This window comes from Cervus canadensis, chromosome 16 (genome assembly GCF_019320065.1).
Source record: "Cervus canadensis isolate Bull #8, Minnesota chromosome 16, ASM1932006v1, whole genome shotgun sequence".
Taxonomy (NCBI): Eukaryota; Metazoa; Chordata; class Mammalia; order Artiodactyla; family Cervidae; genus Cervus; species Cervus canadensis.
Window position 1 is genome coordinate 30,180,291 of NC_057401.1, and position 576,716 is coordinate 30,757,006.

At 40.1% G+C, this 576,716-nt stretch overlaps 3 protein-coding genes and 1 non-coding gene across 13 annotated transcripts; 1 reads left to right on the forward strand and 3 right to left on the reverse strand.

The window, feature by feature from the left end:
- Positions 1-31,696: 31,696 nt before the first annotated feature.
- LOC122454206 (selenoprotein P) lies at positions 31,697-41,560 on the forward strand. The gene is made up of 5 exons (XM_043488498.1): positions 31,697-31,734; positions 34,720-34,935; positions 35,661-35,873; positions 38,039-38,156; positions 40,041-41,560. Exons 2-5 carry the CDS (start codon positions 34,733-34,735, stop codon positions 40,725-40,727), a joined length of 1,221 nt encoding a protein of 406 aa, XP_043344433.1. The 5' UTR covers positions 31,697-31,734; positions 34,720-34,732; the 3' UTR covers positions 40,728-41,560.
- Positions 41,561-41,663: 103 nt separating this feature from the next.
- CCDC152 (coiled-coil domain containing 152) lies at positions 41,664-77,674 on the reverse strand. 3 transcript variants are annotated; one of them, XM_043488499.1, is made up of 9 exons: positions 77,617-77,674; positions 73,836-73,929; positions 72,026-72,131; positions 64,374-64,442; positions 51,586-51,650; positions 48,003-48,105; positions 43,868-43,995; positions 42,371-42,454; positions 41,664-41,840 (listed from the first exon to the last, which is right to left on the reverse strand). In XM_043488499.1, exons 2-9 carry the CDS (start codon positions 73,920-73,922, stop codon positions 41,664-41,666), a joined length of 819 nt encoding a protein of 272 aa, XP_043344434.1. In that variant the 5' UTR covers positions 73,923-73,929; positions 77,617-77,674. The 3 variants fall into 3 exon arrangements, with proteins under 3 accessions (XP_043344434.1, XP_043344436.1, XP_043344435.1); XM_043488501.1 differs by having other exon boundaries at positions 73,836-73,924; positions 77,617-77,641; XM_043488500.1 differs by lacking the exon at positions 77,617-77,674 and adding an exon at positions 77,112-77,239.
- A 42,637-nt stretch (positions 77,675-120,311) lies between these two features.
- On the reverse strand, positions 120,312-422,256 carry GHR (growth hormone receptor). 8 transcript variants are annotated; one of them, XM_043488956.1, is made up of 10 exons: positions 422,135-422,256; positions 288,800-288,880; positions 211,928-211,993; positions 160,140-160,269; positions 152,075-152,235; positions 147,579-147,757; positions 142,883-143,048; positions 140,706-140,796; positions 133,908-133,977; positions 120,312-123,330 (listed from the first exon to the last, which is right to left on the reverse strand). In XM_043488956.1, the coding sequence occupies exons 2-10, from the start codon at positions 288,867-288,869 to the stop codon at positions 122,359-122,361; spliced, it is 1,905 nt and encodes a 634-aa protein (XP_043344891.1). In that variant the 5' UTR covers positions 288,870-288,880; positions 422,135-422,256; the 3' UTR covers positions 120,312-122,358. The 8 variants fall into 8 exon arrangements, with proteins under 8 accessions (XP_043344891.1, XP_043344892.1, XP_043344893.1 ...); XM_043488957.1 differs by lacking the exon at positions 422,135-422,256 and adding an exon at positions 421,378-421,860; XM_043488958.1 differs by lacking the exon at positions 422,135-422,256 and adding an exon at positions 421,271-421,293.
- On the reverse strand, positions 270,728-270,834 carry LOC122454687. The gene has a single exon (XR_006273493.1). It is a non-coding gene; the product is annotated as a U6 spliceosomal RNA (small nuclear RNA).
- Positions 422,257-576,716: the final 154,460 nt, after the last annotated feature.

Below are 576,716 nucleotides of genomic sequence, written 5' to 3' on the forward strand. Positions count from 1 at the left end.
CCCCACAGTTTATTATCTATCTGTAGAGTCAGGAAATACAAATTTAATAACAATAGTACAAAAATTACATAGCCATAGAAGAGACTTCAGGCTTAAGATATGTGCCTAACAGGTGGTACACAATGTAAGTCTGAAGGGCACTTTGAGAGGGGAGATATCACAGCCAGCTGGTATGGAGCCATTGAGACTAAAGCTGGGGTTTGAAATAACAACAGCTAACAGTTTTCCAGCACTTACTGCATGAGACATCACAAGAGGTGCTTATCTGTATTTTCTTATTTAGTTCTCACAATGACAAAGCCGTTAGGTAATAGAAAACTGGTCATAGTAGTATAATCAAGCTGAGGCTTGTTTTTCCTCACATATAAGAAGTCCAGGAGTAGACAGTCTGGGCTGATGCAGGTGCTTGAGACATCATCATGATTCTGGCTCCAAACTCCAGGAGTTGGTGATGGACAGGGAGGCCTGACGTGCGATTCATGGGGTTGCAAAGAGTCAGACACGACTGAGCGACTGAACTGAACTGAACTGAACTTCCTGCTCTGCCAGGCTGTAGGTTTGGTTATCCCTGGTACAAAAGGGCTGGTCCACTGCAGGCTGTGGATTGGCATCCCAGCAGAAAGGAAGCAATAAATGCTAATAAATGGAAAGAAAAACTTCCCTAGGAATCCCTACTGACTTCAGACTTTCCTTCTGTCCCACTGGTTAGACACCTCAGGGGCAGGATTGGGAGACAGAAGGAGGCTTTTATTTCTAATCTGACACAGAGCTGTCTAAAAGTTTCTGAGCTGAAGAAGGAGGAAGGACCTGGATGTTGGATCAGCTGCTGGTGGTGCCTCCACAGTTGGTACTGATACTATTCTCATTTTACACATGAGAAAATCTAAGTATTGAGAGTTAAGTCACACTTAATTAAGGCCATGTAGTTGATATGTGGAAAACCTGGACTCAAACCCAGGCAATCTGATTCCAGAGCCTGGATTCTTAACCCTGTGCTAGGATTTGAACTGGGAATAGAAGGAAAGGGACTCTGGGGTAGGGGGACTGTGTTCCTGACAAAGTGGGGAGGACAGGGAGCAGGTGAGGCCCTAAGGCTGGAGAAGGGAGCCACACTCAGAGTCCTGGCAGATGAGGTGGGAGAGCTGGTTTGGCTTCATTCCATCTGCCTGGTTCAGCCTTCAGGGTCAGTGTTGAGACTGAAATAATGATGCCATAAATAGGCAAGTGTTGGCAAGAAGGGAACACCTTGTCCAGAAGGCAGGATCCAGGTCAGTGAATATGATCTGGGTCAGTACATTGGGAGATGCCAAATGTGAGCAGAGCCAGAACACCCACAGTTTGTGGCAAATCCAAGGTTGAAGCTGGAACATGCTGAGAAGCTGCAGCCAAGGTTAGGTCCAGGCATGTTCCGAAGGTTCAGATGCCTCAGGTGGTCTTAAAGATACAGGAGCTGGAGGCCAGGGTCTGGGTCTGATGGTTTGGGGCCAGAGGGTTGAAGAACTGGAAACCTGGTATATTACACACCTAAGGCCTGATTCATTATGGGAAAATATTTCTATAAAATGAATCAGGCCTTAGGTGTGTAATATACCAGGTTCCCATTCTTGCAACATTGTTGGCACTTTACTGAGCACCAGCTTTCAGCCACTACAGTTAACACTTAACATTTAAGAAGTTGTGATGACCTCAGCACCAAAGCACCATAAAAGGAAGTGTTTTCCATTGGAACTTAATTACTTTCAAATATTAGCTTCACTTGTGTTATTTCCCAGGGTAACTGGAGTGGGAACACAAAGAAAAAGGTAGAATTCAGAAGGAGGGAGCTGGGCACAATGGTAGCCTCGTAGTTTTAGACAATGTGCTTTTCTGTGCAGTTCCCATGTGCAGAGCTTACACCGTGAGATTTCAGGTTCTCATGGGGAGACTTTACTTATGGTATGGAGACATGATATGCGAGGCTCCGTGAGGGGTGAGCTCTTCACACTAGGACTGTTTGAGAGTAGGCTAGGCTAGAAGACTCTTGAGGAGAGAGATTTTGTTTTTTGTTGGTTTTTTTTTTTTTGAGGAGAGAGATTTTGGAATTGTTCCCTGTATGGAGTGTGAGCATGGAGCTTGAGGATTTAAAATCTGCAGTTTTATCATTGTACAGCATATTCATCTAAAATTCATCTGATTTTTAGGCTCCAGGTATTGATAGCACTCTGAGAGCATTTCAGTCCTGAGTCAGGAGGGATTTGCAGAGCCCTTCTTCCTCCTACTACAAGGTTCTTTCTCCTGAAAAACCTAAGAATTACAGTATTGTGGAAAAGTTATAATGACTCTTCTCTATTAACTAAGAGAATGAAATTCAACTTTAGATGCTGTGTATTTAGTTAAATACATGCATATGTTTAGCCTTAAAAATGCATATAATATATGTACATATATATGTATATATACATCCATACTCACTTATGAGGAAAAGTAAACTCATGTTTATTGTAGCAGCTAAACTCTTTTTGAATATTGGAACGGTTGAGTTTGAATCCCAGCTTTTGTACTTTCTAGATCTGAATCTGGGGCAAGTGACTTAATATCCATTTGCTTCCATTTTCTCATCTATAAAGTGAGGGTAATAGGCTGTTGAGAGGATTAAATGAACTATTACCTAGGAAAGACTTAGGATAGTGACAGGTGTATAATAAAAGATAGCCATTTTATTATTGTAGACTTTTTAACCATCACTACTTTTTAGAAAAAAGCATATAAACACAAAGAACTAAAAACTCATCCTTATAATGAAGGAGAACTGCTGTGAATTCGATGTTACTGCTCTTCTTTAATGCACTTGCCTTCCATTTACTGTCACTCTGGCGTCATGCTCCAGTGTCTAGAGTTCCATTGCATGGGGGCGTGCACACATGTGAACACAAGGCACATATACACACACATCCCTTTATGCTTCTTATAAAGATGAGGCTGTGCCTTAATGGTGAGATAACCCTGCACAGATATGCATTCAGGATTAAGCTATGCACTGAAAGATTGAAACTTGTTTTAATTGTTATTACGGAGTCATTTTTCAAAAAGAACAACTATTTTATCATTTTTCTATTAATCCTCAAATCAAGGAAAGTGTATGCCCTACTACTGACTACTTGGTTTGAGCACTTATATATTTGAGTTACATAAACATGAAAGACTTTAAAAATGAAGTAGATGCCTCATTTATACAACCCATGTTTCATTTCAGAAGGGAAAGGGAGTCTATCGACAGCTGTAGTTGTGAATTCCCGATGAAGTGTCAATAGTGTTTCAAGGAGCGGACACACCCTTTTCCCACCTTGGTCTGCTCCTGCCTTCCCCACGTTCCTTTTTCGAGTGGAGAAGTCAGGTGGCCTCTGCTCACTTGCTTGTCCTTGAGGGAGGGTGATTTCTCCCTTCTCTGACAGTTTGTGATTCTAGGCTCCTTGAATGTGGTAAAGACACTGTTACACAGATCAGAAAGCTGGGATAGAGGGTGATAACAGAGGTTTCCAGGGAGATCTAGGAGTGGGTATGTCTCCTGTTTGCTCTCTGTCCTCCAGAAGGAACATTCTGTGTTCAGTTTCTTCACTTTATCACATGATGATTCTCACAGGTCCAGGGGTCATATATCTCATTGGTGAAAAACATCACCCCCTACGTACATGGCGAGGAATGTGTGATGATGACAACTTGGCCTACTGATGTTCCCCACAGTTCCAAGCCCTAAGTTTCAGCATCCTTCCCTCCGGGCTTCATTTCCTTAGATCCCAACCTTGCTGCAGCACTGGGTAACTGGGAATGGCTCCCTTCCCTCTCTGATAACCATTTGCTTTATCCCAGACCTTTATGGAGACAAAGATGATTTTATTGGGAGGACTTAAGTCATAGAGGAGGTTATTTTTATGCCCCTCAAATTAAAACCACATGGATGATTATTTACCTGCCTACAAAGATAGGTGATTAAACAAACAACTGCTTTATAATTTTTTTTTGAATGATGTGATTGCTTTTACCAGCACTAGAGTGTTAATAATGGAGCAACAAAGGAGAAGAATTTAGAGCTAAATCCGAGTGCTGGTTTTACATATTTAATAGCTAGGATGGCCCCATGCTATCAGTATTACACTGAAACTAAGTTGTAGCAAAACCTAGTAAAGTGAAAAGACAACCCTTGGAATGGGAGAAATTAACAGCAAATGAAAAAACTGACAGAGAATTAATTTCCAAAATATACAAGCAGTTCATACAGCTTGATACCAGAAAAACGAACAACCCAATCAGAGTGGGCAGAAGACCTAAACAGACCTTTCTCCAAAAGAGACATACAGATGGCTAATAAACACATAACAAGATGCTCAATATCACTCATTCTTAGAGAAATGCAAATCAAAAATACAATGAGATATCACCGGTCAGAATGACCATCACCAAAAAATCTACACACAATAAATTCTGGAGAGGGTGTGGATAAAAGGGAACCATCTTACACTGTTGGTGGGAATGCAAAATGATACAGCCAATATGGAGAACTGGATAGAGATTTCTTAAAAAACTAGGAATAAAGCTACTGAATGACCTAGCGATCCCACTACTGGGCATAAACACTGAGGAAATTAGAATTTAAAAAGATACATGCATCCCAATGTTCATTGCAGCACTATTTACAATAGCTAGGACATGGAAGCAACCTAGGTATCCATCAACAGATGAATGGATAAAGAAGTTGTGGTACATATATACAATGGAATATATTTCAACTGAAAAAGGGACACATTTGAGTCAGTTCTAATGAGGTGGATGAGTCTAGAGCCTATTATACAGAGTGAAGCAAGTTAGGAAGAGAAAGACAAATATCGCATATATTTGAAATCTAGAAAGATAGTACTGATGATCCTACTTGCAAGGCAGCAATGGAGACACAGACTTTTTGGACAGTGAGGGAAGGAGATGGGGGGATGATATGAGAGAATAGCATTGAAACATATACATTACCATATGTAAAATAGATAGCCATGTATGAAGCAGGGAACCCAAAGCCAGTATTCTGTGACAACCCAGAAGGGTCGGATGGGGAGGGATGTGGGCTTGAGGGGAGGAGGACATATGTACACCCAGCACCTATTCATGTTGATGTATGGCAAAAACCATCACAATATTGTAAAGTTAATTATCCTCTAATTCAAAGAAACAAATAAAAAACAAAAAACCTAGTCTGAAAACTCCAAGAGAAACAGAGATGTCATGCTTCTAGCTGCTGATTTAAGGATGTAAGAAAAATAAAATTCCTTATGTACTTAGCCTTATATTGCTAATAAACCAGAATTTAAAAGATGCATTCATGTAAGTTGATACATAAAACAACAAAGGTAAACATACAAGAAAGTAAACTTTCCTTTATATTCAATAATGTTTGTAATAAATTTTAAAAGATTAATAGCAAAATAGCCAAGAGAGTACAAATGGTCAGTGCTAAGGGCTGATTGTATTGTATTCTCCCAAATACGTGTGTTGAAGTTCTAACCCCAGTACCTCAGAATGCACTGGCTCTGGAGACAGAGCCTTGAAAGAGGTGGTTGTTCAGTTGCTCAGTTGTGTCTGACTCTTTGCAACCCCATGAAGGTTAGCACACCAGACTTCCCTGTCCTCCATCTCCTGGAGTTTGCTCAAACTCATGTCCATTGAGTTGGTGATGCTATCTAACCATCTCATCATCTGCCGCCCTCTTCTTCTGTCTTCAATCTTTCCCAGCATCAGGGTCTTTTCCAATGAGTCAACTCTTTGAATCAGGTGGCCAAAGTATTGGCGCTTCAGCATCAGTTCTTCCAATGAATACTCAGGATTGATTTCCTTTAGGATTGACTGGTTTGATCTCCTTGCTGTCCAAGGGACTCTCAAGAGTCTTCTCCAGCACAATGTGAAAGAATCAATTCTTTGCCTCTCAGCCTTCTTTATGGCCTGACTCTCACATCTGTACATGACTACTGGAAAAACCATAGCTTTGACTATATGAACCTTGGTCAGAAAGTGATGTCTCTGCTTTTTAATATGCTGTCTAGGTTTGTCATGGCTTTCCTTCTGTTGGGGGAGTGTATAATTTCCTCGGTTCTCTCTTATCGCAACAAAAATTTGAAGTGACAGACAGACTGGTGTTACAGCCCCGTGTAATTTCTTCGGATAGACCAGTGTTACAGCTCCGTGTTACAGCTCAGTTTTATTTAGACAGTAAAGGAAAATACATCCTTGAGGCATGAGGGCGGGCCAACCCAAAAGATGCGAAGAGAAGAGAAGCCCCTGGCCCAATTTTGGCTCCTCTTTTTATATGTTTTTTCTCCTCTTCCTGAGCATGCCCTGTGTAAACTGGGCTAGCCAGGAGGGCTGTTTGTTTTACCTGAGGTTCTCACTCCAGTGCTGGACCTTCCTTTATTCTATTTTCATGGGCTTTCCCCTTCTTTGTCTTTTAACCACTGCCATTCTGGACTCCTTTTTCCTATACTATCTAACATTTCCCTTCAAAAGATGGGAGGCCTGATTCTTTGGGAATAGAGGCCTAGAGGTCTCTGGCTACTTCCTGCTGAACTGGGATGGTGAGGGGCATTGGGCCTCCCCCTCTTGCTAGTCTCAAGCCTCAGAGTCCTTACCTTGGTGTCCATCTAAGGGTGAGTGATATTTTCTGTGGTCAGCTGTAGTTTTATATATCCTTGTTGAACTGGCACTGCATGTTGTATCTTGTTGACCTGGGCAGAGACCAAATGGGTTAGACAATTGATAATACATGGAGCAATCTTAAGTAGCATCAATATGGTGATGACAGGGACTAGTAGGGGAATTAACCAACTCCAAATTTCCCATCACCAGGAGGATCCCCCAAAGAGAGGTTGTAGCCACCCCGAGAACTCTCCAGCTTATTCTTTGAGATCCTGTAGGGTCTGAATGTTTTTTTTGAGGACTGTGAGACTTTCTTTAACTTAGCTGGAGGTATTTACCCAGAAACAACACGTCTCATTCAAGATGGCTCAAGTCCTTCCTTGTTCAGGAATCAGGAGATCCATCTTTTGTCTCTTGGAGCACAACCCCTGCCAAGTTGTGTTGGTTCTCTAGAGCTATCCTGAGAAATCTTATCCCCAGAAACTTAATTTTGGGAGTGTTCATTAGAATGGCACTCATTTGTAGTCCTGAATATGTATCTGAGATCTCCCAGGGGCTCACATTGTACTGAGTATCCTCTTCTGTTTTCTTCCATGGCTTGACTCATGAGTAGTGAATCCAGGAGTTGTGTCCTGGTACCTTGACTACTGTGGGGGTAGAAAGTAGTACAGAGTAGGGGCCCTTCCATGTGGGCTGGAGCTGAGCCTTTGGGGACCCATCTTTCCAGATTTTAATTAGGACTTGGGTCCCTGGAACATATAGTGGTGACTCTTTAGAATCTTTTGGGTCCTGGTTGACACCCCACAAGCATATATCCTGTTGGAATTGCTCAATGGCCATGGCATAAGACTGGAGGGTCTGAGCCTCTGGATCTAGGAAGAGGTCATTGACATAAACAGAAGGTCTCCCATATAGCATCTCATAATGGCTAAGACCAACTTGTTCCTTAGGGGCAATACAGTGCAGAGGAGAGCTACTGGTAAAGCCTCTTTCCATCCCAGGGAGGTATCCTGGATTATCTTTTTTATCGCTGATTTTAAGAATTGGTTGGCTCTTTCTACTTTTCCTGAAGACTGAGGCCTCCAGGCACAATGGAGATAATAAGTAATGCCCAATGCTTTAGAGACCCCTTGGATGACCTTAGAAGTAAATGATGTCCCACTATCACTTTGTAATGGCCTGGACAGACCGAATCTTGGAATGATTTTGTGGAGCAGTTTTTTTTAACCACTGCTCCAGCCTTCTCAGTCTGGATGGGAAAGCTTTCAATCTGTCCTGTGAATGTATCTATCATGACTAATAGGTATTTATACCCTTGAGAAACTAGCATCTGGGTGAAGCCCATCTGCCAGTCCTCTCCTGGGTAGCTCCCATGTCGTTGGATGGGCTGGGACAGCTGGGGTCTTTGAGCTCCTTGGGGGTTGTTTAGTTGGCAAGTGGGACAAGAGGAGGCCACTTGCCTTATAGTTGTTTGGAGGCCTGAACAACTGAAGGACCTTTCTAGTAATCTTTGGAGGGCCTTTCCCTCTAAATGAGTGGTGGCATGTAAGGAGTTAACCAACTTCCATTGGAGATTCCCAGGCAGAAAAAGAAGTCCCTCATTGTGGAACCACCCCATATGATCTTCTTGAAAGCCCTCACTCTTAGCTTTAAGAGTCTCACCTTCAGTATGTGAAGGAGTTTCTGGCAGACAGAGTAGTCTTACTTCCACAGAGTAGTCTGTGGAAGTAAGGTGACAACCCCTATTAGGTCATGGTTCTGTAATGTTGCTCTCTTAGCTGCCTGATCAGCTGCTTGGCTTCCTCTTACCACTTCTGTGCTCCCTTTTTGGTGTCCTTTACAGTGGGAGACTGAAGCCTCAGAGGGCAGATGAACTGCCTCCAAGAGCCTATGGATTTGGTCACCATATTTGCTTGGGGACCCTTGGGTGGTCAAGTGGCCCCTTTCTTGCCAAGTAGCAGCATGTGCATGTAGCACCAGAAAGGCATACTTGGAGTCAGTGTAAATGGCTATTCTTTTTCCTTTTCCCAGCTCTAAAGCTAGAGTCAGGGCTATGAGCTCAGCTAATTGGGCTGAAGTACCTGGTGGCAAAGGTTTAGCCTCTAGGGTCTCAAGATCGGAGACTACTGCATATCCAGCTCTTCTTTTTCCATCCAAGACAAAGCTGTTTCCATCAGTATACCATATTTCCTCAGGATTAGTCAGGGGATCTTCTGACAATCCCTCTCAGGATTTTGTCTAGTGCTCCAAGGTTTCTAGGCAAGAGTGAAAGGGGAGAGAGCCCTCAGGGCTAGGCAGGAGGGTGGCTGGGTTAAGAACCTCACAAGGGGATATAGTGAGGCCTGGATTTTCCATCTGCACTACTTGATATCTGAGGATTCTTTGATCAGACATCCATAAATGGCCTCTCCCAATTAAGAGTTGTTTCACTTGAAAGTGAAAGTTTAGTTGCTCAGTTGTGTCCAACTCTTTGTGACCCCATGGACAAAGGAGCCTACCAGGCTCCTCTGTAAATGGGGTTTTCCAGGCAAGAGTACTGGAGTGGGTTGCCATTTCCTTCTCCAGAGGATCTTCCCGACCCAGGGATCAAAACTGGGTCTCCCACCTTGTAGGCAGTGCTTGACTGTCTGAGCCACCAGGGAAGTCACCAGTTTCACTTGGTGACTGAAAAAAATAGTTTGCCCCCCAAAGAGAGTTTTAAAGCATCTTCTATCAGGAGTGCAATAGCTGCAAGTGTTTGAAGGCAGGGAGGCCAGCCTCAGGCGGTTGGGTCAAGCCTCTTGGATAAGTAAGCTACAGGCTGGGGCTCAGGTCCCAACCTTTGAGTTAACACTCCCAAGATTATTACTTCTTTTTTGTGGACATAAAGTTGGAATGCTTTTTCTGGGTCTGGCAACCTCAAGGCAGGTTCTTGAGTTAAGTCTTGTTTTAGTGCAGACTCTACCTTCTTTTGAGGAGTTCCCCACATCAGTGGGATTGAATCATCCCATCCTGTCAAGCTTTCATATAAAGGCTGGGCAATTAGACCATAGTTGGGTGTCCAGATTCTACAATATCCAGTTTGCCCCAGGAAAGCTCACAGTCGTTTTCAAGTTGTGGGGGAGGGCAACTTGAGGATTCTTTGTACTCAATCAGAGGATAGGTTCCTGGACCTGTGTGTAATCTGAACCCCCAGATAAGTGACCTTTGTCTCGACCATGCATGCCTTAGTGTGGGAGACTATATCTCCTCTCTGCCAAAAAGTTTAGACCCTGAATTGCATGTTGTTGGACATTTTTCTCATCTGTAGAGCAGATTAGTAAGTTATCTATGTATAGTAATGTCTTCCCATTAGGTCACAGGTCCAGATCTAGGAGATTCGGCTAAGAGCCTGCCCAAACAGGTGGGGGCTATCTCTGAACCCCTGAGGTAATATTGTCCAAGTCATCTGTTGGTGTTTTTTTCCTGGAGCCTCCCACTTGAAGGCAAAAAGATATTAGGATTCTTTAGCCAGTGGTATGCAAAAGAATGCATCTTTGAGATCCAAGACTGTAAACCACTTGGCACTGGGCAGGATTTCTCCCAAGATTACATAGGGATTGGGTACTGTGGGATGGAGGGGGGCTACAGCTTCATTTATGATCCAGAGATCTTGAACCATTTGCCAGGTTCTGTCCTTTTTCTTTACAGGGAGGATTGGGGTGTTACACGGTGAATTGGTGGGGACCAATAGCCCACAGGCAAGGAATTTATTTATTAGAGGCTATAGTCCTTCCTGAACTTCTCTTCTGAGGGGATATTATTTCCAGTTTGGAAACCGAGTGGGATCTTGGAGGCAATGATGACCAGTTCAGCTTGGTAGGCTTGTCCAGGAGTCCTCTGGTCCCACACCTAGGGGTTAGTTCTGTCCTCCCATAGTTTTTGGTCCCTCCTTATTGGAGAGGGTATAATGGGTTTCTCAGTAGTAACCAGAAGCTGTGGGGCTCTAGGGGAAAAGCTTCCCATCACAAGGGTGGTCCCCAGTTTAGTGAGTATATCTCTTCCCAGTAAGGGAGTAGGACACTCAGGGACCACCAGAAACTGGTCCCAGGAACAAAGAAGTGCGTGGGTGAATCTTTTAGTAATTGTTTTTCCTGTAGCACCCAAAATGGTACATGTTTGGGAGGAGAAGGCTCCGGAGTAGGAGGTCAGGACAGAGTAGGTAACCCCTGTGTCAACCAAGAAATTCTTGGACTTACCTACCACATCCAGTTGCACCCTTGGCTCCAGCCCCATGATGGTTAGCTGTGACAGATGGGCTGGCTGGAGTGGGCCGCTTCAGTCCTATTGAACCATCGTGAGGGAAGGCTTGACACTTGACCTTGAGGCTCTTGGGTCCCAAGGGCAGAGTGCCGCCCAATGTCCCAATTGATGTCATTTGTAGCAAGCCGTTTTAGGAGACTTGTCATGGCTTGAACACTCTTTGGCTCAATGTCCTGCCTGTCTACAGATTAGGCATTTGCCCCATGCCTTGTGCTTCAAAGACTCAGGGTTTGCCATAGGGCTCCCCTGGAAGGCAGCCAGCATCTGGGCATGCCTTGTCTCTTTCCTTTTCTCCCTTTCCTGGGCCTTGGCCTCCCTCTCCTGTTCTCTGTTATAAAAGGTATTGGTGGCTGTCTGGACCATCTCATCTAAAGAGACAGCAGGGTTCTGCTGCTGTAGCTGTTGTAGGTTTATCCTGAGGTCTGATGCACATTGGGACAGGAATTTGTCCTTTAAAATCACCTGTCCCTCATAAGAGTCTAAGTCCAGATTGGTAAACTTTTGGAGGGCCTCTTTTAGCCTTTCCAGAAAGACAATGGGGTTCTCTTTGGGCTCCTGAGTTATTGCTGAGACTCGGGCATAGCTGATTACTTTTTGCTGGGCTGCTTTCAGTCCTGCCTTTACACAGATCAGAAAATGATCCCTTTCCCAGATGTGCTCAGGGTCATTATAATTCCAATTACGATCTGAGGAGGGGACCGCAGTTTCCCCTACTGGGTATTTATCGCTTGATATGTGAAGCCCCATAGCATACCTTCAGGCTTCCTTTAAGATCCTAGCATGCTCAAAGGCCAAGGCAATGTGTTGGAATGTATTTATATATTCCTGGGTCATCTGTATAGCTTCCCAGGTCTTGTTTGATCTGTCTTAGTTCTAAGAGGGAGAAGGGCTTGTGGACCCTGGTTGGTCTGAATTCTCTTCCAGTTTTGACTAAGGGACATACTTAAGTTGGCTTTTGTGGAGGGGGTGCTCCTGGATATGGGGGCACGTTTGGATACAAGGAAGGAGCACCAGGCCTCACAGGAGCCATGGGAGGTGAGCCTTCATGGGGGGGTTTCTTCTCTTGGTTGTCTGTGCCTGACACCATTTGCCTCGGAGAAGGCAGTGGCAACCCACTCCAGTACTCCTGCCTGGAAAATCCCAAGGATGGAGGAGCCTGGTAGGCTGCAGTCCATGGGGTCGCTAAGAGTCAGACACGACTGAGCAACTTCACTTTGACTTTTCACTTTCATGCATTGGAGAAGTAAATGGCAACCCACTCCAGTGTTCTTGCCTGGAGAATCCCAGGGACGGGGGAGCCTGGTGGGCTGCCATCTATGGGGTTGCACAGAGTTGGACACGACTGAAGCGACTTAGCAGGAGCAGCAGCAACACCATTTGCCTAGTAGGCTCACTTTTATGGAATACAACGATCCCATACTTAAGACAGAGTTCCTTCATATCTCTTAGTCAGAAGAAAATTTGGACATAGGGATCTCTGTCCATTTCCCTTGTCTTTTGCAGAATAAGTCTAGCTGCAGGATGGTTCAGTTCAGTCCAGTTGCTCAGTTGTGTCCGACTCTTTGCCACGTCATAGACTGCAGCATGCCAGGCCTCCCTGTCCATTGCCAACTCCTGGAGTTTACTCAAACTCATGTCCATTGAGTTGGTAATGCCATCCAACCTTCTTATCCTCTGTCATCCCCTTCTCCTCTTGCTTTCAATCTTTCCCAGCATCAGGGTCTTTTCCAATGAGTCAGTTCTTCACCTCAGGTGGCCAAAGTACTGGGTTTCAGCTTCAGCATCAGTCCTTCCAGTGAATATTCAGGACTGATCTCCTTTAGGATGGACTGGTTGGATCTCCTTGCAGTCCAAGGGACTCTCAAGAGTCTTCTCCAACACCATAGTTCAAAAGCATCAATTCTTCAATGCTCAGCTTTCTTTTTAGTACAACTCTCACATCCACACATGACTACTGGAAACTTTGACTAGATGGACCTTTGTAATTTAAACTCCCATCCTTAGGCTGGTGTTCCTTGTACCCCAGAAGATACTGTGGCCACTCAGTGACACAAAAGAGTTTTTTTTTTCCCCCTAGGGGAAAAATCCTCATTTTAATCTGAGACCACAAATATCAGCTTCAGTTAGCCTTAATCAACAACTTACCTATTTTTTTCCTTACACAAAGACAAGCTTGATAATTTAACTCTTCCTAGTTGGTGGTTAAGGCTCTAGAATGTCCTTACTTTTTTTAAAGATCATTTTAAAACCAAAGCACTAATTTGACACAGTAAAAGCACAATACAAAGATCCAAATTTCACATCTGGCTTTTGCTAGATAGAGCTTAAGAATAAAGAAACATTCTTCCCTTTCCTTATAATAATTTAAAATATAAATAATTGTATTAAGTCCCAAGAAAAGAGTTTTAAGTGACTTCTCCTTAGAGTTAGAGGATTGAACAGCTTCCAGTTATCAAGGATGCATCTCAAGGGCATCTGTTGGGAAGTGGATTGGTTATTTCCCATCTGAAAGACAGTGATGATGGAGAGGAAAAGAAAAAAGAAAAAATTAATAGGCCTCCTTCAATTTTCCTGGTTGGACTTCCTCAGGGGTGAGTCTTTTTGAAGCTTATCCTGCCAGTACTGTTGCAACCTGCAACCTGAGAGCAGGCATCCCTGGGTTAGGGTGCAGATCCCCAGGCAGGCTGAGGTGTGACAGCTTCCTGGAGATCGAATCTCTGGGCAGGTTATTCGAATCCCTGAGGCAGGTCGACGTCCTGAGAATTGGGTCCCTGGGCAGGTCGAGGCATGTTGACCTCCTAGAATCCCTGGACTGGTGGGTCTCTGAGCAGATTGAGGCAGGACAACCTTTCGATGACCAGATTCCTAGGCAGGTCGAGACAGGTTGATCTCCTGGGACCCCCAGACTGGAGTTGGGCATCCCCAAGGTCTCCAGTGTGACCAGTGCTGGGTAGGATTAAGGTATTGTAATCTTAACTCATTGCTAGTTTGTTCACCACAGATGGGAATAGATATTGTGATGTAAAACAATCCAAGCCTGTGCCCTGAGACTGGGAACCTGGTGAAGCAGCCATAAGCCTTATCATCTTATTGCTCTGACGGAATGTAAGTCACTGATTTCCTCCCCTAGTCCTCCATAAGAGCAGTTTAGGGTGTTTCCAATGGTAAACATTTCATTGTCATAGACCCACTTTAGGTAATAACAGAAGTAATGACAAAGGAGTGGGTTATCTGGTCCTGTGAGGGGCATTAAGAATATTGTTAATAATAAGCAGGGTGGTGCAATGTTGCCTACAAGGGAGCAGGGTCCTGGTTGTAGGAGTTAGTAAGTGGCTTAAGAACAAAATGATAAGAGGCAACAAACCAGATGTTCCATAAAAGTGGAGTGGAGATTCGATCCAGGGGTATGTTTGTAACTTTAGGAGAAAGGTTGTAAGGGTTTGGGTTCAAACAGCCTGCAGGGCTAACTCCCAAAGTGGCAAAGATTATCCCTGGAAGCCCAATTGCCCTTGAAGGGATGCCACCAACAGATGAACTTCCAGCAGGTATCCTGTGTCTGTCACCCACCCTAGCGGGTTCACTGAGAGATGCTGTTGCACATGTTGTAGGAAACACGGAAGATGAAGGCCTGTATATCTAGAGGGACTGGATATTATACAGTATTTCTCTCCCAAGGGCCAGCTATTTTCTGGTTGTCCTGCCAGAAGATTGTAGAAACAACACTGGGGGCCTGGATGGGGCTTAGTAAAAGAGCCTGAAACAGGAGGGAAGGGGGCAGGGCACAACTTTTGAAAGAATGACATAGCCCAAGGGCATAATATAAGCCAATTAAAATCATATGGGTCCAGGATGACAAATCAAATTCAACTAAACCTTGATCCCCCAATCTGCAAGCTAAATGACACACCCAGAGTTGCCAGGACAGTTCCAAGATACTGCCAAAAGAGGGGGGAGTGAGTGGTTCCCCAATTATTGGGGTGATCCTCCCACTCATTAGCATATGAAATCACCCAGCTCTTGAAAACTAACCACACCACATTCCATGGCCCCTGCATGCTCCTCTATGATGGCCCACACCCTGTGGAGTGAGCTTCTCTCTGGATCTGAACAAATCCATCTCTTACTTATCTCTGTGTGTCTCACTGGATTTTTGCAATGAGACATCAGAGCCTGAGCTTCATTAGGTCCTGAAGCCAGGCACCATGGGTTTTGGCCAGGCTCAAGTCCCAGGAGAGAGGAGCTGAAGGACGGGAGGAAATAGCAGTGGGAATAACATGCCGAGGAATCCCCTTCATAACCTGCCAGAAAATCTGCTAAATACCTGACCTGTGCTCAGTTTTCATTGTCCTGATCCTTGGCACAAAGAAGATTAAGGACAGAAGAACCCCCACCTGCTTGGGCAACAGTTACTAGGGCACAGCAGATAGTGGGGCCTTTGGGACACACGGAGGAGTAGCCCCTGCCAGAGTCCCTGAGTTGCACCCACTGCTGCTTGCCTATTCGCAGGGAGTTTGAGGAAACAAGAAACAAGAGATTGTAAAGGAATTAAGATTTTGTTAGCCATATGTCTTTCCAGGCGTAGTAGTGAGGACCTCCTACTTTAACCGGAGGTCTTCTGAATTTGAGACTGAGCCACATGAGCTGTCTGTTGAGTTTGTTTTTGGTGTCCTGATTTCCAGCACGGTGGGTTTCTTGTCACTTCCACTGCACTGGGTTTTCTTCACATTCAGCTTCCACCGTGGGAGCTTTTGCCAAGTTGGGCTTCTGCTATGCTTGGCCTCCCAAGGTTGTTTGTTTTTTTTTTTTAATTTTTATTTATTTATTTTTTTGGTCATACATTGATATGAATCAGCCATAGATTTACATGTATTCCCAATCCCGATCCCCCCTCCCACCTCCCTCTCCACCCGATTCCTCTGGGTCTTCCAGTGCACCAGGCCCGAGCACTTGTCTCATGCATCTCACCTGGGCTGGTGATCTGTTTCACCATAAATAGTATACATGCTGTTCTTTTGAAATATCCCACCCTCACATTCTCCCACACAGTTCAAAAGTCTGTTCTGTATTTCTGTGTCTCTTTTTCCATTTTGCATATAGGGTTATCGTTACCTTCTTTCTAAATTCCATATATATGTGTTAGTATGCTGTAATATTCTTTATCTTTCTGGCTTACTTCACTCTGTATAGTGGCCTCCAGTTTCATCCATCTCATTAGAACTGATTCAAATGAATTCTTTTTAACGGCTGAGTAATATTCCATGGTGTATATGTACCACAGCTTCCTTATCCATTCATCTGCTGATGGGCATCTAGGTTGCTTCCATGTCCAGGCTATTATAAACAGTGCTGCGATGAACATTGGGGTGCACGTGTCTCTTTCAGATCTGGTTTCCTCAGTGTGTATGCCCAGCAGAGGGATTGCTGGGTCATATGGCAGTTCTATTTCCAGCTTTTTAAGAAATCTCCACACTGTTTTCCATAGTGGCTGTACTAGTTTGCATTCCCACCAACAGTGTAAGAGGGTTCCCTTTTCTCCACACCCTCTCCAGCATTTATTGCTTGTAGACTTTTTGATAGCAGCCATCCTGACTGGCGAGTAATGGTACCTCATTGTGGTTTTGATTTGCATTTCTCTAATAATGAGTGATGTTGAGCATCTTTTCATGTGTTTGTTAGCCATCTGTATGTCTTCTTTGGAGAAATGTCTGTTTAGTTCTTTGGCCCATTTTTTGATTGGGTCATTTATTTTTCTGGAATTGAGCTGCAGGAGTTGCTTGTATATTTTTGAGTTAATCCTTTGTCTGTTTCTTCATTTGCTATTATTTTCTCCCAATCTGAGGGCTGTCTTTTCACCTTACTTATAGTTTCCTTTGTAGTGCAAAAGCTTTTAAGTTTCATTAGGTCCCATTTGTTTAGTTTTGCTTTTATTTCCAATATTCTGGGAGGTGGGTCATAGAGGATCTTGCTGTGATTTATGTCGGAGAGTGTTTTGCCTATGTTCTCCTCTAGGAGTTTTATAGTTTCTGGTCTTACATTTAGATCTTTAATCCATTTTGAGTTTATTTTTGTGTATGGTGTTAGAAAGTGTTCTAGTTTCATTCTTTTACAAGTGGTTGACCAGTTTTCCCAGCACCACTTGTTAAAGAGGTTGTCTTTTTTTCCATTGTATGTCCTTGCCTCCTTTGTCAAAGATAAGGTGTCCATAGGTTCGTGGATTTATCTCTGGGCTTTCTATTCTGTTCCATTGATCTATATTTCTGTCTTTGTGCCAGTACCATACTGTCTTGATGACTGTGGCTTTGTAGTAGAGTCTGAAGTCAGGCAGGTTGATTCCTCCAGTTCCATTCTTCTTTCTCAAGATTACTTTGGCTATTCGAGGTTTTTTGTATTTCCATACAAATTGTGAAATTCTTTGGTCTAGTTCTGTGAAAAATACCGTTGGTAACTTGATAGGGATTGCATTGAATCTATAGATTGCTTTAGGTAGAATAGCCATTTTGACAATATTGATTCTTCCAATCCATGAACACGGTATGTTTCTCCATCTGTTTGTGTCCTCTTTGATTTCTTTCATCAGTGTTTTATAGTTTTCTATGTATAGGTCTTTTGTTTCTTTAGGTAGATATACTCCTAAGTATTTTATTCTTTTTGTTGCAATGGTGAATGGTATTGTTTCTTTAATTTCTCTTTCTGTTTTTTCATTGTTAGTATATAGGAATGCAAGGGATTTCTGTGTGTTAATTTTATATCCTGCAACTTTACTATATTCATTCAGCTGGGTTAAATCTGAGTCATGGTACCATAGATGTCGGGGGGAGTGTATAATTTCCTCGCTTCAGTCTCTTCATAACAAAAATTTGAAACGACGGATGGACCAGTGTTACAGCCTGGTGTAATTGCTTCAAATGGATCGGTGTTACTGCCCTGTGTAAGTTCCTCAGACAGACCAGTGTTACAGCTCTGTGTTACAGCTCAGCTTATTTAGAAAGTAAAGGAAAATACATCCTTGAGGCATGAGGGCAGGCTGACCCAAAATATGTGAAGAGAAGGAAAACCTCTGGCCCAATTTTGGCTCCTCTTTTTATATGTTTTTTCTCCTCCCCCTGAGCCTGCCCTATGTAAATTGGGCTAGCCAGGAGGGCTGTTTGTTTTACCTGAGGTTCTCACTCCAGTCCTTGGACTTTCCTTTGTTTTATTTTCACAGGCTTTCCCCCTCTTTGCCTTTTAGCCACTGCCATTCTGGACTCCTTTTTCCTATTCTAACTACCTAACACTTCCAAGGAGCAAGCATCTTATAATTTTGTGGCTGCAATTACCATCTGCAGGATTTGGGAGCCCAAGAAAATAAAATCTTGACCACTTCTACTTTTCCCCATGTATTTATGAAGTGCTGGGGCCAGCTGCCATGATTTTAGTGTTCTGAACGTTGAGTTTCAAGCCAGCTTTTTCACTCTCATCTTTCATCCTCATCAAAGGGCTCTTTAGTTCCTCTTCACTTTCTGCCATTAGATTAGCATCATCTGCATATCTGAAGTTGTTGATGTTTCTCCTGGCAATCTTGATTCCAGCTTGTGATTAGTCCAACCTGGCATTTTGCATGATGTACTCTGCATAGAAGTTTAATAAACAGAGTGATAATATACAGTCTTGGCATATTCTTTTCCCAACTTTGAACCAGTCAGTTGTTCCATGTCCAGGTCTACCTGTTGCTTCTTGACCCACACACATGTTTCTCAGGAGACAGTTAAGGTGATCTGGTATTCCCATCTCTTGAAGAGTTTTTCACAGTTTGTTTTTGTTAAGGTAGAATGAGGTCATATGGATGATTCTAATGCAGTATGACTGGTGTCCTCATAAGAAAAGGTTATTAGGAAGGAGGCACATGCAGAGGAAGACCACGTGGAGACAGAGAGAACATGGCCATCTAAGAGCCAAACAAAACCAGCCCTTGATCTTGAACTTCTAGCCTCCAGAATTGTGAGGAAATAAATTTCTGTTATTTAAGCTGCCCAACATGTAGAACTTTGCAATGGCAGCCCTAATGAACTAACACAGTCAGTAAACTTGAAAATAATGAAATAAACTCAAATTAAACAACAATTTTAATGGAAATAAGTACTGCTGTGTACATCTGGGTGATAATACAATTTGGTATGCTTGAAAGGTGAATTTGGTAGTATCATTTGAAATTTGAAATATGTATTCAGTTTTAGCAGCAATTTTACTTCAAGCAGAAATTATATATACTGTTCATAAAGATATAAATATATACACATAATCAATTACATTTTGAAAGCTGGAAGCAAAGCTTATATTAAAAGAGAGTACATATTATGGACCATTCATAGAATGAAATAATGTGCAATTTTTAAAAAGAATGAGGTAACTTTGTACATATTGACAGAGAAAGATGTCTATGGCTTGAGAAGATGTCCATGATATATTATTAAATTACACATAGTTGTGAAACAATTATATAGAGAATGACTATAATTATTTATACCCAGCATATATATACTTTTCCACCAGTATGGGATACAAATTAAGACCATATTTCTTTTTTTAAAAAGTTGAACTATATTTTTTTATTCTTTTATATTGAAAGTAAAATTCCTTTACAGTGTTGTGTTAATTTCTGCCGTACTGCATCGTGAATCAGCTATATGATACACATATCCCCTCCCTCTTGATCCTCCCCCATAAACCATCCCACCCACCTCTCTTAGGTCATCAGAGAGCACCAAGCTGAGCTCGCTGTGCTATACAGAAGCTTCCCACTAGCTATCTGGTTTACACATGGTAGTGGCAAATTAAGACTTCCAGAAAATGAAAGCAGGTTTTCTTGAAATATCCATTCAACTAAGATGAGAGCAGCAATTCTGGAGAAAATGTTTCAACTGTATAAATCTGGCCTCTTTGTAAACCGGTTAGCATGACAGACACACACTAAAAAACTGTAAGTTTCAAAGAAAATGGGCATAAAGTGTTCTTAGTGACTAGTCTAAGGCATTATTAGTTTTGAGAAGGAACTCATCAGGCCAACCTATGTTTTCCATGTCTAGGATATGTGAGGGAATGAATAATCACTTGAGCTGCATTGGCAATAAGAATTACTCTTATATCTCATATCTCTTTGGAGTAAAAGTTACTTTGGGCTGCTATTTTGGAGAAACTACAGACATAGGAGGGCTTCCTGGGGCTTCCTTCCACCTTGTTTTTGGTGGCACAGTGGTAAAGAACCTGCTTGCCAGTGTGGGAGATGCCAAGAGATGCGGGTTTGATCCCTGGGTCAGGAAGATCCTCTGGAGAAGAAAATGGTGACCCACTCTAATATTCTTGCCTGGAATATTCCATGGGCAGAGGATCCTGGCAGGCTAGTCCATGGGGTTGCAAGAGTAGGACATGACTGAGCATGTGTGTGTGTAGACACAGGAGAAGCTCTGAAAATGGAATAGAAGTTACCCTTTTATAAGGGATATTTACATTTATAAGGGAAAGCTCCATCTGTAAGGGTATCTCTGTCTCTGAAACAGGAAAAGGGGAATGACCAAATCTCTAGAAACTTATCAGTGGAGAAGACAATGACCTACATCTGTGTAATAACCTTACCTTTGTTTACTGTGCTTCCCCAGTAGCCTCTCATAACCAGTTCCCAACACTTTCTTTTGTCTTTAGCTTAAGATGGTATTTAAGGTGGTGATGTGGGCCCTTTCTGGGAGTTACTCAGTTTTCCTGGGTCTCTCCCATATATTCAGGAGGTACACTTGTTATTGAAGGCAAACCATTCTATATCACAATAATACAAGTCTGTGCCCCAACCACTAATGCCAAAGAAGCTGGGGTTGAACGGTTCTGTGAAGACCTACAAAACCTTCTATAACTAACACAAAAAAAATATATCCTTTTCATCATAAGGGACTGAAATGCAAAAGTAGGAAGCCAAGAGATACCTGTAGTAACAGGCAAGTTTGGCCTTGGAGTACAAAATGAAGCAAGGCAAAGGCTAACAGAGTTTTGCCAAGAGAATGCCCTGATCATAGCAAACACCCTCTTCCAACAACACAAGAGAAGACTCTATACAGGGACATCACCAGACGGTCAATACCAAAATCAGATTGATTATGTTCTTTGTAGCCAAAGATGGAGAAGCTCTATACAATCAGCAAAAACAAGACAGGGAGCTGACTGTAGCTCAGATCATGAACTCCTTACTGCAAAATTAAGACTTAAATTGAAGAAAGTAGAGAAAACCACTAGGCCATTCAGGATGACCTAAATCAAATCCCTTATGATTATACAGTGGAAGTGATAAACAGATTCAAGGGATTAGATCTGATAGACAGAGTGCCTGAAGAACTATGAACAGAGATTCCTAACATTGTACAGGAGGCAGTAATCCAAACCATCCCCAAGAAAAACAAATGCAAAAAGGCAAAATGGTTGTTTGAGGAGGCCTTTCAAATAACTGAGAAAAGTGAAAGACAAAGGAGAAAAGGAAAGATATACCCATCTGAATGCAGAGCTCATAGCAAGGAGACAGGAGAAAACCTTCCTAAGTGTTCAATGCAAAGAAACAGAGGAAACAATAGATTGGGGAAGACTAGAGATCTCTTCAAGAAAATTAGAGATAACAAGGGAAAATTTCATGCAAAGATGGACACAATAAAGGACAGAAATGGTATGGACCTAACAGAAGCAGAAGATATTAAGAAGAGGTAGCACAAATACACTGAAGAACTATACAAAAAAGATCTTTATGACCCAGATAGCCACGATGGTGTGATCGCTCACCTAGAGCCAGACATCCTGGAATGCGAAGTCAAGTGGGCCTTAGGAAGCATCACTACAAACAAAGCTAGTGGTGATGGAATTCCAGCTGAGCTATTTCAAATCCTTAAAGATGATGCTGTGAAAGTGCTGCACTCAATATGCCAGCAAATCTGGAAAACTCAGCAGTGGCCACAGGACTGGAAAAAATCAGTTTTCATTCCAATCCCAAAGAAGCGCAATGACAAAGAATGTTCAAACTACCACATAATTGCACTCATTTCACATGCTAGCAAAGTAATGCTCAAAATTCTCCAAACTAGGCTTCAACAGTACATGAACTGAGAACTTCCAGATGTTCATGCTGGATTTAGAAAAGGCAGAGGAACCAGAGATCAAATTGCCAATATCTGCTGGATCACAGAAAAAGCAAGAGAATTCCAGAAAAACATCTACTTCTTCATTGACTAAAGTCTTTGACTGTGTGGATCACAATAAACTGTGGAAAATTCTTAAAGAGATGGGAATACAGGACCACCTTACCTGCCTCCTGAGAAACTAAATACAGGTTAAGAAGCAACAGTTAGAACTGGACATGGAACAACGGACTTGTTTCAGATTGTGAAAGGAGTACAGCAAACCTGTATGTTGTTACCCTGCTTATTTAACTTCTAAGAAGAGTACATCATGAGAGATGCTGGGCTGGATGAAGCACAAGCTGGAATCAAGATTGCCAGGGGAAATATCAATAACCTCAGATATGCAGATGACACCACTCTTATGGCAGAAAGCAAAGAGCAAGTAAAGAGCCTCTTGATGAAGGTGAAAGAGGAGAGTGAAAAAGCTGGCTTAAAACTCAACATTCAAAAAACTAAGATCATGGCAGCTGGTCCCATCACTTCATGGCGAATGATGGGGAAACGATGGAAAGAGTGAGAGACTTTATTTTTTGGGCTCCAAAGTCACTGCAGATGGTGACTGCAGCCATGAAATTATAAGACTCTTGCTTCTTGGAAGAAAAGCTATGACAAACCTAGATATTAACTTCTGCATATTAAAAACTCTTCATCTTTTTTTTTTTTTCAATTTCTCCTTTATTTATTTATTTATTTTCAGTGGGTTTTGTCATACATTGATATGAATCAGCCATAGACTTACACGTATTCCCCATCCCGATCCCCCCTCCCACCTCCCTCTCCACCCGATTCTTCTGGGTCTTCCCAGTGTACCAGGCCCGAGCACTTGTCTCATGCATCTCACCTGGGCTGGTGATCTGTTTCACCATAGATAATATACATGCTGTTCTTTTGAAACATCCCACCCTCACATTCTCCCACAGAGTTCAAAAGTCTGTTCTGTATTTCTGTGTCTCTTTTTCTGTTTTGCATATAGGGTTATCGTTACCATCTTTCTAATTCCATATATATGTGTTAGTATGCTGTAATGTTCTTTATCTTTCTGGCTTACTTCACTCTGTATAATGGGCTCCAGTTTCATCCATCTCATTAGAACTGATTCAAATGAATTCTTTTTAATGGCTGAGTAATATTCCATGGTGTATATGTACCACAGCTTCCTTATCCATTCATCTGCTGATGGGCATCTAGGTTGCTTCCATGTCCTGGCTATTATAAACAGTGCTGCGATGAACATTGGGGTGCACGTGTCTCTTTCAGATCTGGTTTCCTCAGTGTGTATGCCCAGAAGAGGGATTGCTGGGTCATATGGCAGTTCTATTCCAGTTTTTTAAGAAATCTCCACACTGTTCTCCATAGTGGCTGTACTAGTTTGCATTCCCACCAACAGTGTAAGAGGGTTCCCTTTTCTCCACACCCTCTCCAGCATTTATTGCTTGTAGACTTTTGGATAGCAGCCATCCTGACTGGCGTGTAATGGTACCTCATTGTGGTTTTGATTTGCATTTCTCTGATAATGAGTGATGTTGAGCATCTTTTCATGTGTTTGTTAGCCATCTGTATGTCTTCTTTGGAGAAATGTCTGTTTAGTTCTTTGGCCCATTTTTTGATTGGGTCATTTATTTTTCTGGAATTGAGCTTCAAGAGTTGCTTGTATATTTTTGAGATTAATCCTTTGTCTGTTTCTTCATTTGCTATTATTTTCTCCCAATCTGAGGGCTGTCTTTTCACCTTACTTATAGTTTCCTTTGTTGTGCAAAAGCTTTTAAGTTTCCTTAGATCCCATTTGTTTATTTTTGCTTTTATTTCCAATATTCTGGGAGGTGGGTCATAGAGGATCCTTGCTGTGATTTATGTCGGAGAGTGTTTTGCCTATGTTCTCCTCTAGGAGTTTTATAGTTTCTGGTCTTACATTTAGATCTTTAATCCATTTTGAGTTTATTTTTGTGTATGGTGTTAGAAAGTGTTCTAGTTTCATTCTTTTACAAGTGGTTGACCAGTTTCCCAGCACCACTTGTTAAAGAGGTTGTCTTTTTTCCATTGTATATCCTTGCCTCCTTTGTCAAAGATAAGGTGTCCATAGGTTCGTGGATTTATCTCTGGGCTTTCTATTCTGTTCCATTGATCTATATTTCTGTCTTTGTGCCAGTACCATACTGTCTTGATGACTGTGGCTTTGTAGTAGAGTCTGAAGTCAGGCAGGTTGATTCCTCCAGTTCCATTCTTCTTTCTCAAGATTACTTTGGCTATTCGAGGTTTTTTGTATTTCCATACAAATTGTGAAATTCTTTGTCTAGTTCTGTGAAAAATACCGTTGGTAGCTTGATAGGGATTGCATTGAATCTATAGATTGCTTTGGGTAGAATAGCCATTTTGACAATATTGATTCTTCCAATCCATGAACATGGTATGTTTCTCCATCTGTTTGTGTCCTCTTTGATTTCTTTCATCAGTGTTTTATAGTTTTCTATGTATAGGGTCTTTTGTTTCTTTAGGTAGATATACTCCTAAGTATTTTTTCTTTTTGTTGCAATGGTGAATGGTATTGTTTCCTTAATTTCTCTTTCTGTTTTTTCATTGTTAGTATATAGGAATGCAAGGGGTTCTGTGTGTTAATTTTATATCCTGCAACTTTACTATATTCATTGATTAGCTCTAGTAATTTTCTGGAGAGTCTTTAGGGTTTTCTATGTAGAGGATCATGTCATCTGCAAACAGTGAGAGTTTCACTTCTTCTTTTCCTATCTGGATTCCTTTTACTTCTTTTTCTGCTCTGATTGCTGTGGCCAAAACTTCCAACACTATGTTGAATAGTAGTGGTGAGAGTGGGCACCCTTGTCTTGTTCCTGATTTCAGGGGAAATGCTTTCAATTTTTCACCATTGAGGGTGATGCTTGCTGTGGGTTTGTCATATATAGCTTTTATTATGTTGAGGTATGTTCCTTCTATTCCTGCTTTCTGGAGAGTTTTAATCATAAATGGGTGTTGAATTTTGTCAAAGGCTTTCTCTGCATCTATTGAGATAATCATATGGTTTTTATCTTTCAATTTGTTAATGTGGTGTATTACATTGATTGATTTGCGGATATTAAAGAATCCTTGCATTCCTGGGATAAAGCCCACTTGGTCATGGTGTATGATTTTTTTAATATGTTGTTGGATTCTGTTTGCTAGAATTTTGTTAAGGATTTTTGCATCTATGTTCATCAGTGATATTGGCCTGTAGTTTTCTTTTTTTGTGGCATCTTTGTCTGGTTTTGGAATTAGGGTGATGGTGGCCTCATAGAATGAATTTGGAAGTTTACCTTCTTCTGCAAAACTCTTCATCTTAAAAAGCAGAGACATTACTTTGTTGACAATAGTCCATTTAGTCAAAGCTATGGTTTTTCCAGTAGTCATGTATGGGTGTGAGAGTTGGACCATAAAGAAGGCTGAGCGCTGAAGAATTAATGCTTTTGACCTGTGGTGTTGGAGAAGACTCTTGAGAGTCCCTCGAACTGCAAGGAGATCAAGCCAGTCAATCCTAAAGGAAATCAATCCTGAATATTCAAGGAAAAGACTGATGCTAAAGCTGAAGCTGCAATACTTTGGCCACCTGATGTGAAAACTGACTCATTGGAAAAGACCCTGATGATGGAAAAGATTGAAGGCAGAAGGAGAAGGGGATGACAGAGGATGAGATGGCCGAATGACATCACTGACTCAATGGACATGAGTTTGAGCAAGCTCTGGGAGATGGTGAGGGACAGGGAAGCCTGGCGTGCTGCAGTTCATGGGGTTGCAAAGAGTCGGACAGGACTGAGCAACTGAACAACAACAACAACAACAGCACTTGTTATCAAACTTCTGTTCGTTTTCTCTTTTCACTCTACCTTGTATCACATGGGGGTCTCAGCCACGAACCTAGATGGGGAGACGGAAAATCATTTTTCCTTCTTTACGTGTCATCAAGGGGCTATTTGATGTCCCCTTGCTTCTTGTATGTTGATGCTGTGTCCTGTGAGGAGCTGCTGGTGCTGGCTGTGGTTTACACAAGCTTTTAAATTAAAAAAAAATTAATAACAGCCTATTTCAAACAAATTCTTCTGTTGTCTGTTACTCTCTGAATGTGCTCAGTCCTGCATGAAATTTGGCACTCTATGTACTTATACTCCCTTAATTGCATTCATGTTTGATATAGCAAACAGTTCTCAGATCTGTCAAACTTCTGAACCTGAAGAAGAGCTCCCTTCAAAGCATATTTCAGTTCACATGAATCTCAAAGGTTTATATTACGCCTTATCTAATCTAAGCTTCTGGTCCATGCCTTCCTCTGGCCATTGTTCTTATTTTGGTTTTTTTACTTTGAAAGCATCTTGTTTTTTCCGGGACCACCATTGCATACTCAGTCACTTACCTTTCAACATGGATGTTCAAACAGTATTATCTTGGGTATAATGCGTAACATGAGGTCTAGGGCACCTTCATGTATTTGAAAGTAGAGGAAAAAGAATTTAGGTCAAAGGCTTCCATTTCTCAAAATATTGGAAAAAATCTTCATTTCCCTTTGCTTTTAAATACCATCTGACAACCAAGCTAAGGGGATTAATATTTTATATAGTTCCTTCATATGGTTATGACACTCCCTTGTTAATTATTTGAGACATCAGTGTTTTACAAATGTTAAATGCTAATGTCATATTATCACCTGCTACAGCTAATTGATTTCTAAAATCACAGTTCATAGTCCTTTTCTCTTCGAAGTCTACAATGAACTCAGATTCTTAGGGCCCTATTCTCCATGGAAATCATCCACGACACATTAAAAAGTTGAGAATGCTTATTAAAAACATAGTTTACACATTTACATAAACATTCTGAAGAAAAATGATAAGGATATGGAAGAATGAGAAAGTGTTATAGCCACGCTTTCTGGGAAACAAACTCACTCAGAAGGACAATGCAGATAGTGGAGTGCAGTTTATTACGCCGGCGGGCCCAAGGCAGAGTCTCCTCTTAGCCAAGGACCCCGACCAGCATTTGTGAAAATCTTTTATACCCCATGTGTGTGATGTGTACGTGTCCAAACCCACTACCCCAATTCCCTTGAGACTTACATAAACAAAGGAAGGGTAAATACAACTACAATAACCCCATCATTCACGTGTTATGTGTTCAAACAGTCAATAATCAATAAGCCCGCAGTTACATTCCAAATAGTTAAAAACCGATAAGCCTGTGCTTACATTCTGATAGATAGTGTCCGGAGGCAGGGGTGATTAGTGTCTGTTTTCTCTTAGGTGATGAGTAACCTGGATATGATCTTCAAGGTTCCCCTGTCTGGAGGGGGTCTTATCCTTCCATTGTCGTTCCCACAGGCACTAAGCAGAGAGTTCAGAGTCCACGGGAGAGGTGGCCGAGCACGATCAGCACAGACAGGCCTGAGATGGAGTCCAGGCCCTATGAGTTCCTTCTGCAAAAGTACGAAGAAAGACAGATTCTTGGCTCCAGGGCTGGAAGTTATGGGAGATGAGATCATTAGGATAAAGTTCAGCTTGATGAGATACAGTTAGTCATCTTAATGTTCACTGTATGGTGGTACCTGGAACACGCTATCATCAGATTTTAATCATTCATTAAAAATTGAAACAAAATAATTTTGTAGACAATCCTATGATCAGAGTTACTGGGGACTTTGGAAGTAGAGTGAGAAACCTCAGATAAAGTGCCTATTGAACTTGTGCTAACTGTCCTGTTGGCCCTGTCTCCAGGCTGTGTTAAGATGCTCCTCCTTTCATTTCCAAGGTTCCAATAGAACCTTGTGCTTACAGGCATTCTAGATATTGTCACACTTTGTCACACTTTTTAAGATATTGTCTAGTGTCTTTTCCCTGCTTACTTGTCTGTTGATTCTGTTAGATTTTGAAGTCCTTCAGAACAAGGAACTCAACATTGTGTCTAGCATAAGCACCTAATAAATGTTTGATTTTGTTTGATTTAATGTAATTTAATACTCACTAAAAGTCTGTTCAAAACCTTTGCTTTTTAAAGAAACCTGGCTAGACCTAGTACAGGTCTAAGTCATTGCCATTACAGGTCACTGCTCAGCACAGAAGAGGCTACTAAGCATGGATTCCCTCCAAACCCTCCTACCCTGTAGTGGGAATGTAGACTGGTATAGCCACTATGGAAAGCAGTATGGAGGGTCCTTAAACAACTAAACTAGAGCTACCATATAGTCTAGCAACCCTACTCCTGGGCATGTATCTAGAAAAGATGGAAACTCTTAACTTGGAAAGATACATGCACCCTACTGTTCATAGCAGCACTATTTATAATAGCTAAGACAGGGAAGCAAACTATGTGCCCATCAACAGACAACTGGTTCAAGAAGATATGGTACATATATACAGTGGAATATTACTCGGCCAAAAGAAAAAATGAATTATTGCCATTTGTAGCAACATGGATGGACCTAGAGATTATCATACTAAATGAAATCAAAGACAAGTATTATATGACATCACTTATATGTGATATCTAAAAAAATACAAATTAATCTATATACAAAACAGAAACAGATTCACAGACATAGAAAACAAACTATGGTTACCAAAGGGGGAAAGGGGAAGTAATAAATTAGAGGAGTATGGGATTAGCAAATACAAGCTACTATACATAAAGAGCTAAGCAATAAGGATTTATTGGGCAACATTGGGAACTATATTCAATACCTTGTAGTAATCTATAATGAAAAATAATCTAAAAACTATATCTGAATCACTTTGCTGTATGTCTGAAACTAACACAATAAGTTAACTATACTTCAGTTAAAAAAGCCTGGGTTCCCTTCAAATACTGCAAACTCCCCATCATCTCCTTTGGCCATTTGGGGGTTTTAGACATACAGTGGCCTGGACACACACAATCCTGGGTGCTTCGCTTTGGAGCCAGTTGCATGCTTGCAGGGAATTCTTTGGTATAGGAGGCAAATGCTAAGCCACATGTAAAGGAAGGAGTGATGGTAATATACTTAATACTCTGTTGTAGAAAGACCCAACATGGTTATTTACATTTCTTAAGCAAATGAACCACAGGGGGAATTATCTGTTTTATATGAAATTTTTTTCCCCCCACAAGATTCTTTTAAAAAACAAGGATGTATATGTGCATTTTTCCCCCCAATGGGGAGAAACTAAGCATTTTACTTGATTCTCAAAGGGACCCTGAAAGATTAAGGTTACTGCTTGGTGTGAGTAAATAGAATTTGGCGTTCAAACACCAAGCTTCTACTTTGATAATATATTTCCTTACAGGAAAGACCCCATCTGAGCCTTTTTGCACTCTGCACCTTGTAAAGCAGTACCCAGCTCATAGCAATCCATAGGGGTTCATTTGGACAAAGCGCATTGGTAGGGGAAAGCAAGGCTTCCTTGAAAACCATCACTCTCTAGGGCTGACATTGCTTGGCATTGCCGCGAGCCTTACCCATCATGGGTGTGCTCAATGGCAGCAGTTAAAAGAAAGACTGTCTGAAAGGGTAGTAATTTTCAATATATTTGAAATGTCCATATTCTTTTCCATGTGCAGCTACTATCGCAGTTAGCTTATTTGTATGGTACTTAAATTTTTACGATTTTACAATAGATTCTTAAGAACTTCTATGGAATACATAGGTTTTCCAGGAAGCGGGACTTCTGTAATGAGAAAACTGAAGCCTGGTTTCCCTCAGACAGAAGGTCTGTTTCCTTATTCCTTCCCTTAAATGATAAAGAAAAGGGCAGAAGTCCTATGAGATCCCAGAGATTCAAGTTTTTTTTTTTTTTTATTATTATTATTTTTTTCCAGTGGGTTTTGTCATACATTGATATGAATCAGCCATGGATTTACATGTATTCCCAATCCCGATCCCCTCTCCCACCTCCCTCTCCACCCGATTCCTCTGGGTCTTCCCAGTGCACCAGGCCGGAGCACTTGTCTCATGCATCCCACCTGGGCTGGTGATCTGTTTCACCATAGATAGTATACATGCTGTTCTTTTGAAATATCCCACCCTCACATTCTCCCACAAAGTTCAAAAGTCTGTTCTGTATTTCTGTGTCTCTTTTTCTGTTTTGCATATAGGGTTATCGTTATCACCTTTCTAAATTCCATATATATGTGTTAGTATGCTGTAATGTTCTTTATCTTTCTGGCTTACTTCCCTCTGTATAATGGGCTCCAGCTTCATCCATCTCATTAGGACTGGTTCAAATGAATTCTTTTTAATGGCTGAGTAATATTCCATGGTGTATATGTACCACAGCTTCCTTATCCATTCATCTGCTGATGGGCATCTAGGTTGCTTCCATGTCCTGGCTATTATAAACAGTGCTGCGATGAACATTGGGGTGCACGTGTCTCTTTCAGATCTGGTTTCCTCAGTGTGTATGCCCAGAAGTGGGATTGCTGCACTTTCTAACACCATACACAAAAATAAACTCAAAATGGATTAAAGATCTAAATGTAAGACCAGAAACTATAAAACTCCTAGAGGAGAACATAGGCAAAACACTCTCCGACATAAATCACAGCAAGATCCTCTATGACCCACCTCCCAGAATATTGGAAATAAAAGCAAAACTAAACAAATGGGACCTAATGAAACTTAAAAGCTTTTGCACTACAAAGGAAACTATAAGTAAGGTGAAAAGACAGCCCTCAGATTGGGAGAAAATAATAGCAAATGAAGAAACAGACAAAGGATTAATCTCAAAAATATACAAGCAACTCCTGCAGCTCAATTCCAGAAAAATAAATGACCCAATCAAAAAATGGGCCAAAGAACTAAACAGACATTTCTCCAAAGAAGACATACAGATGGCTAACAAACACATGAAAAGATGCTCAACATCACTCATTATTAGAGAAATGCAAATCAAAACCACAATGAGGTACCATTACTCGCCAATCAGGATGGCTGCTATCCAAAAGTCTACAAGCAATAAATGCTGGAGAGGGTGTGGAGAAAAGGGAACCCTCTTACACTGTTGGTGGGAATGCAAACTAGTACAGCCGCTATGGAAAACAGTGTGGAGATTCAAGTTTTAAAGCTGCAAAATAACACAAGCAGGTCTGTAACAGCAGGAGACTTTTCTAACAAAGCTCACACGATTTGGGTTGGGCTAGCACCTGACCACTACAAAGTTAAAGAAAAAAAAAATTTTTTTTTCTTTTTTTAAAGCGACAGCTTACTTCGCTGGCTTAGCAAATATTTTTCCCTATTATAGTTTGTTTGGAAAAGAGCGTAACTTGGAAGCCTTCCTTATCCTTAGCTCTTCCTCCCGCCCCCGACTGTACCATTAAATCCTAGCAAACAGGGTGACTAAAAACGATAAGGGATATATCAGTAATTACCCCCAAATTTCTCCCATTTTATGTATGCCAGCGCTTGTTACTTTTTAAAAGTTGATTGTAATAATCAGTTCAGGGCTTGTCTTTCCTTGCAAGATCACAGGCTGAGCATGCATTGAACTTCTGACTTTAGCTCAGGGGGTGAGGTAAACAACAGGACTATAAATATCCGAGTTTCTCACTGTGGCTTTGTGGAGCCGCCCAGCTGAGCAGAGAGAAAGGAAGCAAGCTGCTCGGGAGGGGTTGTGTAAGTAGGAACTTTGTGTTTTCCAAACTTGATTCCTTCAGAGTTTGGTAAATGATTTGATTTTCGAGTCTTGATAAAATGTTTTTGTCCTTAGAATAGATTTAAAAAAAAGAGATGGGTAAAGAAAATACACAAGAGTCTAAACTCCGGGTGCGGTGGGGACATTGTCAGTTCTAGCTGATTTTTGCCCTGCCTTCTGCACTGCTGAGATAAAGATAGGGGCAGAGGAGGCTGGAGAAGCGGAATACTTTTCCTCTGCAAAAAGTTGTGTTGTTACATAGGCAATACTATGTGTTCAAGCTTAAGTATTTCCCACTGAAATGGGAAGTGAGAGCTCTAATGGCAAAACAGCTGGTGGGTTTGAGGAGCAGAGACAGATCTGGCCTGTGTAGGGTGCTGCAGAAATATCCAGGGGTATTGTGGGCAATTTCAAGGTAAAAAAAAGAGAAATCAGGTTTGGTTCACTGTGCAGAATAGTCATCCTTGAAAGAGTTAAAACCCATGTCAAAATCAGTGGTTATTGGTGCTTTTAGGAGAATGAGGAGGGGACCCTCAGAAGCGGGTCTGAGGATGCGGGGTTGGGGAAGAGGGTGGAAAAAGTTTCTGCACATTTTGCCTTTTAATGGGGAATTTTAAACAAATATAGGTCTGTTTGTGGTCAAGAAATCTAGGCTTGTGATTGAAAAGTGATGAGATTAGTGAAATTCACAACTACATTTTAATTGTTACTGCATTAAGTGAAGCTGCTCAGTCGTATCCGACTCTTTGTGACCCCATGGACTATACCTGCCAGGCTCCTCCGTCCGTGGGATTTTCCAGGCAAGATTACTGGAGTGGGTTGCCATTTCCTTCTCGAGGAGATCTTCCCAACCCAGGGATTGAACCCAGGTCTCCTGCACAGCAGGCAGACTCTACCGTCTGAGCCACAAGGGCTTCCAGTAAATCTAATTTTATTTATCATCATTATTTTATATAGTTAGTTGTCTGACAGCTGTAATCAATCAAAAGTTTCTTATGTAAAAAGTGATTTTAAGAAAACAAAGTTAACAGCCTCTTGATTATAGTGATGGGAAAATCTGGAAGTGTGAACTCTGTACTCCACTACCCTCTGCCAATGGCTTCAGTTATTTTTTCATCAAAAAACTAAATGAGTGAAATAACCTTTTCATTTATATTCACTCTTCAGCCAGTTGGAATGGTGTACAGAGTGAGGCTGCCAGGTGCTGAGTTTATGCTGAAGGGTCTGTAACTACTGAACTTATATTCTATAAAGTGGGGGAAATCTAGTCATTCTAGTAAGAAACAAAAAAGCCTGAATAATTTTGATGTTTTCTTTTTCATCTTAGGGCATAAGAAACTCAATCCCCTCTGTCCTAACCTAGAGGGGTGGGGTGGAGGAGAGAGAGGGAGGCTTAAGAGGGAGGGGGTGTATTGTACATACAGCTGATTCATGCTGTTGTGCATGATGGAAAACACAAAAATGAACACAACATTGTAAAGCAGTTATTCTGCAATTAAATAAATAAATTAAAACCCCCAAATTCTGGCTACTGTAGTTACTGAAGGTGACCGATCTGAAAAGAGTCAATATATTGCTGTAGGTAAGAGGTCATGTGTTGGAATTGGTAGAACTGGTTTGAATCCAGTTTTCCTGTGACTTAGTACCTGTGTGGACTTGGGCAAACTGCCTAAACTCACACTTAGCCAGTTTTCTCAGCTTCAAAAGGAGATAATGGTCATATAGTTGTAATCAGGTTTTTAAATGTTCTATCCACAGCTACGAGTGCATTAGAGCCCATATCAGTCTGATTTTAGCTTCTCTGCCCCCCTCTTAACTCTGGGCTCAACTCTAGGTAATTTATCATTAGCTGCCTCCCCTCCCCCAACCACCCCCATCCTCAAAGTACTTTTACTTTTTTATCATATATCAGTGCCTGAACATGTGCCGACTTCCCAGTTCTGGAATTTTTTCTCTCTCCCACCAACCCTCATATCAAAATAAGCACGCTTATCTTGATGACCCAATTCACTTGGTGTGTTTGAAATTAAAAATTCATGTTTGCATAAATGTGTGGATTTTTCTTTCTCTGCTCACCTCTGCTGAATATGTTCTTTTTTCCACCACCTATCTACAGTTCATGTGTTTTATTTGTACCTCTCTGCAGAGAGCTCTGGCCCTTGTTTTGGGAATACTTCTCATCATGTATTTAACTTTCCTACTCAGACGGGTCATTTTTTTACCCAAGAACATGCCATCTTGTCACAGGAACTTCCTGAAAGTAGTGGTAGCCAATAAGTAGACTCATAAGAGTGTAGATTTCAGTGAATCTTAAGTGGTACATGGCCCAGTGATTTGTAGTATTTCTTCCTGGTCAGGTGTCTTCTCATTGGTCCCTATTGGTCTTGGCTATAATAGCAACATTTTGGCAGGCAGTAACATCTGAATCTCTTCCTGTTGGTAGACTGCCCTCACTGCCACCTCCTTTCTTCCTAAGTTCTCTTCCCGTGATGTCTTTTCATTTCTATGCAGAATTCCCTATGTATCCTTCCTTTGCTTAGATTGGTAGAGGATAGAAAGAAGCAGTCAGAACTTGTATCTCAAAAATCAAATCATGTCTGCAGAATGTTACTTGCTTGTAGAGGCCATATTCTCAGAATTTCCCTAGACATGTATTTTCTCCTGGACATACATCTTCTACTAGAGAAGCACTTGACTGCCTGGTCAGGCTAATCTTCATAGCAGGCTTATTCAAGCATCTTGCTAAACCAGATAGTCAAGAGGTGCTTAGGCAGCTTCCCTGACTTGGGCTGACCTTTCCCCTTTACAGGGAGATTTGGTGCTGAGATGTGCAATACAAAGAACCCAACAACATGGAGACAGAATCCACTGGCTAGATATTTGTAAAAGGTAGAATTATACCTGCTAGTTTATAGAGATTCCTTGTTACGACTGTGAAGATGACAGAAAGGTTTTCTCTTTTACAGGACAACCCCAGCCATGTGGAGAGGCCTGGGGTTGGCCCTGGCTCTCTGTCTCCTCCTAGCTGGAGGAACAGAGAGCCAGGGCCAAAGCTCCCATTGTAAGCAACCTCCAGCCTGGAGCATAAAGGATCAAGACCCTATGCTGAACTCCTATGGTTCAGTGACCGTGGTTGCTCTTCTTCAAGCCAGCTGATACCTGTGCATTCTGCAGGCATCTAGGTAAGGTAGTCTTTCTGTGGTCTAGAATTTCTTAAGCGGATAACTATTCAATAGATACATGCATAAAACAATAAAAATAGAAAAGATATATTTACTAAACTGCATGTAAAAAAACTGTATTTGTTGGCCTAGAACATGTTAGAAGAGAGATGACTAGGAGGATGTTTACAGTGGCTTTCCTGGAGCTATGTAAAATGTTTCTCCTTTTGTGTACCTATATTTTATAGTAGCCTACTAAATATGTATTACTTGTGTAATGAAAATGTTTTAAATTGTACTCCTGCAAATGGATTAGTTATTTCAATATAGGAAGCAGATATGAGAGCTTTGCCAGAGTAGAATAAACATTATACTTGCCACCAAAGGTCTTGAGTCATTTAATGAATTTCTAAATATATATATCTGTTGGGTTATTTGCCAAATACTTATTGGGTACAATTTCTCTGTAACTGGGAGATGGATTAAAAAGATACACACTTCATAGGATTCATTTGAGGACCATATGGACTAATGTTTGTGCAAGCACTTGGCATATAGTTTTAACTGAGTATAAGAGTTCAATAAATAATTAGAAAAACACAAGTTTTAGTCCTTTAAAACAATATAAAAAAGAGGTCTGAGTAAGTAAAAAATAACAAAAGAGTTTCATGTAGGAAAATAGAGGAGAAAGGGAGAAGTCACTAATTAAATTATTGCTTTTTTTGTATTTTTTCCAAATATTTCAGATTGGAGGACCTGCGAGTAAAACTGGAGAAAGAAGGATATTCTAACATCTCCTATGTTGTTGTTAATCATCAAGGAATCTCTTCTCGATTAAAATATGTGCATCTTAAAAATAAGGTTTCAGAACATATTCCTGTTTACCAACAAGAAGAAAACCAACCAGATGTCTGGACTCTCTTAAATGGAAATAAAGATGACTTCCTCATATATGACAGGTGTGTACCCACATTTATACACACATGCATGCACACCCACCCCCAAATTACAATGTATCTGCTTCATATTTAATGTAATAAGTGATTTAAAATAAGACATCTGCTTTTATCTTGTTACCAAATACTCAGTTTCAAAGTGAGCCCATTAGAATGTTTGGTTTTGCCAGATGACTTCCTTTCACACAAAAGTATTTTCAAAATGACTTCCTTTTACACAAAAGAATTCACCACTCCAATAGGGAAATAAGGAAAATTGAATATACTTTCTTTCCCCTGTACATTAGCATTCTGATTAAAAAGAAAAATCAATTTGTATCTTATGTACAATTCTCACTTAAGAATTTTGCAGATGAAATAACCATACTTTGCAGACTACTGGCTTATCTCTAAAATCCAATTACTATTAATACATTTTAAGGTTATATACCTGCATTTCTGAACTATAAAGTATGTTAATCATTTAGGCATAATCTGTATGAATCTGCTTTTGATTCCATGAATGAATAAAATGTTTGTATTATGAAAGAACTTCAATGCATACATTATTTGCTATCATCATTTCTAGTTGGTGCTGGTTTGTTTTTTGGCTCTTCAGGAATGGTAAGCCAGACTCTGCCTAGGCCTGAGACCTACTTGGTCTTACTCTTAAGTATTTTTAATATTACGTTATTCTTTTAGGACTGCAAGCTTCTAATTTAATCTGTTGCAAAGTGTAACCTTTTGATATTCATGTAAAATTGTATATACAGGATAAAATGGGGGCAAGAAAAGCATTTCAACTCTACTGTTTCTGTGAATGCCAAGTGTATTTCCATTTCTTTCATTGTGCTGAAATTTTTGCTGTGAATTCTTTTTTAAAATTTAATTTAAAGATTCTTGTTTAAATCAGTGGGCCACTGGCCAAGACTTGAGGATCTTTTTCATTATGCTGTGATTTCTTATTGTGTGGAATTTGTGCTGCCTTAGCAGTTATGAAAAGATCATGTGATTTGCAGACCTGATTTATGAGGTCAGTGGTTTGAACTTTGATAGAATTTATGAGTCAGTTACACAATTGTATTTGACCAAATCACAATAACTAACCACATAATTTTGACATTATTTATTGTGACATATATCTATTTCATTTTCACAATGCTAGCGTCGGACTCACTGTAGTCTTTTTTTTTCTTTGAAACTTTTTCTTTTGTATTGGGGTATAGCTGATTAACAATGTTGTGGTAATTACAGGTGAACAGTGAAGGGACTCAGCCGTACGTACACATGTATATATTCTTCCCCAAGCTCCCCTCCCATTCAGGTTGCCACAGAACATTGAGCAGAGTTCCATGTGCTATACAGTAGGTCCTTGCTGGTTATCCACTTTAGAACAGTGGGTACATGTTCATCCCAAACTCCTTTACTATCCCTCCCACCTGGCAACCATATCAGACTCACTATAGTCTTGTCATGACCTGACCTGGTATGCAGTGCCAGGGAACTTGTTTGAGATCCCCTTCAGGGAAATTTACTGAAGTTATGAAAGGTATTTATAACAGTTATAAGACCATTAAACCTACAGCCTCATGCCAGATGGTGCATGAGTAGGATCATGATACTGAAAATATTGTTCACTTCAGTTTCCTCACTCAGTCGTGCCCAACTCTTTGTGACTCAGTTCTTCGCATCAGGTGGCCAAAGTATTGGAGTTTCAGCTTCAGCATCAGTCCTTCCAATGAGTATTCAGGACTGATTTCCTTTAGGATTGACTGATTTGATCTTACAGTCCAAGGGACTCTCAAGAGTATTCTCTAACACCACAGTTCAAAAGTATCAATTCTTCGGCGCTCAGCTTTCTTTATAGTCCAACTCTCACATCCATACATGACTACTGGAAAAACCATAGCTTTGACTAAACGGACTTTTGTCAGCAAAGTTATGTCTCTACTTTTTAATATGCTGTCTAGGTTGGTCATAACTTTTCTTCCAAGGAGCAAGCATCTTTTAATTTCATGGCTGCAGTCACCATCTGCAGTGATTTCGGAGCCCCTCAAAATTAAGTCTGTCACTGTTTCATTGTTTCCCCATCTATTTCCCATGAAGTGATGGGACCTGATGCCATGATCTTAGTTTTTTGAATATTGAGTTTGAAGCCAAAATATTGTAATGACTGTTATATTTTTCAGATGTGGCCGCCTTGTATATCATCTTGGTTTGCCTTATTCCTTCCTAACTTTCACATATGTAGAAGACTCCATTAAGACTGTTTACTGTGAAGATAAATGTGGAAACTGCTCTCTCAAGGTATTTTTCTCAATTGTTTTTCTTTGGAGAAAAGAGGAAATCTTTTAAGAGCTATCTAAGTTAGTGTTTCATGACTAATTAGCTAAATCAGCGTTTCTTTTGGTATACTAGAAATAAACTACAATAGTCATTTTTATAATTAGCTACACTTCCTGTTATGAACATACACTTTACAACATCTTTTCAAGATTCATATTTCTTTTATCTAGGAGGAGTTTAGAGAACAAAAATCAATGCAGATTACATATTTTAATTACCACCAAATGATACTGCATGACTTTAAGTGCTTAAAGAATTCAGCCAACGTAAAATACACTATTGCAATATTATGAATGTGCCCATATAAGAACACAGTGATAGCGAAGATTATCCATGGCATTACCTGAAGTGGACCAGGCCCAGATAACTACTTAACTCACCAAGAATGTAAGACTGTCAGCTTTTCTGTGACACTCTTACACAATGCACTTGGAATTACTGATACTTCTTTCTTAACAACCACTAGAATATTCATTCTTTGTTATGAGAAACACTATATGTATGTATGATTTATAAAAAATATACCCAAGGAATTGATTCTAACTTATATTAACTAAACTTCTTATATTAAATAAACTTCTTTTCCTCTCAGATTGAGAAGGAAAATAACTCCAAACAATGTTTCCTTGACAGAGCAAGTTGGCAAAATTTGAACTCAGGTTCAAAAATAATTTTAAATTTTTATTTATAAGCTCTGCTTCCTTTAGATTTTTCCCCACTCTAAAGAAGGCCATTCACATTTTAATGACTCACTTAATAAGAAAATCAACAGTTAAAAAAAAAAATTAAAGTTTAGTTATGTCATTCTTCACATTTTAATCTGCATAATAATACCATGAGGGTTATTTTACTGCTTTTACAGATGAGACTGAAGTAAAGCAAATAAAGTACTAACTCAGTGTCTAACTTATACTCAGTGCCTAATGAATGTTAGCTATGTTGATTCCTATTTTGGGATTTGTTTCAGTATTTTGAAATTTTGAAAATGCCTAGTAATTGTAATGGAGAAGGAAATGGCAACCCACTCCAGTATTCTTGCCTGGAGAATCCCAGGGACAGAGGAGCCTAGTAGGCTTCCTTCTATGGGGTCGCACAGAGTCGGACACGACTGAAGCAACTCAGCAGCAGCAGCAGCAGTAATTGTAAATATTAGCAGAGTTAATTTTATTGGCTCTTTTGAGTTACCAGAGAGGGATTAGTTTGTTTCAGAAAATAATATTAGATTTGATGCTTTGTTGACACTGGTGTGAAAGGTTCTGTTTGGTAAACTGACTTTAGGATTTGATAGTTGTTTGATTTTACTGCAGTCAATCTAAGTTCTTTTAACCAGTTAGTTTATTTAGTTTTGCTTCTGCAGATATAAAGATAGTGGCTTTCTTTTTAAGCCTTATGTATCTCTCAAATTCTTCCTCAATATTCTTAAAAATTTAGGAAATGCTCTTAATAAGGAAAGGAAAATTTGAATTCTGCTGTTGATTTAACTAGTATAGAAGCTTCAGTAAATTGTTAAAGCTTTAACTTACTACATTCTTTTTTTGTCTATTTTCAAAACATTTACATTGATTCATTTGCAGAATGTTTGACGATTCTTTAGTTAAATGCAAACTTTGTATAAGAAGCACTTTATAATTAGATATGGATGGGTACCAAATTTTAATGAAAAGTCTAAGTGTTGAGGCTGAGATCAATTTTTTTTCTCTTATTAATATGATGCCGGAAACACAAAACCAGTTCAATCCTAATTAAGCAGTTTGACTTTCATATATGTTAACTCCAGAATTCATTTTTTCATGCATTCTTGCTAAATCTATAAATTTGTTAAGTGATTTATAAAATGTATTCCAGACACTGGAAGATGAAGACTTCTGTAAAAATGTATCTCTGGCTACCAAGGAGAAAACAGCTGAGGCTTCACAGCGACATCACCATCACCATCACCATCACCATCACCATCACCATCCCCATCCCCAGCCCCAGCCCCATCCCCATCCCCATCCCCATCCCCATCATGGGCATCAGCTTCATGAAAATGCTCATCTTTCAGAGTCTCCAAAACCAGACGCACCAGATACCCCTGCGAATCCCCCTCCTTCGGGTCTTCATCACCACCACCACAGGCACAAGGGTCACCAAAGACAGGCTCACTCAGATAACTGTGATACACCAGTAGGAAGTGAAAGTTTACAACTTTCTCTTCCACAAAAGCAGCTCTGACGAAAGAGATGCATAAATCAGTTACTCTGACAGGTTCCCAAAGATTCAGAATCTGCTTTGAGTAGCTGCTGTTGCCACTGTCGACATCTGGTATTTGAAAAAACAGGGTCTGCAATCACCTGACAGTGTAAAGAAGACCTCCCCTCTCTATGTAGCTGACAGGGCCTTTTGGCAGAGGAGAACGTCATTGAATCCTGACAGTGACGTTTGCCTCCAGCTGCCTGACAGGCAGCAGGTCAGCAGCTCAACCCCACAAAACCCAGCACCAAGTGAAGCTGAAAAAATCAGGCCAAATTGTGAAAATGACCTTCAAATTAAATATATGAAATTGGATATACTCCCCAAGTCAATCTACACAATTACATTTCCAGCATTTTTATAAGCTACCTAATTAATAGTGATCCAAAAATAGGAATTGGATTTGTGCAAACATGGAGAAATTGACTTCCACATTTTAAAATTTAAGTCAAAGAAATTTTGACCCAAACCATATTTTTATTCAGCTGAAAGGTGGTTGCAGCATTTGGTTAATATGTTTTTCTTTTTCTTTTTCCAGTATTCTACTTGCATTAATGAGAACAGAAACGTAAACTATAACCTAGGGGTTTCTGTTGGATAGTTGGCAACTTAGAATGGAGGAAGAACAACAAAGACATGTTTTCCATTTTTTTCTTTACTTATTTCTCAAAACAATATTATCTTTGTCTTTTTAATCTTGTTTTTAACAGATTAAACCTTTAAAGCAAGAAGTGAATTCTGTCTTTTCAGACCCAGAAATACTCACACATGAATATTTTGCTATGATTACAATTTTAGATATCCATTTATACTTTTTTATATCTAAGACTCATATCTTGATTTTTACTATCATATATGAATGAAGCCTTTATATCTTGTTTTCTTTATCTAGCATTTTATCATACTCTTTAAAATTTGAGACTGCCAATCTTGAAAGATAGATGGGAAAAGATAAAAGAATGTTGTCTAACTCTTAATTGCTTAGGAAGTATTTCCATAGTCAATGATGGTTCAATAGGCAAACCAGGTCCTATAAACCTGAATTTTTTTATGGTTAATACTATTAAGCAGAAATGTAGAACAGGACTGGCAAAAATGTGGATGTTTAAATTCAATAAAAAAGTTTAAAGCTTTTTGTTTTCATTGTTGTTATTACTTAGGTAGTGTGATATACTGACAATCAAAATTAATTTTCAACTGCTTTTAAAGAAGTTAAATAGCAACTAATGAATCTACTCAAAACCGTCTACGCTTAAAGTGAGAATCTTTGCCAACAAGTTTAACTTGAGAATCTTTGCCAACAGGTTTAACTTGAGAATCTTTGCTGACAGAGAGGCGTTGTTCTAAATCATGAACGGTATTACGAAGAACTGCAATCTCCTTGTCTTTTTCTTCCTGAAGATGTTGAAGTTTCTAAATGGAGCAGAACAATTTTGTTATTGCAGTTCATAAATGATAACAATTAAGCATAACAATTAATACAAGGAACAACAAAACAGCAAAAACTATGCTTCTGGTTTAAGTAGAAGTAGGTATTTAAAAAGATACCATATTTTAAAAGGTCTATAATTTTGTTTTTGTAGGCATTAACAGGGTAAAACTGGTGTAAGGACAAAAAACACACATTAGCACTATTTGTTGAGCAAGAAAAAATATGCTGAGTACCTAAACAACTTCAGAATAGTAAGTCAGCTTTAGTTCAAAATACATTGTGGAATTCCTGAGATAGTCCAAAGAGTCAAAGGACTTGTCTAATGTTTTAATTTACTACTAAGATTTACTAGTTTAAATTGAAAGTGACTTACAAAGATTATTAAAAATTTAATGTCTTTCTCATAGTGGGATAGATATATTTTCAGGAAAACTGCTAAGTAAATTTAACTTTTATGGAAACACATTAAGAATTTTTTTGAGCAACAGTCATGGAAGAAAAACTCACGTACTCTTTTGTAGATACTATGTGGCGAAACAGTAGAATCTGGATATGATTTTGCTTTAGTTTGAACTCTTGCCAGCTTGGTATCAAACTGAATCAAGTTTAAAAAGAAAATTGAGAACATTCTAGTTAAATGAAACAATTGTTTCTGTAAATATAATCCACTATATTCTTAGATGTATAATCTGTAGTTCAAGTGTATTCACTGTATAACAGAAGATAGAAAAGTCTTCAGAACAAGGACTACCCAAACAAGATTGACCCCAGCTGCACTTTAAAATTATCTGGGCAGGTTTTTTAAAGAATCGAATACCTGGATACTACCTTAGAGATCTGGGGTGGGGTCTGGAGCGTTTTTCCTCAAGACATCAGTTGATTCTATCATGTAGGGTTAAGAATCTAGGTAACTAGGGTTGAGAATCTCATTAACTTAAAGTGAAAAAATACTTTCATGTTACTATGAGTGTATTTTGTAAAGAAAATGTAGTGTAATCAACAGTCATGGGAAAAAATTTAAATACCCTTCTATAGAAACTGTGAGGCTAAATAGTAGAATTTGGATATGATTTTACTGATTTAGTTTGAATGCTTGCTGGTTTGACATTAAGCTGTATCAGGTTAAAAAAATTCTCATGGGCCATTCTTACAGGTCATTTTTTTTTTGCAAAATCTTCCATTATTTTTCCTTGGGGTTGAGTTTAGTGTTGCCTCAGTGTGAACTAAGAATAAACTCAGTGAGATTGTGTTCTGGTTTGGGGAGAGAATGAATAGTTACAATGAAGAAAAATAGCAAGTGAAAGTCGCACAGTCATGCCTGGCTCTTTGTGACCTTATAGACTATATAGTCCATGGGATTCTCCAGGTCAGAATACTGGAGTGGGTAGTTGTTCCCTTCTCCAGGGGATCTTCCCAGTCGAGGGATCGAACCCAGGTTTCCTGCATTAGAGGCATATTCTTCACCATCTATCTTTCTACACATTTATTAAGAAAAAAATATTTATTGTAAATGAAAAACTTTCAGTTGGTTCATCAGGGTTTCACAATTACTGCTGAGGAGAGAGTGACATTAAGGATTAAAAACACTCTCCCTACTGCTAGAATGGTAGTCTTAAAACGGCTGCATAGGCTCAGCTGTCACATGCAGGTAATCTTTGAGCTGTCTCTGCACCCAGAGGAGATAGTACCCTCTATGGAAATCAGCACCTTTTGAACGACTGAAGAGTCCCACTTCGAGGCCAAGTGCTGACAGGCAGTGTAGCTAACAGTTGAGTAGGGTTTGAGCACTGCATGCTATGGATGAAGAATAAGCAAGGGTTTGAGCACAGCATGCTATGGATGAAGAATAAGCAAGGGTTTGAGCACTGCATGCTATGGATGAAGAATAAGCATGTGTGAAACTGTCTCACAGGGTTGTTTCTAATCCTGAAATTTATTTCACTGGGATGACAAAGAATGGCCTAGACTGAGATGCATCCTCAAATTCAGCAGAGCCTTAAACACTTACCTCTAGCTGTAGTTTGATCATTTCATTTTGTTTTTCCCTTTCTTGAGTTCTTAACTTTGCATTTAACTCGGAAATTTCCAACTCCTTTTTCTCTATCAGTTCTTTATTCTTTTCTTCACTTAATTTGACTGAATAAAAAAAATTCACCTTAACATTTCAAAAATCTTAAAAGATTACTTTTTTGTATTTAAAAAAACGACAAGAAAGTACAACTTATTAATAAAAACGTATTTTAGAAACTGTTTATGTGCAGGGTAGCTTTTATATAGTTTTAACAAGTCCCTTAAAAATGACTGAAACAAAAGGGCTGTCTGTTGAATGCTTTTGAATGAGTAAACTAATTTTTACTCTTAAATATCTAGAGAATAATGTTCTCTGAATGCCTGGAGAATAGGAGACTTATTGGTTAAAAAGGGACACAAAAGCCTGGGTTTCTAGGTATAGAGGGCTTCACATCACAGGATGAATAGAGCTATACCAGCTTGTTCTGGCTCCCTCACTATTTCCCTTCATCAGCATTTTGTCCAATAAATTTCTTTGAATTTCTACTCCCATTTCGGTGGTTCCTTGGAGGATATTAATCAGCACAAGAAACAGTTAGGATGGGCACTTAACACTTTGTGAGGAAGAGGACGCCATCATCAGTGGTATGTGGAAGACTGGGAGTTCCTAGTACACCACAGGGGTCTGATTACTCAAGATTTTGTTGTTGTTTAGTTGCTAAGTCATGTCCAAATCTTTTATGACCCCATGGAGTGTAGCCTGCCAGGCTCCTCTGTCCATGGGATTTCCCAGGCAAGAATACTTGAGTAGGTAGCCATTTCCTTCTCCAGAGGATCCTCCCAGTCTAGAGATTGAACCCATCTCTCTTGCATTGGGTTCTTTACCACTGAGCCATCAGGGAAGCCCACTGAAGGTTTTACCAGAAGTTATCTGGGAAAATGTCCTGGTGGAGGTAAATACCTTGTAGGTATAATAGTTCAGGCATTTGAAAGATGAGAGAAACAAAGCTCACAAAGACAGCAGAGTTATTTATCGCTAAATTAAATTGGCCTCCTGTGCGTGCGTGCTCAGCTGGTTCAGTCGTATCTGACTCTTTGTGACCCCATGGACCACCAGGGTCCTCTGTCTCTGGGATTCTCCAGACAAGAATACTGGAGGTGATTTGCCGTGCCTTCCTCTGGGGGATCTTCCCAACCCAGGGATCGAACCTGCATCTCTTACATCTACCTGCATTGGGATAATAAAAAACTGAGAGCTGTTGGAAGGTAAAGATTTAAAGAACAGGTGTGAGTCAGACGATCTCTTTGGAAGCCCGCAGACAGGCTCTTATGAACTCTAGAGAATGAGCAGGCACAGCTGAGCAATAGAATCTAATCATTAATGTTGCAGAACTCCAGAGAGGTTTAAATGCTCAGCTGAAACAGGTGTGCCATGCTAAATTAGGATCCTGGTTGGAAATACCTAATATCCTAAAAAATAGGACATGGATATCTGGATCAATGCCTGTGAGGAAACTGCTTTGACAGCTCCCCTAAATGCTCAGAATTGGCACGAGTGACCTACCTTTTCCTAGCAAAAGCTGGCCCTTAGCTTAGCTGATGAAAGATGCTGCAGAGGCTCCTCTCCAAAGCTGCCCGGCCTCCTCTTCTGGTGGCTAGGCCAGTAACTAGGGTTAAAGCTCAGTATCACCTGGCTAGGGGAGTGCTGGGGCTGGTAAGTGGGGAAAGTGAATATACCCCCAAAGAGCTGCAAGAATTAGCTAGGTTGTATTGGGAAGAGGCATGTGAATACCCTTGAGAAGCCACTTTGAGGGTGCTGGGTAGAAGAAGACAGAAATTAAGACTAGGTAAGCAAGAATTCATGGACTTGAAGATACTCTTTAGGGTCAGGGGACATAATACCCTAGCAAGGATCCTGGATATGGGGCAAATTCTGTTGGAGTAGCCTTAGACCTCTAGAGAAAGCACTGGCCAAAACAGAGTGAAGTGGCAACACCTGAGATGCCCTGGCAGCTAGCGAGAAAGGTATAAGGAGGCTCTCAAAAGCTGGCATGCTTGAGTAGATTTATCTTGTGAGGCAAGAAAATGCACCAAAGGATTATGTTCTTTAGGAGGACACAGAAGACACACTATTAATCAAGCCACAGGGAATGTGCTGGTGAGAGACAAACCAGCATCACTAAGAAGTTCAACTTTCTCTCTTATCTGCAAGCTAGGTCTGACAGTAAGAGGTTATAAAGTTGGGCTCATTAATATTCATGATGGTGTCCCCCTTCCCCCACCAAGTTACAGAAGCCAGATGATGGTGCTTAACTGCCAGAAGCCAGGAGGCCACAATTATCATAATGACCAGAAAGGTCAGAAAGCAGCCAAATGGGTGTTTTTGAGAATCATAGAGTTAGTTAACAGACGAGCAGTAAGTGCTGCTTAACAAGTACAAAAGAAATAAGAATGGAGGAACAGGAGGCTGAGGGCACATGGCCCCGTTAAAAATTATTCTTTGCTCGGTTCCCTAACCTGAACCAAGGTTTTGGTCTAGAACCTGCTGACTGAAAATACACAATTAGGTCCCTAGGAGGAAGAACACTTCAACAACCCCTCTTCTAGGTTTCTCCTGAGGAAGAAGTGTCCACAGGAAGTATGGAGAACCTGCTGCCTGAACTCCTACGGAGAAGGAGGTACGTGTAGCATGAGGAGGGGACTGTTGTGGCCATGAAAATGCATCTTTCACATCTCCAACTTCAGGGAACGTAACTGACTCACTGTTTTTCATGACCATGTTTATGCTGAGGTCACGATTCCCAAGAGCTGCTCCTAGCCACTGACTGAACTTGGCATGGATACTAAGGCAGATTTGTTTCTGAGAGTTGCAGAACTTGGTTGATGGGCAACTTTGGCCCAACTTTGCTGACTTTTTTCTTATAAATGTGTCACAGACTGACTTCTCCTGGCCAGCACCCTTTCTTCCTTCTCTTTTTCACATCGGTTCGACCTGTAACAGCTAACCCATCTCCCCCAGTTCCCTCCCTATCTACCCTCACAAATGTTTTCCTTTACAATTCTCTTGAATGTCTAATTCTATCTAGGCATCTGCTTCTCAGAGAACCCAAAGAAACTGCAAAACTCTTTTCTAAAGTCGTTGTGTAATTTTACAGTCCCACTGGTAATGTATGAGAATGCTAATTGCTCCATATCCTCACCAACACTTGGCATTGAAGTTTTGAGTCCATGGGGTCGCAAAGAGTCGGACATGACTGAGTGACTGAACAACAACAGAAGGTGCAATGTGGTATCTCATTGTGGTTTTAATTTGCATTTTTCTACTAACCAATTATGTTGAACATGTTTTCATGTGTTTATTGTCATCTGTACATATTATCTGTGTCCAAATATTTTGTTCATTTCCTTATTGGGTTGTTTGACTTATTATTGAATTAAGAGTTCCTTATAGATTTTTGAACATAAGTTCTTTATCAGTTTTGCATTTGTAAGTATTATCTACTGGTCTGTAGCCTGTCTTTTCATTTTCTTTTGTGTTGAAGGACAGAAGTTAATAGTTTTTGATGTTCAATTTAGAATTTTTTCCTTTTTTTGTTTGTGCTTTTTGTTTCTTAGTAAGAAATTGTGGCTAACTCAGGGTCACAAAGATTATCTTCTATGCTTTCTTTAGCTGTTTTATAGATATAGGTTTACATTCAGACCTATTATTCAAGTTAATTTTTGCATATGGTGTGCATCTAGGCTTGTTAAGAAACTTTTTAATACCTTTATGAAACCAGTTAACTCTCAACATTAGTTCATGAGACCTACTTTGCTGAAGGAAGAATATTTCATTAGTGAAATTATATAAAATATAATGAGTATATAAATATAAAAGCTAGCTTACATTTTATATTAATTTTACAATAATATTAACTATCTCACATTAAATAATGTTAAATTCAAACTCCATGAGTCCAATTTATAAATGTAATTTATATCACATAAATATATAGAAAGCAACAAAACCTAAATTCAGATGTGTTCATACAGTATTTATTTAAGAATACTGGTAATTACTGAAAAAAATTATATATGCATGTAAGTTTTTTTATGGAATCTTAGAATTCAGTAAATTAAGAATAAAAACTTACCTTTTTTCTGCATATCTTGATAAAGTTTTGTCATTTCAATCTTATGTTCCTCCTCTTTGATTTTCATTTCACTCATAAGTTTGGTGATATTACTCCTATGTTCCTATAGATTAAAACATATATTCATTGTTCAATTTAAGTATGTGTTGACATTTTTTGATTAATTAGATGTAATTTTCAGAGTTTATATTAATTTTTGATGTATAATTATATCTAGAGAGGAAAGATATTGTTCATTGTTTGAATGCTAAACTTTGAGAAGGACCAATTTCTTGTTCAAGTAGAAAGATCATCTAGACACAATGATTTTTTATCTTTGCCTCCTGAATTCTCATCACCACATCCATAACTTATCATAGATGCTCAAAATATTTTAAGTGTGTGCAGAAATGCCATGAACATTAAAATATTTCAAAAAAGCCAAACTATATTGTAGAGCCAACTTTATGTATCATTTGATAGCCAGCAAGCTTACCCTAATATAGGGTGAATCTCTGAATGTGGGCTGAATTTCCATTTCTGACAATTATATAAACATCCCTAATCTCCAGGAGGAGGTTAAGCATTATCTATGGTAAGGGTCAGCTTTATGAGGAGGCTAAAGAAGGATGAATTTGGGATCTGAGAAGTGCTCAACAGCTTCCTGAGGTTAGTTTCATAGGTTGTTGAAGCAGAGAAGTGATTTATTATGCTCATAAGGAGAGTGGCATTTAAAAAAGTATTTATTTTATTTTTTGGTTGTGCTGGGTCTTCATTGCTTTCAAGGGCTTTCTCTAGTTGCAGAGAGCAAGGGCTACTCTCTAGTTGGGGTGCCTGGGCTTCGCATTGTGGTGGTTTCTCTTGTTGCAGAACACAGGCTCTAGGACATGGGCTTCAGTGGTTGTGGTGCATGGGCTCGCTGCTTTGTGGCACGTGGAATCCACGCAGATCAAGGATCAAACTCACGGCCCCTGTGTTGTCAGGTGGATTCTTACCTACTGTACCGCCAGGGAAGTCCCTGGAGAGTGGCACTGTGGAAGTGTGCAAAGAGAAATCCACCAGAGAGATTAAACTTTCAATTTTTCCGAGGTATATTTCTAAATGGAGAGGAGTAAAGGAAAGAAGGGAGAATAAAAGAGAAGTGGGATAGTAAGAAAGAGACAATGGAGAAGGCAAGAGGCCCAGAAAAATCTTCTAATAAATATGGTAAGGCTTCCCAGGTGGCACCCAGTGGTAAAGAATCTACCTATCAGTGCAGGAGATGCAGGTAACGAGAGTTTGATCCCTGGGTCAGGAAGATCCCCTGGAGTAGGAAATGGCAACCCACTTCACTATTCTTGCCAAAATCCCATGGACAGAGGAGCCTGGTGGACTATAGTCCATAGGGTCGCAAAAAGTTGGACATGACTGGGCACATGTGTGTTAAACATTGTAAAAGCAGGGATTTTGTTTTTACTCACTGTTGTATTCCTACCTCCTGGCATATATCCCTTGATATATAGTCAATGAATAAGAATACTAATAAGAATTATCTGTTAGAGGTTCTTACCCTAGACCCAGATAAAGGGTTTTCAAGGGTCTGTTAACTTCCTGAAATTGTATGCAAAATCATGTCTGTGTGCATGCATGTGCCCTTTTGAGCACTTTTTAAAAAATCAGGGTTCATGGGTTTTAATAGATATTCAGTATATTCAGGTATTTGAGGAGATTAAAAAAAGTCAAGATCCACTGGTTTAAGCAGCTATAATTAAAAATAAAGATTAACTTATATATATAATTAAAAATTAAAAATTTCCTTAAATTCAAGAGGATACAGTTAGGATTCCTACTTGTGCCACTAAGTTTGCCAGAAAACTTGCAGGAATGGCTGAACCTACCCAACCATTGCCTTTGATTAAAGTTAGGTAGGTGACTGAAGGGGTCAATCTCATAGACTGTGATATTTTTCCTATGCATGTATCTAGACTTCTAGCTGGGCAACTACACAATGGCTTTCATAAATGACCCCTGACTCAGATGGGTATGCTAAGCAGTTGCTGCTCTGGGAAACTCTAGGAGACAAATGTCTACATGTCTTTTCATTCTCCATTGATTTTTCCCACCTGACATGTTGCCATTAGTTTGGTAAGACTGAGGGTTTTCACTATAGTCTTGACGCATGAAGCCTATCTTAAATGTCTGGGTTGGTACCAGGCTGCATCTCACTAGGTTCTTCTCCTCTAGTATAACCTGTAACAGCCCCAAGGAGTCCAATCCTTTCTTCTTCTTAAGGGAACAAAATTCCAACAGGTTCTTCTTGATTGCCTTCTTTTCATTTGCTTTCTTGACAACTTTAAATGCCAAGGGACAGTTTCAGGTTATTTTCCTATAAAACTTAAGAATTCTTCATATACAAGTTACAAATCTTCCAGTCTCATAAATATGGCTGTTAAGTAACTCCTAAGTTTATTTCTAGGGAGTGGTTCTCCATATGTCTTGGATGTGCCTGGAGATGTTGTACTAGAGAATGTTCATTAGATTGAGGTTATCTTTAGTTTGCTTTGGACAGCAGTTAATAAGTGCAGAATCTTGGGTTACAGTGTTTATTCTGTCATTCCCACCCCTCTGAAGATTCATATTATTTTAGACAAAGAAGTATTCTACAACTTGACATTAGAAGAGAAAGGAGGCAGAAGTTTTCCCCCTTTCTGTTCCAGTTACACCTTGACTTCACAGTTATTGTTGAAATGTAAAGATATGAAAAGGATGGAAAAATAAAGGAAAGACATAAAGGAAATATAAAGAATGGGATATAACCCAGAGATATTTAAATTATTTCAAAATTGGTGATGAGAAGCTAAATTTTCCAAGAGTACATCAGATGCCATTCATTACTCCTGAGTATTACCTAGAAGCTCTGACATGTTTAGAGAATTAGCTTGTGTTTCTTCAAAGGCTCTTTAAGTGAAGAACCAGATTGAAACAGAGATGATCCTTCAAGTCGAAGTTCTAAGGTGGATACATATCTAAGCTGAGTTTTGGAAATCTTAGATCTGCCAGAGTTTGACATATTGGCTCTTGGGAGATGAGAAAAAACTCACATAATAAACCTCCCAAAGGGCAGAGGGGTGGGAACTATATTCATTGAGGATATTTTATGTTTTATGTTCTATAATTACTATCATGATGCTGTTCTTATAGGAGAGAAGAAAAAGTAACAAAGTGTATGCTGGCTCTTGGGAGAAAATTAATTGGTGACCCACACAAAATGCTCTCTTCATTTGGATGGTGCCATAAAATTTCAATAGATAACTCAAATCATAAATACTGAAGGCATTCACTTTATCATAAAAAAGGTTTTATGAAGTGCTAATTAAGAGTATACCAAAGAATAAAAACTCAAACATAACTTTAAAATAAATGGCAAAATTGTTGCATCCCTTTTTGTCGAAAGAAAAAGTAATGCAAGCAATATACTAGTGCATTAGTCTATAAAACACTGACGGTCTTCAAAACTTGTATCTTTTTGGCTGCCTATATTAATGAAAAATGACTTTTTTTTTTCTAATTTGGGAAGACAATGCTCCACAGGGATTTGATTGACTATAAAGACACACAAACTCACCTGTTCATGCACTTTAAACTTTTCTTTCATAAGATCAGCATTTCTTTTTAGTTGTTCATTTTCACCTGTGTAAAAGTCATCGAAGAGTATTATAATATACAGAACTTTTCAAATAATATGGGAATATTTTTAACCCATCAAGTTTCTGTTCATGTATGTATTAAACATGTGAATACAAAATCTACTACACATTAAGCTCTGTGCATGACATTGGGAATGCTGAAACAAAAAAATTATTGCTCTTCAAAGAACTTACAGCCTAGTGGTAAGACAGATGTGTAGGCAGTTATGATAATGCTGTGATAACTGTTTTATAATGGCAGCGTGTCTGAAATATGGTGGGGAGATATGGAAGAAAAGCTTAGGTCATTTCTAAGTCAGGAAAGAGTTTATAGACGAGGAAGCACTTGATCTGAGACTTAAATAGTAAGTTGGAGGGATGCATTCTAGATACAGAAAACTATCCAGAAGACTTTGGACTTGAATCAGTACAGCACATTTGGGAAAATTACAATTCAAGTACAGTATTGTTGGAGTGTAAATTATAAGGAGAATGTGTTAAATAGATTGGGAAAGTAACTTTATAGGAGGTAGACAGATTCTGGGTGAAAAACTTTGAATTTTATAGGTTATAGACTCATCAAAGAATTCTGAACAGTGAAACGAAATGATTAGTTACATGTTCAAAAAGATTATCTGGCAGTGCGGAGGACGAATAGGGAAGGGGTTGACCCCAGAGGATGTCCATAAATCAGCAATAGATCAAGTAAGAAACAATGGGAGCCTAAATTAGGTCACTGGCAGTAGGAGATGTTGGAAAATAAAGACAACTATATAGATGATAGAATTACCAGGAGACTTAATACTGGTTGGATAGCAGCAGCAAAAGCGAAAGGGGAACCTTTGCCTTCTAGGTTTCTGATTTGAATGGATGAAAACTGTTAATCAAGTTGGGAAAAATTAAAAGGGGAAGATTTTTAGGAGTAGAATGATGAATCTCTATCTTTATCATGCCAAATTTGAAATGCTTGAGATATCCAGGAGAATATTTCTTATAGGCTGAGAAACATTTAGAAGTGGCTAAAGGAAGACTATCCTATAAAGGAGACTAAGAAGTGTCCAGAGATGCAGGAGAGGGTGTTAATAAGAGAAGAGAGTTTATGGGGGTTATAATCCATGGCAGTAAATGCAATAAAAAGGTGAAATGAGAGAACTTTGAATCTGAAATCTTTGGGAGATGCCCAATTGTTCTAAGTTGAAGACTAGGTGAAAAGTGAAGTGAAAGTGAAAGTGGCTCAGTCACGTCCGACTCTTTGCAACCCCATGGACTGTATAGTCCATGTATGACTAATCCAGCCCAGAGTACTGAGGTGGGTAGCCTTTCCCTTCTTTAGGGGATCTTCCCAACCCAGGGATCAAACCCAGGTCTCCCACATTGCAGGTGGATTCTTTACCAGCTGAACCACAAGGGAAGCCCAAGCATACTGGAGTGGGTAACCTATCCCTTCTCCAGTGGATCTTCCTGACCTAGGAATCGAACAGGGGTCTCCTGTATTGCAGGTGGATTCTTTACCAACTGAGCTATCAGGGAAGCCCAAAGACTAGATGAGGGGAAGGAAATAGAGATAGTGAGTGCAGACTATTCCCTTGAGATTCTATTGCAAAAGGAAAGAGTGAGGGTAATTGGAGGGAATAAATCCAAAATCAAGGATACTTTGTTGTGTTTATTGAAAAGATGGGAGAGATCTGAGTTGTTTAAAAGCTGAGAGGAATGACCAATAGAAAGAGGGAAATGAAAGAGAGAAAGGAAGGGACAACAGAAGATGCAACATCCCAGAAGAGAGAGGTGAAGAGAGATAAGAGTTAAGTAGAAAAATAACTTTGGATAGGAAGAAGGATTTTTTTCCTTCAAAGCAAAGGAGGAAGAAGTAAGGATATGTCTGTGTATGAATACACTGGAGGAACTGCAGTCGGAAGAGGGGGTAGTGGGTGACAGAAAATCAGGTAGTTTATGTCTGAAAGTTTTCATTTTTTCTATGAAATAGAAAGTATAGTAGGTTCAAAGAGAAATATTTAAAGTTGGGGACTTAAAGAATGAAAAATTTAAAAGCCTGGATAAATTTAGGGTATATGTGAAACTGGGACTCAAATTAAAATGGGTTTGCAATTTATGTTTTTTTTTTTACCAATAGCCTTCAGTGCCTATAGCACTGTAAGTCAAACAAGTATATGGCTGGATTGATCTGTATTTGAGGATTAGTATAGTTTGTATTCTAGGATAGGTGAGGGAAACAAAACCACTGTCCAAAAAAGATGAGGGACTTCCCTGGTGGTCCAGTGGCTAAGACTCTGAGCTCTCAATGCAGGGAGTCAGGGGTCGATTCCTGGTCAGGGAACTAGATCCCATACACTGCAACTAAGACTTGGTGTGGCCAAATAAATAAATATTTAAAAAAAGAAGATGAGTTGATATCCTAAGCTAAGCTAAACTAGAAGGAAAGGAAGGTTTAATCTTTGAGCAACATTATTGAGAACCATAGTTTTATTTATATAATGCCCTATTAAGTAAAACTTAGGAAAAAATGAATTTAAGTAAAATACAGTTTTGCATCTTCAATTTGCCCTACTATTTCATACCTATCATAATTTTGACATTTTTTTTTTTAATCAAAACTCTTCTCTTGACAAGGCATGATGGAGACGGAGGGGTGCTTCACATTTTTATATATTCACTCTTGTTAATCACTAGGTGTTTTAAGGAAAATCAGATATACTTAGATCAGGAAAAAGTCAGTCCTGATTTAGTGTGTGGTGAGGGTTTGAAGATTGCCAGGAGAAATATCAACAACCTCAGATGTGCAAATGCACCCTTATGGCAGAAAGTGAAGAGGAACTAAAAAGCCTCTTGATGAAAGTGAAAGAGGAGAGTGAAAAAGTTGACTTAAAGCTCAACATTCAGAAAACTAAGATCATGGCATCTGGTCCCATCACTTCATGGGAAATAGATGGGGAAACAGTGGAAACAGTGTCAGACTATTTTTTTGGGCTCCAGAATCACTGCAGATGGTGATTGCAGCCATGAAATTAAAAGACGCTTGCTCCTTGGAAGGAAAGTTATGACCAACATAGATAGCATATTAAAAAGCAGAGACATTACTTTGCTAACAAAGGTCCGTCTAGTCAAGGCTGTGGTTTTTCCACTGGTCATGTATGGATGTGAGAGTTGGACTGTGAAGAAAGCTGAGCGCTGAAGAATTGATGCTTTTGAACTGTGGTGTTGGAGAAGACTCTTGAGAGTTCCTTGGACTGCAAGGGATCCAACCAGTCCATCCTAAAGGAGATCAGTCCTGGGTGTTCATTGGAAGGACTGATGCTGAAGCTGAAACTCCAATACTTTGGCCACCTGATGCGAAGAGTTAACTCACTGGAAAAGACCCTGATGCTGGGAGGGATTGAGGGCAGGAGGAGAAGGGGACAGAGGATAAGATGGCTGGATGGCATCACCAACTCGATGGACATGAGTTTGAGTAAACTCTGGGAGTTGGTGATGGACAGGGAGGCCTGGCGTGCTACGATTTACGAGGTTGCAAAGAGTCGGACACAACTGAGAGACTGAACTGAACTGAGGGTTTGAAACAGAGCAAGGATCTGTACCTGAGCCAGACATTTAAGGTGCCCATTTAAAAATTCTTTGTTCCTGCTGATCAATTTGTAGAGCTCTTTGTATTGTAGATATAAACTAAGTTGGTATTTGAAAACACTTTTATTTCAAATAAATTATTTGCTTTTTGACTTGTTTTACACATAGCATGCAGAGTTCTTTTTACATTGTTGTTGTTTGTACTTTTGTTGCATTGTTGTTAAGAAAGTGTGTTAGGTCTTTTTTTTTTCTTTATATAGTAACTGAGCTTCCCAGATTGGTTAAGATGATACCCTCAGCTCCAGGTTGTATGCTTTTCCTGGATTTTAAGTTTCTATTGTTCTTTTTTGCACTAAAGTGTTTTTTTAAATCCATCTGGAATTTACTGTTGATATGGTTGGAAAACTTTCCAGCACATACTTTACTGGTATGTGCCAGTACCATACTTTAAAATATCAATTCTTTTTCAATAAATTGAAATATTCCTTGCATCATACATTAAGTTAGCAAATATTGGGGCCTGTTTCTAGAATTTAGATCATTCTTTCCATGGATGTATTTTTCACTTTTTATGCCAATACCATATTGATTTCATTACAATGGCTTCAGAGCATGCTGTTTTTTGGTAGTGGAAGTCCTCCTCCCTTACGTTCTTCTTATTTTTCATACTTTGTTTTTTTTTTTGTTTCTTCTGTTAAATGAACTGTAAGGTTAGCTTATGCAATCTTTTCCTTTACCCCTAAATTCAATATTTTAATTTAAACTACGTGAAATGTGTATATTAAATTCAGGAAAATGACATTTTAATGATGGTAAGTTTTCCCTCTGCCAGAAATACTGGTCAACCCATCTAAATGTTATGTTAGTATCTAGCTTTGGCATATCTGTAATTATGCTAAACAGAAGCACATAACTTACCTATGAATTAAAGTCATCTACTGAAGAAATAGCTAACCTCCTTAATATTTCATACTGCACCTCAGTTGGCTTTTTGTTGGCTTTCATCTGTAGTATAATCCATGTTATATTATTATTATAATCCATGTTATATTATTATTGTTGGCACTGCTCTTTTTCATCATCTTCCTAGATTTTACATTAGAATTTCAAACACATATCTCTATTTCCTTAAGGTATAAGACTCCTGCTGCACTGGCTGGAGTAGAGATAAATTCAAATAGCATCTTGATCACTGTAGCGTCCACCTGGTCCTGATATTTGACAAGGAATTGCTCTTCAACCTGAGCTAGACTTTGCTTTAAATCCAGAAAGACAGAAATGGTCTTCTAAGAAACATGAATGAACAAGCAACTCTATCAGATCCTTTCTTACTACTTCTGTTACTTCTATTAGCCAAACAAAAAATGATGACATGGAACAAAAGGGAAAAATAGGGAAATTCATAGTTATTTTTCATTTCAGTCTTTTTTTACTCATCAGTAAGCAGAAGGTAGAGAGTGTTGGTAGAATGTGAATGTCTCAAGAATGAAAATGAATGAAAAATGGTTGAGGTAGTTTTGTGCAGCATTTCCACTATTCTGGTAAGAATGAAATAGATATACAAGTATAAACTATGAAGTATTAATCATGTATTCTGTACTTCCACATATGAGTTGTGTTCTTTTAATTTAAAACTAGGTTGTACAATAGAAAGATGAATAGTAAAATTCATGCTCATAATTAAAATTAAAAGCATTTTTCACTGAGAGCGATAAATAAAATATCCTGACGAGACAACAAAAGAAAGGAAGAAGCTTTATATTTCAGAACCTTTGATGTTATTTTTTTCCCCTGCTTTTTGAACATGGGCTACACATTTTCACTTTGCACTGTGCCCTGAAAATTATGTTGGTAGCCTCAATTATTTATAGGCTTTGTTCTTTACCTTCCTTTTAATGTTCCTTTAAGAAATCTCTCTTGGAAGGTGGCAATTTTTAAATAATGAAGATTCTACAGTATATATTCATAAGAAGTCATTTCCCCATACTTAGAATATGCTTATATAAATATGATGGCATTCTTCAAAAGATGTACTATAAGCTAACAAGTCTGATTATTTTAAGGTCTTTCTCACAATTATGTTGAAAAAACTATGTCTACAGTTTTCAAACTAATTTTCATGTAAGCATTGTTTTTTTCTTAAGTAGTAGTTGACCATGGATTACCTTAGTTTCTCACACAATTCTTTTATAGAATAACACTGAATATATGCTTTTGATCTATTTAAAACATTCTGATCAGTGATCAGTTTTGACTACATCATTTTGTTTAACACAATTTTGTACACTAAAGCTGCACTGTCCCTAACAATGTCTTCCTTAAAATCCACTCTTTTAGAGTATATAGTCTCCAGTAAATTTAAGTTATTCAGGCTCAGTTCAGACAGGAAAAAAGCAATATTAAGTTGTAATAAATTATAGAAAATTGGCAAATATGTTTGAATTCTACTGATTTTGGAGGTGCTCTGTATTTTCGGCTGATTTCACATCTCTCTTTTTTTCTCTTTTCACTGCCAATGTGTTTAAATTCCTGAAATTCAATTGATCTAGGGCTGGTTATATTGCAATAATTCTCCTCTAGTGGAAAAAGAGCCCTGAATCTTGTTTTCTTTGCCTGGACAGTAATAACCACTGATAAGTTAGCAGGTATAATGTCACTATCTCTCATGTAGTGAATTACTGAGATTCTCCTAAAGTAGAATATAGAATAATGTATTTACAATAATATAAGAAACAATATAAAAATTTTCCTATCATTTATGACATATTGTGATGAATCATACTCTATTTTATGTTCATATCCTGAACTCCAAACACATATTACTTCAAAGATAGAATGAATTCATTCTTTGAAGTATAAAGACCAAATTGGGAAGCAGAGGATAGGGTAATGGAGCAACAAGAAAACAGAGGCTCACAGTATAAAGGGCTGCCAACACTCTTGCATAATCTATACAACGGGCCCTTGCCTTTTTCCAGCCTGATAGACGGCATAACAGATGTCATTAAATATTGTTTCCTGACTTTCCTTCTCTGTGCCAGGTTAGCAGTAATAAATGAAGAGCTCCTTTGGTCCTTGACAATGAGAACATCTCAGAAAATATATTTGACTTAATCACCCAGTCACGAGAACGAGAGACTCAGGTTTTCCCATAAGTTACGGAGTTCCAGCACTGTTGCCACAGACAGTTTGCTGTTGTTCAGTTGCTAAGTCATGTCTGACTCTGTGCAACCCCATGGACTGTAGCCCACCAGGCTCCTCTGTCCATAGGATTCTCTAGGCAAGAATACTGGAGTGGGTTGCTATTTCCTTCTCCAGGGGATCTTCCTGACCTAGGGATCAAACCCAAGTCTCCTGCATCGGCAGCCAGATTCTTTACTACTGAGCCATCAGGGAATAGTAAGAGGGATCACCCACTATCTCAGATGTAACTGGGAAATATTAAGAGGGAATAGGCGGGCCAACATAAATAACAAAATCACAAAACCTAAAAAGTAGTGACAAACAGATGAAGTATTCTTAACTAATATTCTCTAAACTCTCATAATTGTGTGTCCTGTTAATAAAAATAATGAGAATGTACACCCCAATTCTTGTCTAGTTATTTATAAATTACATATATATGTCATTTTATTACTGTATATAATTCTTAAAATGGATACAAGTAGAAGTTAAGGTGAACTAAAGAGGAAAAAATGTTAATTTATTCTAATATTACTTAAAGCACTGTTATAAAACTTTAAAATTATTGAATCACTATTATTGTTAATAAATTTTAGTGAGATAATGCCACTGGAAATGCATCAGTAGCTTTTACAATGTTGATTTAACTCTTTGATTATGAAAATATTTTTAATATTCAGGCTGTCTTGATACTTGGATTTGATGGTAAAAATGCATCACTGGCTGCACTTACTAAACCATAACACAGTCATCCTTGGGTTTCCATTGGAGATTAGTTCCAGGACCGCTGTGGGTACCAAAATTCATGGATATACTCCAGCCCCTTACATAAAATGATGTAGTATTTGCATAAAGGCAATGGCAACCCACTCCAGTACTCTTGCCTGGAAAATCCCATGGACGGAGGAGCCTGGTAGGCTGTAGTCCATGGGGTCGCTAAGTGTCAGATACAACTGAGCAACTTCACTTTCACTTTTCACTTTCATGCATTGGAGAAGGAAATGGCAACCCGCTCCAGTATTCTTGCCTGGAGAATCCCAGGGACGGGGGAGCCTGGTGGGCTGCCGTCTATGGGGTTGCATAGAGTCGGACACGACTGAAGCGACTTAGCAGCAGCAGCAGCAGCAACATGCACATCCTGTATATCTTTTTAATATTTTTTTATCTCTAATAGATTACTTATAACACCTAATACAATGTAAGTGCTATGTAAATAGTTATAAATACAATGTAAACAGTTACTTTTGTTGTTGTCCAGTCACCAAGTCATGTCCAACTCTTGGTGACCCCATGGACTGCAGCATGCCAGGCCTTCCTGTCCCTCACCATCTCCTGGACTTTGCCCAAGTTCATGTCCATTGAATCAGTGATGCCCTCCAATCATCTCATCCTGTTGCCCTCTTTTCCTGCCTTCAATCTTTACCAACATCAGGGTCTTTTCCAATGAGTAAGCTGTTCGCATCAGGTGGCCAAATCATTGCAGCTTCAGCATCAGTCCTTTCAATGAATATTTAGTCTTGATTTCCTTTAGGATTGACTGGTTTGATCTCTTTGCTGTCCAAGGGACTCTCAAGAGTCTTCTCTAGCACCACAGTTTGAAAGCATCAATTCTTTGGTGCTCTGCCTTCTTTATGGTACATCTGTACATGACTACTGGAAAAACCAAAGGTTTGACTAGATGGACCTTTGTCATTTGTCAGCAAAGTGATGTCTCTGCTTTTAAATACACTGTCTAGGCTGGTCATAGATTTCCTGCCAAGAAGCAGTCGTCTTCTAATTTCATGGTTGCAGTCACCATCCTGAGTGATTTTAGGGCCCAAGAAGAGGAAATCTGTCACTGCTTCCATGTTTTTCCCTTCTATTTGCCATGAAGGAATGGAACTGGATGCCATGATCTCAGTTTTTTTAATATTGAGTTTTAAGCCAGCTTTTTCATTCTCCTCTTTCACCTTCATCAAGAGGCTCTTTAGTTCCTCTTTGCTTTCTGCCATTAATAGTTAGTAGCCCTTGGCAAATTCAAGTTTTGCTTTTTTGAAACTTTCCGAATTTTTTTCAAGTATTTTCAGTCTGGGTTGGTTGAATCCATGGATGCAGGACCTGCAGATATGAAGGGCCTAAGGTACTCATTTTTCAGTCCCAAACACTGATTATGCAAAAGTGATTTGTTTTTGAAATTCTGTTAAATCCATCTTCCTTGATGTTATTATAAGCCTCTCAAAAGATTTTTGAAAACAAACATTTAACAAAGGGTTGAGAATCATTGTTAGATCATTGTTTGAAGAATTTTTAATTGAATTTAGCATTTCTATGCCAAATTTAATACACAAGTAAAAATATTTAAAGTTGACAGATTTTTGGCTCCCAATCACTTAATGATGGAACCATTTCTAAATATTCATTTGCAAACAGTCCTGCTATAGATTAATTTTTTCAAAGGCAGTTATACTTGGCCACCATTGGCTGACACTTCATCAGTTATGATAGTTTTTCGTTATTTTTAAACTTTTTAATGTGTCTGAACTTGTACAAGGGTAGAAATGACAGCTCTGCTACTTTTTTTTTTGCTACTTTTTTATTGCTGATTTGTGCTTGCATTATTAGTACTATTGTCAAACATGTTTTATTTCTTAAAGCTACTGTCCAGTTTGAGAGGATTTTTTGATTGTAAGTAGCTAATATAAGGTATAAACCCTCTTAAGCAGGTCCATGTAGACTGTACTACATATCAGTACACTGAGATGAGAAAAAAATAAAGATGCAACTGTTTAGTTTTAGAACTCCTACTCTCCTTGGGAGAAGAAGAATCTTGTGTATCATAAATGATGTATAACTGATATGCAGAAAGAATAAGGAATAACATTCCATTATTAAATTTTCATCAAATTATTTGCCTTCAGTTTAGTCGCTCAGTTGTGTCCGACTCTTTGCGACCCCATGAACTGCAGCACGCCCAGCCTCCCTGTTCATCAGCAAGTCCTGGAGTTTACTCAAACTCATGTCCATTGAGTCGGTGATGCCATCCAACCATCTGTTGTCCCCTTCTCCTCCCGCCTTCAATCTTTCCCAGCATGAGGGTCTTTTCCAGTGAGTCAGCTCTTCACATGAGGTGGCCAAAGTATTGGAGTTTCAGCTTCAGCATCAGCCCTTCCAATGAAAATCCAGGACTGATCTCCTTTAGGATGGACTGGTTGGATCTCCTTGCAGTCCAAGGGACTCTCAAGAGTCTTCTCCAACACCACAGTTCAAAAGCATCAATTCTTCGGCACTCAGCTTTCTTTAGAGTCCAACTCTCACATCCATACATGACTGACTGCTGCTGCTGCTAAGTCGCTTCAGTCGTGTCCGACTCTGTGCGACCCCATAGACGGCAGCCCACCAGGCTCCTCTGTCCCTGGGATTCTCCAGGCAAGAACACTGGAGTGGGTTGCCATTTCCTTCTCCAATTCAGGAAAGTGAAAAGTGAAAGTGAAGTCACTCAGTCGTGTCTGACTCTTCATGACCCTATGGACTGTAGCCTACCAGGCTCCTCCGTCCATGGGATTTTCCAGGCAAGAGTACTGGAGTGGGGTGCCATTTCCTTCTCTAGTACATGACTACTTTTAATAAAAAATAAGCATTAATAGGAATTGTGTTGTTTTCTTTCTGCATCTCAATGGATCATCTTTTACACAGCCCATAAGTACCTACTGAAAAGACTGATGGATTGAGAGTAAAGGGAGGTATCATTTCTCTCATAGTGGCTGAAGAAACTCTTTAGTTTAGAGGGCAGCTGGTTCAGTAACTCAATAATGCAGTCAAGACACCATGTCCTTTTAGTCTCTCCTTACTGCTCTCCTCAATGTTGTCATCACTTTAAGGTTGAAAGCAAACAGTCTGCAACAATTTCAGGCATTATATGCAGACTTAACAACAACCAGAACAGTTTTTTGGAAGAGAGGAAAATATTTCAGAAGCCCTCCCTTGGAGTTGGGGTGTAACTAACTTCTCCCGAGGCATATGATCACGTGGATTAAGAATGAATTTTAGAAAAAAAAGTCAGGTTTATATTAAGAAAAGGAAATAGTTTCTAGGGAGGCAGACATTTACAACCACTGTAACCTTGCTAAGCAAATTATCCATACAATCTTGAGAATCAAACAGATGAAAGAGAAGACAGACAGGTAGTTCACATCTATCACATTGATCAAAGCCTGTAGAAGCACTGGACAAATGAAATCAGTGAATCACTATTCCTGAGAGGCAGCACAGCATATCCATTTTTCAGAAGTGGATTATTAAAAGATCTGTACTACCGTATCTGTGAAAATATGATATTCTTGACTATTGGTTGATATTTGATAATCTCTTATAAAGCAATATGTTTAACATGTTTATAATTATCAACTTTCTGGAACTTCAAAGTATTTAATGTTAATTTCTGGTAGATGTTTTATTTGAACAAAATCCTGGAAAGAGTTAAACTCCTGGAAAGAGTTGAATCCTGTAAAGGATTATGAACAGGTACATTAAAAAAAAAAATGCAGCTAGGTGTCATATTTAGTCAGAGAAAGGAAAAGTTGTTCTGAGCCATTGGCACTGAGATGGAAAATTGAAAGCCCAAACCAGGTGTGGGATAGGGATCAAATACTGGGAAAAAATGAGCAGGATGCTAGAACCAAGTCAAGCAAAAACCTATGGGACATACCATAATCAGACATCTGCAGGAAAAAATTTAAAAAGAGATATTGGAGATGGTATGGTTCCCTATCTACTACCCTTCTTGATCTCCAGAACAGCTCTTAGTAGTGTATTAACATGGAGACGAATCCTTATGAACTGCAGATGCTGTTGGGCGGTGTACGTGTGAAGTCTTCTGATCCAGTTTCTATATTTGTTTCATTAACACTTGAGGAAATATTTTAAGGTAAAGCAACGGGGAAAAATAAGAACTAATAGTAATTCTTAAAAGACTATAAGGAATAACACATGAAATCAAATAAATACCATGTAAGGTCAGTATTGTATCTCCCCTACATATGTAAAGTAGTTTCATTATGAGAAAAGCAGAGGACTAAGATAAAAAATTCGTATTGTTTGGTGTCAGTTTTATGAGAACTTAGAGGCAGTTTAGTTTAAACTCTAATATAGTAGAGGAAGATCCTAGAAAAAGGGATAGGCTACCCACCCCAGTATTCTTAGTATTCTTGGACTTCCCTTGTGGCTCAGCTGGTAAAGAATCTACCTGCAATGCGGCAGACCTGGGTTCAATCCCTGGGTTGGGAAGATCCCCTGGAAAAGTGAAAGGCTACCTACTCCAGTATTCTGGCCTGGAGAATTCCATGGACTGTATGGTCATGGGTTCACAAAGAGTGGGACACGACTGAACGACTTTTATTAATTAATTATAGTAGAGGAAAATGCCACTAACATTGCACTGTAGCTAAATTAAAGCAAGACAAAACACTTGGTTGCCTTGTTTTGTCAATGGTGGCCTATTGGCTTAGCATGACTATCCAAGTGAGACAAGCTGAAGATGTTAGCTTCATTTACACAAATAAAGCCTGACTTAATGACAGAAATTAAATAGTAAACTAAACTATCACTGAAGTTTGAATAGAATACTCATGATGTAATTACTCATATACCCATCTTTCAAAACTGAACACAAGGTTATTAAAGACCAAGAATACTACTGAGAATAAATATACTTCTAACCTTTCTAAAATAATAAAGAGAATTATTATAATCAACTATAAAACCCTGATGTTCTTGTCAGAATATGACCGAATTGTTCTGTTCAGCATGACATTTCTTATGTTACAATAATTTAGGAAGATATTGAGTAGTAAGGAATCCTGCCCTTAGCTGATAAATTTAACAAGATCAGATTAAGAGATTACTGTCACCAATGTAAAAACTTTCTATTCTTAAAGATGCTTAAACACAACCATATTTTTTTTTAGATTTTAATTTTTTTCTAACTTACCCTTCAAATTATGTTGACTTTCAATGGTATGCTGCAGCCCTTTTATCATATCATGAAGAGTAGCACATTCTAAAACATAAAAGATAAATCTATTTGAATATTTACTTTCGTTTTGAAATTATTACCTCAAAGTTAGAAAATACTTAAAATAATATTTAATTGACAATTATGACTTAATAAAGCAACCAGGTATCTGAAAATAAGTTATATAATACACACTTGTTTTTTTTTTTTTACATTGGAGGGTAATTGCTTTACAGAATTTTGTGGTTTTCTGTCCTACATCAACAAGGATCAGCCCTCGGTACACATGTACCCTCCCTCCCAAGCCTCCCTGCCATCTCCCTCCCCATCCTGCCCTTCAGCCTGTCACAGAGCCCTTGTTTGAGTTCCCCAAGTCATACAGAAAATTCCCATTGGCTATCTATTTGACATATGGTATTGTAAATTTCCATTTTATTCTCTCCATACACCTCCCCTTCTCACTCCTCCCCTCCTCTATGTCCATAAGTTTGTTCTCTATCTCTGTTTTTCCATTGCTGCCCTGAAAGTAAATTCATCAAAGCAATCTTTTTAGATTCCATATATATATATATGTGTCAATATACAATACTTATATTTCTCTTTCTGACTTACTTTGTATGATAGGCACTAAGTTCGTCCACCTCAGAACTGACTCAAATGTTTTCCTTTTTAGGACTGAGTAGTATTCCACTGTATACATGTACCACAGCTGCTTTATCCTTTCATCTGTAGATGGACATCTAGGTTGCTTCCATGTTCTAGCTATTGTAAATAGTGCTGCAATGAACATTGGGGTACATGTGTCTTTTTCCATTTTTTTCCCTTAGGGTATATGCCTAGGAGTGGGATTGCTGGGTCATGTGGTGGTTTTATTCCTAGCTTTTTAAGGAATCTCCATACCATCTTCCATACTGGTTATATCAGTTTACATTCCTACCAGCAACACAAGAGTGTTCCCTTTTCTCCACACCCTCTCCAGCATTTATTGGTAGATTTTTTTTTTTTATGATGGCCATTCTGACTGGTATGAGGTGGTATCTCATTGTAGTTTTGATTTGTATTTCTCTTAATAATGAGTGATGTTAAGTATCTTTTCATGTGTTTGTTAGCCATCATACACTTTTTAAATCAGTCTTTAAGTCAAACACACTCCATGATTTTGTTATGAGTTTTCTAAGGCATGAAAACCCCAGTAAAGTAGGGATTCCCTCTATGTGCCATTAGCAACAGCTGCCCTAGAAATAAGGCACATTTGGACATATCTGGAGGACTGTGAGGCATGTATCCAAGTGGCTTTTCCATAAAAAGAACATTCCGAGGAAAGAGAGTCAGAACATTCCAAGGAAAGAGAGTCAAGGAACATGAAGTTCTGTTCAAAGATACAGAGTCAGAACTGGTGAGCAAGTGTCACTTGGGAGAAGATAATGCTTTTCTTCCTCATTGTCCTCTAACCTGTCCTCTTGCCTGAGTCCTAGGACAAGGGAGTATCGACAAAGAGTAAAAACTCAATGTGTTGGGTTACAAGACATCAGTCACTCTGGTGCCAGTCTTCTTGCATAATCGGAGAATTCTGTGCAATCAAGCCCAATATGTGCAAATAAGCTTTCAGTATGTATATTCTTGGTATCACCAGCAACAGCTAAACATCTGAAGCGGGGCCACAGTGGTGGAGACTCCTGTAACTTTAAGCAGCCCCTGGCTGTAAGCTTCAGGAAAGCAGGGACTGTCTTCCATCTTGTTTATCATTTCTCCCTAGTACTTAGAAGAGTTGTGGTCCATCATAGTCATTTCATAAATATTTGTTAAGTGATTTGGTTGACAGGCATTATAATGGTAGGAAAGGAGTAAATGGAGAAACTGTGGTATGAAAATAATAACACACTGCTATGTTAAGTGCTTTGCAAATATTAATTCACTTAACCCTTTTAACTCTATGACATTGATTCTAGTATTTGCCTCACTTTTACATAGGAGGAAAGTGACACATAGAAGTATAGCAAATTGTCCAAACTCACACTTAAAAGTTGTAGATGGTAGAGCTACAACATGAACTCAAGCAGTCCAGCACTAACATCAATGATTCTAACTGCTTTAAAATACCACCAAGAAGATCAGCACAGGATCACTTCTTCAGACTAATCTGAGTAGGTGAGAGGCCCTGGAAAGAGGGCAGGAATAGAGCCAGAGAAAGACTCTGTGATAGTTATTGCTATCACATTTTTACTATAAGATTGAGAAATCCAGGTTGCACTAGTTTAAGTTTACAATTATAGTAGCTAAATATATAATGATGAAAACATCACAAAGAGTAACAGTATTTTTAAAAAGAAACATTAGGCAATTTTGTTCTCATGTGCTTGGCTTAATGGCTATTAAATATTGAACCTGATTCTCTTTCATTCAGGTTTAGAGGCCCACAGTGGATATTCAGCCACTGTGTATTAGTGTGACATACTTTTATATAACAATAAAAAGTTATCTAGGTACATTAAAATACTATTATTGAATATTTACCCTGTCAGGCATTACATTAAGTACATTATAAACATTATAATCAGTATTCAAACTGCTGCTGAGAAGTTGGCATCATTACCCTGATTTCACAAAGGGAGGATGTCACGCATAGACATCTGGTAACTTAACAAAGATTCCACAGTACATGGGAGGTCTAGGTTTGAACACAGGTTTTTCACATTTCAAATCCTGTGCTCTCAACTCAAGACTTCCTCGGGAATCGTATAACATGCTGATGAAACCATGAAATTTGGAATCAGAAGAACTGGATTAGAGTGTTTTTCTTCTTTACTGTGTAACTATGATGCTCTGGGTAATGTACTTTTCTCCTATATTAGGTTGTTCTGACAACCAAATGAAAAAGTATACATTCTAAATTCATTCACAGATATTTAACATTGTTACTGTTTCTCTCCTCTGTGTCCCATGATTTGTCTATATTGCTTTTATCCACCATTCACATTACATTTTAGTTAGATGGTTTCTCCCACTAGATAGTGAACTCTTTCAGGTAAAGATACTTATTTTGATAATCCTTACTTCTAATGTGATGACTATTTCATAAGTGTTCAATAGTTTTTGTATTTATTAACTAAATGAGAGCACCAATACTGTGAGGGGAGAGTTCAAAACTTCCCATTTTCAGTTAGAGGTCCTATAACTCAGTCTCCATGTACTTCAGCTACATTAATAGAAAAGAAAGTATTCAGTAGAAGTTAAAAGCTTTATGCAAGTACAAGGTTCTACTCCCCCACTTTCCCCCTCTACCTCCCCTGTCACCAACTCAAAGTTCCCACCATCCTCCATTTTGTTCTGTTGCTGAGTCCCAGTAACAGAATGATGGTTAAATGACAACTGATATTACCTACTTCATGTATATTACTGTATTAGCTGCTGCAATTAAAAATGGAGGCATAGATCCTGCCATCACTTGTCCTTGCACCTTTAGAAGCATGAATCCAGCATGCATAAAGTATGTTATCTCAGTAATTAGCAAATTGAAAACAGAACCCTGAAACTGAAAGTATACTGAATGTTTCCAAACTGTGTATTTTCAAATTTAGAACACAAGGTGGCTCTCTAAACACATTTTTTAAAACAGGAAACTGGCTCATTAAGGAATTTTACCTGGGTCTCCGGCATTGCAGGCAGATTCTTTACCAAATGTGAGCCAAGAGGGAAGCCCCATAAAATAGAATATCATTCGTTATTTTAGAATAATAGCTTTTAATTCTCTTTGCAAAACTTCTATGCATCATTTCTGTTGGACTTTACAGTATAATTTGAAGAATACTATCCTATCCAATTCTTAAAAACTATAGCTCAGAACATTAAAAGCTATCACTTATATTGTATAATTTAGTAAATCAGTGATTGTTTTAAGGTCAAATTTAGGCTCTACCATTACAAGCAATTTGGGCGTTAATATCTATATCATAAATCAGTTGGAAATATTAAATAAAATGTGCATGAAAAGGCTTTTTTTTAAACAGCACTTGATCTTCAATATCAATATTGTTACCATCTTGAGCTGGCAAAGGCATTGTTTGTCTGATATCAAGTGAAGAAAATAAAATATAAAGATATCATGATTTACTTTTGAACAAGTCCAATCACACACATGTGATTCCTTCCTAAGTGAATTAGTATACACTGCTTTCTAAGAGATCATCCTCACTTGTTCTTTCACTTCTACTGTGTATTATTCAGAAAAAGGTCATTAGATTTAGAATAAGTGTAACTAATTTTTAAGGAAGTATTTGATTATGTTTTTCAAATAATACACATACATGAAACACAAGTTTAGTGACAAGTGAATATCTTGACAATCTCTGCCCCAAAACTAACCAGTTTCCCTCCCCTTAAAGCAAACACTGTTACTAGGACACTGTTTATCTTTCCAGGGATCTACAAATATACAGGGGAGAGGGTGTTTGTGTGTTAAGATATATTTTTGTAAAAATCATAATACACTGCTGTGTACATTATTATTTTCATTTACTATATGTGGGAGATTATGCTATATCATATAAAGACACTTCATTCTTTTTATCAGTTATATAGTAGTTCATTACAAAATATACCATAATTTGTTTAACCAGATATCCACGGATAGATGTCACACTTGGAAAGGCTTTCTCCAGTCTTAAAAACATAAAAACAAAGCTCCCTATAGTCTCTTCCATTGTGGCTTCACTTTTTGACCTTTAATTAACTTTATTGTTCAGAACAGTTTTAGATATATAGACAGGCTTCCCAGGTGGTAAAGAATCTGCCTGCCAATGCTGGTTTGATCTCTGGGTTGGGAAGATCCTCTGGAGTATGAAACGGCAACCTGCTCCAGTATTCTTGCCTGGAAAATCTCATGGACAGAGGAGCTTGGTGGGCTATAGTCCACAGGGTTGCAAAGAGTCAGGCACGACTGAGTTGAATGAGCACAGATGTACAGAAAACTTGGGAAGATGCTACAGAGTTGTGAAATATCCTTAGCTAAGTTTCCCCTATTATTAATATCTTACTTTAGTACAGTATGTTTGTTACAATTAATGAACCAATGTTGATACATTATTATTAATTAAAATCTATACTTTACTCGGGCTTCCCAGGTGGCACTGGTGGCAAAGAAACTGCCTGCCAATGGTCGGGAAGACCCCCTGGAGAAGGAAATGGTAACCCACTCCAGCATTCTTGCTTGGAGAATCTTATGACAGAGACACCTGGTGGGCTGCAGCCTATAGGGTTGCACAGAGTCAGACAGGACTGAAGCGCCTTAGCACACATGGATACTTTACTCTGATTTTCTTAATTTTTACCTAACGTCCTTTCTCTATTCTATGATTCCATCCACAATACCACGTTACATTCAGTTGTCATGTCTTCTTCAGGTCCTCTTTGGTGTGACAGTTTCTCAGAGCTTTCTTGTTTTTGATGCACTTAAGTTTTTCAGACTACTGGCCAGGTCTTTTGTAGATATCCCTCTATGTGAATGTGATGCTTACCTCATGATGAGATGAGGTTATAGGGAGGAAGAACATAGAAGTAAAGTGCCATTTTCATCACATCACAGCAAGGGTAACTACTATCAATATGACATCAAGTTGACCCTGATTTGGTGCCTTAAGTTGTGTACGTCAGATTTCCCCACTATATAATTACTCTTTATCACCCCCTTTTCCATTCAGTATATGTTTCACTACAGTGAAGAAAATCACTATACACAGCACACACCTGATGAGTGCTGCGTCATATTTCTTTGAGGCCAAGTCATTTACATAAGCTATTTGGAATTCTGCAGAGATTTATCTCTTCACTCCATTTACTTATTATTTATTTTTATGAATATGTACTCATGGATATACCTGGGGTTTTAATCTAATACTACTTTATTTTGTCGCTCAAATTGTTCCAGCTTTGGTCCTTGAGAACTTTTTTACTTGAGTCCTGTATCTTTGACATACCCCATTATTATGCAGTATTTTCCTTTTTGAGCACTTTATTTCCTGGTACTACAAGATGCTTTAGACTTATACATTTCTTGCCCCTGTCTTAGAATCAGCCATTTCTTCATGAGGTCCTGGTTCCTTTTGTAATAAGACAGTATTAGAAACTTGGTGCTAGTTTTGCTTGTTGCTATGGATTATGTGCCCGCTCAGTTGACATAACAAGGAAGTGTATGCATATGGCTTCTTTTTTTCTTTTCCTGATGCCCAGTACTTTATTAGTAAGGAGGCTTGGTCTGCAAAAGGGGAGGCTGGGATAGTCAAGACTAGCATCCATCTAGGGGGATTTTCCTGGTCATCAGGTGGTTTCTCCACGCAGGTTTAGAGGAAATATGGATGAAACCCACACAGAGGGTATCACTGTGACTGGTAAGCAGCAGAAGTAGGAGGGGAGCCCTAGGCATAGCTGGGCTCCTGGGACAGCAGTGTTTCCATGTTGGGCACAGATGCACCTTCTGGGAACTTCTCCAAGTTCCAGGCAATATCACTGCAGCACACAGAGACCAAGTGATGAGCTTGGAATCTGTTGAAAACAGTGGTTGTCAGGGGCCCAGGGCAAGGCCTTCCACAGGAAGGTGCAGAGCAGGTGCATCTGCATGCCACTCACCATACACTTCTGGAAAAGTCTCTGAACTTGAAGGAACTCAGGCTCTCCTTGTACCTAGCGTTCTCCTGATGCCCGGAACGAGTTGCATGGGAAGACCAGCACTACCAGGCCTGGGGTGAAGTTGCCATGTAGCTTGTTCAACTGAGTGTAGTCTCAGACCTTTGTGCTGCAGAGCAATGCCACTTTCTCAACGAGTAGCACCATGCCAGGCTGGGTGCCCGGGCTCCAACGCTCCCTGAGGGCTAAGGGGTGCACAGAGAGGGGGCAGAGTAGACCCAAGGGGGGATGGTGGCAGCTGGGAGCTGAGCAGAGCACATGGATGGATGTCTGAGAAGTGAGCGGGACTAGGACAACGTCTTTCTAACACTAAAATTTTTGACCCATCTGAAGTTTCTTTTAGTGTAATTGTGAGGCAGGAATTCAACTGTACTTTTTCCATGTGTTTGAACGCCTGGACTGAGCCTTGGATTTGTCATTTCTAAGCTGACTGGACTGGAGAAGGCAATGGCACCCCACTCCAGTACTCTTGCCTTGAAAATTCCATGGACCGAGGAGCCTGGTAGGCTGCAGTCCATGGGGTCGCTAAGAGTTGGACACGACTGAGCGACTTCACTTTCACTTTTCACTTTCATGCACTGGAGAAGGAAATGGCAACTCACTCCAGTGTTTTTGCCTGGAGGATCCCAGGGACGGGGGAGCCTGATGGGCTGCCATCTATGGGATCGCACAGAGTCGGACACGACTGAAGTGACTTAGCAGCAGCAGCAGCAGCAGCTGATTGGACGCAGACAGATTACTCTCCTTTGTTCATGTTTCTTCATTATCAAAGTGGAATAATAATACCAGTCTTATCTATATAGTCTTTCAGGGCTATATTAAGGACAAAATGAAGTGATAATCTGAAAAGTTCTATGTGAATTAAAAATATTTTACAAATGTAAAATTACTGTTATAGCAAAAAGCACACTCATTAGAATGACTGTTTCTATAGGCAGCAAAGAACTAACCTTGTTTCATTGCGACCTCTTTTGTTTGCATTACTCTTAATAAACAGTTAGCTTTTTCCAACTGCATATCCAGGATATTGTTCTTCCCATTGGATTCTATAATTTTCTATAGAAAAAACAGAATTCATTTTATCACCAAATCAATGCTGCTATTTTGATTTTTTTTTAACCTAAGAATATGAAAGTATAAACCATTTAATACCTGAAAGTCTAATAATTAAGTCTGGCACACATTTTTAAATAAGTCAACTTCCTAATTTATCTTTAATTTAAAGAGTAACATAATAAAAAGTTAAAATAGGTGAACAGTTATAGGAAGTTATAAAAAGTAAAAATATGACCTAATTTGAACTCCCTTCTTTCCAACTATTTAACCTCCAGTCCTAAAATTAATCATTCCTTATAAATATTTCCAAAATATTTTATGACTACACAACTATAGGAAAGGGTCACATTATACTCTGTTCTGCACCTTGGATTTTCCACTTAGTACTACTTTCTCAGAGATGACGGCACATAAGCATGTAAAAGTTTTACCTCATTCTTTTTAACAGCTGCATTGAGTTTCTTTCATGAATATGATTTATTTAAATAGTTTCCTATTGAGGAAAATTTGTGCTGTTCCCATTTTTTGCTATTACAGACAATGAATAAATGTTCTCAAATATATATCTTTGTGAATAATGTAATAACTGCCATGTACCAGTCAAACACCTTCAAAAATCACCAATTCATAACCTATCCTGTATAATCTATACTTCTACCCATTCTCTATTCTCATCACTTCTGAATTTATCTCAAAGCAACTCCTTGACACTATATTATTTCTTTGATAAATATTATCATTTATATGCCTCTCTAAGAGATGACTCAAAAGTACAATCACAATACCATTATGACATCAAAAAAGAACAATATTTCTAATTTAAAATATCTAAGAATATGAGAGATAATTCCAAGTTAAGCTCCAAACGCTTTGTACCAGTTCCTCTCCCACCAAAGTGTTATTTCCTTCTCTCTCATCTCTTACTTTGGTCAGAATCACTTGGTTAAAAAAAAAATACAAGTCCATTGTTGAAAAAAAGCTCATGATATGAAAATACCCATCATCATGAAAATTTTTTTATGATGGCAATACTACATTGTGCAGAGGAAAAGAAGGAATATAGAAGGATGATAAGAAAAAGAGAAAATAGAGGTAGGGATTATTCTTCCTCCTATTCCTGTTTCACAAATCCACTTCCCAAATCTGATTTATCCACTTACATTTCTCAACAGATATTCCTACTCCTCTCCCAGGCAGAGGAGACAAAAAGCCTAGTATATACTTGAGGATATGGTCTGACATATAATTTGTGTAGAGTTGGGGAGGGGGACTTCAAACAGGTTTGCTTTTGGGCAAAAGAGAAAAGGGAACAGATGGAACAGGAAAGGCTAAAAAGGAAATTAGTCATAAGAGTAAGAGATTGAGGATTGAATCTACTTCAATCCTTACTAAACCACTCTTGAGTTTATGGACATCCTGGGTATATACATATGTATTTCCCCTTTAACTTTAGCAAAAGTATATCAATTATTTGCTCCTTTGCCCCCCAAACATTTTGATATTAGTATTAATGAGTTACAACCACATACAATCTAAATACAGATTTTAAAAATGAGAGAGAAGGGGCTTAAAAAATACATTCCCATTATTTTTACCTTGCTTCTTTTTTGTATATATATATATATTTTCTTCCTAACTCCCTCCATTGACAAAATCTGTTACACTTTTCCTTATATTCTACAATTGTTTGTTACCTTTACATACCTTTTCTATCTGTGAAAAGTCATTTATAAGTTTGTCAAGATTCACATTGCTAATCTTTTTCATACATCCTTCGCTGTTTTGATTCATATCTAAACTAGTGAAGAGTAGATAGTGTTAAACAAACAAACAAAATACAAAGCACTATAATAATGATAATAGTCCAAATACTAAAGTTTCTGTATTCCACTCATGGAGCACATTCTTGAGCTCCATTGCACTCAAGAGAATTTTTATTATACCCCCATTATTAACAATGATCAAATGAATTAAGGCTTCTTTACTCTTCTGCACACCCACTCCAGCCAAGTTTTCTCTAAACAAACCTAAAATTAGTGCAATGATATGTGCATATGTAGAAGCTACTTGTTCCTATTACACAAAAATTATGCCACCATTCATCATTCAGCTCTTTGCCATCAGTATGACTGCATTTAAAACCTGATGCATTACTAAATCTGATGCATAGCTTTTAAATATAGCTACCCATTCCAGTATTCTTGCCTGGAGAATTCCATGGACAGAGAAGCCTGGCAAGCTATAGTCCATGGGGTCACAAAGAGTTGGACATGACTGACTGACACTTGTATTTGTATGTATTTTCAATTTAAGGTGTTTAAAATATTTAACTATCATGCCACAAATAATTTTTGCTGTATTTCTTGGTAGTCTGCTTGTTGCTAGGAATTGAACTATGTCTGCTTCAAAATTCTTATGCTGAAGCTCTAAACCCAACTGTGACTATATTTGGATATAGAATATTTACGAGAAAATTAAGATTGAATGAAATCATAAAGGTGTGGCCCTAATCTGATAAGACTGTGGCCTTATAAGAAGAAGAAGGAGAGTGATTTTGTTCTCTCTCCACACATTCACACTGAGGATAGGCCCTGTGAGCACACAGTGAGGGGGTGGCTCTCTGAAACCCAAGGAGAGGGTCTTCACGAGCTATCAACACTGATGTCACCTTAATGTTGGACTTCTCAGCTTCCAGAACTATGAGAAAATAAATTTCTGTTGTTTAAGCCACTGAGCCTGTAGTATTTTGCTATAGCAGCAGCCTGAGTAGACATATACAATTAATTTTCTTATTTATTTGGCTGGCAACCTGTTTGGTAAATAAAGAACATAAGAAAATTAATATCCTCAAAGCAAGCACTAAGTATTTCTATTCTTTTATGTAAGAGTACTTTGGGGTATAACCAACTGCTGAAGTGAAGACTAAGAGTTCCAGTTTCAGTTCTATGGAATCAATCATAAGAAATTCTGCGGAATTCCAGAGGTAAGCTCATCTAGTTAGGATGGAGAAACTGACTTTTGCAAAACAGCAAGTATTTACATTTGAGGGTGGAAGAATGTCTAGAAGAATCAGGATTAAAACAATCTAAATGTATGAGATACATGTCTTTAGACTTTTCTCTAGCAAACACAAAGAAGAAAATAAAAATGTGAAATTTAGGTATTCTAGATGGAGGACAGGGTATGTGCCAATGCCTGGTGTGTGATAGTGCAGTGATAAGTAGTCCAGAGTAAAGGAAAGTGAAGTTGCTCAGTCATGTCTGACTCTTTGCGACCCCATGGACTGTAGCCCACCAGGCTCCTCCATCCATGGGATTTTCCAGGCAAGAATACTGGTGTGGGTTGCCATTTCTTTCACCAGGGGATCTTCCTGACTGAACCCGGGTCTCCCGCATTGCAGGCAGACTCTTACCCTCTAAGCCACCAGGGAAGCCCCAGTCCAAAGTAAAAGGTAAGTAAAATTCCTAAAATAATTACTCAAAGTAATTTTGGGGACATATTGTTTAAAACGAGGTACCCCAAAACACAGACATGGTTTGACAATTTGTTACTTTATAAAGAAATCCCATTTCCTTTCTCTTTTTATATTATACTGCATTAACAACTATTAGTAGTTTTAAATTTGAATTTTAGCTGTGTATTTTCAGTTTACTGAATTATTATCCTCTGTATCACATATAGTAGTAAAACTCTTAAATAGTTAAAACTTGATCCTTAAGACAGAAGACTGACTGTGATAGCATCCCATGATAAATTCAGTAAAATTCCTTTCGGGGTAAAATTTAGAAATCACCACAATTTAATATACTATTTTTGTTTAATTTATAGGATAATCTGAAGTAATGATGCAAAATCTTTTCTCACAACTTTTCTTAATTTCTAACATTTTTTTAATTAAAAATTTTTTTTATTGAAGTACAAATGATTTACAATGTTGTGTCATGCTCTTCTATACAGCAAAGTGACTCAGTTATGTACATATATTCTTTTCCATTATGGTTTATCACAGGATATTAAATATAGTTTCCTGTGCTATACAGTAGAACCTTGTTCTTCATCTTTCCTAAATATAACAGTTTGCATCTGCTAATCCCAAACTCCTAGTCCTTTTCTCCCCTACCCTCCTCCCTCTTGGCAAACACAAGTCTGTTCTTTATGTCTGCAAGTTTGTTTCTCTTTTGTAGATAGGTTCATTTATGCCATGTTTTAAATTCCACATACAAGTGATATTGTATGGTATTTCTATTTCTCTTTCTGACTTATTGCACTTAGTATTATACTCTCTAGTTGCATCCATGTTGCTACAAATGGCATTAGTTCATTCTTTTTTATGACTGAGTAGTATTCCATTGTGTATATGTACCACATCTTCTTTATCCAATCATCTGTTGCTAGACATTTAAGTTGTTTCCATCTTTCGGTTATTGTGAATAGTGTTGCTATGACCATAGGGGTTCATGGCATACATCTGAATTACAGTTTTGTCTGGGTATATGCCCAGGAGTGGGACTGCTAGATCATATAGTAACTCTACTTTTAGTTTTCTGAGAATGTTCCACACTGTTTGCCATAGTTGCTGTAGGAATTTACAGTCCTACAAACAGTGTATGAGGGTTTCCTTTTCTCCACAACCTCTTTAGCATTTGTTACTTGTAGACTTTTAAATGATGGCCATTCTGACCAGTATAATGTGGTACCTTATTATAGCTTTGACCTACTGGCCATTTGTATGTCTTCTCTGTAGTTCCTAACATTTTAAATAAATAAAAGGTTTTACTAGAGCTTTGTCTTGGAACCTGGCTCCTGAACTAAGTTTGTTTTAATTTGAGGTTGATTTCTCCCAACTCCTTCCTCCTAATCAGACCCTTGAAGTGTTTTCCTCATAAAATCATCACTAATATTACACTGGCTATCAACACATGCTATCACTTTTTGTCACACTGGACAAGCCATCTGATTGTTTCTAGATGTCTTCATTACCTCTCCTCCAATGCAGAAGGGACAAGATCAAGATCTCGTCAGTTGGTATGGTCTACTTGCCCAGTGGACTAGGTCACAGGCTGCTGATTCCGTGATTGGCAAATTCTTGCTGAGAAGCCAGGACTGACTCATGACCTCCACAACACCAAATTCAACCACCCCCACAGTGGGCGGCGGCCCCATTTCCTTCCTTGCCCTCGCCCCTACCCTGCTCAGCCGGCCCTCCGCACCCCAGGATAGCTTTGTGTTATCTCCTCAACCCCCACCCCCTTCGCCATACTGCGTAAGGCCTGCCCTGAGGCCTAGGGCTCCTGGTTTCCTCTACTCCCATTCTGGTGTCGCTAGGAGCTCAACTCTACAGCACCATAAAAAAATCCCCTGGGGTGGGAGAGGTGGCTGGGTCAAACTTCTGTCTCGAACCAGGAGACTGTGAGGAAGTGCTAAGTAAAGAATATCTGTGGAAAAGGAAATTCCGAATCCGCGGAGGAAAGGCCTGGACCGTTACCTGTTGTCGCTCGCGGTTTCCACAACCTCCCCACGCACAACTTCCTCCTGGCACTGGTCCTCCCCTAACTGCTGTCCCCTCCTCAGGAAGCGTGTTCCCCCAACAATGGGTCCGCCCTTCTCCTAGTCCCCACTGAGCCTGGCCTTAAGGCCCCACCTCCAGCCTTACCTCCTTGGGCTTCTTAGGTCTTTTCATGTAGATACTAGAATACGATTCAACACGTAGTGACTATCAGATCAATAATTATTTTCTGAGCAAAGAATAAATCACATTGGATTAAGTTTTGATTAATAAGTCAGCACTACTGAATAAATAGTAATCCATATTTATTCTAATAACATAAATCAGGCTTATAAAGTACCAGAAACTGTGCTAGGTGATGGAGATGAAATCATGGATATAATACAAGCTGTGCGGTCTGGAGTCAGTTAACGGATATGATCTCCTTTCCACAGAGCTTTGTCTTAGTAGCTCAGTGTTTAAGGGCATGGGTTCTAGTGGGTCCAAGCCCCAACTCTTCTATTTATCAACTGGGTGATCAGTGAACAGATTCTAAATTATACCTGCTTCAGTCTCTTTGTAAAAATAAACATTAGTTAATACCTACTTTAAGGGCTTCCCTGGTGGCTCAACTCATAAAGAAACTGCCTGCAATGCAGGAGACTTGGGTTCCATCCCTGACTTGGGAAAAGCCACTGGAGAAGGGAGTGGTTACCTGCTCCAGTATTCTTGTCTGGAGAATTCCATGGACAGAGGAGCCTGATGGCAGACAGTCCAAGGGGTTGCAGAGTTGGACAGGACTGAATGACTAACACTACAGGCTAATGCCTACTTTATAGGGCTGTTGTAATGTTTAAATGAAATGATGCACTTTAAAAGTGCTTAATGTACTTCGTGCCAAAGGTAAGTGTTAAAAGTATTAATTACTATAATTAAAAAAATTTTCATAACCATTTGAAAGTGTATCCACTGCCAACTTTCCCTGTTTACTTTTTTTTTTTTTGAGTGGGAGAGGGAAGATTTTTATTAATTTAATTTTTCTATGAACCCAAAATTGGCAAGCAGAAAAATGTAAACTGTAATAGGATAAATCTTACTTTATTATCTGAAAGGTATTATAGCATGGTAGCAACAGAACTAGATCAAAGTGGGAAATATGTGGGTGGGGGAAACCTCTTCATGCTGCTGACCAGTTAGTAATCTTAGAAAGATTGGAATTCCCAAGTCTTTTTTTTTTTTTTCACTTTAAAATAAGAAAAGTGGACTAAATAACATAAAATTTTAAGATTTTAAATTTGTCTTATGATAAAACATAGCTCATCAAAATGTTTTGAAAATGTTATCTTCTCATGTTCTTTACTGTATTGATTTCACAAAATTCACATACACAAACACACACATAGTTTAATTTTTAGAGATCTTTCAAGAGATGCAACTGCTGACTACCCAAGAGGCTTTCCTTGACATTAGTAACAACACATAGGGATATTTTTTTTTTCAGTTGTATTTATTTATTTTTCAATATTGTATCGATTTTGCCATACATTGACATGAATCTGCCATGGGTGTACATGTGTTCCCCATCCTGAACCCCCCTCCCACCTCCCTCCCCATCCCATCCCTCTGGGTCATCCCAGTGCACCAGCCCCGAGCATCCTATATCATGCATCGAACCTGGACTGGTGATTCGTTTTACATATGATAATTTACATGCTTCACTGCCATTCTCCCATATCATCCCGCCCTCGCCCTCTCCCACAGAGTCCAAAATGTATACATCTGTGTCTCTTTTGCTGTCTCACATCCAGGGTTATTGTTACCATATTTCTAAATTCCATATATATGCATTAGTATACTATATTGATGTTTTTCTTTCCGGCTTACTTCACTCTGTGTAATAGGCTCCAGTTTCATCCACCTCATTAGAACCGATTCAAATGTACTCTTTTTAATGGCTGAGTAATATTCCATTGTGTATATATACCACAGCTTTCTTTTCCATTCATCTGCTGATGGGCATCTAGGTTGCTTCCATGTCCTGGCTATTATAAACAGTGCTGTGATGAACACTGGGGTACACGTGTCTCTTTCAATTCTGGTTTCCTTGGTGTGTATGCCCAGCAGTGGGATTGCTGGGTCATATGGCAGTTCCATTTCCAGTTTTTAAAGGAATCTCTACACTGTTCTCCATAGTGGCTGTACTAGTTTGCATTCCCAACAGTGTAAGAGGGTTCCCTTTTCTCCACACCCTCTCCAGCATTTATTGCTTGTAGACTTTTGGATAGCAGCCATTCTGACTGGCATGAAATGGTACCTCATTGTGGCTTTTATTTGCATTTCTCTGATAATGAGTGATGTTGAGCATCTTTTCATGTGTTTGTTAGCCATCTGTGTGTCTTCTTTGGAGAAATGTCTGCTTAGTTCTTTGGCCCACTTTTTGATTGGGTTGTTTATTTTTCTGGAATTGAGTTGCAGGAGTTGCTTGTATATTTTTGAGATTAATTCTTTGTCCATTGCTTTGTTTGCTATTATTTTCTCCCATTCTGAAGGCTGTCTTTTCACCTTGCTTATAGTTTCCTTTGTTGTGCAGAAGCTTTTAATTTTAATTAGGTCCCATTTGTTTATTTTTGCTTTTATTTCCAATATTCTGGGAGGTGGGTCATAGAGGATCCTGCTGTGGTTTATGTCAGAGAGTGTTTTGCCTAACACATAGGGTTATTGAAAATGGCCTTTTGAATTGCTGATTCAAAATAATTATTCTTTTGTTAGTCACTCAGTTGTGTTTAACTCTGCACCAGGCTCCATAGTTCATGGGATTCTCTAGGCAAGAATACTGGAGTGGGTTGCCATTTTCCTCTCCAGGGGAACTTCTGGACTCAGAGATCAAACCCAGGTCTCCTGTATTGCATGCAGATTCTTTAACACTGAACCATGAAGCAAATCAATTCAAAATAATAAGTATGCAAATAATGTTATGTGTTACTTATTTTTTGAGATGAGGCCACTTTAAGACCCTCCTAAAATGTTACCTTCTCCATGAGGCATTCACTGATATTATCAATCATCAATGACCTACTTTTCCTTGTTCTATGCTTTTATTACTTTTTTCCCATTACTTTGGATCATACTGGCCTTCTTTGGTTTTTGTTTGGGCTGTTTGAATTGATATCTTATCTTTCCTGCTGCACTGTCTGCTCCTTGGGGGAAGAAACTGTGTTTGTGTGTGTATAATATTATAAATATGTATTTCTCTGTTGTGCCAGCATAGTCAGGATAAATAGATGAGCCAACACGCCAGAAACAAATCACAAAAATCTGGCTTGATTTTTCTAGTTTGAAACGAGTCACAAGCTTCTCTTCCAGTTTGTATATATTAGCTTTTTTTTTTTTTGAAAAAAAGCCCTGGTGAGTTCAAAATATATCTGTGGATGAGAAACTATATGAACTGCCTATGATTTCATCTTTAAAAAGGAAATGCCTTTCACAGTTATATTCATCAATACCATCTGAGAAACAGAAAGGACTCATAGAACATTTGCTCATAAACTGCCTGGAAAACCATAAGAGAAAAATAACTTACATTATTATAACATGGTAACAAAGGGAGTAGAAAGAAACTAATGTTAGAATATATTAAAAAGTACCTTGATTTGGAAAATAAATGCAACTGAAGAAAATCAGAAGTTACCAATTTATGTATGTAAGGATCTTAAGATGAATGATACATTGGTGTTTTTCTTGTAACAGACAACTTCATTTATTAATCCACTTTGAAATATTTAAGTTCTTGCAAGGTATCAGCTACTAAGGGTCTAGGTGCTAGGCAGAGCAAGACAAATAAGACATTCTCCTTCTGCTTCGGAGCTTATAGTCTCATGAGACGGCCTTTTTAAAATCATCAGCACTAACTCATCTATTTGTTAAAAAAAAAAAAAAAAAATGTTGAGCACCAACCACATTTGGGGATCTATGCAAACACTAGGAATAAACAAAACAGACATGGTTCCTGACCCCAGGGGCTTACAGTGTAGAGAGGAAAATAGATGATCAACAAGTAAATAAATGATAAATAAAAATTGTAATAAGTGCAAGAAAAGAAACAGAAATCCATGATTTTGATTTAAAAAGTGAACAGGAGTTGCATTAAATATAGTGCACTGTCATGGAGAATGTCTCAGAGCAGTAAGAGAGAAGTAAGCTCTGAGGGATACATCAGAATGTTAGCTGGGGGCAACAGATAGATGCCGGGGTTGCTTTTATTTGTCCCCCCTGCACTCTTGGCACACTTCTCCATGCTGTTATCTCTGTATTTATCTGATTCCCACATTTCACTATCTGCTACTGAACCATCTTGTCCTGTCTTCAACTGCAATTTCAGGTCCCAGTTCTGCGATGCCCTGGTTTTCGGCATTATTTGCGATAATTGGGTAAAAGACACTCTACATGGTGTGTACAGGATCTGTGACCCCATGGAACTATGTTGGTTGGACCGCTCTCCTTCTCCATGTAGAGAAAAGGATTCGGGCATGGTTCCAGGATAAATCCTAAACCATAGAATGTTTGGGCTACTTTTCTTGAAACAATCATCTTCATGTATGTAAATAGTCCATCTTTCAACAGGCTTCTGTTAAAAGTAGAATCAGAAAAATAGAATAACTGGGCAGAATTTGCATTTTTGGTTGAGGACAGAAAGTACAAATATTCTATTTATTCAGAAGAAACCAATATACTTTAGACATGAGCTTATGATAAAGGTGAATTATTTTTGTGAGAATTAAGGAATCTAGCCAACTCTTGGTAGCCAACTCAAGGTAGCTTGGTCTTCCATAGTTGGTTGGAGGTGACTATGGGGGTACTCTCAGTAAAAGTCAGATTTTTTTTTCAAAATACAGTTTTAAGTCTGCACAGGTACATAAACAAGTGATCCATGATGGCTTTAATGTCATAGCATGAATATTTAAAATGGATAACCAGTAAGGACCTACTGTATAGCACAGGGAACTATGCTCAATGTTATGTGGCAGCCTGGATAGGAGGGGAGTTTGCGGGAGAATGGATACATGAATATGTATAGCTGAGTCCCTTTGCTGTTCATCTGAGATTATCACAACATTGTTTGTTAATTGGCTATACCCCAATACAAAATAAAAAGTTTAAAAAAGATAATATGTCATGAGTTTGATGGCTTAAGTCTAGAATATTCCTTTGCTCCTGAGAACATCAACTTTTTCATAACATACCTTCTTAGTGATAACTTGGTTGTGGGTCAAGGGAATAAAAAGACTGTTAGGTATCCATGGGGTTGCAAAGAGTTAGACACAACTGAACAGCTAAGCACAGAACACACAGCTTCAATCCTGGCTTTGCACCTATGAGCTGTGTGATTCTAGGCCACTCAGTTTCTCTCTCTTCACCTTAGTTTCATAATTTTCAAATGAGAGCAAACTTCTGAAGATTGTGGAAGGGGTACATATACACTATGGACTATCACTCAGTCATTAAAAAGAATTCATTTGAATCAGTTCTAATGAGATGGATGAAACTGGAGTCCATTATACAGAGTGAAGTAAGCCAGAAGTATAAAGACCAATACAGTATACTGACACATATATATGGAATTTAAAAAGATGGTAACGATAACCCTATATGCAAAACAGAAAAAGAGACACAGATATACAGAAAATGAAATATTATATCTTATCAGGGCAGGCTTAGAGGAGGCCACAGGTATTTGTTGAATGAATTGGTGACTCAATGAACAATGTTAGTTTCTGAATCAATAAGCTACTGTGGTGTAATAAACTACTCTAAAGCTTAGTGGTTTGAAACAAACATTTATTTACCTAATGCTATTTCTGCTCAGAAATTTAGACTGAGCTCAGTGATCAGTTTTTCTGGTCTTGCCTGGGCCTGCTTATGAACTTTGGGTCAGTTGTGGATCAAGGAAGTGCTATAAGTGGCTTTATTGGTCTTGATTGGGCTCTCGCATCTTGGGATCGGAGTTGGGATGACTTTTCACTCTGTCGCTTGGTCTCTCATCCTCAAGCAGGCTCAGTCAGGCTTGTTCTTAGGGAGTGCCAAGTTTTCAGGACAGAAGCAGCTGTATGCAAGGCTGTCTAGAGGGCGAGGCTCAACACTGGCCCCCGCGACTTCCGCACCATTATACTGGCCAAAGTGCATTACAGGGCCAGCCAGATCAAAGTAGTGAAGCAACAGATTCCACCTCTTGATGACAGGCATTTTGAACAGGATGAATACAGGGAAGGTTGCCGGAGCCTGCCGGCAAATGAACTGGTCGAGAACGCAATTACCAGAGTACCTAGGAAAAAGAAGACTCAGAAAGAGAAAGATGGGGTTGAGAGGGACGGGGTCCGCTTGCGTCTGACTCCGCCAACTTTATTGAAGAATACCACGCCTATATATACGCTAACAGGAGTTACTAAGAATAGATCAAGGGTTTGCATACGTGCAGAGCTACAGATGTTTTAAATTCCCACACTTGAGATCAGTAAAGCATTAATTACCCTAGCGCCCAACATGATTAAGATCAATAGAACATTAGATAGAAAACAGACTTCATCAATAGAACATTATTTAGATGGAAAACAGGTTTCGAGCATGATGAGTTTATCAGCACCAGAAAAACAGGCAAAAGGTCACCGGTGTGTTTTTTCCCTGAAGGAGACAAATGCCAGTCTATACTTTAACAAGAAGGGGTGGCAGGACAAAGAGAGACCCTTTGTTCTCTCTTAGGGCCGTAAGGGGCCTGTACGTTCAGGCCGGCTCCCTGCAGAAGGTAATAATCATAGTCATTTTGCCAAAAAAAAAAAAAAAAAAAAAGACTTTTCAAAATAAAATTGTTACAGAGTGCATACTTCAGCAAAGGGGAAAAATGGCCTGTTGTATATAATGGTTAAGTATAAACCCAATAAAATTTGGAGGACATCTGACCAGAGGACATCTCGCTCAGACCATAAAGATTTTTTGTATTAGAAATATTGAAATTTGGTCATTAGTTCTAACAGTGGTTAGATAGCAATGTCTTTTGAGACAACTCCTAGTTTTAATCATCCATATACAGGGGTGTATGTATTCTCTTAGGAAGTTATAAATAATAAAGTAATATTAAAAAGAAATAGAAAAAATGAAGCGGCAGACGATTCTTAAAACAGAGCTAAGTGGGATGTCCTCCACACTGTTGCCTTCCACCAAAGGAGTCATTAGCAGCCTTGCCATTGGATCTCCAGAAAGGATTCATGAGTAAAAAACAAAACAAATAAGCAAAAAACTGACACACTGAAGCTAGATATATAAATAGGCAATATAGGTAACTATACCTATACTTATACCATAGCAGGGTAACTATCAACATTAGAGATAGAACATTCTTCTTGAAAAGAAACTGAGTCAGGTCAGAAAAGAAATCAGTATTACTCTATGAGTCTAGACCTTTAATGAAAGTCCTCCTTTTTCTTCACCATTTATTTGTCTTTGTTCAGTAAATCCTCAGATAATTACCTTCTTACAATCTCTTTAATAACTCCTTTCTACTATACTCAATTTGTGCCCAGTAAACTTAAGAAGAGGGGCTTCCCTGGTGGCTCAGACCATAAAGAATCTGCTTGCAAAGCAGGAGACCTGGGTTTCACCCCTGGGTTGGGAAGATCCCCTGGAGAAAGGAATGGCAACCCACTCCAGTATTCTTGCCTGGAGAATTCCATGGACAGAGGAGCCTGGCAGGCTACAGTCCATGGGGCTGCAAAGAGTTGGACATGACTGAGCAACTAATACTTCACTACTTCACTTCAACCTTAAGAAGAGGATGGGTGTTTGTTATGATCAGTGCATTCTGTTGGCAAAACTCTGTTAGCTTTTGCCCTGTTTCATTTTGTAAGGCTAAACTTACCTGTTACTCCAGGGTGCCTGTCAGCCTCTTCCAACAACACAAGAGAAGACTCTACTCATGGACATCACTAGATGGTCAATGTCGAAATCAGATTGATTACATTCTTTGCAGCTGAAGTTGGAGAAGCTCTATATAGTTAGGAAAAGTGAGACAGAGAGCTGACTGTAGCTCAGATCATGAACTCTTTATTGCAAAATTCAGACTTAAATTGAAGAAAGTATGGAAAACCACTAGACCATTCAGGTATGAGGTAAATCAAATCCCTTACAATTAAACAGTGGAAGTGACAAATAGATTCAAGGGATTAGATCTGATAGAGTGCCTGAAGAACTATGGACAAAGGTTCCTAACATTGTACAGGAGGCAGTGATCAAAACCATCCCCAAGAAAAAGAAGTGCAAAAAGGAGAAACGGTTGCCCAAGGAGGCCTTACAAATAGCTGAGAAAAGAACAGAAGTGAAAGACAAAGGAGAAAAGGGAAGATATACCCTATACCCATCTGAATGCAGAGAGTTCCAAAGAAGAGCAAGGAGATATAAGAAAGCTTTCCAAGGTGAACAATGCAAATAGAGGAAAATAATAGAATGGGAAAGACTAGAGATCTCTTCAAGAAAATTAGAGACACCAAGTGGACATTTCATGCAGAGATAGGCACAACAAAGGACAGAAATGATATGAACCTAACAGAAGTAGAAGATATTAAGAAGAGGTGGCAAGAATACACAGAAGAACTATACAAAAAAGATCTTCATGACCCAGAAAACCATGATGGTGTGATCACTCACCTAGAGCCAGACATCCTGGAGTGTGACGTCAACACTTTAGAAACACCACTCCAAACAAAGCTAATGGAGGTGATGGAATTCCAGTTGAGCTATTTCAAATCCTAAAAGATGATGCTGTGAAAGTGCTGCACTCAATATGCCAGCAAATTTGGGAAACTCAGCAGTGGCCACAGGACTGGAAAAGGTCAGTTTTCATTCCAACCCAAAAGAAGGGCAATAGCAAAGAATGTTCAAACTACTGCACAACTGCATTCATTTCACATGCTGGCAAGGTCATGCTCAAAATTCTTCAAGCTAGGCTTCAACAATACGTGAACCAAGAACTTCCAGATGCACAAGTGATTGGATTTAGAAAAAAGGCAGAGCAACCAGAGATCAAATTGCCAACATCTGTTGGATCATAGAAAAAGCAAGGAAATTCCAGAAAAATATCCTCTTCTGCTTTATTGACTATGCTAAAGCCTGTGTGGATCACAACCAGCTGTGGAAAATTCTTCAAGAGATGGGAATGCCAGACCACTGTACCTGCCTTCTGAGAAACCTGTATGCAGGTCAAGAAATAACAGTTAGAACCAGACATGGAACAATGGACTGGTTCCAAATTGGGAAAGGAGTATGTCAGGTTGTATATTGTCACCCTGCTTATTTAACTTACATGCAGAGTACATCATGGGACATGCTGGGCTATATGAAGCACAAACTGGAATCAAGATTGCTGGGAGAAATATCAATAACCTCAGATATGCAGGCAACACCACTGTAGTGGCAGAAAAGGAAGAGGAAATAAAGAGCCTCTTGATGAAGGTGAAAGAGGAGAGTGAAAAAGCTGAATTAAAACTCAACATTCAAAAAACGAAGATCATGGCATCTGGTCCCATCACTTCATGGCATATAGAAGGGGAAACATTGGAAACAGTGAAAGACTTTATTTTCTTGGGCTGCAAAATCACTGTAGATGGTGACTGCAGCCATGAAATTAAAAGACACTTGCTCCTTGGAAGAACAGCTATGACAAATCTAGACAGCATATTAAAAAGCATAGACATAACTTTTCTGGTAAAGATCCATGTAGTTAAAGCTATGGTTTTTCCAGTAGTCATGTTTTTCTAGGATGTGAGAGTTGGACCATAAAGAAGGCTGGACACTGAAGGATTGACACTTTTAAACTGTGGTGTTGGAGAAGACTCTTGAGGGTCCCTTGGACTGCATGATCAAACCAGTCAATTGTAAACAAAATATACCCTGAATATTCACTGGATGGACTGATGCTGAAACTGAAGCTCCAATATTTTGGCCACCTGAGACGAAGAGCTGACTCTCTTGAGATGACCCTGATGCTGGGAAAGATAGGAGGCGGGAGGAGAAGTGGATGACAGAGGACGAGATAGTGGATGGCACCACCGACTCAAGGGACATGAGTTTGAGTAAGCTCTGGGAGATGGTGATGGACAGGGAAGTGTGATGTGCTACAGTTGATGGGATTGCAAAGAGTTGGACATGACTGATAGACTGAATAATGACAATGACCTTAAGAAATCTTTCTTTCTTAGATTAATTCATATGTTACCAAAATAAAATTAGTTTTGGCTAATAAATGCAATGTGACCCACATAAGAGAAAATGTAAAGTTGGGAGCCAGTGTGAACACCTCCAAATCCCTTGCAAATTTCTTGAAATCCTCTTCATCCTTCTCACACAGAACCTCCCTCTGGCCCCTCACCTTGTGCTAGTTAAATGTTTTTCTCAAACATGAATAGAAGGGTACTTTAAAAATTGTTTCTTAATCACAGAATTAATTAATTAATCACAGAATTAATTTTCTCAGTGCACAGAATCTACAGTTTCATCTTGAATGTATAGCCTTTCAGTTACACTGAGGTTTAACTGTTAAGCATCTATAGGTATGCTTAATCATAGAATCTGACCATTTCTACAGAAAAAGATGCATTCCGAATACTGAACGTTTGAATTAATAATGAAATCTGGAACACACTAATTTTACATATTATATAAAATAAACTGGATTGATTTTTTTCTTTTTAGATTTATTTATTGGCTGTGGTGATCTTTGTTGCTGCACACGGGCTTTCTCTAGTTGTTGCAAGTGGGGGCTGCTCTTCATTGTTGTATCTGAGCTTCTTAGTGTGGTGGCTCCTCTTGTTGTAGAGCACAGGCTCTAGGCACACAGGCTTCAGTAGTTGCAGCTTGGGGGCTCTAGAGAGCTGGCTCAGTAGTTGTGGTACACAGGCTTAGTTGCTCTGCAGCATATGGGGTCTTCCTAGGCCAGAGACCCAACTGCTATGCCTTGCATTGAAAGTCAGATTCTTAACCACTGGATCACCAGGGGAGCCAAATTGGGTTAATTGTTTAAGGAGAAAAAAATTTTCATACTGACTGCATAAAATTTAGAAACATTTGAAGAACATGGAATATTCTGAACAAAATGACAAAGATCAATAAGAAATTGCAAAATAAAAAGCAAATGGTTGCAAAATGTTGACTCCTCTAAATTAGTCTATAAGTTTAGAGCTAAACTAATAATAATAAGTTTAGCTCCAGTATCGTGGTGGTGGTTGCTTTTAAAACATGAAATTTATTGAGGTAAATTAAATGACTTTTACATATTTTAAATAACATCCTCATAACCTATAAGATGGTCTTTATTATTTAAGATGGGTTCATATGATTACGTAAAATTCAGATTTTGGTTTAAGTAATAGGTGATTATTCAGTCAAAATCACATAAGTATGCCTTTAGATTCTAGAGTGTTCAAATGTAGTTGGAAATATGTTCATAAGCATTAATTACAAAACATTTTTGGGGAAAAATAAAATTCTATCAAACTTCAATAAGAGCAAAACTAGCATCAGTTAAATAACTGCAGTTAAACTAAAAAGAAATGAATTACTTTTAGAGACAGAAAACATAGCTAGATGCCCTGTTGTGGTTGTGGATGTTCAGAGGTTGGCTGCTGGGAAAGCTGAATCAGACCTGCTTGTCCACTGGATTCCTGGGTCCTCAGAGTGTTAACCCTTTTCTCTGAGGACTTGAACATCCAGTAGTTCTCCTGATCTTCGCAGGACTCTGCCCAGGACTGTATGTGAAAGAGTAGGGGCAAAAGGGCCACTTGGAAAAAGCTGGAATTTAAACCCCGTTTTCACCAGTTTTGTCTATCATGACCTTTCCCTAGTCTACCCCACTTTTCTTTTTGAGCTTTCTCTCAGTTGACAGAGCTGCCAATCATCCTTCTTGAGGTTTGTCTCACTGGAGATAGTCTGCCCTTGATAGAAGGAAGGCATTCTTTCTCACTCTTTTCCCAGGTCTTCAGCTATCTCCCTGGTTCAGCTGATGTTTTCACAGTTTGGGAAGTTATTGCTTTCTTTATTCATATTATAAGTGGTAAACACCCTCCTCTATTAATTTTCTGCAAAGTTGCACTACAGGTTCTTGATAAAGTTCAGGCCATATTTGCAGTTTCAGCTGAAGCTTTTGAATTTCATTTTTAACCTGAGAAAGTGAAAAGCCACTTAGCTTAGAAGTTCAGTCTTTCCTGCATGTCCTGAGCGCTCCCTGCCTGGCCCCAAATACTCAGTCCCTCTATTAACCTGACCTCCTCTCCTTTGGGACCATCTTTTAGAAGCTAGAGTGTTCAAATGTAGTTGGAAATATGTTCATAAGCATTAATTACAAAACATTTTTGGGATTTCTTTTAGGATTTCTCAATGCCCACCAGAAACAAGCATTTAAATAAACAATGAGGCTATTAGACTGATGTGGCTCTAATGTAGTGGGGGCTTATGTAAGCAAACCAAAATTTAAGGCTGTAAATATCTTAAGGTTACAAAATCAACACTCTAAGGACAATCAATCACAAACAGCTGACTAGGCTTTAAGTTATAGGCAGTCAGATAATTCATTTTCTTTGCTTCCACACTTTGTCTATGTAAGTCTTTCTCCTGGCTCCTATGGGTGGAGTGTTCTTAATCATTCTGGTTTGATGTTGCCTGATTGGAATCTATCTTTGCACGAATAGACCTTTAAACTTTGTAATATGACTCAGTTTATCTCTTAACACAAGTTATCAGAACATTTCTTCCAACTGTACATGGTTGTCTGGAAGGGGATTCTGGGTTGTTTTCTTCATCTTGTTATGTCTCCTGATTGGCACTTAAGCTCTGCCCTAGGCGGGGCTCCTTAACTTAGCTGAGCTCTGGTGGTCCAGGCAGACCCTGCCCTACCTTGGTGGAACTCCTTGGAGAATTCACTCCCTTCCCTCCTTCTCTGCCCACTCTCTTCTTAATGCTCCCTCTCCCTGACCCACTTTCGTGTTCTTATATTTTACTTTTCACTAATCTCTCTTAGTGATCTATGAATCTCCCATCAGGGTACCTCATGGCATTCACCACGGAGAAGGAAGTTGGTTCTCATTTTCCTGGGTTTTAGGGCACTTATCACTCTTTGAATTTCATGACCAGGTTAAGAAGGGAGGCTTTTGGTCTTTGGAGTTTGAAGAAATGTAATGTCTATTATATCTATTATTGTAAATTCAAATATAAATTTCATATCATGGCTTAAGTTACTTTATTAATCTAGCCTGCCTCTAAATTCTCTGTGAAGACTAGGAAGTGAGGTCTAACCACTTTCTTGTGTCTTGAATATGAGAACAACTCAGATAAAGCTGTTTGCATCTTTTCCTGGAAAAACTGATTAGATTGTCTCCTCTGAGATTGTGTTAAATCTTCACGAATAGAATTTACCTCTTTAATAAGAGCTCATTTCTGCTCCATGGGTGATATCTTCATGAGAGATTCTTAAACTCAATCTGGAGTTCTGGGAGCCTGTGTTCTACAAGAAAGTCAGTCCAGGTTTTTCCGTTCCTCCATCTCACCTGGTAGCTTTAACCCCTCCTCGACCCTTCCCTAATCACAAGAAAGTAACAATATTTAGTCTACTTCTCTCCATCATTAGAAGGTATAAGCGGAAGTTTTGGGACTTTACTGATTCAACAATGAGGCTTGCAGGAGGGGAGGGTGGGTAGAAGAGCTCTTACTCACCATCCTCCATTTCTTCTCCTGATTGTCATCATCTAAATACATGACATAAGGTCATGACTCTTGTCTGTTTCTTGTTGTCATTAAACTTTGTGACTGCTTTCATCTTTTTTTTGGTTCATTTTACTAATTTGTAATGTGGTGAGATTCTGTCATCAGTTATTATCTCCCATCTTTACCAAGAAGCATTAATAACAATTTGATTGTAAAGCAATTGTGTGTACAGTTTGAAATGATTTAAAGAGATATATAGCATTTTAATATCATTATAACTCCTATAAAACAATTTATCCATTAGTTTCCCATGACATTGCATGATTCTCAACTTGAGTCATCTCCTCAGCTATACGACATGAACTAAGACCACTTGGTGTCCACTTCTTAATTAACGTTGCTGCAGAAAGGTGATTTACAGTTCCATTGAAGCTGACATTGTAATCTCTACAGAGTTTATGTTAGGACTTTAAAGGGAGAATCCAGGTCAAAGAGGAAGAAGTGGCAACCTGTGACTTGACGCCTTTGTTCGCTGCTCTGTGTGACTGCACCTTGCAACCAGGGCCCCATTAGGAGCTTCGTTATTTATTTGCTAAAACTTGTTGAACTCTCTCAAAGCCATGTCTTGGGACAAACAAGATAACAGTGGAAAATAAAATATCTCTGAGAATCAAAAGGACTCATTTCAGTTTTAGGAAGTAGAAATACTACAGAAACCTAAGTTACAGAGGGCTCACAGACTCAGCTGAAGGGTTAAACACCTCTAAACTGCTAGGCCAAAGGCACCAACCTCTCCATCTGAATCTTTAGGCCAAAACACACAAAACCAGCTCCCAACAATGAAGCTTTTTCCATCATCACTGTTGGGGAATATTGGAAAATAATATTGCCTCACCCCCCAAAAAAGAGTGGGAAAATAAGCACATGGGATACAAAAGGAGATAACTTCTACCTGGATCCTTTTGCTTACTGAAGGAATCACAGAAAATCACGGAAAACCAGCTGCCAGGGTTAGCAAGTTGTATAAAATGAACACTGGTGAAATAGCTGTAGGGTCAGACCATTCAAGATGGCTGTTCTCTTGCTTTCTGTGCATCCCCTGATTGCCCAGGCTCTGCTTCACTCACACTGTATCCAAGAAGGACCCCATGGGGCCTTGGGCGGGGGGAGGGAACCACAGGCTTTCCTCCATATCATCTGCTTTGGTTCCTCTCTGAAGTACCTAGATTTGATAGTATTTGATGCACATTTCCTGGGTTGTTTTTGTAACAACTCCCCCTCTCCAACAAAGGGAAGATGTCAGCTACTTGATGACCATGAGCATAGCCCCAGGCCTCCTGCAGCCTAAGGACTGATACTGTTAACCCGTGACACCGCTCTGCTACCTCACCATCGGCCAATCAGAGAGTTGTGCAGAAGCTGACCATAGACCCAGCAACCCTCCCCCTTCTTCACCTGGCCTTTAAAAGTGTTATGCCAAAACCCTTCAGGGAGCTCAGGCCATTTCAGGCCGTGAGCCACCCGTCTCCTCACAGGGCCCTGCCATAAACTTTTGTTTGCTCCAAACTCTGAAGTTTCAGTTTGTTTGGGCTCACTGTGCGTTGAGCATGTGAACTTGCATTAGTAACATGACTATCCAGTTCTCTTAATTACAGGGCATCATCAGTGACTGCCTACAGTGCTTGCCCCCCTCCCCGCCAGGTGCAGGTTTCCCTGGTAACTGATGAGCCATGCTGACGTCATTGGCCCCATAAGTGGTACATCCGCCTCTGCTCCGGGTAGTGGAAGTTCCTGCAGTCAGTGGTCCGCCACCACCAGCCACAGTGGGGTGTAGTTCCATGACCTTTCGCTTCAGACAGGTAAGATTCCCTTCCCAGTAAACAGTTGATGCTTTTGTTGCTATTTCCAGGCTCTTTCTTTGGCCTTGAGGCTGGCAACTACAAGGCTTACGGTTCTGTGGGGTGCAGCCCAACAATTGATGAGTGAGCCAGGAGGCCGGAGAGACTCCGGTGAGAGCCAAGATGTCGGGAAATAAGAACGGGGAACGGAAAGGTGCTGGGGGGACCCTGGCATGGCTGTGCACTAAGGAATGGGTGCCCACAAAGAGAGTCCAGATGGTCAGGGCCCGTCTGAATTGGGACCCCAAGGTGGGCGACTCTCCTGAGGGCACTGAAGAAGAGGAAGAAGGTTGGGAGGAGGCCACAGAGGTCCCGGTCTCGCGGGATAGAGGTGAAGAGCCTCTCCCTTCTTCAGAGCGGAGGCAGCTGACTACTGTGACGGATGTTTATCATTATACTGACGATATCCTGTTAACCGCAGAGTCTCCTTCCTACTTCTAAAAGTAGCAGCCCTGCATTTGCCCTCATCTGACTGCAGAGGGGTGGCCGCGGAATACAGACAAAATGCAGGAACCTGGATTATCTAGCAAATACTTGGGTGTTATGTGGTTGGGTAAGATAAGCATTTACACTACAGAATTACAGACACAGGTTTTAGGGATGTTAACCCAGGGACAGGCTTGTGAATTAGATGTGGCCAGTTAACCGGAAGAGTTTGGTTGGGGCCTGTGGCAATGACAAAATGAGTACCTTTGGTCTTCCGGTTCCAGCTATAGAAAGGGGCAGAGTAATGTTGGAGCAACTGCTACATGCTGGCTACAGTGTGTGACGACAGGTGGAAGGCATTACAAAAGGCCTACCTGAGTCATTGGGCAACACAATAAAATCACTCTTTGGGAGCCCATAACAGCTGTGCGCGATGTACAGGACTCCCCTGGACTTGAATAGAGACTAAGGGGCCTGCTTTACTAGCCGTGAACTTCAAGTTTGGGCCAATAGAAATGACACACACTGGCCTTTCTACCTGCCCTATAATTCCACTGCTCCCGGGCTCATGGAAAGTGTAGGTAGATTACTTAAATGACAGTTAAGATGGAAACTTGCTCAGAATTAGGAGGCTAACCAAAGCCCTATGGACTATAACTGAATGTCCAGTGTTTGCATCATGAGCCCAGAGGCAACTAGGTCCTTCACTCAAGACAGTAACTCACTTTCATCCTTGCCACAGGATATAACCCCCTACCCCCACCCCACCAGGGGGTCACACCATAAAATGGGCCTGAGACTGGCAGGTAAGTCCCTGGTAGTTTGGGTTTTCTGCCTTTTGGGGAATAGGATCAAAAAGGGACTTAGATTTCACCTGTCTTCTACGTGGTCACACCTAAAACTACTAAAGAAATCTGGGCCCTTACGGGAGAGGTACCATGACATTAACCTTGGGGTCTGTTGATGTGTGTGGTCTGCAGTTCTCGGCTCCATCTGTGGCGGCTGAGGCTGGACAGGTGGTGTGGCCCTGCCAGCCAGGACAAAACCGCAGGCAGGGGTGGTATTATCTCAGAATGCTGTGACTGCCTGGACTTTGCTTAATGGTCATGTCTCCCCTGTACTGTGCCTGTCAAACATCTCATGTTTCATGCCTAGTCTGAGCAGAGGATATCTGTTGAGGACTCGGTGACAAGGGTGGTCTCATTGTGAAGTGAGTCTGATTGCTGGGTCAGCAGTGAGATGCTATAGAAAGTTGACCAGGCTAATGCCATTACTTGGGGACAATTGAGAACGCCTACCCCCTTCCTGTCCTGCATGCCAGGAGTCTGGCTCCAGAAATTGCCCACCTCTTGGTGAGTCACTGCTTTTTAGCATATCAAGTATCTTAACTCTTGATACCCTTTAGGTGCTGTTGTTTGTATTGCATTTGTGGTATTTGGTGTCAGCACACTTCTGTATAGCTGACCCCAGGGATATCATGGAAGAGGGGCAGACCAAGACTGTAAGGGTTGTACAGTGTATGTAGGGGTGGAGTGAATAGTCAGGCCACTTAAGATGACTGTTCTCTTGCTCTCTTTATACATCCCTCACATGACACTCCAATCCCCTTAATTATAGGGCTTAATCAGTAGCTAGACCACATAGTGAAAGTTGTGCAAGAATACTGGAGTGGGTTTCTATTCCCTTCTCCAGGAGATCGTCCCAATCCAGGGATCAAACCCAGGTCTCCTGCATTATAGGCAGATTTGTCTACCATTTGAGCCATCAGGGAAGCCCTCGTGTTTGCCCCTGCCCCAGTCGCTGGTTTCCCTGGTAACTGATGAGCCCACCTGATGTCAATTTCACCTATAAATGGTAGCCTCCTCCACAGGTAGTGAAGGTTGCTGTCATATTCTGCCTGCTCTCTACCATAGGTAGTGGATTGTCACTCCAGAACATTCTGTTTTGGACTGGTAAGATTCTCTATCCAATGAACGGTTGATTGTCTCTGTAGCTGTTTCCAGGCTCTTTCTTTGGTCTTGAGACTGGGAAACAAGTCTTGCAGGCCTGCAGGGTGCAGCCCAGCACTACCTACCTGATAGCTAGCTTTAGATGTGACTGACTTTATTATGGATTTTTTGGCTGTGCGGGGTCTTCACTGTTGTGCAGGCTTTTCTCTAGTTGTGGCGAGTTGGGGGCTACTTTCTAGTTGTGGTGAGTGGAGACTACTTTCTAGTTGTGTTGTATGGGTTTCTCATCACAGTGGCTTCTCTTGTTGCAGTGCACAGGCTCTAGGGTATGTGGGCTTCAGTAGTTGGGGCACATGAGCTCTAAAGCACAGGAACTTAGATGCTCTGAGGCACGTGGGATTTTCACGGATCAGGGATCAAACCCACATCTCCTGCATTGACAGGCAGATTCTTTATCACCGAGCCAGGAGGGAAGCCCAAAAGATTTTATGACTGGACATGGGTCGTGTTTTTTTTTTTTTTTTAAATCAAAGCCTTCCTTAGAGAAGGTTAGATATGGCTGGAAGTGCCAGCCTCCAAACGCTCTGACCAGAACTGGCTACACAAATTATGAGGCCCCTTGCATTAAAAACTAAACTTCAAAACTGAACAGAGCACTGAACCAAGGACAGACCCTTCTGTATGTGGAGCCTTGTGCTTGTACACAGGCCACACGCTGATGAAGCTGGCCTGCCTCCCACTCCTGAATTTTCGCACCACTGTTTTTTACCTTTTTCTAGCTTTCCTGTTTTTTTTGTCTTTGACATTTAGGGTCTGTAGCTGCTTGCTGGGAATGCTGGAGATGCAGAAGTGGAGGGAGGTACAGCGCCCCCTGGTGACATTCCTGAGGCATTGCACAATCTCCTGGGAGGATTGCAGGCATCTTCTGGGTTCCCTTTTGGGCTTTGTTACCATCAGTTTTATAGCCATAGTCCAGTGTAAACAATACTTTAGGATACAGGTGAATTTAGTTATTCCAAAGTTTCTTTGTTTAGAGCCAAGACTCCTCCCTGACCCTTTCTGTTGGTTGGATTTGATGGAGTCAGGGAAGGTCAGCACACAAAGCAGGGCTAAGACCACTGAGTCAGTTCGTTGCAAATAAAATCCACATGGGTCATCAATCTGTCAGCCAAAGTTAAAAGTCAGCTTTGATTAAGGTTTTGTTCTAGATTAAGATAAGAATTAGAAATGCCTAACCTGAAACTCTGCAACAGGCTAGAGCCCTGGATAAGCTTGTGATGAGTTTTGAATATCAGACTAAAGAACATAAAGATTCCTTTGGTTAAGACATGTGGCTGTCAAAGGATTGGCATGATCATACCTATGTTATAGCAAGATACTTCTAAGGCCACAATTTATGGAAAAAGTTGAAGCTGGGAAATTGGGCAATAAAATTCTGAACTCTTAGAGACAAGGGATATGTAGAAGTTGAATTCTTATTCATTTTTTCATTTTTTACTTGAAGTAGAATTGATTTATATTATACAACTGTGACTCAAATTCTTATACTCCATTTAAAGTTATTATAAAATATTGGCTATATTCCCTGTGCTATATAATGTATCCTTATAGCTTATTTTACACATAGTAGTTTGCACCTCTTAATCCCCTACCCCTATCTTGCCTCTCCCCACTTCCCTCTCCCTACTGAAATCCACTAGTTTGTTTGCTAGATCTGTGAGTCTGTTTCATGACATACATTCATTTTGAGTTCACACTCTAGTGATAACATGGAATATTTGTCTTTCTCTGACTTGTTAAGCATTAACAATCTCCAGGTCTAGCCATGTTGCAAAAGGAAAAACATCTTTCTTTTTTATGGCTGAATAATACTCAGTTGTGTATATATATACCACATCTTTATTCATCTATTGATGGACACGGGGGTTGCTTCCATGTCTTGACTATGGTAAATCTGCTATGAACATTGGGGTGTATGTATCTTTTTGAATTCGTGTTTTCATCTTCTTCAGATATATACCCAGGGGTGGAATTGCTGGATCATCTGATATTCCTATTTTAACTTTTTGAGGAAACTTCATACTGTTTTCTATAGTGGCTGTACCAATTCACATTTTCAACAACAATGTAGGAGTATCCCCTTTTGTAGAAATTGAATTTTGATGATGTAATTTGACAGAATGGGTATCTGGGAGTCAGAGTGGACATTTGAGGCTTAGATATTTTGTAACTTAGATTAGCATAAATGATGATGCCATTATTTGATATAGGGAGCACCAGCAAATGGCCATTAAAATTCCTACCAGGAAAAAAAGTAAAAATAAAATTCCTACCAGGGTGAGTGTTTGGTGGGCTACAGTCCGCGGGATCGCAAAGAGTCAGACATGACTGAGCAACTTCACTTCACTCTACATAGTAAGATAGTAATAAGATAATTACCCTTTAGACTTCCATTTTCAGTCACATCTTTAGGGATCTAGTCCATTATGACTTTTGAAATTATCAAGCAAAATTAAAAGTTTATTAGAAAATAGGCTTCGGTAAAACTAGTGAAAGTCGCCCAGTCGTGTCTGACTTTTTGTGACCCCATGGACTATACAGTTCATGGAATTCTCCAGGGCAGAATACTGGAGTGAGTAGCCTTTCCCTTCTCCAGAGGATCTTTCCAACCCAGGGATCTAAAGTAACTATTAATTAAAAAAAACACCAAAAACTAGAATATAGCTGAGACAGATGTCTTCCAAAGAGTTTCAATAAAAAGCTGTGATAATGTAAGGTGTTACACTATGGATAATACCATTACATTCTGTACAGAACTCCATCAGAATGACTGACTTCCTCAATTTGGGGTAAAATGTTTGAATTCTGCTGTAATCACATACTCATTATGGTGGCAATGAGATTTTCTTTACAGAGGCTTTGAGGGCTCTGTAATCTCACAAGTTTAGAATAGAAAGCTATGTAATAACAGTATTTTTTTCAAGTTTGAATTGAGAGGCAAGTTACCAGGACTTGATAACCTCCAGAAACATAAAAAATCCTTAGTGATGGTGGAGACATTTTTTCCCCCTCTGTTCATCTTCCCGAGGGAGCTACCTGAGCCTGTGTTTCTGAATCCATACACTGACTAAACCCAACTTTGCTGATACAATTTAAAAATTGTACAACCTTTTTAAAACAAAGTTTAAAAGCTTCAAAAACTAAATCTTTTGATTAATGTGGCCTGAAACCTCAATCCTGTAATGCTCTTCTAATTTCTTTTTCAAATGTTTGTTGTTATAGAAGGAATGTACTTTAATTTGTAAAGAGTCTGTGAGAAATTTATTCATGCATTTTTTTTCATATGTGTAAGGGTGTTTTCTGGTTTGTCACAATGAGTGAGGACCTTATTAGAATCAGTATCTGGAAACCAACGATGTATCCTATAATGCAGGGGACAGACGTATACCTGAAATCCTGGATAACTGTAGGCTTCTTTGCCTTCAAGAATATTATGAGAATAGTGTAACTGTTTTCGTATAAGCCTGTTGTACTGTTCATCTGGCATACACATGCTATCTCAGTATTCAGGGTTTCTTTATATCTCTCTTCTCCAGTCTCTGGATGATCCAGTTGTTACTGTGGCAAAACAAACTATCCCCAAATGTAGTGATGCTCACACCAAGCCTTTTGGTATAGTTCACATAATCAGTAGATCAGGAATTTGAACAAGGCTTGGCTGAGCAATTCTTTTGCTGCTTGTATCATCAATTGAAGGTATTCCATAGTACCCAACTGGTGGATGGGCTGGTGTGCGACACACAAGATAATGTCCCTGCTCTTCTGGCTTCCTGGCAGGAGTGGTGGGGAGTCTGGGCTTAGCAGGGACTGTTGTCCAGAGTGCCTACACATGATGTCACCAGCATGGTGGCCTCAGTATTGTCAGAGTTATGTGGTGGCTGGATTTTCCAAAAAGATTGTCCCAGGAGAGCTGAGAAAGAAGGTGTATCACCTTTTGTACTTAATGTTTGAAACCACACAGTATCACCATGCAATAGCGCATACTATTGGTTGAAGCAGTCACAAACTGCTTCATTCCAAGGACGAAAACATAGAAAGCTATCTTTTAAAGGGATAAGCATGAAAAAGTTTGTGGCTATTTCATATAAACTACAGACTTCCCTGGTGGCTCCAAGAGTAAAGAATCTGTCTGTAATGCGGGAGACCTGGGTTTGATCCCTGGGTCGGGAAGATCCCCTGGAGAAAGAAATGGCAATCCACTCTTGCCTGGAGAATTCCATGAACAGAGGAGGCTGGTGAGCTACAGTCCACCAGCCCACAAAGAATTGGATGTGACTGAAGGACTTACTCATTTAATATTGAGTATCTAACATGTGCTAAATAGACTCTGCTGGTCTTAGGGATAATGAACTTAGGAAATAAAATGCATGCCCTCCTATTAGGTGGGAGAAAAACATGAAAACAGAATCAGCGCAAATAACTACATAATAAAAGTAAGTGCTGGAGACTTCCCTGGAGGTCCAGTGTATGGAGGGTCTGGGTTCAATCCCTGGTCAGGGAACTAGATTTGCATGCCACAACTTAGACTTGGTGCAGCCAAATAAATATTTTTTTAAAAAGTACTGTGAAGAGCTAATCTGCTCTGGAGATCTAAGGGAAGAACTTCCTGTAAAAAGGATATTTCAGGAACTGAAGGATAAGCAGAATGTAGCCAAGCTGGGGAGGGAAGGAGCAGACATTCAGGGTGAAGGAGGATGGTCTGAGAAGGTACAAAGTGTTCAAGGAACAGAGAAATGCTATATGGTTGGATATTGAGAGTAAGGTGGAAGTGGCCCATACTCTGCCTACTTTTTAAAGGATTTTGTAAATTATCACAGAATAAATGACAAGTTTTTTATCAGGGAACTTGGGACCTGATCAGATCTGAAGTTTTACTGTAACTTTGTTTGCTTTGAGACCCAAGTGAAGGCAGTTGTCTTAGTCATAATCAGTTTATAGCACAGCATCCATGATACATGCTAGGCATCTTTCCTCCTCTTAGTCTTTTTAACCTTCATCTTCCCGCTTCCATTTCCCTTCTTCCATCAAAGGCTGCTACTCTAAAGTGATTAATGTAAATCCTCGGCAAGATATATATCATTCAAAGATATGGTGTATTTATCTGTTAGGTGTACCTTACTTCCCTAGTGGCTCAGACGGTAAAAGTATCTGCCTACAATGCAGGAGACCTGGGTTCGATCCCTGAGTCGGGAAGATCCCCTGGAGAAGGACATGGCAACCCACTCCAGTACTCTTACCCGGAAAATCCCATGGATGGAGGAGCCTGGTGGGCTGCAAAGTCCATGGGGTCACAAAGAGTTGGACACGACTGAGCGACTTCACTTTTCACTTTTACTTTTATATTTGCATAAAGTATTATGTGCTAGCTCTTGTTCTTTTTCCCATTCAACATTTTATCCACAAAGTTTAAATATTTAACCAAAAACACTTAAAAGCATGACCTCTCAAAATTAAAATTTCTCCATTTAAACCCTGGCTCTGCCACTTTTTAGCTATGTGACCTTAAGCAAATTGCATCACCTCTCCTTTCCTTGGTGTCCACAATTAGGAATACTATAATGGAACATTGGGTTGAATAAAGGTGGTGCAGGTAAACATTCCTTTCCTGACAAAGGTCTGTCTAGTCAAGGCTATGGCTTTCCCAGTAGTCATGTATGGATATGAGAGTTGGACCAGAAAGAAAGCTGAGCACCGAAGAATTGATGCTTTTGAACTGTGGTGTTGGAGAAGACTCTTGAGAGTCCCTTGGACTGCAGGGAGATCCAACCAGTCCATCCTAAAGGAGATCAGTCTTGAGTGTTCATTGTAAGGACTGATGCTGAAGTGCCAGTATTTTGGCCACCTGATGCAAATAACTGACTCATTAGAAAAGACCCTGATGCTGGGAAAAATTGAAGGCAGGAGGAGAAGGGGACAACAGAGGATGAGATGGTTGGATGGCATCACTGACTCGATGGACATGAGTTTGAGCAAGGTCCGGGAGTTGGTGATGGACAGGAAAGCCTGGCATGCTGAAGTACATGGGATCACAAAGAGTCAGACATGACTGATCGACTGAACTGAGCTGAGATAAACAAAGAGCCTGGCAAATAATAAATTAGCTAGTGCTGTTTTTTTTTCCCCCAGAAACTTAAAATTTACTCACTGAAGTGAAAGAATTGCTGAATTGACAAACATTGAATAACTTATTCCTCCAAGTTACTAGTTGGCTTAAAAATCACAGAAGAAAGGGGTGAAAAGAAAGAAGTTGGGGGTTCTTAGTATTATCATTACCTGCAGTTCATTAAGGGCTTCCCAGGTAGCACTATTGCTAAAGAACCTGCCTGCCAATGCAGAAGACAGACATGGGTTCCGTCTCTGGGTGGAAAAGATCCCCTGGAGGAGGGCATGGCCGCCCACTCCAGTATTCTTGCCTGGAGAATCCCTGGACAGGTGGGCCCTGACAGCTACAGTCCATAGTGTCACAAAGAGTCAGACACGACTGATGCAACTTAGCACACAGTTCATGTAGTTCATTAAGTGTTCACTGTTATCCTCAGTTCACTGTTTCTGACCACTGAATAGGACTGTCATATGCCTCTACCCCATCTGGCTTCTGTAGTTCCTTGGTGATGGACAACACAGACTCTAATTTCCTGTTATACCATTTCTCCCTTATAAATCTATTTAAGAGTTACTCTGAGGAACACAAGTAATATTGACAAGTCACAGGATGTGTGCTGACCCAGATCCACTGCTGCTGCTGCTAAGTCGCTTCAGTCGTGTCCAACTCTGTGCGACCCCATAGACGGCAGCCCACCAGGCTCCCCCGTCCCTGGGATTCTCCAGGCAAGAACACTGGGGTGGGTTGCCATTTCCTTCCCCAATGCATGAAAGTGAAAAGTGAAAGTGAAGTTGCTCAGTCGTGTCTGACTCTTAGTGACCCCACGGACTGCAGCCTACCAGGAGCCTCCGTCCATGGGAGTTTCAAGGCAAGAGTACTGGAGTAGGGTGCCATTGCCTTCTCCGCCAGATCCACTAAATATTGCTAAATTGCAGCCTCTTTAGAATGGCTATAGTAGTTTATAATCTTAACTAATTGAGGCAGGGATATGTAGGCCTGAATGGGCTTTCCTGGTGGCTCAGTGGTAATGAACTCGCTTGCCAATGGAGGCGGTGTGGCTTGGTCCCTGGGTCAGGAGGATTCCCCTGGAGAAGGAAATGGCAACCCACTCCACTATTCTTGCCTGGGAAATCCCATGGACAGAGGAGCCTGGCGGGTTGTAGTCCATGGGTTGCAGAGTCTTAACAACTTAGTGACTAAGCAACAACAGCTGTAGGCCTGAGCATCTTGGGACAGTTCAGGACTATCTTGAATATCCCAGGTCTGGAACTCTCTGGGGGTGGGGTGAGAGGGATGAGAAGACTTTCTTGGCCTGCTTTGAATCCTGACTTTTTGTTCCGCCCACTCCTTCCTTTTCCTTCCTACCACAGATGTCGGTTCCCAGGGTACTCCCTAATAAATAGTCTGCATGCTAAACTTTGCTTCCTCAAGAACCTCATCCTGGGACTCTGTGCTATTTTTCAACTAAATTTTTAAACAATTTTCTACATTAAACATTCAAATAATATGAATTTTACAACATGCCAATGAGAAGACCACCTAATTTTGTCACACTGTTGAAATAATTGTTTTTAGGAAAATACATTCTTTTCTTTCTGTTCTGTTTCCTCTCTTTTTGAAAAACTAGTTTTTCCCTGCAGCTCTATTAAAGGAAGTAAAATATTGAAAGATAGCAGATTATGCCACCCCAAATTATGGTTCTTTGGCATACAGATTATTTTGATGCTGATTATTTTGAAAAACTTCAGACACAGAAGTTCTGAAACCAGTAGAAGGTACCTTCTGTAAGAGTAATTTACCTCAGAAAGGGGGCCTATACAAGGAAGAGAGTTATTGTTCAGTCACTCAGTTGTGTCTGACTCTGAGACCCCATGGGCTGCAGCATACCAGGCTTCCCTGTCCATCACCATCTCCTGGAGTTTGCCCAAACTCATGTCCTTTGAGTTGATGATGCCACCCAACCATCTCATCCTCTGTCGCCCCCTTCTCCTCCTACTCTCAGTCTTTCCCAGCATCAGGGTCATTTCCAGTGAGTCAGCTCTTTGCATCAGGTGGCCAAAGTATTGGAGCTTCAGCATCAGTGCTTCCAATGAGTATTAGGGTTGATTTCCTTGACTGGTTTGATCTCCTTGCTGTCCAAAGGACTTTTAAGAGTCTTCTCCAGCACCACAGTTCAAAAGCATCAATTCTTCAGCACTCAGCCTTCTTTATGGTCCAACTATCACATCTGTACATGACTATTCCATTGCTTTGACTATATGGACCTTTGTCATCAAAGTGATATCTCTACTTTTTAATACGCTGTCTAGGTTTGTCATAACTTTTCTTCCAAGGAGCAAGGATCTTTAAATTTCATGACTGCAGTCACCATCCTCAGTGATTTTGGAGCCCAAGAAAATAAAGTCTGTCACCATTTCCATTTTCCCCCATGTATTTGCAATGAAGTGATGGGAACGGATGCCACGATCTCAGGCAAGAATAGGATGGGGTAGCCATTCCCTTCTCCAGGGTATCTTTCTGACCCTGGAATCGAACCCGGGTTTCTTGCATTGCAGGTGGATTCTTTACTGTCTGGGCCACCAGGAAAGCCCAGAGAGCTATCAGCAGAGATAACAGTCACCTGAGGTACCTACCTTCAAGGCAGGCAACATTAATTTAACAAACATTTAATTTCCACTTTTCACCTTCCCATGAATTGCCTTCTCTCTCTCTGAAATCCAGACCTTCATCACTTTTATTAGGTCAGAACTGTACATAAGCCTCAATTGTCTGGCTGCCTTTTGAGTCGGACATCTTTGAAAGTCTCCTTATATAAGAACATAATTAAAATAGTGTTTTTTTTCCTGTTTATGCCAATTTAAGTTTAAGTCAGCCACAGAATCTAGGAGGGTAGAATGGAGAAGTTTTCCTCTTACAATATTAATATGCTAAAACTTGATTTTCTGTTCTTTTTTTTTTTTGTTCTTTTTGTGTTTTTTTTTTGTTCTTTTTTTTTGTTCCTTTTTTTTGAATTAACACATTTTCTAAAATTTATTTTTAATTGGAGGATAATTGCTATCTAATCTCTATAGTTTCTGATATAATCAACAATGAAGCAACTGTAAGTATACATATATCCCCTCCTTATTGAACCTCCTGCCCCTCTGGATCTTCAAAGACCACCAAGCTGAGTTCCTTGCTATAAAGCAGCTTCCCACTAGCTAGCTATTTTATACAAGATAATATATGTATATGTATGTATATACATATATATACATTAGTGCTACTCTCAATTCATCCCACAGTCTCCTTCCCCCACCATGTCCACAAATCTGTTCTCTACATGTACGTCTCTATTCCTGCTCTGAAAATAGGCTCATTAGTACCATTCTTTCTAGATTCCATATATGTGCGTTAATATACAATATTTGTTTTTCTCTTTAATGACTGCACTCTGTATGATAGACTCTGGTTCATCCACCTCACTACAACGGACTCAATTTTGTTCCTTTTTATGGCTGAGTAGTATGGATGTGAGAGCTGTACTGTGACGAAAGCTGAGCGCCAAAAAACTGATGCTTTTGAACTGTGGTGTTGGAGAAGACTCTTGAGAGTCCCCTGGACTGCAAGGAGATCCAACCAGTCCATCCTAAAGGAGATCAGTCCTGGTGTTCATTGGGAGGACTGATGCTGAAGCTGAAACTCCAGTACTTTGGCCACCTGATGCGAAGAGTTGACTCATTGGAAAAGACCCTGATGCTGGGAGGGATTGTGGGCAGGAGGAGAAGGGGATGACAGAGGATGAGATGGCTGGATGGCATCACGACTTGACAGACATGAGTTTGAGTAAATTCCGGGAGTTGGTGATGGACAGGGAGGCCTGGCGTGCTGCAATTCATGGGGTCACAAAGAGTTGGACACGACTGAGCGACTGAACTGAACTGAGTATTCCATTGTATGTATGTACCACAACTTTTTTATCCGTTCATTGGCTGATGGACATCTAGGTTGCTTCCATGTCCTGGCTATTATAAATAGTGCTGCAATGAACATTGGGGTGCATGTCTTTTTTTTTTTAATTGATTTATTTTTGGCTGTGCTGGATCTTAGTTGCTGTGTGCTGGCTTTCTCTGGTTCTGGCGAGTGGGGGCTTCTCTCTAGTTGTGGGGCATGGGCTTCTCATTGTGGTGGCTTCTTGTGTTGCAGAGCAAAGGTTTTAGAGTGTGCAGACTTCAGTAGCTTAGCAGGCAGGCTCTAGAGAATGGGCTCCGTAGTTGTGATGCATAGGCTTAGTTGTCCCACTGCATGTGGAGTCTTCCTGGACCAGGGATCAATGTGTACCCTGCAGTGGCAAGTGGACTCTTAACCACTGAACGACTACGGAAGTCCACATGTGCCTGTTTGTACCATGGTTTTCTCAAAGTATATGCCCAGCAGTGGGCTTACTGGGTCATATGGTAGTTTTATTCTTAGTTTCTTAAGGAATCTCTATAGTGGCTGTATCAATTTATATTCCCACCTACAGTACAAGAGGGTTCCCTTTTCTGCACATCCTCTCCAGAATTTATTGCTTGTAGATATTTTGATGATGGCCAGTCTGACCAGTGTGAGGTGATACCTCATTGTAGTTTTGATTTGCATTTGTCTAATAAAGAGCAGTGTTGACCATTTTTTCATGTGTTTGTTGGCCATCTGTATGTGTTCTTTGGAGAAATGTCTGTTTAAGTCTTCTGCCCATTTTTTGATTGGGCTGTTTGTTTTTCTGATATTGAGTGGAGTGAATGGCTTGTATATTTTGAAAATTAATCCTTTGTCAGTTGCTTCATTTGCAATTATTTTCTCCCATTCTGGGGGTTGTCTTTTCATCTTGTTTACAGTTTCCTCAGATGTGCAAAGGCTTTTAAGTTTAATTAGGCCCCATTTGTTTATTTTTGTTTGTATTTCCATTACTCTAGGAGGTGGCTCAAAGAGAATCTTGCTGCAATTTATGTCAGAGTGTTCTGCATGGGTTTTATAGTTTCTGGCCTTGCATTTAGGTCCATTTTGAATTTATTTTTGTGTATGGTGTTAGGAAGTGCTCTAATTTCAGTCTTTTGCATGGTTCAATACCTGGGTGGGGAAGATCCCCTGCAGGAGGGCAAAGCAACCCACTCTAGTATTCTTGCCTGGAGAATCCCATTGACAGAGGAGCCTGGCGGGCTATAGTCCACAGGGTTGCAAAGAGCCAGACATGACTGAAGTGACTGAGCACATATAGTATGCTACTTGGATGCATAGGATATCTCCTTCTCCAAGGTTGGGAAATACAACCAACCTACCAAATACATGAAAAAAGCCCAGCAACTGAGGCAAAATGAGGTGTTTAGCTTAGCAAAGTCTTACCCAGTCTCTAAACTGAAGACAACTGCTCAGTATCCAAACTGAGTCTTCCCAGTGCCTTTTAAACTGATGATAACCTGCTCAGTGCCTAAACTGAGCAAAATCTTCCCAAGTCCTTTGACTGAGGATAACATAGATATATCTTCTTGAGACCAAGTTTAAAGGATAACCTCTTCCCTCACTGAATGAAACTTAGGATCATCAACCCATAACATGACATCCTGAAACCAGGATGTCTGGACTCCTTGAGGAGGCGGATAAGCACTAGAGGCATCTGCTGATTCCAAGGCTCTGGATTCTCATAGAATTCAGGTGAAAGAGAGGAATCTGCTTTGGTCCCTTCATTGGTTGCCATAACTGTGGACTTTAAAAATATTCACAACCTAGAAGTTGAGAGTTATGTCTTATTTGGTGGGAATTTTTAGGATTTCAAGCCTTGGAGACAGCATCTCAAGTGACCCTGCTTCCCGTTCTTTTTATTTCTCTTTGTTAAAACTAGCTTCTTATCCTGTGCACCCATTCTTCTCCTGAATCCTTCGTTCATTTTAATGATCACTATTCTGAACTATCCTGAACTCCTCCTCAAGTGGATTGCCTATCTCCACTTCAGTTAGTTCTTCTGAGGTTTTATCTTGTTCCTTTGTTTGGAACATGAGGCATCTGTTCCTCTGTCATCTCATTTTGCCTAAATTGCTGTTTTTATTTTTATGTATTTGGTAGGTTGATTATGGAGAAGGAAATGGCAACCCACTCCAGTATTCTTGCCTGGAGAATCCCAGGGACAGAGGAGCCTGGTGGGCTGCCATCTATGGGGTCTCACAGAGTCTGACAACGACTGAAGTGACTTAGCAGCAACAGCAGCAGATTGATTATATTTCCCAGCCTTGGAGAAGGAGACATCCTGTGCATCCAAGTAGCATACTACCCACTCGTAACCGAAGCTCTATGCTCTCGAGGCTCCCCCTGTGAAGACTGTGGGGGTCTTTCTGTTGTAGTGGGCTTACCATGTAGCATTCTGGCATGGCTGGTCAAGTTGATGGCCAGGCTGTACTTTGTGCAGAGAATGTAGACTGCTGATTGGTGGGACCAGGGCATGAAGCGGCTAACTGTGGAGTCTCAGGAGGCCCCAAGTTTTATGCTCACTCACTGCTAGACTGAGCCAGAGTCAGAAGACTCAGGGGTGTTGCCTGCCCTCTGGTGGGTAAAGCCAAGTTCAAGGGTGACAGCCAGGTCCTGGAGTCTGGTTGCAAAACCCAGGGGCCCCAAAGCTGGTGGGGTGGACTGGTTTCTGACACAGTTGGGTTTAGGGTCAGAGTGTCTTGAAGTTTGTTGGCCTGCTAGTGGGCAGGGCCAAGGCCCAACTAGTCTCAGGTCAGAGTCTGGTTTGCTGATGGACATGCTGGGTCTACAGGCTAGGTTTCTTAAGTCTGGTTTCTGCCCCTTGGTGGGTGAGGCTGCTCCAGAGACCAGACCAGGCTCCCTGGAGGGCAGGGCTTGGACCCAGGGTATTTTGGGACTGGTGTCTGCCCAGTGATGGATGCAGCTATATCCCTGGTCCCTCTGGTGTGTTGCAGGGTCATGTCCAGAGGTGGCTGGGGGGGTCTTATGGCAGCCTGTCTCCTGGTGAGTGGGGTTTTGAACCCACTCAGCTAGTTGCTTGGCCTCAGGCATCCAAGTACTGGCCAGTTTTCCATGAATAAAGTCTTAGTCGCTCAGTCGTGTCTGACTGTTTGTGACCCCATGGACTGTAGCTCGCCAGGTTCCCCTGTCCATGGGGGTTCTCCAGGCAAGAATACTGGAGTGGGTTGCCATTTCCTTCTCCAGGGGATCTTCCCAGCCCAGGGATGGAACCCAGGTTTCCTGCCTTGCAAGCGGATTCTTTACGGTTTGAGCCACCAGGGAAGCCCTGGTGTCGCCAAAGATACTGGGCTGCAATTTTCTTTTATTGTAACGTCCTTGTCTGGTTTTGGTGTGAGAGTGATGGTGGCTTTATAGAATATTTCTGGGAGTGTGCCCTCCTCTTCAATTTTTTGGAATAGTTTGAACAGGATAGGTATAAGTTCTTTACATGTTTGGTAGAATTCTCCAGTGAAGCTATACAGTTATGGACTTTTGAGGAAGTTTTAAAAATTACAGATTCTGTTTCACTTCTAGTGACTGTTCACATTATCTCTTTCTTTTTGACTCAGTTTTGGCAGGCTGTTTCTAGAAACTTGTCCATGTCTTTTAGGTTGTCCAAATTGTCAAAATACAGCTTCACAGTATTCTCTTATGAATTTTTAAAATTTCTGTGGTTTCAATTGTTGCAGTTTCTCCTCTTTCTTATTTTATTTGGTTCTTCTTGCTTTTCTTCTTGGTGAGCCTGGCCAGAAGTTTGTTAATTTTTGTTTCTTTTCAAAAAACCAGTTTTATTTTATTGAAACTAGTCTTAGTTTTATTGATCTCTTTGTTTTTTTTTTTTTTTTAAATCTCTATCTCCTCTCTTATCTTTTATTTCCTTTCTTCTGCTGACTTTGGCTTTTGTTCTTTTCAAATTCTTTTAGGTGATAGATTAGGTTGTTTATTTGAGATCTTTCTTGTATCATTATGAACTTCCCTCTTAACAATTGCTTTTGCTGTATCCCATAGATTTGGTAGGTTGGGTTTTCATTTTTGTTTGCCTTGATATTTTCCAAATTTTTCCTTGGTTTCTTCATTGACCTATTGGTCTTTTAGTAGCATCATGTTGTTTAGTCTCCATTTGTTTATTTTCCCAGTTTTCTTTCTGTGGTTAATTCCTAACCTCAAACTATCGTGGTCAGAAAAGATGCTTTAAATAATTTCTGTCTTAAACTTGTTGTGAATTGTTTTGAAACCTGGTATATGATCTCTTGAAGGTTACACGCAAACTTGATAACAATATATATTCTTTTGTTTTGGATGTAGGGTATTATTGTAGCTATCAAGTCCAACTGGCTTATTGTATCATTTAGTATCTCTGTTGCCTTATTGATTTATCGGATGATCTGTATATTGATATCAGTGAGTGTTAAAGTTTCCTACTATTGCTGTGTTATTTTCCATTTCTCCCTTTATATCTGTTAATATTTGTTTTATATATTTAGGTATACCTATATCGGGTGTGGGGCTTCCCAGGTGGCGCTAGTGGCAAAGAACCCTCCTGCCAATACAGGAGATGTAAGAGACCTGTTTCGATCCCTGTGTTTGGAAGATCCTGTGGAGGAGAGCATGGCAACCCACTCCAGTATTTTTTCCTGGAGAATCCCATGGACAGAAGAGCCTGGTAGTCTACAGTCCATAGTGCTGCAAAGAATTGGACACAACTGAAGTGACTTAGCACACATACTGGGTGCATATATGTTAGTGAGTATAATATCTTCATGTGTTGATCTCTTTATTATTATATAATGCCCTCCTCTGTTTTTCTTTATAGTGTTTATTTTAGTCTTTTTTGTCTGATGTGAGTATTGCTACTCCCACTTTCTTGTTTCTATTTGCATGAAATATTTTTCCATCCCCTCTTTCAGTATGTGTTTTTACCCTGAAGTGAGCCTCTTGTAGGCATACTGTAGGTTCTTGTCTTTTTAAATCTGATTTGCCATTCTGTCTTTTGGTTGGAGCATTTTAGCCCATTGACTTTTTTTTTTTGGCTGCACTATGTGGCATGCTGGATCCTAGTTCCCTGACCAGGGGTTGAACATGTACCCCCTGAATTGGGAGCATGGAGTCTTAACCGCTGGACCACCAAGGAAGTCCCAGTCCACTGACATTTAAAATAATTATTGATGGGTATGTAGTTATTGTCATTTTAAACCTATTTTCCAGTTTTGTAATTCTCCATTAACTTATTATTTTTGTCTTTCGTAGTTTGAAAATTTTCTTTCATAGTTTGATTTTCTTTTGTAGTATGCTTGAGTTCCTTTTCTTTTGGCCTTTCTGAATCTATTGTATGTTTTTGACTTGTGGTTGCCATGGATTTCAAGGATGTTGATGCATAACTATATTTTTTGCTTTAAACTGATAAGTGTACAAGTTCAAACACATTCCAAAAGTGAAAAGTGAAATCGCTCAGTCGTGTCCAACTCTTTGTGACTACATAGACTGCAGCCTACCAGGCTCCTCCATCCATAGGATTTTCCAGGCAAGAATACTGGAGTGGGTTACTATTTCCTTCTCCAGGGGATCTTCCCAACCCAGGGTTCGAACCCAGGTCTCCCGCATTGCAGGCAGACACTTTACCATCTAAGCCACTGGGGAAAACCTACATTTTTATAATCCTGTCCCAAATCTCATGATTTTGATATCCTATTTTTACATCTTCATGCTTATCTTTTTACTGTTAATTGTTGTCATCACTTTTATAAAATGTTTTTTTTTTTCCAATCTATATACTGGCTTATTTAAGTGATCGTGAATCCTTTTTATATTTGCTTTTCCTATTCCTCTAGATTCTTGCTTCTTTTTTTATTTAGAGAAGACCCTTCAGTATTTCTTTTAGGATAGGTTTAGTTTTGCTGAATTCTTTTGGTATTTATAAAGATATTTATAAATAATTTATAAAGATAAATTCTTTATCTCTTTCTATTCTAAATGATAATATTGCTGGGTACCACATCCTAGGTTTCAGGTTTTTCCCTTTCAGGACTTTAAATATATCATGTTATCGTCTTCTGGGCTACAAAGGTTCTGCAAAGAAATCAGCTAATAGCCTTATGGGAGTTTCCTTGTAATGAACTCTTTGTTTTTCTCTTGCTGTCTTTAGATTTTCTTTAACTTTATATGCTAATTACATGCCTTCATGTGGGTCTGTTTGGGCTCATTTTATTTGGGACTCGCTGTAATTCATGTACCTGGATATCTTTTTCCTTTTAGGTTTGGGAATTTTACAGTCCTAATGTCTTCAAACACATTTTAGACTCCCTTCTCTCTCTCTTCTCCTTTGGGAATTCCTGTCATGCATAGGTTGGCATGTTCTCTATGATCCCATAGATATCATATGTTGCTTTCATTTTTTTCTTCTTTCTGTTTGCTGTTCCGATTAGGAGATTTCCATTATTCTATCTTCCAAATAACTTGTTCTTCCGTGTCATTTAGTCTGTTCTTCACTGTGTATAGATTGATTTTTATCTCAGCAATTGAATTGTCTATTTTTGATTGGTTCATCTTTATGGTTTCTAGTTCCTGTTACAGTAATCTGCATTTCTGTTGATAATCATTCTTGAGCATTTCTATTACCTCCTTTTTTGAACTCAGTGTCTAGTAGGCTGGTGATGTCTGTTTCATTCTTTCAGGTGATTTCTCTTATTCCTTTAATTCAGAGTAGTTTCTCTGCCATTCCAGTTTACTTGTTTCTCTAGTTCAATGAATTTAGGAGAATTCAGTTACCTACTGTGGCCTTGAAGGGGTATTTTTATGTGGTAGCATCTCTGTGTGGATTGCTTGTGTTCAACGTTTTTGGAGTGTGGGCTGATTTTGGTATGGATGCCAGCCACATCTTTCCTCAGAGTGCTGCCTGTTATCCCCTTGATTGGTGTTGGTGGACTTAAAGCCTATGCAACATGCGAGACCAGGTTTTCTCTCTGTGCTGTGGCTCTCTCCACCCTGTCAGGGATGGGGGTCTACCCTCCAGTTGTTGCAGTAGAAGCCCTGAAGGTTAGGTTTGATCAGGCTCCATTGCCCTTAAGTGCATGCCCTATCCCAGAAGAGGCAGTTGCTGACACAAGTGTGGCGTATGTGTTCACAGAGGACCTTTGCACTACCTATGTAGGCGTCCGTGGTTCTGCTCAGTAGCACCCCAAGGTGGCATCCCTTTCTCTGTTGTGTTTGCACTAGATCTAGTGCAAGCCTGTGGTGTGTCTGTTTTTTTATCCCACGTGTTCTTTATCAGTTCATTTGTCGGTGGACACTTGGGTTGCTTTCATATCTTGGTTATTGTGAGTAATGAACAAGAGAGTGCAGATGTCTCTTTGTGACCTTGTTTTCAATTCCAGAAGTAGGACTACTGGATAACATGGTAGTTTTATTATTTTTTTCTAGCTCCTTTCTGGAATTGGAGTGCTTGTATTGGCATCTTGACATTAATATTAATTTTGTGACTTTTATCATGGTTAGTAAATTCTAATTCTCAAGTTTTCACATCGTTAAGCTGGGAATTCTCTGCTGGCTCAGATGGTAAAGAATCTGCCTTCAGTGCAGGAGACCCAGGTTCGATCCTTGAGTCAGGAAAATTCCCTGGAGAAGGGAATGGCTGCCCACTCCAGTATTACTGCCTGGAGAATTACATGGACAGAGGAGCCTGGGCGGGCTATGGTCCATGGGGTGGCAAAGAGTCAGACATGACTGAGCTGGGAGTAATAGAATTTACTTTATAGGATTGTTGGGAGGATAAAATAATTTCATGTGTGTAAAATGTTTAGAAAAGTGTCTGGGACATAAGTGCTTAATAAACATCAGTTAGATATGCTATCTAGCCGTTATGAAGAATGTCATCCATTAGATGGAATTATCAGGGTTTGTAGACTCAGTGGTGTGCTGGAGCTAGTTTCAGTTGCCTTATGAGAGAGAGCTGATTGCGCAATCTCTTCCTGACTTTGTGTTCAGTGATGAAACAATGATGGCTTAAAATCAGTCACATTGGGAGTACTGTATTCACAACCCACAGAAATTTGCAAATACTATGAATCTGGGCTCCCTCCCACCCCCTACCTCCCTGCACTTAGTTGTTAAAGGTTTACCAGCACAATGCCGCTTATGTTTATCAGAAAAACTTTTATCTCTAGCAGGTAATTCTTTGGATTCATGGATACTCTGAAACAGTTTTCCATTTTCTTCACACTGAGTAGCATCAGAAGCTTTTCTTCTAATCAAGAAGTGTTACAACCTACACTGTGTTTTATTTTTTTTTAATTATTTATTCTTTTAAAGTTTTCATTTAGTTATTTAGTTTGGGGGAGGGGTCTGTGCTGGGTCTTTGCTGTGCATGGGCTTTCTCTAGTTGCAGAGAGCAGGAGCTGTTCTCCAGTTGTGCTACATGGGCTTTTTCTTGCAGTGGCTTCTCTTGTTGCAGAGAATGGGCTCTAGGATTAGTGGGCTCAGTTGTTGTAATGACAGGCTTAGTTGCAGAATCTTTCCAAACCAGGGTTAAAACTCATGTACCCTGCATTAGCAGGAGGATTCTTAACCAGTGGATCACCAGGGAAGTTCTACAGTGTTTTCACAATACTGGGCTAGTCAGGAGGTCTATGCTTCTTTCCTGACTCTAACATTTCTCTGGGAAAAGCTGTTAGATTTCCTGAGCCTTGGTTTTCTTGCCCGTAAAATGTTAAAAATAATGTCTGAGTTGCTTATAGATTTATGTTTAAATGAAGTAATACATATGAAAGTGCTTTATAAAATTAAAACACTGTGCAAATTATTTTTATCATATGGTACCATTTAAAGGGAAGCCTAATAATAAAAATTTTTCTATTTTAGACTTTTGGGAAACCCACTGGGAAGGTCAAAGTGCATTACAGTTTCCTGACAAATGATTTAATCCTTGCAGAAAATACTGGTAACATCTCTTAATGTCCGCAGAGCAATTGTGTAGAGCTTTATTAAAAACATCAATAGAAAATTACTTTTCAATATGTCCCTACAAAGACTGCTTCCTTGGACTATGTGCAAAAATCCATTACCCTTGAAGTCTTCTTTGGGTGATTTTCTAATTTTTTTTTTTTTACTCAGAAGATAAAAATAAGGTGTGAAATTATTCGTGTTCAGGCAGTAACATACACATTATTCTGTATCTTCCCAGCAAAATATGCTCTTCATGAAGAGTGACTATTTCAAAGTGTTGTAACCCTCAGATTTCACAGTAAACTAAATGCACTGAAGTCGAGAATTTGTTACCATTCCTAATTCCATGTGTTAACCCTCCTCAGCTAGTCTTCAAGTTGAAACAGGAAAATTTGGTCTTTTTCCAGCAAGGAGATAGAAAGTAAATGCCACAGAGAAGACAATGAATGCTCTAAGACCTCCAAGGTTTAAGAAAAATGTCATTTCATGTGTGAAAAAACATAATGTACCTGTGTTGAGAAGGATCTGTGGTCATTTTAATCATGCAGCTGCTTTGCCTTTTATTCCTTAGGAAGTTTTATCGATAAGTTTTATGGCTTCAAAGATGCTCTGTTCAGATTTATGTTTACCTGAATTTTATTATAACTTTATTTTGTGTCAGGCTTGCTAGTTATTCTCCTAGAGCTGTTTTTCCCAAGTGTTAATATATCCAATGATGTGTACCATTATATTTTCCATTGTTGAATAAATTGGAAAATGTGTTTAAATTTAAGTATATTTCTTTAACAATAGTTTAAAATGTCAATTTGTTCTCTGGCTTTCCCAGAGGGAAGTGTAGTATAAAGTATTTTCCAACTTTAGAGAACTGCTCATTTAAGAACAGTTAAGGCAACAGGTATGCCCTAGAGTACATGTTGGTAAACCCATTCTAGGCAGGTTGTTAGGTGAGCTAAAAACTAGAGTGTGATAAACACATTTTAGAAGTGGTTCAAAGGAGGGAGTGATCATTCAAGGCTCGAGGGAATCGGGGGGGCTGCATGAAGGAATTCTTGATCTGGGCCATGAATAATGAGGGGAAATTTGACAGGCAGGCTTTGTAGGTGGGAGCTTTACAGGTGAAGCAAGAGGCAGGAAAAAAAACACAGAAATGGGAAAGCACAAACTATTCAAGGAGTGGCAAGTGTCTCTTGCTGCCTCCACAAGGGGATCTTAAGTTCAAGTAAACATTCCCCAGATGCCTATAGGCAACACCTGTTTCTAGTTTACTGATGAGAATATAGGACAGGGCAGTATGAGGCTTTCTGTTTTATAGTCATAGTTGTAGTGACAGTCCATATAGCAGTCTACACAATCATTAATACAACTGTCCAGTATTTTCTTTCCTCTCTGCCAAGTGATGGCTGAGGTATAAGAGCAGGATACTGGTAGTGGGCATATAAAAGAGTTCCCCCAAGGCTTAGAAGCTCTATGTCACTGGTGCCACTAGCTCTTGTTACAACTCCACAGGCAAAACTTACAATGTCCCTGCATGGGATGTACTCAGAGAGTCACCATACTTGTGTTTAAAGCATGGTTTATCTTAGGCATTTAGAGTTGCTCCTTATTCAGATGAAATTTGCCAGTCAGGTCATTTTAACCATGAGCAATTTTACTTGTGTAACATAGTTGACATAAGTCTTTGATTTCCAAGGGAACAGAGCTTAACCAAAGGTCAAACTCTTACTCTGAAGCTGTGCTGTTTCCACACAGCCCTTAAATATTAAGTTAGCAAGGAGACTAGGCAAATGATCTTGGATTCCACCTAGAGTTTGTAGGTGAGTTTGTAGAGTTCAAGTAACTTCTATATTGACATACATTTATTCATAATAATCTCTTATGATCCTTTGTATTTCTGTGGTGTTCATTGTAACTCTTTTTCATTTCTAATTTTATTGATTTGAGTGCTTTTTATTTTTTCCTTGGTGAGTCTGGGTCTGGCTAAAGGTTTATCAATTTTATCTTTTTGAAGAATTAGCTTTTAGTTTCAGTTTTTCTATTTTTTTCAACCCTAGTTCATTGATTTCTGCTCTGATCTTTATGATTTCTTTCCTTCTACTAATTTTGGGTTTTGTTTGTTCTTTCTCTGGCTCCTTTAGGTGTTAAGTTAGTTTATTTGGGATTTTTCTTGTTTCCTGATGTAAGGTTGTATTGCTATAAACTTCCCCTTTACAACTGCATTTACTGTGTCCCATAGGTTTTGAATCATTGTGTTTTCATTTTCATTTGTCTCTAGGTATTTTTTATTCCCTCTTTGATTTCTTCAGTGAGACGTTGGTTGTTTAGTAGCATATTGTTTAGCTTCCACATGTTTGTGTGTTTACAGTCTTTTTTTCCTTGTAGTTGATTTCTAATCTCATAGTGTTGTGATCAGAAAAGATTCTTGATACGATTTCAATTTTCTAAAGTTTACCAAGGCTTGTTTTGTGGTCTAGCATGTGATCAACTTGGAGAATGTTCCATGACACTTGAAAACAATGTATATACTGTTCCTTTTAGATGAAATGTTTTATAAATATCAATTAAGTTCATCTGGTCTAGTGTACCCGTAAGGTCTGTTTCCTTTATTGATTTTCTGTCTGGATGATCTATTGATGAAAGTGGGGTGTTAAAGTCTCCCTTTATTATTGTGTTACTGTTTATTTCTCCTTTTATGGCTGCTAGTATTTGCCTTATGTACTGAGGTGCTGCTATGTTAGGTGCATATATATTTATACCTGTTACATCTTCTTGGATTGGTACCTTGATCATTATGTAGTGTCCTTTATAAGAGTATTTTTTTTTAAATTATCTATTTTGTCTTAAGTAGTGTTACCCTAGCTTTCCTTTGATTTCCATTTTCATGGAATACTTTTTCTCATCCCCTCCCTTTCTATCTGTATGTGTCCCTAGATCTGATGTGGGTCTCTTATAATATGGGTCTTGTTTTTGTATCTGTTTAGGCAGTCTGTGTCTTTGGTTGGGGCATTTAATCTGTTTACATTCAACACTTATTTATATGTATGTTCTTATTGCCATTTTGTTAATTGTTTTGGATTTGTTTTTGTAGGTCTTTTTTCTTCCCTTCCTCTTTTGTTCTCTTCTCTTGTGATGACTAAATTTACTCTTGTGTTTTGCTTGTGTATCTATCGTAGATTTTTGGTTTCCAGTTACCATGAGGTTTTGATATAGCAGTCTATATCTATAAACAAGGTTGTTTTAAGTTGCTGTTTTTTTTTTTTAAATTTCATTTTCAATATCCTACATTTGTACTCTCCTCATGATGACTGGTTTTGAGATCATATTTATGTGTGAATGATTTTCTACCATTACTGAATGTTGGCCTTTACCAGTGAGCTTTTCCATTTGCAATTTTCTTCCTTCTAGTTGTGACCTTTCCACCTAGAGAAGTTCCTTTAGCATTTGTTGCAAAGTTGGTTTTATCTGGTGGTGCTGAATTCTATTAGCTTTTCCTTGTTTGTAAAGCTTTTGATTTCTCCATCAAAACTGAACAAGAGTCTTCTTGGTTGTAGGTTCTTCCCTTTCATCACTTTAAATATATCCTGCCATTCCCTTTTGACCTTCTGTGGAGTTTCTGCTGGAAAAATCAGCTGATAAACTTGTATGTTATTTGTTGTTTTTCCCTTGCTGCTTTTAGTATTATCACTTTGTCTTTAATTTTTGTTAATTTGCTTACTGTAAGTCTATGTGTGTCCCCTCTTGGGTTTATCCTTCCTGAGAGGAGTCTCTACTTCCTCAGCTTGGGTGACTGTTTCCTTTCCCATGTTAGGAAAGTTTCAGCTGTTATTTCTTCCATTATTTCTCAGGTCCTTTCTCCCTTCTCCTTATGGTACCCCTATATTGCTAATGTTAGTGCATTTAATATTGTCCCAGAAGTCTCTTAAGACTGTCCTCATTTCATTCTTTTTTAAAATTCTGTTCCACAGTAGTGATTTATACCATTCTGTTTTCCAGCTCACATATACATTCTCCTGCCTTATTTATTCTGGTGTTTATTCCTTCTAGTGTACTTTTAATTTTACTTATTGTATTGTTTATCTCTGTTCTTTAGTTCTTCACTAAACATACTAAACATTTATTGTATTTTCTTGTTCTGTGTCCCTGTTCTTTTTTTTTTTTTTTTTTTGACATCTTGGATCATCTTTACTATCATTTCTCTGAATTCTGTTTCAGGAAGATATCTACCTCCACTTCACTTAGTTGTTCTTCTGGGGTTTTATCTTGTTCCTTCATCTGGGATATATTCCTCTGTCATCTTTGTCTTTGTTTTCGTGGCTTCCATTCTGCAGGATGCAGGGTTGTAGCTCTTCTTGCTTCTGCTGATCTGCCCCCTTGTGGATGAGGCTGGTCTCAGGGGCTTGTGCTGGCTTCCTGGGGAGAGGACTGGTTTGTGTCCACTGCTGGGTGAAGCTGGGTCTTGTTCCTCCTCTGGGTAGGGCTATGTCAAGGGTTGTGTTTAGTGACCAGCTGTGGGCTTAGTAAAACTTTAGGCAGCCTGCCAGCTGATTGGTGGGCTATGTTCCCACCCTGTTGGTTGTTTGGCCTGAGGTGTTCCAGCACTGGAGCCTATAGGCTGTTGGGTGGGGCCAGGTCTTGGTGAGAAAATGGTGGCCTCCAGGAGAGCTCATGCCAATAAGTACCCTCCAGAACTATTGGTACCAGGGTCGTTGTCCCTGCAGTGAGTCCCAGCCACCTGCTGCTGGCTCTGTAGGAGACCCTCCAATACAAGCAGGTAGGTCTGACCCAGGGTCTTATGAGCTCATTACTTTTCCTCCTGGGTTCTCAAGACCTTGTATGTGCCCTCCAAGAGTGGAATTTCTGTTTTCCCCAGTCCTGTGGAAGTCTTGTGATCAAACCCAGTTGCCTTCAAAGCCAGATGCTCTGGGGGCACTTCCTCCCAATGCTAGACCCCCAGGCTAGGGAGCCTGATGCAGGAGGACTCAGCACCGTCACTCCTGTGGGAGAATCTCTCTAATATAATCATTTTTCTGTTTGTGGGTTGCCCACCTGGTGTGTATAGGATTTGCTTTTATCACAGTTTCACCTCTCCAGGAGCTGGAACCTTCTGTGGAAGAATCTCTGCCTCATGGTTTTCCTGTTCTTAGGGTCCTACACAACCTGACTAGCTTCCCTCCCAGTCTTGACTTCTTATCAGCTTCCCATTATGACAAGGAGCTTGTCTGACAAACTGACTTGTTCTAATGTGTGAATGGTCCAGGGAGAGCTGTTTTTCCCTTCTAGGCAACAGGCTTAAGCTCTGCCCCTTCTCACAAACAAACACCCCCACATGTGCCATGCATGCTTTGATGCATCCAAAATATGGCTCTAAGAGTCCAGGAAAGCCAGCAGGATATTTTTGTGCTGGGCTCTTGGTTCCTTAAAAAAAAAAAAAAAGTAAGGAGCTGTTTCCTCTGCTTCTGTATTTCAGCCCAGATCAAAAACCACACACATTGCTACTATGTTTAAGCTACTGTGCTAAGTTCTCCTTACAAGGAGAAGAACTCAAGAGTATGCAGTCTGATTGAGGATGTTTTTCTGTGGTGTTTGATAACAGAAGGATACCATCACAAATCCAAGAAAATAAATTTATTAAACTTTGAAGGAAAAAAATCCACAGACATAAAGAAAGTTAAATATAAACTGCAGGACACAACTAGTCATACTAGTGAATAATGGCTTGTGTGGCCAGCAAAGTACCAAAATGACATTCGGAGACCGATTGAGGTATTTAGCTATTTTTGGCTATAGAAATGTTGTCAGCCTACTGTGAAATGGTAAGATAGTTTCCCCAAACACACAGTTTTAAGTTGAATTAGGTTCTACATAGATGAAATTGTCTATGAAACTAAATTATGTAGCTCTTAGAGAAAACCATAGCAGCAAGATAGCAGAAAACCTATTGAACATTTATTACAAGTAACATGTCAAACTTTAAACACCCAATTCTAATTTTTCACTGTCCTTCCTGCAAGAAAGAAGGAATTTAAAATTACCAACCATTAAGCTTATTTTCTAAAAAGATCTGAGCTAAATGGCAAATATGCTTTTTAAGTTAAAGCTAACTTTAAAGTTTTATTAACTTTTAAAAAATACTTAAAGTGAGAAGCATTCACGGGTGAGATGAGTTTTCTCTTTTTGACAAACATTTTGTGGAGCAATCCCAATGCTCCTGTGAATGATGTTTAATTTATTAAGGGATTGAACAATAACTTACAAATTACTCAGACCCCTTCTTCTTCTAACTACCAGCTTTATGGCCAATTCACTCAGAGGGGAGGTAAAAAATGATGAAACTCATTTTACTGCTTCAAATAAATCCTACAAAAAATGTAGTGAGGAAGAAAGTTTCTGCTATGGGTTTTAATAAATTTTTGAGTTATCTTTCGGGATTTAAAATCTTGGTTTTTTTTGTTTGTTTGTTTGTTTCTCATTATCACTAACAATGAGCATGTGTCTGGCTATCGGCTATGAAAGAAAAACCTACTTCCTGAACTTTTATTCCATAATCTGGTTAACTTCACTTTGACCAGCTTCAACTTACAAAATGCATCTTATTCCTATTCCTTCCTTAGATAAATATGAAATACAAGACATTGCGGTGGAGGTTCTAAGGCTTGACTCTTATGATGCATGCACTAAGACACTTTTTCCCAGGGTACTGCAGTGATTAAGCATCCTGGTCAATAGGAACGAGCTGTAATTTCTACTTCTCTTAGTATATAGCCCTCTGACATGAACCAAAACTTGGGTAAGAAAAGGTTTTTTTTGTTGTTGTTCTGTGGTTTGTTTTTTTTTTTTTGGTTCATGGTAAGTTGACTTGTGCAAACATTTAAAAGTTTTCTAAATTAACAAATATTTGTTTACAAATTCAGATAAGATGAGCACTTTCCAATAATGCAGCTAATTACAATCATTTCAGAATCACTTAAGAGTTTTAGGAGGTATAAAAAGGGGCTTGTAAAAAACTAGTTTTTCTTCAGGTGCATTGACCAAAGCATTAAACCAGCTTTAGACTGCAGTTATTACATTCTTTAGATGGGTTGGCATGAACTACAGTACACTGTGTACAGTGTAATAGAAAATAGCCATGCTTAAAGTGTAAATTATTAAAAATATCTTTATCCATTTTATGCCAAAATAAATGTTTTACATATCCAAACTATTTCTTGTCTTCTTACCTATAATTTTAGTTCCCAATTCTTAAAAAAATTAACCTGTGCTATGATTTGCATTCAATCTTCCTGAACTGCAAAAGCCACCTGATTTTTCGCTTTTTCAAAAAGCATGATTAACTATACATTAAAAAACATAGCCATTCAATGCTTAGTAGCACAAAATTAACACCCACAATAACAAGACAATTACTGCCACTAAACAGTCTTTGAGACAATTCTTTAAAATATTTACAATTCACAACAGGAATATCTATCTGATTAAGGATTCTTCTTTTTTTAATATCATGTTTCAACATTTCAGGAAAAGGCATTTAGAATTCATATTCCCCACCCTCAACTCACCCCCTCCCCCCAAAAGTTTAAACATTGTTTTGGTTTAAGCATTCATGCCCCAGCCAACTCTGTGCCATTCAATGGGTAGCTCATGGGAAATCAAAGAAAAGCTATGGCATGATTTTGTTCAGTTGGTCTGTGCTCACATAGCCACATGATGAGAGAAATTCTTTGTCAGGCAAGGGCAGGGCAGTCGCATTGAGTACAAGGCCCTGTGGAGACTGTACTATATGAATGGAGGTATAATCTGGGACAGGTATCTCAGAACTTGGAACATGTTCTGCTGTCCCTGACCTCCCAGCTGTAGTGGTAAGGCTTTCTGTGGTGATGTAAATGTCTTCCTGGTTAAAGCTTGGCTCTACATGTGATTCAGCCTCGACGGGAGGGGCCAGGGCAATGTACTTTTTGGCGTCTACCTCGCAGAAGTAAGCGTTGTCCATGATGAAGTTTGCTTGGCAGGGTGTGACCACTTCTGGGTGCATGTCACACTGGGGGTTCCCAGTCTTATTCTTTTGGCCTGGGGAAAGGACCACATTCCCTGCTGGTGTAATGTCGCTTACCTGGGCATAAAAATCAATGTTTGCCAATGAACTTGGATTGCTGAGCTGTGTATGGACAGCTTGATGAGTTGACTCAGTTCCACCAATAAGAAGTGGTCTTGGTTTGTTTTCCTCTGCTAGGATAACACTGGGCTGCTGGCTAGCAGGGGCAGCATCATTAGAAGGTAAGTTATTTTGATTCTTCTGATCAAGGCACAAGATATCTGCTTCCCCTTTTAACCTTTGTGGCTGAGCAACCTCTGAGGTACCATCGCACATGTCACTGACATGGAAATCAGTCTCTAGAATGTCAGGTTCGTAACAGCTGGTACGCCCAGAGTCATCATCCTTTGCCCCAAAGATACTGAGTGATTTTTCAGGGTCATTGCTCAGAAGTCTGTCTGTGTCTGACCCTTCAGTCTTTTCATCAGGGTCATCAATATCTAGTTCAATAAATTCAACCCAAGAGTCATCATTGTAGAATTCGTGTTTATAGTTGTCATGAATGGCTAAGATTGTATTCACCTCTTCTAATTTTCCTTCCTGTAAAATAGAAAAAGAAGATCTATGAAAATAAACTCATAACAATTGATTTAATAAATAATATTGAGTCTAATCAGTAACAAAATCATATAACCATATAAAAAATACATTAGTGAAGAATTTTTCTTTTTTAAAATTATTTTCCATTATGGTTCATCATAGGATACTGAACATAGTTCTCTGTGCTATATAGAAGGACCTTGTTGTTTATCCATTCCATATATAATCCCTTATATCTGCTAACCCCAACATCCCACACCATCCCTCCTCCAACCCTCTCCCCCTTGGCAATCAGGAGTCTATTCTCTACGTCTGTGAGTCTGTTTTTGTTTTGTACATAGATTCATTTTAGATTCCACATATAAGTGGTATCATATGGTATATGTCTTTCTCTTTATGATTTACTTCACTTAGTATTATAATCTTGAGTTGCATCCTTGTTGCTACAAATAGCATGATTTCATTCTTCTTTAAATGGCTGAGTAGTATTCCATTGTATATATGTATCACATCTTTATTCACTTATGATGGACATTTAGGTTGTCTCCCAGTCTTGGCTATTGTGAATAGTGATTCTATGAACATAGGGGTGCATGTATATTCTTGGATTAGAGTTTTGTCTGGATATATGTCTAGAAGTGGGACTGTTGAATCACTGTTGTTGTTCAGTCACCAGGCATGTCTGACTCTTTGCGACCCCATGGACCACAGCACACCAGGCCTCCCTGTCCCTCCCCGTCTTCCAAAGTTTGTCCAAGTTCATGTCCATTGCATCAGTGATGCCGTTCAGCCATCTTATCCTCTGATGCCCTCTTCTCCTTCTGCCCTCAATCTTTCCCAGAATCAGGGACTTTTTCGATGTGTTGGCTGTTCTCATCAGGTGAACAAAATACTGCCGCTTCAGCATCAATCCTTCTAATGAGTATTCAGGATTGATCTCCCTTAAGATTGACTGGTTTGATCTCCTTGCTGTCCAGGGGGCTTTCAGGAGCCTTCTCCATCACCACAGTTTGAAGGCATCAATTCTTTGGTGCTCTGCTTTCTTTACAGTCCATCTCTTACAACTGTATGTGACTGCTGGGAAGACCATAGCTTTGACTATACGACCTTTGTTGGCAGAGTAATGTTTCCACTTTTCATCACACTGTCTAGGTTTGTCATAGCTTTCCTGCCAGCAAAAAGCTTGAATCATATGGTAATTCTTTAGTTTTCTGAGAAATCTCCGTATTTTCCATAGTGGCTATACCAACTTACATTCCAACAGAGTAGGAGGGTTCCCTTTTGTTCACATCCTCTCCAGCATCTGTTATTTGCAGTTTTTAATGATGGCCATTCTGACTGGTGTGAGGTGGTACCTTGTTGTAGTTTTGATTTGTACTTCTCTAATAAATTAGCAATGTTTAACATCTTTTCATGTGCCTATTGGCCATTTGTATTTCTTCTTTGAAGAAATATCTGTTTAGGTCTTCTGCCCAGTTTTCAATTAGGTTTTTATAGTTGTTGTTGAGTTATATGAGCTGTTTTCATATTTTGGAAACGAAGCCCTTTTTGGTCTCATTATTTGCAAATACTTTCTCCCATTATGTAGGTTCTTTTCCTTTATGGTTTCTTTTGTTGTGCAAAAGCTTGTAAGTTTGATTAAGCCCCATTTGTTTATTTTCACTTTTATTTCTATTGCCTTGGGAAACTGACCTAAGAATACATTGATATGCTTTATGTCAGAGAATGTTTTGCCTATGATCTCTTCTAGGAGCTTGATGGTATGTATGTGTTAGTTGCTCAGTTGTGTCCAACTCTTTGTGACCCCATGGACTATAGCCCAGGAGGCTCCTCTGTCCATGGGGATTCTTCAGGCAAGAATACTGAAGTGGGTTGCCATGCCCTTCTCCAGGGGATCCTCCCAACCCAGGGATTGAACCCGGGTCTCCTGCATTACAGGCAGATTTTTTTACTGTCTGAGCTACCAGGGAAGCCCTGATGGTAAAATGCCTTATATTTAAGTCATTTGCATATAACAGTTGGCCTCTTCCCTTCCAACTTGGATAAATTTTATTTCTTGTCTGATTTCTGTGGCTAGGACTTCCAATACTATGTTAAATAGAAGAGGTGAGAGTGGGCATCCTGGTCCTGTTCTAGATTTTAGCATGAAGGATTTCAGCTTTTCACCATTAGCTATTACATTGACTGTGGGTTTGTCATAAATGGCTTTTATTATGTTGTGATATGTTCCCTTTATACCCACTTTGGTAAGAGTTTTATCATGAATGGATGTGAAATTTTGTCAGATGGTCTTTTTTCTTGAGATGATCATGTGATTTTGTCTATTGTTTATGTATCACATTGACTTGTATATGTTGAACATCCTTGTGAACTTAATGACTTGGTTGTAGTATATAATCTTTTTTTTTGTTGTTGTTGCTTTTGGATTTGGTCTGCTAATATTTTGCTGAGAACTTTTGCATCTATATTCCTCAAAGATATTGGCCTGTAATTTTCTTCTTTGGTGGTGTCTTTGTCTGGTTTTGGTATCAGGGTGGTTTTATAGAATGTCTTTGGAACTCCTCTTCAATTTTTTGGAAGAGTTTGAGAAGGATCAGTGTCATTTATTCTTTGTATGTTTGGTAGAATTCACCTGTGAAGCCATCTGGTCCTGGACTTTTGTTTATAGGAAGGTTTAAAATTACATATTCTATTTTACCTCTAGTGATTGGTCTTTTCTAATGATCTATTTCTTGATTGAATTTTGGTGGGCTGTGATTCAAATTTGGTGGGCATGTTTCTAGAAACTTGTCCATTTCTTCTAGGTTGTCAAATTTGTTGGCATATAATTATTTATAGCATTCCCTATGGTCTTTGTTATTGCTGTGTATCAATTTTTATGTCTCCTTTCTCATTTCTTGTTTATTTGGGTTCTCTCTCTCCTTGGTGAGCCTGGCCAGAGGTTTATCTTGTTTACCTTTTCAAAGAATGAACTTTTGGTTTTATTGATTTTTTTTTCTATTTTTTTTAACCACTATTTTATTTATTTCCTCTTAGATCTTGATTATTTCCTTCCTTTTGCTGATTTTATGTTCTGTTTGTTCGTTTTCTACTTCAAGTGGTAGATTAGGTTTTTTTTCTTGTTTTGATGAGGAAGGCCTGTATAGCTATGAATTTCCCTCTAAGAACTGCTTTTGCTACATCTCAAAGATTTTGTATGGTTGTATTTTCATTGTCATTTTTCTCAAGGTATTTTTAATTTACTCTTTCATCACTGACTCATTGATTTTTTAGTAGCATATTGTTTTGTGATCTTTTTTATTTCATTTCTTTCTCTGTGGTTGATTTTTTTAGTTTCATGCCGCTGTGGTCAGAAAAGAAGCTTGAGATAATTTCTATATTCTTTGTTGAGGCCTGTTTTTGTGCCCCAGTATGTGGTCAATCCTAGAGAATATTTCATGTACATTTAAAGAATGTGTATTCTGTTTTTTATGGATATAATGTCCTGCTGCTGCTGCTAGGTCGCTTCAGTCGTGTCCAACTCTGTGTGACACCATAGATGGCAGCCCACCAGGCTCCTCCGTCCATGGGATTTTCCAGGCAAGAGTACTGGAGTGGGTTGCCATTTCCTTCTCCAATGCATGAAAGTGAAAATTGAAAGTGAAGTCGCTCAGTTGTGTCTGACTCTTAGTGACCCCATGGACTGCAGCCCACCAGGCTCCTCTGTCTATGGGATTTTCCAGGCAAGAGTACTGGAGTGGGTTGCCATTTCCTTCTCCAGTAATGTTCTGAAAATGTCAATTAGGTCTAACTGTTCTATCATGTCATTTAGGATCCCTGTTGCCTTGATTTCTGTCTAGAAGATCTGTCCACTGATGGGAGTAGGGTGTTAAAGGTCTCGTACTATTACTATATTCCTGTTGGTTTCTCCCTTTATATCTGTTAGAATCTGTTTTATGTATTTGGGTGCTCCAACATCAGGTGCATATATGTTGATGAGTATAAAGTTCTTTTCTTGTATTGATCCTTTTATCTTTATATAGTGTCCTTCTTTATGTTTTCTATGGCCTTTAAGGTATGCTTTGTCTGACATGTATATTGTGATTCCCACTTGGTCATTTCCATTTTCATGAAATCTTCTCCCATCACCTTTCAATCTGTGTCTCCTTTGCTCTAAACTGGGTCTCTTGTAGGCAACGTAATGTAGGCTCTCATTTTTTCACACATCTGCCACTCTGTGTATTCTCATTGGGATGTTTCGTCCACTGACATTTCAGGTAATTATTAATCGATATGTATTTATTGCTGTTTTAAGTCCTGCTTTCCCATTGATTTTTAAATTTCTTCCTTGTCCCCCTCCTTTTTTTGTGGTATGAATTATTTTTGTATTATGTTCTTTTTGGTTTTTGTGAATCTGTTGTATGTTTTTAATTTGTGGTTACCATGTTTTTCAAGTATGTATATACCATATTATATTCTACCTGTATTAGACTAGTAATCATACAGGCTCAAACACATTCTAGGAAATGATAAAAAAAATTGACATTTTTGTACTCTTTTCTCCCACATTTTAGGATTTTGATGTCCTCTTACATCTTCATGTTCATCCTTTTGCTGTTCATCACTTTCACAGACATTTTAAAAAAATCTGTATACTGGCTTATTCAGGTGATTTGCTTTCTAACTGTGATTTCCTCTTCTCTATATATTCTCTCTTCTTTTATATTTAGAGAAGGCCTTTCAGTATTTCCTTTGCATTTGTGTATGCTCAGTCATGTCTGATTCTTTGTGATCCCATGGACTATAGCCCGCTAGGCTCCTCTATCCATGGAATTTTCCAGGCAAGAATACTGGAGTGGTTTGCCATTTCCTTCTCCAGGTGTCTACCCATCCCAGGGATTGAACCTGCATCTCTTGCATTGACAGGTGGGTTCTTTACTAAATGAGCCACCAGGGAAGCCCTTTAGGTAGGGAAGTCCGTTCAGTTCAGTTCAGTGCTCAGTCGTGTCCAACTCTTTGTGACCCCATGGACTGCAGCATGGCAGGCTTCCCTGACCATCACCAACTCCCAGAGTTTACTCAAACTCATGTTCATTGAGTTGGTGATGCCATCCAACCATCCCATTCTCTGTCGTCCCCTTCTACTCCTGCCTTCAATCTTTCCCAGCATCAAGGTCTTTTCCAATGAGTCAGTTCTTCGCATCAGGTGGCTAAAGTAATGGAGTTTCAGCTTTAGCATCAGTCCTTAAAATGAATATTCAGGAATGATTTCTTTAGTATTGACAGGTTTGATTTCCTTGCAGTCCAAAGGACTCTCAAGAGTCTTCTCCAACACCACAGTTCAAAAGCATCAATTCTTGGGTGCTCAGCTTTCTTCATAGTCCAACTCTGACATCCACACATGACTACTGGAAAAACCAAAGCTTTGAGTAGATGGGCCTTTGTTGGCAAAGTATGTCTCTGCTTTTTAATATGCTGTCTAGGTTGGTCATAGCTTCTCTTCCAAGGAGCAAGCGTCTTTTAATTTCATGGCTGCAGTCACCATCTGCAGTGCTTTTGGAGCTCCCCCAAAATACTGTCACTGTTTTCATTGTTTCCCCATCTATTTGCCAGGAAGTGATGGGACCAGATGCCATGATCTTAGTTTTCTGAATGTTGAGTTTTAAGCCAACTTTTTCACTCTCCCTCTTTCACTTTCATCAAAAGGCTCTTTAGTTCTTCTTCACTTTCTGCCATAAGGGTGGTGTCATCTGCATATCTGAGGTTGTTGATATTCCTCCCGGCAATCTTGATTCCAGCTTGTGGTTCATCTAGCCCAGCATGTCCCACAGTGTAGTCTGCATTTAAGTTAAATAAGCAGCATGACAATATACAGCCCTGATGTACTCCTTTCTCGATTTGGAACCAGTCTGTTGTTCCATGTCCAGTTCTAACTGTTGCTTCCTGACCTGCATACAGATTTCTCAGGAGGCAGGTAAGGTGGTCTGGTATTCCCATCTTTTTAAGAATTTTCCACAGTTTGTTGTGATCCACACAGTCAAATGCTTTGGCATAGTACATAAAGCAGAAGTAGATGTTTTTCTGGAACTCTCTTGCTTTTTCAATGATCCAGCAGATGTTGGCAATTTGATCTCTGGTTCCTCTGCCTTTTCTAAATCCAGCTTGAACATCTGGAAGTCTCTTGGTTTATGTATTATTGAAGCCTGGTTTGGAGAATTTTAAGTATTACTTTACTAGCATGTGAGATGAGTGCAATTGTGAGGTAGTTTGAATATTCTTTAGCATTGCCTTTTTTTGGGATTGGAATGAAAACGGATCTTTTCCAGTCCTGTGGCCACTGCTGAGTTTCCCAAATTTGCTGACATATTGAGTGCAACACTTTAACAGCAGCATCTTTTAGGATTTGAAATAGCTCAACTGGAATGCCATCATCTCCACTAATTTTGTTTACAATGATGCTCCCTAAAGCCCACTTGACTTCACATTCCAGGATGTCTGGCTGTAAGTGAGTGATCACACCATCGTGGTTATCTGGGTCATGAAGGTCTTTTTTGTATAGTTGTTCTGTGTATTCTTGCCACCTCTTCTTAATATCTTCTGCTTCTGTTAGGTCCATACCATTTCGTCCTTTATTGTGCCCACCTTTGCATGAAATGTTCCCTTGGTATCTCTGATTTTCTTGAAGAGATCTCTAGTCTTTCCCATTCTGTTGTTTTCCTCTATTTCTTTGTACTGATCACTGAGGAAGCCTCAGACTATGAACTCCTTATTGCCAAATTCAGACTTAAATTGAAGAAAGTAGGGAAAACCACTAGACCATTCAGGTATGACCTAAATCAAATCCCTTATGATTATACAGTGGAAGTGAGAAACACATTCAAGGGATTAGATCTGATAGAGTTCCTTTAGAACGATGGACAGAGGTTTGTGACATTGTACAGAAGACAGTGATCAAGAACATCCCTAAGAGAAAGAAATGCAAAAAGGTGAAATGGTTGTCTGAGGAGGCCTTACACATAGCTGAGAAAAGAAGAGAAACTAAAGGTAAAGGAGAAAAGGAAAGATACACCTATTTGAATGTAGAGTTTCAAAGAATAGCAAGGAGAGATAAGAATGCCTTCCACAGTGATCAATGCATAGAAATAGAGGAAAACAATAGAAGGGACATCCTTTAGGGTAGGTTTAGTATTGCTGTATTCTTTTAGGTTTTGCTTGTCTAAGAAATTCATCTCATATTCTAAATAAAAATCTTGCTGGGTAGAACATCCTAGATTGCAGCTTTTTCCCTTTCAGGACTTTTGAATGTATCTTGCCACTCCCTTATGGTCTGCAGTGTTTCTGTATAGAAATCAGTGGGTAGCCTTATGGGGGTTCCCTTGTAATCAATATTTTCTTTGTTTTTTTTTTTTTTTTTTTCTTGCTGCCTTTAGAATCCTCTGTTTTACTTTTGCTATGTTTATCATAATATGTCTTGGTGTGTTTGGGTTTACCTGGTTTGGGACTCTGCTTTCTATACCTGGATGTTTCTTTCTTTAGGTTTGGGAAGTTTTGAGCATTCCAAATACATTTTCAATACCCTTTTTTCTTTCTTCCCCTTCTGGAATCCCTATATGCATAGATTGGCAAGGGAAGAAGGAAGACTCCAGTGTTCTTGGGCTTCCCTGATGGCTCAGCTGGTAAAGAATCTGCCTGCAATGTGGGAGACCTGGGTTTGATCCCTGGGTTGGGAAGATCCCCTGGAGAAGTGAAAGGCTACCCACTCCAGTATTCTGGCCTGAAGAATTCTATGGACTGTATATGGGGTTGCAAAGAGTCAGACATGACTGAGCGACTTTCACTTGGCAAGATTTGTATTATCCCATAGGTCTCTTACATTGCTTTCATTTTTTTTTTTTTCCAATTTGACTTTCTCTCTGCTTTCCTGATTGGTTGATTTCCATTATTCTTTCTTTCAGGTCACTTATTCAATTTTCCGCATTATTCTTCCTGCTATTCATTGCCTTTAGTTTAGTGTTCATCTTGGCAAATGAATTGTCTAATTTTTCTTTGTTCTTCCTTATAGTTTCTAATTTCTTTTTACAGTACTCTGCATTTCTGTCAACAGCCTGTCTTAATTCCTTTAGTATTTTCATTATCTTCTTTTTTGAACTAGATGTCTATTAGACTGAAGAGATCTGTTTCATTGTTCTTTCAGGGGAATTCTCTTGGTTTAAGTAGAAATTGTTCCTCTGCTTCTTCATTTTAATTATTTCTCTTATTCTGTGAGTTTAGGAGAAATAATGATCTATGGTCTTAGAGGACTATTTATATGTGGCATTGTTCCTGTGTAGTTTGTGTGGGTTTAGTATTTTCAGTGGGCTTTCCTGGTACAGTTCAGTTCAGTTGCTCAGTTGTGTCTGACTGTTTGCGACCCCATGGACTGCAGTACACCAGGTCTTCCTGTCCATCACCAACTCCCAGAGTCCACCCAAACCCATCTCCATAGAGTCAGTGATGCCATCCAACCATTTCATCCTCTCTCGTTCCCTTCTTCTCCCGCCTTCAATCTTTCCCAGCATCAGGGCGGCTTCAAATGAGTGAGCTCTTTACATCAGATGGCCAAAGTATTGGAGTTTCAGCTTCAACATCAGTCCTTCCAATGAACACTCAGGATAATCTCCTTTAGGATGGACTGGTTGGATCTCCTTGCAGTCCAAAGGACTCTCAAGAGTCTTCTCCAACACCACAGTTCAAAAGCATCAATTCTTCAGCGCTCAGCTTTCTTTATAGTCCAAATCTCATATCCATCCATGACTACTGGAAAAACCATAGCCTTGACTAGACAGACCTTTGTTGGCAAAGTAATGTCTCTGCTTTTTAATATGCTCTCTAGGTTGGTCATAACTTTTCTTCCAAGGAGCAAGTGTCTTATAATTTCATGGCTGCAGTCACCATCTGCAGTGCTTTCGGAGCCCAAGAAAATAAAATCTCTCACTGTTTCCCCACCTATTTGCCAGGAAGTGATGGGACCAGATGCCATGATCTTAGTTTTCTGAATGTTGAGCTTTAAGCCAACTTTTTCACTCTCCTCTTTCACTTTCATCAAGAGACTCTTTAGTTCTTCTTCACTTTCTGCCATAAGGGTGGTGTCATCTGCACATCTGAGGTTATTGATAGTCCTCCCGGCAATTTTGATTCCAGCTTGTGCTTCATCCAGCCCAGCATTTCTTATGATGTTTTCTGCATATAAGTTAAATAAGCAGGGTGACAATATACAGCCTTGATGTACTCCTTTTCCTATTTGGAACCAGTCTGTTGTTCCATGTCCAGTTCTATCTGTTGCTTCTTGACCTGCATACAGATTTCTCAAAGAGGCAGGTCAGGTGGTCTGGTATTCCCATCTCTTTCAGAATTTTCCACAGTTTATTGTGATCCACACAGTCAAAGGCTTCCCTGGTATCTCAGTGGTAAAGAATATGCCTGCCAATGCAGGAGATACGGGTTTGATCCCAGGTTGGGAAGAGCCCCTGGAGAAGGAAATGGCAATTCACTCTAGGAGTTTGTTTTTATTATGGATGCCTGTCACTTTTTTCTCAGTATCTGCTGGCCTTATTCCCTTGATGAGGAGAGTGTGCAGCTGTGATAGCTGGTGCCTAATCCTGGGGTAATCTGTGGTGGCTCATGTGTGCTCCTGAGCATGTGATGGGAGCAGAGGTGGCTCACAGTCACTCCTTGAGTCTACAAGGAAGGTGGTGTCAGCTCATGACCACTCCTGAAGTGTAGGGGGCAGGGTTGTGGCTTGTGATAGCTCTTAGAGCTGGTGAGGGGGGGTGCCTGTTACCTGAGAGCAGATGCAGGGATAAAGGCTGCAAGGTCCCACCTCAACCCTTACCCGAACAACGGTGCCTGACCTCTTAAGATGGTCCAGGCCTCCACCAGGTACATCCTCAGGTGTGGTTACACCAAACTCCAGCCCCTTTAGGCTGTTTTTACACAACCAACCCAGGTCCTTTCCCTGGGTCTAATATCTGAAGCCTGAGCTTCAGCACCCAGCCTGCACCGGTGGACGTGGGTCTCTGGCTGGGGAGTGCAGGGCAGTGGCATTGACCATCTGTTCAGCTTTCTCTTCATGCTGGCTGCTACAAACCAGTTCCTGTGTTCTTTTCTAAAGCTCTGAAGGTCCCCCTCTGTCCTGGCTGATCTCCCCACCAGTGAAGGGACTTCTGGGATGGAGTCCCTTTCCGATTTCTTTTTTCTTTTGTCCTATCCGGTTCCATGGAGATTTTCTTGCCCTTTCAGAGTTCGGATGTCTTCTGCCAGTGTTCAGCAGATATTCTCTGAGGATCAATCCATATGTAGATGTATTTTTGATAAATTTGTGGGAGGAGGTGAGCTTCATGTTCTACTACTCTATCATCTTGATTCAGAAGTTAAGAACTTTAAAATACACAAGACATTCTCATAATTTTAAGGGATGTATTATTTAAAACTTTTCCCAGAAGGAATACAAAAAAATTAAACGTGATTCATACAGCTTGCAAAAGGTTTCAACATAAGGCTCTGTTCTTAAGGTAACATTTAATTAGTGTTATGTACAACTTAGATATTTTGTTAATTACCTTGAGGAGATCTGGATCAATTCCTTTAATCTTTGGAACTGGAACTGGGGGTAGAATCAACATCTTAATCCTTGAAAACAAAATTTTGTTTTGATGTAAGTTACTCATTCTCATTCAAAAGACAAATAAAATATTGACAATACTATTACTAATATAAAGTAGCAGAACATTTGGAATAAGTGAATCTGAGAAAGAGAAGGAAAAGCATTAAGCAGTGATGAGGCAAAAATAAAGAACAGGAAAAAAAAAACCCAAAAAATCCTCATCTGAAGTGAATTTAAATAAAATGTGGTTTTCCTATAACTTTTCCGTAATGTCTTTTATGACAGTTTCAGAATTGGGAGTTAGACATTTAATTCCATCTGAAGCCAATTTCCATGTCAGTTATAAGGAGGTAATTTTAATACATATCCATAATTTATTGGGGCAGGGGGAGGAGAAAGAGCCAATCCATATAGAGATATGCACCCTAAAAAAAGAGTGGGCTGGGATAAGTTCATACCACAATGTTCACATGAATTATAAAATTATCTAAGACAATCTCATTAACCAGGATGTCATTGCATGGTTCATTTCAGTTGGGACAGACTAAATTTGAACTATTTCTAATCAGCACAGGTTTATATACACAATTTTATAATGCACTTAAATTTTCTGTCCCAAATATTTACATTATTTTTTGACCATAATTTATTTCAATGTCTTTCCTGCCTATCTTGTGCCTAATTGTATTCCCAGCACCTAGAAAATTCCTAGCACAGAGAAACATTGCCTGAATAAATCTGAGTAAATCATTTGTTTCCATCACTTTTTAACCTAATCCAAGGCAAATTTCATTTTGTAAGTTGAGTTTGAGTAGACTCACTAGTTTTACTTAGTGGGACAAATGTTAAATTGTTACTGATGAATAGAAATAATAGGAAAAAAATGCATGCTATTAATAACTGCTACCACTTTTGAATGCCTCTAATAATGCCTCCAAACACTGAAACTCTGCATTGGCAAATTTCAGTGTGTGGGCCAAATCTGTTCTGCCCTCTGTTTTTGTAAAGAAAGTATTTTTTTAGAACATGGAGTCAAGTTCATTTTACATATTATCTATGTAACATAGATTACATGTTATCTATGGCTGCTTTCATGCCGCAGTGGCAGAACTGAGTTGTAGTGACAGAGACTGCGTAGCCCAGAAAGCCGAAGATTTACTGTTCAGTTATTTTTAAAACAACTTTGCCAAAACTTGCGCTAAACATTTCCTTTGGTGCTTACCACTACCAGGGAGGAAGAAGATATTATCTGTGGGAAGATTTAGAGATTTAAGGAACATATTCAAATCACACACTAATAACTTGGTTCAGCTGACACTCAGATTCAAAGCAGCTGACTCCAAAACCCATGCCCTTTGCTTTCTGTCATGCTGCTGGGTTAACTTGGTTCTGCATTTCTAAATAAATAATTCACAGGTTCTGTCGTTGTTGTTTAGTTGCTAACTCATGTCTGACTCTTGCAATCCCATGGACCGCAGCATACCAGCAGGCTCCTCTGTTCTCCATTAACTTCTGGAGTTTGCTTAAACTCGTGTCCACTGAGTTGGTGTTGCTATCTAACCATCTCATTCTCGGCTGCCCCCTTCTCCTTTTGCCTTCAGTCTTTCCCAACATCAGGGTCTTCTCCAATGAGTCAGTTCTTCGAATCAGGTGGCCAAAGTATTGGAGCTTCAGCTTTAGCATCAGTCCTTCGGATGATTTATTCAGGGTTGATTTCCTTTAGGACTGACTGGTTTGATCTCCTTGCTGTCCAAGGGACTCTCCCAGCGTCACAATTGAAAATATTCAGTTCTTCAGCACTCAGCTTTCTTTATGGTCCAATTCTCACATCTGTACGTGACTACTGGACAAACTGTAGCTTTTTTTGACTATACGGACCTTTGTTGGCAAAGTGTTATCTCTGCTTTTTAATATGCTGTTTAGGTGTGTGATAGCTTTCCTTCCATGGAGCAGCATCTTTTAATTTCATGGCTGCAGTCACTGTCAGCAGTGATTTTAGAGCCCAAGAAAATAAAATCTGTCACTACTTCCACTTTTTCCCTTTCTATTTGCCATAAAGTGATGGGACTGGATGCCATAATCTTAGTTTTTTTGAATGTTGTTGTTTTTCTTCCCTTTCACTCCTTTTTTTTTTTCCATTTATTTCTATTAGTTGGAGGCCAGTCACTCCACAACACTGCAGTGGGTTCCGTCATACATTGACATGATTGAATGTTGTTTTAAGCCAGCTTTTTCACTCTCTTTTCACCCTCATCAAGAGACTCTTTAGTTCCTCTTTGCTTTCTGCCATTAGAATGGTGTCATCTGCATATCTGAGGTTATTGATATTTCTCCCGGCAGTCTTGCTTCCAGTTTGTGATTTGTCCAGCCCAGCAGTTAGCATGATATACGCTGCAAATAAGTTTAATAACCAGGGTGACAATGTATAGCCTTGATGTACTCCTTTCACAATTTTGAACCAGTCTGTTCTGTGTCCGCTTCTAACTATTGCCTACAAGCTTCTCATGAGACAGGTAAAGTGGTCTGGTATTTCCATCTCTTTAGGAATTTTCTACAATTTGTTGTGATCCACACAATCAAAGGCTTTAGCATAGTCAATGAAGCAGAAGTAAATGTTTTTCTGGAATTCCCTTGCTTTCCCCATGATCCAACAGATATTGGCAATTTGATCTCTGGTTCCTCTGCCTTTTCTAAATTTAGCTGGTATATCTGGAAGTTCTTGGTTCACATATTGTTGAAGCCTAGCTTGAAGGATTTTGAGTATTACCTTGCTAGCATGTGAAATGAGCACAATTGTACAGTAGCTTGAACACTCTTTGGCATTGCTCTTCTTTGGGATTGGTATGAAAACTGACCTTTTCTAGTCCTGTGGCCACTGCTGAGTTTTCCAAATTTGGTGACATATTGAGTGCAGAACTTTTGCAGCATCATTTTTCACGATTTGAAATAGCTTAGTTGGAATTCCGTCATGTTCACCAGCTTTCTTCGTAGTAATGCTTCCTAAGGCCCACTTGACTTTATACTCCAGGATGTCTGGCTCTAGGTAGTGACTACACCATCATGATTATCTGGGTCATTAAGACCTTTTTGTATAGTTCTTTTGTGTATTCATGCCACCTCTTTTTAATCTCTTCTGATTCGGTTAGGTCCTTACCATTTCTGTCCTTTTTCCTGCCTATCCATGCATGAAATGCTCCTTTGATATCTCCATTTTTATTGAAGAGATCTCTAGTCTTTCCCATTCTAGTGTTTTTCTTTATTTCTTTGTTCATTTCTTTATTTCATTGTTCATTTAAGAAGGCCTTCTTATCTCACCTTGCTATTCTCTGGAACTCTGCATTCAGTTGGGTATATCTTACCCTTTCTCCCATGCCTTTTGCTTCTCTTCTTTTCTCACCTATTTGTAAAGGCACCCCCCGCCCCACCCCGCCCCAGACAACCACTTTGCCTCCTTGCATTTGTTTTTCTTTGGGATGGTTTTGGTCACTGCCTCCTGTACAATGTTATGAACTTCCATAGTTCTTTAGGTACTCTGTGTACCAGATCTAATCCCTTGAATCTATTCATCACCTCTACTGTATAATCATAAGGGATTTGATTTAGGTCATGCCTGCATAGCCTAGTGGTTTTCCCTACTTTCTTCAATTTAAGCCTGAATTTTGCAATAAGGAGCTGATGATCTGAGCCATAGTCAGCTCCAGGTCTTCTTTTTGCTGACTGTATAGAGCTTCACAGGTTCAAAAACAAAAAATGTAACATAACTCTAATTAGAGGAAAGCAAAGATCCCCAAATATGCTTTCCTCTGTATGAGTCCCTCTTTTCTTTCTTTTTTTTTTTAAAAAGAGGATGATGCATTTAGGTACTTGAGAATCAGGGAAGTGTTGTTGCCTTTAGGCTGGGGTGGCACACCCTGTAGCCTGGAGCAACCAAGCCAGTCATAGGGAGAGAGGGGAATTGTGACAGACAGCATGTGCCCTTTCTGAATGGGATGGTTGGTCCTCTGTCTCGGGACATATTGCCATGCAGGATTATCAACCCAGTTTCACTGTTTTTTTTTATTTTTAATATGGCAATGACTAAATTTTTTAAATTTATTTTGGATGTTCTGGTCATTGTTGCTGCACAGGCTTTTCTGTTGTGGGGAGTGGGGTCCACTCTCTAGTTGTGGTGTGTGGGCTTCTCACTGCAGTGGCTTCTCTCATTGCAGAGCATGGGGTCTCAGTGGTTGCAGTTCCTGAGCTCTAGGGCACAGGCTCAATAGTTGTGCACAGGATTGATGAGTTGCTGCATAGCATGTTGGGTCTTCCCAGACCAAGGATCGAACACATCTCCTGCACTGGCAGGCAGATTCTTAACCACTGTCCCTACCACCAGGGAAGTCTGAGATCTCTGTTTTTAAAGATAATCTAGTGATCTTGATTTTTGTGTGAAAACTCCCTGTTTTAGAAACACTCTGTAGCAAAACCATTCCTCAAAAATCAGAAGAAAAAAAAAAACCCAGCAAAACATGGATCTGCAGGCTGAATCTGGCTTTCAGGTTGCCACTGTTGTTTTATGTTGATTCAGTTATTTCATTCCTGATTCAGTCATATAGCTTGATGGCTAGAGTGAGTTGTATGGTGGGAGCAACAGAGTATAGAATTAAGATAAACTGGCATGAAACTATGTTTCTGATCTTTATTGTTTAATTCAAATCCAAATTACACTATACATTTTACTAGAGTTGACTCTTAATGATTGGGATTTGGATGAAGAAAGGGAGCAGTGGCTTGGTTTGTGAACTAACAAAATCTCAAGCAAACACAAGGAGAACCTGAAATCCTTTACAGTCCTGAAGTTCTGCGGTAACTGACATAGTATCTCATTCTTTGAGTTTTATTTTAATTGTTCTTTCTACACTTGCTGACAGCTATTTTCTACTATTTCCTACTTTCATTAGAACATGGAAATTTAGACAATGATAAGGGTTTTTGTGGGCATATGAAAAAGGAAGATAAGTTTTTTGTTTCAAAGAATTCAATTCAGGACAGGGAATTTGGCAGTACAAATAGATTTTCAAATTTTTTTTTCCAATCTGGTGATTTTGACCAAGTGTCATAGTTAAAAACGTCATTATTCATAGAAAACAATCTTTTAGACAAAAGTTAATATATTTCCTTTGAAATTCTATTTGATCAGAGGGTTACTTTTTCTTCCAAATATTGTTAGCTAATGTAATTCAGCAACATAAATTTGCTTGGCCTTTGTGATGATTTGAAATTGACAACTAATGTTAAAAGTAAGTTACTTTATGTATGTAGTGAGTTTATCTACCGTAGTTATATATCAATTAGCCTATCACCTAACTGGACAGTTCAGTGAATTCAAATTAATCTACAGAATAATTTGGCTCCTTTGGCATTACTTAAATGTATCCATTATTTAAGTAAATAATTGTTTAGAATTTTATTTACTAATTTCCCCCCTCCCCAAATTGAAAGCTGTTGTACTACTTTATAATACTTGTATTTCTAAGACAGTAATGTTGCTGGAAAGATAGAAAATAAAATTCTCCAGGGTGAATTTTGTCCCCCTGAGTTTACATTATTAAATTGGAGATGAAACTTTACTAAAAATAATCCCTCTTGCATTCACTTGGAGACTTTTAAGCATGCTTGACACTCTGGAACCCTAGAATTCTTCTCTCTATTGACATTCTGTTTTGATATTTACAAATGTTATACAGCTTCAAAATACAAAGGAAAAAAAATTTTACAATATATTCATGATATAGAGTCTATTTGAGTTCTGGATGCCTCATGGCTTCACCTGGAGAAGTTGTCTTTGGTTTTAGATAGAGTAGCCAACTGTCTCAGTTTGCCTAGACACAGAATTTTTAGTGTTAAAACCAGGAAAGTCCCAGGCAAACAGAGTGTTAGCTACCCTAATTCTAGGAGAAGGGACAAGATTAACCCATGGGACTTACACATATTCTAAATGTAAGAAAACTGGCAAACTATACCAGTAACTTTTCCAATATTTTGTATTAAAAGTTCCTGTAGTCTATACTGAGTTTCTTTCAAGAATGAAAATAGAATAATTAGTCCTTACAGCTTAAGGGAAATTTAAACATCATATATTCCAACACCCTCATATTACTCATGAGAACATGGAGTCCTAGAGAGATAAAGGGACTCAAATGAGCACAAACAACAGTGGCGGAATAATAACTGGAACCTGCCTTCTGGCTGCAAGGGGATGCAGAATGGTATCCTCAAACTTAGAATTTTATCTCTGACAAAAGAAGGTAAAATACCAAACTGTAAGTATCCAAGCAATTTAAATAAACCCAAATCTACTTAAGATTGGTATCATATGAAATCTAAAGAAAGGTTTTTATTAGATTGAATTATCTAGCAGCTTTAGTTCACCACTTAAATTTTTGCTCTTGTATTAGGACTGTGTCAGACTTAGCCAAAGTCTCAAAGCTACCTCAGGGTCCTGGAATAAATATCAGCTCAGAACTTTAAGGTGCATGTCACAAGGAATGTAATCACTAGCCTCACCCTCTTAACATCCTATGCAACTTTCTGGATAAAACTGAGGCCTGTGTTGTCTGTATGTGGACACAACAAAGATGTATAGCGAGAGAGAACATTTCACTGGGTTGATGAAACACTTCACTCATGATACACAAAAGAAAACATAAATGGAAACATGGACGTTTGCTAAATAACTGGCAAAACATATCAGAGTAGGTTATATCACACTTACCTTTGCTGTTTAGAAAATATGAGTAAAAATAATGTCACTGATAGCCCAAGTATTCCAAAGATAATAATTAAGAACCATGGAAACTGGAAATCTGAAAAACACAAAAATAATATCTCACAGAACTATGAATAATTGAAGTTCACATCTCATTCTCCTGTTTCACATAAAACTTCCTAATTTGTATTCATCTAGTAAAGTCAATGATTTCACTTGATAACCACTGAAATAGAACGCAATGACTTAGTATTTTCTAAGAACACCTCTATCCACTTCTTCAGATCCTTTCATATACCAAAAAAAGAAAAAGTAACAGCATACAATTTAAGCACAATCCATGTTTATTATATAAACAACCTGCTTTGAACATTTTATGTATTCAGGGTGTGTCATTAAAAGGCTTTAGCCCGAGGGAAAAGTGGTGCTTGTTAATATACTACTTTACCTAAATAATGTCCACTTGTTTTTAAAAAAAATGTGATCTTTAGATCTAGATCTGATCTAGACTGTGGATCTATCAATAAGATGGGGGCCAAAAAAAAAAAAAAAGATGGGGGCCAAGTTGTATTTTTGAATCATTATTAAAACTTCTTAGATATGCAGGGTGTATATTTTTACAGCTTAAAAAGTATTGTTTGACAGAAGAAGATCAGTACTAGGACTCTCAGATTTTAGTATGCTGTTCAGTTGCTAAGTCATGTCTGACTCTGCATCCCCATGAACTGCAGCACGCCAGGCTTCCCTATCCTTCACTATCTGCCAGAGTTTGCTCAGACTCGTGTTCATTGAGGCATGCCCATTGATTCAGACTTTAGTATAATTGATAGAAAATTTGTGGGAGACTGTTTGTAAAACTTCTATTTCATTTCTTTAGAACAAGTGCCACAGTGGCAGAGGTGTTAACTACTTTTAAGGTAAAATTTCCCTGGTGGTTCAGACTGTAAAGGATCTGCCTGCAAGGCAGGGAAAGATCCCCTGGAGAAGGGAATGGCTACCTACTCCAGTATTCTTGCCTGGAGAATCCCATTGACAAAGGGGCTTTGTGGGCTACAGTCCATGAGGTCGCAAAGAATAGGACAGGACTGAGCAGCTAACACTTTCCCACTTCTTTTCACTTTTACCCTAACATTGCTTTACTGAAAGTAAGCTTTTATGCTGTGATATTCTTTTATTTATTTTCTTATTCACATATTAAAATCCACAAGGGAGATATTATGCATGTTATAAAGAATTAGTGGGGGAGAGAATACCATTTTTTTTTGTTCTTGTGGTATCTATAATTTTATATCAATGATGTACTCAGGAACATAATATAAAGCAAGAGTTTTTTTCCTTTTCTAACAGAAGTAAAAAGTTGTTTAAAAAACTCTTTAAGTGAATTAAATGCTATCACAATAAAGGGCATGTGGCAAATGTACTTTTAAGCCAGAATTTCCATATATCAAATACTGTTTGAAACAAGCCTACTGAGGACAGCTTAGAAAAAATGGTGCTATAGACATTTTCACCTGTGCTATATAATATCATGGGTTCTACCTGTACCATACATGCAGAAAATTGTGTTTCTATTTTAAAATTATATTTCTTTTATATAGGATTTTCAAATATTCTATGTCACCCTTAAGCATAACTAGCACATGATTTAATTAAGCCTTCCTCCAGACAAAAGTCACACACAAACTCTCTAAAACCAATAAGCACCTGCCATTGACTACTTATGCTGATTCAATACTAGGCTTTCTCTTAGAAACCACATAGATAGCCATCCATCCAGATTCAGAATTTCTTCTCTGTATATTTGAAAAACATTTTTTTTATCATTATAAATGCAAAACAAACTCAAAGGAAATATTAGAAATACAGAAACATATAAAGAACAGAATCACCTGAAATTCTGTTATCTGGAATTATCACCCCACTATCCTCCATCAGTAACTTTGTGTCTCTTCTCTTTAACTTGCACCTACATCATGACTTTTCCTGAATAATTCAGAAGCGAAATCCTTCTTCCTCTTTTGTAATGGCTAATACCTGTTACAGGTAGTGAACTCCAGGTCCCTCATCCTGAAAAACTGATGCTAATATATATTGATCTGGCCAACACTCTAATAATGTAGGGAATGTATGCCTGTATATTGACAGAAATCATGTTGGCTGCCATTTTAATCTCGTAGGTTTACCTTCTTCACATGCAGATGGGTTCATTTGAGGAAATGTTATCAAGAGCACCTCACTGAACTTGCCATATTTTTCAGTGTTTCGTTGTCTGGTTCTCACACGTACTTCATACTCTTTATCCAGTCTCAGCGAGTACATCGGAACTGAGGTTACCAATAAAGGGTCCATCTTTCAAGACAGAATATAAAACTTACTGGTTAGAGAGTCAACAACTCAATGCAATAAGCTCCATGAAGTGCTTCAGCATTTTTATTCAAAATGAATTTCTGGAAATATTTTAAAATGCGCTTGTGGAGTTTGCTATTTAGAGAAAGATCTGAATAAGTAACTTCGTAACACATTGTAAATTAACTACACTTTAACTAAAAAATGGAAAAAGTCACTTTGTTAAATAAATCACAGTCCTCAGATTAGTTTTGTTATAAACCCAAAGATATGATAGACTTGTTTAAAGAAATGCATCTCTATTCTTGCATTAGGCTGTCAGATATTCTACTAAGATCAAAGCATAATAGAATTATTATAGAGGATGGCAGAATTATAAAGAAGATTATGGATACACTGCCTACCCTTTGGAATCTTATGTTGTTATATGAAGACATCAGGACAGAAAAAACCAAACATATTTCCTATTCTCTACGTCTATATCTGTTCTTTGGAAATCCTGGGTAGTCATTCATATGATCACAGAATTGGAAAGTGTTCTAGAAAAATCAGTTGTCTTAAAGTGTCAAATAATTCTATCAGCTTGTTCTATAAGGCTTAAAACCACCTCAAAATATAATAGTTTGCTATTTAAAATCTGTGAAGAAAAGTCACTAGAGGCCTTTGGTAACAAACATTAGGATTCCACAATCCTGAAGGCCGGGACATTCCTTTACTTTCCCAGGGAAGGTAGGTGAGACTGTCATACATGTTGCTATCAAAGAGGTAGACACAACTAATGATGGGCTTTTCCTTCAAGTCAAATATTCAAAGCCAGTAGTCAGTATATGCTTTTTATATATTTTCAGGTAGAACATCTTACTCCCATTTATAGGAAAACCAGGAACACTCTTTTTCAGTAGCCTGGGTTATTCACACAAATAAGATTCTCATAATTTGTTAAGTCAGAAGCTGGACCTTTAGCTTCTAAAACAAATTTCCTTTCACTATAGTCAGTTTCTACTCATAAAGTACCTCTTTTTCCCCCTCCATGTACACAGAATGGTTACTTTGCATCTTTTATAGAAGCTTCTTAATATATGGAATATTTATGTAACTAAAATGCTTCTGAATATTAAAGTTTTTATTTTTCTTAAAATGTTTTAAAAAGTCTATTTACTATTCTTGAAGCCCTAAATTTCTCTGTCACCATCACCAATATATTATTTCTTTACAGGTTTCATTAATAACAAAATCCCAAAGAGGCCCTGAGTGATTCGATCTACGGCCCCCTCTCCATCTTCCCTCAACCCTCCACAGCAGCCACACCAAATTCAAATTTGCTCACATGACTAATACCGCCCTGACCCCTGTCACCTGCCTATGAGGGACACCTATTCTTGGCTAATTCTCAGTGCAGGTACTGCTGATATTCTAAGAAGTCTTTTCTGGCAGTTTTCCCTACTCCATCCTGCCTGAGAATACACATATTACTTCTTTTAATTCATTGCTCAAATTTCTGTATTATACTGCATATTCCCACAGGGAAAACAATGCTTTCATTCTCTTTACATTTCCGAAGCCCAGGACAATATCAGGTAGATAGAGAAGGGAATGGCAACCCACTCCAGTATTCTTGCCTGGAGAATTCCATGGACAGAGGAGTCTGGCAGGCTACGGTCCACAGTGCTGCCACAACAACTGAGTGACTAACACTTTTAGCATTTACTTTTTCAGTGGGTGCTCAAGAGATGACCCATACATTGTGGATAATTCTATGCCACTCATTAAGTCTTAAAAAAACAACCCCCAAAATTCAAAAACACAATTGGTTTAGTAGGTAGATAGTTGTAAGCAACTACATGGTCATTAGAATTACTATTATATTCAAAATGTGTTTAATAAATTAAAAAATGGGTATATTAATACTAAATTCAGTGATGTCAAATGGTAAATTCCTGATATAAGCAACACACATTAGCCTTTTCCCCCTTGACTTACAATCCTCTTTTTTTTCTTATGCTTATGCCTCTTGTTTTCACAACCAACTAGATCATAAGTTCTTTAAGAAAGGTCAGTTCTCATAGATGGGTCCTTGATGCTCATGGCAACTCTGAGACCCTTGCAAATTACCAAATTTATAAGTATCATGAATTTATAACTGAGAATTTCAAAAATACTAATTTCAAAATGATGATAAATCAATTTTATGTTCACATATTTTTATAAGAATTATTGCACTTTCTGAAATAATAAAATTATAGTGAGAAAAATGATACCGTTTCACATTTTTGCAAATCTCTTTACTATCTGGCTTAGTAGAAGATGCTTATATTTTTACATTTGCTTCTGAATTAAAACTGTTAGGATGTGTGGTTTTGGTTGAGGTGCATGAATAAAACTTGATCTCACAGATATATAGGGAGGAAATGGAAGAGATCTTTTAATAGCTGTTTCAGCTAATTGTATATATTCTTAATACCACCACCAACAAAAAAACCTCAGTAAGTGGTATTTTCTTAAAGGTTAGTTGCAGTGTGAAATCTGAAACTGTGTCAATAAATCTTTCCTACTTCTTTATATTAAAATCCACCACTACAACTAGTACTTTGGATGCATCATTTCTCCATTCGTGGCTTGGTTACAGCATGTATTGGTCACTTGGAAAATATCATTCACTGAGTTATGCAGATTTTCTAACTGTTCACACATTTCATTATACAATATTTTTTAAAAAAACACACTTTTGCTAAGATCACCATTAATCGCATCAGATCTTCAAAGGTTGGGAACACTCTCAAGCTCACAGCTGCAGATGGCAAAGTTTTCCAAAATTTTAACTTAACTTTGAAAGCTCAAATTTTCTCACTGGAAACAAATACTGTCAATTGTTTTTTTTGAAGTGTTAGCTCACTTTATTCTTTTCTGAGAACTATTTGCCAAATATTTGCCAACTCAAATATGAAAAACCATCTATCAGTTTATCAGTTGTTCTTTCAAAGTAAAAATGGTGTTCCAAGCAAAAAGCAGCTAGTTCAAGCAGGAACTCAGGTGTTTAAATGCCTTTGCTCAAAATAACTATCCACAGCTCAGTATGCAGCCAAAGTGCTTTATGTGTACACAGAATATGAAAAAGCTACATAGTCAGAAATCATGATTTAATAAACTTAGAAATATATATACTGCTTTGTCAAGGACATTCTTAGGTGATCTGCTTCCCCCACCTTGCCTGCTCCCATTTCTTTTCTCTGAGTACAGAGTGGTGCAGAGCATAGTGACTATCAGTATCGTTTGGAGTTATTGCCCTGATTTGTGCGAAGGCAGCAGCAGTGTTTCCACCATTGCTTCTGTACCACCTGTGTAAATCAACACAGTCAAAAAAGGAAAGAACATTCTAGTATTATGGAAACAGTCTTGACCCTGTGGAGTCCCTGAAAGAGTCCCAGGGACCCTCAAGGGTTCAAAATTTATACTTTGGGAAAATGCTGCCCTGGGGTGCCTAGCATGGTGCTTTGTGTATACTAGTTATTTCAATACTCGGTCAGTTGCTGAATAAATGTTTGACTGAAGTTTGAGTTTAGAAAGCCTTGTTTGACTCAGTATCCAGCCAAACTTTTCTGTACCAAGTTATGGAACAGATATCTAAGTCAGAATGATTCCACAAACAGAACCTTGAAGCCAATATTTAACTATTCATAGTGCCCTAAACTTAACTTGCTAGTAATGACAAAACTGGCTTCGTTTTCAGCAGTTTACTGAATGGACAGGGCCTGGTGTCTCAATTCTAGGAGTGAGGCCATGCCAGGATGCTGGGCACGACCTGGTGACTGGCCAGAAACCACTTGGCTTGGCCAGGCCTGTGGCTGTGGTTAGACTGATTTAGAATTGGTTACATTGAAAGCAGCATGATAATCCTGTTTTCCTTCTTGTTGTGTGCCATGCGGAATTTATTTAAGTGCCCAGTTCCCACGCCCTTGGCAAGGAAGTGAGGAGTTCAGAGGTCAACCCATACCAGGCTGCTTGCCTAAGTAAAAACCTCTTAGCTTGATTCTCCCCTGGGGTATGTGACAAAACATTCTTCTGAAACTCTAGGGAATCAATTCCCTCCCTTTGTTTCCCTCCTGGAGTCACTGAAGAACTTATTTTAGTGGGAGTCTGCTGAACAGTAGCAACTAAAATCCTGGGCGAATATTTAGCCACAGTTCACTACTGATCTTGATCATAACCTTTCCCATGTTTAGCCACATCCTCACAGACAGCTGAGTGACTAGAGTATGTGATATTGTTCTAAGGTTAGACCGGACACCAGGGATGACTGGAGAAATCATTTTCCTGTTCTCCTATAGGTTTCCATATAAAACTCCATGTAAGCATCTGCTGTCTTAAAGAATTCCAAGATAAAATTTTACTGATTATATCCATTTTTCTCAAATAAGAAATTAGAACTGGGATATGTGGTATTAAGTCAACAGAAAGTCTAATTAGAAATGAGAGGGGTTTTTGAACACAGAAAAGTCAAAGGGTTTCTCAATGTGAGATGTAGTAATATCTTACCATTTTCCACTGGGTCTCATTTAGTTCTTTGTAGTGCAGTTCATACTCCAGGATTATCCATCCCATCTTAACATCTGTATTGGGTGGCGGTTCCCATTTCACTAGTATGTCGGCATGAATCTCTGTCAAACTGATGTTCAGCAGAGTCCAGTTGAGGCCAACGGGTGGATCTGGTTGTACTGTGCATTTCAGCAGAGAATTAGTACACAGACATAGCTTGATGTTAGTGGAATGCTTTTTTCTGAAGACTAAGTTACTTCATACATTATTCTCAATTCTTCCAATATTCCCATCATTATACTTCCACTTAATGGCAAAGTATCATTTTTTAAATTAAGGATGACCTGTTATTAACTGGAAAAAAAGCCCCTATAAAAAATTCCATTTTGAGTTTAAAATCTGATCTATAGCCATTCTTGAAGATCTGTCACATTTTGCATTTCTTTTGGCTCTGAGAAGATGAATCCTTTGGGATTTTGGCAAAGGAATTCACTTTAACTCAGAACTGAAAGGAATAGAGAGTCAGAAACACGCAAGTGTATTTAAATATGTTGGAGCCATTTTGGAGTGAAGGGTTGAGAAATCTTTTTTCTTCTGATCTGTATGTTACCTGGGGCAAGGCCTCTTAAATTTTCTTTTCTCATTTATTTCTGCACGGCTACAGAAGCACAGTCCTTCAGAACACTTGATAAATACCCCTTCATTTGTCTTCCTAGCCCCATGTGATCATTTCTTCAGATATAAAAGGAAGGAATTACACTGATCTTTCAAATGGTGATGAATCAGCGCTTTCTGTGTTTTACTTAACTGCATGCTATTGACTACTGTGGAGTGGATACTACTTTTTAAAAAACAGAGAAAGTCCCAATTTGACTAATCATGACCACATTTTGGAAATTAAATTGGAGGGATTTGCAAAATGGCTAAGCTACATATGCTGCATAATGATAGCTACACCTCATCTTTCCAGGTTTGTTGGGGATTGCTGAATTCTGAAAACCAAAGCTTAATGCTTTATATGACTGAACTATAAAAATGTTTTTAAAGGGAAATTTTCTCAAACTTATTACTCATGTTGAATCTTAACCCCCTCCCCTACTTTCAAGAGAGGATATAGAACAGGGTCCCTTTTGAGAACGCTCAGTACCACCATGATGAGCATAATAATAACCATCTCTCTTACTTCTAGTCTTCTGCCTGTAACCTGCTCCTCTTCCACCTTCCCTAATTCTGTTAATGATGACTCCATTCCTGCAGGATGAAAATGGTGAATCCTTTCTTGACTCACTATTTCCCCCCCGCCCCCACACCACGTCACATTCTGTCAGCTGTAATTTCAAGATATCTCCAGAATCTACCCACTTCTCATCACCTGACCCGCTCATCATCTGCCCCACCTGGTCCTAGCCATTGTCATTTTGTTTTGAAGCATTAGCCTCCTAACTAGTCTCTTCCTGTGGTCCTTGTCCTCCTTCAGTTTATTCTCGATGCAATCCTCAACACTGTGGACATGCTGGTCATCCTAACACTTAAGTTAGATCACATTGCTCATCATTTACAGCTTTCTGAAGGCTTCCTATCTCTAGACGAAAGTCAAAGTCACACCATGGCTTAAAGGATGCCATAGCTTTGACCCTCTGATCTCCAGGATCTGGTTTATGATCATGCTCCTCTTCTCTCTCCACGTGTCCTTCCACTACCCCACGCTCTTCCCTGAGTGAGCAAAGGCGTGCTCCCACCCCCAGATCTTTACCCTGCCTATGCCCTCTTCCATCAGATAGACATGGGACTGTTTTCTCATTTCCTTCTTTACTCAAGTGTCTCTGTCTCAATGAGGCCATGTGTGATAATGCTCCCATTGCAGCCTCTCCTATTTTCCCACATTGTCTTTCCTCCCAGCATGGTCTCCTTCCACCCACACTGAGAAAATGACCCCCTGGTGCAGATGCTTCCTGGCCCAAGGAAGAGACTCAAAGAAGCGTGGAATAAACTGAATGAATGACAGATGCCTAACTCATATACGACTTTAAATCCAAAGACCAGCCCTGAGAGGTCTAGTAGAATACGTCATGATACACAAGGAAGCTGAAGCTTGTGATCAGCATCTTAAGAGCTACAGGGTCACCCCTGTTCTTTGTTGTCTCTTATTCTCAGCTCCCTCCCTCCCTGCTATCATGGTAACCCTGTGTGTCATCATCTTTTGCCTTGATTATCACAAAGCCTTCCAATCTAGTCTGTGCTATTCTAATCTGCCCTCTACACTGCAGCAAGATGAATTTCCCTGAGACGTTAGTACCATACTCTTGGGCTTCCCAGGTGGCACTAGTGGTAAAGAACTTGCCCACCAAATGCAGGAGACATAAGAGATGTGGGTTTGATCCCTGGGTTGGAAAAATTCCCTGGAGGAGGGCATGGTAACCCACCCCAGTATTCTTGCCTGGAGAATCCCTTGGACAGAGGAGCCTGGCAGGCTACAGTCCACAGGGTTGCAAAGAGTTGGACAAACTGAAGCAGCTTTGTGTGCGTGCGCGCGCGCACACACACACACACACTATGGCTTTGAGGTTAAGAGCAAGGGCTCTGGAGCTATGCTGCCTAGGTGCAAATCTCAGCTCTGCCTACCAGTAGTTCTGACCTTGGGCTAGACATTGAACTGCTTTGGGGATCAGTTTCACCATCTGTAATATGGGAATTATAATAGAAGCCATCTAGCACAGTTATCATACCTGATTTATGGTACATGCTTTGTAAATATCCTGAGGTCATTCCCCTGCTTAAACATCCTCAAACATACCCCTGGGCAGTCAGATAAAGTCCAGGTTCCTTTGTGGGGCACACAGAATCACTGATGATTCTCTCTGGTCAACCCATCAGGCCTGCCAAATCGCTCCTGAGTCTGAACATTCTGTGTTATCACTTTCGGAACTCAGTAGCCGTTAGCAGACACTGTCCATCTTGTATACCTGGCAGCTCCTGCTGAGGCTTTAAGAACTGAACTGTCACCATCTCTGTGCAGCCCCTTCTCATCCCTCAGGCCCAGTCAACCCTTCACACCTCTGGCCACCCCTTGGCTTGCTGTGCATTCCACACACCTTGAGGCCAGCACCTACTGTGTGGTACCTCAGTTATTTGTAAACATGCCTGCTTTCCCTACTTGACTGTGTCTTACTCATTTTGTAGCCAACACACCCAGCCAGGAGCCAGGCACTCAGGGAAAATCAGCCAAGTGAATGAGTGGGGTGGCTACTGGCAGGACAGGCTTAGAACACGGGTCTTGACACTGTATTCTTTCTACTACCCATGTAGTCATTAGATAGCTACATCTACTAACTTCAGGGCATATATTCAATTACTAACAGCTTCTCTAGATTCAATAGTTTCTTTAAACCATGCAGATGGGTTATCTTCTGCTTGTTACATTTTTTTCAATCTTCTCCCACCAAGTCAGTCTATCAGATTTACTCCTTTCTATCTGCATCTTCCACCCTCCCTGTCTCAGCCTCTTCCAGCCTGGAAACCACACACAAGAACAGCACATCTAAGTGAGGCTCCAAGGAGTTCCTGTAAGCAACAAACAAGCTTTGTGGATAGATGTGAGGCATCAGTGTCAGCTACTCATGGTCTTCTGTGATTCTATTTAGCTGTTTATATGATTATAGTATAAACACGAATATTCCAATTATGGCTCTTTGTCTTGTTTTATTTCCCCTGTGTCCACATGGTGGGCAAGGGATAAGCTGCTTGAATCTTTCACTTAGTTCACTGAACTGATTATCTCCAGTGTTTGTTTTGAGATCTTATAAACATGCCTTCAAACTGATTTTGGCTGTTTTGTCAATGTAAAATTCCAGAATGATTATGCCTTGTGGCAAAGAAAATCTTGGACTGTAGCCCACCAGGCTCATCTGTCTGTGGGGTTCTCCAGGCAAGAATAGTGGACTGGGTTGCCATTTCCTTCTCCAGGAGATCTTCCTGACCATGGGATTGACCCTGTGTCTCTTGCATCTCCTGTACAGTCAGGCAAGTTCTTTACCACTAGTGCCACCTGGGAAACCCAAAGAGAATCTAGGCATTTATTATAGGAATGCCAGAGATCAAGGCCAATGTATTCTAGTAGAGCTGAATATAATCATCATACCAGATCATGAGGAGAGAAAGAATCTTAAGAGTGCATTGAGTTTCTTCCTTGTAGTGGCACACAAGAATACAAACTGGCATTCAGAGACTTTTTCAAGGAAAAGACTCCATAAGACTCCTTTTCTTTTCTTTATAAACCTCCTGCCAGATTGTTTAATATTAGAGCCAACCTGAGCTTCTGTCTGCCCTTTCTCTCTTGTTTTCCAGCTTATCTCATGTGCTATAATGACGACTTCCATCCACCCAGAGAATGCAATGCAATGACAAAGTCTTCCTACTTGCATGCACTTGGACTTTGCAGCCTTCCCCGCTTATGTAATCTAAAGCCATGTCAAATAAAACACAAACCTGTGATTTACCTATGTCCTCAACAGAGAAACACTTATGATCCACAATACCACCATTGCTAGTTAGCTTGATGCAGTAGGGGGTCCACACGGAGGTATAAGATGAATTAAAGTAACAGCTGTTTTCACCAGCAGAGACGTAATCAGGGCATTCTTTCCATTCTTGAATGTCCCTGAAATGGAAGGTAAAAAGGAAAAATTGTTCCCCAAATCATGCAATAGTGCAAGTCAAAGCAAGCTGCTCAAGAGTCAGATTCAATAAACCAGGACACAAGTATTTTAAGAGCAGTATCTTAGTGGTACCATTTTCAAGGACTAGCACATCTGTGGGCTGATGATCAGTGTCTGCAGACTGAGAGGAGGCCTTTTGGCACATCTGTCTACAGTAAAAGCATCCCTTCACTGACTGCATATAAGGTGCCAGCTCCTAATTTAAGTGATTCATTGGTAGGTATTTTCCCCACTCTACAGATGAAAGTTCTGAGGCTTATGGAGGTTTAAAAATATTCTTTTATTAAAACACTGCAGAATCAACTCCCAAACTATAGAGATTCCCAGCGAACAGTTGGGTCTTTAAACCTGGGTATTTCCCTAACTCATGGTGGAAGAAACTGAGGCGACACATGGATGGTGTTCTTCAAGCTGAGTGACATTGAGATGTGGGTGGTCCTGAAGAAGAAAATCAGCTACCACCCTACTCTGAACCACTGCATCCTATGTCCATCTCCTCTGCGAGGTTGTCCTGTGCTTGGCAGTGGAGGGCGGGAGTTTTCCTGATGCCTTGAACTCCTTCCCATATTCCTGGTATCTTTGCTTAATTAAACAAAGAGCCATGGTAACATTTCAAACATGCTGGACATCCAAGTAAGATCCAAGTAAGAAACACGGGACTCCTAGTCTTTCCCCCTCTACTCATAAAAGAAACCAAAGAAATTTAAAACCTAGAAATTAAAAAAAATTATCCAAACTAAGAAAGCATTTTTCTTCTCCATTTTGTAAACAGGAATGGACATTTAATTATAATATCAAAAGAATGGAAAAAACAAAAATGGGGCTGTATTGAATCAGTGAGTTTACCTATCAGTTCCTTTGTGAGTTTCTCTACAAAGAATGAGCTTATCCTTTCCTGTATCTTGGATCAGATGAGAACAAATGAAACAAGTCATGAAGGACAGATAGACATATGGAGAACACTGAAGAAATCAGAAAAGCTATACCTCCATATCTAAGATCCACCCTAGAGTTATTCACCTCCACCCTGTTCTACAGAAAGCATTATTTACCTCGAGGACTTAAAACAACAGCAGGACTGATGTCAAATGGAAAAGAGATGGCAGGAAGGTCACTGGGGGAGGATGTCAGAGTTTGGGGAAAGGATTTACCCTGATTAGCTGCCAAGGGGACCTGAACAAAAATGCAGAGCAATCAAAAGATGGCTCAGACTCAAGTCCATCGTAGCAGGAACATGTGAGAGAATGTGACATAGCTCTCTTCCAACCTCCCATCTGCCTGCCTGCCTGAATGAGTGAATTCAGCAAGCCATTTTTGGGTGCCTCCTATGCAAGCACTCTGTAGGTATCATATCTGACACTAGCGCTGTGTGGCCGTAAGGATTAAAAGGACTTGATCCCTACTTTCAGGCTAGATGGCGACTCAGAAATTACCCACTGAATACTTTCTTTTTTTTATCTCCTTTATTCAGTACATGGGTATTTCGTAAGCATCGATTATACATAAAATATATTGCTGGATATTACAGAGGAGTCATGTGTGTTTAAAGAAATACTTCAGCCTCAGGGGAATGACTGAGAAATCGTATTACAAAGCAGGTTGGGCAAGTGTTCACTGGTGCTCACTGGAGTTAGAAAAGAGAATGATTGCCTTGACCATTTATGGACGGCTTCAAGGTGGACGTGGTATTTTAGCAATCTTGAAGATGGGTAAAAGTTTAAAAGATGGCAATAGGGGAAGGAAGAGAGGGAACAGAAGGCAGTGGAATCCTTGGGAAAAACTTCCTTAAAATTGCTACTTAGGTGGTGTCATTCGTTATTTACTTGCTCTTCACTAGGCTGAGAGGGTGTTTTACAAGTCAAGAAGACATAAAGCAGGTAACGTGTGGCTGAAACAGAAGGGGGAAGGAATGAGCTTATGTCTCTGAGGTGCTTGGGGCTGGTGGGCCAGGCTGTGGAGGTCTGTGAGCATCGCTCTAGGGAGTGGGTGCTTGGCAGCGGGAGACAAGAAGGACCCCACAGGCTGTGCAAGGGCAGGGACTGGAAGAAGGGATGAGAAGCTGGGAGAAGAGACACGTTTTCTTGTTTACAGCTGTTTCCCAAGCTGGTCTGTTTGGCACTCGGAGGACACTTATGTAATATCAAGGGGTCCTTGAGACAGCTGCTCATCAGCTGTTGGAAAGAACTTGGGATTAACATGGACAGTGGACTGTTACTTAATTTCTGGTTGAGGCTCTTAAAAGTTGCATACCCTTGAATGAGAGGGAGATTCATCTCCAATGGGAAAATTAAGGGTGTAGAGGGTGGAAGGAAGGATAAACTCTGTGTGTGTGTGTTCAGAATAGGAAAAAGACTGGAAAATATGGATAGGTAGGTCATTGAACTATATAGTATAGTTTATCTTGATAGACTTTCAAAATAAATACGAGTGTAGTAAAAGATAATGGTTTTATAAGATTGCCTAGGGAATGAGATTTTCATATAATAGTTAAGGAGTCAAGTTTTGTATAATAGTCAAATGTATTTAGCAAATTGACAGTATTAAAGATAGTATGAAAACGTTTTCTGAAGATGCAGGCCAGTGCTTAGCAGGTCTGGATTGGTAGTAGGAGATGAGTTCTGTGTATGGCATGCAGTTTCTCAACTCAGGCCTGTCAGCAACCTGGTCCCCACAGGCATGGTATGAAAAACCCTGTTTAGATAATTTCCAACCCAAGCTCCACAGAACAAACAACTTAAAGTACTTCTCTAAAGTGCAATGGGTCAGGAAGAGCTACTTCAAAACACAACTCCCAACCCCCTCCCTCATTAACTGAAGTTGAATTTTATTTTAAATACATACTTAAAACTTATTTTTAAACTGTTAAATTTAGACAAACTGTCCAAATGGACACACAACACAGATGCTCTGCTGCCTGCCTTCACTGGGTTGAATTTCTCTACAGATGACCAAAGTCCATTTCTAAAAGCTACTCTCTCCTTCTTTTAGTCCCAAGACTTAAGTGCTTTAGGTTTGTTCCCAGACTGGCTTGTGAAATAGGGCTGAGAACTCTAGAAAGAGCCTATCCATAAAAATCAGAATAAAGAGCAGAAGACGTGCTTTCCACCTAAAGGTACCCAACCGGAAGACAAAAAGACCCAGACAGACTATCATTTATGTCCTAAGGGCAACTGTTTTCAAGTCATCCAGATCATGTGTTTTAGGCTTAATATTTAACATTTTCTTTCTTGTTCTTTTTCTTTTTAGAAAAAAGAAAGTAACACTGCTCATTTTCCTTTCTAATTTCCTCCATAACCTGGCAGAGCAAATAAACTTTCTTTTCAGAAACCAGGATAATTTGTTGAGGGGGGGTTTGTAGGGATGGGGGATATATAGCCTTTGGGAACGAGTCTTCACTCGCCCACTTCTTTGGAAACGAAGCATCTGCAGGAACAGGCTAGAGCAGAGCAGGCTGACAGGCTCCCAGAGCCCCCTTCTCACCGGGCCTGTGATTTGCATTCCTGCAGAGTCCCGGCCCAGCTCCGAGGCCGAATCTGGCATGGGCCCGGCACAGGGTGGCATGGACTGTTCTGAATTGGCTGCGTCTTCCACTGGCTCACCTGGCTGGAAGCAGAGCCAGCCAAGCGTGCAGCCTGGGCCTGTCCTGTGGACCAGCCTGACCTGGTTAGATTCCCCGGTGCTTCAGCTAGCAAGGCCAGGCCTGGAGTGCAGCGGCCCCTCCCACTCCTCCCTGCCTCCACTACTCTGCCTCTGGATGACTTCGGGTCACAGTCTCATTTGTGTGCCAGGGATGGGGAGTCATGACTTTATGGTTCCAGGAGGTGCCTGGGAACTGGTTTCCAAGAAACAGTGATTGGAGCCAGAAGGCGCATCTGTATTTGCCTCTTCCTGTAAGCAGTACACACGTGTACTCTATTAGGTGCGGCCCTGCTACTGCATACTCCCTAATACTCCTTATCCCATCAATTCTACCCTTTCCAGAAAAATAGCACTGGGCTATTTGGGCTGAAATACTCGAGGTTCATAACACTGTACAGAAGGTGGTGATCAAAACCATCCCCAAGAAAAAGAAATGCAAAAAGGCAAAACAGCTGTCTGAGGAGGCCCTGTAAATAGCTGAGACAAAAAGACAAGTGATGGCAAAGGAGAAAAGGAAAGATATACCCATCTAAATGCAGAGTTCCAAAGAATAGCAAGGAGAGACAAGAAAGCCCTCCTAAGTGAACAATTCAAAGAAATAGAGGAAAACAATAGAATGGGAAAGACTAGTGATCTCTTCAAGAAAATCAGAGATACCAAGGGAACATTTCATGCAAAGATGGGCACAAAAAAGGACAGAAATGGTACGGACCTAACAGAAACAGAAGATATTAAGAAGAGGTGGCAAGAATACACAGAACAACTATACAGAAAAGATCTTCATGACCCAGATAACCATGATGGTGTGATCACTCACCTAAAGCCAGACATCTTGGAGTGCGAAGTCAAGTGGGCCTTAGGAAGCATAACTGTGAACAAAGCTAGAGGTAGTGATGGAATTCCAGTTGAGCTATTTCAAATCCTAAGAGATGATGATGTGAAAGTGCTGCACTCAATATGCCAGCAAATATGGAAAACTCACCAGTGGCCACAGGACTGGAAACGGTCAGTTTTCATTCCAATCCCAAAGAAAGGCAATGCCAAAGAATATTCAAACTACTGCACAACTGCACTCATTTCACATGCTAGCAAAGTAATGCTCAAAATTCTACAAACCAGGCCTCAACAGTGCATGAGCCAAGAACTTCCAGATGTTCAAGCTGGATTTAGAAAAGGCAGAGGAACCAGAGATCAAATTGCCAACATCGGTTGGATCATAGAAAAAGCAAGAGAGTTCAGAAAAAAATCTACTTCTGTTTTATTGACTACGCTAAAGCCTTTGACTTTGTGGATCACAACAAACTGGAAAATTCTTAAAGAGATGGGAATAAAAACAAAACAAAAACCAAACAAACAAACAAAAAAAGAGATGGGAATACCAGACCACCTTACCTGCCTCCTTTGAAACCTGTATGCAGGTCAAGAAGTAACAGAACTGGACATGGAACAATGGACTGGTTCTAAATTGGGAAAGAGTATGTCAAGGCTGTATATTGTCACCCTGCTTATTTAACTTATATGCAGAGTACATCATGCGACATGCTGGGCTGGATGAAGCACAAGCTGGAATCAAAATTGCTGGGAGAAATATCAAAACCTCAGATATGCAGATGATACCACCCTTATGGCAGAAAGCAAAGAAGACGTAAAGAGCCTCTTGATTAGAGTGAAAGACGAGAGTAGAAAAAGCTGGCTTAAAACTCAACATCCAAAAGACTAGGATCATGGCATCCAGCCCCATCATCACTTCATGGCAAATAGATGGGGAAACAATGGAAACAGTGACAGACTTTATTTTCTTGGGCTCCAAAAGCACTGCAGATGGTGACTGCAGCCATGAAATTAAAAGACGCTTCCTCCTTGGAAGAAAAGCTATGACCAACCTAGACAGCATATTAAAAAGCAGAGACATTACTTTGCCAACAAAGGTCTGTATAGTCAAAGCTATGGTTTTTCCATTAGTCATGTATGGATGTGAGAGTTGGACTATAAAGAAAGCTGAGTGCCGAAGAATTGATGCTTTTGAACTGTGGTGTTGGAGAAGACTCTTGAGAGTCCCTTGGACTACAAGGAGATCAAACCAGTCTATCCTAAAGAAAATCAATCCTGAATATTCATTGGAAGTACTTATGTTGAAACTGAAGCTCCAAGACTTTGACCACCTGATGCAAAGAGCTGACGCATTGGAAAATACCCTGATGCTGGGGAAGATTGAAGGTAGGAGGAGAAGGGGACAACAGAGGATGAGATGGTTGGATGGTATCACTAACTAGATGGACATGAGTTTGAGCTCCGGGAGATGGTGAAGGACAAGGAAGCCTGGCGTGATGCAGTCCAACCTCTGCAGTATCAGCCTTGCAGGGGTAAAAGTTCATTTGGTGCCCAAGCATCTCATCTTTGTGTGCCCTTTGGGGTATGTTTGAGAGACCTCTCACACATCTGGAAGGCCCATCCTGGTTGTTAATTCAAAGTATTTATTTGCAAATTAAGCACCTGTCTCTGCATTAAAAATGGTCTTATAGCATATCAATAATCATAGGCAGTAAAAAAAAAAATTGCTTTTGTTAGCCCAGGAACTGGAATTCTATAGTATTTTAAATTATTCTCATACTACCAATAATAAGAATAGGAGCTATTATTCATTCAGCACTTACTACACTTGTCACCAAGCACTGTGATAAGGCTTTTTCATATGTTACTTAATAAAATCCTCCCAAGAAGCCATGGGGAAAGGTCTGTTATCTTCATTTTGCATATGAGGTGGCTGAGTTGTGTACAGAATGACTAATCTGTACAGTATTACTCTTGAGCAAGGGCTGGAGCCAGGCTGAAATATAGGATGGTTGGCCCTAAGCTCTCTCCCTTCACTTCCTGCTGCCCCTTCCTTTAGTTTCCTGGCTCCTCTGGGGGACCGATAGCACCATCCTGGGACTGATGACCGCCACCTAAGGGGGTCTCCACTAACCTTACCTCTTGGTTTAGGTCCTCCCTGAGGGTTGGGTGGACAAGAGAAGATGATAGAGAGTTTGAGCCTAAGGTTTTAAAGAGCATAAAGGTACACATGAGAATATACAGAAATGGAAATCATACCAAGTGAGGGGCAAGCAATAAATGACTTGGATGGTGATTACACTGAAAGATCCTTGTCTTCACTCTTCTTTACAAGACCACCCGTAAAAATGGAAAAGAGAAGTATCACAGTCCCTTATTGAAGATAATGAATTTAACAGGGACAAAGTCGATTTTCTACATAGGAACCAAATCATCTTACACATATCTTAAAAAACAAAACAAAACCCTATGGCTTTGCAGCACAGAGGAAGTCGGCTGGGCTGTGGCCTTCAAGGCTCGTCTCGGTCTGGTCCCACTTAACCCTCTGACTGCTCCCCCCGTCACTCTCCTTGTCTTCCACTTTGTCCTAGCCAGCCTCCTGATTTCCTCCAACCTGCCATGTCAGCCAAAGTGCCTTTGCACTTGCAATTTCCTCTGTCTGTACAGTCTTCCCCTCAGATAGTCACAAGGCCTTTTTCACCTGTTTTATGTCTCTGCTCTCAGGTACCACTAGAGGGGCCTCTGAAGACCTCATTTAAGGTATCACCTGAGCTCTCAACAGGCACACACACTCACACAGGCTCACTTTCACATGTTTACTCTCCCATATGCTCCCATTTACAGATACACACACTCATGCATATCCATACACACCCACACTTTCACACATATTCACACATGCATAGTCACCTGCTTTCCCACATTCATGCATAGTCACACTATACCCACTTTTACACACATTCATGCACTCACATGTGCTCACTCATACTCACATATTCACCCTCAGACACTCATGCACATGCAGATATTTACACAGTGCTAACATTCTTCCTGGCTTTACTTTTCTCAGTAATCCATATACCAGTTGAAATTTAATTTTTTAAGTTTTTAAATTTTTTTGTCTGTCTTTCCTCACTGGAAATTAATCTTCAGGAGGACAGGGACTTTATCTTTTTGTCATCACTGCCATATTTCCAGCATCTAAAATAGTACCCAACATATAGTAAGGGCTTAACTAATATATTTGAATGAATGAATGGGTGAATGCATTTAGATCACCAAAGCAGATCATTTCCATTCCCACCACTGCATGACACTCAATGCATTTTCATCAGAAAATTCATGGAGAGAAATCAGAAAAACATGAAGCCAATACCTTCTGATATAGAACATCTGTACAGATCCTGGGCTCTGTAAACTGTGATTAGCCCCATCTGTCCAGTGACACGAGAAAGTCTCCAGTTCAGGTGAACGGCACTTGGTGAATTTAGGATTCCCAGAAGAATCTGCAGGATAAAAAGACAAGTCATGAAATCAGGAGGGTAATGGATGGTCCTAATGAGACATATATTTAAAGTGATCAAGGATAACCACTTCTAGAAACGCTGTTTCTCTGGGCCATAGCTTCAGAGCTGTTGTCAGTTATTTGTTAGCCCTTGATTCCAGAACAAACCATTTTGTCTTTATTTCCAACATTATTTTTGGGGTGGGGGGTGCTGTTTAAGAAACCAGAGCTAGAGATGAGGACTTGGGCACAAGTAGTTTACTAGGAGGGCGACTCCAGGAAAGGGAGAGAGGGATGCCAGGAGCAGGGAACAGCTAATACAGCGTGTACTATTCAGCTCGTTCCCATAGTGGCCGACGGGGGCCCAACCCCATAGAGGCCCCCCTGAGAAGCTGTGCAGAGTGTGCCTTCCTGGTATCCTTGACAAGGATGGAAGACCAGGGCGTTTATATGTCAACTCCTACCTCCCAAAGGCTGAGGGCTGCCCGGGAGGTATTAATGCCCACGAACTTCCAGGCTGCACCTGCACATGGGTTGAGGGTCCTTGCTAGACTTCTTAAAAACCCAGACAGACACCTGAAATGTGCTCAGTGATATGCATGGTGGCAGCTGCCCACCATGGATGGTTGTCTTGGTAACAGGTGGGCCCAAGGGATGTGGTGTGGGGACCACAGCATTCACCACAGAGCCTTTTCCCTTTTTACAAATTTTTGATAAAAAGTTACTAATGTTTGCCTTCTTTTAAAAGATTCAGCCAGTAAGCTTATTAAATAGATACCTACTTTAAACAACTTATGCATATATATGTATCAATTCTAACATGGGAAGTGGAAAAAGCCTCCTAGATGTGAGGATATTAGCTGATTCCTCTGCATCTATGAAATCTTCAGCAGGTCTGAGGCAAAAGAAATTTTTGTGTATCAGTTTTAATTGTTCTTCTGATTTCCATGGCCATTTTGAAGATGGTGGTCAGTGTTAATTAACTGAAGCATAGGAGCTTGTATGATCTGTTGCAAATGAAAAAAGTGTGTGTTTTATTAGGCAGGCACTTTATTATACAGTAGAGTTCCTGGAAAAGTTCCTTCTTCTATTAGCTGATGCACCCAAAGTGTTATTTTCAGATCCTTCCAGAAAATCAGTGCTAAATAAACCAAATTTAAGCCACAACTAACATGTTTTAGGGCTTCCCAGGTGGCTTAGTGGTAAAGAATATGGCTGCCAATGTAGGACATGTGGGTTTGATCCCTGGGTAGGGAAGATCCATCTCTGGACAAGGGAGTGCCTACCCACTCCAGTATTCTTGCCTGGAGAATCCCATGGACAGAGGAGCCTGGTGGACCACAGTCCACAGGATTGCAAAGAGTTTGACATGACTTAGCAACTTAACAACAACAGTAAACATGTGTTAACACCTGCAATGTTGAGGGAGGACTGTACATTCTGACTGCTCTTTGACAGAATGTGAGGAGAGGAAATGCCCCAGATTTCAAATTGAGAGATCTGTGATCTAGTCTCAGCTCTGACAGTATTTAGCCTTGAACTTCCCAAGTCATTTGGGCCTCAACTTCCTCAATAGAGAGGCTGGAATAGATGAACTCTTTCTTAAGCTTTGTGACTTCACTTTGACAGTTAAGTGATGTGTGTTGTGCTATGCTTAGTTGCTCAGTTGTGTCTGATTCTTTGTGATCCCATGAACTGTAGCCCACGAGGCTCCTCGGTCCATGGGGATTCTCCAGGCAAGAATACTGGAGTGGGTTGCCATGCCCTCCTCCAGGGATCTCCCCAACCCAGGGATGGAACCCATGTCTCCCACAATGCAGGCAGATTCTTTACCATCTGAGCCACCAGGGAAGCCCATGAATACTGGAATGGTAAGCCTATCCCTTCTCCAGGAGGTCTTCCCGACCCAGGAATCGAACTGGGGTCTCCTGCATTGCAGGCTGACTCTTTACTAGCTAAGTCGCCTGGGAAGCCCTTAAGTGACATAAACAACCATTAATAACAATGTACATAATCAAAATACAATTGTGGCATTTGAGCTGAAACCACCAGAGAACACCAAATGTAAACACCATTCAGGTTCCTATAGCCTCTGTGCAATAAGCCTTCCATATACTGGTAAGAAGAATAAATCCATACCGAAAACTTGAAACATGAAGGAAAAAAATTGCTAGCTTGGGGAAAAGAACTTAAAAGAATTAATTTGAAACACATTTTCCTTGCTTCAACTTACTATTCCTGATTATTCTGTTTCCTTTTAACTCCAGATGTATAGAAAGCCCCATGTTATCTTCCATTTTAAGTAAGAAATAGGAAATTCTTAGTTGTGGTGCTAATGTGATGAAATAACATGCCCACAGAGGAATCCTGCTGTAGACGCAGTGCAGCAAAGCTAATTTTTTGGGTCTTTTTTTTATGTCTGTCTTTCATTGCCTGCCTTCCTTTCCCTGCCTTCCTCCTTTTTCCCCCTCCTTATTTGCACCCTCTTCCTCACCTTCCTTCCTTTCTTTTATGGCTGGGTGTGTGCTGTTAGGTGCTGTGGCCCCATGGATCCCTGCCTCCTGTTGTCCACAACCTTAAGTATGTTCTCCCCTTGAGCAACTTGCCTATAGCCTGTGGAATATAACAGCATTGAGGGGATGTCACATCTGTGATTAGGATACAAAAGACTTTGACTTCGGTCTTGCTGGCTGGCTGAGTCTCTTGCTGGTTTTGCTGAAGCAAGCCGCCATGGGGGTAAGAACCACACAGCAAAGAACTGAGGGTGGCCTCTGGTCCACAATCAGCAAGAAGTTGAGGCCCTCAGTCTAACAACCCTCCAAGAGCTGAATCCTGGGAAACAATTGCTTAGTGAGCTTGGAAACCGATCCTTCCCCAGTCCACACCACAGATGAGACCACAGCCCTCGCTGGCACTTTGAGCACAGCCCTGCGAGAGAATCTGAAGCAGGCCCACCTGCTAAGTCCATGTGAAGGAAGGATAGGGAAAAATACTAACCATAGTAAATGTTTGAATGTTGTTGATATATAAGGAATAAATCCAATATATCAGGGCTTCTCTGGTGGCTGACGGTAAAGAATCCACCTGCAATGTGGGAGACCTGGCTTCAATCCCTAGGTTGGGAAGATCCCCTGAAGGAGAGCATGACACCCCTCTCCAGTATTCTTGCTTGGAGAATCCCCACGGACAGAGGAGCCTTGCAGGCTACAGTCCCTAGGGTTGCAAGGAGTCAGATACAACTGAGCAACTAACACATTAGAACTTCAAAGAAGCATTTAAGAATGACATAAGTCACAAATAGAATATGTCACAATGAGCATAGGAAAGGGGGTAAATTCCCTTTTGGAGGCAAGAAGAACTGCAGTATGGCTGGTTGCTTCTCTTTTTCTTAGATTCCTCCTGCTTCAGCTGTTACCACTGTGGTTGAAGACATCCAGCATTCCTAAGTCCATTTCCTTAGAGTCATACTGAGCTTTTCCAAATCTGAGTGGTACTGGCCTAACCTTAAAATGAGCACCTGTCTTTTAGATCTAAAAATCCCAGTAGAAACTTGTTCTGTGTTTCACTATGAAGATGACCAATGGTTATGATACTCTCTGAGGTCCTCTCTGATGAGCCACATACAGTCATTTCTAAAGTAGAAATACTTCCTACCTGCTCGTGATTTTTTTTTTTTAGTATAGTCCTAAAGACAGTGTGGCACCCCACTCCAGTACTCTTGCCTGGAAAATCCCATGGACGGAGGAGCCTGGTGGGCTGCAGTCCATGGGGTCGCGAAGAGTCAGACATGACTGAGCGACTTCACTTTCACTTTTCACTTTTATGCACGGGAGAAGGAAATGGCAGCCCACTCCAGTGTTCTAGCCTGGAGAATCCCAGGGATGGGGTTGCACAGAGTCGGACACGACTGAAGTGACTTAGCAGTAGCAGCAGTAGCAAAGACAGTGTAGTATACTATCCATTTACAGCATCTCTTAATGTTGCAATGGACAAGAGAAACCACCTTTGACCCTAAATTAATTCTCACTAAGACAAATGACTATTCCAACTCAAGTGGTCCTGCCTCCTGAAGAAATGTCAGTATTAACAATGCTCAGCATTCAAAAATACTAACAATAAATTTGGGATTCATTTTCATTCTCTTTGGGGTTTCATTTTGAAAATAACTAATGACATACTTATTTTAGTTATTATTACTAGGTTACATACCTCATGCTATATATTACATCATGCTGATGATATTATGCTTATATTATCTCCTTTAACACGAATAACAGCTCTAGAAGGCAGGTACTATTTTCACTTAGAAATGTGGGTAAAACTGTGAGTTCAGAGAAGTGAGCTGCCCATAATTATATTACTGTTGTATGCAGATGGGATTAAAACACAAATCTATGTGATTTCATCTAAACTCTTAGCACTAGCAAAAAATAGTAGCTTTTTTGTTAGATAATTCTCTCTCGCTTCTCAAAAATCCCCAGAAAGGAAGGATGATAAGCAAACAGATGTGCTCTTAACTAAACTCTTGGTAATCTGTTCCCCAGTGAGCCCTAAGAGCAGGATTTCCTAACTGTGACTGCACATTAGAATCAACCGAGGAATTGTGAAAGATACTGATGCCTTGGTCTACTCCCAGAGGCTTGACCCAATGTGTCAGGGGCGCAGCATGGGCAGTGAGATTTTTTTAAAGTTCACCTGTTGCTTGAAATATGTAGCCCAGATTGAGAGAGCCACTGCTGTAGAGAAACACAGCTATATGTAAGCAGTGAAAAGGTAGCTTCCCACATCCGTTAGGTTCTGTGATCAGTTCTAGCACAACTATAGATCAAGAGTGATACTTGGTATTAGTCCTGTGAGCCAAGTTCTGGAGGGTGCTAGAAGGATATGAATGTTAATTATGGCCTCAAAAGAATATAATAATGGTTCATGAACCCTTGGAAAACTAAGAGATATTTCAAATACATGTATAAAATGTTACATCTAAATGTTAAACCTGCCCAAATTTCTAGTGGACTATAGACTGGTAATAAAAATTAAAAATAAACTAGTATTCTTACTGAAATTATTACTTTAAGAAAGCTTGAAGAGAGTTTTACTACAATTCAAGTTTTGAAAAAAGTCGATTTTCGTTCAATTAAGACAGAAGGACAATGTCAGAGTGGCTGGGAGGCACTGCTGGTGGCCCCGCATCGCCTTTGACAGTGACCACGACTGACTGCAGCCAGACTGGCCGGGTCCCCTTCCCGGCCCGTGGCTCTCCCCTTGGAGGAAGACGGTCTTCCTGGGCAGGACACAGACATCAAGCAGCTGCCGCGCACTGAAATAGTCATTTGCCTTCTTCCCCCCTGTTCTCTCTCACCAGTCACGCTCTCCTGTCCTCAGCTCGTGACAAAACAGAAACAAAAACCAAATGAAATCACAGACAAGTGCCCAGTGTGTGCTTGAGGGTTCAGGGTTAGAAGAGAAGGAAGAGGAGGAGCGGTTGAAGTGGGAGGGGAAGGCTGGAAGGAAAGGGGTCTTTGGAAGGAAAGGACGACCTTCTTCCTGGAGCACCAGGTCACGGAGGGGAAGGCAGGCACACCACAGCCACGTGCCCTTCAATGTACCACCTCCACGGCAGCCTGTCGTGTGGACCATCTGCTGTCAACAGTCCTGGACACGTGTTCTCACCGCTGAAAGGGGGTTGGGGACTCAATATCTTGTGAAGAGACAACCTTGCTCTCTGACCAAAGCATAACTGAGCGCAGACAGTTGACAGCTGCTTTTTGAATTGGGTGGCATAGACAAACAGTAAGGAAAGAAAACAAAAGCCGTTGATATGATTAAGAATGAAAACTTGCAAAGGCATACAAAAGACAACAATTTTATAGAACAGACAAATGAACTTCATAAGTAAGTAATGGGCTAGGTGGTTGAATTGTGTTTCTAAAATGTTACCTTTTATTTTTTTGGTAAAGCCTAAATATTTGCTGGTCTTCCTGGGGACTAGGTTCTGGACTGAGGGGCACTGTATTTTGCACGCACTTGTAAACACTTAGGTGGAGGGGAAAGAATCCCTTGCCCAGCTTTCTGGAGTCTTCCCTTTTGAAATTCTGCTTTGAGGCCATGCATTCCTGGCCCCCTTACCATGCACCCCTTACCATCAGATGGTAAAGAATCTGCCCACAATGCATGAGATCTGAGTCTGATCCCTGGGTTGGGAAGATCCCCTGGAGAAGGGAATGGCTACCCACTCCAGTATTCTGGCCTGGAGAATTCCATGGACTGTACACAAACAGTAGGACATGACAGAGAGAATTTCACTTCACTTCATCCTTCTCCAAAGTACACTTGTTATTTTCAAAGCACTCATCTATTTGAAGAGCTTCAGAAATTCAGTGATTCCTCTACCCTAGAGCATCTTACACCCTCTTTACTAAATAAATGTCTTGTCTTTGATGGATGTTAGCCTGTCAAAATATGGTAAAAGAAGTATGTAAACTTCCTGGTTGATCACTAGTGTTAAGTAACTAAGCTGCCTTAGAGATAAAATGGGCTTCCCAGGTGGTGCTAGTGGTAAGGAACCTGCCTGCCAATGCAGGAAATTCAACAGACTCAAGTTTGATCCTTGGGTCAGGAAGATCCCCTGCAGAAGGAAATGGCAACCCACTCCAGTGTTTGCCTGGAAAATTCCATGGGCAGAGGAGCCTGGTGGACTACAGTCCAAGAGGGCTGAAAGGAGTTGGACACAACTGAGCACATAGATAATCTAGTGTCAAAGAACACACGTTTTAAAAGTCTGGTAGGCTTTTTATAACCTACGAATTACCAAATGGTTCTGAAACTGTGACTGCTCAATTTGTATAAGCTATTGGAAAAAAATCTTTAACACTGGGAATTGGCAAAGAATCTAAGAAAGTATTTTGCATTGGATGATACTAAATGTAAGGAATTCACCTTCACGCTTGATTTCCTTTATGGTTCTCTGCAGAACTGAGGAAGGCACAGCTGTAAAATCTTCTGCTTAGGCACTTAATGGCTTAGAGTTCAGAGCGAGAGTTCACAAACTTGCCCCTGAACTATTCACTTCTTTCTTTTTTATTATTTTAAATAATTCTAGTATGCTTTAAAAAATGGATTCTTGGTGCATTTAAAACACTGTAAGTTTGACTAAAACAAAGACTTAGTGAAAACATCCAGTTACTTTAAGATGAATGTCAAGTCAAGTGAACTTTACAGTGTCTTGGAACAATATTTGTGGCACATGTGGTCTGGCAGGGAACTTAACTGGATGCAGCCCCTGTGGATAGCTCATCTGTATGGCAGGGTTAGGAAACAGAGTTATGCATGCAGTACTGTTAGCATTTAAGCCTCTATCTTTTCACCAAAGTTTGTTTTGTTGTTTTATTTAATTTTCATGGAACAGTTTCATTATCAAATGTATTTACTTCCCTTCTGAAACAGTTGTGGTTGAACATAATTAATCCTAGTTTTGAATATTCAGGGTAATTAATTAATCATCCTTCTCCTCTTTCCTCTCTTCTCCATGGCATTTATTCAATATATTTAGCTTACTCATTGCTTTCCCTGGTGGCTCAGACGGTAAAGAATCTGCCTGCAATGTGAGAGACCCAGGTTCAATCCCTGGTTTGGGAAGATCCCTGCAGAAGGGAATGACAACCCACTCCAGTATTCTCACTTGGAAAATTCCAGGGACAGAGGAGCCTGGTGGGCTACAATCCATGGGGTTGCAAAGAGTTGGACATGACTGAGCAACTAACACATACACATACACAGTATTTTCCCATTATTTCACTCAATTCTTTAGGACAGAATGGTCACACACTTCCTATCTAAGACCTTCTCTCTTCTCCCATCAATTCTCTTAAAATTGGGTGGGCAGGTGGGAACACTATTTTTCCTGGTGTTTTTTCTCTGGCTAGGGAGGGGGATCTACCAAGGCAGCTGCAGCTGCTCCAGCTTCTAACAGTGTAGCCTGCTGGAAGATGAAAGGGGAGCGTCACTGCCAAGATGCATATTTACAGCCCTGCAGGATAACTGACTTAGGAAATAGAACTGCCATAGTTTCATTATTAAAAAAAAAATCTATATAGCATGGTTTTAATATGTCAAAGAAACAGTTAACACTAAATTTAGTAAAATTTATTTTCTGTTTGGTTGAAGCAAGGGACATCCTAGATAACATAATCAAATAATTAAAATATAAAGCAAGAGGATGTGGAATAATTGAAACCTCCAGTAGGAAGTAAACTGGTATAGTCACTGTAGAAAAAGTTTAACAGTTCTTCACAAGTTAGACGGGGCTTCCCAGGTGGTGCTAAAGTGGTAAAGAACCTGCCTGCCAATGCAGGAGACGCAAGAGACGCAGGTCCAGTCCCTAGGTCAGGAAGATCCCCTGGAGGAGGGCATGGCACCCACTCCAGTATTCTTGCCTGGAAAAACTCCAGGAGCCTGGTAGGCTGTAGTCCATGGGGCCACAAAGAGCTGGACATGACTCAGCATACAGCATGCGTTGTTAATTTAGGCATGCCCCTGTCACAGTATAAGGGTTTATAGCTCACTGCACAGAAGACAGTATTAGAAGGGGACTTCCCTGGTGGTCCGTGGTTAAGACTTCCAGTGCTGGGGGTGTGGCTTCTATTGCTGGTCAGGGAGTTAAGATCACTCATGGCCAAAAATCCAAAACATAAAACTGAAGCAAAATTCTAACAAATTCAATAAAGACTTTAAAATGATCCACATTAAAAAAAAAATCTTAAAAAAAGACTACTGGATCCCCTAGTCATATGAAAATGTCCCAAGTGAAACTTAGCTGAAACAGTTGTGAATGAGGTTATCAGGTTCTTTTTAGTGGAATGATCCCAATTCCTGGAAATAGGTGGCTGGCAGAGGGGCTATACTCAGAATTAGCACATTGTATGCTGGAATCTCCTGGGGAATTAAAAATAATTACTGATGCTGTGTTCTACACTTTGATATTCTACTTTAACTGATAATATATGGAATCACCAATTTAGTTATCTGGCCATTGGATTTTTAAAAGCTCCCCAGCGATTTTAAAGGACAGAAGAATTCAAGAACCACTGACTTATATCATCTTTTCCCTTCTGAGTCCAGGAGACATCCTGCTTGTTCCCACCACTGGAGCCTCTTGTCTGGTTCTCACAGACAAGTTCTTTGCCAGGAATGGGAGGGAAAAGTACATGTTGGTATAGTCTCATCCAAGCCTAAAAGTATAGCCATGCTTTGCCAAAGTCAAAACTCTTGTCACTGAAAAACACAAACCTCCTAAAGGCTCAGGGGAGCCTTCTATCGCCAGAAGAAACCAAATGATGAATGAGTCTTTATTTTCCCCTCCTTGTAATTTTGTCAAGGCTGTTTAATTCTCACTGATGATGATGTAGTCTTCTATGTAATTTCACTTCTAAGGTTTGGAGTTTCAAATGCAGTAAAACAGGGTCTTATGTAATGAGGACACCAAAGCGTTTTAGTTTTAGGGTTACAGGCACATGCAACACGAATTCATTCATTTGTCCACTTATTCAACAATCACTGAACATCTGTTTATGTGCCAGGCTCCAGCTTAATGAACATTATCACTTGCTGAAACAGTGAATATGGTCCCAGGATGATGGCACAGCAGATAATTTTATATCAAGAGGCTGGGCCAGTTCCCTGAGAGAGAATCATTCTTTCTTAATAACTTTTGCTCTGTGGATACTCTCTTGCTTGGTATAATTTACTCTCACCACATGTTTGAATTCTGAAGTCTATATTCAGATTTTTAAAATGTTTCATGTATATATTTCTATTTCCATAAAAGAATGTCCAGGATGACAAATGCAAAGATAAATATGGTATACACAGCCATGGCTTCCAAAATATGAGAGCACATTTTTCTATAAATACTTATATACATATTTCTCAGGAACATAGCTTGTAATTCTTGTGTGTGTGTGTACATGAATTTTTAAAGGTATTTAGTGCTGCAGCAAGGCAGCTGTGTCACTCTTCATTCTTCTAAACCAAGAGCTGTCAACCAGGGTGGGTTTCCTTCTCAGTAGATGTTTGCTGGAGACATACTGGATCATCATGGCTGGGGGAGGGATGACATTTTTCAGGTAGAGGCCAGAGATACTGTGAAACATCCTACAGTGCACAGGAGACTCCCTGTGACCATATAACAAAGAATTATCTGGTCTAAAATGATGATAATGCCCTCTTCCAAACAAATAATTTAGACTATTAAAATTACAAAGTAGTTCTCCAAAATTTAAATATGTACCCAGGATGGAAAAAGCTAACACAAAAATTGAATTTTTTTTTTTTTTCTGCTCAACAATGAAAAACGTCTTGCATTTTTAACTTGTTTGGGATTTTAAAGAGACTTTCATATAGACACTCTTATTAATCAGGAAGCATTTATGTGGTACCCATTATGTGTAAGGCTCTTTTGAGTGTTGTGGGAATTATGAAAATAACATGACACATGGATTCTGCCTTTGAAGGGCTGTAGTAGTACAGGAAATAATATGTGAGAAGTAGTTAACAATAAAAGGTAGTTTCAATAAAGATAATAACTGCTTTAGGAAATCAAAGAAACTTGTGATGACTCATAGCTGAGGGTGGAGAGAGAGGAAGTCTTCAAAGACGAGTAAGGACAGAGTGGTGAACTTATCCTAGTTTGCTGAGATGGAAAAAGATTGATGATGGTCAAGAACCAAATGCCACGAGGGCAGTATCTGTACATAAGGTTGGGCTTATTTGTCCTCTTTGGGTTGAATCAGAATCTGCATTCTAACAAGTTCCCAAGTTATCTGTATTATGTACATTAAAGATTGAGAAGCATTAACTTAAGGTATCTGACTGCCAGCTAAGGGCTCTTTCAAACTGGACCAGTGGTTCTCAACGCTGGCTGCACATTAGCATCACTTGGAGGTCTTTAACAAAATACCTTCCAGAGATCTAATTTAATTAGATGGGGTAATGCCGTTACAGTGTTAGATGTCACTTATATTTTTAAAATATAAACACTACTCTCAATGTACAGAGGGAAAAAGACTGAAGTGATACTTAGGCATTGGTATTTTTAAAAATGCCCCAGGTGACTCTAATGTGCAAGCACTGTTGGGAACCTCTGAATTAGAACAATGAGCTTCTATGTTAGATTAGTACAATGAATTCCTTAGCAGATATATTGAAAGGCCCCTGAAATGCCGAGTCCTGTGAAAAACACACCATATAAGGTTAGCAAGGCAAAGCAGCATGCACTGAAATCTCCGAGGGGAACTAGATAAACGCCGCAATTATGGGGATGTTGAGTGTGTCTGTGTCGGCTCTTGGAGATGGCAGTGTGGTGAACAGCACAAGCTCCTCTGTGGGTGATCTTCCTGGGGTCTCCCAGGAAGGCCCAGCCTTAAATTCCATTGTGTGGGGCAGAAACACATGCTCACAGCTGTGTTCAGGGGGAATTAAAGTTGCAGTTTTAAGCATATACGGTGTTGTGAGGGTGCAGCTGCCTTAATTGTGGGAGTCACGGAAGTTAGTGTGAGATTCTGTGCCATAGATCCTGGGAGTAGAGCCAGATCCGGCTCCAGGACAGCCCTGTTAGTCCACACGGTAGAATGGCCACGGCTGCCTTTGTGGGAAATGACTATGTCTCAGCGGAACACATCAGACCAAGCCCTGGCAATCCTCCAGCAGCAAATTTCCTAAGTCCTCATAGTTCTTCATTTATTCACTCCTCCTGCAGTTCTCTGTTGGAGAGATTCATGTTTTTTGAGAGAGATGCTTTTCAAACTTTAGTATGAGAAATCTAAAGTTGAAATCTTGTTAAAATGCAGATTCAGTAGGTAGGACCTGAGAGTTTGAACTTTTGACAAGTTTCTGGATGCTGCTTCTGGTGACCACATTCCGAGGGGCAAGAATTTAGATCTGTGTCATCCAGTACGGTAGCCATTAATGTCATGTGGCTATTGAGGACTTGAAATGGGGGTACTGTGACCAAGATTTTGAATTTTTAATTTTATTCAATTTTAATTAATTTACATTTAAAAATGAAAGCAGGGTAAAATGTTTTTCCTTAAATATAACTTTGTTTCAATAGGACTACATTTCATTTCTCTGAAACTTTGGCATCCCAAAGTGTGATGTAAAATACACACTGAATTTTGAACATTATGAAAAAATAATGTAAAATATCACAATATCATTTTATTAGATTGATTACATGTTGAAATTATAGTATAAATATATCTTATTTAATATTGGACTAAATAATATTTAAAAGTTAATTTTACCTGTTTCTTTTTTAATGTGGCTAATAGAAAATTTAAGATTATATGTGTGTGTGTGTGGAGGGGTGCTCAGCTGTGTCTGACTCTTTGTGAACCCATGGACTGTAGCCTGCCAGGCTCCTCCATGGAATTTTCCAGGCAAAAATATGGGAGTGGGTTGCCATTTTCTACTCCAGGGGATCTTCCTGACCCAAGGATTGAACCTGCATCTCTTGCTTCCTGCTTTGGCAGGCAGGTTTTTTTGCCACTGTACCACCTGGAAAGCCCTAAAACTGCATATGTAGTGCTCGCATTTCTATTTGACAGTACTGGCTTAGATGGTAGAACTGATTTCAAAAGAAAAATATTTAATTAAAAAGGAAGAATTCAGAAAATTCATTGCATCAGCTTAGTCATGGAAGACCTAAAAAAAGTTGCTAAGCTGCAAACTGTATAAATTTGAGGTATAAAGCTAATACTCATTTCAACAAATCCATTCTCTCTGATCCACTGTCCTGAGAAAGCTCGGGGATTTCACCTAGTTCATGGACACTCATGGGCCCCTCAGCAAGAGACCCAATCCAACCGCCCTGAGCAAAGCCCCTAATCGATGTTTCTTTCCTACCTCTAAAACACACCCACCTCTGTTTCCAGTCTTAGACCCTTGGTGAATAGGGGCATTACGGAGCAGCAGAAAACGCACAGGCTTGAGGGCCAGCTGGATGTGGGTGTGAATCTCAGATGTGCAACTTGCTAGAAATATTATATTTTCCCATGTGTAAAATGAAAGCAAAATGCCTATCCAGTGGCTGAAAATGAAATCAGATTATTTACGTCAAGTGCCTGACACGTGACTGGTTTTCAACAGAGAACCATCACCATTATTACAGAGGACAAACTCACTGAATTTAAAATTGCATATGAAGCTCTCATATTTACTCATGTGGATTAGTTAGATCCTTACTCCTTCATCTATTGAGTTTCAAGGCTATTTTTGAAATATAACAGGGCCTTATACATTGTAATAATTTAGTCTAAAAATATGGTTCACAATGAGAATCTGAAACACCAAAATGGTTCACATAGAAAGGTATTTGAATAAAGTAAAAGTTGGTTGTTCAGTTGTGTCCGACTCTTTGCAACCCCATAGACTAGCCCACTAGGCTCCTCTGTCATGGAATTCTCTAGGAAGGAATACTAAAGTGGGAAGCCACTCCTGTCTCCAGGGTATCTTCCCAACCCAGGGACTGAACCCAGGTTTCCTGAGTTGCAGGCAGATTCTTTGCCATCTGAGCCACAAGGGAAGCCCAGAAAGATATTTAGGACTAGGCAAATCTACTCAGAATCCACCAAAATGGAAACTACTTTCTTATTCATGTATCCAGTCAGTCTCAAATGTAAAACATATTTTTGTCAGAAGTAATGGGCTCTCTAGGTTCTATAGCAGGGTTGATACTTTAGGGCAGCTAACTATTGTGAGGGCTATCCTGAGCTTCCCAGGTGGCTGAGAGGTAAAGAATCTGTCTGCCAGTGCAGGTGATGCAAGAGACACGGGTTCAATCCCTGGGTTGGGCAGATCCCCTGGAGAAGGAAATGGCAACCATTCCGGTATTCTTGTCTGGGAAGTCCCATGGACAGAGGAGCCTGGTGGGCTACAGTTTATGGTGTTGCAAAGAGTTGACATGACCGAGTAACTACAAAACAACAATTCTGAGCACGGGAGGATGTTTAGCATCATTCTCTACCCACGAGATGCCAGCAGCTCTGCTCTCTCCCCCAGCTGTGACCACCAAAATATTTCTAGCTAGTGCCAAATGTCCCCTGGGGGTGAGAATCACCCCTGGTAAGAACCAGTGCTCCATGGGAATGTACCACTCACTTTAGTGCCTCAATTACCAATGCCCTGATTATACTGAAATTGCACTTACAATTAATAAATGGAATCATTTTTATTGTACATTAGTAAAAGCATTTTACTTAATGCGTAAAAGTTCTTTTTGACTACCATGGACTGAACTTCTCCTATGTGCTAAGTTCTTGCCCCATACTTCTCATCTCATCTTGACAACTCTTCTGTGAGGAATGGTGTATGAGAGTATAATAATCTTTATAGATAAGGAAGCTTAACTTCAGTAAAGGTACAGCATTTTTAGCCAAAGCACAAACCAGCAAGCAGCAAGGCTGGGGTTTGAATCCAGATTCTTTTCATTTCAAAATGTTTTTCCTCATACGCTGCACTGCTGCTTTCAGTTTTATTTGGTTTTCTCTTTATGGTAAGGTTGCTTTTTTGACATCAGGCTCAGAGAGTTATCAGCTTCTATGAGCTGTCAGATAGGATGTAGAGACTAGAGTTTAGAGATTAAGTGTCCTGTACTTGGTCTGAGAAGGTCTTGTACTTCACCTTTTAACTGATGCAAATCAGAAAAGCATGCTTATAGTCAGAACCATATGTATCCCTAACTAGCAGTGTCAGATCCCCTCAAAACAAGAAACTAACAGCAGTCCCTCCCTCTGTGAAGTTTTCAGTCTAGTTGGGGAAGTAAGACGTACATATATAAAATGATCAGAAAATAAACCATTTAGGAAATACTGGAGTAGCTATATCGATCTGTATAAAGAAAGGGAGAAGCAGTATAAATTACAATGGATCTAGAATCTTTCATAGAAAAGTCTAGATGGGAGGAGAGAAAAAATGGAGGTGCATTTTAGGAAGTTGATCATTTATAACAGATATTATACTTCTAAATTTGCCATCTTGAGTTAAGAGAGGAGGTTAAATGCACCTTGGTGAATATCTGCTTATCCATGGGTGGACAACATTCCATTGGGGGAACTCGCGAGAATCAAGGACATACAATCATGGCCCATATTTGTTTCTTTCTCTCTTCCAAGTCAGGATTTCTACTCACTTCTAACCATAACCCAAAAGACAGACAAACATATAGAAGAATTAGAGAAGCAACATATATTACAGACATAAAAACAGAATTCTGGGAACATGACTTTGGCAATTCCAAACAGAAGTTTATATGTAGTCACACGCTCTTAGAGCTGTGACTACAGATACACTTACACTCAGCGAGGCCTACCATTTCACTAAGCTGAAGAATATAATGTTAAAAAAAAAAGGAGAAATGAGTTGGCCAAGGTTACACAGCTGGTAAGAAGCCAGGCTATGTGTTCCACTGCCTCCATGAAGTAAAAATCACGGTCACTAAACATGATGACCTGATGATTATTATGGATTTACTTCACATCTGACAACCTCTAAATCCTCACCAAATTTCAAAGTGTCACATTTATAGAGTGAACCAAGCTAAATCCTAAGCCGTAGACTCTATGACAATATTAAACCATGTCTAGGATCCCTGTTTTTAGAAAAACTAGGCCACTAATTACGCACTTTGAAAACTATTAAGAAACCCAGATGAAATATTTTAAGTACTACATTCAACCACGTAATGAGTCCAGAATTCCATGCATAACTAACCTTTTATTACACTAGATGGCAGCAAATAGGTATCTAGGTATATAGTCAGTTAACTAGGAAATTGAAAACAAAATGAAACTACACACAGACTGTAGTTCATACAATATTCACTGAATAAAGTGGAAGTCCACAGTATTAATCTCTTGTATGCTCTCAAACATTCTTGAAGTTGTGGTTCTTGTACATTTTTTACTGAGACTCCTTCTTATGTATAGTAGGGTGCTAAAAATTGTGGTGAATTGTTGCAATGTTGAACTGTAGAATCATTGGCTCTTGGCAGGTAAGGCAATATTTTATTTATTTACAGAATCTTTTCTCTGGCTATCAGAGGATAGGGGATGTGCAGTAGTGAGAAGACAGGTCTGGGAAGAGATGTTGCAGGATATGACCACTATGATGCACAGGGTGGAAATGTCTATTAAGAAAAGCAGGCTCTAAATACTGGCAGGTATTTAGAAAAATTGAGGCTACCTAATCACCAAAAGGACTGAAAGACTGTCTAAGTTATTGTCTTCAAAATGGACCATGTAAAATGATCCACTGGGAATGAAAAGGAATATACTAAAGCTTTTATTAACATGTGTTTATCTAACATAGAAATTAAGGGTTACTAATAATGAACATCATGGGAAATAGATGGGGAAACAGTGGAAGCAGTGTCAGACTTTATTTTCTTGGGCTCCAAAATCACTGCAGATGGTGACTGCAGTCATGAAATTAAAAGACGCTTACTCCTTGGAAGGAAAGTTATGACCAACCTAGATAGCATATTAAAAAGCAGAGATATTACTTTGCCAACAAAGGTCCATCTAGTCAAGGCTATGGTTTTTCCAGAGGTCATGTATGGATGTGAGAGTTGGACTGTGAAGAAAGCTGAGCACCCAATAATTGATGCTTTTGAACTGTGGTTTTGGAGAAGACTCTTGAGAGTCCCTTGGACTGCAAGGAGATCCAACCAGTCCATCCTAAAGGAGATCAGTCCTGGGTGTTCATTGGGAGGACTGATGCTGAAGCTGAAACTCCAATACTTTGGCCACCTCATGCAAAGAGTTGACTCATTGGAAAAGACCCTGATGCTGGGAGGGATTGGGGGCAGGAGGAGAAGGGGACGACAGAGGATGAGATGGCTGGATGGCATCACCGACTTGATGGACATGAGTTTGAGTAAACTCCGGGAGTTGGTGATGGACAGGGAGGCCGGGCGTGCTGCGATTCATGGGAGTCTCAAAGAGTCGGACACGACTGAGTGACTGAACTGAATTGAAACTGAATAATGAACATGGAGAGTCACAGGGAGCCTTCATTCAGTTGTGTCAGAGTCACATGCCACATTTGGCATAAGAAGGGTTCTGCAGGAAGGATGGGAAGGCATAGTTTAGAGAGTTGGTGAGTAGTTCCTTCACTGTCTCTTTTTTTTTTAACATGTTAGAGCATTTTTAAAAATAGGTTCTACATGGCTGATTTAATGGCTAAAGAGATTAAACTGATATTATGGTGGTTTAGCTAATCATAACATAGGAAATAAATGATTTAAAAATATTCCTGTAATGATATCATTTATATGTGGAATCTAAAATATGGCATAAATGAATCTATCTACAAAACAGAAACAGACTCGGAGGCATGGAGAACAGACCTGTGGTTGCCAAGGAGGAGAGGGGGAGGGAGAGGGATGCGCTGGGAGAGTGGGTTTGGTAGATGCAAACTATTAAATATAGAATGGAAAAGCAACAAGGTCCTAATGTATAGCATGGGGACTATATTCAATATCCTGGGGTAAACCATAATGGAGAAGAATATGAAAAAAGTGTGTATATGTGTATAACTGAATCACTTTTCTGTACTGCAGAGATTGGCATAACACTGTAAATCAACCATACTTCAATAAAAAAAAATTGAAGAAAAAAATATTCAAGTAAAGAAATCTATTATTGAGAGTAATTCTAATGATGCCAGCCCAAGTCAACAATAAGGCATTGGCCTAGCTGATGCTTTTCTTATCCGTACAATAGCTTTATCCAAATCTGATAGGAAGCTGATTTCCAAAAGGGGAAATTATCCTAAAGACTATTTGAAATATAGATTGACATCTTCTACAACTACTCTTCATTTTTTTAAACATCTAACTTGATATATCTTATTCTTTTCAGATATGAGACTGAGATTGTAATTAAAGCAAAGTAATGAAATAAATGTAGCACAGATCCAACCTTTCAAACTGTGTTTCCTAAACTGTTAAATGAAGACTTCTTTCTCCAAAAGAAGTAAACTTCAAACACACTGCAGGAAGTATTTTGTTTTATCAAACACTGGACTATTTTATATTGTTGCTTGGTTCAACTTAAGACTTTAAAATGTATATTTTTATGAACATTCTGTAACAAAATATATTAGAACACTGCACATAAATTAGAAATATGGAAGCATATATTTTGTGAGTTTTTAAAAAATTTTACTAAATATTGGGATATAGAATCCAAACTTCAGTGACCTATGATTGAGCATAATCCCTTTACAGATGAAAGAGCAAAATGAGGCCAGAGGCTTAGAGACTACTAAGGTCAATACAGAACATTAATTTTTAAATTCTTTATATCTAGACTCCATTGCTTTCTATTTGCTTTCATCCCCTTTTGAGGCTTAACTTATCAGGTATACATTTAGATACACAGGACCAGGGCAGACCACTAGACCTTATCCTCTTACAACTCTCCAAATGCCTTTATCCTTAAAGAATTATTGTTGGAAGCACAAAGGTGCAAGGAGTAGTAAAGAGAAGGCATCTGACCATCACAAAAAATGCAACTATGTGTGATAGAAGGACCCAGATACTACAGCAGAAAGATACCACAGGATAAGCTAAGTGTTTATTCCTATAATTAATCTTGTCAAATGAACTCTCATAAGCTAAGTAAGAGAATTACTAAAAATGTATTCACTCTTTTGAACTGCACAGGAAAGTGAGGAATGGCTTAAACATAAAAGGTTGATGTGGTCATGGAGAAAATCGTTTGGTATTCTGGGACAGGTACAAGAGAATTTCCTTCCCAGATGAGGCATTTCCCTAGCCCCAGTAGTTTTTTTCTCCATGTTGGCTCCCTCTACTTTGTGGAGCTATGATCAATGATCTACATAAATCCTGAAGCAGAAGGTATACGTAGTCTTCGGTGACCACTGTGCTCTCCACCAGGGGAACTTGAGAAACACCTAGGTTTTAGCGCTCCACTCCAGACCAAGTTCTCTGAGAGAAGCATAGGAATCACTATTTTTGCTTCCCTAGTTGATTCGTATACTTTTGGGTCCCAACTCTCTGGCAGAATGTGTTGTGTGGCAGGGGTCCCCAACCTCCAGCCAGGGACTGGCACCTCCCATCAAATCAGTAGCAGCATTAAATTAGAAATAAAGTACGTAATAAATATGATGCACTTGAATCATCCCCAAACCATCCCTCCCATCCCCTTCCTGGTTCACGGAAAAATGTTCTTCCATGAAACTGGTTCCTGGTGCCAAAAAGGTTGGTGATTGCTGCTGTATGGTAACCACAAACGGAGAAAGATCAGAGGTTTCCTTGCTGGCCTGAGATCATTAGGGGCGCCCTCTTCAAAGACAGTATTATATTCATGCTGTGAATTTCAGTAAGATATAAGAAAATTAAACACTAGAATGGATTCATTTAAGAAGAGATTGCAAATCTTTACCTTGAAAGGGAAACCTCTTTTTGGTCTTCTGAGATGTGTCTTTGCTTACATGGGGGTAGTGGCAGGGCACTGGGACAGATTCAGCTAACACTTACTACATGCAGCTATGTTCCAGAAACATGTACATTTAATGCTCAAGGCAACCACAGAAGGCAGTCAGTGTTATTCCCACCTTACAGATGGGAATGTAAGACTTTGAGAGGATAAATGTTTTATTTAAGTTCATTCAGCTAATAAGAGGCAGAAGTGGGATTTGCACCAGATCTCTGAAATTCACAACTAGTACATTTCCCACTGCCTTTGCACCACTATCCTGGTTTTAAAATTCAGGGTACCATTAATAAACAGATGAGAGAAAAAGTAAAAGTATGGTTGTTGTTTAGTCACTAAGTCATGTCCGACTCTTTGTGACCTGATGGATTGCAGCCCACCAGGCTTCTCTGTCCATGGGATTTCCCAGGCAAGAATGCTAGACTAGGTTGCCATTTTCTTCTCCAGGGCATCTTCCCAACCCAGGGATTGAACCTGTATCTCCTGGTTGGCAGGCGGATTCTTTACCACTGAGCCATCTGGGAAGCCCCAAAGTAAAGAGGAGACAGGAAACAAGAGGGAACAGCTAGTGTATTTGGTGAAATGGAAATATGCAGGCATTCCCTCTGACCATTTGATAGAACTATAATAACCCTTACAGTAAAGGGGAGTAAAAGAATTTCTCTAAACTGATGACTTATCACCCATGAAGTTGTGGGTCAACAAACAGGAAATATTCACTTGGTTTGAACTAGAACATAAAGTTCCTGTCTTAAGAGAAATTTATAGGATCGTCAACAATGACAAGTGGTCGGGTCAGCTGTTGAGTTTCACATCTTCCATGGACAGAGCAGTCTTAATAGCCCCCTGGAGCCATGGTTCAGCACTGATTCAAGAAGCAGTTAACTCTCCATTAGAAGCCACAGCTGCCACTTCATATATCAAGCAAGATTTCCTGGGTGGTCTCTCACCATACCATAATTATTAATGTGATTTTATTTATGGACTCAAACAGCTTTTAGCACAGAGCCTCATGGTTGTTATCCGCTGAGCCAATACAGCCGCCTTGCATTTGTTACATGCCCATGATGTAATTTCATAAGCACAACATTAATTCCCTGTTTAACTATTACCTCTGCTTTGCATTGGTGCTTTTGATCAATGTAGGGACTGACAGAACAATCCTGGGGTTTAGAACAAGACAAGAGTGGTAGATGGAGCTAAGGCTTTGGGGCAAGTGTTCTGAGTTTGAATCCTTGCTTATCTGATTTTAGAAAATAACATATGTTTCTGGAGTTTGACTATTCTCAAATTCAGTGAAATGGGAATGTAAGAGTTATCTTACTGAGTTATTGTGAGATAAACTCTAAAAAGTGCCCACTTAATAAATGCCAATCATCTTCCACCCAGGAAATTTGGCTACTGTAATTCACATCCTAGGGGTGATAGTAATATAAATATTATGAAAACAAGAGGTAATATTTATTGTCAGTGCTTGAACAGGCCATCTCTCAGACTCTGTCCTCAGAGCTTTGGTGTATTAACTCATTCAGTATTTCTAACAAGTATTATGAAGTGGGGATTGATGGTAACCCATGGTAAAGATGGGAAAACTTTGACCCACAGATGGAAAATACCATGCCTAGGAAGTCCTATTTCAAAGCCCATACTTTCAATCACTGTGCTGTGTCCCGTCTCTTCAGTCATGTCTGACTCTTTGCGACCCCATGGACTGTAGCCTGCCAGGCTCCCCTGTTCATGGGATTTTCTCGGCAAGAATACTGGAGTGGGTTGCCATGCCCTCCTCCAGGGATTGAACCCATGGCTCTTGCGTCTCCGGCATTGCAGGCAGATTCTTTATCCCTGAGCCTCCGGGGAAGCCCCTCTATATCACCACTTCCCATTATTCTAGAAGAAGAGTTCTACATCAAGAAGATGTACAGAGGCAGTGGTGATGAGCAAGGGTGCCTGAGTCAGTTAGTGAGAAAGTGAAAGTGGAAGACGCTCAGTCGTGTCCAACTCTTTGTGACCCCATGGACTGTAGTCCATGGAATTCTCCAGGCCGGAATACTGGAATGGGTAGCTGTTCCATTTTCCAGGGGATCTTCCTAACCCAGGGATCGAACCCAGGTCTCCTGCATTGCAGGTGGATTCTTTAGCAGCTGAGCCACTAGGGAAGCCTGCCCGAGTCAGTTTACCTGGGTTTGAATTGCCACTTTGTACTTCTTAGCGATGCATGCCTTGAACAAGTCCTCATTCTCCTGTGTACCATCTCCTCATCCGCTAAATACGGATAATAGTAGGATTGTTATAAGAATTACTGATTTAAAATATGTAAAGTGTTTAGCACATAGTAAACATGATGAAAACCCCATTATATTAATAAAATATTTCCATGTGGTAAATCTGACGATGGATGTCTTCAACACTGGCACTGTAAACAATCTGTCCCTACCCCTTTCAATGATTACAAACCTTTCCTTATAATTCTGCATCAAATAATAACTTTGCCAGTGTTTTATGAACTAAAATATTATCTCAATTTCTTCTTAATGCAATAACCCATTTTAATAACCCATTCTGGCCTCTGTAATGGGAACAGTAGTAAAACTCATTTGGGTCAGTGAAATCATAGGGTAGGAAAAAGAGGAGAAATAAAAACATGGTCTTTAAAAGTAGGCACTCATTAGATCAGAGACCCCATCTGACATGCTAGCCATACCCACCGTATGCAGACTGTAATTTTGATAGTTCATGCTGTAGCAGTGTCATCATTTTGAAAGACCTACTTTTAAAGACCATATTTTATTTTTTAAGGTCAAAAAACCTGAGTTCAGAATGTGAAATCTTAAAGCTCAGAATTCCTTATAGTTGTCACAACTACCTGTGCTATAGCGTCTAGTACCTTCATCTTGTCTGTTTGGTATAAGGAGTGGGATGTGAGCAATATTTTACTTAATTCTTTTGGCAGAGAGTTTACCAGAGTCTAATTTTGAACTTTTCTTTGGCCAACAACTCTTGGTTTATGACTTGTAATTTGAAAGCTATGTTATCAGCACAGTTATACAGGAAAGGAGCACTTAGAAATTTCTCTTTCTGAATAAGTCTAAATAAAAACAAACACAACTGAATAATGCCCCAGATAGTTAAATATATAGGTCATTTATAAAATTTAAAACAGTGCTTTTTTCTTTTGTACTCTTTTGGGTTAATTTTTTTAAATCAAGAGTTTAATTCATGGTTGATGCAAATATCCTATCAGGTTGAAAACACATTTTAAAAATAATTGTACTGGGACATAATGCTTAAGTTGAGAATACAGCAGAAGCCCTACAAAATGAAATTGGTTAATATAACTTTCCCTTTTAATTCAAAACTACATCCATCTCTGGATTGATAATATCAGTCTAGAAAAAGTTTTTGAGTAAACACATTTGCTGGACGGATGAGAGAGAGAGGATAAACAGAAACTGAGGGGCAGAGAGGCCAGAGATTGAGAACAGTTCAGGGATTTTCCTGGAGGTCCAGTGGCTAAGACTCCCTACTCCCAATGCAGGGGGCCTGGGTTCGATCCCTGGTCAGGGAACTAGATCCTGCATGCTGCAACTAAGACCCAATACAGCTAAATAAATAAATATTACTAAAAAAATTTAAAAAAAAGAGAACAGTTTAGCATGTCACTCTAAGGAGTATGTCTCTCCTACTTCTCATAGCTCCAGGATACACTACAACCCGGCTGAGAAAAATGTGCCTCTTGGTCCACGTATGTCTATTAACTTGTGGTCCCTGATCAGCTCCTCTCAATTCCTAACTGGTAAAAGGCTACTAAAGAATGCTCAAACTACCGCACAATTGCACTCATCTCACACACTAGTAAAGTAATGCTTAAAATTCTCCAAGCCAGGCTTGAGCAATACGTGAACCATGAACTTCCAGATGTTCAAGCTGGTTTTAGAAAAGGCAGAGGAACCAGAGATCAAATTGCCAACATCTGCTGAATCATCGAAAAAGCAAGAGAGTTCCAGAAAAACATCTATTTCTGCTTTATTGACTATGCCAAAGCCTTTGACTGTGTGGATCACAATAAACTGTGGAAAATTCTGAAAGAGATGGGAATACCAGACCACCTGACCTGCCTCTTGAGAAACCTGTATGCAGGTCAGGAAGCAACAGTTAGAACTGGACATGGAACGACAGACTGGTTCCAAATAGGAAAAGGAGTACATCAAGGCTGTATACTGTCACCCTGCTTATTTCTTATATGCCGAGTACATCATGAGAAATGCTGGGCTGGATGAAGCACAAGCTGGAATCAAGATTGCCAGGAGAAATATCAATAACCTCAGATATGCAGATGACACCACCCTTATGGCAGAAAGTGAAGAAGAACTACAGAGCCTCTTGATGAAAGTGAAAGAGGAGAGTGAAAAAGTTGGCTTAAAGCTCAACATTCAGAAAACTAAGATCATGGCATCCAGCCCCATTACTTCATGGCAAATAGATGGGGAAACAGTGGAAAGAGTGGCTGACTTTATTTTTCTGGGCTCCAAAATCACTGCAGATGGTGACTGCAGTCATGAAATTAAAAGACGCTTACTCCTTGGAAGGAAAGTTATGACCAACCTAGATAGCATATTCAAAAGCAGAGACATTACCTTGTCAACAAAGGTCCATCTAGTCAAGGCTATGGTTTTTCCAGTGGTCATGTATGGATGTGAGAGTTGGACTGTGAAGAAAGCTGAGCACCAAAGAACTGATGCTTTTGAACTGTTGGAGAAGACTCTTGAGAGTCCCTTGGACTGTAAGGAGATCCAACCAGTCCATCCTAAAGGAGATCAGTCCTGCGTGTTCATTGGTAGGACTGATGCTGAAGCTGAAACTCCAAGACTTTGGCCACCTGATGCAAAGAGCTGACTCATTTGAAAAGACCCTGATGCTGGGAGGGATTGGGGGCAGGAGGAGAAGGGGACGAGAGAGGATGAAATGGTTGGATGGCATCACCGACTCAATGGACATGGGTTTGGGTGGACTCCAGGAGTTAGTGATGGAGAGGGAGGCCTGGCGTGCTGCGGTTCATGGGGTCGCAAAGAGTTGGACACGACTGAGTGACTGAACTGAATTGAAAAGGCTACCATGCACTAAGCTTTCTGTTTCATTCTTAACACTGCAGAGGGTATCCACTCAAAATCCGGTTCAGCCTTGAGAATCTGGCGGTTCACTAACCTCTCTTACAATTTTCAAGATGATGGAAGGCCATGGAAAGATCAGAGATGTGGCTGGGTGGAGTCTGAAGGTCACTTGGGACTAAACCATCATAAAATAAAGACTTTGCCTTTCGGGGTGAATCAGACACACTTTAGGGAAACATGTGAGTGGTGTGGTTTCTTTAGGATTCAATTATAGGAAGCCTAAGCCTTGACAACATTCGTGAAAGTCTCCTAGGATCACTTTGAAACAGGAAGGAAGGGGGCAGGACACAACCTTTAAAAAATGATATAGCCATAGGACTTGACAAAGACTGTTACAACCAACCAAATCCAAGATGGTGGAAGATTCGACTTCCAGTAGACCTTGAGCCTCATTACATGCTCATTATAATACACTAGCATGCTAAATGGCACCCTCACCAGCACCATGACAGTTCTGAGGTCAACCATAAAAGGCCAAAAGTGGGCAGTGGCCAAATTCCTGGAAATCTCTGTCCCTTCCCCCAAATTACTGGAATAATCCTCCCACTCATTAGCCTATGAAATTTCCCAGCCCATAAAAACTAACCATGCCATATTTCAAGGCTCTCTCACCTTCTGAGATGGCCCACACTCTTGTCTGTGGAGTGTGTTTCTCTCTAAATAAATCCACTTCTACTATCACTTCATCTCCAAATTCTTTTGCGACAAAGCAGGAACCTCAAATTCACCGGGAACAATTCTAAGGGTCCTTACTACCCATGCAGGACCCTTTTTTGCTAGAATGGAGAAATAAGGAAAATCCTATTTGCTTGATCTCTTTCCCCTATTTGACAACTCCACTTTCTGCCAGCAAAGTCCCTATGCAGCAGGTTAGATACTAAGTCCACTACATTCTAAAGAAGGCCTATAACCATTTAAAATCACCTTGGAGTTAATAGTTGTAAACTGGCAGTGGCTCCCTGCACTGACAGATTTACAGTACTTGGAAACGTGGTCAGGATAAAGGCTATGTTACACCCTTATTTGGGGCTTCTCTGATGACTGAGATGGTAAAGAGTCCTCCTGCAATGCACGAGACCCAGGTTTGATCTCTGGGTTGGAAACATCCTCTGGAGAAGGGAAGGGCTACCAACTCCAGTATTCTTACCTAGAGAATTCCATGGACAAAGGAGACTGGTGGGCTACAGTCTGTGGGGTTGCAAACAGTCGGACACAACTCATTTTTACGCACTTATTTGGGGCATCTGGTTCAGGGTCTCAAGAGGACAATTACAATGACAGCAATATATCGCACACTTCAGAAAGAAAGACTTCCATATTCTGTATATTATCATCACATTCACTAATATCATATATTGTATTTCAACTATTAGCAATTGATATGATTACAAAGTAACAAAACATCATTTTAATCATTATGCAGGCATTCACATATTTAAATAACATTATCTTTAAAAGTGAGTACCTTGGGAAGCTTTAAATAAATCCCAATGAAGTTGTTACTTTCTTCTAAAGAAATTATCTTTAGAGTTAAATTAATTCATGAGTCACATAAGCAAATCAGTCCTATTACTTTTTAGTCTGAACCAATCTAATTTAGTAATACTGTGAAAGTTTTTGGAGCAAAAAATTTCATTATCTGGAACTGGCTGGTACTGGATTTTCCTGTCCTTGCTTGCAATTTCCTCAGGCAACTGCAGATAGCTGGGGTAGTGAATATAATTGAAGTATTTAAGTGTCACTATTGTTCTCTGTAATATTATCTCCAGTAAATTTATATGGCCTCTTATATGACTGAGTAACATCATGGTGTAAGGAAAATAGGGACAAAAAGTCCTCAAATAAATTGTAAGGCTTCAGGTTCAAGGGTTATAGCTTCTCTCTTTGCAGCCCCTGGCCCCCTAACCATTCACTCCCTAGGCCATTTAGGTTAGTTGTGTGCTCTTTAATAGAGGCTCAGTGCATGCGTGCATGCCAAGTTGCTTCAGTTGTGTCCAACTCTTTGCAACGCTATGGACTGTAACCTGGCAGACTTCTCTGTCCATGGGATTCTCCAGGCAAGAATACTGGAGTGGATTGCCATGCTCTCCTCCAGGGCATCTTCCCAACCCAGGGATTGAGCCCCTGTCTCCTGCATTGCAGGTGGATTCTTTACCCACATATGCTCAATCCACTAGGTTGAAGGTTGAAACTTACCTTTCTAGTTTTTTCTTCCTCCTGGAACCTACATTTCTTAAAGAAAAGGACTCCAGTATCCCCCCTGGCTGGCTGGCTCATCACCAAAGTAAACAGAATTTTCAGAATATTCTCCATTTTCTCAACCTGTCACACTTCTTTCGAGCAGTCAAACCAGATCCTTGTATTGAGCTGCTTTATTTTCAAATCTCTGCGAAAATCATCTCCATTCCATGCCCAGGATCATGCTTTTTGGATTTAATTATTTCCACCAGTTCTGATAAATCATTTCATATCCTGGCTGTCCTTTTTGTGCAAGAGGAGGTTGCTTTTCCAGGGTGGGAAATAAGGCACAGGGAGTAGACCATAATTTTCCAGATGTCTGTTTTCAAAAGCCCTTCAAAGAGAGCCAGCCTGTTTGGCTTTCTCTTCTCTTTAATGGGTTTTTATGACGTCTATTACTTTGAAAATATCATATGCCCTGTATCTCACTGCTTTGATAATTTCCTCTTTTTCTGAATGTTTATCTTCAGTTTATTTTCTCCAAATTCATTAGTTAAAATGTTTTGTTGATTTTTAAATTAATTCTTATTATTTTACAAATATTCCTTATTTCATTGATAACATTCCAAATTAGTGCCCCTTTAAAAAAATATTCTCAAGGATCTCAGATCTTGCATTTGATGTATTTATATACTTTCCCCCTGTGTTAATGAAATGTTAATGACTTCCTACACCACATATTTTCAGAGCTGGATAGAAAAAGGAAGGAAACTAACATGTTTGTGGAAATTTTTATGCATGCTTACGAGGCAGGTAGCATTTATCCTTGTTTACAGATCAGCAGCTTAAGGCTCAGAGGTTAAGTGATTTGTCCAAAATCCCACAGCTAGGAAGTAGCAGGGTCAGAATGCCAGCCACAACTGCCTGACTCAGAGCCTAAGCGCTCGGGCGAGCGTCTCAAAGACTGCGCCTTTCAGGGTTCACTTTTCAGGTACCCCTCTCATTTGAGGGAATTTTTAGGAAAACTGCTTGTGCTTTTTGAACCTTTCAGAAAAGATGATCATTACTGACTCCAAGAACAAGAAATATCGGTCACGTTTAAGAGATAGGACTTAAGTGCTAAAGGCATTCCAGGTTGTCCTAAGTTTGTCGAGGCAAAGTCTGAAACAACCCAAATCACAGAGCTGCCACTCAGGTACAGGAAGTATTTCTATTTTTTTCTATTACTATTTTTATTTCTCTTCATTAATAATAGCAACAATAATAATATTACTATTATATATTGTATCACGGTATAGAATATATAACATATAGAATAGAATATATAAAATATATACTATGTATACACTATGTTGTTGTTGTTGTTCAGTTGTTGATTTGTGTCTGATTCTTTTGGGAAAGAAAAGCCATAGGGAAATAAAACTTATCTCAAAATTTTGAAGTAAAAACTCCAAAAGCTATATTCAAGGAAATACCACTTTGGGTACTTGATGTGCCTAATGTAAAACCCTTTAGCCAGGAGCGAAGAGGGAAAAGCAAGCTTGAGTGCTGGTTTTTCTACGCTAGCTTCCTGTGATTTTATCTCTGCTTCCTTCCAGTTGGTGAGCTTCTTTGCTCTTCATTATACTTGCACGTAATACTTGCATGTAAAACTCCTGGGAACATATGAAAATTAGATTTTCCTTTTATTTTTACTTTGGCCCTTGATTTTATTACACTATTAATATCATACTACAAAGTGCTCAGTGGCAGTTGGCTAATTAGTCTTATTCATATTGAAAAAGGACCATAATCCCATCTGAAACTTTGCACAGTGTTTTCTACTCAGACAGTTCTCAACCATAATGTTATAATTATACCATTTTCTCAGCAGCATCACCCACATACTATAATTACCGTCAAAGCTAAGGCTGTGTTTATAGTGTACTAAAGAGGATGGAATTGTTTCATTTTAAGTGATTCATTTACCTCCTCTGTTGGTAACAGAAATGCGTGGTAATGGAAAGAGTCATGGTTTAATATGCTTCTCTGAACAACAACTTCAGACACCAAAAAAAAAAAAAGATAAAGCCCCCAAATCCCAATATGAGAAATTATGGAAAACATGATTTCCAGTCTGGTTACCACAGTAACTCCTCATTTGAAAGTCTAGGATGGGCAAGGGAATGGAAACTAGCATGCTGGCGGCCACTGTGGGGTCTTGGGAGGCTCTCAGTTGATCTACCTGGTGGCAGGACAACCCCATCCAATCAAGTCAGTTTGCAGGACTGACACTGTGGCTCTGAGCCTATTGGATGATGACTCATCTAAGCACAGGGAACTTGCAGAAGTTCCCTGTGGAACCTGCAACCATTCGTTCCTTTATGGATGAATGAATGAATGGATATATCATTCATATCCACTATCGGCTAGTTCTAGATGCGAAGTGCACAGCAAGAGACAAAGCAAAAATCACTGTTTTCTTGGAACTCAACTCCAGTGAATTTTAGATCTGTCTTTTGCTTATTTACTTGAGTGAATGAAAAGTTTTATAGTTGATTTACAAAATTGTGTTAGCTTCAGGAGTATAGCAAAGTGATTGGTTATACATATACATGTATACACACATACATATATTCTTTTTCAGGTTATTTTACATTATAAGCTATTATAAGATATAGAATATAGTTCCTTATGCTATATGGTAAATCCTTGCTGCCTATTTTATACATAGTGGTGTATCTGTTAATCCCATACTTCTAATTATCCCTCCACTCCCCCTTCCCCTTTGGTAACCACAGATTTGTTTTATATGTCTGTGAGGCCATTTCTGTTTTGTAAATAATTTCACTTGTATTATTTTTTCAGATTCTACATACAAGTGATATCATATAATATTTGTCTTTGTCTGAGTTTCATTTAGTGTGATAATCTCTAGGTTCACACATGTTGTTGCGAATGGAAATATTTCATTCTTTTTTAGAGCTGAGGAATATCCCATTGTGTATATACACACCATATCATCTTTTTGCATCTATTGATGGACACTTAGGTTGCTTCCATGTGTTGGCTACTGTAAACAGTGCTGCTATGAACATTGGTGTGCATGTATCAGAAAGCTTTTACTTTTACTGTGGGTGACATAGGCTCACCCATATTAGCTTGCATGAAAAAATGCTAGTCCACCATAGATTGGAAGCACCATTTTCTTGACATATGGGCATGGCCCCAACCTGGCAAAGAGAGGGATGATTGGAACAGTCTGGTGTTAGATGTTCTGGGGTTCATTTGTAATCAGCTAAGAGAGAACACCCATCTGCTCTCTGACATTGATGAGGTAGAGACTGCCACTTCATTTCCAGTATTTCATCTCCTCTCACTGGCTTGCCCGAAGCCTGTAGTTGAAAATGTTCCATAAAATCTTGACTTTCTTTGACTTTTCTTGCCCCATGGAACCTTAAGTACAGCAGGAGTAGAAGACAGAATTGTGGGAAACCATAAAGGATCGCGTGATGGGAAGATGTATATGTGTAGGCATGTGTCTCATGGTTCTGTTTTAGGAATTATTTCTCAAATGTATGGGGTTTCCTTTTCTTTTTAGAACAGCTAAATTATGAACTGATTTTCATAGATTTCAGGCCAACAAGCAGATGTCTGTGTTACAAATGATTCCTTTCCTTGGTTCTGATACATCCAACAGCTGAGTGTAAGTCGCTTAAAATCAGGCAACAGGGGGGTTCAGGATGGGGAACACATGTAAATCTATGGCTGATTCATATCAATGTATGGCAAAAACCACTACAATACTGTAAAGTAATTAGCCTCCAACTAATAAAAAAATGAAGGAAAAAAAAAGAAATCAGGCAACACCACGAAGGGGACTGAACAGTCTTTCAAATGAAATTCCATTATTTTCGGTTTTCATTTAGATTTCATCCTATTTATGTAGGCTTGAATGACTATGCTATCTTCAGAGCTCTCAATCTCTAAGCCGCTGACATAGGACAGCAGGGCAGAAGTAGAGAGGAGGCAGGTTGAGTGGCATGGACAAGGGCAGGGGTGGCCATTTTTCAAATATGTACTGCAGGATTGTAAATGTCCAGCCTTGAAGCTGGACCTTCAAGAACAAATATCTTGAAGGCAGAAATAAGAGACTGCATTTAGAAAATTGCAACTAACTGGTTCTATTTTCTGCCCTCACTTTTTGGTTTGGGATTTAATCAAAAGCCTGTTTGTTATTTTTCTTTTCTTTTTCTTCTTTTAGGAGTGGCAAGAGGCTAATTCAAAGGGGGAGGAATGTAAATACTCCATGGCCATGCCATTTTGGAATCTCTCTAGGGACACAGCAGTGTTCACTGTAATTTGACTTCAGCTCTAGGAAATTTCTTGCATCAACATTGAACCTCTAGCAGAAGTTGCACAAGCAAATTCATCATGGTAGATAACAGCATCAATGAAAATTTCAGTCCAAATTGAGTTCCGATACAGCCTAGAGCCACAATATTAAATTCTAGACAAGTCATTTTCCTTGCCACTTGAAAACAGTCTCATCTTTCAATATGAACCATTTAGGACCACACACTTCAACACAATTCATGTCCAGTTAGCTAGAACTCAGTATTTTCTGGTTTTCCCATAGCAATTTTCTAAACTAAAGTGTTCATATAAATGCCTTTTCCATATAAATGCCTTTTCATAGAATTCTGGTCACCAGTAAAGCTAATTCATGGTTTCCACTGGGGTTGTGAATTAACTCTACTTGGGGGTGGGGATGGGTATCTCTTCATGAGGGATTACTCTATTTTTATTATGGAATTTGCAAATACACAAAAATAGCAAGCATGGTTTTAATATGGTCCTCACTCAGCTTAAACAATTATCAGCATTTGACCTATCCTGTTTTGTACTTCCTCTGCCTTTGTTTTTAATCATCTGCTTTTACCTATAGCTACATACATATGTATCTTTAAAAGCTAAGGACTCTCTCATTAAAAAAATCTAATATTATACCTAGCAAATTAATAATGACTCCTTGGTATCATCTAATACACAGTTTGTGCTCAGATTTCCAAAAATATCTCAAAAACTGTCTTTTGGCCATTTGTCTGAATCAGGATGCAAACTAGGCTCATGCAATGTCTCAGTATGTCCAAATTCATAATACTTTTCACTTTTTTGTTACATCATTGTTTTGGTTGAAGATAATTTTCTTTAGGGTTTATGCATTCTTAATGAGTCGTTTAAGATATCCCTCTTGTTCTGCTGTTTTCTGTAAACTGGCAGTAAGACCCAGAGGCTTATTGACTTTATCTCTAATGGAAAGAATCCATCATGGGTAGCTGTGAACTCCTGTATCAGGGACATATTATATCATATGATGACAAGACTTATCTATGTTTGAAATGTTGTCAGCCTGATTAGTCTAGAATGGAGCATATCTACATATTTTTATCATTTACTGATGATCTTGCCCAAATCATGTCATTGGTGGTGGTGGTTTAGTCATTAAGTTGTGTCCAACTCTTACGACCCAACTCTTGTAGCCCACCAGGCTCTTCTGTCTATGGGATTTCCCAGGCAAGATACTGGAGTGGGTTGCCATTTCCTTCTCCAAATCTTTATGTCATTAGGGCTTCTAAACTGGTGATTTCTCTAATCCTGCCATTTTAGCTGCATTTATTAGCTAAGTATGTCTAAATGAGGAACAATAACTACCAAAAGAAAACAACTTTCCTTCACCTTGAAGTGCAATTCATATAAAAATTCAAGGTAATTTCTTATTTTCCTAATGTATCAGTTTTTATAACAATGAGTAAATACCCTAGTAACTTTCAAAGGTGACCATTTTTAAAAAAGTATCATTATGAACTTACTGATGATTCATGTTTTGATGCAATTTTAGGGGACTGTAATGATAGGAATAGAAAGGATGAAGTCATTTCATCTTTTTTCAGTTATTCTGAGCTGCTTTCAGATAAAAAGCTCACTGTGTAATCTTGGCTAACTCCTCTTTCCATTCTCCCTTTTTCCTCTCTATCACTCTACTATTTTACCAGGTTTCCTCTATAAAAATGGCTGGAAGCAAGCATTGAGACTAGATGACATCTAAAAATCCATGTATATATACAAATTCTCAAGGCAAACCCCTGTGGTTTTTTTTAAGGTAAAAAAATTTTAAAAAATATATGTATTTTTTAAATTGGAGGATAATTGCCCTGTGGGTATTTAGTGAGGGAGTCACACATACTCAGGGAGGGTAGGTACAGACATCCACAATCTACATATTTGATCCATAATCTACATATTTGATCCATGATCTACATGTTTGATCGCTAGACCCACACCATGCCCACAGCACTGAGCAAGCGGCAGAGGTGCCAGTCAGGAGCAACCATGCTCCTTGGAACACTGGTGGCCACTGGGGTAGCAGGAGGTAATGCTTTGAAAAGAAGTTCCCTGGCCAACTATTTTCAGGAAGTGCTGTGGTTTTTTTATTTCTTTTGGATATTCACAATGTGCCCAAACAGAGATTAGAGACTTGGAGTGGTTTTGTAATGAAGAAGACTGTTTAACTTTGCATGCTCCAGCATTTTCCAAGCATTGGAAACATGGTAGGCTAAACAGTTAAGGCCAGAGTTCTTTGCAAGGGTGTATGAAGAATATTAGTGAGGAAATTAAAAAAAAAACCTTATGCTACTTCATATAAAGTAGATAAGCAACAAGGTCCTACTATATAGCACATGGAGCTATGTTCACTATCTTGTAATAACCTATAATAAAAGAATCTGAAAAAGAATCTATCTATCTCTGAATCACTTTGCTGTATGCCAGAAACTAACATGATATTGTTAGTATCTCTGGTATACCTCTGAATGTGCCCTTAGTTGCAAAATAGGTCTTTGCAGATGTAATTAAGGTAAGGATTTCAAGATGAGGTTATCCTGGGTTAGGGCTCTGGATGGAATGATGGCTGCCCTTATAAGACAAAGAAAAGAAGACCAGACATAGAGACACAGGGAGAAGACCATGTGAAGATGGATATAGGAACAGAAGTAATAAATCTACAAACCAAGAAACACCAACCATCACTAGGAGAAAAAGCTAGGAGAGAAGAAGGAAGAAATTCTCAGAGAGTCCAGAAGGAATCAACATTGACATCACCTTGATTTTGACTTCTGGCTTCCATAAATGTGACAGATTAAACTTTGTTGTTTTAAGCTATTAGGATTAGGTAATTCATTACACAGCTGTTCCAGGAAATAAATACAATATGTCTGAATCAATAGAGATTGACCCAGGAGATCTGCGGTAGATGGCATTCGTATTTACTGAAAATGTCCACCGCTGATTCTGATGGACATATACATCAAGAACCACCACTTTAGGACCCTGGGGGTTGACCTGCTTATATTGACATCCTGTTGGATTTAGTCACCTGATGTGATGAGCTGACTCATTGGAAAAGACCTTGATGCTGGGAAAGATTGAGGGCAGGAGAAGAGGGCAACAGGGGATGAGATGGTTGGATGGCATCACAGACTTAATGGACATGAGTTTGAGCAAGCTCTGGGAGATAGTGAAGGACAGGGAAGCCCGTAATGCTTCAGTTCATGGGGTCACAAAGACTTAGCAGCTGAACCACAGCAATGGAATTTAGGCTCTTGCTGTGACTCCAGCAGACCAATAAAACTTTCTGCCCTTTACCTCCAAGTCTGTTTTTCAGAGAAAGCAGTCCCAAAGAAAATGCTATCAGGTTATCCCTTAGGTAGTACACTGGAAGTAGTTTTTATGGTGATGATGGTCAAGGCTGCGTGAGTAGAAAGAGGACTACTCTTCAGTAGGTTCAAAGGGAGGAGAGGAAGATCAGCACTTGGTCATCCAATTAACCAAGTGGATGTCACTTGAAGGGAGTCTCATTCTGCAGCCTGAACAAGGCGGAGCTTTCTTTCTTTTGGTAACTTGAGAAACCCTGGTCTCCTATGACTTCACATCCTTCTAGTTCACCTATAATCCTTCTAGACTCAGTTACCTTCTTTTTCTCAGCTGCCCAAGAAGGCTGCTCCTTTCATCTCCAGCTTCTATTCATCTGAAAACATCTTTGTTTTCTCAACTGTTCTCTCAACTGTGCTTAGCTTCCCTGGCTCTCCAGATCTGGTATGCCCTCAGTCTTTGATTTCTCCAAAGGAGAAGGAGATGTCTCTCCAGTCCTGTCCAGAAATGATGATTAATAAATAAGGCACCTGCTCTTAAAAATACCTACACAAGGAGAAGTTTGCTCTTCTGGTTTTCTGGTTTGACAGCTTCTCATACAGAGGCTGACTAGGCCCTAGGAGGTTATTTGCTCATGGTTTAACCAAGATTATCCAGTCAGAAACTAAATTTGGGAGAAGGTACCAAAGAAAAATTTCAAAATTTTTGCCCCAGTTGGTTCTTCATCCAGGAAGGGTGAAGTGTGATGATGGGGGATAAGACGGTGAAGGAGATATTCCTTCTCCTTATAAACCACAGAGCTTCTGATCCAGCTCTTGGAGCCAGCCACAGTTCACCTGCTACCCAGTTCAAACAGGCTGTCAGAGCCTGGACTGGGTACTTAACCATTAGTTAATATATTATTTGTTGCTGCTGTTAAACTCAATTTGGGGAGCCTCCTTATAGCTGAACTTCTGAAGCAAAACCAAATTCTAAGTTAGGGACTCCTGGAACTTCTAAATGTATACATATAAAAGAATCCTAGCAATAAAACAGTACTTGATCATTACCAAATGACTCAGCCAGGCAGTAAATGTTCTAAAAGCTCAAGGAAAGAAGCTTAGGCCTGAGTTTAGTTCAGTTGAGGGTAAAGTTGCCCTTTGGAAAAGTAGAGAAAGTTGTAATTGCATATCTTTTCACTGTCTGGACAGCTTCATTGCTTCTAGAACTAAGGACAGTCTTTTTCAGGGGAAAGAGGAAGAAAAGGAAACAATCTTTTATAGGGTGCCAAGTACTGTGGTAAACATTTGATCTAATCCTGCTTCAGGGCAGTCCTGAGGCAAGACAGTGAAGCAAGGAAGTCAGCTTCCAGGCTGCTCTTTCCTCCTCTTGCCCATGACCTCCTTGTTGGGGTGTCTGTCTCTCTCGCCTGGTGCCCACGTCTCATCCTCTGAAGTCTGGCAAGCCCCTCAGTCCTTTCCACTCAGTAACTGCCCCATGCTCCCCCAGCTCTAAAGGGCCAGCCTGACCTACAGTCCGTCTAGTCAAAGCTATGGTTTTTCCAGCAGTCATGTATGGATGTGAGAGTTGGACTATAAAGACAGCTGAGCACTGAAGAACTGATGCTTTTGAACTGTGGTGTTGGAGAGAACTCTTTAGAGTCCCTTGGATAGCAAGGAGATCAAACCAGTCCATCCTAAAGGAAATAAGTCCTGAATATTCATTGAAAAGACATGCTGAAGCTGAAACTCCAATACTTTGGCCACCTGATGGGAAGAACTGACCCCTGGGAAAAGACCCTGATGCTGGGAAAGATTGAAGGCAGGAGGAGAAGAGGACAACAGAGGGTGAGATGGTCGGATGGCATCACCGCCTTGATGGACATGAGTTTGAGCAAGCTCCAGGAGTTAGTGATGGACAGCAAAGACTGGCATGCTTTAGTCCATGCAGTCGCAAACAGCTGGACATGACTAAATGACTAACTGAACTGACTTATAGTCCAGGTTGAAGTGCTTACAGAAGAACATGAAGAAAGCAGGGCTTCTCAGAGGAGGGTCTTCTGGGATATGAAGTTTTGTTCTTTTTTTTTGTAGACATAAGTGACAATGAAAAGACATATTTCTAATATTAAGATTTATTTTTTAAATAAATTTTTCTCAGGCATTCTGTGGGATCTGAGAATTCTACTACCTTAAAAAATATACTACTCAAAATAGAGCTACCATATGACATAGCAATCCCACTCCTGGGCATATATTTGGAGAAAACCATAATTTGAAAAGATTCATATACCTAGTTGTGTCCAACTCTTTGTGACCCCATGGACTGTTGCCCACCGGGCTTCTCTATTCATGGGATTCTCCAGGCAAGAATACTGGAGTGCATAGCCATTCCCTTCTCCAGGGGATCTTCCTGACCCAGGGATTGAACCCTGGTCTCCTGCACTGCAGGCAGATTCTTTGCCATCTGAGCCACCAGGGAAGCCGCTTTCTTTTTTCACTTTCAGTGTTCATAGCAGCACTATTTACAATAGCCAGGATGTGGAAGCAACATGAATGTCCGTCAAGAGAAGAATGGATAAAGAAGATGTGGTGTATATATAAACAATGGAGTATTACTCAGCCCTAAAAAGAACAAAATAAGGCCATTTGCAGTGATATGGGTGGATGTGGAGATTATCATACTGAGTGAAGTAAGTCAGACAGAGAAAGGCAAATATGATATGATACTACTTATATGTAGAATTTAACAAAAATGGTATAAATGAAGAAATTTACAAAAAACAGAAATAGACTTACAGATGGAGAAAACAAACTTCAGGCTACTAAGGGGAAGGTGGGGGTGGAAGGGATAAATAAGAGAGCAACGAGAGGCCCCTATGGTACAGGGAACTCTCCTCAGTACTCTGTAGTGACCTATATGGGAACAGAATCCAAAGAAAAGAAAGAAAGTTAGTCACACAGTCGTGTCTGACTCTTGCAATCCTGTGAACTGTAGCCTGCCAGGCTCCTCTGTCCATGGGATTTCCCAGGCAAGAGTACTAGAGTAGATTGCCGTTTCCTTCCCCAGGGGATCTTCCTGACCCAGGGATCAAACCTGGGTCTCCTGCACTGCAGGCAGATTCTTTACCAACTGAGCTAAAGAATCCAAATAAGAGTGGATATATGTATACATATAACTGATTCACTTTGCTGTATAGAAGAAATGGACACAACATTGTAAATCAACTATACTCCAATAAACATTTATTAAAAACATACTACTCAATATGAGATATATTCTACTAGATTCAGCATCCTTCTTATCCTCCTAGAAAATATAAATAGAAGAAAAGCTCTGGCGACTGAGGTGAGGAGGTAGATGTGATGCTTAAGGGTAATAGTCATAGCAGCAGCAGCAAGAGTAAAAATAATATCTAATTTTTATTCCATGCCTACTTTGTGATAGGAGTTTTCCTATGTACCTATCTGCTCCTCAAAATGATCCTCTGAGATAGATGTCAATATTGCCATTGATGGATAAATCAGAGTCCACGGCATGTCAGCAGAATGCCAGGTGCGTACACACATAACAACTCATGTTCTCCGGCTCCCCGGACTCCAAAGTCCTCATCACACAGCTTGGGACACCAACTGAAACCAATAATAGAATTTCTACAACCGCCACTGGTTTAGAAGAACAAACACCTGTAATACTTTTGTAGGACCTTCTTGTCTGCTTTTCCCAAGGAGAAAGAAAAATGGCAGAAGAGAAAATGCGTTTGCTGCTCTCAGATTTGGGAAAAAATTCTCATCAGTGTTAGTGTTGTAGAGAGGGTGCTAAACTCAAACGCCATGAGATCTAAACTAACACCTCCCCCTTCACCTTCCTTCTGAATTTGCTCTCAAGTCTCTCATGGAACTCAGTATAATATTCGTTTAACCAGTAGTCATTTTGTATCAGGCCCTGTTTATGTTGTGGCAGAAGAGAGTAGGGCATATATAGATGAGGGAAGACCAAATTCTTTCCCTCTAAGAGTTTACAGTTGAAGGGAAGGTACCATATGGATACAAGCCACCTGAGTTCAACCAAAAGATGTACAACCTCAAAAGCTCTTGGAATTCAGAAGAAGAAGAGTTTCAGTTCAGTTGTTTTTGGTTTAAATACGTATCATTTCTTATTGCATACATTGGCCATTTCTCTGCGGTTTGCTTGGCAGGAGCACAGAGCTGCTCCTGGAAATGTTTGCGCTCCCATGAACCCAAATTTGGAGTGCTAAAACTATTGATTATGGAATATCAAGTGAGGAAAAAAAGAAGAGTTAAAGGGCTTTTCCATAACACCCGAAAACGAAAAGATAATCTGTAGCAGTAAAGACACGACTGTTACCTAAGAACATGTTGAGGACACACAAAGGCCATTCCTCTGAACGGTAACATCTGCTACGAGGAGGTGGGGTTTCTGGCTTATGAGTCTTTCATGATGCATAATTTCCTAACAGGACAGTCTCCTGTCTCTATTCTTCAGCGTGGGTTCAGTGCTCAGGGCAGCAGTCAGCTTATGGATGATCCGCAAACCCCCAGAGTCACGCCTGCCCTCAAACTGGAGCTGTGTGTTGTTGACTGCAACTCTTCATAAGATAAATGTTATGTGATAATGATGACACATCTCAGACAGTTCAGTTGCAAACTATTGCCTATTCAATCCACCACCAAGCATTTACAGATGCTCAGCTTTCATTTTGTGGAATAGCAATAATGATAGAAATGTACACGTCCACACTGCTTGGTAGACACTGTTAATCTTACTTTACAATAGACTGTATTTCAAAGGAGGTGACTGTGAAGGAAATTCATAAAATGAATCCTGAATTCTCATTAATGATACCAACTGAAGACAATTTTCCATAGGAGACTAAAAAACAACAACCAGTTCAAACGTGATGACTAAAAATACCTTATTACGGAAACAATCTTTTTTCTGTTTATAAAAGGGGTTGGCATACTTTTTCTTCAGGGGCCAGATAGTAAATATTTTAGGCTTGTGGACTTGTCTATGTTTTAGTTACTCAGCTCTGCCATGGTATTCCCAAAGCAGCCATAGATGATCTGAAACAAATAGGTCCGGTTGTGTTGCAATAAAACTTTACAAAACAAGAATCTGGTCTGATGACTGCAGCTTGCCAACCCCTGGTTTAAATATTTGTTGGCCTTAAAAGAAGAATTAGCTTATTTTGTATTATATAGTGTGAATTACTTGCAAATCAATTTCCTAGAAATTGTATATATTTAAAATCCCTTTGAAAGTTGCATAGACTATTTTCTTTTTTTAATTTTTAATTGAAGGATAATTGCTTTACAATATTGTGTTAGTTTCCGCCATACATCAAATGAATCAGTCATAGGATACATATATCCCCTCCCACTTGAAGTTCCCTCCCACCTGCCACCCCATTCTATCCCCCTAGGTTGTCACAGAGCACTGGATTTGAAATCCCTGCATCACATAGCAAATTCCCACTGGCTGTCTATTTTACACATGGTGCAATCAGTTGTCTCTTAAGTTATTTTTAGTTTATATATTATCTCATATTACATGTGCTTATCATAAGGCACACTATTATCTGAATTTCTATTCAATGTACCTGTTTTTGAATTTCATAAATCTTTTTAATAAATGTGATGTTCAGTCTGCTTTCTCGATGCACAGATTAATCTATATTAAAATCAGGGCACACCTATATGATGAATTCAAGACTTTTTTTCTCAGTGCAAAAGTACACATTATCTGAAAAACTGTGCATTGCATGTAGGAGCTGGTGTGGACAAAGGCCTTTCAGGAATGACAGAGTCTGGGGTCCTCACCTTAGAGAGGCTTCTGTGTGCAGAAGCAAGAGCTTTCTTGAGAGCAGTGATTCCAGAGTGGGTTTTGAAGAAACCACTTGCTGTAGAACTCAGCAAGTCAGCAGGGCTGCAGGCTAGAGCTCCAAGGTCACAATCAACTTTGGGATGCTTTAACTTTCAGGTCACGAAAGAGTCTGCCACCCACTGGGGTAACCCAGGGTGAAAGAATGCTTGCCTTGGATTTCACCCCTGAAAAGTGTGCATTATGCTCTGGAAGAGACACCATACTAGGAATGGGTATAGAGAGTCCACACAGGCCCCCTGGAATTTTAAGAGGGACGCTTAGTTTTCCTTCTCAGACTTAAAAAAAAAATTACTCACTTCCATGATCCAGGCTTTCTGAAGCTTATACCCACAGACTTCCAATTCTTTTCTTACTGTTTTAGGATCCGTCATAAACAGACGACCTTGACTTATGTTGACAATCAGAAAGGACCTGCAGGTGCGTGAGGAGGCTGGTCCTGAGCTGTGAGCTCGCTCCCCACTGCAGATGTTCAGTTAACGCTGGCCTGAGCAGGTGCGCAGAGAACAGGTCTCTTGTAAACTGCGTGGGAAGCATCTACTCACTGCTGATTATGGCTCAGCAAATTGCTGGGAGTTGAGGAGGATAAAGAAGTTAAGACCTACTATTTATCTTACAAAGAATCCTTAACTCCCCCAACAATCACATGTGGAGGCAGACAGTATATAATGAAGCACCATCACTGGGAAACTAACAGCAGGCATTATCTGCGTATTTCGGGCTGGAAAAAGTCACTATCAAACCTCTACTTGAAGATAACTGAACACTGTTATTTCACTGATCAATAACATGCATTATCTACACTTTATTTTGTTCATCTAGGTGCAGAGATAAAGCATCACACTGCTGGTACCTTCTTTAATCTCTCGTTGGTCAGTTAAAGAGACAGGAGAACTGTGGGCTTCTGGGGTAGCTCAGTTGGTAAAGAATCTGCCTGTAGTGCAGGAGACCTGGGTTCGATCCCTGGGTCAAGATGATCCCGTGGAGAAGGAAATGGCAACCCACTCCAGTATTCTTGCCTGGGAAATCCTGTGGACAGAGGAGCCTGGAGGGCTATAGTCCATGGGGTCACAAGAGTTGGACACGACTTTTCATGCAAAGATGGGCACACAAAAGGACAGAAATGGTATGGACCTAACAGAAGCTGAAGATATTAAGAAGAGGTGGCAAGAATACACCAAAGAACTATACAAAAAAGATCTTCATGACCCAGATAACCACGATGGTGTGATCACTCACTTAGAGCCAGACATCCTGGAGTGTGAAGTCAAGTGGGCCTTAGGAAGAATCATTACAAACAATGCTAGTGGGGGTGATGGAATTCCAGCTGAGCTATTTCAAATCCTAAAAGATGACGCTGTGAAAGTGCTGCACTCAGTATGCCAGCAAATTTGAAAAGCTCAACAGTTGCCACAGGACTGGAAAAGGTCAGTTTTCATTTCAATCCAAAAGAAGGGCAATGCCAAAGAATGTTCAAATTACCACACAATTGAACTCATTTCACATGCCAGCAAAGTAATGCTCAAAATTATCCAAGCTAGGCTTCATCAGTACGTGAACTGAGAACTTCCAGATGTTCAAGCTGGATTTAGAAAAGGCAGAGGAACCAGAGATCAAACTGCCAACATCTGCTGGATCATAGAAAAAGCAGGAGAATTCCAGAAAAACATCTTCTTCTGCTTCATTGACTATGCTAACACCTTTGACTTTGTGGATCACAACAAACTGTGGGAAATTCTTCAAGAGATGGGAATACCAGACCATCTGACCTGCCTCCTGTGAAACCTGTATGCAGGTCAAGAAGCAACAGTTAGAACCGGACATGGAACAATGGATTGGTTCCAAATTGGGAAAGGAGTACGTCAAGGCTGTATACTGTCACCCTGCTTATTTAACTTACATGCAGAGTACATCATGTGAAATGCTGGGCTGGAAGAAGCACAAGCTGGAATCAAGATTGCCTGGAGAAATATCAAAACCTCAGATATGCAGATGACACCACCCTTATGGCAGAAAGCAGAGGAACTAAAGAGCTTCTTGATGAAGGTGAAAGAGGAGAGTGAAGGAGATGGCTTAAAACTCAACATTCAAAAAATGAAGATCATGGCATCCAGTCCCATCACTTCATGACAAATAAATGGGGAAACAGTGACAGACTTTATTTTCTTGGGCTCCAAAATCACTGCGGATGCTGACTACTGTCATGAAATTAAAAGGTGCTTGCTCCTTGGAAGAAAAGCTATGACAAACCTAGACAGCATATTAAAAAGCAGAAGTATTACTTTGCCAACAAAGGTCTGTAGAGTCAAAGCTATGGTTTATCCATTAGTCATGTATGGATGTGAGAGTTGGACCATAAAGAAGGCTGAGGGCCAAAGAATTGATGCTTTTGAACAGTGGTGTTGGAGAAGACTCTTGAGAGTCCCTTGGACTGCAAGGAGATCCAACCAGTCCATCCTAAAGGAAATCAGTCCTGAATATTCATTTTAAGGACTGATGTTGAAGCTGAAACTCCAATACTTTGGTCACCTGATGCGAAGATCTGACTCATCGGAAAAGACCCTGATGCTGGGAAAGATTGAAGGCAGGAGAAGAAGGGGATGACAGAGGATGAGATGGCTGGATAGCATCATGGACTCAATGGACATGAGTTTGAGTAAGCTCTGGGAGTTGGTGAAGGACAGCGAAGCCTGGTGTGCTGCAGTTCATGCTGTCTGGTGTGCTGCAGTTCATGCTGTCGCAAAGAGTTGGATACAACTGAGTGGCTGAACAACAACAGGAGAGCTGTTTGGTCTCTACCTCCGTTTCTTTTCGGATAAAGTGTATAATTCTGCTGGCCTTCCTCTGACCTCAGAGAAGCAAGCATAGAGGCTAAATAGTCTCTGCAGGATGCTTGGCATTAGCAGAACATGAGTGCTGTCTGTGAGTTAGAAAGGGCTACCACTAGTTTGGGTGCAAGAAGTAGCCAACATAAACACCATTTCCTTAAAAGCGATCCTAATTATCTATGTTAACTTACTGTGTCGTCTACTGAGTTGTTTGTAAACAGCGCCCTGTCAAGAATTCAATGTCAGCTTTGATGTCACAGCCCGAAGCTCAGCAAGTAAAGGCTGCACGTTCTAAGACACGATCTGTGCACGGACACGCTTCCTTTATCCTGTGTTTCTTTTACATGGATTGTTAGCTTGTACTTATTTCAGCTGTATTGTCAACTAATAAGCCCTTAAGGTTGAAAATATCTGATGAAAAAGAATGATTAAAGCTGAGAGGGTCATTTGGCTTTAGGGGGCAGTGGTGGGTCACAGGCAGGAGGGAGGCTTCTGTTCCTTTGGCACTGAAAGTGCCTGTAGGATAGTACGGTGATGACACAGGAATATCGTGGGACACCCCCTAAGACTAGACCCATGACACTAGTCCCATGACCTGACAATAAGGTTCTATGGGAGGCTTTTGGGAAAGGCTGTAAGTACTTACAGAAATGGACAGGAGAAATGTCTCCTCCTGCATATTTTAATCTCTATCCTCTCATAAATGACTGCTGGAGGATATAAAGCTACTGTGTGGGAGTCAAAGAATAATTAAGATACTGGGGGAACACCTGGCTTCTATTTTTTGAATTTCTGTTTTGTGTTCATGCAAAATCCATTGACTGTTCATTCAAGACTCGGCATTTGCCAGGCCCTTACCAGGTACTGTAAGATATAAGGATGTAAAAGATGAAGCCCTTACCCTTTGGGGTAGTATAGTCCTTATCAGAGGGAACAGAAAGCATATGAGTCTCCATTAGGTTGAAACAAATGACATTAATGATACTAAGGTCCAAAATGGAGTTGAGTATGGGAAATTTCCTAGAGATCGATTCTAATTCTTGTTGGAATATAAATAAGAGCCATAAGAGAGTACAGTAAAGACCATGGAGCCAGGTACTATTCTAAGTACTTTCGATATATCAACACTTAGAATCCTCATCACAACCCTACGAGGTAGGTGCTATTAGCATGTTCATTTTAGAGATAAAAAGGCAAAACAAAACAGAACCAAGGTACAAAGAGGTCACAAAACTTAAGTAAGATCATGCATGAAGTAAGCTGTACAGGTGGACTACATCAAAGTTGAAGAGGCTGAGTTCTTGAAATACTGGGCTACATACTGCCTCTCTCAGAGGGAGAGAAAGGGTTACCAAGATTCCAAGATGGAAGTGCACATTCTCTTGGGGGAACTGGGAAAAGCTTTGTGGATAAAGCAATATTTGAAATATGCCTTAAAGACAAAAATCCATAAAGTTTTGTTCCCACCTGGGAGAGAAGAAGAGGGGATTTCTGGCAAAGGAGTCATTATGAAAAGGTTATAATGGATAGCAGCCATCCTGACTGGTGTGTAATGGTACCTCATTGTGGTTTTGATTTGCATTTCTCTGATGATGAGTGATGTTGAGCATCTTTTCATGTGTTTGTTAGCCATCTGTATGTCTTCTTTGGAGAAATGTCTGTTTAGTTCTTTGGCCCATTTTTTGATTGGGTCATTTATTTTTCTGGAATTGAGCTGCAGGAGTTGCTTGTATATTTTTGAGATTAAGCCTTTGTCTGTTTCTTCATTTGCTATTATTTTCTCCCAATCTGAGGGCTGTCTTTTCACCTTACTTATAGTTTCCTTTGTAGTGCAAAAGCTTTTAAGTTTCATTAGGTCCCATTTGTTTAGTTTTGCTTTTATTTCCAATATTCTGGGAGGTGGGTCATAGAGGATCTTGCTGTGATTTATGTCGGAGAGTGTTTTGCCTATGTTCTCCTCTAGGAGTTTTATAGTTTCTGGTCTTACATTTAGATCTATGACCCAGCAATCCCACTTCTGGGCATACACACTGAGGAAACCAGATCTGAAAGAGACACGTGCACCCCAATGTTCATCGCAGCACTGTTTATAATAGCCAGGACATGGAAGCAACCTAGATGCCCATCAGCAGATGAATGGATAAGGAAGCTGTGGTACATATACACCATGGAATATTACTCAGTCGTTAAAAAGAATTCATTTGAACCAGTCCTAATGAGATGGATGAAACTGGAGCCCATTATACAGAGTGAGGTAAGCCAGAAAGATAAAGAACATTACAGCATACTAACACATATATATGGAATTTAGAAAGATGGTAACGATAACCCTATATGCAAAACAGAAAAAGAGACACAGAAATACAGAACAGACTTTTGAACTCTGTGGGAGAATGTGAGGGTGGGATATTTCAAAAGAACAGCATGTATACTATCTATGGTGAAACAGATCACCAGCCCAGGTGGGATGCATGAGACAAGTGCTCGGGCCTGGTGCACTGGGAAGACCCAGAGGAATCGGGTGGAGAGGGAGGTGGGAGGGGGGATCGGGATGGAGAATACGTGTAAATCCATGGCTGATTCATATCAATGTATGACAAAACCCACTGAAATGTTGTGAAGTAATTAGCCTCCAACTAATTAAAAAATAAATAAATTAAAAAAAAAAAAGAAAAGGTTATAATGAGCAGGAGTTCTGCCGACATAAACATGAGTGTGCATAGTACACAAGGGAGATGAGGCTGGAAATACACACAGGATCCATGTTGTGGACCTTCTTAAAGGACAGAGAGATGAGTCTATTCATAGTTTAGGAAACAGTGGGGAGCTTCTGAAGATGATGGGGCAGAAGAATCACTGGATCAGAGGTAGGGAAGAAGAATGAATGTGGAAGCAGAGGGTAGGGGGGCTGGGAACAGGAAAAAAATAGGAGGTAGGGAAGAAAAATTAGGAGGCTAGGACAGGAGTCCAGCTATGAACGTATAGTAAGGAGCACAACAAGCAAGATGACAGTTATTACAGTAAATTTTTATCTCATATATGTGTTTTTTAAATTGAATTTTTAATTTCATATTGGAGTATAGCTGATTTACAATGTTGTGTTAGCTTGTGTACAACAAAGTAATTCACTTATACATATATCCAAAATCCTCCTCAGAAAGATGTGCAATCAGCTAATAATTCCTCTAATACTTAATAAGTCTTAAGTATTTGTCCCATACAATCATCAAATCCTGTGCCAAAACCAACTAAGAGAGAGAGAAAATTATTAAAAAAAAACAAACACATAAGAACACAGCAGCCTGACTCAGGAGTCTGCCTACTTCAGGAACACTAAAAATGTTTTGTCTTTCTCTGAAAGAGTCTAACCAACCTCATCACTCTCCCCGACACCTGAAAGCAGCTTTCTTTGTAGTAAGTTTGTGCCATTACTTCTTTCAAGTATACAAAGATGTCTATCTCTTTCAACCGTAAACTCCTTCAAACCCCTTCTTAGCCTATATGTGTGTTTTTGCTCATATTTATATCTCTGGATTGGTGAATTACACTGCTACCCATGTGTGTGGGCTGAAAACGTCTCATGGGACTTTTAAAAATAGTTCTTTGTTTCCAGAAAATATTTCTCAAGCCTGTACTCTGCAGAAGGTATGTTAGTATGTGCCCATGACTGCACAAACACCCATTCACATGGATTAGGTCCCGTACCCACACAGAGAGCAAAGCCCTGAGGGCTTAGAAGATGGGCCACTTTTTAATGAGCAAGAGAAGAAAGAGATGAGTGCAATGGACGATTCTTTAGGTGGTGCATTGCGTGGGTTAATCTTAGCTGGTCTGGTTTGACCACATGCTTTTTCCCCAGAGTATTGTTTGGCAATGCTGTGTATGGATCATGTTATCTAAAGATGAATGATATGCTCTAGTCATGGGTCCCCAAATTGTTTCAGGGCAAGATATGTCAGCTTGTTGATGCTGCTTAGCAATAGAATTAGATTTATGATTTGTACCTAAGTTCACTGGAACTGGGGGCCTGACAGTTAAGGCTGTCTACATAGCTAGGGTGCACCTACATGACCAGCTCACTCTAGGAAACTCTGTCATGAGCAGACTTTGGGCTTCCTGGTATCAAGGTGCTTGGCAGGATTATGAGTAGTGGTTCCAGACCTGGAGACAAAGGGTGACTGTTGTGACTGGGAAGTGAGAGGACAAGAAGGCCCAACCTTGGGTCCTGCAGATCCTGGTGAGTGCACTTTCCCATCCACTGTGCTGTACTGTATGTCTCGCCTGTCAGAAAGCTGTCCTCTGAGTATACACCATTTGATTTCTATGATTCCTTTAGCAATAGAACCCTGAATGTGGTCAATGTGCAGTTAACACAGGTGGCGAGATCTGATCCTCTGTGAATGCCCCCCACCCCACTGTAAGCCAAGAGGTTCCATGATAACAAGGCGTGGGAGGGTGGTGCTGGTGGGAATTGTTAAGTGTGCAGAAGGGTGGGTAGTCAGGGAGCTATTAAGGATACTTCCATTTAGTTATTTTATTTGCAATATCATTTATTACTTACTGTGTTCAAGGTACCATTTGGGGTACTGTGAATTATACAACTCTGAATAAAACACAGCTGTTCATGATCCACATAGGGAGATAAGAGAAATATGCAAACAACTATACTCCAAAGCAGTGTTTAACATATTACTTCAGAGTGATAAGGAATCACATGACCTCCTTCAAAGACATACATGGAGGAAGGAGGGATTGCTCCAGGCCAAGGGTTACAGTGTTTTGGCTGAACCTTGAAGTATGGGCAGGATATATATTTCCAGAATGGCAGGAGGAGGACAGTTTTGGAAGATGGAATGGCATGAACAACATCCCAGAGGAGGGAAAGCACAGTGTTCCTGGGGAGGAATGACTTGTCTAGACTTACAACTGAGGTCAGATGACAGATGGTGGGTTCGAGTGTCTTGGAATAGGTTTGCAGTTTAAAATTTAGGTAGTGGGGAGGGTACTAGAGACAGTTAAGGTTCTTTAGAGCAGAGGGATATGTTGGATTCTGAACATCTTTATTGGCAAAGGAAGATGGATACAAGGAAGGAGAGGTGGGAAGAGGATGGAAGGAGGAAGACAGTTATTAAGGGGTTATTGTGACCCCTTAGTGTAAAGTCAAGGTGGCCTGCAGAAGGGTGGTGGCATTTCTTTATGTTTGGATAGTTCTGTCTAGGATTTGCTCTAAGAGGGTTTATTTATTTTTCTTCCATGGGGTTTTGCTTTGAATCTAAGAATTCAGAAAAGTGCACATAGAAAATGTACACATTACAATTGTAAACTGATGGATCATGAACAATAGTTTTTTTCTTAACTGGAGTAAAATTGGCTTACAGAGTTGTGTTATTTTCTGCTGTACAGTGAAGTGAGTCAGCTATATGCATACATATATCCCCCCCATCCCTGTTGGACTTCCCTCCTACCCAGCCCCCGCTCCTCCACCCGGCATCCTATCCATCCAGGTTACCACAGAGCACTGAGCTGAGCTCTGTGATCAGAGTTGGACATGACTGATCGATTAACACTTTTATGGATGAAGGTATAAGTAGCTATTGTTCTTGCTTATCACAAAAACATCAACATATGCAAAATAAGTGGCAGCAATTTCTTCAACATATCTGCCATACTCAGAGGCTGTCTTTCAACAAAGCCCAAAGCTTAAGCTCCTCAGACCCCATGACATGACAAAGAAAATGGCCTGGGGAAATCCTACCACCACTTTGGGGGAAGTGAAGGGCAGCGTATTATATCTGTGTGTGGGCGAGGGTTTCAGTGTGGGAGAGCGCATGCACCAATTAGTAAAACATTCTTAACTCATTCCTTCTCATTTCCTTACAGAAAGTAGCAATAAGTCACATTATTTTCTGAGTGAAGGCTCTGGAATATACTTGCTGGGATAATGCAAACATAACTAACAGCTAGCCCTTTTACAACCCCTCACATTAATTAGGGAGCAGATTAACATGTCAGATGCTTCTAAAATAGGAGGGTTGTAACGAGTCTGTGGTCTGGCACAACTGACACATTGATGACGTTTGTTAAAAACAGCACCAACCCTCCCTTTGAGTGACCTCCAAGAAAAATGATGTTTACATCGCATATTAGAAACGTAGCCTGCAATTTAGTCATAAAACCCCAATTATGGTTTCATGACGCTGGAATGACCCATGAAAGAGCAATGGCTTAAACAGTCAGGTACACTGTCTTCCCTTTCTTTATTGTGTAATGTGGACTTGAGCATATACTTCAATTGAGGAAGAGAAAATCCATCCATAGAATTTAATTAAAGGTACCTGCTATGTGGGGTTTCCCAGGTGGTTCAGTGGTAAAGAATCTGCCTGCCAGTGCAGAGATGGGAGTTCAATCCCCAGGTTGGGAAAATCCCCTGGAGAAGGAAATGGCAACCCACTCCAGTATTCTTGCCTGGGAAATCCCACGGACAGAAGAGTCTGGTGGGTCCCCGTCCACAGGGTCGCAAAAGAGTTGGACATGACTTGGTGACTAAACAAAACCACCACCACCTACTAGGTAATTAGGATTCTTTTTAGGGCATGTGAGGGATTTAGAAGAAGCAGAAACCATGGGTTTGCCTTAATTGACTGCAAATAATTAATTCTTGAAGCCCACACAACTTATTGAGTCCTGTGCACAGTGTAATCACATACATGGCGATGTTGTGAGGATAAATGTCATCACAGAGCAGCAGGCAAAGTTCCATGGAAGCACAGACGCAGAACAGGTTTCGGTGCTAAAGGATTTGGAGAGGTGTTCCCAAGAGAGCAGATGTTTGAGTTCAGTCTTGAAGATAAAGAAAAGATTGTCACAGGACAAGAAGGGGATGTGCAAGTCATGTTAAGGAGAAGAGACAGCTTGTATGAAGGCAGAATTTCAGAGCCCAAGGCGATTTGGTTAAAGGGACAAATTTAACGGTCTGTTAATGTGATCATTAGGTAAAGAAATATCTCAAAGTAATAATGACAATAATGATATAGAACTTGTAAAAAGAAAGATTCCTAAACTCAGTAATCTACTTGCTGGCCCACAATAAATTCTTTCTTTTTTCTTTTATTTGCATTAAGTTGGTCTTACTTAACCTCAAGGCTGGGCTTCCCAGGTGGCCCAGCAGTAAAGAAACTGCCTGCTAATTCAGGGGACACAGGTTCGATCCCTGGGTGGGGAAGATCCCCTGGAGAAGGAAATGGCTACCCATTCCAGTATTCTTGCCTGGGAAATCCCGTGGACAGAGGAGCCTGGTGGGCTACAGTCCGTGGGTTTGCAAAAGAGTTGGACATGACTTAGGAACTAAACAACAACAACAACCTATAAGGCTAACTGTATGAGAGAAATAAAGAAGCAGCCTTTTTTTTTTTCCCCAAAGAGGACATAAAGATGGCCAACAGGCACATGAAAAGATGCTCAACATTGGTAATCATCAGGAAAATACAAAGCAAAACCACAATGAGATATCATCTCACACCTGGCAGAATAGCTATCATCAAAAAGAATACAAATAACCTTGTTAGCAAAGATGTGGAAAGAACGGAAGCCTTATACACTGTTGGTGGGAGTGTAAACTGGAGTAGCCACCATGGAAAACAGTATGGGGGTTTCTAAAAAAACAAAACAGAACTACCACATGGCCTACCAATTCTATGCCTGAGTATATATCTTCCCAAAACAAAAACACTAATTCAAAAAGATACATTTATCCCAATGCTCATAGCAGCACTATTTATAATTGCTGAGATATGGAAGCAATGTAAGTTGCATCAGCAGATGAATGGATAAAGAAGATGTGGTATATACATGTAATGGAATACTACTTAGCTATAAAAAATGAAATTTTGCCATCTGCAGCAGCATGGATGGACCTGGGGGGCATTATGCTTAGTGAAATAAGTCAGACACAGAAAGATGGATACTATATGATGTCACTTATATGTGCAATCTAAAAAACATAACAAACTAATGAAAAAAAAAAACAAAAAAGGAGCAGACTTACAGATATGGAGAACAAAGTCGTGCTTACCAGTAGGGAGAAGGAAGGGGGTCAGGGGGGAAAAAAGGGTTATTATGTGATTATATGGTATCATGTGTGTGAAACTTTTGAAAATTGTAAAGCATTACAGAATTTAAAGAATCTTTCACTCAGTTAAAAGAAAAATAAAAAAGAAGCAGCGTTATGGAGAAGTTGATAAATTCTGAAAAATAATATTTTTTTAGTTTGCCCCTACAATTTCAGTTATTAATTCATCCAGTTACCATATCCTAAATAAAACAGAGTAAGGACAGTAGCTTGAACTGTAGTAAAATCTGGACAATATTGCCAAAGGCAGAAAACGGACTGAAATTCTTACTTGTCTCTAGGACTGGATATAGTATCTGCAGACTTTGGGATGCTCTGACAAAGAAAGCTGGTGTGGCTGAAAGAGAAAGAGGGGGAAAAAAACCATTAGTCACCCCTGTAAAAAATGGTCTGATGTGACCTTGTTACATTCTCATTTGCAAATGTCAACATGTGACCTAGCTCAACCTCACAAAAATTCTCTCCTTTTTTCTTTCTTTTCGAAACTAAAATTGCACCTGTCCTCTGAAAGGAACTCCTAAATATTCAGAGCAAATGGAAACCTTTTGCTCAGTTGCCTCTGGTCTCACGCCTGGACACAGGAAGGATGAAGAATTGCCTTCCTACATCATTTGGGTCCAAACTTAAGTCTTGCTTGTGAAAACAAGGAGGAACATAAATTCTTTTTAAAAACAGTATTAAAAACAGTTCAGTCAAACACGTTTATTCTTAGAAATAAACATGTGAGCAACCCTGGGAGTAGGGAAGGAATGAGGGGAAGTGAAAAACTGGACAAGAAGGAGAGACAGAACTTCAGGACACGAGATGGGCAATGAGTCATCTGTTATAAAGGAGTTCTAATGGAACTGATACTAGAATTAGGTTACATGAAAAACAGGAGAAATGGAACATGATCAATGGAGCTATCACTGAACTGTTGAACTGGGTTAACTGCAAACATATTGTAACTGCTGTCTGGCTTTGGTGGAGAAGGGGGTATCGATAAGAGTCTTCTCATCCCGCCAGGTTATCCCTGGGTTGCTAGAGAGGCAGTGTGACCCAGGTCCCCAACAAACACAGAGCAGTACCTCAAAGCAGCGAAACTGCTAATGCTGTTGGTGCTCAATAGAAACCCGCAGTAACAGTGCTAAGAAATCGTTTTCTGATATGAAAAAAAGGAAAAGGAAGAAAATGAAGATGCAGGGACAGTGAACTGGCCCACATCCATCCCCCTGAATTTCAGAACGGGTGAATCCTGTCCATCTGTCCTGAGCCACTTTTTAATGTGTTTTTTCACTAACTCCTCCCACCTGGGGGCAACCAGTAGGCAGCACCATTCGGGTCTGGAGCTCAGAATATAGAAGCTAACAGAGGAAATTAAGATCCTCTCATCAAATGCTGCAGAATTCTAACCCCCCAAAGTTTTCAAAGCCTGGGCATATCAGGGAGAGCATTTTCCAAGTGAAGTTAGGTTTGGTGGCCTTTGGCAAATAATATTTTAAATTTTGTATGACTTTCAGCTCCAAAAGGATTTCTTTTCATTCTCTAAATTTTAATATTAACTTTATCTGCAGAAGTTCATTTACTCCCAAATGCAATAAAGAATTATGACAGAAAGCAAATAGAATACACGTTTCCCTGGAGTAGATAATGTACTACACATGGATTTTAACGTGACCAGAAAGGAAAACTGCTTTTTATGAAAATCCCCTCAAGTCTACTCACTGCCTTGATACCCTCAGTCTTTGTTATTATCATTATCTAGACCCCAACCCCCACCTTTAATTCCTTGCTACAAATCAGAGAACACTTTATTACCCCCTGCCCCTAAATTGGGCACTAGAACATTATTTTTGGTCAAGGTTGGGCAAGTTTATATAACTTTCAACTGTGAATGACTTCTTTCACTGACAACTATGTATGCCTTGAGAATGTTAAAAAAGGGTCCAAAAAAAGAGGAAAATTAAGTCAATCAGGGATGACAGACACACAATCATCTGTGTTATTTTGGTCAAAATTATCCAGTCAGTTTGTCTCCATTTTCAGCTTGACACCGAGTAAAAAGACACCAGTTTCCAGGCTCAGACCAGCAGGAAAGTTGATGAATTTCTCCAGAACAATGACTGATACAGAAAGTGGGGGGTCAGTTATGAGGCTCCAGGGGAGCCCACAGAGCCAAACCTCAGGCCCGGAAATGCTTGGGCAGCGCTGGCCACCCTCGACTCTTTTGCTTTCCTTGCAGACAGAGGTCTGGTGCCTTCCTCTTTATGGTGTCTTTGGTAACATTTTCATGAATCAGAAAGTCCTACTCAGCTAACAGCCTCCACAGAATATGGTGAATCAAGGCATAAAAGGAACAAATGGCATCCTTGGGGAAGAACCACAGATTTACGCCAGCACCAAGAGGGCCCTGATTACAAAGTCGAGAACCATGAACAAAACTGTGCCATCTTAGCAAATGGAGGTATCACCCTCAGTGGTCAATTTTAGCGTCCCAGCTGTCCTCACTGTCTAGAAGCACTGCTCTAGTATATCCTATGAGGGCTTTTAAATCCTGGCATTATAAAATGAATTAGCTACAGCCCTTGGCCTTGGTGAGCCCACAGTTTTTGGGCAGGGATATATAAAGTAATGAGTGGGCGGCATTGGAGGAGCAATGCAGTGTCCTTTAACAAGTCAGGACAAGGTTCCTGGGGAAGGTGACCCCTTGGATGGGTGCTGAATTTGGGATAAGTAAGCAAATGAAAAGCAAATGATAAGGCAGTTGGTGCCAAGGGAAGCACTGAATAAAGAAAGGCGTAAGACGAGGCCGGGGCACATGAGTCACAGTCTGTCGGGAATGGGTAGGGCACAGCTGACCGGGGATGTATTGAGTGGGGAGAGGTCATGTTAGGATGGTCTTTCCAAAGAACTTAACTGTGATCTTGCAAACACTGGAGAACTACTCCTTTGCGGGGCCTTGAGGTGGAGCTTCTCATGGTAAACCTGCTTAAGAACAAACTGCAATCTATACTTTCCTACTTATGTCCAACCCTGTGCTCAACTTCCCAACCATGGCACACAATTGGATCTCAGTTTCTCTGTCTGTAAAATGGGGCCAGTGGCAGTATCTACACAAGTCAGGTTTAAGTCAATGTATTTAATACAATGCAATATATTAAATATGCAATATAGTAAGTGCTTAGAGTTAGATATTGTTTTTATTATTGTCACTGTTATTGTAGCTACCACTACCCTGAAAGTAGAGGAGGAGAGCATGGCAACCCACTCCAGCATTCTTACCTGAGAAATCCCATGGACAGAGGAGCCCAGCAGGCTACAGTCCACAGGGTTACACTGAGTTGGACACGACGGAAGTGACTTACCATGCACGCACGCTGAAAGTAAGGGCTCGTCTTTTACAACAAAGAACTCAGCACAATTCTTTGTTGTAAAAGAATGTGACAATCACAAGCAGACTTTGTGAGCTTAAGGCTTTGCACATATGAAGACATGATTCAGTCCTAAGTGCAGCAGGATCTGCTCTATTTATTTAGGTCTTCCTGTGCAGGCTGGACACAGGCAGTGGGACTCTGGAGAAGTGAGATCAGTTGGCATTGAGAATGGGAATCTACCTGGGACTCAATGCAGTCATTTTCAGTTCTTGTAAGTTGGTGACTTCCCTACTGGATCAGTAGGAAAGTTAGTATGGGAGAATTAACATTCTGCTGAGGATTGCACTTTACCCATTGTGCAGCAGTGGCATTTGGAATCAGCCATGAATAGTGCAAACACAAGTAAGTAAACCAAGATACAGCATATGGCAACCATTTTACACCATGACAGGAGAGCACAGAGGGCCTCATATGGCATCTGCCATAAAATAAGCATTGGCTGATGTCAGCTATTGTCATCATTATTAGCTTATGATTACTATAAAGATAATGCTGATGTAACTGTCATGAAATCTTTTCAAGACTTCCTCTGATTGCAATGATCACTTTGTAGTATACACATATATCAAACCGTCATATTAGACACACACTTGCACAATATCTTACGTTAACTTTATCTCAGTAAAGCTGGAAATAAAAAGACTTCCACTGAAGTCTCCCTTGGGCAGTAAGTAAGTTGTCCTTCACCCAGCAGCCCTAGAAACAACTCTTACGCCCTTTGCAGTAACTGCTTCTTTTCCTGTGCCCTTTGACACACAGGAAGTTTCTTGAGATGGGTGTTGCTTTTATCTTTGTAACCTCTGTTAGGAGTGCAGGGCACGGCACCTAGTAGAAAAATACAGCTTGCTAAACAAAGGAGGTAGATGAATTATAAATGCTTTAAACTTTGGCTTTTGGTCTAAAAGGGGATCAAAGAAAAATAGTTTATTCTCAGAAAACTACATCTCTCCTTGTAAATCTCAAGTCAGCTTGACCATTTTTCCTGCCATTTGGAAGTCTAGTTATCCTTGAGCATATTTCAGAAATTTCCCCTGCTCAGATTTCAACCTCTAAAGCTCTTTCCAGACCCACTTTTGCCTTTCTGTCCTTTTTTTCTCTATCACACTATGATCACCATCACCGGAGAGTATTCAGTTTAAAGTCCTTATCTCCTCCAGATGTGCGGTCTCCTTTCAGTAAGGCTCAAGTTCCAGCTCGCTGCCTGGCCACACTGATACCATGTCCTAGGCCATCCTGCTGACTCTGAAGGGGCCAGCTGATGGCAGGCAAAAAAATGTGTGTGAGGTATTTACATCTCATGTTTACTCTGCCCTTAAAATGTAGCAGGCACCATGCTTCAAGACATTTTTTGAATTTTTTCCATTTTTACCTTCACAACAACCCTCTGAAGTGGATACAATTTGTTACATTGTATGCATGTGGGAGGGGCTTCTCTGTTGGCTCAAGATGGTCAAGAATCTGCCTGCAATGCAGGAGACCGGGGTTCAATCCCTGGGTTGGGAAGATCCTCTGGAGACGGGCGTGGCAACCCACTCCAGTATTCTTGCCGGCAGAATTTCATGGACAGAGGAGCCTGGTGGGCTTACAGTCCATAGGTCGCAAAGAGTCGGACACAACTGAGTGACTGAACAACGGCAACAATGCGTGAGGGATCTGAGGTTCAAAGAACTAACTTGTCTTAGGCCGTCCAGCAACTACATGGCAGAAGCCAAATTTGGAGCTGGAGCCGGGTTCTGACTCCATCCCAGTCTACTGTTTGCCAAACCTGTCTGACCATCAAGATTTACTGTGGCATTCGTATTCATTCACTGAAGAATAGTTGATTTAACTGTGCCATTTGTTAAACATGTGGATTCCAAGGCTCTGGACCAGATCTACAGAATCGGGTCTCTAGGGTCCAGGTCAATCTGTAGGCTTGCAAGGCCCTGAGAATATATATGTTTACCTTACCCCCCAGCCAGGTGATTCCCATGACATTACACATTTGGAGAAACTGTTCACTGGCCAGTACTTTCTTGTTCTGGTCAGTCACTATGTCCTCTGTGGGGCTCCCCTTCCAGGCTCCCCCACTAAGTGTCCACAGCTGGGGTTTATGGCTCGCTAGAGCACAACCTGATTTATTTGAATGCTCCAAACGTTCTGGAAAGTTAAACTGATGGGACCAAGGCGCTGAGGCTCTGGGCGGAAATATCCTCCAGGGGTCAGTGAATGAGGAAGCAGGTAAGGCATGCAACACCCTGGCAGCCAGGCCTTTTCCTTTTGCTGTGTCATCCAGTGACGTGTATGCAGCAGCTCCTGGGGCTGCGGCTGTTGTCCCGGTCATGGCCACCCCTTGGCCCCCCAAGTCCTGGGCCCGAGTGCTGGGAGAATTCTAAGCTGGAATTTCATTTCTTCTGGGGTTCACTGGCTAACTTGAATTCCTATCCGTAGTTTCTCCTGAATGAAGGCATATTATCTCCTACAGACTATGACTCTTGGCAGCTCTAAAGAAGCCTGCGTAATCTGAACAGAAAATCTCTGCACCTTTCAAACAGACAGCATAACCTCCCCAGATCTCCATGAGGGAATGTGGTTCTTCTACACTTCAACAGTAAATCACAGAGCACAGTACACAAGATAATTTAAACAAACAAGAAAAGGAGCTGTGAGATGATGCTGGTGGTTCCAAACACCTTTTAATGCTTAAAAAAAAAAAAAAAAACCCAAACAAAAAAACCTGCATCACAAACAATCTACAGCAATTTTGGAGGAGAAACTAGTGTCATGAAAAGAAGCACATGCTGAAATAAATCTGTAGCAGTCATTTTTTTTTCTGTAAATGCGTTTAGAGAATAGCTGGGCCTCGAGGTTAGAAGAATGAACGTGCAGTGAGAGATCCTAGTGGACAAATGTGGAAGTTTCCTAACAGCTTGAAGCTTCACATGTTCCTTTCCTATTTGGCAGTGCTCTCTGTGGTAAGTTAAAAAATCCTGACACAAGTTTACGCACGTACCGAGGACATCTGCCTGCAATTAAAGACAGAAACTAGGGCCCGACTTTTCAAATGTAGCTCTTAGGGTGATAAGGCCAGTTAGGGGTGCAGTGACTTAAGGAGGACACATTGGGGAGGGTGCCTTTTTGTTTTTTTTTTTTTAAGGAGGTTAATATGCATGCTCAGCTCAGCTGGTTTGCATCTTCCTTTGGCCATGCTTCCCAGCAATTCCTCCAGCTTTCCCTTTTAACTGTTGCGAGAACAGTGAAACACCCTGCCCAGCTAGCTGCCCTTAAGGCTTCTTCTCATTATGAGAACAGCAAATGTGTCAATACCAGGCAATGGGTGGAAAGCCAGCCCTCTGTGCCCCGTGACAGCAGGGTGTCAGGGGAATCACAGCCCTGCTAAGGGGAAGCACACAGAATCCAGGTTGGAACCAGACCATTATCAGTCCTAGGTGGCCAGGCAGGGGCATAGGACTGGGACTGGAAAGACAGCCAGAGTATTAAAAGGTCAGACTGAGGTTCAGGGAAGAGGGCAGAGGGGTCTCTTCCCTTATAATGTTGTCTTGGATGTTTTTAATACCTGTGAATCCATTCATTAGAGCAATAGAATCAGACGATTTAATAAAGTCTAAAGCTCAGATGGTGACTCACAGATGATGCGCCTGAGCTAGGACCTCTTCTCAACTCTGTATTCAGTGATATCATATCACTGACTTGAAATCAGCCATGGTGGTAATATTTACACCACAAAAATCAGTGAATACTTCAAATCAAGGCTTTCTGACACAGTCCGTGGGAATTCCATTCACCTTTCAAGATGAGTGTATCTTCTCCTCCGCGATGCATTTTGTATTTTCTCCCAGATGGGATCCATCTCTTCATTCTTTGTGCTCTCACACAATATCTGGACCGTGGCATTTCTTACTCTTTGTCCGGTATCTCAGGTATCTGACTTGCCCAATGAATGATGTACTGGATGTTTGATGGCAAGGACCCTGTCTCCTCCTTCTGATCCACCAAAGCATTAGCACAGCCCCTTCAATACAGACAGTGCTCAATGTTTATTTATGAAATTACTGAATATCTCACTGGGAAGTCTTTCAAGAAATGTTACAAGGCACCATGACTTTACCTATATTATTATTTTGAATTTAGTAGACATTTTGTGGTCTCTGGAGTCTCAATTTGGAAGATTCTAAAGCACACTATTAGATCTTATGACAAATGTCCACCCAGGACCTTGAGTGCTTAAACTTGAGGCAAAGTCAGTGTATTTTAACTTATCTTCATGGTATCAAACCACTTAACAGAGTTCAGTGAGGTTCGAAGAATTAATAAACATAGGATTGTGTAGTTTCCTCACTTGCCTTCCTGTTACCTGGATAGATGCATTTGTTTGGTTTTGGCTACAGCAGTCAGCCAGTATTTTGATACCATTTACTAGGTTAAGGCTGGTTTTACTGACTCTTAAGTCCTGGGCGTCAGTTGTTTTGGCAGATTCATGGATCTCCTTTTTGAGACTGGTCAGCATTTCAGAAGTGTGAAATGGTAAAGGTGTCCCAGGCAAGCATATACTTTGCCAGAGGTTTTAAGGCATGTTTTTCCTTTGCTGAGCAAGTGAAATGAAAGTCACTCAGTCATGTCTGACTCTGAGATCCCATGGACTGTAGCTCACCAGGCTCCTCTGTCCATGAGGATTCTCCAGGTAAGAATACTGGAGTGGGTTGCCATGCCCTTCTCCAGGGGATCTTCCCAACCCAGGGATCGAACCCAGGTCTCCTGCATTGCAAACAGATTCTTTTTTACCATCTAAGCCACCAGGGAAGGACCAAAGGCACCTTTTGTAAACAGGTTGATCTGGACTCCTGCCACTCAGCCTTGCGTTCCCAAGCTCTACTCATCAATTTCCATGGAATTTCTTGAACAAAAGCCTATTCCTTTGAGAAGCAGGTATCTGAGAGGTATTGAAAGGTCAGAATTGCAGTGTGTGGGCACTTATACGATATACCAGATGCTGTCCTGGATGCCAGAGATATGATGGTGAGGACTGCAGAGGGAGGTCTGCTCTTCTGGGTGTAGAGCCCACTGTGTGGGAGAAAGGCAGGAAAGAGAGGAGCCAACAGATGATGCAGATAGCAGGGGAGGGCAGTGAAAGCAGCATGAAAGAGTGCAGGCCCTAAGATGGGACTGGGGGACAGAAAGGAGGTCAGCATGGGCAGAACAAGTGGAGACAAGGAACCCAGGAAGAGGAGAGAAGAAGGATTGAGGTAACGGAGCGCCAGGGGCCAGATATTGCACCATCTTGCAGGCCAACGTGAGGACGTGGGGACTGCTCACCACGTCACCATGTCAGCTTTCATGAAAAGGACACCAGTGAGTTGGAGCTGCTACCGCTGTCACATCTGTCCCATTATACTGTATCCTTCCCACTTGAATCCTTCACTGTAATAGCTGGGAATTGGCAAGTGTTGTCAAAGGGTCCTGAGGCTTTTTGGTGTATGGTTTTAATTCACCAAATACCTTTATCCCACTGTACTTCATCTGAGTTATAGACATAAGCCAGAGGGCCATTTGTTTGTTCAAGACATACTTACTGAGCACCTATTATACTAAGGCACTATGCTGGACATTGGGATATGCTGGTGAACAGACTGCCACAGCACTCAAGGTTCATTTCTCTATTCCCCTCAATAGACCTGTAGCCCTAGACCAATGCATCTGTTTGCCAGCTAGCCCATTCCTGATTTTAGGTCTTTGCTCACATTATATAATTCTCTTTGCTTTCTCTAGAATGGGGAGAAAATCAGAGGTAGTTACCGTTTATGGAGTGGGGATAATAATTCAGAAAATGAAATTGATGTAGATAAAGTATTTCACAGAATGTCTGGCACAATTAAAAAAAAAAAAAGAATGAAATAATGCTATTTGCAGCTACGTGGATGTACCTAGAGCTTATCAAACTAAGTGAAGTAAGTCAGAAAGAGTAAGACAAACACCGTATTACATCACTTGTATGTGGAATCTAAAATATGACACAGGTGAACATACTTATAAGACAGAAACAGACTACAGACTCAGAGAAAAGACTTGTGGTTGCCAAGAGGGTGCGGGCGTCGGGGAGGGAAGGATTGGCAGTTTGGGATTAGCAGATGCAAACTAGTATGTGTAGGATGGATAAACAGCAAGGCCCTATACTATAGCACAGGAAACTACATTCAACATCCTGTGATAAATCATAATGGAAAAGAATATGAAGAATAATATATATGTGTATAACTAAGTCATTTTGCTGTACAGAGGAAATGAACACAATTGGAAATCAACTATACTTTAATAAAATTAAAATTTTTTTAAAGTAAAAAGAATGTCTGGTACATAATGTTTATGATTACAGTTGCCTCTCAGTTAATGGCATGTATTATAAATGCCACTCATCTGATAAAATGCTGATTATTGTATTAATATATTTGCCCCCTCAATTGGATTACAAATCCCTCAAAAGTAGGAACAACATCTTATCCTTTCCAACCCTACACATGAGGCCCTCCATTAATATCTGTATTATGATGGCTAGCTGGTCTTTTATCCTAACACGCTCTCCTTTTGATTAGTATCTACAAGATTACAGGTTTTTTTTGGTTGTTGTTGTTAACAAAGAGCCTTAGTGGAAGGTCATGTACACTTCATAGAAATATTTGTCACAAAATATATAGAGTTCAAAACTCCATAGAGTTCAAAAAGAAAACAAAACTTGGATACAGCTTCTCTAAGATACTTGACACAAAATTTTTAGATTCATTTTCTGAAGGCCAGTTATAGAAATAAATGATTGAAACTCTGTAACTAACAGGCAACCAATTTCAAAAATTATTTTGCAGTGGAAATAGAAGCTCTACCAAAACGTGAATGGAGACGGATAAGGTGACAGTCCACTATAGACACGTACCTTGGCAGCAAGGTACCTGACGCTTACTTTTTTGAGCTTTATGCTTTTTGTTGGGCCTGTAGTTTTTGGCTCCAGTGAGAAGTAACCCTTATGGGCTGAACTTTAATTCTCAATCTAACTTTAGAGTTTCCAAAATGGACAATTAGAGTCAAAACAGTCCATCAAATCACGTAACAACAATCTAAAGCAAAAAATTGTACTGAGTGTGAAAAACAGTGTTATGGTGTTTTTCTGGAAGGACTATGTTTCAACTGAAAAGAAACTCCCTTTCTTTGCAGCTATAGGGCAGGCAAAGTCTTGCAGTCTAAAATATAAGTTTTGATCCCTTGCTGGAATTATGTTTAATGTGATGACGATAAGACATAAAGAAAAAAATCAAAAGCCTTATTGATCATCCATATGTGGCCAGCGCTCTGGCCATGGATGCCTTGCACAGTATGCCTTTGTGCCGGCCTGAAGGGGCGCCCTGCCCATAGGCTCCCTGGCGAGACAGGGACACTGTATGGCTTTAAGTGTTCCCTGATCGAATGTGGGAAAAGCAGCCACGAGCCAAGTTCTGAACAGAGTTTTTATTGTGCTGAGGCCAGGAGATGAGGGGGAGGGAGAGGGGCAGGACTCCCATACAACTTCTGCCTTGCTCTACTTTCTGGTAGACGTAAGTTGAAAAGGCTGAGAAAGATACCTTTGGATAGCTGGGACAAAGAAGGATTTGGGACGCTATAGAGTTCAAGTTCAGGAATATTGCAGCAAGTGCAAAAAAAATATATATATATATATAAATAATATTAATTACATGTATATAATGTATATGATATATACAATTCATAACATTTAATTTTTATTTAATTTACATTTTGTTTATATTTATATTTCATGAACTTCCAAGCAACAGCCAGTGCAACTGAAGAGCACACAAAATAATATATATGACCATAACAGAGCCGAATCTTGTCTGCTGTTAGCCCCTGCCCTAAGTTGGAAAATCTGAATGGCCTAGTTTTTTTTTTTAAATGAAAGAGCACATAGCAAAAAAAGATCCATAGAAGGATCGAGAGAAATGGTTGGGCCACAAACATCAATTTCAAATGAAAGTCACAAGAGGACATTTCTCTTTTGAAAGAAGGACACAAAAAACAATTTAAAAACCTTATCTGGAAAGTACACTAATTTTCGAGTGCTTAGGAGCTGTGCTCCCAAGAAGCTTCTTTCCTGTTCCTGGATCTTTTAAGTGCTGCCTGAATGACTGACTCCACCGCTTCCTTTCCTCTCTTTTGAATCCTTTTCAGCTGTGCTTCTGACCCTTATCCTCCACTAAACTTGCTCTTATCAAGTTCAATGGCCTCTTCTCCTACCTTTTATGATTCAACTGTTCAGTTGCATTTTCCCCAGTAGACCACTGCTTTTTAAAAGCATGCTCTTTACTTCACTCTGTATAATGGGCTCCAGTTTCATCCATCTCATTAGAACTGATTCAAATGAATTCTTTTTAACGGCTGAGTAATATTCCATGGTGTATATGTACCACAGCTTCCTTATCCATTCATCTGCTGATGGATATCTAGGTTGCTTCCATGTCCTGGCTATTATAAACAGTGCTGCGATGAACGTTGGGGTGCACGTGTCTCTTTCAGATCTGGTTTCCTCAGTGTGTATGCCCAGGAGTGGGATTGCTGGGTCATATGGCAGTTCTATTTCCAGTTTTTTAAGGAATCTCCACACTGTTCTCCATAGTGGCTGTACTAGTTTGCATTCCCACCAACAGTGTAAGAGGGTTCCCTTTTCTCCACACCCTCTCCAACATTTATTGCTTGTAGACTTTTGGATAGCAGCCATTCTGACTGGTGTGTAATGGTACCTCATTGTGGTTTTGATTTGCATTTCTCTGATAATGAGTGATGTTGAGCATCTTTTCATGTGTTTGTTAGCCATCTGTATGTCTTCTTTGGAGAAATGTCTGTTTAGTTCTTTGGCCCATTTTTTGATTGGGTCATTTATTTTTCTGGAATTGAGCTGCAGGAGTTGCTTGTATATACAGAGTGAAGTAAGCCAGAAAGATAAAGACCAATACAGTATACTAATGCATATATGTGGAATTTAAAAAGATGGTAACGATAACCCTATATGCAAAACAGAAAAAGAGACACAGATGTACAGAACAGACTTTTAGACTCTGTGGGAGAAGGCGAGGGTGGGATGTTCAGAGAGAACAGCATTGAAACAAGTATACTATCAAGGGTATACTTGTATAACAGATCACCAGCCCAGGTTGGATGCATGAGACAAGTGCTCAGGGCTGGTGCACCAGGAAGACCCAGAGGGATGGGACAGAGAGGGAGGCGGGAGGGGGGACCGGGATGGGGAACACATGTAAATCCATGGCAGATTCATGTCAATATATGACAAAAACCACTACAATATTGTAAAGTAATTAGCCTCCAACTAATAAAAATAAATGGAAAAAAAAATAAAAGCATGCTCTTTGTCTAGCATCTATTATGCCAAGTTTGCCTCAGTTCAGCTCAGTTGCTCAGTCATGTCTGACTCTTTGCGTCCCTATGGACTGTAGCACGCCAGGCTTCCCTGTTCATCACCAACTCCCGCAGCTTCCTTAAACTCATGTCCATAAGTCACTGATGCCCTCCAACCATCTCATCCTCTGTCATCCCCTTCTCCTGCCTTCAATTTTCCCCAGCATCAGGGTCTTTCCTAATAAGTCAGTACTTCGCATCAGATGGCCAAAGTATTGAAGCTTCAGCTTCAGCATCAGTCCTTCCAATGAATATTTAGGACTGATTTTCTTTAGGATTGACTGCTTTGATTTCCTTGCAGTCCAAGGGACGCTCAAGAGTCTTCTCTAACACCAAAGTTCATAAGTATCAATTCTTCAGCTCTCAACTTTCTTGATGGTCCAACTCACATCAATACATGACTAATAGAAAAAACATAGCTTTAACTATACAGACCTTTGCCAGCAATGTCTCTGCTTTTTAATATTCTGTCTAGGTTGGTCATAGCTTTTCTTCCAAGGAACAACTGTCTTTTAACTCATGGCTGCAGTCACCATCTGCAGTGACTTTGGAGCCCAAGAAAATAAAGTCTTTCACTGTTTCCATTGTTTTCCCATTTATTTGCCATGACGTGAAGAGACCGGATGCCATGATCTTAGTTTTTTTGAATGTTGAGTTTTAAGCCATCTTTTTCACTCCATCAAGAGGCTCTTTAGTTCCTCTTTGCTTCCTGCCATTAGGGTGGTGTCATCTGCATATCTGAGGTTATTGATATTTCTCTTGGCAATCTTGATTCCAGCTTGTGCTTCATCCAGCCCGGCATGTCGCAAGATGTACTCTGCATAGAAGTTAAATAAGCAGGGTGACAGTATACAGCCTTGATGTACTCCTTTCCCAATTTGGAACCAGTCCGTTGTTCCATGTCTGGTTCTAACTATTGCTTCTGGACCTGCAAACAGATTTCTCAGGAGGCAGGTAAGGTGTTTTGGTATTCTCATCTCTTGAAGAATTTTCCACAGTTTGTTGTGATTCACCCAGTCAAAGCTTTTAGCGTAGTCAATGAAGAAGTAGATGTTTTTCTGGAACTCTCTCGCTTTTTCAATGATCCAACGGATGTTGGCAATTTGATCTCTGGTTCCTCTGCCTTTTCTCAATTCACCTTGAACATCTGGAAGTTCTTGGTTCACATACTGTTAAAGCCTAGCTTGGAGAATTTTGAGCATTATTTTGCTAGCATGTGAGATGAGTGCAATTGTGCGGTAGTTTGAACATTCTTTGGCATTGCCTTTCTTTGGGATTGGAATGAAAATTGACCTTTCCCAGTCCTGTGGCCACTGCTGAGTTTTCCAAATTTGCTGGCATATTGAGTGCAGCACTTTCACAGCATCATCTTTTAGGATTTGAAATAGTTTAGCTGGGATTCCATCACGTCCACTAGCTTTGTTCATAGTGATGCTTCCTAAGACCCATTTGACTTTGCACTCCAGGATGTCTGGCCCTAGGAGAGTGATGACACCATCATGGTTATCTGGATCATGAAGATCTTTTTTGCATAGTTCTTCTGTGTATTCTTGCCACCTCTTCTTAATATCTTCTGCTTCTGTTAGGTCCATACTATTTCTGTCCTTTATTGTACCCATCTTTGCATGAAATGTCCCCTTAGTGTCTCTATATTTTCTTGAAGAGATTGCTAGTCTTTCCCATTCTATTGTTTTCCTCTATTTCTTTGCATTGATCACTTAGGAAGGCTGTGTCTCCTGCATTGGCAGGTAGATTCTTTACCACTGAGCCACTTGGGAAGCCCATCCATACTTCTACGTAATCTAAAAACTTGAAGTTCATCTTTGTTTGCCTGATTTCCCTTTTACTTCACTGGCTATTCTTTCTTTCTCTCCTTTGTTGGCTTCTCTTCCTTTGCGTTACCCCTAAATATTACCATTTCATGGACTCTTCACTTTCCTAGCCTTCCCCCCCCCACCCCAGAAGGGGAAATCTCATCAAGTCTTATAGCTTTAAAAATCACTATATGCTGATGATCCAAATTTCTCATCATAAAAGCCTGAACCTCTGTTGAACTCCAGGCTCAACTCGGCCTCTTCGGTCTCTTCACTAGATATCCAATAGATATCTCAATCCTAACACAGAACTCTCGAGTAATCCGTGATGAACCTGTTTCTTCTGAACTCTTCACTATCTTTGTAAATTATTTCACCATCCATGCTGGTAAGCGCATGCTCAGTTGTGCCCGCCTCTGCAACCCCATGGATTGTAGCCCCACCAGGCTCCTCTGTCCATTGAATTTTCCAGGCAAAAATACTTGAGTGTGTTGCCATGTCCTACTCCAGAGGGTCTTCCTGACCCAGGGATTGAACTTGCGTCTCCTATGGAATCCTCCTGCATTGGCAGGTGGATTCTTAACCACTGAGCCACCAGGGAAGCCCATCCACACTTGCACTTAATCTAAAAACCTGGAGGTCATCTTCGTGTCTTCACTCTCCCTAACTCCCATTCCCTTGTTTGACCCACTGACAAACTGTGTCAGTTCCATCTCAATTCACTTCTCTCCTTTCCCTGTGCTATTATTATACCCCAAACTCCCAACAGTTCTTGCCTAGACTATCAAATGACTTCCTAATTGGCCTTCTCACTTCCACTCTTATCCCCCTTCAATTAAGTACTGAAACATTAAACAGGGTGACCTTTTAAAAGCATAAACCAGATCATGGTACTCATCTAAAATGCTCCACAGCTTCCCATGTAATCAGACTAAAGCTCAAACTCCTTATAATGGACACCAAGATCTCTTGTGTGGTAAACATGGCTGGTTGCCTACCCAGACTGCCTTCCTCCTTCCTTCTCAACAGAATCTTGATTTTGTTTGGGTAACCATTCCTTCCCAAGAAGCTCACGTGCCTCAAGAGAAACCGACCAATCCCAGCTCCATGAGTAGGTATAACTGGATAGAGGGTTATTCCTATCCTCTTTTGAAATTCAAGAAAGAGGATGTGGCCCAAAGGGAACCCTACTAGGAGACATTCTGGAAAATTTAAGGAAAAAAATGACAGAATGCCATGAGTCTCCTTGCTTTATCCATTTCACCCCAAACCTGAAGATGCAGCTGATAGGACTAAGAGGGCAAAGATATCTTTTGGAAAATGAATTTGAAGCCACTGGATTTAGCTAATCCAAAGCCTTCTCCAACTCTTTTCTAATTATATGAATTATTTTTCTTATTACTTAAGTTAGTTTGAATGATTCTTCCTATCCCTTGCTCCTGATTCTAAGTCCTATTAATATATTCAAAGAGTGGCCCCGCTTCCCTTTCTTTCTCTTTGCTCCAGTGTCTGCTTACCATTATGCCTCAGCCCTGAACTTGCCGATCTTACTCAGACCGAGCTCTTGCTGACCTTAGGACCCATGTGATCTTCCTGTGAATGGCTTAGGCTTCAGTTCATATGGTATCTTCTTAGGGACACTTTCTCTGACCTAATAATCTGAAGGACAATCACCATATTTTATTTTCTTCATAGTCCTTATTTATCTTTGTGTTGAGTTCTTTTATTCATTTGTAGTTTTGTCATTTTTCCTATATTCTCTCCACTAGAATATAAGGCCTGAAGAAAGCAAGGATCTTCTTTCCTGGAACAAAGTAGGCATTCTATAAATATCTGTCAAATGGATAAACACAGGAATGAAGCTTTTGGCCCAGTAATAATGGGGACTTTACTTTTTGCTTGTTACCTTAGATTTAAAAGCTCTAGGCTATACTTTCTAGAGATGTATCTATAAATATATTCCTGGAAACCCTATGACAATTCCTCACATTAGCAACAAATAAATGGTTGCTAATTTGCTTAACTGGGCATAAAGGCTGTTAAAGCACGCAGAATCTTTGAATGCAAACAGTTGGTAATCTAAAGATAGGCCAGTATCTTTTCTCAATCCCTAGACGTGCATCATCACTGTTTTCTTGGACTTGGACTACAATTCTGGATTTGTCTACGATTTCTCTTTTCTCTACTGGTTGTCAGAACCTACAATTGGTTCTTTCCTTCCATGATGAGTTTCCTAGGCTCCTCCTCTCTCTTCCCACTTCTACTTCCCTAATGAGGCATTTCTCCATTCAAGCTTTACTCCAAAGCTTCCTGTTATTTTTGCCCTGAGCGGGGTTTCAAGTCTAATCTTTGTGCTTGAATTGTCCTAAAATACCACTGTCATTCTGCCATACCCCTGCTATGTGGGTGTGTTAGTTCTCAGTCGTGTCTGACCCTTTGTGACCCCATGGACTGTAACCCACCAGGCTCCTATGTTTATGGGATTCTCCAGGTAAGAATACTGGAGTAGGTAGCCATTCCTCTCTCCAGGGAATCTTCCTGACCCTGGGATTGAACCCGGGTCTCCTGCATTGCAGACAGATTCTTTACTGTCTGAGCCAACGCCCTTGCTGATAAGGCTCACATGCCACCCTCTCACTTGCTGGATTAAGTCCAAATTCTGCAGCCTGACATTTGAAGTGTTTCTTCAGCAGGCACTGCTTTGCTCCAACTTCTTTCCCACAACTCATTAATGCAAACACTCTTCAGTCAAAACGGCATCCCTACGATCGTCAGCCTGTGTCCTTGTTTCTTTATCCTTTACATTTTCCTCTTCATCCTCTTCTGCTGAAAGTTTCCATACTTCCCTCCCTGAGCAAAATCTTCAACTCCCCGGAGAACACCCGCTTCTTCATAAGACCTTCCTGAAAATTGGCTCCCTTCTGACAATTTCTGACATTTCACCTCTCCTCTTGAACTGGCTACTGAAGTTCTCCCTCAGTGATTTTTCTTGAAAATATTGTTAAGCAGGAACATGGAATGTAAACTATTTGTATATAGTTACTATCATAAGGATAATCTCTCCAAACAGGAAAATGGGACCTAAGAGTATGTGATAAACGAGGAGCATAACAACGTTAGAAGACACGGAGGCTCCAAAAACGTTCTTCAAGTCACACTGGAATGTGAACTATTTGTGACACGTATTTCCAATAATTAGAATCTACCCAAAGCTTCTAGGAAATAATTTACATTGTTTTCCCTCCTTGGACACCTTCTTATAGAAGATTTGCACAAACTGGTATATTTTAGACATATTAAAATTGATAACCACATAATTTTCTTTAACTAAAACCCACTAACTATATGTTTATTGTGTCAAATTTCTGCTTCTAGAATGCAGTGTGAGCAGGTAACCTCCTTTGTTTCTTCAGCTTGTATGTGTGTGTTAGTCACTCAGTTGTGTCCAACTCTTTGCCACCCCATGGACTGTAGCCCATCAGGCTCCTCTGTCCATGGGATTCTCCAGGTAAGAATACTGTAGTGGGTTGCCATTTCCTTCTCCTGGGGATCTTCCCAACCCAGGGATTGAATCCGGGTCTCCTGCATTGCAGGCAGATTCTCTATCATCTGAGCTACCAGGGAAGCCCTTCTTGAGCTTAACCACAGTATTTATTAGTCATAACTGGCAGCCTGTGAAAAGATAATGAATGATATGCCCATCTTGTCTGAAAATGTCTTTCCTAAAACCATTCTTTAAAAATGAAAAATACTGAGATGGCAAACTGATTACCCATTTCAGTCAAAATATTTATAGGGTGCATGCTTAGTCACTCAGTCATGTTCAACTTTTTGTGACCCCATGGGTTGTAGTTCACTAGGCTCCTCTGTCTGTGGAGTTCTTCAGGCAAGAATATTGGAGTGGGTTGCCATTCCCTTCTCCAGGTGACCTTTCCAACCCAGGGATCAAACCCAGGTCTCCTGCATTGCAGGCAGATACTTTACCGCCTGAGCTACCGGAGAAGCCCATTTCTAGGGAGCATTGCCTAAATGCCTAGCCTTTTGCTAGGTTCCATTGGGCTAAGGAAAAACGTTGATAGTTGAAAAATATTCCTGGGCTTAGTAGTTCTATCTTAGTTCCAGATGGTCAATACTGAAAGCAGATTGACTATAGTCTTTGTACCTGAAGATGGAGACGCTTTATACAGTCAGCAAAAACAAGACTGGGAGCTAACTGTGGCTCAGATCATGAAATCCTTATGGCAAAATTCAGACAAAAATTGAATAAAGTAGGCAAAACCACTAGACTTTTCACGTATGACCTAAATCAAATCCCTTACGATTATACAGTGGAAGTGACAAATAGATTCAAGTGATTCGATCTGATAGACAAGAGTGCCTGAAGAATTATGGACAGAGGTTCATATTGTACAGGAGGCTGTGATCAAAACCATCTCCAAGAAAAAGAAATGCAAGAAGGTAAAATGGTTGTCTGAGGAGGTCTTAAAAATAGCTGAGAAAAGAACAGAAGCTAAAGGCAAAGGAGAAATAGAAAGACATACCCATCTGAATGTAGAGTTCCAAATAATAGCAAAGAGAGATAAGAAAGCCTTCCTAAGTGATCAATGCAAATAAATAGAGGAAAACAATAGAATGGAAAAGATGAGATCTCTTCAAGAAAATTAGAGATACAAAGGGAATATTTCCTGAAAAGATGGACACAATAAAGGACAGAAACAGTATGTACCTAACAGAAGCAGAAGATATTAAGAAAAGGTGGCAAGAATACACAGAACTATACAAAGAAGATCTTCATGATCCAGATTACCATGATGGTATGATCACTTACCTAGAGCCAGACATCCTGGAGTGCAAAGTCAAGTGAGCCTTGGAAGCATCAGTATGAACAAAGCTAGTGGAGGTGACAGAATTCCAGTTGAGCTATTTCAAATCCTAAAAGATGATGCTGTGAAAGTGCTGCACTCCATGTGACAGCAAATTTGGAAAACTCAGCAGTGACCACAGGACTGGAAAACGTCAGTTTTCATTCTAGTCCCAAAGAAAAGCAATGTCAATGTTTAAATTACTGCACAACTGCACTCATCTCACATGCTAGCAAAGTAATGCTCAAAATCCTCCAAGCTGAGCTTCAACAGTACATGAACCGAGAACTTCCAGGTGTTAAAGCTGGATTGAGAAAAGGCAGAGGAACCAGAGACCAAATTGCCAACATCCGTTGGATCATACAAAAAGCAAGAGAGTTCCAAAAAAACCATCTACTTCTGCTTCATTGATTATGCTAAAGCCTTTGACTGTGGATCACAATAAACTGTGGAAAATTCTTCAAGAGATGGGAATCCCAGACCACCTGACCTGCTTCCTGAGAAATCTGGATGCAGGTCCAGAAACAACAGTTAGAACCAGACATGGAACAGACTGGTTCCAAATTGGGAAAGGAGTACATCAAGGCTGTTTATTGTCACCCTGCTTATTTTACTTATATTACTTATATATGCTTATTTTCCATATATTTTACTTATGTGCTTATATATTTGTCATGCAAAATGCCAGGCTAGAATCAAGATTGCTGGGAGAAATATTAGTAACCTCAGATATGCAGATGATACCACCCTTATGGTAGAAAGTGAAGATAAACTAAAGAGACTCTTGATCAAAGTGAAAGAGGAGAGTGAAAAAGTTGGTTCAAAACTCAACATTCAAAAAATGAGGATCATGGCATCTGTCCCATCACTTCATGACAAATAGATGGGGAAACAATTGAAACACTGACAGACTTTATTTTCTTGGGCTCTAAGGTCACTGTAGATGGTGACTGCAGCCATGAAATTAAAAGACGCTTGCTCCTTGGAAGAAAAGCTATGATACACCTAGATAGCATATTAAAAAGCAGAGATGTTACTTTGGAGACAAAGGTCTGTCTAGTCAAAGCTATGGTTTTTCCAGTTGTCATGTATTGATGTGAGAGTTGGGCCATAAGGAAAGCTGAGTGCCAAAGAATTGATGCTTTTGAACTGTGGTGTTAGAGATGACTCTTGAGAGTCTGTTGGACTGCAAGGAGATCAAAGCAGTCAATCCTAAAAGAAATCAGTCCTGAATATTCATTGGAAGGACTGATGCTGAAGCTGAAACTCCAATACTTTGGCCACCTGATGCAAAGAACTGACTCCTGGGAAAAGACCCTGATGCTGGGAAAGATTGAAGGCAGGATGAGAAGGGGATGACAGAGGATGAGATGGTTGGATGGCATCATTGACTCAATGGACATGAGTTTGTGCAAGTTCCGGGAGCACGACAGGGAAGCCTGGCATGCTGCAGTTCATGGGGCCGCAAAGAGTAGGACACAACTGAGTGACTGAACTGAACTGAAGGAATTTTCAACTAGTCCGGGAGCAATACTAACAAACCAGATGCTACGTGAGGCTCCTAAGGGCTAAAATGTTTGGAACTTAGTGATGCCCAAGGAGTCTGGGAAGTGGGAAAGCACCACAGTCAGGAGGTGCTTGCTGACCTTTATAGCAGCCATAGTGTTGGGATTGATTTTGAAGGCTTGTAGGATGGAGGATGCAGATAGATCGGCAGAAGGGAAATAACATGTCCCAGGGCAATGATAAAAGGGCACGGCTGGCTTATAGGAGCATTGCGAAGGACAGATATGGCCATGAATGGGAGTGTGTTTGGGTGGAGATGGTGGAAACACTGGCCATTCAGTGTAGAGCCAGATGGCCTCAACACACAGACTTGTAGCATTTGGCAATGGGAACCACTAAGATTCTTGAACTAGAGTGTGATAGGACAAAAGGGCTGTTTTAGGAAACTGGGCTCTTCAGCTGCATGCCTAAGTGATTGGGGAATTCAAGGGGTTCTTGCAATAGCACAGGCATGACCTCTGAGAGCACTGAGATCATATCCATTATTTTCTATTGTTCTTACTTGTTCAGAAGACCTTGACAAAACAAGGCTTTTGCCACATGGCTTGATCTCTATGTGAAAGTTTCCTTTTCCACATCTCCTGCCAAGTCTCCTAAGGACCATCCCCCTGGCTTCTCTCCTTCAGGGTATGGTGACCTCCTTTTCAGGACCAAGCTCATGGCCATTAAGTACTAAAACACCCATGTGATCATAAGTTTGTGTCAGCTGAGACTTTAAACCCAGAAGGGTCCAAAAATTAACACAAATGTTTGTTTTGAAAAGTTTTAACTTCTTGAGAAATAAAAATACGGTAATAAATTTCTATTAGGTGTTCCTTTCCTCCCTGCAAAGTATGCCATGCCAAATCCTCCTTTCCTTTTGATGCAGGGCTCTGTTATGACATTTTCACCTGACAAAATAACTTCATTTTCATGTTAAGGACTCAATCTGTTTATTTTAAATTGGGGTTGCTTTGACCAAAGAGGGAACAGAAGGCCCAAGTCTGCCTCTGGCAAAAAGTTTAGAAATTAAAAAAATAAAACATCTGATTTAAATAATATTTCATGATACAAAGGAACTTATTTATGAAACAGAAACACACTCAGAGACTTAGAGAATGAACTTATGGTTGTGGGGGGTGGGGAATGGGGAGAAGAGATAGGGAGTTTGGGATCGACATGTCCATTCTGCTATATTTAAAATGGAAAACCAGCAAGCTTCTACTGTCTAGCACAGGAAACTCTGCCCAGTGGTATATGGTAGCCTGGATGGGAGGGGAGTTTGGGGAAGAATGGATACATGTATACGCATGGCTGAGTCCCTTTGGTGTCCATCTGAAACTATCACAGCATTGTTACTGGTTATACTCTAATAAAAAGTTCAAAACAAACAAAAAAAAATATTTCAGTGGTATCTGTATAGTTACCTAAAAATTTATGAGGTGCTTCCAGAAACGGACTAATGAATTGCTTCTACTTATTCATTAAATTGACAAATAACAAGCGATGATTTACTACACCTACTATGTGACTGGCATGACTCAAAGCTCTAAGGACACAACAGTGAAATATCCCTCCCTTCATGAAGGTTACAGTCTATGGCTACCCTATTTCAATAGCATCAATTTGGTTAAAAAATGCCAAGATAAAAAAATGCCAAGATAATAACTGTTTTATGATTTTTTAAAAGTAATCTAATTTCTTTAGTGAGCAGAAAAATTAGACTTTGATATGAAAACACTAGGGAATGAATTTGGAAAATAGCCCAAATCTTAGACAGTTAAATCTCCTTTACATATAGAAGTCAGTTTTCAACCAACAAAGCCATAAGCTGGATGGAAAAATAGTTTCTGGGGAGTGTGCAATGTACTAACCTAAGTAAATGTCAGCATTATGTACTGAATGCATGTTAGTCTCTCAGTCGTGTCTGACTCTCTGTGACTACATGAACTGTACCCCACCAGGCTCCTCTGATCATGGGATTCTCCAGGCAAGAATACTGGAGTGGGTAGCCACTCCCTCCTCCAAGGGATCTTCCCGACCTAGGGGTCGAACGTAAGTCTCCAGCACTGCGGGCAGATTCTTTACCATCTGAACCACCAGGGAAGCCCCCTGAATGCATATTATTGATATTAACAAGTAAACGTGAAAGTTTACAGGGTAGGCTACTTCTGCCTCTTATACTCATTTCTGTTAACAGCTACATATCAGTGTATGTGCACAAAAATATCCTTATTTTCTCTTTAGCGTATTTTGCTGTAAAGTTTAAACAAATCTTAAGAGCATACTCTTGTAAACTTCCCAAGTATAGATATCATGTGAAGCAGGCATAAATTTTCTACAAAGTCATCAGGGTGCAAAGAATGCCACATTATTGTACTTCTGTAAAATTGATTTGCACCTGACTCTGAGCCTCCTCAGTTCTTACCAAGTTGGTGGGATATTCAGTTTCAGCTCTTTCTATAGGAAATAGCTCTTTGGCAGTCTTACAAAGAGATAAACATTTACAAAAAGTATCCATTCTCTTTCTCTTTCTTTTCTTCAGGTCTGCTCTCTCCTTAACTCAAGCGAAGTTCAGCTCCCCTCTCCAATATTTGTAAACAAACCTAGGAAGAGAAATCCTGTTCTCGACCTGCAAAACCCTCTGGGGCCAAGAGAAAAAGAAGTCTTGGCTGCCTTGGGAATGGGAGCTGGAACAAAACGCAGATTACTGCATCCATAGTGCTGCTGCCACAGCTGAAAGGGCAAATGGCTAGTGTTCACCTTCCATTCTTGCTAAGTGTCACAGGAGTGTTGAGAGGCAGTGTTTTTTGGTCATTAAAAATGACTAAAACTATCCCCAAGTCCTTGGAAATGTAGCCTAGAACTGTAATTTGTGCTCCTTATATATAAAAAAATTGTCCTTGTTCTAGAGAGCTTGCTGCTCAAAGCAGTGTCTTGTCTGTGTGCCAACAGCATCGCTGGCCTGTTAGAAATGCAGTCTCAGGCCCCACCCCAGGCCTTCAGAATGAGACCCTGCATCTGAACAAGTTCCCCAAGTGACCTGCATGCACCTTAAAGTTTGAGAACTGCTTCTCTAAATGATTTTTTCTTCCCTTTTTTCTTTTCCATTTCTCAAACACAAGGCATAATCTCTGCATGACTTACCCTGAAGAAACCCTTCCAAATGAGTGATGAAAATGAAGCTTTCTGAAGGGGCTTCTGTCTCTGCTGCAACACTTGGACAAAAACTGCACCACAACATCTGGGATTAGGTAACCAACAGACTTCCAAAGAGAAGAGAGTTCACGTGTTTCTTCTGGAGGGAACAAGGCATAGTTGCACCCTGGTTCCATGTTTATGCTGTTAATTTTATTAAATTGTGTATGGAGGGACTTCTGAGCTCGGACCACTAAGCTGTAATTTGAGAAATGAAAGGCCAGCATTTGGTCCAGATCCCAAATACAGCTTACTGACTGCTTACTACAGACAGTAAGGAAAACGTCCTTAGAGCCAGGGTACAAGTAGCTTTCAAAAGTCATTCGACTTGTGAAAATTGTATCTGGCCTATAAAATTTACACTTGGCATTTACACTTTGCAATGCTAGTTTGTTTTCTAAGTAGATATCCCCTTCTCCTATTGTCCCTAATGTTAAGAACCAAGGATCAGAAATATTTGCCTGTTACAAATACCTAATTCTTCTTCATTATTCACCCACAGTGGAGATTAGAGAAGAAAAATAGATTAGGTTAACTTAAAAAAATCACTTCCACATTTCATAGCATTTAGGTATGTCATTCATTCACCCACTCATTCATTTTTACTTCTATCCACTTTCAGGTAGCTGTTTTTTTTTTTGTTTTGTTTTTTTTGCAGGTAGCTGTTTTTAAGGAAATTTTGTGTCTTCAAAATAATGTCAAAGTCAAATACCTAAAATAATTTACAAGTGATAAATTTCTTGTTTTTGAAATGATGCACTCCAAAGTACATAGCTTTCCACAGTGGTGCCTGGTATAAAGTGCTATTAAGAAATACTTGGTTTGCTCATTTCTTCAAAACATTTATCAAGTGGCTGTTTTGTGTCCAATTAGTTATCAAGCATAGATTAAGCAATGTAAGAGACAAGGGTTGTGAGAAGTAAAAGTACAAGACAAATCCCCATGCTCAGATAGAGCCAGCTTCGTTTAAAGAGCCAGATTGGAACACACCCACAGTGGACCAACAGCAAGGATGAGTCAGTATTAGCAGAGCATTACTAGAGGGCCTTCCCCAAATGTTGCATGATGAGTAACTAATCAGGTCGGTGATGTGGTCAAGATCACTGAAAGTGGAACAAATTGGAAAACCTACATGGATAAAGTAGGACTTAAAGTGGATCCTGGAGGATGGCTAGGTAGAAGTTAGAAGAAGAGAAATGCCAAGAGGCACAGTCATAGAGAATATTATGTACTTATTTTGATTTTGAAATAGATGTCTGAAATAACTATAAAAGAAAATAACTTCTTCTGTGGAAGAACAATTTGGAAATGAAAACCTGAATTTTGTGACTAAATGAGGCTTAATTTGCAGAGGGTCTAGATACCAATCTTATACCAGTAGTAGGGAAGACTTTAGGGGTGCACTGCATGCTGGGTAGTGAGAATTTCTGACCAGGGGTCATTACAGACAACATGTTTGTGAGGCTCTGGACTCTTGATGGAAATCTCCCCTGGAAGGTACAGTTCTTATTCTGAGAGCAAGTATAGTTCTAACTTAATCCAGGAAGGATAAACAGCTTCCTAAATTCAATCAAATGCCTTGAGCTGAAATGACTTCAAATGGCCAGAAGTTTTATAATGTTATTAAAAATCTAAAACAAATAACAAAAATAACACCACCTAGTAAGTTAACATCAGGAAAATATTTGAGCAATAATTATACAACCTCAGAGGTTCCCTGGTCCAGGAACCAGAACCCAGTGGTTAGCAAATATAATCCTCAGTATGTATTGGTCTCTCCATTATCCCCATCATTCCTCATTACAATACTGCCTGATGGAATCACCATCTGACACTGCACGATTAAGTCAAAGTCATTATAAGATCTTGGCTTCTGTCCAAGGAATGTTTTTTTAATTTTTAAAGGTCAAAATGCCAGAAAAGAGCTTTATCTTTATCCTTCGGGGCTATGTCTTGTGAAAGAATCAAAAACAGTTGTGAAGAGTTTCTAATACTTATGTGGCAAATCACCAATAATTGTGAAAATTAATAATCTTATGACAAAGTTAAATAGCTTTCCAAGCATGCTTACTGGCAGAACATTTCTGAGAAATATTATGCCTGTGACTTCAGGTCATTTCAATGACATAGCTCATCTTCCCAGAGACTCAAGTGGAATGCCTCTTTTTCTTTCGAGTTTCCTTAAATCATAACACTATGGAAACCCAAACTGATATTTTGCTCCAAAACTGTTTTTGTAGTGAGACTTAGAGGTATTCATTCACTGCAGAGGCAGAAGAGCTAACTCTGTGTGAATGTGTTCCAGACTATTTAAAAGTTAAATGTTTAAATGCGATGAATTTTCAGTCAGTCCTATCTGAAAGGAAGCAGATAAGCTACTGTTTCTCTGGCATCTCAGAAATAGCCATATTAAAACCAATACACTAATAATTTAGAGACTGTTACACCATTTGTGGCTCTTAATAAAGACATTTGTATCTTTCCATCCCTGTTGCCTTCTTTACTATTCTTATCTCTAACTCTAGGCTCTTTTGGTTCTTCAGCCTTCATTCAGGAAAATAACTTCTCATGACAGCTAAATACAGTATTTTCTTCTCCATCAAAGTAACAAAAATAAGTGACTTTGCTGCATTTCCATGTATCACCTCCCTGGATGAGAACTTTGGCATTTTGGAAATTTTTAAATTCACATACGCAGAAATGGGGATATTCTGTGGCTTCACTCTGCATAGTGCTATGGGCACAGAGGTATTGAATATGAAAAAATCATGCTAGCTGAGAGCTAATAACCCCTTTCCATGGGCCAAATGCCATGTTAAGCACTTTATAAAGATGATCTCTATTAATTCCTGAGACAACCTCAGGAAGCGACTGTGTAAGTGTTATTACCATCTTTTTAAAGATGTGAATAGTGAGGCACAGAGAGTGTAACTCACCCCACATCACAAGGTAGTAAATGGAACTAAGCCAGGCAGAGGCTCTAGAGCTCATATGCTTAAACCCCACAATTCAGTTGATATTTCCTTCAATGTTTGTCTATGAATCCTGTCAGTTGGATCATCACCAGAATCTGACACCAGTTCAGATATGACCCAAATCAAATCCCTTATGATTATACAGTGAATGTGATAAATAGATTCAAGGGATTAGATCTGATAGACAGAGTACCTGAAGAACAATGGATGGAGCTTCATAATATTGTACAGGATTTAGTGATCAAAACTATCCCCAAGAAAAAGAAATGCAAAAAGGTAAAATGGTTGTCTGAGGAGGCCTTACAAACAGCTGGGAAAAGAACAGAAGCTAAAGGCAAAAGAGTATAGGAAAGATAAATCCATCTGTATGCAGAGTTCCAAAGAAGAGCAAGGAGAGATAAAGTCTACTTAAGTGAACAATGCGAAGAAATAGAGGAAAACAATAGAATGGGAAAGACTAGAGATCTCTTCAAGAAAATTAAAGATTTCAAATAAACATTCCATGCAAAATGGGCACAATAAAGGACAAAAACAGTATGGACCTAACCGTAGCAGAAGATGTTAAGAAGAGGTGGCAAGAATACACAGAAGAACTGTACAAAAAAGATCTTCATGACCCAGCTAAGCACAATGGTGTGATCACTCACCTAGAGCCAGATAATCTGCAACGGAAAGTCAAGTGGGTCTTAGGAAGCATTACTATGAATAAAGCTAGTGGAGGTGATGGAATTCCAACTGAGTTATTTCAAATCCTAAAAGATGATGCTGTTAAAGGGCTGTACCCAATATGCCAGCAAATTTGGAAAACTCAGCAGTGATCACAGGGCTGGAAAAGGTCAGTTCTCATTCCAATCCCAAAGAAAGGCAATGCCAAAGAATGTTCAAACTATGGCACCATTGCACTCATTTCACATGATTGCAAGGAAATGCTCAAAATGAAAGCAGCAAATAAAACAAAATAAAAGCACTGAAGGCTGATGTTGGAATGGACCTAATTGTTAAATGGGTCATAATTTTAGAGATGAAATAACTGGGTCCCAAAGTGGTTAAGGGACTGCTCAAAACCTCACAACTAGATAGTTGGACTGAAAATGTAATCTAGGTCTCTAGCTCTGTCTGTAAGGGCTCTTTCCATTGGCCCATGCTCCCAATTCCTGATCTGTCCCTCCTCTGCCAGGTTATTCCTCTGTTCCATGCAAAGCTCAGGGCATGAAGGCATTTGAAATCATAAGCAGAAGTATGAGTTGTAAATTAAGTAAAACCATAGAATTAAACTGGTGCATACTTTATTTTATGGTTTGCTTTCTACTTAAAAGCTACCATTTAGTGGTTCCCTCTTTGATAGATAACATTTTAATGAGAAGTAAAAATGAAGGAATAGGTACAGATATACAAATGTATAGGCTTGACTGGTTAAATGAAAAATTTTCACTGTTCTGAAAACTATAGCCTTAGGTTAGGTAATATGAATAGTATGTGTATGAGGACTGAAGTTGAGAGGATGGGAGACAGTGATGTAATAGGGACAGGAATGAACTTCAAAGTAGTTCAAAGGCAGTGGCAACAAGTACCTCTTGCTCAGGAGATGAACAGAGGCATACTGGGTAGAATTTCTAGTATTTACTACAGAGTGGAGATTTTTGTCAAATCTTTATATTTGACAAAATTTAATGTCAAATTTTTAAATATTTTAAAAAACTTGGCAGATATTAACATGCATTCAATGTTTAGAGGCAGAAGAATAAAGTTACTTTTAGGTTGTTTCATCTCTTGTCCCAAATGATGTCCTAAACCCTTGTTTCCAGGAATGGTTTAGGTGACAAAAACCAGTACAGAAGCTGGGTAATGCTCATTTTGCCATTTTAAAATAACATGTATGGCCTCTCTGAAAAGTGAAACTTTTGAAGGGAGTAAGATCAGATGTGATGACACAATTTAGGATGAGGAACATTTACCTACTGGTGTCTCAATACACTACAATGTGAAAATTGAAGTTCTTGCCTTAGTGAAACTCAGCCTGTAGTTAAGAGTTTCCTGTAGGAAAACAATATGACATCATTAAAATACTCTTCATACAAGGAAAAGGTCAATATCAAGATAAAACTTTTTTCTCCAGATAAAACTTTAAAATAAAAGTCTGAGATGGTAGCTTATCAAAAATACATCATGTTCCTTCTCTTTGCTTATTTCCCTAGGTCCCTGCCAAAACTTTCCTAGCACCATACTGCTATCTAAGACCTTTCCTCTCCCGTCCCCCCGCCCTCCCCCTCCCTCTCTCCCTCCTTCCTTCTCTCCTTCCCTTTTTTCATCCCTTCATTTATTTCTTCTTCACAGAAGCTGGAACTGCACTGCAGTCTGACAGCTCTCCCGGTCCCCTCAATTTCTTCCCCCCTTTTCCTCACAGGCATTTCCTCTAATAGATTCCTGCATATCTAATCTCCCAGGAAATCCCTTGCAGGTCTGCATCTCAGAAAACTCAGGCTAACCAAGGAGCCACAGTTTACATTCCCAGGATCATGACAGCTTGAGAAAAAGAAATGCTAACTGGTCAGCCACTAACAAGCTGAAGAGACCCCAAAATACCATACCATGGGCTTATGAGCCACTTAGTTTTGTTTCTTCTTCTAAGAGTGAACTGTATGCTCTGAGTAACAAGTTGTCAAACTTCGCAGTGAAGAGAGGCTCAAGGACTGGGGCTTCAAGCTCAGGTTAGCCTCACTGCCAACAGGGTTCTTGCCAAGGAGGACCCAGAGGCTGGAAGAACCTCGCTAACCTTGGCCTCTAGGACCTTTTCTTTTGCTTTTCATTTCCCCTTTGAACTGCTAACCATACATTTCCTCTATACGCTTAGGATTTATGTCTGGTCTTCTTGTTTTAGAAATTTCTTTCCCTCTGTTGACACATGAATAAAAGAAGAAGAGTAACTCCTATCACACACTTATAATATTCGACTTCCTGCCATTCAAGGGCCTTCCTGAGAGCCCTACCTGTCAAGAACTTTCATGCTTACTATTTAAAGCCATGTTTGCATTTTAGTGACAGTCACTAAGGTCACTTCATCTTCCAAGATTTCTCTTAATCATTGGCCCATTATTTTCCCTTCTTGAGCATTGTACCAAATGATGGAGAACACAGATGTTAAAGGTAATTTTGAACTAAAGGAGATTAAGATTTCATAGGCTATCTGAAATGAATTTATCTTGAGAAAGCAAAAGATAACTGTATTCACAACAGAGCAGAAATGAATCAGGCCAACTGTGTATCTTTTTAATCTACTAATTCACTTCCTTCTTTGAAACTGTGATCTTAAATCTGTTTTGTTTATGAATTCAATCAGGACACTTCATTCTTTACTTTATTCTTTAAAGAAGTTCTAGTGGGTCAACACTATTGGTTGGCTACTCAACAGCCAGGAACCAAAGTAGCCCAAACCCATGGCTAGATTGGGATTAGTCTAAACCAGTTAAGGTATCCCATTCACCTTTGCCAGATGTTCACACTTATGACACCCTTTGCAACTGGAGGTGCAGGTGAAAGAATTCTGGCTAGAGACTATTGTGAAAGTTGGCTGAAGATGTCTGGAGAACCGTTAGATGCCCTACAAAACAGACAGATGTAAAAGAAGAGCTTGCTGACACCACTACCTCTTCTATCTCCATGCCTTGAATATGTGTGTGATATCTGGGACTTCAGCTATCATCTGGCCTGTAAGTAGTGACAATCATGAAGGCAAAAAGTTCATGAAGCCAAAAAGTCATCACACTAGGGGTGGAGCAGAAACCCAAGAAGAGCCTGATGACACCCTTAAACTGCCTAACCAAACCTGAGACCACTTCTAAATTTAAGTAAGTAGTAAATGCACATATTGCTTGAGCCACTGTTAATGGGATATTCTGTAAAAAAATTTTCTGATGCAAATCCAAGTCCCCCTCTCTGCTTGTTTCTGGCAGAGACTGTGTCCCACCATAACAGCTCTGGTCACATGGCTCTTCTCCTACTGTTCTGACTCCCACCTGGGATCTAGCTCGCTGTTTTCTCCACTTGCTTTTTTAGGCATGAGGGAAGTAGAGGCTCTCAGTTATTGCTAGCTCTGGATTTGTCACCAGGGATGGATTGATTAAACTATGAATCTGCCGTAAAGAGACACATCATTATGATCTCTCTACTTAAACTCTTTGCATATACCATCTCTTTCTGCCCTGGATTTTAGATGATAAAATGGATTTCTATACTGAGTTTTATTTTTGATTCCACAATCCTGATAGAGAGTTTTAAAAATAAGCAACTTAAAATTGTCCAGAAAACATAGGGCAAGATGAGTTCTAGGCAAGCAGATTTTACTGGAACAAACAAAGCAACTCTTTACTTTTTACAATGGGTAGAAGAAGTAAAGGTAGAATTTGAGTTTCAGCAATAGATGTAAGAAAAAAAATGCAGAATATTTTGTGAAAGTGAAGTGAAAGTGAAAGTCACTCAGTTGTGTCTGACTCTTTAGGACCCCATAGACTATCTATTCCATGGAATTCTCCAGGCCAGAATACTGGAGTGGGTAGCCATTCCCTTCTCCAGCAGATCTTCCCAATCCAGGGATCAAACCCAGGTCTCCCACATTGTAGGCAGATTCTTTACCAGCTGACCCACAAGGGAAGCCCAAGAATACTGGAGTGGGTAGACTATCCCTTCTCCAGGGGCTCTTCCAAACCCAGGAACTGGGTCTCCTGCATTGCAGGCAGATTCTTTCCCACTTGAGCTATGAGGGAAGAATATGTAGTACCATGCCCTATGTCACCGACTCAAGGGACATGCATTTGAGCAGCGCTGGGAGTTGGTGATGGACAGGGAAGCCTGGCATGCTGCAGTCCATGGGGTCACAAAGAATTGGACATGACTGAGTGACTGAACTAACTATGCCCTATTTCATCATAATCTCATGTTAATAGTGTAATTTATCTCTGAAATCTTTTTTTTTTCCTGGTTTAACTTGAGGATTTGAAAAAATGAGGACTGAATGTTTTGTACTTTCAGTACTGTAGTATAACCAGGGCTTTCAATCTATGACAACAATCCAAATACAAATCTGACCCATACGTATAATATATAACCGAGGTTGATTGTAAAAAAAGAACACTAGTTGGGGAGTTTGGAATTGACATGTACACCCTATATTAAAAATGAATAACCAACAATGGTGTACTGTATAATACAGGGAATTATGCTCTGTATTATGTGACAACATAAATGGTAAAAGAATTTGAAAAAGAATAAATACATGTATGCCTATAACTGAATCACTTTGTTGTACACCTGAGATTAACAGAATGTTGATGATCAACTAAGTTGTTGTTCAGTTGCTAAGTCACGTCTGACTCTATGATCCCATGAGCTGCAGCACGCCAGGCTTCCCTGTCCTTCACTGTCTCCCAGAGTGTGCTCAAACTCATGTGCATTGTGTTGATGATGCCATCCAATCATCTCATCCTCTGTCACCCTCTTCTCCTCCTGACCTCAATATTTCTCAGCATCAGGGTCTTTTCCAATGAGTCAGTTCTTTGCATCAGGTGGCCAAACTATGGGAGCTTTAGCTTTAGCATCAGTCCTTCCAGTGAACACCCAGGACTGATCTCCTTTAGGATGGACTGGTTGGATCTCCTTGCTGTCCAAGGGACTCTCAAGAGTCTTCTCCAACACCACAGTTCAAAAGCATCAATTCTTCAGTGCTCAGCCTTCTTCATGGTCCAGCTCTCACACCCATACATGTCTACTGGAGAAAATAATAGCTTTGACTATATGGACCTTTGTCATGAAGGTGATGTCTCTGCTTTTTAATATGCTATCTAGGGTTGCCATAGCTTTACTTCCAAGGAGAAAGTGTCTTAATTTCATGGCTGCAGTCCCTATCTGCAGTGATTTTGGAGCTCAAGAAAATAGAATTTGTCACTGCTTCCACTTTTCCCCCTTCTATTTGCTATGAAGTAGTGAAACTGGATGTCATGATCTTGGTTTTCTGATTGTTGAGTTTTAAGCCAGCTTTTTCACTCTCCTCTTTTACCCTCATCAATAGGCTCTTTAGTTCCTCTTTGCTTTCTTCCATAAGGGTGGTGTCATCTGCATATCTGAGGCTGTTGATATTTCTCCTGGCAATCTTGATTCCAGCTTGGGATTTATCCAGCCCAGCATTTTGCATGATGTACACTGCATATAAGTTAAATAAGTAGGGTAACAATATACAGCCTTGACGAACTCCTTTCTCAATTTTGAACTAGCCTGTTGCTCCATGACTGGTTCTAACTGTTGCTTCTTGACCTGCATACAGGTTTCTCAGGAGGCAGGAGAAGTGATCTGGCACTCCCATCTCTTGAAGAATTTTCCACAGTTTGTTGTGATCCACATAGGCTAAGGTCTTTGTGCAGTCAATGAAGCAGAAGTAGATGTTTTTCTGGAATCTCCTTGATTTCTCTATGATCCAGTGGATGTTGGCAATTTGGTCTCTGGTTCCTCTGTCTTTTCTAAATCCAGCTTGTACATCTGGAAGTTCTCAGTTCATGTACTGCTGAAGCTTGACTTGAAGGATTTTGAGCATTACCTTGCTAGCATGTGAAATGAGCACAAATGTACAGTAGTTTGAACATTCTTTGGCACTATCCTTCTTTGGGACTGGAAAGAAAACTGACCTTTTCCAGATCTGTGGCCACTGATGAGTTTTCCAAATTTGCTGACATATGGAGTGCAAGACTTTGACTGCATCAACTTTCAGGATTTGAAATAGCTCAGCTGGAATTCCATAACCTCCACTAGCTTTATTTTTAGTAATGCCTTCTAAGGCCCACTTGACTTAACACTTCAGGATGTCTGACTCTAGGTGAGTAACTATATCACTGTGATCATCTGAGTTCTTAATACATTTTTTTTTGTATAATCAACTATAATCCAATATAAAGTAAAAAGGTTAAAAAATGAAAAAAACAACAAACTAGTTGAGCCTTACTTAATTTTGTGATTGCTACTTGTAGTGTAAAAATTTTTATGGAAACACTAAAGACCCTGAATAGCTAAAATAATCTTGAGAAGAATAACAGAGTTGGAGGGATCACACTCTTTGACTTCAGACTATATTACAAAGCTACGGTAATCAAAACAATATGGTACCAGCACAAAATCAGACACATAGATCAATGGAACAGTATAGACAGCCCAGAAATAAACCCTGAAGCACTTATGGTCAATTAATCTACAACAAAGGAGGCAAGAAAATACAGCAGAGAAAAACAAGAGTCTCTTCAATAAGTGGTGATGGGAAAACTGAACAGCTACAAGGAAAAGAATATAATAAGAGCATTCTCTAACAGCATATACAAAAATAAATTGAAAATGGATTAAAAACCTAAATATAAGACCAGATACTATAATATTCCTACAGGAAAACATATGCAGAATACTCTGATAAAAACTGCAGCAATATATTTTTGGATCTGTCTCTAAGGTAATAAAAGCAAAAAGTAAAAAAAAATGTTTATGTTTACCTTATCAGACTTAAAAACTTTTGCACAGCAAATGAAACCATCAACAAAAAGACAACCTAGTATGTGTGTGGGGGGAAATATTTGTAAATGATATGACCAATAAGAGATTAATATCCAGTATCTATAAACAGCTCATACAGTTCAACATCAAAAAAACAAACAATCCAATTAAAAAATGGGCAGAAGACAGTTTAAGCATTTTTCCAAAGAGAAAAATACAGATGGCCAACAGGCACATAAATAGATGCTCAATATTGCTAATCATCAGGGAAGTACAAATCAAAACCACAATGAGATACCACCTCACACCTGGCAAAATGGCTATCACCAAAGAGAATACAAATAACAAGTGTTGGTGAAGATGTAGAGAAAAGAAAATCCTTGTACACTGTTGGTGGGAATGTAAATTGTTGCAGCCACTGTGGAAAACAGTATGCAGGTTTCTCACAAAACTAAAAATAGAACGATAATATGACCAGTAATTCCACTCCTGGGTAAGTATCCAAAAAAATAAAAAACACACATTTGGAAAGATACACGCACCCTAATGCTCAGTTCAGTTCAGTTCAGTCACTCAGTCGTGTCCGACTCTTTGTGACCCCATAAACTGCAGCACGCCAGGCCTCCCTGTCCATCACCAACTCCCAGAGTCCACCCAAACCCATGTCCATTGAGTCAGTGATGCCATCCAGCCATCTTATCCTCTGTCATCCCCTTCTCCTCCTGCCCTCAATCTTTCCCAGCATCAGGGTCTTTTCAAATGAGTCAGCTCTTCCCATCAGGTGGCCAAAGTATTGGAGTTTCAGCTTCAGCATCAGTCCTTCCAATGAATATTCAGGGCTGATTTCCTTTAGGATGGACTGGTTGGATCCCCTTGTAGTCCAAGGGACTCTCAAGAGTCTTCTCCAACACCACAGTTCAAAAGCATCAACTCTTCAGTGCTCAGCTTTCTTTATAGTCCAACTCTCACATCCATAAATGACCACTGGAAAAACCATAGCCTTGACTAGACGGACCTTTGTTGGCAAAGTAATGTCTCTGCTTTTTAATAGGCTATCTAGGTTGGTCATAACTTTCCTTCCAAGGAGTAAGTGTCTTTTAATTTCATGACTGCAGTCACCATCTGCAGTGATTTTGGAGCCCAGAAAAATAAAGTCAGCCACTGTTTCCACTGTTTCTCCATCTATTTGCCTTGAAGTGATGGGACCAGATGCCATGATCTTAGTTTTCTGAATGTTGAGCTTTAAGCCAACTTTTTCACTCTCCTCTTTCACTTTCATCAAGAGGCTCTTTAGTTCTTCACTTGCTGCCCTAATGCTCAGAACAGCATTATTTACAATTGAAAAGATATGAAAGCAAGCCAAGTGTCCATCAACAGGTGAATGGATAAAGAAGGTGTGGTACATGTACAAAATGGAATACTACTCAGCCATAAAGAAGAATGAAATTTTATCATTGGCAGCAACATGACTGGACTTGGAGGGCATTATGCTAAGTTAACTACATTAAAGAAGGACAGATACTGTATGATATTACTTATATGTGGAATCTAAAATATACAACACACTAATGAATATAACAAAAAAGCAGCAAACACAGAGAACAACTAGTGGTTGCCAGTGAGGAGAGGGGAGGAACAATATAGGAGTTGGGAAGTGGGAGGCATAAACTATTGGGTGTAAGATAGAATGCACTGTACAACATGGGGGAATATAGCCAATATTTTATAATAACTATAAATGAATTGTACCCTGGAGAAGGAAATGTCAACCCACTCCAGTATTTTTGCCTGGGAAATCCGATGGACAGAGGAGCCTGGTGGGCTACAGATTATGGGGTTGCAAAAAGAGTCGGACATGATTTAATAACTAAACAACAAATGGATTATAACCTTAAAAAACTGTATAAAAATAAAAATGAATAAAATAAAAAAATATATTCATCTCTAAAACAAAAAACATTGCACTTAACTTTTTAATTAAAGACTAAATCAGTGACATAAACGTGTGGTCTAGTGCAAAGGGTAACAAAAACACTAACATTTATTTGTATTGTTAAATATTTTAAAAAGAATTTCACATTGACTGATATAATTTAATAGCCACAATAACCCAGTGATATAAATAAGGCTCTCATTTCCACTCTTAGATGAGAAAACCAGAGCTCACAATATTTAATGATTTGCTCATGTTCACACTGCCAGGAAATACAGATTTTCATCTTTTGATGCTGAATTCCTAACTCTTTGACTCTAGAATCAGCCCAAACTGTAGTTTAGAAAGTCAGTAACCTCAGTTGTAAAGCAATAAAAAAAAAATTGCCTCTTTCACTTTGCCAGGAAATCTTGAAAGTAGATTGAGGGGTTGGATGTTTTCAACACTTGAAATTTTTGGAAGAAAGTTACTAATAACTTCTTATCACTATCAAGCCTCTGCTATTTTCATCTTTCTATAAACTCTGTGCCTCTAATATTGTTACTAAACTGAAATGAGCCTCTTCCATTTAATTTCATTTGTTTTTCCACATCTCACTCTCTTCTTTAACACTCAGAGTAACTTCTCTTTTCCATGCAATCTTCCTGACCAACTCCTATCCACCCTGCCCCCTTTCATTTTTCTGAATTCTGCCATCACTTACACACTCAATAGAAGAGCATTTAGAAACTTATTATGGTGCCTTACTTTGCCTTTATATGTGTCAGGCTTTTCTTCCTGATTAGATTGTACACTGAGAGTAAAGATTTTTATGGCTGTATCTTTCCTAGCCCTTAGCATAATATGGACTACCTACTTGGTGTGTTCAAGAAAATGCTTAGCTATTAATAAATGCCAGACTTATTTTTAAAATTCTGCTTGCTTCTTTCCTTCTTTCTTTTTATAGGTTTCAAAATTTAAGACAAGAGACAGAACATTTTTGAGCTATAAATTCTATTAAAAACAACCTTTAACACACAAATTTTCATTAAAAGTTTATGAGAGGAATAAAAAACTGAATGAAAGAAAGAATAAGAACCAGCACGACTAAAATAGTAACAGGTTCTTTAGTATTTGACATCTAAGGGCAATCTTTAATATAAAATTGCAATAAATCAGATTAGATTTTAGAAATTAATGACATTAATCCCATCAGAGATGAGAGAAGGGAAGGGAGTGGTAGGAAAATTCCACTGGCATTAACACTTCAGTGAGATTTTGGAAAATAACAAACCCGATGATGAGTTTGGGACTGTGATTTCTTCTTTGGGACAACTGCTTCAGACCCACTTAGAAAAATATATCTATTATTGGGTTAAAGTCTCTAAAATCCATTTTTCAGTAAAGTGAGTTTTTCCAAATGTCTGGATCACCAATCCTCTGAATAGATCAAAATTGCATAAAAGTAAAAAGTTGCACCAGGAATGTACAAACCAGAGCTGAAGACATTTGATTATTCCTTGTGTGGTAAACACGGCAGAGTTGAGTTTCAGGGGAAAGAAAAGGGAAGACATCAGAAGGAGGAAGATACTGGTCCTTCTCAAAAAGCATTCTTTTTTGAGGTTTAAAGTAAGATATTATAAGAGTTGATTCAGATTTCTGAACACAGAATGATAACAGTTTGATGATCTAATACTATGTGAAGATGAAACCATTTCTGTAGTGACTAAATAAGTTACTATAGTAAAGGGGATAGAAAGTATTACGGCATCAAACTGCTCTCTTGGGCCAGAACTGGTTTGATCCTGAATTAGGCCAAAGAACTTAGGCACAGCCTTGGGTAACATATAGGAGAGGGTCACACCCTGTGTCTAGAGGCAGAGTTGATATTTGCCACTGTATAGCTGCTGGCCGTGGGGGCCACTGTGGTGTGTTCTCCAGACTCCTTCAATGAAGGACCTATTGTTCTAGATGCTGGAGGTGCTCCAGGCCAAGAGCCTTCACTTCTCAGCCCCTGTCAGGGACTGCCTCAGTAGCAGAGAGTTGCCTCTGCCAAGGGCAAGACCATTCCTGCATTTAGTGAGTGATCCGTGTTGGGGTGGTTGGCCAGGTCATCTCTGCCCCATGGGAGACAAATATGAAGGGCCACCTCAGCTCCTGAGCTTCCTGTGGGGTCAGCGGAGGCTGTCCCTGGGCCTGTTCTGCAGCTGAACTTCTGCCCTGCCCACCTTCCCCCCCCCCCCCCACTTTTTGTTTCTTTGAATTTTGAAATAACTATAGATTCACAAGAAGTTGCAAAGACAGTACAGAAAGATCCTCTGTATCCTTTACCGAGGTCTTCAAGGTAGTTATATCTTACATAATTATAAGACAATATTGAACCCAGGACACTGACAAGAGTTCTGTGTCATTTCTTCACATATGAAGATTCAGGTCACCACCACCACAGTTAAAATGGAGATTCCATCACCACAAAGGTCTTCCTGCTGCCCCCTTTCTTGCTCTGCCCACTCATGTTCCCTTTCTCTCTCTTTCACAGGTATTGATTGATTAAGAAGTACTCTTGGGAGGAGATATATTTATACATATAGTTATGACTGATTCACGTTGTTGTATGGGAGAAACCAACAAGATTGTAAAGTAATTATCCTCCAATTTAACCAAATTAAAAAAAGAAAAAAGAAGTGTTCTTAATAAACATGCTGTACTTCCATGCTAGTTGGTAAAAAGCTACCAACCCAAGCTCCTGAGGGCCCCACTCCCTGAACTGCCTCCCCAGTTCCTTCCTTGGGACCTCCTGGACTTTTTTATAGTAGTAATTAGAAGGGTCATGTCCAGCCTTTGTCATTGTTGTTCAGTCGCTCAGCTGTGTCCAACTCTTTGCAACTTCATGGACTGCAGCACGCCAGGCCTCCCTGTCCTTCACTATCTCCCAGAATTTGCTCAAGCTTGTGTCCATCGAGTCGGTGATGCCATCCAACCTTCTCATCCTCTGTCACTCTCTTCTCCTCCTGCTCTTAATCTTTCCCAGCATTGGGGTCTTTTCCAATGTCCAGTCTAGCACATTCATCTTCTAAGATTCTGTGCTGGTGCTCAGGCCTAGTTTCTGCTGACTGGTATCCTCATGTAATACCTGTTATTCAGTCTTAAATATTTGCTGGCCTACTGAAATCAAGTGGGTAGCAGAAATGCCTAAAGAAGCCTGGAGCAGGTAGAGTGGGATGACGAGCAGAGAATGTCTGCTCCATCTTACAGGACCATTGGTTACTTAGGCCCAGACAACTGTCTTAACCATGCAGGTTCAGACTAGTTTAATTAGTCAGAGAAGGGACAGAAGTAAGGTGCTTTTTTTTTTTTGGTAAATAATTCAAATTTTAGATGATACCCACCAATATGACTCTATAAAAATGCTGCCTGGGTGACATAAAACACTGGCCTATGGATATTAGTTTGTGGGCTTTGTGGCAACTACGTGGTCCCCGGGGTCCTAGGAGGCCAACTCCAGTAGGGCGTTTGGTAGCTTGGTTGGATTTTCTCATTTCTGCCTGATATGACATCTGTGGATATGTGGAAACACTTCAATTTATGCCCCAACTCAGATGACCAGGCTGGGATCAAGGAGTTTAACCTAAAACCCATCTCAGAAAGGCACTGCACCCACTGAGGAATGTCACACTGACCCAGTCTGCCGTAAAGCTACTGATCTCTTTCAGAATAGCTTCGCCCACTGTCGCAGCAGTGGGCACACACAGACAGCTCAAGGGCTCAACTAGACATTTGTTTTGAACTGCAAAACTGAATAACCCAAAGCTTTGAAACTTTGCCAGATACTCTGATTTTAAATGAAGATGAGCTCTCCAGATGCTCCTGCCTACACATATTTCTTCATATTGCATATTCGTATCTCCACTGATATATCTATTTTTTAAAGTTTTTCTTTTATTCTTGAGTAATTTGCCCTTAAAGAGCAAGGTTTTAAGAGGCTTTAGGAAGCGTGTATTTTTTTCCCCCAAATTCTCAGTCCAGACTTACAGGAATATATTTCTTAAAGATGACAGGTCAAAGAAAATTCTAGAATTACTGGCAGAAGTTGGGTCCAATAAATTTAAAACGCAAGCATAAAGAGAGTTCCAGGGGCTTATAGCTATTTATGTGCATAAAGTTGTCTTTAAAACTGAAGTAGGTGCCATAAACAGCTACTTAAATGATGAAAGATTAATTCTCTTAAGTAAAGGTATATTGCTTTTCAAATTTACCTTTTGGAGAGAAGTAGAATAACTTTAGATATAGACTACTGTTTTGGCAGTGAGCAAACAGTCCCTGTAAGAACAGGTTAGTGCCAAACCCTGAGAGGAAGCCTCCAGGGGTACCCCATGGCCTGTGCACTGACTGGGGAAATTTCAACCAGGACCCCCGAGTGATGGAGTGGTGCTCCCAAGGGTGTTTCCAGACTTCTTCCAAAAACATATGTATATTGAATCACTTTGCTGTACACCTCACACTAATACAACATTTTAAGTCAAATACATTTCAACATAAAAGCAAAAATTATTTTAAAAATAAACCCCTTCCACTGCAAACCTGATTCTTTTCAGTTCCCTGCTTATTCCAAAGTCATTCTATTACTAAAAGGAAAAAATTTTGAACTCTTCAGCAGGACATAAAAATGCCCCTGACAACCTGGTCCTGAACCCCTCCCCACTCTTATCTCTCCTTGCTCTCTGGGCGAGAGCACTCTGGGGCCTCTTATAATTCCAATGGTTCTGCCTCAAGACTTCATCACCCCTAAAGGACCACGCCCTACTACCATGGCCTTGGGGATCTGAATGTCAGTATATTTGAATTTATTAGAATATATTTGCATTTGAATTTTGGGGGCACACAAACATTCAGACCACAGCAACCCCCTGCCCAGGGACCCAAGTAGGCACCTGGGCAATCAGCCTTCGTATTCCTACCCTTTGTGTGCCTAGTTTCCTCTGCCAAGAATACCCACTCTGCCATCTTTCCCTCCCACTTCCATGATCAGTCTTCTCTAGTTACCATTAAAGACGATTCAAATATTCCTTTCTTCACATTTCTTTGACCCATTTCAGAGCTATACTGATTTCTCCTTCATTTCTGCATTCTGTCTATCTTATACTCAAATCTCTCAGGAAAAAAAACAAAACCTGTTACTCAGGTTGTCTTGAATTTCTTGGTGGAGTCCTCAGTGAATGTGTCACTGGGTTTCCCACTTAGTACTGGACATGGCAGGACTTCCCAGGTGGCCCCCTGGTGAAGAACTTGCCTGCCAATGCAGGTGACGCTGGAGATGTGGATTCAATCCTTAGATTGGGAAGATCCCCTGGAGGAGGGTACGGCAACCCACTCCAGTATTCGTGCCTGGAAAAGTCCATGGACAGAGGAGCCTGGTGGGTTACAGTCCATGGGGTCACAAAGAGCCAGACATGACTGAGCATGCATGCAGTGGATATGGCAGGGGGACAGAGCAATCATTCCAGTATCTCCTGACATCATCACTCTGCTCTCAGGGCCTCCCAGCAAATCTATAAAACTGCCCCATCCAGTACCTGTAAATGAAACTGTCAACCATGGATACCAGGACCTGAAGCTAAGTAAGTAATTCAAGACAACCCACTCTTCCTTCAGAATGTTTCCTGGGCCACTGGAAGAGACCCGGGAGCAATGGGGCAGGGCCTAGTTATTATTCTTTCCCTGATCCAGCACTGGAGCCATGGATGCCAGTGTTGGCACCTTTCCTGGCAGAACAAAATACTTCTTTCAGATTGTTCTCACTGAGTGGTGTGCTGGAGTCAGCTTTTACCAGTTCATGGGGGTGAGTTGGTGGTCACATTTTTAAGAATTATGTGAGCTAGTTACTAAACACGGGCATTATTGAAAATTGAATGATATCACCTTAAAATTAAATGCATTATATTAAAAAAATGTAATCAAGACAAAACTCATCATTTCACAATTATTTCATTACATTTCATTACTGTCTATGATCTTGAGGTTATTTGTGTCTATTGAATCTGTCTGGTGGAAATACTGCATAACAGTAGACTGCTGTGCTTTTCTTCCCAATGCTACTTTCTGTCACCCTGGTAGCTTGAAATTGGCCATGAGGGGGGTGGTATGTACACCAGAAATCAGCAAATACTACAGTTCACTGCTTCCCTTCTCCCTGTCACCAAGAGCAGCTGTTCAACATTTAACAGCATTGCACTGCACACAGTCCTTGCCAATCCAACCAACAGACTGGAGTGGTCACCCTTTTCTAACCAGCCTCCATAGCGTCCCATGGCTATGTCGCCAATCGCCTCCCAAGTCTTACAAGTGGGAGTCACTGGCAATGTAGAGTATGATGCTTAAGGGCTGCACTTTCAATCATTTTGGTGAACTGAGAATTAAGGACTCGTTTGCTCAAGACTGATCTCCCTACAAGCTGGCCTCCAAGAAAAGGAGTTGGCTTCCTGCAAAGCTCTGCAAGAGTTCTTACCCAATGTTTAAGGCAATCAATTCTGTTCATCCTGAAGGTCTGGAACTCAGACACTTGATCATGCCAGGAGAGAAGCCAGTGCTCCCTGCAACCACCAACACTAAGCCGGCAGGATTAGGCTGGAGCCAAGGTTCTGACATATATGTCTACTGTACCCTGGCTCCTGATCACACCAGGGGAGGGGCTAACGCTCTGCTCATCAGGTGACTTAAAAATCCAAGGGCCCTGCAAGGTTTATGTGCTTCCCCAGAATGTGAAATGGCAATGCAGGAATTACACATCTGCTTCTGCTGCTGTCTCTCTTCCCCCAGGACTTCAGCTCCAGTCTTTGTGCTGAGAATCCTGCTTTTCCTTGTTTATTAGACCCTCTCAGAGCGATTTATACATATTTCACTTTATCTATTTATTTACCTGCTTCATTTTCCTTGGAGTCAGGGACCCATTTCATTCACCTAAGAACATTTACGAGGCACCTACTCTGGGCTAAATACCATGGTAGGCTCTGTACGGGGTGATGAATCAGGCAGACCTCGTGAGAAGTCAGTAAGTAGTGAATTCTACCCGGTGACAGACTTCATTTTCTTGGGCTCTAAAATCACTGCAGATGGTGACTGCAGCCATGAAATTAAAAGACACTGTTCTTGGAAGAAAAGCTGTGACAAACCTAGACAGCATACTAAAAAGCAGAGATGTTACTTTGCTGACAAAGGTCCATATAGTTAAAGCTATGCTTTTTCTAGTAGTCACATACGGATATGAGAGATGGACCATAACAAAGGCTTAGGGCCGAAGAATTGATGCTTTTGAAATGTGGATATTTCAAAATGCTGGAGAAGACTTGACAGTCCCTTGGACTACAAGGAAAGCAAACCAGTCCATCCTAAAGGAAATCAACCCTGAATATTCATTGGAAGGATTGATGCTGAAGCCGAAGCTCCAATACTTTAGCCACCTGAAGAGCTGACTCATTGGAAAAGACCCTGATGCTGGGAAAGATTGAAGGCAGGAGGAGAAGGGGACGACAGAGGATGAGATGGTTGGATGGCATCACTGACTCAATGGACATGAGTTTGAGCAAGCTCCAGGAGGTGGTGAAGGATAGGGAAGCCTGGCATGCTGTAGTCCATGGGGTCGCAAAAAGTCAGACACAACTTAGCTACTGAACAACAACGAGGTGACAAAAGCTCACTGCAATGCAGCGATTCTTCTTTGTACTCTCACCTGCTTCTTCCATATTTGGGTTCAGCTAGCCCTAGTTCTCTCTGTGTGTGTGTGTGTGTGTGTGTGTGTGTATGAATTTTCTCTTGACTGGCTTCTTAGCCTTTCATTCTCTACCTTCTTATTTATTTTCGAAGCTGAAGTGAGAATCCCTCCTAACAGGAAACTGTTACTGGACTTTTCCATAGCTTCTGTCCTCAGCTGTCTCTTCAATCAAATGAAAACATAATAAAGCAATCAGTGTTGGTCCCACAGGCAGACAGATCTCCTTACTGCCCTCAGGATATCACTCACTCCACAGCTGCATCTTTGTTACTGACAATCTTGCATATAAAGCACCCCGCACCTCCAGCCACCCACTTCCTTTTCCTCCCAAGCTCCACTTAAGATTCATTTCATTAATGAAAGTTTGTATCTCTCACCCTCCTTGGTTTGTACCACTGTAGGTACACCAACAATCCCTCTAAACTGGATCCTGTATCTTTCTTATTTATTCATTCATCCCCATTGGAAATTAAACAACCATAAAACATTAAGAGAGATACACAATAAAACCTATTAAAAAATAAATCAGAGCAAAGAAAAGCAAGATCTAAGGAATAAGATAATTTTAGGGAAACTTCCATATAGCAATAATGCCAAAGGGACCTGAATAATAAATAAGTTGGATTTTCAGCTCTTGTCTTCCTGGAGACCAAAGCAGAGCAGAAAGCACAACTGTGAGATTTACAGTGACCATGAGATAATAAAGATACACCAGATTCTGAGGAGAGCTTTTATTACAACATTCAGCACTTATCCACAATAAAAGGGAACAGTGTGTTCTATACCATGGCTAAGATTATGGTAAACCATTTCATAGGCCTGCTTCTTGTAACATGAAAATCAGCTGAAGCAATTCCCCAACACAGGTGGTAAGATAAGACAGTGTTGTTGCTGTTTAGTCACTGAGTCCCGTCCAACTCTTTTGCCCACCAAGCTTCTCTGTCCGTGGGAGTTCCCAGGCAAGAATACTGGAGTAAGTTGTCATTTCCTTCTCCAGGAAATCTTCCCAGCCCAGGGACTGAACGTACGTCTCCTGCATTGGCGGGCAGATTCTTTACCACTGAGCCACCAGGGAAGCCCAAGATAAGAGAACAGGCACTGTTATGTGTTATGTGCGTTAGTCGCTCAGTCATATCCGACTCTTTGTGATCCCATGGACTGTAGCCTGCCAGGCTTCTCTGTCCATGGGATTCTCCAGGCAAGAATACTGGAGTGGATTGCCGTTCCTTTCTCCAGAGAATCTTCCTGACCCAGGGATTGAACCCCGATCTCCTTTATTGCAGGCAGATTCTTAACTGTTTGAGCTACAGGGAAGTCCTTAAATAGGGACTAGCAAGTGGCTAGTGAATATACCCTGGCATCTACGTCTTTTTTTTTAGAATTATTGCAGGAAGTTTCGTTAAACCACAATTCAGCATCATTTTTTATTTTGGGCCTTATAATTTTCTAGGAAAAGGTGTCTTGAAAATATTCTATGTTGGTGGGTTCACAAAGTCAAAACTATCCTTATAATAGCACTAAACTATTGTTTGTCTCTTTCAAAAGTGTAACTGTGGAGTTTTCCAGAGGCTACATGATATGGGATGATGTCATTGCTCTAATGGCTATGTGCTGTTTTTAACATTTCTCAGTTTTACTTTATTACACAGTTAATATCAATAAAACTGTATTAACAAAAGCTCTTTGGTGTCCAATAATTTGGAAGAATATATAACGGGTGGGGAGACACAAAACTCTGGGAACTGCTTTTCTACTATGTAGGTTACCAAGTAAGAACAGAAAGGTGTTTAAAAAGTTACAGGGTGGGTGGTCTAGGACCTACTGTTACTACTCTGATCATTCCAAAGGGAATCCACAGCTGGCTTCCTTACCTCAGTGGCTGGGGGAAAACTTCAGTTTTATCTGAACAGAGCACTGGTCATGACATTATTTTAATATACATTTACATTTTAAAACAAGATGAAAGCATGTGAGAGAATAGCTATAAGTAATGATGACAAGGTTTAAGGTTATTTCATTCAAAACGGTGATTCTCAAACTGAGGGATGCATTAATGTGAGAGTGAGCAAGGTGATTGGAGTCATCTGGATCCAAGAAGCATGTCACCTCCAAGGGTAGCCTAATAGACAATAAACAACAGAGAGCAAGGAGATGTGAGGGCTGTAGAAACTGACACTAACTGGGGATCACATTTGAAAAGTTTGGCATTTTCTGATCTAGAAGAAAAGAAAGCTAAAGTGATAGAATACAAATAGATATAAGCTATCTTCATGGCAAGATGCTGACAAAATGTTGACAAAATTCTGACAATGGAAAGATGTTTACCATGCATAAAGAGCCATTTAGGATAGATACACAGGACAACTCTCCAACGGCAAAGGTTTTCAAAAAGCGCCATGTGGTTTGAGGACCGCAAGGGTCTTGTTTCCATTATTCTAAGGATGAGTCAGGCATAGTCTTGGTGGTGTCTGGGAGGAGCGAAGCTGGCCTAGATAAATGACTCCGCGCTCTAGGCTTCTCTATTGCCTTGTGCCGTTTCCATTCTTAAGTTTCAAAACTCTGCTTCAGAAACCAGCAGCTAAATTCCCAAGTAAGAAAATCTGTCGCTATTTCAGAGCCTCCAGAATGGTTATCAGCCTACTCACCTCAGAAGAGGAAGTGAGGTTTGGATCAGGTCTCTGAAATCACCTTCTATTTCCAGCAAAGGGAATTCCCCCACAAGTGGAAAATGTGTGTGACCTCTTTCAGGGCCTCTTTAAATTCCAGGCCCAGGCAAGACATTCCAGCTCCTGGCCTTCAGAAACACCCTCAGCAGGGCTGCTCCTTTGGTGGCCCTTAAGCACAGGTGGCCTCCTTAGGAAGTAGCTCTATCAAGGTCAAGTCCACGATCCAATTAGGGCAGAAAGACTGAAGTAACAGTGCCTCAGACTTCGTCAGCTGCCCAGAGCTCGGCACCTTGAATATAGGCAAGGCCCCCTATATATATCCATAGATATAAAGTGTTCACCAAATCAGTTGAATGCATTTGTTTATGCAAAAATAGTTACTTTGACATCAATGTTGATATGCAAGAGCTAAGGGACAGCTTCCCTTGGCTTAACCCTCCATCCTAAGAAAAACAGAGATTGTCATACTGAGTGAAGTTAGTTAGAGAAAGACAAATATATGATATCATATATACATGGAATCTAGAAAATGGTACAAATGAACATTAAATGAAACAAAAATTGAGTCACAGATGTAGAAAACCAATGTTTAGCAAAGGAAAACTGGGGGAGGGATAAATAGGAGATTTGGATTGTCATATACACACTACTATATGTGAAATTAATAATAATAACCTACTAAATAGCAAGGGCTTCCCTGATAGCTCAGTTGGTAAAGAATCTGTCTGAAATGCAGGAGACCCTGGTTCAATTCCTGAGTTGGGAAGATCCACTGGAGAAGGGATAGGCTACCCACTCCAGTATTCTTGGGCTTCCCTTGTGGCTCAGTTGGTAAAGAATTCGCCTGCAATGCAGAAGACCTGGGTTTGATCCCTGGGTTGGGAAGATCCTCTGGAGAAGGGAAAGGCTACCCACTTCAGTATTCTGGCCTGGAGCATTCCTTGGACTGTATACTCCATGGGGTTGCAAGAGTCGGATACTACTGAGCGACTTTCACTTTCACTGTATAGCAAAACTAATTCTACTCAGTACTCGGTAATGACTTATATGGGAAAAGAATCTGAAAAAGAATGGATATATGAACATGTATAACTGATACTTTGCTGTACAGAAGAAACTAACATAACATTGTAAATCAACTATACTCCAATAAAAATTAAAAAGCAAAGTAAAACAAAACCCCAAACTGTATCAGTTCATTAAATAATCTTTACACAAAGCACATTGCTAGATGCTATGTAGGCTGATGATATATGGCACCTGGCACCAGGCATTTTGCATCCAAGGAAATAACATGAAATCACACAGCTGAAAATTTAAGTTCAATATTAATTTCTACAAATGTCTTGACATAATCTACTGTTTTGCAACAATAAACAGAGTTTGCATAATTATATAGCATTTTCACAAGAATGATGTCCCCATCATTCTCTGCTTCTAAACTATATGTTTATAATAGAACTGTAAGGGTAGAGGCCAGATTTTCCACTTGGAAACTGCTTTGTCTTCATGGAGAATCTTTGAAATAATTTCCTTTGGATTGCTGGCTTCTAGAGGGCAACTGGGCTTCCTAGGTGGTTCAGTGGTAAAGAATCTGCTTGCCAATACAGGAGACCCAGGTTTGATCCCTGGGTCAGGAAGATCTTCTGGAGAAGGGAATGGCTCCCCACTCCAGTATCCTTGCCTGGAGAATTTCATGGACAGAGGAGCCTGGCAGGCTATAGTTCATGGGGTTGCAAAGAGTCAGACACGATGGAGTGACTAAAACAACAAAAGCAGAGGGCATGTATTGCCCTTTTCTAACTAACCAGACTAACCTATCTCTCTTTATCAATTAGTCTACCTGGCATTACTTCATATTATTTGGTTAACAGAAGTTTTCTCAAGTTTAACAAGTCTACAGGTAAGGATGTCAAGGGATATTTTCAGGTCAATTGGAGACTTGGTTTAACAACCTGAAGTAAACTGGCAGTCAATACAATACCTCTTTAATTTTCACTGATTTTCAATAAACTCTGGCAAAGAAGTAAAGATTCTTTCAAAGACATAAGTGAACTATGTATCTTTAAAAATGAAAACATGGGGAGCTAGATAATGTATTCATTCACTGAGTATGACCTGAGGGGCTGAGGGAAGAATCCTCTGAGTCACCAAAATGTCCATACCAGCTGGTGCTGGAGAAAAGACATTGTGCCAGTAGAGATTTATTCATTTGGATGAATCACGGTCCTCTATCAAAATGCATATACCCCCGAGGGAGCTGTCACATTCAGAAGACTCAGCTGGGCAAACACTCCAGCATAAATTATTTTATGATTTTTCCATGGACCATCAGTTTGGGGCACATGCAAACAGGTTTTTAGGTGGAAGCTCCAAAATCTGGAGCTCTTTTGGGAGGGTTGGCCTGTTAGGGATGCAGAGGGATTCTCTGGCGGCAGGCAGAGTGTGGCAGGGGGGCGGGAGGGGGCGTGCGGTGGGCAGCAAACAAGAGAGAGGGGGGGTCTCAGAGAGAGAGCTGTGGAAGATTTACATGCTGAAACAACCTAACTGACTGCACAGTTCTCCCTGGTGAGCACACCTGAGATTTACTGCAATGGCCTTGACAGGATTTCTCACCGGGGAGAAGATGGCGGACACTGGAGGATGGTGGGAAGTAACAGTTCTCAAGGCCCATCCTCCCTCCCTTCAGCTGCAGCTACAAGTACATCTAGTGGTGATGAGAGTGAAACAATTCAAAAGCCAAAGATCCTACCCGCTGGTTCTGGAGGAGAAAACAAGTCTAGGAAACAGCAGAATGCGGTCCATGAGAGCAATTTGCCTCCAATGGGGTCAAAAGTTCACTTCCTGACCGGAGTTGCTGCCACTCCTTTGACCTAACTTGGAAGGTCTGCTCTGTTTCTGGGCATCCCGAGTGCTGTCAACAGCTTGCACAGCTCCTACAGACAACCTCTGACAATGTTACAGCTGTTTTCTTGCTTGCCAATTCCCTTCAACTTGCAAGGTTCTCTAGTCTTTCAAACCAGGGCTGGAAGCTATAGCTAATGTGGATGCTTCAGGCCAAGTGTTTTCTCATTTTGATTGCAGAAGTGTACATTTGCCTAATGTGGAATGCATCCACACAGAGTTCCCTTTTAGAGCTTGTGAGGTGGGTGGCCAAAGGGGAGTTCTCTTCTACTCAGATTTTACTGTGCTTACTGAAAAACAAGTTGCTAGGCTTACAGCAAGGAAATCTGCCATGGTCTCTGCAACACACACACAGCTGTCTAAGGAAATCCAATGGGGAAGGCAAGGAGTCATTTCACTCCCATATTCCCTGAGAAGAGTCTTGCCAGTTCTAGGCACACATAGTGGGTTTCTGATCCTACAAACCCATGGGAAGTCAGTGGCTGGAATGTCAATGCATGTACTTACTGTTATGAGCAACACTCCTTCTTAATATCAAGATTACCTACTTTTAATGCTGGTGTATAGTTGCATTTCCCACAGCAGAGTTTAAGTAGCAAAAACCCAGGGATAATTGGTTCTAACAGAAAACTTGGCATTCTGTAGCTGGTTTGCAGTCTGAATATGTGGCAAAATCTGATGCTCTATGGTTGCTTTCAGGGGGACAGAAGCTCTTGAATATTGAATTTGTGTTTCCATTTCCCTGATCACATCTCTATTGTGCTGCCAACACAGCAGTCTCCCCCACACTATAAGTAAATAGTCAAAGGAAGGAAAAAAAAAAAAGAAAAAGCATCATACTTAGTAGCTGAGCAGAAAACTCTAGTCTTAGAAACTTGCCACACAGAAACACCTCTCCTTCCTTTTGGACTCTAATCTTAAGCCTTTTTAAGTGGTGACAGACTCTTTGGGGATCTTTCTTTTTATTATTTTGAAGCATTATGTGTTAAAATAGAAGTTGTCTACAGCTTATCACTTTAAGTGCTTGGCTGTGTGTTCAGAAAAGCAGAGCCAGCTGTACTTGAAGGCAGAGAATGATTGTTTCTCATTTATTCTCACCTTCTCTTTGTGTGCTTCCCTCATCCTTTTCAGGGAAGCTAGGATGATGCCAGGCATGCAGCAGGCTCTCAATAAATACTGACTAATGAATGAGTGAAATAATTGGTTACTGTTACCTTTCCCTCTCCCAACTTCCCACTGACCTCCTGCTGACCTCTAGGGGCCCAGAGCCATTCACCTCCAGCTGACCCTGAATTTCTTACCACCATCCTTCTCTACCTGAACTTAATAATCTTGGGTTTCATTGCATCTTGCCAAGTATTGGTGCAAATCTGATGATTTACTAGGTTTAGATTATAATTTGGGGACTTGTTACATATTCCAGGAATAACAATTCAAAGGAATCATCTCCACCTTAAATTATACTTCATGCATGGGTAGATTCTTAGTCCTCTCCTAGGTTGCACAAATGACCGTAAAATACTCAGGATGTACTGAAAGAGCCAAGTTAATACTAAAAGAAGTATACAAGTACACATATATGTGTGTATGTCTATGTGTATGTATATATATATATACATACACATATATATGTGTATACACACACAGAGAAAGAGAGACAGGGAGACTATAGACCATTTTTAAGAAAGCTGATGCAGTAATTTATAGTTTATAACTTTTACACTTAAAGTAAAGCTCTAAATTGAGATATTTTGTCTCTTCTCACAGAACTATAAAATACTATGAAAACAATAAGAACAGGTAACTCAGAAAAGAAGAAAGCAAAGGGAAACTTGTATAGAATTTTCTTTTTGTCAGTGAAGGGTAGTAACATGAAGACTAGAGTGTACCGAATAAATGAAGTTAATAAAACTGAAGTTTAAAGCCAATGAACAATAAGCATAATCCCAAAGCTAATGATGAGTTCATTTCTGAGGATCTTCAGAGGGAAAAACAGGATATTGCAAAGCTTGAATAAGTTAAAAGGCCATATTCTTAACCTATACCTTTAGCTTCAATCCCCAGCAACATGCTAGAATGAATTGTTGGTTTCTGAGTATCCAGAAAGGAAACCATGGGTCACTTGGAACCAGCATGGATTCATTAAGAACAAATCATTATAGGAAATGCACTTCATTTCCCTTCATGAAAGGATTATCTGGCTGTTTAGGAGAGTGTTATTCATCAACTATTTCTCAATTTCAGTGAGGCAAGGGACATAGTTTCTCATGATATGCTGTAAGTAAAAGCTATTCCTGTTTTCTGAATAATTATAAGTGAATTCATAGATGGTTAAACAAATGACCCAAGAAGTGAATTACAGAATTCTAAACAGCCGGGGTCATGATCTTCATGTGCAGGTTGCAAGATTATGAATTTGATTTTGCTATAATGGCTTTGGTAGAAGAGCCCCCACAAAGTGGGGACACGCATATGGATTTGTCAAGTCCATAGATGAAAAATAATTGGTAATTCTGTTCTGGAGGAAAAAAGGACAGGGTTTCCAATCTAACAGATCTCATTAGATTCAACTAATGGACTGAAATGAACTAAAATTCTCCAAAATTATTTGGAGAAAAGGTAAAGTTCCCAGTTTGCAATTCTCTTGCAAAAGTACCCCTTTACTAGCTTGCATCACTGCCTGACATCTCACTGGCAAATTCTGTGCTCAAATTTCCCTGACTCCCTGGAAGCTGCATCAGTAGGATCCGACTCCAAGCATTATTTTGATTTCAAAAATGAGATTCAAAGCAGACAGCAAATTATCATGATTTTAAACAATACACACTGGAACACTGAAAACCACTCTCTAACTCAGTCCTCTCTGGCAAAGACAGATATCCATGCAAAGAGAGAAGACAAGTTCATTCACATCTCAGAAGATTGTCCCTGAACCAGTGGGAGATTAAAACTCACAGTAAGGGGTAGACATATAACCACAAGATATGGTGGAGACAGAGGTAGGGCAGGGTGGGGAGAAGAGTTGACAGTGGACAGAGAACATGGTCCAGCCCCAGGGAAAGACATGTGGCCTCGGTTGTCTAAGCATCTCATCTTGTTCTTTAATTAGCTGTGGTCTTCCTGTGCCAGGGAATGGATTTGTGAGAACAAATCTGTTTCTTTAAAAAAAAAAAAATAAAAGCAGCAAAACACATCCCCCAAAGTTCACATTCCCAAATAAAAACAGAAGGGAGCAAAACCTTTGCCACTAAACAGGAAGACCAGGCAGTTGTGTTTGCACAAGGTTCCCAGGGAGGAAGGGGGAGGGGCTAGACCAGTGATAAGATCACAGCTTCCAGCAGCTGAGTGGCTCACCCTGACCCTCTGGTCTTGGGAGTTTGGGAGCAGAATTCAGCTCCCTTCTGGCTTTGACAAGGGAAAACAAAACCAAACCAAAAACAGAAAGGGGCGGAGAAAAAGAAAACTTTCCCAAGTTGCTGATCTCCTTTTCCCCTCATTCCTTCTGTCTTGAGTCCATCTGTCCTCCTGTGAGGATGCTTAATTTGGAGGAGGAGGAGACCGTTTTAATAAGAGCCCTAAATGTTTCAGTTTCTGCAGCCTCCCAGCCTTAGACCATGCTCAGAAGAGCATGTCTCCTTCCTGGGGTTTGTTTCTTGCTTTTGTTTTCGTTTCTTTTGAAATGATATCCACGTGGGTTTTTCAGTGTATTCCAAATAAAAGCAACCCTCTTTTAAAATGCTTACTGCCAAACTTACAAACTTCTTGATAAGAAAGAAAGAAGCCTGTGTGGAGTTAATTTACTCAGGAAGCCCATTTTTTTCCAGTGTGTTATCACTTTGGGGTTTCATATTAGAAAAGGTGTCCCTCAAGGATCAGACAGCAACTCAATAGGTTGAGCCTCTTCCCTTTTCATGTTATTTATAAACCATTTCTCCAACAAATTTATCTGCGATACCCAATGCCACGTGTTCGAGCTTTTTTTAGTCAGACATTTTGCACCTTCATTCAGCTTTGGCTGGAATCCCAGTGCTCTGGCTCAGACGAACTTTATGGCCTGGCAAGAAGGGCCCTTTGAGGTCAGTGGGGCCTTGGTAAGGAAGGGTGAGGACCAGGGACTAGGGAGAGACACGTGGCAGGCACTGACGGCCTGAGGGATAACCCTGCTCTTAGAGTTGGATTTCCATTATGCTTTCTTGAGTATGACCTGTACAAAACACAGCAACAAAAGCAGAACACTGATGAAGTAAGACAAGTGGGCTTTCAGAGTGAACGTCTCTCCTGAAAGCATGGTGACAGGCCCAGGGTGTTCATCTTTTAGATATCTGAGTCCAGCTGTCCTATTTTATCACTGAGTCAATCAAAAAGTTAAACCCATTTCTTAAGAAACAAGCTTTCTGTTGCATACACCCCATTACTGTTGGAGGCAGCCACTTTAGCTGAAAGGCACACTTGATTATCAAAACGCTTCCTGCCCTCCAACTGGCACATCTCTTCTGTTCTTCTAAACGTTTTCACTGAAAATTCTTAAGTTGAAAGGAAGAGAAATAGGCAGGGGTGTATTGGGAGGGGAGCAAAGTGGGATCAGAAAAAGGCAGAGGAGAAGGAAGAAAGGAAATATCAATATCTCACCAAACCATATGACTTCTGGGTTCTCTTCCTTTAGTTTCATAACAATAAGAGCTTATATCTATTGAGTGTTTATGTGCTAGAGAGGTTTTAAGTTCTTACATGTTTTAATTGATTTAATGTTCACCCTACATGTTAGGCACTATTATTGTCCCCCCTTACATGAGGAAACTGAGGTGAAGTAACTTCACTGAGGTCACACAGCATACAGGTGCTAGAAGTGCTTGTGCTTAGTTGCTTGGTTGTGTCTGACTCTTGGCGACCCTTTGGGCTATAGCCTGCCAGTCTCCTCTGTCCATGGGATTTCCCAGGCAAAGATCCTGGAGTGGGTTCCCTCCTCCAGGGGATCTCCCCAATCCAGGGATTGAACCCTCATCTTCTGTGTCCCTTGCCTTGCAGGAGATCAAATGCACTCTGTTCTCTGCATAGTCTGCTTGACGGGCTCCATGTTACACGACCCCCGTGATACAGGGCAGGTTAGGTCGGCGAGCTTATTTACACACAGCATCCCCTCTCTTTCAACCTTACTGACCAATCTCCACCTTTAAGTTTGTGACAGCACAAATGAAGAGACAGCTCAGAGAGCTGGAAAGACTGTGAGGAATCCTTCAGATGAGCCTGGTCAACTGACTATATGCACTAGAATTCTGGTTTTACCAGTCTCACTTTGGTTTACTCACCCTGACAAAGTAACAAAGTTTTAAAGTGGCAGGAGGCAGGGAACTGGAGTCGACATCCTAAGAATTGTTCTTTCCACACTACAATTCTCTTATCTACACAGAGCTGTGTTTTCTATCATTGCAGGGGAAAAGGCAGTTCAGGGTGGGTGAGTGTGTGTGTACATACACATACCTTCCAGTTAAGATGTTAAACAGATTGTATGACAGCATTCCAATAATAATGATATACAAAGGACAGAAGAATGAGTCAAATGAAATCTATTGTTTTGTCCCTTAAGAAAAATATTGATAAAAAGATCACTTACCAAGATATTCACAATCAAGGTTAAAGAGTGGAAAACCACCACTACAAAAAGGGTACATTCATGCTGATAGAGCACTCATGCAGGATCCTACGGGAGCTGGATGGACACACACAGACAGACAGACAGACAGACACACACACATAGAGTTTCTATCAGTGTTTGACCTCTGAGTTCTCTGCTGGTTAATACAGACAACTATATAGTTTCACTGAAGCCTATGGGAGTATACTGTATCTGCCCTGTGATAGCCAATCTCAAATTTCCAACACTTTTGTGGCTTTTGCTGTCCTCACCTCCTCCCAAACTCACCCACCTGCCAAGTTCCTTTGCTAAACAATTCTAGATGCAACAGTACTGACATGAGGAACTGAGGATGGTGGAGGGATTCTCTGATTATTAAACATTCATTAAAGGAAAAGAATGAACTTACTATGAATACAGTAACATGAGATTTAATATAATTTACCATGAAAATTACTGTGAATATTCACTGGGAGGACTAATGTTGAAACTCCAATACTGGGGCCACCTGATGCAAAGAGCCAGCTCACTGGAAAAGACCCTGATGCTGGGAAAGATTGAGGGCAGGAGGAGAAGGGGACGACAGAGGATGAGATGGTTGGACGGCATCATCGACTCAATGGACATGAGTTTGAGCAAGCTCTGGGAGATGGTGAAGGACAGGGAAGCTTGGCATGATGCAGTCCAAGGCCCTGCAAGTAGTCAGACACGGCTTAGTGACCGAACAATAGCAACAACCATGAAAGTTATGACTTCTGTATCATTAATCCAAGGACTAAACAAGCACCGCTTGGAGGTGGCAAACACATTAAAGGAACAGACAGGGGCTGGCCATCAGACAGACCTGGGTTCTGCTGCTTGACAAACCACCACCTCCTTGAGCTCTCTTGACTTCAGGTCCTCCTGGGTAAAGAGGACTACCACATTCACCTTCCAGGGTGTCTGTGGGATTCAGGGTGGGCACAGTTACCTAGGTGTTGCTTACACTTAATGCTGAGTTCATGTCTGTCCCTTTAATCTAGTGACTGGATGCTTCTAAAGTGTAAGGATTTTTTAAAAATATCCTTCCATTTTTTTTTCCCCAAAATTTAAAAAATCCAAAGGTTTGGGGAGGTGGGGAGGAATCCACTCCTTCTGCAAGAAGTAGGATTTGGGTAAGTGACAGAAGAAAGGGAGGGGTCAAGGAAGTAAAAATATCCCAAGGACAATCTTTGCCAGGTAGATTTCTGAAACCTGGGGGTGAAGGGGGAGAACCCATAAATAGATGCCAGGGTCTTTATAAAGTTCTGCTCTGAATAAAAGTCGTGTGCACGCAGTGTCCCATAAACTTGAGGCTATCCTAATGATTCCTCTCATAGCTGTGGCCTGTGGATATCTCCCAGGGGACTGACTGGCCAGCTCGGACCGGCCAACCCCTGGTGGGTGGCTCCCATTTAAACATTTTGCTGCTTCTCAGCACCTCCACTAGAGGGCAGCAGGTGGAAGGGAGAGGATGACCCAATGGATCAATGTCAGTGCTTGGCAAGAGCAGCCGTCAAGGTGGGGTGCCAAGTAATGGGGGGGTGCAAAGGGGCAATTCAACTGAGTGGAAAGGATGAGAGCCCAAGTGATTAACGGTTTTCCATTTCTAAGTGAAGGCAGGGATGGAAGGAGAAAGAGCCCAGCGCTAGAGGAAGCTGGAACAAGGTTTTCCAAACCAGCTGATCTTCAGATTCATGTTTGGAGTTTTCCTAAGACACACACACACAAACACATAATAGGAGAACAGATAAAACTCCAGGACATCACTCTCGGGCTTCTGCATCAGAATCTCTGAATATAGAGCTTATGAATCTGTATTTTTTAAAAAAAAGTTCCAGCTTATTCTGTAACAGCCAAGGTTGGCCTCATTAGGGTGTCTAAGATCCCTTCCAACTCTCAGAAGACTAATTTCACTGACATAAAATAAGCCTGAAGCAGCCTTCAAAATAACAGTAAACTTGTCTATCCCTCTAGTAACTTGTCTTCAGAGAAAGAAGGGGCAGAAGTAACTGAAATTGCTAGAGTATGGATTGCAAGTTATGGTTTTCCGAGAGCTATACAGACACAATCTCCCTGAACTTTTTACTCCTTGCAGCACGCCTGTGTGCGGGGAGATTTAAAAACCCCATGTACAGCTGGGGAAACCAAATCCCAGGGAGGCGGCCTTGTGGTGGTGAGTCTAGGAACCGTGACTGTTGACTTCAGTTTACTCCAGCGCGTGACTATTTCCAGTGTCTTTTCAATTCTGTTCTTTACCTTTATAAACAATATTTTCATCAAATGATTTCATCAAATTCTAAGAATGATTGATGGCCAAGCCCAAGGTATATGTGGAACAGGAACGGAGATAGGACTAAGAAAAATCTATGACGGCAAGGGGGCTTCCCTTATGTCTCAGACAATAATGAACCTGTCTGCAATGCAGGAGACCTGGGTTCAATTCCTGGGTTGGGAAGATCCCCTGGAGGAGAAAATGGGAACCCATCTCCAGCCGTGTCTTTGGTGATACAGGAAGCAGGAGAAGAATGGTCAGTGGTAGTCTGTGAGTGAGAAAGATGAAGGAGGGTGCAAGAATCAGGGGTCACACTTCTGCGGCTGGCCTACCCCAGGGGAGGGCAGAATGATTTCATAAGGGTCTTGTCTCAACCCAATTCATTCATCGCAGAATCTCCTTTCTGCTCTTGACCACTCTGTCATGAGGGTGCCACTCAGCGTCCCCCTTTAGGTGTTTTAAATTTTGCAATGTTTCAAAACAGATTTTCAAATAGATTTCACCAACTAGGTTGCTTGCCATCAAAGGCTAACCTATGGAGGAACATGCACCAAAGAAGGAGCCTGCATCTCGGCCCTACTCCTGTTGATGACTATTGGAACTTTGGGAAAGTCATTTCACTTTTCTGGGCCTGGGCTTCCTCCTTAATAAACAGAGAGGGTGTGTGCTGTAGCTTCTAGACAAGAACATGAGGACACGTTTAGTGTCACATTATTTTTGAATAGATTCCTAACATTTAAGGGCTTCCCTGGTTGCTTAGGCAGTAAAGAATTCACCTGCAGTGAAGGAGACCTGGGTTTGATCCCTGGCTAGGGAGGATCCCCTGGAGAAGGGAATGGCTACCTGCTCCAGTATTCTTGCCTGGAGAATTTCACGGACAGAGGAGCCTGGCGGCTACAGTCCATGGGGTCACAAAGAGTTGGACAGGACTGAACGATTAATACTTTCACTTACATTTAAAACAGGAGATTCAGATAAAAATATTTCAAGACCAATTTTTGGCTACACTCCAATGAAGAACAAATGGAATGGTTTTCCATAGCCCTTTCTACCTTCTAACATATTAGATAATTTAAGCATTATTTTTTTTTTTTTTCTTTTTTTTTTTTTCTTTTTTTAAAAATATGGAACGCTTCACGAATTTGCGTGTCATCCTTGCGCAGGGGCCATGCTAATCTTCTCTGTATCGTTCCAATCCTAGTATATGTGCTGCCGAAGCGAGCACTAAGCATTATTTTTATAGGCTATCTTCTGCCTCACACACCCACATACCTTCTTTAAAACACACACACGCACACACATCCTGCTAAGGAAAGCTTGTGGTACAGGATGCTTTATATTTCTTGTTCACTGAAGTATTCTAAGCACCTATTAAGACTAGTGCCTGGCACATAATAAATGCTCAGAAAATATTTGCTTTTTTAAAACCCTCTTTAATTGAAGTAGTTAATTTGCAATAAAAATATCTGTTGACTCAATTCCTTGTAATTTTATGAAAAGTATGGTTTTCTCGAGTGAAGGAAGCTAAAGACAATAAGTATGACTTAGAGATATGAATATATCCAACAAATTCCTGATTTAAAAACCATAATACAAGCTTGGTTTTCACTGTGAGTCATCAAATTAGGTCTGCTGGTACATGCTTATGCTATATACAATATATACGATTCTCATAAATACAATCAAATTGAGATTGAAAAAAAAAACAATGTTGGGGGAATTTACACAAGAATTCTGAATGTACCACAAGATCCACCTGTCAACTGTTTTTTTCACTCATAATGCTTAAAAAACAGCACGGCATGCTATTCTAAAGGCATGTGACCAACAGTTCAGTATGCGGAATGTTCCATATTGATGTGACCTTAAACGTGGAGACTGATTTCTCTGGTGGTAAAAGACAGGTCTTAAGACTGATGAAATGTAATCTCACACCAATTACATTGATTTCAACAGCTGGCTTTACAGTTCCCATACTTCTTTTCCTAAATGCTCAGGGTTGTCTCCCAGTTCACTCCACCAGGCTCTAATTTTCAAAGATGAAGAGGGAGAAGTGACAGGAAGGATTGTCAGAAGCACTCAGATGTGGCTGTGCCCGCAAAGGGATTTGTTAGCTGATGCTGAAGTTGTTGCACTCCCCATAAACAAGCATGAGCCGCAGGCTTTAAGAGTGATCTTCCAAAACAAATGTGACTCAGCATCACTAGGGTAGCTCACGCTCAAGCTAGCAACTCGGGCTCTAGTCAACCTGCATGGACCTCTGCAACAAGGAATAGCAAAAACTGCAGGCAGGCAGAAAGGGGGGAAATGCTTTAAGGTAAATGTGGCTCCATCAGAAACACTTTTTTTTTTTTTTTTTAATGGAGCTTCCTTTTTAATGAATATTGAATGCAGAACACTTTGGAATAAAGTTTGGAAATTCTGGTACTTTCATAACGGTCAACCTCGTCTCTATGGTACTAACAGGTAATTACTCAGACGGAATTATTTCTACCTAAATATACAATGTCAGATTTAGAGCTTAAAGCAGGTATTCATGATTCCAGGAATGGTTCTTCTTGAATCAACAGACCTCAAATGAATTAATTGAGGTTTATCTGAAGAATATACTCAAGATTGAGCTTCCTGTATTTGTGGAAGGAATACAGGAAGGGAATCTACATAAGGAAATCTGGATTGGAGAGTTTGTCTTTACTTTTTTGTTGTTGTTTGATTATTTGCTATCATTGTGGCAGATATGAAAAAAGACAGGAAAAAATAAGAGGTGTCTAACTTCAATTAAGTTGCTCATTCAGATTTCATACTCCTTTAAGTGTAGCCCTAAAAAATAATTAATACCTTAATCAATGCTGACCATTGTCAGCATGCACCTTAAACACTCCTGGCAAAACTGCATGAATATATGTCATTGTCTGAAGGAGAATTAGTCACAATTAGTTGAATGGTGTTATCACAGAGCTTGGACTATGCAGTCCAACTGGTTCTCTATGGTTTCGGTCAAAGGCAGCCCTTCCTTCCTTGGGGTTCCCACAGCATTTTGTGCATGTTCTGTATATTCTTTATGGGATGTCTTCTAGGATTGTTCTCTTTCTTCCAAGTCCTTTGTTTACTTGGCAAACCTTTAAGGCTCTCAAAGTTTATTTATTATTTAAAAGCGTCCTTCACCTGGCTCAAAAAATCTTGGATGAACAAATGAACCAGTGAAAAGATAAGAGCTGCATTGTAACTATACACACACACACACATTTTTTTTCTTTCCCTTTAAAAGTCTATAAACATGCTTTGTCTAATCTGACCCCTGTAACAATCCTGAGCACTGCCAGGTCAACATGGAAGCTCCTGGTCTAGGTCAGTGTCACTTCCCACCTCCACCACTCCCTCTCCGCCCCCACCCCCACCCTAGGGAACACTTAGCAATGTCTGGAAATGTTCTGGTTCTTAAAACTGAGGGTGGAGGGTACCATCTAGTAGCTAGAGGTCACAATTCTGTTTAGAAAGCATGGAAAAATAACATACCAAAAATGTAGACTTTGGGAACCAAACCTGTGCATGTAAAAATTTTAGTTCTATCAGTTTCGACTCTGAGACTGAGTTATTTAATTTCTCAGCTTGTCCATTTCTCATCTTGAAATAGAGGTGATGATACCTTGCTCAGAAAATTATCCATGAAAGCTAGGTGAGCTGGTATGTTAAGTACTTGGCATAGTTACTGATAAGAGTGTTAGGTTTTTAGTAAAGGCTAATCTCTTCTTTGTTTCCTTCAAGAGGGGAAGAACAAGGACAATTAGATCACTTTTCTAGAAAGTACTCTATGCCTATTGCAATCATCCCAAAATAGAATGGGTTCCAACGTCATACAGGTCTGGGGTTAAGGTCTTGGAGAGCAGTGCTGAACTGCCAAGGCACTCCGGTGCCCCACTCTTAATCCAAATACAGCTTCATGTCTTAATTTGGTTTCTACACAGTAAGTTTCCAGGTATGATTTTGTGTGAATGAGTAGCTCATCAAATTTTTAAAAGGAAGAAAATCAGTGGATAAGAAGATTCCTAAGATTTCTTTGTTCTCCCTGTTCTCTGCATGTCTGTGTTGTTGGGATTGATATTCACTAGAACATGCATGATCCTGCTGGAGATGGAGTTAGAAAAGATCCAAATGTGAAAGATCACTATACCCATGAAATTTGGGAATCATTTTTGTAAGTTGTAGAAAGATATTCAGTTGTAATAAACAAAAGGGACTTCTAGGCCCCTCTTTATAGTTCTCTTATCACTGCAATACTATGAGTTCCTGCTCGCCCCACCCCCTAGTTATGTATGATTTTCTCAAAGGTAAAAGGTGTAATTAACTTGCCAGTCCCTGGTAGCTCAGATGGTAAAGAGAGAAACCAAATTTATGAGAACAAGAATCTTCCACTCACTGAAATTTCTTTTTGTGTTACTTTTAGGATAAAGGGTCATGTTGTCAGAAAATAAAACTGTATCAAGAAATTGTTTAAAAACAAATCTTTCTTGCCATTAGTGATCCTGCCTAATGGTATAACAGGAAATAAACATTGACCAATCACCAACTCTAAGGGGCTTCCCTGGTGGCTCAGAAAGAAAGAAAGAGAAGTCGCTCAGCCATGTCCAACTCTTTGTGATCTCATGGACTGTAGCCTACCAGGTTCCTCTGTCCCTGGGTTGGGAGATCTCAAGAGTTAGACATGACTTAGTGACAAAAGCACCCAGACTTCGTGAATGGAGGAAGTGGTGGTTTTGTCACTAAGTCGTGTCCGACTCTTGAGACCCCATGGACTGTAGCCCGCCAGGCTCCTCTGTCCATGGCATTCTCCAGGGGATCTTCCCAACCCAGGGATCGAACTCACATCTCCTGCATTGCAGGCAGATTCTTTACCACTCCAGTACCTCTCGCCTGGAAAATCCCATGGACGGAGGAGCCTGGTGGAATACACTCAATGAGTGGAAGATTCTTGTTCTCATAAATTTGGTTTCTCTTCCACTGGTTTGTATGGACAAATCTTATTAGAAAGATGGTACTGATAAATCTATTTGCAGGGAAGGAACAGAGCTTCAGGTGTAGAGGACAGACTTGTGGACATAGTGGGAGAAGGAAAGGGTGGGACAAATTGAGAGAGTGGCATTGACATAAATACACTATCATGTGTAAAATAGATAGCCAGTGGAAAACTGCTACATGACACCCAGAGCCTAGCTCAGTGCTCAGCAGAAACTAACATAGCATTGTAAAGCAATTATCCTCCAATTAGAAAATATATTTAAAAATATTAATAGACTCATTTTAAAACACTTTCTGATGAAAACGTTGTGAGAAAGTAGGACTCTTGGGAGGACAGAGAGAAATACCAGATAAGAGAAATATAAGCATTGTTTTATCAATGTCTCTGATTTTCAATAAATTAACAAATATTTTTTGTCTCCACCCCTACCTCGCCCCATCCTGCCCAGGTTGGATGCATGAGACAAGTGCTCAGGGCTGGTGCACTGGAAAGACCCAGAGGGATGGGGTGGGGAGGGAGGTGGGAGGGGGGATTGGGATGGGGAACACATGTAAATCCATGGCTGATTCATGTCAATGTATGGCAAAAACCACTACAATATAAAAAAAAAAAAGAAAGAAAAATGGTGTAGGAACAATGTTACAGCCAACACAAGTCCAAGGTACAAAATAGGGAATGTTAATCCAATGAAAACAGGGAAAGTTTTGGTAAGGAGGTACAGACTTAGAAACAGGCAAAAAGTACCTGGTATAAGAGTGAGTGTGGTATAATTCTCTAGGCATACTAGTAGAGAGGGGAGATGGCTTTCCTTTACTTTGATGGCTTCTGCATTCATGGAGAATCCAGGAATGATAAGAAGAGGAAACCCAGAGTTGATTTCATCAGACAGTTCTCACACTTCCTTAGAACAACATCGGGAGAGCCTTGTAGATATCAGGGCTGTGCAGTATCACACAGTATTGTTCAGTGGCCCAGTAGGTACCTTTTAAGGATTTTTTTTCAAAAGAAGAGGTGGCTCCTATCTCCACAAACTTGGCTACCGATTTAGCCTCAGGAAGAGATGCCCATTTGATTTGAGGAAAATTGCCCATACCTCATCATAAGTCTCATATATAAGTATATGGGATACTTATATATGCAGTAACAAGGTCCACACAAAGTCAAAGTGCTACATTAAACTGAATGAATCTGAAAGCTAGAGAATTTACAGAAGGAGTTCAAGTAATTGTCTCTTGTCTCTTTGACATAATGTAACTATGATTCTTGACCTAGGCTGAGCAAGTAAAACACATGCAACTTCTAGACTTCAGCTGAAATCTCTGCAGAGGTGAGTTCCATAGTTCGGTAGGCACTGTGGGGATCCTAAGACACGTGTGAGGCAGTGTATTGTGCACTATGGGGTCAGACTGCTTGGGTTGAACTCCTACTTTGGCCTTCGCCAGTTATGTAAGTTAGTTACACAATTATTGTTGGTGTCCTTACCTAATGTAGGTAATAATGGAACTTATCTCTTATTATTGCTGGGGGGATTAACCAAGGTTACAAGCATGAAGTACTTAAAACTAGGTCCACTAAAATGCTTCAATTATTATCACAGTGAACTGGTTTTAATTCACTCTCTCCATATCCCCAGTCCACCCAGTGACCAACTTGGGAAACTGGGTGGGCCTTACTCCTCTGGGCCTTGTATTTGCCATATGCAAATGCTCAAAGAATGTTCACTGAAGTCAACTGACTTGCCCAGCACTACTCCCAGTATCACTCCAGACCCACTTGCTGGATGGATCAGATTCAATTTTATTAAAAGCATAAGAACCAGAGAACTAAGGTTTGATCAAATTTGGCCTACAAGCATTTATTGTTAAAACTATAACTACAGAACAGTGTCCAATCCCCTAAAAGTTTATACCATCAGGTCTTAGTTCTATTGTTGAAAGCACTTTTAACATTAGAATCCTCTTCTAGACAGTTTTCTGGATTCATTGTTAAAATTATTTTTAGCTTCCAAAAGTTCCTTGTGTAACTGAATTGCTCCTTTCAGGCATATATTGTTATAATTCAAATTCTTCATGTCTGTTTAGTTTGCATGTTTATTTAAGGCCTCAGGGTTTGTAGTCAGTCAACCTGAGATTGATAAGAGTTTCCTGTTGTTGAATACTTCAGGGTTTTTCCTGCGTCATCTCAGCAGGACCTTTACTATTGTTACTTCCTTGATGGTTTTAAACAAGTTCTTTTCCTCACATTTAACAGATGAGAAAACTGAGGCTTAGAGAGTGTAAGAAACTATAAAAGCCTTTGGAGCACATGTTGTCAGCGCTCTGCTGATGCAGAGCCCATGTCCATATTTGTACACATGAGTCCCTTCTGTGACTTCACTCTCAACACCTGGCACCTGTCTCTCTGTCACCTGGACCTGCACTGGGAGAGCTGAGGGTCTCTAGGATTTGATGACCTCCCATGGTCAGCCCTTAACCACCAACTGAGGGCTGTTCTGGACAGCCTGAAACACTACTTTAGAGGAGACTATGCCAGATATCATCCCATCATTCAACCCTACCACTGTGGGATAGCACTGGGTATTGAATTCTTGCTTGTTTCTTTTTCTTTTTTTAGCTTTTCCCTTGTCTCATTTCTCTACTCTTTTCCCGTTTTCCCCTGGAATACCTTTCTAATAATACACTTTCATTTAAACCCTTGTTTCAGCATCTGGCTTCTGGGCAACTCAAACTAAAAAATACCACACAACTCATAAGTGACAGAACTGGGGTTCAAACCCAGTTCTGACAAAGTTGGAGATCAGTGCTCTAAAATCCCTAATCTGGACTGCTTCTCCTGACAGTGGCAGAGAGACAGAGCAGGAATCAGAAGTGGCTGGTGCAGAGACTTGCTTACTGGTCCTACTCCCTAAGCATCTCTATACGTTCTCCAAGTACTGGCCAAGGCCATCTGACCAGCCTCTCTCCTTTCCCCGTGGGAGTTCTTCCACAAGTCCCCTTTCCCCTCTGAAGGTCTAGGCCTCTGGTGATTGCTGCTGTCTCCTGTGATAGCCAAGGGCAATATCATAGAACCAGAGGGACGTTGTGTATAACCAAAGCAAATGCAGATCAAACTGGGCTCCTGGCAACTAATGCAGAAATCAATCATCAGCCTACATGGTATTTACTGAATGCCAACCGAGAGCTCAGCGACCGACAGAGTCCCTTCACATCAGCCTAGAATCCCAGTCTTTTCCTTCTACCTTCTGCTTTAAGGCATCTGTCGACTCTCCCCTCTGTCAAAAGCTTCTGACTTTGGGTTTACAGCAACCAACTCTCAACCAACATGGTGGAGGGTGGTGGAGAAATCACTACCCTCTCCAAATTTGATGGTTAGGAAATAGTTTCACTTTAGATAACATCTCATGTTAATGAAAGTGCTACATATTCTTTTGTCTTTAATAGTCTCCTTTTTTTCCTTAAAGTAAGATTTCAAGACTTAAAAATACAGGCTTTCAGCATTCATCTACAGAAATAAGACAAGACAGGTCACCCTAGGGAGTAGCCACATTTTCTCCTCTCATAACCATCATGGCTATACAAACACAAGTTTGACATGTATATATGGCCAGGGCATGCACAGGAGTTAATCTAGTTAATTTCTATTCCTCGATAGGAGCTTTCCAGGAAGTCAGGTTTAGTGATAGCTACAAAGGGAGAGAGAGCTAGTCAACCATGCCTATGAAATTCAGAGCAAACATCCAAAGACTATGGTGTTGGCACGGCTAACAAGGGAAGTCAGGCACAGTCACAAGCCCATTTGTAAACTCAGCCCGGGCTGTCTCAGCATAGTACCTCAATACTTCACTGCATTCTCTACCCCAGAGCCTCGTCTGGCCCAACTGTGCCCTGACACAGGGCAAGGTTCTTTGACTGGTTCCCGCAATTCCTGACTGCTCTGCTCTCTTCACAATTCATTCATTGTTAGTTATTGTTAGAAAAATCATGGAGCTTCTTTAATTTTTTATTTTAATACCAAAAACATTTTGGATTGGGGTACAGCCAATTAACAGTGTTGAGGCAGTTTCAGGTGAATAGCAAAGGGGCTCAGCCATACATATAAGGCAGGTACTTCCTGCTTCAATCAAGGAAATAGCTGGGCCACTGGTTGGGCAGTGGAGGAGAAAGAAAGGCCCTGAATGTTAGGCAGTCAAAAGGCCCTTTCCTAAAAAATGAGCTCTCAATGTGGGGGAAGCCACTAGTATTCTTGCCTGGGAAATCCCATGGACAGAGGAGCCTGGCAGGCTACAGTTCATGCAGTCACAAAAGAGTCAGACACAGCTCAACAACAACAAACAAAGGCAAGGTAAACACCACCAATTCAATTTCCACTAATGTGAATCTATTAACATTGGGTTGAACAAGAAGTTCATTCGGGTTTTTCCATGGAAAACCCTGAATCAACTTTTTGGCCAACCCAATACTTGGTAACGCATGACTGTTCACAAGTCAAATATTCTGAACATTATTTCTCCTTCCACAAATTTGCAAGATTTTATTACTCTGCTGACAAAGGTCCATCTAGTCAAAGCTATGTTTTATCCAGTAGTCGTGTATGGATGTGAGAGTTGGACCATAAAGAAGGCTGAGCACCAAAGAATTGATGCTTTCAAACTGTGGTGTTGGATAAGAGTCTTGAGAGTCCCTTGGACTGTGAGGAGATCAAACCAGTCAATCCTAAAGGAAATCAACCCTGAATATTCATTGGAAGGACTGATGCTGAAGCTCCAATACTATGGCCACCTGATGTGAAGAGCCGACTCATTGGAAAAGACCCCGAGGCTGGAAAAGACAGAAAGCAGGAGAAGGGGACAACAGACGATAAGATGGTTGGATGGCATCACTGACTCAATGGACATGAGTTTGAGCAAACTCCAGGAGATGGTGAGGGACAGGGAAGCCTGGTGTACTGTAATCCAAGGGGTCACAAAGAGTCGGACATGACTGAGCGACTGGACAACAACTACAAGATTAGATTACACAAAATACAAAAATTTTTCCTATTCAGGGATGAAGACTGTAGGATTTTTATCAAAATGACTGACAATTTTGAGAGTTTCATACTTTCAGATGATCTCTCACTGGAAAACAGGATAAACCTGATATTTCAGGGATAAGGCAGGGAAAACTGATCAGCTGTCCATAAGATCGCTCATCAGGGTCTTTCGTAATCAAAAGTTCAATGTCCAAAGGGGAAGAGACAACTTGGATCTGGAATCTGAAACCCTCAGGACACCTCTCTGTCTGTCAATATTTGAGGAGATTTAATCAGGGAGGTGGGGCGCAGATAAAGGTGGTTCAGGGGTAGGTGCTGGGTGACTGGTCTATTCAATGAAGGATGTTGGCCAGTGGCTGGTATTTGGGGTACAGAGTTCAGTCACCTGGGAAAAGGTTGGCAAGACTTAGACATGGCATCAGATGCCCAGGCATCAGTGGGTTGGGCAAAGTTCTGACTCTAGAGGCATCTGAAGTACAGAGCAAGAAAATGACTCTTCTGCCCACAAATCACAGCTTTGGGTCAGGCACAGGGAGGCTTGGGGCTTTCTGGAGAACAGTTTCTACAGCTGCACAGCTATTTTCAGACCCTTCTGACTAAAAAGCCCTGGTGAGGGCTGGGTATAACAGAGCATTAGTGACAACTATGGACAATGACTAGGGAAGTCCCAGGTCAGGATTTAGAAGTTGATTTCCTTAAAGAAAATGAAGATCAAAAAAAAAGAAAAAGAAAATGAAGATGTGCTCCATGTCTCAGAATGTTACAGGATGGGGATATAGGGGTGAACAAAACACTCTTCATGAATCTTTAGGTCTACTAAGTTTTAACCTGTAACTACTTACTACACAGAGTTTGTAGTGCTCATTTTGTCAATCTTTTGAAAACAAATTGCATATATTTCAAACTCAATCCAGAATGTGACACACAACTTAAAACACAGATGTCATGACAACTTCATTTAAAAGTGAAAAGTGAAAGTGTTAGTCACTCAGTCATGTCTGACTCTGCGACCCCATGGACTATAGCCCACCAGGCTCCTCTGTCCATGGAATTCTCCAGGTAAGAACACTGGAGTGGGTTGCCATTTCCTTTTCCAGGGGATCTTCCTGACCCAGTGATCAAACCCAGGTCTCCCACATTGCAGGCAGATTCTTTACCATCTGAGCCACCAGGGGAAGATACATTTAGAAGAGACGTGCAACAAATGTCATCTCTCCCATCCCCTGATTCTCTGCCACTGACTGCCCTTCTAGAAGCCCACCCCTCTGTCCTGTGTCTTGGTGAAGTTTCTAAAAACAGTGAACAAGATGCTGAAACATTCCCTCTGTGTGGACACACTGCTCCATGCTCTAACACCTGCAACCTTCCTGTGGAGATGTAACACCGACACTGTAATTAGTTAAGGTGAAAGCCTAAGGCTGGTGAGTTGTTTCATATATAGAAACAGAGATTCCTGACAGATGTATCTGACAAAATATAGCGGATTCATTTTTGGACAGATTTGGGGAATACAGACCAGAGAAAACTGATTTCCAGCTAAGGTTTGAAGTAGCACTCCAGACCCTGGGGCTTTCTGGTCTGCACAGCGCTGGCCAGACAGGGCACCATGGAATCCTCTCTGTGTGACTGGCTGCCTCGGATTTCAGACAGTGTTTATGCCACACATCATCGCCACCTTGATGCTGCTAACTACAGATGAGGAAGGAGCTGTGCTCTGGGTTTGAGAGATGACCCTGTTGACAGCATGTGAGAATTTCTTGAAGAGCCAAAACAGGACCACGGTGCCTGCTGCTTGGGAAAACTGAGGGTGGTCCTTAGGCTGTGGCTGCCAGTGACTCTGCCTAATGATCAAGTTATAGACATACATGACTATAGATAAACAGGCAGTTCCGAGGAGCAGGGGATGGGCCCCAAAGATGTCTTTGTGGATGGCTTTGAAATGCCTAGAATTCTTTATCACTGGGTTTAAGGTTAAGGCTTTGAACTAAACCAACTCTGAGAAAGTAACCCAATGACTTAAAATCAGGGTGAGAAGAAAACCAGCCCCCACAGGATCTTTCTAAGAGGGTTTCCTAGGGAAACCTGGGTGACGGAGAGACCTGGGCCCCTAGCTATGACAGATGACATCAGCCAGAGAGAGGCTGGCCAGGCCAGTCCAAGCCAGCGTGGACTTCTGCACACTTAAACTTAGGTGAGCCTCTGCGCGAGGCAGGAAACCAGGTGTGTGGGTGAATGGGAGCTGGTGGCCAGCATCATCAGCAAACACATTCTGTCCACCACATTCCTGACCCCACATAACAGGAGCCCGAGTGTGGGCTACTGAACCAAAGTGGTGTGTCCACCTGTGCATAGAAGCTCTAGTCCTGTAATGTTGGCATCTAAAGTGGAAGGCTGGACATATAGTCCAACACTGGCATGTGGGGCCTGAACGTTCAAGGTTTAGACTACTCTTGTGTGGTCCCAGTCCTTTTAATACTAATTTGCTAGGGTACAAACCTCATCACTCCCACGGCCAGGTGCTTCCCAGGGGTGAGTCATGTAGCTACTGTGGAAGCCTCATCAACCTCCCAGATTCTGCTCAGTGCATAGCCGTACTGCCCTCGACTCAGCCTGAGTGTATTTTATTGCATTCCATGAGATAAGTGCATACGCCAGGGGTGATCAAATATCTGGGGATATGTCAAGGTCTTGGGATTGGGTCATGAATGTGCAGAGACGACACGGAGTCAGGAGTTCAGGCCTTTGTTCCTGCCGTGGACCCTTGGGGCTCAGTGGCCAAGCCATATCACAGACACACCACAGAGGGGGAGGAGACAGCCGTGGGCCCCGGGCTGGGCACAGGCAGGAGGGGTTCTGTTAACGGTCCAACAGACAGCCTGCTCAGACACTCTGTTGTCGTCAGTCTCAGTGTTCCCCCCACCACACAGCTGTGCCGTGCAAGTACCGCTTCACTGCTTATGGGCTGAGCTGTACTCCAGGGCTTCACTCTGACAAGTGAGTCACTGCTGATGCTGGTAACATGAACTCAAGGTGCAGAAACTTTGAAATGGATGGGGTAAGAAAGTTCTGCCAGGTCCCCAAGTCCAAAACCCACACGTAATTGGACTCCAAGTGCTCTGCAACATCTGTCTGTAACCCATCTATTTTTTTCTTTTTAACTACCACTGGCACCTTTGCATCATCTCTCTTAACCTATTACAACCAGCTTCCTCCACATTCATCTCTCTCCAATTCACTTTTAATCTACTATGGCCATTGTAACTTTCAATCTACTACTACAAACATTGTCATTGTTTCCAAAATGACAGTCTAATAGTAGTATTACCCTGCTTAAAACTCTTTAGGGACTTTCCTGGTGGTTGAGTAGCTAAGACTCCATGCTCCCAACACAGGGGGCCTGGGTTTGACCCCTGGTGAGGGAACTAGATGTCACATGTCATAAGTAAGAGTTTGCATGCAGCAATTAAAGATACTGCATGCCACAATGAAGACTGTAGATCCCTAATGCCACAACTAATACCTGGCACAGTCAAGTAAAATCATATATATTTTAAAAATCTCTTTAATAACCTCAGAGGACCACAGTTAAATTAGGTTTACTTGTCTGTCTTCTATAGCCCACGAGCTCCTTAAAGGCAGATAAGTAAATTCAAATTTACATTCAATAAAAACTTGCTGAAAGGCCTCATCACCCACAAAGGTCTCTGCATGTCTTCCATTGGCATCATCCAGGTAGATGAGACCGGAAGCTCCATCATCTGGACTGCTAGGACTTGAACTCCAGCAACTTAGCCATCTGTGATACACCAAGAGGACCAGGTAACATAGGGCTACTGATGTCCACAGCACCAGAAGAGACTAAGACTTCTTCTTGTCTCTTGAAGTAAAAGACAGCATGAATCTCAAGTGCCATGGCTTTCTTCCTAACTTCTAGGGTAAATTCAAGGAAAGCCTTGAACTGCTCCTTCTTGAAAACATTTTTAACAGGTACACCTTTTACTGTTTACCAACTATAGCCATGACTCGAATACATGGATGAAATAAATCCTGCATGACCTGAAGCTCCCAGGGCTCTGTGGGGCTTTGCCTGCAAGTGGGCATGAAAAAGAAAGGTTTATTTAGGGAAAAAAAAGAATGCTCTTGCCATTGGGTCATTATTTCCTATTGTCAGCAATTAGACCAGAGGCATCTTTTCTTTCACAAAAGTGCTGTGTATGTTTGCATAAATTTACGAAAAATGTTCAAAGATAGAAAATATTATTTGAGGGATCTTGGTTCCTTTGGGACATGGTATCTCACTCCTAGTGTAAGTTTTTTAATGGAATGATATTTAGAGTTATAGGATATTAGTGATGTGCTTTGTCTGCAAACCATGCCCTACACACACACACACACACACACACGTATGTATGTATATATGTTTTGGCCAAGTTGCATGACTTATGGGATTTAGTTTCCCCACTAGGGATTGAACCTGGGTCCCAGCAGTAAAAGTGACGAATCCTAACTACTGAACCATCAGGGAATTCCCTATATATGCTATATATAAATACTACACACATACACACACACACAAAATGCACCACCATGAACACTTTCACCTGGCCTAAAATTTAAGAACTATGACTTGCTGGATATGGTGTAAGCCTCTCCAAATACTACCCATCTTCCCAGCCCAACAAGCCTTGCCTTTTCCATGAAGCTTCTGCCATCTCTAGACCTTCTATAATTTATCTTGAATTCATCGACCTAAGTTTACATAGAAAGGGAATAATTACAAACACGGTGTTCACATAGTGTACACTCTGACCAAATTAATTATACGTCTTCCACAAAGGAAGTGCTGAAAAAAACATCTGTTGGATGCTGTGTGTGAAACAGAACCACTCACTGCCTAGAACAGTGCCCTGCATGTAGTGTAAACCCAGTGACCAGATGACTTGCTCTCCATGTCTGTCGCCTATCTACACCTGAGCACTTCTTTTCTGCTGTTCCATCACCATACATGCTACTTCTGCAGCCACACCTGCTCTTCTTAGCCTTTCAAATCTTAACCCAGTATTCTCATTTCTGCTGAAATAACACCAACATCCTCTGTGAAGTCCCCTCTACTTCACCACAGCTTGACGTGACTCTCCTCTCTTCACTCTTAAAGACAGCATTTCAGGCCACTGTTTCCATACATAACCACCTCATACAGTCATTCTCTATGGATATTCTTGATCTCTTAAGTCACGATAAATTCCTTGAAGGAAGAATCACTATCTTCCTCACAGCCCTGAGTTCAATTTTTAAAAATGAGAAGCTCTGAAGAAATATCCATACATTGAATTTGTTGAATTAAACTATTCTAGCCACTTTGATCTATTCTTTTTCAGAACATCTTGGTCATTTGTATTCATCACATAATCTAGACCTTAAACCTATCATCTCTCATTAATACCTATAGGTTCCTCACATCCCAGCTAGACTGAACTTCTTCACAGCAGGGCTTGCCTGCTCTCACCTGAGGTTGCTGAGGTCAAGAGGGTGCTCAACTGTGGACCAACAGAAAGAGCAGAGGTACAACAACAGACAACAGGTGCTCCTCAGCAGTATGTTTATATCCATAACATCTTTATGCATATTTCTCATTAAAATCATTATCACAGGAGCAGCAGTTTTAAGGCAACCAGTTGACAGTTCAACCCTGTGAAGCCCACTGAAAATGGGGCATTGTTGCTCATTTCTGATTTTGGAATAAGAAATTCTCCCTGAGAACCCTCTTACATAGTTGGTGGGAATGTAAATTGGGGCAGCCACTATGGAAACAGTATGGTACTTCTTCAAAACACTAAAAATAGAAGTACCATGTGATCCATCAACTCCATTCCTGGGTATACATCTGGAAAAGGTGAAAACACTTATTTGAAAAGACACAGGCGCCCTGATGTTCACAGCAGCATTATTTACAATAGCCAAGACATGGAAGCAACCCAACTATCTATCAACAAATGGATAAAACAAGACGTATATATGTGTTAATATACAGCGGACTATTACTCAGCCATAAAAAAGAATGGAATTCTGCCATTTGCAATAATGTGGATGGCCATGGAGGGTATTATACTTACTGAAAAAAGTTAGACAGAGAAAGACAAATACTCTATCATATCACTTATTTGTGAAATATAAAGAATAAAACAAATAAATGTATATAGCAAAATAGAAACAGACTCACAGAGAGAACTAGTAGTGAATAGTAGAGAGAGTGGAGAGAAGAGGGGTAACATAGTGATATGGGATTAATAGGTATAAACTACTATATATAAAATAGATAAGCCACAAGAATACATTGCACAGTCTGGGAAATTACAGCTGTAATTTTACAATAACTTTAAATGGAATATAATCTATGAAAATACCAAGTCACTATGCTGTCCCCTGAAAGTAATATTGTAAATGAACTTTAAATGAACTATAAATGAACTTTAAATGAACTGTAAATGAACTATAAGTTTAAATTATATTTTAATTTAAAAAGTTAAATAAACTACATCCAGGAAAAAAAATAAATTCTCCCTAAGAGTAGGTATACTGCCTAGAGGACCAGATATAAAGACTAATATTAACAGCTTATGGATCAGAGACCTAGGAATACAACTTTTGTTGCCCGGACATTATTGACTGGAGTGTGTCAATATTCACTTACATAACACATCGCTAGCACAGGCGTTAGTTACTGCAAAATCCCCCAGTCAATCATGTATTAAGGATGAAAGACAGAGAAAGCAGCTATTTCAACACTGTAGCTAATACAATGGTGGCACTGTTCCGCGCTTAGTTCTCATTAAATTTCCAATAGGCCAATTAGACATAATAAAAAAATCCCCTCAGGGCCAGTATATTTTTAATGGCTCATCTACCCAAGCAAGAAAAGCCCTGCTCAAGGCTTCAAGTGCCAATCTTCCCTGGGCATGCAGATCCGCCATCTTCTACCAGGCTCTGGGCAGCTCTTCTCCAGGTGACGCGTCCCAGATCGCTTGCTCAGCAGCACCACCTCTTCCACTGACCAAACTAGATTCAGTGAATGGCTGGTGAAACTAAAGAAACGTCTTTTTTTTTTTTTTCAAAGTCCTCTCTTACATTTTTAGTCTGCCTTATACAATGGGAGAAAAAATAAAGTGATCTGGGTACAATCCAGATCTGGCAGGAAAAAAAAAAAAACACGTGGCCCATGAAGGTCATCTGAGATTCATGTCAGGAGATCACTCTGGCTGAACCCATCAGATAAATGGCCAGAGCTGGCAAGCACCACACACCCACACACACTCACTCATGTTCAAACAGGCTCATCTGCATCTTCTTATATAAACATCATACCCTGTCCTTAACAATCCTCAGCCATTTTAAGCTAAGAATTCTGGACTAGCCACATATTCCAAAGGAATTTTGGTTAGCCCACTAAGAAAAAAAAAATAACAACTTCTTTTTCCCCTTTGCTAAATTACTTAGTATGTACAAGTACTGTTAAACTGTAAGTACTGTTGAATATACAATTTGTATTTACTATAAACTTTGCATTTTCTTATTCTGTGCTCCCCACGAACAAAAAAACTCCCAGAAAGCAAAAAAAAAAAAAAAAGCAAACATAAAAGCAGCTAATTGTTTTGTTTCCTCCACGAAGTTAAAGGTTTACTAAAATGTCAAAGCATTTGAAATATATGCTCTTTGCAGACTCTCTAGGTCAAAAATGTAATTTGAGTTCTAGTCTTTTTAGCCAGGCATACATTTTAAATTTACTTTAGAGTTCCTTTGCCATACTTTTCATTTCACAAGTCTTTTAAATTCCTCAAGCCTAGCCTGGTAGAGTGAAAGTCACCTTAATGAAGAAAGTAGAGATTAAACCACCATGACTTTGGAATGGCTCAGGATCTCAGCTGTAAATCTTTGGCTCAGAACCAGGGTCTAAAACCAGCCATGGGAAAAGCTGCTGACACGGAGCCTGTGATTCCCTCCATGTTCGACTTGCATAATGTTGACATTATAACTCCAAAGAGACCCCAAAATATCTCAAACAATTGTGACTTCTGTTCTATAAATATTTTAAAATTGTTTAAGGAGATAAAATAACATTTTACCCTTCTTGTTTTCTTAGTTTCTCTGGTTGCCCTCAGCAGCTCACTACTAGGGATTTATTTTTGGCTCGAAGGTCAGGGAGGACATTTTAAGGCACTACTTCTGTCGCTAAACTGTGTTTTCCAACATGAGTTGCCTGGTAAGTAGGGGAGCTGGCCGCTCTTAAAGCCACAAGTGACTGTCGTATCATAAAATAGGAGAAACAGATGATTCCTTTCCTTTGTTGAAGCTCAGGCAAGAAAAAAATATCAAGTTCTCAAGATGATATTTTAAAAAGTCTCCCACTTCATTATGAGCATGGTTTTCTTTCAGGGCAGAAAAATCCTTCTCATTCCCTTTCATTACTCACCTATTCCAGTTATTACAGTTTGAGTCCTAAGTTTGAATATATGACAAGTTTTCCAATAGGAAGAGAGTATAAAGAAGAAGGGAGAATTACAGAGATGGCCAAGGAAATTCATGACATCTGAGCACATCATTCAACTACTTCAGCTGTTTCTTCCTTCAAACTTAGCCAAACAGTAACCACCCAGTGAGTGAGAGGTGAACTTTATTTGAAATCTGAAATTTCCACTCTCAGAGAATATGATTAAAAGGCCTTACATCTAAACTCTGGAAACAGGCTTTGGTAACCTCAGTCACAGATGAACTGAGTGATCAGTTGGTGAATAACCCTTTGGTGCAATTTCAATCTTTCTCCCAGAGCCTGAGACCAAGAGACCTGGCATGCCTTCACTAGAAATGTCCTCAGCATGATTTGCAGCATTTATTTTTGATGAAGAAACATCAGCTGCCAAAGCTGACTACTGTGTTCCTCCTAAAACATCCCCAGAGGTGTCCTCCTAGTTTGCAATTTTAAACCTACAACAGGTTTTCTATTTACTGCTACTTAAAACTTACCTTTTTTTTTTTTTTTTTAAAACTTACCTCTTTTAATTACATCACCCAAAGAACTTAGATTTCACAAATAAAGTTCAGAGTGGTTTCAAAACACTGTGAATGGGAATAGAAAAGCAGAACTCACCTTCACTCCCAGAAAAAGCATCACTGGAGCCTGCCACTGCCAAGGTCAACAGCAGCTGCCAGAGATCCATACCTGTAGGACCTGCAATCATAACAAAGAAAAATAAAATTAAGCCAAGCAATTAAAAGCAGACCATGTTCATCAAAAATTGTTTAAATACTGGCTGAATCAGGAATGAGTTGACATGCACATCAGCTCTAGAAGGAATCTTCATAAGTCTTTCGCTGCCCTAGAGTCTCACGTTGTCATACTTTTCATGAGAACAAACAGCAGGTTGTAATACATTCTACTTCCGGTGGGTGCTCACCTTGAGAAATAACATAGACACTAGATTTCCACATTCTTGTCAACAGCCATAGAATGACCTCACAACAAATGACACCCATGCATTGCTTTCATGACAGGGCCAGCATGGTTCACTTTAATTTGATCTGGAAATAGAAACTTCTCAGCTGTATCGATAAGCAAGGGACCTTGGGCTGGACAGGCCAAAAAAGGAAAAACAAAACAACCCACTTCAGGCATAGTAAAACTTCTCCAACGGGTTTCCCAGTGAACAAAAGAGCTCAATTAACACTCAAAACACTGCGCTAATGAGCCATAGGAAGGAGGCTTAACTAGAAGGCTCAGAGAGAAGGTGGGAAATGGAAAGGAAAAAAACACCAGTGCTTCCAAGTGGCCTCCCCTGGGACACCTGGTGTTCTTGTGGGTTTTAGTTGCAGAAGGAATGAGGTCTCTGAAAAGCCCAGGAATGTGAGCACCTCAGACTCTAGGAAGGGTCAGTTTGCGGGCTAACTTTGGAATCCCAAGCCTGGCCACACCTTGGACCCTTCAGTGTGATGAATGGGGGGAACAGGTCAACATGCCTCAGCTAGCAAACACCTTTACCTGGAGGAAATGAAGCTTCTTTGTAATAAATAAACCAGATGTCCACCTCCTTGATCTCTAAAGAGACAAGTTTAGGCTGCCTTAAAATGAACTCAGCAGACTGCCCTTTGGAGAGTTGTTGCTACATCTGACGACTAATGCCAAGTACTTTAAATCTTAGTTGCAATATTTCCATAAAATTACAGCTCTTTACAAGTTATTCAGGCAGATCTGATCATCATACTGGGAGCTCCATCGGTGCCTTTATTGGACTTATTTTTGTTACATTCTTGACAACAATGGAATAGTCCTTCTATTACCCCTAATCAAACTGAAATGATGAACACGGATGATTGTTTTCACGGGTAATGGAAGGCTTTGATCCAGGTAACGGCTGTGTAATTCTGAATAGGTATTAAATGTCTGACGCTCTACATTTTCATTTCTAGACAGTGGGTGATGCCACATTTAAAAAATTCTGTATCATTTTTTTTATGTTCTTAAAACATTTAAGAAAACATCTCTAGGTGAATGGAATCTCTCTTGTGTTCCCACATGCATGAGAACAGCCCTCACACAGTGCCCCAAGGGTCATTCATAGGATTGAGTGTGACATCATAGAGGAACACACTTTGCCAACAGTGAGTTCACACTAATGTGAGTTGGGGTTATTATGACACCTGTGTTTTAAAGTCTTAATCTGGAAGGCTTCGGGCTAATGGCTTTGCATAATCCTCATCCACTTTCTCTGAGCCTCTCTCCCAAGATCCTTAACTCCCAGATGAACAGGCCATTATATTCATAATTTGAGGTCTCCAGCAGAAATATTAGTTTGGCCAAGAAGTTTGTTCGGGTTTTCCCATAAGATCTTATGGGAATACATAAATAGGCTTATGGGAATACATAAAGAGGCTAAAAACAAACACGTTATAGGTTGAAAATGTTACCCTCTTGATAGCTGGGTACTTCCTTTAAAGTTTTATTTCGCAAGCCTTTTTTTAAGGAAGAAAAGCTCTGAGGGACTGGACTCTGTATCTAGTGCCAGGTTCACTCCCCATGCCTTACCACACTGTGTGGCAGGTTAAAGAAGCCTCCCCTGGCACATGCTTTCCTGACGTCAGGTCCTAAAAGTGAATCCCATTCTGAGGCAGTCCTGTACGCCCCGCGACCGAACAAGGATATGAACAGGTTCGCATTTCTCAGAAGGATGCTTCCCTGGTTTGGAAGTCACCTCTCCACACTTCTCAGAGAGTCTTGCCAGATGCTAGAGACAAGTGAATTTTGCTTCAGATGAAATGTAGTTGGCCTCCACCCATCCCCAAAACTTTTGAAAGCTGCTGCCTACAAATGAACTTCATTTCCCCCAAATAAGGAACTGATGATCACAACAATTCCTTTAGGAGCCAGATCCATCTCCAACAGGCCACATTCTATCTCATGAAACAAATCGGAATCCACAAAGCAAAATGAACCAGAAACCTGTTGGCACACCCCCACAGCAGAATAGGAGGTTATTTAGAACAGCTGTCCTCGCACAAAGAGTAGTCCACTGCCATCGAGAGCAGAGCATAGGGACCCCTCAACTCTAGGGCTCTAACAAGGGGTGGGAGCACAGAAGAAGCCACAGCAATGTGGCTGGATTCCAGGAAGGGCTAAGTGTTTCCTTAGAGATGAATGCTCCCCTTCCACTGTTGCTGGCTCAGTGGGGATGACTGCGAAAGTGGTCCCCTGTGTACTCTCCTCCTTTCCACTGCCCTAGTGAACTCTCTCTAATGCCTTCACATGAACAGAGTGTTAGTTGGCCTGGGCTGATTCAACTGTAAGCTTCTCCCTTCAACTATGAGAGCTCTGCATGGCAGCTTCTAGATGAGAGGATTCTCTTCCATTAGGTCCTGAAGGAGATAAAATGTCACTGAAGACAAGAGAGCGCCAAAACATGAAGCTTGGTACTTTAATCTATCAGAGATGTGCCAGATGTGAGCAGGAGAAAATCCCTTTATTTCCCTTTCCTAATATAATAATCTAACTAGAGGCAGGCATTGTTCAGAGGCATCTATTAAATTGCACCTTAGTCTACAGAGTTTTTGAAGTTCGCAATATTTTCCTAGGGAAAACCCCTCTCTACGTTTCTAATATTTGTGCATTCTTTGGCTATAGCCACAAGGTATGATTTTCACTGGGGTAGGGGAAGAAGGAGCTGCTATTCTTGCATCAGGGAACTCACACCATTTGGAGCTCAATGAGCCTGAGGCATTTTGCCTGTTCCCCCTTCCACAAGGGAGAGCCAGTTGAAAAGCCCTGTGATCCAGCTGGCGTGAGTTTTAATTCTGTAAACTGCCTAGCAGAGGAAGCCTCCAAATCACAGCGCGGCCAATGACATAAGTTTTGTTCCTTGGCTATAAAATAGTCCATAAACACACGAGAAGAGACGGAGATTAAATACAATATTTTTTTCCTAACATGTTATAGCCAACTCCAGGCAAAGGAAGCCATTGGCTCAATTCTCTTTCGTTTAAAATTAACAAGTATTTGTTGAATCACCAGTACATGCTAGCATTATTCAAGGCACTGCTGCTGCTGCTGCTAAGTCACTTCAGTCATGTCTGACTCTGTGTGACCCCATAGACGGCAGCCTACCAGGCTCCCTTGTCCCTGGGATTCTCCAGACAAGAACACTGGAGTGGGTTGCCATTTCCTTCTCCAATGCATGAAAGTGAAAAGTGAGAGTGAAGTCGCTCAGTCGTGTCTGACTCTTAGCGACCCCATGGACTACAGCCTACCAGGCTCCTCCGTCCATAGGATTTTCCAGGCAAGAGTACTGGAGTGGGGTGTGATTGCCTTCTCCTATTCAAGGCACAATGGAAAATATAAAAGCAATCAGAATCATTGAGAAATCACTATTTCTCAGAGATACAGAGAAATGAGATATCCACACAGAAATGATGAGCAGCAGGTCAGTTTAAAGATAAGACTACTTTGCAAAGAATCCCTATGTCATCTTTATTAAAAGTAACACTAAAAAAGATATAAAGCCATACAGGAATACATGTGCTCATATCTGGTTAGTAATTTACCAGAGATATAATGAACCACTACCCAAAACCACCTACACCCTCTGATTTGCATCATGTACTTAAAAGGAAAAGTCAAAAAGCATCCTTAGAAGTGTGATAACATTTTAATAAATGGGAGGAGTAAAATAACAGATTTAGGAGCTTGTAGTCCTGTCACAGCCAAGTTAGGAAGAATATCAAAATGGTAGCTGAATTGATGAGAAATAAGTTTCCCCAAATTTCTGTTTTACTGATCTAGTGATTCTGCTCTGCAAAAAGTGAAAGAAAGAAAGTGAAGTGGCTCAGTCGTGTCCGACTCTTTGCTACACATGGACTATAATCTGTCAGACTCCTCTGCCCATGGGATTTTCCAGCCAAGAATACTGCAGTGGGTTGCCATTTCCTTCTCCAGGGGATCTTCCCAACCCAGGGATCAAACCTGGGTCTCCCGTGCTATAGGCAGACTCTTTACCATCTGAGCCACCAGGGAAGCCCTGGAAAAAGTGAGGGTTGATTAAAAAAAACCCCAACAGTAGCAGAATTGTTTATATTGCAAAACCAAGACTCCAGGTAGATAACCTAATAATGTGTACTTTCTGATGCTAGTGTGATTACTAATGAAATATTGCAAAACTGAATCTCATTGATTTCCTGGTGAAGCTTTTCTAAGAACTCAGCACTGAAAAAGGAAGAGGTTCATCCAAAAGGGTATTTTAAATAATCCATTCTAATTAGCTTCAGGCATTTATTTGAACAGTTTGCATCTAGAGTTCATGTTATTATCTACTTTTTGGTGACGGTCATTTGAAAATCTGTCAGACACAAAATGCCTTAGGTCAATTTATCTCCTTCCTATCATTGAGGGAGAAAAAAATTCACAGACATTATTGATATAACTACTCTTGCTGAAATTTCTCTTCCTTGAGGGATCCGGTAGGGAATACAAGATGGGAAAGTGATTTAAATGGATAAGGTGTGGGGGGAAAAATCCTTTGGAAGTAGTATATATAGTAAGTCTCCATTTTTATTTAAAAAAATAGAGCATATATGGTGGGTATTAACACTTGTGCTAATTTAGTTACTACCAGTCACAACCACTGAATATTTCAAATGTGGCTAACACAACTGAAGAATTAAATAAGTTTAATTATACTTAATTTTGATTAAGCATACATTCAGAACAGGCTGGGTATGTAAACCTTCTTCAACAGTACATTTTATAAGATCTAAGTACAGATCAAGTATATTTCATATGAAAAGTTAGCATCTAAATTGAGATGTCCTGTAAGTGTAAAATATACATGGACTTTGAACTGCTGCTGCTGCTAAGTCGCTTCAGTCATGTCTGACTCTATGCGACCCCATAGACGGTAGCCTACCAGGCTCCTCCATCCCTGGGATTCTCCAGGCAAGAACACAGGAGTGGGTTGCCATTTCCTTCTCGAATGCATGAAAGTGAAAGTGAAGTTGCTCAGTCGTGTCTGACTCTTCGCGACCCCATGGACGGCAGCCTGCCAGGCTCCTCCGTCCATGGGATTTTCCAGGCAAGAGTACTGGAGTGGGGTGCCATTGCCTTGAAGTGAAGTGAAGTTGCTCAGCCGTGTCCGACTCTTTGCAACCCCATGAACTGTAGCCTACCAGGTTCCTCTGTCCATGAGATTTTCCAGGCAAGGATACTGGAGTGGGTTGCCATTTCCTTCTCCAGGGGATCTTCCCGACCCAGGGATCGAACCCAGGTCTCCCACACTGTAGGCAGATGCTTTAGCGTCTGAGCCACCAGGGAAGTCCCATGGAGAAGGGAAAGGCTACCCATTCCAGTATTCTGGCTTGGAGAATTCCACAGACTGTGTATAGTCCATGGAGTCCCACAGAGTTGGACATGACTGAGCCATTGCCTTAGGTCTTCCCAAATGCAGAATGATGCGACAAAAGATTTACTGAAGACTTAGGTATGATTATATTTATGGAAGCTTTTTAGGGTACCCACTATGCCTTTGTTTACCTTTAGAAGTATGACAATTCACAGTGTATCTCTCTTTGACTCATAGTCAGTGGTGTACTAATATCTAACAATTGTCTCTCTGGAGTAATAACTTTAAAAGGGCCACAGTTGGTAGCATTTGCCAATCTCTGTGATATAAATACCTCCACTAAGGCTGATTTTAAGCTACCAAGTCAGTTAACTTGGATTCATTGAATCACTGACATCACTAAATGTAGATTCACAAGTTGGTCTAAGCACACCACCAGTTGGGAAAGTAAATGATGCTCTCTGGACTTCAGGTGAGGTAACAGGTACAAAGATTAAACGATCTGCTGACATGGACACAGCAGGTAGAAGACAGTGCTACTGAGTGAGCCCTGGACACTTGGGTTCATCTGATACCACCCATTCCAAGTCAGATGGCCATATGTCATTAATAATCATTGATACTTTTCCAGGGCTATAGAAATTACTATCAAACTCTATCATAGATGCTATCCTTGCCCTTCAACTACAGAGGGTGAGCTTAGGGCTTCAGTGCACAAGTTCTGGAATGAGGTTCAAATCCTTGCTTTACCAAACCTCAGTTTACTCTGTGTGTATCAACACTTGCTATTTATTACACTTTCTGATACTAGTGATTAAGCAGACCATTTTATGTTTCCATAGGACTGGGAGAGGGGCCCTCATTGTAGGTCCTGGAATGGAAGCCTAGGATGTGGTAATGTCATCCACACAATAGGTGAGACTTCCCTCTTCAATCAAGCACTTAAATCACATGAATGTCCAGGGAAGGGGAAGGATCAACATAATGTAATGTGTGTATCACCTAGGATAAGCAGGAATGCTGCTCACTTCTGCTTAGGTGTGCAGGCAAACTGCATACATACATGGAGGTGGGAGAAGTAATTAGATTAAAAAGTTTGGGAATCCAGAGGTTGATTTTCCCCTTAATCACAGTCTCATCTACCGTAAGATTATTATATGCTGCTGTTTACTGGATCCAGATCATCTGTTTCATGAGTGATGGATTTTTATAGTTGAAAACTGGGTAGATGAATTCTAATAATAAGATGCTTGGTTTAAAGCCAGGAATCTTCCTGTGAGAACACAGAGAAGGCAACTGGGTTACAGGAACCTGGGCTTCCACCCTTTTCTTTCTGGAGGAGTGAAAGAATAAGGGCCATTTCAAGACCAAAGGCTTGGTGCTTCCCCTTTCCTAGTAAGCATGGGCATTCTGTTGGGAGTGGACCTTTCTTGGAGCATGGGACATCCTGTTTGAATTCTGCAGGGCCCGGTGGCACTTTGAAACCCCTCAACACAATAGCTAGACCGATGGATGACCGTCAAACTCACCCAGCCTGATACACTCGGTGCATTCACTGAGCACGAGGCAGGTGTAACTCTTACATGGAAGAGAAAATCAGTCACAAAGGTGGGTGCTTATTTGAATAGTATGTTCCATTTCTTTGTATATCTTACAGTATTGCACCTACAAAGTCATTTTTTCTCCTAAATAGAATTTGAGAAAGCAAACCTCTTACTGGACTTCTGGTTTCTCTCTTTCCATGAGTGGCTTTTTTTTTTCCACCCCCCCAAAAATCTAATTTTTATTACTGTGACAGATCACACAGAACATGGAGAATGTATATTAAACAAAGTTGAAGATGCTGAAGTTTCTTCCAAGACTCTCAGATGGAAATACAGACTTTGTTTTACCTAATTTATTGGAAATAGATAAGTTATTGAAGATCTAATAGGATGAAGTCTTCAAATAACAAAAAAGATTCAGTATCTTGCTGAGATATAATTTGAAAATGATTTCGACCATAACTCAGAGTATTCAAGGAGTCACTCACATACCTGGGTCACATATAGAGCAAATGTTGGAAGAAACTCTTTTTTTCTTTTATCAAGTCCAAAACAGTGAAGTTGTTGTTTCAGGGTAAACAAGTTGGGAAACCAAGAGTGAGGCAATATGCTCTCCTGGGAAATGCATGGCTAGAAAAGGAGTCAGCAATCCTGTGCCCTGGATGCAGCCCAACGTCGCCCCATGTGACGGCTCGGGCAGTAAGTTCATCACTGCGGGGCCTGGCCCCTCACCTACACACCACGGCAGGCCTCTGTGATGCACCAAACCCCGTGCTGTGCAAAGTAATAAACAAGTGCGGGTGCAGAGGCTTCCTCCTGTCCTGAAGCTGCCAGGCTCCTCGTCTTTCTCGTCCTCCAGCTGTGAGCAACCTGGAGGCCACAGTTGTGTGTGACTCACGCTTTTATCCCCAGCAACTAGCCCTGGACCCCACAGAGGAGATGCCCCTTCCAAAATCTGCCAGTGAATAAATGTGCCAAAGTGAAAGTGAAAGTGAAGTCACTCAGTCGTGTCCGACTCTTTGCGACCCCATGGACTGTAGCCCACCAGGCTCCTCCGTCCATGGGATTCTCCAGGCAAGAATACTGGAGTGGGGTGACATTTCCTTCTCCAGGGGATCTTCCCAACCCAGAGATCGAACCCGGGTCTCCCTCATTGGAGGCAGACGCTTTAACCTCTGAGCCACCAGGGAAGCCCATACCTTATTATTTCATTCATTCCTTGCAAAAGATCCTCATTTTAAAATAGGGAAAACAAAAGTTTAGAGGTGCTTTGGAAGTGAAGGGAATCCCACAAACTCGGATGGAATACTTCCAGGTATGGATTGGAACCTTCTCCAAGGCCTGCCATTGCCTTTCATGCTTCTTTGAACATGCTAAGTCAGGCTGACTAAACACACAAGTAGGGTACCAGTAAGGCAGGCCATACTTCAGAAAGCAAGAGAAAGAGAGCAAAGTCCAGATTTAAATCATGGACAGGGACAGGCACTATAGTATTTCCAGTACTGAGGGCCTGTCAAGGACGGTGATAACTCATAAGTGCTGACGTAGTTTCTTTAGGAGAAGGACATTCATCTCTATGTCTCAGAGATTCCGAGAGCACCTGGTCTACTTTTAGGTACATTACTTAAGAGCTATGCGGTGTGCCCTTTCCATGACATGAGGGCATCACCCGCCCCTTTGGAGCCTATATTATAAATAGAAAGAAGTCTATTTGGCCAGACTGACTGGCTGCCAGATAGATGGCAAACACAGGGCAGATCAATGTCACGTCTCATCGCCAGGAACTTTACAATACACCATTTCACTCTACAGATCATGGAAGGTGTAATAGCTTGATGTGGACCATCCATTGTTAATAGCTTTAGTAGAAAATGCCCTCCAAGAGAGCACCTTGTCACCGAAATATAATGCCAGCCACAAATGCCTGCCGTCCGTGTAATTTTAAATTTCCTCACAACCACATTAAGAGTAAGAAATAGATAAATTTTAATTATATATCCTAATTAACCCAATGTATCTAAAATATCATCTCTTCATCATGTAGTAAATAGGAAAAGTATTGAGATATTTTATGCACTTCTCTTTTCCCACACTGAGTTTTTGAATCTGGTGTGTATTTCACACTCACAGCACATGGCAACTGGCACCAGTCACATTAAAAGTGCTTAAGAGCCGCCGGCAGTGAGAGGCCACTGCGCTGGGCGGTGCAGTTCTGAGCCTCTGAGACCGGGGAGGTCCATGTGCCCAGCCCCCGGCTACTGCAGGATGTATCTGTGTAGACCAAACTGCTGAGAAGAGACTTTTAAACATATTTTGCAAGGTCCAATAATTTCTTAAGGTCCTAGAAAGAGTTTTTCTACTGAAGCGAGAAGCAGGCTTTTATAGACCATAACACTCATTTTGCATGTAATTACTGAGCACTGAACTCTACAAATAATTAAACCATAAACCCAGCAACAGATCTGTCACTAGGTATGGGACCTTAAGTCAATCATTTCACACCCTTAGCCTTTTTATTTCCAAAAGAGCATGTTGGGAGCATATCAATAGTTCTTAGCCTTGATTGTGTATTAGACCTTACAAACAAATGCCCTGGCTTTACCATAGTATCAAAGGTAAACGGGAAATTTGGCTTCCGAGGTGACACAGTGGTAAAGAATTCACCTGCAGATGCAGGAGATGTGGGTTCGATCCCTGGGTGGGAGAGATTCCCTGGAGTAGGAAGTGGCAACCCACTTCAGTAATTTTGCCTGAAAAATTCCGTGAACAGGGGAGTCTGGTGGGCTACAGTCCATGGGGTTGCAAAGAATCAGATACAACTGAGCATGCATGAGCAAACTGAAAATCAATGACCTACTGCAAGTCAAACGTGCTATGATTTTGAAATCTGTGAAAACAGAATCCAGCTGTTCCAAGCAGCCTCTATGGGTGCTGCTTGAGGGGTGATGGGGAAGGTGAGGGGGAGGGTAAAACATTATTCTCCCCCATTCAGCTGACCAATAAACATAATTTTTAAAAATAACACATAACCAAGGGGTTTAAATGCTGAAATATGAAAAGTAGGATCAGAAAATATTAACCAATGAAACTGCAAAAGAAAGAACATGTGTAAACAGATGAGACCAGTCATCCACAGATATTTGATCACTCCAATAATGATATAACATGATTTCAAAGTGTTGCTGATGAGACTGGATAGGTAGAATGCTAAAGAGGTCCCCCGGTCCCCCAAAGACAATCATCTCTGGTTATTCCACCATTAATCTAGGTACTGCACTGGTGGGACTTCACAGATGTTATTAAGGTTACAAATCAACTGACTTTAAAATAGGGAGACTATTCTGGATTGTCTGGGTGATTTACATTTAATCACATTAGTCTGTAAGACCAGGAGAGGAAGTTAGCCAGTGAGATGTGGCAGAAGGGGAAGTCAGAAAGGTTAGAAGCTTGAGAGGGACCTGCCCTCCTGTTACTAGAGGGGCCACATGGCATGAGATGCAATGCAGGCAGACTCGAGGAGCAAAAATGGTCTCCTAGCTGACAATCAGCAAGGAAAGGGGGACGACAGTCCTGCAATGGCCACGAACTGAATTTGGTCAACAACGTGAATGAACCTGGAAGCAAATTCATGCCTAGGACCTCCCAAAGGTAATGCAGCCCTAATGACAGCTGATTTCAGCCTTGTGAACTCTGAGGCAAGAATCCAGTTGCACCAGCCCGTGTCCAGACTTCTCACTTACAGAACTGTGAGCTAACAACTGGCTTTTTATAAGGTCACTCAATTTATGGTAATTTGTTTTAGAAGCAATAGAAAACAAACACGGTCTTTAAGAGTCTATTTTAGAGCCTGAGGTGACATCCTAAACATTAGTCACGAAGACAACTATCAAGCCATGACAGAAACACAGCCAGAAGGAGAGGAGATTTTTACAAGAGTAAAGAATTTTGGAGGCAGAAGGAGCTTTAGAGACAATCCAGTCTAATCAATTAATAATTGATGAAGAACCCTGAAAAAAATAGTAAATAATTTATGGCTTTGTCTCACCCAACTACCTAGGACCAACAAGAATGTCCCAAGACAGAGACAGGTACCAGAATCTTCCTTGCAGAGCCTGCTGATGCTCTCCCTTGAGAGCATCAAGTTCTCTCCATTCTAACTCTACAATTGCCAAATGACCTGCTGATTCTTGTCTTGTTTTCTGGGTTCTCTCTGGAAAATTAATACAATAACAAGCTGAAATGAAATTGCTTCACAGCTGACATGAAAAACAAACAAATGGATTGGCATTCATCTCATGAGGTTGGCCAGTGTAAGTTGGGCGCCTAGAATCTAATCATCTCTGGGTCAACTGATGCAATATATTGTTTGAAGACATCAATCTGGACATGAGTTGATCAGTTGATCCAGAGAAAGCCGGAGAGATCCCATTTAAATTAGTTTGCTGGCCTTGCTTCTCATTTTAACCTCATGTCAGACAGGAAATTAAAAAACTGTCAATGAAAAGATAAATCAAAATCAAGGTCAAAATCTATGAAAGAATAGAGTCGGGAGAAGATAAGGACAAGGCGCATGTATTTATGGAGGAAAAGGTCTCGTGGAAGGGAGGACAGGCTATCTTTGTAACATGTCCTTGTAAATCTAACATCTGGGCTCAGGAGAGCTTGTTTTCAGTACCCTTGAGTGGAATGTTCATTTTCCAGGAGCCTTATGTTTACCACCCCATGGGACCACCACAGCATGACTAAGGAAACTAACTCAATGATCTGGTCATGTTTCTCCTAAATCAGTTGGCTAGTGAATGAAGCTGGAACAAGCAGGCTGAGCCAAAGTCTGAAGGGCTATTAATTCAAGAAGACCATCCTCCTATCAAGAAGTCAAAGGAACAGACGCTAAAACACTTTCCATTGCAGTCTGTCTGAGAGAAATCAGTTATTTCATATCCTGGAGAGCAGTAATAAAACATTCCTCTTCCCATCAAACTGAAAAGTGATTCAAATGAATTTTTTCACTCTCAATCACTTGTGATCATCTTATCAGTCAAAACTTTACCTCCAAATGGGGAAGAAAAGCTACAGGGAGTGCCACCGTGGCAGTTTACACAGAGCATTGTGTAAATGTTGAACCAGAAGGCAGGTGCCCTAGACAAAGAGAAATAGTCACCGGGATGCCCATAAGCCTTTGAAATCAGTCCTGTCCAAACTGAATGAACTCAGCATCTCCTACCCGCCCCCAGTTTCCCAACTAACAAACAAATGGCTTCATCTCATACATTTTCTAAGTTGCTTCATGAAGTTATGGCTCCCACATTAGCTGAACTATCAAGAGATAACTTGGTTACTTCATATACACCACGTGTAACTTGTCATCATAACGGGGTGATTCTACCTCAGAATTCTCTCTGGAAGGTAACGCCTCCTCCGTCAATGCCTGCCACTCTTCTTTAGACTTAAAATAGCTGCTGTCACTGGCTCTCTTTACCTTCAAGGCTGCTGCTGGACAAACCCCAAATTTATCTATTCCTCAAAATCATGCTCAAATATCACTTTCTCCATGAAGCCTTCCACATTCTCCTGAGACTTAACCTTTCATCCCTCTACTATAAAATGTGCCCTGACACAGAAGTCACAAGGTAACAAACGCTTGTTTGTGGAATGAATGAGTTCTCAGTGCCTGTGTTGTTATAAGTTTCCTCAGGGCAAGACACCGGAGAAGGCAATGGCACCCCACTCCAGTACTTGTGCTTGGAAAATCCCATGGAAGGAGGAGCCTGGTGGGCTGCAATCCATGGGGTCGCTAAGAGTCGGACACGACTGAGTGACTTCACTTTCACTTTTCACTTTCATGCATTGGAGAAGGAAATGGCAACCCACTCCAGTGTTCTTGCCTGGAGAATCCCAGGGATGGGGGAGCCTGGTGGGCTTGCATCTATGGTGTCGCACAGAGTCGGACACAACTGAAGTGACTCAGCAGCAGCAGCAGGGCAAGACACAGACTTTCCCCTCATCTATTTATCACTCTGCTATAGGAGTTTGGGTGAAAGAGAGCAGAGGGTACTTTGGAGGTTAGGGGACGGGCTTGGGCTGACCTTTGGGCAGCCAGAATATCACCTGAGGATGCTGGATATAAGTGTGAGAGAATTTCACAAAGGCACAGAAGGTCATAGTTACTCAAAATTCTGCCCAACATTGACCCGAACGGCTGGCTGCTCATGCCAGAGGAAAGGCTTCACTGCTCCTCTGGAAGGAGGCAGACCTCACAGGTCAGTCTTCCCCGTCACTGTCTTACCCTAGTCCCCTCAGAATCCACAGCCAATCTCCTCTCTACTTTTACAGGAGGGACAAGGAGAAAAAGTCAAGAGACAAAGAAGGAAGTTGGGTGCAGGGGGTTTCCTGCTCCCCTTTCACTGTTGACACAGGCTACAGCACGAATCACAATTCCTTTTTTTCTTTGGAAATTATTCCCCATGCTCACTAGATTATATTCTTTAAACTACAACTTCATTTAAGGAAATGGGTTTACTAGTTTCTCTAGGAAAAAAAAAATGTCTGGAAGCCTAACATTAGTGATGGTGGGGGTTGGGAGGACCACTGCGGAGATGGAATCACAATCATAGAGCTTAGGGGCGGAATAGGGCCCTAAGGACCGTGCTACTGTAAAGGTCTCACTTCACAGACAAGTTAAGCAAAGCCCAAAGGGATTAAGTGACGAGTACAAGACCCCAGCTCGGCTGTGAGCAGCACCCAGGCCTCTCATCCCCAGTCCAGTGGGCTTTTCAATATTTCACCTTGTCTTCAATATGTTGCTCTATTTTCAAGGAGCAAAAAGTCAGTTTACCCTCAGGCTCACACGTGTTGTCACATATAATATCACGTATCATTAGGCATTCAGCACAAACAAATCCTAACAAGTGTGGAGGTGAGATGAACGAAGCTCTCCTGGCCTTCCCCAGCTCCACAGTTAGCTCCCCTAGCCACTTTCTGTGAGTTAAGACAAGAGCCCTGGAACAACCCAGAAATGAAATCTACTCACAGCCAGCCCTCAGGACTGGAGCAAACTGAGCCTGACGTTCCGAGAATAATCTTGATTAGCACTTTGCAAAAATCTATTCTCCACACTGACACCACATAGCTCTCCTTCCAAGTGCAGCTTGGCAGCCTGTTTCACTCTATCTAGTATCAATGACAAACCCTTAGCAAGTTCCTTCTAGTCCTGTGTGATCTCACCTGGACTCCTATCTTTCCATGTCCATCTTCCACCACTTGCCCAAACCTCCCCCTTTCCTCCATCCATGGAGGAACATTTTCAGAAGGCTCCAGGCTATTCATACCTTCACCCCTGTGTACCTTCCACCCTATTTCCACTTCATTCATCCCAGGTACTCATTCCCCAAACCTCAGCTCAAGGTCAGTTCAACTTAAATACATTTCTAGCAACACACCCCTACTCCCTACAAGGAGAAGTTAGATGCCTCCCCTCTATCCTTGCCAAACCTCCATCATAGCATCCTGAGATGCCCACTACTTTCTTTTCCCTCCCCTGAGGGTCATCTCTGTATCCCCCTATCTTGCAATACCTAACACACTCAGCTTGAAATGAATCATTACATAAATGAATAGATTCCCCTGGACTTTAAAATAGATGTTTTTAAGGGGGTAGGAGCACATCCTTCCGTTGAAAGTTCAGCTGAATGCTTTTCAATGAGATAAAATAAGTGGCATTTCCCATCGCATAAGGCATGATGCGTGTGTGTGTTAGTTACTCATTCGTGTCTGACTCTGTGACCCTATTGGACCCTTTGTGACCCCTCCAGGCTCCTTTGTCCAGGGGATTCCCCAGGCAAGAATACTGGAGTCGGTAGCCATCCCCTTTCTCCAGCAGATCTTACAGACCCAGGGATCGAACCCAGGTCTCCTGCATTGCAGGCAGATTCTTTACCATCTGAGACACAAGGGAAGTCCACGGCACAACAGGACAGCCCTAATCAGGCATGCAGGTAGGAACCTGAGACACCAAAGTAAACCAGCCAAAGGGTACAGCTAGCAGCACAAAAAAACTAAGTCTTAGTTTCCTTTTCTTTAATATGTTGACCATCCCTAAGACTTTAGAAAACCTGGAAGAAAATGCAAAACAAATATGCAATTGTGGTGGCACTTCTTCATGACACTCCTCTAAAATATAAACTGACTGCTGAAATGTAAAACATGAACCACAATTATAACCCCGAAATGTCTCCTGAGTGCCAATTAATTATTTCTGTCGACTTTCTCAAAATGTATCAGCTTCTTAAACACGCGGAAAACTAGCCTTTCATTCACAGAATAAACTCCAGAGACCTAAATTATATTATAATGGTCATTGGCCAGGGAGGGAGGCAGTCTGAGGTTTTGCCTAACTGGAATACTTTAAAGGCTGCTGGACAGGAGAAAGAAGTTTCATTCAGAGTAGGAGGAGAAGAGTGGAAGAGGAGGGCAAGAAGGGAGGGAGGAATAAAGCCAGAAGAGGGAAGACTGAGGTGGGAGGAGAAGAAAAGAAACTGATTAAGTCAAGTGCAAAAGCAAGTTTTTGTTTTTTTTTTTAAAGAGACTTGACTCTCACCCTTTTAAGCAAAGTGAACAAGAAGGGAAATACTAACCAATAGTCCGGCAGACACTCCTGAAACAGAGGCTGGATTTTCGTATGGTTTCCTCCAGGCTTTATGGCAAGGACGTTGAAATTTCCTTATTCATTCAGTCATGTACGGAAGCAGACCGCACTATGCTAATTTGGTTAAGATTTGGCAAACAGTGTGGGTTTGGAGGAGGAATATGGTGAATGTTCTTGGTCACCTCTTGGCAGTAGGTTCTTGGTCTTGCTGCTTTCCTATATAAACCTTCCCCAAATCCTCCCCAAATCAATTACATCTTCTCTATCTTCCTCCCTCCCAATCACACACACACACTACCTGGTACCAGCAAAGATTAGAGCACACAACCCCTTGCCTCACATAACGAACCCCCGACCTTTGCCCAGGGCTGGGTTCTGCCAACTGAAGTGAAGGCCAGGCCTGGGCTGGAATCTCACAAGGCTCATCAGGACGGAGCCAGCCAGACCAACCGAGAAGGCCATGTATTTGACAAAGACCACAAGCCAGAGGGGCTGACGACAGTGAGTTATCTGAACCTAATCCCGCAACTAAGGAGTTCAAGAAGGGAAGCTCCAGGAGGGCAGAGGTGCTGGAATCTCCGTGAAGGATCCCAAGAACTCAGAGTATAGAAAGTGGAATATTTGTTAAATGAAGGGTAAGCAATTAAATTTTAAAACATTAGTGTCCATTGGAGATCCCAACATACTTAAAGTTACATGTTTAATTATAGTATCTATCAGTGGCTATTATCTGGAGCTTCACCAGATTTCTTGTAGCCTCCTCACCAGTTAGAACAATCAATGATTCCCACCACTGCGCGTGGGTTGAGCTGCTGTGCACGCAAGGCTTTGCTGTTAGTTATTCAGTCATGTCTGATTCTGCAAACCCAAGGGCTGTAGCCTGCCAGGCTCCTTTGTCCATGGGGTTTCCCAGGCAAGAACACTGCAGTGGGTTGCGATTTCCTTCTCCAGGAGATCTTCCCGACTCAGGGAATGAACCTGTGTCTCCTGCATTGGCAGGTGGATTCTTCACCAGTCAGCCATCAGGGAAGCCTGAATGCAAAGCTATGTGAGTATTATTCTTATATGACCAATGGTCCTGTCCATGCTCCCAATACAAGAAGACTGTTCATCCTCCTACACTGTTGGTGGGAATGTAAATTGTCAAAATCACTATGGAAAAAAGTATGGAGGTTCCTTAAAAAAGTAAAAATAGAGTTACCATATGACCCTACAATCTCACTGTTGGGCATATATCCAGATAAAAACATGATCTGAAAGGATACATGCACCCCAATGTTCATTACAGTATTGTTTACAACAGCCAAGACCTGAAAGTAACCTGAATGTCCATTGACAGAGGAAAGGATAAAGAAGATGTGGTATGTATACACACACACACACACACACACACACACACACACACACACACACACACACACACACACACACACACACACACACACACACACACACACACACACACACAATGGAATATTACTCGGCCATTAAAAAGAATGAAATAATGTCATCTGCAGCAACACGGATGAACCTAGAAATTGTCATATTGAGTGAAGTAAGTCAGATAGAGAAGAAGAAATATTGTGTGACAGCCCTTATATGTGGAAACTAAAACAAAATGATACAAATGAACTTACTTATGAAACAGAAACAGACTCACAGATTTAGAGACTGAATTTATGGTTGCTGGGAGGAAAGCTGGAGGAAGAGATAGGGTTTTGGGGATGGACATGAACACACTTCTATATTTAAAATGGACACGAACAAGCATCTACTATATAGCACATGGAATTCTGCTCAATGTTATGTGGCAACCTGGATGGGAGGGGAGTTTGGGGGAGCACAGATACATACGGAGATATGGCTGAGTCCCTTTGCTGTTTACCTGAAACAATCACAACATTGTTAATTGGCTATATCCCATCCAATACAAAATAAAAAGTTTTAAAAAATAATATATTGAAAAAAGACTGTTCATGATTGATGAGCATAGCTGAAATTAGCAAGGCCTTTTACTGTTTAAAAGACTCCTGCTTGGCTGGCTTTCCTGTGTGTGTGTGTGTGCAATAGACAACTCTGTGGCATGTGACACATACAAAGCCATTTAATATAAGGAACGCTCACGGGGAATCCTCAAGCTGGGATCAAGACTGCTGGGAGAAATAGCAACCTCAAATATACAGATGATACCACTGTAATGGCAGCAAGTGAAGAGTAACTAAAGAGCCTCTTGATGAGGGTGAAAGAAGAGAGTGAAAAAGCTGGCTTAAAACTCAGCATTCAAAAAACTAAGATCATGGAATCTGGTCACATCACTTCATGGCAAATAGAAGGGGAAAAAGTAGAAGCAGTGGCAGATTTTATTTTTCTGGGCTCCAAAATCACTGTGGATAGTGACTGCAGCCATGACATTAAAAGATGCTTGCTCCTTAGAAGGAAAGCTATGACAAACCTAGACAGTGTATTCAAAAGCAGAGACATCATTTTGCTGATGAAGGTCTGTAAAATCAAAGCTATGGTTTTTCCAGTAGTCATATATGAATGTGAGAGTTGGATCATAAAGAAGGCTGGACACGGAAGAATTGATGCTTTTGAACTGTGGTGCTGGATAAGACTCTTAGGAGTCCCTTGGACAGCAAGGAGATCAAACCAGTCAATCCTAAAGGAAATCAGCTGAATATTCATTGGAAGGACTGATGCTGAAGCTGAAGCTCCCATATTTTGGCCACCTGATGTGAAGGGCTGACTCACTGGAAAAGACCCTGATGCTGGGAAGGACTCTGGGCAGGAGGAGAAGGAGATGGCAGAGGATGAGAAAGTTGGATGGCATCACTGACTCAATGGACATGAATTTGAACAAACTCTGGGAGTCAGTGAAGGGCAGGGAAGCCTGGCGTGCTGCAGTCCATGGGGTTGCAAAGAGTCAGACACCACTTAGCCACTGAACAACAAAAACCTCACAGGGAAATGTTCATTTGAATAGATTAGTTGACAATGACTAGGTTTGAGACTCCCTGACTGTGAGTTGGTGGACTGTGAGTTCATTTACTCTGAATGATATTTTGGATGAGTAGTAACAGCCCTCTGACAGATGTTTCCAAAGTCAGACTCAGCAGTCCATGAATACCTCATCTCCAAACCCTGTCTTCCTCCAGAGTCTTCAACACAAGCCAGAAATGTAGGGGTTACCTTCTCTATCTCTTCTGCCCCCATTTTATCTGCCAACTTTAGCTCTTCAGTATCTTTTGAATTCATTCCATCCCCTTTATCCTCTCTACTGCTACCACCAAGTCCTAGCCATGATCTCTCATTGAGACTTTAGGAATGGCCTCGTAACACCCATGAGGAGCCTCAGGCTCCCTCCAATCCATTTTTCTTAATGGAAAAATTATGTTTTGAAACAAATATGATCATGGCATCCTGTGAATAAAACATTCAAATGATTTTCCTTGTTCATACAATTAATATAACCCATCATGTGAGTTAATAGTTACTAGTTACCCCCCAACATTCACTCTCCCCACTTTCAATTAGTAATAGAACCCAGTGAGAGAGCACCTATCACAGCCAACCTTGCAGCCACCTCTGATCATACTAAGACTCACTTCTGGCTACAGGATGCCAGAAGTGGCAAAAACATCTTTCAGGAAATGTATGTCCCTTTCACTTTTCCTTCTCCACTCCCACTGGCTGGATGGGCTGGATCACCAAACACAGGGATGAGGGCATCTACATCTGTGGAACATTTCTGGAAGTCATTATGAAGTGTGAAGGTCTTCCCAGATGGCACTGGTGGTAAAGAACCCACCTGCATTGCAGGAGAAGCAGGAGACAAAAGTTTGATCCTTGGGTCAGGAAGATCTCCTGGAGGAGGAACTGGCAACCCACTCCAGTATTCTTGCAGGGAAAATCCCATGGAGAGAGGAGACTGGTGGGCTACAGTCAATGGGGTTGTAGAGTCGGATTGGACTGAGCAATTGAGCATACATACATGCTTGAAGTTGGATCTCAGATAACAAGGGTTTAAGTACTCATAAAGAACTAATTAGTCAGTGGTTTTTTGACCAGCCAGTCGAGGTTTTTCTAGCTTATTCTTGAAAGAAAAAATTTTTTTCACTGAATTTTTCAGGTTCAACTGAAAAGAAGTGGGAAAGAAAAATCAAGACGTCTAAAAGCATAAGTTTTCCCTGGTGGCTCAGAAGGTAAAGAATCTGTCTGCAACTTGGGAGACCCGGGTTCAATCCCTGGGTTGGGAAGATCCCCTGGAGAAGGAAATGGCAACCCACTCCAGTATTCCTGCCTGGAGAAATCCATGGACAGAGGAGCCTGATGGGCTACAGTCCACAGGGTCGCAAAGAGTTGGACATGACCGAAGCAACTTAGCACACATGTATGTAAAAGCATATGCTGAAATTTCATCCTCAGTATGTATCAAGAAAGAAACTTCACAGGAGCACATGACAGTCTGACATGAGTTTTTTTCATGGGGCCTTAAGAGACACCCCTTCCATTTCTAAGAGAGAGTTATGAATTCTAGTGCACTAAAACCAAAAGTATTTAGAAATGAGTAGCTTTATTTAGGGAATTATTAGGGCCCACAGTAATGACCATCATAAACAGACAGAAATAATATTTTGGTCTATTAAAGAAAACAGGGGACACTCTGCCCAACCTTATCCCAAACAAAATTAGCAAACCTCAAGTTACTAGGGGATTTATTGAATAAATAAAATCTGGCAGTAAATAATGGTCATACAAAGAGTAGGGAAGTATGGGGCCTTAGGAACAGGATCTTTCTAAGTTTTTGCTCCCAATCCTCCTAGACTAAGCTGCATCCAAACACGAGGCTTTCTGTTTCAAGGCGAATTTTATTTGTAGATACTTCAAATTTAGATATTTATACCAAGAACATGAGCTAAATCAAGAGTAGGGGTAAAAAAAAAAGTAGGGGTACATGATGTGAATTTGCAAAGTGATCATTTTCCCCAGAGTCAGTTTGCCCGCCCCTCCCCCCGCCAGTTATAAATGTACAATATTTATTTTTGTAGAAATTTGGTAAAAATTAATATAATGTAAAACAAATTTTAGATTCCTTTTGTGTCACTCTCCTTCTAATAGTTTCTAAAACAAAGGTTGAAAACAGACCCCATACCAAAAATTTGTTTATTTTTCTTTTTCTATTTAACATTAGTGTCTCAAGCATCTGCCAATTAGATTGCCACTTTTTCTAGGAAATGCAGCTTTTAGCAATTCATTGTTGATTCAAATGAAATCAACCTGGCTCAGTCTGTATTGACTGATTAGACTGAGAATGAAGGCCCAATATTAAGGGCAGACCAGTAAGAAATGATTGAAATTAGATGTCGGACGACCCAGGCAGACTATCAGCTTGGAGAAGTAACAAGTAAGAGGAGAGAGAGCTTGAGGACGTCAGGAAGAATCCATGAAAGCTACATGAGGCAGTGAGAGGCAGACAGAGGGAGACACAGAGGGATGACAGGCACAGAGATCTGGTACCTTCGCAGTAAGTCCCCGATGTATGGATTACATGGAAATTCCTCTCCCTTGCTGCCCAAGGGAGAACCTTGGGCACCTTGCCCCTTGGGGAACCTTGCCCCACCTATCCCAAACCAAGGGCTTCCCAGGGGGTGTTAGTGTTAAAGAACCTGCCTGCCAATGCAGGAGACGTTAGAGACACAGGTTCAATCCCTCGATCAGGAAGATCCCCTGGAGGAGGACACGGCAACCCACTCCAATATCCTTGCCGGGAGAATCCCATGGGCAGAGGAGCCTGGGGCGCTACAGTCCATACGGTTGCAGAGTCAGACACCAATGAAGCAACTCAGCACACATCCTAAACCAAAATAAAATACTGAACATAAATGGTTGTATGAATTAATATTCCATCATATTCCAATTCAGGTGTGAGTACTCTTTAAACTGAGCCATAACCTATAATTAGGCTGTAGAGTCAATTTCGTGTCTCAAAACCAGCTTTGTCAATTTGTTTAAATGGATGGGATGGAATGATGCTATGTAACAAATATTTGTGCCCCCTGACACCCAGATTCATATGTTGAAATGGACATGGGGGGTTTTGAGGTGATTAGATCATGAGGGTAGAGCCCTCATGTAGGACCAGGGCCCTTATAAAAGTGGTTCCAGAGAGCCTGCGCCACCTTTCTGCCATGTGAGGACATAGCAAAAAGACAGCTGTGAAGCAGGAAGTGAGTGCTCATCAGACACTGAATCTGCTGGTGCCTTGAGCATAGACTTCCCAGTGTCCAGAACTGTGAGAAATAAACTTCTGTTATTTATAAGCCATTCAGTTTACGGTACTTCTGTTATAGAAGCCCAAACAGACTAATAAGACAAATGGAATGGAATGGTGGTTTCTTCACACGAAATTTTGTTTTAATGTGTGTGTATGACTATTGGCTCACTATGAAGACCTGATTATTTCTTACTGTGGACAGTAGTCAAAAAAGTTTGTAGGTCATTGATATAGATTGTTTCTAATTTTTAAATATCATAAGTAATGGTACAATAAATATCTCCTGGCAGGGAGGGGACTTGGCCTATATTTCCATTTATTGCCAAGTGATTGATTCCCAGAAACAATGCTACTGCGTGAAAGTGGTAAAAATTATTACTCAATGCTTTCAAAGTATCATAATTTAGACTTCGACCAGACCAACAGAGAACTTTAATATCAGTGTACAACTGTCAGAAAAAATTTTATTCTCCTCCCATCATTGCTAATTTGATGGGTAAAAATGATCTTCTATTGTTTTAACATAGTTATTTGAAAACAAGTGAGGTTACTTCTTTGAAACGTTTAATGTGAATTATCTATATATGTCCTCCCTTTTTGTTATTTTCTTTGTTGGAGTTACTACCTTTTTATTTCTGCTCTTTTACGCATTTTTTAAGGGACAGTTTCTTAGTTATTCTCTAGGAATGAAGGTGTAGCAAGAAGAGAAAATAGGAGAGTATTTCAATTAGCTTGATTTTGCCAGACTGGTATCAAACTAACCTTAGGCTTTTAATCCTTCACTTGATTTTGAACCAGCTGCATGATACAGTATATTAGCCTTAAAAATAACTAGTGTCAGAAATGCAGCCAATATGCAAGTTTACACTTTGTACTTCTTCCTCTGTGCTAAATACTTCAATGCTAGGCTTACTTAAAAAAAAAAAATTAAGACAGTAGTACTGGAAAATGTGAAAGAGCAATTACACACTAAAGAAGGCAGATTGAGAAGCTCCAACATACATAGGAAGGAATATGAATTAAATTCTAACTGCAAAGAATAAGTTTTGGAAAAGGTTGTTATTGACAATTTTATAAAAATTAAAAGAATAAAATGAGTTTTCAGGTTAAAAGCAAAAGTAATCATTGAGGAGTATAAATAAAAAGTAAACCTACTCTAGGGCATTAGGATAAAGAAAAAAAATCTTAAAAAGTACTTTACATGAGGCAGATTACCTAGTAAGAAACTCAAGTGGACAAGTAGAAGATTTTCTCTCAGCAACAACAGATAACAGGACACAAATGAAAACCTTCAAAGTGGTAGAGAAATAACCATCTATTTAGAAATTGGTACCCAGCTAAATGCTCCCTAAGTCTTTTGCATGGGTGGACAGCAGAGCCAGAGGCATATGAAAACTGAGTTTACAACCTAAAGATTCTAATTTAAATAACTACTAAAGGAGCTATTTTGCAAGAAGACAAAAAATCTTAAATGCTGAAATTGTTGTCTCTTAAAAAAAAGATTCTCTTCCAATTACTCCAGTTATTATCCTGTAGTTATTAAATATTTCTCTTCTTCCCTTTAAAGTAAAAATTTTTTAAGGAATTGCATTATGTTTTTATTACCAATTAATTTTTGTCTTTTTTGACAAATGCACTGAAATCAGACTTTAATCCCCACCACTCCAATTAAATAGCTTTTGTCCTGGTCTCTAATGACTTCTATTAATATATTGCTAAATCTAGTAGCTACTTTTTAATTATTTTCATTTGAACTGTTAAAACAACATATGACACAGTGGCCTTCTCTTTGAAACACTACCTTAATCTGATCACTCCATCTGTGAGCTCTTTCATGATAACCTACACTCTCCACTGATTCTCCCACCCTGCTGGACACTTAATTATGGTCGATTTTGCTGTGTCCTCTTCATTTTCTCAACCATGTAATACTGGAATACCCCTAGGACTTCTCCTCTCCTTTTCCCCCTATTTACACTTATTCCCTAGGTGACCTCATTCAGTATTATGACATCAATATCATCTATGATTATGTTCTCCAAATATATAACTTCAATTCATACCTCTTCTTGAACGACAAACTCATCTATCCAATGACTAATAATTCCCTTGGATGTTTGATAGGAATCTCAAACTTATAAACCTATAACCAAACTTCTGATTTTACCATCCTAACCTGCTCAATCTACAGTCTTGGTCATTTCAACCTAAATCACCTTCATCCTTCCAGATTCTCAGGCCTTTCACTCATACTCCTGATTAATTCATAAGCTAATCCCGTTAGACATACTTTCAAATTATATCCACAATGCGATCACTGCTTACCATCCCCAACTTTATTTTCCTTATCCAAGATACTAATGTTTCTTATCTGGATTATTATAATAATTTCTTAATTGGTCTACTTTCTGGTCTTGAATATCTTATGTCCAAAGACATAAGCCACCCACCAAGATCTTAATCTTGATAAAACAAGAACATGTCAATTCTTTGTTTAAGACTCTCCGATGGTATCCATTTCACTCACAGTAAATGCCAAAATGCTCACAGTGGTCTGAGCATCTTGTTTGATCCCCTCAACCCTCACCCCCTACTTTCATCCCCTATCTCTGCCGCCATTGACCACCTTACTTTTTTTTGCTCATTCTGCTCCAACAACATTAGACTGTTTGATGTTTCTTAGCCCTCATGCAGCATATGCCATTTTCTCTGCTTTGGGTACTTTTCTCCCAGACTTCCTTTAAGTATCCATTCAAATATCACTTTATCTGTGACCTCTTTCCTGATAACCTATATCAATAATAACCCTTAAACTCATTTTTTTCCCCATAGCATTTATATTATATAGTGATTAACTTTTTTCTCTCTTCTCCTACTAGAATGTCAACGACATGAGTTTAGGGACTTTATCCATTCTGTTCATTGCTGTACCTCCAAGTACCTATAACCATGGTAGGCCAAGAGAAAACATGCAGTAAGGATCTACTAGATGAATAAATAAATGATGAGGAAGAGAAAGGCAAAACCGGATGGTTAATTCAACTCCATATTGCTTGTAAAAACAGTATTAATCACATTTCTTATTGACCAAAAAAAGATGAAAATACATTTTAGGCAATAAAAATACGGGAAATAGTTGACATTATCTCAAAGGATGACTAAAATGTACTAGATTCTCTACTCTGTTAGAAAGACAGACGGTGCATGTGGAACAGGGATGCTAACAGTGCCTGATGTGGGAGCGAGCAGCCCGACTGAGGGGTACATGGGTAGATACATGGATGTGTGGTGAGTGCTGTCAGTGTGGTCCTTGCAGGTTCTGCTGTCTTAAGAATTAGCAGGGTGGTGCTGGGGACCCTCCCCGGGGAAGACTGAGGGAGTCACAGCCCACCAGAGAGACTAGGAAGGGAGGGAGAAGCTGAGCCTGACCACAATTCTTTGAAAAGTGACAGTCCTCAGAGTTTAGAAAATAGGAAAAGGAGATGTTTTAGGCTTTTGTTCTAGGAATGTTTTCATTCTCAATAGGCAGAAAATGGAGAATCCCTTTTCCTAGGTAATGACTCTATTTGAAATAAAATGAAAGGAAAATCTCTGCATTTTTAACTTTTCTAAGAAACATTTCTAAAAATTATTTACATCAATACCCATAAAAGCATTCAAGCCTGAGTATGGGTGTATAGATAGATACCCATGTATCTATCTTTACCAAAATATATTTTCAGACTAAAAAATCAAACAAAAATGATATAGTAATACCCCCCATTCAAATAAGATTTAGACTCAAAATATAAGGATAGTTCATTTTCAGAAGGCTCAAAATAATTTTCAGCATTAATAATTTAGAAGAGGCAGTCAAATGGTTATTTTAACATGCAGAAGACTGATATTATAATTTATATTTATTTACAAATTCTCTTAAGAAACTAGAAATAGAGAACAATTTTCTTAATCTGACAAAAATAGGTCACCTCCAAACCTATACCGAATAGCATTCTTCAAGTGAAACTTTTGAAGACTCTCACTGTAATGAAGTACAAGAGAAATTTTTGAAGACTTTCACTCTAACATAAAAATGATTATTGTAAAGAAATAGTATTTACATGGCATGGTATCTTGTAAGGATAGGAAAGTTAAGATCAGTGGAAAAAAGAGCCTAGAAAGTCCAAAGCATATATGGGATTTTAGTGTATAACAGAGAAGACAATACAAACAATGGAGACAGAATGAGGCTTTTCAGTTAACAGTGTTGGAACTAGATTTTCACATGGGAAAAAAGATTCATGCTTTACACCATACACATTCATTAACCCCACGTAAATTAAAAGTCTACTTATTTAAAACAAAACTTTCATAAGTAAATTAAAGCACTTTACAATATGGGAGGAGTTAATATAAAATATAATCATGGAGGAGAAAATGATTTCTTAAGCAAGGCACAAAAAGCAGAATAACAGGAAATTTAACTATATCAAAAATTTAAAATTATCTTTGTTAAAAGGTGTCATAAAAATTACAATGCAATCAACAGATAGGAGGCAAAATTTTCTATGTGTATAATAGACAAAGGGTTAGTCACATACATATGAATGCATATCAAGAAAAATAAACATATATTAAGATACATATACATTAGAATCACATGTATACACACATTTCTATAAATCAATAGTGAGAATAGACAAGAAAAGAATGGACAGAGAGTAGAAAAAGACACAGAGGAGGAAATCCATATGGCCCTGCACAAATGATGTTCAATTTCATAAATAATGAGTCATGAATATTAAAACAATGAGATTCATATGCAGTATCCATCAACTCTCAAGATAATTAAATCTGAGAGTAATCAAGTGCTGGCAGGGACCTGGGGAAGGGAGGGTTCTCACATATGGCTGATACTAGTATAAACTGGTTGTGCAATTGGTAGAGCAATTTGGTAATATCTCAGACACAAAAACGCACATATCCTATGATGTGGCAGGTTTCCACTGATATGTACTCCAGACAAGCTCTATCACGTATGTCCAAGGGGATATTTATTTCAGTATCAATTATTTCGGTAAAACAATGAAGTCAATTCAAATGTCAATCAGTGTGGGAATAGATAGAGATATTTTGAAAAGATAGAGTAATACACAGCAAAAATGAATAGGGTAATATAACCATGAAGGTGAGTTCTGAAGACAAAATACTTGGTAGTTAAAGTAGCAGTTGCCAGAGTAACGCATTCTACAAAGTAAAAAATACGTACTTGAAAAAACATGCAAATAATTTGGTTCATGTACATGATAAGCATGTTTCACATTTGTAGTAAAATTTAAAGTATAAAAACAGGATTGTGCAAATGCCAATACACGACAGCTATATCCTCTGGAGTGGCAGAGAGTATGGCAAGACTGGAAAATTTAAAGTGGAGACTTCACATTTACCCATATAGTTTGCTTCTTTACAAACAATGGCTATGAAGCTGGCATGGGAAATAGGTTTAAGTTTGATGTATTCATCTGGGTGGCAAGTACACAGGTATTTATTGTAGTATCCTTAGTACATTAAGAAAATGACATAAAAAACCAAATAGGTCAGGGTTGACACCCATACTCAGCCTTGAAGCAGTTAAAGAAGATGGACTGCCACGCCTCTCTTTCCCGTAAGAATATGGAAGTAAAGTCTCTGACAGGGGAATCAATCAGAAGGGAAGAGGGTAGAGCACACAGTTTAAAAGAATGACATAGTCCAGGGTCACAACATAAACTGATGAGACCCAAATAGGTCCAAGATGGCAGACAAGTCTACCTCCACTAGACACGGAGCCTCGGTGTATGCTCATCATTAACACGTCATCAAGTTAAGTGACATCCCACCAGCTCCAAGACAGTTCAGGAGTCCAGATCATCAAAGACCAAAAAGTAGGCAGTGGCCTGAATCCTGGAATCTCTGCCTCTTCCCCAGGATAGTTGGAATAATCCATCCACTCATTACCCTATGAAATTATCCAGTCCATAAACACTAACCAAGTCATCCTTTGAGCCACCCTCACCTCGGCTCAGACGGTAAAGAATCTGCCTGCAACGCAGGGGACCTGGGTTTGATCCCTGGGTCAGAAAGTTCCCCTGGAGAAGGGAATGGCTACCCACTCCAATATACTTGTCTGGAAAATTCCATGGACAGAGGAGCCAGGCAGGCTACAGTCCATGGGGTAACCAAGTGTCAGACACAACTGAGTAATTAACCCTTTTACTTTTCACCTTTGGAGAGGGCCCACACTGTGGAGTGTGTTTCTCTCTAGATAAATCCACTTCTTAGCTATCAAAAAACCCAAACAGAAACAAAAACAAACAAGCAAAAAAACCCAAAGTAGTTCAGAGAGTCCCAAGTCTATATCCTTGGTCAGAGTTAAAGGTGACAAGTACATTAAGTACTGCACAGATGGAAAGCTAGAGACACGCTATGTTGACTTTACACGTGTGGAGCATCCATCCCTGTGATGACACCGAGACGGAAAGGCTAGAAGGGTGACTCAGGTTGGTTCTGGTCACTGAATCCATGACAGTCACCCCCACATCCATTGCATTTACCCTTATGGCTTAACAGTTGACCCTCAGTCAACTGGTATGAGGAGGAAGGGGAGCTTACTCAATCCCAGTTTTTAGGTTGAGAAACACTGTCTTCACAGATTCCAGAGAAAAGCCACAGAGTGGAACTTCCAAGAAGAAGAGCAAATCACATGTGATGCTGCTCAGGCCAGGTCCTGTCACAAGGGTTCCCAGAGGTCTGGTGCCAGCAGAGCCTGATGAAAGTGAAAAAAGCTGTGTTCCTCACTAGCCTTCAAGAAGCACGCTAATTTGAGTGCTTCAGTACTCCATTGAAAAACTGTCTGACTTGGGGGCATAATTATTAATAACGGGCTTCCCAGGTGGTGCTAGTGGTAAAGAACTTGCCTGCCAATGCAGGAGACATAAGAGACACGACTCTGACTCCTTGGTCAGGCAGATCCCCTGGAGGAGGGCATGATACTCACTCCAGTACTCCTGCTTAGAGAATCCCATGGACAGAGGAGCCTGGAGGGCTACAGTCCGTAGGGTCACAAAGAGTCGGACACGACTGGAGTGACTGAGCATGCAGCATGCATGCAGGCATACAGTGATTAATAAACTGTTCTCAATCTCTCTCCCTGAAGTCACACAAACAGGACAAGACCTCAGTAAGCTGGATAGGGAGGTTCTGTTTAGTCTCCCCGAATTGCAACTAATGGCTCTGAAAGGGCTGGTTCATTTTAATCAAGTGAACTATTGGAAAACCTGCCAGCAAACACCCACTAAAACAAGAATCAGAATATTTCACATACTACTATGTGATGCAGTTGGTTGAGAAACATCAAAATAATAATACAGTAACCATAAAAGGGCAGTGCAGGCAGAAACCCCATTCAGAACATCCAGGATGAATGGCATTCATCTGCGGTCATTGCAGTTCCTAAGTAGAGAGGCACCAGGATACCACACTCACTGCCTCAAAAGACTGCAGAGGATGTTCTGAGAAAGTCGATAATTAGTTTCCTCGATTTTACTTTTAAGAAACAATGAGCTTCCTAGGTGGCTCAGTTGGTAAAGAATCTGCTGCAATGCAGAACCTGGGTTTGATCCCTGGGCTGGGAAGATCCCCTGGAGAAGGATATGACTACCGACTCCAGTACTCTTGCCTGGAGAATCCCATGGACAGAGAAGCCTGTCAGGCCACAGTCCATGGGGTTGTATAAGTTGGACACAAACTAGCGAATAAACCACCACAATTATTCCAAATAGGCTTCTATGTATATTTCAATGTATGTAGAAATGCGTCCCTTGTATATTTTATCTGCATGTCCTACAATAGCACCATGCTTCACAAGTATGTTTACACAGAGTTGGCCAGAGCAGCTTCAAATGCAGCTCTAGTTACTAGGTAGCTGTTCTTATTGAAAGAGATGAAAAACAAAGAGAATGGGTAACTTGGTTTGTGCCAACAATCTACTTCTGCACATGACACAGCTTGTGCAAAACTGACACACCTTGCACGCTAAAAGATTTGATATCTAGAAAACTTTTAAAGTCCTGTGACTTTATTTCCAATTACTTTTTTTCCCTTGGAAAGGTAAAGGCATTTTTATGCTTTGAGTTCTTACAAGCTTCCCCCACTTTTCTCCCACATGTAACTATTTTATAATAAACAAATGTAAATTATTTCACAGATCCTTCTGATGAACAGTATTTCACTTTTAAGACAACAGTTCTTTAACTGTTAGCAAGATTGGTTTCAGAATACTTTAAAGCACTGAAATAAATGCATACATTATTTCAACAGAATTAAGTATAGTAAAAAAAAAAAAAAGTATAACGAAAAGTATTCTGAATGACGGAGGTATAAAATAAATAAGATCCCTTTATAATCTGGTTAATGCACAGTAATTTAACCAATAAATTAGAATCTGTAACATCAGATACATGTTTCTATACATTAGTCCTAACAAGCTGGAATCAAGATTGCCGGGAGAACTATCAATAACCTCAGAAATGCAGATGATACCACCCTTATGGCAGAAAGTGAAGAAGAACTAAAGAGCCTCTTGATGAAAGTGAAAGAGAGTGAAAAAGTTGACTTAAAGCTTAACATTCAGAAAACTAACATCATGGCATACGGTCCCATCACTTCATGGCAAATAGATAGGGAAACAGCAGAAACAGTGGCAGACTTGATTTTTTGGGACTTCAAAATCACTGCAGATTGTGACTTCGGCCATGAAATTAAGATGCTTACTCCTTGAAAGGAAAGTTATGACCAACCTAGACAGCATATTAAAAAGCAGAGACATTCCTTTGCCAACAAAGCTCTGTCTAGTCAAAGCTATGGTTTTTCCAGTAGTCATGTTTGGATGTGAGAGTTGGACTATAAAGACAGCTGAGCGCCAAAGAATTGATGCTTTTGAACTGTGGTGTTGGAGAAGACCCTTGAGAATCTCTTGGACTGCAAGAAGATCCAACCAGTCAATTCTAAAGGAAATCGGTCCTGAATATTCATTGGAAGGACTGATGCTGAAGCTGGAGCTCCAATACTTTGGCCACCTGATGCGAAGAACTGACTCATTTGAAAAGACCCTGATGCTGGGAAAGACGGAAGGTGGGAGGAGAAGGGGATGACAGAGGATGAGATGGTTGGATGGCATCACTGACTCAACGGACATGAGTTTGGGTGAACTCTGGGAGTTGGTGATGGACAGGGAGGCCGGGCGTTCTGCATTCCATGGGGTCACAAAGAGTCAGACACGACTGAGTGACTGAACTGAACAGTGCTTCTAAACTGGTTGATGCCAGTTTTGAAACAACTGTTGATACTTAGGTCAAATTTTATTCCACATCTAAGATGCTGGCGTATTTTCAAGTTTGCCTTCCTTTGCTAAATTCTGTTTGCTTTCTGAAGTCTACATGTTTTAGGTATTCTGGAAGTTCCTACTTTAAACCTAAGAGGAAGAGTAGGCAATAGATAAGACTCCCCTAGTTGCCACTGACTTCTATCCATTGCTTGTTTTGCCCTTTTAATTATACTGGCACTACGAATGCTTTTGTAAGACGGCATGGACTTTTTCTTTCATAACAATCATTTCAGAGTTAAGTGTTACCATTCATTCCTGAATGTCTGACTGTCTTAAGTCTTCCTCAAAAGGCTCACAGCTTGTCAGTTATTTCTAAAGCTGGAAAGCTACATGAAAATTTTTCTTCTTCCATCAGAATTTTAATGTGTGTTGTAGGTTGTAGCCAGTGTTCAAAAGAGAAGAAATTCAAATTCTCTTTTTAGTGCTAATTCTATATTTAATTTATTTCAGGTGAAGAAGTCGGGGCTGGCATAATAAACTTAGAAAAGATGAAGGGTCGTTTAATTCATTCATTTTTATTCCTGGTCCTGAGAATGGATTTTGTCTCCATCTTTAGTGAATAATGGAAGATTTAGAAATCACAGATCCAAAAGAAGTTCCAGATATTGTATTTTAGGGAAGGAAGGGATGACAAGTAGACTATTTATAAATGTGAAATTTGCCGAAGCCTCAACCAAGCAGGAACTAAGCTACCCACCCAAGGGTTAAGCTGTGTCTGACATAGCACCTGTCAGAACATCCACTTTCGTGCAGACTGTCAAACTCAAAACCGGCCAGGCAGATTCACCTTCCAGACTCAGGCTTCCGCACAGTGGCAGAACAACAAACTGGAAATGGGCCAAAGCTGCCTTTACTGCTGGTCAAGGCACACAGCACTGCAATCTTTGATGCTGCAGAGAATAATGAGATGGCCAGGACTTTAACCAAGGAGATTAGTATGGATGTATATATTTGAATATATGCCTTACAGTATACATCACTGACTGATCTATAGGTATTGCTCCTAATTCCATATTTAGACCACCCATTCACCTACTGCAATGAATTTCCATTGGACGTTCCACTTAATTTGTGTTCTAGACAGACCCTACTCCTTTGGAAGACACTAATTTGTGAAGGGGTTTTGTTGTGATCATCATCAACAGCGTACCTGCCTCTTTGCTCATTTTAAAGACTATTAACCACCACACATTCCTCATTGGTCCCCCTGTTTTCTGACTCTTGTCTCTGATCCTTCTGGCACTTTGTTGCCAGGAAGCATAAGTCCATCTCTGAACATTTTCTTGTTTAGTGTTCTTTAATGACTTCCCAAGTTTAGGCCCTAACTCCTTAGTTGGCGATCTGTGTTCAATACAAACTGGTCCTTATCTGTCTTTGAAGCTACACTCAATGTGGTTCAATTTGTTACACAGATATACTCCAACTTTTAACCGATATGTTCTATAGTACCTGGAGTGCCCTCTATTTTCCTTTCTCTCCATGTTTTGGCTTTTTTCGTCTTGTAATACAACCTACCAAAATTTCCTGTCTCTTCCTTCAGAAAGTTTTCCTCAGTCATTGAATCAGGCAGGATCTTTCTGAGCTCTGAAGCTGCATGCTTTCTTTGTCAAACTCTTGCTTAGTTTATCACAGCCTGTCCGACAACGAGCTGGATGTGGTCTTTATCAAACTAGAAGTTACCTTAGGGAGATAGAGGCTTATTATATTTGGTGTTAAACTGACACTGTTTAATATTGGAAAGGGTGCCTGACAAATATGAGCATCTGCTTTACAAAACTAAATAAATTTTAAAATCATCCACGGCTTTTCAGCTCTGCCTTTTCATTCCCCAGTGCCCAAAGGGAAAGAGATCTAAGACTTCAAATGCAAGACCTCATCTGTGCCTCCTCTATTATCTTGCATAATGTCTGGAAAATTATAGGCCCTAATAAAATGTTCTTTTTCTCCTCCAGTAAATGAGTCTTGGCTGAACAGAAGCATAGCCAAACACTTCAGCACAAGATGCGTGATCTTTGGGGTTTGATACTCTTTCTTATAAGAGGAGAAAGAATCTTAGGAGTGAGAAAAGTTGCCCAAACAGTAACAATGGCAACCCATTGCAGGCAGCACTCAACAGTGATGATTAGACACTGTGCTTTTTTTCAGGATGAGCTAGGAGTAATTGAGGCAGGGGTGGGGGCAGTGCAGAGAGATGATTTTTGACTTAACATTTCAAGATCAGAGAAAAACGTTTTTACCTTTACAGTGTTCTGCTGATTGCCATAGCTAATACAGTTGCCAGAGCAGGGGGAAAGAAGTGGTAAGATGATGGAAAGATCAATCTATTAGAACTGAATTTATCTGTACTAACACTGTCACCCTCAAGCTTTGAGTTGAAGATGCCTTTAATCAAGATATTTCAACAGACTGCTGAAAAACAGAATATATCTGGGCCATTTCTTCTGGTAAGTACTAACATACATAAATTTCTTATATAATGGATGAGAAAATTTTATTTTTTAATATATGAATTATCTTTTCTTATGTTGAAAGAAATTTGGCAGTCAACCTGCACCACCCTTTACGCACAAAAGTGGCTCAACCAACTACTGGCCTTTTCTTACAAATCTGGTGATCTGGGTCCCCTTAATGGCATAATGCTTGGGATGTTTTCCCTTGTGCAACACAAAATTATGGGACCATGAAGTGCTTCTTTTGGCCAACTGACTGTACAAAGGTCATACCCATATTCCCCCTTCAAAAACTCTTATAAATTGGTAGCACCCCAAAAGTCAACCTGAGCAACAAACATAACTTTAGTCTTTCCTTTGGGCTAAAATCTTTAATTTGGGGAATGCAAATAAGTCTTTCAAGGTCATTTTTAAATAGCTGAGAGAACCCATGAATGTCAAAACCTGGTCACCCCAAACTATTTCCCCAAATTGTCTGTCTGCGTCATTTTTGATTCAGTTAAGAACTAGAGAAATACATTTTATGTAACTAGAACTCTCAACCTTAATAAAATCTTCTCTTTTAAAAAAGAGAAGTCAGTTTTCCCCCCCTCCTCCTTTAGGCTCTCCCAGCAGAGAAAAATCAACTTCAAACACAATCAGCCTAAGTATTATGAAAAATGTATGCCTGAGGTAGGGCTTCCCAGGTGGCACTAGTGGTAAGGGACCTGCCTGTCAATGCAGAAGACATAAGAGATATGGGTTCGATCCCTGGGTCAGGAAGACCCCCCCGGGATAAGGAAATGGCAACACACTTCAGTATTTTTGCCTGGAGAATCCCATAGACAGAGGAGCCTGGTGGGCTATAGTTCATAGGTTTGCATAGGTCGGACAAGACCGACTCCACGGACATGAATTTGAGCAAACTCTGGGAGATAGTGAAGAACAGGGAAGCCTGGGGTGCTGCAGCCCATGGGGTCACAAAGAGTTGGACATGGCTTAGTGACTGAACAATGAGTGGAAAACTATCAGATGGTTAAATGCTATAAAGCAAGCATAATAGGATGACGTGATAGAAAGTAAATGGAAACAAGGGTAGGAATGGTTGGTTACTAGGGTCACAAAAGACCTTCCAGTTGAGTTGAGACCAGAATGACAAGAGGGGCCAGCAATGCCAAAATCTGAGGGTGAAATATCCCAGGCAAGAGAACAGTTAGCTTGGTGGGTTAGGGAACCTGAGAAAAAGTCAGTGTGGCTGGAGTATAGAGAGCTGTTTGTCCTCCAGCCAATTGCCTATAAATGTATACACTTCAGTTTCTGCCATGCATTCTTCAAACTTAGGGTGAAACAAGGAAAGTTAGAGGCAAAAATGTACCCATGTTTGTATAAAGCATGAAGAGATCTTGGGGTCTTATGCATGTTATAATGACCTTGATGGCAAGTTTGTTTTCCAATATTGAGAGACTGGAACCGTTTCTCAAGGTTGAAAGCACAGAAAGTGCAAAGCTGGTAGGGTTAAGGAGAGCCCCACATGGCTGTGGAGGAAGTGCAACTAACTGCCTATCCTCAGGGGGACTCTGCCCATAAAGGGAACACCAGAAAGCTTTCCTTGATTCTTCAGGAGATTTGCACAAGGTCACAAGGTATCTTGTGGCTCAGCAATCTCTCTCATGCTTTTAACTCTCACCTCACTACTATATTCTGCCTTTAGTAATAGTTATTTCAGGATTTGTCTTCTTGCTACCATTAGCCTACAGGACATTTCTTGACAGAGACTGTTTCTTACCAATCTTTCTCTTTTCAGTACCTAATACAGTGCCTGGCACATAACAGATACTCAGTAAATGATAAATTTCCTGGTTCTGCTTTTACTTTATAGCCGAATATTCCAATTACAGGAATAGCAATGGTACCCACATAATATACTTGTTTTGGTATATAAATAATAAATCCTTAAGAACTTCTGTGTCATTGACCAAAGGACAGATCCCCAGCAACTCCTGGCAGAAAACAGATAATGATGCTTGCTCAACGCACGCATGCATGTCTGAATGGGCAAATCTATGAACAAATGCCAGTGAAAACAATTGTACTCAGAGTGATTTAATTCATTCAACAATGAGTTTCCACCATATGCTCAACATTAAAGCTAAGTGTCACAGAGACAATGAGTAAGAGAGACATGGGCTCTGTCATAATGGAGCTGGGGGTCTAGTGGGGAAGCACAGCTGAAGTCATTACACATGTATGTAATTAGACTGCAAGTGCTTTGAAGAAATGCATGAGCTAGTTTGATGATCACAGAAGGCTTCTTTGAAGTCCACTTGAAAGACAAGCTCTACTTTATTCAAAATGTAGACAAGGGGGTCCGTGACAGTAAATAATCATGAAGTCTTTAGGAACCACATAGACATGGAGCAAGTGGTCAAGAAGGATGAGAACCGATGGTAGCTGCGACTGCCTCTTGGTAACTAGCTGGGGATGGATTCCTGAGAGACTAAGTGGAATCTTCCTCTTCGGCCATCTTTAACACTAGACTAGAGCTTTTCATGTGTGTCCCAATTGTGTGTGGTCTTGTTTAAACACAAGAGGATACATTGGGCAAGCTAAAATTGTCTTCTGCAGGCATTCTTGACCAGCCCATGATTTTTTTACTAGACACTTTAAACGGAGCAGCTCTACTGTTTTTCTGACGTATACCAGGCAAAAACTGACATTTATTTTATGAGCTGAAGAAACAATGCATTGCCCTCATTCTCCCATCATTCAGGAAAAACAGCTAAGTGAAATTTTGGTCAAACTTTCCAAAGAGCTTTGGGCTGAGGACAAGCATGGAAAAATTCAAGCCCAAACGAGAAATTTCCAGAATCTTAGAAGCAAGTGAAAACAGGGGGTTATAACAGTTCAGCACTTGCTGCCAGGAACAAAGCATATACGATATTATTTATTGCTGAAAGCCTTTCAGAGAGGCAGCATCTGGTTTCAGCGAGGTCTTGCTTTCATTCCCTCCAGCAGCTGGACTGAATACTACAGCACAAGGAGATCAACCAATTCGCCAAGGTGACACAGTGAGTTAGTGACAGTCTCCAGATTAGACCACAAGAGCCTCTGGCTCCTTGAACGCCAAGAATAAGTCACATGACCCATGCAGTGTTTAGCACTTTTTATCAACTCTTAAGTGGATTCTCCAGCTTCAATTTTTGATTTGTGTTTTTATATTTTCAGAGTCCCAAAGAATCATTCTTTCTCTCACTTTTCTCTAGTGGGAAGATCAGATATCACCCTGGATCCCTGTAAATGCCAACAGTCTCTGCCCCCTCCAATGGGATGTGTTCATTTAGGCTGTGTGTGCTAATGGCAGGAAGAGGCAGAAATGATCCTGCAGTGTCCCACTCACACTGGGAAGGGGACAATGGGGATCTGAGAAGCTGGGCATTCTGCTGTGGTCACTGCACATGTACCTCTGAGGCCAGGGAAAAGCTGATAAGGACGAGATTACTCTGCCAGGAGAAAGTGCCCCAAGCTTTCACTTCCCTGTGAGCCTTTTTTCCTACCCGTGTTATTGCTCACAGAGCCCTGGCTCCCGCAAACACATCCTTTCATTTCTTTTGCATAGGTCTTCCATACCGACAGTGGAAAAGGAGGCTCTGTTGTTTCCTTAGCGTACGTTTTCCCTGCATCCCAAGAGGTCTGTTATTTGAGTTGCAAAGGGAACAAACACCACCACACACACTCACAAAATTTGTTTAACAAAAAATTTTAGCATTCATCCAATGGCCAAATTATCTACCAGTCACTCTCTCCCCTTTGTATGTGTGTTTGTACACACATATGCTATTATTATAATGCTAGTAATAAAAATAATTATCAAGCTATTAATATAAAACTATTAATACTATTATTAATATACTGGAATCGAGACTGATTTTAGGGAAAGGAGGAGAAGGACGGGCAGTGCAGGGAGAGAATCATAGTCATTGTTTTGAATGTCTAAACTTCCAGCTGGTGGGTAACCTGACAAGACCAGGAAACAGAACACTGAGCCAGTTGGTTGTGTCAATGGACTTGGCATATTCTAAAGTGTTCAGAAGAATATCAGGAAAGGAACAAGACCTCATTTGGTCCTTAGATTCTGCAATGGTAATAGAGCACAACATCAAGAGAAATTATGCAGGTGTTTGGATTACATGATCATGCCCAGAAGACATGCCATTTTAATAACGTAAAACATACAACTACTCAGAATGGCAGTAACCTAACCTTCACTATAAGTTGGAACAAACAAGACACCACTAAGAAATGTCTGACAATCTCAATACAACAGGATTTGGGAAATCAACTCAAAACTTACTACAGATGTCAAACATAATAGAAATAAAGAGCATTTCACTTTGTTTCCTTTATATCACATTTTTCCTTTTAATTGGAACAGACAACATAGGTCCTGACCATAAAGAAGTGATGACATATCCCCCTTTGACTTAATATTATTCCAAGGGACAGTTATGCTAATTTAGTTACTGTATTCATTCATTCAGTGTTATTGAGTGCCTCCATGACCTGGGTACTGATATAGCCCCAAAGATGTAGTCATAAACGACAGACACATTCCTGATCTGGAAATTCTAATTTGCTAGTTTGATCTTATTTCAAAGTTCAATTATTGTTTTGATAAATCTCAGTTCAAGGTTTTAAAAGAAAATCTTCATCAGAGGAAAATTCTTGTTATTACTGTCTTTTCAAAATTTATATTCTCAACCCTCATTTAATATTGATTATTAAATGAACAGTTACTGTGTTCTTAGAGGAAAGAGATGGGACATAATAAAGCATTGTTTTTTTCCTTTGAGAAGATAAATTTCTAAATAATAAAAGTCTAATGAATTAACCAGTAGGTTTGGTTGCTACATGCCAAACCAAGGGCTGTCACAACAGCCAGGCCAACTGAAGAAGATGCCTCCAAGTATTAAACTTAATCCTGTCTCAGCCATAAAAGCTAAGCTAACATCTTTAGCAAGCACCAGTAAATAATTACACATTTTGGCAAATAAGTTCAAACAATCAGGCTTCAAAGTTTGCCCCAATTACCTGTCCAAAAAATTCTTTGTACCAGTAGGGATCAATTTGACCACAGGGGACACCAGGCAGCTGGGCAGGACATAAACCACACGGGTTCATACCTCTGCTTCAATGTAAGCGCCAATCTCTTGCTGATGTACACCAAAGTTTGTCTAGATCATATGAACATACCTGTGTATCTCTTCTTGTGAAAAACTAAAAAGCAGCCATTTTATATTTGAGATCCTGTTTCTCTAACATTCTCTCCCTTCTCCTCTTCCCCACCCCTCACTGTCTTGCCCCCTTTCATCTCATTGTTTCTCCCCCACTTTCCCTACAGGGTGAGAGACTGTTCTAAGCTCTTTGTATATATTACCTAATTTCACAACCCCGATGGAGAAACTCTGCAATCATCATATGTAGCAGAAGGTTACACAGCTTGGAAGCAGCCAAACCAAGATCAGGTTCCTGAAACCCAAGGTCACATAGCTTGGGAGCAGCCAAACCAAGATCCCAGTTGGCCCTTCCGAGCCAACCACTGTGTCAGGCTGCATCCAAGTGATTTTTGGCTTACATGTTTATGGTAAAGATGAACCGTTTTTAGGCTTTAGGTTGCAGAGCAGTGGTGATCTGGTTAACAAACTCTCATTTTAAAGGTGGCAATGAAAGTGGTAATTAATGGGGCAGTTTATTAAGTTTTATATGTTGGCTGCACCAGCTTCAGGTCTTTTGCCTCTCCCATATGGGGAGCACATTGACAAAAGTCAGAAACAAATACCAGTTAGAGGTTATGATCTCTCAAATGAATAATCAAACAGTAAATAAAAATCTACTCTATAACATCACAGTTATTCTCTGTATTCACTCCAAAAGTAAGCCAAATAAAGTCTTTGTTTCCAGTGACAATCATTATTGTTACTCACTTCATGGGTCAGGAAGAGCTTTCAATGAGCATAGTTCTTAGATTTAAATTAAATGACTTGATGGAGAGAAAACTAAAATATGAACTACTACAAGATCAGCCTGCCCAATGAACTAATTTCTAGACTGTGACAAAATGGAAGAAATAGAAGGATTGCTACCGCTCTCCTTCAACAACCATTTTCCAATTCAGCTCTGGTCTTACCGGTGGTGAAGCCTGGACCACCCACTAAATTTTCTACAGCTAAACAAACAGCTACAGTCCAGAGAAGCACAAATTTCTTGGCTTACTGTTTTTATATCCACCCAGTGTTAAGTCAGGACTGTGTTCCAGAAGGTCATAGACTAAATCCAACAACATGTAACTGGGATCTTAATTAAGCCTTACTGCCAAATGAAGGAAATCATTAAGTTAGTCCTCAACCTGTGTCCACCATCACTCTTCTTTCCTGTGAACAACTAACTCCCGGGTAAACAGAAGCCAAAGCTATGTAGATGACACAGAGCACAGTTAGATAGATCCCATGGACCAAGGAAAATGCAACAGCTTATCAAGTGGGTTTCATTAGTAAATTGAAAGAATTACCAACAGGAAGAGAGTGTACTGGAAGAGAAGGAAGGAAAAACATGCTAACAACAGTTGCAAACAGTAGCCATCTGCCATGAAAGAGAAACTGCTGCTGCTGCTGCTGCTAAGTCACTTCAGTCGTGTCCGACTCTGTGCTACCCCATAGACGGCAGCCCACCAGGCTGCCCCATCCCTGGGATTCTCCAGGCAAGAACACTGGAGTGGGTTGCCATTTCCTTTTCCAATGTATGAAAGTGAAAAGTGAAAGTGAAGTCACTCAGTCATGTCCGACTCTTAGCGACCCCATGGACTGCAGCCTACCAGGCTCCTCTGTCCATGGGACACTAGCCTATGCCAAAGTAAACTACAAAGGAAAAGAAAACTGTTTTTACCACTAAGGCAAAACTGCTTTCTGGATTTGCAATCATTTTCCTGTAGAGTCATTCTTTGGTTTTCTGGAAGGGACCAGGTTGAAGGTCTCTATGGAAGTCTGATGATATCTGGGAAAAAGCAGCAGCTAGTGTGTATTTAGCAAACATACTAAGGGCCTACTAATGTGTGAGATACTGCACCTTGGGTAAACCTGCATCATGCTTTATGACTCTGTAGCAGAAGTACTCCCTGCAACTTCAGTTGTGCTCTTGATAAAAGGTAATTGCCCTCTTCTGGCCATCTTTAATTAGACAGCTGGCTTTAAGACTTAGCTGGCCCATCACCTGCCCCCACCACTCTTTCTCCTCCAAGATGTCACAAATTCCCAGTGAAATGGAGTGTCTTATTGGTCCCTAAAGACCCAGTCTTCTTTTAGATGTTGGAGACAGGAAAGTTTACAAAGCTCCTTTATCAAATGGAACTAGGATGATACTATTTACGGGGACCCCATGGACCCTCCTACAATCTTTTCCTTCCATCTTCCCTTTTCTTTCTGTAATAACCACCGATCTTTCCCAACGTCCCCACCATGATTGAGTTCCAGGGGCATGCCTGGGCATTGCCTCACCAGAGGTCCCAGGATCATCACTGCCCTATTCTCCATCTTAGTGAGGCCATGCCCCAACTTTGACCTCTATTTCTTAAATCCTGAACCTTGTTCTATGGCTTCTTCACTAAAGTTGGTTTCAGATTATCTTTATATCTCTGGATTTTTTTTTTTCTTCTTGCATCTAGAACCATTTATGTCCACAGTCATGAATAGCTGGGAGTTTACATAAACCCAGATAATAATCTTTGGGGATCACAAATTCTAAAAGGAGTGAAGAGAGGCCTGGTTATCAGAGAAACAAGGCTAAAGATTTCTCCAAGAAATATAGCATGAATTTATCTTCTGAGTGTGAAATCTCTGGGTCTGCCTACTCAAAGATGTGAACTTGCTCACGGAAGATTTGCAGAACAAATCTTGTTTGAGGACCTGCACCCTGCACTTGTAAGCAGCCAGATTTCTGCACGTGGAATCCAGAACATAGATGTAAGGTGCATCTTTTGACTTAAGCAATTATTTTACTATATTTAGTCACAGTTCTGGTCAAGAACTTGCCCAAATTTGACTAGGAAAAATAATGAAGTAAGTTTTATTTTCCTGTAAGTAAACATTTTTTTTTTTTCAAGAACCTATAGGATAGTAAAGCACTTTTATATCAACCTCATTCATGTCTACAGCCAACTCATGCTTAATTACTAGAAAAGGGAACAGGAGAAAGGAGGAAGGTAAGATACATAAGCTAAAGTCACAGATAATCCCTAAACCTCTTTAATCAAGTTTTAGCCTCATCCTGCTAAGCCTTTTATCAGAGCTGCCAAGAAAGAACCGATGTGACATACTTAAGCCTTATCTCATCCATTTCCTCTCCCTGGCCTCTAGTTGGGCTGCTAATAAGCTATGAAGTGGCCAAAGATAGCTGGCCTCCACATGGAAGGGAGAGGACTAGAGGCTGAATAATCCACAAAGTCATTTGGAGACTGCACAAATGACTTTTTACTGTGTACTTCTCATCCCAGCCTTGGGATGAGATGATTAAAGAGGCTGAGTAGGGCTTTTTCCTCTCATATAACCCATATAGTTGAAATCTCACCAAAGAGGTAAGTTTGGGGTGGTGGTGGTTAAAACATTAGGTCTCTAGTAACCATTTGATTATGGAAATTTGGCCACATTAGTCTACTGAGATGCAGAAATGTGGAGGAGCTATCAGTGATACCCAACCTGTTAGTGGCAAACCAGAAGACTATGCTTACAGAAGGGCACTACTTTCATCATAAACTTCACGAAGGATCTAATTCAACTTTATTTCCTTGATCATTAAATTTTTTTTTTTCTCCCAGAGCCATGAGTTCAGGACACCAAAGTAAAAACCTTAAGGTGTTCAAAAAAATTTTATTTTGGCAGGGGAGGGGCATTAAAACACCACAAGTTGAGAAGTAGATCAGAGCTGGTAGAAGGAACCTAAGACAGAATTGAGAAAGAAGATGTGTCACAACTAAAATATCCAAGTCAAAAACTGTTATGGGGTGTCTACTTGTGCCATTACTTTTATTAATTCACAATCTGTAAAGTTAGTTTTCAATGAGCAACCTACTGGTCAAGTGCAGGATCCTAAAGGATTTGAATATATAGTTAAGCTTTACTACAGAGAAAATGCAGAAATGAATATTGATAGATCATTCATTCAAATATATATCAATATTCACTGTTGCATTTTCTCTACCTTATCTGTCTCCTGAGAAATCTGTATGTGGATCAAGAAGTAACAGAACCAGACATGGAACAATGGACTGGTTCAAAATTGGGAAAGGAGTACATCAAGGCTGTATATTGTCACCTTGCTTATTTAACTTATACGCAGAGTGAAGAAGTGAAGTTGCTCGTGAAGTGAAGTGAAGTCGTGTCCGACTCTTTGCGACCCATGGACTGTAGCCTACCAGTCTCCTCAGTACATGGAATTTTCCAGGCAAGAGTACTGGAGTTGGTTGTCATTTCCTTCTCCAGGCAGAGTATATAATGCAAAGTGCCAGGCTGGGTGAATCAAAAGGAAATCAAGATTGCTGGGAGAAATATCAATAACCTCAGATATGCACATGATATCATTCTAATGGCAGAAACCAAAGAGGAACTAAAGAGCCTCTTGATGAAGGTAAAAGAGGAGAGTGAAAAGGCTGGCTTAAAACTCAACATTTGAAAAATGAAGATCATGGCTTCCAGTCCCATCACTTGATAGCAAATAGAGGGGAAAAAGTGGAAACAGTGACAGCCTTTATTTTCTTGGGCTCCATAATCACTGTGGACAATGACTGCAGCCATGAAATTAAAAGACGCTTGCTCCTTGGAAGAAAAGTTATGACAAACATAGACAGAATATTAAAAAGCAGAGACATTACTTTTCTGACAAAGGTCCGTCTAGTCAAAGCTATGGTTTTTCCAGTAGTCATGTACGGATGTGAGCTGCTGCTGCTGCTATGTCGATTCAGTCGTGTCCGACTGTGAGACCCCATTGACGGCAGCCCACCAGGCTCCTCTGTCCCTGGGATTCTCCAGGTAAGAACACTGGAGTGGGTTGCCATTTCCTTCTCCAAAGCACGCATGCATGCTAAGTTGCTTCAGTTGTGTCCGACTCTGTGAGACCCCATAGATGGCAGCTCACCAGGCTCGTATGTCCCTGGGATTCTCCAGGCAAGAACATTGACTGGAGTGGGTTGCCATTTCCTTCTCCAATGCATGAAAGTGAAAAGTGAAAGTGAAGTTGCTCAGTCATGTCCGACTCTCTGCGACCCCATGGACTGCAGCCTACCAGGCTCCTCCATCCATGGGATTTTCCAGGCAAGAGTACTGGAGTGGGTTGCCATTGCCTTCTCCGATGGATGTGAGCACTGGATCATAAAGACAGTTGAGCACTGAAGAATTGATGCTTTTGAATTGTGGTGCTGGAGAAGACTCTTCAGAGTCCCTTGAACTGCAAGGAGACCAAACCAGTCAATCCTAAGGGAAATCAGTCCTGAATGTTCATGGGAAGGACTGATGCTGAAGCTGAAGCTCCAATACTTTGGCCACCTGATGCAAGGAGCTGACTCAATGGAAAAAAACCTGATGCTGGGAAAGATTGAGGGCAGGAGGAGAATGGGGAAACAGAGGATGAGATTGTTGTATGGCATCACTGACTCGATGGACATGAGTTTGAGCAGGCTCTGGGTATTGGTGATGGACAGGGAAGCCTGGCTTGCTGCAGTCCACAGTGTGGCAAAGAGCCAGACATGACTTAGGAACTGAACAACAACAAATGTACAGAAATCATATATGTGTGTGTGTGTCTATATGTGTGTGTGTCTATGTGTGTGTGTGTCTATGTGTGTGTGTGTCTATGTGTGTGTGTCTATGTGTGTGTGTGTGTCTATGTGTGTGTGTGTCTATGTGTGTGTGTGTGTCTATGTGTGTGTGTGTCTATGTGTGTGTGTGTCTATGTGTGTGTGTGTGTCTATGTGTGTGTGTCTACCTATATGTGTGTGTGCCTATATGTGTGTGTGTGTCTATATGTGTGTGTGTCTATATGTGTGTGTGTATTATATATATTCACGAAACAAATAGGTCCTTCTCTTATATGCCAGGCACTCATCTAAGCACTGGGGACAGAGATCCTTTCTCCAAACAAGCTGTCAGTTCCAAGAAGCCAAGTACTGTTTGGGAAAGGTGAGGAATGGGAAGACCAATCCAGTCATATCACCTAAAACTTTGAGAGCACCCTAGGGGGGTCAAGTTCACAAGGGTCTCCCCTTCTCCTCAGGATTTCCTACACTCCCCCTCACCTCTATGCCTAATTATTCACCATATATTGATGAATACACTGGAATCTGTACATTATTGTGCCTTAAATGGCACATGCTGACTCCTGGATCCACTGGAATGACTCCGGTCTGCACCCCCAGCCTTGAGAACCTCTGCACTTATTACCCTCTGCCCTATCAACCTCAAACACCACCACCACCTCTCAACACCACCCTCACGAAGCCATGTCCAGCACCAGAGGGAGTTAGTCAGCATCTCCCTGCCCTTCATAATATTAGCATAAACCTGTGCCATGGCCATCGCTGTGGAATATTGGGAGGATTTGTTTTCTCTAACTATACCCTAAGACTGGTAGTGGGTATAGAGGTAATACATTTCAAATTTCCATCATAAATTAATTTTATAGTAACCCACTAGCAGTTAGAACACAGGCTAACATTTGAAAAGCCACAAACCTAGTTAGCTTAATTTTTAATTGTTATCACTAAAGCTTAGATTTCTAAAGGGGAACGAACTGCTTATGTTGGTAGAGGGGTACAAAAAGATACACACAACCTGGCACCATGATCTTTTCCAGGACATCCTTTATAATAAATTACTAAAATATCAAAGCTTAAAAGGTTAGAACATCCTCAGGGGCACTGTGGTGAGTATGAAACAGCATGCAAGTCTGATGCATACCAAAGAAGACACGAAAATAGGCTTGATAAAATCCATTCTTCCTGTCACATATGCACACAAACATATAAACAACATCAGAAGAAAAATAAAGGCAGACAGACTGTTCTCTAGCCTGGGAGGAAATTCTGATGAATTCTAAAGGCGTTCGAGGTTCATTCATTCAGTCGACATTTTTGAAATGCCTCGCTCACACATGTGGGCTCAAGTTCCAGGCACTGAAGATCTAGCAGAGAAAAACACAGGAAGCAAATAAAATGAAAAAGTCCACAATCCTTGCCTTCCCAGAAGCTTGTAGACTCACGGATGTGGGTCAGGGAATAAGTGAGTCATATATATCAGATAATAAGCGCCATGGGGAAAAATAAACAATGACGTGCAGGAGAGAGTGTCGGGGTTGGGGGGACAATGAGGCTGTGGTCCTCTTAAAGGGGCTATCCAGGGACGCTGCCACTATGCAGGACACATTAGCATAAAGATCTGAAAGAGATGAAGAAATCAGGAGGACTTAGGAGGAAGGTCTCACCAGGTGGTAAGAAGCACAAAGGCAGAAGCCTGTCGGTGGGTGCTCTCCTGACACATCGGAGGAGGAGGCAAGACGTCGGAGAGTAAGCAAGGACAGGCTGTTCTGTTACAACGTGTGTTTCTGTAGCAGCAATTAGCTCATAGGCTATTGGCAGATAGTAGCATAAATGCTGGTATAACATGGAAACATTTTTTTTTTTTTTCCTTAGGCAAAAGGAGCCAGAAGAGCAGGAATAGAATTCTCATCTTTTAGCAGGAAAGGAGAAAGGCCTCAGGTTGGCTGCGGCACAGGCCGGAGGGATTTCACCTCCAACTGAGAGATGACCACCTGCCCCTTGCTGTCTCCCTAGAAACGGGCCCCTCCCGCTGGTGCAGCTCTCCCAAGCTATCTCTGGTGAGTGCTGGGGTTTTAAGTCACAGAAGATTAGGAGAGGCCCACGCTAATCCTACTTTCCCCCCAAATCCTGTTTTTCTAAGAGTACATTTTTCAAACGTAGAGAAGAATATGGGCTTCCCTAGTGGCTCAGCTGGTAAAGAATCCGCCTGCAATGCGGAAGACGTGCGTTCGATCCCTGGGTCGGGAAGATCCCCTGGAGAAGGGAACAGCTACCCACTCCTGTATTCTGGCCTGAAGAATTCCATGGACTGTAGAGTCCAAAGGGTCGCAAAGAGTTGGACACAACTGAGTGACTTTTTTTTTTCCAGAACACAGAGTTTTACAGGAAGTGTGTACATGCTAAGTCGTGTCCAACTCTTTGCAACCCTGTGGTCTGTAGCTGGCCAAGCTCCTCTGTCCATGAGATTCTCCAGACAAGAGTACTAGAGTGGGTAGGCATGCTCTTCTCCAGAAGATCTTCCCCACCCAGGGATTGAACTCATGCCTCTTAGGTCTCCTGCATTGGGAAGATGGGTTCTTTACCACTAGTGACACCTGGGAAGCCCCTGTTTCATAGGACACACATATACTATTATTCCAGAGACATCTGCCGAGTGCAGGGCCTAGTGGGACACATGAAATAAGAGGGTACTGGTGGGCTTTGAGAGGAGGCATGAGATGACCTAATGGACTGATGATAAAGCAGTGGGATGGTGGAGGGACAGGATGAGCAAGTGGGAAGCAACAGACCAGTGAGGGGCCTTTGCAACGTCAGGTGAGAGAGGGCTGGCCCAGGAAGTGAGCAGAGACGACGGAGTGAGATGCTTAGAATCTGCTGATGAATTGGCTTTGGGAAAGACCTGAGCTAAGAGGACTCCAATGTTTTTCAGCCTAAGCAACTGAAGGATGGAGGGGTCACTAGATGACTGAAGGATGATTCAGTTAAGGGTGCTCACTTCAATTTTGGTGAGCTCAATTTTGAGTGCCTGTAAATCAAGTGGGAATTTCAACTAGTCAAAATAGTCAAAATATTGACGTGTCCAAAACTCAGGAGGGAATAGTTTGGAAGTTTTCAGTGTATATTATATTAAACCCTTAGAGTAAATGTATTCAAATTTTCAAAGACTGATTTTTCCAGCAACCTACTAGCAGCTGGAGCAGAAGCCAAAAGCTACAAAACCTGTGGACTTGGGTTTTAATTCTTAGTATGAGAGCCTGGATTCCTGGAATGGGAGTAGGGGAGTGCTTATGGTGGGAGAAGGGTGCCGGAAAAGGTCTGAAGCCAGCTCTGGGTCATTCTAATAGTCAGAGATTGGGGTAATGAGCAAAAACAGCAAAGAGCTTACAAGGAAGACCTGTGATGTGTGAAGAAAACTAGAAAAATCTAGCATCCTGGACACCAAGTAAGAAGTGTGGGTGATCCAACAGGTGAACCGAGATGAGGACTGAGCACATGCTACTGAATTTAGCAAATGGGACAGGACAGCAACTGTCCCAGTGGCCAAGCTCAGCTTCCATCCGCTGTCCCACCATAGTCAGTGGAGTACGTTTCAGCCAAACATCGAGTTTTGTTGAAAAGGATAGAAAAATGGGGGGGGGGGGGCGGGGGTGGTGGCTAAAGGAAGACATAGGATCAACAATTGTATGCTTATCTTTTATAATAATATTGGGACACTATGGCATGTTTTTATGGTGATGGAATGATCCAGTGGAGAGAAAAAATAAATCCAAGACAGAGAGGGAGAGTTGTGGGGGTAATGTCCCTAAGAAGAAGGCAAGAGAGAAAGCAGGTGTTATGTGGAGAGGTTTGCCTACAAAGTGCAGTGTTAACAGGAGGAAGGCAGAGCTGATGGGTAGCGACTCCGGGAGAGAAGCGGGTGTGGTGGAAGCTTGCAGATTCCCTTCTGTTGTGCATGGGGTCTGTCTGCAGTGAGAGAGAAAGAAGGCTATCTGCACAGAGGGAGGATGCAGGAAGGAAGTGTTAGGGGCTTGAGGAGAGAAGTGAGAAGAGGTGTGAAATAGTTGTCTAGACAAAGTGAATGGATCAGGGAAAACGGCTTTGCCAATTGTATGAAAAACTCGGGGAGGTTAGCGGTCGTGCATTTAACCAGCAACCAACCATCAGGGTGTGCGTTTTCTCCTGACACATTCAGCTCTCAGGTGCTGGCATGGTGGAGGTGGAGAGCTGGATTTATTCTGGGCTGAAATTTTGCCAGACAAAAGTATGATGAAGGAAAAGAAGTACAAAAGATTATAATCAACTGCTGCAGTCTGAAGCCAAATTCATCAGCTGAAATCTTAATACCCAAAGGTGATGGGATTAGTGGCGAGGCCTTTGGGAGGTGATTAGGTCATAAGCCCTTGTGAATGGGATAAGGGCTCTGATAAAGACCCCAGAGAGTTCTGTAGACCCTTCCACCGTGTGGGCATACAACGAGAAGTTCGAGACCCAGAAGAGGCCCCTCACCCAACCAAGCCGGCACCCCGATCTCAGACTTACACCCTGAGAACTGTGAGCAGTACGTTTCTATCATTTGTAAGCCACCTAGACTGTGGCATCTTGTTCTAGCAACCCAGAAAGGACTAAGGTTATGAGCCATAGAATAAAGGCATTGGGTAAGGATGTTTATTTCTTGTCAGCTGCCAGTGGAACATTAATCAGTATAGCCTTTAACCAAGTGATGTCCACAGCTAAACATCTCATCACACAGTGATACTTCTGTACCTTTTAAAGATATTATTTTTCCCTTTCATGCTGGTAAAACAACAGTAACTTCAAATACAGACTCCCTGTTGGCTGATGTGTAAAATATGGGTAATATCACTGTTCATACTGAGAGCAGTCATCTCTTGGGACTATTTATAATAAAGAGTCCCCAACCTTGCCTGCAATGAGGGCTCTGGAAGATACCAGGACTGAAAGAGCATGGGGCAGAACATGACCCAAGAGCTGGGAAATCATTTGCAGGGTATTTTTAGGCTTGTGCCTCCTTTCTCACCACTCCTAGTTTATCCCTAGTTATTATACTTCGTGCAGAAATTCTCAATGACATTCTCACTTTTCTTGTTTTTCCTGTTTGCCCTCAGGGAGCTATAGGGCCAGCCCCCTTTGGCCCTACGACCATATTCAGTGCTGCGACTGGGACAGGCTGAAATGAGCAGCAATTCTAGCTGCCGTGAGGTGACTCCAAGTGTATTTGAAGGCGTTTTAGAAAGGAGATGCTAACCCAAGATTAAATGAGTTCAGGACTCTGAATTCCTTGAATACACCGTTCTTTTGGGCGGGCAGTTTGTGGGGACAGCATTTCCCACCTGGGCCAGTCATCTCTGATTGACTCTTCTGCCCTGGCGGATCCATTCTAGGTTTCTCTCTTTACTGCACCTCAGGAGGCTGTTCTGCTGGGGGCAGAGTCTGCAGGCTCCCTTCCTGGCTGACTGTCCACTGCATTTGAACAACAGAGACCAGAAGGTTGAGAGAGAGGTCGGGGCTGACCTCCCCCACAACCCCCACGCTCTGTCAGAACCTGTCCCCACAGGACCTTAGCTTCTGTCCTGTGGTCCCTCCTCCACAATTTCCTTCCACTGCTGCTCCAGGTCTAGGGGTGACAACAGCCTCCCTGTGGCCGGGGTCTGAGTACCTCAACATGCCTTGTTGGTGACTTTAACCCCACCCATGCTTCCTGTATTTTCCCGTCATTAAAGTCTCAGGAACCTCCCGAGTTAGATTCTGTTTCTTGCAGACTGACACATACACCATTTCAAATTCCACTATGTGTAATTTGGGTAGTTCCCAGATAGAGCTAGTGGTAAAGAATCTGCCTGCCAATGCAAGAGATGCCAGAGATGTGGGTTCAATCTCTGGGTTGGAAAGATTCCCTGGAGAAGGGCATGGCAACTCACTCCAGAAATCTTGCCTGCAGAATCCCACGGACAGAGGAGCCTGGTGGGCTACAGTTCACAGGGTTGCACAGAGTCGGAAACTACTGAAGTGACTTACCACACACACACACACACGTAACTTTACAACTACACTTTGGTGCTGAAGCTGCCAGACCAGAGGAAGGAAAAGCAAATTCTAAACAAATAATATATTCATTCTTTCAATGTAGGTGAATATGCTAACATCTATGTCTTGTTAAAGGGAGAGAGAGAACTCCACTGTAAGAACCTCAGAATGACTTAACAGGGAACCAGGTTTACAAATGGCTTTTTTTCAATAGAAGTTTCACTTCTCAAATGGAAGGATACTTATGAAGGCTAGTGATCACCTTTGTTGAAGTCTTTTTCTATTAACTGTGACTCTGAAACTGTAATCATTTTGATGACAGAGCTGATTTGATATAATTAGGGCTTCCCTGGTGGTTCAGTGGTAAAGAATTTGCCTGCCAATGCAGGGGACATGTGCAGGAGATGTGGGTTTGACCCCTGGGTTGGGAGGATTGCCTGGAGAAGGAAATGGCAACTCACTCCAGTATTCTTGCCTGGGAAATACCATGGACAGAAGAGTCTGGTGGGCTACAGTCCATGGGGTTGCAAAAGAGTTGGACACGACTGAGCGACTAAACAACAATCAGCTTAATAAGATTTTTGGGGAGGTTGTCCTGGCATAATAAAAGGCACCAAGACTGTGTTTCAGAGAATGAAAAACAGGAAAGAAGAATTTTAATATACTTCAAAAAAAGTTTAGCAGTAACAACTGGCCCATTCGATAGCTAATTTGTGCTAAGTCAATAGATTAGAAATACAGTCTTATATTTACCGAAGATTAGCAGTCTGGCTATAAAAACTGAGGTCAAAGAATACTGCTGTTAATTTTCAATGAATTCGCTTAATAATCAACTGCTAATGACTACATCCCCATTTCCTTGTAAGGACCCAGGATCCTGAAAGTCTAGGGGAAAATCTGCTGGTATCACCCAGGTGAACTCAGGTCAGGGTGAGATTTCTAAAAAAGATCTGAGTCCAATAGGTTCTTATCTAAAAGAAAATAACTTTTCAGATTGACCAATGTCACTGGTGATGTAAACACCCAACAGATGTCAACAATACATTGCACAAGACAGCCTATGAAGTCTGGCTTGAAGGACTGAAAAATGTATTCCTGTTAAGAACTAATAAACAGGCAATCTACCACTCAATTTAGGAATGATCAAACATATTTTGCTATGTGGTGAACAAAGGACTATATGTTGGCAAGTTTTTGCTTCCAAGAAGCATGGTAAAGTAAGCAAAACTAGACAAAGCTTAGTCAAATTCCAGTGTTGCCTTTCTTACTTTCATTAATCTTGAGCATGTAAATTAACTTCTCTAAGTCTTATTTTATCTTCCAAAATACAGGGAAAATATATATTTCTCTTGCTTCAAAGATTTCATCATTTATAAGACGCTCTGCCTTGGGAGCTCGGTCCAGTGCTCTGTGACAACCTAGAGGGGTGTGATGGGGATGAGGTGGGAAGGAGGTTCAAGAGGGAGGGGATATATGTATGTTTATGGCTGATTCACTTCACTGTACAACAGAAACTAACACAATATTGTAAAGCAAATATCCTTTAATTAAAAATAAAATTTAAAAAACAGATGCCCTGCTCTCTCACTTGGAATTGACTTCTGGGAAATAAAAAAAGAGAAAAACATTACCACAGTAAATATACATATCAATTATACAGGACATCCTGACTTCAGAAATATTGAACTGGATAAAATTTCTGGCTTGGAATCTAGAAAATAGAGAATTCCAGAAAAACATCTACTTCTGCTTCATTGGCTATGCTAAAGCCTTTGACTGTGCAGATCACAATAAACTGAGAAAAATTCTTAAAGAGAAGGGAATACCAGACCACCTTATCTGCCTCCCGAGAAATGTATGTAGATCAAGAAGTAACAGAACTGGACATGGAACAATGGACTGGTTCAAAATTGGGAAAGGAGTATGTCAAGGCTGTATATTGTTACCCTGCTTATTTAACTTACATGCAGAGTACATCATGTGAAATGCCAGACTGGATGAAGCACAAGCTGGAATCAAGCTGGGAGAAATATCAATAACCTCAGATACGCAGATGACACCACCATTATGGCAGAGCAAAGAGGAACTAAAGAGCCTCTTGATGAAAGTGAAAGAGGAGAGTGAAAAAGCTGGCTTAAAACTCAACATTCAAAAAACAAAGATCATGGCATCTGGTCCCATCAGTTCATGGCAAATAGATGGGGAAATGATGAAAACAGTGACAAACTTTATTTTCTTGGACTCCAAAATGACTGCAGATGGTGACTGCAGCCATGAAATTAAAAGACACTTGCTCCTTGGAAGAAAAACTATGACCAACCTAGACAGTGTATTAAAAAACAGAGACATCACTTTGCCAACAAAGGTTCGTACAGTCAAAGCTATAGTTTTTTCCAGCAGTCATGTATGGATGTGAGAGCTGGACCATAAAGAAGGCTGAGGACCAAAGAACTGATGCTTTCAAACTGTGGTGTTGGAGAAGACTCTTGAGAGTCCCTTGGACTACAAGGAGATCAAATCAGTCAATCCGAAAGGGAAACAACCCTGAATATTCATTGGAAGGACGGATGCTGAAGCTCCAATACTATGGCCACCTAATTCAAAGAGCCAACTCACTAGAAAAGACCCTGATGCTGGAAGATTGAGGGCAGGAGGAGAAGGGGACAACAGAGAATGAGATGGTTGGATGGCATCACCAACTCAATGGACATGAGTTTGAGGAAACTCTGGGAGATGGTGAAGGACAGGGAAACCTGGCGTGCTGCGGTCCATAGGGTTGCAAAGAGTTGGACACAACTGAGCAACCAAACAACCACAAAGTGCTTACTATGTTCTAGGCACTAATTGCTTTATGTATAGTATTAGTGCATTATCACAGCAATCCAAAGGACAATGTAATAGTTACTACTGGCCCATTTTACAGAAGAGGAAGCCGAGGCCCACACAGGATAAGAGAATCTCACAGAGGCACACTCTTAGTCAGAGTTAGAGCTCTAAGTCAAAGTCACAGCTGCCTGACTCCAAAGTCTGGATTCTTCTCATTGAGTTATGCCTCCTACTTGATTTTTCACTTGCTCTTTCTTGTTTCACTGCTGGAAGTCTTATTTTTTAACAAAACTATTAATTCCACAAGAGCAAGGACAATGTTATCTATTCCTTTTAACAACGCGTGGCACAAGACTGGGCTCTAGGTAGATGCTCATAAGATGTTTGCTAAGTATACGACAGCACTTTTAAAGAATTATGACTTGGTAAAAGCAAAACACCATGAACACTGAAGTACTTGAAATGAGCAAACTGTGGACAAAACAGCTCAAGAAATGAGTTGTACTTGGATACCATCCCTTTTCAGAAAGTACTTCCTTGCTTTTTTTTTTTTTAAATCACTCTTGATTTATCTATCAGTCCAAGAATTGGGCTTCAGCAGAAATGCTCCTCGGCTCTATGAAGTAGAATTCTAGCGTTTTCTCCTGCCAGTCCTGGGCTATTTCTCCTTTCTTTAAACAGCCAACAACTCCCAGCACGCATGCTCAACAACCCTCAAGGCAGGGCAGGCCTGAGAGGCATGTAGGTGACATCTGACTGTCATTGAGAACAGGGAAACAGCCTCCAATTGGTACAGGTGACCTCATTTAATGCAAACATTCAAAACCCTGAGCAGTTCTTGGCTGAATGGGACAGGGCTAACTAATGCCTCTTTTCCTTTCACACTTAAAAAGGATGAAGGCCCTCTTGAGATAGAGATCTAGGATATAAGGTAAGAATTTCCAAAAGACTGAAATCCTCAGCATCCTTGTCCTGTCCTAGAGATTTCACACTCCTCAGAAGACCATATTGCTCATACTGAAGACCGGCACAGGAGGCTCAGGTAACATGGGATCTTTACCTATACTTAGCTTTTCTGCATTTCCTCCTTGAACCTGGGCTTGCCTGGTGGCTCAGATGGTAAAGAATATGCCTGCAATGTGGGGGACCCAGGTTTCATCCCCGAACTGGGAAGATCCCCTGGAGAAGGGCATGGCTATCCACTCCAGTATTCTTGCCTGGAGAATCCCATGGACAAATGAGCCTAGCAGGCCACAGACTATAGTCAATGGAATGGTAAAGAGCGACTAACATTTTTACTTTCACTTTGCTTGAAATTGTGCCCCTTCTTCCCTTCTACCTAGCATAAAAAGTCCATTCCCCCCTAAAGATAGGGCACAAAATCTGGTGAATTCGACTGAGGCCCATAGTCAGCCACAACCTGAGTGTATTACTCCTCAGCTCATATTAATATCATCATCCAGCCTGGGCAATAAAACCAAACTATTGCTTTCTGAGTGAGTCTAAGGTTTGCAGGGTAACTTCAAAAGACAATCCCATGTTCACTACAACTCAGCTGAAACGACCATGATGTTTAACAGAACTATGGGTCTCATTTTAAAACTATGTAAGAGATTTGCAAACACACAATCCAGATTTTATGGTTTTTCCAATCAGTTCTGTTTTAAGTATATATATATTAATGTAGCTCTAATTCTTTTCCAAAGCTCCCCCTTTTCTTTTATCCCACCCTCTTTCATTCTAAGCACATATAGACCTGCCCTTTCTCAGGGTTAATAAGTTTCCTGTTGAAACATTTATAACAGTTTCTGGTATCCTCCCCCAGATAGCATCAGGCTTTATTTCCTTAAGCTAATTGAGCAAATGTCACCTTACTAGGGAGGCATTCCCTGACTATCCCATATAAAATACTAACCCTTTGGCCCATCCAGCTCCACCTAGCCCCTTATAGTGTTTTGTTTTCCCCATAACACTCATCTCTACTTGACTTAGCATATATTTATTTACTGACAGTCTCCCTTCACTAAATGTAGGAAAGCACTTTGTTCTTTGTGGAATCTCTACTACCTATAACAGTGATTAACTCACTCTCCATAAATGTTTGCTAAATGCATTAACAGCCTTCATATCATTGCCAAGAGGTGACAGTGTAGTCTACTGTGTTTTGAGTAAAAATATCACATCTCTTTTAGCCACGTCTCTCCTTAAAATCTAAAGCGGATCGTATCTCCATCCTGAAAACAAGTAATTTTTTTTTTTAAAAGCAAGTCATATGCTTATTTTGCTAGTACTTTCCATATTTTTACAGCATACCCACATCTGGAGAGATCGTCCTCTAGGGCCAAAGGCTGAAGGCATTATCTGAAGTCTTCCAATAACCTTTACACCCACGTCACAGCAGGAAGATTTCATTGCTTGGGCACAGGAAGATACTTGAACATGACATGAGAAGTATTAGATCCATACCTGACCTAGTAATCACAAACTAGAGGTAGGCAGAGCCCGAGGCACTCCACCAGGCAGCAAGGGTGTACCTTGTAATCAAAACTCTCACATACCAGAACATGCTGTACCTTTCTTGTCATGATCTCACCTTCTAGTTAAACACCACCTGAATCTGATCATTTTCCTGCCTGTTTCTTCCTTAGATCGAGAACTGACCATATGTAGAAAACATGAATCCTAGACATGTAGAAAGAACACTGAGTTTTAAATACATGATTAGCCATTTCCTCCAATTAGTAAAAGAAATTTGGATGCAGGGATGGGTATCCTGTACCCATGAGATGAATTCATTCATGTTGCTTCATTTTAGAATTATGATCTGGGTAAAGATAATGCTGCATGAAGGGAGGAGAAGAGAGAATATTTGATCAACTTAAGGACAAATCAATTATAAACCATTACTCAAGTTCCAGATAACTTATTTGGTGGGCATAGTGACTCATTTGAAAAGACCCTGATTCTGGGAAAGACTGAGGGCAGGAGGAGAAGGGGACAACAGAGGATGAGATGGTTGGATGGCATCACCGACTCAATGGGCATGAGTCTGAGTAAACTCCAGGAGATGGTGATGGACAGGGAGGCCTGGCGTGCTGCGGTTCACAGGGTCCCAAAGAGTCGGACATGACTGAGTGACTGAACTGAACTGAAGTGTTTAAGTATGATAAGGTAAATTAATGGAAATCTACCATTCCCTCACTGGAAAAGACCCTGATGCTGGGAAAGACTGAAGGCAAAAGGAGAAGAGAGCAGCTAAGAATAATATGGTTAGACAGCATCACCAACTCAGGGGACATGAATCTGAGCAAACTCTGAAGGACAGAGGAGCCTGGCATGCTATAGTCTATGAGGTCACAAAGAACTGGACATGACTTATTGGCTGAACAAGAAAAACCATTCCCAATAGACCAACATTGTGCAGTCATGTGTTATAAAAAAATATAGAACTTTCTGGATTCTGAAGCAAGAGGTACACTGATGGCAACCTTAATTTTTTGAGCCTTTGATTTGAAAAACATTTAAAATTTTGTTTCTGGTTTCTCTTAATTATTCTTAAGCACTTGAAAATTGCCATAAGAGTATAATTTTGACATTTTACTCAGTAATAATTTTGTGCCTATATTGTTCTGTGCCTACATCATTGAAAATTTCAGGTTAGTATCTGAATCACTGAGGTTTATCATAAATTTTGCTACAAACTCTATTCCCTGAACCTTGGTGTCTTGTTCTATAAAACATGAGAAGCCGACTAGAAGATCTGAAATCTCTCTTTGCTTTATGAACCCTATTCCCACCTACTGAGTTTTTATACACAAGCACTGCTGAATAAGAAACACTCCTGTTTGGAAGAAGTCTGGACAAATACCTTAAGCGTGATCTCAATGATGACACATCCTTCTAGACTGGTCAGTTTGCTAGCATTTAACACGACATATGGAAAAGCTGCTTTGAGGCTTAGCAAAATCACCCATTTGCCAAACATGGTGCTTACAGGATCCTTCTTGAAACATTCTGTAAATATAACCAAAGAACTAAACAGACATTTCTCCAAAGAAGACATACAGATGGCTAACAAACACATGAAAAGATGCTCAACATCACTCATTATCAGAGAAATGCAAATCAAAACCACAATGAAGTACCATTACATGCCAGTCAGGATGGCTGCTATCCAAAAGTCTACAAGCAATAAATGCTGGAGAGGGTGTGGAGAAAAGGGAACCCTCTTACACTGTTGGTGGGAATGCAAACTAGTACAGCCGCTATGGAGAACAGTGTGGAGATTTCTTAAAAAACTGGAAATAGAACTGCCATATGACCCAGCAATCCCCACTCCTGGGCATACACACCGAGGAAACCAGACCTGAAAGAGACACGTGCACCCCAATGTTCATCGCAGCACTGTTTATAATAGCCAGGACATGGAAGCAACCTAGATGCCCATCAGCAGATGAATGGATAAGGAAGCTGTGGTACATATACACCATGGAATATTACTCAGCCATTAAAAAGAATTCATTTGAATCAGTTCTAATGAGATGGATGAAACTGGAGCCCATTAACAGAGTGAAGTAAGCCAGAAAGATAAGACCATTATAGTATACTATACATATATATGGAATTTAGAAAGATGGTAATGATAACCCTATATGCAAAACAGAAAAAGAGACACAGATGTACAGAACAGACTTTTGGACTCTGTGGGAGAAGGCGAGGGTGGGATAGTTTGAGAGAACAGCATTGAAACATGTATATTATCTAGGGTGAAACAGATCACCAGCCCAGGCTGGATGCATGAGACAAGTGCTCGGGCCTGGTGCACTGGGAAGACCCAGAGGAATTGGGTGGAGGGGGAGGTGGGAGGTGGGATAGGGATGGGGAATACATGTAAATCCATGGCTGACTCATGTCAGTGTATGACAAAAACCACTACAATATTGTAAAGTAATTAGCCTCCAACTAATAAAAATAAATGGAAAAAAAATAAAATCATACTATCATGCTAAATATATATATATATATAACTTGCCCATGAGCTTATTTTGAAAATTTTGTCTTTAGGGCCTTTGTCACTTAAAACACATACACACACACACACAGAGAAAATTGATTGTGTTTACAAATTCTGGCCACTTTTCTTAGTCTAGAGCAGTGGTTCTCAACCATCAAGATTTTCTCGTTTGGCTAGCCATTTGGCAAGGTCAGGGACATTTTTAATTGTCTCAAGGTGAGGGAGGTGTGTTGCCGGCATCTGGTGGGTTGAGACCAAGGATGCTGCTGAACATCCTACTCTTTATTGCAGAGGCAACACGTCCACCACAGTAAGGATTTACCTGACCTAAAATGTCAACAGTGCCAAGATGGAGAAACCAAGTGCTGAGATGGAAAGAGAAGCTTTACACATTTTTAAAATTCAATTTTAATTGGTGGATAATTGCTTTACAATGTTGTGTTAGTTTCTCCTGCACAACAACATGCATCAGCCCAAGTATACATATATCCCCTCTCTCGAGCCTATCTCCAACCCCTACCCCATCCCTCTAGGTCATCCCAGAGCACCAAGCTGAGCTCCCTGTGATATACAGCAGGGATAGCTAGCTTCCCTCTAGCTATCTATATTACGGTGGTGTATACATGTTGATGCTACTCTCTCAATTCGTCTGACTCTCTCCTTCCCTCCCTGCATCCACAAGTCCCTTCTCCTCGTTTGTATCTCTATTCCTTCCCTGAAAATAGGTTCATCAGTACCATTTTTCTAGATTCCATAAATATGCATTAATATATGATATTTTTTTTCTTTTGGACTTATTTCACTTTAGAGAGAAAGCTTTAGATGGATGGTAGTGTAACCAAGTGAGGCAAGTAAGAATTGGAGTTCTTGGGGGCAATCCTTGTTTCTCGAGTTTCACAGACATTTTTCATATTCATTTAGGGCTTACATGAATGTTTAGGGGAAGCTCAGATATTACTGGAGAGAAAAGTTAATGTAGATGTAGGGTGTACTAAATTATATCTTGGACTTCCTTTTTTTGAGTATATTTCAAAGTAAGTTGGTAGGTTACCACTTCTTTATATTTATATATGATTGGACCTTCCAGAACAACCCTGATGGTTGTAGTCTCATTTCAACCCAAACCCTGGCAGCCGACCTCAGATTTGTTATGGTCAGCACTGAGCTAACTCTCCCCTGGAACAGTCTCAGGGGTGAGAATCAATCTTTTACGCAGAGCATGCCTGTTGGATTGTTGGATGCAAACACACTGGGACAGTTTTTAGTGATGGAGTCTCAGTTCTGTGGCCTGCTCCCTAGAGAATGAACCAGTTTAGAAGATGAACTCAATAACTCAGCATTTGCCACTTGAATTTCCACCACTTTTTCACTGTAAATCATTCTAAAATGATCCCATACACCTTTGCCTTTTGCAACAGACAATACCATGATTAATTTTATCTTCTGTTAATGGTTTTACAGTATCACTGTTACAGATGTCAGTTCTTAATCCCTGTAATTGCTTCATGCACTGAGACAGAAATAGTGGTTCAAGCAAAGTGCTTACTTCACTGAAGTTCTTGTGGTGTTGGTAGGTAAGTCAAGCTGGCTATTTGAGCTCCCTGCCTTCAAAGTTACCAAGCAGAAGAGTATGAGCACTTCCTGAAGAAGTGGAAGGAAATCAAGAAGGCTTGATGTGCACTTTGTCACCCACTTTATAGGCTGTGAACTCTCCAACAAAACTGGACTTGCTGAGATAAGCTGTTAAGTATGCAAACTCAGGTTTTTACATGATTTTTGATACCAACTAATCAAGAGCTGAGAAGAATCTTGACAGTGCCTTGGACTGCAAGCAGCTCAAACCAGCCAATCCTACAGGAAATCAGTCCTGAATATTCATGGGAAGGACTGATGCTGAAGCTGAAACTCCAATACTTTGCCAGCTGATATAAAGAACTGACTCATTTGAAAAGGCCCTGATGCTGGGAAAGATTGAAGGCAGGAGGAGAAGGGGACGACAGAGGGTGAGATGGTTGGATGGCATCAGTGACTTGATGAACATCAGTTTGAGTAAGCTCCGGGAATTGGTGATGGACAGGGAAGCCTGGTGTGCTGCAATCCATGGGGTCACAAAGAGTCGGACACGACGAGCAACTGAACTGAACTGAACTGAATCAAGTGCTGAGTATTAAACACACTATGAATGGCTAAAGGCTTTTCATGCATTATCTAATCCCATCCTCATAACAGCCCTCTGAGATAGGCCATTTCACAGACACAGGAGGCTGAGGCAGAGAAACATGGAATAATTTGGCTAAATGACAAAACCCAGATTTGAAGTCAGACAGTCTGACCCCAGAGCTGTTTTAACCACAACTCCAGATGCTGCAAAATGATAGCCTGTGGGCTCAGTGTGGCCCACGGATATGTTTTGCTTGACTTACATATGTAACTTTGGGGTCACCATCTAAAGTTGGGCAGCTTGCGTCTGGCACAAAGTCTCAGCCCTGGGGCGAGCAAAATCCAGGCCTCACTGCACTTAGACCACCACGGGCGCCGGTGTGGATAAAGGGGTGCCATTTTCCAATTTGGAAAAAGCTAGATGAGCCAGTGGCAACTCTGGTTGTCAACACTAACAATTTGGGCTCTTTGCGTGAAATTCCAAATTTACTGCTTCTTAGGGAAAGAAAAGGGGAAAAAACGGAGGAAAGAGAGAAGGAGAAAGGAAAAAAGGAAGGAAAGAGGAAAGACAGAGGGAAGGAGGGAGGTAGGCAGAACCAGTATTCCTCTGTTCGGCACTGTCTCTAGAAGGCACACAGGCCTGCCTGCAGGCAACTGGCTCACTTCACACATTTATGTTACCTCCCAAGATGCCATAAGCTTTCCAACTTTGTGACCTCTGTATTCACTATATTTATGGTGTTTTGTTTTAAAAAGCCCCTCTCAAAAATGAGTCTATTCACAGCTCTTCAGGTAAGGTTTAACCCCTTTGCAGAAGCAGCAAAAAGCATATCCAGATTCTGGGCTGACTGACTCCCTCAGGTGACCAGGCTCAGGGTACTCTTCCTCTGCTGTCTGAAATTCTTGTTTTTCAGGACGTACTGTTCTCTTGAGGCTCTATATTTGGCAGCCAAAAACAAAAAACAAATGAACAAAATACCCACCCAACTTTGTGTGTGGGTAGCCAGGTGGGGGACAAGGACTTAGGCATAAATCATAAATGCTTCCTTATGGAGCAAATGGTTACAGGAATGTTTACATTTTGGAGGCGTCACTATTCCTTTTCCTTACATCTCAAGAGGCATCACCCAGGTCTGGAGCTTGGGGACAACCCACAAAGAGCCATAGGCATAGTGACAGGAACATAAAGGTTAATGCTGACTGAAAGGCAAAGGAGAAAAGGAAAGGTATCCCATTTGAATGCAGAGTTCCAAAGAATAGCAAGGAGAGATGAATTAATAATCTCAGTGATCAATGCAAAGAAATAGAGGAAAACAATAGAATGGGAAAGACTAGAGATCTCTTCAAGAAAATTAGAGATACCAAGGGAACTTTTCATGCAAATATGGGCACACAAAAAAGGACAGAAATGGTACAGACCTAATAGAAGCAGAAGATATTAAGAAGAGGTGGCAAGAATACACAGAAGATCTATACAAAAAAGATTTTCATGACACAGATAATCATGATGGTGTGATTACTCACCTAGAGCCAGACATCCTGGAATTTGAAGTCAAGTGGGTCTTAGGAAGCATCACTATGAACAAAGCTAGTGGGTGTGATGGAATCCCTGCTAAACTATTTCAAGTCCTAAAAGATGATGCTGGGAAAGTGCTTCACTCAATATGCCAGCAAATTTGGAAAACTCAGCAGTGGCCACAGGACTGGAAAAGGTCAGTTTTCATTCCAATCCCAAAGAAAGGCAATGCCAAAGAATGTTCAAACTACTGCACAATTACACTCATCTCACTTACTAGCAAAGTAATGCTTAAAATTCTCCAAGCAAGACTTCAACAGTATGTGAACCGTGAACTTCCAGATGTTCAAGCTGAATTTAGAAAAGGCAGAGGAACCGGAGACCAAATTGCCAACATCCACTGGATCACTGAAAAAGCAAGAAAGTTCCAGAAAAACATCTACTTCTGCTTTATTGACTATGCCAAAGCCTTTGACTGTGTTGATCACAATAAGCTGTGGAAAATTCTTAAAGAGATGGGAATACCATACCACCTTCCCTGCTTCCTGAGAAATCTGTATGCAGGTCAAGAGGCAACAGTTAGAATTGGATATGGAACAACAGACTGGTTCCAAATCAGGAAAGAAGTATGTCAAGGCTGTATATTGTCACCCTGCTTATTTAACCTATATGCACAGTACATTATGAGAAATGCTGGGCTGGATGAAGCACAAGCTGGAATCAAGACTGCCAGGAGAAATATCAACAACCTCAGATATGTAGATGACACCACTCTTATGGCAGAAAGCAAAGAAGAACTAAAGAGTCTCTTGATGAAAGTGAAAGTGGAGAGTGAAAAAGTTGGCTTAATACTCAACATTCAGAAAACTAAGATCATGGCATCTGGTCCCATCACTTCACGGCAAGTAGATGGGGAAGCAGTGGCAGACTTTATTTTTTGGGGATTCAGAATCACTGCCAATGGTGACTGCAGCCATGAAATTGAAAGACTCTTGCTCCTTGGAAGAAAAGCTATGACCAACCTAGACAGTGTATCAAAAAGAAGAGACATTACTTTGCCTACAAAAGTCTCTCTAGTCAAAGGTATGGTTTTTCCAGTACTCATGCATGGATGTGAGAGTTGGACTATAAAGAAAGCTGAGCACCAAAGAATTGATGCTTTTGAACTGTAATGTTGGAGAAGACTCTTAAGAGTTCCTTGGGCTGCAAGGAGATCCAATCAGTCCATCCTAAAGGAAATCAATCCTGAAGATTCATTGGAAGGACTGATGTTGAAGCTGAAATGCCAATACTTTGGCCACCTGATGTGAAGAACTGACTCATTTGAAAAGATCCTGATGCTGGGAAAGATTGAAGGCGGGAGGAGAAAGGGATGACAGAGGATGAGACGGTTGGATGGCATCACCAACTCAATGGATATGAGTTTAAGTAAATTCTGGGAGTTGGTAATGGACATGGAGTCCTGGTGTTTTGCAGTCTATGAGGTCGCAAAGAGTCGGACACGACTGAGCGACTGAACTGAACTACTCAGCTCTGCTGCTGTAATGAGAACCCAACCATTGATAATGTGGAAAGGAATGCATGTGGCTGTGCTCCAATTAAGTCACATTCAAAAAACAGGTGGCCTATAGTTGGCAGTCTCCTCCTCGAAGGACACTGGAACCGTGCAAAACTAGACGAGAAACATTTGGGAACAGGCAAGACTCTCTCACCAGTAATCATCACCATGAAAGAAGCCAGAGGGCTTGAAGTAAAAGCAACAGAGAAGAGGGAAGGAGACAGGAGAGGCAGGCATCCCTACAACAGGAGAAGCTGTCTACCACGTGAAGCCAAAGACACAAGTGCTCCAAGATCAACGCCAACGGTGATAAGGAAAGGCAGAGAATGCCATCTGACTGCACAGAAGCGTGACAACAAAGACATTCAAGTGAATAAAATAATCTGCAGGCTACAGCATGGGGGTTCCACAGGAAGGTAGGGGGCCATTGGGAATGGGTGGGAAACACCAGAAAGAGTTTCAGCCTTTGACTCTTGAAGCACAAAGAGGCGGATACAAGGTAAGCGGTTGGAGCAGGAGCACAAGGACCACACAGATGCCCTCCGAACATCTGAGGGCCCTCACTCCTGGCCCCAGCACTGCTTGGCACGGTGTCACTGCTCTGCTCTCTTCCTACTCATATGCAAAGCATCCATAATATGAAAATAAACTATGTGGGATGAAACGTGGAGAAAGTAAGGAAAACAGAAAATGCAACAGAGAAAAATTAGTCAGAGGAAGATCATCAGGCCTGGTACAAGTTTCCGGAAGGCTGGTCGTGGGACTTCCCTAGTGGTCCAGCAGCTAAGACTGCATCCCAAGGCAAGGGACCTGGGTTTGATCCCTGGTCAGGGAACTAGATCTCACATGGCACAACTGAGACTTGGCATGCTGCAACTAAAGATCCTACATGCCTCAACCAAGACTGAAGATCCCATGCAGCCAACTAAATATTAAAAAAAAAAAAAAAAGGAAGGCTGGTCTTCTGGCTTTTTGATGGCTGTTGCTCTCTCCTAGAAATGTATCTTTGTTTCACTACTCTCCTTGCCCTGAACTCCATTCTAACTTCTTTCATAAATAACAGCCCACACTTAGGAAGTACTTTCTTCATGGATATGTTGTAAGTATCTTATGTACATATATATTGATCTTCTTGATCTTCAACCCTGTGAGGTGTGTCCTGTATTATTGCTCTCGTTGAACAGATGAGGCAACTGAATCACAGAGAGGTCACGTCATTTTTCCAGAGGTACACAGCTAAGAAACGCCAACACTGAAACTGGAACCCAGAGAGTCTGGCTCCAGCATCTATGCTGTCGGCCATTACATTTCCCCAAGGTCACACCGTCTTCCTCTTCCACATCCCAAGGCCAGCCCCTCACACCAACAACTCCATTCCACCTTCCGGGGCATGTCCATATGTATTTTATCCATTTTCTTCAGAAAATTTAATACAACTTTCAGATGCAGTTACCAATTTACAGAAGATAAAGAGAACAGAAAAACATGTCAAAAGATACCAAGGGGGAACACCATCAGCAAAATCCAGACTACAGTGAACTCTCCAGAACAAACAATTCAGTCCCTTCAACTGATAAACTGCAGGTAGAGAGAGAAAGAGAAAGGGGGTGAGACACAGAGAGAGAAAGAGAGAGGGAGAGAAGGAAGAAGGCAGAGGGAGGATAGGTTTTGAACCTGCAGATTTGAAGGTATCAAGTGGGCCTTAGAAAGCATCACTACGAACAAAGCTAGTGGATGTGATGGAATTCCAGTTGAGCTATTTTACATCCTGAAAGATGATGCTGTGAAAGTGCTGCACTCAATATGCCAGCAAATTTGGAAAACTCAGCAGTGGCTACAGAACTGGAAGAGGTCAGTTTTCATTCCAATCCCTAAGAAAGGCAATCCCAAAGAATGCTCAAACTACCACACAATTGCACTCATCTCACACGCTAGTAAAGTAATGCTCAAAATTCTCCAAGCTAGGCTTCAGCAATACATGAACCGTGAACTTCCAGATGTTCAAGCTGGTTTTAGAAAAGGCAGAGGAACCAGAGATCAAATTGCCAACATCTGCTGGATCATCAAGAAAGCAAGAGAGTTCCAGAAAAACATCTATTTCTGCTTTATTGACTATGCCAAAGCCTTTGACTGTGTGGATCACAGTAAACTGTGGAAAATTCTGAAAGAGATGGGAATACCAGACCACCTGACCTGCCTCTTGAGAAGCCTGTATGCAGGTCAGGAAGCAACAGTTAGAACTGGACATGGAACAACAGGCTGGTTCCAAATAGAAAAAGGAGTACATCAAGGCTATATATTGTCACCTGCTTATTTAACTTATATGCAGAGTACCTCATGAGAAACGCTGGGCTGGAAGAAGCACAAGCTGGAATCAAGATTACCAGGAGAAATATCAATAACCTCAGATATGCAGATGACACCACCCTTATGGCAGAAAGTGAAGAACAACTAAAGAGCCTCTTGATGAAAGTGAAGGAGGAGAGTGAAAAAGTTGGCTTAAAGCTCAACATTCAGAAAACTAAGATCATGGCATCTGGTCCCATCACTTCATGGAAAATAGATGGGGAAACAGTGGAAACAGTGTCAGACTTTATTTTCTGGGCTCCAAAATCACTGCAGATGGTGATTGCAGCCATGAAATTAAAGACACTTACTCCTTGGAAGGAAAGTTATGACCAACCTAGATAGCATATTAAAAAAGCAGAGACATTACTTTGCCAACAAAGGTCCATCTGGTCAAGGCTATGGTTTTTCCAGTGGTCATGTATGGATGTGAGAGTTGGACTGTGAGGAAAGCTGAGCGCCGAAAAATTGATGCTTTTGAACTATGGTGTTGGGGAAGACTCTTGAGAGTCCCTTGGACTGCATGGAGATCCAATTAGTCCATCCTAAAGGAGATCAGTCCTGGGTGTTCATTGGAAGGACTGATGCTGCAGCTGAAACTCCAATACTTTGGCCACCTGATGCGAAGAGTTGACTCATTGGAAATGACCCTGATGCTGGGAGGGATTGGGGGCAGGAGGAGAAGGGGACGACAGAGGATGAGATAGTTGGATGGCATCACCAATTCGATGGGCATGAGTTTGAGTAAACTCTGGGAGTTGGTGATGGACAGGGAGGCCTGGCGTGCTGCGGTCCATGGGGTCACAAAGAGTCAGATACAACTGAGCGAGTGAACTGAACTAAAAAGACTTGTAACCAATTGCAATATGTGTCAATTTGGAGCCTGATTCAAACTATCAAAACTCTTGACATGTATTAGACAACTGTAATTGAACAGTATATGAATATTCAATGATTTAAAGATTGTTATTTTTAAATATAATAATGGTATTATGACTATACCTTAAAATACTATCTTTTAAATAAATGAAATGATAGATATATTAATTTACTAGATGGGGGGATCCTTTTACAAGGCATACATATCAAATTATCACAATGGACAATTTAAATATCTTATAATTTTATCAACTATAAGTAAATTCTCAATAAATCTTGGGAAAAAAAGAAAAAAATGCTTATCTTTTAGAGATGTATACCAAAATACTAATGAATGATATGAAATGATACCTGGATTTGCTTCCCAATAATATGAGAGGGTTAAACACGACTGAGCGACTGAACTGAACTGAACTGACTGAAACTGGGTGGGGCAGAGATAAAATAAGATTTCCATGAGCTAATAACAACTATCTGAAATTCATTAAACTATTCCACCTAATTTTATAAGTGCTGAAAATTTTATAGACCAAGAGCTTCATAAAAGTTTGAAGGAAAGCATTCTAAGGCTTAAAAATAAAACGTCAGGCTGGGAGGAAATTCTAAATTTTCAATATTTCACCTGTATGTACATGCATAGTTTCTTCCTCCTTTAGCAGGCATTTTAAAGCTTAAGGGAGGAATTTAAGGAAGTTGAAGCAGGGAAGTAAACTGTTCTTATTCCAGCCTTGGAGATGCTGGGATAGTCTTCAAATTAGTTTCTTAATGAAGAATTTCTTGAATGTCACTCACAATGTCTCAGCAATGAAGTATCACCCTTTGTTGTTGTTTAGTCACTAAGCTGTGGCTGACTCTTTGTGACCCCGTGGACTGTAGCCCGCCAGGCTCCTCTATCCATGGGATTTCCCAGGCAAGAATACTGGAGTGGGCTGTCATTTCCTTCTCGAGGGGATCTTCCTGGCCCAGGGATTAAACCCACGTCTACTGCACTGAGGCGTATTTCTTACCGCTGAGCCACAAGAAAAGCCCTTAACCTTCTGTAACCTCCTTCCAATGCTTCATCATGATGCTGACAAGCTCAAGGTAGAAAGTATGAGGAGGAAGAAAAACCACACCCAAAGGTTTCAAGATTGGAGGATGAAAAGGAAATATTCAGCAGGGGGGAATATGGAACATCTACACACACAGTGAAAGCCACAGGTGCCATGTTTAAGTGACTAACCCAAGAGACCCAGGTCTCAATCTCAGGCCACAACCAGTCAGCTGACCAAACCTAGAGAGTCACTTAATCACTGTGGACCTCAACAGTTTTATCTGTAAATTGAAGGATTTGGATTAGAATTCCTAGGACAATGCAGCATCTAAGAGGTAAAACTAAAGATTTATGCTCTTAAAAGCCAGTCTGAACACCAGACTCCAACAGATTACCCATGTAGATTAGTCATGTCTGACTCTTTGCAAACCCATGGACTGCAGCCTGCCAGGCTCCTCTGTCTGTGGAATTCTCTAGGCAAGAATACTGGAGTGGGTTGTCATTTCCTTCTCCAGAAAAATCTTCCCAACCAAGGGATTGAACCCAGGTCTCCTACATTGCACGCAGATTCTTTACCACTCAGTCACCAGGGAAGCCCAATAGATTACCCAGTTCTGGTCTAACAAAAGCTGCTTTGAAAAGTCACCACTGAGCCACAGAGCCCTGGGTTTCTGGCAAGACAAAGAAACCAGATGAATTTATTCAGGAAGAGACTATCTTGAATACAATGAAGTGTGAGAAGCAACGTGCCCTGCACTGGGATCAATGACTCAACTAAGGGGATAAATTATGGATGAAAATGATGGATGAGACTAAATGTACTTTCTGTTTGGACACTGCTAACTCTGAGTATTCAGCCATCCACAGGTGCCAGCTGTCCTGAAGGCAATCTGGCCTTCAACAGGTATAATCAGTGTTCTGTTGGACAAGGCGGACCTGATACTTACAAGCCCACAGGCCAAATACTGCCTCAACTTCCAGAAACTAGGCTCCTACCTACAATGCAAGGCATGGATTTCCATTTGGTGTGCCCTAATCAGGCACAGCTCCAGATGGACATCTCCAAACACATGTATCCAACATATCCAGCCTTAAGCTTTCTGCATGTCATCAGGTCTGCAGCAAGACTCTAAGGGGGGAAAAATGGTCTGGTCCAGTTTGCTCAATGACCTTCAAAGAGAACAAGTCATGGAAATGAAGAAACCCGGTATACTCAATTAGTTGACAATACTTTAGACCTTACATGGCAGAAACCATTCACTAGTCATGAAGAACAAATTCTCTCTGCTCAGAAAGCCTAATTATGTTTGTGTTTATGTGTCCCCCTCCGACACAAAATATCACTGCACAGAACAGTGAGGCTTCCAACTCTGCTGCCTCAGCTAGTCTTGACAAGAGAAGGGGTGAGTCACGAAACAGCCTGGCATGCCCGCTACCTGCAATAACTCCTCACCAAGGGCTAAGTCATGGCCGGCTAGATGCAGACAGCTTTGTCTTCCTCTTTTTCCTCAATAAAAAGAAAGGCGTTCCCAAAGGACGAGTGCTACTTGACATAATTTGAGGAATTACTGGTGACTTAGCAGGCAGAATTGCTGTCAAGAGTGGATCTGGGTACATGGACAGCAGAGAGGACTGACTTCATCTAAAACTAACCTGTAGCAAGAGATAAAATATTAACCATCATCTCTTGCAGAATGGAAAAAATACAGAGCTAACTAGCTCTGAGATTCCTGACCTCCACCTCCATTAGATCACTACAAGCCAAAGCTTTCACGCTTCCTCTATTGTGTTTCTTCTTGAAATTTGGAGATACACACACAAGCGTGAGTTATCTGCACAAACACCTGTCTACTCCAACTCAAATGAACATCCTCATATGCATGGTTGGGCTAATTCTGAGGCCAGTATTTTTTTTTTTCTGATCTTGAAGTAATAGGGCTGTTCCGAAGAAAAACAAGAGATGGAGACTGGGGGGATTGTATTTAATACAGGATGAGTAATGTAAATATGTTAATAAATAGAGCAAGTGATATTAATAACTTGCAAGACTGGCAAGCAACACGTGAGATGATTGTAAACTTGGTGGAAAAATTAGCTAATACATAATTCATGAGTCTCTCGGCGGGCAGGGAAGACAACTTTCGCTCTTCAGCCACACCATGTCACTCTCAAAGAAGTCTGTCGCTGTATTCTTTTTCTGCGTGCACATCTCTCATTATGTGCAAAGTGCCTGGAACATTCTATAAATACTTATTAGATAGATGGAGTGAACTAAAAGTGCACATCTTCCTTCTAGCTATTATTTTTCCCTTCTTTTTTTGCTTGTCTATAGAAGGAACAAGTACCTTCAAGCAATAGTCGTACAGTATAAATGACGCCATTTCAGTCATGCTCAATGTGGTCAACTCTTTGCGACTTTTTGGACTGTGGCCCACCAGGCTCCTCTGTTCATGGGATTTCCTAGGCAAGAATACTGGAGTGGGTTGTCATGTCTCCAGAGGATTGTCCTGACCCAGCAAACGAACCTGTATCTCCTGGGTCTCCTGCGCTGTAGGCAGATTCTTTATGCATGGAGCTATCGGGGAAGCCTCAAACATCATCTATCCCCTTCAAAAAAGGGGGCTTGGAATTGGAAGGCATGTCATTCAGTTAGATGTGTCACTTAGCTCTATCCACACGAAACAATCAAATGTAGATGCTAGTACATTGCCTCAGTGAGAAGACACATATTCAGAGACAGAAAAACAAAGGAATGGGAGTTTCCATCTCCTATCTCGGGGGTATGCTAAATCAAAGACTTAATTCCAACCACTTGCATGTTGGGCTCTGACAGCCAAGCATCGCCCCAGATAGAACACAATTTTACAGTGTAGTTCACTCATCTATAAAGGAGAGTGAACAGAAATAAATATCCAATGTTAAGAAGATTCTTCATTAGATTTTTCAATTCCAGGTGAGAAGGTCATCCATCCAAGGATCAGCTTGCTCTATGTAGTTGTACTTAAAGCAATAAACTTTCTGACTTATCCCCCAATTCATGCTAAGCTATGCTTGAAGCTACAGAGAGATCCGACTGTCTTCCAGCAGATTTCCAGAAGCCAGAGTGTTGAGTGAAGGCTTCAGATTCTGGGGTTAGTTACACAGATGGTGTGTCTCCCGGATTCTGCCACTTTCACATATATCCATCCATGTTTGATGGTACTGGAGGAGTTTTAGACAAGAGAGGACATAAGGAGACATTCTCCCCCCATTAAGTCTTGAATAATGAGAGCCGTTTCTAGATATTAGGAGTGTGAATAGGGCTCCATTCCTTCTTGAGCTGCATTTCTAGTACCCAAATAAAGAGAGAACAGGGAGGCAAGAGGTTATGCGTGATTTCTTGCTTCCCCATGAAAATGACCATCCTGTCACTTCCAATCAGTAAGGTTCCCAACTGTTCCAACAGGGAGAGGTGTCATGTCAGCCAGAGATCCTTAAGGTTCCATCTTGGCTTTGATGGTCCCTTTAGTCCTTGTTGTTCCTTTTGACTCCCTGAGATAGTTCAGTTACAGGGTTTATGGTGATTTGGCCTAAACCAATAGGATAAAGTATGCTCTGCCTGTGGCTTCCGAGGTGGTCCAGTGGTAAAGAATCTGTCTGCCAATGCAAGAAATGCAGGAAACGCAAGTTTGATCTCTGGGTGGGGAAGATCTCCTGGAGTAGGAAATGGCAACCCGCTCCAGTATTCTTGCCTGGGAAATCCCATGGACAGAGGAGCCTGGCGGGCTACAGTCCATGGGGTCGCAGAGTCTGATACCACTGAGTGACTGAGTGCAGCACATGGGACCTAGATTCTCTCAAGCAACCATCGAGCTCCTATTCTAGGAGCTGAAGTGAGGAACATTCCCAAGACCTGAAGCTTCACCTTCTGCTCTCCAAGAGTTCAGTGTCAGTCTCTTAAATAACTTCCTTGTGTTGATTATGTAAAACCATGCTTGCTGACCTCTAAACATCTAGGCCTATCTCAGCCCACCCATCCCCCAAATAACCACCACAACAGAAGATTTCCAGCACAATTGTGGAATAGGCAGATGGTGACTGCAGCCAGGAAAAGACGCTTGCTCCTTGGAAGAAAAGCTATGACCAAACTAGACAGCATATTAAAAAGCAGAGATATTACTTTGCCAACAAAGGTCTGTCTAGTCAAAGCTATGGTTTTTCCAGTAGTCACGTATGGATGTGAGAGTTGGACTATAAAGAAAGCTGAGCACTGAAGAATTGATGCTTTTGGACTATGGTGTTGGAGAAGACTCTTGAGAGTCCCTTGGACTGCAAGGAGATCCAACCAGTCCATCCTAAAGGAAATCAGTCCTGAATATTCACTGGAAGGACTGATGCCGAAGCTGAAAATCCAATACTCTGGACACCTGATGCAAAGAACTGACTCATTGGAAAAGACCCTGATGCTGGGAAAGATTGAAGGCAGGAGGAGAGGGGACAAAAGAGGATGAGATGGTTGGATGGCATCACTGACTCGATGGACGTGAGTTTGAGTAAACTCTGGGAGTTGCTGAAGGACAGGGAGGCCTGCCATGCTGCAGTCCATGGGGTCACAAAGAGTCGGGCATGACTGAGCAACTGACTGAACTGAGCTGATGAGCATTAACAGATCCTAACATGTTACTTTCTTTTCTGCCAACACTGCACACGGATTTCATTAATAACAAATAATGCATGATCCTCCTAATTGTGAGTTAGATCCTACCACAAAATCATTTATTATCAGATAACACAGTCTTCTTTGAAAGTCATATACAAAATCTGAAATGATGTATCATTTATCCATGTAACCACACACAAAAAATGATTTTTAGGCATATAATGCTCTACAGAAACAGGTTTCCATTCTTTTTTATTTTTTTTTGAATCAGAGTTTGAAAATGTTTAAATATTAGGCAGTCATTTCAAAAAAAATACTTGAAAGCCTAAAATTTAAAAGTCTACCATTAAGAGAATACTTTTCTCTATGATACACCAATCCCTTCTCTGTTATAAAGTAAGGCTGGCTTTATTCTAACCAATGACTTTCATTTAATACAGTAAGTCTGTTCCCCACCTCCACTCTATCAAAAAACCTGTTTTCTGCCTACAGAATCACAAACTAGAGAACGTCCCAGCCGTTTAATGGTGAAATCACCATTTCCTTTTTATCTTAAGTGTACCAAATAATGGTACATTTTTACACAATAACATGACTTTTGTGACAGCAGGAATCTGCTCTCCCATTACACATTCCATCACTGTATTTGTGGTTATTTAAACTATTTCTTAAATTTTTTGAGGTCTCCACCCTTTAAATACCTGCGTAGGCTTATCTGTGTTTTAAGTCAATTTTTGCCCATTGTTTGCCAAATCCCCATTTAATTCTCACAACTTTTACCCAGGCAACAGAATTTTTGGTTCCCTTACCTTGAATTTGAATGCACGTAAAATACACCTTTTCAATTTGCCCCACATGTTGAGCTTTCTCTTAGCAATACTTTTAAGCTATGACACCAAGATATGCTCCCTAGTGATCATTCTAAATATATTCCTCCAAGGATTTTTTTTTGTTCCAAGTGAGCAGCAAAAAGAAAATCTGGATTATATTTAACATTTACAAACTTTACTTCATAATTTACCATTAGCTAATTATGTTGAAAATCACTCTTCCTTCTACATATAAACATTAACTGGTATCAAGGAGAACCACAGTCCTCTCCATTATCTCTTCCTTGGGTTCACCTCCACTACTAGTAGCTACAGCACAAAACCCCATCTGCATCTCCCTGAACATGCACTCCTGGTCTTAGGAAGGGCCAGTAACAGAAAGAGAGCCCAGGCAGTTTTTAGCTACACACACCAGATTTTCTATACTGCTTAGGGCCAGATCACCAGCAGTCTCCTCCTCATATTTCTGTTTACTTTTTCATTCACTGTATTTCACTTTTCTCTATCCTAACCCTCCATTCCTCAGAATTAGCCACTTTTTTCTCCCACCACTATCCTCTATAGGAATTTGCTAGTTTTATAAACTCAATCTGCCTTTTGCCTGATCACTACACAGCAGACAGCTTAGCATTTTTAAAATCACTCACAGAATTGGCTCAAGATTGAGAAAGGGGTACAACAGGGCTGTCTGCTGTCACCCAGTTTGCTTAACCCATATGCTGAGCATATCATGAGAAATGCCAGGCTGGATGAGTTACAAGCTGGAATCAACATAGGTGGGAGAAACCTCAACAACCTCAGATATGCAGATAGTACCACTCTAATGGCACAAAGTGAAGATGATCTAAAGAGCCTCTCGATGAGGGTGAAGGAAGTGAGTGAAAGAGCTGGCTTAAGACTAAATATTAAAAAAAACTAAGATCATGGCCTCTGGCCCCATTATTGCATGGCAAGTAGAAGGGGAAAAGGTAGAAGTAGTAAAAGATTTCCTCTTCTTGGACTCCAAAATCACTGTGGATGGTAACTGCAGCCATGAAACCAGAAGACGACTGCAGAAGAAGAAGATGGCAGGAAAGCAATGGTAAACTTAGACAGCATGTTGAAAAGCAGAGACATTACTCTGCCGACAAAAGTCTTTACAGTCAAGGTAATGGTCTTCCCAGTGGTCACATACAGTTGTTAAAGCTGGACAGTGAAAAAGGAAGAATGACAAAGAATTGGTGCCTTCGAACTGTGGTCCTGGAGAAGACTCTTGAGAGAGTCCCTTGGACAGCAAGATCAACCCAGTCAATCTTAAGGGAAATTAACTGGAAGGACTGATACTAAAGCTCCAGTATTTTGGTCATCTGATGTGAACAGATGACTTATTGGAAAAGTTCCTGATGCTGGGAAAGATAGAGGGCAGAAGGAGACGAGGGCATCAGAGGATGAGATGGATGGATGGCATCACCGATGCAATGAAAGTGAAATTGGGCGAACTCCCGGGGGTGGTGAGGGACAGAGAGGCCCGGGGTGCTGCAGTCCATGGTGTCGCAAAGCGCCGGACATGACTGGGCAACTGAACAACAACAACACACAAACAGAGTGCAAGGAAAAGGCAGAATTGCCTGAACATGAGGCGGGGCAAGAGGGAAGGTGCGTGCTCAGTCACTGAGCTGCGTCAGACTCTTTGAGAGCCCATGGACTATGGCCTGCCAGGCTCCTCTGTCCATGGGCTTCTCCAGGCAAGAATACTGGAGTGCGTTGCCATGCCCTCCCTCCAGGGGATCTTACCAATCCAGGGATCAAACCCATATCCCTTATGTTTCCTGCATTGGCAGGCCGGTTCTTTACCACTAGTGCCACTGGGGGAGCCCAGCAGGGAAGGTAGGGAAGAAAAGAGGCCTTGTGGATTTTTTTTCCTCCAGCTAGTGGTCACTCTTCCATGAAGCCCTAGTCTGCCTGCTGTTTGTTCAAGGTCTCCAGTCTTACCTAAACTACTTAATCTTTTGCCTTGAAAACACTGTAGCATCCCTGTCTTCACACGTTAGTGGGACCTATACCCACCCCCAGGAATGTCCTCTCCCTTGGCCTGGTTAGAGAAGTCCTGCCCACATACCTGGCCCAGCTTGATCCCAGGCCTTGGAGGGCAGACCTTCTCATCCATGCCTCCTGCTGGGCCTGGGGAAACTGGACTCTCCTCACTCGGCACTTTGCATATTCTGTCTCATAGAAAATATACGTAAAAGTGTGTCTGACCCAGAAAAACAGCCACCATGCAGCGATCTAAAGACTGTATACACATTCCTATTCTCAAAAGAACTCTGCCACATAATATTAGCATCCATATTTTATAGAAAAGGAAACAGCCTTAGAAAATGGAAGTAATGGGTCCAAGGCCATAGTTCAACAGAACTAGGTTTGAATCCAGGTCCACCCACCTCTGAAACTCATGTCTGTTTTGTCCTGCTCATTGCCTCTATTTCCACAGTGAAAGTAAATGCTTTAAAACCAGGCCTGCCCAGATCTGAAAGAGACATGTGCACCCCAATGTTCATCGCAGCACTGTTTATAATAGCCAGGACTTGGAAGCAACCTAGATGCCCATCAGCAGACTAATGGATAAGAAAGCTGTGGTACATATACACCATAGAATATTACTCAGCCATTAAAAAGAATACATTTGAATCAGTTCTAATGAGATGGATAAAACTGGAGCCCATTATACAGAGTGAAGTAAGCCAGAAAGAAAAACACCAATACAGTATACTAATGCATATATATGGAATTTAGAAAGATGGTAATGATAACACTATATGCAAGACAGAAAGAGACACAGATGTACAGAACAGACTTTTGTACTCTGTGGGAGAAGGCGAGGGTGGGATGTTTCGAGAGAACAGCATTGAAACATGTATATTATCAAGTGTGAAACAGATCACCAGTCCAGGTTGGATGCATGAGACAAGTGCTCGGGGCTGGTGCACTGGGATGACCCAGAGGGATGGGATAGGGAGGGAAGTGGGAGGGGGGTTCAGGATGGGGAACACATGTAAATCTATGGCTGATTCATGTCAATGTATGGCAAAAACCACTATAATATTGTAAAGTAATTAGCCTCCAACTAATAAAAATAAATGAAATAAATAGATAAATAAAACCAGGCCTGCATCTCCACCTTGAGTGCTCCTGATTTCTATTCTTGAGTACTTAATGAATATTCACAAAAAGTTACATTCAAATGAGATTCTCTGTATAGTGTTATACTCAGGAAATTTAGAGGGCTGAGCAGCAGAGGAGAGAAAGTTCACGATTAAAACTTCTGCAGATAATCCACAAAGTGAATGATCCACAGGCATGATAATCCATTGTTGGCTAGATACCCAGTTCCAGAGGTCTCCTGCCTAATTTCACAATGTCAGGGCATAAGCACCAGTGTTTACTTCTATGGTTGTTTCTGCTCATCCAATGAGCTGGCTGGGCCTGGAATTAATCCTCTGGGTATGTTAGAAATATTATGACAACAGCTGGTAATGCCATTTACAGTGTTCAAAATGGAAGTTCCATTTTTCCTCCCCAAGAAAGATTTATGTGTTTCCTCTAAAATGCCAGACTTTTTTCAAAAGTAAAACCTTCACATTTTCTTCAACAGTCAGATTGTTCTGATGAATAGAAAACACAGAAAAATGGATCCCTAACATCAAACTAGCTCCCCTTACAGGCTGTGGTATTGTCATATTTTGTAGTTCATATTTATTTCAGGAAACACGCTTATAATCGTGACTTTTGAATCTGTGCAGTTACAAGATGCAAAACAAACGGATACTACCGTAGTGCTTTTGGTAGTGGATGGAGGGCACTCTCTTTTTTAAAAAAGTAAAAACATGCAAGATCGCTTTTCTTAAAGAAACAAATTTGTTATGCCTATGATATGGCACAGCCAGGCAAGAAACTAGGGACCAAGATAAGGCTGTTTGCTAGGGCATCTACTTCTGTAAAGCACAGTTCACCTAACCAAGACTTGCTGATCTTTCATTTTGCATTCAGAGGTTGGCAAAGTGGCACATGCCAATCAAGGCCATACCAGCTGTCACAAATGCAAATACAGTCAGGTGGATTCAATGGCAAAACATGGTTTTGCCAAGCTAACTCAGATTTCTAGACCAGGGTTATAATCATAGTTTGTTCAATTCTGAGAAATCAGTGAGGCTCTTCTAAACACTTGTATAAAGCACTCATAATTCATGTGGTGATCCCATTACTAAGAGTAAATGTGGGCTTAGGTAGCACACAACCTAATCCTTCTGGAAGAAATAAAGTATAAGCCACAGGTGACCACATGAGCCATTCCAGTACTTGAGTAAATGCTGGATCTCTGAACATCTCAGTAATCAAAACTTACCCACATCATTCCACAGGCTAAGGAGTTCATTTTGTATTTCCTCTTTCAAGTTCTACTGGTAAGCTGCAAGTACTTGCCCAATTTTTGTACCTTTCCATGAAGAAATATCTCTTACAAAAATGTTCCTGGTATATTTTTCTTTAGAATCTACAGTAATAGTTGATTTTTGCCTTCTTTTCTTTAGAGAGGCAAAAAAAGCAGGGTATTTTAATGAAGTTTAGAGTTCAAAAAGCTAAATAGAAGGGCAGTTTATTCAGCTGGGCACATCTAACACTGCTCTCAAATGTTTATTTTATGGCTTTGTCCTATTTTAAAAGTCTTATTTATGAAGATGAATGGCCATAACTTCTGAAACTGGACAGAACAGCTCAAAATGCTTAAGCTCAGAATCCAGATGAAACTCCCATGATAATTTGTATCAATGCATGAGATGATTACCAAAGCAGCTCTCTACACAATAGAGGCAAGCCTATCTTTGCCTCTGTAAGATAACTCAAAAGTTCTTTTGTTGTTGAATTAACAAAAATATGTTTCTCAGTAAAGTGGCATTCAATGCATAAACACTGTGTGTTTGCAGTAACCTATATTTAGCTACTTAGAAATTATGGAGAGCTAGGCTCTGTAATCACTCACTTAGGTTTTTAACAGAAAAGGTAAGGAGATTTTTCTTTATTTCAATCCCATATTCTACTTCTGTTTTCACCTAGCTAATCATCTTAAATAGTATGGCATGAGAATAAAACAGACACACAGATCAATGGAACAGAAGAGAAAGTCCAGATCTAAACCCTTGTATATATGGTTAATGAGCTTAAAACAAAGGAGCCAAGAATGTACAACAGAGAAAGGCCAGTCTCTTCAAGAAATGGTGCTGAGAAAACTGGACAGCTACCTGCAAAAGAAAGAAATTAGACTACTGTCTTACACCAGACACAAAAATTAACTCAAAATGGATTTAAGACTTGAATACAAGAGATGAAACCATAAAATTTCAAAAACACATAAGTGGTAAGCTCCTTGACACTGGTCTCAGGGAAGATTTTTTGGATTCAGCAGCAAAGCAGAGGAAACAAAACACAAGTAGGAGAATACCACATTAAGAAGCTTCCGCACAGTAAAGGAAACCATCAACAAAATGGAGACAATCTACCGAATGGGAGAAAGTATTTGCAAAACATACCTGATAAGGGGTTAATATCCAAAATATACAAAGAACTCATACAACTCAACAGCAAAAATAAATTTGATTTAAAAATGGGTTAGATGTGCTGTGTGCTTAGTCGCTCATTCATGTCTGACTCTTTGCAACCCCATGGACTGCAGTCCATCAGGATCCTCTGTCCACGGGGATTCTCCACACAAGAATATTGGGGGGGGGGGGCATGCCCTCTTCCAGGGGATCGTCCCAACCCAGGGACTGAACCCAGGTCTCCTGAATTGTGGGTGGATTCTTTACCATCCGAGCCACCACGGAAGCAAAGAAATGGGTAGAGGATCTGAACAAACATTTTTCCATATAAGATATACAGATGACCAACAGGTACATGAAAAGGTACTCAACATCACGTATCATCCAGGAAATGCAAATCAAAACCACAATGAGATCACCTCACACCTTTTAGAATGCCTATTATCAAAATGATACGAAATAAAAAGTGCTGGCAAGGATGTGAAAGGAATCCTCATGCACTGTTGGTGGGAAAGTAAGCTGGTGTAGCCACTCTTGAAAACAGTATGAAGGTTCCTCAAAAAATTAAAAATTGAACTACCATATAATTCAGCAGTTCCACTTCTGGATATTTATACCTGAAGAAAATGAAAACAGTAACTCAAAAAGATATATGCATCCCCATGTTCACTGCAGCATTATTACAATAGCCAAGATATGAAAGCAACCTAAGTGTCCATTGATAGATGAATGGATAAAGAAAATGTGGTATGTATACAGAAGGGAATATTATTCAGCCATAAGAAATGAAATCTTGCCACTCGCAACAACACAGATGGACCTTGAGAGCATTACACTTAGTGAAATAAGTCAGGGAAAGACAAATGCCATATGATTTATATGTGGAATTTAAATAAAACAAAACTAAGTACCAAAAAACCCTGAGCTCATGGATACACAGAATAAATTGGCAGTTGTGAAAAGTGGGCAAGGGTGGGCGAGGGGAAGGGACACAAAACAGAGAAGTGGGTCACAGAGTACAAACTTCTAGGTATGAAAATAAGACATGAGAATACAGTATACAGCATAATGAATATAGTTAATACTGTACTGTACATTTGAAAGTTGCTGAGAGAGATTTTAAAAGCTTTTACCACAAGAAGAAAAGTTTTGTAACTACAATATATATGGTGATGTATGTTAACTAGAATTACTGTGATCATTTCACAATATATGCAAATGTCAATCATTGTTACATATCTGAAACTAACATATGTTAATTATATCTAAAAAAGTTGTATCAAAAGATGAGTATCTCTTCTCAATTTCTACTGTCGACAGGATAAGCTGAAAGTTTCAAGTTGAATTTTGACAGAAAAGTTTCATGATATGCACATGTTCAGAACCATTGACAAATATCAACAGTCTAAGCTTCATTTTCAGGGGCTTTAAGTTACATAGGCAGTAATCTTTATTAGTGTTTTAAATACTATTCTGCCTACAGGTTAATGGGTATAACAACTCAGTCTTCCTCCACTGGAGGACAAATAGCATTTACCTCTTAACTGATTTTTCATGAGTGTCATGGAAAATTGAAGAACAAATCTGGCCCGCTGTCTCAAGAAACCACATCTAGGAATCCAACCTTTGGTAGGTCATCTGTGTTGATTTATAATTTTGTGATTTTGTCTCTAAGGGCCTTTTATTAATGGTGCTATATATCATGATCTCTATTCATTTTAATCCTACTTATGAACTGCACTGTGATAGGTAGGCATATTCTTTTAAGTCAATTTGGAAACTGAGTCACAAAAATGGTAAGCCAGATGTCCAAAATAATCACAGAAGATGGAGCTTTTCTTGGCCTAAATTTGTTTGCCAAGGCTTTAAAATAATTATGTTAGTTAAAAATAACAGCCAGTTGCCAATGAACTAGACATAGAAAATGTTTCCCATACACTAAACCAATACACTAAAAAACACTGATTATAACATCCTATTTTGCTTTGTTTTTTTAAATAATATTCTATTTGATAAAACTGCTCCCCTGGGAAGAGAACCTTTCCACATTCCCAGACTCCAGAACCACTTTGGTTCTTTAAGGAGCAATGGGAAGACAGTTCAGTCATTGGATTTTGACTACCAAGATTCACCATGAAAAATGACAGTCTCATTTATGATATTTTCTGAAGAAAACTGATGTGACAATAGCAATAGCATATTTAAAACAAGGAGAAAAAATGGATTATGAATTACTAAGCCTATTGAGGCTATCATTAAGCAGAAGATTCCTTTCTGCAAATTTGTTAAGTGATGCTCTGGAACTCATTTTTTGGATTAAAAAATACAAACTGTTGAGTAATGAAATGCAAGTATTTTTATAAATCATGCAGAGAAAAGAGGAATAATTTGAATAATATCATACCATTAAATATTTTTAAAGCATCCTTTGAATTAAGATAAATGAGACATTTGAAGGGAAGTTGTAAGCTCCAATACTTTGACCACCTGATATGAAGAACTGACTCATTGGAAAAGACCCTGATGCTGGGAATGATTGAAGGCAGGAGGAGAAGGGGGTGACAGAGGATGAGATAGTTGGGTGGCATCACCAACTCAATGGACATGTGTTTTGGCAAGCCCGGGAATTGATGATGGACAGGGAAGCCTGGCGTGCTGCAGTCCACGGGGTCGCAAAGAGTCGGATATGACTGAGTGACTGAACTGAATGCTTTACATTATGTCACTCATGACTACCATTCATTCATTCAATTGTCACTGATTAATAAGTTCAGAGCCCTGTATCATAATAATATTAAGGATCCAAAAGGAATAAAATATGGTCTGTTAAAGAATATACATCTTAGGTAGAAGACAACATTTCACTAGGTTTCTGCCAGATAATTTAAATAGTGTAGAGTCAGTTATATGTGAACCAATCAAGGTGCACATGTCATAGGAATATAACCAATTTTAGAAAATAAAGCAGAAAAGTTTCCATTTCTTTTACATGTCTTTACATACATGCTTTATGTGATTCCTCAGTCATCCAATGAACAACAATACTGAATTAGGAAAAGACTTACTATTAAGAACATAGGCAGAAATGAGTCAATTTAGAATGATTTGGTATACTTATGATTTATAGCCAAGATTAATTATGTGATAATGCAAATGAAAGGTATCAGTGATGAGGAACAGACATAGCATCCTTACACAAAGTTCTTAAGTAAGGAAAACAATCAGAATGCAAAGTGGTTCACTGTGAAATTTTCAAAGTACACTTGGTCCACACTTCCCCCACCTCTAACTGCCTAGAGGAGGCGAGTGCCTTTGCCTGGCATATCTATACTGCGGTGCCTCAGAGGGGAGCAAACTCAGATCTCTGAACCCAGGGTGCTATTTGAATACCCAGAGGTACAGACCTTCCTTAGGATACAGGGAGGTCCAAGTTCACTTTCTTTTATGACATGTCATTAGTCAGTTCCATCCATTCCATAAAACAAACAAAAAGACAAACTTGGAAGCCAAATTACAATTCCTAGAGAGCCAAAATAGTCAAGTATCTTTATAGAAATATTAATTTGTTTATAATCACTAGACACAGCTACATGCATCTGACCCTTGAAGGCAGGCGTTAGGGGTGCTGACTGACTCTGCAACAGTGGAAAACCCGAGTATAACTTATAATTGGCCCTCTGTATTTGTGGTTCCTCCGTATCCATGGATTCAACCAATCACGAATCATGTAGTATTGCAGTATCTGCTATTGAAAAAAATCTATAGTGTGAGTAGACCTGCGCAGCTTAAACCCATTTTGTTCAAGGGTCAAGTGTATCTTAAATAGTACACCTGACAGGAAATTTAAGCAGTTTTGTTAATAAAGTAGTAAAGAAATAAAGGCATCAGAGTGGATGATGCAAAAGATGCACAGACAGAAGAGTTAAATGCTGGAGCAATGTCCTGAAACGGACAAGATAAAAAACTGGTAGTGACAAGGTTCAGCTTGAGAAGAGAATAAGGCTTCTGTAGGACAGAATTCAGGAAAAAAAAAAAAAAAGAGGGAGGATAAAAATCTGGACAGTTTCGTGTTGAAGATACCCTATCGTATAAGATGGTCTAAGTCAGGGTTCTCAAAGTGAGGTCCTCTGGCAGGACCTGCTAGTTTGTTAGAAAAGCAAATTCAGGAGCCCCGCCCTGACCACCTGAATTAGAATCTCTGGAGACGAGGCTCAGGAAGCTATGTTATAGTAAGCCCCAAATTGTGCCATGTGATTTTTAAGCATATTAAAGTTTAAGAACCACAGACCTAAACCATCTTAGTAAAAGTAGTAAACCACATCATGTGCTGCTGTCCCACAAGGAGGAGGGGCTGGAGATTCAGACCAGCTGCAGAGACGAATGTGGGATAGAGGTGAGGAATTCGGGAAAGGCTAGCTGAGTTGAGCTAGGCCCATGTGAAGCTGATCAGCACACCTTTCTGAATTAGCAGTCTTCTTGTGAGCTGGCTTTTGAGTGTAACTTCCCTCCACGGTAATACAGAGTCTTTGTAAAACTGCATTCTGATCTTCATGTAACCAACTAGGGCCCTTGGAAAGACAGCTTTATTATAATAAAGGGACTGTTTGTATATTATATGTATGTGTGTGTTTATATATACATGTATGTATGTATGGTCTGTGTGTTTTAGTCAGTCGTGTCTGACTCTTTATGATCCCACAGATAGCCTGCCAGGCCCCAGGCTCCTCTGTCCATGGGATTCTTCAGTCAAGAATACTGGAGTGGGTGGCCGTTCCCTTCTCCAGGGAATCTTCCTAACCCAGGGATCGAACTCAGGTCTCCTGTATGGCAGGCAAATTCTTTACCATCTGAGCCACCAGGGTATAGAATGAATCAAATTAGGCAAAAAGAAAAGATTTATTGGCATTAAAATAGGGGAGAAAATATACTGGAAGAAAACTTACTGGAAGAAAAATATACTGGAAGCAAACTTAAGACTCAGTGAAGCCCATAACTCTGTGTGGCCCTGGGAAGGTTATTAAACATCTTCAGAGCTCATTTTCTTCTCTAGCTTTGTATCTAGCTATTCATTTATTCAAATAACAAGGGAGGGAGGGGGGGAATAATATTGTATGGAAAACCCAAACGAATATTTTTGGCAACCCAATACATAAGTACACAGCAGATTACGGTAAAGGCTACGATAGGGATATTGATAATACACAACGCCTAGAGATCAATGAGACATTAGCAACTAATTCTAAATAAGAAAAACAAGAGAGCCTTCATTTTGAAGGGACAGTGGAGGCAGATCCCAAGGAGGGGGAAAAATCAACAGATGGAGACCATAAAGGGAGAGAGTGAGAAAGGGCAGGGCAAGTGTGGGAGTGGAAACAGCCCAGTGTGGATTTGCAGATGCTAGACTGATGACGGAAAGACAAGGCCTTTTTCTAGCTCCGAGATTGATTTTTCAAACAATTTTCAGCAGCCTGAAAATAATGGGCAAATTTGATGGTGTAATTTTATCAACCAGTCCAGTGCTAAGACAACTTTTTTTTCCATTTTCAGCAGTTCATAAATACTGAATTTGGGGTAAAAGCTTATCTCAGACGTCTTCTTGGCTGGCTTTAAAGTAAAAGAACCGGGGTGTTAATTGTCCTTGGAATATCTCACTCTCCCATTTCCTTTATTCCTGCCATGAGATTAGAGGCATTTCTGGGACTACCTGGCAGAAGGATTGCTTGCCTCTTCGAAAAATAAATCTTGTTGCTCAGTGGCCAGAATTTAAATTGATTCCATCAGAGGGAAGGAAGAATACCCTACAGTGAACTTTCGATTAACCTTTTATAAGCGGGCCAACTTTGTAATCTCATGGTAAAATTCATATATTGAATCTCTGGCAGAGGGTCTCTGCCAAGAACCCCTTTACTGTCTTGGGTCAGACCTCAGAGGGTCTGAGTGAGCAGAAAGCAGCTGTCCTCTTGAATTTAAAAGCAGTTCTGAGCTCTCCTCAGGGCAGCATGGTTACACTTAAGCCAGAAGAGCACCAGCTCTGAATTTCTGGAGGAGAATGCACAGAAAACATCTTTTCATCTTGATCAGATTTCACAATTGCAGGAGTAAGGCTACAGGCTGGACAATCACAATGTCAATCCTCCCTCTTCTGCAAAGCGTTTATTTCTGATCACTTTTTACAACTTGTGAAAACCATCCACACTACAAGAGTAAAAATCCAAAGAGGGGACACCTGTGGGCCTACCTGAAGTCAAGGATGGATTGTATTTTCAGTTAATGAATTGTATGCCATGCACATGAGTCCTGAGAGTTTGGTCCAAAGAACAGTGTTTCACTGAGTTCTAAGTTCACGTGGAATAAGACTCATGTTTATCTATAAAAGATGCCCTTTCTGGGCTTTTTAAGAATGTACACAGCATGAAGAGTCCAAAGGGCCCCAAACTCCCCAGAGCAGAGTGTTTAGAATACACTTACCACCATTAATAAGTTCTTTGTGCTGAGCACAGAGACTGCCATGGCTGGTTCTAAACACAAAATAAAAATCGGAGTCAAATCCTACCCTTGGGATACAGCCCAGGATGACAAGATAGCCAACAATTACAATCACTGGTTTTTAATCTTTTCTCTGACAGTGCTCTGACAGAACGACAGTGCTTGAGTTTTGAGAGTTCAGATCTGGGTGAATTGATCAAATAGCTACTCAACTTGTCTTTATGTTAATGATAATGTGTTGGACACTGGCTTAAGACTTGCCTTGTAAGTTTTTCCTTAGTCATCAAGACATTACTTGGCCACATTAAATGGGCATCTCTTTTAGGCTTGGTTCCTTTCCATAACATGTTAACTAGGTATCATTTGGGAAACAGTTGATATAATGAATGATTATCCCTTTCCTCAGTAATCCTTATTAACAACAATACGACAGTTTTTTTAATTTTATAAAGAAACTTCTTACATATCCAGATAAAATATATCTTCAAAGATCTCTCAGAATCAGAAACTCACAGACAGGGCTAAAAGGAACCCTTATTCACCAAGCTCAGACTCCTTGGACAGACTCCTTATTTGCAAACTGTGTACTCAGACAAATAAAAAGAGAGTAAGTATGACAGTAACAAGAACAAGTGTGTGAAGAGAGAAGGGGAGAAGGCATAAGAGACCCTCACCTCACAAGATTCCATTGATAGTCTTATCAGAGACAGTTCCACCCTGGAGTGCTGTAAATTGCCTCCAATTTCTGCTGAATTTTTGTTGACTGCATTTCTCTCTCAGAAGGGAACTTGAGAGAAAGGGTTTATAATTATGGAAATTAGCAGGGGAAAAGGGAGAATACAGTTAATCTCTCCCACCAGCAGTTTCTCATCATTATTTTCACACAACTCATTGTCAATCTGCATTATTTTTAAGAATGCATGATTTTAAATATTTAATATGATGTATTTCTCTTAACCAAAACATAAAAGTATACCATGCAAAGGACATTCCTGTTCAAAACAGATCTTTAAGATGAGCGAAAAACTCTGTGTGCCTACTGTCAGAAACTGGTAGGAATACAGATGCCAATTTACTTTCACTCGCACCTCCACATGTTCATATGTGACTCGACATTTTGGCTGACTCTGTTACATAGGCAATTTCTGATTCGCTATCCACTGCATTCCTAACCCCAGGGGAAGATCCATGTTTGTAAGGCCCGAAACTTATGCAACTTGGAAGATCTTTAAGAAAAATATACCTTATAACATATACAAAACACCATGTTCAGTTCAATGCCACCCACCTGAAGGCAAGCACATAGGAGGCCAAGTTGAATTGGAAGGAGGTAGTGATTTTAATCCAGAGAAGGCAATGGCACCCCACTCCAGTACTCTTGCCTGGAAAATCCCATGGATGGAGGAGCCTGGTAGGATGCGGTTCATGGGGTCTCTAAGAGTCGGACACGACTGAGCGACTTCCCTTTCAACTTTTCACTTTCATGCATCGGAGAAGGAAATGGCAACGCACTCCAGTGTTCTTGCCTGGAGAATCCCAGGGACGGGGGAGCCTGGTGGGCTGCCGTCTATGGGGTCGCACAGAGTTGGACACGACTGAAGTGACTTAGCAGCAGCAGCAGTAATTTTAATCAACTCTCATTGGTTGAAATACATTATGTTTCGCAGTTTTAGAAAAAATAGCTCAGAGCTCTGGGAGGACCTAGAGGGGTATGCGATGGAGGGGAGGGAGGCTCAGGAGGAAGGAGATGCATGCATATCAACATATAGCTGAATCATGTTGTTGCACAGCAGAAACACAACATGGTGAAGCAGTTATACTCCTATTTAAAAAATAACTTAAAAATAAAACAAAATTACCTTAAAAATAAACGACCACGACAACACATTGCTAGGATCCCTCCCAGGAGCTTCATACCACACCTGCCTCTGTTCTTACCCTCAATCTCTGCAGCCTGCATTACAGCTAACTCAGGGGGAAATTCCAGCCCAAGAATAAGCCTTATCCCTTTACTTGATCCCCTTAACCCTGAGAAAGACTTACTATGACTCAGAGACATCATAATTCAAAATCAAAAGGTTAAAAAAAAAGGAAAATATATTGTAGAAAATTAAAATATTGTTCCTAAAAATACAGAATCTCAGCCCTCAAAACACTACTCACACCTCCTTGATCATCTTGTCTGAGCACCCAGTTTTCATAGGGTGCATATTACCATGATGTTCTCTTTCATAGAAAGTACTGTGGGTGATCAAAACTTACTTAGCGCTTAAGAAAAAAGGAACTTAAGTTCAAAGAGGATCTTTTATTGTAGTTCTTGGCTCAGGTCAGAGAAATAATGCTTCATTCAGAACTTGCCAAAGACCTCTGCCTGCTTCTGGGGCTACCTGCAACACCTCCCTTAGAAGGTGTCTTGCAAAGGTTCAGTCCTGACCATACCTGCAAGTTACTGGCTCCCCTGACAGCAGCTGAAGCACATGGCCTCTTAGACCAAGCACTTCCACGGTCAGAAGAGGGCTCCTCTCAGAAGCTCACTGGTGGGCAGATACACTTCAATAGGCCATTCTAGTTCATTTACCAGCTTTCCTGAGCTTTACCTAAGAATAAGACCTCATCTTCTGAATGCACATTATACCGATCATCTAATTCAGTCAGTTCAGTCGCTCAGTCATGTCTCTTTGTGACCCCATGGACTGCAGCACACCAGGCCTCCCTGTCCATCACCAACTCCCGGAGCTTACTCAAACTCATGTCCATTCAGTCAGTGATGCCATCCAACCATCTCATCCTGTTTTCCCCTTCTCCTCCTGCTTTCAATCTTTCCCAGCATCAGGGTCTTTTCAAATGGGTCAGTTCTTCGCATCAGGTGGCCAATTAGGTTCTGGTTATGACCTACAATGTATCCAACAAGGCCCGAAAGCAAATTCTTTTCAGCTACAGAGAAATCTGATCTTTGCACCATTCATACCTCTCCTGCTTAGAAAGAACAGTTTCACTCTTAGCCTCAACAGCTTATATGGCAAAAATCATGCTGATGAGCATAGCAGTGCATCCAGTCTTTAGGCAAACAGCGACTTTTAACAGTATTCAGAGTAACCAGCATAAGGACCTCACTGGAGGTGACATCCAAGTCATGCAATCACAGTCGCAGATACTTAGAATGGAAGGAAACTCCAAGGTGATCTGGTTGAACCTCCCATCTAGCAGTAGGACTCTAGTCCCCAGGGTCCAGAAGCTGGTTCATCTGGCTGCAAACGAACAGATCCACTCTCAAAGATCCCCTGCTTACCTGGCAGGCCATTTCCTTGGAGTTTGAGTTTACTATTTAGAAAATCTTGTGTTTTTCCACTTTAGTCCCTCATCTACCACTCCTGCCCAGGAAGCAACCAAGAATAACCCTCTTCTGTAGCGTGCACACACAAACACACTGGAATATTACAGACATAAAAAGAATGAAATAATACCATTTGCAGCAATATGGATGGACCTAGACATTATCATATTAAGTGAAATAAGACAGAAAGACAAATACCACATAGTATCACTTATATGTTGAATCTAAAATATGACACCAATAAATATATTTATGAAACAGTAACAGACTCAAAGACATAGAGAACAGACCTGTGGTTGCCAAGGGGGAAGGGGAGTGTAGGAGGGAAGGACTGGAGTTTGGGATTAGCCAAGGAAAACTATTACAACAAGGTGCTATTGTATCGCACAGGTAACTATACTCAATATCCTGTGATAAACCAAAATGCAAAAGAACATATATGTATAACCGAATCACTTTGCTATACAGCAGAAATTAGCACATTACAAATCAACTACACTTCAATAAAATTTTTTTTAAAAGAACCCTCTTTTTACTCTACCAATGACCGTCTTTTTATGAACATATCAAGTTCCAGTTAGACATTTAATTCCCTTTCTACTGTGAAACACTTGGCACAGTTTCTTGTCCTTTCACAATTCTGGCACTGGCTTCTAAATGTCCTCTAATTTGTCTGTATCATTCTTAAAGCATTTATCTATACCTGAAACCATGAACCGAGATGTTGTCTGACTATGCATATCTGTACACAACACTTCTATTTTCATGCAACAGCATTTGTACAATACACAGTTGAGCTAATCTGGTGGGAGGTGGGGAGGGGACTATGCCAAACTCTTGGCTCAAATTAAGCTCCCTGCCAATTACATTTAAAACCAGAATATTCTCTAAATTAGATTCTCTAAGAAGAGAATATCATGTGTCTTCCAAGTCAGTTAATGTATCTTACAATCATCATCTTCCAGTAGATGTTTAAAGGAGGGAATCCCATCCTTCAATTGACCTTTTGCAGTTTGTCACCCGAAGGTCAGCAAATTCATCTTCAAATTCTGCTGAAAGTCACACAATACCATGCTATGTGTAAAAGGTGTCCTTTAGTTTAAGACAAGAGAGTCCTCTGTGGAATGGTCACCACCCTTAGAAAAAAGACATCTTGTTTAACCCAGGTTAAGCAAATGTTCTATAAATTTCTTTTATATTTTTATCATCATCTCTGCAATGTTAACAGTGCCAAGGCCCATAGTAAGCATTAAATAGTTACTTACTGACTAAACCACTGGATAAATGAATGATTAGTTCCCAAGCTCCCATCCTCCCTTTAATGGTGGGTTTTCATCAGTGCTTTTCATTCCCCGCATGGCTCTTAAGAGCTATAACTCTCCACTAGGGCACTGAGCAGTGATCATATTCTTGCCTCTGCCATTGACTGATTCGGTTACTTTAGAAACATGTGTAAACCTCTCAAGACCCTTGTTTCCCCCATCTGAACAACAATCTCAACATTTCATGTATTTTACACAAAGACATGTGATATATATAAAGGGACCAGGCAGTCCTAAGCACTTTACAAATATTAATTCAATCCTGGAAAGCCAAACTGAAGGACAGAAAGGCTAACTAACAGTCAGAGACTGTAGGGCCAACAAGTGGTGAAGCTGGGTTTTGAACCCGGGCAGTCTGCCTTTTGTATGTGGGCATTTTACCACCATGCCATACTCCCTCCATGTGATCTGATGGCAGAACATTTGGATAGTAAGGAAGGTCACTGACCACACTCCTTAAAAAAGTGAATTTTGCTCGATTTTCCATTAGCTCTCCAAATAGCAGCTTCTTCTTTCAGTCGTATTTTTGTCACTAACCAGTGGGGGAAAAAATCACTAAAATATAGTTCCTTGAACATAAAGTGGATGCAAATGCCTTGCATTGATTTGCACTCCTTCCCAGTCACAACTGCTGGAAGTATTCACCCAAAATATTAGGGACCATGAGACCCAGTCGACCTATTGCCAGAACAAGAAGGCACCAGGAATCTGGGGGAAAAGGAAAAGGGAAAATGCATTTCCTAGGAAAAACATCAAGATTGCAGACCATTCCAGAGCTAAGCACTGGCCTACCTGAAGGCAGGAACAGAAAGGTCCTCAAATATTTACAGGTAGCTTATGACAGTATATACAGCAACTTTTATCCTCACCAATAAGCAATCTCAGGATCTGCTATCTTGCTCCGGGTGTCTTCCCACACACATTCTCAGTTAGCAAGTCTGCTGGAATATAGTAGATATTCTTGGTGCACTTATCCTAATGGGTTCAGTGCAATGAATTTTTTAAAAACCATTAAAGCCAGTCCACGAAAGCTCTAAACAAGCTCCTCAAGATAGGGAAAGAAGGAAATGCCAGTTAGGAAGAAAAAGTGGTCACAGAAGCAGCTTTACTGAGTGGTATATTTTTACTTCAAATTTAGATTCAGACTGAATTCAGTATTCCTTCAGGTGAGTAAGAAATACTCAAGCGCTGCAGGGAGCCAGAGCCCTGGGGGAGGAGGTGGGGTGGGAACCATTTCCATTTTACAGTGAACCTCACAGAAGACAAGATCTTTCCATTTAGGACTAGGGTCTATGGCAAACTATTCTCTAAGTTCAGAATTTCTCTCTAGAAAGTTTAGGTCTGAAAGGAGGGTATGTGATTAGCTCTAATCATCAGAAAGGCACTGATGGGAGTTGGAATGACCAAAAGTCACATTTCATTTGAAGGAGGCAGCAGTGGGATACAAACAGAACCTCTGTATCCAACTCCTGTTAGAGATGGAATGATTCACCAGATTCTGGAGGAAATCTGTTGGGAATACAGATATGAATTTGGATTTTCATTGTGCTAATTTAAATATTCTTCTGGTCTACTGAAGAGAACGAGCAGTTAATAATTACAAGACATGATTTTTTTTTTTAGCAAATATGCAATATACATGCATACATGTTTATGTACACACACATATACATTCCTCCCCACCCCCATTTAGGAGATGAGACTATTAGGTCTTGAGACAGGCTAATTCTCAACATGCTTTTCTGAACGATGAAATGAGTATTTACCCCACACTGAGTATCTCTGGGAACCTTCCAGAAAGGAACTCTTACACTATAAAAGAAACACACACCAAACCAGTAAACTAGAAGCTAGAAGATGAAGCAACAGACCAGATCAAGTCCAAACTTGGAACTCAAGCACAGCTTATGCTTATGTTCTGATACCAAGAGCTCCATTTCCCAGCTGTGCGGGTGATGCAGAAATCAGAAGAATCCAGACTAGGGATGCCAGTCTAAGAAATCCAGTCTAGGCTTTCTGGGTCCCAGGAGGCTTCTCTCCTCTCCCTGCTGCCCTGAGCCTTTAAGTCTGGCTTTCGCTATTGTCCAGGGAATCAGGGTTCTAGGAAGATGACTGTTCATGGACAGAGGGGAAGGCATCTTAAGGCTCTAAGACGAGCTGCTTAGACCTGACTGAGAGAGGCAAGGCTGGGCAGAAGCACTGACAAGGAGAAAGAGGGCCCTTTGGCTGCCACTGTGAGACTCTCTTTTTTTCTCTCTGATGTCTCCTGCAATATCTGCCAAGGTAGATAATGGATTGGTCTGTCAAATTAGATGGTACAATACATGAAAAGTTCTGAGCCTCCTTATTTGTAAAGTGGAGATAATTTTCCCACCTCTCCCACTTCAAAAGCTTGCTGTGAGAATCCCAACACATCCAATTAACCTGCTATAGACTGAATATTTGTGTTTCCAATTTATACATTGAAACCTAATGCAAAAGAGAAAAGCAACAAAATAAATAAATAAACATCATTTATATGTGGCATATAGAAAAATGGTACAGATGAACTTATTTACAAAGCAGGAACAGAGATACAAGCAATTTATGGATACCAAGGGAGTAAGAGAGGAATGGGATGAATTGGGAGATTGGAAATGACATGTATACACTGCTATGAATAAACAGATGACTAATGAGAACCTACTGTATAGCACAGGGAACGCTATTCAATGCTCTGTGGTGACCTAAATGGGGAGGAAATCTTTTTAAAAAAGAGAGGCTATATGTAAACAGAGAGCTGATTCGCTTTGCTGGACAGCAACATTGTAAAGTGACTATACTCCAAAAAAAAAATTGTTTTTTAACCATTATATTCAGTATAAGAAAAACACTGTCTGAAGTCACTGTTCTGGCTTTGCCAACCTGCCTGCTGCCTCTGGACCCAGCTGCTCTGCTTTCCTTAATTCAGATGCTCATTATTAACCAACATGTTCCATTCCTCTTAACCATCTCTAACTCAGGCTCTGCGTCACACAGTTCCTACTATCCCAGCACCATTTATAGAATTCTGTTTTCAAGAAGACCACAGAGTTGCTCAGTTGGCAACAGGAAACAATTATTCCTTGAAAGAGAGTCTTTTTCTACTGCATTTCAAAAATTATTTTCCCCAAAATAAATACATCCCAATGTACTTTTTAAGTTTGCTCAGTTTACTCATTTGGGTCACTGTGACCTAGTTACTTCTAATCGGAAAAGGAAAATCAGATTTTTTTTTTTTTTTGGTAGATGAGACGATAGAAGATGCTCATAATGACACATCGGCATGTGCACTCTGTGTGTGTGTGTGTGTGTGTGTGTGTGTGTGTGTGTGTGTGTGTGTGTGTGTGTGTGTGTGTGTGTGTGTGTGTGTGTGTGTGTGTGTGTGTGTGTGTGTGTGTAGACACACATAACTAAGAACATTAGCTTTGCCAAGGACTCTAGGAATCACCTAGATTAACCCTCTTTGGCCCCACTATACATTTGGAAAAACTGAGGCAACATGGCTGAGAAGTCACTGGTCTGCTTCTCCTACAGCCTGGCAGCACACAACTGTGTGTTCTACAACTGTAGAACGTGGTCATGAGCCTCCTACTTTTCCTCTGCTTCACCCTTGCTTTGTTCCTCTCTCTTGATTAGGTCCATATTTTAGGGGATGCATTCTTGCCTGCATCTTCTACTCCCTTCCAGAGACCTCATTCCATGAGGCAGCTGAGCTTTCCACACAAGCATTTCTGATGAGAGCCCCACTCTCACTGTCTAAAACTTCCAAAGTCAAAAGAAACTTACAACTCGATGCTACACATGAAGCAAAAGGGCAGTTTCCATTGGAACAAGAAAAGAAAATTAATTTGAGTCAGAATGTGAACTCCCTTCATCATTATATCGTTGACACCCATAGCAGCGCTCAGCACTCATTAATAGCTCGGTACACACCAACGCAGACTCCTGAGGGATGTTGAGGAGTGGTCGCTGGCAGGTAGAAAATGATAAATGCAAACTACATCAGAAGTCAGAAGACCTGGAATCTAGTACCAGCTCTGAAAGGATTAAATTATGTGGCTATGAGCAAATGTTTTCCTTGGTTTTAAAAAATACCAATGGGGTAGGCACTAAATTATTTTTAAAATATTCTTTAAACATTTTATGGTAAATATAATAAAAATATATAAATTACAGCTATAGGTTGAGAGGTCTCTGAAGAGGTTTGTGGTCCAGCCACCCACCTCTCCCCTTCATTTTGTATTTCCAGAAAGATGATTATCCCATTTGGAAAAACTTCCAGGAAAATATTTTAAACTAAGATTTTAGTTTAAGAAAACACTCTCAGATTTAACCTAAAAAATCTACGTTTATACCGCTGTTAATCAATTTAGGGTTTAAATATACAATTATCAAATTCCACAATCCTCATTATCCTGGAGTATAATATTATTTTCAGTGCAAGTATTAAAAGATATGGCCAACATGGCATAAGAACATTTTCCCTGAAGTCATATCACTGACAAAGTCATTAAGCTTGCCTACTGTGCTTCTAAATATACATTTATAGCAGGACTTGATTAGTTTTCTACCAAGAAATACATGTTTATTAAATTCTCTCTCATTCACCAAGACTCCTTATTTATCTTAGTAATTTTAATGGAAAAGTATATGAAATATTATTACATAAATGCTTACAGAGATGACAGTAATTTTATTATAAATCAAATAAATAAAAGGTCAAATAAATATTAAAATCTTTCAGGAATTGCAGTATAAGCTTTAAAATCATGAATCTCCTCCTTACATTTTTATAACTTAGTCTTTAAATATTTACCAGTGTAATAATGAAACTAAGTTATCATGACTTATTTTCTGGAAATTTCTCGGTTTTTCAAAAGCTTAAAGGTAGAGGACATGTTTAGCACATTCTAGTTTTCCATTTCAGAAATGTTATGATGCAAAGCTACATCTATCCAACAATAAAAACTATACAATAGGAAGTGTTGGCATTTCAACCTTCTATCATTTCTGGATTTAAGGGCCTCCCTATATATACACATGTTCTTAAACACACATTTTGTTATCAAAATACCTAAAACAAAGTAGTCAGTCTCATAACCACAATAAGGCAGACACAAAGGAAGAAACTTGTTCTCAATAATAAGGAATCAACTGAATTAACTGCAACCTTACGCAAAACAAATATTTAGGTAATCTCATCATCTATTTGAAAACAGGTCTACTATGTGGATCAAACAGTTTACATGTGATGACAAAGTAGCTTAAATATATATCTGAATTAAGAAAGGCATTAAAAATCTAAGTCTCCCCCCTTATATCCTGTTTGGGTGCAAAAGTAAAAAAAAAAAAATCAACAAGTATTACTGAATTTAATTTTGTTTCATTTTAATAAGCAACTTCATAATTCCTACAGTCATGCTAAAGAAATTTATGACTCAGAAAGTCCAAGTTGAAACACTCAAATCATTCTAAAGACAGAAACAGAGCTATGACCAGTAACAGACTGATAAAAGAAAACCAACAATTCAAATAAGCCCTACACAGGGTAATTCCCAGTTTCTTTGTTCAAGTCAGTATATCTGGATTGGAAACTGAACATTAGATTGGCCACTTATTTTTAAGAGTCAGCTTCCAAAACGGGAGAGGCAGTTCCTGGTCCTTGGGTCCCATGCCTCTGTCCCGAAGAGGAAGCCAGGACACCAGAGGGATTACTTCCATAACCCCTTAGGTGGCAGACCTGGAGGTGGTCTACCAGAAGCAAAGTCTCCAAGAAGTTAACACTCATTCCCTGTGCTTTTCCATTCTTCAACTTGTGCCCAGCCACTTCTCCTGTCAGCACCCTGCTTCCCTAAGGCTAGATGCCTGCACCTCACTTTCCCTAAATGAAATACATAATGATCTCTTTTCCTTTCTACATGTTCCCTTCCATAAATACTCATGACACCAGCACCTAGCTAGGTACTTGAAGGCATAGTTGTAGCCAAACACAGACAGGTCCACCCACACGGTGCTGAGGAACTAGTGGGGAAGGCAAGCATGAATCACATAATTGTAGAGATAAACACAGTCAGTCAATGGCGGGGAGGAAAGGCCTCCCTAAGGAGATGACAACTGAACTGACAGTCACTACATAAGAGGGGCACAGTAGGCGGCAGCATCTGAGGACCTGAAAGAAGACAGATGCAGCAACTGCCAAAAAGGAGGGTTGTAATGTGAAGCTGGGGAGAAAAACAGCTGCCAGATCATGTGGCTTTGAGGAAAATGGTAAAGATTTATTCAAAGAACACGGGAACAATGAAAGAATTTTATGCAGATAATGAAACAATGAAGTCTAAATTTAGAAAAAAAAAAAAAAAAGTCGCTCTGGCCAGAAAAGTCACTGTGGCCAAATGTGGTGGACAGAGAGAATGAATGAGGGGACAAAAGTCACCCATCAGGCAAGCAAAACTTAAACTTCACAACAAAAGCATTTTGCAAGGTTGAAGAAAAAAGTAATGTGCTTCTATGGCTCGTAATCGGTAGAATTTGGATCTGAAATTTTAAGTCATGTATCTACTAAATATAAGAAATCTGCTTACATGGTGGTATTTCAGTTTGTTCAGCTGCCACACAAAAGACCACAGAGTAGGTGGCTTAAACAACAGAAAGTTATTTCTCACAGTTCTAGCCAATTCTGTTCCTGGGGAGACCTCTGTCTTGCAGATAGCTGCTTTCTCCCTGTCCCTGACTGTCAGAGAGAGCACTCTTTCTCTTTTTCTAAGGTCACAAGATGTATTGGAAGAAACAGCAATCCACTTCAGTATTCTTGCCTGGGAAATCCCATGGACAGAGGAACCTGTCAGGCTACAATCCATGGGGTTGCAAAGAGTCGGACACGACTTAGTGACTAACACTTAGGATCTCATTTGACCTTTATCACCTCCACAGAGGCCTTATCTACAAATACAATCACACTGGGGATTAGGGTTTCAACATAAGGATTTGCGGTGGGGGGGGCGCATTCAGTCCACATATAACGTGTGGGTAGAAAATGATACATGCAGGATTTGAAAAGAGGATGAGGTGAATAGATAGCATCACAGACTAAATGGACATGAGTTTGAGCAAGCTCCGAGAGATGGTGAAGGACAGGGAAGCCTGGCATGCTTCAGTCCATGGGGTCACAAAGAATAGGACACAACTTAATGACTGAACAACAACAACAGAAAGCAGTATGAGCAGGATTTGAACAGAGGTCTCAAATACCCATAATCAGTCCACTTACCAAGCTGTCCTCTCAAAGTGGGAAATACAGTAGCTTAAACTCCAAAGAGCTAGATCATTAGTGTGTTAAGACAATGGGACTTAAACTCTAGTCTAGCTGGCAAACTCCTAAATTTCTTTTTTAAATAAGTATTTAAATAGAGTAGGAGAGATGATAGAACTCAGTACTTATTCTTCACCATTTTCACAAGATTAAAGAGTCAAATATTGATTTTGTATGTGCCAAACAGAGAATTTTATGAGAAAGCTGTTTTAAAATGTTTACTTTATCCCACAGTATGAAAAACAAAAAATTTCTTGGGCAGCTATTTATTGGGGAAGATTGTATTTTCCATTATCATCACTGAATTCACTACAGTAATTATATATAGCACTAGTTACAGTAAGTATGCACACAGCATACATACATACATATTCATATTGATATGAAGGTATGCATACATACAGATATGTGGAAAACACCACAGGGATGGAGACCTAAGATTATGGATCCGATTTCAGCTTTTTACTTTAAAAGGCTGCTACTTCTGGGCATCCCAGGCGGCGCAATGGTAAACAGTCTGCCTCCCAATGTAGGATACACCAAAGATGTGGGTTTGACCCCTGGATCAGGAAGATTCCCTGGAGGAAGAAATGGCAACCCACTCCAGGATACTTGCTTGAAAATCCCATGGACAGAGGAGCCTGGCAGTCTACAGTCCATGGGGCCGTAAAGAGTCAGACACGACTTTTGCAAGATAATTAGTTATGACAAGCACACAACCACATATATAAAAATGAGAAGCTCAACTTATAATTTAAATTACTTAGCAGCCAAGCAAAACTGTGCCCTCATTTCCCTCCCAGTCCCAAGAAATCTTTGCCTGACAAGTTAGTATGAGCTATCTAAGAGCAGATTCACATCATGTGTCAACAGAGGTTGACATATATACAGAGGTTGAATATATACAAGCAATCTTTCAGCACCAAAAAATAGATATGGCTTCAACTAGAGAAATTAATCCATCACATTATCCATCCACACTGAAGAGAGCTTGGCAGCAGTTGCCTTGAGACAGTGTGGAAGGGTACTCTGCAAGAAACCAGTAGGAAAACGAAATCAACTTTCAGCCTGGGTTTCAGAGATAAATTCACATTGTCCAACCAATCTAAAAGCCTTTAATGGAATTAAATCTCTCAAATGGAAAAGTCTCCATGGATTGTTTTTTAACAATCAACAATTCTTTAACAAAAGAATGTTCATCTCATCTTCTGCATCACAATGAACACAGCGTACTTAAGATACACACAGGTAATTTCTAGAGTTGATGAAATACATTTCATTCATGATCATACTTGATCCTGGAAATACCCCTGTAGACAGAGATCAGGTATATATTATAATCTCCATTTTTCCAGCAAGAAAATTGGTAGAGAGGCCCACGGTCATGTGGATAAGAAGTAATTTGCTTGAGTTATCACTGCAAATTTTTTTTAAAAGGCAGGATATATAGTTTATAAGGTAGATAAAATCAAGATTTTTGTAGTTGCATGAAATTTCGTAGTCCACCATGTGTAAACAACATCAGTAGACAATAACGATAAATTCAGTGAAGTAACTGGTGGAACTAGGGAGAAAATATATTTAACATACAACAATGTGACATGTCTTGGTCAAAACCAATACACATTTGAATTTGCCAAAAACAGAGATCTGGTTATACAGGTTAATGGATCTCACTTAACCTAGTGATGACATATGGGAAATCAAACAACTGTCTTTGCACCTCATTGTTCCTCATCTAAAAAACAGAAATAATGAACAGCATCTAGTTCATAGAGTTGTGAGGAATAAATCAGATATCTATGAAAAGTACCTGGAACACTTCTGGCAGATAAAGTGCTCATTAAATGCTATTTTTTATTATTATTACCATATATAACATATCATAGGTGTACAGTAGATCACTTTGACACATTTATATATTTATATATAGTATGAATGCTAATAGTAATATGTATCACACTTACTCAATTATAGTATAATTGTCTATATTCACTGCAATAAGTAAATTGCTTATTTACTTCTCTTTACACTTAAGTACCATCACTCTTAGTTAAAAAAAAAGTAAAAAAAATAGAGCAAGGCACAAAGGATTACTCACTTTGGGCAAGAGGTCTTATACCAACCAAGTACTTATTTTCAATCTGTAAAAAGTAAAATCCTATTAATTCAAATACATCCACTTAAATGTCAGGATAGGCAGCTACCAATAAGCCACACAAATGGTCCTTCCACCCAGGTACTTGCTCTCAGGCAGACACAAGGAAGCTGAAGGTGAACAAGACCCTTGAGAGGCTTGCTTCCACAGCAAAAATCTCACAGGAAAGTGAGCAAAACCTGATAATTGCCTCTCTGCTCCTTTGGGAGGGCCAGTCACTTCCAAACTAATGATCCAGCACTCAAACAGGAAATAATGAAAAAGAAGAGGGAAATTATCATTAAAAATCTCAGGAAGAGGAATTAATCCCCTTCCTACTTGACCCCAGCATGTGTCCTGTACATAGTAACATGCGGAGTTCTGCTGTTAACACATTCTCTCTCCTTCCACTGGACCCTGGGGTTTTTCCATCTTCAAAGATTAAATTCCCTTTAATATAACAACCAGCTTATAGATAAAGGTGCCGTTTGTTTTGCACCAGTTTTCTGGCTTTGGAAACAAGCAATTTAAATAATTCGAGACTTTAGAGACCTTCTAGTTCAAATGAAAATGCCTCCAAAGGCCAGGAAGGTAACACAAATAAGTGAAATAGGCCAGGTAGAAACTGGAGTTTATTTTGTTGAATTTTTACCACTCAGAATTATAAACCCAATTGCTGCCCAATCTTTTCATTTTTTCCAAGAGAAACTGGAAATTTTTTAATGTTGACAACTAATTTAAAAGATTAAGCTCCATATCCATGTGCATATTAAACTCACCTGTAGATTTCCAGTTGGGAACGCCAACCTAATCTGGTAAGTTTCAGTCCTAGCTTAAAAAAGAAAAATAGAATCACCCAGGAACTACACTGCTGCTGCTAAGTCACGTCAATTGTGTCCGACTCTGTGCGACCCCATAGACGGCAGCCCACCAGGCTCCCGTCCCTGGGATTCTCCAGGCAAGAACACTGGAGTGGGTTGCCATTTCCTTCTCCAATGCATGAAAGTGAAAAGTGAAAGTGAAGTCACTCACTCAGTCGTGTCTGACTCTTCGCGACCCCATGGACTGTAGCCTACCAGGCTCCTCCGTCCATGGGAGTCCAGGCAAGAGTACTGGAGTGGGGTGCCATTGCCTTCTCCGGAGCTACACTAGTCTGCCTCAATTCATCAAGGGTAAGCTTTCAGGTGATTCTATTAGGCAGCCAGAGTTGAAAAACACCAATCTGGTCTAATCTATGAATTCTACAGAGAGGGAATAGTGGCTCAAAGACTAAAGCAACCTGAAGCTACCAGGAGAGAAAGAACAGGGGTTTTTACCCAACATGCTGACCTAGCAAAACTTTACTATAAATGCTACTTTTCTTGCCAATGAACTGGCAACCCAGTTTGGGCTCCAACACTGTGAAGTGTTCCAAATGCTTCCTCACCAGAAGTGTTAGGAAAGAGAGGATCATAGCATTAAGAACTAAGTTGAGTGACTCTCATGTGACATTTGCATTGCATTGTAAATTCCCTGAAAGCAAAGGATTGGTGAGTCCCTCCCTCACCAGTGAGATAAGTCATCATTTCAATGAACACTTGGTAGATAAATGACTTCGTGATTTTCAAACTTCTATTCCTACATAAATTGGGAATAAAATTCCCTAAAAGCTCAAAAATCAATTTTCTACAGAGCAATGTCTAGAAACATTTCAGAGGAACAAATTATCAGGTCTCATCTATCTAGGAGGGAGATCCCTAGCTCACTGCTGCGAAGAGCTGTAAACAGTAACTGAAGGAATAAGCCGTTCACAAGAGCCCGTCTTATTAGGTTTAAAGCTTCCTCTCTCTGCAACAGTACAAATGGGAACAGACCACTCTAATTATGTCACTTTCATCACCACCACTAATTCAGAGTAGTTATTTTTCCCTGGACCTGAACCCTTGCCAATATCAATAGCCATAGCTTAAATATCTGGTTTGGTTTCTTGACTCCCTATGACAGAACCCTGCAATCACTTATCTGTCTGCACTTTTATTCCCTTTCACACATTGCAGGGATGACTCACCTCAAGACACGGAATATGGCATGGTGTTATATTGACATCTCAAAAGATTTGGTGATCAATACCAAGCTTCCCTTCATCCTATGAAGACGCTGGAAATTCCTATTCATTGTGTAAGGCAAGCTATTACTCATTTGGTTTATTATTTAAAAAAAACAAACAAACCAAAACCACACACTTCTGCCCTACCTGTCAGTCAACGCAATCCACTTCTCTCTCTTCTTCACAGTGAGCTGTCGTTTTGTCACTGACCCAGGTTTGTCTTGGCAGGATGCATGGCAAACCAAAACACTGATAGACCAAGGTTTGCAGCAAAGATAAGGTTGATTAGCAAAGCAGCCGAGAGAGGAGAACAAATCTGCAATCCGCCTCCTGAAGAGAGGCTGGGATATAGAGATGCAGCATGAGAGGTGTGGGGAATGGTGATTGGAAAAAGGTGCGGGAATCCCCCTTCGGCACAGGTGTAACTAGTCTAGAGGTCTCTGAACCTTCTGTGGGTGGAGTTTTTGCCCTCCTATGTCAAAAGTTCACCAAGCAGACAGCAGCATGCCCAGGTGAAGGGTCTGTAGTCCTTCCTATCCAGTCTCAACCAGCTCAGCACCAAGTAGAGGCTGCTGACTCCAGGTTCCTGAGAGATAACTTGGGCAAACATCTGATTGTTTAGGCAAGGTGCTGCTGGGAGGACGGGCAAGTCTTACAACAAACTTAATTAGTGAAGGCAGGTGGGATGGATCTGACTGATTATTCGTGGTTTTATCTCTAAAATAACAAATCTGATCGTGTCATTTACCTACATAAGAAATACTGATACAACTACCTACTGTGCCCCAGAAAAGGTCTGAGATCCCTGAGGCAATGTATGAACTCTGTCAACTTTTGCAGCCTCATTTCTCTTCACCTACCCTCAAAATATCCTCTGGTTCAGCCACCTTAAACCGCTTATCAAACACACCATCTTCTATTATAGGTCCATGAGTATAAGCCAGCCCTTTAAGAACTCCCCTTCCCCTTTTCTCTCCCCAGTGGGCTTTTCAAGAATCAGTTTAAAAGGCACGTCTCCATCTGTATGTCTTCTTTGGAGAAATGTCTGTTAAGTTCTTTGGCCCATTTTTTGATTGGGTCATTTATTTTTCTGGAATTGAGCCGCAGGAGTTGCTTGTATATTTTTGAGATTAATCCTTTGCCTGTTGCTTTGTTTGCTATTATTTTCTCCCAATCTGAAGGCTGTCTTTTCACCTTGCTTATAGTTTCCTTTGTTGTGCAAAAGCTTTTAAGTTTAATTAGGTCCCATTTGTTTATTTTTGATTTTATTTCCAATATTCTGGGAGGTGGGTCATAGAGGATCCTGCTGTGATTTATGTTGGAGAGTGTTTTGCCTATGTTCTCCTCTAGGAGTTTTATAGTTTCTGGTCTTACATTTAGATCTTTAATCCATTTTGAGTTTATTTTTGTGTATGGTGTTAGAAAGTGTTCTAGTTTCATTCTTTTACAAGTGGTTGACCAGTTTTCCCAGCACCACTTGTTAAAGAGGTTGTCTTTTTTCCATTGTATATCCTTGCCTCCTTTGTCAAAGATAAGGTGTCCATAGGTCTTTTATATCTCTGGGCTTTCTATTCTGTTCCATTGATCTATATTTCTGTCTTTGTGCCAGTACCATACTGGCTTGATGACTGTGGCTTTGTAGTAGAGTCTGAAGTCAGGCAGGTTGATTCCTCCAGTTCCATTCTTCTTTCTCAAGATTACTTTGGCTATTCAAAGAAGACATACAGATGGCTAACAAACACAGGAAAAGATGCTCAACATCACTCATTATCAGAGAAATGCAAATCAAAACCACAATGACGTACCATTACACGCCAGTCAGGATGGCTGCTATCCAAAAGTCTACAAGCAATAAATGCTAGAGAGGGTGTGGAGAAAAGGGAACCCTCTTACACTGTTGGTGACAATGCAAACTAGTATAGCCGCTATGGAGAACAGTGTGGAGATTTCTTAAAAAACTGGAAATAGAACTGCCATATGACCCAGCAATACCATTTCTGGGCATACACACCGAGGAAACCAGATCTGAAAGAGACCCGATGTTCATCGCAGCACTGTTTATAATAGCCAGGACATGGAAGCAACCTAGATGCCCATCAGCAGACGAATGGATAAGGAAGCTGTGGTACATATACATAAGGGAATATTACTCAGCCATTAAAAAGAACTCACTTGAATCAGTTCTAATGAGATGGATGAAACTGGAGCCCATTATACAGAGTGAAGTAAGCCAGAAAGATAAAGACCATTATAGTATACTAACACATATATATGGAATTTAGAAAGATGGTAATGATAACCCTGTATGCAAAACAGAAAAAGAGACACAGATGTACAGAACAGACTTTTGGACTCTGTGGGAGAAGGCGAGGGTGGGATGTTTTGAGAGAACAGCATTGAAACATGTATATTATCTAGGGTGAAACAGATCACCAGCCCAGGCTGGATGCATGAGACAAGTGCTTGGGCCTGGTGCACTGGGAAGACTCAGAGGAATCGGGTGGAGAGGGAGGTGGGAGGGGGGATCGGGATGGGGAACACATGTAAATCCATGGCTGATTCATGTCAATGTATGACAAAAACCACTACAATATTGTAAAGTAATTAGCCTCCAACTAATAAAAATAAATGAAAAAAAAAAATAAAAGGCACATCTCCCAAGCCTTCCATGACTCTCTAGGACAGTGAGTCTCTGCCATCTCCATCTCTTCTGCCTCCCCCTGGGGTTAGTTGTGAATGCGATTAAATAGTTCCAGGCTGTGTGTCCCCAAAGCCGGTGCCTGCCCTGCATCGCCTCCTGGTGCCTGGCTCATGTAGGCAGTCCGTATGGAACACAGGTTTGCCAAGTCCAGCCAACTGCTGCCGCCTCACTGGTGCAGATAAGCAGACAAATGGGTGTACTGGGCGGTTCCGCCTCCTGTGGCAACTCTGGCTCCCATCCATGATAAGCCTTCTCACTGTCTGTGACTGTTTTGCTTAAACATGCTTTGGCTTCAACTGCTCCGTTGTAAGCCTCTCTTGTGAAAGAAAAATACTGGACAATCTCACTTATATAGAACCTAAAAGAGGTGAACTCATAAAAATAAAGTACAATGGTGGCTAGAGGGGCTGGGAGTTGGGTGAAATAGGGAGAAATTTGTCAAAGGGTATGAACCTTCACTTATAAAATGAACAAGTCCTAGAGGCCTAATGTACAGCATGGTGTATGGTTAACAATACTGTATTGCACACTTGAAATTTGCTAAGAGAATAGCTCTTACAAGTTCTCCCCCTGCCACACAAATGTGAGGTGATGGATGTGTTAACTAACATTCATAAGGTAACCATTTTACAATATGATTACATGTATCAGAGCCTCACAAAAACTTACACAATATTATCAGTCAATTATCTCAATAAGGACTTTAAAATACACTGAAACAAACCAGCAAACAAAAACATGCTCTATTCTCAAGCACACTGAGCTTAAGTCAGACCCTCCTTATTAAACACAATGTATGACATAAAAGTCAATGTTTCAATTTACATTCCCTTCCAGGGCAAGAGGGTTGCCTTTTCTCCACACCCTCTCCAGCATTTACTGTTTGTAGATTTTTTGATGATGACCATTCTGACTGGTGCGACGTTGAGCCTGGTACTGGTGAACCTATATTCACGGCAGTAATGGAGATGCAGACAAGTGATCAGACTTGTGGACACTGCAGGGGAAGGAGAGGATGGGACAAATCAGGAGAGCAGCACTGAAACATATACATTACCATATGTAAAATAGATAGCCAGTGGGAATTTGCCATATGACACAGGGGACTCAAATCCAGTGCCCTGTGACAGCCTAAAAGGGTGGGAGGGGGTAGGAGGTGGGAGGGAGGTTTGGGAGGCAGAGGACATACGTATACCTGTGGCTGATTCACATGGGTGTATCGCAGAAACCAAGGTAACACTGCAAAGCAATTATCCTCTAATTAAAAATAAAGTAATAAAAAAGTAAATGTTGATTGAAGTACACTTTTCAAATCAGACATCATAGGCACTCACTCTTGATAGTCACCTGAATCTATGTTGTGGTGATTTATTTATTTATCACATGTGTAGCTTTGTGACCATCACCACTGTTTAGATACAAACAATTCCATCACTAAGATCCCTCAGGCTAATCTTTTTTCTAAATTTTTTATTGGAGTATAGTTGCTTTACAGTGTTCTCTTATTCTCTACTGCATAGTCTCTTGCTGTGATTTGAATCAGGAGACATCAAGACTATCTTCAGAAAAGTCACCACCAGAGATGGAGGAAACAGAAAATCACAGTCACGTCAAGTTTACAAATGAAAAAAGATTCTAAAAACCACAATGATTACCAGATTACCAAGTCTTTACCCTATAAAAAGGTCACACTCACACTGCTGGTTCAGTACAGAGAGCTAGCTATGCCTGCTCTCAGAGTGGGTTACTATCTATTGACATCAGTGTCAATCTATAGGATTGAGCTCCTATAGAGCTTGATGGTGGCACAATTCCATCAATGCTTCTCACTCATGATTGACTCATTTTTCTATCTGCTGACCTTTAAAGATATCACGCATGCATGTGTGCTCACTCAGTTGTGTCCAACACTACAACCCCATGAACTGTAGCCCACCAGACTCCTCTGTCCATGTGATTTTCCCAGCAGGAACACCGGAGTGGGTTGTCATTTCCTCCTCCAGGGGATCTTCTCAACCTAGGAACTGAACCCACGTCTCCTGCATTTCCTGAATTGGCAGGTAGATTCTTTATCACCGAGTCACCTGGGAAACCCCAAAGATACCACAGTGCCCTCATAATGTGCATCATCAATAAGGTTACCTTTTGAAACTTATATCATCAATTCTACTTTAGTCTGAATGCATCCAAAACAACTTTATCACATATAGAATAAATCCATCAATTACAAATTACTGAATGCCCACTATAGCCCACTACACTGCTAAGTTCTCTGGACAATATGCAAATAAATAAAAATTCTTTTCTTGATGAAACTAATAAATCAGAATGAGGGTTTACACATCAGGTTCCTTATTTTGATTTCACTCAACAAGATTGATTTCTCTCTCAACAAGGGCAGAGTGCTCAGCATCTGCAAGGCACTGCAGTGAGGCTACTTGGGGAGACTGTGGACTTTGATCCCACATGCAGGCCATAAGCAGTTAGATAATACTCATGGGAAACTCAAGTGAGAGAAAGTATGAGACTTTTCATAAATATGCCAAGGAAATGCCAGGGGAAAGGAAAAGAGAGCTTGCATCTGGAAAGGGAGCAGATGCAGGAGAAGGATCAGATCGGAACAGACACTGTGGAGTTTGATGTCATGGCCTTTGAGCTGAGCCTCAAAGGATGAATAGACTGAGAGGATGGAACAAAGAGACAGAGATCACTGTGAAGAGAATAACATGAACAAAAATTGCTGGGCAGAAACAAATAAGATATTTTGAGGGCACAGGAGCAGTTGGGTTTGAACTGGCAAAAAATCCAGATGGCTAAGTAGGTTGGGGTAATATCACAGGGCTCTGACCATGTGGCTAAGGAATCTAAAAATCAATCCTTAGGCTAATAAGATGATTTTTGAGAGAGTGAGTGGTCAGAACACCAATTATTAAGATGATTTGGCAATGATGTTATTGTTCAGTCTATACGTCGTGTCCAACTCTCTGTGACCCCAGGGCTGCAGCATGCAGGCTCCCCTGTCCTTCACTGTCTTCTGGAGTTTGCTCAGATTCATGTCCATTGAGTCGGTGATGCTATCTAACCATCTCATCCTCTGCCACCCCCTTCTCCTTTTTGCAATAGTGAGATGGAGATAAAGGAGGGTAAATAAGGACTTCTGTGCTTGTGGCTTCTACTCCAACCAAGTGTATGAGCTGAACACAGTAGGGATCTGTCTAATTAATGTTCCCAGATATCGTCAAATGGAAATCTATTAACTGCTGTGGTGCCTTGCTTCTCAGAGCTTTGGCTTCAAACACATCATTATGAAGTTGCTTGTCACTGGCATTGAGCAGTCTGTGTGCTTGCTATGGGCCCAGAACTGTTATATGACCGAAGTGCCAAAAAATATGTACAGCAAAATGCTCATGATTCCCAGCAAAGACCAAACCAAACTTGTAGTGTGATGCTTATGTTCTACATAGCACCTGATGGATACAAAGCACTCAACAAGTATTTTTGTTGTTGTTGATTCCAGAGAAGGCAGGGCTCCCACTTGGCATTAGGTTAATTTTATGTGTCCACTGGACTGGGTCACAGTGCCCAGATACATGGTCAAACACTATTCTCTGGGTGTTTTTTTGATGAGATTAACATTTACATCAGTAGACTTTATGCAGATTGCCTTTCAGAATGTGGGTGGACTCACTAAACTAGCTGATGGCCTGAACGGAACAAAAGACCGACCTCGCAGAGTCAGGGAGAATGCTGCAACAGACAACCCCTGAATTTGAAGTGCAACATCAGCTCTGTTCCAGAGCTCTAGCCCACCCTGCAGATTTTGGGCTTACTAGCTTCCATAATTGTGTGAACTAATCTCCTTCCATATGTATATGGAATACACATATGGATACATGTGTATTCATATGTATACACATTCTATTGGTTCTGTTTCTCTGGAGAACCCTCATACAGTGGTAAAACATGCCAGAGTTTTCACAACCTGCTTCCTGTCTACCTGAATCTTCTTATGATCATCTTCCCTAGAAAATTCCCTTGACATAAAATTTATGGGATGACAGATAAGGGTTATCAGCTGGGTGTTGTTAGTCGCTCCTTGTGTCTGACTCTTTATGACCCCATGGACTGTAGCCTGCCAGGCTCCTCTGTCCATGGGATTCTCCAGGCAAGAATACTGGAGTGGATTGTCATTCACTTCTCCAGAGGATGGTCCTGACTCAGGAATTGAACCCAGGTTTCCCACACTGCAGGTAGATTCTTTAATATCTGAGTCACCAGGGAAGCCTTGGTAAGTAGGAGTATTTGGCCAGATTTGCTGGACTTTCTTAGGCAATAGTTATGCCTATGAGCCCTGTGTATTTAATAAGCAGTCTGTTTAGCCAGACATTAACTATATAATGGCCTTCTATTTAACATGTAGAGAACAGAAGTGAGTTTTCTGAACCAAAAAGATGTCAGTGATGATCTTTGTTACTGACTTCCAGATAAAACATTAACGTAACCTCAAATCTGATTTCAGTGAATGATATTTCGACACCACATCAAGGAGGCTGGACCATCATAAGGCCACCAAACCCAAGGATCTGGGCTAACAGAGAGGCAACCAGGCTCCTTACAGGAACCCAAGCCCCACATTCAGATCTCTGTAGCCAGACGAACAGCATCCCATGCCAAGGAAGCCAAAGTGCTGTCCCTCCAGAGAGACTGTAGTGAACAAATATTACCATGTTTCCAGTTCCTGTTTGCATCAACTCAGTCCCAGAGCAGCAGATAATCTGTCCTGAATTGTACATTTTGTTGTTGTTTAGTTGCTAAATTGTAACCAACTCTTTGCGATCCTATGGGCTAGGTTCCACTGTCCATGAGATTCTCCAGGCAAGAATACTGGAGTGGGTTGCCATTTCCTTCTCCAGAGGATCTTCCTGATTCAGGGATCAAATCCATGTCCCCTGCATTGACAGACTGATTCTTTACCACTGAGCCACCAGGAAGGCCCTCCTGAATTGTACTAGCTTCCCTACAATAATCTTTCCTTCTTTGCTAAGGACTTCTAAAATCAAAGAGAATGAGCAAGAAGGAAGGGCCTATGACTTCAGTTTGTGAAGAAGGAAATGCTTGATTTCAGAGTTTTTGTTTTAAAGGCACACTTTTTGGACTGCATTCTCTAATTATATCTTTATCTTGATTTCATACTGCTAGTATCTTTTTTCATTATGGACTTAATAACAATCATTTCATCATATTCCTGTTTGTTTTTTTTAACACTACATCCCTATACTACTTTTTCAAAAAAGCACTGGAATCACCAGTGAGCTTTAAACAATCAACGGGGCCCCACCTTAAGAATATGAATTTATTTGTTCTGGGCGCAGCATCCTGTGATCACTGACTTTGATTCTTCTACTACCACATTTAATCAACTCCTCTGATTCCTACTCTCTCCTCATCTCAATTTTTTTTCTTAACCAGCTTAGGTCCTTGGTTAGTCCTTTCAGTGGCTCCCTTGTTCCTGCCATCTTTTCCTCACAGCTCTCTGACAAAACCCAAGGCCTAGAGGCTCCCACTTTCCCTGTGTGTGGTAGTGGCTGAATGCCTCCAGAAAGCAGCAAATACTCTATCCTTCTAACAGTATGTCACCATAAATTTGTGATCATCAGTCTCAACAGGGCCTTCAAGTAGTAACTAGGGATCCTATTAAGCTTTACTAGTTTATTCCCTTTCATATTCAAGCTCTCTCTGTCCTCTGCAAAAATTTGAAACTGCTTCCCTTCGTTGCCAGGATGCCATCCCTTTGTCTCTCTCATTGAACTACTTTCCAAAATTGATAAACACCATGAAATTGTGTCTATCACAATTCATCTATCTAATGAATTGATAGAAACACCTTTAACTTGTAGCTACCACAGTTCGGCATCTGCACCCTTCCCTTCTTCCCTCCTAGTACAGAAGGGCGGGGATCCTCGCTCCTTTCTGATTCCTCCAGCTGTTCTCTGAGTGGAACCACGCTATCTTCTCAGGAATCCTTCACAATCGATTACCCACCCTCTCTCTAGCTTCAAGCCACCCCCTCACCCTCACATTGCTCTTTTCCATCAACCCTTAGATAAGCTCAGGTTTCTCATCCTTAGAAACATCTCCCTTAGCTATATTTCCTCCTCCAGTTAGAGCTCCATCCTTCTGTTTCCCTCAACAGCTAAATATCTTGAGTTATCTTCTATCCACTGTCTTCCTTTCTTCATGTCCCGCTTGCTCCCCATGACACTTCACTCTGGCCTCTGTCTCCATCACTACAGCAACACAGCTCTCCTTGAAGTCCTTCCAGACACCCATTTTACTAACCCAATGGACATTTTCAGGGCTTTTTTGTTGTTGTTGTTACTTTACCCCTCATCAGCATCTTAAATCATTCTCTTTCCTTGGCCTCTGAGATGACACTCTACCATCTTCCCTGTCACAGCTTTCACTCTTATTTGTCAGCTTCTCTTCCATGGAGCTTTCAGATGTTGGAATTCCTCAGGACTCAGCTTTACTCTTTCTTTCCTCATTCCACTTCCACTCTGGGAGCTCAGAGTGATATCTCTATGGTTTCAATACTGTGTGGAAACCACCGACTTCCAAATTTTTATCTCCAGATACCTCTGATCTAGGACTAAGACTACAGTGGGTCTCCTTATGAATGTCTTAGAAAGTACCCCCATTGAAAATGTCCCCATATTAAACTACTGTCTCCCAACCTATGCCTGGTCTCCCTCCAGTGTTCCCCATTCACCCGAAGAAGCTAAATACTGGGAAGTTTTCCATGGCATTCCTCACCCAATCATATCCAAGTCAGCATGAAGTCCAGTCCACTTCCCTTCATAAATAAGTGGTAAATCCATGAACTGTTGTTGAAAGTTGAAAGCGTTAGTTTCTCAGTCATGTCCAACTCTCTGAGACTCTATGGATTGTAACCCGCCTGGCTCCTCTACTGGAGTGGGTAACCATTTCCTTCTCCAAGGGATCATCTTCCTGACCCAGGGATCAAACCCAAGTCTCCTGCAAGCATCTGAGCCACCAGGGAAGCCCCAACTCTGGTCCAAGCTACCAATATCTCTGGCCTCCAGCAGATTTAGAATTCATCTCCCTGAATACCTCTTTCCACTTCCCCTTCATCCATTCTTCATTATAGAGCCAGGTGACCTCCTTAAAATGCAAACCTGATTCTGTCACCCTTTTGCTTCAAACTCTTCAATGATTTTCTATTGTCTTTTCTATTAATAAAGATTACAATGCAGACTGCAAGACCATGTGAGATAAAGCCCCTGCTTCCTTCTCTGGGCTCTTAGGCCATGCCCATCACTCCCTGGGCTCTGGCTACACTGACTGTTTTCACTTCTCAACGATACTGGGTAACTTTCTGGTCCTGTTCCCTCTGCCCACATTGCTCTTCCTTCTTCCTCCTACCCTTATTCCTTTAGATTTCAAAATCTTCTTTTGAAAGCCTTCCCTTACCACCAAGCCCACACCTGAATTAGGTCTCCTTATACTTTTATTTCATAGTATACTTAAAACTGCTTTTAATTATACTTGGTTAATGTCCTTCTTCCGGCCGGGAGTTTGTGATGGACAGGGAGGCCTGGTGTGCTGCGATTCATGGGGTCGAAACGAGTCAGACACGACTGAGCAACTGAACTGAACTGAACTGAACTGAATGTCCTTCTCCATTGTAGACCATGAACTCACAGGAGGCAAAGGCTATGTCTGAGTTGCTTATTATAGGATTCTAGCACCCAGTCCCTGCTCTGCTGGGCAAAGTATAGATTGAATTAATGAGTGATTTGAGAGTGAGTGAATGAATGAATTATGGTAATGATGGCTCTTTATATTTAGGCTATCAATATTCATCTTTATCCTCCCCTGCAGCACAAACCCATGAGTCAAAGTCAAGCATAAACTATCAAGTCCAGTTCAATATAAAAAGTATTTTTTACTTAATTTTCAGGGTGGAAGCTGCATGGAGGAAAAAGGATTGAAATGGGGAAGGACTAGCAGGATCTAATCTATGTTCTCCAACATAGGCAAGGAAAACCAGCATCTCTGTATTCATTCTGAATACCAAGCAAGAACTAGTCATATCCACTTCATGAATGAATTCCTTAACTTACTTAAATCACTTTGTGATTTATATAAGAAAAATAAAAAATCACTTTGTGATTATTTAAGAAAAAAATCACCTTTACATGTTTTTTGAAAAGGCAAATCATTTAGAGTCTTCCATGAGGATCTTAAAATGCTCTAAATTCAGTACGTATACATGTACTAAAACCAACATTAACCCATCTCGTTCCAGCACTGAGAGTCCATCTTTAAATAAGTTTACAGTACTATGTCCCAAAGTCTTATACAAATTCTTGGGTTTAAGCTCAAAAGATATTAATCAAAGTCCAAGTAATTTATTAAACTGTAAGTGGTCATAAAGCAAAGTTAATGCAATTTGGCAGGCAGAGCAAACCAAGACATGGCTTGACCTATGAGCTTTTAGGATCCCCTTTGAAAAGTTGAGTGAAATCCTGGGGAAGAGGTTAAAATTCAACTTTGTTTTATATCCCTCTTTAAATACTTTACAGAGCAAGCATGCTCCTGACAATCTAAGATTATGAGTGATAACTTACCAAACAAAATATTTCCTGAGGTTTCCCACGAGGATTTTTTTAAAAGTTCAAAATGCTATCTTCAGCAATGTGGTTATTATTAATATCCTTCCTTTTAAACCATGGATTTTTAAGGCAGTTGTCCTTTGAATTACAAAATCCCAAATCCCAGGGATGTTATTATAACTATTATGTTAACGGGTCTTTAACATTTTACTACTTATATTTGGCAGCTGTTTTTTTCTGGAGAATTTCTCTTTGCTGTATCAATATTTCAAAATTTAAGATTTACTGAAATTAAGACAATTTATTTTCAAAAGTGATCAAGGCAGTGTTAGGCTGCCTTAGTTGCCTATCACTGCATAACAAGTCTCAAAATGCAGCAGTTTAAAACAACATTTATGATCTTACAGTCTGTGGGTGGGGACCGAGAAGAGTTTTAGCCAGGTGATTCTAACTCGGGGTCTTTCACAAGGTCACAGTCAAGATGTTGGCAGGAAAGGGTCATTCTGAGGCTCGACTGGGGCTGATGGCTGCATCTACAAGGTCATCGTGGTTATTGTCCAGAGGCTTTGGTTTCACATTGGCTTATGGGTTGGGGGCCTGAGTTCCTCATTCCACGCTGGCTGTGGGAGTCTCTCACTGCCTCTGCACAGGGCAGCTCAACACATGGATGTCGGCTTCCCCCAGAATGAATGATCCAAAAGACAGAGCAACCAAGACAGAAGCCACAGTGCCTGTGAATGATCTGGACTCCAAAGTTTCGCATCATCACTTCTGCTTTATTCTATTCCTTAGAAACGAGTCACCAAGTCCATGTCTCACTCTGAGGGAGAGAAACCTGGAGTCCACCTCTTGATGGGGACAGTAGCAAAGAATTTGTGGATATATTTTTAAAAACCACCCCACAAGTAGTGACTAGGAGCATGGGAGTTGGAATTGGGAAGGTGCGTGTTTGAAAACTGACTGTGCTACTTAGAGCTGCAGGTCATTGAATCAATTATTCAACGTCCCTGTGTCATAGTTTCACCAAATGTAGAATCAGGTGGCTCATGGGGGTTTTGTGTGGGATTAAATAACATAACATGAAAAAAGGCCTTGGAATAGCTTCTGGTGATAGTAAGCACTTTAGTGTCGCCCATACAACAGTAGTTGCTGAAGCAAACCACTGAGGGCCCACCAAGTAGAATATCCACAGTCGCTTGCCCCGTGCATGGGTGCTGAATCGGTTCAGCCGTGTTGCACTCTTTGCACACTATGGACTGTAGCCTGCGAGGCCTCTCTGTCTGTGGGATTGTCTAGGCAAGAACACTGGAGTGGGTTGCCATGCCCTCCTCCAGGGAATCTTCCAAATCCAGGGCTCAAACTCACGTCTCTTTAGTCTCCTGCATTGGCAGGTGGGTTCTTTACCACTAATGCCACTGGGAAGCCTCCTTTGCCCTGTGGGAGCTTATAATCTCACCATTATGAAAGTAAATCTGAATTTAGACATAGAAAAGTTAATGTGACATAGAAAAACTAATTTTTCCTCTAGAAATCCAAGGGCTTCCTAAAGAGAACATGTAGTTCCTAAAGAGAAGTGGTCAGAAAAGCAGTCTAAATAAAATAAGGAAATATATGATGGTTTAAATATGTTTGGTTGCCTGTTTGCTTTTTTGTTTTTTGGAGAAGAGAGGCTCTTCCTTCAACTTACTTTTTCTCAGAAGTGTCACGTACAAAGCAGAGGGAAGCCTGCAGTGCAGTCAGCGTGACCCTCTCCTCTGGACACCCCAAGGGCCCTGAGTCGGGGGCTTGCTGAAGCACAGTTTGCAACTTTGCATGAATAGATTGTGCCTGGGTCACAAATACTAAGATCAAAGGTCAAATGGCCCTTTGACCATCTGATCCAAGGTCACGGTTTAAGCCCATGCCAACCTAATGTAGTCATGTAAGGAAAGAAAACAGTTTCATAAATATGATCTGAACAGTAAGGATTTTTCTCCTTTAAAAATGTGCAATGCTTCAAACATTAAAATCTGAAGGGATTATCTTTCAGTGAATCCCTGCTTATTCCTTCTAAGGACAAAATACCATTTTTACATGATTGTTTCTGTGTATCTTCTTAGAAGTTAGATCTCATTCTGAGCCAATAATTTGTGTTTTACATAGATTGTGTTATTAGATACTAACTCTATGCTCCCAACAACTTGTAATCAAAGCAAAAATAAACAAAAAGCCTTAAAGCCTATTCTTTTCTGAATTTAGAATTAGAGGTTAGAGAGATTTCAGCATTGGTTAGCCCAGATATCCATGTTGTTTATCTTCCCAGAGTCAGTTTGAATAATTTATAAAAATTTCTTCTTCTGAATTTCATGACCCAAGTTCCAAAGCAACCAAGGGTAATTTTCAGTTGGGCTATTGCAGGTATAAAGATCAGTCAATGATTTCACTGAATATTCCATATCCTTCATATAATATGTAAAAAAAAAATAGTAACTATAGAAAGACTGAGAGATAGAGGTTAACGAAGCAAAGTCAAACATATTATAAAATAATAAAATATCTGAATTATGATACAACATCCATGCCTGCTCTATTGAGGTGCTTAATTCTAAGCCTATTATTGACCCTGGATCAACGTCATTGTTAGAGCGCAGGAACTCATAGGAAAAGACCCTAATGCTGGGAAAGACTGAAGGCAGAAGGAGGGGACGACAGAGGGTGAGAGAGTTGGACAGCATCACCAACTCGATGGACATGAGTTTGAGCAAGCTCCGGAGTTGGTTATGGACCGGGATGCCTGGAGTGCTGCAGTCCATGGGGTCGCAAAGAGTCAGATATGACTGAGCGACTGAACTGAACTGAATTTTCTGATGAGCTTCTTGGTCAATGTATGCAGATATCAAGATAACAGTTTTTACAAATTGTTAGGTAGGCTGAGAAGATGTTCCACGGATCCAAGGCTGACAGTTAATCCAGATTAATAAGAAATATACCATGCATGTTTCATAATACAGATTGGTCAATGACTGCATGGCTATCAAAAGGCACCAAGGAGAGGGGCTGAGCAAGTGGAGAAGAAGGGGAAGGTGGGAGGATAGTATCAAGAGAGCTCCAAAGCAGAAAACATGTGTCTTCATTTTAGCTGAGTTATTTACCACTTGTGAATCCCTGGGCAAGTAACAACTTCCCTGAGTTTCATTCCCTCATCTACCTAAGGGGCTCAAGGTGTGGCTAAGGTATAGGCTATGTGACTCACAGTTAGCAGAATTAAATGTGACAAGTACACACAAAGCCAGGCACATGGAACTGACTGGGTCATGTCTGATTTAGGGGCTCCTGCTTCACATTTGATGTTCAGGACACAATGTTCAAAATAAAATTTCTTCCCAGTCATCACACTGCTATGAGTAATTCTGAGCTAACTGATGGCAGCTCAGCTATACATAAGCCTACCAAATAGTCTTGTGCCTTTGATACATTTGTTTTGAGACCTTACTCTGTGTTCAACATGTTGTTGGATACCAGCATCACTGGATTTTCACTCATAGAACATACTGTTTAGTTACAAAGATTAGCTGGTTCGACATATAACAGCACCCTCATAAAAGAGTGTATGTGCAGTATTTTAAAATTTTATAATTAAATAAAGTGTGATACTCTGGAGTGAATTCTGAAATGGAAAAAGGACATTAGTGAAAACACCAAGAAAATGTGAATAAAGTCTGGAGTTTAGTTAATAATTTTGTACTAATGTTGGTTTTTAAATTTTGACAAATATACCATGATTACTGACATTAACATTAGGGGAAACTGGACAAGGGAAAGACAGGAACTCTATAGTTTTTGCAACTTTTCTGTAAATCTGAAATTAGTCGCAAATAAAAAGTTTATTTTAAAAACTCATATTGTGCTATCCAACACAAGACGCCTGTTCCTTCCCCTACCCCTAATATGGCACACTGCCTAATTTCTCACTGCACCTGTATTTCTCTGCCTGAAGGTTCTCTCTTGCATCTGGAGATAGCTTTGCCCTCCTGAATGTTAGTGACCAGGAATTAATGACTGATGGAAGTTGGTGGGTAAATATTCAAACTCTTTCAGCTTTGGGTGAGAGGACTCTGAGATGTGTACTTTGCTGGGGCTCCCAAAATCTCTCCAAGAAGATGACAAACTCCAGAAGATGACAAACTGCCAATGACAATACCTTGTTTCATAACGTATCCTTTATTGGCTCCTTTCCCTTCCTTTTTTCACTCTCCCAAATAAACATTTATCCAGATTCCTTCTGTTATGGCTTTCTTCTGAGAGAAACCCAAACCAAGACACAACTCAAGTGAAGAGGCTACTGAATATATCAGTTTGAGGTCATTATGGAGAGAGATGGGGTTTCCCCGCTGGCGCTAGTGGTAAAGAACTCACCTGCCAAATGCAGGAGACATAAAGACACGGGTTGAACCCTTAGTCAGGAAGATCCCTGGAGGATGGCATGGCAACCCATTCCAGTATTCTTGCCTGGAAAATCCCACAGACAGAGAAGCCTGGCAGGCTACAGTCCACAGTGTTGCAAAGAGTTGGGACACAACTGGAGCGACTTCGAATGTACGGAGAGAGATTAATAACTGATCTAATTTTACCTCTGGTCCCTCATTCCATACTATGAGGAAATCCCACCAAACTATAAATATACTAGGGATTGGCATATGAAAGGTATGCATGTTTGGACATGTGGAAGGGAAATAAATTTTTGCAGGAATGCTAACAAAACTTCCATGAACTACTAAAATGCATTCATTCAACCAAAACTTAGGAAGGATTTTCTACAGAATATAAAGTGAACAAGACAGAAAAAGTCTGTACTATTAGAGAGCTTATGATTTTGTTCGTGGAGATAGACAGAAAAATAGAAAAACAAATTAATAAATAAAATAATGTTAGGTAAGTGGTAGGTGCTGTGATGAAAATAAAACAGAGATATATGATAGCATCCCCTAGTTGAGGAAAGACTACGCTAGCTATGGGTCAGAGAAGTCCTTTTGAGAAGGTGACATTTGAGCTTGGGCCTGAATGACAAAAGAGAACTAGTCTTAAATGGATGCATATGTATATATATGTGTGTGGGTGTATACACACACACACACACACACACACATTCACACCTCTATCATATTACAGAGTCAGGCATGAGGAGTATAATGTCCTTTCATAAAGTATTATCTCTCTATCCATCATAAAATAGAGACCATCTAGTTATTAAAAATAGGAGGCTTACATGTTAGATAAGCATACTAAAGTATTTGCATCTACAAATGAAAAGATAAGATGTCTGAGCTTTAAAATACTTAGGGGCAATGTGGAAAGATTAAACTAGATTAGCAAAATATTGATGACCCTGGAAGTTGAGTAATGGGTACCTGAGGATCAAAATACTATTTGCTTTACTTTGTTTATGTAAAACTTCCCACAATCAAAAGCTTTTTTAAAGTAAAACGTATATCAAAGAAAGAGAGAGAATTCCCAAAGTTATAGAAAGCCCACCTCACCAAGTTTTCATCAGCAAATTAGAAGTTCTACCAGGAAGAGGAGTCCCGTGGAATCATGAAGGCATAAGGAGAAACTCTGGACTATGCGATGAGAAAGGAAATTACAGGATATCCTTTCAATGGAATGCTGAGCCTCCAGGGATTAGCTGATCCTATGGGAGTCTGAGTCTTTGTATTTGCCTATGCTATTTTACAGCTTTGCAGAATCAGAAGTTAACTTGTAGAAATGAGCCACAAAAATAGTTTTTGTCGAAATAAATGCAAATCACTTGTATCCATGGGATGTAATTGATTATTTCCCTATGGATAGGTCAGAGTTTACAAATTCATTTCAACATTCCCCTACTGTATCTACATTTGTGTGGTTCTCCTTTAAAATGACTATGACATCTTTTCCAGTTTCTTCATTAATCAATACCTATATTATTTTACATCTGTTTGTTTTCTATCATGGTTTTACCTTTTAAGAAAATTCACCTTTAACAAAGAGAAGCAACTTTAAAGTGTTCCAGTAATAGAAGATGTGCAGTTAAGTGTCAAAGTCTGCAAGATTTTTCGAAGTCAAGGACTGAAACACTCTTGGGCTTTTGTGCTCATCCCCCTAGGTTCTCACGAGTCACAGCGAATCACTGTAGGCTGTTCTGTCCTCAGAAAAGCTTTTTACAACAAGTCCCAACACCCCAACTGGCCAACTTTCAATCGTCCCTTAACTCACTAGGCAGCACTTCGCCTACACTGACAGACAGCAATTTCTCTGACAAACATCATATACAGGAATGGCTTATGTTACTGATTTTAAAAGTCGAATTTCACAAGCCACTGATAATCATCTGGATATATCTTTCATTTCTGTTGTATGGTAATAATCTAGGCACATTAACAGAGAAGTCACAAGAAACTAATCTCTGGCCTCTTCTGAAGGAGGAAATTTCAACAATTCAAACAAAAGAAACACTTCAGGGACTCATTAAAGCCACAAATTGGGTTGATCAGAGAAAGCAGAAGTGGGTAAAAAAGCAGCAATTGGTATCAAGTGACCCTTTAGGAGGAAACGTTTTAAGGTTCTCTCTCAGAGCAAGATGGTACTGCTGGTCATCCATATGAGCCAGGCATTGTTTGGATTCATTTAAACTACATCAGCTTTCCCAAGTAAGAATCACTATCTCCCTTTTGCAGACAAAGTTCAGAATGATTCATTAACTTGCTGAGAGTTGTAAAGGTAGTAAATGGCAGTGAAAAAGTGAAAATGTTAGTCACTTAGTCATGTCCGACTCTTTGTGACCCCTTTTGCGACCCCATGGACTGGAGCCCACCAGGCTCCTCTGCCCATGGAATTCTCCAGGCAAGAATACTGGAGTGGGTTGCCATTCCCTTCTCCAAGGGAGTAAATGACTGAGATAGATTCAAATCTCTTCAGATAATCCAGATCTGTGTGATTCCAAAGCCTACTGCGTGCCCTTTCCAAAATGCCAACCTACCTTTAGGCTTCTGCAGCGGCTGCCACCCCAGAAGACATCCGCCAGCCCCGACTCACAGGCAAATCCCTGTGTGTTCCCAGGGAAAGGAACTGCTGGTCAAGTGTCACTTGTCTTAATCCACAACCCACCCACTCATGAATGATGGAGATAAACCACATGCTATAAACAACAGAGTAAAAGTCAATGTTTATGAGTGAGACTGTGATGTAGCAGAAAGAACCCTTCAAAGAAAGCTAGAGGAACAGGGCTATAAATCTGGCACTGTCCCTGGGGAGTTTAATGCTGGGGAAGTCTTGTCACTCCCATTTCCTCATCTATAAATAAAGGGAGGATGTTGGATTCAGCTTTCAGCAAGGGTCTACTAGCATTCTCCTTTGTGTAGGGTGGCCTCAGGCATTACAGAGATTTAGCATCCTGACTCTAGGCACTAAAAGTCCATAAATCCTTCCAGTCCTTTGAACAATCCTACTTCCAAATGCCCCTATGCCCTGCTTAGCAGAATAGTTGAGAATCACTGGTGAAGGATCTCAGATTCTAGGAAGCTCCATGGCTCTACAGGCCCAACACTGTCAGAACAAGGATGCGGCAGGGAAGTGGGGCTAGAGGAGGAAATCCCAGGCCAGCTCTACCATCGTAGGGTCCATTCAGGATCATATTCTTAAAGGAAAACCACAATGTGGGCATCTTTAACAGACTTCTTGGAATATTGCTAAAGAAAGAAGTTTTAAAATTGAATTTGCATAATGTTCATGCAAGAGAAGTTTACAGAGACACCTGTAAGCGTCACCACTGTCTGGCAAGGACTAGGTTCAGGATAGCCATGTCCCAACAGCCACCCAAGGGAGGGGCCTATATGGCACATCTGTAAATCCATAATTAGCAATGAGAAGGGCTCCCAGTGGGAAACCAACCCACAGCCTGCTACCCCCTCCTGCTCCCTGTTACAAATGACCCCGGCAGCTCCTGGAGCTCAGTTCCCACCCTCCTCACGCACAATGTTTACCTATCCAAACAGTTCACTGTATTTTAAATCCTGGCTCTGGAGCCACTTTGTCCATAACACCTCACCTCAAACGCTTTAGCTCAAAACAGATCTCCCTTCACTCTAAATAAATGTCACATTTACATTCTGTAATATAATTTTTCGTGAAATTGTGTACCTGTCAGTACAAAGGCACCCCACATACATTATTAGTGCTGCCTTCCTAGCTTAATTGCTAGGTCCTCAAATCAAAGGTCATGTCTTATACTACTTTTGTATTCTCCAGGGCCCTGAACATTCCTGGGAACATGGTAAAATGGTTCAATAAATATGTGTTCTTAACGAAGGAAACTATAAGCAAGGTGAAAAGACAGCCTTCAGAATGGGAGAAAATAATAGCAAACAAAGCATTAATCTCAAAAATATACAAGCAACTCCTGCAGCTCAATTCCAGAAAAATAAATGACCCAATCAAAAAATGCGCCAAAGAACTAAACAGACATTTCTCCAAAGAAGACATATAAATGGCTAACAAACACATGAAAAGATGCTCAACATCACTCATTATCAGAGAAATGCAAATCAAAACCACAATGAGGTACCATTACATGCCAGTCAGGATGGCTGCTATCCAAAAGTGTATAAGCAATAAATGCTGGAGAGGGTGTGGAGAAAAGGGAACCCTCTTACACTGTTGGTGGGAATGCAAACTAGTACAGCCACTATGGAGAACAGTGTGGAGATTCCTTAAAAAACTGGAAATAGAACTGCCATATGACCCAGCAATCCCACTTCTGGGCATACACCCGAGGAAACCAGAATTGAAAGAGACATGTGTACCCCAATGTTCATCACAGCACTGTTTATAATAGCCAGGACATGGAAGCAACCTAGATGTCCATCAGCAGATGAATGGAAAAGAAAGCTGTGGTATATATACACAATGGAATATTACTCAGCCATTAAAAAGAATACATTTGAATCAGTTCTAATGAGGTAGATGAAACTGGAGCCTATTACACAGAGTGAAGTAAGCCAGAAAGAAAAACACCAATATAGTATACTAATGCATATATATGGAATTTAGAAAGATGGTAACGATGACCCTGTATGTGAGACAGCAAAAGAGACATAGATGTAAAGAACAGACTGTTGGACTCTGTGGGAGTAGGTGAGGGTGGGATGATTTGAGAAAATAGCACTGAAACATGTATGTTATCATATGTGAAACAGATTGCCAGTCCAGCTTTGAAGTATGAGACAGGGTGCTCAGGGCTGGTGCACTGGGATGACCCTGAGGGATGGGATGGGGAGGGAGGTGGGAGAGAGGGTCAGGGTAGGGAACACATGTACACCCATGGCTGATTCACGTGAATGTATGGCAAAAACCACCACAATATTGTAAAGTAATTAGCCTCCAATTAAAATAATAAAAATAAATAAATAAATAAATTGGAAATGACATAAATAGAACTTGGATAATACTTATGAAGTATAAAGATGAAGTCTGTATAAAGATGATTCTTCCCAATCAACCTGTGCTATATACCTTCAAGTAATTTTAATGTATAAGGTAAATACATGATTGATCATGAAAAAAATTTTAAATGTCTATATATTATGTGGTATTATCATCAAATATATATTAAAATGCAGACAAATAGAAATACATATTTTAATACAAAAATAAAATAAATAAATAAATATATGTTCTGTCTTTGATTTTTCACAATGATTCCCAAAATACCAGTAGCTTGGCCAATTTGCATCCTGCAGGCTAATAAAATATCTTATTTATTCAGCATCTTTTCCTAATTAGTTTTCAAAGTACTTTTCAGATGACATCATTAACTCTTGCATACCTTATATGTACTGAAAGAATAAATAAGAACACTAAAGTGTACAGGACAAAGGCAAAGAGAATTAAAATCTCATACTCTGTGATGAGGGTATACCAAGAGCTGGCAGACAAGATGAGTATTCCCAGTTCTACTGCATTCCATGGAAAAATTCAAAATGTTTCCACCTTACTTCAATGTTTCCAAGGCCCTGCACAAGATCCACTTTGGAAACCTGGTCATCACATTTGGGTGCCATCATTAATCTAAGGCAAATTAACACTAAATCTGCATTATCAGCTTACAGTCTAGTGATCATCCAATCCTATCCACATCCCTTTGCCCCCAGCTCTCCATGTAGGTCTTGTCAACAACTTCAATTTCTCTCTGTATTTTACTACATACTAACATCGTTAGTTCTTCTATGTATTCTTACCAATTCTTCTTAATCTCTTCTGCTTCTGTTAGGTTCTTACTGTTTCTGTCCTTTATTGTGCCCATCCTTGCATGAAATATTCCCTTGATATCTCCAATTTTCTTGATGAGATCTCTAGTCTTTCCCAATCTACTGTTTTCCTCTATTTCTTGGCATTGTTCATTTAAGAAGGGCTTCTTATCTCTCCTTGCTATTCTCTGGAACTCAGCATTCAGTTGGGTGTATCTTTCCCTTTCTCCCTTGCCTTTCATTTCTCTTCTTTTATCAGCTATTTGTAAAGCCTCATAAGACAACCACTTTGCCTTCTTGCATTTTTTTTTTCCTTTGGAATGGTTTTGGTCACTGCCTATTGTATAATGCTATGAACCTCCACATAGTTCTTCCGGCACTCTGTCTACCAGATCTAATCTCTTAAATATATTCCTTACCTCCACAGTATAATCGTAAGGGATTTGATTTAGGTCATATCTGATTGGCCTAGTGGTTTTCCCCCACTTTCTTTAATTTGAGCCTGAATTTTGAAATAAGGAGCTCATGATCTGAGCTACACTCAGCTCTGGGTCTTATTTTTGCTGACTGTATAGAACTTATCCAACTTCAGCTACAAAGAATATAATCAATCTGATTTTGGTATTGACCATCTGGCAATGTCCATGTGTAGAGTCATCTCCTGTGTTGTTGGAAGAGAGTGTTTGCTATGACCAGTGCGTTCTCTTGACAAAACTCTTAGCCTTTGCTCTACTTCATTTTGTACTCCAAGGCCAAACTTGCCTGTTACTCCAAGTGTATCTAGACTTGTCTCTTGGCTACTTTTGCATTACAATCCCCTAGGATGAAAAGGGTATTCTTTATTTGGTGTTAGTTCTAGAAGGTCTTGTAGGTCTGTACAGATGTTCAAAAAAGGTGTTAATGACATGGATAATGATGGTGTGGTCACTCACCTAGAGCCAGACATCCTGGAGTGTGAAGTTAAGTGAACCTTAGTACAAACAAAGTTAGACGAAGTGATGGAATTCCAGTTGAGCTATTTCAAATTCTGAAAGATGATGCCGTCAAAGTGCTGCACTGAATATCTTAGCAAATTTGGAAAACTCAGCAGCGGCCACAGGACTGGAAAAGGTCAGTTTTCATTCCAATCCCAAAGAAGGGAAATGCCAAAGAATGTTTAAACTACTGCACAATTGCACTCATTTCACATGCTAGCAAGGTAATGCTCAAAATCCTTCAAGCTAGGCTTCAGCAGTATGTGAACTGAGAACTTTCAGATATACAAGCTGGCTTTAGAAAAGGCAGAGGAACCAGAGATCAAATTGCCAACATTCATTCGATCATAGAAAAAATACGGGATTCCAGAAAAATATCTACTTCTGTATCACTGACTACGCCAAAGGCTTTGATTGTGGAAACACCAGCATACCTTACCTCTTTCCTGAGAAACCTGCATGCCGGTCAAGAAGCAACAGTTAGAAACGGACATGGAGCAAACTGGTTCAAATTGGGAAAGGAATACGTCAAGACTGTATATTGTCACCTTTCTAATTTAACTTCTATGCAGAGTACATCATATGAAATGCCAGGCTGGATTAACCACAAGCTAGAATCAAGGTTGCTGGGAGAAATATCAACAACTTCAGATTGCAGATGATACCACTCTAATGGTAGAAAGTGAAAATGAACTAAAGAGCCTCTTGAGGAGGGTGAGAGAGAAGAACAAAAAAGCTGGCTTAAAACTCAAATTAAAAAAAGTAAGATCACGGCACCCAGTCTCATCACTTCATGGCAAATAGGTAGGAGAAAGTGAAAAGAGTGATAGATTTTCTTTCCTTGGGCTCCAAAATCACTAGGGACAGTGACTGCAGTCATGAAATTAAAAGACACTCACTCCTCGGAAGGAAAGCTATGAGAAACCTAGACAGCATATTCAAAAGCAGAGACATCACTTTGCCAACAAAGGTCCATGTAGTCAAAACTATAGTTTTTCCAGTAGGCATGTATGGATATGAGAGTTAGACCAAAAAGAAGGCTGAGCGCCAAAGAATTGATCCTTTCAAATTGCGGTGCTGGAGAAGACTCTTAAGAGTCCCTTGGACGGCAAGGAAATCAAACCTGAATATTCATTGGAAGGACTGATGCTAAAGCTGAAGCTCCAATACTTTGGCCACCTGATGCAAAGAGCTGACTCATCCTGATGCTCGGAAAGATTGAAGGCAGGAGGAGAAGGGGACGACAGAGGATGAGATGGTTGAGAAGGGGACGACAGAGGATGAGATGGTTGGATGGCATCACCGACCAACTGACATGAGTTTGAGCAAACTCTGGGAGATAGTAAAGGACAGGGAAGCCTGGCATACTGCAGCCCATGGGGTCGCAAAAAGTCAGACATGACTTAGTGACTGAACAAAAACAACAATGTCATTAGTAACATATCAGTATTGAATGTTTATTCTATGACAAACAAAGATTGTTTTGCACATGTCCCTGTTGGAAATATGGTGTTGCACTGATGGCTGATAAAAAGAAATCCTTCCTCTTCACTCTGTTGCTCTTTCTTTAGTCTTTCTGACTTGTTCGGTATAAAATTGGTGTCTTTCCTTCTGTCATCATCATCTTGGCAGGGATCCTGGTATCTTCTCCCCTTATGGGAAGAAACCATTGTAGAGGGTTTGTCTTCAGGAATCTTCATAATTTCTCATTCACCTATGCTTTTCCTGGCTCTTCTTTACCTAGCTTTATCAAATTGAGGTTTTTCCTGGGTAACAACAACATAGCTTGAAGATGTCCAAAGAAGTCACGGATAGGGTGAAGTGGGATCATATGCCATCATCCTGACCAAGGACAAAGCTTACATCTGACTGATAGCAATCATAATTGGAAGTCTAACTGAGGACTTATCAGCCATCCTCAAACTTGAGATGAGGTATTTCTGCATCACAGTAGCACCTTCTAGTTTAATGAGCATGAGAAGAAAACTTTGTAAGACTCTGTTTTGTAATGATATCACTCTACTTTTGATATGACCACTCAAAGATTTTTTTTTTAAAAGGTGGATGTAATGTGATGCTTACTATGATAAAGGATACTTTTAAGCAAGAAGAAATAAATGAGTTTTTCTATGCACCAATGACTTTATCATATGTCTAATATACTAACAAATGTTACTCACTCATTTGTTTTTGACTCTTTGTGAGCCCATGGACTGTAATCTGCCAGATCCCTCTATCCATGGGATTCTCCAGGTAAGAATACTGGAGGTGGTTGTCCTTCCCTTCTCCAGGAGATCTTCCTAACCCAGGGGTTGAACCTGGGTCTCCAGCATTGCAGGCAGATTCTTTACCATCTGAGCCACCAGGGAAGCCCTATACTAAAGGAACAGAGAGGGATGCCTCTCTTAAGGTTTTTCATTATATATTACTTTAAATGTTTTATTTTGTAAACAACTGAGGATACGATCAAGGAGTTATTATAGCAAATGTCTAGCATAGCAGGCTGTCCACCATAGACCAATATATCAAAGCACCTGTTCAATTTGCAAGCCCTTTTGGTTCTAGTGCTGACTGAGGGATTTATGGGGCACTTTCTACCACTGGCGCCAAATCTCCATGAAGTAAGCATTTTCCTTAGGATACACTTTCCACTTAGAAGCCCAGCCAGCTGGGGATAGACTTGTTTATGTTTAAACAAATTCACAATCTAAGAAGTCTATTTCATTGGGGTTATAATGACATTCTTCTAAAGAAAACTGACTGAAGTCTAGTCAATAACAAAAGATGCAAGCCCTAATCAGAGCAGTAAACACATCTGGAAGTTTTAAGGACTCTGTAGAAGGAATTATCTACTGACTTGGGAATGGAGTATTTGAAGGTAAATTGAGAGGCTAATTAAAAACACACAGCCCAACAATTTGACAAAATCATCGCCTTCCTATGAATCATTATTCAGTGAAATGGGGATCTGACCTAAGGGTTCATTCGCCTATATTAAAAGGTAGTGAGAAACACCCAACAAGGAAGTTGAGACTAAGCAATGACCCTCTCTGTCACCCTTCTTTTAAGAGTCTGGTACTCTTCATGGAAATTTGTTTAGCTCAAAGAAAAAACAACAAGAAAAGAAAAGAAACTACTTCAGGAAGACCTCCTGCATTAGACTGTGATGAGCCGGTACTGTTTAGAAATGGGAGCTGGAAGCACGGTTGTGATTTCATTTTTATCTGTTTTACATAATTGATTTTTAAAAATTAATGGTAAGGGAAGAGAATCATTAAACAGTATTTCTTGATGCTTATATCCAAAATTCTTGCACACTGTTAAATAAATGATATAAATTATAGCTCAACCGTTCAAGGTAGCCCACATTAAGTCAATTAACACTCTTTCCACACGGCTGTGTCTACAGCATTCAGCAAGAGAAACAATAAAAAAAATGAATCACATTTATTTTGTGCTCTTGAGAATCCCACAGCCTAGCAAGGAAGACAGATATGTAAAGAGTAGACCACAAAACTGAAAATGAGTGAAATAGGTGTTCCTACAGATGTTCAAGCAAAGCCCGAAAAGATCTGAGAGAGAAATTCAATAATTTAATGAATACAAACATAGCTCTGAAAAAAATCCTAGGAGATTATTTTGATAATTCCTCTCTTTTTGTTGTTTATTTATTATTAACTTGTGAGAAATATGAAGCTCAAGAAAGCTAAGTAGTCTGCAAAAATTACAAAGCCTGTTAGAAGCAGAGGTTAGAGGAGACCCAGGTTTCCTTATACCTACTTTATTTCACATTATGTGATCCTAACTGGCAGGTTTCTAATATCAAAGCAGAAATTTGGTTTATAAATTATATATTCAAGTACTTACCAGTAGATCTGCTATATTTGAGGGAGGAGGGTGAATAGGAGGTAGGGAGTAGTGAAATAGATTTAAAAAAATTTTTTTTTAACATATAGCTGATTTACAACATTGTATTAGTTTCAAGTGTACAGCAAAGTGGTTTATATATATATGTATATATATATATTTTTTCAGCTTCTTTTTCCATATAGGTCATTACAATGAAATAGATATTTGAACTTCAAAAACTGCACTTTATCATTGATTATTTCCTCCCTTTAAATGAGTAAAGAATAAAGCAAGGAAGAAAATGTAATATGGATGGAGACCTTAATGCAAAGGTGATTGATGGGTGAGGACTCTTAATGCAAACACACACAAACATGAGGGGAACAGCATGGAAAATTGCATCTAAGAGCACAAGACTCGCATTGGCCCTTTGTCCTGACTGAAGTCTGTGCACAAGTAGGATCTTCTGATAGGCCCAGATGTCAGTCTTTATCACAGGTTAGTTTTTCTCTTTGCCAAGAAGAAATGGTCATTTCTTTCACATCCAGACTTGCTGATATAAACAACGCTGTCATCATCATCAAGCATAAACACTTTCTGCAGGAAGACAGAAGAGTCTCGGCTGTGGCAGATTCTCAGCTGGTGGCAGAGGAAACTCATAATTTAGTCGGGAAGCCTCAGCTGGATACACAAAAGAGAAATCAATCATGACAGATAGGTGTCTAATACTGAGTCCAGGTTATAAATGCTACAAGTGGAAACGCCTCCATTCTGGCACAAAATACTCACAGAGGAGAAAATACTCACTGACAGTAGGCACAAAATATTCACAGAGGAGAAAAGTCATTCTCAGTGGAGTTAATTTGCATGTTGGTGGTAAAGTTCAGACTCAAACTGGGCTCAGATGGGTCCCAAAGCTGTTGCCTTTGCACCACGCCCTCTATCCCATATGAACCAGCTTTGCTTCCTCTCTCCAAGGTGAGGACTTGGTAAGTGAGGAGTATCAGGGAGCTCCCTGAGTACTGAGATAGAACTGCTCCAGACTTCCCTGTGGCGTCGGCAAGCATTTCTCTCCAGAGGAAGACAAGATTGTTGACTCAGTTCATGTCCTATATGTACATCTTCAACCCCAGTTGCCTGAGGAAGTGTCTCTGTGTGACGTACTTTCACTTCATTTAGGGCCAGATAGCATAGTGTCTAGGACTTGGACAGAACAAGTCTTCAATAAATGCTGACTGTGAGTACTGACTCACACTTGTGAAAAGAATATCTCACAATGTCATCTCTACCTGTCTGTAACACGCAGCTGCAATTTGCTCATTTTCAGAATATTCTACATCTGCTATTCAGGGCTTGTTATTCCTTGATAGTAAGAAATGAGAGAGCTGTCTTCACTGCATGTAGAATTCTATTCACCTACACAGTATTACATTTTCCACAGACTCACTGGAAGTTCAGGCATGAAAAAAGTCTTGAAACTATTATATCATAATGTTTTGAGTATGGATGATTAATAATCTGAAAAGAAGTGAGTTGTTTACAGGTTTGAAATTAGTGAACAGTGTAATGAAATGGCTAAAAGAGCTCATGAATATTAAACTGACTTAATAGATGTAGAACATCCACGACTCGGGATTTCACATCTTGTTTTGGACGATAAACATTAGGAAAGATGGTGAGAATGTGGACTCAAGGGCATATTGGTCAGGGCAGAAATGGGTGGCACTCCACAGTGGGCGAGGAATAGCTCTGAGAACAGGTGAAAAACAATTCAGGAAGAAGGAGAATTCTGTGTGTTCTCCATACAGCACTTAAAGGGATGGGAGTTAGAGTCACTGTATGTGGTTCCAGTTTAGGCCAGTAAGCTGACGAAAATGTTGATTCAGTACAGGCAGAACTTTCTAGTCATGAATCTCTCCTAGAAGAGACTGGCTAGTGAGGAAGCAAGATTTTCATCTGATTATTTCCAAGAAGAGCTCAGCTGGCCCACTAATAGGGATGGCTCTGAAGTGGTGGTTCTTGCCCCTGGTAAGGCGCTACCTCTAAAGTCAGTGATCATACTAATCAACCATGTTATTGAGTATATTCTTTACTTTATACTGTCCCAGGTTTAAAAAAATATCACTTTACCAAAAAGACATCCTGTATTGCCTTGTTTACCCAGCTAGCAAAGGTATGACTCTAGCCTTAGAACACTTTGATTCTCACCAACTCAAGATTCAGAAAGTGATTAGGTGATTTGAATACTCATATTATTTAAGTCACTACCACAGTTTATAGGGGTTTCTTTTTTAAAAAGAAAAAGAGGTGATTTGTATGGACATATGTGAACACACACACAAAATATAAATTATTTTCATTATTGACATACTTTAAAAAAATGTATTCTCTGAAAGTAAACCAAAACTCCGGCAGTTTACCAGTGGAATGACCATAAGCTTAAGGTTAGTAGATTTAAAAGATACAACCCATGCCTTTTTTCTAAGCTAACCATTATGCTGTGCCTTATTCTCAGTGTATCACTCAGATCTATCTTTATATTAACAACGCTTATGAGCAGATGGCCAAAAAGGTTTGCCAAGTTGGACCAACTTTAAGATTTGTTTCCATGTTGGGGTGCTTCATGTGCTTGGCAGAAGCAGACTGCAATGAGGGTTCATTTATTACATTATGCTATAAACATTATGTCTTGAGCTAACAAGATACTCAATATGACAATTCCATAGGTTACTAAGCACCATAAACATCTGTTAACACATGCACCAGAGATAGCACAGAGAAGGTGTCTAATAATAGAATCCATTTTAAAAGCTTATGATGTGGAGTCTGTTGTTTTAAAAACTAACAATCAAAAGCATAGCCCCAAACTCTGCCTAGAAAAAATATTTGCCAGGCAAAGTTAGGCTCAGTTTGGGGGGAAAAAAAAATGCACTGGTATTGTCACTTTGTCAATGCATTTACAGATGTTCATTTCACACCTCTGCCCATGAAGTGCTGGCTTTCCATGCTATTCAGGAGATTTAAACTATAATTTCACTGTGATAATATTTACTCCAAAAGAAAAACTGAATGTTGACTCACCAACTTTCCTTAGACTCATGTGAAGCAAGAAGTTTACAAGAGGGAGGAAGAAGATGAAAGATGGGACATACTCAGGCCACAAATGAAGTTTTCCAATGGTCTCTGGCTTAAAACACATCCTTCCAGCTCCATCTAAAGTCCATCTGAAGGGAAACCATCAATGACCCAGACTCCTTGAAATCTAATCTGGCAACACTGAGCTTTGCTTTTCTCATAAGGAAACAATCCTCAATCACAGAAAAGATGGAACCAACAACTCTCGTCCACTAAATTTTATTTCGTTTCTATTCAGCATTTTAATTTCTAGAAATGTTTCAATACTAGTTACCTGCAAAGTCTGTATACTCTGGCATCCCCAGAGAAGAGGACTTCCAAAATGACAACAACTGCTGAGGGCACAGAACTGCCACGGTGAGGAAAAGTGAGTGCCTTCCCAGGCACACACACTAGGGAATGTGAACCCCCCCAGAGACTGACTACAGCACCCTGGGAATCTCAGATCCACCGATCCAAACTGCGCCCGCGTCTCCGGGCTTCTGAACCCACACATTCACACATCTCCTAGACCCTCAGTCCTCCTGTGCAGGTCTCCTGAGAGCTCCAGAAAACTCTACCACCAGCCCTTCGATGGCAAAGGGATTAGTATTTTAAAGTCTGTGGTACTTAAATCCCGTTCAGCAACTCCTGCGACTTCCCAACCCCCTGGCTTCCCGTTACCTTTCCCAGTCCCTTCCAAGGTCTTCTGGCTGCACAAACAGGCGGGCCGCCCCTCTCCGACCTCCTCCCCCCAAGTGCCCCGCACACCCTACTGGCTCAGGCTCCGACACGCCCCCCACCCCCAGGAGCACACATGGGCGCACACACACAGCGCGCACGTACACACCCATTCAGCACTCAGACCCCGCACCCGGCCACCGACTCCCGCAGCGCGGCCCCAACAGGCGTACCCCCCTGCTCCAGGTTATACCTAAAGCACTCACCCCAAAATAGACTTCCCTGTGCACCCGCAAGTCGGTGATTCTGCTCAGCACCCTCCCACTGAGCACCGCCAGACTCTTCACCCCAGATCCGACACTATCCCACTCACCCGCGGCTCTCTTGCCTCGGGCAGTTCTGTCAAAACTTTGAGCGTGGTCGATTTCATAACCGCAAGTGTGTCCAGGACTGGAGCAGCTCGGCTCGCCACGATCTCCACCCACCCCAGCTCATGCGGACTGCCGGCCGTGACTCCAGCCCCGGCTCCGCCGGTGCCAACGGCCCGGCTGCAGCCTGCACAAACGCACAAGGGGTGGTGCGCTTTGAGGGGGAGCGCGAGGGGTAGAGGCGCACAGCCGGACGACCTCCTCTCTCTCGTCCTCTCCCCGCGCAGCCTGGGACCTCTCCTCGTTCAGCAGCCGAGCCTCTGCAGTTCCTGCCCCAGCCCGGCTGACTGATGATGTCAAACAGAAACGCTCGCACAACTTCTAAGACTTGAACAAAACTGAATTCGGAGGAAGCCCCTCCAGGCACCGCAAACACGGGTGGGAGCAATCGCCAGCGCGGGATGGTTCGCCTGTCACCCCTAACTCCCTGATGCCCCCCACTAACTTACACAGACACACACACAGACACACGTCCAGAGCGTGGATCGGGTTACAACTACCCACCAGCTGAAAACAACTTCTTGGCGAGGAGGAGGGGCGCACCGCCAACCCCCGAGTCACCAGGACAAAAATTATCAGTGTAAATACGTAAGACAGATTTCCCACTTTTCATAAACAACTGGCGTCCCAGGCTCCACTCCCAGCCCCCCCGACACAACAGGGGAAAAGTAACAGCCGGATCCCGGAGCTCCCTTCCAGTACCTCCGAGCTTCGCCTCCGGAGAGAGAGCGCGGTTCGCGTCCGCCCTGGGGCCGAGGGCGCGGGGCCCTGCGGCCCCCCGGGTCCCCGCCGCCGCCTCGGCTCAGCAGCCGCCGCCGCCGCCGCCGCCGCTGCAGCAGCCTGCGCCGCCGCCGCCGCCGCCGCTGCTCCCCAGACCGCCTCCTCTTCCCATGGCTGCGCCCTGCTCGGCGGCTCGCGGGCTGTCAGGCTCGGGGAGGGGGAGGGGGCGGGGTGAGCCGGGAAGGGAGGCTGGGAGGGGAGGGGTGGGAACCGGCGGCCGCCGTTCACCAGGGGTCACGCCGGGCCCGGCCCGCCGCCCCCGGGAGCCGGGCGGCCGCGGCGAGGGGGAGCGGGAGCTGAGGGCGGCCGGTTCGAGACCCGCTGCGGAGGCGCAGAACGCCGTCCCGGCCGAGCATTCCGCGGAGCTGGGATGAAGCGTTCCCCGGCGAGGAGTTGGGAGTTGGTGCGTGTCACTGTCATCTGGGCTGCGCGGCTCCTCCTAGAGGAAAATATTGGTAGTTGCAGGACACTTCCTTCCTCTCCGCCCACCCCTGTTCCCAAAAAGGAGGCAGGACCTAAAAGAGCATAAGTGCAGTCAACAAATTCAGAGAAACGCTTACATTAGCTCTCGGCTGGAAAGGGAGAGAAAACGGACGAGACCGCTTGAAAAGTGCAATTAGCAAACCCAACGCTGCTTCTTTCCACCTGCAACCAATTTGCAAACTCCTACTTGCTGGGGCATGGTGAAAAGATAGTTAAAAGTAGGAAGAACCTCATTTTAGAGGTTAGAAAACAGAGGCAGGAGAGATGAAGTAATTTACCAAGGACACAAGGCATGTTAGAACAGGAGTATGTCCAGACCCTGGGGCACAGGGAGGTGGGTATTCAGACACAGGCCTCAGTCCCCGGGTTGTCCTTGTGTGCAACCTAGGGAACGTGGCTTTTAAATGTCCTGCGCAGGACATCTGTCAAATACGGGCCTTTCCACCTCATTCCACTGCAGGGAAAATAAAGTGAGAAGCTGTCAACGTGCTTTAGAAAATCAGTACCGTTCTGCATAAGCCTGTCATGTTGTTAAAGCATCAAACTCTCGTCACCACAGGCTTTTCTAAGCAGAAAGTTCAAAAGTCCAGTTCCAGGTTGTCTGAGATCTGACAGACCAGCGAGTCACGCTATCTTTTTACTATTTACTTTACTACTGACAGCCACTTGTAATGTCATTTATTTAACAGCTTGGGTTTACTAAATTATGTGTGTGTGTATATATCTCAGAATCCTGTAAAATACATATATATATTATACCCAGAGATAAATGTTTAAACAACAACTTAAAGAAACCAAGCTTCTTAGTACTAGAATAAAACAAAAATCCCCAGGGCATGGAAAATAGAACAGGGTGGGGGTGGGGGGCGCAGTCCAGAGTGGGGGAGGGGGCAAAAATGGAAGGAGAAACACAGGACCAAAGACTTGGGGGCAGCAGATGTCACGTCAGATACCCCTGTTTTTAAAGGAATCAAAGAAGTGGAAAACTCTGTTCCTTGAAGTCCTTTCTGGTGCTCAGCTGTGGCTCAGCAACCCAACTGTTCAAGGCAAAGACACCCAACAGGAAAGGAGGGGGAAGATGCTAGACAGGGTGTGGATCACACTGTCCCATCCTGAGCCAGGTGGGTGTTGATCTTGATCTGGTCCTGCCCCAGCTCTATCCCCTCTATCATTAGTCTAATGAGGCTTCCTTTCCCTCAGTGGCCCGTTGTGTCCGACTCTGCAACCCCATGGACTGCAGCACGCCTGGCTTCCCTGTCCTTCACTATCTTCCAGAGTTTGCTCAAATTCATGTCCTTTCCCTCAGAACCACCCCTAATCCTTTGACTTCTGGGGTTTTATACTCCTAGAGCAGTAGGAGTGCTTATCAGTGTCTGGGGCTTGTAAAAGGGGAGTTGCCCACATAGAGATTCGGGCACAGGCAGGTGGTCACTGCTGCTGCCAGGTTGGCTGAAAGGGCAGTACTGACGGGAGTGGAAATCAGGCAGTCCTAGAATGCTGACTCCACTCCTTCTGAGATGACCTTCCAAGCTGGCACTTCAGACTCTGGCATCGCCAAATTCTCTCTTTATATCACCTCTGTGCCTTCTTATCCTTGCTCCCACTTCTCCCCTTCAAGTCCAAACTTGATCTAGTTTGACAGGTGCCAGATGGACTCACAAAATATATTCTAAGTTCTGGTGTTTGTGCCCTGAGACCATTTCAGGGCCATGCTTAGCAAAGAAAGATTACCTTCTTTCTTCTTCTGGGTTCATCTGGAGCCTTCATTCTCTGAGGTAGGGGAACTGACTGCTCCATCTTTGAGAGACAAGTCATCATGCACTAAAAACATTGGTTAATATAAAAAGTTATGGAACCAGACATAAAATATGTCAGATCATCTCATATATGATCATATTAGGTCTATCGTAGTATTTGCCTCTTTATATTTTCTAGATTATGAGGGGAAATACATCAGGTACTGCATTAACTCGTTTGCTACAAGTTAAGGCATGACAGAAAAAGCAAGAGAGTTCCAGAAAAACATCTATTTCTGCTTTATTGACTACACCAAACCCTTCAACTGTGTGGATCACAATAAACTGTGGAAAATTCTGAAAGAGATGGGAATACCAGACCACCTGACCTGCCTCTTGAGAAACCTGTATGCAGGTCAGGAAGCAACAGTTAGAACTGGACATGGAACAACAGGCTGGTTCCAAATAGGAAAAGGAGTACATCAAGGCTGTATATTGTCACCCTGCTTATTTAACTTATATGCAGAGTACATCATGAGAAACGCTGGGCTGGAAGAAGCACAAGCTGGATTCAAGATTGCCAGAGAAATATCAATAACCTAAGATATGCAGATGACACCACCCTTATGGCAGAAAGTGAAAGAAGGAACTAAAAAGCCTCATTGATGAAAGTAAAGAGGGAAGTGATAAAGTTCGCTTGAACACTCAGACATTCAGAAATAAGAACATGGCATCTGGTCCCATCACTTCATGGCAACATAGATTGGAGGACAAGTGGAAACAGTCGTCAGCTTTATTCTTTTGGGTCTCCAAAACACGGCAGATGGTGACTGCAGCCGTGAAATTAAAAGACGCTTACTCCTTGGAAGGCAAGTTATGACCAACCTAGATAGCATATTAAAAAGCAGAGACATTACTTTGCCAACAAAGGTCCATCTGGTCAAGGCTATGGTTTTTTCCAGTGGTCATGTATGGATGTGAGAGTTGGACTGTGAAGAAAGCTGAGCACCGAAAAATTGATGCTTTTGAACTGTGGTGTTGGAGAAGACTCTTGAGAGTCCCTTGGACTGCAAGGAGATCCAACCAGTCCATCCTAAAGGAGATCAGTCCTGGGTGTTCATTGGAAGGACTGATGCTGAAGCTGAAACTCCAATACTTTGGCCACCTCAGCAAAAGAGTTGACTCATTGGAAAAGACCCTGATGCTGGGAGGGATTGGGGGCAGGAGGAGAAGGGGACGACAGAGGATGAGATGGCTGGATGGCATCACCAACTCGATGGGCATGAGTTTGAGTAAACTCCAGGAGTTGGTGATGCACAGGGAGGCCTGGCGTACTGCGGTTCATGGGGTCGCAAAGAGTCGGACATGACCGAGCGACTGAACTGAGCTGAACTGAACTGAAGGCATGACAGAGTACCTTTAACTTATGAAACATGAAGTTGTACTTACCAAGCCTTCCTGTCTGCCTGGAATATTCTACTTTGACCAGATATGGAGATTCTCCTTAACCTTCAAATTCCAACTCAATTGTTTCATGCCTGACTTTTCCCAAAGGTGGAATTAATTAACTCTCCCTGTATCTGTGTCCTCATTGGTCTTTATAACTACTTTTGTTAAATATTTCAGTTTTTATTAATATGTCTACTGTTCACATTAATTATGAGGCCTCTGAGGGAGGTACTATATATTCTTACAATTTGTATCTAAAATGTCTAGGTGGGTGCCCAGCAAATGGTAGGATGCCCAATAAATATTTAATCAAGCTGAATGAAAATACAGAGCTTCCAAATTTGTACCTCAAACCTAGGTCTTTAGACAGAGCACCAGACTGCCACCCTCCACATTTTGTCATACTTGATGTTCAGAATTGGGTCTCTCCTTGAGCCCTCTATACCTAGCACCTGGTCTGAACCACCATCATCTTTTCTGCCTGGGTTACTGCTATTGTCTCCCAAATTCTACTGTTCCTGTTTTGCTGGAGAATTTAAACCATGGCAATATTTGCTGGTAAAATTAGTCTAAAGATAAAACACACTTACTTTAAAGGATTTTTTAAAATTAACACTGAATTCCCATCCACCAGGTTCTTTCATTCAACAAGTACTGGAGAGGCTGCACCATGCCAGATTTGTTCTAGGGACTTAAGATGCATCAGGGAATAAAACGTACCTGACATGCTCACAGAGGCCTTGCCTTCACGGGACTCGCATTCTAGTTGGGGGAACAGTGAACAATAATAAACATAATAAATAGGTAAATCACTGAAGAGCTGCTCAGAGAAAACTCTCCTAGGATAAGGGGTTCAGGAAAGCCAGGTTGCAGGTGGAAAAATGCTGGGAATGTCTTCCTTGCCCAGGACTCAGCAGCATATTATGAAGTTGAGCCTGTGACAGTTGTGAATGCTCTACAAGAGCACACTTGACTCTCCCCACCCTGTCCCTAGCCTTCACTCCCAATTGCATTGGTTGAGAGGGTGGCAGGGGAATCATGAAGGGAAGAAAACAACTGAGGAATGAATTTACCCTTCCTTTCCTCTGTTGAAAGCCAACCGGGAAAAATCTATTTCCTAATCTGGAAATTCTTAGCCAAGATTTATGAGGCGGTCCCAGAGCCAGTATTAGAGCTTGTTCACCATTTATTTTATGAATCTCAAAGAGTAGGTATTTCAATTCAGAGCTCTTAAAAATTAAAAGGAATATGATTGTCTTAACTCTCTCTGGGGGAGTCAGAGTCACCCCCAGGAAAGCTCAGGGCCTGGGCAATGCCATCCATGTGCAGCTAGCAGGTAGAAAGGAACCAGACAAGACAGGTCTCTACAGAGACTCATGAATGAATGCTCCCCTTTAAATGATTTAAGTGTAAAGATTTTTAAAACTGTTTTAAATATTTTGAGATTATTTTCTCTATCCTGCCACTACATGCAAAAGCTTGTTTTTAAAAAGTAGCTGATAGACAATCCTCCAGCTTCTCTCTGGATAATTATGTTGATGTGTAACCCATTAGCTCCCTCACTGGAAAACAAGTTCCATTCTGTGATCGCACCAATTGTTAAAAGTACTTTAGCCAGAATCTGATATTCTATTATTATACCTGATTCTATCTCTAAAGCACACAGGGAAAAACTAGAAATTTAAATTTGTTTTTTTCCATGAGACACACTTTCTGCATGTCTCACCATAAGTTACCTCTCTTCCAGGCCAAACACATGTAGGTCTTTCCACTACTTCTCATGTGATGAGTTTTCCAGACCTTATGCCATCCTAGGCCTCTGCCTTAGTTATATTCCAGTTCATCAAAATCCTTCATAAATTCTGTTGCCACTATCAAATTCAATCCCATTATGATCACCACAAAATAGAGGAGAGCTATGAACCTTCAACTAGGTTCTCTGGAATAATGGAAATAGCAGAAGTCTTGAAGTTTGAGAGATGTGCTAGGACCCCCAGCTCTGATCCAACTTCCATTGTCACTCAGCCTATGCTCCACAGAAGTGAATTTAGCAATCTTACCATGATCAGGGCATTTCCATCCCTTCTTTGCTTTCACATTCAATCATCTCCTACTCTTTCTTTTCACATGTTACTTGGTTCTTTCTATTTATCCTCTTTATTTTTAAAATAAGAGGAAATATAAAAATAAAAAAGGAATGTGAATGAGAAGGTAATCTGAGCAGATATGAAAAAGTTTTTCATAGCAACTTTATAGAAATCAGGCACACAGAATATTTCCAGTTACTAAATAAACTATCTAATTTGCTAATCAGCCTTCTCCAAGGGTATCGTGAAAACCCAGGAAGAATAATATTGATGATCCCTTTGTGTATCAAAGGAATAGACCTGCCTATCCTACCTGGTATCCACCCAGTGAAGCCAGGAAAGATCAAGGGGAGGGGAGGAACTGCTGGAGAATTCCTGGCTGGGAAAAATGCTTAGGCAGGGCCTAGACTATTGAGGAGAGAGAGGGCCTGCAGCGTAACAGCACTTTCCTCAAGGTCATTGGCCCTCTGCGGCACATGCTAAACAAGGTAAAGGCTGAGGCATGTTAACCAGAGGAACTCATGATGTCTTGAATGAAAGAAATTTTGAGAGCTAAGTCAAACAGGTCTCAACTGTTGTAGACAAATAGTAAATCACAATGTCGGTCAAAATTAAGTTTGTTTCCTAAAATTTGTTTCTCATACATTCTCCTAACATTATAGAGTATTCCAAGCACATTCACAGCAAGTATGTCAATGTTTCTTCACAGCAGTCCTGTGAAGAAGGTGTGATTATCCTATCGTGAGCAAGCTGATGAGAGAAGCAAAACAACTGGACCACATCATGCAATAAGGTAGATGTAAGGGTGGAATGGGAACCCAGAGCTTTTCTGGGTCAGGTCCATTCTTGAGACTCCTCCACATCCTCTCCAGTTATCCACGGCAGCCAACCATTTTGTGTTTTTAAACCAGCAGACCAAAAACATCTATCTGAGAGAAAAAACTTTAAAAATTTCCCCACATATATGAATATTAATTTTTTAATTATTTGGAAAGATTACATTAAATTATTAACCATGGTTTTCTCTGTTGTTATTCTTTTCAGTTGCTAAGTCACATCCAACCCTTTGCGACCTCATGGACTGCAGTTTGCCAGGCTTCCCTATCCATCAGCAACTCCCAGAGTTTGCTCACTCTTGTTCGTTGAATTGGTGATACTATCCAGGGCATGAAAAATTTTAGAAAGTTGCATGGAGTGGGGGAATGAAAGAACAAGGACTTTTATACTTTTACACACTAGTTTTCTTTTTTTATTATTGAGGTATAGTTGATTTACAGTATTAAGTTTCATATGTACAACATAGTGATTCACAAAGTTAAAGGTTATAGTCCATTTCCAGCTATTATAAAAGTTTTCTTTTAAATCAGGGAGAATAAAAGCTGAATCTGCATAGCACAAGTTTCATCTGTATCAGAAGTTGAGTGTTCATATGATCCTAAAATTCTGCACTTGATAAATGCTGGAATGGCAAGCTCCTTTAGTAGATTAAATGTGTAATTTGCTTTAAAATAATTTGATTCACAAGCAACATTCTAGAAGCACATTCATTGTATAATGTAAAATGAGGTACATCCTCTCACCAATTTATTATATAATTTTTATGTATAACAACAGACAGTTTTTATTCTGTATGCCTTATTGTCTATTTTTTTATTTATCCCCCCCCCTTTTTTTTCTATTTAATGTTTTACAAGCCCCCTTCTTCTGAAAAAGGAAGTGAGGTGCCTTCTGGAGAATTATGGGCTCTCCAGTGGCTCAGATGGTCAAGAATCCACCTTAGTGCAGGAGACCCAGGTTTGATCTCTGGGTCAGAAAGATCCCCTGGAGAAGGGAAAGGCAACCCACTCCAGTGTTCTTGCCTGGAGAATCCCATGGACAGAGGAGCCTGGTGGGCTACAGTCCATGGGGTTGCAAAGAGTCAGACACAACTGAGCAACTCAACAATAACATAAATACATCAACTGTTTCACTTAAGTGTTTATAACTCACAAAAGAGTTAATAAACATTTTGAACCACATTTGTATGCCTAATGCATGATGGGTGTTGATTCTAAAATGAAAATTATCAAAACACAACTAAGAGCCTGTTTTCTCCCTGTTCGAGTGCTCTTTGGAAATAAGTTTGCAGAAATAAACAGCATTAGTAACTTTAAATTATTGAAAGTGGTCATAATAGGGCTGAATCAGGCAGAATAGGCAGAAGCAGCAGCCCAGTTTCTGTGGCACAAATCAAGGTCATCAAAGTTTCCCTGATAAAATTCCCCACTATCTTCTCACACTGCTATACCCCAAATTCATCTTTCTGAGCATGCAATTCCAATTGCAAAATCCCTTCTTTTGGCTAAGTCTTCATTTGTAGAATGTTCTTGTCAAAATTGAAATATTTATTTAAGATGAGCGATAAATTAATCTATTAGAAACTATTTACACATTCACAGAGATGAATTAAGTAGTTATACAGTTTTAAAACAAAGTAGTTGTTTAATTTATCTGTTTTCCCTGAGAATTCATATTTTTAAGGAGTTTGTGTGCCAAGTATAAGTTTATTTGTATTTCCATTTTCATTGTTCTCTTTATATAAATACAAAATTGTACTGCAGATCACTGTGAAATAAAATTTGTAACATAGTTTCACTCAATGGGCAGAAATTTGGTGTTTCATATTTCCTACTGACTTTATTATGGGTCATATATATTTTGGATTATAAGAAATTCATTATATATAGATATAGATAATCATAATATAATTTATGCTTATATATATTCTAGAATTTTAACTTTAAAACTTAACATATTTCCATGATAGAAAAAAATGAACACTAAAGAATATAGAATGAAAATTTATATGCAACAGATAAGACAGAGAAAAATCTAATTAACCTGTAAAGAAGTCTTAAAAACTGATTTCAAAAAATAGACAAATTGCCCAGTAGAAAAATAAATATTTCAAGGATGATTAAGAAGAGACAACTAACAGAAAAATAAAAATAATTATAAACATATGAAAAGATGCTCAAATTTATTCATGCTAAAAATGTAAATCAAAGCAATAAAAATTTTATTAGTCTATCATATTGAAAAAAACATATTAGTAAAATACATTATCAGTCAGGGTGTGGAGAAAAAGACATTCTTATTCAACATCAATTAAGAATGTAAATAGGTAAAATCTGTCTTTAGGACAATTTGGCATGTTGATAAAATTTTAAATGCATGTATCCTTTTACCCAGAAATTCCTTTTAGGGGTATATACTTGTAAATTCACAAAATTTTGTTAAATTATATGAATAAAAGCAACATTAAAATGATTCCACATTCTTTATCTTTTGACTTTTTAAAAATGGTATTGTGTTTCTATAAAGAGAGATGTAATTTTTACATCGTCATACTTACCCACTTGTTCATCAAAGACTATTTCCTCACTTAGTTGACTCTGCCTTGAGATAAGACCAAATACCACCACTTTTCATTTCAGGAAACCAAACCAAAAGAGCATTCACTCACTTACTCAAAATGAAAGTAGAGATTTTGATCTCAGTTCTAACTGACTTCAAAGTCTATGATATTTTCACCTCATTATACTCAATCTTGAAATGTTGAAAAGATTGAAACTTTGAAAGTAACTTAGGGGTCACTGCCACTCTTTTAATTCTTATCAATTTGGGGGCCACCAGATGGGAGAAAGGATTCCTAACTGCTAATACATGGATCTCCTTACTGTAGTCACTTATTCCACCTCTTAGTTTTTGGTATATGAAGTATGCACCCAAATCTTTCTCAACCTTAGAATGTTAGACATATTTCCATGTTTGGAAATTTATCTCTAAAGGTATTAATGTTTTCAGTGGTTTCCAAATGCTGAAATAACACATCAGAAAGATTGATATAATAGCTAATCAACTAGAACCTACTGTATAACACAGGGAACTCAATATTTTATAATAACTTATATGGGAAAAGAATCTGAAAAGGAGTGGAGACATATATATAGATACTAAATATATATGTATATATATGTACCACTTTGCTGTATATCTAAAATTAACATAGCATTGAAAATCAATTATACCCCAGTACTTGGTTTTTCCAGTGGTCATGTATGGATGTGAGAGTTGGACTGTGAGGAAAGCTGAGCGCCGAAAAATTGATGCTTTTGAACTGTGGTGTTGGAGAAGACTCTTGAGGGTCCCTTGGACTGCAAGGAGATCCAACCAGTCCATCCTAAAGGAGATCAGTCCTGGGTGTTCATTGGAAGGACTGATGCTGAAGCTGAAACTCCAATACTTTGGCCACCTGATGCGAAGAGTTGACTCATTGGAAAAGACCCTGATGCCTGGAGGGATTGGGGGCAGGAGGAGAAGGGGATGACAGAGGATGAGATGGCTGGATGGCATCACTGACTCGATGGACATCAGTTTGAGTAAACTCCAGGAGTTTGGGATAGACAGGGAGGCCTGGCATGCTGCGATTCATGGGGTCGCAAAGAGTCGGACACAACTGAGCGACTGAACTGACTAAACAAAGATTAAATTAATAAAAGATTGATAACATCTAGGATGACAAATGCATTAGAAAAGGGGCATTCCCATATAATGATGGTTATATATGATTAGTAACATTTTCAAAAGGTATTTGGCTACATACATAAAATTTTAAATTCTGCAAACCCTTTGAACCATCAATTCTGCTTCTGGGACTATCCTAGAGTAACATTTACCGAAGGACAAAGACATATGGACAATACTTACTCCATATTTAATGGCAATAGAGAAAAATTGAGGACAAAATGCTCCTTAGTATACTCAATTAAATAAAAATTTTATACAATGGAGTGGGATGCAGATATACAAAGAATGAAACGTATCAGTCTTCACTTCTGGCATGACTTCTGTTACTGATATATTATTAAATTTAAAAAGTTGCAGAAAACTATAGTATGAACCAACTTTAGTAAAAATGCATAGCAAAAGATCTGGGTTACCCCTAGAGAGGGAAAATGGGGAAGGGCAAGTGGGGAAAGGTGAACATTCACTCTGTATTTCATATATTTTGTTTACTGTTTGAATTTTTTCCAATGAGTATTTAAAACTTACACAAATTCAGTCTTCATATAGTTTTGTTAGTTTTTTTGCCCTCTAGTGAGCAAAGACAACTTCTGTAATTTTTTTAAAGAGCAATAATTTTTATAAAGATGAAAGTAATAACATCTGCTTTGGTTTAAGAAACAGGTAGTGTAGCCAAGTGCTGGGATAAAATTTGACTCAAGCTAAGTCTGAAATCTCTCTTCCATTAACAACACAAAGCAATAGATTAGAGAGTTTTACTTTCAATAAGAATTGTTTACATTAAAATTTGACTTTTCCATTAACTCAACTTTCTGGAGAGGTCTTAAAACCATTCAAGCAAAAATGAGTCACAGAGAATGACAGTTGTGTTAAAAATCCCCATGAGGCCTCCCTCGGCATCATGTAAGCCCAAGTTACCTGTATACTGTGAAGAAAAGGAAGAGTTTAAAGTGGGATAAGGCTGGTCACTCATTGCAGCTCCCATATAATCAATTTGTTTTATTTCTTCTGTGATCTGGCACCCCATCTCTGAGCCTAGTAGATTATCATCTTGGTGTAAGTAGGGAGGAGACATGCATTCTTTCTTGGGGAGGAGTTGTCAGAATTCTTGGCACATTTTAGGTTAAGGTTGGATTATGCTATCATGGTAAAGGGTTTAGCTCAGGAGGTCATCTGTGCTTTGTTAATTTATCTGGGCACAGGATTTGCTAAGGAGAAACTCTGTATCTCTTGCTCCCTAGAAGATTTCAAAGAAGACATGGATAGCTTTTCTGCTTGAATGCCCTGCATATGCAGCACTTTGTGATTCTTAAACTTCTACCCAAAGGAAAAGTTTTAGTTAGAGACTGAAGATGATTCTTTTAAAAATAGAAATTCTAGATGATGCCAGACAAGAGGCTGGTCTGACTAGGCCTGGGGATGGTGTTGGTATAGTTTAGATATAGAAGTTAGAAACTGGTGGAAACATGTCTGGGTCATTACAGTGAGAGGTTTTAGCAGTGTCATATACAGAGGCAGAGCCTAACAGACTGCAATTTGCTTCTTCTTGGACTCAAACCCTGCAATTACTTTTCTGCCCCAAAGCCAGGGACATGAAACCCACCCCACTGCCTCTCCACCTGGTCTTCCCTGTGTAGAACAACAGAGACAGCTCAGAAACAGCAGAGCTGTGACAGGTCTTACAAGTGAATTCATCATTCCCATGTAACAGTGACTGTCAAAGAAGGAAGAACACTCTTTAACTTTTGTGAAATAAAGAACACTCTTTAACTTTTTTTAAGCTACTGAAAGTGCACAGTCAGAATTAATGAAAGAGCAGTTGAGACTGATAATTCTGTAGTATTATCGGTAATATGGTCAATTATTTGATGGAAAAGCCATTTCAACCTACAATTGCACGAAACTTAGATAAAAGAAACCCAAGCCATAAAATAGCTGAGAAGGAAACTTGAACTTACCATAAAAGCAATTGCTTAGACCACGTTAGATCAAAGGTTTTACCAATGCCTGTGTGCAGAAACTGGAAGTGATTATCTGAACCCCAGCTGTTAACTTTATTTCATTGCATATATGTCATATATAGTAAAATGTATATAATTCTTATTTCAATCATTCTTAACTATTCCTCCTATCTTTTTAAGGAACCCAGCTGGAGATGGATATGATTTTAGGAAGGCATCTATAGCATTGAAGGAAATGCTTAGATCTCCCTCCCAGAGAACTTAGTCCAAGAACTGTGGTGGCAGACAGTCTCCTGAGGCCCAGTCTTTGGATCTACCATAATTTTCACACCAAGGCTTCAGTCTCTTTAGGCTGTACCCAACCAGTGACTGGCTACTAGAGCTGAGCCATTTCTGCCCACCACAGGCTCTTCCAAAGGGCAGGCTGTGTTCCATGGCTCCTCAATGGCCTGACTGACGCAGTGTCAGGCTACAGTCCATGGGGTCGCAATGAGTCAGGCACAACTGAGCAACTAACACTTTCATTTTCTAAAAGTTTTTTTAACTTTTACATATATTTTTGAAGAACTTTTTGGCACTTAAAAGCTTGTTCCAACAAGAGTCATTACTATCTGAATCTGTTTTAGATTATATACTTACAAGGAAGCCTTGAGCAAGGGGCCCCTTATCAGAACAATGGCACTATTGCTGTTTAGAGTGTTATGAGAGAATCTTCAGGGACTTGACTTTCTCTCTGACCCCAGTGCAATTTGCCTCTCAGCCAAAAAGTTACTTAAGTGCCAGTTGGCCATCACTCTTGATTAGCATCTTATTGACTATACTTTGCAAAACTACGTTTGATGTTCAGGTTCAGAGTTCTTACACGAAGATCAAATAACTGGATTCATCAATTCTAAAGAATAAGAGTATTATATAGAATTTTCCTACATTCGTTAAAATGGTAACCTATTCTTTGAGGATGTCAAAATCTGGTTTTAATATGATCATATTCAGATTCAGTTAATGAAAAAGGATAAATCAAGAGGACTAGTTTACTTAAAATTGCCAGCCATGTATGTATGTATCTACAGCATGTTCATTTTCCCTGCAGATGGGTCCATGAGTCATCCACCGCTCACTTGCACAGATCTCTTTCAATGTGGCTTGGTTTTACATAGGCACTCTGGGTGCTTTAGTGCTCTGGGTTCAGTATAACACCCTGTGCAACTAGTGAGATTCATCAGTATAATTTAAACATTCTGAATAACTTCTTGATAAAACTCCATTCAAATTTAATTTTTAAGCAATTTAGAGCAGATTTTTTTCAGTATGTATTACAATACCACCATAAATGTGAGCATAGTGGATTTCTAGATTTCCTGTGTTATTATTTTCTATGTGCAATGACCTGTTGAACTGATTATCTCACATAGTTCACATGATAACCCTTTGTGTTATGTTATCTCTAATTTACAATATGGAAGCTGGGTTTTAGAAAGGAGGAGTAACTAGCTCAAGGTTACATAACTAGCTCTCAGTTTAGCAAGGATTCTAATGTGGGTTAGTCTGACCCCAAGTCTGTACTTGTGTATACACATGGTACATCTTTCCTAAATGTTCTAAATAGTAGATGGGGGCCGTGCTACACATTAATGCAACATTGGGCAAGTCTCTTTCCTTCTTCAGGAGAATTTATAAAACAGGCAGGGTGAGTTGGCCTCGAGCCCTAGACCCTCTCTGGGGTTCCTTCCTGCTCGAACATTCCTTTGCTCTATAGCTAATCTGGATAAGCTCCTACCAAAACACAGTCTGAAAAAAATTATATGCAGCATAGGGAGCAAGCCTCTGCACATGCTGATCGTGTGCCAAGTCTTCTGAAATGTTCTTAAATGTCTATTCCTCGTTCTACCTTAAAACAGAGTATATATGGCAAGAAAAGAAAAACGTTGTTTATTGCTTTGATGAATAGGTGTCCTGTGCTCCTGTTAGGAAGTATATCTAGCTTTAAAACCATGAATAAATTTCAAAACCAAGACATCATAATTTAAAATGAACAAATAGCTGTAAACTATATATAAAAATGCAACTGAATTCACCTGAAGGTTTAAAAAAGTTTTATATCCTACAAAATTTAAATTAGTGTTCCTTATTTATAAATTCTAATTATAAGCAATAGTATTTGGGTTATAGTTGTCTCATTTCCTCTCCTGCATTCATCCTAAATTTTCTAGTCTGATAATAATGCTAGCAATCTATAATAATGATGGTATCTGAGATAAAGGCATTTGTATCTGGAAATGGTCACTTCAGGACTGCTCAAAAATCAGCAAATCATCCAAATAGAAAGCTTTCTATATGCAGTATGCTATAAATTATTTTTTTCTCTTTGAAGGACTGGCATTTCAAATTTATCCAGTGTCTGAAAATATACAATTTCCATGTAAAATATAGTCAATTTCATGTTTGCATTAGCAAATTGATGACATGTGAGCAAAGTATTGTATAGGCCAGGTGGCACTATGACACAACCATATAATTTCCTCCTAGAGGTCTCTTCAGTTTTATTCATTTATTCCTATAGGAAGCCTTGAATAGATTTTCTGGCATTTTGGATGTAATAGAATGTTGTGAATAACTTTTGCATCCCCCACTTGTTATTATCACACACACAAAAAAAGACATTGAAAAGTTAATATTTAACTAGGATCCCCAAAAATACTGAGCTCAGGATTTAGTTTATAAAATTACTCTTCTCATGTCTTTTCTCTCCATCTGTTATTCTTATCTTATCATCCACTTCAAGTTCAAGCCAAAATGACTGCTAAATGGACCTTCCATTACATGTTTATTATTTCTTTAAAATCAAATCTAGCATCATTTTGAAAGCATACTGAATGATCAAAATGAATTCTGTAAAGCTCAGTCTTTCTTTCCTATTTTTTCCACAGTGACAGCTGGAATAGAGATGCTTTCAAGAACAGAGAAAAATTGCTCCTTCTTTTTATGGATGCACTAAGCCAGACTTGAGAATATCATTTCCTTTTCTTTTCCCCATGAGGGGAAATAACCCAGATTTTAATTTGGCAAATGTGCCTGTGAAACAAAACTGAGTGATCTCAGTTTATGTGGATGGTCTCCTTTTGACACACCATAACTAAAATGAAGCTGAGAAACCTAGGTTTTTTCCTGGTTGAAACAAAGAATTAACAAAAGGAAACAGAATAAACAAGCTCTTATCTTGCCAGAAGTACACATGTGCACCCAGTTCCTGGAGGTGCTACATGGTTGATATGGCTCTTGTTCAACAGTAACTAATAGTGAACTGGGGGCTTCCCTGCTATCTCAGAAGTAAAGAATCCATCTGCCAGTGCCAAAGTCAGGAGTACTACCCTTGTCTGGGAAGATCCCCTGGGAGGAAATGGCAACCCACTCCAGTACTCTTGCCTGGAAAATTCAATGGACAGAGGAGCCTGGCAGGCTACAGTCACAAAAGAGTTGGACACAACTTAGTGTACACAATACAACAACAAGAGCAAAATGGCAAGTGGCTAAAAGGAAATTGGTTTAACACTTCTCAACCCCTAAGTGAAGTGCTGTAATGAAAGCGAAGCACAGAGAACAGGTTGTAACTTAACTTCTTGATGTTAAGTCATAGAGGGGAACTGTCAGGATTTGGGTCTTGTGAGAAATGAGTTCAGGCACGCCTATATTTTTCTGGGTGAATAATGCTTAAGTGTGTAGCTGTTAATTATGCTACTGTCTGAGCCCATTCAGAATGACTTATCAGTTATATACCAGGGTTTACAGTTTCAGATGATTATTTCATATCTCTCATCTCCCCTCAAACTCCAACACCTCTTCTCCATGCTCACTTTTAGCTGGTGACCTTGTTTCTTAGTTCACTGAGAAGACTGAAGTAATTGGAGGAGAGCGTCCAGAAACCAGCCCTCTATCGCCACTGACACTATTCCTACACACCTTCCAGCATCTGTCCATGTACACCTGTCAGGATTCATCAAATTCCCACTCCTACTAAAGCCAGACTCCCTTCTTGTGCATAAGTTTCCATATGGCTTCACTCAGAACATTTCTGTCTCCCTTCTCCCCTACTCTCAGTTTTTGTTCTCTCTTGACTCATTCCTGACAGATAGTCATAATTATCATATTAAAAAGAAAAACTATTCTTGATTCCAATTCAACTCCCAGCGATCATCTATTTTTTTCTCTGCCGTTGATAGCAAAACTTTTTGGAAGAGTCCCTTATATTCACTAGTTTCAATCCCTTTCTCCAGTTGCTCTTAATTTCATCCCATTCAGATATTTCCTCCACAGCTCCATTAATAATGGCTTTGCCTAGGTGATCAGTAAACTCCCCATGGCTATAGGCAAAGGTCAGTTCTTAGTCTTCGTCTTACTTGACCTGTCAGCAGCACTTGAAGGAACAGATCACTCTCAACTCTTTGATATTGCTTCCTCACTAGCCAAGGAGGGACGTCCAGAGGGACCTCTAAACTCATTTCTTCTTCGGTTTTGGTAGCGTAGTGAGGCTGAATTGACTCAATTTAAAAACTGGTGGATATTAGCTGACGAGCTTCAGAATGGACTTTCTAAGACACTCATTTTCTGGAGAAGGAAGCTTCCAGTGTTACATGGTAATCTGTAAACTATACAGATTAGCTGTGTATTCTTAGCTGTTCCTATAACATTCTTAGCTGTTCCTATACATATGCAGAGTATTAGAGGTGTGGTGCCCTTCCCCTGGAGTCCTATCTGTGGAGATGAGAACTCAGGGTATCAGGCATGCTCAGCTGCTTCTTGGTTTGTGAGATTTTGCCCAATAAAACCTATTCTGTGTATAACTTGATGCTCACAAGTTGAGTGTGTCTGTGACTCCTTTGCTATCAACTGGCTTCCAGATCTCTTCACTCAAACGTTTTTTCTCTCCCTGTCACGGCCATTCCCTTAATGCTGTCATACAGTCTCATAACTGGTTTTTAAGCCAGACATCTGAACTGACAATGAGACGGCAAGAGTGAGAATCCTGGGGTGCTGGTAATGTTGTAAACCTAGATATGGAGGAGGAGGAAATGTCGTTCAGTCCCATCTGACATTTTGTGACCCCATGGACTGTAGCCCACTAGATTCCTCTGTCCATGGAATTCTCCTGGCAAGAATAATGGAGTGGATTACCATGCCCTGCTCCAGGGGATTTTCCAGACTGGGGGATCAAAGCTGGGTCTCCTACATTGCAGGCAGGAGACACCAGGGAAGCCGAACCTGGATATGGGTAATGGTTAAATGGGCATGTAAGAATTCACGGAATTGTATGCTATTATTTGTCATGTTTCTATACATATATTATCCTTCAGTAAAAACTTATCCAGAATGGCCATGCTGGAGGTTGTGTCTTATCTTCAAGTTGGAAATAGTAGTATTTCACGTCATAGGAATGCTATAATATGTGTGTAAAGATCTGTTGGTTTGTTAGTGTATAAATTTTATTTTACTCCCTCATATTTTCTCCCTTTAACTATACTCCTTCACGTATATTTAAAGTTCCTCATGCATTTAAAGAACTAGTGGGTCTTACAGAGACTACTTTTATTACAGGCTAGGACATTTAACAATGAAAACATTAGTAATGGATTTTAGGTATCTTGAAGTCAAAGCGAAAGTCACTCAGTCGTGTCCAACTCTTTGCGACCCCATGGACTATACAGTCCATGGAATTCCCAAGTCCAGAAAACTAGAGTGGGTGGTCATTCCCTTCTCCAGGGCATATTCCCAACCCAGGGATGGAACCTAGGTCTCCTACATTGCAGGCGGATTCTTTATCAGCTGAGCCACCAAGGAACATTAATTCTAAAAAGGAAGTTTTCAACATGTGGGTTATAAAGTATCATATGATTAGAAGAAAGGTGTGTATGTGTGTGTCTTTAAAAAATGGGACAATTAATCTGTACTCATCTGGAATACTGAGTAAAAAAGTGAAGTGCTAAGTGGGTGCATAGAGTATATTACTGCTCCATACTGTGAGTGTGTGAGCACACACATACGTCCTTATACGTTTGCATGTGCACAGAATGATAACCAAAACACTGATTGCCTCTGTGAACAAAAGCTTGCAGGCTAAGAACAGGAAGGGTGGAGCATAAGGGCCAAGGCTCCTTGACACCATGTCCTTGATGCATTGTCAATTGCCCTCATCCACACTTCTATAATTTCTATTCTATATCATGTCCTAATCATTCTCCTCCCCAACCCTATCTTCCAATGTTTCATTTTTGTTCTACATTGACTTCCATGAATGTCCTGTTAAGAATATTAGTTAATAGCAGGAGCACTAAAAGTGAATTATTAACATTGCTCATTGCCAGGTTTGTAGAAGGGTCAATCCATATGGAATGAGGGATGCTAGTGTAGCAGGAATAATCTTCCTGTTGTTCCTGCCTCTTCTCCTTAATATGTGTGTGTTGTGCTAAGTCTGTTTAGTCATGTCCAACTCTGCGTCTGTTGAGTTGGTCTATAGCTCACCAGGCTCCTCTGTCTGTGATTCTTCAGGCAAGAACACTGGAGTGGATTGCCATGCCCTCCTCTAGGGGATCTTCCCGACTCAGAGACTGAACCCTTCTCTCCTGTGGCTCCTGCATTGCAGGCAGATTCTTTGCTGCTCGGCCACCAAGGAAACCTTCTCCTTAAGCCTTCCATGTTTTCAGGCACTATTTGCTAATCAGTGACATACATCACATTAGTAGTGCAGTCAGTTTAAGATGGCCATGACCAGATTAAAACCAAGAAACCAAATAGAATAATGTTTATTTGCAATAGACTCAAACTGGAAACAATCCAAATCCATATTTGCATGTTAATGAATAAACAAATTGTGGTATATCTATACAATGGAATATTACTCAACAATGAAAAAAATGAACTACTGACACATAAAATAACGTAGATAACTCTCAGAATGCTTACATAATCAGTGAAAGAAGCCAGGCCAAAAAGTGCATACTTTATGATTCCATAGAAAATGAAAACTAATCTATGGTAACAGAAAGCACACTAGTGGTTTTCTGTGCGTGGGGGAAGGAATACAGGTGAGAAGAAGGGATAACATAAGGACATGAGAAAATTTCTGATAATATTGGATATTTTCATTATCTTGATTGTGTTGATGACTCTACAAGTCTATACCTATTTCAAAACTTTTTATATAGTGTACATTAAATATTTGTAGTTTAGTATTTCTCAGTTATAACTCAATACGTCTGTTAAAGAAATTAAAACATCAGAGTGTATCACTCAGGAAGTTTTAGCTTTGTTTCATGAAAATTGTGTGTGTGTGTGTATCCAGCGCTTGTATTTTCATACTGATTCTCTCTCCCTTTAGAAAGCTATGTTCTAATTAGTTAATTTCTGTCCTTAGGTATGTTTTTTTGCACTCCCTTTGTGCTTCTCCTTCTCCTAAAATCTGGAATTAAGTGCATAACTCATTTATTTTTTTCTCTCTTGCTTTTAAGAATAAAATAATTTAAGGCTCAACCCTGAATATTCATTGGAAGGACTGATACTGAAACTGAAGGTCCAATACTTTGGCCACCTGAGGTGAAGAGCCAACTCATTGGAAAAGATCCTGAAGTTGGGAAAGATTGAAGGCAAAAGGATAAGGGGGTAGCAGAGGATGAGATAGTTAGGTAGCATCATCAACTCAATGGACAGGAATCTGAGTAAACTCTAGAGACAGTGAAGGACAGGGGAGTCTGGTGTGCTGCAGTCTATGCAGTTGCAGAGTCAGACATGACTTAGTGATTGAAAAACAACAACAAAAATAAATGTATTGGGGGCTTCTCATATATCATTTTAATGTAGTGTTTTCAGTGTCATTAGCTTGTTCTGGGTTTCTTTGTTGTCTAAAACCAAGATTAATTAAAAGTTTTTAAAATTATCTTTTATTGAAACTTACTTTCTAATTTTATTGTATTGTGCTCAGAGAATGGGCCCTTATAAAATTCTTATAGAGTGATATAATTTGAGTGGCCTCAGAAGTTCAAGTAGGCCTTAGGAAGCATTAGTATGAACAAAGCTAGTGGAGATGATGGAATTTCAGCTAACCTATTTAAAACCATAAAAGATTATGTTGTTAAAGTGCTGCACTCAGTCTGCCAACAAATTTGGAAAACTCAGCAATGGGCACAGAACTGGAAAAGGTCAGTTTTCATTCCGCTCTGAAAGAAGGGCAATGCCAAAGAATGTTTGAACTACAATTTCACATGCTAGCAAGCTAATGCTCAAAATCCTTCAAGCTAGGCTTCAACAGTATGTGAACCAAGAACTTCTAAATTACAAGCTGGATTTAGAAAAGGCAGAGGAACCAAAGATCAAATTGCCAACATTTGTTGGATCACAGAAAAAGAAAGTGAATTTCAGAAAACATCTACTTCTGCTTCACTGACTATACTAAAGCCTTTGACTGTGTGAATTGCAACAAACTGTGTAAAATTCTTCAAGAGGTTGGAATACCAGACCACCTTACCTGTCTCCTGAGAAACCTGTATGGAGGTCAAGAAGTAACAGAACCAGATATGGAACAACAGACTGGTTCAAAATTGGGAAAGGAGTACATAGAGGCTGTATATTGTCACCACATTTCCTTCTCCAAGGGAATCGTCCTGACCCAGGAATTGAACCTGGGTCTCCTGAACTGCAGGCAGATTCTTTACTGACTGAGCTATGAGGGAAGCCCACTATTATCACCCAGCTTATTTAATTTACATGCAGAGTACATCATGCAAAATGCCAGGCTGGAAGACTCACAAGCTGGAATCAAGATTGCCAGGAGAAATATCAAAAACCTCGGATATGCAGATGATACCACCCTATTGGCAGAAGTGAAGAGGAACTAAAGAGCCTCTCAATGAGGGTGAAAAAGAAGAGTGAAAAAGCTGGCTTAAAACTCAACATTCAGAAAACTAAGATCATGGCATCTGGTCCAATCACTTCATGGCAAATAGAAGGGGTCAAAGTGGAAATAAAGACAGATTTTATTTTCTTGGGCTCCAAAATCACTGTGGATAGTGACTGCAGCCATGAAATTAAAAGATGCTTGCTCCTTGGAAGAAAAGCTATGACAAACCTAGATTGCATATTCAAAATCAGAGATACTACTTTGCCAATAAAGGTCCACATAGTCAAAGCGATATTTTTTCCAGTAGTTGGGCTTCCCTGGTGACTCAGACCATAAAGAATCTGCCTGTAATGTGGGAGGCCTGAGTTCAAGCCCTGGGTTGGGAAGATCCCCTGGAGGAGGGCATGGCATCCTACCCCAGTATCCTTGCCTGGAGAATCCCATGGACAGAGGAGCCTGGCAGGCTAAGGTCCACGGGGTCACAAAGAGTCAGACACGGCAGCGACTATGCACAACTCAGCAACACAAACATGTACGGATTTGAAATTTGGACCACAAAAAAGGCTGAGCACCAAAGAATTGATGCATTCAAATTACGGTGCTGGAGAAGACTCTTGAGAGTCCCTTGGACAGCAAGGAGATCAAATCAGCCCATCCTTAAGAAAATCAACCTTGAATATTCATTGGTAGGTCTGATGCTAAAGTTGAAGCTCCAATACTTTGGCCACCTGATGCAAAGTGCTGACTCACTAGAAAAGACCTTGATGCTGGGAAAGACTGAGGGATGAGGAGAGGATGAGATGGTTGGATGACATCACTGATTCAATGGATATGAGTTTGAGCAAACTCTGGGAGATAGTGGAGGACCAGGAAGCCTGGTGTGCTGCAGTTCATGAAGTTACAAGAGTCAAAGATGACTTAGCAACTAAACAACAACAATCTGGGTGGGAGAGAGTATATTAAAGTGGTTAGGAGCATAACTCTAAAGTCACACACGCTGGAGTTAAAATTCTTTTTCTCCCACTACAGTTGTGATGTGGGGGGCACAAAGTAGGTAAATTCTTTAAGTTATAGTTCCTGCATCTTTAAATATGTTCAATAATGTCCTTCTCATTGCATTGTTGTAAGGATTAAATGAAATGATAAGTGCCTGAAATGGAACTAAACTCAAATTAGCTAACTAGTATTAACATTGTCAATTCTCTTTTTGACTAGGAAATAATGTTTACTGTAACATGTATTCCCAAAATACAGTATTTAATCTAATTTATAGAGCATCTTTCTAATTATATTGTTTAAATCAGGTATGCTATTTTTTTTTTTTTGTATTTCAAAGTGGACTGCTAAAGTCTCCCATTAAAGTTGTATTTTTTCAAGGACTTATTTTCTGCAGTCACTTTTGTATATATATATATATATATATAATTCAATGACTTGATATTCACGCCACAAAGTTTCTTAATTATAATCTCTTCTTTGGGGAACTATGAATCAATATAAAGTGTTGACCTTTTCTCCCTTAATCTAGTCCTTTTAGGTTTGAATTCTATGATGTTTCTTTCAATAAAAACGGTCACTGTTTTTTGCTCACTTTTTTTTTACACCTACCTAAAAATTCTTTTTTTAATTTAAATCTTTATGTTACACTTTTAAGTCCATCTTTTCAAAGACCATGAAGAATTGGACAAATCTGTTAGTCTTTGTTTTTAAACAGTGTCAGTTCAGTTTTGCTTAGGATTATGTACCTCTTCTGCATTAATGCTTCTTAGAGGTGATTTTTTTACTCTGGTATTTGATTATGTTTTGTGTTTTTCTTTTTATTCAGTTGATTTCTAAGATACACTATTTGGAATTATTTTTATTAGAAAAACTAGATCTGTTTTTCTTATGAATATTAAGAATGCAATGATTTCCATCGACACATCTGTAAAATAATTTTGCTCCTCCTCTCCAAATTTCCCAGGTTTATTGACATCATCTATTATTCAAATTGAGAACCTATTTGATAAGATTCTTACGTTTTACAAGCTTATTTTTAATATTTGCATTGGAATTTTTAGACATTTAAAAATAGTTTGTTGATATTTTAGAAGTCTCTGGTTTGTGAGCTTTTTAAAAATGTATTATTTATTTATTATTTTTGGCTGTGCTGGGTCTTCGTTGCTGTGTGGGCTTTTCTCTAGTTTCGGGGAGTAGGGGTTACTCTAGTTGCAATTCACGGGCTTCTCACAGACGACTTCTCTGGTTGTGGAGCACAGGTTATAGAGCACATGGCCTTCGGTAACTGTGTCTCGTGGGTTCTACAGCCCAGGCTCAGCAATTGTGGTGCATGGGTTTCGCTGCGCCGCAGCATGTGGGATCTTCCTAGACCAGGGAGCAAACCCATGTCTCCTGAGTTGGCAGGCAGGTTCTGTACCATCGAGCCACCAGGGAAGTCCTGGTTTCTGAGTTTTAACGCTTATCCACAGTTCATTTATTTTCCTCATTCTTGAGTTTTCTAGTTTCACCCAGTTATGTTTTAAGGCATGGTATCTAGATAGTATTTTGTTTAAAACTCTTTCATTTCCATTCTTTGATGAGCATTTTTGATCAGTAGACTCAAATCTTTCTTTAATTCAAGAAATATTTTATTCTCCTATATATATATATATATTTGATCACAGACTTTGCACAGTATGCTGTGTACTTTTCTTCTTATAGTCCCATTAAACTCATTTTGTTCTATTTTCAGTCCCTGTGTGGATGGTCTCCATTTACCCCTCAGACCCATTTGTCCCTCAGCCCTTCTCTGTCCTGCTGTGTGTCTCGGAAAGCCAACCTGTATGACCTGCATTGTCCTGTTTCTCTTGCTCCCTGGTCTGTTGTCAAAAGGAGCCAGCAAAAGATCAGAAGGAGTGAGGATTGTGGGTGGGCTATTTACGCACCCTGCTCACTTTCTACCCGGCCTCAGCTGGAATAGAGGCTGCAGTCCTCTGCCAAACGTCACAGCTCCTGCTGGGCAGCATTAACCTCTCCCATGGTTAATGGCGGGGAAGGAGAACACTATAATATAAAAATGTATAAAGCAAGTAATTACTATTTGAAATATTTTCCATGAGTCAATAAATGGGGTATTATGGTATAGAATACCCTGTGGAGGCTGTTTAGCATTTGGGCAGTGAAACCTTCCCTCTGGAAATAACCCTTAAGATGAGCAGGACCAGTCATATGAGTGAAGAGCCTAAGAGAGAGTGAGACACACAGAAGGAACTGTAAAGCAAGAAACTCTGGAAATTCTGGGAATAAATAAGAAAATCTAATGTGACTATCATGGCAGTAAGTGAAGGCAAGAAATTAAAGTGCAATGGAAAGCTATTTGAAAGCTTGTTAGCAGGAAGAAATGAATGTTTTTAAAGGTTTATTTTGAAGGCTGTATGGAGAGTGTGTGTGTTAGTTGCTCAGTCGTGTCTCTTTGTGACTCCGAGGACTGTAGCCTGCCAGGCTTCTCTGTCCATGAGATTTTCCAGGCAAGAATACTGGAGTGTGTTGCCATTTCCTTCTCCAGGAGTTCTTCCTGACCCAGGGATTGAACCCTGGCGTCCTGCACTGCAGGCAGATTCTTTTTGTTTGAGCCACCAGGGAAGTATGGAGGGTGAATTGTTGCAAGAGTGAAAATGACCAGTATCGGAGGTTGGCTGTTGTAGGCCATGTGAGAGATGCTGACGACTAAGATGGTAGCAGTTGATCATTTCTTTCTCATTTCAGCCTTTTTGCAGCTCTAAGATTTTTCACTCTTGTGTCTTTCCAATGTAGAATTCGAACATCTGAAAATACTCTAAAAACACTCAAAGACTGCCTCTTGTTCCAGTACCTCTTTCTCAGCTGTTTCATCTTAGGAAATCTTTGCTTCTCCTTCAGTGCCAGATTTGATTCAAGTTTTAAAGTAGAGTACTGGGGCCTTTTTGGTTCATGTGCTGTTTGTTCATATACTTCCAAAAGCTGTCAACAATTTAAGGGTTTGTCTGTATTTCTTTTTTTCCTTTGCCTCAGCCATCTTGACTTTTATAAGCAGAACTGCCTTACTTTACTTCCCATGTATATTCCACTTTAAAAATATGCAATGATTCAGACTCTACTTACATTTAACTCTGCTGGTCTTTCATAAAGGTCAAGCCTTCTAATCAAGGTTACTCCTTATCTCCATATGGTGGTAGACCATGAAGAAAGTAGATGGTGAATCTCCAAAGTCCTTGGAGAGCAAGGTCTCCTCTTACATTTCTTTCATACACTTCAAAGGGCAAGGCTAAGCCCAGAGCTGAACATGGGCCTGATGCCAGATCAGTGAGTGGGTGGACATCTCAGAGTTATGCCTACAAGGTCTCTACAACAGCAAATTATAGAAGTGACTCTTTTTATCTAAGGCCAGACTTGATGTTCAATAGCTTCTCCTAAATTATATAAACCTACTTCAAGCTTAACGGGGAACTAAACTTCATGCCTCTTCTGTTTCACCCCAAGGCAAGACACTATTCCTTGGTTTGCTCAGCTCATGGTGAGCCTGCTGCTTTCTCTAGGGATTTGTTCCTCATTTTATTCAGGCAAGGTTTCAATTCTAGAAAACTTGGCAAAAATTCCCAAATGCTTTGCATATGTTTTCCTATAAGGACTGGGAGAAATAAAGAAATTTAGAGACAGCCAGCCACATTCCCTGGTGGCTCAGATGGCAAAGTATCTGCTCGCAATGCGGGAGACCTGGGTTTGATCCCTGGATCGGGAAGATCCCCTGGAGAAGGAAATGGCAACCCTCTCCAGTACTCTTGCCTAGAAAATTCCATGGATGGAGGAGTCTGGTGGGCTATAGTCCATGGGGTCGCAAAGAGTCAGACACAACTGAGTGACTTCACTTTCTTTCTTTTCACATCTATCCTAGAGTGTAATATGGAAAGTATGCATACTAAACTTCATCATGGTTCTAGCTTATATATTATGACTGCAAAAAAAAAAAATTAGTTTTAGTTCATGTATCCAATACCTAAGTGAAGCAAATGTGGCCCGGGGTGTGGGGGAGCGGAATGTAAGCTGCATAAAAATCAGACAGTAGTTCTCAGAACACCTGCCTTCTATTTCCTCTTGGTTTGATCTGAGAAGGAGTTGATACTAAAGGAATGACCTAAGCAGAGTTTATCTGCTATTGGAGGACAGCTATGGCCTCCTGGGCTTTGTCTGCATAGAAGTGCTTAAGTTTGATCTGAGTCACAATGCCTCAGTGTTCAAAAGAGTTGAAATGACTAGATGTCTGTGTTACAGTGCAGTCATTTTGATTTTCTGTTATCAAGCTGAATAATTTAAAAGAAATTATTAACCAGTGAAATACAAGCATGACTTAATAAAGTCTGTGGAGTCCTAAGGGTTTGAATGGAAAGTATAGGAATGCATAAGAAAAATTCTGCCTTTGGTAGTCTTATTCCCTAGAGGGTGAGAACTGTGACTTGCTTCTAACCAATCGAATACAGCAGATGCATCACAAAGCCACAAGAAAGAGATGGGAGGAAAGGAGCTAATGGAAATAACTTTAGGAAGCAGTGTTTTGACTGAACACTGTAAGTCTAAAAATAAGAAAACTGTATAGAGTATACACTATAATTGGAAAATGTATTTCTGAGAAAGATATGGGTAGCAATCCTGAACTACTCTGTTTTTATACTACTGACATGTTTCTCACTTTCGGAGAAAGAAGTTACAAATGAGGAGAGGAGGAAAGTAGAACAAATCCCACAGAAGTGGATTGGTGCCACAGGCATCAACATGATCTCATGTTTGTTTTTAGCCTTATCCACTGAGAATGGTTCCCTGGAGGAGGAAATGGCAACCCACTCCAGTATTCCTGCCTGGGAAATCTCATGGACAGAGGAGCCGGGCAGGCCACAGTCCATCCGGTCACAAAGAGTCGGACACTCCTGAGCAACTGAGTACATACTGAGTGGCTAGAATAGTGATATTCCGGTAGCAATGAGCACATCTAACACCCAGAACTTGTTTTCTAAATGTCATTCTCCAATAAAAGGAACCAGGACTCTTGGAAAACTGGTTTACTCCAGGACTGAATCAGGGAAAACACAAGATTAGCTTGAACATCTTGTGGTATCTGAAATAAAGGAAGTGCACACACAGAAAATAGAATTGGAGTGTATCAAAAGGGCACAGTTCTAAAATTCCAGAAGAGCTACCAATGGCCAAATTTAGAACAGCTTGAGTGATAAAATTTATAACTCAAAGGATAAAATAAATATTCATGAATACATACTAATATTTACATTATTATTATATAGTAATAAATTCATATATATATGTATAAATATATAAATGACCTGGAAGTGACAACTCTTTCTTACAGAAGAAGTACAATTAAGACATGTAAAAGGAATGAAGGAAATTTAAAAATCACCATTAGAATATCATAGTACAAATTGCTATAGGCAAGGCCCATTGTTTCCTTAAATCTATTGGTTAGAGTTTAATCAAAGCAGGACTTTTGTCTAGATGTCTAATCTATGAATCCCTTAGTCATCAAATGCATTAATTACTACTTTTGATCAAGTGTAACATTAACTAAAATAGAAAATATACCAATTAACATAATAGTTCATTAAATTTCTACTTTAATATTCTTATACAATTCCACTGTATTTAAAAAAACCATCTCTTTTTATTATAATTCCCTCCTTAAGCACAAGAATGTTATAGGCATTTTACTGACCCCTGATTTAAGTGTAATGTAGGATCCCGTGGTATAGACAATGCAGAATTAATGGGGAAAAATGGTAAAATCTGAATTAGCTGTTTATTAGTTAACCATATCAAGATTAATTTCTTAATTTTCATAAATATCCTATGGTTATGTAGAAGGTAAACATTAGAGAAAACTAGGGGAGTGGTATATAGAAATTCTGTATAATTTTGCAATTCTTTTGTAAATCTAAAATTATTTTTTTTTAATCTCCAAAAAGTCAATTATACAGATACATACATACATGCATACATACTGAGATACATATATACATCATTGGAATTGAAGATACCTAAGAGAGAGCAGAGGCATGTTATTGCAGAAAGAGTCAATGAAAACTTGGCCAGCATATTTGTAGGCCTGGTGAGCTTTGAAAACTGCTACAAATTGAGTTCTCATTTAAGTTTAATTTTCTTTTTTAATCAAAATTCACTAAAATTTTCCCTTTAAGCATTTTTATTTTTATCCTTGTGACAACAGACATGTTGGGGGCCATTTAGGAGATTCTTAAGGTAACTTACATGAAAATAGTTCATGTGTGGAGAAAACTCTCATAGCTTTAAAGAACTACTAAAAGGTATATTTATGAACTGGTCAAAACAGAGTTTCTTCTAATCATCCTCAAATGATCATTTCATTGATTCATGATAAACTGTCAACTTATTTAAAGAGTCTGAGGTCTTTTGTGTGGTAAGGAAAATAAAAAGATCTCCTCAAAAGACAAAGGCAGACAGCTCTATGTATATATATTCAAAGATTTCATTCTATATTTCCTCTGAAAGTTAAATGTTAGTCGATCATTCATGTCCAACTCTTTGTGACCCCATGGACTGTAGATTGCCAGGCTCCTCTGTCCATGGAATTCTCCAGGCAAGAATATTGGAGTGGGTAGCTATTCCCTTCTCCAGGGGATCTTCGCCACCAAGGGATCAAACCCAGGTCTCCCACATTTCCTCTAAATCCAATTAAAATGTATAATTGTTTTCCCTGGATATATAGAAATATGTGGTGGGAATGTGGGTAGAGGTTGTGGCATTTGGACTTAGACTGCAATTGAAATATCACTTCTTCGTTTGGTAGGAATCATATCCTATATATTTCTGGCTCCCTTTTTTTCATTTTGTATTGTTAAACCATACTTGAGGATCTTATGAGATCATTTACCTTGGAAGTACCTGAATTCATCAGCTATCAGGCAATTAACAAACCTATATTTAGTAACTACTGTCTGGTAACTCTCAATTCACATCTTGTCTAACTCAAACCCTGCTAGGGCAAACTCTAAAATCTATCACAAATCTAACCAATTTCCACCACCTCCGAAGTCCCAAACTAGTGCAAACTGCCATTGCTTCCCACTTGGGCTCCTGCATCACCTCTTACCTATCTCCTGTGTCCACTCTTCAGTTTGCTCTCCACATAGTAAACAGAACTGGGATTCAGATCACATCATTTCTCTGATTTATGTCCTCCTATGTTTTCCCATTTCACTAAAAACAAATCTGACATTTAAAACTGGGATTCGTATCACATCACTTGTCTGATTAATGTTGTCTTATGTTTTCCCATTGAATTAAAAATCCAAAATCCTTTTCAAGGACTACCTAGTCCTACACAATCTCTCTCCTTCTTACCTCTCTGTTCTAATTTTGTTATTCCCTTTATGTGGAATGTTACTCCTCAGGATTTTGTGTGTATTCATGTGTATGTGTATGTGTGTGCGGGGGGTGGGGAGTGTTGGTGGGGGTCTTGTTGTTCTTATTTAGATCTCAGCTCAGATGTCAGAAAACCTGCCTGAACTTCATGTATATAAAGTTAATCTCATCAGTCTCTATCTTGTTCCATTCTTTTTTTCATAGTACTTGCTATGCTCTGCAATTAGCCTGTTTCTTTCATTTGGCTATTTTCTTGAACTAGTTCCTTGAGAGTACGGACTATTATCTGTCTTGCCCACCACTGTACTTCCAATGCCCAAAATGTGTCTAGTATGAATAGGTGGGAACTGAATACTCCTTATTAAAAATAAGTGAATGAATTAATGCAAATTACTGTACTAAGCAACATACAACTAAATTATTGGATTTCTGATTGGATTCAAGATTGGATTTCTATCTCCAGAGAGCTTATAATCTAGTAATTTGCATGACATACTACGTTATTGTTTAGTCACTAAGTGAAAGTGAAGTCGCTCAGTCATGTCCGGCTCTTAGCAACCCCATGGACTGTAGCCTGCCAGGCTCCTCTGTCCATAGGATTCTCCAGGCCAGAATACTGGAGTGGGTTGCCGTTTCCTTCTCCATGTTCAACTCTTTTGCAATCCCATGGACTGTAACCCACCAGGCTCCTCTGTTCATGGGATTTTCTAGAAAAGAATAGTGGAGTGGGTTGACATTCCCTTCTCCAAGGGGGACGTCCCCACCCAGGGATCAAACCCAGATCTTCTGCAATGCAGGCAGACTCTTTACCACTGAGCCACCAGAGACACTCAGACATACTATGAAGTAAAGTGAAAGTCGTTCAGTCACACCCAACTCTTTGTGACCCCCTGGACTATAGAGTCCATGGAATCCTCCAGGCAGGCCAGAATACTGGAGTGGGTAGCCGTTCTCTTGTCCAGGGGATCTTCTCAACCCAGGGATCGAACTCAGGTTTCTCGCATTGCAGGCGGATTCTTTACCAGCTGAGCCATGAGGGAAGCCCCAGACATACTATGAGATATATTAAAAGACAAGGGCAATGCAAAGCCAGGATGGCTCATAGCTTCCTATAACTGATAAATACTGACTGAGGAGATCAAAGATAAAAGTAGTATAATGCAAATTATGCCTTAAAAGAATCAGTAAACTTTTAAAATGCAAAAACCTGTGACTGCAGAAGGGGTGAGTAGACTGACCTCTCCATTTAATCCTCCAGGCCAAGGATAAAGTCTATCAAGAAATGTAGCAGTAGACAGCAGACAGTGGGAAACAGGAGTCAAGAATACAGGGTTTGTGGGTCAGTTAACAAGTCTCCTGTTCATTAAGTGACAACTGGCACTACGGAAATAGAAGAAATTTTGAGAGAATAGCAGAGAAATGATGCAAATGAAGGTAGAATAAATAATTACATCTAAGCAATAGGTAAACATAAAGTTACTACCAGAGAGAGAAACAGACAGACAGAGAGAAAGAGGCCAAGAGAATGGCCAGAGTGGTAGGAAGAGAGTATGTAATAGAAATTCATAAAAACATATCAGCCCTTTCATGTCAATTTTGAAACTAACAAACACAAACTTTATCTGGTAGATTTTAACCAGGAGAGTTACAGAAACTGAGGGAAAAGAGATCCAAGAATGAGGAGTTGGCCAACAGGGTCAAACAACAAGTCTAGAGAACTGGGAATTGGTTTGGCAATCAGGCAGTTGCTGCAGACTTTCTGGGAACAGCTCTAGAGAAGTGCTGGAGGCAGGAGGCAAAGTGCAGTGGGCTAAAGAGTCACTGGCAGGGGGTCAAGTGGAGGGAAGGCAGTGAGTTGGGCTTTGTTTTTCAAGAAGTTTGGTGGTGAATGGAGTTACAGAAAACGTGTACTTTATTTTTGTTTTGTTTTGGATTTTTTTATGGGCATGCACATAGCCATTGAAACCATGGATGGGGGTGCCTGCATCACTGAGTCCTAGTGATGGACATCCTTTTCAATGTGAAAATATGCTCAGTGCCAAAAAGATCCCCTCCTCATCAGTTCAGTTCAGTTCAGGTACTCAGTTGTGTCTGACTCTTTGCGACCCATGGACTGCAGCACACCAGGCTTCCCTGTCCATCACCAACTCCTGGAGCTTGCTCAAACTCCTGTCCAAGGAGTCAGTGATGCCATTCAACCATCTCATCCTCTGTCATCCCCTTTTCCTCCTTGCTTTAATCTTTCCCAGCACTGGGGTCTTTTCCAATGAGTTGGCTCTTGGCATCAGGTGGCCAAAGTATTGGAGCTTCAGCATCAGTCCTCATAAAGTGAAGAAAAATGGGGCCAACCAAGCTAACCTAAGTGTATTAAACTGAGTTAAATTTGGCTCATAAACTTATGCTTCTGTGAAATTCATCTGTTTCTACACTCTTTGTTTTGTATTCTCTTAGTTTTTTTCTCTTAAAGTGTTTTTAAGAAAACCTTCATTTTTAGTTTGACTAAATTAGAACAAAAGTAATTTTTTTCACACTTTAGTCAAGGTAGATTAGTATATAATTGGGCAGTTGGGGAAAGCGTGTGTGTGTGTATTTGTGTGTATGTCTTTTGGATGATAGTATAGCGTTAAAATGATGTGAGGTGGATGGGTGACTAGAGATTTGGAACACATTAGGGGGAAAGGTAGGGACAACTGTAGACACTGGTCCTTTATTACATGGCTAGTTGTCCCTATTATGTTACAGAGCATAGGTCAGTTGACTATCAAACTTTTGGGGAGCTCAAAATCTTACTCAGACTTTAAATATGCTTGAGTGTCTGGCTTATCCCTGTGAGTACACGCATCTCAAGGGCTGCACGTGGCCTTCCTCTGGCGGTGCTCACCCTCAGCAGTGCCTAGCATGAGATCACTGCATGTGTTCTCCTCTGCTGATGGCTTTCACCAAGATTTACAACAGCTTTAGAATTCCTGCTGCATTTCAGTGCATTCAGATGTGGCCTGAGGCGTGTTTTAAGACATGAAAGGCTGAATCAAACGTGACACTAATTCTATCTAATATGAAACTTCTTAAATTAATAGCCCAAGGTCTGGAAATTGTTTCTCCCTCCCAAGACCCAAGGCGATTGTAAATTATTTTAGTGTGAAGACTGTTTATGAAGCTGGAGAAGAAAGTCACCGAAAACTGATTTCTTTAAAGTTAAAGTAACTGAAGAAAATGTCAATCAGTCAAGAAACACATATTTGGCACCTAGAATTTGCTAGGTCCCGGGCAGTCAGGTATTTGTCATGAAAAGTTAAATAAGGAAATAGTTCCTGTTATTAATGAGCTCTACTCAAATGATCTGTGTGAGATGGCGGCCTTGAGACAAAAAAAGCTTGTCTCTGCAAGCTGTAAATAGGAGTCATTACTTAAGAGAACAGATATAATAATGTACCGGCAGACCCATAGGAAGGACAGCATGTATGACCTCTACAAACCACACAGGAGTTGTTGACAATGGTTTGGACTTTACTACAAAAGTCAAGAGGACAGCAATGAAGCCTTGGATTTAGCAGGAGTCTTCTACCAGTTACTCTGGCTACCAAGGCCCTGTATTTGATTCCTTTGTTGCAGGGATAATTGCACAAGACAAATAGATAAGATGACATTAAGAGATTAGAACAGTGGCCATAATGAAGCAGAAGAATTTACGAAAGTGATCTCTTGAGAGGGTAGTGATGAAAGCAAAAGAGAACTTATAAGGTCTCCTAGCATAGAGATATTAGGATATGTCTGCCATTTCTATTCCTTCACTCCTCTTTCATGACACCTATCTGTTGTCTGTCAGCTCACCTGTGGACTCAGGATTAGCCAGCTTATTAGACTTGCTATTTGACTCTGTTTACTGTACTGATAGCTGATGCCTTTGACTGACTCAAATGTAGATCCTTCTGTATTGATAACACTGGACTATCCCTGAGCTCTGGTAACTAACACTGTGGTTTTTTTTTTTTCTTCCCCTGCTTGAAGTAAGTTTTGCAGGATTTTGTCTGGTGACAGTATTTTATTACACACCACAATATAACAGATTGAAAAACAAAGATAAGGTGGAAAATGAGAAAGGGCAGCTGGCTTTTGACCACATGCTGGTAGTTTTGGTGACAAAACTTGATCATGTCACCTCTTCAAATAAGCTGGTCTACAAGGATACACTTAATTCAATGCTATGTATCCTTGCTAAGTTCAGAGTCAAACTATGTGGTATATCTTCCTAGTATCCAGTGAAAAAGCAGAGACATCACTTTGCCAACAAAGTGATGGTTTTCCCAGTATAGTCAAAGCTATGGGTTTTCTAGTAGTAATGTACAGATGTGAGAGTTGGACCATAAAGAAGGCTGAGAGCTGAAGAATTGCTGTTTTTGAACTGTGGTTTTGGAGAAGACTCTTGAGAGTACCTTGGACAGCAAGGAGATCCAACCAGTCCATCCTAAAGGAAATCAGTCCTGAATATTCATTGGAAGGACTGATGCTGAAGCTGAAGCTCAAACACTTTGGCCATCTGGTGCAAAGAGCCAATTCATTGGAAAAGATCTTGATGCTGGGAAAGGTTGAGGGCAGGAGGAGAATGGGGAAACAGGATGAGATCGTTGGATGGCATCACCAACTTGAAGGACATGAGTCTGATCAAACTTGGGGAGATAGTGAAAGACAGGGAAGCCTGGCATGCTGCAGTCCCTTGCGGTTGCAAAGAGCTTGACATGACTTAGCTACTGAACAACAACAACAATCCAGTGAAAGACACCATTCTCTCTGAACTTAGACCAAATTCTGGAGCAGAGGTTTATGTACATTTCACCAGCTGGAGTGTGTGTAATTTTTCCCTTTTCAACAGCCATGGTGCTTAAGTCTTTACTTTTTAATCAAAACAGCCAGGTAGGCTCTCTCTAGCTCATATATGTATGCTCTATGGGACCTCAACTTTTACTCTGTTACCCTCAAATAATTCTTCTTGTTTCAAATTTAGACTCATCCAGTAACAGAATATCAAGCTTTGCTATCTATCTCTGCTTACCAGTCAACTTATTTGGTTTCCATAAAACAACCATCTTTGTATTATAAGATACTTATTTGTATGTCTACTTGACTATCTAATACATTTCCTGCATTGTTTAAAATAAATAAATATAAAGTAGAGAAAATCAATATGCTAATATTAACACAAAGACAAGAGTATAAAGTACCAGAGGAGATGTTCCTTCTGTATGGTTTGGATGCAGATTTGAAGTAAGCTTGTTGATTATGCTTAATTTCAGTGGAAAGGAATTTTAAAAATCTATAAAATAGTGGTAACATATTTTTGAAGATTATATATCCAAAGGTAAAGTGTTATAATAAAGGAAATAGGGGGAATTTTAAAAGTTATAGATTGAGATTCTGCATTAATAAAATATTCTGCTGATTCTCTAGAGAACATCACAGGCTTGTACATTATCTAATAAAGATAAAATCAGTCAATCCTAAAGGAAATCAGTCCTGAATATTCATTGGAAGGCCTGATGCTGAAGCTGAAACTCCAGTACTTTGGCCACCTGATGCAAAGAAATGACTCATTGGAAAAGACCCTTATGCTGGGAAAGATTGAAGGCAGGAGGAGAAGGGGATGACAGAGGATGAGATGGTTGGATGGCATCACTGATGGACATGAGTTTGAGCACACTCCAGGAGTTGGTGATGGACAGGAAAGCCTGGTCTGCTGCAGTCCATGGGATGGCAAAGAGTCGGACATGACTGAGCGACTAAACTGAACTAAATAGAGATATAGTTTTTTTCAACCTGTTAATTAAGAGATTTAGAAGCCCAGACTTAATCTTTCTCTAGTCAACTTATGAAAACAGGAAATCAGTAGAAATTAATCCATGAAATGAAAAGCTGGTTCTTTGAAAATATCAATAACATTGATAAACTTCCAGCTAGAATAACTAAGAAAAAAGAGAGAGAGGATATTAGTTCCTAGTGTCAGCAGTGAAAGACAGGATTTCACTACAGATCCCTTGTACATCAAAAAAACAATTAAGTAATACTATGAACAATTCTATGCCCACAAATTTGATAACACAGATGAAATGGACCAATTCCTTAAAAAACACAATTTTCCAAAACTCACACAAGAAGGAAAAGTAAATCTAAATTGGTCTATATATCTTAAAACTTGAATCAGAATAAATAACACTCCAAAACAGAAAGTATCAGGCCTGATGGACTGATTGGTGTATTCTACCAAATATTTAAGAAAAAAATTATACCATCTCTCTACAATATCCTTTGAAATACAGAAATAAAGGTAGTACTTCCTAACACATTCAGTGGGTCTACCATTACCCTAATACAAAAACTAGATAAAAACATTACAAGAAAAGAAAAATATAGTCAATATCTCTCATAGAGATGCAAAAATCTTCAACAAAAAAGCAAATCAAATCCAACAATGCATAAAAGGAATCATGCATGTGACCAAGTGGGGTTTATCTGAAGCATGCAATCTTGATTCAACATTTGAAAATCAATTAATGTAATTCATCACATCAAAGGCTAAACAAAAAAAAAAATAATCTGATCATATTAGTAGATGTAGAAAGAAGACAAAATCCAACACCCACTTATGATAAAAACTCTCAAACAACTAGAGAGAGAGGAACTTTCTCAACTTGATTGAGAACATCTACCAAAGGCCTACAAGTAACATCATACTTAATGGTGAGAAACTCAAATCTTCCCTGACTAGCATCAGGTATAAGGCAAAGATGTTTGCCTCACTATTTCTTTTCAACATTGTTCTGAGAGTACTAGCTGATGAAATAAAACAAGGAAAAAAAATAAAGGTATGCAGACTGGGAAGGAAAAAAAACTGCTTCTGTTCACAGATGGCATTGTCATCTATGTAGGAAATCTAAGAGAACTGACAAAAATTCCTAGGACTAATAAGCAATCATGGCAAGTCTGCAGGACATAAGATTAATATATAAAATCAATCACTTTCTTATATACCAGCAAAGAACAAGTGAAATTTGATTAAAAACACAATGGCATTTATATTATCACCCTAAATAAAAAATTCAGGCATGAATCCAGCAAAATATGTGTAAGATCTATAAGAAAAAATCATAAAATGGTAATGAATGAAATCAAAGAACTAAATATATTGAGAGATATTCCATGTTTATAGATAGGAAGACTCAATATTGTTAAGACATAAGTTCTTCCCAACTTGATCTATAGGTTCAATGCAGCAGTAGTCAAAATGTTAATTATTTCATGTATATCAACAAACTGATTATAAAATTTATATGGAGAGACAAAATACTTGGAAAAACCAACAGAATATTGATGGAGAAGAACAAAGTTGGAAGACTGACACCACCTAACTTCAAGATTTACTATAAAGCTATAGTAATCAAGACAGTGTGGTGTTAGTGAAAAAAAAAAAAAGACAAATAGATAAATGAAATAGAATAGAGGACTCAGAAACAGGTTCGTATAAGTATAATCAACTGATCTTTGATAGAGGAGCTAAAACAATGTAAAGGAGCAAAGACAGTCTTTACAACAAATGATGCTGGAACAATGCAACATCACACGTGAAAAAGTGAATCTAGACACAGGCCTTAAGATTGTCACAAAAATTAACTCAAAATGGATTATAGACCTAAATGTAAGAGGCAAAACTATAAAACTCCTAAAAGATAACCTAGGAGAAAATCTAGATGATCTAGAAAACCTATGATGGTGACTTTTTAGATAAAACACCAAATGCATGATGATAAGCTGGACTTCATTAAAATTAAAAACTTGTGCTCTGTGAGAGACAATGTCAAGAGAATGAGAAGATAAGTCCAGACTGGAAGAAAATACTTGCAAAAAACACATCTGATAAAGGACTGCTTCCCCAAATATATTTTAAAATACCTTCTTAAAACTTCACAGTAAGAAAACAAAAAACCCAATTTAAAAAATGGGCCAAAGACCTTAACAGATATCTCACCAAAAAGATACACAGGTGGCAAATAAGCATATGAAATGATGCTCCACATCATATGTCATCAGGGAAGTGCAAATGAAACCAACGAGATACCACTGCTTACCTATGAGTGCTCTAAAGGCAGAACTGTGAACCATGAACTTCCAGATATTCAAGCTGGATTTAGAAAAGGCAAAAGAACCAGAGATCAAATTCCCAACATCTGTTGGATCATAGAAAAAGCAAGAGAGTTCCAGAAAAACATCTACTTCTGCTTTATTGACCACGTCAAAGCCTTTGACTGTGTGGATCACAAAAAACTGTGGAAAATTCTTAAAGAAATGGGAATACCAGACCACCTGACCTGCCTCCTGAGAAATCTGTATTGCAGATCAAGAAGCAACAGTTAGAACTGGACACGGAACAGAGTGGTTCCAAATAGGGAAAGGAGTACATCAAGGCTGTATATTGTCACCCTGCTTATTTAACTTACATGCAGAATACATTATGTGAAATGCTGGGCTGGATGAAGCACAAGCTGGAATCAAGATTGCTGGGATAAATATCAATAACCTCAGATATGCAGATAACACAAAGAGCCTCTTGATGAAAGTGAAAGAGGAGAGTGAAAAAGCTGGCTTAAAACTCATCATTCAGAAAACTAAGATCATGGCATCCGGTCCCATCACTTCATGGCAAATAGATGAGGGAAACAATGGAAACAGTGGTAGAGTTAATTTTTTGGAGCTCCAAAATCACTGCCAGTGGTGACTACAGCCATGAAATTAAAAGACACTTGCTCCTTGGAAGAAAAGCTATGACCAACATAGGCAGCATATTAAAAAGCAGAGACATCACTTTGCTAACAAAGGTCTGTCTAGTCAAAGCTATGATTTTTCCAGTAGTCATGTATGGATGTGAGAGTTAGACTATAAAGAAAACTGAGCACCGAAGAACTGATGCTTTTGAACTGTGGTGTGGAGAAGATTCTTGAGAGTCCCTTGGACTGTAAGGAGATCCAACCAGTCCATCCTAAAGGAAATCATTGCTGAATATTCATTGGAAGGACTGATGTTGAAGCTGAAGCTCCCATACTTTGGCCAACTGATGTGAAGAACTGACTCATTTGAAAAGACCCAGATGCTGGGAAAGATTGAAGGTGAGAGAAGGGGATGACAGAGGATGAGATGGTTGGATGGCATCACCAACTCAATGGACATGAGTTTGAGTAAGCTCTGGGAGTTGGTGATGGACAGGGAAGCCTGGTGTGCTGTAGTCCATGGGGTTGCAAAGAGTCAGACACCATTGAGCGATTGAACGGAACTGAACTGAAAGTCAGAACATTGAGACCATCCAGTGCTGGAGAGGATGTGGAGCAGCAGGAACTCTCATTCATTGCTGGTGAAAATGCGAAGCTGAATAGTCACTTGGGAAATATTTTGGTGGTTTCTTACAAAAGTGAACAAACTCATCCCATATGGTCCAGCAATTGTGCTCCTTAGTATTTACCCAAAGGAGTTGAAAACTTATGTCTACACAAAACTCTGCATGTAGATGTTACAGCAGCTCGATTTGTAATTGTCAAAACTTAGGAGCAAACAAGATCTGTTTTACAGAGTGAAGTAAGTCAGAAAGAGAAAAACAAATATCGCATATTAACGCACATATATGAAATCTAGAAAAATGTTACTGATGGAGCTATTGGCAGGGCAGGAATAGAGGTGCAATCATAGAAGACAGACTTGTGGACTCAGTGGGGGAAGGAGAGGGTGGGATGAATTGAGAAAGTAACATTGGCCTATATACACTACCATGTATGAAATAGATAGCTAGTGGGAAGTTGCTATGTAACACAGGGAGCTCAGCCCAGTGCTCTGTAATGACCTAGAGGGATGGGATGGGGGAGGGTGGAGGGAGGCTCAAGAGGGGATATGTGTATACTTATGGCTGATCCATGTTGTTTTATGGTAGAAACCAGCACAACATTATAAAGCAATTATTCTCCAGTTAAAAATAAATTTAAAGATAAAGTTTATACAAAATTAAAAAACAAGGTATCCTTCAGTAGGTGAATAAATAGACTGTGATACATCCAAATGATGAGATATTATTCAGTGCTGAAAAGAAATGTGCTATTAAGCCCTATAAGACATGGAAGAATCTTAAATACATATTATTAAGTAAAATAAGCCATTCTGAAAAGGTTAAATACTGTATAATTCCAACTATATGACATCCTAGGAAAGACAAAACTATAGAAGCAGTAAAAAGATCAGTGGTCATCAGGGATTGAAGGAGAGGAAGGGGAATAGGTGGAGCACAGAGGATTTTAGGGCAGTAAAATACTCTGTATGGAACTAAAATGATAGATACATGTCATTATGCATTTCTCCAAATCCATAGAATGTATAGCACCAAAAGAGAATCCTAAGGTTAACTATAGACTTTGGGTAATTATAATGTGTTGACGTAGGTTCTTCAATTGAAACAGATGGACCACTTTGGTGGGAGAAATTGATAATGTGGAGGATATACAGGGGCTGAGTAACGGTGTATAGCGAAATCTCTGAACCTTCTCAATTTTTGTGAATTTTAAACTGCTGTAAAATAATAAAGTCTTTTAAAAAATCAAGCTTATTAAAATAATTTATAAAGCATTACCAATGTTATCATCATAATCTCTTTTCGATCTCTTGCAAATTACCATCAGATGTTTCATTCTTCTTCATTAAATTTTTTCTTTTAATTAAACATCATTTCAGTTAAACTAAGAAAACTAGAATTTGAGGTAATAACTACACTTATAAAATTAATTTTCATTGCCCATTAATGTTTAATGTTTTTGTTATACATATTCAAAATGACACTCAGGGGTTAAGAAATGGCAATAATCTTTCTATAAAAAAAGAATTTTAGAATAATTTGTTCTCTGAGAATAGACCTCTCTTCCTCTCTTTTAGATATTCTACTTTCAATCACACTCTTAGGAAAGCTATATACGTAAAAACTGCAAATTGCATCTAAATGAAATATTTATCTTACAGCCTTACAAAGCTTACATCCTTGTACTCTTTTTGCAATTTCCATTCTTAGAGTCATACCATTGGGTTAAGGCTTTTATTACAATTTGGGTAACAGAAACAAATCATTATGTTTTAAAATCAAAATTAAAGGAGGGGCTGCTGAACCACTTCATTCATTCCTGAGAAACGTTTCCTAAATGACTTTTCTTAGAGATATCCCTGTTGAACTCAGCCCATTTTCTGTCTATTGTTGTTTTTTAGTCGCTCAGACATGTTCAACTCTTTGTGATCCCATGGACTGCAGAACTCCATGCTAACCTGTCCATCACCATGTCTCAAAACTTCTCAAACTCATGTCCATTGAGTCGGTGATGCCCTCCAACCATCTTGTTCTCTGTTCTCCCCTTCTCCTCCTGCCTCCAATCTTTCCCAGCATCAGGGTCTTTTCTAATGAGTCAGCTTTTCACATCAGGTGGCCAAAGTATCGGAGCTTCAGTTTCAGCAACAGTCTTTCCAATAAATATTCAGGATTGATTTCCTTTATGATTGACTGACTTAATCTCCTTGCAGTCCAAGGGACTCTCAAGAGTCTTCTCCAACACCACAGTTCATAAGCATCAATTCTTCAGTGGTAAGCCATCTTTGTGGTCCAAATCTCACATCCATGCATGACTACTGGAAAACCATTGCTTTGACTAGATGAATCTCTGTTGGCAAAGTAATGTCTTTGCTTTTTAATGTGCTGCCTAGGTTTGTCATAGCTTTTCTTCCAAGGAGCAAGCGTCTTTTAATTTCATGGCTGCAGTCACCATCTGAAGTGACTTTGGATCCCAAGAAAATAAAGTCTGTCACTGTTTCCGTTGTTTCCCCATCTATTTGCCAGGAAGTGATGGGACCAGATGCCATGATCTTCATTTTTTTGAATGTTGAGTTTTAAGCCAACTTTTTCACTCTCCTTTTTCACCCTCAACAAGAGACTCTTTAGTTCCTCTTTGCTTTCTGCCAATAGGGTGGTATTATCTGCATATCTGATTGATATTTCTCCCGGCAATCTTGATTCCAGCCTGTGCTTCATCTAGTATGGCATTTCACATGATGTGCTCTGCATATGAGTTAAATAAGCAGGGTGACAATATACTGCCTTGATGTACTCCTTTCCCTATTTGGACCCAGTCTGTTGTTCCATGTCCAGTTCTAACTGTTGTTTCTTGACCTGTTAGGTTTCGCAAGAGGCAGGTAAGGTGGTCTGGAATTCCCATCTCTTTAAGAATTTTCCACAGTTTGTTGTGATTCACACAATCAAAGGCCTTAGCATAGTAAATGAAGCAGAAGTAGATGTTTTTCTGGAACTCTCTTGCTTTTTCTATGACCCAACAGATGTTGGGAATTTGATCTCTGGTTCCTCTGCCTTTTCTAAATACAGCTGGAACATCTGGAAGTTCTCAATTTACGGGCTGTTGTTGCCTGGCTTGGAGAATTTTGAGCATTGCTTTGCTAGCATGTGAAATGAGTGCAATTGTGCAGTAGTTTGAATATTCTTTGTCATTGCCCTTCTTTGGGATTGGAATGAAAACTGACTTTCCAGTCCTGTGGCCACTGCTGAGTTAATTTGCTGGCATATTGAGTGAAGTACTTTCACAGCATCATCTTTTAGGATTCGAAATAGTTCAGCTGGAATTCCATCTAGCTTTGTTCGTAGTGATGCTTCGAACATTTGACTTCACATTCCAATATGTCTGGCTCTAAGTGAGTGATATAACCATGCTGGTTATATGGGTCATGAAAATCTTTTTTGTATAGTTCTTCTGTGTAGTCTTTCCACCTCTTGTTAATATCTTCTGTTTGTGTTAGGCCCATACCATTTCTGTCCTTTATTGTGCCCATCTTTGCATGAAAATTGCCTTAGTATCTCTATTTTTCTTGAAGAGATCTCTAGTATTTCCCATTCTATTGTTTTCCTCTATTTCTTTGCATTGATCACTTACTAAGGCTTTCTTATCTCTTCTTGCTATTCTTTGGAACTCTGAATTTAGAAGAGTGTATCTTTCCTTTTCTCCCTTGCCTTTCACTTCTGCTTTTTTCTCAGGTATTTTTAAAGCCTCCTCAAACAACCATTTTGCCTTTTTGCATTTCTTTTACTTTGGGATGGTTTTGATCACCACCTCCTCTACAATGTCACGTACCTCCATCCATAGTTCTTCAGGCACTCTGTCTATTGGATCTAATCCCTGGAATCTATTTGTCACTTCCACTGTATAATCGTAAGGTATTTGATTTTGGTCATATTTGAATGGCCTAGTGGTTTTCCCTACTTTCTTCAATTTAAGTCTGCATTTTGCAATAATGAGTTCATGATCTGAGCCACAGTCAGATCCTGGTCTTGTTTTTGCTGACTGTATAGAGCTTCTTCATCTTCAGCTGCAAAGAATATAATCAACCTGATTTCGGTATTGACAATCTGGAGATGTCCATGTGTAGAGTCATCTCTTGTGTTGTTGGAAGACAGTCTTTGCTATGACCAGTAGATTCTTTTGGCAAAACTCTGTTAGCCGTTTCCCTGTTTCATTTTGTACTCCAAGGCCAAATTTGCCTGTTACTCCAGGTATCTTTTGACTTCCTACTTTTGCATTCCAGTCCCCTATGATGAAAAGGACATCTTTTTTTGGTGTTAGTTGTAGAAGATCTTGTAGGTCTTTTAGAACCATTCAACTTCAACTTCTTCAGCATTTTTTGTTGGGGCATAGACTTGGATTACAGTGATATTGAATAGTTTGCCTTGCAAATGAACGGAGATCATTCTCCTGTTTTTGAGACTGCACCCAAGTATTGAATTTCAGACTTTTGTTGAACATGAGGACTACTCCATTTCTTCTAAGGAATTCTTTCTCACAGTAGTAAATATAATGGTCATCTGAATTAAATTTGTCCATTCCTGTCCATTTTAGTTCACCCATTCCAAAAATGTCGATGTTTATTCTTGCCATCTCCTGTTTGACTACTTCCAATTTACTTTGACTCGTGCACCTAACATTCCAGGTTCACATGCAATATTGATCTTACAGCATCGGACTTTACTTTTACCACCAGACACTTATATAACTGGGTGTTGTTTTTGCTTTGGCTCAGCCTCTTCATTTCTTCTGGAGACATTTCTCTGCTCTTCTCCAGTAGCATATTGGGCACCTACTGACCTGGGGAGTTCCTCTTTCAGTGTAATACCTTTTTGCCTTTTCATACAGTTCATGGGGTTCTCAAGGCAAGAATGCTGAAGTGGTTTGTCATTCCTTCTCCAGTGACACTTTATTATATTTATTTTTAGCTTTAAATTGTTAGTGTCACATAATCTGATATATTATTATATGCATTTTGTTTCATTAAATGACTCTGTGTTCTGAGCTAGACCTTTAACTCCTTGGGCTTTTTACTCAGAGCACCTTGCCTTTTACTAGGTCTATGGTTTATGTTCCATAAAAACTTATCTATCAATTAACTATTGGAGATGTTACCGGAGAGCAACATACAGCTACTGAGGCTGTGATTACTTTGAATTTGCTGCCTTCTGCTCTTTGCTTAGCCTCTCTCTGCATTTTCTAGCTTTGCTATAACACTGTGAGTTGCTGTCCTCCAGGCTACAAAAACGCCGTTGTCCTGTGGATTATGAGTCTTTCTGTCTAGTTATTACTGAAAATTGTAAAGACCTCTTTAAGCCTGAGCTCCCTTCATCTCTGAAACACACAGACCTGCTTTTAAAGCCAATGTATTGTCTAGGCGCTCCTGGAGGAAGCCTCCCATCAGTCATCATGTTCACTAATAATGTCAAACCTTTCCCACCTATTCACATTATCCTTTTCATTTACTATTCTTTGGAACCATTTCAAATGTACTGTCAAGTAATAACCCACCATTATTTAACTCTGTACATTATGGCTTTATTCCCTCCTCCACATTCAACTTCTCCCCCTCAAACACTCAACTCTTCTACCCCATCCAACCTCCAAGCTAGACATTACTGCAAAAGAGTCATGAGGTTTTCATGCATTTCTCTGATCCAACAATTCATTTCCAGAGTCATAATGCATTTAATCTTTCTATATTTCTCTGACCTTCTTAAGCTTTCATGCAGGAACACAATACTCAGTTAAGTAGTAGAGCATGAAAAACCCGTTTGTAGTTTGGTACAGGGTAATGGAACCCTGAAAATCTATTTGAGGCATAATCATTTGAAAACTGTTCAAACTCTGGGTGGAGCAAATCAGGAGCAGATTTATTACTGCTCCAAAGCAAGCTTTTGGTTTTGATAAGGGTTTCTGCACAAGAAAAACAGTCATTTCATGCTGATATTACTTCTTGTATTTTTGTTCAATTTTAACAATCTGTGCAAGAGAAATAACATTTCCCTCCAACTTCTGCCTTTCTCAAAGAACTGTTTTTCAGAGAGCAAAAGCCCTACAAGTCATTAATGGTCATCCTGACTAATTCATTTAAGAGAGCTTTCAGTGGACACCATGAATTTAGCCCACACTGGAGCTGAATTATAAAGGTCCTGTTTTCATCATGAGGCTCTGATTTCCTGTGTTAACTAGAACATCTGTTGATTTTGATATCTGCCTACCCATAAGTCATGTGGTTGTCTTTTGAAGTACTCATGTTCAATGTTAATAGGATCCTTAGGGGAGTCTTCTTTAGGTAAATAGAAGATAATTCATATGCTGCACTTAACACTTTTCTTCCTATTGATTTTGAGGTAGAGCTGATGGACATATACCATTTCCTTTAACTACAGGGAAGAAGTGAGGCTGGAGGGGTAGAGGTGTTCAGTTGTCTACTTCTCACTATACATTTATTTCCAAGGAAAATGTTTCAGAGTAGTAGAAGACCCTCTTTGAGCACAAATGTTAGTAATGCATTTCTCAAGGCAAAATAAAAAGCAGGTCCAAATCCATTTTCTAGAACATTTGGGAGTGTTTTGAAATAGTTTTGATGTTCCCTGAGGTTATGGAATTCCATGCTCCATTAGGAAAAGGTGGCTACAAATATGATGGAGAAAGAGGCAGGCATTCTTGGCACATTTGTGTGTGTTTTCTAATGTGGTTGGTTTGTGTGGTCTGAACAAGTAAATGGCAAGAAGGGTGCAAAAAACCCCATGTCTCCTTGTCTTCTAACAAGCGGGCCTGTGTGCCATAGGATGAATGAGGATGGAAAACTCTTTAAAGGAAGACATATCATTATCTTTGTAAATTTGTCATCGCTGTTTGTCAATAAATTGGTCCTTAATTGTTCACACTAACTTGTTCAACACAAATGGCAAATGTTTTTATAAATTTAAATTTGCCATAGATTAAGGTTACAAAGAATCCTATTCACTCCAGGACTTGGTTGTCCCTGTACTGCTAATGTTGCTATTTTAAAATTAGGGATTAATGGTCCTCTTCTTCTAGGTGTCTGATGCTCTTAAAAAGTTGCCCAACACCACATGAAACAAACCTTCATCTGCTTCATGTGCATCGCAAGCTGACCTTTTACTTAGTGTTTTTGAGTTTCAGGGGAGAATTACAACATAGTTTAAAAATGTGTGAGCTGTAAATTTATCTGGGTGATTACCAAACTAAACCATTTTATGGCAGTTATATAAATCCAGTGTGGACAGAGACTGCAAATGCATGTTTATGTCCTCCCTCATTCTGGCAGTTAGATTGAAAGTGACTCCCATAAAATCAGAATGACCCCCTCCTCCACCCCAAATGAGAAAATGGTGATTATTCTTGGGAGAGAGTAGACATGTGTGTGTGCCTTGAAATCTCTGTGGGAATCCCTGATGAAGGGAGAGGAGTATGTGTGGACAGTCATCTTTATTATTTATGTTGTCTGCATATTAGGCTCATATATAACCTTTTATTTGAATCTGGAGTCCAAAGGCAATAAGTTTTTAAAAAAACTTTTTTTACCACATAACAGCTAGCAAAATTAATTTTTGATGACATGTCTCACTTTCATCCTCTTTCTATAATCAATTAATAAAGTCTCTGCAGTCTCCTTTTAGAAAGCTTAATTTGGATCTAGAATAGAGGATGGCCCCAACCACGGCTCAGAACATTTTTAACAATGCCCTTCCCACTACTCCATAATCTTTTTCTCTTCCGTTCTCATTTTGATTTCTGCTATGTCCTCTATTCCATTAACCAAGTCCTCTACTTTCATCTAAAATTCTTTCTGTCTCTTCCTCTTCCTCCTCCTTCTTCAATTCTCATTTCAAGAGGAACCACGAGAGACAGTGAGGCAGAGTGTAAGAGTCAGAGATAAATGCATTACTATGGTACAGAGACAGCTGTTCTGCCCCTCTTTTCTATATCCTAACGTGTCCAACTTTTACTGGGATCTTGGTTCCTTTTATTAAAAATATGCATGAAATACTTGAGAGCAAGCAAACAGCAGCTTTATCTGTAGACAACCAATGACAATGGCAAGTGTGCCTTCGAAAGCTTTTCATGCTTCTCCAGGCCCGCCCCTCCCCAACTCCTTTGTGACACTTGTCCTCTGCCCGAGGCATGTCCACCTTCTTGCTGCACATCACTGAGCAAAAGTGAACTCAGTGTACGTGGAACAAAGTTTGACAAAGTTTTCCCGTAAAGGACCAAATGTTTAACTTTAGAAGCTTTGCAGGCCATGCATGTGTACGTGCCAAGTCACTTCAGTCGTGTCTGACTCTTTGCGACCCTATGGACTCTAACCCACCAGGCTCCTCTGTCCATGGGATTCTCCAGACAAGAATACTGGGGTGGCTTGCCAAGCTCTCCTTGGGGATCCTCCCGAACCGGGGATCGAATCCGAGTTTCATACTTTTCCCGCGTTGGCAGGTAGGTTCTTTACCACTAGCGCCACCTGGGAAGCCCTTGCAGGCCATTTACATGGTTTCTGTTGCAACTTCTGCAGTTGTTACACAAAAGCAGACAAAAGTCATACATAAATAAATACTCATGGCTCTGTTTCCAATAAAATTATATTCACATACATTTAAATCTGAGTTTCAAGTAAGTTTCTTGTGTCACAAAATATTTTTCTTCTCTTATTTTTCTGTAACCATATAAAAGTATTTTTAAACATTCTTAGGTAGGCTAAATAACAGTAACAACAACAAAAAACCTCACACAAAGCCATGGGGGCAGATCTGGCTAGAGAGCTGTAACAGAAAAGATTTAACTAATATAAAAGAGGAACTCTAATATAAAAGGTAAACTGTCAGAGGCTAGGAATTGTATGTGAGTGGCATGAAACTTAATCTACTTTCATTTTGCAATGAGTCACACACACAGGTGAGGCTCTTTCAATATGTTTCCAGGCTCCTTTGAGGTAGTCAGTTATCCCAAATCATAAGCAAAGAGAGAAAATATTCCAGCTTGAAAGAACTGAAAGTTACTCAGAAAGATTTTCAGAGAGTGTTATGTCCTACGCATGTCAGCTTTTAAATTCTCATGGTCACCAGTGATCTCCTCCTGCGGTATGTTTTCCATCTGCAATTACCTCCATCTATAAGGAGTCTGGAAAGTACTGCCACATAAATGAAGTAGCACTCATTCTCCTCAAGCATGACACCTGAAGGAGGGGAAGCAGCAGGATTAGAGAAACAGTCATTGAAGGGGGAGAAAAGATACCCCTTGCAACAGAAGTTTCCCATAGCCAAGAACCAATGACAGCATTGACCCAATTCTAAAATGGGGCTGGGAAGTTCAAAATCCAACCCCAGTGAGCTCTAGGGTAACAATACCCGCCGCCTCCCTTCAGGGACATCTGTCCTCCAAGGAGAGTACAATTTCCAGGGCTTGCCCTTTGTGTCATTCACCCCACTGCTTTGCTTTTCACTTGCACTCACCTTTCATTATTTTGAAGCTACAAAGGTCCTTGACAAAAAAGGACTCAAAGAAGAAGTTGGCTTCCTGTGGGCTTTTCACCAACTTTGTTGCTTTCAGAGTTGGAGTTTACCATCTGTATACAAGCAACAAAATTACTGCATCATTTGAATAGCAGAAAATTGAATAGGAAAATTAAACTCTGAAGCCAAAGGGCAGAGCACAGAATCAAAGGTCCTTGCTTATAAATGCATTCTGTTCAATCTTGCTTTTTCATGTACCTTCTTTTTGTTGTTGTCAGACTATTTTCCCAACTAGATCACCATATTGGGAATTTCTGCTTGAAGCCCATTTGATATCTGGAGCAAAAAAAAATCGACATACAGCTTGAAGAAGTGGTGGGTTTTCACAGAAACTAAAAGAACCATTTGTTGTGGTGATATAAAATCCCTGTGGCAAGGATATTATATTAGAACAAACAGTTCCCCACTTAGAAGTGGATTGTGAGCCAAATTTTTAAGTCAGTTGTTTGTAACTTGGAAGGTATTTGCCTATAAGGACAATGTTGTAGGTGGTGGCTTGACACCAGCATTTAGTCATGATGGCCTGTGCAATCCGGTCATATTTTTGAAATGGTAAAATAATGCTGTTTGAGCTTCTCAGACTGACTCAGACTGAAGTATGCAGGGATGAACAATGAATACTTCAGGTAACAAGATAAATGTGGTGCATCTTTCTGGCATTGTTAATTTTATTATAAAATGTAAAGAAGAATTCTTTCTGAATTAAAAATAAACATACATAATTTTGAGTAAAATATGAAAGTCCCTGGAAACTTTAAAGATTAAGCATGAGACTTCAAAACTACCTCAGGCTTGTAGCCTGAAGCTTTGGTCTGAGTCCCCAGACATCTTTGACTTCAGAGTGCTCCTATTAGGGAAAGTGATGTCGTGAAAGAAGCAAGGTAGTCCAGGGTCACAGCCCCACATTCACCTGCAGCAAGGCAGCTTCTCTGAGAGACTCCAAAGTCCCAGGCTAAGACAGTCACTGAAACTCTGCTTTATAAACTACCATCTTGCTGGGGTCAAAGGAAAGAAAGCACCCAAAGGTATTTGGAGATTGGAGGAGGCCAAGGAGACATGATAACTACATGCAATGTGGATCTCGGACTGGATTCTGGAACAGGAAAAGGGCAGTACCAGGATATCTGGTGAAATTCTAATAAGGACTGTAGACTACTGTTTTAACAATGGTGGTATGGGGAAGGAGAGTGGGGGGCGGGGGGCGGTCAGAAGCCCATGAGAAAAATTTAACTATTAAAAAAATCAGTATTCATAGCAATCTGTGCTTCTTTCTTTCTTCTTCTTTCTGTCAGTCTTTCTTCTGAGTCATGTTTTTATCAATTAGTAAGATAAGGGGCTCTCCTGATATGGTTTCTACAAATGCCATCCTGGGAGACAGAGATAGTGAACTGAGAGCAGTTGGGGATGAGTATAAAGGGCTTTCTGTGGATGGTTCACACATCAAAACTGGACAGTCTACAGAGGCAGAGCAAATTGTCTCCCAGACTCCACCGTGGCTGTGAGGGTTCAAGGTGGCATGGAACTTTGTTGGGAGACTTCCTCATGAAATTTATAAGTCAGAGGCCTCATTCTAGAACTGTTGACCTGAAGTCCTGTCCCTCCCTCTAGGAACTGATGGGTCCAGGAGCACTTCCTGCTCATGGGGGTCCATGTAACACTTAGTATCATTCTGGCCTGATGTGTATTCCCAGGCCCTTAAAAAATTCATTGTGTCCATGAAAGGAAAGGAACATTATATTAGTGTGACAGACATTCTGTCACTATAATTAAGCTATTGGATCTCTTTCTTATTTAGCAGTGAATGCAAAGCAGGAAAAGAGCTAGTTGTAGAAAATGGAAATGGCAGATGCGGGGAATGCCATTCAAGGAGAAAAGGGGCAGAAAGGGAGACACTGCAGCAGCAGGTACAAACTCACGTGACTGCAGTTTGGCTGCTCGTCTGTGGATGGAGAAAGAGAAGTTTGGATACTGATGCCATTAGAACTTCCTAAACTACAGACACACGGGTGTGCACTCCTGTGCGTGTTTAATGAGAGTTTTTTCTGACTTGTGCTTGCTTTGGCTTCACTTAGGAGGTTAGTGTTTAGGGAGTGTATTAAGGGTAGGATGGAAAGAAGAGTAAGGAATGATCAAGATGTTCAAGGATAAAATAGATAACTAATAGAAACTGATGTATGGCAGAAGGAACTCTACTTACTACCCTGTAATGGCCTATATGGGGAAAGAATCTTGAAAAAAGAGTGGATACATGTATATGTATAAGTGATTCACTTTGCTGTACACCGAAATTACAATATTGTAAATCAACTATATTCCAATAAAAATTTTAAAAGACAAAAAATGAGTAAGGGACCAGTAAGAGAAGTCTGCACATGGTATAGACAGCTTCCTCTGGTTCAGTCATGCCTAAGAATGCCTCCTTATGTCTCCAACTATTTGAGAACAAGCACAAACTACTCCCAGAGGTGCTCTAAAACATGCATGGAGCATAAAACAAACATTTCCCAACATTTACTCTTCTACTGATTGTTCTGAGGGTTTCACAGTATTTAGTGAGTCTTAGAGATACCCAAGAAAATACCCTTTTCTGCAGAGCAAATGTCCACTGTCTAAATATGGCCCAGCCCAGCCATCCAAAGGATGAGATGTTTGTGAATGGATTCACTCAAGCCATGATACACTTGTGTACTGATGGAAGAGGGTTTTTTCCCCCTTAAGGTTTAACTTTTCATTTTGAAACAATTTTACATTTAAAGAAAAGTTGAAAAAATCACAAAATTCCCAATGAGCTTTTCCCAGTGTTAACGTCTTACATAACCATAATACAATGATCAAAACCAGAAAACTAATATTGAAAGAATACTGTGTCTAATTCATAGACCTTATTCTGATTTCCCTAGTTTTCCCAGTAATGTTCTTTTGCCATTGTAGGATTCAATCCAAGAATTCAATGTTGCATTTAGCTGTCCTGTCCCCTTGGTCTCCTCCAGTCTGTGACAGTTCCTCAGTCTTTCATCATCTTTTGTAACCTTAACAATTTTGAGACATACTGATCTGTAGTTTGAAAACTGTCTCTTTTAAAAATTATGTATTTTGAATAAGAGTATCATAGAAATGATGTTTGTATCTTGTAGGAACATCATGTTGAGAATTTACAATGGTAATATATTTTATTATTGATGATGATAACTATAATTAACCAGAATCCTGTCATGGTTCCACACTGTAAAGTCTCTCCTTTTCCCTTTGTAACTAATTAATATATTGCAATGAGATACTTTGACTCTGCAAATAATTATTTTTCATTATATGTCACTCAATTTTAACATCAATGGTTTTCTTTGCAAAAAGTATTACTATGGTGAAAACCTAAAGGTGATTTTCTATTTCTATCACTCCTCTGTTTATTCATTGGGATTCTACTGCAAGGAGGAGCTCTCCTTACAACCCCACTTATTTACACATTGATTATTTATTTATATCAGTGTGGATACATGACTTTTATCTATAGGTTATAATCCAATACATTCCAATCCATTATTTACTGGAATAGGTTTTTTGCTTCTTTTTTAATTTTGTTTTTTAACCTCATGCATTCTGACTTCCTAAAAAGTGAAAATTATATGAAGAAAAAAATCCTCTTACTTGTCTTTAGATATTAAATTTTAGTGCTAGACCTGACCTGAATAAATCATTTAGAAATGCTAGACTGGAAGGCATGGCAAAATGTTTGGTACATTTTGGTAAAACATAAATCCAGGCAGCCTTTTCTCAAGCAAGCAATTTAAAGGTACTCTCAATGGCTTGAGATAAGATTTTTAAACCAGGGAAAGGAGAATACTTTCAACTGGGAAGATGAATACAAAGATAAACTCTGTACTGGAACCAGTAGAATTTGGCTTTGAATGCTTAGAATTTGTCTAAATTGCAAACGTACAACTTCCTTGCTACTAACTGAATCTCTTCCTTTGTTATTTCTTGCTTACTAGGGAAAAGGGAAAGAATACAAAATCCACAAGTAGTCCATGTAGAAGCAGAACTTCCTTCTATGTACTACTTCAGAACCACTTTTCTGAGAAAAGCCAAAAACAAACAGTTGTAAAATGTCCCAAACATAATCCTTTCCCCTGGGTAAGCTGTTCTTTTCTTTAATACTGGAAACATTAAAGAACAACTCAACTTTCTTTTCCTGAACTCCCACGGCTCATTTGTTCTTTTCTTAAGACTATTACCACATTCAGTCCTAATCATTCCTACTCAGAAATAAATGCTGTTTTATTTGATAATATTAATGAATTACTCTTACCTTCTGAAGCTTGAGAATGGTATTATGGATTTATTTTTTAAGATTCCTTGTTTTCTAGAGATATATACTGAAATATTTATGGATTTCATGGTATGTCTCAGATTTATTTCAAAGTCATCCAGGATGGGATTGGGGATATTGGGTAGAGGGTGTGGGAAAACATCTCCATGACATTAAACCAAAAAACCAAAAAGAACTTCTTTATCCATTGATCTATCAATAGACACAGGTTGTTTCCATACTTGGCTGTTTTAAATAATATTTCAGTGATCATACATTGGAAAATCCCTGATGCTGGGAAAGATTGAGAGTAGGAGAAGAGGGCATCAGAGGATGAGATGGCTGAATGGCATCATGGATGCAATGGACATGAACTTGGGCAAACTTTGGGAGACGGTGAGGGACAGGGAGGCCTGGTGTGCTGCAGTCCATGGGGTCACAAAGAGTCGGACATGACTGGGTGACTGAACAACAACAACATTTAAAGTAATTATTTATATGTAAGGACTTACTAATATAATCTAACGGTTTTCTGACTCTTTGTAGTTCCTTTGTTCCTTTTTTGCTATCTTCTTTTGTGATTTGATGACTTTCTGTAGTAGCATGATTTTCTATTTTCTCATTATATTTTGTGTACTATACAGGTTTTTGCCTTGGGGTTACAATGAGGTTTACATAAAACATTTTATAGTTACAACAGTTGGTTTCAATATGATAGCAACTTAAATTGCATATATTAACACAATTCTACCCTTTTACTTTCCCCTCCACATTTTATGTTTTTGATGTCACAACTTACATTTAAAATTTTTGTATATCCATTAACAATTATTGTTAGCTATCCATTAACAAAGTATCTATAGTTATTTTTAAAGAATCAGACACAACTGAGCAACTTTCACTTTCATACTTAATTTTAATACTTATTCTTTTAACCTTTATACCAAAGTTAAAGTGATTTATATACAACCCTTACAGTATTACAGTATTCTGAATTTGACTTTACCCTTATCATTACTAGTGACTTTTGTACTTTTATATATTTTCAGGTTACTAAAGAGAATCCTTTCATTTTCACCTGAAGAACTCCCTTTAGCACGTCTTGTAAGGCAGGTCTAATGGTCATGAATTCCTTCAGCTTGTTTGCCAGGGAAAGTCTTCAGAAGGAGAACTTTGCTAGGTAAAGCATACTTGGTTGGCAATTTTTTCTTTTAGTGCTTCAAATATATCATCCCACTCTCTCCTGGCCTGCTGAGAAATCTACTGATAGCCTTGAAGGGGTTCTCTTGTATGTGATAGTTTCTCTTCTCTTCCTGCTTTCAAATTTTTCACTTTATCTTTAATTTTTACAGTTTATTAACAATATGTCTCAAATTCAGCAAGGTAGCAGGATATGAGATTAACATACAGAAATCAGTTGCATTTCCTTACACTAACAATGAAATATAAAAAAGGAAATGTAAAAAAAAAAAAAAGCCTCTTAAAATCACATCAAAAAATAAAACACTTAGAAATAAACCTTACCAAGGAGGTGAAAGACTTATATGTTGAGATCTATAGAATATTAATAATGGGAATTGAAGATGATTCAAGGAAATGAAAGATATTCCATACTCTTGGATCATAAGAATTAGTATTGTTAAAATGGCTGTATTACCAAAGCAATCCATAGATTTAATGCGATGTGTATCAACTTACTCATGACATTTTTCACAGATCTAGAACAAATAATCTTAAATTTTATATGGGGCCATAAAAGACCTAGAACTGCCAAAGCAATCTTGAGGGAAAAGAACAAAGCAGGAGGCATAACCCTCCCAGACTTCAGACAATACTACAAAGCTATAGTAATCAAAACAGCATAGTGTTGGCACAAAAACAGACATATGGATCAATAAACAGACATATGGAACAGAATAGAGGCCCAGAAATAAACCTGCTCACCTATAGTCAATTTTAAAAAGTAAGAAAACATTTAAGTTGCTTTGGCTTTGGAACTCTAGATGTATTTATGTTTTTAAGTCCATGAAATATTTAAATTTTTCTATTTCAATGTTTCCCCCTATAATTACAGATCATCATGTTAGTCTAGCTAAACACAGTTGACCTAAGGCATGTGACAAGGAGCCCACTGTAAGGAATATGAGCCCTTTGAGGTCAGAAAACTCTTTTCTGTCCTTGCCACAGGCTGTTGCATCATTACTTGATACCAAGATCAGTGTTCGTTTCCAAACCTAGTGATTTTGTTTCACTAACTTTAAGGCAAAAGGGCCACATGAGAAATCACTTAGACTTTAAGAGAGCCCATGATCTCTTCTAGAAGTTTTATCTTATATTTAAGTCTTTAAGCTATTTTGAGTTTATTTTTGTGTATGGTGTGAGGATGTGTTCCAATTTTATTGATTTTTTCCAGCTTTATTGTTATAATTGACAACATTGTATCAGTTTAAGATGTACAATACGATGATTTGATTCATGTATATATTGTAAAGGACTTCTCAGGTGGCACTAGTTATAAAAAAAAAAAATCTGCCTGCCAATGCAGGAGTTGCAAGAGATGCAGGTTTGATCCTTGGGTTGGGAAGATCCCCTGGAGTAGGAAATGGCAACCCACTCCAGTATCTTTGCATGGAAAATTCCTTGGACAGAGGAACCTGGTGGGCTACCATCCATGGGACCACAGTGAGTCAGACATGATTGAGTGATATATTGTAAACTACCTATCTGATAAAGTATTAATATACAAAATATATAAGGAACTAAATAGCTAAAAGCCAATTCCATTGAAAACATGGGCAGAGGACCTGAAGAGACATTTTTCCAAAGAATAAAGACCTACAGATGACCAACAGAGACATCAAGAGGTACTCAACATCACTAACATAGATATGTAAATCAAAATCACAATTTAAAAAAAAAAGAAAAAACCCATAATGATGCATCACCTCACACATGTTAGAATAACTATTATTGAAGAGACAAGAAATAACGAGCATTGGAAGGATATGTAGAAAAGAGAACCCTTGTGCACTGCTGGTGGGAAGGGAAATTTGTGCAGCCACTGTGAAAAAGAGCATAGAGTTTCCTCAAAAAAAAAAAAAATTAAAAATAGAACTACCATACGATCCACAATTACTATCCTGGGTATTAGAAAAAAATGAAATCACTGTCTGAAAGAGATATTTCCTCCATGTTCATTGCAGCATTGTCCAAAGCAAATTTTAATATAACTTGTTCTCTATTCTGTTTTCAGTACTAGTTTTAATGATTTAAAAATAAAATGTTTTGTGTATTTATGAATTCAAGAAGTCCTGCTATTTTACCTTTAAAACCAATGCTTCCTTAGCCAAATTATCTTCTATCTTCATGCTGGCACTTATAACTTTTTCTGTAGCTGTTTGTGAACTCATTGGCAGATAGATTCAAGTGTCTTTTTTGCTTGATGATTTTATTTTTATGAAAGCTACCAAGTAGGTACTATACCACTGTACTGGATTTCTGTTCATTCTTGAGGACAAGAAAAGAAATATTAATCATTATTCTCTCTGACTTGGGGATTTCACAGTTAGCAAGCACCTTCTGTTTTTAGATTTGTGTACTTTTCTGGGTGAATTCAGAGAGCTAGGGCTGGGGGAAAACCCTTTTAAAATAGAGATAGATAGTGTATGGTGAAGATTTTGATATTTATTTGAGAATATGAGACACATTCATATCGATGTAGTCAATCAACAAGGCAGTGTATATACACACAAGCTCACACAGAGAAGGGGAAATTCTTTAGAGCAGGTAACTTAGCTATTTGTTGTTTTTCAGTTGCTAAGACATATCTGACTCTTTGCAACACCATGGACTGCAGCATGCCAGACACTTCTGTCCTTCACTATCTCTTGGAGTTTGCTCAAATTCATGTCCATTGAGTTGGTGATGCCATCTAACCATCTCATCCTCTGCTGCCCTCTTCTCCTTTTGCCTTCAGTCTTTCCCAGCATCAGGGTCTTTTCCAGTGAGCTGACTCTTTGCATCAGGTGACCAAAGCCCTGGAGTTTCAGCTTCAGCATCAGTTCTTCCAATTAATATTCAGAGTTGATTTCCTTTAAGGTTGATTTGTTTGATCTCCTTGCCATCCAAGGAACTCTCAAGAGTCTTTTCCGGCATCACAATTCAAAAGCATCAGTTCTTTGGTGCTCAGCCTTCTTATGGTCCAACTCTCACATCTGTACATGACTACTGGAAAAACCATAGCTTTGACTAGATGGATCTTTGTTGGCAAAATGATGTTTCTACTTTTTAATACACTGTCTAGGTTTGTCATAGCTTTCCTTCCAAGGAGTGAGTGTCTTTTAATTTCATGGCTGCAGTCACCATGGGCAGTGATTTTGTAGCCCAAGAAAATAAAATTTGTCACTTAGCTATGGACCTATGGAGATTTTACCTTCCTGTGCACTAAACAGGTATGTCTGGACATGGATGCATACTGGAGTAGGAATTGGTTTGCATATTGACTTCAAACCATCCTCAGAATTCAGATATTTTTTTCAATATCCCTCTTTGCATTTTGTCTTTTTCATTCCTCTTTCCCTTCAAAATATAGTTAAGTATATATTCTCATTTCTGGTTAAGTGAAATTTTATTATATATAATTTTCACCATTTATATAATTCCATTAAAATAAAGAGCAAAGAAAGGGGGGAAGTGGGGGTGAATTGGGAGATTGAAATTGACATGCATACTCTACTGACATTATGTGTAAAATAGATAACTAATGAGAACCTATTATATAGCATATGGAACTCTACTCAATGCTCTGTAGTGACCTAAATAGGAAGGAAATTTTAAAGGAGATATATGTATATGTATATATGTATATGTATAAAGGAGATATATGTATATGTATAGCTACTCACTTTGCTGAAGAGTAGAAACTAACTCAACTTCATAAAAGAACTATACTCCAACAATTTTTTTTTTAAAGAACAAAGAAATCATAAATAAAACAAAAGATTGAATCAGTCACTTTTCAGAACTATTATCCAAGCCCTTTTGGTTTGAAATTTCTTTAGTATTTTGGTCTGAATTAAGATTATTATAGATGGTCAAATGATAAAATTTTGCACTCATTCATTCTTTCAGCACAAATATGGATGGTCTTCTATGTGCCTGACATGGTATAGACTCTACATGTACAATGATCAGAAAAAAATGACATATATATATAAAGAACAACATGGTTCCTGCCCTCGCTGAGTTTACAGAAATTTAGCTACATACATTAGTTCATTAGTTATTTGTACTTTTGAGATTCTTTACAAAAGCAAGAGCTAAATCTGCTACATTTATAGAGGAGGTCATCACATTTGAAATGTACAGTCTGTAGTCTTGAAGGATAAAGATGAATGTTATGCTAGAGTGTTATAAAATGAAAGCTAGTGAGCTGTGTTTCTATGATGAGATTCTTATTTCTTTGAGGAGAGCACAAGTGGTTTCCTGAGACAGAAGGAAGGAAAATAGCCACTAAAAGATATTTTTTTCTTAAAAAAAGAAATAAGCCCACAGAGCCATCCCCTCCTCTATGTTGCCCCTCCTCTGCACCCCACTCCAACCTGCTCTTGTTTGAGGCATTTTCCAAGGAAGCTTAGATCGCCTTGGGCCACTTCCCTGTCTGTTCTTGAAAAGAAAATTGGAGGCTTTTACCTCTCTTTAATGAAGTCTAGAAATTCTGGCTTTGTAAGTCTTTGGGGAGAAATTATTTCTGACTAATTCTGAAATAAATCTAATTAGTTAAAATAAAAGCAGCCTTCTAAAAACAATGGCTTCATTAAAATCATCTGTTTCTTTATTTAAATAGCTCATCTCTGAATTCTATGAGGGAAAATGCAACAACAACAAAAAAGATCAAAGAGAAAGAATGAACACATTTTAATGAATATCTTTTATTTTGTTAATTAGGATTTATGGATCACAACATGTAAGTATTGACACAAGATATTTTAATCTTAAAACTCTGTCTATGTATCTTATTTCTAAATAATTTTTGATGAGAAGTCTATTTGGGAGGAAGAAAAGTGCCATAATGGATGGATGTAAGCATGTTGACCTCTGTGCTCTGTACTTAGCTGCAATCCCTGCCTGTGTCCAGGCATATTATTCAAACTCTAAGGTTAGATGTCTTTCACATGTAAAATGGAAGAATCAGTTCAGTTCAGTCGCTCAGTCGTGTCCGACTCTGAGACCCCATGAATTGCAGCACGCCAGGCTTCCCTGTCCATCACCAACTCCCGGAGTTTACTCAAACTCATGTCCATGGAGTCGGTGATGCCACCCAGCCATCTCATCCTCTGTCGTCCCCTTCTCCTCCTTCCCCCAATCCCCCCCAGCATCAGGGTCTTTTCCAATGAGTCAGCTCTTCGCATCAGGTGGCCAAAGTATTGGAGTTTCCTTCAGAATCAGTCCTTCCAGTGAACACCCAGGACTGATCTCCTTTAGGATGGACTGGTTGGATCTCCTTGCAGTCCAAGGGACTCTCAAGAGTCTTCAACAACACCACAGTTCAAGAGCATCAATTTTTCAACGCTCAGCTTTCTTCACAGTCCAACTCCCGCATCCATACATGACCACTGGAAAAACCATAGCCTTGACTAGATGGACCTTTGTTGGCAAAGTAATATCTCTGCTTTTTAATATGCTGTCTAGGTTGGTCATAACTTTCCTTCCAAGGAGTAAGCGTCTTTTAATTTCATGGCTGCAATCACCATCTTCAGTGATTTTGGAGCCCCCCAAAATAAAGTCTGATACTGTTTCCATTGTTTCCCCATCTATTTGCCATGAAGTGATGAGACCAGATGCCATGATCTTAGTTTTCTGAATGTTGATCCCTTAGGATTTCCCAGGTAAGAATACTGGAGTGGGTTGCCATTTCCTTCTCCATGGGATCTTTCCTACCCAGGGATTGAACCCACATCTTCTATTCTGGCAGGCAGTTTCTTTAGCACTGAGCCACTGGGGACAGCCCATGAAAGCATGTGGAATGCAAGAAATAAATGCCACCTCTTATTAGGGTGCCTGCCCTGGGTACTTTCTTTTCTTGACCTTCTAACTGTTTTGCTTCTGTTTTAGGTGGTGTGACCTAAAGAGTATATCAGCAAGTGTGTTAGATGCACGTAGAGTTAGAGTTAACAGCAGTTGAGAGGCTGTTCTAATGGCAAATTGCATAAGCTTTAATGCTTGGAATCTTGACATTTATTCATGCAACTCAGAACTTGTTTTGCCTTTTCCCTGGTTCTCAGAGTCCAGCAATCTGTAAGTGGTCTATGCCTCAGTAACATATTGCTATAGTTTTCAGTGATCCACTGGGAGATTTTCAGGTTCAAGTGCAAATAGTTCTGTTTTGTGTTAGAAATGTGGAATCATCCACATTGGGAAATCATCCATTTTTCCATCTAAGTAAAGTGGTATTGCAGAGAGCGCTCAAGAGTAAGTTTTTCTGAATAAAAGTTTTAGACCTGCCTGTGTCTTCCAAGAGCACATTGCCTCAAGATGTCAAGTTTATTTTGTAAAATAAACTTTGGCCTCTAATTTGGGTTTCACCTATCTCTAACCTATTCGTTTCAAGCAACATGGGTAAATGTAGACAAATATTATATACTCCAAATAGTATTATGTGAGCATTATTTTATTTAGAGCTTCTTTTTCACTTTCTAGCAGAGAAGGCAGTGACAGGATACCAAATACATATATATAAACATGCATTAAAAGTGTATTCTCTGCTCCCTCTATTCTTGCTGGGGCTCAAACAAAGCCTTGACATCTAACACTCATGTCCTTCCAGACTTAACCATGTGGTACAACTCTGGCCTGCTCTGTACAATGTGACTCTCATTCACTAATTCAAAACTTTCCCTGCTCATCTCTCACATCAAAATTCATTTGGGCTGTGTCCATTTTATGTATTCATATGATCTTAGCAGTGGAAAGACACAGCTGTGAGAACCCCATGAACTGTATGAAAAGACAAAAAGATATGACACCAGCAGATAAGCCCCCAGGCCAAAAGGTATCCAGTATGCTACTGGGGAAGAGCAGAGGGCAATTACTAATAACTCCAGAAAGAAGGAAGAGACAGAGCCAAAGCAGAAATGATGCTCAGTTGTGGACATGTCTGGTGGTAAAAGTAAAGTCCTGAAAAAGTACAAGTGCTGAAAAGAAGAATATTGCATAGGAACCTGGAATGTTAGCTCCTTGAATCAAAGTAAATTGGATGTGGTCAAGCAGGAGATGGCAAGAGTAAACCTTGACATCTTAGGAATCAGTGAACTAAAATGGATGGGAATGAGTGAATTTAATTCAAAAGACCATTATATCTACTATTGTGGGCAAGAATCCCTTGGAAGAAATGGAGTAGTCCTCATAGTCAACTAAAGTCTGAAATGCAGTACTTGGGTCCAATCTCAAAAATGACATAATGATCTCGGTTCATTTCCAAAACAAACATTTCTATATCACAGTAATTCAAGTCTACACCCCAAGCACTGATGCTGAAGAAGCTGAAGTTGAATGGTTCTATGAAGACCTAAAAGACTTTCTAGAAATAACACCAAAAAAGATGTCCTTTTCATCACAGGGGATTGGAATGCAAAAGTAGGGTGTTAAGAGATACTTGGAGTAACAAGTAAGTTTGGTCTTAAAGAACAAAATTAAGCAGGGCAGAGGCTAAACAGTTTTGTCAAGAGAACGCACTGGTCATAGCAAACACCTTCTTCCAACAACACAAAAGATGACTCTACACATGGTCATCACAAGATGGCCAATACTGAAAACAGATTGATTATATTCTTTGTAGCCAAAGATGGAGAACTATACAGCCAGCAAAAACAAGACCTGGAGCCATCTGTGGCTCCGACCATCAGCTCCTTAATTGCAAAATTCAGGCTTTAGTTGAAGAAAGTAGGGAAAATCATTAGGCCATTCAGGTATGACCTAGATCAAATCCCTTATGATTATACAGTGGAGGTGAGGAATAGATTCAAGGGATTAGAACTGGTAGAGAGAGTGCCTGAAGAACTATGGATGGAGGTTTGTAACATTGTACAGGAGGTGGTGACCAAAATCATCCCAAAGAAAAGAAATGCAAGAAGGCAAAATGGTTGTCTGAGGATCTCTTACAAATAGCTGAGAAAAGAAGAGAAGCAAAAGGCAAGGGGGAAAGGAAAAGATGTACCCAACTGAAAGCGTAGTTCTAGAGAATAGCAAGCAGGATTAAGAAAGTCTTCTTGAGTGAAGAGTCGGACATGACTGAGCAACTGAACTTGAATGAACTTGAGTGAAAAATGCAAAGAAATAGAGGAAAACAGTAGAATGGGAAAGACTAGAGTTTTCTTTAAGAAAATACCAAGGGAATATTTCGTGCAAGGATGGACGTGATAAAGGACAGAAACGGTCAGGACCTAACAGATGCAGAAGACATTAGGAAAAGGTGGCAATAATATACAGAAGAACTGTGCAAAAAAGGTCTTAATTACCCAGATAACCATGATGGTGTGGTCACTTACCCAGAACCAGACATCCTGGAGTATGAAGTCAAGTGGGCCTTAGGGAGCATTACCAAGAACAAAGCTAGTGAAGGTGATCAAATTTCAGCTGAACTCTCTCACATCCTAAAAGATGATGCTGTCAAAGTGCTACATTCAATATGTCAGGAAATTTGGAAAACTCTGCAGTGGTCACAGGACTGGACAAGGTCAGTTTTCACTCCAATTCCAAAGAAGGGCAATGCCAAAGAATGTTCAAACAATTGCTCTCATTTCACATGCTAACAAAGTTATGTTGAAAATCCTTCAAGCTAGGTTTTAGCAGTATGTGAATCAAGAATTTCCAGATGTTTAAGCTGGATTTAGAAAAGGCAGAGGAACCAGAGATCAAATTGCCAACATTCCTTGGATCATAGGGAAAGCAAGAGAATTCCAGAAAAACATCTACTTCTTCTTCATTGACTACACTAAAGCCTTTGACTGTGTGTATCACAACTTAACTGTGGAAAATTCTTCAAGAGATGGGAATACCAGACCACCTTACCTGCCTCTGAGAAACCTGTATGCAGGTCAAGAAGCCACAATTACAACTGGATATGGAACAATGAATTGGTTCTAAACTGGGAAAGGAGTACAACAAGGCCGTATATTGTCACTTTGCTTACTTAACTTATATTCAAGTTATATCAAGCTGGAATCAAGATAGTCAGGAAAAATATCAACAACATCAAATGTGCAGATAATACCACTCTAATGGCTGAAAGTGAAGTGGAACTAAGGAGCCTCGAGATGAGGGTTAAAGAGGACAGTGAAAAAGCTGACTTAAAACTCAACATTCAAAAAACAAAGATCATGGCATCTGTTCCCATCACTTCATGGTGAATAGAAGGCGAAAAAGTGGAAACAGTGACAGATTTTATTTTCTTGGGCTCCAAAATCACTGCCAATGGTGACAGCAGCCAGGAATTTAAAAAATTTGCTCCTTGGAAGGAAAGCCATGACAAACCTAGACAGTGTATTAAAGAGCAGAGACATCACTTTGCCAACAAAATTCCATATAGTCAAAGCTATGGTTTTTCCAGTAGTCATGTGCAGATATGAGAGATGGACCATAAAGAAGGATGAGGGCCAAAGAGTTGATGCTTTTGAATTGTGGTGTTGAAAAAGACTCTTGAGAGTCCCTTGGACTGCAATGTGATCAAACTAGTCAATCCTAAAGGGAATCAACTCTGAATATTCATAGGAAGGACTTATGCTGAAGCCGAAACTCTAATACTTTGGCCACATGATGTGAAGAGCTGACTCATTAGGAAAGACCTGGATGCTGGGAATGATTGGAAGGCAAAAGAAGAAGAGTGCAGCAGAGGATTAGATGGTTAGATAACATCACCAACTCAGTGGACATGAATTTGAACAAACTCTGGGAAATACTGAAGGACAGGGAAGCCTGGAAAGCTGCAGTACACAGGATCTCAAAGAGTAGGATATGACTTAGTGACTGAACAACATCATCATAGTTCTGAGGATCAGAAATTCAAAATGGGTGTCACTGAGCTAAAAGCAACGTGTTGGCAGGGTTGTATACCTTCTGAAGGTTCTCAAGAGATTCTGGCATTTTTTTTGTTTTGTTTTGTTTTTTGTCTTTTTCAGCTTTAAGAGGCCACTAACATTCCTTGGCTGTGGCCTCTTTCCATCTTCAAGTTCAGCAATTTTGGGCTCAGTCCTTCTCACGTTGCTATTTCTCTGGGCCCCTCTTCAGATTCCCTTTTCTTTTTTTATGGACTCTTGTGATTACATTGGACCCACCCAGACAATTCAGCATAGTCTCTTTATTTTAAGGTCCTATGATTAACACCTTACTTCATTAGAGTCTTGATTCCCTTTGACATTAATGTAACATATTCTCATGTTACTGAAATTATATAGAATATGGGCATCATTGGGAGAATGTTATTCTGCCTACCACAGAATTGTTAAATTCATTTTGACCCCATGGATCCCCTGAAAGCATCTCAGGGAAGTTCAGGGGATTCTAAATCCTCCTTTGAGAATAACTATAATATGGCTTCCCATATCATACAATAATGGGTGCTGTTGCAGTGGTAAAGAATCCACCTGCTAATCTAAGAGTCACAGGAAATGCAGGTTCCATTCCTGGGTCAGGAAGATCCCCTGGAGAAGGAAATGGCAACCCACTGCAGTATTCTTTTCTGGAGAATCCCATGGACAGAGGAGCCCGGCGGGCTACAGCCCATGGGGTCACAGAGAGTTAGATGAGACTGAACACAGCACAGCACATCCTATGATATCCCTAACAGATAGCATGTGCTTGACATATACCTTATAAGGCAGTTTTTTTTAAGTAGGTAAAATTTAAAACTTAAAAAAAACTTGTCTTCTGTAACTCTCACCCAGTATTCTTGCATTCCTTAAAGCTACAAAGAGAAAATCTACTCCTTCCACAGCATTTCAAATATTTAAAAAGTGTTATTATGACCCATATGAGTTTTCTGTTTGTGTGGTTTTTTTTTTTTTATTAGTTGGAGGCTAATTACTTCACAACATTTCAGTGGGTTTTGTCATACATTGATATGAATCAGCCATAGAGTTACACGTATTCCCCATCCCGATCCCCCCTCCCACCTCCCTCTCCACCTGATTCCTCTGGGTCTTCCCAGTGCACCAGGCCCGAGCACTTGTCTCATGCATCCCACCTGGGCTGGTGATCTGTTTCACCATAGATAATATACATGCTGTTCTTTCGAAACATCCCACCCTCACCTTCTCCCACAGAGTTCAAAAGTCTGTTCTGTACTTCTGTGTCTCTTTTTCTGTTTTTGCATATAGGGTTGTCGTTACCATATTTCTAAATTCCATATATATGTGTTAGTATGCTGTAATGGTCTTTATCTTTCTGGCTCACTTCACTCTGTATAGGGGGCTCCAGTTTCATCCATCTCATTAGAACTGATTCAAATGAATTCTTTTTTAACGGCTGAGTAATATTCCATGGTGTATATGTACCACAGCTTCCTTATCCATTCATCTGCTGATGGGCATCTAGGTTGCTTCCATGTCCTGGCTATTATAAACAGTGCTGCGATGAACATTGGGGTGCACATGTCTCTTTCAGATCTGACTTCCTCAGTGTGTATGCCCAGAAGTGGGATTGCTGGGTCATATGGCAGTTCTATTTCCAGTTTTTAAAGAAATCTCCACACTGTTTTCCATAGTAGCTGTACTAGTTTGCATTCCCACCAACAGTGAAAGAAGGTTCCCTTTTCTCCACACCCTCTCCAGCATTTATTGCTTGTAGACTTTTGGATAGCAGCCATCCTGACTGGCGTGTAATGGCACCTCATTGTGGTTTTGATTTCCATTTCTCTAATAATGAGTGATGTTGAACATCTTTTCATGTGTTTGTTAGCCATCTATATGTCTTCTTTGGAGAAATGTCTGTTTAGTTCTTTGGCCCATTTTTTGATTGGGTCATTTATTTTTCTGGAATTGAGCTGCAGGAGTTGCTTGTATATTTTTGAGATTAATCTTTGTCTGTTTTTTCATTTGCTATTATTTTCTCCCAATCTGAGGGCTGTCTTTTCACCTTACTTATAGTTTCCTTTGTTGTGCAAAAGCTTTAAGTTTCATTAGGTCCAATTTGTTTATTTTTGGCTTTTATTTCCAATATTCTGGGAGGTGGGTCATAGAGGATCCTGCTGTGATTCATGTTGGAGAGTGTTTTGCCTATGTTCTCCTCTAGGAGTTTTATAGTTTCTGGTCTTACATTTAGATCTTTAATCCATTTTGAGTTTATTTTTGTGTATGGTGTTAGAAAGTGTTCTAGTTTCATTCTTTTACAAGTGGTTGACCAGTTCTGTTTGTGCTAAACAAGGACAGATCCTTACTAGAAAAATTATGATAGCATCAACAATGATCATATTTGTTAAAACTCTCCCTACGTTTCAAGGCTCAAGCTAGTGTCAAATTTTCCATAAACTTCCTCAGATGCCTCTGATAAATTATTTTTGCTTTCTTTGAACTTCTATTGCTCATTACCAGAAAAGTCATTTATATTCAGGGCTGCTAGGTGTGATAAGAGTGTAGATTTCTTGAGGCCAAGCTGTAGTTCTCAGTTTTTCTTACTTTAAACACAGTTTAGTATCTATAGAGAAGGAGCTATTAATATAAATGATTTTGAATGGAAGGATAAAAGAATTGGAGCAGGGGTCCCAGGTGGAGCCTGTGTTTACCTGTGGTCTTAGGAATGTGTGACATGGTTGAGAGTTCCTTGCAGGCGTCCTGAGAGCAGAGATTCCTGACTGTGGGGCATTCATCTCAAGGTTAAAGAACCCAAGGACACACTCTGAATGTGAGGAATTTGCCATGGGTTTGAGGGAGGGATGACTGAGCATAATACAGAGTCTGCCACTGGGGCTGCCTTGAGTGCTGGGGAGAAAGGACTCAGAATGAAAATGGAAGCACTGTTTCCTGAAAATCTCTGCAAGGACAGATAACACAGCGCAGCCCCATTCTGGGGTTCATGTTCTAGTGAGTATCGCACGGCGACAGAGTGCAGAACTTTTCTAAGGCACAGTTTTGTATCATCACAGCAGGAACCGCTGAAAACTTCGGCTTAGGTGGAGCCAAGCAGCCTGGGCAGTGGCACCTTTAGCAGAGACGGATGGTTAAAATGGTCTTTGGCCAACACTTCCCTATTTCCATCAGCCCAAGTAACCACCATGCTGTTTGCTTCTAAGAGTACACAGCTTTTTTAGATGCCACATATGAATGAGATCATATAGCATTTATCCTTCTGTGTTTGGCTTCTTTCACTTGGCATAATGTCCTCAATGTCCATCTCTCTTGTTGCAGATGATAGGGTTTCCTTCTTTTTTAAAAGTTGAACAATATTCATATATATATTCATATACATCACATTTTCAATGTCCCTTTATCTATTGGCAGACACTTAGGTTGTTTCCATATCTTGGACATTGTGAAAAGTGCTGCAGTGAACATGGCAGGGGGCAGACATCTCTTGGAGATACTGATTTTATTTCCTTTGGAGTTTCAGATATGTAGGATGAATAATTTCAAGAGATCTGTACAGCAGGTTGGCTATAGTTAACGATACTGTATCATATACTTGAAATTTGCTAAGAGTAGATCTTAATTATTTTCTGAAAAAGGTAACTATATGAGATTATGGATGTGCTAAAATTTCATATTGAATATATACATAAATTAAAATATCACTTTGTACATGCTAAATATGTATTCATTTTATTTGCCAAATATACCTCAATAATGCTGAAAGAAAAATACTTCAAGAATAAACAGAAATATAATTTTTATAATATAAGTAGAGCAGAAGTACCTTACTAATCTCTTGAGTAAAAGCACTTCCTCCTCTTCTGAGCTCAGGCAGGGAGGCTGCTGCTGTGATGGTCGTTCACTGTTATCAGAGATAAAAAGCAACCAGACACCTTGGCAGGGAGGGAGATGAAGCTACCCTAGGATAACTCAGGGTTATCCCGAGTTATCTTGAAAGACACAATATAAACTAAAGGAACTGGGCTCTGAGTGGGATGTGGAGGCCCTGGGATTGTAGGTAGTGTAGAACCAGGAGAGAGGTTTTGTTTTGACATCTGTTTTTTCACCCCCAGAATGGCATTGTCCACATTTTATGAACTGCAGCTGACCATCCTGGCTTGACTTCCTCACAGCTTTACTTCTCAGAGGAAGAAACTTGGTCTTCCCAACTCCCATTCACTTCTGCTGTCCCAAAAGTGTTGAACTGATTCCCCAGTTCACAAAATCTCGGTCTTTGCCATAAGGCTAATATTTAGCTTCTTCTGCAAACGCTTGAGTCTGCTCTTATTAGAATCTATTTTTTCCCCCTTGAAATAAACTCGGCTTACTATTAACAACTTACAAACAATTCAGATATATTAACTTCAAACTAATTAGAAACACGCACAGTATGAAAAAACAAGCATATTGTAGTTCATTCCTTGTTTTTTCATTAAAGAAATCAGATAAACATGCTGATTTTAGTATTCTGATGGTGTAAATATTAATACGTGGCACTGATGATCACAATGACCCCAAAATTAAGTAATCATGTTCTCATCCAACAGCGATAGAACACTCATTTTGGTACAAGGTTAGAGATAGCAGTAAAAACACAAATGCTGCTCTGTACCAGATGAGAACATTGGTTTCATTTCTCTACTCTTCATTTCCAGACTCCTGTATCTGCACTCCATCCTAAATTACCCAGGCCTTTACCACTCCCTGAGTGCCTTCTATAGCCATTGCTAGGGCACCCAGGTCCACACTGGCCTTTGCTGGTCTTCTGGATGGAACATTGAGTGATGTACTTTGATATCAGCTAAGATATGGTTACTCTCACTTGGTTTTCAAACACTGTGATTGAAATGCCACTGTTACTGGCATTGACGACCAACATCCACAGTCACTGCCATTGTCTTGGGTCATTGTCAGTGTCATGTCTCTGGCACCAGAAGCCTGTGGGTTCCCTAACTCATTTCTAGCCAGTCTTGCAGTTGCTCTGCCTTACTACACTAAGTCAATCTGCCAAGGTCTTTTCTTTCTGTTATCAATATTTGACCGCTCAGGTGATGTATTGGACTTGAAGCTTAACTCCTGGGCTTGCATTTTCTCAGGATAGAAGTGTGGATGAAGAATGTTGCCTATCATATCAGTAAACAAAGAGTTTTGTGGCTATCAAGCCATCAGTCACTGCAGCTGCCCCCCAACTCTATGCCCTAAGAGGATTCAGGATAGAAAAAAAACAGGATACTGGCCCCAGTCAGCTGAGATCATACCAAAGGATTGATTTCAATGAGCCCAGACTCTTGCACCTTCCTATATAAAGAAAAGTGCTATATTCATTAACTTGAATATAGTCTTTCTTTAATTAACAATAATCTTCTGATGTTCCAACTACCTGGATTTTATTGCAAGAACTCCTATATATCCTGGCTTCTCCCTTTTAGCTCTTCAGAACAGTCCCTCAGAGCCATCTGAGAGGCTGTCTCCCAGGCTTAAGTCCTTGTTTAACAGTCTGTCTGTTAAATAAAACATAATTCTCAGCTTTTAGGTTGTGGTGTTTTTTTGTTTTTTGTGTGTTTTTTTCAGTCAATAGAAGCTAGGCACAGTTATCCTCTGCTGTAAGATTTACGTGAATCCCATGAGGGTTTCTGTGGTGTTCAGGATAATGTGCCTCTCAGATATTTGACTCTGGAGAGTGTGATTTACCCATGACTTTACCTGCCATGCTCAGAGATGTATCACTGTGTTTGAATGAGGCCATACTTCCCAGGGGCTGTTTCCAGTCAATGAGAGCATGGTCAGGATACAAAGGTCAAGAAACTACCTGCGAGGGAACAGGATTCATCTGATGGGTGACTTTGGCTCAAGGACACTGTAGGCTTTCCCAAAACCTTCTAAGAACTGTACTGCCTTCTGTATCCTCCCCCTTCCCTCCTTTCCCTCCCTCCTTTGCAGGATTCAGACCTTTGCCACAGTTGACATCTCTCTTGACTTCCTTATCACTTTCTCTCATCAATGTTTTATCCCCAATTCTCTTTCATTCCTAATTACATCTTGGAATCTGTTTCTTCAGAGTCTAGAACTATAACAATTTAGAACAGCTTAAAGTTTCGTTCTCCTGCTTCATTTCTCAGGAATAGTATCTCTAGTATCGAAATGTCAGCAATATCTCTTTCAGTTCTTTTCCTACTTTCTAACTGACCTTTTCTTTTGAATGGAGAATAGCTAACACTGTCATTTTATAAACACTTCAGTTTTATTGTTTATTTTTAAAACTCAAAAATCTAGCTTTTAGTTTCCTCTTGCTTAGAAAAGTCAAGTTTTTTGAATTTCAGAAAACAAAATCTCTAACCAAACAAATCAAACAAAACTCTCTTTTCTTCCCGTAAAACTTGGCTCTTACTTTTGCTTCCATTTCATGTGTTCAACACAAATTCATTCAGAAATTCAGCCTATCCTTTTTTTTTTTTTCTTTTTGGTTATGCTGGCTCTTCATTGCTGTGCGCAAGCTTTCTCTGGTTGCAGCGAGCAGGGGCTACTCTTCGTTGCAGTGGATGGGTTTCTCACTGTGGTGGTTTCTCTTGTCGTGGCGCACAGGCTTCAGTAGTTGCAGCATGCGGGCTCAGTAGTTGAGGTTCATGGGCTTTAGTTGCTCTGTGGCATGTGGAAGCTTCCTGGACCAGGGATTGAACCCCTGTCCCCTGCATTGGCAGGTGAATTATTATCCACTATACTACCAGGGAAGTCTCCTTGGTTTTGAGATGTATTCACTCTCCTTTTGTAGCAGTGCAATAAAAAAATCTATCACTGACAACTAAGTGATGGAAAAAAAATTTGACAAAAGAACATAAAGTAAAAGGAATAGAAAATAACACAGTATTTAGCATAAAAGTCACTAAAGTATCACTTAATATCCTTTAACATCAAAAGATTTTTATTCTTATCTAGGCTCCTCATTTTCTCAAGATTTAGGATACTTGAGGAGGGACTGAGAGTTCTGTGCTAGAAATAGTTCAGTTATTGGGAAAGATTACATCTATTTTTGCCATTTCACATCTATTTCTTTTGGGGCATCAGCCCAGAATTTCAAAAAATCTTGTGTGCCACGAACTATTACAAACCCTACATGAAAATTGGAGCAGGTCAGCTGGAGGCCAGGACTTTGACCCTAGGAGAGATGGCGAATGCAGAGAGCAACCAGATTTTGACTTTATAAGAGTGGACTAAATAATATTTAGCTTGAAAATATACTGCAGAATGGTTTAAATGCCTAAGAAATAATCAACAGAGAAGTACAAAAAAGTGAGGGGAAGAAGGGTCAGAGTCATGAAAAATCAAGGTTTCTACCTTGGCCTGTGATGTTTGAAGAGATTAAAGTCTCTTCTTTAAGAAGAATGACTGATTCTTGTGATATTGGCTCAAAATGCAAGAGAGAAGAATTTTGAGGGAAATATTTCCATGATGATCATTAACAGTTTAAGCTATGCTGTGCTCTTTCCCGTTTTCTTTTGGGAGAAAAACAGAACTTTGGCAGTAGTGTGACCATAAAGAGAATGGGCAGCTAAGCGGAAGCTGGGGGCGGGGGGTCAGAGTTCTCGGGAAGTCGGCAGGAGACCAGAGGATGGACCCACTCTTGGGTCAGGCCAGCTACGGCTGGTGCTGACTCTCCTCACAGGTCAAGGTCAAGACCCCAGATGTGACCTGTTCGCTCCCTGTCAGTGAAGGCCCCACGAGCCACCCTCCCACACAGGGAGACTCCCGGGGCTCTGGAGGCCAGACCCTGTGCGATGAGGGGGTAGTGGGACACACGGAGGAGGGAGCGGTGAGGCCTTCAGTGAAGCGGGGTGAACATTTCATCCGGTATCCAGACCTTGATGCAAGTAGGAGCTCAGTGAACTTGGAATAATATTCTAAGCAGATTCTAGAAAGAGTCACAGCCCACCCCTACCCCTCTGCCTGTTTAGCCAGGAAAAATTTAGATGAGAATAAACATTTTTTATGGTGGGTTATGGAAAAAAATAGAAGAGAAATTTTACAGTAAATTTTGTTAGTAAGCTACATATTTTCCCATTCACTTTCTTTTTATATTCCTCCCACCATTTAATGGTGGTAAAGCTTTTCTATAGCCAAGACCATCAGAATGAGAATCATGCAGAAAAAAACTAAAACTGAAATTTTTAGTTTTGAGTTCTTATATAGTCTTCTGTAACTTAGCAGAATCAAGTTTTGAAAGCCCTGATTTCAATTGAAAAGCTTAGCAGTTATAAGAGAAAACAATTCATATTTATCTGTTTATAAATTTATTTATCATTTAAAAAACTTCTTTTGAAACATTAAAATCTATAGGCTGATACAGAGATAAAGGACACAGAATTTACAATATGAACAACTAAGTCTGGAAGAATCCCTTGATTTAAAAGAAAACTTTCTCACCATGGCGAAAGGGATGTCTGGATTGGGGGGAGGAGCTTATAGGGGAGAACAAGAGAGTTTTAAGTGCCAGTATTAGGTTTGATACTGAGAAGGCCCCTGTGGGGCTCCTAGGCACAAAAACCTTCCTGGGTCCCCATTTCTTTGATTACAGGAAATAGGCTTCATTCAGCCTCTAGCACCATCCCTGAGGTCCAATGGGCAGGTTCAAAGCAGGTGTTTGGGAGGGGATGTGAGGCCTGGGAGGAGCAGTCAAGAGAAGCAATAGTACAGTGTTGGTGCAGCATCCTGGTTCCCCATCAAGGGATATAAAGAACAACATCTGTGAGGTGTTGTGCAGATACAGAAACCCTTACCTGGTGGGAGAAGTTACCGATAATGGTTAAGGCTGGTATGCTGTCCACAGGCACATAAATCCTAGACCGATTGGAACCAGAAGGTTCACCACCAACCAGTTAGAAGAAAGTCCACACTCTGATCACACCCTCTTTGAACCTTTACTTCTCCGTATGCCCTCCAGGTGGAGCATACAGTTTGAGGGCATTAGCCTGCGGTGGCCTTATCTGTCTTGGCACTCAAAACTCCATCTCTTGGATGAAACTGGAGCCCATTATACAGAGTGAAGTAAGCCAGAAAGATAAAGACCATTACAGTATACTAACACATATATATGGAATTTAGAAAGATGGTAACGATAACCCTATATGCAAAACAGAAAAAAAGACACAGATGTACAGAACAGACTTTTGGACTCTGTGGGAGAAGGCGAGGGTGGGATGTTTCAAGAGAACAGCATTGAAACATGTATATTATCTAGGGTGAAATAGATCACCAGCCCAGGCTGGATGCGTGAGACAAGTGCTCGGGCCTGGTGCACTGGGAAGACCCAGAGGGAGTGGGTAGAGAGGGAGGTGGGAGGGGGGATTGGGATGGGGAATACATGTAAATCCATGGCTGATTCATGTCAATGTATGACAAAAACCACTACAATATTGTAAAGTAATTAGCCTCCAACTAATAAAAAAAACAACAACAAAAAAACCTCCATCTCTGAGTTTTAATTCAGTATGGGGGTACAGAGAACAGATTTGGCTTCAGGCTCTGCTCTCTGTTTCTAGTTTGTGTGTGTGTGTGTGTGTGTGTGAGAGAGAGAGAGAGAGAGAGAGAGAGGAGAGGGAGAGGAGTGGGTATCTCTTGATATGTTTGAATCTCTGAAAGCTGATGGGTCTTGCATCCAATTGTACACCTGAAAATGTACTGACAAGACGACAGAGTTAAGCATGTGTCTTTCTTGGTCCCTTTTGAAAAATGAAAAAACTCTAAAAAAGAGTAATAGATAACATTGCTAATGCCTTTGAGTAGCATAACACTTTGTGGTGGGGGTTGTCCTCTGCTCTGTTAGGCTGTGGAGTGTTTAAAGCATCCCTGGTCTCTACCCTCTAGGTGCCAATAGCACCACCCCTGCCCCAAGCTAGAACAATCAAAATTGTCTCCACACATTGTCAGATGCCCCAGAGGGGCAAAATCACCCCGGGTAAAGATCACTGCCCTTATAGTAGATGCTGGTTACACAATTCCCTCCCATGCTATAGGGACCAGGACATCACAAGACTGGAAGGATATCGAGAATGGGGTTGTTAGAGCCAAAACACCAAACTTCCTCTGCCATCATTCTGTCCTGACTTAGGTCTTTGTTCAGTCTTTGGACTTTTATCAGTTTTTAAACAAAATGCCAAATCTAAGAACGTGAAAGGAGAATTATTCCAAACAACAGGAAATAAAAAAGACAATGGGTGTTTAATGGCCTGGGGCTGGTCAGGTTGCAGTGAGGCAGCTAGTTTCATTTAATGGCTCATTAGTGGGCTGCTAAAAAACAGTGTACTAGTCCCAAAACAAAATCTGCAGCTAGGCCAGCAAGCAGCTCAAGCCCCAGACAAGTGTCCTAGGCAGAAAATAATAAGTTCAAATTCATTTGGCAAAATACTGGATAATGCATTTGAAAAAACACACCACAACAGCTATTATAAAGAGAAAATAAATCTGGTGAGTAATATTTCCAAAAAAAAGCCTGTGGGTATGCATACGGGTTGAATTCTGCAGTCTGATACCAAAATGAGAAATATCAAATAAATACTTTTTAGTCATAGGAGGCCTAGAAAAAGCATTAGTTTAATATGCTTTGACCCCAAGATTCCGGATGGTAAATGTTAGGTAGTTAGAATAGGAAACAGGAGTCCAAAATGGCGGTGGCTGAAAGACAAGGAAGGGAAAAGCCCGCGAAAATAGAACAAAGGAAGGTCCGAGGACCAGAGTGAGGACTTCAGGTAGAACAAACGGCACTCCTGGCTAGCCCAATTTACATAGGGCAGACCCAGGGGGAGAAAAAAACATATAAAAAGAGGAGCCAAAGCGCTCTCTCTCTCTCTTTCCCCCCACGTGCTGGCACGCTCCCCCACTCTCTTCTCTTCGCGTCCTTGGGTCGGCATGCCCTCATGCCTCGAGGATGGGTTCTCTTGCTATTTTCTAAATAAAACAGAGCTGTAACACTGATTTGTCTAAGAGCTATAACACGGTCTGTCCAAGACCTGAGAGCTGTGGTGCACTCCATCACTCCAAATGTCTTTAATATCACTTTAATATCCATCATTCCAAATCTTTGTTGTGACAAGACAGAACCAAGGAGCAAACACTTGCCTGACATCTATGGTGCCGTTACTCGGGTTTAACCTGGCTGAAACAACCTCGGCGCGCCCCTGCAAGGAGGAGGCCAAGCACAGCAGGAGCCCAACTCAGCGAAAGCTCCTGTGGTAGAAGTGGAACGTGAAGAAAACCCAGCGCAAGGGAACTGACCAGAGGCCCATCGTGCCGGAGACCAGGACAGCAAAAAACGAACTCAGCAGAAAGCTCAGGCGGCTCAGCCTCAGATTCCAGAAGACCTCCAGTTAAGGTTGTGCTCTGCCTCCTTCACTCCTGTTTCATGTGCCTTTCCTCAGCCCCATCCAGGCCCACAATGTTGCCTCTACAATCTTCTGGAGGGACAACCAGAAAATAGCTGACCTTGGGAGGGAAATACTGTATAATATCCAAGCCCTTAATCCTACCCAGCACTGGTCACACTGGAGATCTTGGGGACGCCCAATTCCAGTCTGGGGGTCCCAGGAGGTCAACCTGCCTTGACCTGCCTAGGGATCTGGTCCTCGAAAGGTTGTCATGCCTCAACCTGCTCAGGGATCCACCAGTCCCAGGGGTCCCAGGAGGTCATCATGCCTCAACCTGCCCAGGGACCCAATTCTCAGGAGGCCACCACACCTCGACCTGCCTGGGGATTCAGTCTCTAGGAGGCTGTCATGCCTCAGCCTGCCTGGGGATCCGCACCCTGACCCAGGGACACCTGGCTCTCAGGTTGCAACAGTACTGGGTAGGATAAGCTTCAGAAAGTCTCACCCCTAAGGAAGTCCACCCTTGGAAACAGAAGGAAGCCTATTATTTGTGGGACTGTGCCCAGTCTCATCAATAACTCAGGAGCCCAAATGAGAATCCCATTGCCTTTCTGGAAAGGCTAAAAGAGGCCCTCCAAAAGTTTACCGATCTGGATTTAGACTCTTATGAGGGACAGGTGATTTTAAAGGACAAATTCCTGTCCCAATGTGCATCAGATATCAGAATTAAGTTACAACAGCTACAGCAGCAGGACCCTACTGCCTCTTTGGAGGAGATGGTCCAGACAGCCACCAATACCTTTTATAACAGGAGAGAGGTGGAACAGGAGAACAGGAGAAGGAGGCCAAGACCCAGGAGAGGGACAGAATGAAAGAGACAAGGCATGCCCAGATGCTGGCCGCCCTCCAGGGAAGCCCTATGGCAAACCCTGAGTCCTTGAAGGACAAGGCATGAGGCAAATGCCTAATCTGTAGACAGGCAGGGCATTGGGCCAAAGAGTGTCCAAACCATGACAAGTCTCCTAAAATGGCTTGCTACAAATGTCATCAACTTGGACATTGGGCGGCACTGTGCCCTTGGGACCCAAGAGCCTCAAGGTCAAGTGCCAAGCCTTCCCTCACAATGGTTCAAGAGGACTGAAGCGGCCCGCTCCAGCCAGCCCGCCTGTCACAGATAACCATCACAGGGCTGGAGCCAAGGGTGCAACTGGATGTGGCAGGTAGGTCCAATAATTTCTTGGTTGACACAGGGGCTACCTACTTTGTCTTGATCTCCTACTCTGGAGCCTTCTCCTCCCAAACCTGTACCATTTTGGGTGCTACAGGTAAAGCAACTACTAAAAGATTCACCCAAGCACTTCTTTGTTGCTGGGATGGACAAATATTTTCCCACCAGTTTCTTGTGGTCCCTGAGTATCCTACTCCCTTATTGGGAAGAGATATGTCATCCTGGCAATGGGAATTTGGAGTTGGCTAACTGAACTGACTGAATGCCCCTACTAGTCCTTGTTATACCATATTGATGCTGCTTATGATTGCTCTATGTATTATCAATTGTCTAACCTGTTTTGTCTCTGCCCAGGTCAGCAAGTTACAACATGCAATGCCAGTTCAACAAAGATATAAAACTACAGCCAACCACAGAAAATATCACTCACCCTTAGATGGACCCTGCTATAAGGACTCTGAGGCCTGAGACTAGCAAGAGGGGAGGCCCAATACCCTCCGCCATCCCAGTTCAGCAGGAAGTAGCCAGAAAGACCTCGACACCCCTATTCCCAAAGAATTGGGCCTCCCATCTTTTGAGGGGGGAATGTTAGGTAGTTAGAATAGGAAACAGGAGTCCAAAATGGCGGTGGCTAAAAGACAAGGGAAAAGCCCTTGAAAATAGAACAAACAAAAGGTCAAAGGAAGGTCCGAGGACCTCAGGTAGAATAAACAGCACTCCTGTTTAGCCCAGTTTACATAGGGCAGGCCCAGGGGGAGGAAAAAACATATAAAAAGAGGAGCCAAAGGGCTCTCTCTCTCTCTCTCTCCCACCCACTGGTTCGCATCTTTGGGTCGGCATGCCCTTATGCCTGGAGGATGGATTCTCCTGCTATTTTCTAAATAAAATAGAGCCATAACACTGATTTGTCTAAGAGCTATAATACAGTCTGTCCAAGACCCGAGAGCTGTGACACGCCAAGGGCTTTAATATCCATCACTCCAAATCTTTGTTGTGATGAGACAGAACCAAGGAGAATACACTCGTCTGACAGTAAATATAGCCAGGTGGGGTCACACCTGGAATTTATTTACTTTAGCTTATTCCATGTCCAAATAGCTGCAAATTGTTTGGCAAGTTGTTCAAGAATGACAGTGACAAAGGTAGGGGAGGAGGCGAATGGAGAGTGTAGAATGTGGAGGAGATAGAATATTACCAGGAGTTTCTCCTAAGCACCAAGAGTAATTTGAGTCAGTTCTAGAGAGGTAGATGAACCTAGAGCCTGTTATACAGAGTAAGTCAGAAAGAAAAAAAACCAAATATATTAATCTAGATATTAGTATATATGGAATATATATATATATGGAATAAGCATATATATAGAATCTAGAAAAATAGTATTGATGAAACTATTTTTAGGGAAGGAATGGAGACTCAGATAAGGAATAGACTTGTGGACACAGTGGGGAAAGATAGAGTGGGATGAATGGAGCAAGTGGCATTGGCACATATACACTACCATTTGTAAAATAAACGGCTGATGAGAAGTTGCTATATAACACAGGGAGCCCAGCCCAGTGCTCTGTGATGATCTAGAAGGGTAGGATCTGGGGAGGGGAGGGAGGCTCAGGAGGGAGGTGGTATATGTATAATTATGGTTGATTTGCCTTGTTGTATGGAAGAAACCACACAACACTGTAAAGCAATTTTCCTCCAATTAAAAAGTAAATTTAAAAAAGAGTGAATACTATTCTCTACACACTGTCAGAGACTGATTTATGGTGGAAACATTTACAATGACTTTTACTCTAGCATGGAGTGATCATTAACAACGTGCTAGTGTAATGCACTCTTAGCTCTCCTGAAAAGCAGCCCTGTTAAGACAGAGCTCTGGAGGAGATATGCTTATCTGCTTTTATTCATTTAGGGCACCAAAATTTATAATAATGGGTAAGGTTCTAAACATCCCCAAAATGAAAAGCGAGAATGAATGTCACTCAGTCTTTCTCTACCCCATGAACTGTACAGTCCATGGAATTCTCCAGCCCAGAATACTGGAGTGGGTAGCCTTTCTCTTCTCCAGGGAATCTTTCCAACCCAGAGATCAAACCCAGGTCTCCTACGTTGCAGATGGAGTTTTTACCAGCTGAGCCACAAGGGAAGCCTAAATATCCCCAGGCACTGTCTAATTCATTACTGGGAGGAGGTTCTTTAGATTGAGACTTTAAAGACACCAAAATGATACCGTACTATATAACTGATCTCAGCAAAGGATACATGTATATGTACACATACATGTGTCTATGTATTTATCATCTATCTACCAATCACAAATTTTGATACCTATTTCCTAACTAAGGAATTAGAAATAACTCATGAGTATCATGATTAAGACCTGGGTTTGATCCCTAGGTTGGGAAGATCCCTTGGAGGAGGGCACGGCAACCCTCCAGTTTTCTCACCTAGAGAATTCTCCAGTATTCTCACCTGGAGAATCCCTGTGGACAGAGGAGCCTGGTGGGCTACAGTCCATGGGGTTGCAAAGAGTCGGACACAACTGAGTGACTAAGCATAGCACAACATCATGGTTAAGAGAGTAATTTGCATCCTTAACTGATGTAGATCCTAGTCTGGCATCCCATGATTTGTCCCCCGCAAGCAAGCTCAATAAAGGGCTTTCGAATTAACACTAGAAGAACCACACTGAACACAGGCTGTGCTCTTTGAAGGTGAGCTGATAAATTTCCTCATAGCAGAGATTTTATATGCTTTGGAGATACTATTTTTTAAGGGAATAAACCTGTTAATTTTCTTTCAAAAAATTAAATTCATTACACATAAATTTGTTTTTAAAATATCCTGTTGGGAACATGCATATTCTATATGTATTAAAAGTTACTGTATAAATGAAAATAATTAAATTCTACTAACTTTGTCATTTTTACATCCTCAGAGAACCTCACAAAAACTCAGTTATGTGAATCACCTTGAAGTGGTCACCTGTGTGTCATTAAATCACTTCTTACTGTAATACTTTGGTTTGCCTTGATAAATCCCATCCTGCACAGAAACCTGCAATGGTCCAGTTCTCAGCTGGATGGGAAGTGTAGGGAGTCCAATACAGCCTCCTTAGAGCTACAGTTCTCTTCAGGCTCTGATTCCTGCACTGGCCCCTTTCCCCTCAAACTTTCCCTTCAAGCCCTCTTGCTCTGGCCTGATTTCCCCATTTTCTATGCTATCGCTTAATCTAAAAATAACTAACATTCATTTAACAGTAACTATTAATACAGCCTAGTACTTCTAATCAACCTACATAAAAATATCCTTGGCTCTGCAATAAAAATAATCTGCCATTGGGTCATTGTTTACTGTAAGTTAGGCCAATCAGGCCTGAAAGTCAACTATTAAAGGGTGTTTTGTTTAACCTGCAAAGTATTTTATAAATTGGTTAATTGGAGGCAAGATATATTTAAATGAAAAGAAATAGAGGGATCTACCTGCCAGTGAGCTGAAGGGCAGAAGTCAAGGTTGCTTGACTTGTTCAGTGCTTGAAGATAAGCTGCCATGCTTTAGGTTTCAAGGATATTTCTGATAGGAACACAGAGAGGGTGACCCAAAGAATTGTTAAGGATGTCAAAAGACCATCCCAGAATGTGACTGGTAGAAGGTTCTAAAAAGAGGCTTCTTTGACAGAATGGCAATCTTGCTTTATCATCAGTTCATTTGCTGATGTTGGTCTTTTAGATCTTTGTTTCTCAACTGAATTTTTGGTTATTTGTCTTCTTTAACCTGTTCCTGAAAGGTTGTAATGTTTGGTCCATTAAGCTCTTTCATTTTGGTATGCCCTCAGAGGTATGAGCCCAAGGCTCAGGAAATATTAACATTCTACCACCTTATGATTCTTCTATATTCAGAGATGGTCACCATACTGTGATAACAAAATGAATCACAGTCTGTATTGTTATGTGAAGATGAAAGTGTGAGTTCTCATTATCTTGTAAGTGAAAGAAGTTTATCCATGGGATTATTCACCAGGTCTACTGCCTCACCCTGTGTCTGTAATGTAAATGAACCCTTTGTGCTTCCAAATTCCAACCTTAAACATCCAAGTTATGAGAGAACAGACATTTCCATGTAAGAGTTATGAGATTTTAACAATACATTTACTATTTTTATTAGTGATAGTGTTTCCTTCTATTTGAAGGGTTAAGGATGAGAGGTTTTTTAGCATTTGGTGGTTTTGTTGTTGGTTTCTACCTTTAACACATGTGAAAAGAAATGGGAGACACCATATAAATGGCTGGTGATGAGACTTTTGAATTCTGTTATCAATATTGCAATCCCTCAGCTAAATCTGCAATCATCTTTTCTTCAATAAGATTAAAACTTAAGTAGGTGGTACAGTGTGCTGGACGTAGAGTAGTTTAATAGAGATAAAGTATAGAATTACCTTTTATTAGGGGCACTTAGGATAATTTCCTTTTCCATCTGAATGCCTGTTTAAGTTGCCTTTTATGTTTAAAATTTTCTTATTAATCAATTATCATCTTAGCATTTTCAATTCAACAAATGTACTCCTTAACTCTTTAATTCACTGCTACATCTCAGGTTGAGTCTCTGAATCTTAGCTACTATTATACATTAATAAAACTGCAGCAGTTTGAAAAGAAAAAATATCTTTCCAACTTGTTCCAAGACAAAGCAGCACAATTTCATAACTGCAAGGGACCCTGGAAATATTTTAGCCCAACATCTTCATTTTAACAGAAGTAAGACCTATAGTAATAGAAAAATTTGTCTATCATGCAACTTGTTGGCCATAAAACCTGTGCTTTATTGTTTTGGGTGTAAATTTGATCTTGCTATGTCGTGGTTCTGGCATGTGGAAGAATACTCTAAGTCACACATCACTGTCAGGCGAGCTGATAGCTAAAGATGGAGGGAGCCTGCCTCTGCAGAGACAGAACAACTTACTGGGTACAGCTTGGTCCTAGACTGAGAAGATCCTGGCTTGCAAGCCTGGCTCTACTGGCTGTTATTTTAGGCAAGTTACTTAACTTTTCTGACCTCGGTTTCCTTATCTATAAAATGGAGTTTATAATCTCGTTAAATCTACAGGTCATTGTAAAGGTCAAACAAGGCTCTGACATGTATTATGAACTCAACATGCTTTGGAATAAGTATCCCAACTCTGGTTTTCAGTTTAGTAATTTTATCATTGAGAGTTTTATCACTTTATCTTCAGGCCACAGAATTCAATAAGCAGAGGGTAAGAAAGATCCAAATCAATTCTAACAGACAGGTCTCAGTGTTTTGATTTCTCAAACTCAGCTAGGCTATATAAACTGGAAATCTGAGATTCAGATAATTTTTACCGCAACAATTCCAGGCAGCAGCACATCTGTCTCAGCTTGTGGCTTCTCCGGGGGATACAGACTTGAGAGCCCTCTAGTGAGCCCATTTTAGGGGATTTAATTCCCATCTTCTTCTCAGTTTACCTCCCTAAGAAAACAGCAAGAAGAGAAGAAAGTCAAATTTGAATTTTCTGAATGCTTGTGTCAATATGTAAAAGATATCCTAAGTGTGTGATTCACGTTTTCCCATATTTGAGTGTGTGTAGTTTTTTAGGAAGTGATCTCAGAGGGTATCATTAGCGGAGCAGAAAACGAGACAGAGAAGTGAAGAAGGAGCACTATCAAGCAGGCCATTGCTGTGAACAGCTGGGGCTCAATCTTTCTGTGGCACTAGATGTAAAACACACCAAGATTTATCAGACATGAAATGGGAAGAAGCTGTTATTTACCCTTCAGCTTCAGGCATCCCTGATTGAGAGCTGTTCCTGGTGATTTAATTCCCTGAGACTTCCAGCCTGTGGACTGAGACAAAGCCATGTGGCAGGATAGTACAAAAGAATGCTCAATACTTTAGGGTAGTTTCCTAAGTAATAAAAATAATGATAAAAAAAGAAATCATTCTAAAACACAATAGGCCATTATCTTTGTGGTGCCCATTTTCCACTCGGTACATAGTGACAAGATATTTATCAAGTTGGTGGAAACATCAACAGCCCAAGACTTGGCTCTTCATTAAGTATTGTATTCTGCAAAAATTCAGTTGAGTACTAATTATGAATGGACAGAAGGATAATATAGATAATACTGAAAGAATAACAATATAAGGAAAGTTAGCACGAATCTAACTCAAAGTTCAGAAGTTCAAGTTAGTACTCTGGCATATGCTTTCACTTGGGACAAGAGCGAAGGGTGGGAAATTTCAAAATTACCCAACATGTTTTCTTATTGTACTTGGAAAGATGTCTAGAGTTTTTTCTTTTCTTTTTCCATTTATGAAATGAGCCCAATTGCTCATGTTTCTGGGATGTATTCATGCAACTAAAAATTAAAGCACCATCTTGGGTCTTTCTTTTTCTCTACCTAGGATCACTAACCTGCTAAAAAGGAAGAGACACTGATAGCATGTATTAAATTTATTTGCATGACATCACTTGTGGTAACAGCAAGGCGATGTTATCTTTGCTTTTTTTCAGTCAAAGTTTTAAACAGATAAACCCTGTTAATGATGTTTTATCAATAACTTTTGGTGAGGCAGGGTATCCATAACCTACTTGGTAGAGGAAGCCTTTGAATAAGAGTTGTACATTAGAACAGCAGCTAAATGGTTGTTGTAGGAGCCACAGTTGTAAGGTAAATTAATTTATATTTTCATATGCCCTGTGAGATTAATTTATATATTGGTACACCATAGTATGGTAAGAGTGGTAAACCTAAACTATTTAAAGTATCTCTATGAAGGCAGAACATTTGTTCCCATTGGGCATTAGGTGGAAAATCAGGCATAAAATTGAGTTTGGTCAACACCACGCTTTGGTTGATTGTTTACAAATTGTGCATGGTCAGTAATGCCCAACTCTTTTGAGACCCCATGGACTCTGGCCTTCCAGGCTCCTCTGTCCATGGGATTATCCAGGCAAGAATACTGGAGTGAGTTGCCATGTCCCCTCCAGAGGACCTTCCTGACCCGAGATCAAACCCACATCTCCTATGTCTCCTGCATTGTAGGCAGATTCTTTACCACTGAGCCACCTGGGAAGCCCTGTTTATAGGTCAACCACCAGCAAAGCAAAAGAGGGACATTGGATTTTGGGGGATTGCTTTTAATGATTGCAACTAGTTAATGAATTGCTAGTGGAATGGCAATTAAATGTCTGAGTAATGACTAAACAATCAACTGGGAAAAAATAGTTAAGTCCTTTTAAAAATTTTTTTAAATGGAAGCATTACAAAGCAGGTTGGCAAACTATGGCTCATGGGCCAAATCCAACCCACCAGTTTTTTATAAAGTAAAGTTGTATTGAAACTCTAGTTATGCTCCTTCACACACTGTTCAGGGTTGTTGTTGCATTATTGTGGCAGAATTGAGTAGCTGTGACAGAGATCAATGACGCTCCAAAGCCTACAATACTTACTATTTGACCTATTACAGAAAAAGTTTACTTGCCTCTGCTACAGAGATGTGACAATTTTTTGGTATGAAATTTGTTTATAGACTACTACCTATAGAGCCCAAAGATGTGGTTTCATTGCTATGTGCTATGTGTTTCATGTGCTATGTGCACATGTTAATATCACCTTACCATGATGACTCTGATCTTCCCTCTTACTTCTCAGCTCATGGCAGAGGGAGGATACCATTTCTCCTAAAACAAACAAATAGCAAAAGTTTTTCTGATGAAGCCCAGTCTTTCTAATGTTCATCAGGGAATATTAACCTTGTTCTGTCAAGAAGAGTCTTCCATTCTATGCTGAGTCAATTGTTACTCTAATACACTGCTTCTCAGACTGTAGGGTGTATATCAGAATTATCCAGAGAACTTTTTAGACTGAAGAGTACTGGGCTTAATCCCTCCTTTACTCCTAGTTGCTGATGTAGTGGCTCTAAGGTGGGTCTGAAAAATCTGCATTTCTAAAAAGTTTTCCAAGTGATGCTTATGATGCTGGTCTAGAGACCACCTTTAAGAACCACTGATGGAATACACTGAGACTGATTAATGTCTGTCTATCTCCTGTGCAGGCACTTTGCCCTAAAATTGAAACAACTGTTACCTGCTCATGGCTTAGTAGAGAATGGTAATCAACAAAGAACTATCAACAATCTCCTTAAAGGTGACTATTTCACACTATTTCAGGATACCAATTAAAGAAAAAAGAACAAAAATAAGTGAGATTAATCAGACTTAGCTATTGAGCTATTAGAAGGGAGCAGAGGCAGATTTAAAAGACAGATAATACAGAAAATTTTCATTCTGTGGGTGTGTAGCTATTGACAGCAGAAGGTAGGAGTGTTTGTGAGGGTAGGAGAGAAGAGATGAGACATAAGGTGCTGAGATGTCAAAATGTTCTCAGCATTTTTAAGTACATGATTCATTAGGTAGTGAATTATAGAATTTACATTGTGAGAGATCATCTAATACTATCTTTTTCCCACATGCAAATTTGAGTTAATTTAAGATGTATGTGTTTGGATTTACAGAAATATTTATTCTCTGGTAACTCAGTGGTAAAGAACCCGTCCGTCAATGCAGGAAACACAGGAGATTCGAGTTCAATCTCCTGCATCTCCTGAGATCCCTTGGTTGGGATGATCCCCAGAGAAGGAAATGGCAACCCACTCCAGTATTCTTGTCTAAGAAATTCCATGGACAAAGGAGCCTGGCAGGCTACAGTCCATGGAATCACAAAGAGCAGGACACGACTGACTGACAGAGCGCGCATGCACTTTATTCCATAAAGCTTTATTGTTAAAACTGCTCGCTTGGCCTCATGTTCAGTAGATTTGCAAAATCCTTTTATGGTCAAAGATTTATTTTATAACTAGAAAAATAAGAAACTAATTACATTAAGCACCTAATATCATATAACAAACCACTAACAAGACAAAGAGAAATGCTAAGTTCCCTTGATTCTTGGTGAATAAGGCAGACGTTAATGGAAATAAATAAACAATGGAGGTTTATTTTTCTTGGATACTTTGTAACTTAAGTTGTTTTGTCTTTTCTTGAGAAAAAACAACTGCAGGGAGAAATTTAATCTCAAAAGATCAAATTTGAACTGGGCAGTGGTGAACAAATATAATTCACCCCCTACCCTCTCAACAATCATTAGTAAACACAATTGAGGAGGCTTCTTATAAGAGAAAGTTCTGAAAATTCAGAACTAGGAAAACTTAAAGCCAATGTTTCTCACTTCCTCCCAACTTCTCCTGTGTCTGTTGCAACACTTGACTTTTCCTCTGCATCTGTGCCCTTGGATTTCAGGATTGCTGGCACTATGGTCTCTCTGGTTATTGCTCCTGAGATGATGAGGTCCAAGCCGGGCATGTCTACAACTGAGCTCCCCCTGCCTTTGCCTTTCTTGTCCCCAGTTGCTCTCTCTCTGCATTTCCTTCCTCCTGTCAAAGTTGTCATTGCTGTCTCAGTGAGAATCCTGCCAGCTCCTGCTTCCCTCTATCTAGCCTGTTCTCTGTCTTCTCTCTTCCTCTCTTATAATATCTTTCACACCTGTCCCCTTGTCTCTCTCCTTCTATCCCTCACTTCCATTCCCAACTGCCCACTCTAATCCCCACTCAGGGCATAGTGATTAAGAGCATGGGCTTCAAGCCCAGACACCTAGATTTCACTGCCAACTCCCATGACTCTGAGCTGGGTGACTTCTGATGTTGAAGTGTCTGAGTCTCAGTGTCATCATTTCACTTTAAAAGTGGGCCTAATAATATTTGCCCGTAGGGTTGTTATGAGGATAAAATAACATACTCACAATGTGTAGCATCGTATCCGGCATAAGGTAAGCACCAACAAATAGAGTGACTATTAAAGTGATAATTCAAGAGGATAACTTATTGTGTAACTTCAATTTTCTTTGGCTCCTTATATACAAGTACTCACTTTTGTATATAATCTTGTATTCCAAATTTTCTTTTAGTTTCTTGCATAAAATCTTTATTGCTTTTTTGTGAAGGATTCATCTTCCACCCTAGAGGAAAGGATCCTGCAGAGAGAGAAAAATAAGAATTCACTGTGTAGGGATAGTGGTGAAAATTTCTTCCTTTGTGCAAATCTCAGAAAATCAAAGAAGGCTCTACCCTGCTCCTCCTGACAGTATTCACATATTATGTTTAAGGTTTTAGGGTGCTTTCATATTTGCTATTTCTCTTGAGTTCTACTGTTAGGGATAAAATTGTGTTGCTCCCAAATCCTTAGGTTGAAGTCCTAAACTCCAGTACCTCAGGATGTGATCTTATTTCGAAAAAGATTTGTTGCAGATATAGTTAGTTTTTGATGAGGTTATACTGGAGTAGCCCCTAATCCAGTATGATTGGTGTACACACAAGGAGAACATCTTGTAAACATAAAGGCAGAAATCAGGATGATGCAGCCTAAGTCAAGGAATGTCAGATAGAGCTAGCAAACCACCAGCTGCTAGGAGAGAGGCATCGAGTGGGTTCTCCTTTGCACTGTCATGGGAAGCATGGGCCTGTGGACACCTTGATATCAGACTTCCAGCCTGTAGAATTATGAAATGATAAATTCCTACTGTTTAAGCCACTCAGTTTGTGGTAGTTCGTTATGGCAGCTGGCAAACTAATGTGCTTACAAAGATGTCAGGAAACAGCAGGTGGCAACTGCACAGCAGATCAGGGTCTGAAGAAATTACTTCCACAGTAGCTGGGGAGAAACCAGGCAGACAGAGAGCTGCTGCCAGGTAGAAGTCGGGGGCCCCCGTCTGCATCCTCAGGCCGCACCTCTGCTTTCTTTGCTGCTCATACCCAGCAAGGAGAGAAACAGGAGGTTAAATCAGGAGATGAAGCCTGAGCTAGCCTCTGGGAAGCCCCAAAGCGCAGGTAGCCATTTGCTCTTTGCCAAAGGTCCGTCTCCCTGCGAGTGGAGTCCTCTGGGACCACTAAAGGGCAGAGGGCTTATGCTCCCAGTCCTGGTGTTTAGTTTGTAGAGTTTTCTATCTAACACAGTTTCCCAGTGCATTGAATTCTCATGGTTAACCAACATCATCTCTGCTCTAACTAACCCACAGGCCAGAACAAATTATAGTTACACTATTAAAGGCAAGAAGGGTAATTTGACTCACAGGGCCAGGCCAAGAGGCACAGGACATGTGCCAGTGCCAGCTATTTTCTACATCTGAGTTTTTCCCTTTAATTGTGAATTGAAGACTGTTTTATGAAGAACAGAATCAGCTGGAAGACTGATATCAAGATAAGCAGGATTTTATTTTAATAAGAGAACAAATCCTTTTTAAAACTATTGTCTGGAAAACACCAAGATCAACCCTCTTGGGCGCTAATTTTGGTTTCTTCATGGTAAGGAGCTCAGCAGCCCAGAGTGTCTCAGGAAGGAGACCACCTGTAGGTCATGTGGAGCACACTGGTGGAGTCCAGGAACACGTCTCCTGTGAATTGTGCAGAATTATGTTTCCTTGTTTTCTGTGGGTTTTTTTCTTTTGAAAAACTTCTGTAATAAAAAGGTGCTATCATTCCCCCTTCATAAGACCCATTCAGGCCTAGACAAACATGAGTGGAACCTTAAAACACATTGAATTGAAATCTGATTGACCTTTTTGTAATAAGTTTACCAGATAAGAAGAAGACCACATACTTGGGTGTGTGCTAAGTCGCTTACTGCGTCCAACTCTTTGCGACACCATGGACTGTAGCCTACTAGTCTCCTCTGTCTGTGGGATTCTCCAGGAAAGAATACTGGAATAGGTTGCCATGCCTTCCTCCAGGGGATCTTCCCAACCCAGAAATCGAAACTGCATCTCCAACAACTCCTGCATTGCATGGATTCTTTTCTGCTGAGCCACCAGGAAAGGCCAAGAAGACCACATACATATTTAAATTTGAATTTCAGTTAAACAGTGAATAATTTTTTTTACTATAAATGTCTCCCAAATATTGCATGGGATATACCTATAGTAAATTCAAATTTAACTGGATGTCCTGTATTTCATTTTCTAAATCTGGCAACCCTACTTTGTCAAGTTCAGAGGTTTTTATATTCCAGTTTTTCTATTCCTTTGATCAAAATAGAAGATGTTACTTGGTTCTTTTTTTCATCAGCAAAGAACTTTGAGTGTACCTAGAATAGTTTAAAAAAAAAATGTTCTCCCTCTAATCCTATCCCACCAACAGGTTCATCAGTACCATTTTTCTAGATTCTATATATATGTGTTAATATAAAATGTCTGTTTTTCTCTTTGTAGTTTATTTCACTCTGATAGACTAGGTTCATCCACATCACTATAACTGAGTCAATTTTATTCCTTTAGGACAGGAATAGAGTTGCAGACATAGAGAATGAACTTGTGGACACAGTGTGGGTGGGAAGGAGAGTGGGGGTTAAATTGAGAGAGTTGCATAGACATGTATACACTACCATGAGTAAAATGGGGCTTCTCCGGTATCTCAGCTGGTAAAGAATCTGCCTGCAATGCAGGAGACCCTGGTTTGATTCCTGGGTTGGGGAGATCTGCTGAAGAAGGGATAGGTTACCCACTCCAGTATTCTTGGGCTTCCCTCGTGTCTCAGCTGGTTAAGAATCCGCCTGAAATGTGGGAGACCTGGGTTCAATCCTTGGGTTGGGAAGATCCTCTGGAGAAGAGAATGGCTACCCACTCCAGTATTCTGAACTGGAGAATTCCATGGACTGCATAGTGCATGAGGTCGCAAAGAGTCAGAAAGGACTGAGCAACTTTCACTTTCACACGTGTAAAATAGATAGCTAGCAGGAAGCTGATGTATAGCCCTGGGAGCTCAGCTAGGTTCTCTGTGATGACCTAGAGGTGCGAGGTGGGCGAGGGGAGTGGGAGAAAGGCTCAAGTAGGAGGGAATATATGTATGTGTGTGTGTGCGCGCGCGCGCGCACGCTATATCATGCAGTTGTACAACAGAACCTAACACAACATTGTAAAGCAATTGCATTCAAATAAAAAAATGTTCTCTTTGATCATGCAGTTAAAGCATACGGGTACTGGGTAAAATGCCAACTTATGAGTCTCACTCAAGTCATGTTTAATAACTGGATTCTCAAGCTCCTCAGGAGAGCCTTACACACTGTAAAGAAATGGCCCCGAGGATGTGGCCCACAGTTAAAGCCTGATGTGAGGGTCCTTTCTCACTGCAGAATGCTTCATTCTGAGGAAGTGTTGAGATTTGATAGCACTGGAGACTGTTAAATTTTTATTATGTTATTGGTTATTTAAAATAACACCATTTATTTCTAATGCCCTTTCTAGAAATTGTCAAAATACGTGCTTGTATCTTGGCTTCTCAGGTGGCACTAAAGGTAAAGAACCTGCCTGCCAGTGCAGGAGATGTAAGAGACATATGTTCGATCCCTGACTCAGGAAGATCCCCTGGAGGAGGGCATGCCCACCCACTCCAGTATTCTTGCCTGGAGAACCCCATGGGCAGAGAAGCCTGATGGGCTATAGTCCATAGCGTCAGAAGTGTCAGACGTGACTGAAGTGACTTAGCATGTGCATATGTGCTGTGCTGTGCTGAGTCACTCAGTCATGCCTGACTCTTCGCCACCCTGTGGACTGTAGCCCGCCAGGCTTCTCTGTCCATGGGATTCTCCAGGCAAGAACACTGAAGTGGATTGCCATGCCCTCCTCCAGGGGATCTTCCCAAGCCAGGAATTGAACCCAGGTCTCCCACATTGCAGGTGGATTCTTCACCAGCTGAGCTACCAGGGAAGCTCAGTATGTATGTGTATTTGTATTTAATTAAATTGGTTAAAAAAAAAAACAAACAATGCTATACTTTTTATTCATCAAAATTATTTGCCCATACACATGTGCTCATCTCCAGGCCCAAGTCTAGGGACACACTATCATTTGCAATAGAACCGACTTATAAGAAGAGAGAAAAGGAGAAAACAGTCTGAGCAGATTGATAACAGTAAGTTTGTTTTTACTCCATTTTTAGTGTAGGAGGGGTCAACTGACATTGGTGGGTGGATTCTCCAGAAGTACATTGAAATGGAATTTGTGCTATACATGTCTATAAAGGGAAGGGGAATAAAACAGAACTGGAGAGAGAAAACTGCAATTCCAAGCAAATACAGTCACTACCAACGTTGTGTGATAAGTTGCTTGAGTCCTGTCCGACTTTTGTGTGACCCCATGGACTGTAGCCTGCCAGGCTCCTCTGTCCATGGGATGCTCGAGGCAAGAATACTGGAGCAAGCTGTCACATCTTTCTCCAACCAACCTTGCAGGGAAGAGTAAATTCTGTCTTTATGTATTTGTGGACAAACTGATAAATTTACAGTTAGAAAAATAATCAGTCTAGGTGCTTTGTCCTTGAGTAGGCTGGATAGGGTTATCAAAAAAAATTTATTTATTATCTTTTAAGTCTACACAAGTTTTTAGTAGTTTGGGCTTCCCTGGTGGCTCAGCTGGTAAAGAATCTGCCTGCACTGTGGGAGTTCAGTTTCGTTCAGTTGCTTAGTTGTGTCTGACTCTTTGCAGCTCCATGGACTGCAGCACACCAGGCCTCCCTGTCCATCACCAACTCCCAGAGTTTACTCAAACTCATGTCCATTGAGTTGGTGATGCCATCCAACCATCTCATCCTCTGTTGTACCCTTCTCCTCCGACCTTCAATCTTTACCAGCATCAGGGTCTTTTCAAATGAGTCAGTTCTTCACATCAGGTGGCCAAAGTATTGGAGTTTCAGCTTCAGTGTCAGTCCTTCCAATGAATATTCAGGACTGATTTCCTTTAGGATGGACTGGTTGGATCTCCTTGCAGTCCAAGGGACTCTCAAGAGTCTTCTCCAACACCACAGTTCAAAAGCATCAGTTCTTCAGCACTCAGCTTTCTTTATAGTCCATTTCTCACATCCATACATGACTATTGGAAAAACCATAGTTTTGACTAGAGGGACCTTTGTTAGTAAAGTAATGTCTTTGTTTTTTAATATGCTGTCTAGGTTGGTCATGGCTTCTCTTCCAAGGAGCAAGTGTTTTTAATTTCATGGATGCAGTCACCATCTGCAGTGATTTGAGGGCCCAAGAAAAGAAAGTCTGTCACTGATTCCATTGTTTCTCTGTCTATTTTCCATGTAGTGATGGGACCGGATACCATGGTCTTAGTATTCTGAATGTTGGAATTTTAAGCCAGCTTTTTCTCTCTCCTCTTTCATCTTCATCAAGAGGCTCTTTAGTTCCTCTTCACTTTCTGCCATAAGGGTGGTGTCATATGCATATATGAGGTTATCAATATTTCTCCCAGCAGTCTTGATTGCAACTTGTGCTTTATCCAGCCTGGCATTTCGCATGATGTACTCTGCATACAGGTTAAATGAGCAGGGTGACAACATATAGCCTTGCCGTACTCCTTTCCCGATTTGGAAACAGTCTGTTGTTTCATGTCCAGTTCTAACTATTGCTTCTTGACCTGCACACAGATTTCTCAGGAGGCAGTTAAGGTGGTCTTTTATTCCCATCTCTTTAAGAATTTTCCACAGTTCGTTGTGATCCATATAGTCAAAGGCTTTGGCATAATCAATAAAGCAGAAGTAGATGTTTTTCTGGAATTTTCTTGCTTTTTCTATGATCCAACGATGTTGGCAATTTGATCTCTGGTTCCTCTGCCTTTTCTAAATGCAGCCTGAACATCTGGAAGTTCATGGTTCATGTACTGTTGAAGCCTAACTTGGAGAATTTTGAACATTACTTTGCTATCATGTGAAATGAGTGCAATTGTGCAGTAGTTTGAACATTCTTTGGCATTGTCATTCTTTGGGGTGGAATGAAAACTGACCTTTCCCAGTCCTGTGGCCCCTGCTGAGTTTTCCAAATTTGCTGGCATACTGAGTGCAGCACTTTAACAGCATCATCTATCAGGATTTGAATGAACTCAACTGGAGTTCCATCACTTCCACTAGCTTTGTTTGTAGTGATGCTTCCTAAGGCCCACTTGACTTCACAATCCAGGTTGTCTGGCTCTAGGTGAGTGATCATACCATTATGTTTATCTGGGTCATGAAGATGTTTTTTGGATACAAATAGCCGAGAAAAGAAGAGAAACTAAAGGCAAAGGAGAAAAGGAAAGATATACACATTTGAATGCAGAGTTCCAAAGAATAGCAAGAAGAGATAAGAAAGCCTTCCTCAGTGATATTTGTTATATATATTACAAATATATATACCTGGTACATACATAGTTTTACTAAGTTATTTAGTGACTTTTAATTCTTATTCCTGGGCTTCCCTAGTGGCTCAGTGGTAAAGAATCCACTTGCCAATGTAGGAGACATGAGTTATCCCTGATCCAGGAAGATCTCCTGGTGAAAGAAATGGCAACCTCCAGTATTCTTGCCTAGGAAATCCCATGGACAGAAGAGCCCAGTCAGCTACAATCCATGGGGTCGCAAAGAGATGGACACAACTTAGCAACTGAACAACAAAAATTCTTATTCTTAGGCTTTATTATGGATTCTATTCTCCAATGGCTTCATAAAGAATCAATGGAGACTTGTGAGAGATGGAGATACCTGAGAGACTGAGCTAATGTTTTCCTAGCTCAGAGTTAGAAAAAAACTTTTATAGGAAAATAGTAAATGATGTCCCTAAGATGAGTGACTCTTTCCTCTTGACATTTTCTATTAGACCTGGAGAATGATAAATCACTTCCTGCTAAAGAAGGTGAATATTTGCAGCTACACTGGAATATGATTAAGTGATGAAAAGTTAAGGATAAGTCATTTTGATAACTGGTAATAAAAACACACACAGAGGAGATTTCTTAAAAAACTGGAAATAGAACTGCCATATGACCCAGCAATCCCACTTCTGGGCATACACACTGAGGAAACCAGATCTGAAAGAGACACGTGCACCCCAATGTTCATCGCAGCACTGTTTATAATAGCCAGGACATGGAAGCAACCTAGATGCCCATCAGCAGATGAATGGATAAGGAAGCTGTGGTACATATACACCATGGAATATTACTCAGCCGTTAAAGAGAATTCATTTGAATCAGTTCTAATGAGATGGATGAAACTGGAGCCCCTTATACAGAGTGAAGTAAGCCAGAAAGATAAAGAACATTACAGCATACTAACACATATATATGGAATTTAGAAAGATGGTAATGATAACCCTATATGCAAAACAGAAAAAGAGACACAGATGTACAGAACAGACTTTTGGACTCTGTGGGAGAAGGCGAGGGTGGGATGTTTCAAGAGAACAGCATGTATATTATCCATAGGGAAACAGATCACCAGCCCAGGTTGGATGCATGAGACAAGTGCTCGGGCCTGGTGCACTGGGAAGACCCAGAGGAATCGGGTGGAGAGGGAGGTGGGAGGGGGGATCAGGGTGTGGAACACATGTAACTCCATGGCTGATTCATGTCAATGTATGACAAAACCCACTGAAATGTTGTGAAGTAATTAGCCTCCAACTAATAAAAATAAATGAAAACACACACACACACACACACACACACACACACAGAAATTAGAAGATACTTACTCCTTGGAAGAAGAGCAATGATAAACCTACAGAGTGTATTAAAAAGCAAAGACATTACTTTGCCTAAAAAGGTCCATATAGTCAAAGCTATGGTTTTTCCAGTAGTCATGTATGGATGTGAGAGCGGAACAATAAAAAAGTCTGAGCACTGAAGAATTGATGCTTTCAAATTGTAGTGCTGGAGAAGACTCTTGAGAGTCCCTTGAACTGCAAGGAGGTCAAACCAGTCAATCCTAAAGGAAATCAACCCAGAATATTCATTGGAAGGACTGATGCTGAAGCTCCAATACTTTGGCCACCTGATGCAAAGAATCAACTCATTTGAAAAGATCTTGATGCTGAGAAAGATCGAAGGAAGGAGAAGAAAGGGACAAAAAAGGATGAGATGGTTGGATGGCATCACTGATTGAATGGAAATGAGTTTGAGAAAACGCCAGGAAACGGTGGAAGACAGGAAAGCCTGGTGTGCTGCAGTCCATGGGGCCGCAAAGAGTCAGACATGACTGAGCATCTGAATAACAACAACAAAACTCATTAAGCGTAAATGGGAACTTACTGCAGTGATTCAGGAGTATCTCATGGAACACAGGAGCTAATGGATCAATGGAGATGGAAAAGATGCAGCTACTGCTAGATATGTCACCTGAAGCAGAGAACAATAGAGAAGTATTATTTCACTCCTACAACCCTCCGATGTGCCACAGTTTCTGACTGACCAAACTTAATTGGAAGGCAAGAGAACCTTGATAATAGAGAATACAATATAGTCCCTGTGGGAGCAATGAGAGTGCAGGGAATGGATTGAAGATAAGTTGCAAATGACATATATTGTTACAAAAGATAAACTATGGGTTTATTGTAGGAAAAATATGTGATAATGGTCCAGGAAATCTCATTAGAGAATACTATTTAAGTGACAGTCTCCCTAAGGAAAATTAAATTAAAGGTCACAGTATTTTAAAGACAGTGAGAGAGTGTTCTGTCTACACTCTCTGACATAAATCTCAGCAATATCTTTTTCAATCTGTCTCAGAGAGTAAAGGAAATAAAAGCAGAAGTTTAAAAATGGGACTCAATTAAACTCAAAGCTTTTGCATGGCAAAGGAAATCATAAACAATATGAAAAAACAACTCACAGAATGGGAGAAAATATTTGCAAATGATATGACCAACAAGGGTTTAGTCTCCAAAATTTACAAACAGCTCATGCAGCTTAATATTATCAAAACAAACAACCCAATCAGAAAATGGGCTGAAAACCTAAATAGACATTTCTCCAAAAAAAGACATGGATGGCCAAGAGACACATAAGAAGATGTTCAACATCACTAATTATTAGAGAAATCTAAATCAAAAACTACAATGAGATGTCACCTCACACCAGTCAGAATGGCTGTCATCAAAGAATCCACAATCAACAAATGCTGGGGAGGGTGTAGAGAGAAGGGACCCCTCCTACACTATAGGTGAGACTGTAAATTGGTGCAGCCACTATAGAAAACAATATGGAAGTTCCTTAAGAAACTAAATACAGAGCTATTATATGATCCTGCAAGCCTACTCTTGGGCATATAACCAGAGAAAAACATGGCCCAGAAGGATACATGCACCCTAATGTTCATTACAACGATGCTGTTTGCAATAGCCAAGACATAGAAGCAACCTAAATGTCCATTGACAAAAGAATGGATAAAGAATATATGGTATGTATACACAATGGAATGTTATTCAGCCATTAAAAAGAATGCAATAATGCCATTAGCAGCAACATGGGTGGACCTAAAGATCGTCATACTGAGTGAAGTAAGTCAGGTAGAGGAAGAGAAATATTGTATGATATCACTTAAATGAAGAATTTATAAATATGATACAAATGAACTTATTTACAAAAGAGAAACAGACTCACAGACTTAGAGAAGGAATTTAAGGTTACCAGGAGGGAACGGTTAGGGGGAGGGAGTTATGGAGTTTGCGATTGACGTGTACAAACTGCTATATTTAAAATGAGTAATCAACACTGGGCTTCCCTCATAGCTCAGTTGGTAAAGAATCCTCCTGCCATGCAGGAGACCCTGATTCGATTCCTGGGTTGGGAAGATCCACTGAAGAAGGGAGAGGCTACCAGCTCCAGTATTCTTAGGTTTCCCTTGTGGCTCAGTGGGTAAAGATTCCGCCTGCAATATGGGAGGCCTGGTGAAGGACAGGGAAACCTGGCGTGCTGCAGTCCTTGGGGTTGCAAAGAGTCAGACATGACTGAGCAACTGAACAAAACCCTTGGGACAAATAGTAACATTTTGAATGTAAAAGAAAAGTTGTTGAAGAAAATTAAAAGTGCTACTTTATTGAACACAAGAATTTAAAAAACAAAACCAAAACAGCCTGATTGCTGATATGAAGAAAGTTTTTAGCAGTCTGGATAGAAGATTAAATCAACGTTAACATCTCTTAATCTAAAGCTGAATCGAAAGCATGTGCCTAACCCTCTTCTGGTCTATATAGGCTGAGAGAGGTGAGGAAGCTGCAAAAGAAAAGTCTGAAGCTAGCAGAGATTGGTTCATGAGGTTGAAGGAAAGGAGCCATCTCCATAACATAAAAGTTCAGGTGAAGAAGCAAGTGTGGATGTAGAAGCTGCAGCAAGTTGTCCAGAAAGTCCAACTAAGATGATTGATGAAGGTGGATACACTAATCAACAGATAGTCATGTAGATGAAACTGCCTTATTTTGGAAGAAGATATCATCCAGGGCTTTCACAGCTAAAGAGAAGTCAATGTCTTCCTTCAAAACTTCAAAGGACTGGGTTAGGGGCTAATGCTGTTGGTAACTCTAAGTTGAAGCCAATGTTCAGTTCAGTTCAGTTCAGTTCAGTTCAGTCGCTCAGTCGTGTCTGACTCTTTGCGACCCCATGAACCGCAGCACGCCAGGCCTCCCTGTCCATCACCAACTCTTGGAGTCCACCAAAACCACGTCCATCGAGTCGGTGATGCCATCCAGCCATCTCATCCTCTGTCGTCCCCTTCCCCTCCTGCCCCCAACCCTTCCCAGCATTAGGATCTTTTCCAGTGAGTCAACTCTTCCCATGAGGTGGCCAAAGTATTGGAGTTTCAGCTTCAGCATCAGTCCTTCCAGTGAACACCCAGGACTGATCTCCTTGAGGATGGACTGGTTGGTTCTTGCATACTGAAAATCCTAAGGCCCTTAAGAATTATGCTACAACTACTCCATCTATGTTGTATAAATGGAATAACAAATCACATTTGTTTGCAACATGGTTTACTGGATATTTTAAGCCCACAGTTAAGACCTACAGCTCTGACATATTACTTTCAAAATTTACTTCTCACTGATAATGCACCTGGTCACCCATCAGCTCTAATGAAGATGGACAATGAGATTAATATTGTGTTTCTGCTTCTAATATGACATCCATTCTAAAGCTCATAGATCAAGAAGTAATTCTGACTCTCAAGTCTTATTATTTAAGAAATACATTTTGTAAGGCTATAGCTGCCATAAATAGTGATTCTTCTGTTGGATCAGGATAAATTGAAGACTTTCTGGAATGGATTCACCATTCTAGATGCCATTTAAAAATATTTATGATTCATGGGGAGAGGTCAAAATATCAACAATAACAGAAGTTTGGAAGATATTGATTCCAACCCTGACTTTGAAGGGCTCAAGATTTCAGTAAGAGAAGTAACTGCAGATGTTGTAGAAATAGCAAGAGAACTAGAATTAGAAGTGGGATCTCAAGATGTGACTTAATTGCTGCAATCTCAGGATAAAATATTAACAGATAAGAAATTGCTTTTTACAGATGAGCTAAGAAAGTGGTTTCTTAAAATATAAATTACTCCTGGTAAAGATACTGTAGACTGTTGAAATGACAATAAATGACTTAAAATATTGCATAAATATTGCATAAAATTAGTTGATAAAGTAGATAAAGTGAAGTTAGATAAAATAAAGCAGGGTTTGAGAGGACTGACTCTGAGTTTGAAGGAAGTTCTGTTGTAGATAGAATATTTTCAAACAGCATTGCATTGTATAGAGAAATTGCTTGTGAAAGGAAGAGTCAATTGAGGAAGCAAACTCATTGTCATCTTATTTTAAGAAAGTGCCGCAGCCACTCCAAATTTTAGCAATTACCACCCTGATCAGTCAACAGCCATCAACTTCCATTCAAGACCCTCTACCAGTAAAAGGATTATGACTCATTGAAGGCACAGATGGTGCTTAACATTTTTAATCAATGAGGTATTTTTTAAGTCAAAATATGTACATATTTAAAGACATGATGCATTATACACTTAAAATATGTGTACAATTTAATTTTATGAACACATACTGAATATTCTTTATGCAGTGATGGTATAAAAATGCACAAGATATAGTTGCTATCTGATCTCAAGTTATCTTTTAGTTCAGGGCATGCTTCCATGCTCAGTCATGTCTAACTTTTTGAGACCCCATGGACTGTAGCCCACCAGGCTTCTCTATCCATGGAGTTTTCCAGGCAATAATACTGGAGTGGGTGCTATTTCCTCCTCCAGGTTTAGTCCAGTAAGGGATATATATAAATAAACAACCAAAAACTTGTAGGTTGTTAGGTGTTTCCTCAAGTTATAAACTTCTACCAATTTCCCTGGTGGCTCAGTGGTAAAGAATCTGCCTGAAATGCAGAAGACCTGAGTTTGATCCCTGGGTTGGGAAGATCCCCTGGAGAAGGGAACATCAACCCACTCCAGTGTTCTTGCCTGAGGAATTCTATGGACAGAGGAGCCTGGAAGGCTACAGTCCGTGGGGGTTGCAAAGAGTTGGACATGACTGAGCAACTAACACTCACTCAAGTACCATACAAATGTTAGTTTTTATTTAGCACTTTACAGTTTGCAAAAGTCTCCTGTGTTCCCAAGGTGCAACCATACTATAAGTGAGGAAGGCAACATCCAAAAAAGAAGGGGGACCTCTGATGGCCATTAGGGTGGTAAGAGATTATGGAGGAAGAGATTACTACCTACAAAAAGTTTATTACATCTACATAAATATTGGGCTTCTATTCTGTCGTATTATCACGCAAGTTAGAAAGTGATAAATGGGAGACGTTAGAGTACATTATTAATTGGAATCCACAGGAAAATACGGTGACTTGATTGGAAGAAACAGATATGTCACAGCTGGGCCTAGAATGGTGAATAGGAATGGGGCTGACCAAGGTGGAAATAATGGTTTAAACAAAGGTTCTAGAATGGGCTTCTCAGTCTAGGCTCATTATCCTCTTAACTACATTGTCCTTTTTTCCCCACCCGCTGTGTTCCCGACATACCAAACTACTTGCTAGTCCCCAAGTAAACCTTCTTTAAAGTTGTGCGGTATCTTCCACTATACACCTCTAGCCATCTCCCCCTTGGTCCTTTGTTTTGCTGCAAAGTGCCTATTTATCTTTCATCAGCTGAATCATTTCTTTCTTCTGTGAATCTTCCCCTAACCAACACCCCACCTCAACCCCCCACACACTCCCTTCCTCCACCCTCCCTTTCCCCTCGACAAACAGCAGATGGAGAGACTCTAGTTTCTTACATCACCAAGGGTAGAGAGAGAAGCTAGGTAGATCTGCAAAGGTCTTTCTCTAAGAGAGCATGCTAAAGGCCTGCAGAATGCTAAGACAGGTCACATTCAGAGAGAGCAGAGAGACAGGAGTGAGAGATATCTGTAGTTGTAATGTTTAAAGGGCAGGGAGTAGATGAGGTGAGAGGAACGGGGAAGTAAGTCTAACAGGACTGAGATTTTGATCCTAGCTGACTTAAAGCAGGTAGCGGCAAACTTGTGCTACAAAAGTTCAGATAATAATAAGGCTTTAGGGGCCAAAGGATCTCTGTCACAACTAGACTCAACTCAGCTACTGTGGCACAAAAGCAGACATGAACAATATATAGATGAATTCATTCGGCTGTGTGGCCATAAAATTTTATATATAGGAACAGGCGGAGTTTGGCCTGTGGACTGTGGTCTGCAAACTCAACTGAGAGGACAGGGCTTCCTTTATTAGAAACAGAGACTCCAGGAGCTGAAGCCTGTTTGCAGATGAGGGGAAACTGGCAGAGGTGGGGCTTAGTTGAATTTATGTGTGTGAATCTGAGATGCTTGCATGAATTCCATGTGAAAGTGTCCAGCAAGCAGTTTGGAATGCGTAGTTGCAAAAATCAGGAAGGAAATACAGATTTGGGAGTTATTACAGGGATGATATAGTTTTACTTTAAATTAATAACTTTTTCTAGAGGCATGTAATCGACATAAACACTTAAAAGATGTGAAGTTATGCTTGCTACTGTTCCCAGAAAGCAAAGGCATAGCTAACTTCCATGTGTAAGTCATTTAAAGAAGGTCTGAGGCTTTAAACTTAGCAAATAAAGAATTGGGAGACCCCTCAATGTCACTGATTGGCCAGTGACCTTAAATAAGTGGCCCTGAAATATTGTCTCCTACGGCAACTTGAAAATAAACCAAAAGAATCAAACCTGCTCTTTCTCCTGTGTCCTCTGTCCTTCTTAGCAGTAAACTGAGCTGGAGTCATGGGAGTGACCCGAGGTTTCCCATCCTCCCTTATGAGCTTTCTTACATTCATCTGTTGTTGTTCAGTTGCTAAGTTGTGTCCAACTATTTGGACTGCAGCACACCAGGCTTCTCTGTTCTTCACCATCTCCTGGAGTTTGCTCAGACTCATGTGCATTAAGTCGGTGATGCCACCCAACCACCTCATCCTTTGTCACCCCCTTCTCCCCCTGCCCTCAATCTTTCCCAGCATCAAGGTCTTTTCCAATGAGTTGGCTCTTGGCATTAAGCGGCTGAAGTATTGGTGCTTCAGCTTCAGCATCATTCATATTTTTAATGTTTTAGATGCTGATCTTCTTAATTACTGGTGCCTTAATTTAAGCCCTCCTCAGGTTTTTCTTGAATTGCTACCATAATCATTTTACTTTTCTTCTAATATTTGACCTTCCTTTATACTTATCAATAATATAATATACAAATGATCTCTACACTAACCCTCACTCCTGTGCTTTCTCTACATTTACTACTGATTTCAGAGACGGAGTTGAAAAGTTGTGCTACCCTTCCCTGCAAGACTCTATTGGTCCAAAGAAGCTGGTTCCAAGAGGGCCAATGCTTTCATGAGTAAGCACAACTAGGTGCCTCCTGGTAACTTTTGTTTCCTTGTACCAAGAACACCTGTTAGCCAAGAAGAAGCACCAGGGGTAATTGATCCTAATGACTGGGAGACAGATGGTAGGATTGTTGTTACACATGAGGGCAGGAAAGAATATTTGGCTCCCACATGATTCACTAGAGTGTCTCTTGCTTCTCTCCTAATTTTGATAGTAAATAGACAAGTGCAGAAGCCAATTCTCTATTGTATGATTATGACACTAGAGAAATTCAGAAGCCATGTTTTTATGAGGTCATGGGATGAGAGAGTCATCACATCAGGTGAGCCCCGGAGACTAGCCATAGGGCTAGCTGAGGGTGAGAGTAATCTAGAATCAGTAGTTGAGCTAAGAAATGATAAGTATTCATTGCAGCCCTGAGACTCCCTGCGATGATGTAGGCTGCAGCTCATTCTTTCCTCAGGTTGAGTTTCCCCTGGAAAAAAATACCCAGAATCCTGGTGAACTCTTCTCAGATGGGAGGAAGCAGGTGGATCTGTGTGATGCAAAGGGTGAACTCTAGTGGATTCTGAGGTACACAGTCCAGACACATCTCTGGGACCAAGGCATTCATGTCCCCACCTGCCAGGAAATGACTGCTTCCAGCTGAGGCCCTCCTCAGCATAAAAGGGCCTATCCCCCTTGCTTTAATTTGGGACATATCTAGAGAACCAAACCAGCTCCAGTGCTCTCTGAGGAGTGGCTGAGGCCTCTGTTGTAGATGCATCATAGTTCAATTGTGGAGACACTTCACAATTGCAAATCACCATTTCTGGAGAGGGGAAAGGCTACCCACTCCAGTATTCTGGCCTGGAGAATTCCATGGACACAGTCCACGGGGTTGCAAAGAGTCGGACATGACTGAGCAACTTTCACTTTCATCTCTGTATCTGTGTCCCTGAGATCTCAACCTACGACAACCACTATTAACATTTTCCGTGTTGATGTCTAGGGAGTTACCATTTCAAGTAAGCACATTTTTTATTAATGAAAATCTTGCTCTTGATTGTTTTGAAGTTTGGAACCTACAACGCTTTTTATCTCTCGTGGCCTCTCCGCTCACAGGCCTGGCTCGTTTAGGCGCTGACTCATGGCTGTTCCTCAGGCCTATCATTTAAGATCCGTGGTCTCATTTTAAACCAGCCAGGAAATTGGGCCCAAATTCCCGACTGGAGACCTTTGAAAATCATGTTAAAGCATATTAATTCAATTTCTGTGACTTTGGTTGTATTTCATGCTCTATTTTAAGCTGTCACTTTTTAATCTTCCTGATTTTCATTGTTTATTGAAAGATGAATGATGCACTAGAATCTTGATTATATCTGCTGAACCGAATATGTGAAATGAAAGTCATGTAATGTTGAAAAGGATGCCAACCAAATAAAATTTCCCAGGATACAAAACAAGTGAAATAATGAAGCCTGAGTTTTGCCTCATGGTCACTTTGCTGCACTAGTCAGTGATGAAGATAAATATGGTCTGAAACTGCATCCATGATATGTATTCAATCAACACACCCTACTATGGAGAAAGCACATTTATAAAGTATACACCACCCTGGGCATTTGGATGGTTGGCATGGCAGCAGAATTTCCCCAATACTAGCTATATGTTTAGTTGCTCAGTCATGTCCAACATAAGATAGCTTAAAAACTCACTCAGGCCTCTAGCATCTACAGCTAAGGTTTAAGGAAATTGATTTGTATTACACGCTTTCAGTCTATTAATTTTACATCATATCTCAACCTTAAAAGTTTTTTGTTTAGATATTTGTTTAGAATTAAAAATCGAGAATTTTGAAGCTGTCCTACATTTTGTACTTACTGAGCACCTGGCTAGCCTTGCCTTCTGGATTGTAGACTCTCTGTGGTCAGGAACCGTGGCTTATTCTTTTTAAAATTCTGAAGTCTCCTGCACAGGAATTGTGAGCAGTACGTTAGCAATAAGTAACACTGAATTCAATTAGGACTGGGAGAGTATTCAAAACTCAATTAGCTGAAACTTCTCCTTTTTGAGATGAAGACATTGAACCTTTGAGCAGTAGGAAATAAATTATTTATGGAAGGGCTGAGGCAAACCACACAATATGTGCTAATTAAAATGAGAAATGTAAGAACTCAAATATAATTTATTTCCTGTTTTTGTGCAATCACTTACATCTGATTAGAAAGTGAATTGCCCATAATTAATTAAGAAACCTTGCTTGTTAAAATGCACCTCATCTTGAAGGATGGCCTCTTGTAGTTGCACATCTTGTCTGATAAACTTCCACTTTCTCAATCATTTTTCTATTTCCAGTAGAAAGTATAATATCTTAGATTCATTTGTATTTAATGGAAAATTTGATGATTTCTTCCTTCTTTAATCTGCAGACTTATTACCTCCTAAACCTTACATATCAATGAAATGGATTACTAATCTGGATTTTTGAATGTTTTGGTAATTAATGGTTTTAGATATTAAACGAAAACATTTTAAAAAATATTATAATGTAAGTTTCCATAGCAGTTTCTTAGGTGATATGGTGATAAAATTTTGTTTACTCTCTTTGTTGGTTACTGCTATATTTTCCCCTCCATTGGGCATTTGCTTTGTTAAATATTAAATAAAATTCTAGAACAAATTAATTGTAAGCTTAGAGATAGCCTGGCTTCTTGGCATGAGATCTCTGTATTTGCACAATCCCAAGCTTAGAAAACTTTGTGTTTGTTTCAATGTTCTGCTGTCATTTTCTTTTAAATTCATAAGAATGCTTTACCAACGTCATGCATTTTAATTTTGCACTGGATTCCACAAATTAAGGAGCCAGTCTTACTTAGACATAATTTCAAAACCATCAAATTTTTATCTTTCCTTCACAATTCTAATAAACATTAAAAGTATTTCTTTCATAAAACTTCAATTAAAGAATGCTTGAGAATTGGGATATTAATTGAGACTTGATCCCTGTGAAACCCTGTGAAACCCTCTGGTACTGAGCTTGTTGGGAAGTTTTTAATTACTGATTCAACCTCCTTATTTATTATTGATTCAGGCTTTCTTTTTGTTATTATATACATTCATTTATTTTAACTTTTAGATTTCACATATAAGTGATAACAAACAGTATTTGTCTTTCACTGTCTCACTTATTTCACTATGCATAATACCTTCTAGGTCCATGTACACTGTTGCAAATGGCAGAATCTCATTCTTTTTTATGGCTGAGTAGTATTTCATCATATATATATATGTATATATGTATGTATACATATATAGTATATGTATATATATATATACATATCACATTTTCTTATCCATTCTTCTGTTTATAAACAGGTTGCTTCCATATCTTCACTACTGTAAATAATGCTGCCATGAATATTGGGACATTGGGGTGCATACACCTTTTCAAATTAATGTTTTCATTTTCTTTGGATATATGGCCACAAGTGGAATTGGTAAATTATATTGTAGTTCTATATTTAGCTTTTTGTTGAACATCTGGACTGTTTTCCACAGTGCCTGCACCAGTTTACGCTCCCATCAGCAGAGTGTAAAACTGTTCCTTTTTCTCCACATCCTCACCAACATGTTATTTGTATACTTTCTGATGATGGCCATTTTGACAATGTGAAGCGATATCTCTCGTGGTTTTGATTTGCATTTCTCTGATGGTTAGCAATATTGAGCATCTTTTCATGTGCCTCTCGGTCATTTGCATTTTCTCTTTGGCAAAATGTCTATTTGTGTCTTCTGCCCATTTTTAAATTGCGTTGTTTGCCTTTTGATATTGAGTTTTATGAGTTTATAATATTTTGGATGTTAACCTTTTATTGGTCATATCATTTGCAGATATTTTCTCCCATTCTGTAGATTGTCTTTTCATTTTGTCAATGGTTTCTTTTGCTATGCGAAAGCTTTTATGTTTAACTAGGTCCCATTTGTTTATTTTTGCTTTTGTTTCTTTCACCTTAGGAGACAGATCAAAAAAAAAATTGTTGCACTTTATGTCAGTGTTCTACCTATATTCTCTTCTAGGAGTTTCACGGTTTCTAGTTTATATCTAGGTCTTTAAACCATTTTGAGTTTATATTTTTTCTTTCATGTGTAGCTGTCTAGTCTTCCCATTCCCAGCACCACTTGTTGAAGAGAGTGTCCTTTTTCCATTGTATATCCTTTTCTCCTCTTTTTAATTCAAGCTTTTTATTTCTTCTTCAGTCTATCAACATAGGTGTGTGCATCTAGGAATTCATTCATTTCTTCTAGCTTGTCTGATTTGCTTCTGTATCATTGTTCATAATAGTTCCTTATGATTTTTTTTACATTTCTGTGGCATCAGTTATAATGTTTTCTATTTCATTTAGGATTTTCTTTATTTCAGTCTTTATTTTCTCTTGATTAGTCCTGCTGAGTTTGTTGATATTACTTATCTTTAAAAAAGCCCAACTCTTAGTTTCATTGATTTTTTTCTCTTGTTTTTTGTTCTCTTTTTCATTTATTGATGCACTAATCTTTATTACTTCCTTTCTTCTGCTAACTTTGGGCAGTCTCTTGGAAGGGAGGGATACACAAAAATTTTATTTGGGGGTGATTTATATAGTGGGGAATTAGTGGCATGTGGAATTATATATGTTCTTTGAAAGGTGAGACTCTTTGTGATTCATGAAAACCTCACAGGTAATTTGTGCTGTTGGTTCTTTCTAAGAAGAAATATTGGTGATATCTTTTCTGAGAAAGCTCTCCACTCCCACCCCTGCCCAATGGTATTTTCTGTCTCATGGTGTTTGGGCAGCAGCAAAGGGATCCACAATGACACAGAAAATCAATACACTTTTTAAGTGACTCTTGTGAAATACTAAAATGTCATTCCAAACCAGACAGGTTACTTACACATTATTCATGTCAATACAAGCATTTAAACGGAAACTTTTCTGAGAATCCAGATGGATACTTCATTATTTATACCTCATGAAATAAGCAAGCTTAATTCAGTCCCAATGGTTTTAACATGGCCAAGGGGTGTATTTTCAAATTTGGAAACAATGTAAAAAATGCTGTAATGCTCATACTTCAGTGACGATCAGTGATTAGAAAAGAAAGGCAGAAACACGTTAAGTCTCACTTGAGGAACTTTTAAATGAGCAGATTCCCACCCACCTTCTCCCAGAAATCGTGACCACTGTGTCTAGAAGAGGTGCAAATCCACATGCAGCAAGCACAGCAGATGAATTTAATGCAAATGGTTCATGCTCTGAGTCACACCAGAGGAAGCTCTACCTGGTATCAATAGTACAAAGAGCATCTGTTTTGCTTTCCCATTCAATTTTTCAGGTCAGTTCGCATGTTTCCATCCTTTTCTTTAGAGCTACTGAATCAGAACATTCATGAGTGTGACCCCAGAAGAGATCATTTTAAACACTCCCCAGGGGGTTATAATCATCCATTAGTTTCCTACTGAATTTGGAATCCAGTGTTTCAGAGCAGGGTTTCTCAAAGTTGGCTCAAGAATCACTTGTATCGCACCACCTGGGAGCTAGATAAAATGTAGATTTATGGGTTCCTTCTCAGGTTCATTGAACTCAAAATCTCTGGGATGAGGCCTATAAAACTCAGTTTTTAGCTATCTCTATCCTTGATGTGTGAGAACATACTGGAAAACTAAGTTTGCTCCTGGTAAAACAACAAAAGATGAAAGATAAAGTAGACACAAGTATAGGACTGGCTTCCTCTTGGGTATGTCAAAGATTCTGTTCAGATAGAGTATGAAGACCAGCAGGGTGCCAGGTTCACATTAGATGAGTATAATACAGAGGCTTACTCAAGAGTCTGAAAAGGCCAAGAGTAAAGGGCAAATGATGAGAATCAGTGAGAGGAGTCACAAGAGAACTCAGGGGTCTCTCTGGGGAGCTCTAAGGGCTGTGTTCTGAGCAGAAGGATGAAATCAAGAGCTGCAGGGCTCACCCTCAGAGTCAGAGATTAGCCACAAAAGAATGAGATGAATTTTGTGAAGTGTCTTCCTTGGCATTGTTTTAATCAGAGCTTTTTGGTTTAGAAAGTAGAGACAATGATTCAGGTTAATTTGAACAAAGGGAAGGTTACTGTTGAGGATAATTTTGGAGTGAAAAGTAGATGAAATCTACAAAGATTCAAGGGGTCAAGGTAAGAGATGGATGGTATTTCTAGATTAAAGGAGGCTGTAAGTGCTTTGCCATTAACTACACTCAGTTGCTCTTGACCTGTCTGGAGTATTCTATCTTTTCTGCTTAAAATGAGTATTTTTTCCTTTGATTTCCATTTGGTTTTTCAAACTGGGAATCTACCTGACCAAGCAAGTTGATCATGTATTTGTTTCTCCAAGTTGGTTGTCCTATGGATCAATTTGCTATTATTAGTTTAATGAATTTGGTTATAAATGGTGAGGACATGGAGTAGGGGGACAGCCACATGATTCAAAATCTCTTCTTGGGATGTGATGGAGGCACAGATTTCTTTGATTTACAGAGCGTGACCAAGAGACAGGTAGAGTAAAGATGTTTGGGCCTTTGCCTTTTAATTGAACCACATTCATACACATTAATTTTCACCTGGGAACATGAAAACTTTGCTTGACCTCTCACTTTGGGACACATGAAAGAAACAGAGAAAGTGACCTGGCTAGAAATTCAGAGAGAAAGTTGGAACCCTCTGATATCTGGACAGGAGACTTTTGAGACCCAGGAAGACAGTCAGAGCTGTTTTGGCCTATATGTCTACAAATTTGTATATCTTAGGATTAGGTCTGCACAAACAATTTGATAGGTTCTTTTATTTATTTAGTTAGTTAGTTAATTAATTAATTTATTTATTATTTAATTATTATTTATTTATTCTGTGGCATTCAGGTATCTGTAATTTCAGACTATGCTTAAGTTCCCTTCTGCCAATTGCAACATTCTAATGGCTTTGGTTTCTCAAATCCTGCTAACATTAAAATGACTTTTTGCGGATACATTTCAGTAGACATATCTAATCTTCTCTTCATAGCTTTTGTATCTGGTTGGGAAAATCTATATGATGCCAGCAATTCCTATGTGTCAGTATGACAGATGCTTTTTTTCTGCACACATTCTAAGTGAATCCTTTTGAGACACAGTGAAGACCAGCTTTATTTAGACTGTGAAAATGTGAAATGTTGTAGCCACTGGTCTTCTCTCTTTATGACAAATAATTTTACACTTCTTCCATCATGAGAAATCCTAATACTATATTGTCTGTATCTCTTAGACAAAAATCAGTGGCTGGCTTTCTGAGGCCAGATTAGAAGAATGATGTTTATAAAATTATCTCAAATATGTTCAACAATGAAGAAAGGAAAATTGTATCCGAAAGGGTAAAGGTGAAGCATCTAAAAATAAAAACATTGCATTGTGCGTCCAGGGACCAGAGCCAAGGCCCAGCTGTGACATTAACACTGCTTCTTGGACATGGTCACCTAAAACTTCTGAAAAGTTGAGATGAATTTTTTATGTAAACTACAGAATATTAAAAGTTATTATATGAATGTATATGCATATACGTATATATATGTATACATATATAGTGTGTTATGTGTATAATTTGCCGTCAGAAAACTCAGATTTTATATATGATTTCTTTGTAAGCTCAGGCTCTCTCTTTGGAAGACCCAGGACTATGTGACAAGGACTTTGAATCTCAAGCAACAGTCAATGTCCCTTAATCCATCCATCTATCTGCCCAGTCAGTCTCCCCAGAACTTTAAGATCCCATATAGTGATGTGGTGAAACTGATATTTGAAGTGAGGGGAAATGAGAAATCATTCCAATTCTATTTTGCTATGTTATTTGTTTGTTCCTCATTTTAAGTCCTGGTATTCATTTTATGGAAGGGATGTTAGGTAAAATCCCTTAGAGGAAGGAGCATGTTTCCTCATCTATCTCCATGAACTAAGGGATACTCAAAAAGTATTTGAAAACCTGAATATAAGAACATATTCATGAATATACTTCAGAGACCAAAATGCTAGAAGCTTCTCTATGATCCACATCCTTTGTAAATTTCCTGTCCAAGGTTTATTATGGAAGATAAAACTAGGGACCCGAAGAGTAGAATATTTCTTACTCTTCTTTTGTTCAAACTTCACTATGTTTGAACAGTGAGGGACAATGAAAAAAATGGGAGAAAGGAGAGGAAAGGAAGAGATGAAGGAATTGGGAAAAATATTCCTGAATGCAGTATTCATGGTAAAAAGAGGAAAAAGTTAAAGACTCTAGAGCATCAGAGGAGAGTTATTACTAGGTGCCTCAAGGTTTCTACCCCATCATTTCAACTCCAAATCTCTTCTAAGAATAATGAAAACATTGTTCTGATGGCATGGATGAAGACTAACCCAATTAAATATCAATTTTGCAAAGAAATTTTAGGATTAAAAACAATTCTATCCAAATTCCTCATTCCCATGGCTAGTTAAACATTTCCTAGTTTTAAATCATAGCACAGGAGAGAGCAATATTTATAGCTGACTTTGTCATTGTGGGAACACTTGTAACCTCAGCCTCAAGAGATGCTGGGACTTGAAGGGCAAGCTGGCATAAGGGAACTGGAAGGAAATGTGAACCAGGCTGCCTGTGGTTGTCTTTGCAAAGGCGTTTAGCTTTCTGGTCATTTTTATTGCAACTACCATCAGTTACCGGAGAAGGCAATGGCACCCCACTCCAGTACTCTTGCCTGGAAAATCTCATGGACAGAGGAGCCTGGTAGGCTGCAGTCCATGGGGTTGCTAAGAGCTGGACACGACTGAGCGACTTCACTTTCACTTTTCACTTTTATGCATTGGAAAAGGAAATGGCAACCCACTCCAGAGGTCTTGCCTGGAGAATCCCAGGGACGGGGTGGCCTGGTGGGCTGCCGTCTATGGGGTCGCACAGAGTTGGACATGACTGAAGCGACTTAGCAGCAGCAGCAGCATCAGTTACAGTGATGTGACTTTGGGGAGCATAAGGACTGAATGTTGTCATTTGATTTTATTATTGTTGCCCATATGTTGTAAAATGCATGACTTTAATGCCGAGACCTTTCAGTGCATGATTCTTTTAGAGGCATGATAGTCTCAGATCCTTTTATAAATGCATCTAGTCATCCTCATTCAGGCATTCAGTGGATGTCTATAAAATTATGAGATGGAATTAAATGAAACACACATTGTAATTTAAAAGCTGCACCTAATTACCTATGAATATCTCCCCAGAGTTCTCTTTATAGTCACACAATAAATATCTCTTTTAGGCTTCTGGCCAATAGTCGCCATTACAGTTCATTATAGGGTAAATTTATCACTTAGGTAAAATTTGGTCATTTTATAGAATCCTAAGGGGACTATGATGTTTCTTGTTATCAGAGAAGATTCTGCAAAATCATGTATGCTGTTGACAACATGGCATTTTAGATCCTGAAATGTAACTAGGCTCACTGCTACTATAAATATAGCAAACTCAAATCTTTTCAGAGGTAAATAACACAATAAGAAGAAATAGTTTCCAAATCTAAAAGTAACAAAACTTGACAATTACTACCAAGAGAAAATTAAGAAAATGAGAATTTTGTTTGATCTTGATCATAACATGAAGAAGTTTTCGCCTGAGAAAAAGTGGCTTGAAGTCTGTCTTTACTTGCTCAGCAAATAGAGAATGTTACATTTGTGAGCAGTCAAGGAATAATAGCAATGAAAAATTAACCCTTGCATTTAAATAAGACCTGCTCAAAACCTGCTACTGGAAATCCAGGACTTCCTTTTTAAAATTCTTCTTTTCAAAGGTTAATTTCAACAGTGTTGAGTCCTTAGCGTTCCTTTGCAGAAATCCTTCAATTAAAGATAGGAATTTGTGCCTTTGGCTGAATTACCTCGACCTTTCTCAATTAAATCCATAGTAACAGGAATAGCTGTTTCTATCCTGGAGCATATTGAACCTGGAGTCAAATCCTGGCTTAAACCTTACATCCTATAGCAATTTCAAAACTTTCCCAAGCCATCTCTTTGAGATACATACAGAGACAGAAATAAGTGCATTTTAGACAATAGTTTGCCAAAAGTTCAGCAAGTTGGAAAAATCTTGAAATCTCTCAGAACCTAGATGAAAAATTCTTGAAATAGAGGCTTGTGCCACTAAAACGTCTAAATGCCCAATTAGACACATTAACCTTTGCAGCTGATACAGAAGAAGTGGTTCCTAAAAATGAAATTGGAAATCTAAGGTACTGTTAAAGTCTGTCAAATTTGTTGTGCTCAAAGGGGTACCAAAATATTATACTGTTAATTTGCCTTAACTTTTTTGTAATTTGCAGAGTAATTTGGTTTGCTTTCATTCTGATATCCTCAGTTCAGTTCAGTTCAGTCGCTCAGTTGTGTCTGACTTTTTGCAACCCAATGTACTGCAGCACGCGAGGCTTCCCTGTCCATCACCAACTCCTGGAGCTTACTCAAACTCATGTCCATTAAGTCAGGGATGCCATCCATCCATCTCACTCTCTGTTGTCCCCTTCTCCTCCCGCCTTCAATGTTTTCCAGCATCAAGGTCTTCTCAAATGAATCAGTTTTTTGTATCAGGTGGACAAAGTATGGGAGTTTTAGCTTCAACATCAGTCCTTCCAATGAATATTCAGGACCAATTTCCTTTAGGATGGACTGGTTGGATCTCCTTGCAGTCCAGGGGATTCTCAAGAGTCTTCTCCAACACCACAGTTCAAAAGCATCAATTCTTCGGTGCTCAGATATCCTAGGAAATTCTAAATGACAAAATGTTACAGAGGCCAGGTGAAATCTGGAAGGTCTGTAGCATGATGATAAATGAGAGATACGTTCTGGCTGCCCAAAGAGTCTGTGTGTCTGTGAAAACTATATCATATGAACCTTCGAGATCACTGAGCCCAATTCATGATCAAATCCCAGGATCTCATCAACAGCAACTCTTGACCTACTGTTTCAAAATCTCTGCTTAGGTAGCACCATCTGGGAGGCCCCAATACTTCAGTGAAGGAGAGTTTATTTACTCCTCACGTGATTCACTGTACTTTTGTAGAGCAGAGAATATTAATTAATAAATAAATTAATTAATTGATGAATATCAATATTATTATGGATGTGACAGTTGGACTATAAAGAAAGTTGAGCACCAAAGAATTGATGCTTTTGAACTGTGGTGTTGGAAAAGACTCTTGAGAGTCTCTTGGACAGCAAGGAGATCCAATCAGTGAATTCTAAAGGAAATCAGTCCTGAATATTCATTGGAAGGACCGATGCTGAAGCTGAAGCTCCCATACTTTGGCCATCTGATGCAAAGAACTGACTCATTTGAAAAGACCCTGATGCTGGGAAAGATTGAAGGGGGAGGAGAAGGGGATGACAGAGGATGAGATGGTTGGATGGCATCACGACTCAATGGACATGAGTTTGAGTAAATTCCAGGAGTTGGTGATGGACAGGGAGGCCTGGCATGCTATAGTCCATGAGGTCGTGAAGAGTCAGACATGATTAAGTGAACTGAATTGAATAAAGAAAATTTTCTCATTCATGTTGAGCTGAAATCTTCCTCCTGCTAACTTCCATCCTATAATCTTCACAAGAAAATAAATTGTGTTTTCAAAGATATGAGCAATGTTGTTTTGTGCTTGCTCCTTCTCCTTAGATGTCTAACAGAATTGCTTAATTTGCATATAACTCCTGGGCATTACAGAATCCCATTAAAAGCAATGCCAGATGTTGGCAGCAAGGCAGTGCATCTCAAAGCCAGAGAGTGATCAATTTTGGCAATATGTGCAGTGCTTGGCAGCATAGCATCTGGGGCGAGGCCACCCCAGTATTGAATATCAGCTCCACCTCTTACTAGCTATGTACGCTCTGATGAGTTACTTAGCCTCACTGTGTTTCAGTAAAATGGAGTTATTACTATATACCTCATAATGTTGAGAGGATCAAAAGCATGATCTCTGAAATATTTAGGCCAGCACCTTGCTTATAAAAATAATACTTTGGCTCAATGTGAGGAACAGTGGTACCAATCAAAAGAGAAGAGTAGATTTCCTGGCATAAATAGAAATCTGAACAAAAGCAGTATATCTGCTTTTTAGAATTGAGTGTGTAGTCCTGTATCAGTACCTATTTGAATTAAGACTGAATTATGGCATCTCTGAAATGTAAGATCTCAGTCTAACTATAACTAGTTCAAGGCAAATTATGGAAGATCAGGCTTATAATTTGCCCGGTAAAGTTTTAAAATATGTAAGGAATGGCAGCAATGATGTCTTATAGAGGTACAGTTCCACTTCGACCTTTAGGCCTTCTTTATTTGGATTTTGTGACCATTAAAACACTGAAAAATCCCTGTCGATGGGAAAGAATGGCTTGCAATTGAAGAGGCAGAATGCATGTTCTTAAGGAAGCTCATGCTGCCTTCCTGTGGGAATAGTAAATGGCCACATCAGTTTGCACCAGCAGGCCTGGCAGCTATGGAATTGATTGTTCTGAAAGAAACAAAGCTTCATTTCTTTAAGCATAGTCTATAATTCATCAACTTTGCCACTGAATCAGGCTTTTTTCTTTCTCAGAATAAAAAAAAAAAAACCCAAACAGCAATAGTATTATTCATAAGAGGTATTCCAAAATGTCCTCTTTTTTCCATGCAGCTTTGGCAGAATCCGTGGACATCTTCTTTCAGCAACCTGTCTAGAGCTATCAGCATTTTCAGTTAATGTAACACTCCCACTCAGGGCCCTCGTAGTATCAGCAGACTGATTTCTTTTCCTCAGAACTGCATTTTCAAATGATTCTATCCATTCACTGGGTTTTACATTTGGCTTCTGACTTCTCAGGTTTTGGAAATAGGCCTCCCATGAGATAAAGCTATCACTGCTGGCTGCAAGGTTCCCTTTTAACTGGATTCTTAAGACTCTAAAATATTCTTCACCATTTGGCATAACAGTCTACAGAAGACTATTTGGTTTTCTAATCAGCAGAACAAATTGTTTCAGTGCAAGAAGGAGCTGTGATCTGAGGTTGGGCATGAAGTTTATTTTTCATTTGCTTCTGAGAGAAGAGTGAGTACCTGAATGGGAATGAAAAGTTAAATCCTGCAGTTTTTCTATTGAATTCCCAGTCATTAATCTTTTCTAGTGAAAGGTATTATAAATTAGGAACGTGTTCTTAATTTTATATGGTTTATTTTCTTCTCTCATACCTGTCAAGACAGAACTTTAGAACTTACAATTTGTATGGACATTATTAGAGGTGATACAAGTGGCAGCAATTCCAGATTAATCCCTCCTCTTAGAAATCAGAGAGAAGGACAGGAATCTGCAGCAAGTCAACCTCAGTTTCTAGGTGAAATGAGATTCATCTGAAGTCTCATTCCAAATGGCTGCAGTTCGCCATACAAGACATGCCTGTGGTACCCACAGTTATGTCCCTTTAGAATCACTGTGGCAGTTTATATTCACAAAAAGGCACTCAAGGACACCACATGGGGTCCTGTTTTTAACAGGGCCAAGATTAATAATGTCAAGATGAAAGGTCGTGCAAAAGTAACACTGGGTGTTAAAAAAGTGAAAGTGAAAGTGATAGTCGCTCAGTCTTTGGGACCCATGGACTGTAGCCTGCCAGGCTCCTCTGTCTATGGAATTCTCCAGACAAGAATACTGGAGTGGGTAGCCATTCCCTTCTCCAGGGGATCTTCCTGACCCAGGGATTGAACCCGGGTCTCCTGCACTGCAAGCAGAGTCTTTACCTTTTAGTCACCAGGGAAGCCCTGGATGTTGAAAAGCCACACATAGAACAAGATCTCTGGTCTGAGGGAGTTTGATGGGCCAGTAAGTCTATTTAGCAACTCAGTTTTATGTTTTGGTTTGTCTTCAAATTTAGCATAAAGCTCCAGAGCAGAATAATCTTTCACCAAATAATGCCCAGTAATTTTCTTGATTCTCATTATTTCCTCTTTTGTCACTTGTTCACCCCTTTTGTCTTTATGCAGCAGGTCTATCTCTGGGTTCAAGTGATGATTATGAAATAACAGGATTTCCCCTGTAAAAATTCCCCAAGCAAATCTGAGAAAATATTTAAAAGAATAATGAGTCATATTCTGAAAACTGGTTAGTTATAACTGAGAAAAAATTCATTTAGAGAGATAATGCTATGATGGTTGGTTGTCAGTAGCTAGTGCAGTACACAGAAGCCTATCTTTTGTATTTCCAAATTACTTTAGTAGTTCATTCAATCAATAACTAGTTATTGAGTACTTATAGTGTGCTGAGCACACTACACTTGCACTGTGCTGAGCACTGAGTAGACACAAAAATGAGTGTAAAAAAAAAAAAATTGTCATTGTCCTCGAAGAGTTTACTGTTTTTTGGGGACACAGCAAGCTCCAGACAACTGAGGGATAGTAAGATCAAACTGTGTTTCAGAGGCAAATTCTAAACCTTCTATTCAACTTTATAGCATGGTTAATCAAATGAGTCTGCATTATCTGGTCCAAGCTAATTGCTTTTTAGACAAAATGGAGAACAGGCTTGTGAGGCTGTTATTTTTGGCAGTGACCGAGGATCATGGAGAATGGGAATATTATGAAATGACTCAAGACAGGGAAACATCTTCAGGTTGTCAGAAAGACTAAGATGTCATTTCTATAAAATATTAACTAGTAGAGGGATGTCAATCTCAAATTAGATTTTAGGAAGCATTATTGAAGAAATAGTGGTGCAAGCACTATTTTCTTGCAAGCACAAGAAAATTGGTGTAAGCAGAGATTACTAGGGATTCACCAAAAAGTGATGAATTCCTATTGTAATAAGATTATTTAATAGAGCATAGAAAAGTTATTGATGGAAATCTAAATTTTACTAAGACACTTGACAAAATCTAACTTTATAACATTTTATATTAAAAAATATGGAATAAAATATTACTGTTTAAAGTACACTTAACCCATTAAATCAATATTTTTAAAAAGTCAAAGTATCTTAAACTTACAACAGGGTTCTGTCCTAGCCAAAATTTTCATGACTTTCAGAAGATATATGAATTTCAAGATACGCCTTGAAGATGGTATGCTCATCCAGTTTCAGGATGAAGAAAATCGAATCTGAGGGGATAGAGAGTATGGAATGATGAACTCAGGATTTCCAAAGATTTTCATGGGAAGGAAAATACAAGGAAACAGATCAAAGCTATTAGAAAGAAGATGACAGATATGAATGACATATTAAAATTATCTAACATAAGGATAATGTTATACTTGATGTAGAAGCTGTAATAAATGTAAAAAGAAATATATGTAGAGCTAAGTTTCGTAGCTCATTTCTTGAAATGGGGAGCTAAACTTTACACTGTGTGCCAGGAAAATCTGAAGCAGAAAGTTCAACATTACAATACATTCTAATTGCTGGAATGTCAAGGTTAATTTCAACAGAAAGATATCAAAACGTTTTAGTTATTAAATTAAAAAAAAAAGTAAGTAATCTTCAACTGGGAAGAATCAGGCTGGCTCAGTTTTCTCTCTAGTGATGCTCAGTTCTCAAACACAAAAGATACTTATCCCCAAATTTGAGAAAAAGACAGTGACCCAAGAATCTTAATTCCAGCCAGCTTGTTGAGAAAGAATAAAGGTAGAGAAATGTCATTCTCAGACATGAATGATATCAAGAAAACTTACACTTATGAGTTCTTCTCGAAAATAAAATGTAACCAACTAAAGGATAATTAATTTGAAACATTCTATCTGGGAATGTATGAAGAAAGGACTGAGTATGAGGATTGAACTCCTTTAAGCTTAAAATCTATGAATAATACTGGTGGTTGAAGGATAGAATATAAATGTTGTAAACTCTTTAGACTTAATAAATTGTAAACATTTGGAACTAGGGAAAAGATACATAATTGTAAGTTGAAGGATATGTAATCTATTTTCATTTTTTAAGTTTTTAGATCTATTTTTGTTACTTTGTGTTTTTTATTAATGGCCTTTAAAGAAGTAGTATTAGATTTACAGAAAAATTGAGCAGAAAGTACAGAGTGTTTTCATATATCTCTCCCCCTAAACACAGTTTCCCCTATTTTTAATATCTTGTATTAGTGTGGTCCATTTGTAACAATTGATGAGTCAATATTAATAGATTATTATTAAGTAAAGTCCGTAATTTACATAAGGGTTCACTCTTTGTGAACATTCTGTGGGTTTTAACAAACCTATAATAACATGTATCTACCACTACGAATCATAGAGAATAGTTTCATTGACCTTAAATTCTCCTGTACTCCACCTATTCTTCCCTTCCCCTCCCTCCCCTTGGCTCCTTGACAAACACTATATCTTTACTATTCCATGGTTTGCCTTTTCACATATTTTAAATCAGTAATTTAATTCATATTGTCTAAAATTGAAACATAGTAAAAGAAAAAACTCAAATGACTCAATCCATATTAGTTTTCATTTATTTTTCTTAATTTTAGAAAAAGTTGTCTTACATAAAGAAATATCTAGAGTTTACAGTTAACTTCAGTTTTAATTATTTTCATTTTTAAAATTCAAAAATATTTTATATTATTATTTTTAAAAATAGTATGCATAGTATATTTCTATTAATTTTTTCTGATATATCTAGCTGCCCATTTACCTAACTGCACATATACAGGGCTATATTTGGAATCATGTTTAACAAACATCATAAAGTTTACCTGGTGTATTAAAATTCTGGATAATCGGTAACTGTTTTCTTAGGTGATTTATAGATATTCTTCATATGCATGTCATGTGCATCTTTCTTTTAAAGAAAACATTTTTCTTAAAAAGCAAAAAAAGTATTGAAATACATGTAATGAGATAATTACATGAGATACATATTTGGGTCAAATATGTATCTTATGGGCTTCCCTGGTGGCTCAGACGGTAAAGTGTCTGCCTGCAATGCGGGACACTTGGGTTCGATTCCTGGGTTGGGAAGATCCCCTGGAGAAGAAAATGGCAATCCACTCCAGCACTCTTGCCTGGAAAATCCCATGGATGGAGGAGCCTGATAGGCTATAGTCCATGGGGTCACAAAGAGTCAGACACAACTGAGTGAGTTCAGTTCAGTTCACTTCATGTATCTTATAGCTACAAGATATAAAAGAAGTGAACAGAGTTTGGGGCTTTGTTGGGGGGTGGGTGGGCATGAGTCACATATTCTCTTTGCATGGCCCTGCAATAGAATTTCCCTGCTCAAAAAAAAAAAAGAAGAAGAAGAAGGCTAAGAGCTTAAAAAATACTTTTCTTATAAGAAAAAAATTGAGCTTAATGAGTGTATTTCAAAAACTTAATAAAATATTAGACTGTCTTTATAATGTCAAATGAGAAAGACCCTTTATGTTCGAAAGGCCACACCTGGTATTTTGAGTTCAGCTTTGGAGACAATTTCAAATGTTTTCAGAGAAAAAAACAACAGGTAGTTATTAACAGGGAGAAATTATGGAGAGAAATAATTTTATTTGGTGATAACAAAATCTTCCTAGAAGAACTCTCCACCGTTAATGTCTTGGTTCACATTTTGGCAGGGATATTGTGGTAAGAATTCAAACTTCAGGTGGTTTTAACAGGGAAAGATCTATATATCTCAGAAATGTTATCAGTTTTAAGACCCAAGTCCAGAAACAAGCAGTGATAATGTGATGAGCACAGCTTTCCCACAATCAGATAAATCCACTGAAAGCCATATTGATGCTACGTTGGGAATCATCTCCAAGTATGAACCACTAGTGTTTCAGCAAGCAGTTGTCATCATTCATTATCCCAAATGTTTGGGAAGATTTTTCTTCTCACGGTGCAGTGGTAGAAGAGTGGGGAAAGACTATGTGCTAATTAAGATGTATATTTTTAATTTTAATTTTTTATATAATTGTATTTATTTATTTACTGGCTGTACTGAGTCTTGTTGCTGTGAAGTCTTTTCTCTAGTTCTGCAGAGCAGGGGCTACTCTTCAGTTCTGTGTAGGCTTCTCACTGTGGTTGCTTTTCTTGTTGAGGAGCACAGGTTTATGTGGGCTCAGTAGTTGTGATTCCCTGAGTTTGGAGAACAGGCTCAATAGTTGTGGCACACTGGCTTAGTTGCTCTAAGGCATGTGGGATCTTCCTAGACCAGGGATTCAACCTGAATCTCCTGCATTGGCGAGGGAATTCCCCACCACTGAGTCACCAGGGAAGCCCAAGATGTATGTTTTAGTTAAAGGTGATTTTCTATGACACAATATTGCTTGCCCCCCAGTTTCTCTTTTTAGATTTTAAAAATTCAAATTAAGGAAAAACAGTTAAAATGTGTGTGCACATAACATATGCAAATATATGATTAAAGGGCAGTGTTTGTGAAACTAATATTGAAATGTCTGCTTCTATATCTCTATCGTCTACACCCTATACCTCTTTCTGTCTAGATTGTGGAGCTTTATTTAATTCAATCACTACATTGAACCAATGACGAGACAGACTGAGGCTCAGAAAGGTTAAGCAAAAGCCATAGGATTAGAATAGTTCCTAAAGGTGGTGATTACAAACATGAGTAGTCTTGATTCACAGCCCAGAGGTTTTTTACCAGGGACTGAAATCTCTAGGCCTTTATTGTCCCTCTTCATACTGGCTTTATCATATAGTGCAGTGCTTTGAGCAAAAGTCCTTTTCAGTGCTTACTTGTTGCAGACATTTTGGATATGCTACAAACTTTGGCATTCTCCTGTTTTTGTATCTATATACTGGAGTGAGGGCCTGTTTAGTCTCTTTACTTCAGTTTTGGGTTTTTTGCAAAAACTATTCATTTTTCACTTTCCTTTGTTCAAGGAAACATATTCTTTAGAGAAATTCATGGGATTTGTTTATTTGTTTGAGAATATTGAAAAGAAGAACCCTTCATAGGTTAAGTTTCTGGTTTGCAAACAGTAAGATCCATTCTCTCTGATTTAAGCAGGTTTAAGCAGTAAGGAAGTTATTGCAGAACATAAATAGCTCACATAGTCTCCAGGAAGATGAGCAACTTGTATGCTATATAATTTGTAAACTATATAACTAGGAGCAGCGAAGCCAGGAAAAAATGCCTTTTAGACAAGAAACTGCTCCAATAAAAATTATGCTGCCGCTGCACGCCACTTAACCTCTCCATCAGCCAGGCCTCTACTGCACATGAAACAGATATCCCATCCCTTCACAACCACAGGAACACTTTTATTGTGGTAAAAGGGCTCCCCTCAGGGGGCCATGGAGCTTCCAAAGCTGTCAATTCTCATTTTCAGGAGGTATCCACAACAACTTCAAGACCTCTGCACAGAACATGGCTTTTCAAAACACAAACTAATGAAGCCTGAGGGACTGGTTCTGGACCATGAAACCTCATCACGAGTTTCTCTTATTTCATTGAAACCACTTCTCTGCAGCCTCGGTCCTAGAAGGGACCTCCCACCTGCAGCTCTGGTGGCTCAGCTGGTAAACAATCCGCCTGCAGTGTGGGAGACCTGGGTTCAAAGCCTGGGTTGGGAAGATCCCCTGGAGAAGGGAATGGCTACCCACTCCAGTATTCTGACCTGGAAAATTCCATGGACTTTATAGTCCATGGGGTCGCAAAGAGTCTTGGACGTGACTGAGTTACTTTCATCTTCACCTGCAGCTCTCAAGTGTATTCCTTTCCAGCCCTATCACATTGACAAAGGATGCCCTTTATGGTGCAATGGAAGCGCTTCTGTCTAGATGGGTTTCTGTTTCTTTAAGAGACACATTCACTAGCACTGGTGTTGCATATACCTAAGAATTAAGTTTTTCTAATGACATTGTTTGACCAAGCACAGCACAGCACGGCACAATGACATTGTTTAGCTAAACAGGCACCTTTTTATTTGGGGGGAGGTTAACTTGGAGCATATTTTCTAAATTAAAATAAGCATACTTGATAATTACCACTGTTTTCCCAACTTTGATGCATTTACATGAAGTTCCTATGACTTATGGTTAGAATAGAGGGTTAAAAAGGTACTAGTTGAAAAAACTTTTCTAAGGTCAGTAAAGATATCCTGGTCACAAACTTCTCTTGGGAGGGAAAGTTAGGAGATCCACCAGAGAAAACATCATCATGGGACTGCACATTTAGTGAGACTTGGAAATACCATATGCTTACAAGGGATATGCTTATCCGGGGCTGGACACATCTAGAATGTCTAAAATGAGTCTCAGCAAAGAATGGTGTAGATCTGAATGCTTTCCAGATGGGAATAGGATTTAATTACTGGACTCAGAAGCTGAAGAGGATTTAAAAACTTTTGTTCAAAAATAAAAAGGAAGAAAAGGAAAAAGACAAGGAAAGGTATATAGAGAGGAAAATTCTGAGGCTAAATTTGTAGAGAGTTTCTGTTGTGAACTAAGTATACATTTAAGAAAATATGTCAACTACCTAAAAAACTTGAGTCTTATACCTCTTGTGCTTGTGCTATGTCACTTGAATCATGTCCGACTCTTTGCAACCCCATGGACTGTAGCCCGAGAGGCTCTTCTGTCTGCAGGATTCTCCAGGCAAGAGTACTGGAGTGGGTTACCATTTCCTTCTCTGGGGGATCTTCCCGACCCAGGGATCGAAGCCAGGTCCCTTAAGCTTCCTGTGCTGGCAGGTGGTTCTTACCACTAGTGCCACCTGGGAAGCCCTTTTACTTGTTGCCTCTATTCACTCACATTTTGGCCAATTGATCCTTCAAAATTTGATCCAATTTCTAAAAGAATATGTCAATTTGGAGTAGTAATCTCACTGAAAGATTACTTTTTAAGTTGGCATTTTCTTGAGCCTTGGGAACACAAGATGAAGTTGAAATTAAAAAAAAAATCATAACTATTCTATACACTAATCTAAATTATTAGAACTCACCCCATTCAACTGAGAATTTGGAAGCCTCATTATCAGTAGTATTATATCAATATTATGTCAGAATACAAGATGAAACGAATCCAACATGTTCCACAGAGTCTAGACTGGAGTTAAGGTAAATGCCTGGATACAGACAAGCAGGTAAAACCTAATCCAACTGGAATTTTTCCAGGTACATTTTTTTGATAGGAGAAAGAAATGAGTGGCAACAGTTGGTGAGGTAAATTCACTTCTGAATAAAGAATGTATTTACCATCCATACTGTTCATACTGTTTAAGATTGCCAGGAGAAATATCAATAACCTCAGATATGCAGATGACATCACCCTTATGGCAGAAAGTGAAGAAGAACTAAAGAGCCTCTTGATGAAAGTGACGGAGGAAAAAAAAAAAAAGAAAGTGAAGGAGGAGAGTGAAAAAGATGACTTAAAGCTCAACATTCAGAAAACTAAGACCATGGCATCTGGTCCCATCACTTAGTGGCTGACTTTATTTTTCTGGGCTCCAAAATCACTGCAGATGGTGACTGCAGCCATGAAATTAAAAGATGCTTGCTCCTTGGAAGGAAAGTTATGACCACCTAGACAGCACATTAAAAAGCAGAGACATTACTTTGCCAACAAAGGTCCATGTAGTCAAGGTTATGGTTTTTCCAGTGGCCATGTATGGATGTGAGAGTTGGACTGTAAAGAAAGCTGAGCACCGAAAACATGATGCTTTTGAACTGTGGTGTTGAAGAAGACTTTGAGTCCCTTGGACTGCAAGGAGATCCAACCAGTCCAGGAGATCAGTCCTGGGTGTTCATTGGAAGGACTGATGCTGAAGCTGAAACTCCAATACTTTGGCCACCTGATGCGAAGAGCTGACTCATTGGAAAAGACCCTGATGCTGGGAAAGATTGAGGGTAGGAGGAGAAGGGGATGACAGAGGATGAAATGGTTGGATGGCATCACCGGCTCAATGGACATGGGTTTGGGTGGACTCCGGGTGTGAGTGATGGACAGAGAGGCCTGGCGTGCTGTGGTTCGTGGGGTCACAAAGAGTCGGACACGACTGAGTGACTGAACCGAATTGAACCATTCATTCATACGTAAATATTGGCATCAGATCTTAACAAGGGAAAGTCCACCTTCAACTCCATTCTTCTGTGCCACATCTGAGGACTGCAGAGGAAGTCTTACCACTCTTTGAAGGGCTGTGGGAACACCACTTCTATAGGCATCTGATAAGGTCTAATGAGTCACAACTTCTGGAACTTTTAACAGTCCCCAGTTAGGTCAGGAAAGGGAACAGAGCTCTAACCCTGTAATACATGGGTCACTGGTTGATCAGGGAAGTATTTAGAAGCAGGAGCCATTTTTGCCATCCCAAGAATCATGCCACATAGGAAGCTACTCACAAAGGTAAACTGTAATGCAAAGTGCCAGAGAGGGAGTAAAGAAGTCTCTGAAGTAGGAAAGAGAGAAGTATCTCTGCTTAATCTCTTTTAAAGTGATAGTTCTTCTGTCTTCCTAACATTCTCCCACTACTGTCCCCTACCTCATATGTTAATTTACTCTCACAAGATTCCACCAAGCAGGAGTGCTTGACGTTTCTACATATAACTTTAATTTACTTCCCTGGGTCCTTCTCCAAGGCATGTAATAGCAGTTTGGAGGGCCCTGATCTTTAGAAGGGCTGTGTATTATTTTTCTAATATTCAAAAACACATGTGGATCCCACAGAGCAATTATTTTCAGTGCTAACAATGTTACCACACAGGAAACCACACCTGTGTACCAGTAGATTAGAATGAAACTTATCAGAGTCAGAATTCCTGTGAATTCCTGTGACCCATTAAATAAAGGACACTTAGATGATTTCCTAGTTGGTATTTTACTCTCTCTGACAAGTTACGCCAAGTTGTGTAGACCCAAATTATCTTAATGTTTATCTCAGATGAAAATATTTTACTTTTAGCAGTCTCAGTCTGAAAGAAAGCAAGCACACACACATAATTTATAGGTTTAAATAAAACCCTAAAATTATTCTGAAAGCTCATAAACAAGAGTGATGAATGACCCATGAGTCATTACAGAAATCATTTGGCTGGACCAGGACCATGTAATTAATTTGAAGAAGAAATGATTCTTGAACCTAAAAAAATGAGGAATAAATTTTAACTGTGTACAATTAGAGACAGCTCTGAAGTTTTCAATTTGATTTATCCCTTATTATTCATGTATATGGCCTTAATCTCCTGAATTAAAGATTAGCATTCTTCATACAAAATAATATTCAACAGAAGCACTGGGGAATCATTAGCTCAATAAAATGATAGGTATGTGGGGCTTAAAGAATGAAAGGAGATATTCACTAATGTCTTTTTGAGCATTAATTATGTGTAAGAACTGTCCTGAATCCTAGGAAAACAAAATCAAACAAAGCATTACCTTCCCTCAAGAAATTTACAATCTAGTGGAAAATTCAAATGCATAAACTGATTATTACAACATGTAAAGTGCTCACCTAATAAACTGAGGCCCAATGGGCACCTAGACCATGCTGCAGCCATCACATGGTTAAATATAAAATAGATTTGTTGCTGACAAATTTCTTAGCAGAGAAGCAGCAGAACCACATGTTGTGTAATGGGGTGGTCTGCCTAGGCCAGATATGGTGGGATAGGCCAGACCATGGGAGCATGCCCCTGAGACACTCTTCATATTTATAAATGGAGGGGCCCTCGAGGTGACTATATAACAATGGACTATTCTGTAAGGGAATGGCCTTGTTATAAAGGAGCAGCATACAAAGATTGGACGCCACACCAGTCTGTTTTTCAGGGGAGTTACTCATACTTGCTGAGCCAGCAATTTGCCAAAGGGGAAGACTATTAACCTCAAGGGACATCTGAACTTGCTTCTTATTCTGGAGGTCCAGAGAAAAGCATGAAGTTTCAGAGAAGGCTTCCTGGAGGAAGATGTTGGTATTAGGGTTTGAAGGAGTTTTCAAAATGAGGAAGGGGAAGATCATTCTGCTAAAGAGAAGAGCAAGGAAGAAGAGAAAGCATGAACGACACAGCATAGCATATTCCTGGAACTGCCAATGGTCGGACATGGTTGGATAAGAGTTAGTTGTGAGGCTACAAGGCAAGAGGATGCTAGACCAGTACATCAGGAAGTTTCTGATAACTCGAAACAATGACAAATTTACCTGCATTTATTCTATTTAGCCTTTAATTTGCTGATGTTGGGGAAAAAGGGTCACTGAATAACCAAGAAAAGGAAGACAAACCTTCCAAGAAAAGGAAGACAAAAACCAAGACAAATCCTGCCTCTTAAGTTTAAAAACCAGTGGTCTATGTGTAAACAAGAAATATTCTGATGCATATGTACAGACAATATTCTTGTTCCTTGTCTGGATAAAAACAGTTGGCTGAGGGGAATGGGAGGGGAGAGAGACCAAGTAGGCAGAAGAAACCTTCAACTCCCAAGAAGATACCAGGAGTGTCCAGAGACAGGGAACTAAATAGATGTAAAATAGAATTGAGAGTCTAACCTAGCTGTTCAGGGGTGCTGTGACCCCTGCATCTTTTGTTTCCATTTAATGAGCGCTGTCAATCCACAGAAGTGAGTCATCCACTGATTTACAGTAGGAGTAAAGTCCCTGATGGCTGGGCTTCCCTGGTGGTTCAGTCAATAAAGAATCGGCTTGCAATGTGGGAGACCTGGGTTCAGTCCCTGGGTTGGGAACATTCCCTGGAGGAGGAAATGGCAACCCACTCCAGTGTTCTTGCCTGGAGAACTTCATGGACAGAGGAGCCTGGAGGGCTACAGTCCATGGAGTCACAGAGCATGACATGACTGAGCTACTAATACACACAAAGTTCTGTTGTCCCCTATGGCTACGCTTGACTCTTCAAATACTTCACACCTTTAGGACAACTCCTGGCAGGCTACAGTCCATGGGGTCACAAAGAGCTGGATATGACTGAGTAACAAAGCATTCCATTCTCAGGGCTCTGACCTTTAAAGGTATTTTCCATTCAAATAAAAATACAAAGTTGCAGAACAGAAAATAATTGTTGGAGGTTTACAGAGCAGACAGCTGCAAGACCAAAGAATCCTGCACAAAGGAATTTTCAACAGCCAGCTTTCTCCCCTCCCCTTTTTGTGTAACTCTCATAAAAATGGTTCTTTGGGACACTAGTCCACCATCTTCTTGATCTGTTGGCTTTCGAACTAGCTGCTATTCCTTGAACCAACACCTCATCTCTTGATTTATTGGACTGTTGTATGGTGACCAGTATAACCTGGACTCAGCAACAGAAAAGTATCAGCTCATGAGAGTCTGTGGTAATCTGGTAAGACTAACATGTTTGTTTTCCAGAGTGAAATGTCCAAAGTAAGGCAGGTATAGACCACTGTGTGGGCTTCCCTTATAGCTCAGTCAGTAAAGAATCTGCCTGAAATGCTGGAGACCCAGGTTTGATTCCTGGGTTGGAAAGATCCCCTGGAGAAGAAAATGGCAACCTACTTCAGTATTTTTGCCTGGAGAATCCCATGGACAGAGGAGACTGGCAGGTTACTACAGTCCATAGTGTCGCAAGAGTCGGACATGATTTAGTGACTAAATTACCATTATTAGACAACTATGAGGAAAAACAATCATGGTATCAAATCATGACCAAAACCAATAAGCCTCTAGAAATCCTTTAACATCTGTAAAAATCTGCATTGCAAAGTCCTCCTTTTATTTTTTAAAGACACTGAGAAACAAGAATCTTTTCAGTAGAAGCCCACAAAATGTATTTTTAAAAGAATTGTTAATATTAATTTCCTTTGTTATTATTTTACTATCATGTAGTATAAATGTCACTAAATGAGACGTCAAATTCTGAATTATAATATTTTAACCTGTGCTTACTGCACTGATATTAGCATTTTGGAATCGGTTTTTTTTTTTTTTTCCTTCTTGACTATCAGAGTTCTGAAAATACCTTAAAGGAAAGGAAATTCAAATTTCAGGAGAAAAATAGTTTAAAGAAAAAAGCAGGAGAAAATCATATGTCATCCTACCATCACAAAGAAACTAGTTTTCACTTTGTTAATCTCTGGGCCTTATTTCTTTTCCAATCTTTTTACAATATAATATTTGTAATATATTAATAGCTAACATTATCCTATTGATAAAATTTTTCATTTATTCTTTAAATCAATATACATATTCTTGAAACCAAGAAAGAGTCCATTTTCTAAATTTGTTTTACTGGTGGCTTAATTATATACTTATCTTCACATCCACAGGCAGACAGCAGAAACAGGATGGAGTTACTGGGAATGGAAGCAACCCCTGGGGATGTAATAGAACTGGAAGGAAGGGACTATATGGAAGTACATCCTAGTTCAATGAAAGGTTGTTTAAGTGAGAAGCAGGCTCTTGAGAATTCTGCCTTAGATAACAAATGCAGCAGACATTTTTATTTAGTCTGGGGCTAATCTCAAGGGAAAATTAAAAGGAATATAAAGACAAAATTCCCTGTGTATGTTACCAAATCCAACTCATACTTCTCACCATGGGACAGGCCAGAAAATCAAGAGATGAGGTTGTTGGAGCAAAGAATAATGACTTTATATGGAGAGCCTGCAGACTGAGAAGATGGTGGACAAGTGTCCCAAAGAACTGTTTTGCCTGGGTTGGGGTGCTAGTTTCTTTCATAGAAGGAAGAAGAGTGAGATGAGGAGGTAAAGTAAAAATGTGATACATTGTTGCAAATATTTCCTGGTTCTAGCCAGACTGTGGACCTGTGTTAAAGTCTTCTTTCCTGCACCCATTCACAGGTGGGCCTGGTCAGGATGTTTTCTGTGAGCTAAGCAAAAGTATTTTAGCCTAATGCTCAGGCCTGGGAGGCAGGGTTCCTGGAGATGGGCCATTAGGTATACTTTAAGCTTTAGGTAACATCCCTTTAGTGATTTATAGCAAAAGCAATAGAATACAAAGGTTAAGGTAAAAGAAACAGATCCAATATGAGTCAGATTTGTTCTTCCTAATACACCTGTAAGGAAAATTACTCACCTACAGTAGTGCTTGCCTAGATGTCAAAACTACTGTTGTGTTTCAAACAACTGGTTCTGACGAGCTGAAGCTGGTAAATGACTATGACTGTTGAGCTACCCCAGAAGACTAGATTCTCACTGAAGCTAACAGAAGACTCTATTGACAAGTAAAAAATAGGACTTATTTTAACCAATTACAAACAGAGGAAGGGATTCATTTCAATCTATCCAGAGTACTAGTTTTAATTAATTGACCTAGGTACCATGAGTGCCCACCCACATTCAAATTAAATTACACTGACCTTTTGCTTTCAGAGTACTACCGAGTGAATTTCTTCACAGTGCGTGTTCCTCAGCAAATAAATGTTTTGATGTTTGAGTTTTGTTTTGTTAGCTCTGTTGTTGCTGTCATTCCTTATTAAGAATTTTACTTATATTTTTAATTGAAGAAATTGACGATATTATATTAGTTTCAGGTGTACAACATAGTGACTTGATATTCTATATATTACAAAACAATCACCATAACAAATCCAGCTACCAACTGTCACCATACAAAGTTATCATATTATCGACAATATTCCTCATGCTGTATATTACATCACTGTGACATTTACTTTATAACTGTAAGCCTGTGTCTTTTAATCTCCATCACCTATTTAACTCATCTCCCCATCTCCCTCCTCTGTGGTTTGTCCTTTGTATTTAGGAGTCTGTTTCTGTGCTGTGTGTTCATTTGTTTTGCTTTTTAGATTCCACATATAAGGAAAATCATATGGTATGGTTTTTCTCTGTTTAACTTATTTCACTATGCATAATACCCTTTACATTCATTGTGTTATCACAAATGGCAAGATTTTATTCTATTTTATGGCTAAGTAATGCTTATTTAACTTATATGCAGAGTACATCATGAGAAACGCTGGGCTGGAAGAAGCACAAGCTGGAATTAAGATTGCCGGGAGAAATATCAATAACCTCAGATATGCAGATGACACCACCCTTATGGCAGAAAGTGAAGAAGAACTAAAGAGCCTCTTGATAAAAGTGAAAGAGGAGAGTGAAAAAGTTGGCTTAAAGCTCAACATTCAGAAAACTAAGATCATGGCATCTGGTCTCATCACTTCATGGCAAATAGATGGGGAAACAGTGGAAACAGTATCAGACTTTATTTTTGGGGCTCCAAAATCACTGTAGATGGTGATTGCAGCCATGATATTAAAAGATGCTTGCTCCTTGGAAGGAAAGTTATGACCAACCTAGACAGCATATTAAAAAGCAGAGACATTACTTTGCCAACAAAGGTCTATCTAGTCAAGGCTATGGTTTTTCCAGTGGTCATGTATGGATGTGAGAGTTGGACTGTGAAGAAAGCTGAGCACTGAAGAATTGATGCTTTTGAACCGTGGTGTTGGAGAAGACTCTTGAGAGTCCCTTGGACTGCAAGGAGATCCGACCAGTTCATCCTGAAGGAGATCAGTCCTGGGTGTTCATTGGAAGGACTGATGCTGAAGCTGAAACTCCAATACTTTGGCCACCTGATGCAAAGAGCTGACTCATTGGGAAAGACCCAGATGCTGGGAAAGATTGAGGGCAGGAGGAGAAGAAGATGACAGAGGATGAAATGGTTGGATGGCATCACTGACTCAATGGACATGGGTTTGGGTGGACTCCAGGAGTTGGTGACAGGACAGGGAGGCCTGGTTTGCTGCAGTTCATGGGCTCAGTCAGATATAACTGAGCGACTGAACTGAACTGAACTAAGGATCCCATATATTTCCCAGTGATGTGTAATAAACCTGTGATTCCATAGATATCTGCCTCCTCAGGTTCATACAGGATTTACTATTAATATCTATTAAATGTGTACAGATCACATCATTATTAACATCAAGGCATTAAAAATTGATCATTCAAAATGGGAATAGAGCTTGGTCAAATCATGACGTATGAAGAATTTGGCTTTATCTCTCCTTGGCCTCAGATGCCCATAGGATGTCCTCCCATGGGCATCACATTTGATACTATTTCTAACATGCAACTCTTCAAGCTTCAAACTCATCCTACTACTACCTTTTATCACAGTTCAGTTACAGGTTTACTATTCCCCTGGACCTGCCTCATTTTTTTTTTCTTTTTTCTAAAATGGTGGCTAATTTCTTGGTACACTCATCAAACTTTTAAGTCAAAGTATGGTTGGACATTACTGACTCAACGGACATGGATTTGAGCAAACTCTGGGAGATGGTGAAGGATAGGGAAGCCTGGCGCGCTGCAATCCATGGGGTCAGAAAGAGTCAGACACAACTGAGCGGCCGAACTGATAAACAACAAAGAATGAACGCCATTAGTGACACTATCAACAGAAGTTTGCTAGAGCTATGGTCTTCAGAGAAATGGATGTTTGAAAGGGTACCACCCCGCACAGCAATATACTGTTGGACTAGGAGCTTAGGATACAATTATCAGGAGGGCCCTTCCTCGGAGCTACCAAGTCATAGCCATCAGATGACTGTTTACACCGATGTGTAAAGCTCTTTTCTAAGGTATAATTAGAATATTTATGTTTGAATACCCTGCCACTTTGGCTTCTAATTTTATTTTTTAATTATTTTGTAGAGTTATACATCTTTTACTCAATGTTGTTCAGTTGTTCAGTCATGTCTGACTCTTTGTGACCCCATGGACTGTAGAACACCAGGCTTTTCTGTCCTTCACCATCTCCCAGAGCTTGCCCAAACTCTTGTCCCTTGAGTCGGTGATGCCATTCAATCATCTCATCCTCTGTCATACACTTCTCCTCCTGCCTTCTATCTTTCAAGAACCAGGGTCTTTTCCAATGAGTCAGGTCTTCACATCAGGTGGCCAGAGTATTGGAGCTTCAGCCTCAGCATCAGTCCTTCTAATGAATATTCAGGTTTGATATCCTTTAGGTTTCACTGGTTTTATTTCCTTGCAGTCCAAGGGACTCTCAAGAGTCTTCTCCAACACCACAGTTCAAAGCATCAGGTCTTTGGTACTCTGTCTTCTTTATGGTCCAACTCTCACATTCATACATGACTACTGGAAAAACCATACCTTTAGCTATACAGATCTTTGTTGCAAAGTAATGTCTCTGCTTTTTCATATGCTGTATAGGTTGGTCATAGCTTTTCTTCCAAGGAGCAAGCATCTTTTAATTTCATGGCTTTAGTCACCACCCACAGTGATTTTGGAGCCCAAGAAAATAAATTCTGTCACTGTTTCCATTGTTTCCCCATCTATTTACCATGAAGTGATGGGACTAGATGTCGTGATCTTAGATTTTTGAATGTTGAGTTTTAAGCCAGCTTTTTCACTCTCCTCTTTCACCTTCAATAAGAGGCTCTTTAGTTCCTCTTTACTTTCTGAGGAATTCACCACATGAGGGTGGTGTTATCTGCATATCTGAGGTTATTGATGTTTCTCCCGGCAATCTTGATTCTAGCTTGTGATTTATCCAGCCCTACATTTCTCGTTATGTATTCTGCATATAAGTTAAATAAATAGGGTGACAATATACAGCTTGACACACTCCTTTCTCAGTTTTGATCCTGTCTGTTCCATGTTTGGTTCTAATGGTTGTTCCATGACCTGCATACAGGTTTCTCAGGAGGCAGGTAAGGTGGTTTGGTATTCCTATCTCTTTGAAGAGATCTCTATTCTTTCCCATTCTATTGTTTTCCTCTATTTCTTTGCTTTGTTCACTTAGGAAGGCTTTCTTATCTCTCCTTGCTATTCCTTGGAACTCTGCCTTCAGATGGTATATCTTTCCTTTTCTCCTTTGCCTTCACTTCTGCCCTCAGTTATTTGTGAAGCATCCTTCAGACAACCATTTTGCCTTTTTCTTTTTCTTGGGGATGGTTTTGATCACTGCTTCCTGTACAATGTTAAAAACCTCTGTCCATAGTTCTTCAGGCACTCCATCATATATAATCACTTGAATCTATTTGTCACTTCCACTGTCTAGCTGTAAAGGATTTTATTTACATCATACCTTAATGGCTTCCCTGATAGCTCAGTTGGTAAAGAATTCACCTGCAATGCAGGAGACCCCGGTTCAATCCCTGGGTTCGGAAGATCTGCTAGGGAAAGGGTGAGTAGGCTACCCACTCCAGTATTCTTGGGCTTTCCTTGTGGCTCAGCAGGTAAAGAATCTGCCTGCAATGTGGGAGACCTGGGTTCGATCTCTGGGTTGGGGAGATCCCCTGGAACAGGGAAAGGCTACCGACTCCAGTATTCTGGCCTGGAGAATTCCATGGACAGTACATGGGGTTGCAAAGAGTTGGACACGACTGAGCGACTTTCACTTTCTCTTTAATGGCCCAGTGGTTTTCCCTACTTTCTTCAATTTAAGTCTGAATTTTGCAATAAGGAGTTCATGATCTGAGCCACAGTCAGCTTCTGGTCTTGTTTTTGCTGACTGTACAGAGCTTCTCCATCTTTGACTGCAAAGAATATTATCAATCTGATTTCAGTATTGACCATCTGGTGATGTCCATGTGTAGAGTTGTTTCTTGGTTGTTGGAAGAGGGTGTTTGCTATGATCAATGTGTTCTCTTGGCAAAACTCTTTTAACCTTTGCCATGCTTCATTTTGTACTCCAAGGTCAAACTTGCCTGTTACTCCAAATATCTCTTGACTTCCTACTTTTGCATTTCCATTTACTCAATGGTTGCCTGTTATTTTAATTTTTAAAATTGTCATCTGTCTCATCATCATCCTAGCAAAAAATAATTGCTACTTATACTTCCACAACCATGACTGCTATGTTCATGATTTGAATCTTTAGTATGTGTAATATGTTTGGGGAAGCTGCTCTTTTGGTTCCATGAAGTGAGAGAACCTTAATGAGATAACACTTCAGTCCTCTTCCATGGGAGGAGTATGCATCTATCTGATATTGAGATGGAAAGATTCTAACATCTTTTGAATGATGCTCCTTCATTAGATGGAATGAAGTCAAACCCCTAAATACATGTCCTCACTTGTTCTATTTCCACTCACAAATCTCCAAGAACATTAAGGCTACCAATGGATACTCCAGCTCTAAAAAGAATTATGAAACATCATTGTGGTTTAACTATGGTTGTCAGATTTATCAGTCATTAAGCCCCTATTTTTATCCTTTTCCAGTGTCAGTTGGTTCAAAATTATGAGAGACAAGAGTAAAATTACCCAAAGGCTGAAACCCTAACAGCTGGTGATGTGTTCAGTTTTACATGTGTTATCCAGCTTTAACTGTTTTAACAACCTTAAGAGGTAGACATTAGTACTCTCATTTTATGATTGATGATGAGAATTTCAGTGCCACAAGTAGCTGGTAAGTAGGAGAGAAAGAATTCTGGTCCAGATATATCATGTTACTTCCTAGCCTTTATGCTTTTACCATCCAAATACTCATCCTTAAACACTGCCTACAGTGTAGTATCACTTTCTTTGAAATATAGATTAGTAAATCATGCCTTATGTATGCAATTGTCTGATTTCTTTTCTCATATTGTTTGTAAGTTTTTGTTCATGCTGTTCTAAATAACTGAAGTTCATTCATTTATATATTGAGTAAAATACAGTTGCCAAAATCTATTCATTATGCTTCTAATGGACATTTGAGTTGTTTACAATCCTTTATTGTTTGAGTAATATTACTATGAAAATTCTTGCACGTCTCTAGGTACATGTGCATTTCTCTCTGTTAAATCTTGCTTCACAACTAACACTTGATATTAAGTCTTCTAATTTTAGCTGTTTTGATGAATGAATAACAGTCTATTCTTGTGGTTTTATTTTTAATTTCCCTGATGTTTAATGAGGATGGGCACATTTTCATGTGACTTCTTGGTTGTTCATTTTCCAGATTTATGAATTGTCTTTTAAATTCCTTTGCCATTTCTTTCTATTGTATTCCACTGGATATCTGACTTATTGATTTGTAAGAGCACAATATATGATGGAAACCTTCTGTCAAGTAAGCATGTTGCAAATATCCTCTATCACTGTCTAGTTTCACTTTCTTTTGAGAAAAGAAAGTTTTAAAATTTAGTGTAATCAAATATGTTGTATTGCTTGTATACTTTTTAATAAAATCTTCTCCTAACTGATATAATGAAACTATTCCCCATATTAACTTCTATAAACTTTATTTTGCTGGTTTTCACTTTCAAGTCTCACTTGGAATTGGTTTTCTAGTGGTATGAGGCAGGGTTGATTTACTTGATTTATTTTCTTTCCCCTGTAGGGAAATTGTCCCAATACAATATATGGAAAATATCATGTTTTACTCTTTGCTTTGCAGTGTCACCATTATCATAAATCAAGTGTTTATATCTCTCTCTGAGTCTTCTGAGGGTCTTCTATTCTCTTCCACTAGTCAATTTTTCTAATATGGTGCTACTTCCACACAACCAAAAAAAGCTTATTTGAACACTGCCATAGTCACCCATTAATACCAAATTAATGTACTATATTTATGGCTTCCTTTGGCACTGAAAGGGTAAAGTTGAAGAGTTGAGATAGAAACAACATAGCCCACAAAGCCTGAATATTCACTATCTGGCCCTTCCTAATTAATTAGCTAAGTAGAAAATATGTAGAAGAGGTACCATTCTCAAGAGGGATAAAAGTTTTGGTGTCACTAGCAATAATCTTGAAACTGTGAAGATTTTAAGTAAGATTACTATAGTTTATACATTCATGTGAGAGTTGGACCATAAAAAAAGTTGAGTGCTGAAGAACTGATGCTTTTGAACTGTGGTGTTGGAGAAGACTCTTGAGAGTTCCTCAGGCAGCAAGGAGATCAAACCAGTCCATCCTAAAGGAAATCAATCCTAAATATTCATTGGAAGGACTGATGCTGAAGCTGAAGCTCCAATATTTTAGCTACCTGATGTGAAGAACTGACTCATTTGAAAAGACCCTGATGCTGGGAAAGATTGAAGGCAGGAGAAGGAGACAATGAGGGATGAGATGGTTGGATGGCATCAGTGACTTGATGGACATGAGTTTGAGCAAGCTCCGGGAATTGGTGGTGGGCAGGGAAGCCTGGTGTGCTGCAGTCCATGGGGTCGCAAAGAGTTGGACACAACTGAGTGAACTGAACTGATACATTCATGAGGATGTCCTCTCATGTTTGTAACATGGAGTCTTTTCATTGGACAGTGCCACTCTATTGATTCAAGTCATATTTTGTATTTTTCACAATAGCCAGGCCTCCAGATGGTGTCTCTAGATGAAGTGTTCAGGAGCCCCTCTAGGTTTGGTATCATCATCTGTAATGTGGAGAGAAAAAAACTTTCCTACTCATACAACAACTTTCCATACAACAACTGGTGGGATAAAATGGAATGTTAGATTTACACGTATTCCCCATGGCTGATTCATATCAATGTATGACAAAACCCACTGAAATGTTGTGAAGTAATTAGCCTCCAACTAATTAAAAAAAAAAAAAAAAAAAGAAAAAGGAATGTTAGATGAATTAAAAATTTAAAGTGTTAAATGAAAAAAAATTTTATATTAGCGTCTTTGTTTGATTCCATGTGAAAAGGAGAATGAGAGCAATAAAATCAGCATAAATGGAGAGGTTATAAAGTGAGTAACACAAAAGGAAACTAAGTATGCAACATTCTAAAGTAAGATTATAGGTTAAGCCATCCAAAATCATCTCATGTTTACTGTAGCCTTGGAAATTAGGTAATTTTGTGTGATGTGCCCTGAAGTCATGCTGTTGTGTAATGCATGAGATTTGCTTGGAAATCATATTTAAGGTCCAGAAATGGATTAGTGATGAACAGCAAGTAATATTTGGGAAAGGGTTAGAAGCAAGCAGTTAGAAAGGGCTAAGTAGAAGTGATCAGAAGAGAAAGCCTGAGAGAAAGTGCTTATGTTTCATGCTAAAAGGTGCAGTAGAAATATGGACCTGGGTGTGGGGCATAGAAAGTAGAAGTGGTACTGAAGACTGGTTCTGAGAAAGAGCACTTGCAGTCAATAATCTTATCGTGACAGAGAGTGAGAGCGTGATACTGCTGCTTCCTTCTTCCCTGCTGCTTGTTATCTGTGTAAACTTCTTTTGAGCAGAATTACTATATTTTGATCTTTAAGATTGCCCTTCATGTTTCTTTTCATGTCATTTCATCTGAATACATATATGGTTATGAATGTATATTATTGGGGTGTGTGGGCTTCTATGTGTGTGTGTGTGTCCCTAAATTGAGGAATTGCTATGAAAAAGGACAGAAAGAGACAAGGTAAGGGTCTGCACTCAGGTCATCTCCTTAGGAGAGATCCCAATAGTAGAGGAACAAAGAGTTCACATGAGGTCATGTTTTTCTCTCACTGATGCCACAACCATGGCATGACCTTAAATCCCTATGAGGACTGTGGGGAGAAGTAGAAAATTGCGTGTTTTATTATGGACAAGACCAGGAGCTGACTGTGGCTCAGATAATGAAACTCCTTATTGCCAAATTCAGACTTAAACTGAAAAAAGGAGGAAAAAACCACTAGACCATTCAGGTATGACCTAAATCACATACCTTATGATTATACAGTGGAAGTGACAAATAGATTCAAGGGATTAGATCTGATAGACAGAGTGCCTGAAGGACTAAGGATGGAGGTTCGTGACATTGTACAGGAGGCAGTGATAAAGACCATCCCCAAGAAAAAGAAATGCAAAAAGGCAACACGGTTGGCTGAGGAGGCCTTACAAATAGCTATGAAAAGAAGAGAAGCGAAAGGCAAAGGAAAAAAGGAAAGATATACTCATTTGAATGCAGAGTTCCAAGGAATAGCAATGAGAGACAAGAAAGCCTTTCTCCCTGATCAATGCAAAGAAATAGAGAAAAACAATACAATAGGAAAAAGACTAGCGATCTCTTCAAGAAAATTAGAGATACCAAGGGAATATTTCATGCAAAGATGGGCACAATAAAGGACAGAAATGGTATGGACTGAACAGAAGCAGAAGATATTAAGAAGAGGTGGCAAGAATACACAGAAGAACTATACGAAAAAGATCTTCATGACCCAGATAGTCACGATGGTGTGATCACTCACCTTGAGCCAGATATCCAGGAATTCGAAGTCAAGTGGGTCTTAGGAAGCATCACTATGAACAAAGCTAGTAGAGGTGATGAAATTCCAGTCGAGCTATTTTAAATCCTAAAAGATGATGCTGTGAAAGTGCTGTACTCCATATGCCAGCAAATTTGGAAAACTGAGCAGTGACCACAGGACTGGAAAAGGTCAGTTTTCATTCCAATTCTAAAGAAAGGCAATGCCAATGAATGCTCAAACAACCACACAATTGCACTCATCTCACACGTTAGCAAAGTAATGCTCAAAATTCTCCAAGCCAGGCTTCAGCAATACGTGAACTGTGAACTTCCAGATGTTCAAGCTGGTTTTAGAAAAGGCAGAGGAACCAGAGATCAAATTGCCAATATCCGCTGGATCATTGAAAAAGCAAGAGATTTCCAGAAAAACATATATTTCTGCTTTGTTGACTATGCAGAAGCCTTTGACTATGTGGATCACAAAAACTGTGGAAAATTCTTAAAGAGATGGGAATACTATACCACCTGACCTGCCTCCTGAGAAATCTGTATGCAGGTCAAGAAGCAGCAGTTCGTACTGGACATGGCACAACAGATTGGTTCCAAATTGGGAAAGGAGTACATCAAGGCTGTATATTGTCACCCTGCTTTTTTTAACTTATATGTAGAATATATCATGAGAAATGCTGCACTGGATGAAGCACAAGCTGGAATCAAGATTGCCGGAGAAATATCAATAACCTCAGATATGCAGATGACACCACCCTTATTGCAGAAAGTGAAGAGGAACTAAAAAGCCTCTTGATGAAAGTGAAAGAGGAGAGTGAAAAAGTTGGCTTAAAACTCAACATTCAGAAAACTAAGATCATGGCATCTGGTCTCATCACTTCATGGCAAATAGATGGGGAAACAGTGGAAACAATGACAGATTTTATTTTTTGGACTCCAAAATCATTGCAGATGGTGACTGGATCCATGAAATTAAATGATGCTTGCTCCTTGGAAGAAAAGTTTTGACCAACCTAGATAGCATATCAAAAAGCAGAGACATTACTTTGCCAATAAAGGTCCATCTAGTTAAAGTTATGGTTTTTCCAGTAGTCATGTATGGATGTGAGAGTTGGACTACAGACAAAGCTGAGTTCTGAAGAATGGATGCTCTTGAACTGTGGTATTGGAGGAGACTTTTGAGAGTCCCTTGGACAGCAAGGAGATCCAACCCATCCATCCTAAAGGAAATCAGTCCTGAATATTCATTGGAAGGACTGATGCTGAAGCTGAAGCTCCCGTACTTTGGCCACCTGATGCAAAGAACTGACTCACTGGAAAAGACCTGGATTCTGGGAAAGATTGAAGGCTGGAGGAGAAGGGGATGACAGAGGATGAGATGGTTGGATGGCATCCCTGACTCAATGGACAAAAGTTTGAGTAAACATTGGGAGTTGGTGATGGACAGGGAGGCCTGGCGTGCTGCAATCCATGGGGTCACAAAGAGTCGGACACGACTGAGCGGCTGAACTGAACTGAACTGAATTGTATCACATAGAATATTTGCTATAGAGCTCAGTTTGAACCTTTTAAAAGAGATTTTCACCATTAAAGTAAGTTTTCCAAGGACTGTCTCTTGCAGAATATCTTGAAGAAAGAGTAGATCTAATGTATGTTAGTTAAACCTTGACTGGAATCATTCATGTGACATTCAGAAATAAAGTGAGAGGCCTTTTTATGATAAGCACTGTCACATGCACAGTGTCCTTGTACTGCCCAAAGGGGGAGACAAGTAGAAAAATTACAGATCTTCCCTTGAGAGTCCCTGGGACAGCAAGGAGATCCAACCAGGCCATCCTAAAGGAAATCAGTCCTGAATATTCATTGGAAGGACTGATGCTGAAGTTGAAACTCCAGTACTTGGGACACCTGATGCGAAGAACTGACTCATTGGAAAAGACCCTGATGCTGGGAAAGATTGACCCAACAAAAGAAAGATTCCTTCCTCCAAAATTATATATTAGGATAAATGCCGTGAAGGACACAAACAGGATGAGATGATAGAAAACAATCTAGTGGGAATAGAATCAGGTGTCCAGTTTGCATAGAATATTTGTCTGGGGCTTCACTGTACTGGCACCTGAAGGAGGAGAGGGAGCTGGACATCCAAAAGGGAAGGAGAAGAGTTTTCTAGTCAGAGGAATAGGGACATACAGAGACCCTGAGAGATAAAGAACTTGGAATGTTCTAGAAGAGAAGAACAATGGTGACTTGGATAGGGCCATGGTGGTGGAGACCCAGAGAAATGGCCAGATTTGAGAGTTGTTTTAGACAAAGAGAATATGTCTTCCTTAAAGGAAAATAACACACACTTCTTTGGGATGAAAGAAAAATACAGCAAATCTGAAAACTGAGACAGTCTGTGAAATACTCATTGTGTGACCTTAGTCAATTGTGTTCTATCTGTTTGCCTCAATTCCTTCATCTCTAAAATGGAGATAATAATACCTACCTTACAGACTGTTGTATGGATCAAAATTAGAACTAGGTATAAACATTTTGCATGGTGTCTGGAATATATTACATTCTTGATAAATGTTAAGTGTTGTTAAAATTATTATTATTATTAATTTTATCATATGGTGTTACAGAAGAGATGAGTATCAGTATCCTAAATGAAATAAGCCTTCATCCTCGGTCTTTAGGTTTCCTCCTCACTGGAAAGACAAAAGATTCCTAAATCAATATAGGCAACTCATTTTAAAATACTTTGTTATAGACAGTATGATGGTATATAGGGGTCAGTTTAAGTTTTATGTCTAGAGGTAGTCAGTTAGCCAATGATCAAGGAGAGGTCAGCCAGCCTTGGGTCAAGTACAAGAAGTCATGTTGATTATCAATATACTGATCAATATGCTTAAGACAGTGAATGTAAAAAAAAAAGGGCTTTATTGCTGAAACCAATGTTTTGCTAAATAACATAATGAATGTTTTATGTAGTTTGTAAGTCAACTGTACTTAAATAAAAAATAATAATAAACCAACATCACATTTCAAAAATAATTTATATATATATATAGTTGTAAGGCAAGTTTGGTTATATTAATACTGTTGAGTTCTGCAAGTGAGCATACTGAACATGAGGTTGATTTGGTCATTGGAACATCCTGATAATTGATCAGTGAATTTTGAGATTGTCTTTCCCTCTTATTTCAGAATAACTTTTTGTGATAATGATAAATCATATATTGATATTTGATGTAGAAATATTTCTAAGTAAATAAATAAAAGAAATTTATATGTGTGTGTACACACACACACCCCTAGCCCCCCATTTTTAAAGAGTCAGATTCATTTCTCTGGGTGGCTCCAAGCATGCATAATTGGAAAAACTCCAGGCTATTTACATAAATAACCACATTTCAGAACTACTGCTTAAGTCTCTAAATAAATTCAGTGGAACTCAGGTGCACTAAATGGGTAACTAGGCTAGTTTTGATACATGTCTTCAAAGCATTTCATTTTGTAAAACTGTGAAACTGCAGCAGTTGAATGTTCCCAGCTGTTTCTCTTACATTCTTGGCTGCCTTATTTAAATGGTTCTTAAGGACTGGGGTCACCTCTCTGCCCCTCCTCTCCTTTTAGGTGGCCCAGCATGTATCAGTCAGTTTTAATCACATTTTTATAGATCTTGGATTACACTGGTGAATTGGAGTATTGGTTTAGCACACTAAATCTCCTGATTCCACCACCCTAGTCTCCAGGTCTGAGCTGCTTTCAGAGGTTCCCTACCTTACACTAGGAGTCAGGAGCACACGGCAGTGTTACCCAATCTGATGGGGACAAAATGGAATGGGTAAAGAATCAAGAAGGTCGGGAATTAGAGTTGCTGAGGAGCTCAGACAAGAAGGAAGAAAGGGGAGGGAGTATTTGTGAGAACATTCTGGACCTGCTTGGCACCTACTACAGTGTGTTAGCAAACTCTAGGAAATCCCTGAGCTAGGTGCCAGGCGTTCACCGTGGCTTGTTGCACAAGCTCAAGGCCTGTGGTGTGAGCATGCTGAATTAAAAGTCTAGAGACAAAGGAAGGATGATTAGAAGAGAAGGATTGGCCTGGCTGGGAGTATGCAATGAATTCTACTGATAGCACTGATACTAATAAAATGAAGCTAGAGCTATTTCTGCCCTCCTTAGAAATAATTCCTCTATCACTGAGTGTTCCAGAATCCATGGGAAATTCAATCAAATGAAACTCTTATTATTGAAATACCAAATATTATTCTGTTCATTTTTCAAACTTGTCATACTTGCACTATCTGATATGCAATGAACTAAGCTTTGTTATTATTCATCCTGTCACCATGTGAATGACTCATTTGCAGAGCAGAAGTGATTCTGTACATAGAAGACCTGGATTTTGGCCATGTTTGACTCCAGTTGACAAGTATTAGGCATTCACGGTGTGCCTTCCCTGTGTTCTGTTGGGTGGGAAAGACTTTACTTGTGTTTTCTTGTAAATCAGGAGATTCAAACTTGCCTCAAAACAAGTGAAACTTTAAAATTATGCCTCAGGGTTTTATCTCCCAAGGGTGCTCAATAATTACTTGATTCAAATTCCTTGCATCATAGTACATCTCAAAATTGCAAAATGTGAATTTTTCAAGAGAACCCTGAAAACTAGTTTTAAACACTTGAAAAACATGTAGTTAAATTCACAACTCAAAAGCAAATCTTCTGTTTTTCATATTCATATGATTTTTGTAGGAGTGGTCAAACAGTATCACCTTGGCTACTTTCCTTCTTTTTGTACATAATTAGTTCATATTCACCTCATTCATCATTCATTCAATAAGTATTTATTGTATGTTTTCTCTGTGTCAGGTATTGTGCTTTGATCTAGAGATAAAATGATGAATATAAAAGTGGTCACCATTCCTGCTTCTTGGAACTCAGTCCGGTGAAAGACAAGCATTAATTAAACACCACCATCCTTATAAAGTTGCATCTTAAGGGTTAAGTGTTATGAAGGAGAATGATAGCACACTGTGAGTGAGTATAATATAATTTAGATGAATCACTAAAGACTTCCTTAAGAATAGGAAGTGGGTTGAGATCTGCACAAATGTAAGATTTAGCTAGGCAAAGACATGCAGCAATGGGAGCAGCATGTAGCCAGAGGACCATCTGAGTTCAAGGACATACCTGAAAAAAGATTGGAGTAGCTAGGATAAGAGAGCAAAAGGAAGGGCAATAGGAGATAAGACTAAGGTAGGCAATACAAGGCAAGATGAGGAGGTCTCCCCTCAGACGCACCTTCTTACATTCTCTGATTTTCCCTTCACCCAGTTCTCTCAACTGAAGGACTTCATTCCAAGAACACCCCCAACACTTTCCCTACATCCATTATCTTCACCTGGAATTTCCTCCTTATATTCCATTTTCTTCCATGAATCTTTCAGTGATGCCTCAAACAGAATTTACCTTATACTTTCTTTTTCAATGGTGGCTCAGATGGTAAATGCAAGAGACCCAGGTTTGATCCCAGGGTTGGGAAGATCCCCTGGAAAAGAGAATGGCAACCCACTCCAGTATTCTTGCCTGGAGAATTCCCTGGACAGAGGAGCTTGGTGAGTTACCATCCATGGGGTCTCAAAGAGTCAGACACGACTGAGTGACTAACACCTTTCTGTTTCCATTAACTTTGTATTTTATTAAAATTAATATTTCATATTATCTCATACTTTGTAAACATATCTATCTCTTTCCAGATTTTATGACCCATATAGCAGAAATCATGTCTTGTTCATTTCCTATGGGTCCTAGCAAAGTATCTTTTGTCTAATAAGAATCTCATAAATTCTTACTGAATTCTGTTAGCAGAGGTGTCTACAGAAAAAAAAAGTCAGATACATTCCTTTGTTTTCTTTCTTTGTAAGATTTCTCTTTTTTGCTTAAAAAGAGGCAACAGAAAACAGCAAAATGTATTATGTAGCATTGTAGACAGAATCCGAAAGTCCTCTAATGTTTGCAAAAATTAATTTTATTTTAAAGAAGAAATATGCCACATGAAGTCCAGATAAGAACTTCCTGCTATCAGGGGGTATTTTATTATATTATTTTGGGAAATTCCAAAAGTCTGAATGATCTCAACGTTTTACCAAAAAATTGGTATCTTATAATAAAAGCAACTTTTCTGTAAAAACTAATGCTGTTTATAAAACATTTGAGAAATAGAAAAAAGAGGAAAAGAGCCATATTTGAGGAACTTTGTTTCATCCTAAAATTCTGAGCTTCCTTCATATGTATATAAAGTTCTCTAGTTTTACTTTTCCTCCACTATTTTTGAGAAACTTGTGGAAGTTTTAGACTATGTAATATGTTCTCTTAACTGAAAAGGATTGGCGCAATGCACAGCCATTAACTATTACACGTGTACTCACTGTAGTCCTTTCTAATGTGTGTGCTTATGCCTCTTGCTTACTGACATCTCTTAGAAATGTTACTTCTTAATTTACGGTTGTGCCTTAGGCTGAACATGGATTTACTGTTTGTCAACTTACATGGAGTGGATTTGGGTACTGAGATGAAATAGTAGGCAACTGAGAAAAATGAAATTTAGAGATTAGTGTAAATATAACAATTTGTGACAGTGGGAAATTGCTTTTTTCAATGATAAGGACAGTAAAGAAAGGCACCACAGGGTCATTGCTAAGTAAGGAGGACTGATGCAAAGTAGGCAGAACAAAAACGGAGCCTGCATCTCTCTGCTTGAACTTGATTCAACAAAAAGAGAAAACGCAAAGGTTGAGTATGTTTTCAACAGTCTTTATGAAACACTAAGATTTAAACTTTCAGACAGAGGCAGGGTGGTCTAAGGGCTTCCCAGATAGCACTAGTGGTAAGGAACTGCCTGCCAATGCAGAAGACAGACATGGATTCCATCCCTGGGTGGAGAAGATCTCCTGGAGAAGGGCATAGCAAACCACTCCAGTATTCTTGCCTGGAGAATCCCACGGACAGAGGAGCCTGGCGGGCTACAGTCCACAGGGTTGCAAAGAGTCAGACATGACCGAAGCAATTTAGCACACAGGTACACATGAACGCAAGGTGGTCTAAGTTAAAATGAAATTGAGAGAGACAATAAAAATTATGAAGAGTAATGCCCAGGATTTTAACCTGGGATCCACAGATCATATCCAGGAGCCTGTATGCAAGTTTTACATCTGTGTGTGCTTTCAGGGGTTCACTAGAATTAGGAAGCTCTGTGTATGATATAATTTTCTATCCATTTAATCAACTGTCTGGTATTTATTTTTGAGTACTTCATTTTTTTTTTGCTTTTTTCCTCTGTTTTAAAAATTTATTTATCTTTAATTGAAGGATAATTGCTTTACAATATTGTATTGGTTTCTGGCATATATCAACATAAATCAGCCACAGGTATATTAATACATATGTCCCCTCCCTCCTGAACCTGCCTCTTACCTCCCACTCCATCCCACCCCTCTAGGTTGTCACAGAGCACCAGATTTGAGCTCCCAGCATAGTACAGCAAATTTCCACTGGCTATCTATCTTACATATGGTAGTGTGAATACTTCATTTTAAATTGTGTGATATAAATTCCCTATCTTTAACTGATATTCTGACGTAGCAGTTCAGAGAGTATGGTCCCATACGACTCTGGGATCTCCAGCCAAGACCCATTTAGATCAAATCTGCATGCGTGTAAGTTGCTACAGTCATGTCCGACTCTTTTGCAACCCCATGGACTGTATTCCTTGTCCGTGGGATTCTCCAGGCAAGAATACTGGAGTGGGTTGCCATGCCCTCCTCCAGGGGATCTTCCCAACTCTGATATCAAACCCTTGTCTCTTATGTCTCCTGCATTGGTAGACAGGTTTTTTACCACTAGCATCACCTGGTAAGCCCAGATCAAATCTATTTTCATGTTAATATTAGAAGGTTATTTATCTTTTTTACTGTGTTTATACTTGAACTGATAGTGCAAAAACAGTGATCAGTAAAACCACTGGCAACTCAGCTTGAGCCAAGGCAGAAATACCTAAAGTAATAATTATATTCTTCATTGCCATGCATTTACAGAGGGGGAAAGAAAAAACAGTTTTACTTAAGAATGTTCTTGACAAAGTAGTGAAAAAGAATTGCATTCAAAGAGGGTACTGGAATTTATTTTATCAGTCCCCAGTTGACAGGCCTTTAGTTTATTTTACAGTGTTTTGTTTTCTAAATGTTGCTGCAGTGAACATCATTGTACTTGATGTGCTTTTGCACTACTATCTGTAAGTTACCTCCAGTCAAAGACCATCTGGAACATACACACAGGTCAACAAACTAGGTTTATTACTCATGGCAATGAGGGAGAAAACATACTAGTTGATTTTGGAGAAGGTCCAAAGCAGGTGGATTAGCTTTAGATTAGATGCTGTCAAAAATTACGATTAATCTGGTTGCTGGATGTCTCAACAAATCTATCTACAGAAAAGGCTTACTGGAAAGAAGTTAAACCTATAGCTGGGAGAGATGTAGCAGTCACTTTTACTAGCTGGGAGAGAGGGATGTTTGATATTTTGTGTTTTGTATAGTGATAGTTTTTGTCTACACTTACATGAAATTATAAAATAGCTTTATTTTGCCTCATTTTATCAAGGTCTCAGAATGACCTTGTCCCGGGTATTTGGTATTTTGTGAGTGTGTATGTCCCACAGAAGAACATGATCTAGCTATGAGCATCAGGCCAACTCTGAACAACTCAGAGTTCTAGCTGTGTGTCAGTGGGGATATCAGGAGCTGGTTTTCTTATTCTCACATTTAGAGGGTGCATGGCCAGTATTGTGAATGTGAGGTCAAAAGGGATGCTGATGCAGCCAGAGAAAACTTCATTTTGTCCTATCTCTTTCCCTTTCAGTCCAAGTTGGCAGCATTTCTGCTGAGATGGTTGCATGGTTGGTTCCACCAACCACACCCACAATTTCTTTAGAGAAAATGATTATCCAGCCATACCCTTGATTTTCCCTCGAGTACCCACTTTTGCAATATGAAAAACCAGAATTTTCTAAATTTTCAAGTTCTGGTTTCATTTTTCATAACATTTCCTTTTTCAGTTTACCTCTTTCCTCTCACATTTTACTATGAGCAGTAAGGAAAAACCAGGTAGTGACTTTAACACTTTGCTTAAAAAATCTCGGCTAAATATCCAATTTATTAATAATCACAAATCCTACCTTCCACAGAACACTGGAATACAAATCAGCCAACTACTTTCTCATTCTATAACAAGGGTCCTCTTTCCTCCAGTTTTCACTATCATGTTCCTCAATTCTCAGACTTCACCAGAAGAATTCATCATTCATATTTCTACCAACAGCATCTTGAAGGAAATGTAGGTTGTATTCTAACATGCGCCTCAAACTTATCCAGCCTCTACCTGTTACCCAGTTCCAAAGTCACTTCCACAATTTTAGGTATTTGTTACAGTAGCACCTCATTTTCTGACACCAAAATTGATATTAGTCAGGGTTCTCTGGGGAAACAGAACCAACAGGTATATAAAATTAGAATTTTTACTTTTATTTTAGATATATTTCTGAATTATCTTCTATTAATCCACCTATTTGATCTCTAGTATCAAATGCTTCCATTTTTCTAACTTCATCAAATTTAAAATATGGCAAGATTAGATAAATATGCCAAGTTTGCTACTGCCTCCTTTAAAGTTTTTTAAAATCAATTCTCAGATGTTTAATCTTCCAGATAATTCCCAGTATTATTTTATAAAGTTTCCCTTGATTTTCCCACCACAAAAATTCTTAGTAGTGTATTAATTGGATTAATATTTAATATAAAATGAAACCTAGAAGAATTTGCATCATCAAAATATTGAGTATTAAGGGTTCTCATCATGGTCCTGGTGGATTAGCTTACAAAAGGCTAGTATTCCAGGAGAGAACAACTAGAAAAACTGGGTAAAAACATTTCTTTAACGTTTGAAGACATTAGAGAACTCCTACTACTATCAAAACTTAAGAAGCCAAGATATGATATAGAGGGTAAGTAAAAAGAGGTTAATCAAACCATTTGACCCCTCTTTCCTCCTAAAGCTGAGGGGTTGAAAAGCTGAGTAAAGTCTTCAGCAGTTTTAGAGTTTTAGTGACACAACTTTAGAGTTCAAGGTTTGCCAAGACAGGAGAGGCTTGGCAAATTTCCAAGTATTTCATTTGCGACTGCCTCCGCTCCCCGAGAAGGCTAGATCCTAAAAGTGAGAGAATCAAAAATAGATCAGCTCTCAATAAAACTGAAACAGAGTCTTGAATCACAGTAATCTCTGACTGGATTATAACAACATACTCTAGATAAGCTACAACCCACAACAAGGGCAAGTTCTGTCTGGAAAAAGAATCTCTGACTTTAAAATGCCTTTTTATAAGCAAGGTCCTGCATTCAATCTAAACCATCTTTGTTATTCAGCAGTTTGACTATGATACGCCCAAAGTGTAATTTTATTATTATTCCTTAGTATTTCTTGAATCTTTGGTTTGCTGCCTTTCATCACTTTGGGCATAACAGAAGACAAGACCAAATGGCTAAAAACTAGGGGAAAGATCTGTAAGAGATCCAGATATTGAAGCTATTACACAGGGACATTAAATATGATTAATATGCTCAAGAAAATATAGAAAATAAAAACTTCAGCCAAGAAGTAGAATTTACCTTTTAAAGGTTCATGCAACCACTGAAACTTAAAAATACAATAAATGAAATTAAGAACTCAGATGAATGTAAAGACACAGTCAAATAAAAGGATAGAGAACTGGAAAAAAAAAAGTTAAACCAGAAAATAATGAAATCAGTTACCTACATGGAGTGTGTGAAGATGAGATGGAAGGATTAAAAAGTAAATGTAATCTATTCAAATATTACTTTTAAAATGCTTTGGTATTTTGAATCATATTATTGTTTTACATATTTGAATAAGTTAAAATCAAACATAAGGGGAAAGTAACATAAAATAAATGAATGTAACCATATATGAAATAGATAACTAGGAGATTTAAAAGGAATCTAGTACCACAATCACATATTTAAATAAGAATGCTATTCATTCTCTTTCCTTAAAAGCAGAGTATAAGATGGAAATTTGCATGCAAGTGATTTATTGAAAGGATACTCTCAGGAAAATCCTATATGGGAGTGAAGACAGCAGGATAGGGAAGAAAAGCAAATTAGGAAAGAGCTGGTTTCAGATTAATCTTAGTTTCAGCCTGATCCCCCCATGGAGATCTGGAGAGTAATGGTACAACAGAGCTTGCTCTGCCTAGAGACAGAGCGACTGGGATGTTATATCCCTTTATCTGTTGGTCATTGGATACAGACATTCCAAGGGGGAGGCAAGTGACTCTCAGGTAACCTTGGAATGATGGGTCCAGTTGTCCATGAACAACTGTCCTCCAGAAAATATTGAGAGCAGCAACACCTACAACAGCTAGACATGGGGACTATAGAAGCAGTAAAAAACAGATTCCTGAGATTTGAGCTTGGTTACAGCAGCCTCTGCAACACCCATGTCTAAGTACCATAGTTAAGTTCTTCCTAGAATTTAGCTCTAAGGGAAACATATTGTGCAAACAATCATGGCCTGAATAATTATAATTAACATTATAGGCTATAATGATGATGATAATGTTGATTGTAATATGGTACACACTATGTGGCATTAATCTCCCTTAAGGATTTGTATTAACTAACCCTTATAACAATGTCATCCTAGAGATACTATTATTATACTTATTTTTTCAGATGAAGACTCTGTATACAGAGAAGGTGAGGTTACACAGTTAATGGCAGACTGGGATTTGAACACACTCAGTAAAGCTCTAGAGTTTCTAACCTAGTATAAAAAGAAAAACACAGATTCTTTTTAAGTTGGGTTAGGCTACAATCTTGTCTATAACTGATTGCACCAAGAATTAATACTGAACTAGGACTTCCTTGGTGGCTCAGATGGCAAAGCATCTGCCTATAGTGTGGGAGACCTGGGTTCGATCCCTGAGTTGGAAAGATCCTCTGAAGGAAATGGCAACCCACTCCAGTATTCTTGCCTGGGAAATCCCATGGATGGAGGAGCCTGGTGGGCTACAGTCCGTGGGGTCACAAAGAGTCGGACACGACTCAGTGACTTCACTTTCTTTCTTTTTCAAAGTGAGTTCTCTCTAGACCAGACATGAGGAAGGCCAGCAGACAATCAGAGGCATTAGAAGAGAAATATATCCAGTGATACTGTATTCTGAATATTGGCCAATCAATTGAATTGCAGTGTTTCAATGTGCAAAATGGACACAGTCAGAAGTAGAAGTCAGAAAATCTCAGACAGAAGCCAGTGAGCAGTGGCCTTTAAAGGATAGAAACAAGAGCAACAGGTGGAAGTGGAAAGAGAAAGGGGGTGATGAGAGGGTGACTCATGCACATATATGACTGGGAATAGAGTGGGGACAGGAACTTTGAAAAGACTAACAAGGGAACTGAGTCATTAGTCTGAGCCTGCTGTCAGTTGTTTTGGGGACTCTTGCCTTGCTGTGCCACATCAAATCACATGTTACCTCTTGCAATATATTTTTTATTATAATAAATCTTTACCAATAAATTATTTTTTTGGCCAGATGAACTGAAGGAAAATGTAAATCCCACCTGGTGACCTGGGATGCCTTATTTTATCAGACAAGGAGGACAAAATACCCATCATGCTTCCTTTTGACTTGTGTTCAATGGTATAAAGCTAAATTTAGTTTCAAGAGAGGTAATAATTTTATTTCTAAATTCTGATCAAACATTATCTGTGTAAGGATTGCAGGCTTCCCCAATGGCTAAGCGGACAAAGAATCCATCTGCAATGCAGGAGAAACACAGAAGATGCAGATTTGATCTCTTGGTTGGGAAGATCGCCTAGAGAAGGAAATGGCAACCCACTCCAGTATTCTAGCCTGGAGAATCACATGGACAGAGGCTCCTGGTGGGCTACAGTCCAGGGGTCGCAAAGAGTTCAACACGACTGAGTGTGAGCACGGACCCAGATGGATAAAGATTGCACATGGCATTTCAGTTTTCAATATTTAATTGTTCTGCTTTAAGATAGATTTGGTATTTTAAGCTTTCTCTTTGAAAACAGGCACAGTATAAATTTCAAATAAAAGTGTGGGAGAGATGGAAATAATATCAATATTTCATATTATGTTGTGGTGTAGGAACATATGACAAAATAGGCCAGCAGACATGAAATAAAACATTATTGAGTAAGAGAATGTGACAAAACACAGCAGATTGATTTATACATTTAGAAAAGCACACAGCCCATTAAGAGGAGGCCGAGAGTGGCCACGAATGCCAAGGAAACCATTGCCTTACATAGCAAAAGCAAAATACCAGAAGTTGGGAAATATGAAAGTGGAAGGTCATACTGGCTGTGACTATTTCTATTTATGTAACTTTTTGTTAAACAAAGTATCATAAAATATTAATAAAACACAAAAACTAAAGTGTGAGAGTAAATAAAAAATAACTGAGTAAATACTTTAAACAGTACTTAATTAGAATAGAACTTTGTCACAATGTAGAAATTATCAACTCTAAATTTTTCTCCTTGGAAATCCAAGAAACATCAATAAACGTAGCCTCAGCTAAAACTACTTAATCTGTAAATTTCCAGATGATCTACAAAGACCAATGCAGAAGTAAAACTAAAACCTTCCAAATCTCAACTGATCAGAATTCTTAGGGAATAATTGCATTCATTGCTTTAGATTTTTTTCTGTTAACTAAGGGTTCACCAATTAGTCTGCTTTGTTTCAACTCTTTGCAGCTAAACGTATTTATAATTTAACATGCTGAGTATCAATTTTTTACTGTAGTAAGGGGAGAATATTTGACAAAACATAAGTGTTATGACTGTAAGTGCTTTTAAGGAAAGACATTTGCATGTAGTTGTGTAAAATACTCAGTATGGTGCTTGATTGTAAAGATGCTCTGTGTGTGTACAATTAGTAGTATTACATCCAATGTAAGGTAGAATGCACAGACTTATATGTGATTGAAGATTTCCTGTATTTTCAACCCCAGTTTAGTTTTTCTATTATAAAGCTTTTAAAAATATTTACTGTACATTATTTAATAAAAATAAGGAAAAGTAACACAAATAAATAAATATATGGGTAACCTTTAGTTGTATTTCAGGAAACTGAGGTTTTAAAATTTCTTCTTTAAGAAGTACAAAACATTTCCACACATATTCATCATCTATCTGCACAATAGTTCTGTGTAAGAAAGGGCAGTAACTGTTCCCAGGTCTTGGAAGGAAAAACACACAAAGGTTAACTGACTTGCCTGCTTGGCAGAAACAGAATTAGAACCTCTTGTCACTTGGCACTTGATTCTCCCACTGTGTAGCTTAAGACAATTTTGCTACCAACAATCTTAATTACTAATCACTAAGATATTCAAAAACATTGATCACCACATGGATTGGTTTAGATCCTTAAAACGTAGTGGGGAATCATTTCTTACCTTTTTCTCCCAATGACTAAAAGCTCTGACTAGGTCAGATGGCCTTGATATTTTTAAACTTTAAATTTTCACCTGTGACAGTCTGTAAAGATATCATTTAACTCTGAGACAAATGAGACTAAAATAGATAGAGGCAGTCTTACAAATAAAATTAAAAAAATAAAAATAAAAATAAAAACATAGCATTCTACAGTTAGTCAGCTCTCCCTAGAGCATAGTATTTACAAATGAGCACAAAGCTGGCTTCTAGTGGTTGTCATGGAGATGGTGAGGGAGATTGGATTTAGTATATATCAATACTTTGGAAGTAGAGCTGGCTGGATTTGCTCATAAATTATGTAGGTGTGAGACAAAGAGGCTAAATCCCAACTTTTGGGTCTGAACAGCAGGGTGAATGTATAATCGTTTTTGGAGATGAGAAATATATGAAGAACAGGTTTGTGGGAATGAAATACAGAGGATTTGATTTTGAAAGTGTTAAAGCTAAGTAGCCTCACATTCATTAGGTAGAGATACCATATAAGCAATTACATATCTTGACCTAGGATTTATGGCCAGAGTCAAAGATAGAAATGTGGGTCACGGGGTACTAAATGGGATCGCTGGATCGAAAGAACAAACAGATTTCTGAGAACTAAAAATTGGACGCACTAAGGTAGTAGGATCCCATAGGGGGAAAAATGGTTCAATGAGGGAGGTAGGAATACCTTGTAGTTAGTATTCCAGAAGCCAAGGGAATAAAGCATTTCAAGACATGATCTCAAAATAACAATCAAATCTATCAACTGCTACTAAGAATTCAAATAAGATGACTGAGACTAGATCACCGGGTTTTGAATACGCTGTTCATTAATGACTTTGAGGAATTAGATTTCTATTGGACATAGAGTTCTAACTGAAATGAGTGGAGAAGGGATGTAAAATGGGAAATTGGAAAAAGGGGGTAAACAATGAGTTTTAGCACTTTTGTCAAACAGTAAAGCAAAGAAATAGAACTGAAGCTGGAAAGGCATATAAGATCAAGCTTTTACATTTTGTTTGGTTTTATTTATTTAGATCAACTTTTTAAAATGTTAAATGTGACATATAGTACAGCAAGTCTATATGCTATTGAGAATAATATTTATAATGGATAGGAAAAACTGATGGTATAAAAATAAGAAAGAATAACTTCAGGAGTAAAGTCTTTGAGTTAAAGCATAGTATCATATATATACTACTATATATAAAATAGATAACTAATAAAGACCTACTGTATAGTACAGGGAACTCTACTCAATACTCTGTAATGGCATATATGGGCAAAGAATCTCAAAAAGAGTGGATGTATGAATATGTATAACTGATTCACTTTGCTTTACAGCAGTAACTAACAACACATTATAAATCAACTATACTCCAATAAAATAAAAAAAAAAAAACACCCAGAATGACACCAAGTGTACAAGTTATATATTTACCATAGCTGGAAGCATGGATAATTCATGCACTGGAATAGGAGAGAAGCAGAGCGCCCTGGCATATAGGCAGATAATTTTGTAAAATTTAATGGTTAAAAAGGCAAGGAAAATCTTTTCCACTTATCCGTATTTTATTAGTGAAATGAGAAGAAATGACGTCAGCATGGTTGACAGAAGGGGGAGTTGTAGGTTGGAGAAGAGAAAGGTATAAAAAGTGGTCTTGGAAAGAGGAATAATATAGGGACTAGGGAAAATTGTAGTGTTGCCATATAGTGTTTGGGAACTGTAGCATGGTTGTGAGTTTTCTTCTCGCCATCTCCAACTGTTCAGTCAGAGGCAGAGAATGCAGATAGTTGGTTTTAACCAAGATTGGGGTTTGCTGATGAGTATTGATGACAGGGGAGAAAAGCAGCAGAATTAGTCGTCGATGAAGAGGAGTGCTTATAGTAATGATTACGGGATCTTCTTAAATTGGATAAGAAGGGAATTAAGTATATATACAGATTAATGGAAAAAGCAATAGTAAATACATTAGAAATATCAGCTGGTTAAAGATTGGAAACTCTATACTTTTTATCCCCCCTTCTTTCTCCAGTGTTACAATTTTAAAACATAGGATTTCTTAATAACTACCGTATAATATAGTATAACAGTCTGCATCAAAATGATACTAATTTGGTGGAAATTCAAAGTTATACAGTTTTCAGAAAAGTATCTATAAATTTTCATTCATGTATTCCAAAACCCAAATTAAAGGAGAGCCCACTGAAATCACCATTATCTGCTGTATTTGTTCAATACCTAAATCTTTTTGACTCATCCCTCTCAAACTATATCCAAATGAAGCTCTAAGAACTTTGGGCTCTTTTTTCCTATAATTTTCTCTTATTTGTATTAATATTATTTCTCTTTGATGTTCACCTCACACCCATCAGGGTCACAAGAGTCAGACACAACTTAGCCACTAAACCACTACCACCGCTGTCTCTACCTGAACACTCCAGCCTAAATTGTCCTGCAGAATTAATTTTTGGACTCCCTTACTTATGCTCCATTTGCAATCTAAGTGTTTTTCAAATATAGCTGCTGCTGCTGCTGCTGCTAAGACACTTCGTGTCCAACTCTGTGCAACCCTATAGACGGCAGCCCACCAGGCTCCCCTGTCCCTGGGATTCTCCAGG

Excerpts from the sequence above, each read along its gene's own strand:
- GHR (XM_043488954.1), bottom strand. The coding sequence starts at position 288,890 with ATGATTGCAGGTCCTACAGGTATGGATCTCTGGCAGCTGCTGTTGACC. Across the intron at positions 147,758-152,074 it reads TTTCTCTGTTGAGGACATAG|TACAACCAGATCCACCCGTT; the intron begins GTAAATCACAGG and ends TGAAATGCACAG. Across the intron at positions 123,331-133,907 it reads TTGATCCAGATCTCCTCAAG|GAAGGAAAATTAGAAGAGGT; the intron begins GTAATTAACAAA and ends TCTATTTTACAG.
- CCDC152 (XM_043488499.1), bottom strand. The coding sequence starts at position 73,922 with ATGAATCAAAACAGCGAAGGATGTATGAAAAAGATTAGCAATGTGAAT. Across the intron at positions 43,996-48,002 it reads TCAAGATATGCAGAAAAAAG|TCAAATTAAGTGAAGAAAAG; the intron begins GTAAGTTTTTAT and ends TTTTTTATTCAG. Across the intron at positions 41,841-42,370 it reads CACATAGTATCTACAAAAGA|AAACTTCAACATCTTCAGGA; the intron begins GTACGTGAGTTT and ends TGCTCCATTTAG.